Raw genomic sequence first — 475,593 nt, forward strand, 5'->3', positions numbered from 1 at the left:
CTTGACCAAAGCTCCTGGGGTTGTATGTTCTCCTGACTGGACATGCTTACAAAGTGAAAGGCTGTGGGGAGAGAGAAAGAGAGGAGGACAGAATTGCTGGTCTTATCTAATGGAGCCAGAGAAAAGAACAGGGGCACACCCAGCTGACTGCCCCTGGCCCCATGCAGAGTCCCTCCCTGAGACTTGCTGGCACTCTGCCTCATCTTCTGCGTTCCCCCTCTCTCATCCATTTTTCCCCAAGGAGTTTCCAATTTGTTCATGCTGTCATGGACCTGAATAGAGATTTTGGTGATATGGTGCCCTTTGTACTTTACTGAAGTTGGCCCTGGACAAGTCTAGGAAGGAGGGGATTGATGGTGGAGACTGGAGCCTGAAGAAGGGGATGGGAGCATGTTGACAGTATGATGGGATTCTCTGGAAGGGCTCTCACAGCATCACTGTTACCATAACACTGGTTACCATTTGCTCCTTGGCCAATATTTATTGAACATCTACTTTGTGCCAGGTCCTGTGGATATAATGGTGAGCAAAACAGACAAGGCCTTTGCCCTTCTATGGAATTTATAGCACCAAGAGGGGCACCCAGCTGGCTCAGTTGGAAGAGTGTGTGATTCTTGATCTCAGAGTTGTGAGTTCAAGCCCAATGTTAGGAATAGATTGATTAAATAAAAATTAAAAAAAAAATGGGATCCCTGGATAGCTCCGTAGGTTAAGTGTCTGTCTTTGGCTCAGGTCATGATCCTGGGGGCTCCCTGCTCAGTGAGGAGTCTGCTTCTCCCTCTGCCTCTGTCGCTCTGCCTGATTGTGTGTGTGTTCTCTTGCTCTCTCTTTCAAATAAATAAATAAAATCTTAAAAATGAAAAATAAAACAAGTATCAAGAAAATGAATATACAGGGATCCCTGGGTGGCGCAGCGGTTTGGCGCCTGCCTTTGGCTCAGGGCGCGATCCTGGAGCCCCGGGATCGAATCCCACGTCGGGGTCCCGGTGCATGGAGCCTGCTTCTCCCTCTGCCTGTGTCTCTGCCTCTCTCTCTCTCTCTCTCTGTATGGCTATCATAAATAAATAAAAAATTAAAAAAAAAAGAAAATGAATATACAACTACAAACTTTCTTGTTTGGGTTTTTTTGTTTGTTTGTTTTGTTTTGTTTTGTTTGAAAGAGAAAGATAGCTCATGCTCACAACCCTGAGATAATGACCTGAGCTGAAATCAAGAGTCGGGTGCTTAACCAGCTAAGCCAGCCAGGCGCCCCTACAACCACAAACTTTGTAAGTGCTATTACGGAATTGATCAGGGTGCCAGAAATGCAAAGTTAACGGGGAGAAGAGGGAGACATGTTATTTTAGATGAGATGGCTCGGTAAGGCCTCTTTGAAGTGTGATCATATTCAAGCTGACATTTGAAGGATAAGAAGGGACTATAGGGGGATCCCTGGGTGGCGCAGCGGTTCGGCGCCTGCCTTTGGCCCAGGGCGCGATCCTGGAGACCCGGGATCGAATCCCACGTCAGGCTCCCGGTGCATGGGGCCTGCTTCTCCCTCTGCCTGTGTCTCTGCCTCTCTCTCTCTCTCTGTGACTATCATAAATAATAAATAATAAAAAAAAAGAAGGGACTATAGGGGACAATTCAAAGCAAGGAGTTTTCTGTGGGGTTAGAAAGAATATGTGTGGAGGCCCTGAGGAAGGAGAAGGCCCTAGCACTATAGAGAGAGAACGCTGCCCTGAGAAAGAGTGCCTAGAAGGGGCCTGGAGGGGCCTGGCACACAGGACATGGTCCCCTTGAGACTGGAGATGAGACATAAGCAGGCACTCTGAGGGCACTGGGTTTACCCAGCAGAGGGACAGGACTCAGAAGATGCTCTAGGTCCCTCTGACTGGCGGGTAGAGATCACAGAGCAGTAGGGAGACCAGATGGTTTTTGTGTTTTTTTTTTGTTTAAAAGATTTTATTTATTTGAGAGAGAGAGACAGAGATAGCGCGAGAGAGAGCACGAGCAGTGGGGAGAGGGAGAAGCAGGCTCCCCGCTGAGCAGGGAGCCCGATGTGGGATTTCATCCCAGGATCCCGGGATGATGACCTGAGCTAAAGGCAGATACTCAACGAACTGAGCCACCCAGGCACCCCAAGGCCAGAGGTTTTAGGAGCAACCCAGGTGGGAGGTGACAGACTAGCGGCAGCAGTAAGGATGGTGAGAGGGACATAGACCTGAGGTGTCTCCGGAGGAGGACACTTGGGTGGAGGGAAAGATGTGGGGAGCAGGAGAGGGAGGCTTCCAGCCCCTGAAGGAGAACACTGACAGGTCTGGCTTGATGGCAGTGCTATTTACTGAGCCTAGAGGACTAACAGGTTTGTAGGGGAAACGTGCAAAGTTTCGGTTTTAGGCAGGTTACGTTCAAGATGCCAATGAATCATTAAAATCAACAGGCAGGCAGTAGGATCTGTTCACTGAGCACTTAGGGGGTGCTGGGACAGTGTTCAGCATCTCATGTGCAGCTTTTTTGTCACCATGGCAACCGGGAAAGAAGATAGAATTGATAGCCCGGTTGACAGTGAGGAGGCTGAGGCTAGCAGGGCGGGCTGGGCATTTTCTGCCTCTCCAGATCCTTTCTTTACTCTTGTCCACTCTGTCTGGGGCTGGCATACTGAAGGCCTGGCCAATGGCTTCCTTAGGGCTTGGCAGCTGGAAGGGGGCACCTATAGGAGACCAGGCAGAGGAGAGGAAGGCTGGGCATCTTCCCTCCCCTCCTTCCTGCAAGGTTGCTGGAGGTCACAGCTCCTGCCAGAGGCCTTCTGGAGATTTTCTCCCCATCCGCTGGGCCCTAAAGATGGTGCTAAACTCACTGTTACACTGTCACTAGATCTGGAGTAATGCCCCACCCTTTGTGGTTTGCAGCATGCTGTGCACACCTCAGTATATAATCCTGTTCTGAAACGTTCCTCAGTCTATCTGATCTGAGAGAGCCCTTGGTTCCTTTTTTTTTTTTTTTTTAAGATTTTATTTATTTGAGAGAGAGCATGAGCAAGAGAGCACGAGCGAGAGGGGAGGGCAGCAGAGGGAGAAGCAGGCTCCCCACCAAGCAGGGAACCCGACGCAGGACTCAATCCCAGGACTCCAGGATTATGACCCAAGCCAAAGGCAGAGACCCAACTGACTGAGCCCCCCAGGTGCCCGAGCCCTTAGCTCCTGATGGAACCCTGCCTGATACACCTTGTCTGGGGTACAAATCTTGTTGGCAGCGGAGCTGGGTTTTAGAGAGTGTGATTGCAGAGGCTGAGCTGTAGCCACTAAACTCCATCCCTTCCCTCAGACTCTGGGTGGAAAAGAAAGAGGTTAGAAAGCAGGAGCGGGGAATGAGCCTGGGGTCCTTGGGTCTGTGTATAGATCACAGAACAAGTGAAGATGGTTGAAAGATGTAACCAGAGGGAATGCAATAGACTTTGGGGGTTGCAGAATTAGGCTTTATGCTTGCAGTTGGGGAGGCACATGGGAGGTTGAAAGCTGGCCTGGGATTTTGAGCTCCCTGAAAGACTGCTGGGAGGACCAGAATCCTAGAGATCCAAGCCCCAAGTAGCTAACAGGAAGTGGGATTGGTGCCCCAAAACACCTCCTGTCCTATCCAAAAGCTTTGACCTGAAATCAGGTCAAAAGAGGAAAAGCAGTCTGGCTGACCCTGGGTACACTAGTGGTCACACCACATGAGAGATGTTCTGTACTTTGTCCCGGGATGGGGGCAGGCCTGAGTAGGAGACCTGTGGGTGACAAAACCCCAATGGTGATGGGCCTGCATGATCCAAGCAGAGCTGGGGTGTTGGGCTTTGCCTGATGGGAGCCATCCCCAGCAGGCCAGCATGCACACTCCCACACCGTCAGACATGCACAGAGCTGCTCACATGGCTTCACACACACTCACACGAGCTGGGATGTGTTCTGAGCACGTGTCCTGGCCATGCTGGACTCTGCTGGCAGAGACACAGGAATGCTGGCAGGGGGGTTAGTAAAGTGTGTCAGGCCGGGTGACCGAGCTGGGTTCAGGTCGCGGTGGGGACTGGAGGGGTGGAAGTCATGGGTGACCCAGGAGGAGGTCAAGGTGCTTTCACAGTGGAGGCCACACCAGAGCTCAAGGGAGTCAGGGGCACGGACTGCCCAGGGCTGGCATACAGGTGCACATGGACGCACAAACATCCCGGGTCCACCAGGCACACGCGCCCCCATCCCGCACACACAGACACAGGTTCCCATAGGTGCGCGCCAAGTACAGCACCTGTGTCCCAGGTGGAGGCCGCCCCACCCCCCACGCAGGACGGTGGCGGGTCTGCGGGGGACGCTGAGAGCACCGGCTGCCCCGCCCCCCTGTGGCCTGCTGGCTCTCGGAGCGGGAGCCTGCGCTTCTCCTCTGCTCCTGAGGTGGCCGCGCTTCCTGAGGCCTGGGGCCGTGGCTTGCGGGGTGGACGTGCACCTGGCCGCTGGCCTCCGACCTCGGGACCTGAAGATGGGCAGCGAGCCCTGCGTCTGTTTCCAATGGTTCCCTGGAGTTTGTTCAAATGTATTTACGTTTATTTGCATAGACACTTGTACAATGTACAAAACTCGGAGGTCCGGTGCGTAGATGGAGAGTTTCTCCCTTCCTGACCGCATCCCGGTTCCAGCCACTCAGGTCCCCCCAGCATTCTATTAGATTGCTGACGTTTCTGCGTCGTCTCTCAGAAATGCCCCAGGTGGGTACAAACAATACAACCCCCTCTTTTAATATATAAGAACACTTATTATATGTATTATATAAAATATAAGAACATTTTGTTATTATTATATTATTATTAAAGACTTTATTTACTTATTTGAGAGAGAGACAGAGAGCCAAGCAGGGGAAGGTGCAGAGGGAGAGGGACAAGCAGACTTCCCATCAGGGGTGGGAAGCCAGACCAGGGGCTCAGCCCCAAGACCTGGAAATCATAACCCCTGGTGAAGTCAGACATTTACCAGATAGAGTCACCCAGGAGCCCCCTATTGATTATTTTTTTCAGTAATCTCTGTGTCTCATGTGGGGCTCAAACTCCCAACCCAGAGATCAGGGGTCACATGCTCTGACCAGGGCACCAGGTGCCCCACTTCCCTCATTAATGCAAGTGGTAGCAGGTGCTGGTCATTCTGTTCTGTACTCCCCCCAGTTGTTCTAGAGCTTGGGCTCCTTGCGCAGGAAGGGAGGCCTTACTTCTGCACACAGTTTGTAATGGACCCTCTGACATCCACTCGTGGGGACCTCTCACAGGGGAGGAAGCTGCCCAGAGTTGGGGCTCAGGCCTCTTTTTTTTTTTTTTTTTTAAGATTGTGGTAAAATATACATAAGATAAAATTTACCATTTAACCATTTTTAGGGGTACAATTCAGTGGCATCGATACATTCATAATGTTGGATAACCAGCAGCACTATTTCCAAAATTGTTCTCACCAACTCAAACAGAAACTCTGTTCTCCTGAAACACTAACTCCCTATTCCCACCTCCTTCAGCCCCTGGTAACTTCTATTCCACTTTCTGTGTCTATGGATCTGCCTATGACTCTACAAACCTCCTAGAGTGTGGAATCACACAGTGTTTTTGTGACTGGCTTATTTCGCTCAGCTTGCTTCCAAGGCTTTCCCCAACCTCCAACTGTAGCCTCTCTCCAAACTTGCATCCTTTTTAAGGCTGAATAACCACCATTGTCTCCGGACCACACTTTATTTATCCCTTCATCTGTGAATGCTCACTCGGCTGTCTTCACCTTTTGGCTGCAGGGAATGGTGCTGCTGTGGACCATGTGTGGGTCCAGGGAGCCTTCTGTGAAGGCCTGCCACACTTCACTCAGCTCTTGTGAGACTATGGACAGCGGGAGAGCCGCACCCAGGGACAGGGGTCTGGGGAGGAGGGGTGAGGGTGCAAACCGTGCATAGCACACTGCATGACACCCGCCAGTGTTCCCACCGCACACAGAGTGCAGGCTGAAGGCCTTACGAGGCCCGGCTCCTTCCCAGTCCCCCAGTCCACCCCCTGCTTTAGTCCCATTAATCCAGTCATACTGGTCCCCATAATATGGGAAACAGGCAGAAAAAAATTAAATTTCCTTTCTACCTGCAGCCCATTGACAAGTCCTTGAAACAGGCAGAGTGACCTTCCTCTAGGAATTCAGCTGCCTGGATGTTAATACATTGCTGAGGGCGACAGGTAGTCTTAGCCTGACCCCCAGGACCCTGTAAGTCTACTCTAACATACAAAAATTCCTTTAGAAACCTGCTTTATCTCTACCCCCTGAGATATATGTTGGCAATCATCCCCCAAGCATATGACCCACCAATGAACATCTGAAGGGTCTCATGACTGAGTTTTTATGTAACAGTAATAAATGACCTTTCCTAAAAACAGGTAGCCCCCTCAGGATACTGGAAACCCTGTATCCAAAATACCTGGGAGGCTGACATGCTCATCACAACTTGAAAGTATGTGATGGGCCACTCCTCGTGACCTTGGTGACTCTTCGTGACCCCTGTGCAGCCGGTCCTGCTCACGGTCCCATCCCCGGGCTTTAATAAAACCACCCTTTTGCATCAAACACGTCTCAAGAATTCTTTCTTCTCTGTCAGGTTCGGACCCTAACATCTTTCCTTCATCACCCATGTTTCTCCAATAAGGAAGATAAGCCCCTGCCTGAGAGAGGGCTGCTCTGATGTTCCCTCTATGTATGGAGGCTGCCCCTCCTTCTGCTAGTCAAATGGCTTACTCACTAGGTCCCGCTCATTCTTTCCAGGTGCGGCCACTGCTGGGGCCTTCTGGGACCACCCGTGTAACTCAGCAGGCTTCCCCCGGGCTTTGCTGTCCTTCCCCGCTCAGTTTTTATACACTGGACTTGTTAACCATGCCCCCCACCCCCCAACCTAGAAAATCAGTTCCGGGATAAGAGGCACTTTGTCTCTATTGCCTATCAGTCTGTTCCTAGTGCCTGGTCTGGGTTCAGTGAGTCATTCTGAATGGCAGGAGGCCTGGCTCTCAGGGTGCTGGGCCGGCTCCGGCCTCTCTCTGGGGCTGCAGGCCCTCCTATCCAGTGGCCCAGCCCATGGCGGGGTTGCGCGCCACCATTTTGCGGCCAAGTCTGCCTTTCCCTTCCTTACCCGTGCTCCCACCTGTACCACCCTCAGCTGTTTCTGTGTCTTATTAGACTTGGAGCCGCTCACTACCCACAGCTAAGGTCAGTCTGCAAACCTGCAGATCCCAAACATTTTCTTTCTTTCTTTTTTTAAAGATTTTATTTATTTGTTAATGAGAGGCATACAGAGAGAGAGAGAGGCAGAGACACAGGCAGAGGGAGAAGCAGGCTCCATGCAGGGAGCCCGATGTGGGACTTGATCCCAGGACTCCAGGATCATGCCCTGGGCCAAAGGCAGGCGCTGCACCGCTGAGCCACCCAGGGATCCCCCCAACATGTATTTTTAGGGGGTATAGATAAAGGAAATTTCTAAAGGAACTTTTATATGTTAAAGTTGTCTTTGGGCAGCCCAGGTAGCTCAGCAGTTTAGCACCCCCTTCATCCCGGGGTCTGATCCTGGAGACCCGGGATCGAGTCCCACGTTGGGCTCCCTGCGTGGAGCCTGCTTCTGCTTCTACTTGTGTCTCTGCCTCTCTGTGTGTGTGTGTGTCTCATGAATAAATAAATAAAATATTAAAAAAAAAGTTGACTTACAGGATCTGGGGGTCGAGCTAAGATTGCCTTTTGCCCTCAGCAAAGTATGAACATTGAGGCAGTTGAGTCCATAGAGGAATGTCCCTTTGCCTGTTTCAAGGACTTGTCAGTGTGCTTTCCTGGCCTTGTGTTTTGTCCTCAGTTAGTCCTCGTTCCCCCACCATTTTCCAAACCCACCCCCTTCTGTTGTTGCTGCCACAGACTGTGGCTTCAATGCCGTGCCTTGCACACACTGTCCCCTATACCTATGTGCCCTTCTTCATCTTCTCTCTTAGACAACATTCCTGTTTGATCACTTAGGCTTCACCTCCTCTCTGGCATCATTAGATGGGCTTCTCCAGGTAAGTTAAATTTAAGATATTCATCATAGGGGCATCTGGCTGGCTCATTCCATAGAACATGTGATGTTTGATCTTGGGGTGGTGAGTTCAAGCCCCATGTTGGACATAGAGCTTACTTGAAACTAAACTAAACTAAAATACTCATCAGTAGCTATTATTTTTTAATACTTTATTTATTCATGACAGACACACAGAGAGAGAGAGGCAGAGACACAGGTAGAGGGAGAAGCAGGCTCCACGCAGGGAGCCTGATGTGGGACTCGATCCCGGGTCTCCAGGATCACAGCCTGGGCCGAAGGAAGTGCTAAACCGCTGGGCCACCAGGGCTGCCCCTCACCAGTAGCTATTAAAACCTTTAAGTTCGGGCAACCTGGGTGATCCTGGAGACCTGGAATCGAGTCCCACGTCGGGCTCCCTGCATGGAGCCTGTTTCTCCTTCTGGCTGTGTCTCTGCATGCCCCCCCCCCCCCCCCGCCCCGTCTCTCATGAATAAATAGATTAAATCTTAAAAAAAAAAAATCTAATAAATAAATAAATAAAACCATTAAGTTTGGCACCACTGAAAGTGGGGCAACCAGGCCTGTGTGTCTTCTGGCCCAGTGCAATGGGAGCACATGTCTTGAAAGAATTCTGGTTCTCCTGGAGCCTCCAACCTAACTACTGGTTCACAGGAAGTACAGGGAATAGAGGAATGGGTTAATCACTTGTGGATGCCATCAGCCAGACCCAGTACCTGGGCAATTCTAGTAGCAAAAGACCCAGTTCCATCAACAACTAAATAGCATGAAAAACGGGGGGAAAGAGGAGCTGTTTGTTTAAAAATGATTTTAAGACACATACCAACCAAATGCAGTGTGTTTGCAATCCAGTCCTGAATTGGATTCCGATTTGAACAAAACAATTGTGAAATACATTTTTGCACAACCCAGGAAATTTGAACATGGATTGGGTATTTGATGCTATTATGGAATTACTGTTAATTTTGTGCATTGTGTTAAAAAAAAAATTCCTTGTTGGGATGCCTGGGTGGCTCAGTGGTTGAGCATATCTGCCTTTCGCTCAGGGTGTGATTCTGGAGTCCTGGATTGAGTCCCACACTGGGCTCCTTGCATGGAGCCTGCTTTTCCCTCTGCCTATGTTTCTGCCTCTCTCTGTGTCTCTCATGAAAAAATAAATAAAATCTTTAAAAAATATATTAAAAAATTTCTTGTCTACCAGAGATACATCCTGAAGAGTTTATAGGTATAATGATATTGATGGTGGAAGCTTAATTTAAAATAATCCTGCAGGGGATCCCTGGGTGGCTCAGCGGTTTGGTGCCTGCCTTCGGCCCAGTGCGTGATCCTGAAGTCCCAGGATTGAGTCCCACGCTGGGCTCCCTGAGTGGAGCCTGCTTCTCCCTCTGCCTCTCTCTCTCTCTCTCTCTCTCTCTCTCTCTTTTTAAAAGATTTTATTTATTCATTCATGAGAGACACAGAGTGAGAGCGAGAGTGAGAGAGGCAGAGACGCAGGCAGAGGGAGAAGCAAGCTTCATACAGGGAGCCTGACGTGGGACTCGATCTGGGGTCTCGAAGGCAGCATTAAACTGCTGAGCCACCAGGGCTGCCCCCCCCCCCCGTGTGTGTGTGTGTGTGTGTGTGTGTGTGTGTGTGTCTCATGAATAAATAAATAAATCTTTAAAAAAATCCTGCAGGGGTGCCTCTTTGGCTCAGGTCATGATCTTGGGGGCCTGGGGTCGAGCCCTGTGTTGGGCTTCCTGCTCAGCAGGGAGCTCGTTTCTCCCTCTGCTCCCTTGCTGGCCCTGTGCTCTTTCTCTGTAAATAATAAAATAAAATAAAGTAAAAAAAGGTAAAAAAAAATATTCCTGCAGGGGAGGAGTATGGTGCCTGATGTGTAAGAAAAGAGGGTCATTTGACAAAATCAGATGAGCACAATGCTCCCATGTGAAAGCTGGGTGACAGTTGCATGAGTGCTCCTAGGATATTTCTCTACTTGGGGCACCTGGAGGGCTCAGTCAGTTAAGCCTCTGACTCTGACCTGACTCAGGTCACCATATAGATATCATGGGATCGAGCCTTCTGTCGGGTCTGTACTCAGCAAGGAGTCTGCTTGAGATTCCCTCTCCCTCTCCTTCTGCACCTCCGCCCCCTCATGTTCTCTCCCCCCCTCCTAAAATAAATAAAGAAATCTTTAAAACAAAGACTATTTTGGGCAGCCTGGGTGGTTCAGCGTTTTAGCACACCTTCAGCCCAGGGTGTGGTCCTGGAGACCTGGTATCGAGTCCCACGTCAGGCTCCCTGCATGGAATCTGCTTCTCCCTCTGCCTGTGTCTTTGCCTCTCTCTCTGTGTGTGTCTCTCATGAATAAATAAATAAAATCTTTAAAAAATATTTCTCTACTTATCAAAATAAATTCCATATAGGTTTCTTCTTGGGGCAGACCCTGTGACCCTGTCTCCCTCTGGAGACAATGACAAAGATGTGTTCCTGTCCTCAAGAAGTTCCAGGTGATGGGACGCCTGGGTGGCTCAGTGGTTGTGCATCTGCCTTTGGCCCAGGGGTGATCCTGGAGACCCAGGATCGAGTCCCACATCGGGCTCCTTGCATGGGGCCTGTTTCTCCCTCTGCCTGTATTTCTGCCTCTCTCTCTCTCTCTCTCTCTGTGTCTCTCATGAATAAATAAATAAAATCTTAAAAAAAAAAAAGAAGTTCCAGGTGATGGAGAAGACAGGTGAGAATTCAGGCCCTGTCCGTGTTCAGTGATCAGGGCAGGCCTGGGGGGAACTTGGTAGCCACAGGGAGACAGAAAGCTACCTGACCCAATGAGGGGAGTCCTCCTACATAGAGTACAGCTCAGGTCTGGCTCTGTAACAAGAAATGACAAATAGGGCAGCCCTGGTGCTCAGCGGTTTAGTGCCGCCTTTGGCCCAGGGCCTGATCCTGGAGACCTGGGATCGAGTCCCACGTTGGGCTTCTGCATGGAGCCTGCTTCTCTCTCTGCCTGTGTCTCTGCCTCTCTGTGTGTGTGTGTGTGTGTGTCTCTAATGGATAAATAAATAAAATGTTTGAAAAAAAAAAGAAATAACAAAATACAACATCTCCAAGCAGACATAGTGTGAAGATATGGCTGAAAACTGGCCTACTTTGTTATGGATGGAGTGCTGCTCTCATCTGTATACGGAAAAACACCTGGCATAAACTTGTAAGATACATATCATCACTGTTCTAGGGAGGAGAAAAATGACGTTCAAACAGGTTAGGTAACCCAAGTTACACAATTAAGAAGAATTTAAGTCAGAGTTTGAACCCAGGACTGGCTGCCTGCAAAAGTGTGTTCTTCCCTTAGCACTAGAGGTTTCTTTCTTTCCAGGGACCTGGGGCAAATAGGATGCTCTGGCTTATTGCTGGGCCTCGTGCTTCCCACCAAAAGCTAGGTTGGGCATAGGAGAGCCCGGGGGCTCTCATCCTAGCCAGGCTGGTCCAGACTGTCCCACACTTGCCCTGAGTCTCACAACAAAGGTCCCTTCTAGGCGGTTCCAGGCTGGGAATGAGGAAGCAAGAGTGCTTGAGTTCTGGCAGACACCAGCTCCCCCATATCAATCCTTTCTCCTTCTAACCCTCACCCCCTAAAACCTTGAGTTTGCAGTGAAAGTGGATTAATCACTCCTTGGATATAAGAGGATGTGAATATTTATAAAGACTTCCCCACTTTGCCACTTTGACCCTCAATTTAGCTCTGTAAGTCGGTTAGGTAGGGTGCATGTTGGTACTTTGACTCATTAAAGTACACCTAGGTCACCTAAAGTATTCTGCTGTAATCATTTTGCAGCTTTGAGCCCACTCAATGGGGTCACATGGCTTGCTGAAGTTCTCCCAGTCGGGTAGTCTGGGGCCAAACTTGAGCCCAGGCAGCCCTGAAGCCAGGGGAGTTCCACCTCAGCTGGACAGGGAAGTTGCAGGACCCAGCCTGGAATCAATTTCCCTTCCCAGCCAGTTTCAGTGCTCTTCTCCCTGAGAGTGAGCTAGCTGGCAGCTGCACCTGATTCTCATCAGACCACACAGGACAAGCCAGGTAATATTCAATTAGCTAGAAGCTCTTCTCCTAGAATTCTCACTCACCTTAGACTCACCTTAATATATGTATTTTCCTGAAGTGCCTTCCCCCAGCCTCCACACACCATGTTAGCATCTTCCCCCTTCCTAAAAGTGTCATTTGCTTTTTGAACTGCTTTGGGCTTTCTGCCGCTCCACTGAGCATCTCTCATCGTCATCCTTACCCTTTGATAATCCCTCCCCCCTGCCCAGCCCCCAGCAAAATCACTGGTGGGGGAGTGGGAGGACCATGACCCATGGGGGGCCTTGATGGAGAGAGGACCCTAGGAAGGAAGAAGTGGGCCTGGGGGAAGAACCCACAGGCTCCTTAGAGGTGAGATGTGCAGATTCACAGGCAGATGAAGTAGATTCTGGGTGTGGCTGGGTGTGATCTGGGCTTTAATTTACTGTGCGTAATGAAATTTTCCAGACCTCCCCCTGGTTCTCCAGGTGAGCACATGATTCTCAGGTGTTTTTTTTTTTTTTTTTTTTAATTGTGGTAAAATATGGATAACATAAAACTTACCATTTTAGCCACTTTTTTTTTTTCTGATCAATATGTCTATCTTTATGCCAGTACCACATTGTTTTGATTACCCTAGCCCTGTAGTAAAATTTGAAATGGGGAAGTGCGAGTCTTGACGTTCTTTTTTACTTATGGGACGCCTGGGTGGCTCAGCGGTTAAGCCTCTGCCTTCTGCCCAGGGTGTGATCCTGGAGTCCTCAGATAGAGTCCCACACTGGGCTCCCTGCATGGAGCCTGCTTCTCCCTCTACCTGTGTCTCTGCCTCTCTGTGTGTCTCTCATGAATAAATAAAATCTTTAGGGAGAAGCCAGCTCCAGTGTGAAAGTGGATATCCTTGCACAGTGATTTTTGTTTCTCAATGACAAAACCCTTTTAGGTCCTAGGCGGTTTGGAGTTTCAGGCTTCTTTTCAGATGGATGGAGTAACCTGGAATCGGGAGGGTTGGTGGAGAGCCAACAGCGTCTCGCCGTGGTGGGGCTGGTAGGCTGTGTGTAGGGGTGAGGCGTGAGGCTTCTGGTTTTTGCTCTAGGTCTTATTTCTCCCCTCCCTCCCTTCCTTCCTTCCTAGATTTTATTTGTTCATGAGAGACACACACAGAGAAAGGCATAGACACAGGCAGAGGGAGAAGCAGGCTCCATGCAGAGAGCCCGACGCGGGACTCGCTGAGCCACCCAGGCTGCCCATCTTATCTTACTTCTTGAACGCACTATCTGTACGTTGCCTCATGGTCTCATCTTTGTTGAACAGACAAGGAAAGACAGTTAACGAAGGATCAGAGTTCAGTGGTTTGCCTAAATTTGAGGACTTGGCCAAGTAGGACTTGATAAAGCTGGTCCTACTGGTAGGTATTTCACTAACAAGCCGCTGGGCTGCACCGGAAGCTAAAGATAATGAGACTGTGGTAAAGGTGACAGCTGGGCGATGGAGCATGCGTCCCACTTCCCGGCCTCCCAGTCCCGCTCGCACCGCCCGGGGCGTGGCCCTCCCATTGGCTGTCCGGTACAGGGCCCATGCTCACACGAGGAGAGGCAGCCAATCAGTGCGGATCGTCTCCGCCCAGCCGGCCCGCGCTAGATCGCGTCGTCTTGTCCCTCCCGCTGCATGCCGGGAATTGTAGTCGGATGAGAACTTTCTGCCTTGAGGGACGGGAGATCCGGAACTACCGGACCCAGAGGGCCGCGCGCCGAGGGGAGCTGCTTTCAGGAGTTCCCCGCCAACACCGGACCTAGAGCCGACTTCCAGGAGCAGGTGAGAGAGGTAGCAGGTGAGCTGGGCTGGGCCGGGGCCGCGGTGGGAGGCTCGGCCTCGCCGCGGTGGCAGTGCCGGGGCGGGGGGTGGGGGGTGGCGGTGTGTGGGCTCACAGGTGGGTCCGACCGACTGGCTCTCCGGCTGCGTGCACCTGCAGCGTCCCCGGCCGCCCGTGCCGTTCCGAGTCTGGCCGTGCGGCCCCCGCGCCGCCTGTGAGGCTCCGGACACTCAGTCCCCGCGCTCCGGACCTTGTGTCCCTGACCCCCGGGGTTCCGGTGCAGTTCTCCTCGTCTTGGAGGTATCTTCGAGCCTGCCAGCCCTTTCCCCGCCTATGAGGGAGACCTGGGTGCCAGATTGTCGCCGCACTCCCCACGTACCTTCCTGCCTCCCAGAGCCTCAGTTGGCCCCTCCGTAAGGTAGGGTGCTTTCAGGCTCCTTCCAGGCCCTAGTCCTCGGATGCTCTCGTCTGCAGTCTTACAGCTGCGCTCCAGGACTTGAGGGGAGAAGCCAAGACAGTAGCAATTCCAGAGGCTCCCTGCAGGACTTGAAGTTAGGTGGCATTGAGTTATTTTAAGTGCGCACTTGTGTTAAGCGCGACCAGTGGACTTTCAGTCAGCCAGCCATGCTTTTTGTAACTTGGGTTTCCTTCTTTTTGGAAATGTCTGCATGCTCAGCTCAGAAGAGAGCAGGGGGCATTCCAGGGCCCAGAGGCAAAAGGGTGGGTGGTGGGGGTGACCTGGGGAGCTACCACCGTGCATTTGCCTTTGGTGCTTGCCCCTGCAGGGAGTGCTCGGTGCCCCCTCCCTATGTCACCCCCGTGATGCCCCTGTCCCGCTGGCTGAGATCTGTGGGGGTCTTCTTGCTGCCAGCCTCTTGCTGGGCGCCCCGGGAAAGGTGGCTGGGTCTCCACCCGCGGCCCTCCCTGGTGCAGGGGTTCCCAGTCCTGGGGGCCTGGCACAGTGCCCGCTGCTGGTGCCAAACGTGGACAGAGGAGCCTCGGTGAGTGCAGTCGGGGTGAAGGGCTTTGGGGAGGGGAACAGCTGCTCGGGTTTCTGACTTGGGCTTCCTCTCCTCAGAGCACTTTACTCCTCCCTCAGAATGAATGGAGACCAGAAATTGGACGCTTATGCCCAAGCAAGGCAGGATTTCATCCAGCACTTCCCCCAGATTGTCAAGATACTGACTGAGGATGGCATGGGCCACCCGGAGACAGGAGACGCCATTGCCCGGCTCAAGGAGGTGAAGGATTAGTGACTTCAGAGAGTAGATCTTTGGTTCATTCTGTATGTGTGTAGGATTCAGCTGTGGCTTTTGGGAGACCTTTGACACAGCGGACGGGGGTGGGGCAGGCTTTTACCTGAGTGACTCTGGATCTCTGGAGCAGGCAAGGCCTGGGCAGGTATACTTATTCAGCCCATCAATCCTGCCTCATGGTTCAGGTGGGCCATCTGGACTGCTTTATATGAAGTGGAGGCCCTTGGGGATGAAGGCCTAGGTCTTTGATTTTGTTGAGAAAGGGAATTACGTGTCCAAAAGTCATAAGGTGCTACTTTGTCAGAGACCTTGGGAGGAAGGCAGCCTGGGGTGCTTTAGGAGGACCTAGGGATCATCAGGAAGCTCTGCTCCAGGGGTTTGCTGGGTGGTACAGTCACTTCAGCTTCTGGCTTTTGGTTTCGGCCCAGGTCATGACCTCATGGGTCAGGAGATCAAGCCCCATGATGGCCTCTGCGCTCTGCCCTCAGCTGGAGTCTGCTTAAGACTTTGTCTCCTTCTCCCTTTGCCCAAACAAACTCCCAAAACAAATAAATAAATCTTTAAAAAAATAAAAAAAGAACGAAAGAAAAGAAACCTTTGTTCCAGGGCAGGAAATCTGGCCAGGATATTTGAATTGCCTGATTTTTTTCTTTCTTGGGGGATATCTAGTAATTCTTTTATAAATACTGTCTTGTTTGTCTGAGGAGAACCAAGGAAAGGGTTTGCCTACACTGGGGTAGCAGTTGAAGGTTTACCCAGTACATTAGAGCTGGTGGACAGCAGGGCAGCAGAAGGCAAAAGAAGTGCTGCCAGCAGGAGGAGATGGCACTGGAGGAGCCCTCTTCTGGCCAATTTCAAGGCCTTGTCTGTCTTTATTTATTTATTTTTTAAAAAGATTCATTCATTCATTCATTCATTCATTCATTCATTCATGAGAGACACAGAGAGAGAGAGAGGGGCAGAGACACAGGCAGAGGGAGAAGCAGGCAGCCCAATGTGGGACTCATCCCAGCACTCCAGGACCATGCCCTGGGCCGAAGGGAGGCGCTCAACCTTTGAGCCACCCAGGTATCCCAAGGGCCTTGTCTTTAATACTGTGAGAGAGGCTTTTCATTTGCAGATAGTTTGAACTGTGTTTAGGAGGAGGTGGCTGGGAAGTCTAGGAGAGGGGGATGGGGCTGAAACCTGGGAAGGAGAGACCTGGACGTACCAGCCATTCCCATGGCATGTACAGAGTTTTCCCTGGGTTCAAGCCCTGTTGTGGGCCTGGGAACAAATTTTAATGTGCAGAAGCCTTTAAATTTACCTAGGAATGGGGGTACCTGGCTGGCTCAGTCAGCAGAGCGTGTGTCTCTTGATCTCAGGGTCATGAGTTCAAGCCCACACTGGGTGTGGAACCTGCTTAAAGGAAAAGAAAAAAAATGTACTGGGGAAGACAACGAGGAGAGAGCCTGGAGATAGGGGCACTCTTCCAACAGCACTCCAGGACTTGGGGGAAGAAGCCAAGCAATTCCAGAGAGGCTCCTGCAGGAAGAGTGGGATTTGAGGAAGTTAGCATAATGTCAAGGTTAGAGGTGGGAGAGGGCAGATACCCTGCAGACCCTGATGCCCTGTCCCTCTTCCTTTGCCCTCAGGTCTTGGAGTACAATGCTGTTGGAGGCAAGTACCAGCGGGGTTTGACAGTGCTGATAGCATTTCAGGAGCTGGTGGAGCCCAGGAAGCAGGATGCTGCTAGTCTGCGGCGGGCCCTGACCGTGGGCTGGTGTGTGGAGCTGGTAAGGGAGATGGGGGAAAGGCAGGAGAAGCAGAGGTTTTTACCAGGGTCATGGGTCCTATGGGGAGGCGAGAGAGGAGCTTGAAACTGACTTCTCCATGTCTTTCTGCCAAGATTAGATAATGATTTACTCTAAGGGTTAACAAATGTGGGGAACTTCTTTGACAAGAGGTATGTACTTAATCTATAAACTAAGCTAGGTGTGGGCCAGGACCTTGGAGCTGGGTATGAAGGTGTCAGCTCTTTCCTCCGAGCAGATGGGAACCGTCAGAGTGACCTAGCTCTTCCAGAGAATTATTCTAAAGCAGAGATTGAAAACTTGCAGCCCACCGATAGTTTTTGAAAATTAAGTACCCTAAATTTAAGAAAGGAGAGATGTTATATAAAAACCCAGATTTCTAGGGGCATCTGGGTGGCTCAGTCAATGAAGTGTCTGCCTTTGGCTCAGGTCGAGTCCTGTGTCGGGCTCCCTGCTCAATGGGCAGTCTGCTTCTCCCTCTCTCTCTGTCGCTTCCCCTGCTTGTGTTCTCTTTCTCTTTCTCTGTCTCTCAAATAAATAAGTAAAATCTTAAAAAAAATAAAAATAAAAAAAAAAAAACGAAAAACCCCTCAGATTTCTAACATCACATGGAAAATTGCTAGATCTGCGTCTGGGATCCCACATAACAAGGGGCTGATGTTGAATCATAGCCACTTCACAGAGTCAGGGCACATGCGCTCTTGTGCGGTTCTGTCTCTCTGCTTTGTGCCAATCCCTGTGTGTCCTTGTCTTCTATACCCAGCTCATTTGCCCCTTAAAGGGTTATGGTTTCCTGGCCTAGCCCAGAAGCTTCCTTAGTGACAAGGAGACTGGATTCTAGAAGGGGAGGGTGGCAGAGCTCATAAGGGAAGACGCTCAGGACCTGGCCTGTGGAAAGGAACAACTGCCTCCAGGGAGAATGTTACGTGCTCAGGGGTCAGCCATGCTGCATTCTGCATAGGGCAGTGTGGGTGGAGCTGTCTGGCCTGTGGGTGTTGGGAATTCCAGTCTGGAGCTCATAAGTGAAAATGGGGGTGGAGAAGAGGTATTTGTCTCCAAGGAAGTAAAGGGACAGGCCCCTGGGTTACAGAGGAGCCAGGCAAGGCCAGAAGGCTGGAGCATCAGGGCAAAGCAGAGGAGCAGAGCTATGGGACCAGGGCAGGTCACCTGGTAGGATGAATGGCCCTGAGGTAACAGCTGCACCCTAGGTTCACCTGGGAGAGTCCCAGGTTTTTTTTTAAACATGGCTGTAATGCTGTCATTTCCCCTAAGATGCCTTTTGAGCTGTCCACCATTGTTTGTACTTGGGTGATATTTGTTACAATTTCTGGTTTTATCTTTCTCCTGCGTCAGGTCCTTCAACCTCTTGTCTATTTCAGCATTTACTGCTTAAGAATAAGGACATTTGCCTGTATAACTACAATGCCATTGTCACATCTGTCTTAGTTCATTTGGACTGGGCTTCTACAACAAAATACCTCACAGTAGGTAGTTATAAAGAACAGAAATTTATTTCATAGAGTTCTGGAAGCTGGAAGTTGAAAATCGAGGCACCAGCATAGGGAGGGGGGGTTCTTTGGGCTCAGCGGCACCCTGCCACAGTGCCTTGTGGTATAAGGAGCCAGGCAGCTCTAGAGCCTCCCGTCAGGAGGGCTCCATCTCTGAGCGCTTCCAGAGGCCCCCCTCACCCCCTAATACCATCATCTTTGACCATCAGGATTTCAACATACGCATTTGCGGGGAACACATTCAGACCATGGCAACATCCCAAGATACTTAACCCTGATAAAGGAATATTATCTAATGTATATTCCATATTTAAATATTCTTTATTCTCCCCAGAGTGTCCATTCTAAGTTGGTTTTGTTTAAACATTTAGGGTCCAGGGATCCCTGGGTGGCGCAGTGGTTTAGCGCCTGCCTTTGGCCCAGGGCGCGATCCTGGAGACCCGGGATCAAATCCCACGTCGGGCTCCCGGTGCATGGAGCCTGCTTCTCCCTCTGCCTATGTCTCTGCCTCTCTCTCTCTCTGTGTGACTATCATTAAATAAATAAATAAATGAATGAATGAATGAATGAATGAACATTTAGGGTCCAGTCAAGAGTAATGAACCGTATTTGGTAGGTGTTCAGTCTTTAATCTTTAGAATAGCCCTTCCACCGTAACCAATAATTGGGATAGATTTCTCACTTACTTGATCTGGGGTGGGACTCTGGCACTGATATTATTGTTATTTTTTTTTTAAGTTCCCCTAATAAATATAAGGTACTTTTGGGTTAAGAACCATTGCTGTGGGGCAGACGAGATTGAGGGGAGCCACGGAATGAACGCCCTTTGGAGACTGTCTTGTTGAGTGGTGCTGGTTGAAACCAGGTGGGAGAGGCACTGGACCAGTGGCATTCGTGGAACCAGGTCACTCCCAGTAAACACTCTATAAATAAAACACATGCCTCCAGTGTGGAAAGCCCAGACCCTGCCCCAGGGTGTGGTCAGAGGTGAAGCTGCAGATGGGTGCCTCCTTCCCCAAGGATTCACTTGGAACAAGAGCAAGGGCTACCATCGTCCTTTCTACGCTCTGCATGCCAGAGCCAATGGGCAGTGTTATGTGTTTTAAGCAAGGGCAGACCTATTCGCGCACACCCAGAGATCAGAATACAGTGAAGATTTAAAACCATGTCCTGAAAAGCTGTTTTTAAAGGCTCCGAATGTGTAGCCTGAATGCAAGACGAATCATGGGGTACATGACAGTGTTTCATGATTTATGAGACAAGTGTTTATGACACATGCGCTCTGGGACTAGCACTGTGCAAGGCTCTGGGAGTGCCAGTTGGGCAAACACACTGTCCTGGCCTCCAAGGATGGGACAGCCTGGTGGGAGCCAGCACATTCCTGGGACTTTTAGGTAGGCTAGCACTTAGAAGAGAAGCCCTTTGCTGATGTTGGCATGGTTAAATGTTTAAGACCTAAGGGTGACAGCTACTGAGTCAGACTGCAGTTCTGTCCTATTAGACCTGCACTGCTAAATGAGCCCCCCAAGGTGGGGCTTTGTCCTGGGCACTGGTGCATGTAAGCAGAGGGCCTGGAGGCGACATGGGAAGTTAACACTGCATGAAGAAATCTTAACCTTTAGCATTCACTATAGTTTTTGGCAAAAGAAGAGTATGGGATGTGATGCTTCATCACCTCCCTGATACCAGGATCATTAGGGCTGCTTGTGTGGACATGTCTGAGACCTGCTGGAGTCTCTTACTCTGGAAACAAAAGTTTTGATCTCATGTTATATTGGGAAGTCTGAACCAATGAGGTCACATAATTTCCCATAGTGTTTGGCACAGGATAGAAACCCCGGGTCTCCCCATCAACTTCCTTCCTAGCTCAGTGGTTATCAATAGCTGCAGCTCTGTTGCTGGTGGAGGGAGCATTAATAAGGATTCATGAGGGGCTTATTACACTCTTCCTTCTCCTAGCTCCAGGCTTTCTTCCTGGTGTCAGATGACATCATGGACTCGTCCCTCACCCGACGGGGTCAGATCTGTTGGTATCAGAAGGTATAGTGTGCGAGAGAGGGTAGTGGTGGGCATGGGAACAGGCCACAGGGCAGTGGTGGCAGAGGGCATCCCGAGGGTTCAGAATGGCCAGAATGACTGCTTGTGTTCTCTGTGTTGTGTCCCTGACAGCCAGGCATAGGCTTGGATGCCATCAATGACGCTTTGCTTCTGGAAGCATGTATCTACCGCCTGCTGAAGGTCTACTGCCGGGAGCAGCCCTATTACCTGAACCTGATTGAGCTTTTCCTCCAGGTGTGTTGCAGGCCAGCCCAGGGCCAGAGCCTGTCCATGCCCGGTTTGGCCTCTGGGTTCAGGGCATGGGAGTCAGCTATAGTGGCCTGGAAAGGAACAAAGGTGTTGGGTGTCAGGCAGATTGGTGGCAGAAAGGACTTTTACTCCTCTTTGTGAGTGGAAGAAGGGGTGAGGAAGCCCTGTGTGCCTACAGGCCTTGGGATTTGGGGTCCTCTGCCTCTCTCTCTGCTCATAGTGTGGGTTTCCCAGCCCTGGATGAAGCCCAGCTGACAGGCCTCCCTCCTCCTCCTCAGAGTTCCTACCAGACTGAGATTGGACAGACCCTGGACCTCATCACTGCCCCCCAGGGCAGCGTGGATCTCAGCAGGTTCACTGAGAAGAGGTGAGGGACAGGGGGATGGTGCCCACACGGTGAGGGGGGCCTGGTGCTGGGCCCTGCCTTCCTGAGGACTCTGCCTTCCCTCTCCTCAGGTACAAGTCTATTGTCAAGTATAAGACCGCCTTCTACTCATTCTACCTTCCCGTGGCCGCTGCCATGTATATGGTGAGTGTGCCCACTGCCCCTTGCTGCCCACGGACCGGGCTTTTGGACCATGGGCACCCAGCAGGCAGCTTTGGACAGGGAGCCCCCACTGAATGGCTGCGTGACCCTGAGCCAGTTGTCTCAGTGTCTCCTCACCAGTCCAATGACCGAGTTCCCACCTCAGGACTTCTGCAAAGATGAAGGGAGGCAGGGGATAGGAAGGAAAGTGGTTGGTACGATTCGGAAGAGCACCGACTGCTGCATCCATGTCTGGATAGGGTTGGGGGGGTTCACACTGAGAGGTAGACCAGGTCCAGACAGGCAGTTGGATTCCCTGGCCGCCTCAACCTCACTGCTCCACGTTCTGCTTTCATCCGGAAAGACACCGAGGAGGATGAGGGGCCATGGATTGGGGCCTGGCCGTCCGCAGGCCCCCCAGGGCTCATCTGTGTCTGTTGGCATGCACCAAGGGCTAGAGGTTGGGCCACTGAGACATCCTGGGACCAGGAAGCCAGGGATGTCTGAAAGAAGAGGGCAGAGGATCTGGGGGGCTGCTTTGGGGCCCCCTAGGAGATGCAGCAAGGAAAGTGGAGGCACCCCTGGCGTTTGATCTAGTGATCCTTTCTTCACTGTAGGCAGGCATCGATGGGGAGAAAGAGCATGCCAATGCTAAGAAGATCCTGCTGGAGATGGGGGAGTTCTTTCAGATTCAGGTAGGAGGGCACTGGTAGGGAGCAGGCCACTGCCAGCCTAGTGCCCTGTGTGGAGTGTCTTCATTGGTCCTCCTCTGCCCTCTGCCCAGGATGATTTCCTGGATCTCTTTGGGGACCCCAGTGTGACGGGCAAGATTGGCACAGACATTCAGGACAACAAGTGCAGCTGGCTGGTGGTTCAGTGTCTGCAGCAGGCATCTCCAGAGCAGCGCAAAGTCCTTCAGGTGCTTGGGAGGCCATGGATCCTGGAGCTCCCAGGAAAGGGGGCATATAAGGATTCTCAAAGGGGCTTGGCAGCATCAGCAGACTTTTTTTGTCATAACTTGGTGGGCGTGTGCACAGGCTTCAGGTATCTCTAGCGGGTAGAGGCCAGGAAAGCCGCCAGACATCCTCCAATGCACAGCTGAGCTTCCCCACAATTAGCCAGCCCCGGCCTCGGCCTCCGAGGCCTCGGCAGTGCTGATGTAGAGGAAACTGGCCTGAACTAGTGCAGCAGGAGAGGGAGGTTCAAAGACCCGGGAAATCGGAGGCTGGAATAGATGGAGGAGGGGCGTGCCAGATGCCCTGATAGCTGGAGAAGGCTAAGCCAGTTCCCCTGCCTCCAACCCCTTCCAGGAGAATTATGGGCAGAAGGAGGCGGAGAAGGTGGCCCGAGTGAAGGCGCTGTACGAGGAGCTGAACCTGCCGGCTGTTTTCATGCAGTATGAGGAAGACAGCTACAGCCGCCTCATGAGCCTCATTGAGCAGTGCGCCTCACCCCTGCCCCCAGCCATCTTTCTGGGGCTGGCGCACAAAATCTACAAGAGGAAAAAGTGACCTAGAGACTGCGAGGGTGGGGCGGGGCGGCTCTCAATAAATTATCCAATCTTCTCGTGCGTCTTTGCCTGCTTGTAATGGTCTGGGGCACAGCTGTGTCCCCAGTAGGCAGGGTTTGGGGAGACTGGTGCCGGCCTGCGCCGCAGCTCTGTCGGGAGAAGTCAGGGTTAGGGGTGGCCGCGCGGAAGCCGGGACCAGGGTCTTGCCTTCAGGACCCCTGGGACCTAGAGCTTAAGACTAAAGCTGCGCGGAGCCTGGATGGGTGACACAGGCGAGACGTCAAGCGTTGGGGGCGGGGTCTGAGCCACGCCCCGCCCCTGCGTGAAGGGGCGCGGCTGCGCAGCGCCGGCGGGTCGTCCTGGCGCCCCCCATCCAGTCCGTGCGGTCCGACTGGGACCTTGGGAGTGGTGGAGGAGCCGGGCTGCAGCGGTCGCTGGAGGACCCGGGTAAGGTGAGGGGGGACGCATCCGGGCACGCTGGGTGGGGCAGGAGGGGGGGGCGCAGGAAAATTGCATAGAGGAGGAGTGGGGTGGCGCCTGGGGGACAGAGCCCAGCGCGGAGAGAATGGGTGAGCGCGGCGTCGGAGCAGAGATCTGCTGGCCCACCTGCTCCGCGGACCTGCGCGCCGCCAGCTGCCGGGTGCTCGCCCCCACGCTCGCCCGCTACTCTCCTGCGTTAGCAAGCTGGCCGCGCCTCCCCCACGCGATTTCGGAGCATCTGGGCGGGGCCTCCAGCAGCCCCTTCCCCTGGGAGCGAAGGGCAGGCTGGGGAAGCGGGGGTGCGGTGCAGGGCCAGACTGCAGCAGAGACGATCCGAGGCTCTATCCTGGGCTCCATCCTTTTTCAAGCCCCCGCATCTCCACAGAGATCCAGAGCGCAGCCGCATTTCCTGACCCTCCCCGCCCCAGTCCCGGGGGGCTCCTTTCGGCTCCACCTGCAAATACTGCAGTGGAAACTACCGGTCAGTCGACGGACATTGGCGTCTTATTTAAATACTGTCCAAAGCAGCCGGTGCCTTTCATGACCGCTGCAGCTGCCCGTCACCGCCGCGCCCCGCGTCCTCTCTGGCTGGGTATCACTCTCCCTGTCTTCCAGGTCTGCCTCTGCGGTTGCCAGGTAGGCGGTGTGAGAGGCCCGAGCCTCCCGACTCTCCAGAGGCCACCTCATCGCTGCCGGCACAATGCTGTCCCCTCAGAGGGCTTTGCTCTGCAACCTCAACCACATCCACCTCCAGCATGTGTCCCTGGGCCTGCACTTGTCCCGCCGTCCTGAGCTACGGGAGGGGTCCTTGAGCACATCCCCTCCCCCTGGAGACACAGGGGGCAAGGAGAGCCGCGGCCCCTGCAGCGGGGCCCTGGTGGACGCCAATTCCAACAGCCCAGCTGTGCCCTGCCGATGCTGCCAGGAGCACGGTCCCAGCTTGGAGAATCGACAGGACCCAGCGCAGGAGGAGGAGGGGGCTGCCTCTCCCTCGGACCCAGGCTGCTCCTCCTCACTCAGCTCCTGCTCAGATCTTAGTCCAGATGAGTCCCCCATCTCGGTGTACTCGCAGGGCCTCCCAGGTGAGGATGTCCACCCTCAGCCCAGCATCATCCCCCTGGAGCAGGGCTCCCCGCTGGCCTCCGCAGGCCCTGGCGCCTGCTCTCCGGACAGCTTCTGTTGCTCGCCCGATTCCTGCTCCGGAGCGTCCTCCCCACGGAGCCCCGGTCTGGACTCCAACCGCAACACTCTGACCACCTGCCAGGAGCCCCCTTCCCCGGGGCTAGAGGAAGAGGACGAGGGAGGGGAGCAGGATCTCCTTGCCTCCGAGCTCCCGGAGCCCGACGCTGGGAAAACCGAACCCAGCTGGAAAATCAACCCCATTTGGAAAATTGACACGGAGCTCCCCGATGCCGGCTGGAAAGCCACGGGGATCATTGACTCTGGCTGCACCATCCACCGGAACAGCAGCTCTAGCTGGACAACGGAACCTGCAAAACTCGACTCCGGCTGCAAAAGCAACCCAGTTATCACCGAAGCCAGCCCCAAAACAGATGCGGGGTGGAGTGACGTCAGCGGGGAGCCGGCGTCGCACCGGACAATCACGTCCTTCCATGAGCTGGCCCAGAAGCGCAAGCGGGGCCCGGGGCTGCCCCCGGTGCCGCATGTCAAGAAGGACCGCAGCGACTGGCTCATCGTATTCTCGCCCGACAGCGAGCTGCCCCCCAGCGGCTCCCTGGGAGGCTCCCCGGCGCCGCCCCGGGAGGTCACCACCTTCAAGGAGCTCCGCTCCCGGAGCCGGGCCACGCCCCCGCCGGTGCCGCCCCGGGATCCCCCGGTCGGCTGGGCCTTGGTGCCGCCCCGGCCCCCGCCCCCGCCCGTCCCACCGCGGAGGAGGAAGAACCGGCCCGGGCTGCAGCCCATCACCGAGCGGCCGCCCGAGGAGGGCAGGGCGGGCAGCCCCGTGGCTGGCCAGGAGGCCCCCGCCGCCCGGGAGCCCGAGGAACCGGGCGCGCAGGCCAGCCGCGCGGGTAAGCCGCCGCAGGGAGCCGCGGGGTCGGAGGGCGGGTAGGTGAGGGGCTGCGGCCTCGCTCCCTACCCCCCCGCCTCCGGCCCGCCCCGCGCCCCCCGTCTGGGCCACCCGCCCCCTTCCCGCCCCCCTCGCCCCGCCTCCCGCCCCGCCAACGGCGAGCGCTCCGGGAGGGGGACCTGGGGGGCCGCCGGGCTATGGCACTAACTCTCTGCTCCCTCTTTCTCCGCCCGTCCCGCCTGGCTGCCGCCTCGCTCCCCCCCCCCCCCCCCGCTGCAGCCGCCCCCCCCCCGCCGCGCCCGCCCTCCGCCCCCCGGTCCGCGGCCGCCCCGCGCCCCCTGCTGGAGGGCGCGGGCACGGCGGGGACTCCACTCCCCGCGCGTCCCGCCGGCCCTCCCCGCGCGGGGCTGCGGCTACTGGGCGCGCCGAGGCCTCCGCAGGAGCGGCTGCTGCCGGTCCGCCAGTCCCCGGTGGGCGCGCACTCGCCCCCGGCTCGGGGGGCCCTGCCCTGCCTGGCCAGCCCCGAGCTGGCCCTGCTGCTCTCCCCGCTCTTTCCCAGAAGCAGCACCTTCCCCGCCGCGGCCCCCCCGCCCCGCCAGGTGCCCGCCCCCCCGCTGCCACCACCGCCGCGCCCGCAGAAGGGCTCCCGCCGGACCAGGAGCCCGCCGCCTCCGCCCAGGCTACGTAAGACGGACCCGGGCTCGCCCGCGGGGTCCCCCGCCCCCCAAGCCCGTCCTCCGCCCCCAGGGTCCTCGGGTGAGGCGGCGCTGCCTCGCCCGCCCGCGGGGGGCACCTGGCCCCGCCCCTCGAGGCCCGGGCGAGGGGGGCGCGGGCCGGGGCCTGTGCGGTGCTGGGGTGTGGGGGGCACAGTCCCCCCTGCCTCGCTCGTGGGGTGAGGGGAAAGCAGGCGCCGGACCCCAGTGGGCCCACGCCCGCGCCTCCCAGCCTAACCCCCTCCCCTCCCCAGGTCGCCTTTCTCCGTGTCTCCTCCCACTCCCGTAGGTCGGTCTGTTTGTCTGTCCATTGGTCCTGGCCCCCCACGTGCTCCCCGGGCTGCCCTCCCCCCACCCCGGCCCATTGGGCGGGGCGCGCGGGGATGTCCGGGCGGAGGTTGGCGCGGGCCCCGGAGGGGGAGGGGCGGCGAGCTCGGGGCGCCCCACCCGGCCTAGGGCCCTGTCCCTGTCCCTGCTAGTTTCCGGCCCCGGGTGCTGCGGGCGACCTGGGCGCCAGCCCGGTGCCCTCGGGTCACCGTGGTAAGTGCCGCCTCCTTCCTTCGCGGTAGCCCAGAGTTCCTGGTCGTTTGCCGGTGTCCCCGGGGCCCAGCGACGGTGGATGGCAGAGGCCCAGAGCGGGACCGGCCAGCTGCAGGAGCAGAAGAAAGGTAGGACGCCCAGACCTCTGACCCCAGCCCTTGGGTTGGCTGCTGCTCTGTTAGGCCTCGGCGCCCTGTCGGCCTGTAGGAGCCTGGGTGTCCAGCCCTGGGGTGTTTGCCACACAGATGTGCGCTCCCCACCCACCCTTTGCAGGGCTCCTGATAGCTGTGAGCGCCTCCGTGGACAAGATCATCTCGCACTTTGGGGCGGCCCGGAACTTGGTTCAGAAGGTGAGCGAGGCGGTGGGGAGGCTGTGGGGGCCCCTGAACAGTAGGTGGGGTGGCCTCCGCAGGCACCTGGGACAAGCGGGTTGTGCCACCCCCAGGCCCAGTTGGGGGACAGCCGTCTGAGCCCAGATGTGGGGCATCTGGTGCTGACTACCCTCTGTCCGGCCCTGCACGCCCTCGTGGCGGATGGCCTGAAGCCGTTCCGGAAGGACCTCATCACGGGGCAGCGCAGGAGTAGCCCCTGGAGCGTGGTGGAGGCTTCTGTGAAGCCAGGTGAGGTCCCCTGAGGGGGGTGCTGGGGTGGGCAGGCCGGGCGAGGTAGGGGTAGGGGCTGGAGCTGGTGGGGTGGGGTGGGGCACAGGTAGGCAGGGGCAGGGCAAGGTAGGGCAGGGGCAGGGGCGGGTGGGGTCCTGGCTGATAGTGCGGTGTCCACAGGTGCCAGCAGCCGGGCGCTGGGGACTCTGTACGGCCAGGTCAGCCGTCTAGCTCCGTTGAGCAGCAGCCGCAGCCGCTTTCACGCCTTCATCTTGGGCCTCCTTAAGTGAGTGGCTGTGTTTCTGGTGTCCCTCCCATGGCTTGGGGGCCATCGGGGGTCACGGGTGGAGGGACGCAGCGTCCCCGAGGTGGCCTCCCCTCTCCGAAGCCCTATGCCAGCCTGAGCTCCTGTCCGTTCCCCTCCAGCACCAAGCAGCTGGAGCTGTGGTTCTCGAGCCTCCAGGAAGATGCAGGTCAGTCGCCAATGGGTAGGGCAGTTTGCCCACTAGGGGCAAAGAGGGGGGGACTGTCTCTTCTGTGGGTCCCCCTGGTGCCAGAGGGACCTTGATCCTCATTTCCAGTTTGGTGACTTAGACTTCTAGTGTGTCCTGTTCCCCCCCTAGCAGGAAAGAGCCAGATATTCCCCGAAACCTCCAGAGTCTTGCATGTTGGGCCTCTTCCTCCTTCCCAGGCCTGGGCAGTGTTTTTTCCAGCTCCTTACCCCAGGGCCCTCCTTTTGCTGTGGTTACCTCCCCTCCCCCCAGGAAGTCTCCCTCATCCTTGGGGACCTTGTTGGGAGGGTCCCAGGGAGCCCACTTCCCACATTGTGTCGTTGAGGGGCCAGGCCTCCTTCCTGCCATTCCGGGGTCACCACTAGGCCCATGGGCCTGGGGCTGAGCTGGGGGCTGACATCAGCCTGCTGTCCCCAGGCCTGCTGTCCCTCCTGTACCTGCCCACTGGCTTCTTCTCCTTGGCCCGGGCTGGCTGCCCTGCCCTGGCCACGGAGCTGCTGCTCCTGCTCCAGCCACTGTCTGTGCTCACCTTCCACCTGGACCTGCTGTTCGAGCACCACCACCACCTGCCCCTGGGCCCCCCACCCACCACTGCCACCCCAGGCTCACCTCCTGCCCTGCAGCAGACAGTGCACGCAGTGCTGCACTGGGGGGGGCGGCTGGCCCAGAGCCTTCGGGGGGCCCCTGGGGATACGCCTTCTGGCCCTTCGGCCCTTGAGAGCGCCCCAGCGCCGGGCAGCTGGTGGGAGCAGCTGACCCAGGCCTCCCGGGTCTATGCCTCTGGGGGCACCAAGGGCTTCCCCCTTTCCCGGTGGAGGGCCTGGCGTCCAGGGATGGCGGCTGGAGGCCCCCACGACAGGCCCCTGCCCGCGGAGGAGGCCACGGCCGGCCGAGGTCCGTGGCTGGGGAGGCTGTTTGGAGTGCCTGGGGGCCTGGCGGAAGGGGACGGAGGAACGCTGAAGTCCAGGTACTGCCACCACCGGTCTCCTGCTGGGCCTCTGATCCTTTCTCAGAACCCTGTTTGCCCCAGGGGGAACCTCGGGGGATCCTTGAGGCCTCTTCGTTGTGTGAGAACCCGCAGGGCAATCTCTGTGTTGCCTCTTGGCCTCAAAGCTGGAGATACTTACTGCCTGCCCTTTACCGAATCTCAGGGGGCTGCTTCCGGCTCCAGGGTTGTCCTTCCATAGCTCCTTTTGGTGTTTGGTATTGCAGACCTTGGACCCAGGTGTCTCATCACCCTGAGGGCCCCTCAGTCTGCAGCTGTCACAACTCCCTCAGCAGTGACGCACTCCCAACCTCTTCCTATCTCCAAAGTCCTGGGTTCCAGCGTTTGTTTTCTGGAGGTTGGGTGACTTCTATGACCCCGTGTCCTTTCCTCCAGGAGACCATCCAGCTGGCTGCCCCCGACAGTGAGTGTGTTGGCTCTGGTGAAGCGGGGGGCACCTCCTGAGACCAACTCGTCTCCTGAGGAGCTTGAGGCCTCAGCTGCCAGCATGGTGGAGACCCACAGGTGTGGGGGTGCAGACCACAGGTGGGGGGTAGAGATCACAAGTGTGGGGGCATGCAGATCACAGGTGTGGGGGTGTAGACCACAGGTGTGGGAATTGCAGACCCACAGGTGGGAGAGATAAACATGAAAGGTCTCAGACTGTGAGGTCAGTGGTTGGCTTGCGTTCCATCTCTGCTGTTGGCATGAGGCTCTGGTCTCTGGGCCTGTTTCTCTGTAAAAGGCAGATAAGTGCTCCTTTTGTTACATAAGAGCGTGAACTTAGTTTTACAAAGGTGTGTAGCACACGGTGTGCGCCTGGTTAGTGGTTGCCAGAACCGTCCGTGTCCCTGGGTGGGGACACGTCCTGTAGTGGGGGTGTTTAGCTTAGATGCCAGGGATGCTTGTGCTCTGGAGTCTGGCCTCCGTTGGGTGCTCTCAGGCCACTGAATTAGCTTTCTGGACTTTTTCTTCGTCCAACAGTATTTTTCCAGTACTTACTACGAGCCTGGCATTATGCTCCGCAGGGGCCAGGAAGGCCACCTCACTGGAGTCCATGCCCGCCTGGAGCTTTGGCCAGGGAAGGTTCCCAAGAGTGAGGCTTGGTGACAGCTACGTGTGGTGGCTGCTTTAGGAGAGAGGACTGAGGGCCTGTGGCCATGTATGGGTCAGGAAAGGCCCCGGGTGGTTGCTGTGCGGGAGGAACCAGGAGCAGAGGCAGAGAGGCCCTGGGGATGACGAGGAGGAGCTGGGCCTGTTTGTGTCTGGGGGGAGAATGGACATGGCAGCAGTGAAGGAGTGCTGGAGGCAGGGAACCTGGCTTCACCCTGTCACCCTGGGTGCCGGGGAGGGGTCTGAAGCCTGGAGATGAAGCAGCCATTGGTTTGGGAAGCCCTCTGGCTGCAGGCGGGGCAGGGAGAGGTGAGCGGGCCCAGATCAGTGGTCCTGAGAGAGGGTGGAGCCCTCAGAGGTCGGCAGGGAGTCCATGAGGAGGATGCATGGAGAGCAAGGTGATTGAAGTTGGGGGCGACACCCCTGAGGACCCTGGGGGAGGGCCTGGCTGGGAGGGTTCAGGTAAGTGCCTTGGTTTCCATCTGTTGGATAGGAGCCCCGGGGCGTGGGGGCGGGTCAGATAAGCGGCCCCAGATGGATCCCGTGAGTTCGAGTTCCCCCCTGCGACAGCTTCACCCCAGCCCACCCCTCTGGCTCCCCGAAGGGCCGTGCGCACGCTCTGCGACCACGTGGCGGCGACACCTGAGCAGCTGAGCTTCCAGCGCGGGGAGGTGCTGCGCGTCGTGGCCACCGTGAACGAGGACTGGCTTCGCTGTGGGCGGGATGGCGCCGAGGGGCTGGTGCCCGTGGGCTACACCTCTCTCATCCTCTAGACCCGTCACCGGTCTGGTCGGTGGCCGCCTCTCCCTCCTGCACCCTGGAACCCAGTGGCCTCAGAACCCCGCCCAGCTGCCTGGACACAGAACGACTCTTCCTCCCGAATCCGCATCCCTCTCCGCAAATGGAGAAATGACCTTCCCTCCCCGCTCGTGCCATCTGTAAGGTGAAATCTGCTCCTCTTCTGATATGAAAAGGAGTTTCCCTCTACCTCTCTCCCCACCTGCACAGGGAAGCATCCCCTCCCGCCCACACACTGGAACTTGAGCCCCTCTGCCTCCTCCTGCTGAGTGGACTGTGCCAGTGCCACGTGCGCCTCTTTCCCCAAGACTAGAAGGGCCTCGAGGGTCCTTCCCACCTCTGGTCACCCCCACCTGCGCACCACCCTCCTTGCCTGTATTTATTATGTTCTTATGCTGTGCCAGGTGCTAAAGTCCAGACCCCCCCCCCCCACTGTGGGGGGCCCCTGGTGTTGGTCTGCCTACCCCTCATTGTCCCAATAAAGTGTGGGAGCTGAATGTGTATGTGTCACTGGGTTACGGAATGGGGGCTCTGGGGATGGAGGGGGGGCCCCCTTCCCAGCAGAGATCCCAGAAAGGCAGGGTTGCCTTGTTTTCCAAGGTGATAGGGGAGGACACTCAGTGGACAGGGGCTGTGGGGAGGCTGGGCCTGTACCTGTGTTCCTGAGACCCCTGGGCCAGGTGCTGGGAGGGCTCAGAAAGTTGTAGAAGTGACACTTTTTTTTAAAGATTTTATTTATTTATTCATGAGAGACACACAGAAAGAGAGAGGCAGAGACACAGAGAGAGGCAGAGACACAGAGAGAGGGAGAAGCAGGCTCCATGCAGGGAGCCTGATGTGGGACTCGATCCCAAGACTCCAGGATTATGCCCTGGGCCAAAGGCAGGCTCTAAACCACTGAGCCACCCAGGGTTCCCCGAAGTGACACTTTTTCATGTCACCAGTCCTCAGTGATGCAGTTTTTTTTGGAAAGCACCCTCATGGCATTTCGGGTCCTTCGTTAGTGGATGAGGCTGCGTCTGGAGAGGAGAACACATGGAACTCCCCGTGGGGCTTGGGAGGGAGGTCAGTAACTGCCCACAGGAGAGCCACCAGGAGGTGAGAAGTCAGGAGAGTCAGGGGACACAGGACCAGGAGGTGAACACAGGGAAAGGACACTGAACAAATTTTGTTCCACCTTTGGGAACTTGGGTCAAGGTGACAACAGGCTGGCACAGGGAGAGGAGGAGGGGCCATCCTCAGGCGTGGGCTTCCCAGTTCCTGGCCCCTTCTGGGGACTCCTCTACTCCTTCCTTAGTTTTGCTCTGGCTTTGGCTGCCTTCTGGCTCTGAGACCTGACCTCTTTGGTTGGCACCAATACACCCTTTCTCACACTGGACTGAAAGCCTTGGAATCTGTTGCCTTCACGGTCTAAGTGCTCACGTTGCTGAAGCTTCTCCAATTGCTTTTTATTTTTATTTATTTTTTAAAGATTTATTTTATTTATTTATTTTATTTATTTTATTTATTTATTTATTTATTTATTTATTTATTTATTTATGATAGAGAGAGAGAGGCAGAGACACAGGAGGAAAGAGAAGCAGGCTCCATGCTAGGAGCCTGACGCGGGACTCAATCCTGGGACTCCAAGATCGCACCCCGGGCCAAAGGCAGGCGCCAAACCGCTGAGCTACCCAGGGATCCCTTATTTATTTTTTAAAAAAGATTTCTGTATTTATTCATGAGAAACAGGCACACAGAGAGAGAAAGGCAGAGACATAGAGGGAGAAGCAGGCTCCTCATAGGGAACCTGATAGAAGACTCTATCCCGGATCCCAGGATCACGCCCTGAGCCTAAGGCAGGCGCTCAACTGCTGAGCCATCCAAGTGTCCTGCTTTTTATCTTTATAATGAGGTTCTACAACAGGACACATGCCAGACTGGGGTTACTTTGACTTTGGGACCAGTGTTTCTCAGTGTGACACGCACATGGGGGACCCATGATTCTTGTAGGCCGCAACAGAGCCTCTGCTTTCCTGACCCCACCTGCCCTGTCCTGACCCTAGCCCTGTGCACTGACCTTCACAATGGGTCATCCTAACCACTGGGAAGAGCCTAGAAGAGTGGTGCTACCTAGCATGTCACTGGGAGCTGGTGGTCTAGTGGTCTCAGTGGTAAGACCCGCAGACCTCCTTGCAGAGCATCGTGAAATTGATCAAATATGACTAGGAAATGTAACTTTGTTATGGTCACATATTACTTAGAACAGTTGTACTGGGTACCAATGCTTAAGACATAAGGATAAAAAAGAAAAACTGACAGCGTGTGGACAAGAGTGTTGCCTAACAACAATAGAGACTCATGTCCTTGTGGGAGCTGACAGACGTCCAGTGGCTTGTGGCCAACTCTTTTTTTTTTAAATATTTATTTATTTATGATAGAGAGAGAGAGAGAGAGAGGCAGAGACACAGGAGGAGGGAGAAGCAGGCTCTATGACGGGAGCCCGATGTGGGACTCGATCCTGGGACTCCAGGATCGTGCCCTGGGCCAAAGGCAGGCACTAAACCGCTGAACCACCCAGGGATCCCGGCCAACTCATTTTTAAAAAATTAATTAACAATTCAAATTCCAGTGTAGGTTACATTCAGTGTGATACTAGTTTCTTTTTTCTTTTTTTTTTTTTTTTTTTAAGATTTTATTTATTTATTCATGAGAGACACACAGAGAGAGAGAGGTAGAGACAGAGGCAGAGGGAGAAGCAGGCTCCATGCAGGGAGCCCGACACAGGACTCGATCCCGGGTCTCCAGGATCACGCCCATGGCCGAAGGCGGCGCTAAACTACTGAGCCACCTGGGCTGCCCTAGTTCCTGATGTATAGTATAGTGATCCAGTAATTCCATTCATTATTCTGTTCATGGTAAATGGACTCTCAGACCCTATCATTTTTCCCCTCCCCTCCCCTCTGCCTCCCACCCCCATCACCTCCCCTCTGGTGACCTGCAGCGTGTTCTCTAAAGTGAAGAGTCTGTTTTTGAGTTTCTTTTTTTTTTTTTTAAGTTTTTTTTTTTAAATTTATTTATGATAGTCACAGAGAGAGAGAGAGAGAGGCAGAGACACAGGCGGAGGGAGAAGCAGGCTCCACGCACCGGGAGCCTGATGTGGGATTCGATCCCGGGTCTCCAGGATCGCGCCCTGGGCCAAAGGCAGGCGCCAAACCGCTGCGCCACCCAGGGATCCCTTGAGTTTCTTTTTAAATTTCCTGTTTTTAAAAATTCCACTTAAAATTTTTATTTATTCGAGAGACATAGAGAGAGATGCAGAGACACAGGCAGAGGGAGAAGCAGGCTCCCTGTGGGGAGCCTGATGCGATCCCAGTACCTCAGGATTTCCACCCGAACCAAAGGCAAACCACTCAACCGCTGAGCCACCCAGGTGCCTCTGACTTTCTTCTTATTGCACAATACCCTCTGGATCCATTCACGTTGTTGCAAATGGCAATATTTCATTTTTTACAGCTGAATAATATTATATTATGTATGTATACAACTTCATTCATTCATCAAGGGAGAGTTGTGCTGCTTCCATAATATGGCTACTGTAAGTAATAATACAGTAACATAGGGGTGGGGGCGCCTGAGTGGCTTAGTCAGTGGAGCATGCAACTATCACTCTCAGGTTGCAGGTTCAAGCCCCGTGTTATGTGTAGAGATCACTTGAAAAAAAATCTTAAACATACGGGTACATATATCTTTTCAAATAAGTGTTTTCATATTCTTTGGGCAAATATCCAATAGTGGAATTACTGGATCATATGGTAATTTTATTTTCAATTTTTTGAGGATCCTTCATGCTGTTTGCCACAGTGGCTTGCTGTTTCTTGTTTTTGAATTTAACCATTCTGGCTCTGGCAATTCTCATTGTGGTTTTCATTTGCGTTTCCCTGATGAATGATATTGAGTACCTTTTTGTGTGTCTGTTGGTCATCTGGATGTCATCTCTGGAGAAATATCTGTTCATATCTTCTGCCTATTTTTAAATTACTTTTTGGTGTTGTTATGGTTCTTTATATATTTTGAATACTAACCCTTTATTGGATATGTCATTTGCAAAAACCTCCCATTTTGTCTTTTTTTTTTTTTAAGATTTTTTTGAGAGCAAGAGAACATACGAGGGAGAGGAAGAAGCAGGCTTCCCGCTGATCAGGGAGCCTCATGTAGGTAGGGCTCCATCCCAGGACCCTGAGATCATGACCTGACCTGAGCCCAAGGCAGACACAACCATCTGAGCCACCCAGGAATCCCTCTTTCATCAATATAGTTTTCAGAGTGTAGGCCTTTCACCTCCTTCATTAAGTTTATTCCTAGGTATTATTTTTAGTATAATTGTAAATATGGGATTTTTTTTTGGTGTGTGTGGGGTTAGTTTCCCTACCTGCTACTTCATTAATTAGCATGTAATAATGCAGTGGATTTCTGTACATTGATTTTGTATCCTGCAACCTTACTGAAATCATTTATCAGTTCTAGTAGTTTTTTGAATTTTAGGGATTTCTGTATGTAGTATCATGTTACCTGCAAATAGTGAAAGTTTTACTTAACAATTTGGATGGCCTTTATTGCTTTTTCCTGATTGCTTATGGCTAGGACTTCCAGTACTACGTTAAATAAAAGTGGTGAGAGTGGACATTCTTGTTTTTTTTTTTTTCCTTTTTCTTGACCTTAGGGGAAAGCTTTTTCACCATGAGTATGACGTTAGCTGTGCATTATCATGGTTGAATGTTGTACTTTGTCACACACTCTTCCTGCATCAATTGCAATATTCTTATCCTCTTACTGATGTATCATGTTGATTGATTTGCAAACATTGATCCTTTTTTTTTTTTTGAACCATCCTTGCATCCCAGGAACGCAGTCTGTGGTCTTGGTGCTTGAGTAACCATTCTAGCTGAACTCAGAGCTGCAGTGTGGATCCATGTTTGGGACAACGTTCCATTGGGTCCTTCAGTTGCTGGCAGGAGTGGATTTATCTTCCTTAGTAGGATCACATTGGCTATTTGTGACACTCTTCTACTTGCAGATGAACATGATGATTTTGGAATTATGAATCCAACACTAGTTCCTAGGTGATCTCTGGCAAGTTGCTGATATTCAGTTTTCACTTCTACTAAATGGGAATAGTAACCACAGAGGGCTATCAGGATTATCTAACTAGCTAGATGATCCTGGGTGAGTTACTTAACCTCTGTGTTGCTTCAGTTCCCTCGTCTATGAAATTGGGTTTGAGTACCTACTTAAAATGACTGTTGTGAAGATTAATACATGAATATGCATTAACTGCTTAGGATGGAAATGGTCTGACACAGTGGCCTACTGTCACTAAGCCTGGGGTTTGTTCATGAATCCCGAATGAGGTGCTGTGTGATTGAGTGCAGAGGACAGAGGGCTTGATGATTATCCCGTTGATTGGTTAGGCTGGGCTCTGACCAAAAAAATCCTCATAGTGAGGAAATGGGCTTTATCTCCTAGTTGACGGTGGTGAGTGTGTCCCTGTGGGGGCCCAGGACATTGATGATATGGTTTTAAGAAAGATCTCTCTGGAAACAAGGACAGAGGAAGGAAATCCTGAAGATAAATGCAGGGCGGGAAAGGGGAAAAAACAGCAAGCTCACCACTCTGTTGTTAGGAAAAGTTTTTTCCATTTAATACTAGACTTTCAAGGATTGAGATGCAAGCTTTTTATGCAATTACATCCAATGTTAAAATTGGTAATACATAATTTACAAAGATTAACATCAAAACAATCATCTATTTAGATATGCTTTTGTAAAAAGGAAATATATTAGCAGCATTTATATTTTCCGCAATCACACAGCCTACAGACATGCAGACTAACTCTGTATCTATTTGCAGTGATGTAGTGCTTTGCCCCGCATTTCAAACACCAAAACCCGCCTGGCAGCTAGGGGGTTCTTTTTATTTCATTATTATAAAATAACCGAAAAATAAAAAAAGGCATTAATTTCTACACCAGTAAGAAAAAACAAGTTTTTGCACTTACCTAACATTTGATTGTCTAAAAAACAGTTTTTAGTCTTTCAACAAAAGAAAGATAAGATGACAGAGCGTAGTGTCTTTTGCTTCTGTTCTCACATTGTACAAAGTTTTTTTCTTTTTTCTTTTTTTGTCTTTAAAATTTTAGTGTTTAACACTATTCAAGGAAATATTGAATTTTAATCTCTTTCTTGTCATTTTCCTGCTTTTTGACTAAAAGGAGACCCCAAAGTGCCCCTGCTTCCCAACCCCTCCCACCCAGCTCCCTGCAAAGAAAACCAAAAGGAACCACTTAAATGGGCGTGGACATGCGACGTTTCCAGCTCCACACGTGAGTATCTTATACCCAGGTCTTGTCGTAATGTACAGTGCTTCTCTACAGTAAGAAAATACTTCAAACTATTTTCTTAATTCTCTTTTTTCTTTAATAAAATATTTATTCTGCTTTTTATCTGCTCAAGGGGATCTTTGGCATCCCCTGTCTCTTTTGTTTTGTTTTCCCTCAAGATTGACACAGAAAGGAGAAAAAGAAAAAAAGATTCAATGGAATGGAAGGTGTCAATGTTTCTACCTAAACAAGTCAGAGCGTCGTCATCATCAGGGGAAATGTACAGTGAGGACAGCATTGGTCCGGGATTAGAGAGAAGTGACGGGACGTGTTACTGCTGTATTGCTTCCTAGTCACGCAGCAGATATATATACATACATACATACATACATATATATATACACACACAACTTGGCACATTTAAAAACCATCTTTTCTCTTATAAGAACATCTAAAACATATGCATATGTATGTCTGAGAAGACAACAAAGCAAAGCTTTTTAAAGAGACAGTATTGTCTGGTAAGTTCTGGCCCAGAAAATGGGAAGGAAGGGGGCACCCTGACGTCCTCCTGCCACTGTGTCGCCAGGAGGCTGGAGGGGGTTGGGATGGGGGGTTGGGGGTGGGACGGGCACTGAAAACCATGTGGTAAGAAAACAAGAGTAGTGTTTTAAATTGATGATGTACACTCATGACAAGCACTCTGACAGGTGAACACTGTTCAACAGTCTGTGTAGTGACTTTGGGGGGTTAGAGTCCACTTCTATGGAGGGTTTACAGGGAGTCTGTTCTGGGACGAGTCTCGACTCACATGGCAGACACACATGAGCCCCCGTGCAGGAACAGCACGTGTGCTGGCAGGGCCAGGCCTCCTCATTAGAAAAAAAAATAGGTTTGGCAGGTTATGAAGGTTAAAACAAGAACTGTTACAGTAAGTCCTTTGCCCTCTGACCCCATGGGGCCTTCCCTGTTCCATGATTACATTCAGGGGAGGAGAGGTAGGGAGCAGGGCAGCAGATGCAAGTGCTTTGACTTGTCTGTTCACGTTTTGCTTTGACCTGATTGGGCAAGAAAGGAGAGAGATCTTTCTGGAAAGGGGCCCCAGCAATTATTTCTGTCTGAAGTCTCTGGGGTAGCTCTTGGAGCCCACAGAGAAGAGGCAGGCCAGGGCTCCCCTCTCGCTGGACTGTGAGTTATACCGGATATAGGAAGCAGCTTGGCAGCAGCGCCCATGGGATCAGAGGATGACATGGAAAGACCCAAGCTTGGGGCAGGGGCAAGTGCTATACAGTCCCACAAGGCTCTGATCGTCCCCAGGGTGCTCTGTCCTCCTCCCACCATGAACCCTCAGGGTGAAGCAGTGGAGAGGAAAACAAGTTAAACCAAACTGTTTCTCCAGACCCCCCCTCTTCTCCACTAGCTCCAAGGTTTAAGTACCCTAATGTCAACAGCACGGCCCCTTCCCTGTGCTGGATGGCCCCTTCCCACCCCTGTCTACACTTAAGAGAACACGAGGCAGGATCGTTAGCTCCGCTGACTGCAGATGCTTGAGCTTCTCCTTCGAGGCTCACTTCCGAAAGCTGTTCTCTGGGATGAACAAAGTGCGCCTTCGAAGCTTCCTGCCTGACCCTTCCTCCAGCAAGTAGGTCACATCGATGGCTGAAAACAGAACCAAAGAGATCATCAAACACCACCCTCCTGTTCCTCATTCCAGATTTGAGCTCTAAGGAGGTTATAGGAGTCCAGTGACTCCTTTTCCGACCTCAAAGCACATTAGGTATGCCTACAGCCTCAGGAGAGACGTTCTCTGGGGGCTGGGGGCCCCTCGCTGCCCACAGTGCCCCTCTTGGGATGGGGAACTAGGAGGTTTTCACAGAATACATTCCATCCCGGGAAAGTAATGCTAAGTTGTCCTTTTTCTTTCTTTTTAAAATTTATTTTTTATTTTTTTAAATATTTATTTATTCAGAGAGAGAGAGAGAGAGAGAGAGAGAGAGAGAGAGAGAGGCAGAGACATAGGCAGAGGGAGAAGCAGGCTCCATGCAGGGATCCCAATGCGGGATCACGTCCTGAGCGAAAGGCATATGCCCAACTGCTGAGCCACCCAGGTGTCCCGTAAATTGTCCTTTTTCATTCCTTCCTCACTAATTTCCCCTTTCTCTTAAATCCTAGACATGAGCCTGAGTCTCACCATTTTTCCCAGGGATTTTTTCCAGGAGGCCAAGTAGGATCTGGTTGAGCCGCTCCCGTTGGCTGTGCCGTCGCTCCTCAGGGGTACAGGCAGCCTGAGTTTCTGGACCACCTTCCTCTGCTTTCTTTTCACCCTCACTGACTTCCACAGGGGCCGCCTCCCGTTCTGGCTCCTCCAGGCTGGGCAGCTCATTGGTGGCTTGCTCCTGGCTGGCCAGAACCTCTTCAATCAAGGGCAGAGCATCATCCTCCTGGCCCAGGTCTTTTAGAGGTGGCTTTGGGCGCTCAGACTTCCAGGATGACCTGCCAGAGGGATGTGGGAATTTAGACTAAGGCCCTGCAGGGCACGGGGTGGGGAGGGACCTCAGGTTGGCTTGAGATTGAGTCTAGCTCTTCAGAGCCTTGGCTTTGGTCATCACCGTTTTTGGGCAAATCCCTACCTTTCTTTGAAATCTATTTTTTTTATATATTTTTTTAAATTAAAAAAAAAAAAAAAAAGCTACATGCCCACAATGCTCAGTGAAAACTCTGCACCTAACAGCTACTTGATGGCAGGTCCTTGACAGACGTCCCAAGAACTGATACCCCTCTGGATAATGAGAAAAGCTTTCAGAAATCTAGAGTTCTGTTCCAAATCTTCTTTTTCTTCTCTCTATTCCTTATAAGCCTCCCTCCCTAACCCTAACACTCCCTCAGCAGACTGTGCCTACCGATACCACTGCCCTGGGCTACTCTGTCAGAGCATCCCCAGTCCTCAGGTGGGGCCTAGTGGGCAGGTGGCGGTTATCTTGCTCCACCCAAGTAGTTGGCCAACCACTTATAGGCTCTCCTCACATCCCAGGGGACTCACCGCCCTCCGTTCCTCTTGTAGTTGTCTGGGACATAATGAGGCTGCAAAGAAAGGGAAGTAGTAAGTGTAGTGCAGAAGCTGGATCAGATGACCTGGGGCCAGCTCAGGAAAAGGGAGCTGGGGAGGGAAAGAAATAAAGGAAGCAAAAAACAGGGCTAACGCGCTGATGAGCTGGGAGGCTGTATTTTAATGTCAAAAATTCTTTCAATTTTTGGGTATTGTACCAATACAAGACACCATGGTAGTTTTGGTGTCTTATAAGCCTATGATGACAGGGAGACGGACGGGCTCCCAATCCTGTCTGCTATATCCTAACATCTAAGTAGTTAAGGTTGGGGCTTCAAAGCTAATCTGTGAGCTGTTGCCTGAGCAAGCAAGACCAAAGAAGTCTAGATGAGGGTGTGGTGGTGGGAGAGAGAATATAAAATAAATACTGTTTAGAAAAATCCAAAAACATAATTATATGAAGAATAGGGACATGGAGTTTGGTTTCTGGTTAGATGGTTTCTATACATTCCAGGAGAGCAGCCATAATTTTTGCTAGGCATGGAACCTACTTAAAAAAAAAAAAAAAAAAAAATCCCACCTAGAGACAGATTCCCTGAGTTTGGGATGGACTAACAGGATGAAGAAGCAGAGAGCTTGAAGGTTCCTACCCTAGGGATTTCATGCACAAACTATATTGCCTTAACATGACAGGTAAGAGGACGGGGCTTACTGAGAAATCTCTTTTAGGAGTGAGCTTCTTGGGGAAGTGGTCAAAGGCGTAGGGTTTGGTGCAGACAGGATAGCGATTCCGGTGAATCTTGTAAAACAGGTGTGCGGACTTGTCAAGCCGATAGTCACAGATGTATACGTCTTGCTCCTTCACTCCTTTGGGTCTCCCTAGGAGTTCAAATACTGTTAAAGAACCCTCCTGTCTTCCCCTCCTTCACCCTGAACTGCCCAGAGATGAGCCCACACGACTGGGAGGGGACACTGTAGTGATTGTGAGAGCCATCTGGTGATTGCAGGAGAAAGGAGAGGGGTGTTCGTGTCTCTCAGGGATTAAGGGCAGGTCACAGGGTGGGAAGGAACCAGATAGGCAGCGCATCCAAGTGCTGCAGGGAATCCATGAGGGAACACAGAGCAGAGTATGGGGACGTTAGGAAAGGAAAGGCAGGATGAATGATGGGAGCACACTGGGAAATAAGCACTTAATAACTGGGGGATGGAGTCCCCAGCAGCCAATGCTTGAATGGAGTACGTATTCTTCTGGACCAACTGCTACATGATACTAAGTAGGCGAGGGAGCCAAGCTCACCAATGGTGACAAGCATACTGAGCTTTTACTGTGAGCCCAAAGTGGGCCAAGTGTTTTGTACATTACTTCATTTAATCTTCACAAAACACTAGGATAGGTATGAATTCCCACTGCCAGGAGATTAGTTAACTTGCCCATGGACACACAGGTAAAAAGTGGTGGGGCTGGAATGTAAAGTTGATTGACTACACAACCTACACTGTTAACCATAGAGCTTAAAAGGCTAGTGTGCTTTTTTGATTTGTTTAATGTCCAGAGTTGACGCTGGCCTTCGGGATTTTGGAGTGGGTGGGTGGAAGAACATACATTATGATGATACTAATAGAATGCCAAGTACATATTATTAAGAAATGCTAACTAAATTTAAAAAAAGAGGGAGGATTAACATTTATTGAGTACCAAGTGCTAGGTAAAAGAAGCTTCGCAGCTGGTCTGGGACAATCTTTGATCAGACAGGAACAGTAAGAACAGAGTGGTAATTGCAGAGCAAGGAGTAGGGGACAGGAGGTCATTTCTTCAGCAGCTCAGGTCACTTACCTTTACAGTATGTATAAAGGTCTAGTACACAGCAGGTCCCCACCACAGCCTCCAAGGGAATGATCTCATAGAGTGGTACCCTAAATAGCTCATTGTGATAGAAGCGGCGGGATGGAGAGTGGTGGGTCTCGTGGGGGCGGAAGTAGTGGTGACCAAAGGCAAACCGTTCCTCTCTAAGGAAGAAAGGGAGAGGTTTAGTAAACTGGCAAGATCCTAGGCGATATTCAGCTCTGTGCTGGAAGGCAGAGCTGGAAGATGAGAGAGGACCTCAACACATACTTTTCATTCTTCCAGAGCTTCTCAATGCGGAAGATGTCAAGTTTATCTCGGTTAATGTGTGATAACAGTCGGTAGGACTGGCGGACTGGGTGGCCATCGGGGGTGCGCCGGCTATCTCGCATCAGGTACACACAGTCACCTAGGAAGGCACAGGACAAATTAAATGATGCCTGTGAACTCTGTTAGATGTCCACTGGTCCGACCCAAGGTCTACACAGAAGGGCTGGAAATCTAAAACAACAGATACAGAGAGCTACAACTGGGAGTCTAATGGCGATGATCGTCAATTCTAGACTATGAGAATGGCACGAGGGAGGTCTCCCATCTCTTAGAATCCTATATGTTTTTCTCATTCCTAAAATTAGCTTTATGATCTCCTGGTTTCTCCTTTTTTTTTTTTTTTTGATTTTTATTTATTTATGATAGTCACAGAGAGAGAGAGAGAGAGGCAGAGACACAGGCAGAGGGAGAAGCAGGCTCCATGCACCGGGAGCCCGACGTGGGATTCGATCCCGGGTCTCCAGGATCGCGCCCCGGGCCAAAGGCAGGCGCCAAACCGCTGCGCCACCCAGGGATCCCCCTCCTGGTTTCTCCTAATTAAGTTTTATTTGGTGGAGGAGAAATGTATAAAAGCCTAAGGACTGAAGGACATACAAACCTATACCGTCAACCTTTGAACAACATGGGTTTGAGCTGCATGGGTTAAATTATACTCAGACTTTTTTTTTTTTTTTAAATTTATGATAGTCAGAGAGAGAGAGAGAGGCAGAGACATAGGGAAGGAGAAGCAGGTTCCATGCACCGGGAGCCCGACGTGGGATTCAATCCCGGGTCTCCAGGATCGCGCCCTGGGCCAAAGGCAGGCGCCAAACCGCTGCGCCACCCAGGGATCCCTGTACTCAGACTTTTGATGAATTATGGTAGATATAATGTAAAAAAAAAAACCTTCCTTATGGTTTTTTTTTAACATTTTCTTTTTTCTAGCTTACTCTATCGTAAGCATGCAGTATATAAATACATGTAGCACACAGAATATGTGTTAATTGGCTATTTATATGTTATCAGTAAGTCTCTGGTCAACGGTAGGCTATTAGTAGTTAGGTTTTGGAGGAGTCAAAAGTCATATGTGGATTTTTTTTTTTTTTAAGATTTTATTTATTTATTCATGAGACAGAGAGAGAGACAGAGAGGGAGAGACACAGGCAGAGGGAGAAGTAGGCTCCATGAAGGAAGCCCGATGTGGGACTTGATCCCAGGACTCTAGGATCACGCCCTGAGCCAAAGGCAGACGCTCAACCACTGAGCAACCCGGGCATCCCCGTATGTGGATTTTTGACCGTGGGGAGGAGGTTGGTGCTCCTATACCCTGCATTGTCCAAGGGTCAACTGAATTCAAGGTCATGTGGTGACAATAACTACTATGCAGAGAGCAGATACTCCTAGCACTCAGAAAGGTAGAGTCAGCTCTGTGTACGCACCTTGACGAAGCAACAGGTCATCTCGGAGCAAACAGATGAAGTAGACACAGCCGGGCTGGGCATAGTGGGGCCGAGGGATCATGGGTACCTCCTGGTAAGAACGGAAAGCTAACAGATAAGGGCTGCAGTGACTATATCCAGCCTATTGATTTCCATTCAAGAGGAAAAGACCTCAAACCCAGAATTTGCAAACAACTTAACACTTACTGTTTAGTCATTTCAACACAACACACATGTGAACAAAGAAGAAAGCAACTGAAGTTGAACTGGGAGTGTGAAGACAGAGAACAAACCTGACAGGCCAAGTATCCCAAACTAGCTGCATGAAGCACTAACTATGTGGCTGCTCTTATACCCCCTTGGGAGCATGATAATGTGTGAAAGGGACTGATTGTCATAATGACTCAGGAAAGTTACCAGCGTTCAGTGCCCAAGGGCCAGGGAAGTCAGACATTCCCTCACAGCACAGAAATGTCTGCTCAAAATAACAATACCGCTGTTAAGAACTACCGCCTAAAACACTTCCCTTCATAGAAAAGACCTGCCCGAGATCACACATATAAACAAAGCAGAACCAGGACAAAAACTCACTTAGTAACTTGGGCAAGTTACCCCATCCACCATCTGTCCTGGAAGGTGGGTTTAAGACTAACCTGTGTTGACTCGAAATCATGCTCCTTTCACGTCAACATTGCTTAACACAAGAGATATTTACAGTACTTGAGTTCTGGACTTCACAAGTACCTCCCTCATGGAAAATTGACAGTGTTTATATAGTACCATTGCTTCCACAGGTTTCTAAGTATTTTATTTCCCCTTTGACCACACACTTGAGAAAAGAAAGGGCAGAATTATTACCCTATTGTTAAGTATAAGAAACTAAGGTCCAGGTTGAGTAACTTATCAAAGTAAATTTAGCGCATCAGGAGCTGGGCAGGTAAGATAGCATGTGCTAAACCTCCTACGTGTAGATCAGAGTATCAGCAGAGGGCAGCTTACTCTGTCCACAGGCCTCGGGTCACACTGCTCACACAGGTAATGCTCCACGTCTGAGTTCACCCCCATACAGTCACAGTGCTGCCACACCTGTGGGGAAAACAGTGAAGTTGAGGGAGGACTTGGACTTATTGAGAGAAGTGCTGGGAGCTAAAAATTAAAAAAAAAAAAAAAAAAAGAATTGTAGTAGGACAGGATAAAGTCAAACAGGAACTAAGGGATAAGTGGGGGAGTGAGAAATAGGAGAGAAACAGTAGGAACCTGTCTGAACACATGTATATTGTTTGGTTCATAATATATACATCTGGGAAAATGAAGTGAGGAGCTGGACAGAGAAGAAGAGGATGAATGAATGAATGTAGCACTAAGGAGCACGCACCGGTGCTCAGGCTGTTTGGGGGGGCTAGAGCCACATGATGCTTCTCTGGGCAGCTGCCTAACTGCAGCCCCCCCCCTCCCCCCGCCCAACCCGACTGCCGGCAGGCCCCACCCCCCTAGGCTCCACTTCCCACTTCAGTAAGGTGGTGGGCTCAGACATACTTCCGTCAGGAGCTCCTATCCTGCACAAAAGCATCCTCCTCGATCCAGACTATGTGAGATGTGAGCAATGGGAAGGGGGCAGAGAGAACGAGATGTGGAAAAGGAAGGGAAGGATCAAATTAAAGAGGTATAAAACGGGAGAAAGGCAATCTGGTGAATAGTGAGAGATGGGAGACACCAAGGCAGAGCTAAAGTTCCTGTACAGCAGGCAAATCAAGCCCAGAGGCCTTGTGCCAGGTGGCCACCATGCCCCCAAGGAGCAGGCCTGTGCCCTGCCCGGGGCTCACCATGCACTTGTCACACTGGATCATGAGGCCCTCATCCTTGTGGAGGCCACAGACACAGCGGATCACATCGTCATCCTTCTCATGCACGTTCTCCTTCTCAGAGACAGATGTTTCACTGCTGTCGGCCTCACTTGCTGTCTCTCCCACAATCTCATCAATCTGGGCTGATGCCTCATGCCTGGCGTTGTAGTAGGTCTTCCGTAGACGGCAAACATCTCTCCCAATTGGGGATTTACGCCCGTAGTACTTCTGAAGAAAGCAGAACAAAGAAATGTTCAGTCTTCTCAACATGGCTTAAAAATGTACCTGAAGAGGGATGTCTGGCCACCAGCTTAGTTTGTGGCGTTGCAACTCTGGATCTCAGGGTGGTGAGTTTGAGCCCCATGCTAGGGGCAGGGCTTCCAACACACACACACACACACACACACACACACACACACACACACACACACACCCTGAGGAGGCAATAGGATTTTCATTGTCCTCCCACTTTGGTTAACAGATTTTCAATACCATCAAGTATCAACTAACATGAATAAAAATTAGGATCTACATGATGGTTTCCCATCTGCTCTGTTGCTCTGTTATTCAAGTCAGCCATAGGCATTACTGTCCATTGGATTAAATACATAGTGACCATGGAATAGGAATAATCATCACAAATGTAGTGCGCGCAAGTTCTGTACTGACAGATGCTTGGGACACTCTTGGAGCGTCTTGGAGACGCTTGGGACAGAGCTATAAGCTCTGAATATGGAAGCTGGGTTTCAGCAGAAAGCATGTTGTGATTCAGGACTGACCTCATTCTTTCACTTGTCTGTTCTTCTCTCACTTCTGTCTTCATCCTAATTCCTCCTTGATCCTGTAGCCCCTTGTGTCCTTCCAATTCCTCTCTAAGGTTCTTCAAAATCACTGAAAAACTTCCTCTTTTCTATGTATCATACAATATCCATCTTTTCCTTCAAATCAGTTCAAGGCCACATTTTCTTCAATGAGCCTCACCTATTCTATGACCTGTTAGTCTAATGTCCCTCAATTCCATCCTTCGATTAACTTCTATTTATTATACATAATTCTGTGTATTTCACATGTACTTATTGTCTTGAGGGAAGAAAATACAGATATGACTTTAGTATGGTAAAATGTATTATGTAAGTACAAAGGTTCAATACTAAATTCTGTTTCCACTCCCCAAGATTTATCCATTCATCTAGGGAGAGAGTGTGCATGCACACATGAGTGGGTGGGGGAATGAGCAGAGGCAAGATTCTCATGGAGACTCCCTGCTGAGCATGAGCCCCCATGTGCGGTTCGATCTCATGATCCTGAGATCACGACCTGAGCTGAAACCAAGAGTCATATACTCACCAAACTTGCCACCCAGGCACTCCTTCTATATTAGGTTTTTACAGAAATTTCTTTTTAGGGAGTATAATTTAGCCTTCCATTCTAGTCATATCAATGACTTTATTATATAAGATTCTACAATATTTAGTACTCTGTAACCCTTATACAAAGGGTGCTCAATAAAAATTGCTGCCTTTTTTACCCAGAAATATAAAGGGTAATAGAAAGTAAAAATCTTAAACTTCTAGAATAGTTCTCTTCAAAACAAACTTTTTTTCCTTTAAAGTTTTTATTTAAAGTATAGTTAGTTAACCTATAGTGTAATATTGATTTCTGGAGAATTCAGTGATTCACCACTTATGTACGTCACCCAGAGCTCAGCACAAGGGCCCTCCCTAATGCCCATCCTCTGTTTAGCCCACCCTTTGCCCACCTCTTCTTCAAAACAAACTTCTTAAATCCATGTATGAAATCGGCATCAGTACCTCAGCATTCCGAAACACCTTGAGCATGTCAGCGTCAAAGGCCTCCACGGTCTTGTAATGGCCGGTGAGGATCTGCCTCTCTATGGTGGCCAAGTCCAGGGGCTCTGAGATCTTCTCATAGTAATCAGCATTCCTGAGGCAGAAAGCCAGGGTATCAGTCTGGGACACTTGATCCTGGTATAGAACTCACAGGAGTTCCACATTTGTGCACTTACTTTTTCTTTGGGGGGAGGTTCAAAAGGGGTGCTGCCAAAGCTTGTCGGGAAGAATCTGCAAAAGAAGTCAAGGTTTAGAAGGACTATGTGACACAAAGGAGGCAAGTACTAACTCCTTGCTGAAAATGTATTATTCCCCAAATTAGAAGTTAGGAAAAACAAAAATCTAAGCTTTAAATGAGGCCTGACCATGAATATACAGGACTCTTCAGAAATGTGGGTACTTAGCAGGAGAGAAGCTACTTTGAGGATGACCCTGAAGATGGGCCGTGAAGGATAATAAATTGTTGAGGCAGTGAGGCTGCTGAGGACAATTCCCTGCTTTACAAGTTTTTCTAAAGCAAAGAGCATCTTAACCAAAAAATATTTTCTAGTTCTTGTTAATAGACCACAGTTAGTTATTTTGTTGGTTTAGATTCAATTAAATTTCAGATAATGAATAATTTAGTACTGTAAATATTTTCTGAGACCCTTTTTTTTTTTTTTTTTAAAGATTTTATTTATTTATAGAGACACAGAGAGAGAATGAGAGGCAGAGACACAGGTAGAGGGAGAAGCAGGCTCCATGCAGAGAGCCCGACATGGGACTCAATCCAGGGTCTCCAGGATCATGCCCCAGGCTGCAGGCGACGCCAAACCGCTGTGCCACCGGGGCTGCCCCGAGACCCGTTCGTTTTCTTATAACAGTTTACTTTATATTATGAAAACAATTCAGGCTATGGGGTTACTGTCACTACTTTACCTACATTCTTTTTAAAAATTCTATTTTATGGGGCACCTGGGTGGCTCAGTCGGTTAAGCTCCTGACTCTTGGTTCTGGCTTAGGTCAAGATCTCAGGGTCATGAGATCGAGGCCCGTGTCAGCTTTGTGCTCAGTGGGGAGTCTGCTTGACATTCTCTCTCTCCCTCTCTCTCGCTCCTCCCCCGCTTGTGTGTACACTTTCTCAAATAAATAAAAATCTTTAAAAAAATTCTATTTTAGGGCAGCCTGGTTGGGTCAGTGGTTTAGCGCTGTCTCCAGCCCAAGGCGTGATCCTGGAGACCCGGGATCGAGTCCCACGTCGGGCTCCCTGCATGGAGTCTGCTTCTCCCTCTGCCTGTGTCTCTGCCTCTTTCTCTCTGTGTGTCTCTCATGAAAAAAAAAAAATAAATTCTATTTTATTACTGATGTATAGTTAACATATAATGTTGTATTAGTTTCAGGTGCACAACATTGTGATCTGACAATTCTGCATGTTACACAACATTCACTGCCATGATAAGTGCAGTCACCATCTGTCACCACACTTACAGACTATGTTCTCTCTCTCTTTTTTTTAAAAATATTTATTTATTTATTCATGAGAGACAGAGAGAGGCAGAGACATAGGCAGAGGGAGAAGCAGGCTCCATGTGGGGAGCCTGATGTGGGACTTGATTCTAGGACCCCGGGATCATGCCCTGAGCCGAAGGCAGATGCTCAACCGTAGACTACGTTCTCTAAGCTGTACTCTTAATCTCTATAACTTATTCTGTAACAGCAAGTCTGTACCTCTTAATCCCCTTTATCTAATTCATACCTCCACTTCCCACCCCTACCCTCCAGCAAACACCAGTTTGTTCTCTGTATTTAAGAATCTATTTGCTCATTTTGCTTTTTAGATTCCACATACAAGCAAAATCACAGGGATTTGTCTGCCTTACTTCACTAAGTATAATGCTCTGTAGGTCTACCCAAGTTGTCACAAATGGCAAGATTTCCTTTTTTCTCACAGCCAGTAATATTCCATTGTATGTATATTCCACCTCTTCTTTACCATTCATTTATGGATGGACCCTGGGCTGATTCTGTATTTTGGCTATTCAAAATAATGCTGCAGGGACTCCTGGATGGCTCAGTGGTTTGGCGCCTGTCTTCAGCCCAGGGCGTGATCCTGGGGTCCCGGGATCGAGTCCCACATCAGGCTCCCTGCATGGAGCCTGCTTCTCCCTCTGCCTAGGTCTCTGCTTCTCTCTTTCTCTGTATCTCTTATGAATAAATAAAGAAAATCTTAAAAAAAAAATTATGCTGCAAAAAATATAGGGATGCATTTATCCTTTTGAATTAGTATTTTCATTTTCTTTGGATAAATAGTGTGATTACTGGCTCATATGGTATTTTCTACCTATTTATATTTTGAATTCTTGTATTTTCTTTTTTCTTTCCTTTTTTTTTTTTTTTTTGAGATTTATTTGTATTTGTTTGAGAAGGGGAGTGAGCATGTAGGAGGCAGGGGAAAGGGGCAGAGTGAGAGAGAATCCTAAGCAGACTCTGTGCTGAGTGTGTAGCTTGACATGGGGCTTGATCTCACGACACAGAGAATACAGAGAATAACATCATGATCTGAGCTGAAACCAAGAGTTGGATGCTCAATGGACTGAGCCACCCACATAACCCCTCCATCTTTAATTTTTTGGGAACCTTTATATTCTACCCTTCTCTTTAGAAACTTATTTACTACAGTGAGATAAAAAGACTGTAATTTCATGCCCAGCATGTAGGGACATGTAGATATATTGGCAGAAGTTTCACATTAGATCAGATGGGGCTGGTTGGCAATGGGGAGTGTGACTTTTTCAGGATAGAAAGGGAACAGGTACCACAAAATTTTACACATTAGAACAGGCTGGTTCCTCCTTTCTTCTCTAGAACCTTAGATTAACAAAACTGCAAAGAGCCACTAAGGTATAGAGATAGGCAGTAGACTGAGAAAGAAAAGAGAAGGAAAATCAAGTTACTCAAAATCTAGGTAGAGGGAGGGAGGGATAGGCCAAAGTTGATGGCAAAAAGCTGCAATTATTTGTAAAATCTCTCATTTTAGGGATCCCTGGGTGGCGCAGCGGTTTGGCGCCTGCCTTTGGCCCAGGGCGCGATCCTGGAGACCCGGGATCGAATCCCACGTCGGGCTCCCGGTGCATGGAGCCTGCTTCTCCCTCTGCCTGTGTCTCTGCCTCTCTCTCTGTGTGACTATCATAAATCAATAAAAAAAAAATTAAAAAAAAAAAAATCTCTCATTTTAAACATCCCCAAATTTCCTGGTCAGAAAAAGTCACATACATTACCACACTACCTACCCCAAATTAAAAACTCTCCTTATTCAACCATCACTCACAATACATACTCAAAAGAGATCTTGAAAGAAGAAAGGAGTGTTAAAGGTGTTTGCATGAAAGTGCTTTAGAAAAAGCTCAGTCAGTAGAACGTGTGACTTTTGATCTCAGGGTTATAAACTGGAGTCCCATTTGGGTGTAGAGATTACTTAAAAAAAAAAAAAGATTTTATGTATTTATTTGAGAGCAAGTGAGAAGAGAGCACAAGCTGGGGGAGGGGCAGAGGGAGAAGCAGATTCCCTGCTCAGCAGGGAGCCTGATGCCTGACTTGATCCCAGGACCCTGAGATCGTGACGTGAACCGAAGGCAGAGGCTTCACTGACTGAGCCACCCAGGTGCCCCACCTACCAAAATCTTAAAAAAAAAAAATAAAAGAAACACTAAAATTGTACGTTCATAACACCCTTTTCCTTAATTTGCTAATTCCCTGCCTCATTCAGGAAAATTACATCCAAGACAGAGACCTTTATCTTTCTATCCTATAGCTAAAAAATGATTTCTAAATATAATATTTAACTATGGTAAAATTCTAATAAATATCAAAGACTTACACAGAAGGTCAAGGGATTTAGAAGCTCGCAACACGGCACACCTGGGTAGCTCAGTGGTTGAGCGTCTGCCTTTGGCCCAGGGTGTGATCCCAGTTCAGGGATTGAGTCTCGCAGCAGGCTCCCTGTGAGAAGCCTGCTTCTCCCTTTGCCTGTGTCTCTGCCTCTCTCTGTGTGCCTCTCATGAATAAATAAATAACATATTAAAAAAAAAAAAAAAAGAAGCAGCTCGCAACACCCCCCGGAGACTAAAACCAGTCCTATAAATCCCACACTCTGACGTCAGTAGAATGAAATAAATCTCAATTCCTAGCCCCGAACTGTTAGTTGTTCCTGGTCTCGGTGTCTCAGGTGAGGCTATGTGACATGAAGAAAGCTGAAGAGAAAGCCCTTGGGGTGAATATAGTCACCTTTGTAGGAGATGATGCCATCACAGATCTCTTTGAAGATTTGGGCGAGGCGGGCTGCCCGTGCCACCTCGATGTTTTCCTCTGCTGCTGCCAGTCGTCTTGTTCGAACCGATCGTGCTGTCTGCAGGGCGGAGAACTGGGTCATGAAGACGTCTGCAAGGACACAGTGAAAATCAGTTCTAGGTAAGAAGAACATTGTGTGGCTTTCTCTTCCCCCATGGATTCTTGCCATTTGCTCTATTTTCCTTGAAGTGATTAAGTAGATTAGCGATCATGGAGTTCTCTCCTCCTTAAAGAAATGTCAGGAAACCCTGGCATATACCACAGAGACCAAAGCAGCAAGTTAGAAGCACCTGATCTCAAGTGACCAAATGGTGTACAACATAGTGGCTGCAAAGCTGCACCTCAAAATGAGTCTGTGTTTGAATTCTGGCTTCATTACTTCTTAGCTTTGTGATCTTGGACTAGTTACTTATACTCCGTGTCTCAGCTTCTTGACTAAACCAGGGGAATACTGGTAGTGCTTCTCTCAGGAGGTAACCATGCAGATTAAATGAGAGAATGCTTTTAATGTGTTGAGCTCAGAGCCTGACCTATAAAAAAAGACTCAGGAAGAACTTGTTACCAGAAGACTGGACCTAATTGGGATTTAAGTTCAGAAAATTCATGCCAGTCAGGTTACTGATAGTATATAAGGCCAATTTCTATGCCAATCAGTTCCCATATAGCAGATTCCTTCATATGCTTCTACATTTGCTTCTACATTTTGAGGGAAAGAAGGAAAGACTCAAAGAGGAGCATGAGCTTTTGAACACTCTATATGCAGTTAGAAAGGATGTTTGGACAGGCCAGTGTCTCTGCTCTCAGTTCTTTTCTGGACAACAGATCGAACTCAGGAGTGCTATTACATTATTTTCTCAAGAAGCTTAGAGAACAGAAACCAGAAAGTCTGTGTATATTATGCTCATCTGAATGTGGGGGGAAGAAGGCTTCAAATTTACACTGCTGTCATCTTTTCCCACATATGATGTAATGATTTATGCATATGCAAGTTATTCTCCAGGTAGGAAGGGACACCAGGGACCCACTACCAATCACATGTCTGAACACTCTGAGGCCATAGGCAGTGTCTGGGAAGCTGGTGAAGGGGTTTCTTCCTATTCCCTAGAGCACAGCCTAGGAACTTGAACAGTTGGGATGGACAGGTGATTGCTAATAGACGCTTGTACACTGGGATATTAACTTTTCTGGTCCAGACTAAAAAGAATCATTGACTAGAATGAAAGTAAAATAATCATTTTGAGTGACATCTGGGTGGCTCAGCAGTTTGGTGCCTGTCTTCAGCTCAGGGCGTGATCCCGGAGTCCCGGGATCGAGTTCCACATCAGGCTCCCTGCATGGAGCCTGCTTCGCCCCCTGCTGTGTCCCTGCCTATCTTTCTATGTGTCTCTCATGAATAAATAAAATCTTAAAAAAAATCATTTTGAGACAATATTATGGAATTAACAGGAATGTTTCATTTCCAGGCTATACCAGACTTGATGTTCCCATCATCTCGGCAGATGCCATTCCAGCGGGTGTATAATGATGCAGAGTGGAGATTATCACTGGTATGCTTTACTTCCTCTTGTTTCTGTCGGATCTTCTCCCAGTTTCGGACCAAGAATACATGATGCTTTAACACGAAGTTCCTATAAGGAAGAAGTTTCTTTATTCAGTAACTCAGTAAGTTACATGTACACTGTATGTAAACCATTTCTTAAAATTAAATTAAAAAAAAGATTTTAAGTCCTCTCTATACCCACCATGGGGCTTGAACTTACAACCCAGAGATCAAGAGTCACATACTCTACTGACTGAGCCAGTTAGGTGCCCCTAAACCATTGTTAACATGATATAAAGGAATAATTATCAGTTAATCCAGCTATTATAAAATAATTATAGAGGCGCCTGGGTGTTCCAGTTGGTTAAACATTTGCCTTCGGTTGGGTCATGGTCTCAGGGCCCTGGGATTGAGCCCTGCATCAGGCTCCCTGCTCAGTGGGGAGCTTGCTTCCCTCTCCATCTGCTGCTCTGCCTACTTGTGTTGACTCTGTTAGATAGATAAATAAAATCTTACAAAAAAACCAAAAACACATGGGGAAACATAATTCAGTTTTGCGTCTTTTTCCCCCCTCCATATAACATTAAACGTTCCCCTCTATTATTTATAAATATCTGGCAAATACCACTTAAAAGCTGCACAAATTCTGGCAAGTAAGCAGTCTGACATGAAGGCAGAGATTTACCGAATATATATATACAAATTCTGAATGAGGTTGCCAAGAAGAAGCATGGGCTCAGGATTAGTGGTAACAAGAACTGGACAGGCAGATAAAGGCAAAGACATTTCAGATAAACATGCACTGGGCAACCTACTTTCGGTGCAGTAGCTCAAAGTAGATCTCTAAGCTTAGATAAGTGATGTGTATCTTGAAACACCCTCCACAGTTTGATGATTCCATAATTTGATCCCCACCCCAGTGCACATATATAAACAGATGTGATACTGGATTAAATCTCAAATTGTAGGCCTCAGTAAATTAAAATTAGACCAATTTTATAGTTCCTAACTTAGCGACACTGAAATCATCTGGGAGCTTTATGATACTGATGCCTGCCTGGGTTCCACCTCTGAAAATTCTGCTTTAAGTGATCTGAGGTGTGGCATGGGCATTAGTTTTTTTTTTTTTTTTTTTTTTTCATTAGTTGGTTTTAAAAACTCCCTAGGCTAATATGCAGCCAAAGCAGAAAACCACTGGACTAGATGATCTGTTTTCCTGAAGTTTAAAATTTCTATGACTCAAGTGATACAGGATGAGAGGGACTAAAGTAAAGTAATAAATGCAGATGAACTTTCTAAGATATTGGAATGTATGGTCAGGGAAGATGTAGAATATGTCCCAAGACAATTTGAAACATAGGACATACGTATTTACTTTGCTTGCTTCTGACATGGACAAATCTTACCTGAATATAGAGAAGAGCAAAAATGATCGCTAAAGATATTTTTTACTGCTCTATTAATGTATTAACAAAGCAAGGAATCTTGATCTTTTCTGTGCCATGGATTCCTTTGGCAGCCTGGTGAAGCCCATGCAACCCTTCTCTGAACAAAGTTTTAAAGTATTTAAAAAATTTTAGATTAAAAAATTTTAATTTTTTGTACACAGGGTTAAAAGGAAACCAAATATACTGAAAATGTTTTCAGAATATTAAAAGAAAAACCCTGAAATTGTGATATAGAAAAAAATGTTAATTTTTTAACACATGACAAGATCTAGTGGTGGGTTTAACCACCACAGTAATTTTAAGGTAGAGATCTTGTAAACGATACTTTGAGATATTTGTAATACTGTAACAGGATATGAAAATGTGAACATTGGTGGGTAAAGTCATGGGAACTGCAAATACTACACACACACACACACACACACACACACACACACACATTTTGCCTATGATCATATTTGAAGGAAATGCTCAATTTCAGTTAGAAATTAGGGAAAATAAAGACATATAACCCCTGCCCATCCAAATTTATAGATCCCTGATTCTTGGTGAAAGACCTCCTGCAAAAAAGAATGACTCAACCAGATCTTTAATAATTTTTAAAGCGACAAACACTTCACACGAACCAAGAAAACCTCCTTTTTACCTCTCTCGATTAGACATTGGCTTCATTTGTAATTGGGGGGTCAATCTTGTTGGAGTGTTGATGTTTTCACTGGGTTCTTCGGAGAGATGGCCTCTCTGAAAAACATGTGGATCAGATGGCAGGAAAGAAAGGGTCAATCAGAAATCCCCTTGAAGAGTACTGGAACCACTTTAAGATGCCACCCTCCTTGTATGTAGCCCTTATCTCTAACTGCCCCTCAGTGGCTGTGCAGGGAAAGCCATGAATGAGATCATTATTCACCCTTTTCTTCAGCTTGTGCTTAGACTTTCTCTTCTCTTTTGACCGTCCAGACTTTTTATGTGTAGCCACAGGCTGGCTGCTTTTGCTGCTGGTGAGTCCGTTCACACGCTGACTCTTGCCCCCAATGATTCCTCGACATTTCTCAAAGCCGCACTTACACAGTTGCTTGGAAAGGAAAGAGAGGACTTTTGGCCTACAGTCTCACAAGTTCAAACAGAATGCCTGAGCATCTGGACACCCAAAAGCAAGTTTGAGTCAAGATATTTTTGTACAGAGGAAAATAATTGAGAGTAAAATAAATATAAATACGTTTCCATGGAAAAGAAAGATTAAATTTTGGGAAAACTTCACTAGGCAAGTTAAGAACTGACTGAACACCAAACTCGACTGAGTAGTCTCCTTCTACAGAGTTCTGAGATCATAATGGAGAGTTGGCACCCTACTAAGTGGGGTGAAAACTGCCTTCTCCAATGTACTTCCCAATGGCTGCAGATCAGTTAACATATTTACAGAACGCCAGTGACAACATTCAACTTCCCTCTTGGACTGATTTTGCTTACCTGTTTCTCAACATTAAAGGAATGGAAATTGTAATCATAAGTGAGCTCGGTACCAGCTGGCATATCTTTAAGAGCATACAGTCCAATCCGGTATACTCCATTGACAGACCTACAGAAAAGAAGAGGGTTAAAGGTAGAGATTCTTTTTATTTTTAAAGATTTTGAGAGAGAAAGAGAGAAGCAAATGAAGCAGCAGGCAGAGGAAGAGGGAGAAACAGGTTCCTTGCTGACCAGAGAGCCTGATGATGGGGCTCGATCCCAGGTTCCTGAGATCATGACTTGAGCCAAAGGCAGATGCTTCACTAACTGAGCCAACCAGGTGCCCCAAGGCAGAGATTCTTTTTTTTAAAAAAATTTTTAAACTTTTATTTATTTATGATAGTCACAGAGAGAGAGAGAGAGAGGCAGAGACATAGGCAGAGGGAGAAGCAGGCTCCATGCACTGGGAGCCCAACGTGGGATTCGATCCCGGGACCCCAGGATCACACTCTGGGCCGAAGGCAGGCACTACACTGCTGAGCCACCCAGGGATCCCCAATTCTTATTTATTTTTAGAGAGGGTAAGGGAGGGAGGGGGGGGGGGACGGAGGCAGGGAGAGAAAGAGAGAGAGAGAAGACAAGAGAGGCAAGAGGCAGAGCGAGAGGAACAGAGAAAATCTTAGGCAGACTCCACACCCCATGTCGAGCAAGACACAGGGCTTGACCCCACAACCCCGAGATCATGACCTGAGCCAAAATCAAGAGTCCAACATTCAACCAACTGAGCCACCCAGGTACCCCTGGGAGGGGATTCCTGTATGGAATCCTAGATGTATAGTTAGCTTGTTGAATTTATATATCTTTACACCTGTGTAACTTCCCAGAAACCTCTCTCTCTCAATTAGTACCTTTTTCCACACAGTATCTGTTACAATTCCAAACTCTACCACTACAGTCTAGTTTTGTCTCTTTTGAACCTCAAATAAATGGAATAATACACTGAAGGAGGTAAATACAATCATATGCTTGGTTCTTCCACACGATGTTACACTGTAGCTGTGATGTATCTTTGCTATATAACATTCCATTGTGTAAATACAGCACAATTTAGATACTTGTTCTGTTGATAAATATTTGGATTGCTTGTAGTTTTTAGCTGTTATACAACAATTTCTGTGGATATTCCTGCACATGTTCTTTTGAACATGAACACTCACTTCTGTTAGGGAAATACTTAGGACTGGTGTTCTGGGGTTACTGGGTATGCTTAGCTTTGATAGGCACTGGCAAACATTTTTTTAAACGTGGTTATATAGCAATTTACACTTCTACCAGCATCTAAAAGCATTTGTGTCATACTACATACTTAGCAACACTCTGTCATTCTTTGATTGTAGCCATTTTAGGGGAGTATGTAGTAGTTTTCCAACACAGTTTACTATTTCTCTTGGATGGTTAAAGATATTAAGCACCTATTTATGTGTTTATTGACTACTTTTTTTTTTTTTTTAAAGATTTTATTTGACAGAGCGAGAGTGAGCATGAGCAGCAGAGAGAGAGGGAAAGGAGAAGCACGTTTCTCGCTGAATGCAGAGGAGGATGCAGGGCTTGATTCCAGGATCCTAAGATCATGACCTGAGCTGAAGCCAGACACTTAACTGACTGAGCCACCCAGGTGCCCCTTTATTGAATACTTTAAAAATTTCTTTGATTTTCCCAATCTTTGAACTATTTTAAAAACTAGATTTTCTTATTTATTTGTAGATTCTGGATTTAACAAGAAGTTAACCGGGCCTATATTTCTTTTTTTTAACAATATTGTTAGGTTTCAGATGAAGGTTATAGCAGCCTTTTGAAATGGAAGAATTTATATGATATTGATAGTATAGACATTATTTCTTAAGTATATAGATAATTATCAATGAAGATATTTGAGCCTGGAGCTTCTTTTGTCAGAAACTGTTATTATACATTCAATTTCACTGGTAGACATTTGCATTTTTTATCTCTTCTTGTGCTGTTTTTGGTAAGTTGTGTTTTTTCAAGGAATTTGTTAATTTCATTTAACTTTCTAAATAGAAGAAAGTTGTTCAGGAAAATAAACTGCGGTGAATTACACAAAGAACATTAGCCCAGAATAAAAATCAATAATTTAACAACACGGATAAATTGTAAAGCCATTCTAAGTGAAAGAAGCCAGACACAGATTTATGTATATGCATTTCAGCAATAGGCAAAACAAATCTGGTGATGGAAACCACATCACTGCTTGCCTTCGAGGTGGTGAGCTTGTACATTTGAAACAATGGAAACATTCTATATGTTGATAAGGATGTGGGTTGTATGGGTGTATACATCTGTAAAAATGGATGGCAATTTCCACTTAAAATCTGTGTCTCTACCGAATTCATAAAGTTAAAAAACTTACAAAAATAGAGTTGCTCAAACTATCCAATTATCTTTTAAAAAGTGATGTTAAAACACACATAACATAAAATCTACCATCTCAACCATTTTAAAGTGTACCGTTCAGGGATATTAAGTATATCCACACTGTGGCACAGCCAACACCATCAACCATGCTCCCAGCTCCTTTCATCTTGTAAGACTGAAATATACTTACAGTAATCACCTGTTCCTTTTATGATTTTGAATACCGTTATATACCCCCAACCACTTATGATTTTGAATACCGTGAAGTACCTGATACAAGCAGAATTGTACAATATTTGTCTTTTTGTGACTATTTTCACTTGGCATGAAGCCATCAAGATCCATCCATGATGTAGGATATTGCAAAATTTCCTTCCTTTTTGAAGATGATTTAGTTCCACTGTATATATGTATACCACATTTTGCTTATTTATTCACCCACTGATGGACACATGGACTGTTTCCACATTTGAGCTGTTATGAATGTTGCTGGGAGGAATATGAGGGTGCAGATACATCTTCAAAACTGTGCTCAGTCCTTTTGCATAAATACTCAGAGATGGAATTGCTAGGTCATATGGTAATTTTATTTTTAATTTTTTGAGGTTCCTCCATATGGTTTTCTTCAAGTAGAAATACCATTCTTCACTCCCACACACCATGTGAAAGGATCTTAATTCATCCATGTCCTCACCAACACTAGTTTTCTGTGATTTTGACAGTAGCCATTCTAATGGGTGTGAGGTGGTGTATCATTGTGTGTGTGTGTGTGTTTTAAAGGTTTTATTTATTTGAGAGACAGAGCGAGAGAGATCACAGAGGTAGCTCTATTTGTAATTTTTTTTTTTTTTTAAAACAGGCTCCTTATGACCCTGAGATCAAGAGTTGCATGCTTCGTTTACTGAGTCAGTCTGGTGCCCCTGAGTTTATTTTTTTGAGGAAACTCCACACTGTTCCATAGTGGGTGCACCAAGTTACATTCTCAACAGTGCACAAGCGTTCGTTTTTCTCCTCTTCCTCACCAACATTTGTGTTGTCTTTTTGATGAAAGCCATTTCAACAGGTGTGAGGTGTTATTTCACTGTGGTTTCAGTTTGCATATCTCTGATGTTTAAGTGATGTTGAGCCCCTTTTCATGTACCTGTTGGCCATCTGCATGACTTCTACAGAAAGATGTCCATTCAGATCATTTGCCCGTTTTTAAAAATTGGACTGCTTTCTTGCCACTGAGTTGTGGTTCTTTTTTTTTCTTTTTTAAAAAATTTTTATTTATTTATGATAGTCACATACAGAGAGAGAGAGAGAGAGAGGCGGAGACACAGGCAGAGGGAGAAGCAGGCTCCATGCACCGGGAGCCCGATGTGGGATTTGATCCCGGGCCTCCAGGATCACGCCCTGGGCCAAAGGCAGGCACTAAACCGCTATACCACCCAGGGATCCCCGAGTTGTGGTTCTTTATATATTTTATGTATTACCACTTATCAGATATATAAATTGCAAATATTTTCTCCCATTTGAGGATTCCCGTTTTATTTTGTTGATGGTTTCCTTTGCTTTATAGAAAAGTTATAGTTTGATATAATCCACTTGCTTAGTTTACTTTCGTTGCTCTTTGCTTTTGGTGTTAAACCCCAAAAATCCTCACCAAGACTGATGTCAAGGAGCTTAAAGCTTACTCCCTATGGTTCCTTCTAGGAATATTATGATTTCAGGTGCCACCTTCAAGTGTTTAAAACATCTTGGCTTGATTTTTGTGTATGGTATGAAACTGGGGTCCAGTTTCATTCTTTTTTGTGTGGTTGTCAAGTTTTCCCAACACAACTTATTGAATAGACTGTGTGTTCCTTACTATGTATTAACGGCTCCTTTGATATAAATTAATTGATCATACAAGCATGGGTTTATTTCTGAGCTCTCTATTCTATTTGTGTCATTTTTAAGCCAATACTATACTGCTTTGATTACTATAGTTTCACAATATAATTTGAAATCAGGATGTGAGATGTCTTTACCTTTCTTCTTCTTTTGCAATTGCTTTCACTATTTGGAGGTCTGAGGATCCTTTGGTCAATTTCTCTGAAATTGGCCACTGAAATTTTGATTTTTATTACATTGAATTTGTAGACTGCTTTAGGCAGTATGGATGTTTTAACAATATTAATTCTTCCATTCCATGAGCATATGATGTCATCCATTTACTTGAGCCTTCTTCAATTATTTTCATTAACAAATTAGCATTTTCAATGTACATGCCTTTCACATCTTCGATTAAACTTACTCTTAGGTATTTTATTTTCCATGCTGTTTTGCAAATGGGATTTTTTTCCCCTTAATTTCTCTGATAGTTCATTATTAAGAGTATGGAAATGTAACTGAGTTTTATATTTTGATTTTGTATTCTAAAACCAGTTAACTGACTTCAATTATCAGTTCTAACAACTGGGAGAGTGTTTAGGGTTTCCTATGTATAAAGTCACATCCTCTGCAATGGAGACGGTTCTACTTCTCCAATTAGGTTATGTTTTATTTCTTTTTCTTGCCTAATTGCTCTGGCCAGAAGTTCTAGTACTATGTTGAATAAAAGTGGTGGGAGTTGCCTTTTCCTGATTTTAAGAGTAAAAGCTTTCAGACTTTCACCATTAAGATGTTGGCTGGGGATCCCTGGGTGGCGCAGCGGTTTGGCGCCTGCCTTTGGCCCAGGGCGCGATCCTGGAGACCCGGGATCGAATCCCACGTCGGGCTCCCGGTGCATGGAGCCTGCTTCTCCCTCTGCCTGTGTCTCTGCCTCTCTCTCTCTCTCTGTATGACTATCAAAAATAAATAATTAAAAAAAAAAAAAAAAAGATGTTGGCTGTGGGCTTGTTTTTTTTTTTTTTTTTAATTTTTATTTATTTATGATAGTCACACAGAGAGAGAGAGAGGCAGAGACACAGGCAGAGGGAGAAGCAGGCTCCATGCACCGGGAGCCCAATGTGGGATTCGATCCGGGGTCTCCAGGATCGCGCCCTGGGCCAAAGGCAGGCGCCAAACCGCTGCGCCACCCAGGGATCCCTGTGGGCTTGTATTATATGGCCTTTACTATTTGAGGTATGTCCCTTTATACCCACTTTGTTTAGTCTTTATTGTAAATGGATGTTGAATTCCATTCTGTCACTTGACTGGAGAGTTTAAGTCCTATACTTTTTTGTTTTTAAGATTTCATTTTTGTTTTTTAAAGATCTTTGAGAGGGTGAGAGACAGCACATGAGATAGTGTGCATGCAGTAGGGAGGGGTAGGGGAAGAAGCACTTTCCACTGAGCAGGGAGCCTGATGCAGGACTTGATCCCAGATCTCTAGGATTACAGCCTGGTCTGAAGGCGGCGCTAAATCACGAAGCCACCTGGGCTGCCCTGAATTGTTTTTTAAGATGTAATTTTTTACAGTTAAGAGTCTTTTCTATTTTACTTATTTTTGTTTCTCATTGCTAACAAATCCAGTGGGCATGTAATAAATATGCTGAGTGACCTAACAGGAGAAGAACCATGTAACACAGTGCCTGGCACACAGTAAGCAGTCGGTAAGTATTCGGTATTACCATTATTATATATATTGTATTTTTCTGGGAATAGTTATGATGAAGTGAAAAAATGGCAGTAGTATCTCTCTGGAGGTATGGTACAACAGGGAATTGCCTGAGGTGCTTGTGTAAGCTGACTGGCACTGAGGGAAGACTCATCTCTTTGACCCTCAATGCCTTCTGCTCCCTTGGATTCGTGGATTCACCCTCCCCTGCTTCCTTACCATTTCTGCATTTCACAGTTTGGGTCACAGCTGTGGTTGATGAATCGGGCCTCATTACCCATCCGATAACTGTCAATCACCATCCCACTATCCAGGTTCAGGCAATAGTGGTCACTGTGATTATGATACTGCTCAATCATTCTGTTCCTAAAGAGGAGAAGAAGAATTGAAAGTCAGTTAGTGATTAAGTTGAAAGTAAATCTGAAATCTTCCATTCTCTATTCTAATTTGGTACCTTTGCCATTTTACTGGAGTATCATTATTCATCACTGTACCTGAACTCCTGTTCGCTGACAACCTCCCCTAGGTATTCAATGATGAACTGCCCAGCTTTTAGGGGTTCTTTGGTTCTGATTCCCCAACCTTTTTCCTCAGCTCGAAATCGTTCTAGACACTGCACCCACTCATGCCTCTGTATCCTCTGGTTACAGCACTGCTCACCACAGGGGCAAGTGTTAGGGGAACACTCAGCAAAGATCATTCTAGAAAAAAAAGAGATAACTGTATGTCAATATATATGCCTTCATGAGTCCATATTTGTTTTACAGGAACTTTTAAAATGAATACAGTAAATTAACAAGGTTGGATTGGTTAACAAGGTTCATAAGGACAAAGAGTATACAGCTTCAGAACAGAATACAGAATACCGAAAATTTCAAAGTCAAGTTACAAACACTGAATAGATTAAGCTAATGGTCCACTAAGCATCTTGAGTAAACACTATCATATTTAGCTTTGTTCTAAGAATTAAACTACAGGGCAGCCTGGGTGGCTCAGCGGTTTAGCACTGCCTTCAGACCAGGCCGTGATCCTGGAGACCTGGGATTAAGTCCCACATCCAGCTCCCCACATGGAGCCTGCTTCTTCCTCTGCCTGTGTCTCTGCTTCTCTCTCTCCTTATGTCTCTCATGAATAAATAAATAAATAAAATCTTTGAAAAAAAAGATAAAACTCATAAGTTAAAAAAAATTAAACTACAATAAAACTACACCCCCCACAAAAAAGATAAAACCACGACCCAGAGAGGAATTAATAATTTGAAGGTTACATGGCATTCTTGTTTTGAAGCAGCTCAAATTGTAGTAAAATCACACATAAACTTTAAACTGTAAATATTTTTAAGTATATAGTTCAGTACATTTGCACTATTGTTGTTTTATAATAATAATTTTATATTTCATTAGTGTAAATGACATTTCCATATTGGAAATAACATTTCTAGTTTTTATACTAGAATCTATAACCTCTAGTAAATTGACAAGCAAAAAATTCTCAACATAGTAAAGTTGTTTTGAACATGTCTTCTCCTTTCTTTTTTTACATTTCTGGATCTTTCACAGAAGCCATTTAGTTTTGGCATATGGTTTAGAATCCCAGTAAGGGTACCATTATTTTCTTGACCCTCCCTTGTTTTAATCATGTTCAGTATATATACATATACATATACATATACATATACATATACATATACATATATATGTATATATATGTATGTACAGACACACATAACTTACAAAACTTGTAAAGAAAGGATTTAACATTTTATAGTATAAAGTACTTTCACAGACATTCTTCAAATAACCATCCAGGACAAAACACATAGTGTCACATAAATAAGGAGTAAGCAGAGAAAGAACATACCCACTAGATTATTCCACTTAAGACAATTAGTTTAACTTGTGAGAAAGACATTGTGTTACTGTCAAATTCACCACCTTTATTCTTTCTTTTAATAAATTCTTTGCTGCATAAATACTACTGAACACCTCTCCTGAAAATGTTTTCCCTCTTTATCTTTTATGATAATGGATTTTCCACCTTTCCAATAATAAGTCCTTAAAAAAAAACATAAAACAAACATCCTTTTTTCTCCTCTATACCTTCCATGGCACTTTCCGGTTCCTCTTATCCTTAGAAGTCTCATTCATAGCAGGTGGGGGGATGGGGTTAACTGGGTGATAAGCATTACGGAGACCATGTAATGTAATGAGCACTGAATATAATACAAGACTGATGAATCACTGAACTCTACCTCCGAAACTAATAACACACTGTATGTTAATTAACTGAATTTAGAGACGCCTGGGTGGCACAGTGGTTTGGCTCAGGGCATGATCCTGGGGTCCTGGGATTGAGTCTGCATTGCGCTTCCTGCATGGAGCCTGCTTCACCCCTATGTCTCTGCCTCTCTCTGCGTCTCTAATGAATAAATGAATAAAATCTTTCAAAAAAATTTAATTGAATCTAAATTTTAAAAAAAGGAAAAAAAAGGCTCATTCATATTCATAGTTGCAACTGTAACCACCTCTTCCTTGAATTTCCACCTGAATTTTCATCATACCTCAAAACACATAAAACAATAAAATTTATGTGGATAAGAGAACTAAAGTATAACAGAGTGCTGAGATGAAAGATTTTAAAATTAATTAAAAAATTTTTCTGCCAGAGAACACTCATTAGACATTTCTAGAGTTGAAGGCATTGAAATATATTCCATTCATTTCAATGATCAAGATAAGCCCTTTATGTAAAAAGTAAAACATGTTTCTAGTCATTGTATCTGAGAAACAAAACTGTAAACTTATCAAAATCTGAAAGTAGGTGCTGTACACTAAGATGTGAAGTTGTTGATTTACTGCATAAACTGCCATTCTTTTTAGCCATATAATGCCATTCATTTTAAGACCAGAGAATCTTCCCCTTCTAAATATAGACCTACATAGGAAAGCTCTTTCCCTCGCATGGTGAGATTTAATGTTAAATAGTTGCTGGCAAATGTACTAGTGTGACCTAACTAGCTATGGAGGTCAGGTCACCCCTTGGGAGTGGAGACAGGTTCTTATTTGAAAAATATTCCCACTATAAATCATGCCAGGTAAGGCAGGAGTAAGCCTTGGAGGCAGGGAAGAGGAACCTCTCTACTTTTTTGGGACCGAGGATTTGAAGGTCTACTGCTCTTCTACAGCAAAAGTGAAGGCTCCTGGAAATTCTCACTGGGCAAGCGGAAGTAAATGATACTCAACAAAGGAGCACAGACAGGATCTAATGGGGAGTTAGCCAAGGACGCTGATATTCAATTTGCAGCCTGTGAACTTGAGAGTTACCCACTTCTGGTGGCATTACAAGGCTTACCTAGAAATGTACTCTTATCTTCCTCTAAATATTTGGCTTTGTTATATGTAACATGTTTGTTGTGGAGAACTAAGAAAGTGGGCTCTATATGTAGTGTGAGCAAATGGGTATAGAGTAAAAAAGCAGCCTGAAATGTCTGCTCTAGGCAAAGTGGCAATGTGAACTGTTCTGAAGCAGTAATGGGATTGATATGGATGGTATACAGAAACAAATATTAACTTGAGAAGAGCTTATAGAATTAATAAATAACTGATCATTCTCAGAAATTGTTTAGAAGAGAGGACATGTTCTAAAAATATTATTCATAAAAATGATTACTATTTTTTTTGAAGATTTTATTTATTTATTCATGAGAGACACACACAGACAGAGGCAGAGACACAGGCAGAGGGAGAAGAAGGCTCCATGCAGGGAGCCCAATGCGGGACTCGATCCCGGGATTCTAGAAGCACACCCTGGGCTAAAGGCAGACACTAAAACTGCCGAGCCACCCAGGGATCCCCTCTATTACTTGTTTTTAAAAATAGTCCTGAATTCAGTTTTCATTGGGCTACATGAGCCTTACATAGACATAAAATTGAATCTTATAGATTCAATTCAATTCGAGTTTTTCTCACAAATATTTACAAAACCTTGAATACAAAGACAAGAAAGACATTTTAAGTGGCTCTATTTAACTAAATTATGTGGGTTACTTTTAAATATATGCGGAAGTACCCATTGGATAATATATTTTAATTTTTCTTAGGTATTTATGCATTTATCATCTCATTCATTAGATGCATGAATATATACGGTTCATATTCTCATGATATAAAGTTGGTGGCACTGTATTTGAGTTTTTTTTTTTTTAAAGAAAGGCAACACAATGGAAAGCACAAATGTGAAACTCATACTAACAAAGATGATACAAGACAATGTAATTATGTAAAGGTAAATATTCAGATTTCAATTCTATGTTATTAAAAGACTAATAATGACTTATATAACAGTGTATAGAGTGGAAAGAACATGACTGACTTTCGAATCAAACATATGTGGGTCCAAATTCTATCACCTAAGTGTTATAAATGTAATACAGAACAATTTACTATCCTAAGTCCAAGATCTTTCATTTCTAAAATATCAAACTATTACCTATCTTACTAGACTAATGCGAAAAAGAGAACTAACCAATGTGATAGTAGCTATATTACGGCAACTCCACTGACAATAAAACATAAAAAATAGCAATGTTAGCATAAAAAGGAATGCAAACTTAAAGAATTTTAAAGACATATGATATTGCCAAACATTAAGCCAGTGAAGTATCAAAGCACCAAAAATAAAGTTAGATGTGAATACCTAAATGAGGTAGAACTATGGGGAAGTGAGTATATTCATATCCTGGTGGTTATAACCCAAATTAACTCATTATTTTATGAGAGCTACTGGATAATACACAGTAAGAAATATATAAATGTTCATATAGTTTGTACAGGTAATTCTTCTTCTGAGAGCACACCCTAAGGATTAAAAAAAAAAAAAAGGAATCCACACAGTTTTACAGTAGTGCTATTTTTTTTTTAAATTTTTTTATTTATGTATGATAGTCACAGAGAGAGAGAGAGAGAGAGAGGCAGAGACACAGGCAGAGGGAGAAGCAGGCTCCATGCACCGGAAGCCCGATGTGGGATTCAATCCCGGGTCTCCAGGATTGCGCCCTGGGCCAAAGGCAGGTGCTAAACCGCTGTGCCACCCAGGGATCCCAGTAGTGCTATTTTTAATAGCAAAACACTGAAATAATTTGAATGATGAGTCACAGAAGGTTGGCGGATGAGGGCATACCAACCTATGGAAGATAAGAGAACTCCTAAAAATGGTGAGCTTGTGGACCACACTAATACATAAAAGTGTGTGTGTGTGTGTGTGTGTGTGTGTATACATATGTGGTGTGAGCAAATGGGTATAAATTGTCTCATAAAATCTCACTCCTGGCCCCCCATACATACACATATATGTATGTACACACACACACACACACACACGAAAAAAAAGACCTAACAAGAAAAAAAGTATATAGAAAAAACATCTGTGAGTGAAAAAAAGTCAGTGCACAACACAGACTAGGCCAGCAGCTATGACTCCTAAAATCGTATGTATGTATGTATAAGATGTGAATTAACAATGGTGTTGTAAGACAATTTAGAAGCCGGCATGTTAACACTGGAGATAGTAAAACATAGATTCCCTGAGCCCATAGGACAGTTGACTAGAGACACTGGGGAAGCAGTAGTCTTTGGCCAGGAAAATTCTCTAGGAAAGGAAGTACTGATGTAAAGTTCATTGGCTCTTTTTTGCCCCAACTTAAAATCACAGTTTTGATCTCCAAACCAATCAAACTCCATACTTTCATTTTCTAACAGCATAACCAACTCTCATCAGCATCACTGACCCAGTCAGCATATGTGCATCTATGTGCTTATGCTAAGCATAAGGATAACCAACCTAATTTTCCTTCAGAATAGATCATGCCTTTCTTCTTTCTCACTGCCACCATCCTACCTTAATCCTTCATCATGGCTACCATGTACGGAGATCTAAGAAAGTTTCTAAACTATGGTGAATACTTTATGAACATTGTCTCATAAAATCTCACTCCTGGCCCCCCCATAAAGAAGGTACTACTTTTATTAGAGGGGCTAAATGACTTTCCTCAGGTCTCCTAAGTAGTAAGAGGACTTAAACCTGGGTATGGTAAGACTCTAAATTTCATTCTTTTTTTGTTACTCTAGCCCATGTGATGGGCTACATGCTTGTGTCTCCATAAATTAACAGCTGAAGCTGTAGCACCCAGTATAATGATTATTGGAGGTAGAGCCTTTGGGAGGTCATTTGGCTTACATTAGGGAATAAAGGTAGGAACCACATGATGGAATTAGTGTCCCTATAGAAAGAGGAACAGAGAGCTCTTTCTCCACAAGCACACACTAGGGGAAGACCCAGGAGCACATGGGAGAAAGTGGCCGTCTATAAGCCAGGACATGGGTCCTCACCAAACATTAAATAAAATACTTGCATCTTGACCTTGGACTTCCAGACTCCAGAACGTTAAGAAATAAATTTCTGCTGTTTAAGCCACCAGGGTTATGGTATTTTGCCATTAATGGCCCAAGTAGATTAGGATAGCCCAACAATTAGGTTTTATATAGCTTTGCGCAATTCCATGAGAAGAAACCAAAGAGCTTATTTAACTTTTCCCTCCAAATGAAGCGTCATCTATCCTAAAGCTTGTGCTTTCAGAGAAGTCAGGTAAGTACAGTACCTATTGAGGCAGTCATCCACACAGCCCTTCCCGGTGTCATCCTCTGGCTTCTTACAGTTACAGGTGGTGGCCTCGTAACCAGAAAGGGGTTTGACATCAACGTAGACGTCTTGAGAGAAGATAGCAAAGAGTAATTTGTGAACATAAAGGATAATTTTTTAAGTGCTAGGCCAAGAACATTGATGGTCTGAAGGCAGAAAATATAGCTCCTAAGTTACTCACTTGAACGGATTTTTTTATATAGTGGGACATCTGGCTTTTTGTATAGCTAGAAGAAAAGAAAGAAAAATCTTGATATAGCATTTAACTTCAAATGCCAGACAGCAGCATCAATCACTAAAAATACAAGAAATTATCCACGTGTTCTGCTCATATGTGAATATTTATAAGATTTTCTGGGTTGGATACATTCTAGGGAAAATCTTGGTGTGATCACTTTTTACCCTGAAATAAAAAGTAACTTACTAGATCAGGGTGAGAGAGAAACAGATGCTACAACAAAGAAACGTGAAATAGCTTCATAAGAATGCATTCTCAATCACATGCATATTGGAGACAGACTTAAATGAAAATCACACTGCAGAATGAAGCTATTCTTTTGAATATATCAAGACTCAACTTGCCTGTTTGAGAAGAAAGGAAAACTTGCATAGGGCTTGTTGAAATGGTCTGGGTAGTATACAAAATTAAAAAGATGAGCACCCTAGCCTTTTCAGGGTAGGTATTCTAGAAAAACACATTTCACATTTTAATTAAGGCAATTAATTTAGTGAATAAAGGGGAAAGGGAAGGCAGGAAAGGAAGCTCTCATACTGCAATTAAGAATGCATTCAAAAAAAAAGGAAAGAAAAAAACCCAATGTATTAGAAGAGAGGTGATCACCTGGCCAGTGTTTTACCAGAATAAACAGCATAAACAAAAGAAGCACCGTGGTCTAACTGAAGGTGTATTAACCAATTAGAACCTCCCCCTACCCCCCATTTTTCAGCAGGGCCAGAGAACTGTCTCCTTCTTGGTCATGAACTCTGAGACAGATATCTAACATACTGATCCTCTCAGAATTCGAGAGAGGCCACCAGAAAAGAGAATGCAGAGGGGGTATGTCGACTGCTTTTGACCTTCCAAAATTGAATTCTGGTAGAATTTTGGCAAAGGTCAGGAGCCTACTTACCCCATCTGCATGACATGCTTGTTCTCAACATGGGGACTGGGGCTATAGCTAACTACCAAAACTACTGGGGGAAACTTTTCAATTAGGGAAGTAACAGAGGAAAAACAGCACCTTCCTATTTTTTACTTCCCAATATATTTAAAGATCTTTTTAGAAGTACATGAGTGTTAAACATTTTCCGTTTCCTTTGATAGAAGAATCTCCTTTGTATGTGAAAAATAAATTCCAAACTGATGGGAAGGAGCCAACAAAAATAAAGCCTGGAATTTCTTAGTGCTGCTGGCAGTACATCTAAATTCTCCTGGGACCTGCATCAAACAGGATTCTTAGAAACAGATCTCTGCTACCAGAATAAGAGTCTACACTAATAACAGAGGGTTGCCTAGGGAAGCAGGAACTCACTGCTATTCTGAAACACGAGTAAAGGCAAATAGATCACATTAGATACGGATGCAAATTCATTTCTCTTAGTCTCTAACCTTCACAGGGAGCACAGGGCATAACAAGGAGGCAGAGAGAGACTTGCATTCCCTTCACCCACCCTTAAGAATGAAAAGTGGTAAGACAGACTCCTTGTACCTGATTATGTTTCCACTGCCAAAGGATGTCATAGGGAAGCTGGAAGTCAATTCTCTTTTGCCTTAGATACTTTCCTGAAACAAAAAAATACTATCAATTTCACTATCTATTCATACAAAGGGTCAAACAGCCACAAGATCGAATAGGCACTGACTAGAAAAATAAAGATTTAATTTTTAATTTTATGCAGTTTTCCATCACCAATTAATTTTAGCTACTCTTTCCCATCCACACTCCCGGGGGTAAATGCTAAAGATATTGTTTTAATAGTAGCCAATATAAAACAACTAATATAGCAAACTTACCACCAAAACATACACAGGTCATTGTGAAGCCAATTAAAAACTGAGAATTGCTTGATTATTAAAATTATTAACTAGAGTATCTGACATTTGTTTTCCTACATTATTATAATCTAAAGCTGTCTGTAAAAATGGAAAGTCTAACAGTTTTCTAGAATAAGAGTTCTTGAATTTAAATAACTCGAGTATTTACATTCAAATTTATGATCTCTTAATATTTCCCCCCCGTCTTTCGAAACAGTCCTATTAGTAAAAGTCAAAAGCCCCTTTCTACCCTAAAAAGACTGCTTAAATTTCCTTACTCTCTGACCTTTCTGATCTTTAGGTGACTCATTTCTCACAGGAAGCTAAACTTCTTGTTATTTGGGTATTCATCCTATCATTGTCTCTAGACCAGCAGTTGTTAATGTTCTGCTAATCCTAGGAGATCCAAAGGGTAAAGACTGTCTTAATACTACTAAGTACTATCTATCTGCTACTATACGAATACTACCTAAGATGTTATTTATATGCCATTTTCATTATGCTGACGTTTGTACTAACCATGTAAAAGGCAATGGTGGGTAAAACTGCTGGCATCTTAATATGAATCAAGGCAGGTGGCAGAAAACTGTACTAGATGAAGGAAACTAATGGAAATGAACCATGGCAGCACATAAAAGCATTAAAAATTAAAGCATTCTTAATTTTTAAGTTATAAAAATTATATTAAATTTTGACACACAAGCCAAAAATCTTAATATTCTGCATGGCACAAATGGAAGTATGCATAAAACACTTGTGCTGCATCCTTAGTGGCTGCATCTAGGAAATACACCTGTGCAGATATAATAGTGAGCTGGACTAGTTTCTGCCACGGAATACCATTCATCCTTGAAAGAGTAACTGACAAACTATGGTTATTCAGACTTAGGAAGGGGAAACAAGTGAAGTGAGCTTGTTACTTTAAGAAAAAATTGAAAGTATCTGTTTCCTCTCATAAAATTTGAATTTTTTTTAAAATTTTTATTTATTTATGATAGTCACAGAGAGAGAGAGAGAGAGAGAGAGAGAGAGAGAGAGAGAGAGGCAGAGACACAGGCAGAGGGAGAAGCAGGCTCCATGCACCGGAAGCCCGACATGGGATTCGATCCCGGATCTCTAGGATCGCGCCCTGGGCCAAAGGCAGGCGCCAAACCGCTGTGCCACCCAGGGATCCCATAAAATTTGAATTTGAAGTGAACACTGGAATTCTGGAAAACTTGTGTCCACTACCATGAGAATCTTTAGTTTTCTAATACTTAAATTTTTCTCATGAAATAAGTGGAAAGATTACATTTGTTAAAACGTGAACAGTTGTGAATGCACATAGCAAATGGAAGAGCAATACAATTCAGTGAATCAGAATTTCTTAATGACCAATGCATGAAGTGATAAAATCACACATGGATTTTTTTTTTTTAATTTTTATTTATTTATGATAGTCACACAGAGAGAGAGAGAGAGGCAGAGACACAGGCAGAGGGAGAAGCAGGCTCCATGCACCGGGAGCCTGACGTGGGATTCGATCCCGGGTCTCCAGGATCGCGCCCTGGGCCAAAGGCAGGCGCCAAACCGCTGCACCACCCAGGGATTCCCTCACACATGGATTAAAAAAAAATTCAACACATTAAAATTCCAACAGAGATCAATGGATTTTAAAGTAACAGAATATAAAAATTGATTTCTTTTTTAAAAAAGATTTATTTATTTTTATTTATGATAGAGAGAGAGAGAGAGAGAGAGGCAGAGACAGAAGCAGGCTCTATGCTGGGAGCCCGACGTGGGACTCAATCCCGGGACCCCAGGATTGAGCCCTGGGCCAAAGGCAGACTCTAAACCGCTGAGCCACCCAGGGTTCCCCTAAAAGTTAATTGATTTCATAATCTACGATACAACTCACCTTCAAGGAACTATTACATTTATGTTTTTGGTGGTGTGTCAAAGAAGAATTATCTGAAATTATTAAAACATTCCTATCTTTTATAACTTATTACCTGTATGAGGACAGATTTCTTTATGTATTTAAACCAAAGTAACATCAAAATGAATTGAATGAAAAAGTAGATTAGAAAATCCAGTTGTCTTCTATTTTTTTTTAATTTTTTAATTTTTTAATTTTTATTTTTATTTATGATAGTCACACAGGGAGAGAGAGAGAGGCAGACATAGCCAGAGGGAGAAGCAGGCTCCATGCACCGGGAGCCCGACGTGGGATTCGATCCCGGGTCTCCAGGATCGCGCCCTGGGCCAAAGGCAGGCGCCAAACCACTGCGCCACCCAGGGATCCCCAGTTGTCTTCTAGTAAGCCAGACACCCAAGAGATTTGTAAAAAATGTAAAATAAATCCACTTTTCTCATGAAATGTTTTTTTAAAAAAAGATTTATTTGAGAGAGAGAGAGAGAGAGAGAGATGGGCAGCCCAGTGGCGCAGCGGTTTAGCGCCACCTGCAGCCCACAGTGTGATCCTGGAGTCCCGGGATCGAGTCCCACATCAGGCTCCCTGCATGGAGCCTGCTTCTCCCTCTGTCTGGGTCTCTGTCTCTGCCTCTCACTCTCTCACTCTGTATCTCTCATGAGTAAATAAAACAAAATATTTACCAAAAAAAAAAAAAAAAAGAGAGAGAGAGAGAGAGGGAGAGAGAGGGAGAATACAAGTAGGGGGAGTGGCAGGCAGAGGGAGGGAGGGAAGATGGCTCCCCATGGTGCAGAAAGCCCAATGTGGGGCTCAATCCCAAGACTCTGGGACCACGACCTGAGTCGAGGGCTCAGCCAACTAAGCCAGTCAGGTGCCCTTCTCATGAAATTTTTCCTTGGAAAAGTTATTTCTTAAAAAAAAAAAAAAAGCTATTTATGTTAACATATAATGTGTAATGAATTTTTATTTGACAAATTTGAGGATACGGTAGCATGGATTATAGGTATATTGTGGAAGAAATAAGTTGTGGAGTTAGGTAATATAACAAGATTTTGGGGTAACAGCTGGTAGAAGACTAGAGTCTACTTGATAGAGAAGCAAAGCTGAATGTGTAACTACAAAGTCTGCAATGAAAAAGTAGAAACAGAAAAGTTTATCAAAGGTAAGCAAACTTTGGTATATTCAAATAATGAGATATGGAGTTAATGAAATAAAATAAGGTTTATATTTACTCAAATGGAAACACTCTCCAAGTTGCAAAAAGAAAATACAACATGGGCTTATTTAAACAAAAATACTTTAAAACATTAAAGGTCATGGGGATGGCCTTGGAAAGGGCATGGGGGCACTTTCTGGTTGGGGACGCTGTTCTTGAGGAGGGGCTGGGTTATGCAAGTATATGAAAAAAGACTGCGTGGCTCAGTTGGTTGAGCAATGGACTCTTGATTTTGGCTCAAATCATGATCACAGGATTGTGAGGTCAAGTTCCTTATTGGCTCCATGCTCCAGAGGGAGCCTTCTTGAGATTCTCTCCTCCTCCCACCAGCCCTCCTCTTGCTCGTGCTCAATCTCTCTTTCAAATGGATAAATAAATCTTAAAAAATAATAATAATATTGGGGCACCTGGGTGGCTCAGTCAGTTGGGCAGTCAATTCTTGGTTTTAGCTTAGGTTGTGATCTCAGGGACATGGAATTGAGCCCTGCAATCAACTCCACACTTGGTGGGAAGTCTGCTGGAGATTCTTTCTCCTTCCCCCTCAGCCCCTGCCCCTGCTCTCTCTAAAAATAAATAGATAAATCTAAAAACAAATAAAAAAGATTTATGCATATTTATTGATGGTAAATGCACCTCAAAAGAAAAATCTATAAACAAATATTGAGATCTTGGTTCTGATATGTACATTGCAATATTTAGGGGGAGGTATATTCCTATCTGCAATTTACTTTGGAGTGCACCCAAAAATAAGATGAATTAACACATGGATAGATAAATACATGATAAACTAAGGTCAAATGTTAATGACAAAATGTAGGTAATGTGATGTTGCATGTTCATTGTAGAGTTTTTTCAATTTTTTGCTTATTTTAAAATTAAAAAAAAATTTAAAGCTCTCAACCCAGAGCTTGAACTCACAATGAGATCAAGACCTAAGCTTAGGGATGCCTGGGTGGCTCAGAGGTTGAGCGTCTGCCTTCAGCTCAGGGCGTGATCCTGGTCCGGATATCGAGTCCTGCATTGGCCTGGCCTCCCTGCCGGGAGTCTGCTTCTCTCTCTGCTTCTGTGTGTCTCATGAGCAAATAAATAAAATCTTAAAAAAAAAAAAAAAAAAAAAAGACCTGAGCTTAGATCAAGAATCTGCTCTGAACTGGATGAGCCACCCAGGTGACCCACAATTTTTTGTTTACTGAAAAATTTTATAGTAAAGTGTTGGAAGAAAGACATATATATATATATATATAAAGGAAGAAGTCTGAAAGGGTATATGCTAAATTATTATTATCTCTGGGAAGAGGAGCTTTATCTTTTAATTCACATTCTATTTACAATAATTGCTTTCCAAGTATGGACTCACTGTTTCTTAATAACAACACAAATATAATTTTTTTAAAAGTCAAAATCGGTCCTCACAAGATAGGACAAATCCCTTAATGTAAAGGGTTAACCATTCTTTGCCAGCAATATCTGTTCTGTTTTTGTATAAGGTATAATATAGTGGAGAAGCCAGTTATGAATTTTTTCCAGTTATGAATTTTTTAAAAGAATGCTTCCTTGATGGTGTGCTTGGGTGGCTCAGTTGGTGAAGCGTCTGCTTTCAGTTCAAGTCATCTCAGGGGTTCTAGGACTGAGCCCCACATTAGCTCCCTGCTCAGTGGAGAATCTGCTTCTCCCTCTGCCTCTGCCCCTTCCCCCACTTGCACGTGCAGGTGCTCTCTCTCAAATAAATAAATGAAATCTTAAAAAAACCCCACAACTTTCTTGGGGCGCCTGGGTGGTTCAGTCGGTTTTGTGTCCAACTCTTGGTTTCTGCTCAGGTCATGATCTCATGGGTCATGAGATTGAGCCCCACGTTGGGGTCTGCTTAGATATTCTCTCCCTCTGCCCCTTCCCCTGCTCTCTCTCTCTAAAATATATACATATATCTTTAAAGAAAAAAAATATTTTCTAAAAATTATCCATATCTACTTCAACTAACCTCAAAGACATAGTTTTTCCCATAGTCCACCATCTTGAGTTTTTTTAAATTAAATTATTTATTCATGAGACACACACACACACAGAGAGAGAGAGAGAGAGAGAGAGAGTGAAAGAGAGAGAGAGAGAGAGAGGCAGAGACACAGAGAGGGAGAAGCAGGCTCCATGTAGGGAGCCTGATGCGGGACTCGATACCAGGTCTCCAGGATCACACCCCAGGCTGAAGGTGCTGCCAAACCACTGGGCCACCAGGGCTGCCCCACCATCTTGAGTTTTGCTAACAATGAGTCTCCATAGACATATTTAAAAAGGGAGAAGACTCCAAATGGAGTCACCCATGCTAAGCCAAATCACCAAACCAGTCCTTATTACCTAACCTAATAGCAGTTTAAACTTTCTCTAGAAACAGTCTTAATTGGTTAGCACCAATGACTCCTTTCCAAATCTCCCAAATGAAGATGAGGTAAACTGCCCTTTCCTTATCCTTTGCACTTCTGCCCAGAAGATGTCTTTCTTTTTGCACAGCTCCTTGGAACAACTTTCCACGTGCTTGATGGGATGCATCGTGGAATGAACCAAGTGACTTTTAAGTTCATGTGGTTGAAATGTTGGTGTTTAACAGTGATTCGGGTGCCTTTCCTAGCATTATTTGTGTCCCTGTACTCTAATTCACATCCTAAGAGCCAGGGGAAGAAATGATGGCTCATTCTTTCCTTTCCTTTCCTTTAATAGTTCTAAAACCAGAGACAGTTTGGATTCATTTCTAGGAAGTGGGACCTCCCTCAAGAGATTTTCTTAATCAAATTCTGCTGGAGAGCATACCTCAGGGGAATCTATTCAGGAGCATCTCATTAAAAAAAAAATTCTTTAGCTAATTCCTCTTTTAAAATGGGGGAATATTATTTTACAACCATGTGAAAATCAGATGGAATCACATCTTTTGTGGACTTTTCTTATTATGTATTAAAGTCCTGAGATCTCAAGTACTGCCACTTATCTCTAGGGAAGGAGAAAAAAAAATCCTTTACTCTTCCCTTTGAAAGAAAACTGAATTTGTGCAACAAAGTCATTTTAAAGAGGACAGGCATTACAGAAGCTCTAAAGCCTGTGCTGACCTTGAAATTTAAAAAACGGTAAATCATGAAAATCAATTCTAACATGAAGAGGAAATGAATAGAGGACTTGGAGGTAGAACATCTCCACAAACATGCTTCCCTGTTAATTAGGTAGCTAGGCAAATGAGGAACTCAAAGGAGATGGAGGCACTCAATAGAAAGGAGAAAAATAACGATCTCTTTTTCCAGAAGAGATCTTAAAATCTGACAATAACTTGGGCTTTTTTTTTTTTAAAAACAAGAATATAGTGACTGACTTCAGATAAAGCTCAGCTTGTTTATATATGATCTGAGTACCAGATTACAGATTAGAATACCACTCTACAAACATAGTAATTATTTGTCTTTGTTATTCTGTGTAAACTGTCCTGCTATTCTGTCCCCCCCCCCAAAAAAAAATTGTGGTAGCATTTCACTGAAAGGAGCACTGTATCCATGAAATGTGTGCCATTAAGGAGGTTGTAAATAATGATCAAAGATACTTATATAAAACTGTTTAAATTTTACTAAACAAAACACAAGTAAAAGTTGAGGTTTTGGTTTTGTCAGCCTGAGAAAAAATAGGTGAGACCCAGAAATATACAGAAAGTGGGCTTTTCCCCCAGTGGAAAATTGTCAGCCCCATGGAAGCAAGGATCTTCACCTATTTTGCTTACTGATGTATCCCAAGCATCTAGAAAACTGCCTGGTCATAAAGTAGGTATTGAACAAGTAGTTTCTGAATGAATGAATCCAAACATGTATTCCATGGCATAAGCTTTGACATACAGCCCCAATTGTTCTCTTTAATTTATGTACTTATTAAAGATTTTATTTTTATTAAGATCTACACCCAACATGGGGCTCCAACTCACAACCCTGAGATTAAGAGTCACGTGTTCCTCACACTGAGCTAGCAAGGCACCTAACTCACTGTTTCTTTCAACCCTAGGAAGCAGCATCATCATCTTCCCTGCTGTTTTGTTTCCAGACAAATGCTCCCTTAATCCCTACTGCCGCCCCCACCCCCCCGCCACTGTTTCTTGACCTCTACTCTTCCTAAACACAATTTTTCCTTCTTTTCTTCCTTTTATTCTTTCTTTCTGCTTGGCATACTAATTAATTTCCCCCCAGTTTTATTGAGATATAATTGCATACATCACTATGTTTGTTTATGCATACAGCATAATGGATTAGCTTGCATGTATTGTGAAATGATTATTGCTGTAAATTTAGTTAGCATCCACCACCTCTTATAGATACAATAAAAAGAGGAAACAGAAAAAGAAAAAAAAGTGTTTTCATTGTGATGGAAACTCTTAGGTTTGCCCTCTTAACATCTTCCACATAGAGCATACAGTAGTGTTAGGTACAGCCATTGTGTTGTAGCTTATATCTTTAGTACATGTACTTATCTTGTAACAAGAGCTTCAACTTTTGACCACCTTTTTCCTATCATGATACCCCCTTTCCTCTGCTCACTTCTGGTAACCACAAAGCTGATCACCACCAACCTCTCTTTCTAAAATAGATTTTTGCTTTATTATTATTATATTTTAAAGTAATCTCTACACCCAATGTGGGGCTGAGCCAGCCACATGCCTCTGATGCCGTGCTCTGAGTTTTTGTATTTTAGATTTCATATATAATGAGATTATAAAGTGTTTGTTTTTTTCTGGCTTACTTCACTGAACATAGTGTCCTCAAGGTCCATCGATGTCGCAAATGGCAGCACTCTCTCTCATTCTCTCTTTTCTTTCTTTCCCCTCTTTTTTTTTTAACAAGGCTAGGTAGTATTCTACTGCATGTAAATACTGCCTCTTCTTTATCCATTCATCCCCTGATGGATACTTAGGTTGCTTCCATGTCTTGCCTATTATAGATAATGCTGGTATGAACATGGGGGTGCACATATTTTTTTGAGTTAATGTTTTCATTTCCTTTGGATATATTCCCAGAAGTGGATTTGCTGGATCATATGATCATATTACTTTTAATTTTTCGAGGATTCTCCTTACTGTTTTCCATAATGGCTTTGTCAGCACAATTTCTTAAACACAACCAGCTCCCTCCTGCTTTCACATTCTCATGTGTCATTTCTCCCACCAGAAAGTGAATCTTCTCAACCAAACTAAGCCTTTTGTCTCTCTCTTTTTTTTAAGTTTTAATTATTTAAGTAAGGCCTATATCCAACAGGGGGCTCAAACTCATGACCCTAAGATCAAGAATTGTGTGTATACTGACTGCACCAACCAGGTGTTCCCCATTTGCCTCATTCTAAACCTTACTTAACAATCTGTAATTTTAACATAACTATCATAGACAACCATATTTAACCCCAATTTCACATCTTTTATTTGATAGTGCATGTAATGAAATTTATCAATCTTTTTTTCTTCTGGTGTTTATACATTTTGTGGTCTTCCTTGGCCATGTATGTTGTAAAGATATTCTATTTATCATATATCTGATAATTAATACCCAGAGTATATATAGAACTCCTAAAGCTCAAGATCAAGGAACAAGTGACTCAATTCAAAAGTAGACCAGCACTTGAATACACATTTCATTAAAGAAGACACACAAATAGCCAAAAGTACATGAGCAAATGCTCGACAGCACTATTAGGGAAATACAAATCAAAACCACACGAGATACCACTGCGCACCCATTAGGATGGCTATGATGAAAAATAACAGAAAACGACAAGTATTATTGAGGATGTGGAGAAACTGAACTCTCAAGAATTGCTGGTGGGGATATAAAAGTGGTGCAGCCACTGTGGAAAATATTCAGCAGTTTGCAAAAATTAACTGTAGACTCACCATATGAGCCAGCAATCCCACTTCTGGGTATATAGACAAAAGAATTGAAAGCAGGGTCCTCAACAGAGAATTGTAAACCAATGTTCATAGCAGCATTATTCACAACTGCAAAAAGGAGGAAACAACAGAAATGTCCATCGGCGGATGAATGGATAAACAAAATATGGAGTATGTGTGTGTGTGTATTCAAAGGAATATTATCCAGCATTAAAAGGGTTGAAATTCTCACATATGCTATAATACAGAAGAAGAACCTTAAGGAAATTATGCTGAGTGAAATATGATAGAACCAAAGGGACAAATGTTGTAAGATTCCACTATATGATAAGACAGTCAAATTCATAGGGATAAAAAGAAGAACAGTGGCTACTGGGGGCTGGGGAATGGGCAATTATGATTTAATGGGCACAAAATTTTAGTTGGGATGATAAAAAAGTTCTGAAGAGGGATGGTGTTATAGTTGCACAATAATGTGAATGTACTTAGGGCTGTTGAACCTTACACTGAGAAATGGAAATGAAAAATACAAATTCTAAGTTACATATATTTTACTACAAATTAAAAACATTAATAACACAATGTACCAAAAACCACTGTATACTTTAAATGGGTGAATTGTAGGATACAGGATTATGTCTCAATAATTGTTTAAAAATACATCAGTGTTAAAACTTTTTGCTTCATTTATTAAAAAGTTACTTACTTAAAAGACTCAAAAGGAGGAGAGCCTGCTGTACACGCCCATAAATGTACTTACTGTTCTTTCTGCCTTCCTGATGTTCCAAGGTCCCTTCTTTATTTCTTTTCTGTTCAGAGACCTTCTTTTACCCACAGGGTAGGTCTGCTAGCAACACACTCTTTTAGGTATTATCCTTCATATAGGAAGGCTTTGACTCCCACTTAATTCCTGAAGGATACTTTCACTGGGTTTAGAATTCTGGTTAGACACTTTTCCTTTCAGCCTTTGAGAAATGTGCCATTTCCCTGGATTCAGACGAGCAATCCAACTATTGTCTGAACTGTCTTATCGCTATGGGCAAGGACTCATTTCTCTCCCAGTTTACAACTGCTGTGTTTTCACTGTGCTGAAGTTGGACTAGGATATGCCTACACAGAGGTCACTTCAAGAGGGTCCTGTTGGGTTTGAGCATCAACTTCCATCAGTAGCTTCATGTCTCCTGCCAAATCTGTGAAGTTTTCAGCCATAATTTACCAAATGAGCTTGTCATCTGTATCTCTCTCCTTCTTTGAGCACACCAAGGATACAAAGTTCACCCCCCCCCCCACTTTTAAAAAGACTTTATTTATTTATTCATGAGAGAGACAGAGAGAGAGAGGCAGAGATAGAGGCAGAGGGAGAAGCAGGCTCCTTGCAGGGGGCCCAATGTGGGACTCGATCCTGGGACCCTCGGATCTTGCCCTTGGCCAAAAGCAGGTGCTCAACCACTGAGCCACACAGGCATCCCCAAAGTCCTCTCTTTGTCATGATCCCACAGCATCTGTTAGGTTGACTTTTACTTTTGCTCAGATGGGACTGACTCCTTCCTGCCTCCCTCATCCTGCTGCTGAGCACATCCCTAAGCCTTTACCACAGCTACTGCATCTTTCAATTCTAAAAGCCCTACTTGGGTATTTCTATTTCCTTGCTGAGGCTTTCTATTGTTTTCATGTTTTGAGCAAATTCACAACTGCTTGTTGAAGGTGTGTGGGTGGTTTTTTAAAAAATCTAACTGCTTTAAAATCTTTGTCAGGTAATTCTAACATCTTGGTGATGACATATATTGACTGTCTTTTAAAATTCAGTTTAAGATCTCCCTGGTTCTTGGAATGCCTGGGTGGCTCAGCGGTTAAGTGCCTGCTTTCAGCTCAGTACATGATCCTGGAGTCCTGGGACTGAGTTCTGCATCAGGCTCCCTGCATGGAGCCTGCTTCTCCCTCTGCCTGTGTTTCTCCCGAATAAATAAATAAAATCTTAGAAAAAAAAAAAAAAAAAGATCTCCCTGGTTCTTAATCGGACATATGACTTTCAGTTCAAAGCTAGACATTTCAGGGATGCCTGGGTGGCTTAGTGGTTTAGTGCCCACCTTTGGCCCAGGGCGTGGTCCTGGAGTCCTGGGATGGAGTCTCACATAAGGCTTCTTGCATGGAGCCTGCTTCTCCCTCTGCCTGTGTCTCTGCCTCTCTCTCTCTCTCTGTGTCTCTCCTAAATAAATAAATACAATCTTATAACAAAACAAAAAACCTAGACCTTTCTGTATTATGTTACCAGGTTCTAGATTTTACATAAATCTATTTTGGCTGGCCTTTTTCAAAACTGCTCCAGCAAGGGAAGGGAATGAGATGTCCAGTCAATACCAGTTGAGAGTTCCCCACTCAGTCTCCATCGAAATCCAAGTGTTGGTGAGTTGTTACTCTAGGGGGTTGGTGGGAGTTCCAGCTTCCCATGGGGTCATTTCAACACTATGATGGGAGTGGCCATGTCACTACTGGATTATGGTAAAGTCCTGACTCCTATTAGCTTTCCTCTGATATCACATAGGGTGGGGGCCAGGGTGGGACACCTTATGACTGCCCACTGGAGATGGAAGCTGAGGCTCCCCATTTGGCACCTGCTGGTATGAGCATGGGTAGAGTCAGTTTTTTCTGCAGTGTCTCAGTAGAGTATGGAGGATATTATCTAAAAGTTTTCTGTCTTGCTAGGTTGACTCTTTCCCTTGCTTTTGGCTATAGAAAGCAAGCTTTTCTTTGCTTGTTTTATCTATGCCCAATGAAATTTCCAGGCTGCTAGCTTTCTCAGTTTCTGGTCTGGGATGCATGAGGTAAGAAGACAACTCGGGGAACTCATCACCATGAAGTTCCTAGTGGTGAGGTCCCTAGCTGGTCTGCTTTCTTCTCTCCACTTTTTATTTTTATTTTTATTTTTATTATTTTTTAAATATTTTTTTTCTTTATTTATTTATGATAGTCACACACAGAGAAAGAGAGAGGCAGAGACACAGGCAGAGGGAGAAGCAGGCTCCATGCACCGGGAGCCCGACGTGGGATTCGATCCCGGGTCTCCAGGATCGTGCCCTGAGCCAAAGGCAGGTGCCAAACCACTGCGCCACCCAGGGATCCCCCTCTCCACTTTTTAAAGTCTTTTTTTTATGTATGATATATATATATGATAGAACACTGAAGACCTTTTTATATTTTTACTCATACTTATTGGAACAGGGAAAGGTATGTCTACTTCATTTTCTATGAGGTACAAGCATGTCAAACATAATTTTTTTTTCCCTTTTAACTGAACACACCAGTTTATGTATCCGTTGTACTGATGGGCAATTGGACGATCTCTAGTTTACAGCCATTATACGAACAAAGGTACTATGAATATTCTTACACATACATATATTGATTTCTCTCTGGTAGGTTTATGTTTATTTTTACAAAAGCTGCCAGAACTTATCCTTTTTTAAAGATTTTTTTATTTGAGAGAGAGAAAGAGAGAGAAAACAGACAGGGAGAGTGTCAGGGAGAGGGAGAAACAGACTCCTCAATTAGTAGGGAACCTGACTTGGGGCTAGATCCCAGGACCTCAAGATTATGACCTGAGTTGAAGGCAGATGCTTAAATGACTGAGCCACCCAGGCACCCCTGCTAGAGCTTTTTTTTATAAAAGTTGTGCTATTTTACTCTCCCACAACTGTTTATAAACATTTTGGTCATGCCAACTCACTGTGGCTTTAATTTGCATTTATTTGATGAGTTACGATTTGCTACATAGTTTTCATATGTTTATTGGCCATATGTATATTTCTTTGGTAAACTGTGTTCAAATCTTCACTTTAAAATTGGGTTGTGTTTTTATTTTTTAAAAATATATATTTTTTAAAGATTTTATTTATTTATTTATTCATGAGAGACACACACAGAGAGGGAGAGATACAGGCAGAAAGAGGAGAAGCAGGCTCCATGCAAAGAGCCCGATGTGGGACTCGATCTTGTGACTCAAGGATCATGTCCTGAGCTGAAGGTAGATGCTCAACTGCTGAGCCATCCGGGTGTCCCTGGGTTGTGTTTTTATTTTATTTTAAAGATTTTATTTATTCATGAGAGACACACAGAGAGAGGCAGAGACGCAGGCAGAAGGATAAGCAGGGTCCATGCAAGGAGTCCGATGTGGGACTCGATCCTGGGATGTAGGGATCATGCCCTGGAACGAAGGCAGACGCTCAACCGCTGAGCCACCCAGGCGTCCCCCTGGGTTGTGTTTTTAATAAAATGAAGAAAAATAAAATTGGGTTGACTTTTTAAAAAAATTCATTGTAGAAGAGTTCTTCATGTATTCAGGATATATATCATTCATGAATATTTTCTCCCAGTTTGTGCTTTGTCTGTTTTTATAATGGTGTCTTTGGTGAATACGTTTACATTTTGTTAAGGTATACTCTATCAGTGCTTTCTTTTATAGTTATTGCTTTCTGTGTCCTATCTAAGAGACCTTTAACTACATGCAGGTCATGAAGATATTATCTTATGCTTTCTTCTAAGGGCTTTATAATTTTATCTCTTAAGTTTCAGTTTACAATCTGTGCCAAATTCAGTTTGTATATGCTATGAAGTTGCTGTTAAAGATTAGTTTTTTTCCTTAGAACATTTAATTGTTTCTGCACCACTTGTTGCAGGATGTTACTTCTCCTGTCAGATTGCTTTAGTGCCTATGTACAAATCAAAGGACCACAAAAGTGTGGATCTATTTCTGAGCTATCTATTTTGTTCCACAGATCTATTTTTATAAATACTTTATTTGATAGAAAGAGATAGCAAGAGAGAGCATGGGGGGGCGGTGGGCAGAGGGAGAGGCAGAAGCAGGCTCCCCAATGGGGGGCTCCATCCCAGGACCCCTGGGATCATGACCTGAGTGGAAAGAAGATGCCTAACTGGACTGAGCTACGGGGACATCTCCTACAGATCTATTTTAATGGCAATTTATTATATTATTTATTTTTTTTAATAGAGAGCACATGAACAGTGATGGAAGGGCAGAGGGAGAGAGCGAGAGAATCCAAAGTAGACTCCACACTCAGCGCAGAGCCCTACGTGGGGCTTGATTTCATGGCCCTAAGAACATGACCTGACCTGAAAACAAGAGGCAGATGCCCAAGCCAATGGAGGCACCCAGGCACCCCTATTTTTTATTTAAAAAATTTATTATTATTGTTATTGTTATTTTATGTTTTTTTAAAGATTTATTTATTCATGAGAGACAGAGATAGAGATAGAGAGAGAGAGAGAGGCAGAGACACAGGTAGAGGGAGAAGCAGGCTCCTTGCAGGGAGCCCGATGCGGAAATCAATCCCTGATCCCAGGATCATGACCTGAGCCGAAGGCAGGCGCCCAACCACTGAGCCATCCAGGCATCCCTATTGTTATTTTTTAAATAGGTTTTATGCCCAACAGTAGGGCTTGAACTCCTGACCCTGAGATCAATAGTGGTGTGCTCTACCTACTGAGTCAGCCAGGTACCACTCTAAAGTCTATTTATTTATTATTTATTTAAAAAGATTTTATTTATTTGACAGAGAGAGCGGCAGGAAGAGGGAGAACCAGGCTCCTCACTGAGCAGGGAGCCTGATGCAGGGCTTAATCCCAGGACTCTGGTATCATGACCTGAGCTGAAGGCAGATGCTTAAGTGACTGAGCCACCCAGACACTCCTCTAAAGCCAATTTAAACTGTGTTATAGTAACTCTGGGAGTCAGATAATATAAGTTTTGGAAACAAAACAAAACAAAACAAAACAGTTTTTTAAAAGATCACTTTGAATATTCCAGGTTCTTTGCATCTCCAGATCAATTCTTAGAAAATCAGCTTATCAATTTTTACAGAAAAGCCTTCTGGTAACATAATCTACATTGCACAGAATATAACAACTGAGGCTCGCCATCTCTAAATGTGGCATATTTCTCCATTTACTTAAGTCTTCTTTAATTTCTCTGATAAATGTTTTAATTTTCATTATAAAGTTCTTACCTATTTTTGGGTATATTTATTTCTTTTTCTTGATATATTTATTTCTAATTAGTTTTATTATCCTAATATAAATGCTTTTTAAAAATATAGACTTTATTTTTTTAGAGCAGTTTTAGGTTCAAAACAGTACCGAGATTTCTAATACACGTAATGCCCCTAAACAAGCACAGCCTATCCCATTGCCAACATTCCTGACCAGAGTGGTACACTGATTAACAATTGGTGTACTGGGATGCCTGGTAGCTCCGCAGCTGAGCATCTGTCTTCGGCCAGGGCGTGATCCTGGGGTCCCAGGATCTAGTCCCACATCAGGCTCCCTGGATGGAGCCTCCTCCCTCTGCCTGTGTCTTTGCCTCTGTTTCTCATGAATGAATAAATAAAATCTTAAAAAACACCAAAAAACCCCCCAAAAAACAACAAAAAAACTGGTGTACCTATACTGAAACATCATTATCACTGGAGTCCATGATTTACATTAGGGTTTGCTCTTGGTGTTGTATATGCTATAGCTTTGGAGAAATGTATTAACAATATATATCTAACTATTATTCTATCATACCCAATAGTTTCACTGGCCTAAAAATTTCTGTGCTCTGCTGACTCATTCCTCTTGTTCTCTCAACCGCTGGTATTAATAATGTCTCCACAGTTTTGCCTTTTCCAGAATGTTATATAGTTAGAATCATACAGTGTGTATGTAGGCCTTTTCAGGCTGGCTTCATTGACTTAGTACAATGATTTTATTTTATTTTTTATAATTTTTTAAAAATTTTTATTTATTTATGATAGGCACACAGTGAGAGAGAGAGAGAGGCAGAGACACAGGCAGAGGGAGAAGCAGGCTCCATGCACCGGGAGCCCGACGCGGGACTCGATCCCGGGTCTCCAGGATTGCGCCCTGGGCCAAAGGCAGGCGCTAAACCGCTGCGCCACCCAGGGATCCCAGTACAATGATTTTAAAGTTCCTCAATGTCTTTTTAGGGCTTGACAGCCCACTTCCTTTCAGTGCTGAATAATATTCTATGTCTGGCTGTACCAGTTTATCCATTCACCTACCAAAAAACATTTTGGTCGCTTCCAAGTTTCGGGAGTTATGAAAAAAGTGGCTGTAAAACATCTGTGTGCAGGTTATTGCATAGACATTAGTTTCCAATTTCTTTGGGTAAACGCCAGTAAGTGCCACTGTTGTGTGGTGTGGTAAGAGCAGGTTCAGTTTTATAAGAATACAATTGATTCTTATATACCGATTTTATTTCCAGTAACTGTGCTAAAAAGTTGTAGTAGATTTTGGGGTATCTCTCTGGATTTTATGATCCTGTAATCTGTAATCTATAAGCAGGAACGGTTTTACTTCTTTCTTCCTGATCTTTATGACTTTTATTCATCTTCCTTCCTTAATGCACTGGCTAGAACATTCAGAATAATGCTAAACAGAAGTAAGTAGTGAGGGTGGACATTTTTAGCTTTTTCCCAATTTTAGGAGGAAACACTGCATATTTCACCATTAAGTATAATGTTAACTATAGATGCCTTTTATAAGGCTGGGGAAATGCCCTTCTACTTCTAAGAGTTTCTGTCTATATGTTTAAACTCAACTTTGTTCTATAGATGTTTTTCCGCATCAAGTCTTTGTCAGATTACACTAGCCAGGGTTACACTAGCCTCATAAAATGAGCTTGGTAGTGTTCTCCTCTGTTTTCTGAAAGTGTTTGTGTGAAACTGGCATTATTTTGTTTTCAATGAGGAAATAGCCATTTAGTTGTGACATTTTTTTTGTCTGAATGATTTGATAGATAAAGAACTAAACTAAACAACAGGCTATTCAGATATTCTTTCTTTTTGCATTAGTTTCATTAATTCGTATTTTTAAAGGAATTTATCCATTTCATATATATTGCTAAATGAATTGGCATAAAGTTATTCATAACATTTCCTTATTGGCTTCTTAACGACTACAGGACCTAAACAGGACAGACCGGTAATTTGTGTGATCTCTTATTTTCTCTTGTTCATTGTATCTAGAAGTTATCAATTTTGTTGCTCTTTTCAAACATGTTTCCTTATTGTCTTTTAATATTTTACTGACTTCTATTCTTTTTTAAAAATATTTTATTTATTTATTCATAAGAGAGAGAGAGAGAGAGAGAGAGAGAGAGAGGCAGAGACACAGGCAGAGGGAGAAGCAGGCTCCATGCAAGGAGCCCGACGTGGGACTTGATCCCGGGTCCCTAGGATCACACCCTGGGCTGCAGGCGGCGCCAAACCGCTGCGCCACCGGGGCTGCCCTGACTTCTGTTCTTTATTAATTCCTGCTTTCTATAGATATCTGTGTTCTAGGAATGAGTGGGATGGCTTTGGCTTCGCTCTTCTCACTGTCATTGAGTACTGTTACAGGAGATGAAGGGGAAGGGGTATTTACTCTATGTCAAGTGTAAAATAAATATCACTTAATTATCACACCTCAGGTTGGAAGTCACTGCAATACATACATGAAGATGCTGAGATGCAGAGTAGATAAAAAAGCTGTTCACAGTCATTTGGCTACAAGAATGTGGGATGGGAAGAGGAGCCTATCTGCATTTGATTCTGGGGTGTGTCTAGCCCCAAGGACATCTTCAGGTTTGGCTGACTACAGGACTTGGTATGTGGTCATACTCACAGCTAGATTTCATTACGGCCAAAGGATACAAAAGCAAAATCGGTAAAGGGGAAACATGAATCGGGCAAAACATGGAGGAAATGAGGTACAAGGTTATACACATCCTCCCAATGGAACCACACAGGATGTAATCTTTGGCAACATACTGGGACAACACATGTGAAATGTCTATCAAGGATGCTCATTACAAACTCAGTGACCAAGGTTTTGATTGGTGGCTGATCATAAAGGTACTCTCTAAAATGTACCAAATTCTAGACTCTTCAAATGAAAGCAGTTTTTTATTTTTAAAAAAAGATTTTATTTATTTATTTATGAGAGACAGAGAAAGAGAGAGAGAGAAAGGCAGAGACACAGGCAGAGGGAGAAGGCAGGCTCCCTGCAGGGAACCTGATGTGGGACTCGATCCCAGGACTCCAGGATCATGCCCTGGGCTGAGCCACCCAGAGATTCCCCAGAGGAAAGCAGTTTAAACTGAATACACAGTTTATACACAGCAGGGACAGTAAGATACTTTCCTATTCAGGAAAGTTTTATATTAATAGAGGAAAATGTTTGCCATTCAAATCACCAGATGCCAGCCAATTCCCAAACTTGGAAGCAGACTTTTTTCAGAATGGAAGTCCTAGGTCTGCTATTTTAATCCATTTTGTACATAAAGCCTATGTTTTCTCCACTGTATCAGGGAAAGGAGTCAAGATTTGGCATTAAGTCTCAATGACTGGCAGTGGCAACAAAGAAGAGCTGTGTTTGAAAGAATTCTGAATTATTTTGTGAGCTCAGCAAAAAAGGGCATCATAATATATTTAATAATAACTGCCAGAGGTAATAGCTATGTACTAAGTAACAGATTTTTGTTGACTAGTGATCTATCATAAAAAGCCAACTCTGATTCAGTAGTTATCTTTTATTAAATGATTACTATGTCCTAGGTAATGTGCTAAGTATCTTATATGCATTATTTTATTTAATATGCATATTAATTTCTATTTTACAATAAAGAATCTGGAGCCTTGAGATATGTCAGCTTGCCCAAAGTCAGGCAGATAGTAACTGATGGAGGTAGAATCTGAATCATGGCCTGATTCCCAAAACAAATGTGAAAGACCAGGTCCTCACATTTTTTGCTCCCCAGAAGAATTTTGAAAAACTATGAATCTCCTCATTATTTTTTTAAAAGATTTTATTTCCAAGTAATCGCTATACCCCACAGAGGGACTGACTCATGAGCCCAAGATCAAGAGTCCCATGCTTTACAGACTGAGCCAGCCAGATGCCCCTCCCCTGCAAATGATGTTATATATGGTTTTATCATTTTAAAATGATGAATGTGCATACTAAAAAGATTCAATACTTATTGTTATTCATTAAAAAGGAATATTCTCTTCTTTAACATTTAGAAATTGAAATAATTTATCTTTGAACATTATTTCTATTCCACTTATTCCAGAGGATTTTGTCTTATTTTTTTTTTGTTTTTTTTGTTTTTGTTTTTTTTTGATTTTGTCTTATTATTATATATCTTTTCATGCTTAAAAGTTCTTTTATTGAACCTATCCTTTTACTCCAAAAAAAGTGTTTCAATTCACATTTAATAGTACCTGTGAGGGACAGGGTAACTGGGTGATGGACATTAAGGAGGGCATGTCATGTAATGACCACTGGGTGTTATATAAGATTGATGCATCACTGACCTCTACCTCTGAAACTAATAATGCATTTTTTGTTAACTAAATTTAAATAAAAATAACAATAAAAGTACCTGTGACCATAAGACTCAAAGTATTAAAATTTTTCTTTTGCATTGTGTAATCACTATAATTTTGATTAATATATGCCTGATCAAAACAACATAACTACACTTTCAAAATAACAGCTTTACTAAAGCATAATTCACATTTCATAGAATTCATTCTTTTTTTTTCTTTAAGAATTCATTCTTTTTAAGTGTACTATGCAGAGGTTTTAGTACATGGAGTTTTGGTGACGGTTAATTTTATGTGTCAATTTGGCTAGGTTACAGTAGACATCTAGATAGTTGGTCAACGCAATCCTGGAGACCCGGGATCGAGTCCCCACATCGGGCTGCCGGTGCATGGAGCCTGCTTCTCCTTCTGCCTGTGTCTCTGCCTCTCTCTCTCTGTGACCATCATAAATAAATAAAATTAAAAAAAAAAAAAAAAGAATTAAAAAAAAAAGGGATCCCTGGGTGGCGCAGTGGTTTGGCGCCTGCCTTTGGCCCAGGGCGCGATCCTGGAGACCCGGGATCGAGTCCCACATCAGGCTCCCGGTGCATGGAGCCTGCTTCTCCTTCTGCCTGTGTCTCTGCCTCTCTCTCTCTGTGACTATCATAAATAAATAAAAATTAAAAAAAAAAAAGAATTTAGATAGTTGGTCAAACATTATTCTAGATGTGTCTGTGAAGGTAATTGTTAGATGAAATTAACATTTAAATCACTAGGTTGAGTCAAGCTGATTACCCTCCATAATGTGGTTAGGATTCAGCCAAACTGTTGTTGAAAGCCTTAGTAAGAAAAGAGACTGACCTCCACACAGGGCATTCTCAGTAGATTGCCCTCAGACTCCTTGAGCTGTGAAAACAACCCTCCCTTGGGTCTCCATTCTGCTGGCCTGCCCTGCAAATACTGGACTTGCCAGTCGCTGCAACGGTGTAAGCCGAGACCTTAAAATAATCTCTACAGGAGTGCCTGGCTGGCTCGGTCAGTACAGCATGTAACTCTCGATCTCAGGGTCTTGAGTTCAAGCCTCATGCTGGGCATAGAGCTTACTTAAAAAATAACAAATAAAATGTCACAAATAAAATCTATTTAAAAAAACCTATTAGAATGAGAAAGATAGGGATCTTTTTTTTTTTTTTAATTTTTATTTATTTATGATAGTCACAGAGAGAGAGAGAGAGAGAGAGAGGCAGAGACACAGGCAGAGGGAGAAGCAGGCTCCATGCACCGGGAGCCTGACGTGGGATTCGATCCCGGGTCTCCAGGATCGCGCCCTGGGCCAAAGGCAGGCGCCAAACCGCTGCGCCACCCAGGGATCCCCGAAAGATAGGGATCTAATTTTTTAAAAATGCACCTGGCTGGCTCAGTCGATAAAGCATGTGACTCTTGATCTCAGGGTTTTGAGTTTAAGCCCTACACCGGGTGTGGAGCTCACTTAAAAAACAAAAAAAACTGGAACACCTGGGTGGCTTAGGGGTTGAGTGAATGCGTGATCCTGTGGTTCCCAGGATTGAGTCCCACATCAGGCTCCCTGCATGGGGCCTGCTTCTCCCCCTGAGTATGTCTCTGCCTCTCTCTCTGTGTCTCTCATGAATAAATAAATAAAATCTTAAAAAAAAAAAATCACTCTACATATATCTTGGTTGTTTCCGTGGAGACCTCTAACACAACAAACTTCATTTCAGGACATTTTTGTCACCCCCAAAAGAAACTCTGTACCCATTAGCAGTTACTTCCCATTCCTCCCTACCCTTAGATCTTATAAATCACTAATCTACTTTGTGCTTTTATATATTTGCCTATTCTGGACATTTGATATAAATGGAATCATAGACGCACCTGAGTAGCTCAATTGGTTAGGTTATCTGACTTCGGCTCAGGTCATGATCTCAGAGTCCTGAGATCAAGCCCCTCGTTGGGCTACCTGCTCAGTAGGGAGTCTGCTTCCTCTTTTGCCACCCACCCCCACCGCCTTATATGTGCATGCTCTCCCTCTAATAGATAAATAAAATCTTTAAAAAAATGGAATCATAAAGCAAATATGCGTTTTGTGACTGGCCTCTTTCATCCCTCGTTACATGTTTCAACCTCATTTCTTGTTATTGCCAAAGAACATTCCACTGTATGCACATTTTGTTAATCCACTTATCCACTGTGGGAAACTCGCGTTACTTCCATCTTTTGGCTGTTATAAATATTGCTGCTATGAACATTTCTGTATAAGTTTTTGTATGGACATGTGTTTTCAATTCTATTGGGGAGATACCTAGTAGCAAGACTGCTGGGTCAGATGGCAACTACATGTTTAACTTTTTGAGGGACTGCCAAAATGTTTTTCCAGAGAGGGTTATACCATTCCCATTCCCACCAACAATGTATGAGGGCTCCAGTTTCTTCACATGTGCATCAGTACTTTAATTAAAGCCATTCTAGTGGGTGTGAGGTGGTACCTCATTATGGTTTTCATTTCCATTTGCCTCATAACTAATGATGTTGAGCATCTTTTCACATGCTTATTGGCCATATGTATATCTCTTTTGGAGAAATGTCTATTCAGATAATTTACCCATTTAAAAAATTATGTTGTCTTTGTGTGTGTTTGCTTTTTTCATTTGAGTCTCAATAGTTCTTTATATGTATGGGTTTTTGGATACAAGTCTCTTAATTGATACATTCTGTGCACTGTTTTTTCAGTTTCTTGATGGTGTTCTTTGAAGCACAAAAGTTTTAAATATTGGCCAAATTCAATTTGCATCTTTTTCTTTTGTTGAACAGGATTTTGGTGTTATAACCAAGAAATTATTGCCCAATGCAAGGTCATGAAGATTTCCTCTTTTTCTTTTTCTTTTTTTTAAGATTTTATTTATTCATGAGAGACACAGAGAGACAGAGGCAGAGACCAGACAGAGGGAGAAACAGGCTCCTCATAGGGAGCCCAATGTGGGACTCGATCTCTGGATTGGGGATCACACCCTAAGCCCAAGGCAGACACTCAACCACTGAGTCACCCGGACATCCCATGAAGATTTCCTCTTATGTTTTCTTCAAGAGTTTTATAGTTTTAGTTGTTATATTTAGGTTGATTATCAATTCTGAGTTAATTTTTCATATGGTGTGAGGCAAGCATCCAAATTCAACCTTTTGTTATGTGTATATATCGTTATCATAGAGCCATTTACTGAAATATCATACTTTCCTCATTCAACTGCCATGGTACTCTCATCAAAAATCAATAAACTATTGGGGTGCCTGGGTGGCTCAGTAGTTGAGCATCTGCCTTTGGTTCAGGTGGTGATTCCGGGGTCCTGGGATGGAGTCCCACATCAGGCTCCCTGAGGGCAGCCTGCTTCTCCCTCTGCCTATGTCTTTGCCTCTCTCTCTCTCATGAATAAATAAATAAATCTAAAAAAAAAATCAATAGACTATAAATGCAAGGGCATAATATACATTTTCATAACTATCATGAGAAGTAAAATTTTATTTGAAATAAACTGCTCTAATGAGATAAACCTGATTTCCTTAAACGTTTAAAAAAGAAACATCATTTTCCACTTACTGATTCCGATTCCATCACTGGTAAGATTCATTATTTTATTTATAGAACTACTTTATTCATATAATTAATACAGCAGAGACAGAGATGAACCTAGGACTGGCTGACTCAAAGTCATGTTCATGTTCTTTGTTTATGTGATACAGGAAATGACCTGTTCAGAACTGATTGGCCTACCACCCTAGCCTAATCATAAAATATTATTTGATCAACAAAACTGCATTGTCCAGGAAAAAAAGTCTATCCCCCAATAGCCTGCTTCCCTGCTTCACAGGGAAAAAGACCCACTACACTTGGAAATGTTTTTCCACTATTTATTCACTTTGCAGACCACTGAGTACAAATTAGTCTTAGTGGGACATTAAAATGGGGATGTGGAGATAAAATCTTTATTTAAATTAAGAGATTTCTATTCTGGACCTAACCACTATGTGTGCCAGAGATGCGAGAGAAATACTGGCTTATTATTCTTCCTATCTTCCATGGAATGAACCAACACCTTAGATCACATCCAGGACAAAATCAGTAAGACCAAAATGGTTGTTTTTCTTTAAATGTGTCAGTTATTTATTTATTTATTTAAAATATTTTATTTATTTATTCATGAGAGAGAGAGAGAGAGAGAGAGAGGCAGAGATAGAGGCAGAGGCAGAAGCAGAAGCAGACTCCATGCAGGGAGCCCGATGTGGGACTCGATCCTGGGAGCCCAGGGTCATGCCCTGCGTTGAAGGCAGACACTCAACCACTGAGCCACCCGGGCACCCCTAAGTGGGTCTTTTAAATTACTTCTTTCTAAGCCTGCTTATCATTATCAGGTTCTAGGAAATAGCTAAATCTGCTGAGACTACTTCCAGTGCTATGACATCACTAGTAATAACAAAAAGCTCTTTCAGAAGAATCTTGGCAGTAATCCCGGAGAATGCAAAACTTACTCTTACCTTCATTAAGGTAAGAGAACTAAACCTTGGAACTTCATGTTGGAGTTAAACCATTCTCTATCCACCCAGTATAGAATAAAGCAAACTGTTATTATAGAATGTGTCATCTATGTTTGCTTCCTTAAGTACGCTGCTGGTCCTGGACCCTCTGGAGAGACCAAGGTGATTCAACAATCATAACACAGAGAAGAGTCCCACAGTCATGAGGCCAAGCAAATCACAGTTTAAAGAGAATACCGTAATGCATAGGGTCAACATCTACTATAGGAGTACATAAGTACACTGCTCCTGTCACCTCCAATTCAATAGGTCATCCTGATTTCTCTTCTTTTACTGTCATTTGAGCATGTATTTGTTAAACTTCTGTTATGTACCAGGAACTAGGAAATCAAAGGAAAATAAGAGAGACAAATGATCCTGCACCTGGAGCCTATAATCTAATGAGGGAGACAGAGAATTAATGAGTAAAGAGAGTAATCATGGATTATAGAAATAAATGAACAGGGTGCTCCGGTGTGGAGTAATGGAAAGGACCCTCTTTGGTGGGACAATCAGAAAGCAATTCTAAAAAAAAATGACATTTAAGTGGGTATTTCTCATCCTTAAAGGATAAGAAACCAACCATAGGAAGAGTAAGAACAGCTTTTTTAGGCAGGGGGAATAATAAGCATAGTAGTACTCTAGTGGGAAAGGCCTTAGTCTGTTCTAGGATCTGAGACAAGACCAGAAAGATATAATACAGTAGATAAGGGAGAGATGGGAACAGAGAGATAGGGACGATGGGTAGAGGTGGGCAGTTGGTTAGGAACCAGGTCATTCTCTTTTTTAGAAGATTTATCTAAAAAAATAAAAATAAATAAAATAAATAAAAGATTTATCTATTTATCTAGGGGGCAGGGGCAGAAGGAAAGGGAATCCTGAAGCAGACTCCCCGCTGAGGATGGAGCCTGCTGAGGGGCTCGATCCCAGGACCCTGAGATTAGGACCTGAGCTAAAATCAAGAGTTGGCTGCTTAACCGACTGAGCCTCCAGGTGCCCCTGGGACCAGGTCATTGTCAAAAGCTATGGTAAGGAGCTTACAGTTTACTCTGACAGTAAGATACCATAAGTTTTTAAGTATAATCTAATTATTCTTTTTTTTTAGTGTGTGGAGAGTGAGCTGGAGGGGAGCAAGAATGGAAATGGACACATGTGTCAGAAGGCTGCTGCAGGAGCCTGAGCCAAAGTTAAATGTGGAGCGCACTTGAGAGTGACACTGGGATCTGGAGAAGAATGGGATGTACTGCAAGGAGGGTAACAGAAGAACTTGGGGGGATGAAAAAAAAAGAACTTGGGGGATGGACTGGATATGGCACTGATGGAATGGGAGGAATCCAGGATGACTTCCAGGTACCTTTTACTTATCTGGTAAGCTCAACAGTAGGATCCTAGAAGGCAAAATTACCCCAATGCTAAACAAAACCTTGACATTTCCCCCCAAATGAATAGAAAGATAAATCTTGCTCAATTTTCAAGCAGATAAATGATCTGGAAAAGTATTAAGCTTTCTTTGATTACTACATATCCATAAATCTTCTCTTTCTGAATAGGGAAAACATTTGAAACTCAAGTGGTAAATCGCTGGGTTTTCCTAGATGACATACTCGGAATCAAAAGCTACAGACACAGTGTTTTCTATTGAAACTGGAGTAAGAAAGATTCATGTCATTTTGACTCCTAAATAGCAAAGAATTTGTGGAATTCTTCAGAGTGAGTATAAATTAAATGATAAAGAAAGAGCTCAACCCCACTGGAGATGCAGAAATAATAAGAACATGAAGACATTTCATCCAAATGCAAGAAATACAGCAATATATTGTATACACTAAGTACTCACCAACATGAATAGGGGCTGGGAATAATCCATACTCATGCTCTCCTGGAGTGTATTCCAGCTTTTCTTTCTTTAATTGGATCAATCGGCTCTTTGGGCTGTGATCAGAAAAGAATGGAAAATAATCAGAGGGTACGAAATCTCCTGTGGTCAAATAGAGAAAACAGATCCTTTGTCAAGAGTACTTGTTTTAACAGTGGGGCTCAAATTTAAACGCATACTTTTTTGGGGAGGGATATTAAGTACATTTATGTGTTTTTAGAATCTATATTTTTGGAATTGTCTTTTAGGAATTACACATAAAAAAGAACCATGTTAGCATTTTCCAACAGTTTTGTAAAAGGAACCTAAATTTCAGATCTGATCATAATAATTATCTTATATTTGACCAATGATTTATAGTATATATTTATTATTTAAAAGTTTTTAAATTTTAAAAAATATATTGTTTATTTATTTTAGAGAGAGTAAGCAAGTGAACAGGAGGAGGAGCATAGGGAGAGGGACAAGTAGACTCCATGCAGAGTGTAGAGCCTGACATGGGGCTCGACCTCATGATCCCGAAATCATGACCTGAGCTGAAATCAAGAGTTGGACATTTAACCAACTGAGCCACCCAGGCACCTATATTTTTAAAAAAATTCTTTTAAGAAAGCTGTATGCCCAATGTGGGGCTTGAATCCACAACCCCGTGATCAAGGGTTGCATGCTCCCTCAACTGAGCGCCAGGTATCCCTGATGATTTATAGGTTATAAAGTACTTTCACATATTATCATTTATATCAATCCTATGAAGTGGGTAAAAAGAAAATGTGAGCTTTAAACTACAGATTTGAAAACAGATGCTCTATGAAGTCAAGTGACTTGCCTTAATTTTAGTAGCTACTAAGCAGATTTAAGATAAAAACCTCCGTTTCTTGACTAGTTCCTACTCACTGATTATTCTTCTTATTCTACAATGTCTCCATAGACTTAACTCTTCCACTTGTCTAGTGGTCTGTGTTTCTAATGTTTGGTATGAGATCAGTCTTAAAGACATTCCACAAATACATAAAAGGGGGAAAAAGGGAAAATAAAAAGGAAACGAGGAAAAAGTGAAAAGAAAGGATTTCAGGGGGTCTCACTTAGTCTACTCTGATTTTATTTTCCCTTTAAGTTCCAGTAAATAAGGCAGGGTTGATATATTTCTTTTCTCTATGAATCACAACACACTGCTTTTCATTTTATTTTTTAAAAGATTTTATTTATTTATTCATGATAGACAGAGAGAGAGAGAGAGAGAGAGGCAGAGACACAGGCAGAGGGAGAAGCAGTCTCCATGCCAGGAGCCTGATGCGGGACTCGATCCCGGGACTCCAGGATCGCGCCCTGGGTCAAACCGCTGAGCCACCCACACTGCTTTTTAAAATACAAGTGTATTCTATTTTGCAAAAAACAGGTATACTAATACACATTTTTGCAGATGAGAAAATTGAGGCCCCCAAAATAAGTTATTCGTAGAACCTGAAGTTAAATTTGAACACTGGTTCCTTCTACAGGATCATTCATTTATTTGTTCAATGAGCACTCATTAAGCCTACTAGGTCCTGTCCTAAGTGCTAAGAGGCATTGGTGAATATGACAGTTTACACTGTTCTTAGGTAGACAAACGAAGACGTAAGAAAAACTAAGAAAGAAGAGGAGAACAAATCAGAAAATAATAAATGCTAGGCCAATAATTAAAATGAAAGGCTTTTCTAAGGGAGTGACTTTCAGCTCTGTTTTATTACTGGGTCTCGGCAATGAGAGGATTTGGGAAACAGAGGAAACAAATGCCTGGTAGAAGAGCAAACTGGAACGGGACCAGAGAATGAGAGCACTGATAAAAGAAGGCTGAAGGAGTCCAGATGAGGTCAGAGATTGTGAATGAAGTCATGCCAAGTGTTTAAAGCATTGGTAAGGAGTTGGGTAACAGTGTCAAAGATTAAGATCCGAGGCTATTCTATTTGTACCTAAAAACCACTTTTCTCATTTTAAAAAACTCAAAATAACTGGGAACAGAGATACGAAATTTTTAATCCAACTAAAAATTACATTTCTTCATCATGAATCAAAGTCAAATAGGGTAAGAAGACAACTGTGTCTAGAACCAAGCACTCTGTATGAGAGAAAATTCGGTCTATAGTTTATTAGATTTAAGACTTACACAAGCAAATTGAAGAACATAAAAGTTTCTATTTAGTGACAAAAGGAATTGAAGCAAACCCAACATTTCCCCCTGCTTCTCCAAGGACTATTAAGCAGGTAACAAACAGCAGTCAGGGAGGGCAATACTGGGCATCCTGAAGAGAGCAAACATACCAAACTACAAAAAAAATCCAGGGTAACCTGTACAGTTGTACTCTTCAATCTACCAAATGAAATATAAGCCCCCATGATTGCACCCAAAACCAATTACTGACCAATTCTCCAACAAAAACAACTTCATCCCTGATTCTGCAATGCTGATGTCCAGAATCTGTGGCATCTCTATGGAGATTACAATCATATGAGGAATCAGTTTCCTAGCTCTTGGCCAAGTCTGATTTGGGGTCTAATTTTAGGTATGACCACTGATTTCCTTGTTGGTGATAACAGCATGGGACTCTCTCTCTCTCATGCATTTTCCAATATTCTATTCCATGTGAGCTGCGCAGAGTGGTCAACTGAGAGAGAATCTGGCTCTCTTTGTCAGTTTGTCTTGGAGATTCTGAACACTCCTAGACATTTTCCATGGTATTCATTGTGTGTGTGACACTAATAGTTCAAATCACTCAGGAGAAAATCTGTCAGAATGAAAATAGCCATTTCAGATACATAACTGCTTCAACATATAGTAAGCTAAACAATAAGTTTCTGTGATAGGTGTTTACTTTTGGCCTATGGCTGAAGCTGCAAAACGAGATGACTATTTCTATGTATATGTGTGTAAATGCAAAAACCCTTTTGCCTTTCTTATCAAAAGAAAGTAATTTCCCTTTCATAATGTTCTATTTATAAATGCAACCCATTTAGTATTTGTGCCCAGTTTTCTCTCTCTTTGGTAGTTTATTAGTTTTAATAATTTATCATTTGAATGCAATGCAGAGATATCAAATTCAAACAGACAAATCCATCAAATGGGAGAAAAAGTATACAAATATTTAAGAAAAAAGAGAAAAAGCAAGCATTCCTAATAATGAGTATTAAAGGCTACTATGTTTATCTTAAATGTTGTCTATAACCATGTCTTGACTTCAGGCATTTATTACCTCATTTTTAAATCTTGTCATCTCTAATCTTGGCCCCAAACCCCAAATAACTAAACCACTAAGATGTCTTCTTTCAAGTTTCCCAGACAGCTGCTGAGTCATACCAAGGGCTTACTCTAGCACCTTGTGAGAGAGAGTATATAAGGGGATTTCTGGCAGAATCCAGATTTCAACGAATGTATCAGTATTCTAAAATCTGTCCTGTTTGGCAAACAAATAACATGAAGAGAACCTGAAAATCAAAAAGTTCAAGTTCCTTAGGTTAACTAAAGATAAGTCATAGTTTATTAATGTGAATTATGTTTTATCTATTAGGAATTTTTAAGTTTGGAGAAAAGCATATTAATGTTCCTATAAGGGACTGAAATAACTGTCAAAACCTTATCATTTTATCAAGAAAGATTTTTTCTTTCTTTTCCTTCTAGATTTGGGGATCCCTGTCATTTGGTGACGATCATGGCATAGGTTTTACTGAATATACTGGAAAAGTCTAGAGAATTGTCTGTGATATGTTTTCAATCTCTGAATAACTTCTGATCAAATCTGTTTGGCTGACTATACTAAGGACTCCACTTCCATTAATTATGAGATTACTCGTAATTTAAGAGGTTAACCAAAGTCACCACTCTTACCATCTAAATGTGTACTGATTTTTCCACACGATTGGCCAAAAGCCTCAGCTACAAGCAAAACTGAGACATCAAAAAGGTTTCAGTAAAGGGCTGCATCAGTAATTTCTGACTAGTAATACAACTGGGAACAGAATTATGGCTGCAGATTCCCCAATATTAGCTAGAGGCATCACCTCAAACGGACCACCTGCTAAGACTGTAAAAAGGAACAGAATAAGAGCTTCCAGGGCATTTTTATCTGAGAAACAAATCAATTTATGAAAATGGACTGCTTAACTTAAGATCGGCAAAATAAGAATTAATCACCAGGGATGAACAAATTTATTTATTTATTTTATTATTTTTAACAAATTGATTTAAATGTAATAAATATTGTATCTTTAATGAATGTCTAATAAAGACCTTTTCTTTCTATAACCCTCAAGTTAATAGGCTATACTTGTACAAATTGGAAGGAAACACTCTAACTGGTATACTGTTCCAAATGTCTTAGGTTTAGAAAAAATATCCTATAAATGTTAATATAGGTTATAAGCCTACAGAAAAACTTAATAATTGGCCTACTTAGAAAATTATTCAGAGTATTATGTGCATATATATAAGGTGCATTTTATGTTCCAATAAACCCAGTTTTTTCCTTCCTGTGCAGACAACAAAACAAGACACCAAATAAACAAAAAATGAAACAAAAAAAGAAAAATAAACAACTCAGTTTTTCTTTATTGTGAGTTTCTTTCCTGTGTGTCTCCTTTATTTTTACTCATAATACTGTATTTATGACACTTCTGGTCACCAAATGTGTGGGATTTTATTCCACATCAGCCAATTCTCTGTGATACCAGCTTGGTGTCTTAAAACTTAATTCTGACACCACCGACCTGGAGACAGCATCAGGTCCCACACGTTAAGGGCTCAGCCCCACCAGACTGCCCCCACTTCCACTTCAGATGCGGATCACAATAACACTATGTCCCTATGTTACTGACAACTTCTGACCAATTAGGCCACAAACCAGGGGTTCCCATGACCTCCTTCCTTGGGTCTGATTAATTTGCAAGAGTGGTTCACAGAACTCGAGCAAACACTTACACTTACCAGTCTGTGAAGGGACTGTAACAAACACAGAAACAGTTTTTAGCCAGCTACCTGCCCTCCCATCTAGCAGCTCACAGGCAGAAATGCCCAGGCACTCCATGAAACAGGCCTATCAGCTTATCTTCACAGCTGTGGCCTCAAGGGATAGGCCTCTAGTTAGATAACTTAGGTGGATTTAACAGACATATTCCAAACAATTCATCCAAAAGCAACAGAATACATATTCTTCTCAAGCACACATGAACATCCTCCAAAACAGATCAAATGTTAGGTCATAAAACAAATCTATTAAGAAGACTGAAATAATATCCAGCATATTTCCAACCACAATGGTACTTAAGTAGAAATCAGACCTACACTCTGAAAACTGTGAGACACTGGTGAAAGAAAACTGAGGATGACACAAAGGGAATGATATTCTATGCTCATGCACCTGAAGAATTAATTAAATGTCCATATCAGCCAACGCATTCTACAGATTCAATGCAATGCCTAGCAAAATTCCAATGGCATTTTCACAGAAATAGAACAAACAAACCCAAATTTGTGTGGAATTATAAAAGACCAAAGCAATCGAGAAAAAACAAAAAAGCTGGAGGAACACTTCCTGATTTCAAGCTATACTACAAAGCCACAGTAATCAAAACAATATGGTGCTGGCATAATAACACACACACTTACGAATAGGAGGGAGAGCCCAGAAATAAACCCAAACAAAATGGTCAATTAATTTATGACAAAGAGGGACACCTGGGTGGCTCAGCTGTTGATCGTCTGTCTGGCTCAGGTCATGACCCTGGCGTTCTGGGATCCAGTCCCACGAGCCTGCTTATCCCTCTGCCTGTCTTTGCCTCTCTCTCCGTCTTTCATGAATGAATGAATGAATGAATGAAGAAAGAAAGAAAAAAGCAAGGAAGGAAGGAAGGAAGAAGGAAAGAAAGAAAGAGAAAGAAAAAATGGAAACACAAATAGGGAAAGACATTCGCACTCTTGTTCAATGCAGCAGCATTATTTACAGCAGCCAAAACATGGAAACAGCGTGTCTACTGACAGATAAAGGATAAAGAAAATGTATGTATGTATATACATACAAGAATACTATTTAGTTATAAAAAGGAGTATGTCCTAGGGTGCCTGAGTGGCATAGTCGGTTGAGTGACCGACTCTTGGTTTCGGCTCAGGTCCTGATCTCAGGGTTGTGGGATTGAGCCCCGCATCAGACACCATGCTGCTCAGTGTGAAGTCTGACTAAAACTCTCTCTCCCTCTGCCCCTCTTCCCTCTACCTTCTCAAATCTTTTTTTTTTTTTTTCAAATAAATAAATCTTAAAAAGAGACTCTCTCCCTTGTCCCTCCCCTGTATTCTCTATCAAATAAAAATAAATAAACAAACAAACAAGGATGTCCTGTCATTTGTGACAATACAGATGGACCTTGAAGCATTATGCTAAGTGAAATCAATCAGAGAAGGACAAATGCCATATGATCTAATATATATGTGGAATCTTCAAGAACAACAGAAACTCAAACTCCTAGATACAAAGAACAGACTAGTAGCTGCCAGAGGTAGAGTTGCAGGATGGGTGAAGATGTGTAGAAGTGGTGTAAATAAACTTTCAGTTATGAGAAAAGGAATTCCTGGGGATGTGATGCACAGCGTGGAGGCCATAGTTAATAATACTGTACTGCATAGTTTAAAGTTTATGAAGAGAAAAAAAAAGTTTGTGAAGAGAGTGGTGGATCTTAAAAGTTCTTATCACAAGAAATAAAATTGTACGTATGTGTGGTGATGGATGTTAACTAATTGTGGTGATCATTTCACAGTACATACATAAATTGGACCATTATGTTATACACCTGAAACCAATACTTTATATGTCAATTATATCTCAAACTATAAAAAGAACATAAAATTTAGGAATTAATTAATTAATTAATGTATGATAGTCACAGAGAGAGAGAGAGAGGCAGAGACACAGGCAGAGGGAGAAGCAGGCTCCATGCACCGGGAGCCCGATGTGGGACTTGATCCCGGGTCTCCAGGATCGCGCCCTGGGCCAAAGGCAGGCGCCAAACCGCTGCGCCACCCAGGGATCCCAAATTTAGGAATTAGATACAGATGCTAAAACTACTAGGTGAAAGTCTAATAAGGAACAGGATATTAACATAATTTTAAAGCATCTCTGCAAATATTAGTTATATAGGAAAACTCCAACTTTACAATGAAATAACCTGCTGGATGGCATAGGGACTGATCCAAGTGAATTATCACCAATGGCACAGGGATACCCTATGCTTCCTGATTCACTGAGAAGAAAACATCACACTTCTGTGGTGCTCCTGCCAAAGATGCACACTTAATCTATTTATGAAGAAACATCAGAAAAACTCATATTTAATGATCTTTTATTTGGAAACAACTCTTCTGTACTTTTAAAAAATGTCAATATGATGAAAGTCAAAGAGAGACTGAAGCACTGTTCAAATTATAGGGGAATAAACGTCAACAAGATGTGACATACGATCATATACTGCATCCTGAATCTATTAAAAAAGCTGTCATAAAGGACATTACTGACGCAACAAGTGAAAGCTGATTATGAACTGTATGTTAGGTAATAGTATTGTAGTGATGTTAAAGATCCTGAATTTAATATTTTATCCTGTTTATATAAGAAAATGTCCCTTGATCTTAGGAAATACATGCTGAAATATTTATGAGTAATGTGTCAGAATGTCTTAACTTCTTATCATCAAATAACTGAGGAAAAAAGTGTGTGTGTGTGTGTGTGTGTGTGTGTGCGTGTGAGAGTGAGAGGCTAAGAGAGGAGAGGTGAGGACAGGCGAGGTAGGGAAGGGAATAGAGAAAGAAGTGGCAGAATATCAAAACTGGATAAATCTGGGTGAAAGTTATATGTGTTTCTATAAAATCCTGGTGATCATTTTCTTAAGTTATCATAGACTATGCATAAAAATAGAGAATAAATAAATCATGTAGGGAGTATATTAAAAGATTTTTGTTAAGATAATCTAATTCACTCTGATAATAGGATTTAGTGTTTAAATAAGTATAAATTTCTTTAAAACCAAATAGCTACAGGAAAGACAGGACCAAAATCATGATGAAAGGTAAAGAAAATCTGTATTGGGGTTAAATTAAAACACTGTTCCGGTGGAAAACATAATAGAACATATTTGAAAGGCTATTGTGATAAGAGATATGATCTCTTAAGAGTTTAGGATTATGACAGATGCACTAAAATATAACTGACTTAAATGACAATGTATATAAAAACTCTGTGTAAACGTCAAGGGAGCATACAAATTGTAATGTAATAATAGTTGATCACAGAAACCGTGCTTTTACACACACACACACTACAAACCTTCAACACAAAATCTGTCATTTACTATATTTTGGAGTATCTTTCTTGGGTGAATAGGAAAAGCATAAACTGAAATAATTTCCTTACATATTTGTTGCCAAGTAAGAGGGTAGATGCTACTTGTAGAATTTAAAATTTTCTAAGATTTTAGGTCATATGTATTATATTTTAGGAATTCAGGCAGTTGGTTCTTTTTTTCTCTTTAAAATATATTTTAAAAACTCTAGGTCCTATAAGATTTACAAGACAAAGGAAGTGAAGTGAACTCATGGCCTAAAGAAATTTATGGTATGATGGAAGCAAACTGCCCAGATTACTAACCTTTACTAAAAGAAAACGAAATGTAAAATTAATTTCAACTACAGAGAATTAAAGACACTTTAATGAGAAAATGTTTCAGATTTTGAATAAGGTTTGAAAGAATGAGTGGGGTTGTTTGTCAAGTAAAAGGGAAGAAGGAGGTAGGGTTTTTTTTTTTTCTTTAAGGAAGGTAGTTTTGACAATGTATAGCAAACACCTAGGATAAGCACTGAGAGGAAAGGATGGAGAAATTGGGGAAAATTAGCAGATGTTGTGGGTAAGAGGAATGAATACTTTAAGGAGTGTAACAAGGGGCACCTGAGTGGTTCAGGCTGTGATCCTGGGGTCCAGGGATGCAATCCCGAGTTGGGCTCCTGGCTCAATGGGGAGCCTGCTTTGCCCTCTCCCTCCACCCCTCTCCCTGTTCATGCTCTTGCTCTTTCTCAAATAAATAAAGTAAGTCTTAAAGGAGTTATTTTCATCTGAGGTCACAATTAGTGATAATGGAGTAAGAAAGTCATTTTTTTTTTTTAAAGCTTTTATTTACTTACTCATGAGAGACAGAGAGAGAGGCAGAGACACAGGCTGAGAGAGAAGCAGGCTCCATACAGGGAGCCTGATGCGGGACTCGTTCCTGGGACTCCAGGATTACACCCTGGGTGTGAAGGCAGATGCTTAACCGCTGAGCCACCCAGGTGTCCCAAGAAAGACATTTAAAAAATTTATTGAATATTTACTTACTTCCTACATGTTAAGCATTTAATCCTCCACAGGTCTATGAAATAGGTCCTCTTTAACAGTGCCACTGTTCAGATGAGGACACTGAGGACTTCGGTTCAGAACACACCCAACTTCATATAGGTACGTTAGTGAGTGATGGAGTTGGATTTGAGACTAATTCTATAATCACAACTTAATGCACTTTCCTTAATTAATTTAAGAATCATGTGACTCTACCCCTTTTCTCCTTAGACAATCTACTCTGTACTCTACATGCAGTTAAACTTTTGAAAATACTAATTTCACAAACAACCTTGCTGACAATGTTAACATTTCTCAACACTCTACCAACGAATACTACTTTATATAACTGATTTATCTAATTAATTTTGTTTAGATTAACAGAAATTTACATGATTTTAGCATAATTATCAATAGGGAGATTTCCAGAATCCTATTAAAAGGAAACTCCTGGGGTGCCTGGATGGCTTAGTTGGTTGAGCATCAGTCTTTGGCTCAGGTCATGATCTTGGCATTCTGGGATCTAGCCTCATGTCCGGCTCCCTGCTGAGCTTCCCCTTCTCCCTCTGCCTGTTGCTCCCCACTGCTTGTGTGCCCATGCTCTGCACCGCCCCCCCCCCGTCAAACAAATAAAATCTTAAAAAAAAAAAAAACAAACAAAATGGAAAATCCTATTACCTATGAAAAGGTATATTAAATCATACCTGGGGTAAAATATTTCTGAACAAAACTTACAGAGAATTACAGAGAATGAATCCCTGTGATGCTCTTTCATGCACAGCAGTTTGGCAGGGTTTGTCCTAGGATGGGAAACTCGGAGGGGAGGATGTGAAAGCATATTTCTTTGTGATGTCATCTGTCCCTAACCCTCCTATTAATCAAAACCCTGTTACCCCACAACTTGAAAGCACCGAGAAGCAGGACACCTTTTTAAATAAAGTGAAAAGTTAAGATTACATTTTCAGATTACTACGTAAACTTTACCAGCCCTAACGTTTTATCTCAAACTAAATAATGTCAAAATATACCTAGGTGCCTCTGGGCATCATCTATAGGAGGAACTATTAGGAATAACTGAAATGTTATGAAACTATAATATGTCTACATATTCAATTACTATGAAACTATAAAAACTATATTTTGGATGTATAAAAATGTTCATAGAAGCATTAATCATGACAGCAAAAAAGTACAAAAAACCCAAGTGTCCAACTGGCAAATGGGTAACTGAAATGTGGTATGTGGTATATCCAACAGTGGGAGATATTTGAGAAGAAAAAAGGAAATGATACATGTTACAGCATATATGAATCTTGGAAACAATATGCTAAGTGAAATAAATCAGTCACAAAGGACCCTATTTTGTGTGATTCCATATACAAAATGTTCAGAAAAGACATTTACAGAGACAGATAGTAGATGAAAGTAGATGAGGAAATTAGGGGAGATCATCACTAAAGTACATGGAGCTTCTTTCTGCGATAATGAAAATGTTCTAAAATTGATTGTGGTGATGAATGTACACTCTGTGAATATATCAAAAGTCATTGAAATGTATACTTTTAATGGGTTAACTGTATGGTATATGAATTGAATCTCAAATGTTTAGGTTTTCCCTGAGCTCAGAGACCTGAAGAAGCAGACTCTCTTTTTCTTTGCTGCTGCCCTTAAAGAAGAAAACCAGAGCTGAGCTCTGCAACTACAAGAAAATGAATAGGAGTTTAGAATAAAAGGCGAGCCTCGGATGAGATCACAGACCCAGCTGATACCCTGATTTGAGCCCTGTGAGATACAGAGCTGAAGGGCCCAGACTCCTGAAATTCTGGGGAAATTATCCTTGAGATAATAAGTGGGTGATGTTTTAAACTGTTAAGATTGTGGTAAATTTGTTACACAGTAATGAAAAATTAATACACACGGATTTGTGCATATATATATACACCTTGTAGAAGATTTTCAAATTTCCTTCCTTTTTAAGGCTATATAATATCCCATTCTATGTAGAATATAATTATTTGAAGCATCTTATATCTTGTTATTTATTAATGTATATTAAATCTTATCTATTAAATCCATCAGGCCTATATTGAGGAACAATCAAAGCAGAAATAACAATTGTTAATGAAGTCACTTTACTACCACTGGGGGGGCGGTGGAGGGGGCGGGGAAGAGCAACACAGCAGCTGCTGTCTAATTAATGGCAGCTGCAAACAAACTTTTCCCTGGCCATAAACATGAGAGAGACTGAGGCTTCCATAAAAAAAGAGAGCAGAATGTAAATGTGATTGTGGACTCTCTAACCCATCTCCATTCCCAAGTGGAAGACTAAGCTTTAATAAATCATGATTTAGAATTCCCACAAATACACAGTTATGGCCTGATGGCTCTAACTCCACATTAGAAGCCAAATCACATGTGGAGAGTTCTTTAATCATCTCTGTTAATGCAATCTTACCTGCTTTTTATTTAAAAAAAAAAAAAAGTCACTTCTGGACACACTGGTTGACAACAGTATCATTTATTATTTTAGAAAATGATTTTTTATTTTCTTCTAGGAAAAAAAAGGTAAGAAGAGTCTGTTACTACTTTAATCATGATGGGAGACTATAGAAAAAAAGAGATCAGGAAACAGGACTTAAAAGACAAATGCATAAAAAGTACTTACAAATGAGTATTTTGGGAGACAGAAAAAAAATGTAATATGTAACATCAACAACATAAAAGGGCATGTATATGGAGCTTTACAGGAGTACAGTTTGTGTATGTAACTGAAATTAACTTGGTATCAATACAAATTACATAGTTATATCTTTGGGAAGTTATATGTAATCTCCATGGTAACCACAACAAAAAGAGCTATAGACTACACCCAAAAGGACTGAAGAGAATCAAAACGTTTCACTACAAAAAGATCAACGAAACACAAAAGAAGACAGAAGAGGACATGAGGTTCAAAAGCTGTAAGACATATGGGAAATAACAAAATTTTGACAAGTGTAAGTTCTTCCCTATTGGTAATTATTTTAAATGTGAGTGGATGAAACTCTCCAGACAAAAGGCAGAGTGAAACAAAATGGATAAAAAAAGAAAAAGAAAAAAACATGATTCAACTATATACTGTCTATAGGAAACTCTATTTTTATTTTATTTATGTATTTTAGAGAGAGAGAAAGCATGCGTGTAGGCAAGAGTGGGGGGTGGGAGGGCCAGAGGAAGAGAGAACTCCAAAGTGGGGCTCAATTTCAAGACCCTGCGATCATGACCTGAGACGAAATCAAGAGTCAGATGCTCCACTGACTGAGCAACCCAGGCACCTCAAGAGACTTATTTTTGATCAGGGCACAAAGAGGTTGAAAGGAAAAAGATAGAAAAAAGATATTCAAGTAAACAGTAACCAAGAGAGAACAGAATGACTATAGTATCAGACAAAAAGAGATTTCAAGTAAAAAACTATTAAAAGAGACAAAGAAGGACATTAAATATTGACAAGAATCTATCTACTTAGAAGCAATAATCATCATATTCACCAAACATCAAAGGACCCAAAATGTATGAAGAAGTGTTCAAAGAATTGAAGGAAAAAACAGCTGTACAGGAATAGCTGGAGACTTCAACCAATTTCAGTAATGGTTAGAACCACTACTCAGAGATCAATACAGATTTGAACATTACAACCAATTAGATCTAAAGGAAATATAAAAGAATACTTCATGTAACAAGAGATTACATAGTTTTCTCAAATGCACATAGTACATTCTCCAGGACACGTCATATATTAGGCCACAAGTTAAGTCTTAATAGATTTAAAGACTGAAATCATACAGAATATTTTCTCTGATCAGGAAATCTGGAAAATCCAACGTGGAAATCAAACAACATACTCTTAACCAACCAACAGGTCTAGTAAGAAATCACAAGGGGAAATGGAAAGTATCTTGAAGTGAATGAGAATGAAAACACAAACAAATAAAACTTATCTGATACAGTAAAAACAGTGGTAAAATGGAAATTTATAGGTAAAACATAATTCATTCAAACAGAAGAAAGATTTCAAATCAATAGCTGTACAATCTACAGTCAATTGAACAGCCACCGTGGAAAAGTTTGGTGGTTCTTTAAAAAGCTAAACATAATAAGGATCTGGCACTTCTACTTCAAAGCATAGCCACAAAAACTGAAAGCAGGGACTCAAACAAATACACCTATGCCAGCATTCACTGCAGGATTATTCACAAGAGCCAAAAGGTAGAAACAACCCACGTGTTTGTTAACAAATGAGAAAGTAAACAAAATGTAGCACATCCATACAATGGAATGTTATATTGGCTGTAAAAAAGAATAATGTTCTGACACGTGCTACAATATGGGTGAACACTTAAGACACTATCAAATAATCCAGAAAAAAAAAGCACAAATACTCTATGATTCCATTTACATGGGACAGCTACAATAGGCAAACTGACAAATGCAAAGCACATTAGACATTACTGCTTAAAGGACAGAGACTGTCTGGGGGGAATGAAAAATGTTGGAGGGCACCTGAGTGGCTCAGTTGGTTAAGCAATTGCCTTCAGCTGAGGTCCCAATCCCTGAGTCCTGGGATCAAGACCCACCCCACCTCAGGCTTCTTGCTCAACAGGGAGTCTGCTTCTTCAAATTCTCTCCCCTTCCCCAGCCCCACCCTTGTGCTCTCTCTCTCACACTCTCAATTTCCCTCTCACATAAATAAAATATTAAAGACTAAAACTTAAAGATTAAAAAAAAGGAAACGGGGGGGTGCCTGGGTGGTTCAGTCAGGGTGAAGCATCTCCTTTTGGCTCAGGTCATGAATCCAAGGTCCTTGGATGGAGTCTGCTTCTCCCTCTCCCTCAGCCTCCCCCCACCCCCCGCTTGTGCTTTCATAAATTAAACAAACAAACACATAAATACATTAAAAAAAAAAGGGGGGGATGCCTGGGTGGCTCAGTGGTTGAGCATCTGCCTTTAGCTCCAGGCATGATCCCGGGTCCTAGTATCGAATCCTGCATCAGGTTCCCCACAGGGAGCCTGCTTCTCCTTTTGCCTATGTCTCTCTCTATATATCTCTTATGAATAAATAAAATCTTATTTATTTATTTATTTATTTATTTATTTATTTATTTATTTATTTATTTATTTTAAAGATTTTATTTACTTATTCATGAGAGACACACACACACACAGACAGAGAGAGAGAGAGAGAGAGAGAGAGGCAGAGACACAGGCAGAGGGAGAAGCAGGCTCCACGTAGGGAGCCTGACATGGGACTGGATCCCAGGTCTCCAGGATTACATCCTGGGCTGAAGGTGGTGCTAAACTGCTGAGGTACCCAGGCTGCCCATAAATAAAATCTTTAAAAATATATTTAAAAAAAAATAAGAATGTTGAAAATAGATGGTGGTAAAGACTGCACAATACTGTGAATGCAATTAATGACACCAAACTGTAAACTTAAAAAATGTTGGAAATGTCAAATTCTGGTATTTTACCACAATAAGAAACTAATTTTAATAATAAAATATAAATATTATAAATATATGAATTCATATTATAGAAGTATTCATGCTTACATGGTAAAAATTAATGTAATATACTAAAAACTATGAACTTAAAATAAGGTTAATTGTATGGTATGTGAATTACATCTCAATAAAACTGTTTAGAAAAAGGAGGATAGGAAACACTCTTGGGGAGAGTGAGATGCAGAGTGCCTACTGTGTGCCAATTATTTCATATATATATATATAATTTCACTTGGATAGCAATGGAGGAGACACTAGAATGCATACTTTAGAGAGAAACATTCAGCTATGGAACATGAAAAAGCTTTGAAGATGGACAGTGATAATGGTTACACAGCAAAGTAGTGTATTTAATGCCACTGAACAGTGCACTTAAAATTATTAAAATGGTTAATTTCATGTTATATGTATTAAGCACAATAGTAGTTAATTAAAATATATTAAAACATGAAGGTACCTTTGTTTTTAATACTTTATCGTGGGACATCAGTCTTGACAATAATTTTTTGAATCTGATACCAAAAGCAAAGGCAAATAAAGTAAAAATGAACAAGTTGGACTACATCAAACTAAAGGTCATCTGTATAGCAAAGGAAACCACCAATAAAATGAAAAAGCAATCTACCAAATGGGAGAAAATATTTGTAAATCATCTATCTGATAATAGGTTAATATCTAAAATATATAAAGAACTTGTACAATTCAACAGTAAAAAACAATTCAACTTAAAAAATGGGTGGAGGCTCTGACCTGAGTAGACATTTTCCCAAAGACATTCAGATTGCCAAAGGACACATGAAAAGATGCTCATCACTCATTATCAGGGAAGAGCAACTCAAAACCACAAATGAGAGATCACCTCATATTCATGAGAATGGCTGTTAGCAAAAAGAAGAGAAATGCAAGAAACAACATATGCTGGGAGGGAGTGGAGAAAAGGGAGCCTGTGTGTGCTGTTGGTGGGAATGAAAACTGGTGCAGCCACTGTGGAAAATAGCATGGAGGTTCCTCAAAAAAATTAAAAATATAACTACCATACGATCCCGCAATTCTACTTCTGGGTATTTATCCTAAGGAATGAAAATATTACCTGGAAAAGATATATGCAACCTCATGTTCACTGTAGCACTATTTACAATATATGAAAGCAACCTACATGTCCCTTGATAGATGAATGGATAAATATGTTATATATACACACAATGAAATATTATTCAGTCATAAAAATTAATAAAATCTTGCGATTTGCAACAACACAGATGGATTTTGAGGGCATCATGCTAAGTAAAGGAAGTCAAACAGAGAAAGAGAAATATCATGTGATTTCACTTATACGTGGAATCTAAAACAAGAACAGAAACAAAAAACCCCCAAACCCAAAAAACAAAATACCAAGCTCAGAGAACATAATGGTGTTGCCAGGAGTGTGGGGCTCTGGGGGGGGTTAGGTTAAGTGAAATGGGTCAAAGGAGTCAAAAGGTACAGCTTCCAGATATTAAATAAACAAACAAGCCACGGGGATGTAATGTAATGTACAGCATGGCAACTATAGTTAATAAAGCTATATTATATTATATATTGGGTACTGGCAGAAAAACAGACATACAGATCAGTGGAACAGAATAGAGAACCCAGAAATGGATTCTCAACTCTGTGGTCAACTAATCTTCAACAGAGCAGGAAAGAATATCCAATGGAAAAAAAGGCAGTCTCTTCAACAAATAGTGTAGGAAAAATTGGACAGCCACACACAGAAGAATGAAACTGGACCACTTTCTTACACTGTACACAAATATAGACTCAAAATGGATGAAAGACCTAAATGTGAGACAGGAATCCAAAGTCCTAGGGGAGAACGCATGCAGCAATCTTTTGACCTCAGCCACAGTAACTTCTTGCTAGACATGTCTCTAAAAGGAGAGCAGAACAAAAGGCAAAAATGAACTATTGGGACTTCATCAAGATAAAAAGTTTTGCACAGCAAAGGAAACATTCGATAAAACCAAAAGACAACCAACAGAATGGGAGAGGATATTTGCAAATGACGTATCAGATAAAGGGCTAGTATCCAAAATTTATAAAGAACTTATCAAACTCAACACCCAAAAAACAAACAATCCAGTCAAGAAATGGGCAGAAGACATGAACAGATACAAATCAAAACCACAGTGAGATGCCACCTTACACCTGTCAGAAGGCTAAAGATATAAGTCAGGAAATGACAGATGTTGGCAAGGATGAGGAAAAGGAGGAACCCTGTACACTGCTGGTGGGAATGTAAGCTGGTGTAGCCACTCTGGAAAACAGTACGGATATTCCTCAAAAAGTTGAAAATAGAGGTACCCTACAACTCAGCAATTGCACTTCTGGGTATTTACCTCAAAGATACAAATGTATCGGGGCACCTGCACCCCGATGTTTATAGCAGCAATGTCCACAACAGCCAAACCATGGAAAGAGCCCAGATGTCCATCAATGGATGAATGGATAAAGAAGATGTGGTATATATATACACAATGGAATATGACTCAGCCATCAAAAAAATAAAAATAAATAAGGAAATCTTGTTATTTGCAATGATGTGGATGGAATTAGAGGATATTATTCTAAGTGAAATAGGTCAATCAGAGAAAGACAATTATCATAGGATTTCACTCATACGTGAAATTTAAGAAACAAAACAGAGGATCCTAGGGGAAGAGAGGAAAAAATAGACCGAGACAAAATCAGGGAAACAAACCAGAAGAGACTTTTTTTTTTTTTTAAGAAGAGACTCTTAATCATAAGAAACAAACTGAGGGTTGCTGGAGGGGAGGGGAATTGGGGAATGGGGTAACTGGGTGATGCACATTAGGAGGGCACATGATGGAATGAGATTGATGCATCACTGACCTCTACCTCTGAAACCAATACTACATTATGTGTTAAGTAATTGGATTTAAATAAATTTTAAAAAATGCTATATTGTATATTTCAAAGTTGCTAAGAAAATAAATCTTGGGTGGCTCAGACAGTTGGGTGTTAAACTCCTGATTTCTGCTCAGGTTGTGATCTCAGGGTGGTGAGACTGAGCCCCACATTGGGCTCTGTGCTCAGTGGGGAAATCTGCTTGAGATTCTGCCCCTCCTCCTCCCTTTGTCCCTCTCCCACTTGCACACATGCTCCCTCCCTTTCTAAAACAAACAAATAAATCTTAAATAGAAAGGCGAAGAAAAAAAAAAGTCTTATTCTCATGGTGGGGCACCTGGCTGGCTCAGTCAGTAGAACAAGTGACTCTTGATCTTGAGATTGTGAGTTCAAGACCTACTTTCATTTGCTTAGTGACTGAAATATCAAATAAACTGAATTTTCAACCTGGTTTACCTAAAAATGATGTGTGATCTGAGTAAGTCATTTAATCTTTTACTAACATCAGTAATTTCATCTGTATATGAACTGTATAGTTCAAAAGATTCATTTTATTCATAAAATTTCATTTTTATTATTTCAGAGAAACTAAAGTGCCCAAAATGTTACATGGCAGTGGTGGAACCAAAGACTCCTGTCCAAGGTAGTGTTAGTTTTCCTACACTATTTCCTCACCTGGAAAACCACAAAAGTATCCTGCTCCTTAATCAACCTTTTAACTTCTAGTTCTCATCATCTAAGTCACCTCCCATGCTGGTTTTATCTAGATCGACGTTTGATGGAGTCCCTCTCTTCCCTCATAACTTTGTTTTTAAAAAATTTTAATTCCAAAAAAAAAAAAAATTTTTAATTCCAGTATAGTTAAACATACAGTGTAATATTAGTTTCAGGTATATAATATAGTGATTCAACACCCCCATGAATCACCTAGTGCTCATCATGACAGGAGCACTCCTTCCTCCCCCATTATGTTTCCCTTGCACCAACCCCCTCCCTACCCCCGCCTACCTTCCCTCTGGTGACCATCAGTTTGTTCTCTAGGGTGAAGTGTTCTTTGTTTCTTGGCTTGTCTCTTTCTTTTTCCTTTTTTTTGTTTCATTTCTTAAATTCCACATAGGAGTATGTGGAATCATATCCCCTCATAACTTTTTAAAACCTATAATGATTTATATACAAAAGAGTAACTTTGCAATTTCTTTGTACTGTTCTGTGGCCCAAAAACCAAACTGACAGAGCATGGAGGATTTTTGGGGGGCAGGGAAGCCATTCTGTGTGATATTACAATGGTGGATACATGTCATTATACATTTATGAAAACCCAAACGACACCAAGAGTGAACCCTAATGTCAACTATGGACTTTGGGTGATAATGTTGTGTCAGTGTAGGTTTCACTGATTATGATACATCTAACACTCACTGTGGTGTAAGATGTTGAAAATAGGAGAGGCTGAGTAGGTCAGGGGGTGTATGCAAACTCTCTGTACTTTAGATCAATTTTACTGTGAACCTAAAACTGCTCAAAATAATTGTTTATAAATTAAACAACAAAATAAAGAAAAAAACAAATTGCTACAAACCACCACCAACCAGCCCACAAAAATATATTGGCTTCATAGTTTAGAAGAATGCATACATATTTTGGTCTGATCAACTTCTTTAAAATATTCCAAAATAAGCCCTTTTCCTTCCTCCTTATTTCTAAAAGGTGAGTAGCTAGTTCTTACATAAACAAGGTGATATTTCAAGTCTATTCTCATAGTAAAGACTTGTCTGACCAGAGACATTTATTTATTATTATTTAAAATTTTTATCGGGGGAGAGGGGCAGAGGGACAGGTAGAGAGAATCTTTTTTTAAAAAAGATTTTATTTATTTATTCATGAGACACACACAGAAAGAGAGAGGCAGAGACACAGGCAGAGGAAGAAGCAGGCTCCATGTAAGGAGCCCGATGTGGGACTTGATCCTGGGATTCCAGGATCATGCCCTAGGCCGAAGGCAGGGGCCAAACCGCTGAGCCACCCAGGGATCTCCGGGAGAGAGATTCTTAAGCAGACTCCATGCCCAGCTTGAGCCCAATGCACGCAAATCAATCTCATGACCCTGAGATTATGACCTGAGCCAAAATCAAGAGTTGGTCGCTCAACTGACTGAGCCACTCAGGTATCCCCTGACCAGAGACATTTTTTTTAAAGACTTATTTATTTATTTATGAGAGAGAGAGAGAGAGAGAGAGAGAGAGAGGCAGAGACACAGGCAGAGGGAGAAGCAGGCTCCATGCCGGGAGCCCGATGCGGAACTCGATCCCGGGACTCCAGGATTGCACCCTGGGCCAAACCGCTGAGCCACCCAGGGATCCCCTAGAGACATTTTTTCAAACAGTGATGTGGTTGAAGATACCAATCTTTTGACTCACAGTCTGACTTTATTATTAATTTTTCAAGTATTTAATCCAGAAAAAGTACACTAATACAAACAGAAGCAAAACTCGAACTTACATTTTTTTTTAGCAGAACATGTGAGAGATAGATTTTTCTTTATTCAGCAAAAACACTGCTTAAAATTATAACTGAAATAGCTCTTTCCAAGATACATTTCTATTGCCTCATTTGTAGTGACAGAATGCTAATTTTTTTATAAGGCATTGTCATCTGGAATATGAGCTATTATTTTTGAGCCTGATCTGTGGCTGAAGTGGGGCTCCAGGATTATACTCTGGCCAGAGTCTATAAATGAGGTTTTGAAGTTCCTTTCGTGGTCAGTTTGGGCTGATGTAACACATTACCACTGACTGGGTGGCTTAATCAACAAATGTTTATTTGCTTACTCTTCTGGAGGCTGGGAAGTCCAAGATCACAGCTGAGTTCCAATGAGAACATTGTTCCTGGCTTGCAATGACACCTTTTTGCTACTACTCACATAGTAGAGAGAGATCACTGCTTTGTGTTTCTTCTTAGAAGGTCACTAATGCTATTCACAAGGGCAATTCCCTCATGACCTAATTACTTCCCAGAGGTCCCATCGCCAAATATCATCACATCACGGATTGGGGCTTCAAATTATGATTTGGGGCTGGGGTATGGGAAGATACACTCACGTCACACTGTTTCCTTACAAAGAAGGTACATGCTTTTCATACTCCCTTCTTTTCTGCTTTCTAAAATGAAGACTTATGGCTGAACACTAGCAGCTATGTTGGAACAAGAGGTAACCATAGAAATGGAAGCTTAATGCTGAAATGGAAGAACAGAAAGAAAGAGAAGTCTAGATCCCTGAAGATACTGTGAAGTTACCATATTAACCGAAAAGTGTGTACTTCATAACATTTTTTAAATTAAAGGAAAGTGAATGTCTATCTTCTTAAAGCCTTGGATATTTGAGAGAATTTCCTATTACTCAGAGCTGAAACTAATAAGCTTAATTAATAAAACATTTTCATGATCAAAGCAGCAGATATAGGGTACATGGAGTTTATGTGGCATCTACTTAGGTGGCATATCTATAGAAAATCTTTTCAATGCAAAATAAAGTGCTGTCATTTACACAGAGATCACTTGAAGCACATCAAATAAGATATATCTCTATAATCTAATGTTTCCTCTTTCAATTTTACTCTTTCTTGCTAAAAATCAGACCCATCAGACCCTCATGACCTTTTGAGGGACACTGCATTTCTGCCATTAGTCACTCCCTCATTCATTTCCTGCTCTGCTACTAGAGTTATCATCTTATAACACATACTGCACTTTTCATTTTCTTTCCTAAAAAATCATGTTTAATTTCCTATAGCCTAATGAGTTAAGTACCTTAGAGTCCATTAGGTCCCTGGTTTTGTGGCCCCTAGCATGCAATGCTTATTTTCCACAACACCACTACATTATTTTTAATTAAGAAAAAAGGCACCATTAAAATCTAAACTTCAAATATATAATCTAAAAAGGCAGAGAGAAGATAATGATCAGGGAAGATACTGAAACTAGTATTACACAATATGTTAACTGACTAGGATGTAAATAAAAAATTTAAACAATTGGGCAGCCCGGGTGGCTCAGCGGTTTAGCGTTGCCTTCGGCCCAGGGCCCGATCCTGGAGACCTGGTATCGAGTTCTGTGTCGGGCTCCCTGCGTGGAGCCTGCTTCTCCCTCTGCCTGTATCTCTGCCTGCCTCTCTCTCTCTCTGTGTCTCTCATGAATAAGTAAATCTTTAAAAAAAAAATTGGAACAAAAATCAGAGAAAATTAGCCTCAATACAGTGCAGTATCATGAAAAAAGTGAACACTTACGTGTCTGTGCAGATTCATATTTGTGTATACTACATTTATATCGTGTTTTTTGGTAGTCAAAGTATTTTATCGAACATGGAAGAATAACAGGTCTTTAAAGCATGTCAGCTGACAGGTAATTCTACTTACTCTGTAGTTTTGTAAACGTCAGAATACAGCCCTGCTTTCTGATACTTCTTCTTTGGGGGACGTGGGGTCTTCTTTTCCCTTGGGAGGAGAGAAAGCACAGGCTGCAAGGTACTTTCAGGTTCGGGAGGCTTGGCTGGGGTTTCAGGAGGACTGGGAATCTCAACTGCTGCTTCAGTAAAGCTAGAAAGAGAAGTTTGAAGGAAATTTTTATTATTGTCTATTTAAAGAACATGACAGCTTGTAAAACATGAAGTACAGAACTTACTCATCTGACCATGATGGATAACGATACCAGCCTTGTCCTCCTGACAGAAATCATTAGAAATACAGCAAATTACTATAAACCTGGAGAAGGTTTACAAAACAATTATCAGACATTGGACAATAGTACACCACTGTGATCCCTGAGAAAATTGAAAAGAAAAAAAAGAAAAACAATTAGAATAAGGGTGTGCCTGGGTGGCTCGATAGGTTGGGAATCGAACACTTGATCTCTGCTCAGGTTCTGATCTCAGGGTTGTGGGTTTGGGCCCTGCGTTGGGCTTCATGCTGGGTGTGGAGCCTACTTAAATAAATAAATAGAAGTAAGAATAGTCCTACAACCAGTCTGCCTTTATAGGGAGGATGATGGTGTAGGGAGTAGAACCACAGCACAGAATAGCCAACATGATAAACTGAAAAGACAGAGAGGTCAGAGCCCATAAAGGTTGAGGGCACTGCATCTGGGTAGAGAGGAAAGTAATTCTAGAACATCACGCAGGGGTGCCTGAGTGGCTCAGTCAGTGAAGTGTCTGCCTTTAGCTCACATCATGATCTCAGGGTCCTAGGATCAAGCCCCACATCAGGCTCCCTGCTCAGGGGGGAGTTTATTTCTCCCTCTCCCTCTGTTGCTCTCCCTGCATGTGCTCTCTTTCCTGCTCATTCTCTCTCAAATACATAAATAAAATCTTAAAAAAAATTTTTTAAAGATTTATTTTATTCATTCATTATTTGTTCATTCATGAGAGACACACAGAGAGAGGCAGAGACACAGGCAGAGGGAGAGGCAGGCTCCATGCTGGGAGTCCAATGTGGGACTCGATCCTGGGACTCTGGGATCAAGTCAAGGGCAGATGCTCATCTGCTGAGCCACCCACACGTTATTTAAAAAAAAAAAAAAATTAAGTTGATTCCAGTTTCAGTCAAAGATGGAATAGATACCACCACTTACCCTTCCATTAAGCAAAACTAAAAATCCTGGAAATTATATGTAAAATAAATATAAACAGATTGGCTAGGGACCATGGGACTGATGCAATGACATGGCAGGGAATTTCCTAGATAGTCTTCCACTATTGAGTATGAGGCAAAAAGAATAAACTATTTTCTTAATATTAAGGACAAGGAAATTGTCTGCTCTCATCATATATTCAGCATGGAAGAAAAAGGTTCTAGTCAATGCAAAAAAGGTGAAAAAAAATCTCCAGATGAGCCAGTTCTCTAATTTCATTATTTTTCAAGCCTGTTTTGGCTGTTTGGGATTCCTTGAGATTCCAGACGAATTTTAGGGTTTTTCTATTTCCACAAAATACATCCCTGGGATTCTGCACTGAATCTATAGATTGCTTTGGGTAGTTCTGATATTGTAACAGCATTAGAGCTTCCAGTCCATGAACATAGGCTGTCTTTCCAGTTAGTCACATTGTCTTTCATCTCACTGAACAATGTTTTGTCGTTTTCAACGCACAAGTTTTGCCCTCCTAAATTTATTCTTAACTATTCTTTAGTTATTTAGCTGTTCTTTGCCCTCCTAAATTTATTCTTAACTATTCTAGGAAAACTGTTGGTGTACAGAAATGCAGGTGATTTTGTGTGTGGATTCTGTGTTCTTCACTGCTGAACTCATTCAGTAGCTGCTGAACTCATTCAGTAGCTTAACAGGGTTTTTCTGTGAGAACTTCAAGGTTTTCTGCTTATAAAATCATGGCGTCTGTGAACAGAACTAATTTTATTTTTTCCTTTCCAATGTGGATGCCTTTTGCTTCTTTTCCTTGCCTGACTACTCTGGTTGGAAATTTTAATATGATGCTGAATTCAAGCGGCACAAGTGGACATCTTCCCTCCTTCCTGGTATCAGGGGAAAAGCTCTCAATCTCTCACCAGAGCAGTTGACTACTGCAGTTTCTTTGTGTATGGCCATTTATTATGTTGAAGTAGTTTCTTTCTGATCCTAGACTGCTCAGAGTTTTTATCACAAACGTGTTAGAGTCTGTGAAATTATGTTTCTTCATTTATTAATAGGACTGTGTGATTTTTCTTCTTTAGTTTTTTGGTGCGATGAATAACCTTAATTGACTTTTAACTATATTCTGGTTTGGATTTTTTTGAAGGTTTTATTTATTTACTTGAGAGAGAGCAAGCATGAGCAGTGGGTAGGGGCAGAGGGAGAGGGAGAGGGAGAGGGAGAAGCAGACTCCCTGCTTAGCAGGGAGCCTGATGAGGGTCATCCCAGGATTCTAGGATCATGAGTTGAGCTAAAGGCAGACGCTTAACCAACTGAGCTACTCAGGCGCCCCTGACTTTTAACTGTCAAATAAGTCTTGCATAACTGGGATAAATCATACTTGGTTATAGGATCTATCTACCCATCCATCTGTCCAATCAATTTATTATTTATCTTTTTACCTGTCCTTATTTATTTATTATTTATTTTTTATTGTTCTCCTTACCAGGCAAATTCATTTCTATATCTGTGCTTTATATTATTTCTTTTTCTGCAATCAAAAATGTTTTCTGTTTCCTGCTTATCACCTACATATAAATTCTCTCAGTGCTGTTTCCCCAAGTTCTGTCCATAGACCATACACATCAGAATTATAATGAGGGCTTACAAGAAATGCAAATGCCTATTCATGGATTTATTTATTTATTTATTTATTTATTTATTTAAAGATTTATTTCTTTATTCATTCAGAGAGAGCAAAGAGAGAGGCAGAGACACAGGCAGAGGGAGAAGCAGGCTCCATGCAGGAAGCCCGATGTGGGACTCGATCCTGGGTCTCCAGGATCACACCCCGGGCTGCAGGTGGCGCGAAACCGCTGCGCCACCGGGGCTGCCCCTATTCATGGATTTAAAAAAACTTTTATTAATGAAGTCCTGGATGGACAACTTCCTAACCTTGCTAGTGTCTAAACCCAACAGTGGGTGCTCTCTCTCTCTTCTTTAAAGATTTATTTATTTATATTTGAGAGAGAGCCCATGAGCAAGCAAATGGGGGGAAGGGCAGAGGGAAAGAGAGAGGGAGAGAAAGAAAGGGAGAGGGAGAGAGAAAGAGAGAGAAGCAGACTCTCTGCTGAGCATGAAGCCTGACATGGGGCTTGATCTCACCATCCCAAGATTATAACCTGAGGGAAAATCAAGATCCAGATGCTTAATCAACTACATTGCCCAGGCACCCCTGGTCACTCCCTTTATAAGAGCATCCAACTCATGCTACTCAGGTTCTGGCACCCTTAGCTGGCCTGATGCTCTTCCCACTTTGTCCCAGTGGCCTAACTCCTCATTCCATTAAGTCTCTAACATGAATCTCAGAGTCAATATGGTTTCCATACCCCATTTTGATACCTATACTCAATTACTTTAAGCTAATATTTCAAGGGGCTCCTGGGTGGCTCAGGAGGTTGTGCCTAATTCTTGGTTTCTGGTCAGGTCATGATCTTGGAGTAATGAGATCAATCCCTGTGTTGACCTCCACACTCAGCATGGAGTCTGCTTGCGATCCCCTCCCTACCATGCACATACTCTAAAAAACTGGTTTTATGGGGGTGCCTGGGTTGCTCAGTCAGTTAAGGGCTGGACTCTTGATTTGGCTTAGGTCATGATCTTAGGGTCATGAGATCAAGCTCCTTGTGGGGCTCTACACTGGGCATGGAGCCTGCTTAAGATTCTCTCCTCTGCACCTCCACTACCTGCATCCTCCATTTGTGCATGTGCTATGTATCTAAAACAAAAAAGGGGGGGGGGGGGGAGGAAAAAAAAAGATAAACTATGGTTTTACGATATATTTATCTATGTCAATATAATACTTTGTTTAATTTCATGTTTTTAATTTTTGTTTTCCCTTTTTTTGCTTCATAAAAGTAGTACCAGTTAGTAAATAATTTTTAGAGACTTCCTTTTTTTACTTAATATTACATTTCTAAGACTCAGCTATTATTATTATGTATCAGCTATAATTACTTTTTATTACCATATCATATTCCATTGTGTAAAAAATTACAATATATTTATTCCTTTTCATGGTAATCTTGGATATTTCCACTTTGTCTATGTTATAACCAATCTTGCTACTATCTTTCTGAAAAGTGTTTTCTGGTGAATGTTGGGCAAGAGGTTTTTCTAAAGGGGAACTGCTAGATTATACAGTATTTATTTGTAATACATTTTTTTGTTGTTATATATTTTGGACACTAAAACTATATGCATTATAAATTTATAAACTTCCCAGTTTGTAGCAAATCTTCAAAATATTTGTCATGATGATGTTTGATGAGTAGAAATTCTTATTTTTATCTTTTCTTGGTTTTAACATAATCCAGTATATCAGTATTTACTTGTATGGTTACTGCTTTTGTTAGCTTGTTTATGAAATCCCTTCTGATAACAAGGTTGTGAAATTTTTCTCCTTCTATCTATCAGCCTTTGAAAGTTTAAAATTTTGCTTTTAGCACTTACGGATTTAGTCAACTGGGAATTAATTTTTGTATATGGGATGAGACAGAATCCAATTTCATTTCCATTATTATGTGACATCAACTTTTAGGGCATAATTTATTAAATATTGTTTTCTGTCCCTGTTGTTATGCAGTGTTACCTCTGTCATAGAGCGAGCTGCATACATGCACAGATCAGTTCCACACTAGCTTAGGATACCATAGCTTGAAATTAATTTTGGGGACAAAACTTTTACTTTATTCATTAATTCCATTCTTCAAAATATACCTAGAGAAAGTAGTGCCCATATCCACCAGTGGACATTAAAGGAATATTAACAGCAGCAATTTTGGATAATAGCCTCAAAGAGGATATAACAGCAAAATGGAAAAACTGTATTGTATACAAACAATGGATTAGTACACAATAATGAAAAGAAGGTAAGTATAGCAACATGCAACAGCAGAGATGGTTTAACAGGTATATGAGGAGCAAAAAAGGTGATACACAAAAACATAAATCAATAATTCTGTTCAAATGAAGTTCAGTAAGGATAAACTAAATATTATCAGTGTTACAGACTTAAATGATATTACAGATGTGGTTACCTTAGAAGTCAGGAAACTGACTATGGCTAACGGTAAGGAAGAAGTTTGTGATTGGGAAGGCACATGGGATGCTAGCTAGCAATGTTTTATATATTCAACCCTTCTATGTCTACACTGGTTAACTTTCAAAAAGTTAACTGATTTCTTATATTTATGTACTTTCTGTGTATTCCTTTCCTTCTTTCCTTCATCATCTCAAAAGAGGGTTTGTTTTTTTTTAAGTTTATTTATATAAGTATCTCTACACCCAACCAGGGGCCCAAACTCATGATCCTGAGATCAAGAGTCATACACTCCTCTGAGTCATCCAGGCGTCCCTAGTGAGTTTTAAATGAAACTAGAATGATCCTTTTATTTCAAGTGTGGTTGAATTTCTTATAAACCGTCTGGTCCTGCCTCTTTTCTTTGCCATAAGATTTTAAATTAAAGATTTGATTCATAGAAAAGAAGCACTTAGGCTAGTTCTTCTTGGGTAGGCATTTCCTAGGAATAAGTACATCTCAACTGAAATTTATTTTAGTTTATTTAGTTTATTTAAGTATAATGTGCTTATAGTAGTCCTTTTATAATCTCTCATATATAGCTTATCTCCTTTTTTTTTTTTTAATATTTTATTCATTTACTCATTAAAGACAAACAGAGAAAGGCAGAGACATTTAGGGAGAAGCAGGCTCCTTGCAGGGAGCCTAATGAGGGACTTGATCCCTGCACTGGGATCACACCCTGAGCCAAAGGCAGATGCTCAACCACTGAGCCACCCAGGTGTTCCAGCTTATCTCCTTTTTAACTCATAATTTTCTTCATTGGTCAACTTAACCAGCAGTGTGTATATTTTATTAGTCTTCAAGGAACTAACTTTGGTGATTCTCTATATCGTACCTTAGTTTTGTTTTGTTAATTTAATTTATATTTTTCATCTCCTTCATTTACCATTTTGGGGCTTATTCTCTTGTTTTTCTCATTTCTTAAATGGACTCTTGGTTCATGAATTTTCAACATTAAGAAAATAATAATATAAGCCTTAAAGACTATGAATCTCTCTCTGGCACCTCTTAAGACATATCCCACAAGGTTTAATATATAGCATAGTGTTTCTTCAGTTCTAAATATTTTAAATATGATTTTATTTTTTTTATCTAGTTTTAAGAATTTATCATTTTTCCTGTTAGAATCAGGATTTGAACCCAGGCTCTTCTGAGTCTAGAACCTAGCTCATAACCATTATATTATTCTTTTGCAATCTGGTTTGTTATTAATCAACAAATGTGTCCAAACTCTTTATTATGCAAACAAGGCCTTCTGCATGATCTGGTCCCCACAATCTTTTCTTCAGACTCATTCTCCAGACTCTAGACCCTACTACTCTAATTAGCTCTGTGTTTCAGACACAAAAGCTTTTTTTCCTTGAACCTGCCATGCTTTTTCATTTAAAAAAAAAAAAAAAAGCCCATAATGTTTATTCTACCCTTCCTCCTTTAAATAACAGATGACGTTTACTCTTCAGACTTTAATTTAATAATTACTTCCACAGACACCTAGGTCAATTACGTTAACCATATATTCCTGTAACACTAATTGTTCACATTGGTACTTAGTCTGTGTGATCCATGAGAGTAGGGAATATATCTATTTTTTGCTTATTACTGTTATCTATCCTTAGCACAAAGAATAAATAGTTTTGTAGTAAATACTTATGAAATAAGTAAATTAACAAAACCCTGCTACATAAACAACTACTATAGTAGGTTCCAGTTAGAAAAAGGTAAAAAACTGTTGCTGTTTCTGGGAACTCCACGTCATGCCCTTTCTTGATATATCTCCTCTACTCTTGAGGGTAGACACTGTTTCTTTTCATAATTTCTCCAAATTCCAAAATATAATTTTGTGGAAAATGAAGTGCTTAATGTTGGTGACTATACTAGAATTTTCTCGAACAGAAAAACTATCTAGAATAAATCCTTTCTGTGAAATACACTTTTAAGGTGACCCTTTCCCTAAAGTGAATGGTCAAAATGTCAAGAATTGTCACTTTTTTACTATAGTGAAGGCAGAAATCATCCTCTTCAATATTTTTTTTTAAAGATTTTATTTATTTATTCATAGAGATGCAGGGAGAGAGAGAGAGAGAGAGAGAGAGAGAGAGAGAGAGAGAGGCAGAGACACAAGCAGGCTCCATGCAGAGAGCCTGACAAGGGACTCGATCCAGGGTCTCCAGATCACACCCTGGGCTGCAGGTGGCGCTAAACCGCTGCGCCACCAGGGCTGCCCCATCCTCTTCAATATTTTAAAGCCTTGGTGATTAAAATGAAAAAACACTGATACTAAAATAGTCTGATGGGAAGAAACTATGAAGACTGACTCTAAGACCCAAAGACATAAGAATTTAGTATATAATAAAGGTATCATTTCACATAAGTAGGGAAAAAAATAAATCAATAAACAGTGCTAAGACTACCATTTAAAAATTTTTTTAAGGGGATCCCTGGGTGGCTCAGCGGTTTGGTGCCTGCCTTTGGCCTAGGGTGCGATCCTGGAGTCCCAGGATCGAGTCCCGTGTCGGGCTCCCTGCATGGAGCCTGCTTCTCCCTCTGCCTGTGTCTCTGCCTCTGTCTCTCTCTCTATCATAAATAAATCAATAAAATCTTTAAAAAAATTTTTTTTAAATTTATTTAAAGATTTTATTGATTTATTCATGAGAAACAGAGAGAAAGACAGGCAGAGACACAGGCAGAGGGAGAAGCAGGCTCCCCACAAGGGATCTCATTCTGAGATCCCAGGATCACGCCTGAGGCAAAGGCAGATGCTCAACTGCTGAGCCACCCAGGTGTCCCCCCTTTTTTTCTCTCTTTTTTTTTAATTTAAATCTCTTTTTAAAATAAAATCTTTTTCTGCCTTTCCAAAAAAAAAAAAATTACTCCAATTCAGTGGTAATATAAAGAGTAAAAACTACATATACATAAAAACAGCCATGTTTACAAATCTGTAACCTTGGCAAATGAGTAGTCATAAATATTGCATTAACTCATTTCTCACAGAAAAGCAAATTTCAACTCATTTAAACACCTATATGTTAAAGGTAATACGGAATCCACTGAAGGAGAACAGTTAAATAAATTATGTTGTATTTTTAGCATGGAGTAAGGTAATTCTACATGTACTAATGACAAGAGTTCTGAGATACAAGAGGAAGAGTTAACTATAGGGTGTTTCGCTTACAGGCAACATCAGCTTTGTAAACGCACACATTTGTACAGGTGTAAGAGAAGATGTCAAAGTATACATAGTATACTGATTTTTTGTTTTTTTTTTTATTATTTATTTATTTTTTAAGATTTTATATTTATTTATTCATGAGAGACACACAGAGAGAGAGGCAGAGACACAGGCAGAGGGAGAAGCAGGCTCCATGCAGTGAGCCTGATGCAGAATTCGATCCCGGGTCCCCAGGATCAGGCCCTGGGCCAAAGGCGGCACTAAACCACTGAGCCACCTGGGCTGCCCAAATTCTTTAATAAAAAAAAAAAAAAAAAAAAAAGAGTGGAGGGTAAATGGTGTATGACTGTTACTGTACCATGTTAGTAAAAGTATAAACAGGTATGGCTTTTAAGAGGGCAGTTTGAACATAAATGTTAAGAGGCTTAAAATGTGTCTAGCAGTTTTAATTTGTATTTCTGTAACTGTGAATACAGGCTGCCATGGAACTATGACTGAACATGCTACATTTAGTAAAGGAAAAGTCATTTCCAAATGGTGAACATTGTATTAACTCTTTTCAAATTAGCAAAAATAACTTCAGGGAAAAATCTCGTTGGATACATAACAAAAGAGTTTTAAAAAAGTTCTTTTATGGGGGTGTGTGTGATTTTTGGCTCTGTGCTCTATACCTTTTAGAAAAAAGTAAAAAAATAACAAGGAAACTATGAAGAAAATAAATCTAACATGTAGCAAAATGTATGTGCAGAAAGGATGAAAAGTTTGGAGCACACGGAAGACAGTATGAGCCTAAAAATAACTGCAGACACAGAGCTGTGTGTGTACTGGGTTAAATATACAACCTCTCTGGGTCTTCAACTCCTCTTGTGCAAAATCAGGGGCTCAAGATTGGACTTGTTACGTCCCCTGTGCTTCTTTAATTATTTATAATTTTGAGGAGCTGTAAGAACACTTGAATAAAACAGAAGGGCAGAGGTTTTACATAATGAAAGGTTAGCAGGTTACCTTAAGAATTCAGCTGCATACGTTATGTTAAATTTGTAAAAAGCTATTTTTCTTTCCTCAGATAAAACATCAAACAAGGATAATTACCTCTTGGGATGCTCTTGTTCTTCCTCTGGGAATGGCTTCTGCTTTTTCTTGGTCTGTTCTTCCAACAGCCAACTTTTCCTCTTCAGCCCCTTCTTATGTTCTGGACTCAGGTTTACGCTCTGCACAACAGCTTCGATGACATCCGTAACTGTGTCTGGACGGAGGGGCAGGGCTGCTCTTTCTTCACCTTCATTAGCATCCGGGCTGACGAATCGGGCAGCCTGGAATGCTTGCATTGACACCACTGCCTGGAGGGGGCATTTCCGAGGTCGCCCTGGTCTGCGTTTCACGAAGTTATTCCCTGTCCTGGCCTGTCTTTGAAGCTTTTTGGCTTTTAATATTTTATTGACATGGTCCAGGTTTTTCTTTGTGGCCAAGATTTTGTCATAATTGCACATTTTCCGAGCTTGGCGCTGCATGGCTTCCACGACACTCCTCTTGATATGGTGGGGTGAGCAGCTGCTCGGCAACTTCTCAGACAGGAGTGAGATGCTGCTGCTACAAGAGTCACTGGGGGCTGCGGGCACTAGAAGGCTATCTGGTTTTCCCAGGGCTCGTTCCTTGCTGTGGCTGTGGCCTGGACTGGAAGAAGGTGGCCCCGAGGCAGATGCAATCACGGCATCTAGATTCTTCTCCAGGGGCTCTTGGTCCTCATGTTGTACCATCCGCTGCAGCAGACTATCCACAGAGTCATCCCCAGGGGCAAGCAATCTTGGACTTCGAGAAGGAAGTCCGTTTACTAAATAAGATGACAAAGCACACACAGATACAAATTGAACACAGCCAGTCATTTAAATAACTTTTTACATAGAAGGAAAGGAATAGTGCCACATTTTTCTTAACAGGATTAAACATCCTAACACCATATGCATTTGTCTCTCCCAAGCAAGTTGATGGTTTACTTTCCTGAATAAGGCATATTACAGGAATCATAATAAATCCAAAAGTGGCCTGTTCCCCTAACAATATGTGAGTTAAAAAGCAACAACAATTCTTACTCTGTAAGATGAGGAGCAGAAAGAGTTTATTTTTTCAAAACTGATGGTCAGTTTAAGTTTAGAGACTTGCCAGTTAAATGTTGGTGTTATTTCTAGTTCAGTGCTTTTTCTGACAATGCTGCAAGTACAAAGGATGTAGTGAAACTTCTTGGGAAAAGCTTTAAACCTAGAATACTAAACATTTGTATAAACTAATTTAGAAAGAATACATGTTGAGGGTAAGATTGGAAAATAAGTGGTCTTCGATGTACCTTGTTATCTTAGTGGCTCAACGACTTGGTCATCTTTGTTTCTTCAAATACCACTCCGTACTTCCTTGTGATTACACTTCCTCTGGCAAGCCACGTCAGTTTTACAATATTTGTAAACATCAGATCGTCATAGGGCCACCTCCAAAGATGCATAGTTGTTTACTACTAATGAACACAGGTCATACTTTTCCAAAGCTGATCTATGGATTTCCCATCTATATGTGTCTAATCTAAGATGTGATGTTACTCTAGGTACTCCTTTACAGGCCCTGGGCATTCCAAGTTCAAGTCTCATCAGACTACACTAATTTTTCTCAAATTAACCAATAATTTCCATCAGACAATATCAAGTAGTCTTCTTTAAATTCAGGATTTTTCACATTTCAAATTCTCACTAATTCTTTTTTTTTTTTTTAAAGATTTTATTTATTTATTCATGAGAGAGAGAGAAAGAGAGAGAGAGATAGAGAGAGGCAGACACACAGGCAGAGGGAGAAAAGCAGGCTCCATGCAGGGAGCCTGACGTGGGACTCGATCCCGGGACTCCAGAATCACACCCTGGGCTGCAGGCAGCACTAAACCACTGTGCCACCGGGGCTGCCCTATATCACTAATTCTTAAAATCCAGCCTCCACTGTTTCTCTGATAATACACTGATTATCTTCCAATTACTTGCAACTCCATCAGATTTAACTGTTGAGATTGCTGATGCCCACCCAGTATTGTGTCTTTACTGTTCAACATATTTATTCTCACAGTTTCAATGATCAGAACACATAAACTAATCTTAAATTGTGCCTGAAGATCACCACAATGATAGCTGCCTACTTCCTATACCTGGCTTGAGGATGAGAGTGCGGCTCACTTTCTCTGGTACAAGAGCTTTCCTTGATGCAACTCTCGATAATTCATTTAACTACCACCTAGATTCTGATGACACCCAAATCTTTATTTTTTGAATATAACTGTATTCTACTTCTCTGCTTTTGCATGTTTCACAGATTTTTCAAACTCATATTCACAATTTAAGTCATTACCCCCTCCTTAAACCCTGTTCCTCCAGACTACCAAACTCAGTGAATGACACCATAAAGCCAACTCTTCAACATTATGTAGATTGAGCACCAATCACATGGGAATTTTGTCAGCCAAGCTTAGGCCACACCATCTATTATTTCTCCTCTACTCTCCCCACAAACCATAAAATGTGATTTTATGTTAAACTGGTCACTTAAACCTACTTTCCTTCATGCTATCACAGCCACTAGATGCTAAGCTAACCTTGTCTCTCTGTCCTCAAGCAAAAGACTGCTTGTAGAGCTATTACAACCTGTACACGTCTTTTACTTCTCCCATCAAGTGATAGCATTTAACTCCCCTCCTCTTGAATATGAGCTGTCCTCAGTGAGTTGCTTCTAGCAAAGAATTCCACAGAAGTAAGAACAAGCTGATTTCTAAGTCTAGTCCAGAAAAGGCAGGACATATTCCGCTTGGCTCTCTCTGAGAAAAATCTGTCCCAGAACCCAGCTTCCACATTATAATTCTATGCAGTCTATGATCATGTTTCCCAATAGATCCTGCTGAGGTCATAGCCAACAGCTTCTATTACAATGACTACAGCCATCAGTAAAATCATATTTTTATGTATTATCCCTCTTAGTGCATTTATCCCTTTGGATTTTTTTTTTTTTTTAAAGATTTTACTTATTTATTCATGAGAGACACACACAGAGAGAGAGGCAGAGACACAGGCAGAGGGAGAAGCAGGCTCCATGCAGGGAGCCTGATGTGGGACTCAATCCCAGGACGCCAGGATCACGCCCTGGGGCAAAGGCAGGCACTAAACTGCTGAGCCACTCAGGGATCCCCTATCTCTTTGGATTTATTTCAAAACCGAGTATTAGCTCAAGGATGGGCCATGTCTTGCACAAAATTGTTCAGTTGTTTACGTATCTTAATTACTGAACAGATGATCTCCACACATATTTCTTTGTCTGTAACTAGAAGGTTAGGACATAGTTTTCTGACTGAGTGATTTGTTTTTCAAAACAAATAAAGGATGTCATTCTTGTGCAACTGGAGTAAATGAGAATGCTAGGTCAACCAAGATTGAGGATATGCTGATCAAAAACACTTATGTTTATACTGAATAGGAATTAAATTTGCATTTGGCTCTGGAAGAACTCAGGGCACTACCACTCAACAGCAAGTTTTCATTAATTTTTTTCTGGGTCCCAAGGCAATATAAATCTGCATGTGAGACAGGAGGTAAGAATGAGCTTGTGGAAAAGAGCTCCTTTTCCAGCTCTTTCCAAAGCCAAACTGAAACAAGGAACTGCCTTCTTCTGTGATGGGTTTGTTTCCATTTATTCTTACCCTGGTAAATGTCACCTTGAAGGAATGCCAGATTTATGCAGGGAAATCTGAAGTGAACTTATGTGCTACTCAGGCTCTATGCCACAAGGAAAATGGCAGATGTCAAGCAGCTCTAATATCTTCAGTGCTGTTGAATCAAGCTTTCTGAAAATTTGTTTCCTACTTATTTCAAAATTCAGCAATGTTTTAAGAAATGTTTTCCATATCTTATCTAGTATTTTTAGGTACAAAGAATGTCGTTTGTTTGCTCTATACATCTAATCTACCTCACTCAAATTTGGGCTCAAATTTATACCAAGGCCACCTGAATTCTAGCAGTCCCTTTTCAAGCAAACTGCTTTCTCTCCACATGCAGCCTGGCTTTATAAAAATCATTTCCCCAATTATTAATACTTTCCAAATCTATCTTGACCTCTTGTGAAATCTGACATCAAAAGGCTTCTACTACATGCAGTCTTTGATTTTTCTATATAAAAGAAATCTAGGGGCGCCTGGGTGGCTCAGTGGTTGACCGTCTGCCTTTGGCTCAGGGCATGATCCCTGAGTCCCAGGATCGAGCCCGCATCGGGCTCCCCACAGGGAGCCTGCTTCTCCCTCTGCCTGTGTCTCTCAGGAATAAATAAATAAAACCTTTAAAAAAAAAAATAAATCTATCCAAAGCTTTTATGTAATCACTGACATCGTTTCTTCCACTTCTCTCCAATGCGAATGCTTCTTAAATCTGCATTCCTGCCATCCTTGCTGGGTTAGCTCACTTACGGTCAGGTTCAAGTTTCTATTACATACTGCTAGGTCTGCGTCTCTACCAGTGATCCCGGCTCAAACTATAAGCCTCCCCTTCCAAATGGCTAACACCTCCACCTCATCAGCCCAAATGCTACTCAAATTGAACATATCCAAACATTAAGCCATTATCTGAATTATACAATATATCAAATAATTTTTATTTTCCCTGGTCAAAATCCTTCAGTGGCTCCCAACTGCCTCCACAATCAGGTTTCAATTCGTTCAAATGAAAAACTAACCAACAAACAACAAACAAAAAAGCCTATGCCAGGGGCGCGTGGGTGGCTCAGTGGGTCAAGCATCTGCTTTCTGCTTAGGTCATGATCTCAGGGTCCTGGGATAGAGTCCCCTGTGGGGCTCCCTGCTCAGCTTCTTCCTCTCTCTCTGCCCCTCCCCCTGCTTGTGCTCACGCTCTCTGTCAAATAAATAAATAAAAGTCTTTAAAAACATTAAAAAAAAAAAAAAAAAAGCCTATGCCAGTATGGGGTCCAGTCTATTACTTTTACAACCTCACTCTCCACTATAATCGCATGATATCTTTCACACACTAGTAACATCAAACAATGTACTGCTCTCCATAAATAGCATTCTCTTGTATGGTTTTGTGCCTTTCTTTGGGAATGTTATTGTCAGTGTGTTAAACACATTCTTATTCTTTACTTTGCCCCACATGCTGAAGCAAGTTACAGTAGTATATGTGTCACATCCTCAGGGACATCTTTAGTCACGCACATGCTAAGTGCTGGAGTCCCTTGTAACACTGGTCCATCACAGAACTGAATATACCTTTCAATGGTGAATGTGTCTGAATCCTTGGGGCAACCCTGGGTGGCTCAGTAGTTTAGCACCACCTTCAGCCCAGGGTGTGATCCTGAAGCCCTAGGATCGAAGCCCGCATCAGGCTCCCTACATGGAGCCTGCTTCTCCCTCTGCCTGTGTCTCTGCCTCTCTCTCTCCCTGTGTCTCTCATTAATAAATAAATAAAATCTTAAAAAAAAAAAAGTGTCTGAATCCTTGAAAGCAGGAACTTTATCTTACTCATGTTTATATTTCCAGTGCTCAGTATTATTCACAGTTACTCTCAATAAATATTTTTTGAATGGATAAAACAGTATTATGGTAAGAGTAACTTTATGGATCTAGGTGTTAATTTCTTTCATTTACTAAAGTGAAATATTCTGGTGGTTTTCTTTGTGGCTATCTTCTTGAAACCTCATTCTTTCTTCTCAGGGGTTGGCAAACTTTTTGTGTAAAAAACTCAATAGTAGATATTCTAGGCTTTTGAAGACACATGTAAGGTCTCACAAACACTTTTTTCCTTTCTCCTTTGTTTTATTAAGCTACCCTTTAACAATATAAAAACAGGGGCGCCTAGGTGACTCAGTCAGTTAAGTGTCTAATTCTTGGTTTCGGCTCAGGTCATCATCATCTCTCAGGCCTGTGGGATCAAGCCCTGCCTCAGGCTCTGTGCTTATGGGGATTCTGCTTGAAATTCTCTCCTTTTCCCTCTCCTTCATCCCTACTTCTCTCTCTCTCCCAGCTAGAGCTCTCTCTCCAAGTACCTAAATAAAATCTTAAAAAAAAAAAAAAAAGAAAAAGAAAAAGAAAAAAGTAAAAATTTTTAGCTGAGGGCTGCACTAAGCTGTATCTCATCTGGTCCACAGGCTGCAGTTCACTACATGCTAGTCATCAAACATAGTCACTCATTATTTAAGAATCTCTCTGAAGTAGTATGAAAACAGAGCATACTGAGAGACAAATCCTCACTGTTGCTTGAGTTCAACTGTACCTCTGGCACAATGGTGCTAATAAAAAGCTTCAAATATTTTGAAACTCATCATCAGATAAATTCAGTAAGTATGATACACCTATAATTTGACAGGGTAGCCTTGAATTGATGAAGGAATTAGATTTCTGATCATCAGTCACAAGTGATCTCCCAATTAAAAAACATGATAGAAAGCCAAGAAATGATCTGTCAATTCCTTGCCTAGAACTTTCAGTGGTTCCCGAGTGTTATTAATAAGGTACCCTACCTCCTTTCCAGCCACATCTTCAGTCCCTTTAACCTAACCATGCTGGTTCTTTTAGTTAGTTTCTTAAACTGATTATTCTCCCCTTTACATGTTACTGCTGTTGCCTGGAATGACCCTACCGCTGCCCATGTCTCCTGATGACACAGACAGATAGATTATAAAGGACTTCTTCCTCTGCAATCCTCAAACACAGGGCAGACATATTACCATACATACATACATACATGCACACATAACGTTTTGTTTTTGTAACCACGCAATTGGTAAAAAGGGAAAATTGACAGCATAATCTAAATGTATGAACTACATAAATATGATATACTCTATTAAGATGTTATATATATTTAAAACATATAAACATTACACATCTTATTTATTTTTAAGATTTTATTTATTTATTCATGAGACACACAGAGAGAGGCAGAGACACAGGCAGAGGGAGAAGCAGGCTCCATGCAGGGAGCCTGATGTGGAACTCGATCCCAGAACCCTGGGATCATGCTCTGAGCCAAAGGTAGATGTTCAACCACTGAGCCACCCAGGCGTCCCAACATTGCACATTTTAAAAGTTGAGGTTGAAATAAATAGTAACAGAGATTCTTCTTAGAACCTCATAAATTATTTGCATATCTCAGAGAATTGTGAATATTACTTTGGAAACTCTTGTTTTACTAAAATAATTTTATACATATAGCCAAGTCTTTATTAAATAGTTCCAATCCACACTGCTCTATAATACCACATACTCCTTTACCTCAACTTTTAAAATCTCTGTTTTTGGGGCACCTGTGTGGTTCAATTGGTTAAGCCTTTGGCTCAGGATCAGGCTCCCTGCTCATTGAGGAGTCTGCTTCTCCCTCTCCCTCTGCTGCTCCCCCTCCTTGCGTGAGCTCTTTCCCTGTGTCAAATAAATTTTAAAAATCTTAAAAAACAAAAACAAAACCCCTTTATTTTTGTGTCTGCCTACTCTTTTACCTAGTCATTTTGAGTTATTACCTTTGGATCACATCAAAACCACTATACCTCTGGGAGTAAGCCTACTTGGACTTAAGAAGCAGGAAAGAGAAGATGAGGACACTGTTTTAGTGTACATGTTTGCTCATTTACATATCTGACAACTACATCTATTATTTCTACAATATCATATGTAAATATAAATTGTAATTTATGTTGTAAAAGTTTATAGTATCATATTTTAAGTATGTTCATAAGTCACAAATGGGAAATTATAGTTAAAATCTGGTAAAACAAAAGTACTTGCCTGTTGAAGAAGTACTCTCAGATGAAGACCTCTTCCGGGTAGGGCTACAGTTTGTGCTCTCTGATGGTCGCTGGGAAGACTTATCTGAGGTTGGCTGGGAACCTGGAGAGAGAGGAAAAGATAGAAATCATAGAAAAATTCAAATATAAAATAAAGTCAAACCATTCTGTGTCAGAACTGCAATATTTTAGTTGTTGTCACTGCCATTCCCTGCAATAATACAACTTTTAAGCTGACAAGAAGTAGACAATAAGCAGAGGACAAACCATACTATGTGCTGCCGACAAAATTTCACAGGTCTCATATACATAAATTTCTCCTGTTACATTAACAGAGGAAAAACTAGTTTTAGTGGAAGAACGAACAGAATACACAATTTAGTTTTTATGTATCACCACTATGAAACATATCATTAAGATATTTATTGATAAAGATGACTAGCAATATTCTAATGTCTGTTCCTGATTATCAATTCAAATTCATCATATGAACTGACAAAATTTATAATGTAATTAATTAGGCATGACTAATGTGAGAAAGCAGGTCCAACTGAGCATTTCATTTGCTAGAATCAGAAGTGAGAATCTGAGTCAGACCTTAAATCCGCATATGCAATCGACTCCGTAGAAGTCACTTTCATAGTCTGTGTATTTCCTCTACAGCATATTCTGGAAGAACTGGTAACTAATTTGTCCATGAAATACACCAAGCCTACTTTAAAGCTGTGCACGTAAAGTTCCTGGATTATTGGAGCTCATAAAGACAACTTCTTTTCAAAAAGTCACACACTTTTTGCCAAAACCCCTAATCAATGCAGCATAATTTAACACATTGCTTACTCAAGAGAAAAGTTCAGAAAGATTGTTTTTTCTGAATAAAATATACTTGGTTCTGATACTAGATTCCTTATCAGAAAAGCCAGCTATTGAGAATACATAATGAATGTCCACCTCTTAGGTTTGTCCAAAAACTAGCAGTACTCTGAAATGTTCACTTTTAACATGAAAAGAAATTACAAATAGAAAGCCTTACACATAACTAGCAAGGTACAAGAAAGGTGCAAGAAATCAAATACTTGAAGATAAGATTTTTAAGTTCTGCCTCTAAAGGAGAGCTAACTCCATAATGAAGATGTGACTAAGTGAATGAAGAACAATCTTGAGAAGAAATGAATAGAACTATGTTTCTAGTATTTCCCTTCCTCTGAGAGAAATAACAAACCTTGAGCTCCGTTTTATTTATGTAGTATCTTAAATCACATCATTGTAAACCCTCTTTTAGCATTGCCCAGGTGAGATATAGGACTACATATTGCTATTCAAGAGTAACAAGTTAGATTTTTGGGAAATTGTTATCTGACAGTACATCCTACTTCTCAAACACAGTTACTACTGTGAGACCTAATAAAAAAGCAAGACTGTTTATTGTTGAAATTTAAAAATGAACACAAAGGGAGTTTAAAAACCGACAGTAAAATAAATCCCCTGGATTGTGGTGTAAGTAAGATTTCCATTAAAGAGCTAAATACCACAATAAAGGGGCACCTGGGTGGCTCAGGTCATGACCCTGGGGTCCTGTCTCCCTGCTCAGTGAGGAATCTGCTTCTCATTCTTCCTCTTCCTCTCCCCACCACTCATGCTCGTGCGCTTTCTCTCTCTTTCTAATAAGATCTTAAACACACACACACACACACACACACACACACACACACACACACACACACAAACACCCCACAATAAAAATAACTAAGAGGTAAAAGCCCAGGCATTGGTCCAGACATAACTTTGTAAGTATTAATATTGAAAAATTCATACACTGCACAGATATATATTTCCTACTCAAACACACAGCCAAGACAGAAGATAACAGTGGCCAAGAAGCTTGAGACATCAGTGAACACTCTATCACTATTCTCCTGATGAATGGGCAATCTTAGATTAACTACTAAGAAAAGGTGGGGTTGGAGAGTACTTTTTATAAAGTCTTCTCTCTCAGTCATAAACTAGCACTTATTGAGTATACTTTATATGCTTGGTCTTATGCTAAACATTGTGAGGTGGGGGAGAGATATAAAAACAGCATACATCTGCCCTCAAGGAGCTGATCTAAGGTCTTGAATGTCATCATGTACTACATTTCAGATGGCATTTGTGCCATCCATTCTTGAGCTCCGTCTTCAGTTTCTAGGCTATTTGGTAACGTTTCCCAAATTTCTTGGTCATCTTCAAGAAAGTCTTGATGAAGGCTTCAACTGTACCTTTGATCATCAGGATATCCTGAGAATCACCCTGCCTGGCCTCACCCACCTCAGGGTAAAAGAGGGTACAGGCACTTTCTTCAAAGCTCCTTCTTTTGGTGGCATCTGGAGCTGCAGAGGAGGCAGTGGGAGGTGGAATGGGGGTCAGATCCCCGGAGATCGTTATTGGCAGCATTGTACAGCAATTCCTGAGAAACTGAAACAATTGAGAGAGACATGGCTTAGCTCACTTAGCTTCTGAGCCACTTTTCATTTCCTGAAAGTAATGGAGGCCAGCAGCCTATTCTTAGGATTTAATAGAAGATTGGAATAAAACTTCATTCAGGATGGTTTTCATTTTTCATTTTAAAAGTCTTTTTGAATTCCCTTTTCACAAAAAGCAGAGATGTTCTTAACAATATTCCATATTTAAGGGGAACAAGGAGGTATCCCTGAGATACAGATCTCTTGGGTTTGGTAATCATCAGATCTAGATCCTTATTTCATTTAAAAATGTTGCTTATAGGACACTGAGATGAGAATACCTGAAAAAATTACCTAATGATGTAGAGCAACCAAGATTAAGACTAGAAAATGATGATCAAAACTTATGTGCATGAGGTAGCAACATGGCCAGGGTCAAACTGGCCTAACAGCAGAAATCTTAGGAAATCTGCAAATATTATCTCCAACACTTCCAAAAACATACTGTGCAACTGGGTGGCTGGGGAAGAGCAAAGTAACACCCAGAGAGAACAAGCAAGTCCATCTCAAAAGAGACCAATATATCCATGTTTTAAAACCTAAAACAGAATGAGTTCAGTACAGAGCTGCGTGTTGTAGACTGTTAAGTACATCACCATGGGGTAAGGTGTCCTGAGTGTGAATCCTGGCTCTGCTATGAATCAGATTATGAGATCTAGGTGAGTAAACATACTCAAACGTTGGTTTGATAAAGCACTCTAACTCACATGGCTAATGTGAACTCCAAAGTGAGGTAATGTGAAAAAATGAAAAGTTTTTAGAAATGTTACACTAATTATAAATTGGCTTCTTAGGTTTATCATACATTTTTAGATCCTAATTACTTAAAAACATCACTGACATGTGTAGGCAACTATTTGATATTAAAATAACAATTAAAGAAGTGCAGGGACTTATGTCCATTTAGGAAATGGAATTAATGTAGACTATCAAGCATTATTCTTAAACATGAAGAAGTGCTGGTAAAAGCAGCATGTCCGACAGGGAAGGAGGAGGAAGACAGGTACCTCCAAGGCTCGTAGGTACCCCCAAGGTTGGAAAAACCACCTCTGAAGTGAATCTTGAATCCACTGACTCTTCAGCACAGCTTCTCCAGGGCTAGGGTTATGCTCTGGATTACATCAATAAAACCCGATGTGCCCACAGGAGGCACCAGAATTTGCTCAGCTCTGTTCAGAACAAGTGCCGCTGTCTGCTTCCCCTGCTTGCTCCTCACATCTTCCACAGCATGGCAGACTCCTCAGGGTGGTGACTGCTCTATGGCGGTCTCCGTCATGTGACACGGGTTTGTTCACGTCTCATCAGTGGTCACATCAGTCTGCCTGGGGGGGACAAATGAAGCCTCTCCACTCCTTGTAGGACAAAAGGTTTGTATGGATTCCAGTTCAAGAACACACATGGAGAATACATATAATTTTACTTATCAAGAGAGTTCCCATCATTTCTCATTTCAATAAGTATAAAGCCAAATAATTAAGTACTTCAGAAGGAAACAGGATATAAATGAAATTTCTCAATTCACAAAACTATTGGGTAGAAACACTAGTGAGTGTCTCATTAATCAGATATCTGGCAGCTTCAGAACTAGGTTTACAAATGCCACACCCATTAATGAAGCAGAAATTATAAATAACAAAAGAAGTACCCAAATAAAACTACACTTCAGCATAAATATAAGGTGATTACTACACATACATTCGTTTCCTTCAGTTGGAAAATCAGAGGCCTTCATGTAAAACAGAAGGCAGACTATCAGTAAGGAGGGAAACTGAAGAGAGAATAAAAATTGGGAAAATAATGAGGGAATAAGAATTGAACACACTCAGACATGTGAGGGAACCTTGGAAGTTGTTTTAACTACACGGTCTCTGGATTTTACTTGGCCACTAGTCAATGAGCTTTTAAACACATAAACATAAAGACAGATTTTGGGGAACTATCTTTGTAAAATTTGACAAAAAGGGGGAAAGATAGCACTTATAGAGCAAAACCAGAAGATGAAATCATGGATAAGAATGACAGAAAGTTGAGAAAACAAAAAAGAATATAACTGGATTTTAAAGGATAAGAATCTAGAAATCCTTCTGTTATGCACAAAAACAGGGGGTAACCAAGAAGCTGTTCTGAAGTTCATTTGTCACAAAAGATCTTGCTTGATGTCTACACAGGAGAAACTGAAACCAATCTAAGATAAAAAAGAAATACAACATTTATAGATGCCTGGGTGTGAGGACAGAGTCAAATGGACTGAGGTATCAGCATTCCCACTGATAATTGTTGGGTGGTTGGGTGGGGGAGCCATCACAAAGAAAAAATTGGAATAATAATCCAACCTAAGTACTTCATTGAAGCCCCAAGTATCCTAGGTTTAACAAAAGGACACAGTGAATAAAACCAACAGCTGCTTGGATAAAACACGTATTTCTTTAGTGTAAATCCACTATCAGAACTTTCATAACTTATAGTTATGAATGCTGGTCATGCCCTGTAGGGTGCTCAGCACTAAAGACCCAAGAAACTAGGGAAGAGTTTGGGTGAGCAGATTGTTTGATGTTTGTTTCTTTCCTTTTTTTTTTTTTTTTAAGTATTTTTTTAAAGTAATCTCTACACCTAACGTGGGGCTTGAACTCATGACCTCTGGGATCAAGGGTCACATGCTCCTTGAGCCAGCCAGGTGCCCCTGTTTGATGTGTCTAGTGCTAGAAATACCTTTGAGTAAGCTACGGTAAAACAGATTAAGTGTACCAGATTTGGAAGGATACCATGCTGTAGCCAGCTTATAGATGATATACATTTATTTTAAAATCACATATTTAAAACCAGTTTCTCACATTTAAATCATTCCTTCCCACCAAAACTAATAATTGTAAAATTTTAACTTTAAGAAAGAAGCTTATGTTATCATTTACAAATCAGGCCTATTTGCAGTTTTTCTTGAACAGTAAATGAATAAAAACAGGTTATAATAGAAATGAATACCATTTAAAAAAAAAGAATACCATAGTAAAAGAATATAAACATAAAATACCAAACTATCTGGAAGCTTCCGATGAGGTTTTTTTGTTTCCAGATTCATATTCTGAATCCTTTGCTGTGGTTCACAGCTCAGGAGCCCTGAATGCTCCTCTTGAATGAGCTGAGTGCTGAGATAAAAGTTGGGTCCATGATAAAAACAGCTGTTTCCAATTGTGGGAAATATATTTACTGAGAGCAATACGTTTCATCTGAGTCACCAAATAAATGCACTACAAGAGAGAATGATTCAGAGCTTATGCTGGTGATTTTTAAGCTAAAAAGTCTGTTTTTTCCCCTCTAATTAGGCTATTTCTCATAATGTACAAATCAGATCATTCACTGAAATGGAATTCCTCTGGAAATCCCCAGAACTGCATAAACCACCACAATCAGTTTTCTGACTTCATCTCCACATGTTCACACTTCACTTTGGGTGTATCTTTCTTTATACTTCATGCTAGTGAAATGGTCATAAATCAGAAAATTCTGATTAATGTGTACAATCAGTTAAAGAGAAAACAAAACAGTCTATTTTGTTCAACTATTATGCTTTTACAGTGAGCCTACTCTTTTTCCAAACAAAAAGAAAACTTAGCTCTAATTTATTCTTGGGGGATAAAATAATTATCAAAACATATTATGTATATATGTATGTATATATGTATTTAACATTCTATAATTTGTACGCTAAAATTTGGAAATACTCCATGCTACTGCTCTCATTTCTGAAATCAGGTTGCAGATTCTGACATGTACAGCCAGCCATGAGTTGAAAATGCTGAAGAATAGGGATGGAATATGTGTTCTCCAGGTCAGAAACACTTGTTTTCATTAGGCCTATTTTATGTCTAACACAAATCCATTTTTATTTTTTACTAACACAAATACTTAACCAGAATTAGTTATGAGGACTGGATGAAGCCAAAACGCCTGGCTTACCTGTGAAATCACTATAATTTCATGTGCATCAGGCAGGTCTTAGACCGTTAGTCTGTAACAGTTACTACAGAAAAGCACCTAAGTTAAAATAAGCTAACCAACACATAAGTTATCATTTATAAAATGACTAGATCTGTTACTCTTTTTAAAGCTTTATGCAACTTAATTTGTTTAGTCCAAACCTGCTCAAGTAATTGTCAGTTTGCCCATCTGCGAAACAAGAGAAAGTTAGCCACCTTGCTCTAGACTACCTAGAGGGGATTATTCTTCCTGCCTGTGCCCCTGATCTAATTTCATTTATTTTCTTCATATTCACATCAACACAATCAGATATGCCTGTTTTGCAACAACGAACACTTACATTAAACTACTTAATACAAACATTTTTATTATTTTTCTTTAGTTATCAGTTTGAGATAGGATTTACTCAAGAATTAGTCCTTTTTTAAAAAAGATTTTATTTATCTATTTGAGATTCAGAGAGAAAAAAAGAGAGCGTGCACACACACAAGCGGGAGGGGCAGAGGGAGAGGGAGAAACAGACTCTCCTGAGCAGAGAGCCAGAGGTGTAGGGCTTGACCACAGGATCCTGAGACCATGACCTGAGACAAAGGCAGATGATTAACTGAACCACCCAGGCACCCCAGTCTCTGCTTTAAGAAAAAAAACTAAACTGGTTGTTTTGGAATCATTTTAAATTTAGGAAAAATGGTAAAGACAGTACAAAGTGAGACTTCTCATACATCCTTTACCCAATTTCCCCTAATGTTAACCTCTTATATAACTATGGTACATTTGCCAAAACTATGAAATTAACATCAATAAAATTTTTCCACTTACAACCTTTTCCTCTTCTAGAGTTCAAGCTAGGATATCACATTGTATTTAGTTGTCATGTCTCCTTAATCTCCTCTAAGACAGTTTCTCAGACTTCCCTTGTTTTCTCAGGTCCTGGATTACTTTTGAGGAGTACTGGTCACATATTTTGTACAATGGCGCCCACCCCCTACCCCTTTTTTGGCTTAAGTATTACTAGACTGGGGTTGTGTTTCTGTAAAGAATACCTGTGTTGTGAATTTTTGGAAAGAATACCAGAGAACAAAGGAACCCTCTAATTAACTCATATTAGAGGGTATCATCATAATTTATCTATCATTGGTCATGTTGAACTTGTTCCGATTATGTGCTGTCCGCTAGGTCTCTCCACTATAAAGTTACTATTTTATCCTTTCTGTATTGTTATGTGGCATTAGCTCACTAAGTTCAGTCTATATTAAAGAAGAGGGTTCATTAATTCATTAAATTAAGCTCTACCTCTTCAAAGAGGATAGTCAACATACAATACTTGGAATTCTTATTAAGGAGGGTTTGTCCCTTTCCTCCATTGATTTAATCAATTGTTTGTATTTTTTCCCCCAAGTAAGCTTTATGCCCAACTGGGGAATGCACTCACAACCCTGAGATCAAGAGTTGCATGCTCTTCCAACTGAGCCAACCAGGCATCCCATACAATCATTTATTTATATCAACATGGACTAGTGGGTATTTACCATATTTTTTACATTATAATCCAATTTTGTCATTATTAACTTTGTTGCCTTACCTACTCCTGCTTTGGCCACTAGAAGCTATTTCAGGATAATGTTCAGAAGGTAATTGGCAATTTTGTAATATATGGTATATATAAGTAGTTTTTTGGATATTTTAGCCAATTAATGTATAACAAATCTATCTCCAAAGTATGTCCAGAAGAAATATCACCTGAAGACTGAGGTCAATTTAAAATAAAAAACTTTGGGCAGCCCTGGTGGCGCAGTGGTTTAGTACCGCCTGCAGCCCAGGGCGTGATCCTGGAGACCCTGGATTGAGTCCCACGTCGGGCTCTCTGCATGGAGCCTGCTTCTCCCTCTGCCTGTGTCTCTGCCTCTCATTCTCTCTGTCTCTATAAATTAATAAATAAAATATTTTTAAAAAATAAATAAAATTAAAAAGTTTAGGGCGACTGGGTGGCTCAATCAGTTAACCGTTTGCCTTTGGCTCAGGTTGTGATCCCAGGGAATGGGGATTGAGCCTCATATTCAGCTCTCTGCTCAGCGGGGAGCCTTTTCCCCCAGTCCCTACTCCTTTTGCGCTCTCTCAAAAGAAAAAAAAAAATCAAGATATACTTATCAAAAAAGTGATTGTGAAGAAGATGAAGAGGCTCCAAGATACAGGCTAATTAACAGAAGAATTAAGACTTTGGTTATAATAAAGAATTTATCTGTTCTTTGTCTTGGATTCTTGGCAAAAGCTTCAAAAACCCTTGGAATTTCCTGAGTGATAGAAGTGTCTTTGCTATGCCAAAGAGGTGACTTAAGGTCCCCACCCCCCCATAGCCTCCGTGATGGGGCTGCTTACTGGAAAGATCAATCACAGGATTAGAGTGCTGAAATTTTGGGCTAGCCCAATCTACAGTGAGCTAGAGATTGGGTTCAATCACACAGTCAGTGATTTAATCTGTCGTGCCTACGTAGCCCAATCAAAACTCTAACCCCACAGTCCTGGTGTTGCATCTTGATTGGTGAACACAGTGATGTGCTGGGAGGGTGACATACCCAGATCCCACAAAAAGATGGCAAGGAAGTGGTGTGTTCCCTTCTCCACCCTAGACATTGCCCTATGAATTTCAATTCCTGATCTGCATCCTCTATAATAAAACTGTAATCCTAAATACAGTGGTTTCTGTAAATTGAGTCGTTCTACCAAAATATCAAAACTGAGGGGTTGTGGGAAGCCCCAAATTTGTGGCAGGCTAGAAGACAAGACTTGCTCAGGCACAGTAAGGGAGGTCAGTCTCTTTTGAAGGACTTTGCTCTTAACTCTCAGGGTCTTTCCTAACTCCCGGTAGCTAGTATCAGAACTGAACTGTAGGACACCCAGTTAGTGACAGGAAGTTAGTGTCAGAACTGATATCAGAGATCTTAATGTTTTGTTATTTCTTTAAAGGGGAAGGAGACAAATTTCTTACTCTTAAAGTAGATATTTTCCTGTATCAGACCTGTATGTCATGTCCTGTGGACCCTGAAACCAGGCTCACATTTACTCTTCCAGTTTACCTCCTGTAAGTGATCTCTTGAGTGACTCTAATGTCTATGTAGATAATACACTCAGCCACCTCATCTGCCTTCTCACTCACCTCCACCTCAATCCCTCCTCACCTTTTCTAAGCTCCTCATAACTCTTAGAAGCCTCAAGGAACTAAAATGTTCCTTGGAGACAGGTACTCTACTTGAACACCTGAACCAGGCTGGGTACAGTACCCTACTGGAAACTGTGAGGACTGAGGGGAGTTTAAGAATACACATCCCAACGGGAGGAGGAGGGAGTGGAGGACTGCCACTACTGAGACACAGCCACTGATGTCATCCAGGAAATGTGGATAAATTATTGCCACATGTTCTGATTTTTCCTTTAAAGAAAAGCAGACTTCTATGAAAGTCTGCTTTTTTGTGAAAACTCTAGTTTTTCAAACTTTAGCAATTAATTTTTTAAAAACAGAAGAGATCACAAGGGGTCCCAGATAAACCAAAGGCTGATGGCTGTTAACCACTACTTTAAATACTGCCACCCCTCAGGGTTGTCCTAGGCCCTCTTTAGGGGAGGCACCATCCATCACACGATGACAGACACACCAACAGTTCAAAAATGTATAATCTTTTTTATAGTACAATGAAACAGCTCACACACAACTGATAAGAAGAATTCCAGGACAATATGGAAATTGTACAAGTCCACAGATGATTTTTCAAAGCACATTAATGTTCTGAAGCACCAAGTTAACAGTGGAAGAGAAGATACTAACACAAACTAAATGGAGCGAACCATGGAGCAATGCACTTCTCTTCACAGTGCCCATTAATCTCATAGTCCTCTTCTTAGCTCCAGCGAGTACTTATCCTGTGGTTTCCCCCAATATTCATGGCAAAAAACCCAAACAAGGACAATAAGCCAGACCAGCTCTATGTGGCATCATTTTATTTATCTGCCAACGAAATACATTTTGTGCCATTGAGCACCTCAACCCTTTTTTATACTCCTATCAAGTTACCTTCATCTTTTCCTAAAAAGTTAAATCCTATGTTTTGTATTTCTTTATTTATTAAATAATTTAACTTGTCTTTTTAAGGGCTATTGGCATTTTCTAGAACTATTTTTTTTCTTGGTGCTCTGGTTACAAAGTTGCATACATCTGGAGAATCTGCTCCCAGCTTTATCTTTTCTAGAAGCCCTTTTAGTTTCAGTGAACAATACTGATAAGAGTTTCTCAAAACCTCATAGTGAAATGCCCCTATCTCCAGCCAAAACATCTTTATTGAGCTCCAGAACTAGATCTGCCACTGCTTGCTCAACATATCCACTTGAATGTTCTGAAGGCATCCTAAAGATTACAAAGATTAAAAGAACAAACTGTGCTCTCTGAAAAAGTGCGCCTTCCTGCAGTTGGCACCAGACTCTCCAGCGCTCCTACAGAAGTCTGCCAGCATGCTTGCTGAAGGGCCATCCAGACAGACCACTGTGCCGCAAACTGGTCTCCCTGTAGTTGATTTTTCTCCTCTACAGTTAAGTGTTCACACATGAGCCAGAATGATCTTTTAGAAAAGCAAATCCAAAATCAATTCTCCTCTGTCTCTTGCCTAAGCCTAGGATAAAACCTAAACTCTGTAAACATGGTCTGGCGCCATCCTTTGTGTCCCTGTCCTACCACAGTGACCCTGCCACCAAGTTTTTTTAACACCCAAGCCCTTAGTCCAGGATCTTCAAATGTGCTCTTTACTTAAACCTCAGCTGAGAAGCCAGTGGGTTCTCATCTTTTCAGTTTCAACTTTTTGTCCCTGGGCTACAACTAATAACTTTTTCTAAATAGGTGTCCCCCACCCCTAATGAGCCACACCTTGACCCTGTTACAGGGACCTGACAGCATTTTTCCTCAATTATACCTTTATGTGCTTGCAATGCTGTCTTCCTTCACTAAAGCTGAAAGCTAATGAGGCCTGCCATCATGTCTTTACTATATGCCAGTGACTGGAACAGCACCACATGTTTTAAAATGTAATAAAGGAAGGAGTGAAGAAATGAATACAGGAATGAGTAGAATCCTATTTCCCCAGCTAACTTAGCTCCTCATCCTTCAGGTAACAACCAGTTTAAGAGTTACTTTCACAGGGACAGCTTGGTGAGTTAGGCCCCCATTCCATGCTCTCACAGAACCATGTTCTTTTTTTTTTTTTTAAATATATTTTATCAATTAATAGTGACATTTAATACACACATTTTAAAAGACTTTTTTACTTATTTATTCATGAGAGACACAGAGACACAGGGAGAGGGAGAAGCAGGCTCCCTATGGGGAACCCAACACAGAACTGGAACTTGATCCCAGGACCCCTAGGATCGCCACCAGAGCCACCCAGGTAACCCTAATGCATGAATTTTTTTATTACCCCACTCTTCCATTTTAAGTTCCACGAAAACAATGAACCTGTGTGCCTTATTCCCTAACATTATATCACAAAGGCCCACAAAGTGAATGCCTGGCAGACAGATATTCAGTAACAGTTGTTAATGAAATATTTAGCAGATATTTGTTGAATGAACCTAAAGATAAATTTAGGAGTATTTTTTCTCTTATTATATTGCTAAAAACTAAAGAATGCTCAGTTTCTCAACCGAAATGGCTTTTATTTTTTTAATGTTTATGAATAATGAACATCAGGAGCAAAAACTCTTATCTCTGAGGAGTTTATCATTTTCTCTTAAGCACAAGTATTTAATCTTTTGGCGAACAATACTGCCAATTAACATCTGTGTACTTACTATGTGCAAATCCCTTCAGTAAACACTATAATCTCATTACTTCTCATGATTACCCTATTATTGCCATTTTATAGAAATGGATATGGTGGCTTAGAGAATTTACTTGGAGAATCTGATGGAACGTATGCATTTTCTCCTGAAAACACACACACAAGCAAACATACACATAATTTTACTTGTAACAAGAGAGGTTGTATGAACTCCCTCAGGTTAATTTACAAACCTCCAAGGTTGAGTTCTCTGACAGAACTTCTGATTAGAAATGCTTTTTGCATGATTTAAAACTGCTTCCTGTTCCTTATTTTCTCTTTGTTTCAATTCTTTTTTTATATATAAAAATTTATAATTTTTATTTATTTATGATAGCCACACAGAGAGAGAGAGAGAGAGAGAGAGAGAGAGAGAGAGGCAGAGACACAGGTAGAGGGAGAAGCAGGCTCCATGCACCAGGAGCCCGACGTGGGATTCAACCCCGGGTCTCCAGGTTCGCGCCCTGGGCCAAAGGCAGGCGCCAAACCACTGCGCCACCCAGGGATCCCTCTTTGTTTCAATTCTTAAGAGGCTTGTAGATGTTACAAATGTATTCTCTAGTTTTGTTTCCTGTCATTTTATATGCAATTGAAGCAGCTTTTATGGGGAGATATGTGCAGAGATAACTGCACAATGAAGTCCCTCTGAATATTGTTATCTTTTATGAAGCTGATGCGTAGATTTTTATTATGAGACATACAGGGTTAACATTGCTTCCTAGAACATAAAATCACTTATAATTATTAGGTGAGCATATATTAAAAATTCTGCACAGCTACTAACATATATTTATGAGCCGTTTATCACTGAAGAAGCCATTTAATGGCCTTTTTGCACAAGAAAGAATCATCTTCCCTGGTTTCCAAAATTTTATAATCAATCTCTTCTCAAAATTCAAAATTAATGCAAAGACACGCCTTATCTTACTTCTCACATCTGTTGAAAGTGAGAACTCTGAAGACATTTCATATTTACTTATAAAACCAAGACAAAAACCAGATCTATTAAAGGTCCACATACACGTATCAGGAAACCTGTGGGTAAAATAATCTCCTTTTCCAACACAAATAACAAGGCAAGAAAATAACCCTCTTACCTGTCATGGTCTGTACTGCCCTTTCGCTGGAAGGCAGTGGCTCCTTTCTGTGAGGCCGAATTAGTGAAGTGTCCTGTGCAGAAAACAGTCCAGGGCTATCAGTTAATTTCTTCCGGCCACTGGAGTTAGGGTTTGAAACTCTGCAGCTGCCTTGCACTATTGCACTTGTGAAAAGGTTTGTATGTTCATCACTGCTGGCTGGATCAGAGTTGGGAGTGAATCCTCCAAGGGATAAACTTGGAGAACTTTCGGAACAGTCAATCTGTAAAGGTGTTTGCAATCCCAAAGCCAATGGACTAGATTCTGAAGGCTCTCGGTGGACCCACTGTTCTTCTCTATTTATTAAGCTTTTCGAAGGAGAGAGATGAGGGCAGGACATATGACATCGGTGCTTTTCCTTATGTTTATATCGCTCTCCAACAGTTTCCTTTCCAAATCGATAGCGCTTCAAAGACTCCAAAACAGATCTGGAAGAGCCAGCGTCCATGGAAACCTGGGGTTGCTCAGAAGAACGGTGTTCTCTGTGCTTGTGTCGATGCCTATGTTTGTGCTCAACCATCCAACCATAGGCCATCTCAGGAGGAACACTAGGGTAGGTACTCATGGAAAGGAGGGGAGTCCTGCTGGTTGTGAGAAAGGCCTCCTGGCGAAGTAGCTTATGCTTTTTCTTATGGTATTTGGTTGGATTGAGAAGTAAATGGCCAGCATGCATATAGGAAGGAGGAGGAAGTGGGGGGGTGAAAGAAGGTGAAGGAGGAGGAGGATAGAGAGTGGGAGGGTACCTTCCATAGTAACCTAATCCTAGGGGAGTGGCTGTAAGGGGTGAGGGAGAGTAAGGCATGCCATAGGAGGGATAGAATCCAGTACTAGAAAGAGGAAAACTAAGGCTGTGCATGAAGGGCATCTCAGCCATTGCCTCCCTCATCTTAGGAGGTCTCCCTCTCTTCTTTTTTAAGTCAGGTTTTCGAATGTAGTGCAAGGGGTCTAAGGGGAAAGAAGGATGTGTATAGAAACTATTAAAGTTGATTCGAAAAATAGTTGGCAGCAGGTCTCGGGGGATAAAATGATGGCTTCGATGGGTGATTCGAATTTCACTCAGCCGACTTATCAATTCCTCCAGATCTGCAATAAAGTCTGGATCCTGTCTGCTACGGAGCTGGGGGTATTTCTTTTTCCGTTTTCGTTTCTGCCTTTTCATCTTGTCATAGCTGAGGTAATCGTGATTCCGGCGCTTACATTTATGTTTATGTTTTTCTTTAAGACTGCTCAGGACTGTAGAGGTTTCAGGGGGAATCAGAGAAACATGTTCAAAAGAGTGCCTCCTCTTTTTCTGTCCACAAAATTTCTCTGCTCTGTCCGATGTGCTGTTATTATCTGTTCCAATTCCACTATCACTGGGAATGGTCTCATCACTATGAGACTCACTAATGGGAGAAGGAGTAGCTTCTTTCAGAGAGGTGAGTTCACTCAAGTGTGAAGGAGAATTTGGCAACAAAGTAGGAGGAGAAAGTCGCCTCCTCCCCTTTGAGGCCTTTTTCATCGCAAGAGTCTGAATCATACTGCCCTGTCTGGAGTGTAAATGCAAATATGGCACTGAGCTGGGTTCAACAAAGCCTGCATCACTACTTACAGGGCTCTGACCACCACTAGTCCCAGAAGACTGAGAGCAAACAGGCGATGGGAGAATCTCTGAGCTACTAGCAGATGAAGGCAGTAAAGGGGGAAGTATCTGTCCCAATGCTGAGCCGGCAGCCTGTTGAGCAGTTTGCTCAAGGACAGCAAGGCTGGTAGGGCTACCAGAAAGAATGCCATTTAAGACAGTTTTTGGTTTTCGACCCCTTCTCTTTCCTATGTAAATGGTTCCTTTCTTGCTGACATTTATCTGTTGGCCCAATTTAGAGCCAAATGTGGCAGCAAGACTTGACACTGTATTATGGAGTTTGGATTGCACTTTCCCTTTATTACTTGATTCTACAGAGCTTGAAAGAATCTGATTCAACAGTTTCTTCCTTTTTAAAGTCTTCATTTTATTTATTTTGCGGATAATTGTTTTCATTAATTGTCCATTGTTTCTCTTTGTAATTTTTTTATCTGGTTCCATCTCAAGGTCACTCATGCTGCAGACAGCTGGCCTATGACTGTCGTCCAGATCATCTGGGTCCTGAAGCTGATCCTCACTCTCAAAGAAATCACTGCTGCTTCGATGGTTGTCACTTTCAGACTCCAGCTTGCTTGGACTCTCCGTGGCAACAAATGGAGCCACTGATAGTACAGGTGGCTTCATCTTGACCGGTGACCTCAACTGCCTCTTAGGTCTGCCTCGCTTTTTTGGAAAAGGAGATACAGAAAGACTTTGTTTGAAGGAAGGAATTTCAATTTCTGGCTGTAAAATTGGGGGTTCTTGTTCTTCCTTAGACTGCAAAGAAAAAACTTTAGAGGCAGGGATTTTTAAAGTCCTTTTAGGTGGACCTTCCAGTTGAGGCATCTCTTTAGCTTTAGGTCTTCCTCTTTTGGGCTTATAAATATCAGACAAAAGGTCACTAGAGACACACATACTGGAGGGTAATTTGTGAGTAGCAAAAGCCTTGTGAGATGGTTTTTCACTATCAGTTAAGAGAGCAAGAGATGGAGTTGTGGACTTGCTCAACTTTGGCAATCGGCGTTTAAGGAAGTCATGATCTACAAATGAAGATGGTCCAATGTTTTTCATAAACTTGGCTGGCTCAGAATTACTATTTGATAGTGAGCTACATGAAACACTTTTAAAAAGCTCTGATCTTTCTAAATCTAGCCCTTTTGGAGACCGGCATGTGCTTCTTGCCACCACTTTAGTCCACCGAGCTTTTCTTCCTTTCCTTTTTTTTAATGGTTTGGACTGCAAACTAGAGCTTAGGCTTTCAGCAACCTGGCAGTGTTTGTCAGAAGCAGATACTGCACCAAGTTTTAGAAACGGCTTGTTACTAAATAAACTAGTGAAGTTAACAACTGAAGGGGTAATTGTGTGAATACTGGATTCAGAAGTCAAACTTGGCTTTTTTCCCAGGGAAGAGCTTATTCTTGGAATATCTATATGTGCAGTTTTTGAATCAGTTAGCTCTTTATCAATCCCTTTACATTCAATATTCATGCTGTGACCCACAGACCTATGACCAATGTTCAAGTGGGTACTTTCAGAAGTAAACTGGTTCTTCCCAACGGATTCAGAAATGTCTTCCATTAATTCTGTGGTAGGACTTAAAAGTAACGGATTAGGAGCCAACTGTGAAGAAGCTTCAGGGGGACTTCTGGTTAAAGGATTAACAGATACAGTAGGTGATGGGGAAGGGAGATTGCTTTCTCCTACTGCACTAAACGGGGATTTTGCCATAGATGCATCAGAAGCAGCTCCCATTTGAAAGTCCGGAGAAGTGCAATACACGGGAGGTTGCTTTTCATGCTTTGAGGTTTCATAAGGCCCCCTGTCATTGGATGAGAAACTGTCTTGCTGAATGCATGTTCCCTCGTTAAACATTTCTTTCTCCAAATTAATGATTTCTTTTCGAACTGAGAACTTTTCCAATATGCTTTCTTTACTCTGCCGTAAAACATTCTTCTCAAAAGTTTTGCTGGTGGTACTATCTTTCAGGGATTCAGAAAGTTCCTGATTTTCATGACTACTGATGTTTGTACTACAAGAAGCCTTAAGTGGTTCCTGAGTGGGGAGCAGTGCTTCGGCTTTAAGGTTTATGGCATCTTTATTGACCAATCCTGCCATAGAACAACTCACTAGTTTCTTTCCCATGTCTTTAGTAACTAATCCCATTGCTGAATTGGCTACAATCTTCTTTGCACAGTCCTTGGCCACTAGACCGACAGTAGAACTCAACTTCTTGCCCAAGTCTTTATTAACCAGTCCGACCACAGTGCCGAGTCCTAACTTCTTTCCAGATTCCTTATTCACTAAACCTGGAACAATACCAATCCCTAGCTTCTTTCCTGAATCCTTGCTCAGCAGTCCTACTGTAGTGACAGTCCCTGGCTTTCTGCCTAAGTCTTTATTAATGAATACCGCTGTAGTGCCAGCTCCTAGTTTTTTCACAGAGTCCTTATTGACCAATCCTACTGTTGCATTAAACACCGGCTTTTTCCCAGGATCTTTAGTTACCAATCCAACTGCTGTGCTGATAGCTGGTTTTTTAATTAAATCTTTATGTATTATTCCAGCTACAGAGCCAACGCCTGCTTTCCTGATCAAATCCTTACTAACCAATCCTGCACTGGTGCCACTTCCTAACTTCTTCGGTTTAGTCTTGGAAGACTTAGAGGGAGGACAGGTTGCAATAAGCTGTGCCAACTTTTCTGTTACACTTGTTCCTCCATTAAGTAATGCTCTATCCTTTAAATCAGGATCCCGGCTACCAACAAGAGTAGATGATGCTGCATTCATGTAATCTGTCATCTCTGAGTGTCCTGGAGAAAGCTTCTTAGACAAAGGACTGTTTTCTCCCTGTGAATGAAGATGGATGCTCTCTTCAGATTGGCATTCAACGGCTGCAACATCACCTGTTTTCTTGTACAACTTTGAAGGGTCCTAAAATTTGAACAAGAAAAAGGTTTCAGAGAGAGAATAAACCTATCATTTCAGTCATTTCAGTTTAGCTTACAACTGAACAAATCAACTGATCACTATCAGATAAAAGGCAATAGTGTTTTCTGAAAAAACCTAATGAACGTTATAGTGACATAAGATTTGAGTTTCTCTACTGCTATCAGAGGCTAGCAAAATGTTACCTTTGTTGACTTTCAACCAACCATATAAACCTATATGTTACTTGGTATTTAGAAATATCCCCATTATTTTTGACATTTTTTAAAAAGGCAAATTAACAGTCTACTCTCACTTTACTTTAAATAATTTTTTTTAAAATTTTTATTTATTTATGATAGTCACACACACAGAGAGAGAGAGAGAGAGGCAGAGACACAGGCAGAGGGAGAAGCAGGCTCCATGCAGGGAGCCTGATGTGGGATTCGATTCCGGGTCTCCAGGATCGCGCCCTGGGCCAAAGGCAGGTGCCAAACCGCTGCGCCACCCAGGGATCCCTCTTACTTTACTTTAAATTGAATAAATATACATTGGCATAGAAATATACTGTTTTTGAAAAGAGAAATATTATTAGTTACAATAATATCCCATGGTCCTCTTTTAAAACAATCGATCAATCACTTCCTACCTCCTTCATTGATTTCAAAGATTTCCAACCAGCGCGATACGACCCCACCCATTTCCACTCCTTGAGCGCGCGCTCTCTCTCTCTCATGGTTTTTTTTTTTTTTTTTTAAAGATTCATTTACTTATTCATGATAGATATATAGAGAGAAAGAAAGAGGCAGAGACACAGGCAGAGGGAGAAGCAGGCTCCATGCCGGGAGTCCGATGCGGGACTCGATCTCGGGACTCCAGGATCGCGCCCTGGGCCAAAGGCAGGTGCCAAACCGCTGAGACACCCAGGGATCCCCTCGCTTATGGTCTTGAATGATCAGTCACTCCACTTCCCTCGTAAGTGACAGGAATAAGAAAGACAATGAAATACATTCACATTTTCTTTAGATTGTATTTTTATATAACATTCTAGGACTGGAAGTAACTTTTAAGTCATTGACATAAATTGTTATCCAGTTCATGAATCCTCACCATATATTTTACAAGTGAATTCATTACTTCACACAATAATCTGTTTTACTTTTGGATAACAAAGAGTTCTCTTTTTTCCCATATTTCAGCATAGGTGTTTATTTTTTTTTTAAACAATTGAAGTATAATTAACAGAAAGAGTTCCTTTTAATCATGAAATAGAAAGACTTGAACAAATAGAAAGACTTACTATGTTTCTGTATTAGGAAGACACAAAGATGACAATTTTTCCCTAAACAAATTAATAAATTTAATGCTATACCAATAAAAATACCACAAAAATTTCTGTCAGGAATAAGAAAAACTATCACATTCATTGGAAAAAATAGACAAGCAAGAATAGCTAGTAAAATCTAAAAGAAGAAAGCTGGGGTGCCTGGGTGGCTCACTTGGCTAAGTGTCCAACTCTTGATTTCAGCTCAGGTCATGATCTTAAAAGAGTTGTGAGATCGAGCACCATACTAGGCTTCATACTAGCTGCAAAGCCTACCTAAGATTCGTTCTCCCTTTTCCTTTCCCCACCCTCCCAAACACACACAATAAAGAAAAACAAGGGGATAACTGTATCAAATGTTAAAATATTTTTTTAAACCTTCAATCATGAAAACAGTATGGAACCAACATATGAAAAGACAAAAACCAATGAAATAAGGCAGAGCAACAAAACACATAATCAAATATCCAAAACACATAATCAAATAACACATAACATGGTGTGAGTCCTATAGCAGGATGACTGTTGAGAACTACGAAACTATCAGCTGCATCAACTACACCTTTGACCAAGGAATCCCATTGTGAGAGGTCTATTCCAAGACACACTGGCAGAAACAGAATGGCTACAGAAAGCCATAAAACGTACCACTGTTTGAAGATTTTAAGTAATTTCTACACCCAATGTAGGGCTCAAACTCATAACCCTGAACCAAGAGTCACACACTCTCCTCCACTGAGACAGCCGGGCACCCCTACCATTATTTTAATGACAAATCCCTAAAATGATTATCTAAAAGACAGTGGCTGTGTAAACCTAAGTATATGTGTACAACAGAGTACTATGAAACTGAAAAAAAAAAATGGAAATACCAACATACTGCTATGTGATGCTCTTCAAGAATATACTATTAAGGGGATCCCTGGGTGGCTCAGAAGTTTAGCATCTGCCTTTGGTCCAGGGCGCGATCCTGGAGTCCCGGGATCGAGTCCCACGTCACGCTCCCGGCATGGGCCTGCTTCTCCCTCCTCCTGTGTCTCTGCCTCTCTCTCTCTCTATGTCTATCATAAATAAATAAATCTTTAAAAAAAAAAGAAATAAGATTGTCTTAAAAAAAAGAATATACTATTAAATGAAAAAAGCAGGATTAAGGAATATGAATATATACCCGAATAAACATGGAAGAAAAAAACAAAAATGAATGAAAATGGTGACTTTTGAGGGAGGAAAGAGACCTACAAGTTAGATCTCTCTGCATCTGCTTATGGTTCTAACTTTGCAATTAGTATTTTAAATATTTAAGAAACAGAATTACACCATATAGAATTACACCATGTAGAAAAACACTCCAAATCTTTAAATATTGAAAACAATGGAAACAAATACATCTATCAAATTAACTACATAGCTACATGGAAAACAACTATTTTGAATTTTTTAAAGATTTATGTGTTTATTTTGGAGAGAGAAAGCATGAGAGTCGGGTGAGAGGCAGAGAGAAGAGAGAAAGTAGACTCCTGAGCGTACAGAGCCCCACATGGGGTTTGATTCTCACAACTCTAAGATCATGACCTGAGCCGAAATCAAGAGTCAGATGCTTAACTGATTGAGCTATACAGGACCCCTATTTTGAATTACTTTAAAACCCAAGATTTAGTCTACATGTTTTATTTTTTTTTAAGATTTTATTTATTTATTCATGAGAGACATATATAGAGAGAGGCAGAGACACAGGCAGAGGGAGAAGCAGGCCCCATGCAGGGAGCCCAACATGGGACTCCATCCTGGGTTTCCAGGATCAGGTCCTGGGCCGAAGGCGGAGCTAAAGAGCTGAGCCACCCGGGCTGCCTAGTCTACATGTTTTAAAGACAAAAAGCTGTCCATAAAGAAGTCTTAAATTGCATCCAGTGAGAATATTAGTGGTAATATTGGCATCATTATTTTTTTAAAGATTTTATTTATTTATTAGAGAGAGAGAGGGAGAGGGGCAGAGACACAGGCAGAGGGAGAAGCAGGCTCCATGCAGGGAGCCTGATGTGGGACTTGATCCCGAGTCTCCAGGATCACGCTCTGGGCCCAAGGCGGCACTAAACCACTGGGCCACCGGGGCTGCCCTGGTATAATTATTTTGAACCTAGATAGATAATTGATGGAAAAATAGATCAAATAAATTAGTATATGAATGTCAATATGAACCAAAATTTTGTAAGAAAAGGGAGATATAATATATAATCAAAGAGGTTGGGATGCCTGGGTGGCTCAGCAGTTGAGCATCTGCCTTCAGCCCAGGGGTGATCCTGGAGTGCTGGGATCGAGTCCCACGTCAAGCTCCCTGCATGGAGCCTGCTCCTCCCTCTGCCTATGTCTCTGCCTCTCTCTCTCTGTCTCTCATGAATAAATAAACAATATCTTAAAAAAGAAAAAAAGTTAATCAAAAACTATAATTTTAAGCTGGAATTAGAAATCTTCAAAGTCTTTAACATACATGTGCACACACACACATGCTTATTCCTCTATCTCTAGCAAACTTCCAACAACTCTACGCTCAAGACTGCGGTCTCGGGATCCCTGGGTGGCGCAGGGATCCCTGGGTGTCGCAGCGGTTTGGCGCCTGCCTTTGGCCCAGGGCGTGATCCTGGAGACCCAGGATGGAATCCCACGTCGGGCTCTCGGTGCATGGAGCCTGCTTCTCCCTCTGCCTGTGTCTCTGCCTCTCTCTCTCTCTCTCTCTCTCTCTGTATGACTATCATAAATAAATAAATAAATAAATTAAAAAAAAAAAAAAAAGACTGCGGTCTCTACCTACTACTTCCCATTAAAATGAACCAGAATTCCTTGTAGAACAGACTGTATCTAAGTATTGGATAGGAAATGTACAAGATGATCTTAATGATGGGTCTGTAGCTCTTCATTTGTACTAGTCACTCTACTGTTTGAAATTTACCACAGTGAAATGCTTTTATTAAAAAAAGTTCTTCCTAAGAATAAAATGCCTTTCTGTAATTTGCATTTATTGATCTGAGTCTTACCTTGCTAAACCACATAAAATAAGTCTAATGCTCTGCTTTCCAATAGCTTTTCACCCATTTGAACTCAACCAACATATTCAACCTTCTCTCCCTAAGCAACCACTTTCTGGTCATTTTCTGATAGATGCATTTCAGTTTCTCAATATTCCTCTTCACATTATGGCAACTAAGTAGAACATACCACCACCAAAAGTCAATCAAATCAGAGTTAAGGGAACTTAATTCTCTCTTTTGTACTCAACTCCTCCAATTTTGTTCAAGAGGAAACAGACTTTTTTGGCAGTCTCCCTATACAACTTACAAATGTGAAGCTTGTAATTAAAGAAACCTCTTACATTTTCTTCCCATTCTATTAACACGATATTCTCATTCTGTACTTTCACAATTACTTTTCAAAATTTAAAAATTAAGAGGATTTATTATTTTAAGTATTTTTAAATATATTTGTATCTGAAAACTACAACATTTCCAATTTTAAAACTGACCTAAATCTGTCTTATATAAACTATAACTATGTGCAATAGCATGGATAAAGCTTACTAACAGTAGTAAGTGGAAGGAGCCACTGTATACTATATAATTTCATTTATATTAAGTTCACAAATAGGCATTACTAGTTTTTTTTTTTTTTTTTTTTTTTAATTTATGATAGTCACACAGAGAGAGAGAGAGAGAGAGAGGCAGAGACACAGGCAGAGGGAGAAGCAGGCTCCATGCACCGGGAGCCCGACGTGGGATTCGATCCCGGGTCTCCAGGATCGCGCCCTGGGCCAAAGGCAGGCGCCAAACCGCTGCGCCACCCAGGGATCCCAGGCATTACTAGTTATAATATTAAGTCAGGAAAATGGTATGGTATGGGGTAGGAGTAAAAGGAAAGGAGCATGAGGAGAGTTTAACGGGTTGCTGGCAGTATTCTCTTAACCTGAATGCTGGCTAAATGGGGTGTTTGAGATTGTGAAAATTCATTGAGCTGTCATACTTAAGAATTAAATGTATTTATATTTCAATAAAAAAGTTATTTTTAAAATTCTCCCCGAAAGTAGAGATATAAAGAGCTCCCATAATTTGCTAAAGGACTAAAGTCGAATCTGGGTTTTCATCTCTATCAGAAATCAGCCTAAGATAGTTTGCCACAGTAAATGGTCAATGATTAAACAGATAATTAAAAAAAAAAAAAAAAAAAAAAAAAACAGAACAAAACAACAACAAAGATATACACAGTTTTGTTTTGGCTTCAAAAATCTTTTCTTTCAAATCCTGATATTAGATAAACTGAGTGGATGACATAATATTAATAAGGTGTTGAAAACTACATTTGGTACTGGTGATAGTATCATCTTATATTTTTCTAAGAACCCTTTAAAATGACAACTAGCAAATGATAAGTACCATACTTAAGAAGGTATATTATATACCAGCCAATGAAAAGGTTATTGTATCAAAACATCCTATTAGGCATATAATTTTTTTCAACATGAAAAGAGCTTTATTCCAAATATGCTTATTTAAAAAGAGGCAAAAATGCTATCATCCATGGATAAATACTTTTATATTTCAGGTATTTCCATCACACACACAACATACACATGTACATTCTTTTATAAAAATGGGCCCAAAATGCTTTTTGTTTGTAGCTCGGTTAAATAATACAAGATACCATTCTGTGCAAATAAATGAGATGTTAGACTACTGATTCAATGGTTTCAAAATAGTCCGTAATTCATAAAACCAACTGCCTACTTGGTGAGTTTAAAATAATTTCCAGTTATTTATTATGAATATATGATAAATATCCAGTTACATCTTTTTAAAAAAATATTTTATTTATTCATGAGAGACCCACAGAGAGAGGCAGATACATAGGTAGAGGGAGAAGCAGGTTCCTTGTGGGGAGCCTGATGTGGACTCAATCCCGGGACCCCGGGATCATGCCCTGAGTGGAACCGAAGGCAGATGCTCAACCACTGAGCCACCCAGGCGTCCCAACATAAATCTTTACCTACTTGTTCAATTACTTCCTTTAGAGGACGACTGCTAGGTCTAAAGGGATATACAATAAATAGTTACACATGTGGACCAGCTATGTACCAAAGGGAGAAAAAGTTTTTTTTAAAGCAAAAAAGAGTTCATTATAAAAATCCAGACTGTACAAACAATACTCTTCTGCAACTCAAGATAACAATTTAGGATGTGTGATTTCCTACACTGTTAGGCAATGCTTCTTAAAGCAGTAACAATACGATCTGACAACCTGGTCTTGATAATTCTGAAATTCAACACTGTCAATTTGGGTGGTTTGGTTTTAGCCAGGTTCAGAAATTTTACTGCCTCCCATTTACCATTCTAAGAAGTTCATTATTACATTTTCATTTCAAATGCCATTAATTCTAGGATTAATTACTTTTTAAGTTCATTTTCAAATCTACTTGTTATTGTCCTGTTTTTAATCAAAGGCTTTTTGCTCATTTAAGCACATAAAATCTTTCAGGTGGTTCCCACATCTACAGCTCTTTGTAAAGGCTACATGTGCATGAACTAACTTCATGCCCTACTGTGGGTTTGTGATCGAGAGCTATCTGTAGTTTTCTGTTTAGTGTTTACAACATGCTTACATGAGTTTTTTGGTGGGATGTGAACGTTCTAAATGTGAAGAGAAGACTGTGTATTCCCATTGTCAGTGTTTAAGATTTCACAACCTATAATGTGGGCTTTTTTGTATTTCTTTTTACATTTATTGTTATTCTGAATGTCCCGTCACATGATTCTGCAGGCCATGCATAGTTCCTCAGCATGAAAGTAACTGTTTAAGGCCTTGTTCCCAATTCTCTTTCTATATTTTGGAGTTGATCATTACTGATTTAGAAGAGCCCTCAGTATGTTGGAGAGAATAGTTCTTTTTTTTTTCTCTCACATTATACCCATTTCCCTCAATTTGTCAGTCATCTTTCCACTTCCCGTTAGATTTCTTAAACAAGTTACAATCTTTTATGCGTTCAAATATACACGAAAAACTCTGAGCACCTCGCACAGGTTGTCAGTGAAGCCCCAAGGCTGCATGACACAGGGACTGCAATTAAGATCAGTAAGAAGAGATGAGATACTACCTGCCCAAGGTCACCTAACCAGGTAAGTGCAGTAAGATTTACACTTAGTCTCCTTTCACAAACCTTAACCATTAGAGTCAATGCAAGGGTCTCTTTAGCTTCACAGCTGTTATCACAGTGAACTTGAAAAGGTCATGCCCTCCTGAAGACGACAATCTTGACCACCTTTTCAGTGAATGGTTTTTGTTCTTTTTCCTTTGAATTTTAAAATAATCTGTGAGTAGGTACACATCTTTTACCTCAAAAGGAAGTTTTCCACTACTCACTTCATGTTCATTGACTTGAAATACATTCATCATCTATTTATATTTGGGTCTTTCTTTAAGCCATTTTGCTTCACTCACATTTACCTTTGTAGGATCCTGAGCCCCTAATATAATATATTGATACTATAACGTTATAAAAAGTTTTAATACTTGAAAGGACTAATTTTTTTTTGTTATATTCCTGTAGAAATTTCTTGGCTATTTTATTTATAACATTATTTAGATATAATTCATATACCATAAAATTCTCCCTTTTAGAGCACAAATTCAATGTTTTTTTAGTATATTCACAGACTTGCATATCCCAAACCACTAATTTTAGAACATTTTCATAAGGTTTCCTTATTATTTTTGCATATGTATACTTCCAGGTGGCTCTGAAATCCATTTGAAATTTCAAAAAATCCAAATGGCTTTAACTTTGTATATTAAGATAGGAAAAAAGATATCTCAACACTAACATCAGCACCACAATAACAGAGCAAATTTATTTAAATTTTTTGGTGTTACTGGATATTTATAATATCTTATTTAAAATAGATCCTAAACACTTGCTGTCAAGTTTACTTCTAAATATTTCATAAATAACATTACTTTCATGAATAAATTTTTTGTTAGATTTCTCTAATTCGGGAACAGACTGGGCAGCTCAGCGGTTTAGTGCCACCTTCAGCCCAGGGTGTGATCCTGGAGACCTGGGATGGAGTCCCATGTCGGGTTCCCTGCATGGAGCCGGCTTCTCCCTCTGCCTGTGTCTCTGTCTCTCTCTCTCATGAATAAATAAAATCTTAAAAAAAAAAAAAAAGATTTTTTAAATTCTAAATTAATGATATTTGAGAACACTATTTTATTATCTTGAATTCTTGCTTAATCAAGAACTCATTTTTTTTTTTCAGAAAATACTAAATACCTACTATTTAAGTGCCAAGAATAAAAGCAGCGAAAAAAAATCCCTTTCACCATGGAGAGTTCATTCTAATGCATGAGCGGGGTAGAAGTAATAAAAAGGTAAATCAAATATTCAGTATTTCAGGTGGTGAAATGTGCTATGCAGAAAATAAGAGCATGGAAGAAGAAGAAAGATTAGGCCTGGAAAGCATTTACAATATTAAGACAGGCTGTCCGGAAAGTCTTGATTGAGAAGACCACATCTGCACAGAAAACCAAAGGTAAATTACCTGAGAAGAGAATATCTCAAAGATAAAACATTGAGAGGAAAGGCCCTGTAGCAGGAGCTTCTCTGGTGCAATTGAGTAATGACAGCCAGGTTTGTAATTAATGGGTTTGTGCTCAAGAGCTATCTGTAGTTTTCTGTTTAGTGTTTACAACATGCTACATGAGTTTTTTGGTGGGATGTGAACATTCTAAATGTGAAGAGGAGTGTGTACTCCCATTGTCAGTGTTTAAGATTTCACAACCTATAATGTGGGCTTTTTTGTATTTCTATTTACATTTATTACCTGTTATTTTGAATGTCCTGTCACATGATTTTGCGGGTCATGCACAGTTGCTCAGCATGGAAGTAAGTGTTTGTAGTTAAGTTTGTAATTAAGTGTGGCAGGAAGTAGAGGGGCAGACTTGACAAACTTTTGTTAGTCCAAGAGAGGGGAAGCCATTGGAAGGTTTTACACAGAAAAGGTATGTGACCTAATTCTTCATTCAACAAATATATATTGGATGCCTACTCAGCGTTGGAGATATATCAAATAATAAAGAAAAAATTCCTGTTCTTGCATAGATTATGTTTTAATAGAAAAAAAGATAATAAAGAAAACCAAGTATTATAAAAGTATCATGTTACAAGATGGTGACTATTATGGGAAAAACTGAAGGCCAGTGAGAGAGTTAGGAGAGGCTGCGAAACTGAGCTGTGTGACTGAGTGATACCTCACTGGCCAGATGACACATGGGCAAAGACTAGAAGTGAGGAAGTTATGAAAGGAAACATCAACAATGCTGGTGTAGCATGATTTGAGCAACTGAATGTGGACAGCAATACAATACGTGATGGGGAGCACACCAATGAGGGCCTTTAGGCTCTTACAAAGGCTTGAGCTTTTTCTCTGAAGGAAATAGGGAGTCCCAAGAAGGTTTTCAGCAGAAGAGTGATGTGATGTCACTTAAATCTTCAAACAACTCCTCCCTCCAGCTGCTTTCTTCATAAAGCTTTGATAAATGACAGGGACTCGAGGGTGTAGCTCCATGGAGTCTTGTTAGTAAGCCATAGTGTTATCTGGACAAGAGAGAATAGAGACCCTGGACTAGGGTAAACCAGTTTAAGTGATGAGAAGGCCACATACACTTATGGTGGGGGATGGAACATAACTATCAGGAGATCAGTTTTGGTTGTGGTATGACTAAAATGGCCTCTACCACCAAACACAGAAGTGTGACCAGGAAGTTTCAAATCTGCAAGACAACAGCACACAGACATTTAAAGCCTTGAGGCTGGCTAATGCAGCCAGGTAAAGGTGAATGTGAATGGAAAAGAGGACTAATGGCAAAATCCTGGGACACAGCCACATCATGAGATGAAAAAGAGCCAGCAAAGACTAAGGAGCCACAGGTAAGAGCAGAAGGCGGGAAAAGCAGAAGCACAAGTGAACATGTGGTACCCCAGAGCTGAGGCGAGGAACCCATCTCCACAAGGGCTGACTGCTGACTGCCAACTGCCACTGATGGATCAAACAGAAACGACAGCATGGATCTGTTTGTTGGAGGTGGCACTGTGGGGTTGTGGGTTACAGAAAGTGCTGTTGCACAGTTAAGTCCAAGAGCAAAACCCTGATTGGAATGAGTTTAAAAGAGAATGGGGAGAGAAAAATGTAAAACCGAGTAATGAATAACAGGGAATCAGAAAAGCTAGAAGATAAAGTGGAATCAGAGATGCTTTTCAAATGTGAAAAACAATGGCATATTTTGATTCTCAAAGAAAATACAGCAGTGAGGGTCGCCTTGGTGGCTCACTTGGTTAAACATCTGAGGCTTGATTTCAGCTCAAGTCATGATCTCAGGGTTGTGAGACTGAGCCCCCTATCTACCTCCATGCTCAGTGGGGAGTCTGGGATTCTCTCACTCCCTCTGACAACCCCCACCCCATTCTCTCTCTTTAAAAATAAATATATCTGGAGTGCCTGGGTGGCTCAGTGGTTAAGCATCCACCTCCTGGTTTTCCCCTCAGGTCATGATCATGATATCAAGCCCCAAATTGGGCTCCCCATTCACTGAGGAGTCCACTTGGGATTCTCTTCCTTCTCTTTCCCTCTGCCCTTCCCCACTCTCTAAAAAATAAAAATAAATAAATCCTTAAAAAAATTAAATTTATAAAATTAAAAAAATGAATCCAAAAAGTTTAAAAAGGATATATAGCTGTGAGAAAATGATGAAAAAAATCATATTCTCCTGAAGTTTTATATACCCATATATGTGTAAAATCCCTAGACAACTACTCAGTTCCAACGGAATTTACCAAATCATTTTGTCATTCATCCTATGACATGAAATACACTTTTCATACATTAAGTTCTTGGGTCTACTGCTAGATTTCCATTCTGTGTCACTGATTTTCTCTATATACATTCACTACTACCACAATGTTCCATCATTTTAACTTTATATTCTCGTAAGACTGATTCCTACCTGTAACTGCTTGGTTCAGAAATGTCACTGCTACTCTTATTTTTCCATATAAATGGTACAAGCAATTTATCTAGTGCCAAAAAAAAGTATCATTTTAACTGCCATTGTTAAATTGCCATTGTTAAATTTACAAATACAAGTGAAGGAAGGGACTTGTGTAGATATTTCTGCACTGATGTTCACAGCAGCATTATTCACCAACAGCCAGGAGGAAGTAATTCCATTGATGTCCACTGACAGGTGAATGATAAAGAAAATGTGGCATATATACACAATTGTTTATTATTCTGCCTTAAAATGGAAGGAAATTTTGACATATACTATACAACATGGATGAACCTTGAGAATATTAAGCTAAAGGACATAACCCCATCACAAAAAGACAAATATTATATGATTCAATTTATATGGTACCTGGAGTAGTCAAATTTATAGACAGATTGTACAGTAGCAGCTGCCAAGGGGCTGCAGAGCTGGGAAGCTCTGTTCTGCCAATGTTAAGTGGAGTACCGAATTTCAGTTGGGGGAAGATCAAAAATGTTCTACAGGTAGTGATTCACAACAATGTGAATGTACTTAATGCCCACACAATTGTAAATGTGGGACGGTTTAAAAGGTAAACGTGGCATTATATATATTTTACCACAATAAAAAATTCACAGATAAACTTTGGGAGAACTTCATGATGATCTTTTTCAAAACCATTTCCATTTGCTCAAAACTCAATAGTATTTTGAAGCATTCTTCATATAGATCTTAAGCCCTGATAGTTTTTGTTTCTATATATTTCACTTCTTTTATGTGGAAATCTATTCTTCCATTTTATCTTCTGATTCTTTGTATACATATGAAGGTTATTGATTTCTCATTTATTACTGTCAGTCACTTCATCGAATTCTTACAAGGTCCAGAGACCTTTATTTCAGCATATATGAAATTAGAAAGGTGAGGCCCAAATCTAATAAAAATGGGGTCCCTGTAAGAAGAGTACTCATAGATCTCTTTGCTCTGCATTGACATAGAAAAGGTCATGTGGGGAAACATCAATAAAGTGACTATATCTAAGCCAGGAAGAGAGTCCTCACCAGAAATCAACCTTGACAGGAAAATGATCTCAGACTTGTAAACTCGAGAACTGTGATGAAATAAATTTTTTTTCCATTTTTAAAGATTTTATTTATTTATTCATGAGAGACACAGAGAGAGAGAGGCAGAGACACAGGCAGAGGGAGAAGGAGGCTCCATGCAGGCCCCTGAAGTGGGACTCGATCCAAGGTCTCCAGGATCAGGCCCTGCGCTGAAGGCGGTGCTAAACTACTGACCCACCCAGGCTGCCCAATAAATTTGTTTTTATTTTTATTTTTATTTTTAATTTATTTATTTATTAAAGATTTATTTTTATTTATGATAGACAGAGAGAGAGAGAGAGAGAGAGAGAGAGAGAGAGAGGCAGAGACACAGGCAGAGGGAGAAGCAGGCTCCATGCAGGGAGCCGGATGCGGAACTCGATCCCGGGTCTCCAGGATCATGCCCTGGGCTGCAGGGGGGCGCTAAACCGCTGAGCCACCCAGGCAGCCGAGGGCCCAAAATTTGAATAATGCTTTTTGAAGCACTGCTATAGACTGACAATCATTTTCAGTAGTAGAAAAATATTTTTTTGATATCTGCCCACTAAGTTCCTTTGAGAAAACATCTTATTAAAAAAACTTGTTCCTAAATCTCATTCTACTGTAAACAAAATGTGAATATGATTAAATATGCTGCATCCGTTTCTTGCACATCAAACATTCATATACATAAAAACATGCATGCTTGACAGCATGAGATGATAAACTTCTGCTTTGGTTTTCGCTGAAAGATACTTGCATGTCACACTGCTTAAACGAATGAATCTGACTAAAATAAACTGTTATAGAAAGGAAAAATCAATAAAGGAAAAATATAGGTGTCTGAGTGGCTCAGTCAGCTATACATCTGCCTTGGGCTTAGGTCATGATCCCAGGATCCCATGATCGAGCTCTGCGTCGGGCTCCCTGCTCAGTGGGCAGTCGGTTTCTCCCTCTCCCCCTGTCTCTCTCTCTCAAATAAATAAATAGAATCTAAAAAAAAAAAAAAAAAGGAAAAATATGCAAAATTATCATCTAATTAATACTGACAAAAGAACAAATATAGTGAAGGCTATGAATGACTTGGGAATCATCAGACTAGAATATTCTGTTCAGGGATGCTTGGGTGATGCAGTTGGTTAAGTATATGATCAGCTCAGGTTATAATCCCAGGGTCATGGGATCCAGCCAAGCCCTGCCTCAGGTTCCACTGCACTGCTTCTCTCTCTCTCCCCCTCCCACTCCCCGCTCGTACTCTGATAAATATAATCTTAAAAAAAAAAAAAACAAAAAACGCTCAAGTTGTATGTTTAGAGAATTAGAGCACAGACTTGTTGTCAGTAAACATAAATACAGTAGTAGGCTATTTTCATCATTCTTTTTTTTTTTTAAGATTTTATTTTTTTATTCATGAGAGACAGAGAGAGAGAGAGGGAGAGACACAGGCAGAGAGAGAAGCAGGCCCCATGCCGGGAACCCGACATGGGACCCAGGATCACGCCCCGGGCCGAAGGTGGCGCCAAACCGCTGAGCCAAACAGGCTGCCCTTCATCATTCTTGTTACACCAGAGATTTTAAGATTAATTTGCCATGTACTTAACGAAACAAGAAGAACTAGCCTTATTACATGGTTAGAAAAAAAAAGTGACTTAAATATGGAAAGCTCTAATGTTACTTTACAAATAACAACATCAACATAGGAAAACTTATTCAAAGTAGTTTGTTTACTGGAACCCACTGAAACAATGTTGTGCCTTAGGAGTGTGTGAGTGCGGTGAGAAGTCCTCAACCTATTGTTCTATTACATGGCATATATTGAAACTAGTGTTCATGCAATGAAAGCTGAGATGCAGATGGAAATTTAGACAACTCTATTATCTTGTAAAGCAATTACACACACCAACATTGCACTGTCTATAGATACAAGGTTTATGAAGAATTTGGAATGTTACCACTCCATCCTAACAAAAAGTAAAAAGCTAAGCAAATTGAAAAATCAACAAGTTTTTTTTTTTTAAGATTTCATTTATTTTATTCATGAGAGACACACACATGGAGAGAGAGGCAGAGACACAAGCAGAGGGAGAAGGAGGCTCTATGCAAGGAGCCTGAGTGGGAGTCGATCCCGCAACTCCAAGATCACGCCCTGGGCCAAAGGCAGGTGCTAAACCGCTGAGCCACCCAGGGATCCCCTCAACAAGTGTTCTTACATCCATACTGGAAGTAGGTCACAGGGCAAACTACTACTGTTCCCCAAACTGAAGTGACCTAAAGAGAGTCCTAAATTACCAGAGCAGAAAAAAATGAGCTGAAATATTGGTAGAGAGCCCTGAACTGTAACTTCCAAACTGTGAGAGGCTTAGTGCATAACCATCTGGGAGCTGAAAACTCCTGGGGGAATCAGCCACTGCCATCCTCCACACTTCTCTGAGTTTTAGGCTCCTGTATCTATAACCAGGTTCTCACAATGAGAACCCCCTATCCCACTTCCCAGAGGAGGAGGGAGAAAGAGAACTATTTTGAAATATGTCAGAGTATTATATTAATAAGGTCTACCCTCAGGAGACACTACTAAGTAGAGTATATAAACCTATTGGAATTTAACAAAACCTAACTGCTCTGGGGGAAGGGAAACATCCAACTCTAGCCTACTCTAGCCATCCTGTCCTACCTCAAGAGGAGAGGGGGAAACTGAGAAGCATTTGTGAAGTTCACAGTCTAGAAATGCAGGCTTCCTAAAAGAGTGAGGCCTAGTAATGAGACGAAAGACTATCTCCCCTCCCCTCACACCTTACCACTATATCATTAAAAGTCTATTTATAGCAATTCCTTTTACCCAGTACATTATGCCTACTCATCAAGAAAAAATTACAAGATATACTAAAAGACAAAAAACACAGTTTGAAGACATTGAAAGCATTAAAATCAGACTCAGGGGCATCTGGGTGGCTCAGTTGGTTAAAGGTCAGCCAGACTCTTGCCTTCAGCCCAGCTGGTGACCTCAGCAGTGCGAGACCAAGCCCCTAAGCCCCTCTTCAGGCTCTGGGCTCAGTGCAGAGTTTGCTTAAGACTCTTACTCTCTCTCCCCCTCTGCCTCTCCCCACCACAAACTCACATATTTTCTCTCTAAAATAAACAAATAAAAAAAAAACAAAAAATAAAATAAAATAAACAAATAAGGATACCAGAGTGGCTCAGTGGTTGAGCACCTCCCTTTGGCCCAGGGTATGATCCTGGAGTCCAGGGATCAGGTCCCACATCAGGCTCCCTGCATGGAGCCTGCTTCTCCCTTTGCCTGTGTCTCTGCCTCTCTCTGTGTCTCTAATGAATAAATAATTAAAATCTTAAAAAAAAAAAAAAAAAAAAAAGAAAATCAGGCTTAATGTCTGCCTTTGGCTCAAATCATGATCCCAGGGTCCTGGGATTGAGCCCTGAATCTTGGCTCAGTAGGGTCTTTCCCCCTCTGTCCCTCAAGTCAGCTCATATTATTTTTTCTAATACATTAAAAAAAAATTTTTTTTAAGATTTTATTTATTTGTTCATGAAAGGCACACACACACACACAGAGAGGCAGAGACACGGCAGAGGGAGATGCAGGCTCCATGTAGGGAGCCCGATGCGGGACTCGATCCGGAGTTTCCAGGATCACACCCTGGGCTGAAGGCAGCGCTAAACCGCTGGGCCACCAGGGCTGCCCCATTTAAAAAATTTTTAATAAAAAGTTAATTAAAAAAAAATCCTCCTTAAATACTACAGGGTGTCAAAGTATTCGACTGGAAATTTAAAACAACTATGATGAATATGCTAATAGATGAGGTAGACCTCATGTGAAAACAGGTAAGTGAAGCATGCAGAGAGGTGGAAATTCTAAGAAGGAAACAAAAAAAGTTCTAGAGAACAAAAACACTAAAAATGAAGAATGGCTTTGATGAGCTCATTAGCAGATGAAATACAACTGAGGAAAGAATCTCCCAGCTTGAGGATATCTTAATAGGAACCTCTAAAACTAAAAAAGCAAAGAGGAAAATGACTGAAAAAAACAGGACAATAGATATAGAAAGTGTGGGAAACTGTAACATTTGCATAAGGGGAATAAAAGAAGGAGAGAGAAAGGAACAAGAAAAATATTTGAAATAATGATTGACAATATTCCCAATTTAATACCAGCCACTACAAACCAAGTACAAAAACTCACAGAATAATAAGATAAATGCAAACAAAACAAAACCAAAATAACCTATACCAAGACTCACTGTTTTCAAACTACAGAAAATCAAAGATAAAGGAAAAAATCCTAAATGAAGCCAAAGGGTAAATATACCTTCATACAAAAGAGCAAACCTAAGAATTATATCCAACTTCTTGGAATGCGCAAGGAAGAACTGTGGACTGAAATTGATTTAAAGTGCTAGAAGAAAAAAAAAAATCACCAATCTAGAATTCAGTACCCTGTGAAATTATCCTTTAAAAGTGAAGAAGAGGTGGTACACCTGGGTGGCTCAGCGGTTAAGCCGTCTGCCTTCAGCTCAGGTAGTGATCCTGGAGTCCTAGGGATCGAGTCCCACATCAGGCTCCCTGCATGGAGCCTGCTTCTCCCTCTGCCTATGTCTCTGCCTCTCTCTCTCTCTCTCCCTCTCACATGAACAAATAAAATCTTTTAAAAAGTAAAAAATAAAAAAATAAAAATGAAAGTGAAGAAGAGGGGCTCCTGAGTGGCTCAGCTGGTTAAGTGTCTGCCTTTGGCTCAGGTCATGAACTCCTTATCAGAGGGTGTAGAGCTCAGGGGGTAGTCTTCTAACACTAACCCTCTGCCACTCCCCTTGCTCTTTCACTTTCTCTGTCAAATAAATAAAATCTTAAAAAAAAAAAAAAAGTGAAGAAGAAATATTTTCACTGACAAAAATTGAGGGAATTTGTATCCAGCAGACCTGTCTTGCAAGATGTTAAAAGTTCTTCAGAGAGAACAAAAATATTTCAGAAACTAGATAAAGATAGATAAACTAAGAAAGGAAGACCACTGAGGAAGGAAAAAGTGAAGATGACATATAAACTTTCATTTTTTTTATTCTTAATTGACCTAATAGGTAAGTTTGTTTAAAATAATAGCAACAATGTATTTGACAAAGTACAATTATATATATATATATAATTATATATATCCTTATATAGAAGTGAAATGAACCATGATTATGACATAAAGGGGAGGGGGAAGAATGGATTTGGATTATTTTGTTATTATAACGTACCCATGAAGTGCCAGTGTTATCTGAAAATGGACTTAGTTTAATTATTATAACTGTGTTGGGGAAATGCTAGGATAGCCACTAAAAAATGTAAGGAAAGAGGTTTATGGACAAATTTTTCCCCAACGATAGTAAGAAATGTTAAGTTACTTGTAAAACTACATTTGAAATTAGAAATATAGGGACACCTGGGTGGCTGGGTGGTTGAGCATCTGCCTTCGGCTCAGGTTGTGATCCCCGGGTCCTGGGATGGAGTCTGCCTCTCCCTCTGCCTATGTCTCTGCCTCTCTCTATATATCTCTCATAAATTCATAAATAAAAAAATCTTAAAAAAAAAAAGGAATTAGAAATATAGAGACGTCTGACTGGCTCAATTTCATAAAATCCCTAGGGTTTTTTTGTTTGTTTTTGTTTTTTGTTTTTGTTTTCCCCCCCTAGGTTTTGTTATCTCATCACGTAAGGCCTTTAATTCTGATGTCTCCCCCAAAGTCTTCATTTGTTTCTATGCAGCTATATCTCGAAATTAATTAGCAACGGGCACTTATGGAGCAGTCTGTATGTGAGCATCCCTGGAGTGATTTACAGTCATTAAAATGAAATAAAAGATATGAACAGGCAACCATAAAAAGCAGCATGTGAATTAGCAAGTCAGCATGATAATATTTAGGCTTAATTCCCTGGGACTTAAGGAGACCTATGCCTTCTTTTAATGTAGTTCAATAATGACTTTTGCCATTAGCAAGATCAACAATGAAATGAGAGATATTCACATTCACCATACCTCATTTTGTATACCAAACAAACCACAATATAGAGTCAAGCAGATATCCTTAAATCCAGCACTTTAAGAGAACGTGAACTGCTCAATCAGCCATATGCAGCACTGATTAGAGAAGTTTCTACCACAAAATGAAAAGAACTGAGGATGAGCCTGATGAAACTGACTATGATAGTTTGAATTTTCCTGGCACATTTATAGCAGAGTCTGCTGCACATTGCAATAGATGGAATCTGCTTTCCCCTCCATTTACAGGAGCAGCTGCTTCCATAATAGACAGTATTTTGGGAAAAGAGTGGCATCTTGTTTTGTCTCCAAGGCTTAAGACAGATCATAGTTGCCCCCTTAGTTGTTTGTGTATGTAAAAGGAAGGCTTTATTGAAATGTGAAGATCCAGGATAATGTGCATAATAGCGGCTGCCATGGAGAAGCTGGGCTTTGTGCCAGCTGTTCTCTTCTCTACTACAAAATAACAGCTCAAGCAACTTCCAAAATAACAATCAATATGAAGGTAAGACAACAGAACTCCATTCAAAGCAGGACCTGAAGATACCTGAACACCATCAGGTCTTCCTGTTTGAATAACTTTTGTCAATAAGAACATAGGAGTGGAAAGGTAGCAGTGGGATAATGTAGCCTCGAATTCTGGATCCTTTTATGACTTAGTATGAGAAAGAGTACACTCAGAGATGGCACTTAACTCACAAGGTGCAGGTAAGATGAGAGAATGTGACCTCTTATTCCCTGGAGAGAGCTAAGAAGCCTCAACCAGAAACACTGATTAAAAAGGAAAAAGAAAAAAAAAGGAACTGGAATAAACGACACCTGACAGAAGTATAGATAAAACAGTGTCACTTGGGCTCATCTTGTACCACCTTTAGTGGATGAGTCACTAAGATGTGTTAAACGCTTTGAAGAGGAGCGGCCCCAGGTGGCTCAGCGGTTTAGCGCCACCTTTGGTCCAGCGCCTGACCCTGGATACCCAGGATGGAGTCCCACGTCGGGCTCCCTGCATGGAGCCTGCTTCTCCCTCTGCCTGCGTCTCTGCCTCTCTCTCTCTCTCTCTCTGTGTGTGTCTCTCATGAATAAATAAAATCTTTAAAAAATAAAAAAAAAAATAAATGCTTTGAAGAGGTGTTTGACATCTAAAAATGCTTTCTTAAACTAAGAACCTAATGTGGGATTGTTTTTGAACGGAGATATTACAGACAGCTTAGTTTATCACTCTATTGTGGTAAAATTAAGAAAGGTTTTGTTTGACCTATTATAAGACAAATGGGTTTTCTTTTTTTCTTTCTTTTTTTTTTTCTTTTTACAAATGGGTTTTCTAAGGGAAATCACCAAAGTTGTGATTTACCCGGAAATTCATGAAACAGCCACAGGTAATAACACTAATTTCTTAAAAGTAGCAAACTATAGATTGTTTGAAATAGACTTAATAGTTTTAATAAATGCTTTTAGTAACTGAAAGGAGAAAATATTTATGAGTAGTTTAGTTAGGAAAATATATGCAAAGAGCACCATCTTAGGGCTATAGAAACAAATCCTCTTATTACCAAGCTAAATGTTAATGGGTTTATTTTTGGTGCTGGTATTTTTTTTTTTTTTTTTAATGCTGACCGATCTTAACACACAGTCCATAATCTTAATGACCTATTTTTTAAGCATGGTTTGTGATTCTTAAATACAAAAACTAAAATGATCAACCTTACACTCAAGGAACATTCATCCACTGGTAAATAAAAGACAAGCATATAACTGCACTATAACATGACACATATTATAAAACAAATACACGCAGGGAAGCACAGAGGTTAGTGCCCAGGAAACCTTTCATAGAACTAGGTACATGTGAGCTGAGTACTTTCTACCCTCTCATCCTCCCTCCTTTCTCATTCATTGCATATGAAACTTTTTTCTTTAAGAACTTAGTAACAAATTTATTTTTCTAATTTTTCATTTTTATCTTAGCTAAATTACTTCTTGAGATTGAAATTAACAGAAAGCTGTGTCAACCAAGTACGCTCAGGAGAACTTCCAGTTTTCTGATAATTCCTAGCAGTCACAATCAACAAGCTGCTTAAAGAAAAGCTATCAAGCTCCCTTTTGCCTCTGGCTTCTAATTGTCTGTGATTTGCTCCGCAGCCTTCTGTAGACTCTACACATGCAATGAAGGACTAGACAAGGAACTATGGGATAATCACACTCAGCAATTTTGGCAAAAAATAAAAATATGGTATTGAGAAGCAGGTTCTATCTTATTTCACTGTTGTTACTGTAAAAAGTTACTACTGCAATTGTTAGAATCATCTTTCTGCTTTCACGTGTATTCTGAGGTGTTACTAATTCCATGTAGCTTGGCTAAAACCAGCTAAAATACCCTAGCGTATCTACCATCTGTGCATTTGTGTCAGAATGCCTTTGCACACCTTCTAAACTCTGACTTCCTAATACAGCAGCTTTGTATTGTAAGCTTGTAAACTTGACTTTCAGATATTTTCCAAAACTGATGGTAAAACATATATAGTAGGTAAAAACTTGGCTGTTAAAAATGAAGAGTAGAAAAAGACCAAATTTAATAGTTCAGAACCCATTTTATTTAAAGAGTGAGTAGTGGCTACTATTTCACTTTACCAGTATTACCATTTCTGACATCTTTGTTCACATTATCTTCTTTTGCTAATCTGTATAATCTCAATTTAGATAATACACTCTGGATAAACTAAAGGCTCAGGAACACCATAATTCCAGCTTGAAGACCCATATTTATATTAAGGGGTTCCAAGGAAATCACAGTTAATACGCAAACCACCACCCACCCCCTTCCTTGGTAGGTCTTCAGTCAATCATATTAACTCCTGACATTAGGTACTTCCTGGTACAAAGTGATACTCATTTATTACAAAAAGGAAAAGGTTATTACACAGATATTAGATAATGTCTTTATATTTTTCCACCTTTTAGTTGTGAGGGGAGAGGGGTGTATTAGACATATAACAAGTTTCCTTTTCTTCTGGGAAGAGAATTCTTAATTCTATGAAGTAGAATTCTATTATGAAGCAGTTGGTTTAAAAAAAAAAATCTTTGACAAACCAACACCAAGAACGGTCACGCTGAGCTTTGCCCACTGCATCCTGAGCCCCCAATACACCTCACTTCCCTTCCCCCTTTAATATTTAAATCCTTGCCACTCGTCCTTAAACCTGATCTCTAATGCCACCTGCTGTTGCAGTTATGTGTGCTCAAGAAGCAGCACCACTCTGCCTGAATATTATTCCTGCTTGACTTTTACTCCTGCATGAAAGACCAAGGTAGTTCACTATTAATAGGTCTGTAAAATAAAATTCAGGTACTATATCTTTGGTAAGATTTAACATTATAGATATAAATGACAGGGTTCCTACTAACTACAAATAATTCCAAATATCCCAAATAAAAAAAACTTATCAAAAAAGCAATTTTAACTTTAAAATGTTTCCTCTTTCGGGGCGCACCTGAGTGGCTCAGTGGTAGAGCGTGATCCCAGTCTTGGGATCAAGTCCCACATCGGGCTCCTTGCAGGGAGCCTACTTCTCCCCCTCTGCCTCTCATGAATAAATAAATCTTAAAAAAAAAAATTCCCCCTTCCTAAAAGGTACAGTGATATAAAGTACAACCAAAACATTTTTGAACTTTAAAAACAAAGAAGGGATCCCTGGGTGGCGCAGCGGTTTGGCGCCTGCCTTTGGCCCAGGGCGCGATCCTGGAGATCCGGGATCGAATCCCACGTCGGGCTTCCGGTGCATGGAGCCTGCTTCTCCCTCTGCCTGTGTCTCTGCCTCTCTCTCTCTCTCTCTGTGACTGTCATAAATAAATAAAAATTTAAAAAAAATAAATAAAAAAAAATAAAAACAAAGAAAAAAGTCCTTAAAAACAAATGTGCATGGTCACACAACTTTTAAAAATTTATGTTAGAAGCAACACTACATGGTTTGAAAATTAAAATACTTTGTAAGTCAGAACAGAGAAAAAAAACTTCAACCCAAGATTTCTTAAGAAACTGCAGACAAAAACTGAAGTGGAGTTTCCCTAAGTTTTGAGTACAAGAGAAAGCACAACATGTAAGTACCTCAACTAGGCCTTCATTCTGTTTTCTCAGGACTCACCTAAACTAAAGGGCTTTCAAATTCTTGTCCTATATCACAACTGACAATGTCTATAAGACATGCTATCTGTGCCTCTGCCCTTATTATTTACTTTGCCCCCAAAGCCCCTCTTTCTAGCAAATTCTAACAAAGATGTCAATACCTAATTCTGAATACAAACGTCTCTAATAAAGCTTTCCTCGCATATTCTCCTCCCACCTTCTCCCAACAATTCTGTGAATTCATAAATACTCTGTATTTTTGTGGAAGTTGTTATCACATGATAATAACCTGTTTAATGCACAGCATAGGCACTCAAATATTTTATGGAGAAATAAATCAAAGAACACTGTCAGGCTAGACAGAAATCATGTTCAAAATAAAGTGATATAAAATTTGATCTTCCTTTGTGAAAAGTATAAATATGAGTAATATAAGTAATGTGAGTAAAATATTAGTTCCTTAACCAGTTATCTAAAGTGTAATAGACATGGGCGGCTGGGTTGCTCTGACGGGTAAGCCTCTGACTCTTGATTTCGGCTTAGGTCATGATCTCAGGATCTTGACATTGAGCCCCACATCACACTCTGCACTGAGCATGCTTAGGATTCTCTCCCTCCTTCTACCTCTGTCCCACTCACCCATCCCCAGGTTGTACGCACTCTCTTTTCCTCACTCTCTGGAAAAAAAGAAAAAAAGAAAAGCCAAAATCTAGGTAGTATCTGGCCCACTTTTGCCCCAATTTCTTCTCAAAACAAGTGGGATTTGGGTGCAGCAAATTAAAAACTGCTAGGCAAATTAGCTATACTAAGCAAGAGCTGAGGTACTATTATTATTATCCGCATATTTTCTTATTAAAAAAAACATTAATCTATCAGTTCTGTAATTTAATAAAATCTCAGACCAACAGGACTTAATTAGAATACTTGGATTCATGTGGATTTTAATAACCTTCCATAAAAATAACTTCACTGAGGTTCAAAATTGCTTCTTCAATGAACTGTTTCCTAAAGAATCTATTACATTGGCACAGGCATTTCTTTTCCAAAGAGAAAACTATCTTTTGGAGGAAAATTATAATTAGCTCTGTAAATTTTATTTATAATCCACTGTGCTCATTAAATCCACTTAACTGGGCTAAAATGGCACCAAATAAACTATTCACCAGCAAAATGGTAGTCAACATAGTACTAGAGGTCAATGCTCTGCGACCTAAATGGTAATCAGGGTAGAGCAGTATTGAAATAGACCCTCATCTCTTTAAGCTCAAACAAGTTTGCTTGAATCACCCGCTACAGGAAACATGTATTTTATTTTTCATTTGTCACAAAAGTACCTTTTTTGCGGCTTAGTATCCTAAGCAAACTAAGATCATGTATAATTACACATACATGCTACACAATTTCATAATTGAAATTTTGTTTAAATGCTAGAAAGGAAGGAACATTACCTCTTCTTTTAAGTTCGTGTGTAATAAATGTAGGTAAATATGACTTCCAACTCTACTCTCACTTTCTAGCATGCTGCTATGGAAGAACAAATAGTCCATTCTGACAACTTATGAAATGACACAGACACTATATGAAGTGGCAAATAACAAAACCCAAAGTTTTACAGGAATTTTTTTTAAGATATTATTTATTTATTTTAGAGAGAGAAAGTGCACGTGCAGGGAGTGGAAGGAGGGGCCGAAGGAGAAGGAGTAGCAGACTCCCTGCTGAGCTCCAGGAGAGACTCAATCTCCAGAGGACTAAGGGAGCTGAATCAAGAGTCAGATGCTTAACTGACTGAGCCACCCAGGTGTCCCCAGCCATTTATATTTTTTAATGACGGAGGAGGGGGACATATGTATTTGCCTGTATATACATATCTGTGGGAGATATTAAAGACACTGATGTTGGAGTTATCATCCTAGAAGATTCTTTGCACCAAGTTTGGTTCCAAAACAAGTAGTTCTTAATGTGGTATTACTTTCCAAGTGTAAATGTAAACCTGAAAATGCATTCAATATACACATCAGTTTTCTTCATTTTGATTGAGAAATGGCTATTCTGCTTGACCAGTTATCGCAGTCAGTAAGGGGTTATCACAAGATCGTCTAAAAGGGGATTCTGAAATAGAATTACTCAGAGGGGGAGAAGGATAATGATGGTAACACTATTTCATTGTTTCCCCCTTTTATCTCTTAAATTCTGAATCACAGGAGTCTATTACCTAATCAAATTAATATTTTCTGGTCCAATATCCATACTATTACGCATGACATTTAATTTACTTATGGGGGGGGAGGGGTAGAGGGAAAAGGTGACAGCATCATCTATGTACACACATCACAAAGCCAGATGTGGGTCTCAATCTTTCAACCTTGAGATCATGACCTGAGCTAAAATCAAGAGTTGGATGCTTAATTCACTGAGCCATCCAGGTGCCTCTACACATGACATTTTTTATAACAGCTTCCCATGTCCAAAGTATCCCTTGCTATCTGAATTAGTTTCTGAATTCAGAGACCATGTTCAGGGTGAGATGGATACCTGAAAATCTCTCACTTAAACAGAAGAGCTAAAATGATAAAGCCCTGAAGAAAACATAGAAGAAAATCTTCAAGAATTTGGATTTGACAGTGATTTCTTAGATGGGACACCAAAAACACAGGCAATAGAATAAAAAACAGACCAAGTAGTTCATCAAAACCCCAAACCCTTGTGCATAAGAGGACACTGTCAAGAGAATGAGAAGACAATCCACACAGGGGGAGTGAATATTCCCAAGTCTTACACAGAATGTATAAAGAACCCCGTAAACTCACCAACAAAAAAAGCAGCACAATTCAAAAAGTGCTATACCAATTTACTCAACATCAGCAGTGAAAGAGAGAGCCTATTTCCCTAGATTCCTGCCAACACTGAATTACTATCATTATTAGGATGAAATTTTTTAGTTTTGCCAAAATGTATTATAGAAAGTTAAGTCTCAAAATCATTGAAACATAAACCAAGTATGCCTTCACATCAAGTACACAGCATTGTAAGTCAATTATATCTTTAAATACATATTAAATTTTAAAAACATATTAAATAAACACATTACAAATACATTAAATACAGAATTAGGATCCTTAAAATTTATGATATAACTTTATTTAAAACGACTTTATTTACTTGACAAAGAGCACACAGACAAGCAGGGGGAGAGGCAGAGGCAGAGGGAAAAGACTCCCCACTGAGCAGAGAGCCTGATTCCGGGCTTGATCCAGGACTCTGGGATCACCACCCAAGCTGAAGGCCGATGCCACCTAAGTACCCTTATAATATAACTTTAAATAAAAGACATTAAAAGAGCATCATCTCCTAATATTTTCTCAAAAGAATGAACCTCAAACTTCAATTATTAATATGCCAGTCTTTTTTTTTAATATGCCAGTTTTTAAACAATGAATTGAAATTTTTCATAAATTAGTGAAATATTTGAAGTATGTCACATAATTCAAGAAAAGGGAAAATTTCACTCATGGAATGGAACCTGGGTTTTGTTTTTACATTTTTTTTTAAAGATTTTATTTATTCATGAGAGACAGAGAGAGAGAGAGAGAGAGAGAGAGAGAGAGGCAGAGACACAGGCAGAGGGAGAAGCAGGCTCTATGTAGGGAGCCCGATGTGGGACTCAATCCCGGGACTCCAGGATCACGCCCTGGGCTGAAGGCAGGCGCTAAACCGCTGAGCCACTCAGGGATCACTGGGTTTTGTTTTTAAAAATCACATAAACAGTTTTAAAAAAAATTATATAAACAGTTAATAATCATTCAATACTAATCATGACAGCAAATAATTTATTTTTTTTCAGAGGGTCTTGTTTTTGCTCTCTGACTATTGCCAAAAGAAAAATTCTACAGAGACAAAATATATGATCTATATTTGTTTTTACTAGTAATGTAAGGCTTAATATTTGCTTTATTTTTTATTTTATTTTTTTAGGGAGAGGGAAAGGCAGAGAATCTTAAGCAGGCTCCATGCCCAGCACAGAGCTGAACATGGGGCTCAAGCTCACAACCCTGAGATCATGACCTGAACTGAAATCAAGAGTCAGACACTTAACTGACTGAACCACACAGGCATCCTATAATAATTGCTCTAAAAGCAGCACTAACAAAAACCCAACTACTTTTGAAGAATTGGGGGTACATGTTTCAGTTACATTTGGTAAAGCCTTGTTTTAAAATAAAGCCCCCCCCCCCAAAAAAATAATAAAATAAAAGCCCCAACATGCCTCATAATATTCCATCTTTCCCTTCTTGGCCAAGGATACTTAATCTTTTTACAGTCATGAACTCCTCTAAGAAGCTGGTGAGAGCTATGTAAAAAATGTACCCAAACAAACACAGAACTCTGTACAGACTGTCAGGTTGCCTTGTGAGGACAACCACACATACCCGCACCTTCCCAGGGACCAAAGGTTGTGAAGCCGGACATCAGGCTATAAGGAAAAGAAAATATTCACAGGAACCTGTCACAAGCCAGATGCTTTATATAAATTTAATTCCGTATACAACCATTGAAGATAATAGGCATTTATAGTCCCACACTATAAAGAGAAGGCCAAGGCTGAGTAAGATAAACCCAATTGTCTGTGTGTAGTTTATTTAGCTTGGGTTCTAAAAAAAAAAAAAAAAAAAAAAAAAATTGGGTTCTGATTCCACAGCCCATCCTCTTTCCATTACTTCTGAAGCACTAATTCAGAAGTTACTAATATATCCAACATCCTATGCTAAAGTAGCTGTCTGAAAAATAAATACCAACTTAATCACTAGCAGTTCTGTAACCTTCTATCAGAAACCACAGATTATATTCTATTTAAAAACAAGATATATGGATATAAACCACCTGTGTATTGAGAGTAAATATGTACTGTGAAATCATCGAAGTACAAACCTCATCATTAGCATGGAGTATTAAAAAAAAAACTATAGAAAGATTACTAAAGACAATCATACTGAAGACTTCTATAGCTGTAGAAGATAAGCTGTAACATTGTTTCAAAGGAAAAGGTCTAGATAAAAATCTTTGCCAATCAACCTTATGAAAATCCTTGAGGTCAGCAGGAACAGATATTCCCCTCTGAGAGATGAGGAAAATAGGGCTCAGACGAGGTTAATCAATTTAGAAAAGATTCATCCCATTCATTTTTTCAAGAACTGGTACAATACCCATTTTTTCTTGGCTTGTAATCTAACTCATTCGCAGTTCATTTTATCAACAAAACATCCCAAGCTACTTCATATGTCTATGATCTTTGAAGAATAGCAACTATTAAAAATTTGTGGATGCTACAGCAATTTGGAGAAAAACAAAAGTGCCTGTATCATTAAGGTTTCTGGTAACATGTAAAAAGCACATGAATTTGATGTTAAGGAATTAACAGTAAAAATCAAGTTATTTCATGCAGTCAGGAATATTCCAAAATTTTAGCCAGAGTGTTAAGTCAATTCTTTCTACCTAGATTCATTGTTTTACTTATATATGCATATAATTTAAGTATGCATGTGGGCCTGTATGGTACCCATCACCTGAAATTAGATATTATATGAAATGGCTAAAACTTGTGGTCAACACATGACCTAAAATAAATTTAGTATCTTTACTACAGAGTAAATAGGGTTAAGAAAAATCAGTTATTATATTTGGATAGCCTATGAGAAAGAAGGGATGGGGACGATTTTTAATGTATCAACTTGCTTTATGAGGAGTGACAGGAATTAATCCTTGTATTAAACAATTCATTGTACAAAAGCTTTCAACATATGGCATGCCTGAGTGGCTCAGTTAAACATCTGACTCCTGATTTTGGCTTAGGTCATGATGTCAGGGCTATGAGATGGAGCCTTGCTTAAGATTCTCTCTCTCTCTCTCTCCCTCTGCCCCTCCCCTAACTCCTCACTCTCTCCCATCTTCTATTAAAAAACAAAACAAAACAAAACAAAAAAAAAAACAAAACAAAACAAACAAGAAAACCCAAAAACAAAATGGAACAAAAAACGCACAAAAGCTTTCAACATATGTTAATAAACTGGATCCCTATAACCACCTCAAAAGACAGGTGGTATTATAATCATTAAACATCTTTGAGCCTCAATTTCTTCCCTGTTAATCTGTCTAGTAAATAAGAAGGTGAGATTCAAATCTAGGTTTCCTGATTACAAACCCAGTATTCTTTCCCAACGCCATGTAGTAGTAACAACATAGGTATATCCCATTTCAAACGCCTGCTATAAAAACACAAAATGCATACATGGTCACCCTGCCATGCAAGCCCTAGACAAGCCTCAGAGCCTGTTGTAGTCTCAAAAAAAAAAAAAAAAAAAAGGCTTTTTGGAGATAATACAGAGATTAAACTCAAACTTCCATAATAAGTATCAAGGTTAAATAAAAAGTCCATATAGAGAAATCCTCGGATCCCCAATGAGCACAAGGTGCTGGCAATTGTACTCACCCGTCTTGAAGGACAGTGCTCATCCTTCTCCTCTGTCATCTTCCCACCTTTAAGTGCTTTCCTTGGGTGCTTGATAGTTGTTTTTATGGCAGGTCGACATACATAGTTCTCCAAGTTTTTTGGAGGTTTTTTAGTTCTCTTAGCCTGAAGGCCAATTTTCAATTTTAAGTTTCCCTCTGAAAAGTTTGTTTCTTTCACTGAAAACTGTTGCTGTGCATCAGTCAAACCATCCTCCTTCCCTGCTTCGCTGTTTCTGTCCCGATTCCACTTGCGAAGGTCCTCTTCCTCTTTCGTGTTGCTCTCTAGCTCTCCTTCTCTCTTGCTGACCACTGTGCCGGTACCAAGGGCAGAGGGACTCTTCCTTGAAAATCCTTCCGAGTCAGAACCCAATCCTAACATAGCAGTATTTCTAGGGTCCATCACAAGTGTCTGTTATTGCCAAAGAAGCTTATGAAAATTTTACAGAACTGTGTTCCATAAAAAACAGGGATCTCCAAAACTTGCATCCAGCATCTCTTTCTCTGCAGGATAAACCATAACAAATATTCATCAGAATAGAAGCAACTACTGATTAATATGAGAAATAGGTATAAGGGGAGAGGGACAAGGAGGCCAAGAAGAACCCCAAATCACAGTTAAAACCAAAATATAGTACAAAATGAATTTAATATAGTTATAAATAAACTTAAAATTTTTAGAGTAAGATTATTCTACAGATATCATTAAACAGGCTATAGTGATACATGTTAGGAATTGGTTTTGCGCTCCATTTATAAGGCTTTTCAGGTTAGGACTCTTTTTTTAAAAAAATTATTTATTTATTAATTCACGAGAGAGAAACAGAAAGAGGCAGAGACATAGGCAGAGGAAGAAGCAGACTTCCTGCGGGTAGGCTGATGTGGGACTCGATCCCAGGACCCCGGATCACGCCCTGAGCCAAAGGCAGACGCTCAACTACTGAGCGACCCAGGTGCCCCCAGATGAGGACTCTTAGGCAAGAATTCTTTGCTGCTGGTGTACAATTCAACTCTGAATTCATACACTCACTCATTCATTCAAATATATTTCTGGGCTCCTATCATGTGTCAGGCATTGTATAATAATCTGGTAATACAGTACTTGGCAAAACAGACCCAGTTCCTAAATTTACAAGCCTTATACTCTAGTGAGAAAGACAAATACTAAAAAATTGTTTTACAAATCATTTATAACAATTGTTATAAAAATTCTGAAAACCACAAATTTAATCTTACAAGTTTTCCTAATAGCAAATAGTCAGTGGACATTTTAATTCCCCAAATTCGTACTTTTCCTAAATCATAAAATATTTTTAAACAAGCAAATTATTATTTTCAACAGATGTACACCTTACCTTTAGAGAATCTAAATAATCTAAAAAAAATAATCTACACAGGGCAAACTTCTTCTCATAAAGATCCTCAGGAAACCAGATTACCATATAATCAAAAGGCTGACTAGCCAATACAAAACCAAAACAATTCACTATTCTTGAGGATTGACAGACTAGTCTATTCTAAATACTCGATCCCGGGACCAGGATCATGCCCTGAGCCAAAGACAAACGCTCAACTGCTGAGCCACCCAGGCGTCCTGAAGATCCTATTCCTTAGAACATTCCATTTATGAAACTATGTATATTTCATAGTTTAAACTATGAACCTTAAGACATTTCTGTACAACAAGATTATAAAATTCTCAAAGACAAAGATCATGTAACTCACAATTTCTACAAGGAATGTAAGTAAAATGCATTAACCTGATGACTGGCAATACAGCAAGGGTTTGATAGAAGATACCAACAATTAGTTATTATTACGAATAATAGCAGTTAGCAGTATATTAAGTACTTGACAAATACTGGCCAATGACTCAACTCTTCAGTTTGTTCCTACTCTTTTCAGTCACAAGGATAATCTTCCAATCAGCTGACAATTCTTGCTGTCTACTGCTTCACAGATTAACATTTCACAATAGTTTTCAAGGCTTTTCATAATCCAGCTCTTAAGTATTATTCAACCTTGTTGGTCCTTACTTCCTAACACATCCCCTATAATGTTGTCAATTCAGTTTCCCTTACCATCCCTAACAAATCAAGTTCATTTCTGCTTCTGTGCCATGTGCTTTCCTTCCCTCCAAAAGTACAAAGTCCTGTTTTATCCACGATGGGTTCAAATCCTGAAATTTAAAACTCAGAGAACCACAAGATTTTTCCTAACTCACTAGTGACAAAATCTGACCAGATCTGATCTGGATCCATTTGGTCTTAATTACCACAATTTTCGTGAATAGTCATACATTTTAATGTAAAAGTATTAATGTGCTTGATGAAGGAGTGCTACTCTAAGCATCACTACATTGTCTTTCTAAAAGTAAAAAAAATGTAGTAGGTGGGGGGATGGGGTAACTGGGTGACAGGCACTGAGGAGGGCACCTGACGGGAGGAGCACTGGGTGTCATACTATATGTTGGCAAATAGAACTTGAATAAAATAAAAATAAAACACACACACACACACACACACACAAAATAGAACCAAAAAATCCAAACTTTTGTATGATGGTTTGTGGACGTCTAGTCTCACACTTATTTTTAATTAAGCTTGCACTGACCAGATCCTTCCCTAAATACCTATTATCCATATAGGATCACAATTTGAGTAATCAGTTTTTTTTCTTGCTCCACATATGTCAACCACATCTCCAAATAAGATTATAGTTACAGTGTAAGTTTCATGAGGGTAGGGACCTCTTCTGGCTTGTTCCCCACTGTTTCCCCAGCATCCAGAACAATGAGCAGCACATATATTAGTACCCAATAAATAGCTGAATGAATTTTAAGGCCCCCATAGCTTCTAACATAATGTCTGGCATGTAGAAAATGTCTCTCCTTTCTTTTCTTTTCAAGTATTTTATTTATTCATGAGAGACACACAGAGGCAGAGACACAGGCAGAGGGAGAAGCAGGCTCCATGCACAGAGCCCAATGTGGGACTCAATCCCGGGACTCCAGGATCACACCCCGAGTGAAAGGCAGACACTCAACCACCGAACCACCCAGGCATCCCTCTCTTTTCATATATGATTTCATCTTGTGTTAGAATGAGAGTCCCATATACAAATTTTTTCTTTTTTTCGTATATGTTTATTATATGTATTTTATAGAGGTGGTTTTCAACAAATTCACAATATCTTAATTGTACCAGTCACAGCTTCAAAATTATGTCTTCTACCTCTTCTCTGTACCATCAAAGCTGGTGTAAGGAAAACAATCAGGTTCACTGATCTCATTTTACATTCCTTTAAAAAAAAAAAAAAAAGATTTTATTTATTCATGAGAGACACACACAGAGAGAGAGAGAGAGAGGCAGAGACACAGGCAGAGGGAGAAGCAGGCTTCATTCAAGAAGCCTGATGTGGGACTCGATCCCAGATTCATGAATCATGCCCTGAGGCAGACGCTCAACCACTGAGCCACCCAGGCGTCCCTCATTTTACATTCCTAAATGCTAACCTCAACTGGGCCTTTAGTGCTAAAACGTGTTTCCCTAACCCACCACTCTCCTATACAACTACTTCAAGTTGGCTCCACCCTCACTGACTTTGCTTCCAATCTGATGAAGGCAGTAGAAACAATCAGAAGACAACTGCCACAGGCTTCCACTATACTGCATACCTACGCACCTCCTGGTGTCTGCTCCTATAGATTCTGCCTTCCCTACTATCAGAATATACTGGGGTGCCTGGGTGGCTCAGTCAGTTTAGCATCTGACTCTTGGTCTCAGCTCAGGTTTTAATATCAGGGTCATGAGTTCAAGCCCCAAGCTGGGCTCCACACTAGGTGTAGAGACAATTAAAGAAATATCTATATTTATACATCTCCAACCCCACCACTTGAGCACTGAATCCTATCCACCTTGCCTTCTCAAGAGCTTTATTTGGGCAACCTATCCTTTCTCCCTTGCAACATCCATTTCTCATTTTTCCTCTGGATGATGCCTATCAGCATGAAAACACAGTACAATATTTCTCATCTAAGAAAACTCTTGACCCCGTATCTTCTACCAGCTTCCCATTTCTCTGTCCCTGCCCCGTACTACAAAACTTCTTCAAAGAGTAATAGTCCATTCTCACCATCTCTAAATCCTTGTCTTTTTTCTCTGGAATGCACTGATCACACTTCTACCACCATCTCTCCACAGAAAGTGCTGGTCAAGGTCACCAATGAACTCAACACTGCTAAGTACACCAGTGAGTTCTTAGTTGTCCACACAACCTAGCTATAGAATGTGACACAGTAGAACAGCCCCTTTGAGGGCAGGAACCATAAGTTATCTCTGCACAAACTTCCAAGAGCCCTCTCTGGATTCTTCTGCCTTACTGGCTAATCAACCTCAGTCTCCTTTGCTAGTTTTTTCTTTTCTCCCCAAACTTTAAACACTGGAGCACCCCAGGGTATGCTCTTCTGTTGCCTATCTACTACATCTATTTGCTACATAAACCAAATCTAATCTTCTGGCCTTAAATTCTATCTAACATTATTGATTCAAAAATTTCTATCATAGGCACCAACACCTTTCTCAAACTTTAGACTCCTATACTCTAAATGCCTACTTGACACAATGCCTAGATGTCTACTGGTTAGACACCGCAAACTTAGCATGTCTAAAACCAATTCATCTTCTCCCTCATCCCCCCATGTGCTCATCCCACAGGCTGCCTCATCTCAATAAATAAATGCAACTCCAGCTAGAAGTATTTAGACTAAAAATTCCTAATCACGGGATCCCTGGGTGGCGCAGCGATTTGGCGCCTGCCTTTGGCCCGGGGCGCGATTCTGGAGACCCGGGATCGAATCCCATGTCGGGCTTCCGATACATGGAGCTTCTCCCTCTGCCTGTGTCTCTGCCTCTCTCTCTCTCTGTGTGACTGTCATAAATAAATAAAAATAAAAAAAAATTCCTAATCACCCTTAATTCCTTTCTCTTGCCTCACATGTCCATTTAGTCGGCAAAGTCTTCCTTACCTTTGAAATACATGGACAACCTATTTCCTGCTAATTTGACCACTACCACTCAGATCCAAGTAATAACATCTCACCTGGTCTACTGCAAAAGTCTTCACTGGCTCCTTGCTTCAGCCCTTTGTAGCTCTCTACAGTCTTCTCAACACAGCAGCCAGGTGATCCTTCTAAAGCTCGTATCAGATCATCTCACTCCTCTGCTCAACACCCTTTCAATGGCTTCCCATCTCACTCAAAGCAGAAGTCAAAGTCCTTACAATGGTCTAAAGGCCCTATTTTACTCTGGCATACAATCCTCTCTACCTCCTTTCCATCTATTACCAAAAACTTCACTTAGTTCCAAGAAGGGGGGCACGGGTCTCCTTCTGTTTCTCAAGTAAAGAAAAATACTCCTACGCCCTTTGCAATTATTATTCTGCTTGATGAGAATTCTCTTTCCGCAGACAACTGCATGGTTTGCTCTTTCATGTCCTTCACATGTTTGCCTAAACGTAACCTTACAGAACAGACAATCCCTGACAGTCTTTTGTAAAACAGAAAAACACTCATCTCACCATCTTCTCCTAACACTCTGTCCTGTTTTATTTTTCTACATGACTCTTCTCACCATCTGATGTACAATGTAATTATTGTTGATATCTTTCCATTGGGATGTAAAATCCACCAGGAAATAGATTTTTGTCAGTTTAGTTCAATGTAATGTCCTAGCACCTAGAACTGTATCTGGCATATAAGAGGTGTTCAATAATTATTTGAATTAATGGCATGTTTCTTGTGTGATATATATATATATATATTTTTAAAGATTTTACTTATTTGACAGAGAAAGAGAGCACAAGTAGGGGGAGTAGCAGGCAGAGGGAGAGGGAGAAGCAGACTCCCCACTGAACAGGGAGCCTGATGCAATGTGGGACTCGATTCCAGGACCCTAGGATCATGACCTGAGCCCAAGGCAGATGCTTAACTACTAAGCTATTCAGGCGCCCCTACATTACTAGCTTTAATATGTTCCTTTTCTAGTTCTTTTCTCCCCTTTTTTCTTAAATCTTCTTTCTTGTTTCTTACTTAAGTAGGCTCCATGTCCAGAGTGGAATCCAACATAAGTCTTGAACTCACGACCCTGAGGTCAAGAGTCAAACACTTGGGGCACCAGGGTGGCTCAGCTGATCAAACATCTGACTCTTGATTTCAGCTCAGGTCTTGAGATCAAGCCTTACATCTGGCTCCAAGCTCAGGCTGCTGACAATTCACCCCCTTTCCTTCTGTCCCTCTCCTTGTTCTCTGCCTCTCTGACATTGTCTCTCTAAAATACATAAATCTTAAAAAAAAAAAAAAAAAAAAAAAGTTGAACACTTAACTGAGCCCCCCAGGCACATGTTTTAATTTTTAATACCCATCTTAGGCTCATGGGTGGTTCAGCTGGTGAAGCATCTGCATTCAGGTCATGATTCTGATCCCTGCTCAGCAGGGAGCCTGCTCCTCCCTCTATCTCTGCCACTCCCTTGCTATGCTCACTCTTGCAATCTCTCTGTCAAATAAAATATATATATATATTTTTTAAAAATTAATACCCATCCTGTGTTTCATGTTACTAGGTGAATTGATAGACCTGTCATATATTTTTTTGGTTAATCATGAAAACAAATCTGTCCTAAAATAAAAACAAATAATTTACACAAAAATAACTGCTTTTATAATATTCACTCAGAAACACACACATTTTAAACTTTCCCTGCAATTTATTCATAATAAAGGAATTCCAGAACTCTTAATATATATGTATAAAAGTGAAACAGAATCTCAGTATTTCCTCCAAAGAACTCAAAAGCATTTATGCCAGCACTTAGTCACTTTTAACACATTCCAGAGAAGGGTTTGGAGAGCATGATTCTCTTCACTTTAAAATGGAAAAATTGAATCTGAGTGACACAGATTATTATATAAATAGAATACCAATAAACCAAAAAAGAATTAATTTGACAACACTGATCACTACCCCAGAAATGTTTGTAAGAATAGAGAAACATAATGCTTCCCTAACTTGATCAAAGAGGAATAAGAATAGTATGCCGAAGGGCATATTTTGTGAACCCATCTAGGCAGTGAGACTGGAAAAGCATGATGGGCAAACACTACATACCAAATTTAAGTGTTTCTAGTAAAGATAAATCCAAATTCTGAAGATACTTCACAACATAGAATGCTTTTTATCTGCTAAATGTAAACTGCTTGAAAACCAATCCCTACACCAGCTGCCAGAATGCTGATTCTGAACTTTGAAAGCAGTGTTCTTTGTGAATGATACTCTTTAAGTTTTTGGAAAGGTATCTATATAATCTAGGTATGCTGTCCAGGGATAAGAATGCCACGTTGTTACAAAATGTATTCTGGTGACTACTACAATATATTCAAGTCAAAATACAGTTACTAGGAGAAACACACAACTAAAGACTGCTAGAATCTCTTTGCTTTAAGAGACAAATTCAATGCTTTAAGAGACAAAATTCAAGATCCATATTAAGAGACAAATTCAACCAGGCAACTCTGGGATTTATAGGATATATTTAAATCACTAAAACAATCCAGAACAATCTAGTCCAAATTCAAGGGAAACTAACACTAAATCTATAGCATGAAGTCCTTTTGCTGCGATCATTTTAGCTGTGAACAAACTTTTTAGAAAATTACTAATTGGGATGCCTGGGTGCCTCAGCGGTTGAGCATCCGCTTTCAGCTCAGGGCATGATCCTGAGGTCCTAAGATCGAGTCCCACATTGGGCTCCCTGTAGCGAGCCTGCTTCTCTCTCTGCCTGTGTCTCTCATGAATAAAAAATAGAAATGGGAAGCCCCAGTGGCACAGCAGTTTAGCGCCGCTTGCAGCCCGGGGTGTGATCCTGGAGACCTGGGATGGAGTCCCATGTCGGGCTCCCTGCATGGAGCCTGCTTTTCTCTCTGCCTGGGTCTCTCTCTCGCTCTATGAATAAATAAACAAATAATCTTTAAAAAAATAAAAAATAAAAATAAAATCAACTACATATTTTTTAAATACTACAAAATTGAGTCCTTATAGTGGATGCAGCATAAGAAAAAAGAAATATATATATATATATATTTATATATATCTAAAAATTTACTGAGCTCTTAGTATGTGCAAAGCTCTATGCTAATGCATTATATAGATTATCTCAGTTACTATCATTATTCCATTTTCAGAGATGTAAAAAAAACCAGTTAATAACCAATAAAAGGTTGAGCCCAGGTCTGGCTGGCTCCTTTCAAATACTATGTTATACTGCCTCCCAAAGAGCATTTTTATTCCTGGTCTTATCACTCCTCTCTCTTATATGTAGCATACTTGCTGTTTGAAATTCTTACTTGCCTTCTACACTTACACATTCTATTGGCTCTCCAACTACCTGTGCAACTATTATATCATTTCCTTTGTGTTCATCATTCTTAATCTATCCCTTCATTCAATGAATATTTTGAGAGCCTCAAAATATATTTTGAGAATATATTTAAAATACAAAGGTTGTATTTTGTGACAACCACTGTAGAAATAGTTATAAGTAATACAGTATGGTTCTAGGTCTTAGGAACTTTAAATTTTAGAGGGGGAGGCCAAAAAATGACTACTTAACTATGCAATTGTAACATGATAGATGTGAAGGTATTATCTATATGAGGTAGTATATCAAGGAAACTTGGAGGGATAGGGAACATATCTTAGAAAAACAGTTAACTTTAAGCTGAAGCCTAGTTTGAGTAGGAAACAGCAGGGCAAAATGTAGAGGTAAGTGTGTTCTAAAAATAGGGAATAGTATGTATAAAAAGTCCCTGATCAGAAAAAAAAAAAAAAAAAGTCCCTGAGATTGTAAAGATTAACAGCAGATAAACCAAAGGGGGGACAGCACAAAACAAAAGTGGAAAGATAAATGAAAATAGCTTTCAAAGAGCCTTGTTGGGCTACCTCAAGCACTGGAATCCAAAAAGCAGCTCTGAGAAGCAGAGTAATAAGATACAGTTTATACTTGAAGAAAACCTCTCTGGCTGCTGTGGAAGAATGATTAGAAAGACAGCAAAAGTTGGGGTGCCTGGGTGGCTCAGCTGGGGTTATGATCTCAGGGTCATGAGATCCAGTCTGGAGTTGGACTGACTCAGCTCGGAGTCAGCTTGAGATTCTCTCCCTATCCCGCTGTCCCTCTCTCAACTCGTACTATTTCTAAAATAAATAAAATCTTGAAAAAGGAAGAAAGACAGAAGAAGTTGATTCTGGAATATCAATTATAAAATTGACAGATTAGAGAAATAGCACTGGAAACAAAAAAACGGATGCATTGAGAGTTCAAAGGCATAACTGATTCGATTTGTCAGCAAGATGTAGGAAAGGAGGGAGAGAACTGAAGACTTAAGCAACTGGTGAATAGGTATAGGTATGGTGGTACCACTTAAACATTCCATCAACAACTATTTACCAATTGCCTATTATGTAACAGACACTGGGGATACAGCAGTGCAAAAACATAAAAATTCCTGATCTCATGGGGCTGACATTATAAAAGTTGTCTACTGGGATGAGACAGAAAAGGGGAGATTAAGAATTCAGTAAGTATATTAAATTTTAGATATCTGTGAAACATTTAAGTGGAAAGGTCAAGCCAACAGCTAGGAACACATGTACACAACATATAGAGAGGGAGGCTGTATGATAGCACTGTATAAAATATATAATGGAGTTTTATAATTTTTTTCCAACTTAATAAGAAAGATAATTTATCTTAACTCTAATATGTAAGAATAACTTTTCTTTCTTTTTTAGGTAAGTACACTTATCTAAAATTACCACATTGCAGACTGAACAATGCTGGTAGATTTTAGGCTTAAAATAAGTCTAGTTTGTCTCATCTGTGATAAATTTTTGTTTTCTCTGTGGTCTTTATCAAACAAAGAGACTGTAATCATTGTTCTAATTCTCAACAGTAAAAAAAAACAGGTATCAACTAACTGTATAAGACTTAAAAAAAAAATACAGCACATCATGCATCTTAATTTGTCCTAGCTTTCATACTTTTTAATCATACATCTTACAGATGACCATCCTATTTCTTAGGATATATCATATTAGCCAAGGAAGCATAGTACCACCAGTTGATTAAGTCAGAAACCTGGCAGTCATCCTTGATTCCTCTCACTCCCTTAATCCCAACATGAACCATATATATATATGTGTAAAATACAGCAGCTTTCTAACTTCTCTGCATATCTACCTTGTTCTTCTATCCCTTCTCTAAGATGTAGCTAGAAATAGGATTAAAAAATAATCTGATTATGTCATTTCCCTGCTAGACCAAGAGAGAGCTCTCTGATGAGTGCTCATGTAGCATTCTGTAAGTCTCTTAACACTCACATCCTTGAATGTTATATGCTTAGTTAGGGACTGTGAACTCAGGGCCAAGGCACATGGTTTCACACTAAACAAAAGGGCCAATTCAAAAGGGCACCACTCACATTGTAAATATCTTGCATTTGATTTTTATAAAAATTTTCTGTGGAGAAATGAATAGGAATGTAAAATGGTACAGACACTTTGGAAAACAGTTTGACAGTTCCTCAAAAGGTTAAATAGAGTTACCAGATGGCTCAGCAACTTACTGCTTAGGTATATACCCAAGAAAAATGAAAACACAGGTACACAGAAAAGTTGCATACAAATGTTCACAGCAACATGATCCATACAATGGAATGTCATTCATCAACAACAACAAAAAAATGAAGTCTGGGGCACTTAGGTAGCTCAGTCTGTGTCTGACTCTTGATTTTAGCTCAGGTCATGATCTCAGGATCCTGGGATAGAGGCTTTGTTGGGATCCGCCCTCAGTAGGGATTCTGCTTGAGATTCTCTCCTGCTGCCCTTCCCCACACTCACATGTGCTCTCTCTAATAAATAAATCTTAAAAAAAAAAAAAAAAGGAATGAAATACTGGTACATATTTTTAAAAAAAGGAATGAAATACTGGTACATATTATAATAAGGTTTAAGATGAATCTTAAACATTATGCTAAATGAAAGACACACTAGTTCTAGAATACAACAAATTATATTATTCCATTTATGCAAAATGTCCAAAAAAGGCAAATCCAAAGAGAAAGCAAGTAGATTAGTGGCTACCTAGGGATAGGGGAAAAGGGGAATGTCTGGGATGGGGAAACTGCTAGCTAACGGACACCAAGATCAAATGTTCTAAAATTAGGTAGTGGTGGTGGCTGAATAACTATGTGAACATATCAAGAACCACTGAATTGTACACTTTAAATTAATGAATTTTATGGGACACTAAATGCATCTCAATGCCATTTAAAATTTTCTGGCAGACCAAAATAAGGTATCTTGTGGAAGGTGTTCCTTTCCTTGTGTAAAAACAAAATATGGGTTAGTGGTAATCCTGCAAAAATGTTCAATTACAGCTTTCAACGTGGCAACAAGCTGATTTATATGACATATGTTGCTATGTGTTGACCTAATTGGCTATTCATTTGGAGAAAACAAAGTCAGATCCATTCTTCATGTTATACACAAATATAATTTCCTCATGGATTAGAGAGCTGTATGCAAAAATGAAAGTACTTGAGGGATATTTGTGAATATTTCTATAGCCTATTGTAGAGAAACCTTTCTATAATGTTTTTTTTAAGATTTTATTTGTTTATTCATGAGAGAGAGAGAGAGGCAGAGACACAGGCAGAGGGAGGAAAACAGGTTCCATGCCGGGAGCCTGATGTGGAAACTCAAACCTGGGACTGCGGGATCATGCCCTGAGCCAAAGGCAGAGACGCTCAACCACTGAGCCACCCAGGTGCCCCTGTAGAGAAACCTTGAGCAAATCAAGAAACTAAAAGCCAAAAAGGAAAATACTGACAGATTTGATTACATAAAAACACAGATCAGTATGGTTAAGAGTTATTCTATAAGATGATATGAGAGATGTGCACAAGCAATCATAGAAGAGATGGAAATAATCAAGAAGAAACAGAAAGAGACATCACATCAATAATAGCCAGGGAGGTATGAGTTAAAATAAGACCATTTTCACTCGTCAGTTTGGTTGAAATTTAATACACTGATAAAAACTAATAGTAGTGGGACACTAGTTGAGCGGTTTGAGCGTCTGCCTTTGGCTCAGGGCATGATCCCAGAGTACTGGGATCAAGTCCCACATCAGGCTCCCTGCATGGAGCCTGCTTCTCCCTCTGCCTGTGTCTCTGCCTCTTTCTCTCTCTGTATCTCTCATGAATAAATAAAATCTTAAAAAAAAAAAAATACTAGCAAAGTATACAGGAAAATAAACACTAGTGGCCACCATCATTTATTGTGGAAAGCAAGATCTACAGCATCTATGACAATTTTAAGTTTTACATACTCTCTGACTTCAACAGCAATTCTACTTTTGAGACTCTATCACAGAAAAACAAAAGCATTAATAAATTATATATTGCAGCACTGCTTAATGTGGCCATACCAAAAAAGTTAAATATATATACATTCTCTCTCTCTCTCTCTCTCTGTCTCTCTCACACACACATACACACACACACACAGAGAACCGTGTCTGCCTTTTTTCAGTAAAAGAGCAAGCATGATGTTACATGTATAAAAATAGGAAAAAAATATGTATTTGTATGCATAACAGAAATAAATACAAATGATTATACATCAGCTACAGCACTGGTTACTTTAGGGGTAAAGGTCTGGAAGTAAAAAGGAAATAAAATTCTATATATTTTTTCTTGATTATTACAGAATTTGTATTAGTTTTATAACTAAACAAAAATCCAGTAAGAACATATTTTTTTAAAGATCTGAAATACAAAAAAAAAAAAAAAAAAAAGATCTGAAATACACATAGCTACTATATGTCCATACCTCTCAAGGTCTTATTGTATTCATATCTACATGAAATTAAGCAAAGTAAACCAATTAACTCTGGACATATTTTCCAACTCCATTATTCTTCTACTGTCTAGCTATTTTCTTAAAACACTCCTCTCCTGTTCATTTCCATTCAATCAAGTACCACTTACTACACACATCTTTTTTTATGATGTTACTGTAGTTAAGAACATGTAACACGAGATTTACCCTCTTAAAATTTTTAAGTATGCAATATGGTACTGTTGACTATAGGCACAATGCTGTACAGCACATCTCCAGAACTTATTCATCTTGCTTGACTGAAACTTCATACCTGTTGGTATGGAATTCTCCATTTCCCCCACTCCTAACTACATACCTCCTCAAATAGAACACCATTCTTTTTTTAAGGGGGGGGGGGAGCTAAACTGGACTTTATAAAAAATATGAACTTCTGTTTATCAAAACAAACCATGAGAGTGAAAAGGCAAGCCACACATTGGATCATGTTATGTGCAATGCATATACTGGAGAAAAGGATTGCATTCAGAATATTTATTAAGAGCTGGTACTTCACAAAGATACCCAGATATCCAACAGGCACTAAAAGATGCTCAACCTCACCAATAATCAGGGAAATGCAAATCAATACCACAGTGAAATACTATTACCGAATAAAATGGCTAAAATTAAAAAGAATGACAACAAATGTTGGTGAAGGTGTGGAACAAAAGAAATACCTACACATTCCCGGTACAGTTACAAAGTCATACAATCAGTTTGGAAAACTGTTTGACAATATTAACTAAAGATAAAAATAGGCTTACCCTGTGGCCCAGCAATTCCACTCCTAGGTATATGCCAAAGAGAAATGAGTGCATATTGTTCACCAAAAGAGGGGAGGTGGCCGGGTAAGGCTTCTCAGCATCAACTTGAACTTTGTCTCAGAAGATGGGTAGGTGTTCTCTAAGCAGCCAGGCACTGAGAGGAACATGAAAGTCATGGAGATATAAACAAACTGTGTTTGGGAATGGCAACGGTTCCAAACAGCTGAAGCACAAGGGTAAGAGACCCAAGAAGACACAAAGCTGAAGTGGTTGGCAGGATCTTGAAGAAAGAGCTAGGCAGTCTATTCTGCCAGGAGACATGGTCAGGTCTGGGTTGAGAAACGACATTCAGAAAGGTGGGTGGGATGTAGCCAGGAAGCCAATCAGGAGTGGGGCACAGAGCAGGAATTCTCACTTTGCTGCCATTTTACCCATTTTGAAGAACTGCTTTTCTTATACTCAGCCTGCCATTCTAACATTGGTATGCTGCTTTAACTGATGATCCTCCAGAAATTACTTTATTACCAAAATGATGAAAGGGAAAAGTAGGTGGATAGATGACAATCCAGCAAAGATTTACTAATACTATTCTCCACAACCACCACTGTCCTTATGAGTTAACTTCTGTTTTTAAGAGCAATCTCTGTCGAGTAACAGGTAAAGAATGCAACTGTCATTTCATGACATTCATAATTAAGAAGCCTATGAAACAAGGAATGTTGGCCTACAACCAAAATTACCTATCTCCTAAAATTTATAAAAAATTTTACATGTATATGTGCACTTTTTGAGAAAGGATACAAAGATTTCGTTATATTCTCAATGGGGCCCATAATTACTACTACTATTACTACTACTACTGCTGCTACCACTAGTACTACTAGTACTACCACGACGACCACGACGACGACGACCACCACCACCACCACCACCACCACCACCGGAGTTATGATCTGTTTTTGAGGCCAGCGTCAAATGCACAGTACAGAAGGATACTCAGGAAACCAGAAGATGGCCATTTTGAACCATCTAAGTTCTAAGCCTCAGTGAACAGTTTCCAGATGTTTATGGGAACAGATTCATCTAGAAATAGTTTTAGACGCTTATCTGAACCCCAAATTATATTACTGTCTTAAACATCTCAGTTTCTTCTTAAGAAGATCACCTCTAACCTATCTGGAAATCTTTGTAGTGATTTCTTACAGACACCATTTACCTGGAAGAGAAATGGCTCTCTAATGTACACAAGTACATTCTTTGACATGGGAAAAAGAAATCATATATGATGGACCTTAACTCTCTGGTGATTTCTATAAAATTGCAACAAGATGTCAGATAAACCCTGGGGAATACGTTATTAGAAATGTCTCCCCTTAATGTTCTGGAATTAATTTCTCTTCCTGGACTACAAAGTCCAAAACTACTGGCCTTTTAGGCATAGTGCCAACTCAACAGATGGGCCCTACATTTTCCTAATGGTAGAGGTAGATTGGCAAGTGTGAAGTCATATACTCAAGCAAGAGAGTATCAGTTTCATGCAGTAGTGAAGAGGACTTCTGTTAAAAGTTTTAAATCAACCACACAAAATAAGCAATATGCTGTGATTCTGTAATTTCTATTCCTTTACATTTTTGGTATCTCAAATACATTTAAATAGATCCCTACCCAAACCCAGATGTCCCAAAATACACAGTAAGTCAATCTAAATAATATGAAGTGCCTAATACCTTCAAGTATCGGATCTTACACATGTATTCTCAGATATGAGATATGTTGACTCAGTAAGTCCACACATGAAAAACCAGCTTCTTTAATGGTAGGTTTAACAATGCCTTGTGAGAGACCAAAGAAGAAAACAGGAGGCAGCTGGATCTCACTCCCTAAATTTTCAAAGCCAGAAATGGTTATCACATGAATGGGTAAGAAGCTTCCTGTCTTGTGATACTTTATTATTTTATTATTATTTTTTAAAGTTTAAGTAATCTCTACACCCAACATGGGGCTCAAACGCATCACCCTGAGATCAAAAGCTGCATGCTGGGGGCAGCCCCGGTGGTGCAGCGGTTTGGCGTCACCTGCAGCCCAGGGTGTGATCCTGGAGACCCAGATCGAGTCCCATGTCGGGCTCCTTGCATGCAGCCTGCTTCTCCCTCTGCCTGTGTCTCTGCCTCTCTCTCTCTGTGCCTCTCATGAATAAATAAATAAAATCTTAAAAAAAAAAAAAAAAAAAGCTGCATGCTCCTCCAACTGAGCCAGCTAGGTACCCCAAAACTTCATTTTTTTTATAAGTTTATATTTATTTTACTTTATGTTGCCTTCCACAATGATTACCTAGGAAAGTAACAACCATTCTGGCCATCTTTTCAGTGTACTCTAGTAAAAATAGGGACTCTGATTTTTAGTTTCATATGAGTGTTCTGATCTCTGCAGCACCATCAAAAAGTTATTTAACAGATAAAAAAATAAATCTGTTCAGCAACCATTTTATTTTTGTCTCTATGTTTACTAATCAGTATTTGGTAGCATTTCTCAAGAAAGTATTATTCCTAAAATGAGCAAACGATTCTTTCAGCTCTGGCATTACTGATTAAATGCCTCTAAATGTCAATACCCCACAATTCCTTCCAAGAACTTCACCCCTTCTCTATCTACACCCACTCTCCAGGTAATCTCATCAAGTCTTATGGCTCTGAATAGCAGCTGTACCCTGATCAACTACTAAATTTATATTTGCTCCAATCCTGAGATATTACATATTAAACTGCCCACTCAGTATCTCAACCAGAAACATGTAACAGAAAACTCAAAGTCAGTAGTACATCCAAACCAAATTCGTAATTTCTGCACTCCTGCAACCTGCCTCATCCAGTGTTCAAAATCCAGGTAAATGATGCTCAATGTTGAAGTCATGATTGTAGTCAATCTTGACTACTTTTTTACTCAGACCCTACAGCCAATCCAAGTTATCACCTACCCACCTTTAAAAATATATCCCCCCCCCCAAAAAAAAAAAATATATATATATCCCCCAAATCCATCTCCCTGATAACACCCTAAGTTCAACTCACAATCATCTGTTGCCTCAAATATCACAATGGCCTAACTGGTTGTTCTGGTTGCATCACTCTTGCCTTTCAAAGTGTGTATGTTAGATCAAGTCACTTCCCTGCTCAAAACCTCCTAAGATTCCTATGAAATCTACAATAAACTCCAGACACTTAGTCAAGTCTTATAAGTCCCTAAGTTATATAGCCCCAGGCTCCATCTTCTACCTGTTTCCTATCATTCATCCTTACCTTGTTGACTCCGTTCTAGTCCTTTCTTATTTCTTAAACACAGCAAACATACCACTGCCTCAGGGCTTATGCTCATAACCCAGACAGCTCCATGGGATGCTTCATATCATTCAGGTCTCTATTCAAGTACCACTACCTCAAAGGACTTCCTTAACCACTGAACTTCCTTTTACTTTGTTTACATTTCCTTTACACCACCTATTGTGGAAATGCTATAACATCATATCCATTTATTTAATATCTATCTTACTAGAAAGTGAGCACCAATGATTTTTTAAAGTAATCTCTATACGCAACATGGGGCTCAAACGCAAGACTCAGAGATCAGGAATTGCATACTCTACCAACTGAGCCAGCCAGGTGCTCCTGAAAGCAATGACTTTTTACTGCTTTATTCACTGCTGTATTCCCTGGGCTTAGAACAGCACCTGGTATAATGTACGCATACAATTAATATTTACTGAATGAAAGACTATATATATATTCCTTCTGTTAGAAGGCACAAGAGACAGAATGCTGGTTTTAGTTTTTATCTGACTCTGAACGAGGACTTAATCTACTGACATCCCAAAAGACTAACTGTCCAATGAACTGCCTGGATAAATCACAGGCATACACTAAAGAACCTCAAGAGGAAAAGATTTTTGTCCTAGAACTGACTTGCTCTGGCATAAAATCATCATATCTCAAGACATTTTTACAGAAACCTCTACAATATGCTTCTCAAACCACATGTAATATGATAGAAGCAGCACATTACAGCAGTACTAAAAGATCTTGTTCTGAAAAAAAAAAAAAAAAAGATCTTGTTCTGGGAGAGTTACATGAAAATGCCCAAGGACCTTATTTTGTTCATTCATCACTGTATCCTAAAGCCAGTACATAATAAACACTCAATAAACTGAAGTGATTTAGGGAAAGCAATGGGTTCTGCTTTGAAAGAATACACTGGGCTCCTAAAAATCAAAAGAAATGCTGATCAGATTTAAAAAGAGATGGGATGCCTGGGTGGCTCAGTGGTTGAATGTGGCTGAATGCCTGCCTTCAGCTCAGGGCATGATCCCCAGGTCCTGGGGTCAAGTCCCATGTTAGGCTCCCTGCGAGGAGCTTGCTTCTCCCTTTGCCTGTTTCTCTGGTCCTCTCTCTGTGCCTCTCATGAATAAATTTAAAAAAATCTTTAAAACATAAAAATAAAAAGAGAACTGTCCTGGGTGACTGGGGCTCAGTCAGTTAAGCATCTGCCTTCAGCGCAGGTCATGATCTCGGGGTCCTGGGATTGAGCCTTGCATCAGGCTCCCTACTCAGTGAGAAGCAAGCTTCTCCCTCTCCCTCTGTCCCTCCCACTGATCAGTCAGTCTCTCTCTCTCTCTCTCTGAAAGATAGTTTCCTGTTCACTTGAAGACAAATCTCTGATTTAGTAAGAAGCCTAATCTCAGGGTACCTGGCTCAGTTGGTAGAGCATGTGACTCTTGATCTCAGCTGTAAATTCGAGTCCCACGTTGGGTCTACGTAGAAATTACTCAAACATAAAATCCTTAAAAAGAAAAAAAAAAAAAGCCTAGTCTAGAGTTAAGTGAGAAAACATAAAAATAGAATTTGTATGTGAGGAAAGTAACATAACAAATTGAGAATTAGAAAAAAAGTACATATACATGTAACAAAGTTGTTTATACATACTTTCAAAAATGGATTTTGCATATTCTTACCTCCTATAAGGGAGGTCATCTGCTTTGTTCAAAAATTCTTTTTTTTTAGGAAATAAGAGAAATTAATAATAATAGCAAATCTGTATTATGTACTTGATACAGGACATAAATTATGCTAAGCACATTATACATATTATCTAGTTCAACCTTTTAACAGCCCTGTATCATCATCAGTTTACAGTCAAGAAAACCAAAGACAGTAAGTATTTTGCTAAAGGTCACACAGTAAGTAGCAAAACTGGGATCGGAGCCTAGTCAATATGATTTCTGAGTCCATCATCTTAATCACTATTTAGGATTTTCAACAAATTGAGGGAAAATATACCAATATGAAGGCTGGGAGATTTGTTCATTACTAAGAAGAACAATTACACAATGCTTTTATTTGGCTAGATGCATATTACAATAATCAATACCCCATTAACTAACATTTTGAAGGTGTGGAATATACTCTAGTAAAAGTTTTCTGAGTAACTAAAACATAAACCATTATTTTCTTGATTTTAATCTGTTAGAAATTACCTATAGCAATAACAGCATAGTACTATTTTGTCTAAGCAGAGTATATGGAACACAGCTCCACCTTTATTCTGTTGATTTCTAAGTACAAAACCCAACTTTACATGGTACTGAAGACACAGGAAAACAGTTGGAAAGTACAAATCCAAATTACAGTCCCTTGAACTCATTCTGCTGTTATTTTCATTTTCATACCTTTGCAAGTGATCCTTCCCTACCTAGATGGCCCCTCTAAACCTTACTGAGTAACTCGTATTTATCCTTTAAAACTTGGTTCTTCTCCCTTGCAGAAAGCTATCCTTAACCTTTCCTTTCTATCCACAGATTTAATAAATTTCCCCCTTCTCTACCTAGGAGAAATGTATTACACTGTATATTGTAGTTGTTAATGTGATGTTCCTCTTACTAGATGCACTACTTTCTGAGGCAAGGAAAAAAAAAAACTTCTCCCAATATAAGCACAGAAATGGAAATGAGATAACCATTGGAAAAATGTTAATTGGGTGAATGAGAGATGAACATAAAGAATACTTGTTTTTATTTGTTTTTTAAAGTAGGTTCCAGGCCCAGCGTGGAGCCCAACATGGGGCCTGAACTCATAATCTAGAGATCAAGATCTAAGCTGAGATCAAGAGTCTGATGCTCAAGCCACTAAGCCACCCAGGTGCCACAGAAAGAATACTTGTTAAACAGAATTAAACTTTATCTACATTCATATAACATTATACACACACACACACACAAAATTAAGTTATAACTCTCCTTTTAGTTTCAAGGTGATTACCCTTTTTTATTTGATATGCTTCTGCATCTAAATTTAAACTTCCCAATGTGTTATTATCACTTAGCTTGATGAAATCTATACCTGAGATTTGTATCCTCCAATCTTCTTTGAAGGCCTTTATACTATACATATTTTCATTATTATACATAATTATTATGTATAATAACTAATTATACATGATTGATTCACTCCTCCATTTTCTCAAACGTCAGAGTTAGCAGGTTCTTCTTTCAAAGACAATCTTTTAAATTCTCTCCATTCAGCCCTAAAAGGCTTTTATATTAGTAAATATTTAAATTCTGGTGCTGCCATTTTCAGCAGTGCTGAATTTAAAAAAACATATCATAAGGACTATCTCCTCCATATTCTAAATAATGTCATTTATATTAAGAAGCCAACAATATAGCTACTTTCTAATCTGGCACTGTCCACCTGTGGTCTTAGGACATAAAGAGAATAAGAAGAATGATTTAGGATCAAGTATGGGAAATATAAAACAAGATTAAGTCAAAGATTCATGATCTATGGGACTATAACATAAGATACAACAAAAGATAAATTAACCAAAGTTTTGCTAGTTGATAGAATTCACTCATAATTATAACTGTCAGCCTTTTTATAGAAGGCTAAATTCTACTTTACTAACAGTTATTTCAAATCTCTACATTCTGATTTACCTTTATAATAACAGGAATACTTACTTTTTCTACAGCTAATTTCTATACTCATCATGATTACCCTGCTCTGTATCATAGTTTGTATTTAACAACTGAAGCAATTTAACAACTGAAGCAACTCTCAAATGTCCACAATTAGAATTTCAAAATTCAAAACAGGGCAGCCTCAGTGGCTCAGCAGTTTAGCACCACCGTCAGCCCAGGGCATGATCCTGGAGACCCCAGATCGAGTCCCACATCGGGCTCCCTGCATGGAGCCTGCTTCTCCCTCTGCCTGTCTCTGCCTCTGTGTGTGTGTGTGTCTTTCATGAATAAATAAAATTTAAAAAAATTTCAAAACAATGTTATTTCATACCGTTCAAGCTGATTTTAGACCAAATTCAACTCCTGTTCAATATCACCAGGATTATCTTATTTCTTTGGTAACTAGATCCTGTTAGAAAACCAAGAACAAGAACTCGAAAATGTTTTTACCATCTTGTCAATAGCACTTTAAAAAAAAAAAAAAGACTATAAGAGATACATTATTTCTCACTTGTACATTAGGAAAAAAGCTGATAAGCTTTTCTGGCAAACGAAGGATCTGTTTGCATTTTTCAATGCAAACATCTAAAAAGCAGTGAGGCTAATTCTACTCCATTCATTTCTTATAGTTTGCAGAGGGAACCCCTATGGACAGGTAAAATAGATCAGAAATGGTTTAATTCCACTTATCATCAGATACTTTTATTTTAAAAATTATATAAACTTAGCTATGGAGAAATAATTCCCCATTAAAGAGTAAAAAGAATGCACACCCTGACATATTTATGAATGAAATGATATAATATCTGTAAGATTTGTTTCAAAATAACCAAAGCAGAGGAGAAGGCAGAGAGGCCAGTAGATGGGGATACAGTGTGAGAGCTGGGCACTGGTAACTGCTGATGCTGGATGTTGAGTATATAAGAACTCACTGCACTATTCTCTTCCTATCTGTAGGTTTTAAATTTTCCACACTTAAAAAATGGACAAAATAAAGTGGAAAAAGTATACAATTCTGTCATCAACTTCCCTAGGTCTAAGACCAAATGACTAAAAACTATGAAAAGCAAAACCAAGTAATGCAAAAATAAAATTTTATAGATTCTTCATATATACATGAAGACAATACAACTCTTGAAATAACAAGGGTATTCAATTTCTGTTATCACTTAAATCCATAATTTATTATGCTGTGTCAACATCACACTGCCATTAACAACCCCCAATGAGGCAGTCACTAAAACACTGATTTCTAAAACATGAAATGTAAAATTGAGTTATTGTTAACTAAGGAGACAAATCATAAGTATGAAAAGCTAACCTCTGCATACAAAAGAATATAAACAAAAATTTACAATTTAAAGAAAAAAATTTAAAACAACAAAATAATTCAAAACAAAAACGAATTTCCCTCTTTTATGGAAACCAGGTTTAGGACAACACATGCCTCTAAAAAGGCTGACACAAGTAGACTTCACAGCAGTCATCAATGGGCTCAGACCAACAAACATAACTCAAACAGCAATACAAAAAGTTTAACTACAGACGCATCACCTACACATGCGGTAAAACTTCTCCATGGTGGACAAGTAGATCATTTTGGCAGGACCGAATGTTGCCACTTCTTTATTTGTAAGTCCTGGAAGAAGACTTAGGATAAAATCTCAAGTGGTACTACTAAGGCCATAAAGACATAATGCCTATCAAGAGACATAGGGAAGTTATGCTTCATATTTTAAAACACAACTCAAGAATATGACATGAAAATTGCTTCTGATCCTTAAAGATCCTGAATAATTTCTTGTGATTATTGTTTTTAAAGTTATGAAGTGGGATCCCTGGGTGGCGCAGCGGTTTGGCGCCTGCCTTTGGCCCAGGGCGCGATCCTGGAGACCCGGGATCGACTCCCACGTCGGGCTCCCAGTGCATGGAGCCTGCTTCTCCCTCTGCCTGTGTCTCTGCCTCTCTCTCTCTCTGTGTGACTATCATAAATAAATAAAAATTAAAAAAAAAAAATAAATAAATAAAAATCTTTAAAAAAAATAAAGTTATGAAGTATCTCAAACATCCATGACTATATAAATGTAACTATATGCACAGATATACACTACACACGTGTATACGCGTTATTTTAAAAACCCACAAATTTACTACCCAAGTTAAAAAAATCAGAGAAAATAATAAACTTTTCACAAATTTACATGACGTCCCTCTACACAGGCCATGACAATCAAGAGAAGAGACAATCAGCCCATTTTTCTTCAGATCTTTCCATTATCTTACCGAATCCTGTAATCTGTGCTATCAAAACACCTTTCTGAATTCCGTTCTTTTAAAAATGCAGTTATTTTAAATTTCCAGTAGTAGATTCATGGGTAGTCTGTCAAATGGCCACTGCATTTTACCTCAGAAATGTTTCCTGAATGCATATACACCCAAAAATGACATTAAGACCTTTATTATAAATTCACTACAGAAATATACTGAATATAAGATAAGCAATACAAGGGAAGTATGCCTCCTTTTCAAAAACACCAGATGATACCAAATCACATCTTAGAGCTACAAAGTTGCACAGAGAGTGGGAAGACTTTATAGCTTCCTAAGAATTAGTTATTGGCAAAAACTCTGCAATTAAGTCATGAAACCTCAGCTTCAAGGAATATTCTTCCCTCCTCCTTCCCCTTTTGAAAGCCTCCACCATCACAGAATCCTTAGCTTCAACTGGATTAAAAATCTCTTCAAGAACAGAGATCATATATTACCCATCTTTGTGTCTCCTGTATAGAATTCAGGCAATAATATTTGTTGTAATATAAAGTCCAGTAAATGAGTTTCAGAAGCTTCAGTCCCAAAGCAAAACTGGAAAGAGAAGAGTTTAAGAATAAAAAAGAAAAAGAATAAAACTATAAATATTTGTGCCGTATATTTTCTTACCACCTAATTCAGAATCATGCACTAACACTGCAAAAAGGTGTTTGTGAAGAATAAAATGTATGACCTTAAAGTTCTCCTCACTTTCAGCATACTAAAAATTCACAAAATCTTTCCCCTTAAACTCCTATCATCTTCACCCCAAACAAAGCTCTATGCATTTTAAATGGCTTTCAAATGAGATCTAAATATAAGAAGGTTATACTTCATCACAATTTAAGTTCCTGAAATTGTATGCATAATTTGTGTGATTGTGCTTAAACTCACTTAACAGATTCTCAGGATAACTGATTCAAAAAACCCTAAAGAACTACTAATCTAGCATATCAAAAACATATTATTTTCCAGAGATATACAGTTAATGTATCCTACGTCAAGTATTTTTCCCTATTATTCACTGACAGAATCCTTACTGCAAAATTAGTCTTTAAAGAACTCCTTTAGCCCAGCCAAAAAGTTCCAATCTTCACAGCAACGTATAGCAACAATTCCCAGATCCAAAAAAGTTTACTCACAAATGCCAAAAAAAAAAAAAACAAAAGAGGTTATACTGTATCACAAAATTGCCATGCTCTTATTTTTTAAAAAGATTTGGGAGAGAAAGAGGGAGTGAGCACACAAGCAGAGGCAGAGGGAAAAGCAGACTCTGCTAAGCAGGGAACTGGATGCGGGGCTCCATCCCAGGACCCTGGGATCATGACCTGAGCAGCAGGCAGACACTAACCAACTGAGTCACCCAGGCGCCCCTTGCCATGCATGGTTTTAGACTGCTAAATAGACTTGTATCCTTTCATGGTAAAATGTCTAGGATATGTAAATTCCCTCCAAACTGAACAGACTTTTTAGAAAGTTTTAGTTTCAATCCCACACTGATTTGTCCTCCTTGCTGGACTTAACAGCTACCACTGTCAAAGGCCAAATCCCCTCATATGTACCCAGGTTGTTTCAACAGGGTCACCTTGATTATTCTCAGCCCAAGGCAGGGACCACTTACTGAATAATTATTCAATAAATGTCTACTGAATGAGTAAGATCCTCCGTCCCATAAAGCGAGCAGCCAGCCCCATACAGCTGCTCCAGGACGAGTTCAAGCTCAAAAACACATCTCTCCCTCAAGTATAGAAGCAAAGTATCAGCAATGCTGATGCCTTCATACACAAGAAATCATGTGGTCGTGGATGCTGGTTTCCTAGCGGCCACCCTGGATCCCGGCATGGGTGTAGACACGGGCAGCCTCTGGCACATCCTGTGCGGCCAGTCGCACGTGGCCCTACCTTCCCGGGGACTCGGACGGTGACAGGACCTCCCGAGGCCTGCGGGGAACTCACCCCTGGACCAGTAGTCTCAGCACTCGAGGTCCAGCCCCAACTTTGTCACCAAGTTTAAGTGTGACCTTGGAAAAATCATCTATGCCTCAATCTGCGCCTCTTATGAGCTGGAAAAAACATCCGTTCTACCATCTTCGCACCGAGATGCAGGACCCCACGGAAGCACACAGGCTTCTCCCGCGGTGGGCGTCCACACCGCGGCCCCCCCTCCCCCGTCCCGGGCACCAACTGTTCAGGGGACCAGGACTGGCCGCGCCCGACCCCACGCCGAGGCCACACGGTGCACACCACCGCCATGACTACTGGTCCCCGACCAGAAGCACTGCGCCCCGAGCTCCACGACGCACACAGCCCCCGGAAGGGAACATCCCGGATTTCATTTTAAAAACGCGGTGCCGTGTGAGGGAACTCCAGCACACTCGCACGGACAGGCGCCAACTCTCCGGAACACTTTCCTGCCGCGCGTGCACACAAACACGACCGCGGCACACCAGTACACCATCTGTCTCCCAGACCAGAAGCACGGCTCTCCTGGTCCAAACTCACCAGGAACATTCGTTAAACTTCCACCCGAGAGTGCCGGGTCAAGCACCCCCACCCCAAGCCCACCTCCTGGGCCACTCTGCGCGGCCGTGGGTTGGGGGGAGATGCTCCCGCCGCGCCTCCGCGACGCGCCAACCGACCTGTCAGGGGCCGGGGCGACTCCGCCTCCGCTCCCGACTTTCCCGCCCCCTCCCCGGGTCGGGAGCCCGCCCACCAGGGGCACCCCTTCCCCCTCGCCGGGAGGGACTTCCCGGTCCGCGCAGGATCCCCTCGCCTCCTCCCCTCCCCCACCCCGCCGCCGCTCCCCGGAGAGGTCCAGGTCCGGGAGCTGACAGTGGCTCCCGGGCCGCTGAGGCTCGCCCGGCTCCCGGAGCACTTAGGCCCGAAGCCTTGGCGGGCGGTTATGCTCACCGTGTCAGAGGCCTTGGCCGAACGAGAGGAGAGTGCAGGGAAGTGGGGAAGGGGGGCGGCCGCAAGCAGGCTCCTCCGCGTCCCCGGGTCGGCGGCCGATCCCTGTCGCCTGTCAGAAGGCGGCCCGCGGGTGCACGGACCGGCGGAAAGGCGAGCGAGGAGAAGAGAACGGCATGCGGCCGAGCAAGGGCCACCGAGGGGAGGCGGTCCCGCAACCAAGACGGGGATCGTCTCCCCCTCCGCAAAGCGAACCCAAAATGGCGGCGGGAGCGGCGGCGGCAGAGCGGCGGCGGCGGCGGCTGCTGCTGCTCGGGAGGGAGGGCGGGCGCGAGCGAAGGGCGCCTCGTGCCCCCCCACCTCCCACCAGGCCCTCCCCGCGCCCCCCCCGCAGCCCCCCCCGCCCCCGACTCGGGCGGCGGCGCGCGCCCGCCCGCCCGCACACGCCGGACAGTCTCCGGGCTCGCCGCTCGCTCTGCCCCGGCCCCCGCCTTCGGCCGCCTGGCGCGCCCGCCCGCACGGCCCCCAGTTCCCCCGCGGCCCCTGTCAGGACAGCCGGGCGCGGGCCCTCACGCATACCTTCGGCGGCGCGAGCCCCGGCCTCCTCCTCCTCCACCGCCTCTTCTTTCCTCCCCCCCCTTCCCCGCCCCCACGGCCACCAACCGCCGCCACAGCCGCCGCCGCCGCCGCCGCCCCCCCACATGCCCTCCGCCCCTCGCGCGTGCGCCTCCCACAATCCCCCCCGCCGGACCGTTCCATTCCCGCCGCCGCGGGAGCGCGAGGGGGGAGGCCCGGGCCGCGGCGGAGCTGTGCTGACGGCTGGGGCTGCCGAGGGGCGGCCAGAGGTCCACACGACTCACCTCCGCGGCCGCCACTCCGCGCCGCCCAGGCTCGCTTTCTCGCTGCGCAGCCTGGCCGCGTGGGGATCGTCGAGGGCGGCCCTGCTCCCCTCCGCGGGCGGGCGGTTGGAGGCCGCGGCGGCTGCGCGGTAAGCAGCTTCCTGCCCTGCAGCCCGCGCTCGGCGGTCTTCTGCGGGGAGCTCGGGGAGCGGTCGGCACGCCGTGGGGAGTACGGTGCGGAGAGCAACCCTGCGACCCCGGCGCGCGCCTCGCGGGGAAGGCTTCAGGGACGGCGGGACCGAGCCCCCGCGAGGTAGGCAGAGGCGCCCGGGGCCGGCGGCCGTCCTCGGGGCTGGGACCGAGGGGGCGCCGCTTACAGCTGCGTGCCGCCCAGCCTACCCAGGCTTCCCCGCCCGAGGGGGTCGCGCGCGTTCCTCTGGGGTGGATGTTGCACCCTCACCGCCTCGGGCAGCTTGGAAGCAGGAATCTTTGTAGCTGGGCTCCTATCTCCCCGGTCTTGCGTGCCCTTCAGAAAGTGGGTTTTTCTTGGGTATGTATCAAAAAGGAACGAAAAAATAGGCATCAAAATTGGTCGACCCGAAAGCGGCCTTCGGAGTTGGTGTTGACACGAGTTGGAGTTGTTCAGTCGGACACGAGGCACTGAAGTCAGAGCCTAGTGCGCGTTCCCAGCTTGGGCGATGCGGGTCGGCTGTGTGGCTCCGGTTGTGGCGCGTGTCCTGCCCCCCAGCTGGTCCACAAAACCGTGCTGACCCGAGGCCTGTCAGGTTTCTGCGGCTCCTGGCGCAGCTGTCTCAGAATTCTGCACGAACACCCCAGTGTTCTTGATGAGTAAGTTCAGGAGACTGTCAAAACCCAAAGTCTGCCTAATTCAGTCTGTTTCGTTTCATCCGGAGGGTTTCCCTTTCCTTTGCTTCTGCGAACTTCTAAGGGTCGAGGGGACACTTTGAAAATCAGTCTACTAGATTGACCTCAAAGCCCTATTCAAGCTTTGAAGTTTAAGCAGACATTTCCCCCCTTTCTACATTTCCATGTTTGATCAGGTTTTGTTTGCTTTGTTTTCTTAAGGTAAAGAGCTTTAATGACCTCACTCTGTCTTTGCTTTTCCTACCCGTGTCTTTTTTTTTTTTTTAAAGATTTATTTAGGGAACCCTGGGTGGCGCAGCGGTTTGGCGCCTGCCTTTGGCCCAGGGCGCGATCCTGGAGACCCGGGATCGAATCCCACGTCGGGCTCCCGGTGCATGGAGCCTGCTTCTCCCTCTGCCTGTGTCTCTGCCTCTCTCTCTGTGTGACTATCATAAATAAATAAAAAAAATTAAAAAAAATAAAGATTTATTTATTTATTCATGATAGACATAGAGAGAGAGAGAGAGGCAGAGACACAGGCAGAGGGAGAAGCAGGCTCCATGCCGGGAGCCTGACGTGGGGCCCGATCCCGGAACTCCAGGATCGCGCCCTGGGCCAAAGGTAGGCGCTAAACCACTGAGCCATCCAGGGATCCCCCCTACCCGTGTTTTAAGTCTCAGTTCGTTCATGGAGCCCACTTAGGTTTGCTTTGGGTCTTTCTTTAATTGTGTCAGATACGCAAATGTGATACCCTACCAACATTTTTAATTTGACAGCAGGGACTAGATCTAACACTTCTTTTGTATGGTTGTATAGCCCTAATGCAAAGTGAATGGTGGCAATGTTGAAAGAATGTTAGATACTTAAAATCTGAGAAGGGAAAGAGAATTAACGTTTGTGGAATGCTATGTCTGGAGAACACACATTCCTGCTTGATCCTTAGAATGACACTTTGAGATAGATCATCCTAATCCCCGTTTTATACATGAGAAGCCTGAGGCTCAGAGAAATCCAGTAACATCTTTACATTTTGCTTTGCCTGTCCTAAAAACCTTTTTCACTGTATCGCATTGTCTTCATAGTAAAAATTTGTCATCACCAACATAATTATATATGTTACAAAGAAAAGCCGCTTAATGGGATTCCATTGCATCAGTATATAAAGAGAAGAAAGTTACTTGCTTGTGGGCCCTGCCTTCATCTGGCTTTCATGAATTGTCACCTAAGTATACACAAGATAGTACCCTGTTCTTTTGTATAAGCCTCAGTGCCTATTAAGTCTCAGTAAAGTGACCTTTTCTGATGAATGAAACCTGAATTACTTGAACCAGGAAAGGTATGGAAGGCAGAATAATGGCCCCCCAAAGATGCCCGTGGCCCAGTCCCTGGAGCCTGGGCATATGTTATATTACATGGCAAGAGGGAATTAAGGATGCAGATGGAATTAAATTTGCTAATCAGCTAACCTTAAAATAGGGAGATTATCCTGGATTATGTGGTAGGCCCACTGTAAGTACAAGAGCTGTGAAAAGATGGAAGAGGGAGAAGAGTCAACATCTGAATGCTGCTATGTGACAAAGCCTTGACCAGCTGTTGCAGGCTTTGAAGATGAAAGAGCAGCCTCTAAAAGCTGCAAAAGTCAGAAAACCAGGTTCTCTACTAGAGCATCCAGAAAGAACACAACCAAACATATACACCTTGATTTTGTTCAACCACAGGACTCTGAGATGACAAATTTGTGTAGTTTTATGCTACTAAGTTTGTAGTAATTTGTCACAGCAGCTGAAAACTAATGCAGAAAGAGGAGCCAAATCATGATTGACCTCCAGAATACCTGCTTTGGATTGTGGTTTTGTGTTTTAATTCAAGAGTTTGTTTTATTTTAGGATTTTATTTATTTATGAGATAGCGCATGAGCAGGGGGGATGGGAGGGAATGAGCAAAGGGAGAGGGACAAGCAGACTCGTGCTGAATGTGGAATTGGATGCGAGGCTTGATGCCAGGACCCTGAGATCATGACCTGAGCAGAAATCTAGAGTCTGATGCTTAGCAGACTAAGCAACCCTGGCACCCCAGTGCTTTAATTCAAACGAGGATGTGGTTTATCTGAAAGTTTGCCCCAAGCAAAGTGATCCACACTCAGCCAAGCTGCCTGGATTTCCTGTATTTTCCTGCTGCTATGCTTCTGGCATGAGTCCTCAGGCTGTAAATAGACAGCTGGGTTCTCTGGTCCTGCTGTATTGCAGCAGTCTTTGCTAAGCTGCCTTCAGACTTGCCTACTAGAATAGAAGCAATTAAACATTTATTACATGGTGCTTTCTTGTTGCGGTGTTGTCTAAATGCAGTATAGATAAGCAGGAAAACCTCTTCAGTACAAACTTCAAAATAAGGTTTCAAATGTTAAATTTTTTAAAAAAGATTTTATTTATTTATTCATGAGAGACACAGAGAGACAGGCAGAGACGCAGGCAGAAGCAGTCCCTGACTTACAGAAAGTGTTAGTAATATGTTAGTTATTCGAGCCCTAGATTTTTTCCCAATGTGCTTGTGTCACTGGAAATAAGGAAACATCAACGCGGACGCTCCTTATTTCTGCCTTGACCAGCACAGCTCTTTTATCTCTTTTATATGTTCCTACTGTCATTGTTCTTGAGTTGGTAAAAGTTAGATTACCAGAGGGGAAAAGCACCTGGAAAACATACTCGAGTGGCCTTGTTTTACAGGTAGGACACTTAAGCCCAGAGAGGAGGAAGAAAGACTTGTAGGATCTTCAACCATGTTTTTCTCTTGTAGATAAGTTATGTGACAGGTACTCGTCTGAGCCCAAAGGTCTTATCAAACAGTCCTGAGGTAGATTTAGATGCCGTGTTGGGATAAGGACCCACTACTTTTAATTACTTATCTTCAATCTCTAACAGAGTTTGATGCAGCAGGGTTCTCTCTCCAGTAGTTCATGCAAGAAATTATGTGTTAACTTTAAAGGATTCACTAAGAGTTTGTTGATTTAATTTTGTAAAATTTACTCTTCTGGGTAATAGCAACCTAATTCAGATTAAAAAAATACCAAAGACACCACTCTCCCTTCTCCTGCTCCCATAGGAACCCATTCTTAATCCCTGAGAGCAACCAATATTATCAGTTTTTGTATATCCTTCAAAATATGTACCTTTTTACAAACAAATTGTATATATATTTTCCCCCTTTTACACAAATGATGGCTAACTGTATACATTGTTCTGTGCGTTTTCTTCCCTACTTAATATATATTGGAGATTTTTCCTAATTCGTATGCAGAGAGCTCCTAGGGTTGAGATTTTATTTATTTATTCATGAGAGAAACAGAGGGGGAGAAAGAGAGGCAGAGACACAGGCAGAGGGAGAAGCAGACCCCATGCAGGGAGCCCGACTCAGGACTCGATCCCGGGACTCCAGGATCACATCCTGGACAGGCGCCAAACTGCTGAGCCACCCAGGGATCCCGGTTGTTTTGTTTTTAAACAGCTGCATGATGTTCCAGTGTATGGCTATGCCTTATCCACTGGTGACAGATATTTAGGTTCTTTCCATTTTAATGTTAGAAATAGTGTTGCAGTTGAATAATCCTATATACATAGCAATCTCTTTTTATCAGTCGCTATAAAAATGGTTTCGATTAGGTTAAAAGGTTAAAAACTTTTTAACTTGGACACCTTACTGAAGTTTGGACAATTTTTATTACATAAACAGTGTTATTAATACTGCTAATTTTTGCTAATAACTTTGCAAAAAAAAAAAAGATCAAAAAAAGAAAGTTACCTGTAACATGAGCACTGCAATAGGTCAGATTGGTTTTTTGTATATCCTTTTCTTTAAGGCTTCATCCATCTTCACTTCAAAAGGACAATCTAAATGTACCATTGGATTGAGATCAATTTACATGTACCCCGGGCCCTAAAGGTCTAGGGTGTGAAGACCAGGCATGTGCGTTCATGTAACATGCCTTCTGTGAAGCCTTCAGAAACCTTTCAGATGTTTCACCAGTCTTGCTTGAGTCCAGTTCTTGAGGAATTTCGCAGGTTCAGCTTGTTGAGAATCCAGGGTGTCCCCAGCCTCAGAAAAAATTCTAGTTCTGCCCATTTCCTCCCTTTGCTTTCTCCATTAGAGTTAATCCGTTGCATTGTCCCTTGCTCCCTTATCCTTGGGAGGGTGAATACATATTGTTTCCAGCAAAAATACCTGGTGATAGAACACAGAGCTTATAGAAGTTTGCACTTGTTCAAGTTTGTCATAATCAGTATGTTTCAAGAAGCTCCTTTACTTTGAAAGCTCAAATGTTTCTCTAAGAACCCATACTTGGGGAAGTAGATATAATGATTACAGAAAGCAGCATAACAAATCTTGTTTTATTCTAACTGAAATTATGAAAGCAGTTAAGATTAGTCTCTGTGAACCAGATTTTTCCTAAAGGACTCAGGATTTAGAATAATCTTTCTCAACCTCAGCACTCACTGTTGACATTTGAGGCTATGTAATTTGCTGTGGGAGCCTCTTCTGTGCATGACAAGATGTTCAACAAAATCCCTGGCCTCTGCTCACTAGATGTCAGTAGCACCCCTCCCCCAAGGTGTGGCAACGAAAAATTCGTCCAGACATTACTGAATGTCCTCCAGAGGGCAAAATTGCCCCAATTGAGAGCCATTGGTTTAGAAAAAGAATTGCTGATCACCAGAAAATCAGTCTAGCTTCAGTAGAGAAAAAGTCACAGCAGACCAATACATCTTTTTTGTCTGAATTCCTAGAATGGTAAATCAAGATAATGTCATTATGTATATCATGTCTTCAGTAAAGTAAGGCATTTGACAGTCTCATTATGGCTTTTTGAGGAAGTATGTCCTAAATGTTTAAGTGTTTGAATAATCATACCCAAAGACTCCATGTTAAATAGGTTGAAATTCCCTTAACGATTGACATCTGTGTGGGAGTTCTTAGTCTTAGCTGCACATTGGAATCAGCTGGGGAATTTTTTTTAAATGCCAATGTATTTTAAGTCTCCCTACAAGAGATTGTGATTGGTCTGAGATGGGATCTGGGCATCAAACATTGTAATTTCAGGCGTACCTCGTTTTACTGTGCTCGGCTGGGTTGCATTTCACAGCTATTGGGTTTTTACAAATAGAAGGTCTGTGGGAACCCTGTGTTGGTGCCAGTTTTCCAATAGCATTTGCTCACCTCATCTCAGTGTCACATTTTGGTGATTCTCACAATATCTAAAACATTTCCGTTATTTTTCTATGGTGACCTGTGATGAGTGATCGTTGACGTTACCATCATCATGGTCGGGGGGGTGTCACAGACTGCATCCACATAAGATGGCAAACTTGGTCACCGTGTGTTACGATTGCCCACTGCCACTGTTCCTCGTCTCTGTCCCTCCCCACGGGGCCTCCCTCCTCCCTGAGACACAACAGTATGAAAATTAGGCCAGTTAATAATTCGATGCTGGCCTCCACGTGTCCAGGGGAGAGGGAGTCGCACCCCTGAGGCCTGGAGTCAGGAGCCAGCAGGGCGTGTCCAGCGCTAAGACAGTCAAAGCCTCGGCCTCTGGCGCCAGACAGCCACGTTGTGAACGCGGAGGCAACGTTCTTGAAGGAGATGCAGAGCGCTCTTCCACTGAACACACGGACGATGAGGAAGCTGACTGGCCTGTTGCTAATGTGGAGGAGGTCTGAGTGGTCTGGACCGAACCTCAGAGCAGCCACGGCATCCCCTGAGGCATCCCCTGAAGCCGAAGTCTCCTCTACATCCAGGCCCAGAAAGGGGAGGGAGCTGCCAGAGCACCGTCTGGAGCGAGCAGAGGGTGGTGTGTGAGGTGTGGGGAAAGAAGCTGTCTCTCTGTAACAGAAAAGTGCGAGGTGAAGCAGCACATTCTCCAGAAGATCTAGCTGAGAGAATCACTGAAGGTGCTACGCTAACCAACAGATTTTCGATGTAGACGAAACAGCCTTCTGTGGGAAGAGTTGGCATCTAGGGCTTCCGTGGCTCGAGAGGAGAGGTCAGTGTCTGGCTTCCCAGCTTCAGAGGACAGGCTGCCTCTCTTACTAGGGCCTGACGTGGCTGGTGACTGTGAGCTGAAGCCAAGGCTCGTTGACCATTCCGAAAATCCCAGGAATGATGTTGAATCTACTCCATCTGTGCTCCAGAAAGGGCACCACAAAGCCTGGATGATGGCACGTCTGTTCACGACAGAGTTTACTGAATGTCTTAAGTCCACTGCTGAGACCTGCTCAGAAGACAGATCCCTTTCCACATGCTGGTACTCATTGACAATGCACCTTTGCAGTTTTGCTTGCCTAAGTTTTTTTAAATAGAAACTGAAAATACTGTGAAAGCTTACCACTTGCAGCTCTTTATCAGTGTGGCTCAAGATTTCTAATTTGTGCGAACAAAATAAAAGCTGAATTTCATTTGATGCTGAGACTGAAAACTGCAACTCAGTTTCATCATTCTTTTTTTAACTCTAATAGAGTTACATACAGGGTTGTATTAGTTCCTGGTGTGCATTATTACTGATTCCACACTTCCCTACATTCCACAGTGCTTGTCCACAGTGCTTGTCTGACCCCCTCACCTGTTTCCCCATTCCCCTCATCACCTCTACTCTGATGACCCACAGTTTATTCTCTAGAGTTGAGTCTGTTTTTTCATCTTTTTTCTTCATTTATCTCTTTATTTTCTTTGTTTTGTTTCTTAAATTCCACATTTGAGTGAAGACATATATGGTCTTTGTCTTTCTCTATTTCAGTCATCATCATACTCTCTAGCTCTATCTGCCGTCATTGTATGTGACAGGTTTCATCTTTTGATGGCTGAGTAATATTCCATTGTGGATGCATATATGCGTGTGTACCACATATTTATTCATTCATCAAAAGACATTCACACTGCTTCCATATTACAGCTACTGTAAATGCTGCAATAAACATAGGAGTGCATATATCTTTTTAATAGCATTTCTATACTCTTTAAATACCCGATAGTGAAACTACTGGATCATGTAGTAATTCTAAATTTTTTGAGGGCCCTCCATGCTGTTTTCCACAGTGGCTGCCCTAGCTTGCATTCCCATCCACAGTGTACGAGGGGTCCTTTTCATCCACATCCTCAACAGCACTTGCTGTTCCTTGTGTTTTTGGTTTTAGCCAGTCTGGCAGGTGTGAGGTGACTGCTCGTTGTGTTTTTGCTTTGCATTTCCCTGATGTTGAGTGATGCTGAGCATGTTTTTGAGTGTCTGTTGGCCATTTGTCTTCTCTGGAGAAATGTCTGTACATGTGTTCTGCCTATTTTTAATTGATTTTTTTTGTTTTTTGGTATTGAGTTGTAGAAGTTCTTTATATATCTTGGATCCTGATCCTTTATAGGGTGTTATTTGCAAATTTCTTCTCCCATTCACTAGTTGTCCTTTAGTTTTATTGTTTCTTTTGCTATGCAGAAGCTATATATTTTGATGTAGTCCCAATACTTTATTTTTGCTTTTGTTTCTCTTGCCTCAGGAGACAAATCTAGAAAAATGTTGCTATGGTTAATGTCAGACAAATTATTGCCTGTTCTCTCTCTGAGGATTTTTATGGTTTCAGTTCTCACATTTAGGTCTTTTATCCCTTTTGAGTTTATTTTTTGTGTATGGTGTGAGAAAATGTTTATGTTTCCTAATTTCTGATCTGGAATTTTATCGAAACAATGTCTAGTTCTCATTGGTTAACTTTATAACTAATTGTTAAAAACTGCATACTTATAAGCACTTTTATTGCATAAAAGAAGACCTCTACAAACTAAAATAAGGTTCACTATTAATAAAATGGATTTTTAGTAATTACTAAGATTAAAATCAACAAATAGCTACACAAATAAATGATAGAGGTCACCTAGGAAGAAACGTAGTATAGTGATAAGGATGTAGGCTCTTAAGTCCAACAACCATGTTTGCATGCAAGAATCTCCATTTTCTTATAATTTATTCAAAATAGGAGTACAGAAGCTAATTATTTTTTAAATTTTTTATTTAAATTCAATTTAAGAGGCTTCGTTTTTTAATAGTACGGTGATTTCCATGTGTCAGAAAAATTTTCTAGCTCATTCCATAGAAAGATCAAGTCTACTCCCCACCCCACCCCTGTACCCCAAACTGTAACGGGCTGTAACAGAATGTGACTGACTGCTGATTCTGAGCCAGGTTTGAAGAGGTCTTCAGTTCTTTAGCTCTCTTGGACCTTTGCCACTGCTATGACAAGTCCGGCCATACACTGCTACATGATGAGAGACAGTGTGGAGCAGAGTCAGTCACCCCAGGTAAGGCCGGCCTTGACTAGCCAGCTGACCCTGAATACATGCTGAAGCCCACCGGACATAACCAGACCTGGTCCAGAAGAAAGAACTACCTAGCCTGTAGCTGCAGACTTGTTAGCAATAATAACAAGATACTGTTTTAAGCCACTGAGTTTTGGGGTAGTCTGTCATACAGTGATAGCTGGTTCAGTGTTGCAAAATGATGCTATAATGATAAAATGACATAAAGCATTTGATGTCTACATGACATTGGCTGACATATAGTAATCAGGACAACTAATTGTGGTGGTTTCTGCTATTGCTGTTTTAATATGGCTGCATAGCAACATTTTTTAATAATGGCTTTAGTAAGATTCACAAACCATAAAATTCAGTATCGTTAAAGTATACAATTCAGTGGGTTTTTAGTATATTCATAGAGCTGCATAATCACTACTGCTACCTAATGTTAGGATGTTATTGTCACCTCAGAGAGAGACCCATCAGTGGTTACGCTATGTTCTCTCCTCTCCCAGCCCCTGGCAACCACTGATCTAATTTACTGTCTCAATAGGTTTACCTGGTGGTGAACATTTCATATAATTAGAATTATAGTATAAGTGATCTTTTCTGACGGCCTTTTCCTTCCTGTTAAAGGTTCACCCATGTTGTAGCATTTATCAGATCTTCGTCTATTATTCTTAGTACTGAATAATATTCCATTGTGTGGCTACACCACACTTGGTTTATCCATTCATTGGTTGATGGACATTTGGATTATTTCCACATTTTGGCTATTAGGAATAATGCTGCTGTGAGCATTTGTGAGCAAGTTTTTGTGTGCACATATGTTTTCATTTCTCTTGGATATACAACTGGGTGTATAGTAGAAATGCTTGGGTCATTTGGTAACTACATGTTTAATCTTTTGAGGAACTACCAAACTGTTTTTCAAAGTAGCTGCCCCATTTTACACCAGCAGTGCATTAAGATTACAGTTTTTCTACATTCTCCCCAACACTTGTTATTATCTGTTCTTTTGATTTTAGTTATTTTTGTATCATATTATGTTTTTCGTTTGCATTTTCCTAATGACTATGCTTATTAGGAAGTGCTTTTCAACCTTTCAAGTGCTTATTCGCCATGATGTATCTTATTTGGAAAAATGTCCGTTTAAATCTTTTGCCCAGTTTTTAGTTGGTTGTCTTTTTTATTGTTGAGTTGTAGAGTTCTTTATTATGATGGATACAAGTTCTTTGTAAATATTTTCTTCCATTCTGGAATTTGTCTTTTACTTTCTTCATGGTATCTTCTAAAGCAGAAATTCTTAATTTTGATAAAGTCCAAGTATGTATTTTTATTTTTGTCACTTTAGCTTTTGTTATCACTAGGAAACCATTATCTGGTACAGGGTCACAAAGATTTGCTCTTCTTATGTTTTAAGAGTTTTATTGTTTCAGCACTTCCATTTAGGTCTGTGATCTATTTGAATTAATTTCTGTGTATGATGTGAGGTAGGGGTCCAATTTAATTTATTTAGTTAATTAATTTCTTTATCTTTTTTTCTTCCCCCTAAGGAAAAGGAGGGTTGCAGAAGTGACTTTGATTGCCGGCTCATGCAGGAAGTGAATAGTGTTATCATTCTCCAAAAAATAAAATACTTAGGGAGAACCAGGCTTTGATTTTTCGTTCTGTCCTTATTGATTTTTTTTTCTATGTATTTTTTTTTTTAATTGAAGTATATAGCTGACACAGTTGCTTTAGTTTCAGGTGTATAACATAATGATTCAGAAATTTTGTTTTTAAGGTTTATTTATTCATTTTAGAGAGGGAGAGAATCTCCAGCAGACTCCAGTTGAGCACGGAGCCGAATGCTGGGCTACATCCCACAACCCTGTGAGATCAACCTGAGCTGAAATCATTACTTGGATGCTTCACTGACTCAGTCACTCAAGCACCCCAGCAAGTTTATATGTTATTCTGTGCTCACCACAAGTGTAGCTACCATCTGTCACCATATAATACTATCATTGACTACATCCTTCCATGGTGTTTGTTTTATTCCTATGGCTTATTTATTCCGTAACTGGAAGCCTTATCTCCCATTCCCCTTTACACATTTTGCCCATCCCTCCACCCCACCCCCTCCAGCAATCATCATTTTTCTCTGTCGGTTCATTTCTGCTTATTTGTTTATTCACTTGTTTTGTTTTTAAGATCCTATATATAAGTGAAATCATGTATTTGTCTTTCTCCAATAGCATAGTACACCCTAGATCCATCAATCTGGTTTTGCAGATGACAAGATCTCATCCTTTTTATGACCAAGTAATATTCCATTATACACACACCATCCCCACATCTATCATTGGACATGTGGGCTGCTTCTGTATCTTGGCTATTGTAGATAATGCTGCAGTGTACATAGGGGATGGCACTGGTATGGCTCAATGGTTGAGTGGCTGCCTTTGGCTCAGGTTGTGATCCTGGGGTCCTGGGATTGAGTCCCACATCAAGCTGTGTGCAGGGAGCCAGCTTCTCCATCTGCCTTTGTCTTTGCCTCTCTCTGTGTCCTCTCATGAATTAATAAGTAAAATCCTTAAAAAAAAAAAAATAGGAGAGCATGTATCTTTTCGAATTAGTGTGTTTGTGTGCTTTGGGTAAATAAGCACTTCGATTTAAGTATTTTATATGTGGATATCCAGTTGTGCCACCACCCTTTGTTGAAACAGTCTTTTGCCCCATTGAAATGTCTTGGCACCTGTGTTGAAAATCAGCTGATGGTGATGTAAGGAATTCTTTCTAAACTCTCAGCTCTCCCCCACTGACTCATAGATGTGGGTCAGATGCATTTAATCTATAGGCGTATACTAATAATACAGTCTTGATTACTGTAGCTTTGTAGTAAGTTTTGAAATCAGGAACGGGAGCCCTCCAACTTTGTTCCTTTTTTCCAAGGTTAGTTATGCTATTTGGGTCCATTGCATTTCCATGTGAATTCTGAAATCAGCTTGACAATCACCATAAAAAATGTTGCCGGAATTTTGATAAGTAACAATATTTTTTTAAAAGAGAAAGAACCGGGCAGCCTGGGTGGCTCAGCAGTTTAGCACCGCCTTCAGCCCAGGGTGTGATCCTGGAGACCCGGGATCGAGTCCCACGCCCGGCTCCCTGCATGGAGCCTGCTTCTCCCTCGGCCTGTGTCTGTTCCTCTCTCTCTCTCTCTCTCTCTCTCTCTCATAAATAAATAAAATCTTTAAAAAAAAAAGAGATAAAGAATTGCCGATTTTAATGAACTGCATTCTCAATGAAACAATGATGTGATAGAATTTTTTTAAATAGTCACTCTTAAAATATAAAATCTGATAATGATGGATTGTACTTAAGGAGTATTGATCATTTATATGGGGAAGGGACTTGTATTGTGTAATGATTGCTTTAGAAAACTGTGGGCATTTAGCCAGGAAAAGAAAAAATAGAGTGCATAACTACCTTCAGTTCATCATGTGGAAAACGTCTTGTAAAACCCAAGAGAAAGACTGGGACAATGAATGGAAGCTGCAAGAGACATCTCAGCTCAGATTATGAAAGGATTTTCCAGAAAAGTTGTCTGATAATCACATGGCGTGTCTTCATGTTCCCCTGTGGCTGGAAATGTTTAAGCACTTGATACACGACACGCAGCGGCTAACAGGAAAGGCTGCCACTTTTAGCAAGTGATTTAGGTTATCCATCCCTATTTTCACTGGGGTATAATAATGTCTACTTAATAGGATTGTTGTGAGATAATACCTATAAATTGCTTAATACAGAACCTATTTCTAAAAATATTTAGTGATTTTATTGAAATCATTGTTGCACTAATTCTAAAGAATTCAATTGTTGAGCTAGATCATCTTAACTTTCAGAATTTTTTATTCTATCTGTATAAAAGCCTGTTCATAGCAGTTTTGTCCATAATAGAAAAAGCTGGAGATAATCCATAGGTCTTTCACTGGTTAAACAGATGCATCCTTACCATGGACAGTGTTCAAGATTAAAGAAACAATCTATTAATGCATATAATACACATATCCTGGGTGAGTGTCCAGAAAATTATAAGTGAAAAAAAGCCAGTATCAGGGCACCTCGCTGGCTCAGTTGGTTAAGCGTCTGCCTTTGGCTCAGGTCATAATCCCAGGGTCCTGGGATCAAGCCCCTCCCTGCTTGATCCCTGCTCCCTGCTCAGCAGGGAGCCTGCTTTTCCCTCTGCTGCTCCCCCTGCTTGTGTTCTCTCTCTCTCAAATAAATACGTAGACTCTTAAAGAAAGAAAGAAGCCAGTATCAAAAGGCCACATACAGTGTGATTTCATTCACCTAACATCCTTGAAATTTCAAAATCACAGAAATGGAGAACAGATGAGTGGTTGTCAGGGGTTAAGAGTGGGAGAGAGGCCAGAGAACTCAGAAAGGACAACATGAGGGGATCCTTAAGGTGATGGAGACGTCCTGCACAGGAACTATATGGACGTCAGTGTCCAGGCTTGATGGAGTGCTGTCGCTGTGCAACCTGTCATCACAGGGAGGCATTGGGGAAAGGGCACACGGAGTTCTTTCAGCTGCAGGGGTCTCTACAATGACCTCAACAGAACAAGTTAAATTTAAAAAACAAACTGATTTTTGTAATCCCTGAAGTCTTAGTCTTAGCGTATAATCTTTGGGATACATTTCTAGATTTGGTCCGAGCCTATTCTGACTCACTTCTCAGTATACATTTGAGCTTCCTATGTGAGACTTTTTTATTTTAGAGAGAAAGAGGACTAACACTAGCTAAAAAGTTTCATCACAGCATTTAAAGTGCTGAGCAAGTACTTTGCAGGTGCACCTGGAAAAGCTTCAGATGGCTTAAAGACTAAGGAAATTGTCTCTGGGATTTGTTTTATCCACATTTAAAACAAAGCATGTGATCAGAGAGAAGACTCTTCTGTCTCGGAAGACAAGTGGACAGTTTATCTTTGATTTTTACCATTAGTCATTTGTTTTGTTTGTGGTAAAATATGCAAGTGTAAAATTTACCATAATTTTTAAGTGTGCAATTCCATGATGTCACACACAGGCGGCTGTCACCACCATTCATCCCCATAATTCTTTTCGTCTTGTACCATCAGTCAATTCTCATAGGAAATCTGTCCCCTTACCTACCTTCCAGTAATCAGCAGTATGTCTAACTTTTGCTCCTGCAAAGGACATGAAAAAGCTGAAAGGAGAAACCAGTACTTGGATTTTTCATACTACTAGTGGCTTGAGCCTTTACCTTGCACTGCCCTGATATTTATATGCCCTTAAAAGTGGAATGATCAAATATTCCTGTCTTCAGCTTACATTTGGCCTATCGATAAGATTTTTTTTCTGCAAACAGGTATTTTAAAAGACATGGAAAATGTTTAGTCCAGGTTATTGGCTTTGAGATCAAACTTTCAAGATTCCCCACCTTCCCTTTGTTTTTAAAGTAACTTCCATTATTCTTTAAGATTTATTTATTTATTTTAGAGAAAAACCATGCATATAAGCAAGGGGGACAAGGAGAGAGAATCTCTAGCAGATTGCATGCTGAACTTGGAGCCCAGCGACGGGGCTCCATCTCACCACCATGAGATCATGACCTGAGCCAAAATCAAGAATTGGACACTCAGGGCACCTGGGTGGCTCAGTAGTTGAGCATCTGCCTTCGGTGCAGGTCATGATCCCGGGGTCCTGGGATTGAGTCCCCGCATCAGGCTCCCCACAGGGAGCCTGGTTCTCCCTCTGCCTGTGTCTCTGCTTCTCTGTGTGTGTCTCTCATGAATAAATAAACTCTTAAAAAAAAAGATTTGGACATTCAGCCAACTGGACACCCAGGAGCCCCTAAAGTAATTTCGACTATTCTTATATAGAGAGATGTGTGTATGTGTTGCCTTTACCCTTAAAAAGCAGTGGGGAGGGCAGCCCGGGTGGCTCAGTGGTTTAGTGCCGCCTTTGGCCCAGGGCGTGATCCTGGGGTCCCAGGATCGAGTCCCATGTCAGGCTCCCTGCATGGAGCCTGCTTCTCCCTCTGTCTGTGCCTCCCTCCCTCCCTCCCTCTCTCTCTCTGTTTCTCATGAATAAATAAATAATAAAATCTTTAAAAAAAAAAAAAAAGCAGTGGGGAAATATTGAAGGATTTTAAGCAAGACTTGAGTGTAAAAAATGGATTGGAGAAGTTCACATGGAAGCTGTAGACCAATTGTTGTATAATGCAAGATGGTAGTGTCCTGGGATAGAGAGCTGGTCACATTTTCGTTACCAGTATTTCCCATAATGTCTAAAACATGGCCAGAGTAATGGCCCCAATGACCACAGGCACACCTATAGGAAGAATTGACCTCAGGACCATGTCATCTGCTCTTTTCTCTCCAGAAACCAGCCCCCCTTCAATGCTGCAGCCCACAGCTGTTTGTAATGGGATGCATTGGGAAGATGCAGGAAGTAGGGTTGGGTGGGCCAGGCATTGTCAGAGTCACATTGGGGTCATAAGTAGTTTTAAGTAGAGAAAGTTGAGGTTGAATGGAGGGCTGAGGGTTGGAAATGCATAATGTGGAAGGTTAGAGTTAGTGTGGCAGCTTACTGTCATGGATGGGGGAAGACAGTGCTGGAGGCAGGGAGCTGAGGTAGTTTAAGTAGGGGAGATTGAGAAGAGCTGAGGTTAAGAAAATTGAGCCAGTTAGTGTCGGGCGATACTTGGTACCAGGTGGTGATGGATTCTGGGCGGCGGTGGTGGACACCAGGTGGTTATGTCTTTAGTTGCCAAGAGCATTCCCAGCATCTGATTCCCTATGAGGACTTGGAAGTCAGCACATAGTCATACTTAAGACTGTGATTTATTATAGGGGAGGGTATGATGCCAAATCAGCAAAGGGAAAGACATACCAGGCAAAGTGAAGGAAAGCAAGCACTAGCTTCCAAGAGTCTTTTCCCAGTAGAGTCACACAGGAAACATGACATCAGCAAGTTGTGACCACACACATGAAATGGTGTCAGCTGGGGAAACTCATCAGTGTCAGTGCCTTGGAGTTTTGGGCTGGTCATGTAGTCATTATTTGCCTAGAAATTCCAGACTCTCAGAAGGAAAGCGGGTACTCAACCTAAGCCATGCTGTTTGTATAGATAGTTTAGGCACAGAGACCCACTCTTACCTGTTGTAGGGTTTCCAGACAGCTGCCCAGAGGGCAGCTGCCTCCCTGCCTGCCCTTTAGCTCTTCCACCATTGCTGGCAGCCACCATTGCTGGCTGGCCGTGCATGGTGCTGGGCAAAGGGCTGTGTCAGACAGCAGTGGAGGGCAGAGGTAAGGATACCGAACAGAGTGCAGGGAACAGAGGGGACCCCCCCCCCCCCCCCCCCGTGGGGTAATAGAACTTCATCTTCAGGCCTGGGTACATACACACAGCCACCTCCTTCCTCCACTAGCATCCAGGAGAATGATATTAATAGTATTTTGCAACAGTGGTGTCCCAAGGGTTCAAAGACCTAGTGAATTTGGGTTAAAATGAAGTAACTACTTAGACTCAAATCTCTCAGCCATAGAGCTGTGGTGCATTTGATGAATAGTTAGCATTCACCTAAACTCAGTTTGGGAACTGCTGCCAAGGACCTGTGGTTTTCAAACCCAGCAAAGGAGCCCTGGAATCCCATAGTTACAAGGGAGCCAGGGCAGCAGGGACCATGCCAGTCTGGTTGAGCACTGTATACTCCTTGGGGTGTGGGCATGTGAAAACATATGACTTGAATGACGGGATAAAGGTATGCATTGGCATCTTCATCAAAAAGTAGCTTTGGAAACTAAACAGATGGAATTCAAAAGACTTTGTGTCGTCTCTTGATTCCTGGTAAGCCCCAATGGATCAGGGACTGTAGAAGGTTTGTTCACTGGCTTATTCACAGGGCCTGACACAGCAGGTACTTGGTAACTATTGACTAAATGGTACACTGCTGCTGCTGCTGCTGCTGCATCAAAAATTTCAGGTGTAAGAGGGGTTAAAATGAATAATCAAAGTGACCTGGAGATTAGATTGAGGTATGTTATCACTACTGAATATTGAGAGTTGCGCTTAAGTATTTTAAACATCTTTAGCTCTCTGATTAGGGGTTTTTTAATGAACTATTTTTTTTAAGATTTTATTTATTCATGAGAGACAGAGAAAGAGGCAGAGACACAGGCAGGCAGAGAAGCAGGCTCCCCACAAGGAGATGGCGCAGGACCTGATCCCCGACCCAGGGATCACGCCCTGAGCCGAAGGCAGACACTCAACTACTGAGCCACCCAGGCATCCCTGAACTATTTTCAACATACAGATGGATACGTATAACACACGTGATATAAAAACAGTAAAATAAAACTCCTGTACCCATGATACAGCATTAGAAATAGATCATCTCCAGTGTCGCTGTGCCCTGCCCAGCCTTCCCCTTTACCAACTCCCCTACAGGAAGCAGCATTCTGCATGGGCTTATTATCCTTCTGCTTCTCCTTCAGTTTGACTATGTATATGTATATCCCCCAGTGAGTAAATTAGGTTTCACATTTTTAAATTTTACATAAATTATATCATGCTGTATATAATAGTTCTCACACAGTATTAGTTTTCAAAATTCGTCAATGTCCTGCATATAACTGCAGTTGAGTCTTTTCTTGCTGTGCAGTGTTCTATTGTTTGACCATATTTCTGTTTATACACTCCTCTGTTAATGGGTATTTGAGCTTTTTACAGTTTTTGATTATTCATACTCTACAGTGAACAACTATACACATATAAGTATTTCTACAGTTATACATATTTCTCAGTGCACATGTGTTTTTCTACCATAAATACCAAGGAATAGAGGGGTGCCTGGGTGGCTAGGTAGGTAAGCGTCTGCCTTTGGCTCAAGTCATCAACGTGGGGTTCCTGGGATCGAGTCCCACATTGGGCTCATGCTCTGCAGGGACCCTGAGATTTTATCCATTCATTCATGAGAGACAGAGAGATACGGAGACACAGGCAGAGGGAGAAGCAGGCTCCCCACAGGGAGCTCAATGCAGGACTGGATCACTGGACCCAAGATTACACCCTGAGCTGAAGGCAGATGCTTAACCGCTGAGCCACCTAGACATCCCTCTCTCTCTCTGTCTCTCTCTGTATCTCATGAATAAATCTTTAAAAAAAATACCAAGGAATAGAAATCATAGGTCAGAGACCTGTACATTTTCAACTTTATAGGATAATGCCAAATTCACCTTTTTTTTTTTTTAAGATTTATTTATTTATTCATAGAGAGCGAGAGAGAGGCAGAGACACAGGCAGAGGGAGAAGCAGGCTCCATGCAGGAAGCCCGATGTGGGACTCGATCCCGGGTCTCCAGGATCACACCCTGGGCTGCAGGCGGCGCCAAACCGCTGCACCACCAGGGCTGCCCCGCCAAATTCACTTTTTTAGGATGATTATACTCCCACCCCCCTGACAGTATCCCCCATGCTGCAAAGCCTCTGGCACATTTCCTTTTGTCTTTCTCATTTTTCCCAAAATGGTAGGTGAATGGTTTTCATCATGGTGGTTTTAATATATAGTTCCCTGACTTGTAGTGAGGATGAAAATCTTTTCATGGGTTTATTAGGTTTACTAGCCATTTCCTGTTCTATATCTTATTTGTATTTTCTGCCCCCCCCCCCCCTTTTTTTGGTCAATGTGTAGGTGTTCTGTATGTACTCTAGATAGGCGTCCATCTGTGCTGGTAACATTGCCCAGTTGTGGCTTGCATCTTCACTTTGCTTAAGATTACAGCCACGATGCTGAGAAGGATGACAAAGCTTCTCTCTGGAGCCCGGCAGGTGAGTCCTAGCTGACCTAAAAGCTTTGTGCATATTGTCTTTAGGTGGAGTTTTTATTTCTAGATGGATTCACTGTATCCAGAATAACATGCTCTGGAAAACCTCTGTTGCCAAGTGCTGTAATTTACAAGTTTGCACTTTAGAAGACAGTCACAACTCCATTCCTCTACCCTAAAAATCTGACAGCCCTCAGCACAAAAGCTATGCTTGGAGATGTGCTAGAGAATTAACATTAAAAAAGAAACACATAAGCTTGATTGCAGTTATCTTTATTAACTTTTATTATATCTAATGAGACTCATGATTATCATCCCTTAGTGAAGTATTTAAAAGAAAAATAAGTTGCTTCTTTAGACTTTTAGCATCTGATAGTTTTAACAAAATAATAAAATCATATATAAATACGACCATTGTGTTGCTTTACTTCATTTATTGAGCAGATATTTTCTCAGTACCTTCTACCAGGCAGGTGCTCAGGATTCTACAGTGACTCATTTCACCATTAGTAATTATGATTTGTTGGGCATTTGTTATGTGCCAGGCACGATGACCAGCCCAGGAAATAAGTATCTCTGTTTCACAAAGAAAGTGATGATTAACAAGGCTAAGTAAAGTGCCTGAGGTAACATTCTGTGAAGTTGTAGAGTCCAGGCTGTCTGACTGCAAAGCCTGTGGCCTTGAGCACTGTGCTATGTGGCATTTTTTGGTCCCTGTTGTCCAGGACCTCACATTCCAGTAGCGGAGTCACAAACGAATGGCACCTGTAGCCCAGTGCTGTCACAGCACCCAGAGGAGCATCTGCTGTGGGTTAGCAGGGCCCAGAGGGCACCCTCAGACTCCAGATTCATCCCAAGTCCCAAAGGGTGAGAGCCAGACCAGCAGGGCTCTGGCACTTCCATCTGATCATTTCATTACAGATTAGATCTCCTAGAGGAGGAGCCCTTCCTTCCATAAGGCTCCTCTTTTTTTCCAGTGGTTCATGATAAAACTCGTAAAAGCAAAATAACCCATTCTTAGGAAATAAAATGAAAAAAAGACCAAGGATCAACAGAGGGATGGATTCAGGCCTCAACTATTTGCATTAAAAGGCTAGAATATGTTATTCCTTGATAGCAGACAAGAAATACCTGAGTCCAAACTGCACCGAGGGGTCAGAAGAATTTTATGCTTTCTGTAGATTGATTTAGTAACCTTGATGGGATCACAAATGCTGTTCTTTCGGGAACTGCCTGGTTTTCCTTCCAGAGCTGTGCAGAGGCAAGTGTACACATGGTTGCCTTCCCCGGAAACACAAGACTGTCACGGTGAGGCCGTATATAACACTGTAAGAAGTAAGGAATCCATTTTACTAGGTCTTAATTTGCTGCAAAAAGCATTTAACTAAAAAAAAAAAAAAAAAAAAAGTTTAGTGTAGAAATACCACCACCTTGTGGTCCTTGAATATCTTTGATTTTTTTATTTACTACTTTTTTTATGAAGAACTGGTGCTTTGTCTCCGGTAGAATGGAGAAAATTGAGTAGCACCAGCACTGGGGCATTCCGTTCAGACTTCTGAGCTGACAAACCATACCCTGGGTTTTCATCAGCCCAGCGCAACAAGTGCTGCTGTTTGTATCGTAGATGTTCTGTTTCACTCTTGCTATCACCACATTTCCAAGATGGTTTGCAGTCCATCATGTTGGGGTGCCATCTCAGCATGTTGATTTTAATGTTTAAACAATTATTATTTTGCTCATAAAAATTATACCCATTTAAGTTCTACAATAACTTTCTAACTGGTATTTTCACCTCTAAATCTTGACTCTTAGTCTTTCATAGTCCAAAAGATTTATCTCCCCTCAAAATGCTTAACCTCCAGCTAATCAGAAAGAGTGGCCGAGGGACCCCTGGCTGGCTCAGTTGGGAGAGTGTATGACTCTTGGTCTTGGGGTTGTGAGTTTGAGCTCCATGTTGGGTTGTAGAGATTACTTAAAATAAATAAATCTTTAAAGATTTTATTTATTTATTCATGAGAGGCTGAGACACAGGCAGAGGGAGAAGCAGCCTCCAGGCAGGAAACCTGATGCAGGACTCAATCCCAGGACCCCAGGATCATGACCTGAGCCAAGGCAGACGCTCAGCCACTGAGCCATCCAGGCACTCCATAAATTTAAAAATTTTTAAAGAGAAAGAAAGCATGGCTGATTCCCTGCCACTGTCAAGATAAGTCCCAGAGACTCCGCACGATAACCGATAACCAGGCCAGTGTGCTAACTTCACCTGCTTTCCTATTTTTATTATGTAAATTCTTGTTCCCCAGCCGTATTATGCTGGCATCTTTTCATTTCTATGTAAGGCCTTTCATCCCTCAGCTCAGTTTTACAAGGTTCTCCAGGTAGTATTTTCTCAGCTTTGTCTCCTGAAATCCCATATCCAGCACAGGGGTCCCCTGTGCAGTTTACTGAGCTGCCCATCCAACACTATATCTCACTTAGCTGGAGGTTTTCTGCACTCCCTCATCACACGTCCTTAATCAGAGAGTCTTTATTCCAGGACACAGCTAGCAAGAAAATTATTGTGGGGAGTGTCATGATAGCTATCAAATGGGAGCACCGCACCAGTCCCCTAATAGAAGTGGCTGTGATTGCCACGGTGGGGGGCGGGGGGCGGCATGCTGGCCTAGTGGCCATCTACCACGGGGGGCAAGAGCATAGGAGGATGTGCCCTGCTTCGGGACCATCTCCAGCAGATGCGTTTGCTTCTATGTGGGACAGAGCCCTGCCAGAGCAACACAAGCTGCAGCAGATTCAGAGTCTGGATAACATGATTGGATGTAGAGAATTGTAAAAATAAGGATTACTTTTACATAAAACTAAAATGTGTATTAGTGACAGTTTCCCTGTTGTAGAGGGGCTTTAAAACCTCAGTTTTGTAGTGATCCTAATACTAAAAAGCCTGCTGATTCCAAAACATGAAAATGGTTTCTTTTATAGTTGGACCCTGGACGTTTTTTGCACAGGGGGTCCCCCGCCCCTCAGAGCCTTGATGCTCACCTGGATGACCAGAGACCCAGAGCCGTATCCTGTACTAGTGAGGATGACCCGGTGAGTTGCTAGCATGTGTATGGATTCCTTTCAGTTCTTATACTTTATGGTGCTGTCATTTTACATATTGGGACAATTGAAACCCAGAAAAGTGAAGATCTGCCTGTGGTCAGACAGTGCACCCAAGACAACACTCCGGAGCCCAGATCAGCCTCTTCCCTGAGGCCGTATTCACATAAACCTCAGGCAGGCCAGTCCACACCGGATTTAACTCCTGCCACTGAAGGCCACTCATGCCCTGGATTTTGTCCGGCATGAAACAGGTGCATAGTAAATACTTAAGTCAGTTCCTGAGAAGTTCCATTTAGTAGTTACTGATCTTAATGGGTCAGCAGACTTTTCTCCTTAGAGGCCAGACAGTAAATATTTCAGGCTTACAAACTGAAGTGGTCTCTGTCCCAACTACTTAGCTCTGCCTTATGTAAACAAGTAGATGTGGCTTTAAAAAAATAATAGTAGAGAGAGAAAGAAAGAAAAGAAAGAAATAAAAAAATAAATAGGGAGCAGCCCGGGTGGCTCAGCGGTTTAGCACCACCTTGAGCCCAGGGTGTGATCCTGGAGACCTGGGATCGAGTCCCATGTCAGGCTCCCTGCATGGATCCTGCTTCTCCCTCTGCCTCTCTCTCTCTCTGTGTGTCTCTCATAAATAAATAAATAAAATCTTTAAAAAAAAAAAAGAATAAATAAATAGATAAAAGCTTATTTACAAGAATGGGTAGCCAGCCATAGTCAACCAGCCCTGGTATGGAGAATCCTAAAGACATTGACTTACCCAGGATCACATGGCAGGGCAGCTAAAGAACCCAGTTTTTCTGTTTGCCAGTCTGGTGCTACATTCCACCTTTCTAAGTGGACTTCCTAGTGTCTGGAGGGGGAACTAACCTGATTCATTGAGAACAGCATTGAAAGTGAAGTCTGGGGCAGCCCCGGTGGCGCAGCGGTTTAGCGCCACCTGCAGCCCGGGGTGTGATCCTGGAGACCCGGGATCGAGTCCCACGTCGGGCTTCCTGCATGGAGCCTGCTTCTCCCTCTGCCTGTGTCTCTGCCTCTCTCTCGCTCTCTCTGAATGAATAAATAAATAAATCTTAAAAAAAAAAAAAGTGAAGTCTGTCAGCAGAAGCCAGCATTCCAGCAGTTTCCAGTGTTGCATTTTGTGCTTCTTGTCCTTTGAGGCCAGATGATTTCTTTTCTCCTACCCCAGCACGAAAGTGGCCCCTCCTAAATGGCATTCGTCATGTGATCTGTGCGTAAATGTGGAGGGAGCCAATAGCTTTTTCTACTTTCTTGCACCTTCCCCGCCCGCAGGCCTCCCCACCTTAACCTGTGCTGTGCATGTGGAAAGGGATCAATAACTCATCACCCAGGCTGCCAGCTCAGGAGGGTGTTTTCTTTATGTCTCTGGCGCTCATCTGCTTTCAAAAGCACAAAGTAAACCAAATGAGTGAAGTCACTGCGGTGTCTTTCAGCTTTGCTTGGAATTGTAGTCCCTTTATCACCAGCTCCTCTGGGGTTTCTATGGAAACAGTGGTGTGCAGTCACTCTTGTCACATGACTGGAGCATCTCCATGCACAGCACAGAATCCAGATGGCAAGGATTGTCTCTGTCACCTCCACAGGCAGGGTTTATGTTGCTGAGCAACTGGCTTCATCACTGAGCCAACAGGCGCTTTATATACACACCATGGATTCGAGGACATCCAGCATCTTTTGTCTAAGATAAGAAATGAAAGACCTCTTCTCTAGCCCTGAGAGATGACCTTTCCTTAACATGGTGTAGCAGGCCCTTTCCACTTTGTCTGTGGCCCTGTTACAGTTGTTTGCATTTTCGTTTCACAGGCCAGGCATGGCGAGCAGCACGCCGCTCTACACTACCACATCCCCCTCCAGGATCTGAAGACTGTGTTCCCCCAGGGCCTGCCCCCTCGCTTCATCATGCAGGTGCTCCACACAGGAGGGGGCTGAAGGTGGGGGGGTTAAGGGGGCTCAGAACATGCTGCTACTGACTGCTGGCAGAGGGTGGGATTCAGTGAGTAGAAAACTGTTTAAGATGAAATTTGAATCTAAGACAGATGAGTTCAGCTGTTTTGTGAATAGTGCTGTTACTATAGTTACTTTAAGTGGGCTTTTATTTGTGGCGCACCATCGAGGGCAGGCATAATATTCTTAGATAAATGATAGCCCACTGTTTTCCTTGTGTTACCCACCTGACAGATTTCTAGAACCTTTGTCATTCAAATAATTGTTTATAATGAATTTAATATTTGCCTTAGCAAAAGATCATGAAAATGATTAGCATGTGTAGAGAATCATAATCTGTTCCTTAGCCAAACAGAAGTGATTTTTGGATTAGATGTATTATTGGTTTTCATTCTCCTGGATTTTCAGAAAATGTAGTTTTGTGGCTCCAACTTCAACCCAGACATGTCATCTTGGGTTGCTTTATAGCCATTGAAAGAGGGCAGCCTCGGTAGCACAGCGGTTTAGCGTTGCCAGCAGCCTGGGATGTGATCCTGGAGATCCGGGATCAAGTCCCACGTCGGCTCCCTGCATGGAGCCTGCTTCTCCCTCTGCCTCTCTCTCTCTCTCTCTCTGAATAAATAAAAAAATAAAATAAAATAAAATCTTTATAGCCATTGAAAGAATTCATGATTAACTGAAAGCACAGTCTGTTGGCATCATTGGTTCTTTGGACTCAGTCCTGCTGAATTGCTGTCAGCCTCAGAGACAGTCCCTTCTTACTGAAATAGCAGACTTGACCACGCAGGTGATTTTTAGCCTCGGAGCCAGAGGGTAGCATTCCTTGAGTGTGCTCTATTTCAGAAGATCAGATGAAACCCCAGTGAAGGAGTTAATTCTAGCCCATGAATAGCCTTGTCATCAAAACTGTTAAATTTGGGACTGGGGGCGGGGGGGGGACTTATATTTGGAAATAGGACACAACCAGAAGGAGTCATCTGTGATGGCACTTAAACTGTCCAAAGACATTTGTAGTACAGCCTCTAGCTTTAGTGTTGTAACTGGCTCCAGTTGCTTTCAGACTGGCCTGACCCCCAGGGCTTTGGAGGTTATTACTCATACATTCTTTCCATAATTTCCATTTATGTGAAGGCCAGCTCCCCATTGTTTGTGTGTTTTAGCACGGTCATATTTCCTAATACGGCATTTCTGTTTTAATTTCTGTATCAGGTTTTTGAAGGTTTCACTTTTCATTAAATTTGAACTTGCCTGTCAAGTCCTTCCCTAATCGAGTTGCACAGATAGGATTTATTTAAAAAATACCAACACTGGGGATCCCTGGATGGCTCAGCGGTTTAATGCCTGCCTTTGGCCCAGGGCATGATCCTGGAGTCCCAGGATTGAGTCCCACATCGGGCTCCCTGCATGGAGCCTGCTTCTCCCTCTGCCTGTGTCTCTGCCTCTCTCTGTCTCTCTCTCTCATGAATAAATAAATAAAATCTTTAAAAAAAAAAACAAAAACAGGGCACCCGGGTGGCTTAGTGGCTGAGCCTCCACCTCAGTTTCGGCTAAGGTCATGATCTCAGGGTCATGGGATCGGGCCCTAGTTTGGGTTCTATGCTCAGTGGGGTGTCTGCTGGGTCTCCCTTGCTCTGCCCCTCTCCCTGCTCATGCTTGCACATAGTGTCAAGTAAATAAATCTTTAAAAAGGAAAATGCCAACACTATTTTAATCCTCATGTCACACGTATCAGTGATTTACAGATTTTTCCACCAGACTATTCCTGGTGACAAAAAAGGATTGAACTTTGTGTGTCAGTGCTCTGGCATCTGCATGTTGCTGGTGTCCAGAGTGGCCCATGGGCTTTGGGGCACCTGGTCACACCTGCTCTGAGCTGTCATATATGTATTTGTAGAGAAAAGTCCAGATACTTGCAAGAATTAGCTAAAAATAAACTTAAAAGAATTAACATTTATTCAGGACTTACCATGTATCAGATACTTTGTTAAACGTTTTACATTCTTTCAATATTTATGTTAATCCTAAGTGGTATACATAACTATGTTACAAGATGGCTATAGATCATATGTAGATTTCAGCTTATGGACTATATGACTGACATAATATCACTGCTTCTTTAAGAGAAATAATCAGAAGGTGACTATTGTGTTACTTGCTGTGGGTAACGTGTTTCAAATTTTAGCTGAATTATGTGGATACCAGCTGCCAGCCCAGCCTCTCCTGAGTGAACAGGTGAAGAGTGCACTTGGCTGCTCTGGTTATGGTATTAGGCTCAGTGTGCTGCACGCACCACCTTGCCCTCCTTCTTGTTTTGTCAGGTGAAGACATTCAATGAAGCTTGTCTGATGGTGAGGAAACCAGCCCTCGAGCTTCTACATTACCTGAAAAACACCAATTTTGCTCACCCAGCTGTGCGGTATGTTCTCTGTATCCTTTCCTGCCTCCGGAGTCGTCTGGAGCCAATGAGGGTTAAGAGGAAGTGGAAAGGGGGGCCATTTGTTGACAGTGTAGTTGTCCCTTCTGGTGATGTTTTCTTTAACAATGGGTGCTCTAGATGGGGAGAAGGGGACAGGAAAAACCCTCAGTCTTTGCCACGTTGTTCATTTCTGTGCAAAACAGGACTGGCTAATACTGCACATTCCAGATGGTAAGAACGCCCTCCCCTCACTGGGTCGGGTCAGGTCCCTGTTACAATGCTGGCATCCAGGCTGTGACAGCATCTAGGTTGCAACGGTTTTTCAGAAGCCTTCTGTTCCAGGTGCAGGCCAATCTAAGCTGGCTCATCATGATGTTACAGTAATCACAGGCAGGTGTATGTGCAACAAGAGGAAGTGCAGCAAAAACCTTACTAGAGCCTTTTGGTAATAAGAATGCAGTATTTTGGGGGTGCCTGGGTGTCTCAGTCAGCTGAGCGTCCTACTCTTGATTTCAGCTCAGGTCATGATCTCAGGGTTGTGGGATTGAGCCCTAAGTCAGGCTCCACACTCAGTAGGGCATCTGTGTGAGATTCTCCCTCCCTCTCCCCCTGCCCCACCCCTCCCACATGAACATGCTTGCTCTCTTGCTCTCGCTTTCTCTCAAATAAATAAATCTTTAACAAAAAAAGAAAAAAAGTATTTTGGCCTAGTAGTCCTCACTTGGATGTGACACCCAAGAGCATGAACTTCTGCCTTAGAGGTCACCACAGGCTTTCCTGCCAACGGTCAGCAGTTTTGAGTCCCTGGGATTCGAGGGGGTACGTGGGGCTATTTGTTAGCATCCTAGAGCCATCAGCATGGATCTTGAAAACTTAAACTCTCATACTTCACGTGCAGCCCTCTCCGTTGTGTTGGGCATTGCGCACATCCGGTGAGGGTTTTCTCTCTTTAAAAACTGCCAGGAAAAAAACAACTGCCAGGAAGCTAAAGTGACCTTTAACCCACTTGAGTAGTGATTGCAATCGTTTTAATCTCAGATGGACCAGACAGAAACGTAAACCTCCGAAGTTAAGAGGTCTTTAAGAAATAACATAGTTGGCTCTTGAACAGCATGATTTCCAACTTGCTGGTCCTCTTACACACAGAAGTCTTTCAATACATCATGGGCTGTAAATATATCTTCTCATCCTTAGGATCTTCTGAGTCACATTGTCTTTACACTAACTTGCTTGACTAAGAATACAGTGTATAAAATACGTACAGCATTCAAAATCTTTCTTCATCGACTCTGTTATCAGTAAGACTTCTTCTGGTCAGTTATAGGCTAGTAGTAGTTCAGTTTTGGGGAGTCCGAAGTTAGATGCAATTTTTTTTTTTAAGATTTTATTTATTCGTGATAGAGACAGAGAGAGGGGCAGAGACACAGGCAAAGAGAGAAGCAAGCTCCCCAGGGGGACCCTGATGTGGGACTCAATCCCAGGACCCCAGGATCATGACCTGAGCCGAAGGCAGATGCTCAACTGCTGAGCCACCCAGGCACCCGATGCAGATTTTCAAGTGCATGGCAGGGGGGCCAGTGTCCCTCGCACCTTGTTGTTCAAGAGTCATCTCATGTAACGTAAAGAAGCAGAGAGTATTTTGAGTTGAATACAGTCAGTTCCTGCCTGGTTTGTATCTTTGTTTTTTTAGCTCATCTTTGGGTGAAAAATTGTCGGGGTCTCCTGCAGTCTTCCTACAACAAGCAGCGCTTTGATCAACCTGTAGAGGCTTCGATGTGGCTGAAGAATTTCAAAACTGCAAATGAGCGTTTCTTGAGTCAGGTGACTAGACTCCCAGAAGTTCGATGCTGGACAGTCTCTGAAATAGACTTTATCGTTGTTGTGTCTTGAGCACAGTTGACTGTAGAGAACTAATATCATAGTTGGGGTCACTGTGCCATGTTCCTCTCGTATATTTTATGCTCATCTGTGTGAAATACAGCAGTGGTATAAGCCATCCCTGGGAATTTTCTGAGGAGCAAAGTGCAGTGCAGATGGATTCACTGACTTTTCCGCAGCAACAGTCTCACATCCTCTGAGGCATATTTTCAGCTGTGTAATCTTCGCCAGATAAGGTCTTCCATGGAACTAGACATGTATTGGCAGAATTATTCTTTGCTCTGGTGATTCTTGGATACAATCTCTAGGCCAGAAGTTTTCAACTCTGGATATAAATCCAAGTCATCTCGGAGAGCTGGTTATGAATGTGGTTGCCACAGCCTCATCCCAGACCTTTGTTATCAGAAAGCCTCACCGGCTTTGTTCTTGAGCCCCAGGCAGAGAAAGGCTGGGAGGCATTCACTTTTATTCTGGAGGCTCTTACACAGCTGGAAAAATCAACTCAAACGGACTCCTAACAACCTTACCTTCCTACCTTCTTAGTTGGGATCATCTTTAGGCTAAATAGCTTTTTTTGTTGTTTTTATTTTGTATTTAGATAAAAGTTCAAGAGAAGTACGTCTGGAATAAGCGAGAAAGCACTGAGAAAGGCAGTCCTCTGGGAGCAGTGGTTGAACAGGTATAAAAAAAGTCCCTAGGGGATCCCTGGGTGGCTTAGCGGTTTAGCACCACCTTCGGCTCAAGGCGTGATCCTCGGGTCCCGGGATCGAGTCCCATGTCAGGCTCCCTGCATGGAGCCTGCTTCTCCCTCTGCCTGTGTCTCTGCCTCTCTTTCTCTCTCTCTTATAAATAAACAAACAAACAAACAAACAGTCTTTAAAAAAAAAGTCCCTGGATGTGGACCCTCATTCCAGAGGCCTCTTCTGGGCTGCAGGCCTCTGCCTCTCTTCCCTGCAGGGCCTGACGCGGGTGAGGAATGCCACAGATGCAGTTGGGATTGTCCTCAAGGAGCTCAAGAATCAGAGTTGTTTGGGTGCGTTCCGTCTGTTGGTGGCGGTGGACGGAGTCAATGCTCTCTGGGGAAGGACCTCGCTGAAGAGGGAAGATAAGAGCCTGGTAGGAAAACCCAGTCTGTCTTGTCACTCTGACCTCTGGCGCCGGCGTGTGTGGCGGCTGGACATAGCCTTATAGCCCATGCGCTAGATTTTCTTGCCTTGAGAGTATGTGGATTGAGATGGAGGGTGAAGATGGCACCCGGGGCCGAGGGGGCTGCGGAAGCCCCCCCCCCGAATACCATGAAAACCAAGGCAGGGATTTGGAAACCAACCCCCACAGAGAAACCTGTGTTTGTCCATTTCTCTTGCCCCTCTATTTTCAGAACGGGGCTAGGTGACTGTTTTCTGTATTGTGGCACCCAAGCCACCTACCTCTGAGCAGAAGACAGCAGCTTTGGGTTGGGGGTGTTCTCCCTCGGTGACTGGTTTTCATCAGAAACTGGGCAGAGGGCAGAGGGGTCCAGGGCTGGCAGCCCCTTCCTCTCAGAGGCTATGCCATCGGTTGCTGGGTTTATGAGAACGTTCTAGTTGGTGCCAGGAGAGTGTCCAGGGGGAGCTCGTCCTGACATCTATCCCCTGTCCTCACACTGGCGGCGTGCAGATAGCCCCCGAGGAGCTGGCGCTCGTGTGCAGCCTGAGGAAGATGGTGAGAAACGACTGGGTGAGTACACAGGATGCTCACTACTCGTCAGTCTCTGAGTTTAGGGAAGAAAGCTCTTCTGTCTCTTCTAATTCCCATAACTGCTAGGAGTTAAAGTCTATGTATTTAGGGGCGCCTGGGGGGACTCAGTTGGTGAAGCGTCTGCCTTCAGCTCAGGTCATGATCTCAGGGTCCTGGGATCGAGCCCCACATTGGGCTCCCTGCTCAGCGAGGAGTCTGCTTCTCTTTCCCTCTGCCCCTCCCCCTGCTTTCACTCCCCCTGCCAATAAATAAATAAAATCTTTAAAGTTTATGCATTTGGTCTCTAATCTTTCCACCTGTTGGGAAAAAACTCATTGTATTTAAATATTGGCACAATTTTACTTGGCAGTTGTTCAGAGTGTTTTTATGTCTTAACTTTGGAAAAGATTTTGATAAACGTGAGATCATGTAGCAGTTTGTGGTCCAGAGCCAAATGCAGAACTAAGAACCTGTTCAGTTGCCATTTACCTGTACTAAAAATCTACAGATGATTAAAAGCATTTTTTTATCTTCTCCACTCTTTCCTCATTTGGCCTGTGTCCTCTCTTTCAGCACGGAGGCGCCATTGTGTTGACGCTGAGCCAGACTGGGTCTCTCTTTAAGCCAAGGAGGGCCTATCTGCCCCAGGAGCTGCTGGGAAAGGTATGATCATCAGAAAATCTGGTTCCCCTTAGTCACTCTGTCTGAAGAGGGTTTTGTTTTGTTTTGTTTTGTTTTTAACGAAATTACAGGCTTGAAGAAAAATCGTATTCCTGTATGACTTCACCCAGATTCCTAAAGTGTTAACACTTTTCCATATTGGCTTTATTCTTCTGCATCTACTTTTTCCCCTGAATTATGTAACAGTAATCGGAGACATGATGCCTATTTCTAAATAACGTGTATTTCCTTAATCAGAGATGTCCTAAATATACAACCGCAGCATAATTATCAGGAAACTATCATTGGTATAATTCTGTTAGCTCATCTTTAGGACTTACTGCGATCTTGCCAGCTGTCCCAATACCCTTCCCAAAGACAGAAAGTCCCGGATTGATTGTCACAGTCGACTGTCCTGATTCTTCAGTCTCCTTCAGTCTGGGACAGCACCTCAGTCTTAGTCTTTACAACCTTAATATTTCTGTATTGGAAGAGTACGTGCCAGTCATGGGTGGCTTTGTGAGTGTTTTCTCCTGAGCACGTGATGTTAGATGTGATGCCGTGTGTCCTTGAGGCACCTCTGAAACCCATCTCTCCTGGCAGCTGCTAGAATGAACTTCGGACACCTGGTCCAGGTGCCATCCATCTGGTTTCTCCTCAGGAGACTGACAGTCTGCCTTCTGTAATGAATAAGCTCCTCATGGAGATAGGCTTTGAGGTTGTGTCACTGTCCCATTACTCCTCACACTTTACCTTCTGGTTTGAGCATCCACTTGTGATTCTTCCCTAAACTCAGGTGTGATACTTGCAAAATGGTATCTTCTAGCTCCTTCATGTCTTCTACATGTGTCAGCTGGATTTCTGGCAAGAACTTATTTTCCCCTGACACATTTGTTTCAGTATGGACATGTAGACTCCTCTTTAATTAGTTCTAAACTTCTGCTATCATTATTTTGGTGCTTAAATTATCCCAGATTTGGCCAGCAGATGCCCCTTCAAACTGGCTTCTGTATCCTTCTCATATGCCCCCATCATTCTTGAGACCCTACTTTACTTTTGGGGAAGGAATATATATGTTCCACACTCGTCTTATCCTTTCCATGTGCTGTCCTAGAATCAACCACTCCTCCAAGCAGCCCCAGTTCATTGTAGAGAAGAGTATTCAGATCCAAGGCCTGGGGAGCGCCTGGCCAGCTCAGTCAGTAGAGTGTGTGACTCTTGATCTCAGGGTCATGAGTTCAAGGTCCGCATTGGGTGTGGAGCCTACTAAAAAAAAAAAAAAAAAAGTTTAAAATATGCTCTTCAAGAGGTAGAACCAAATCCCCCAACTCTTAAGCATGGGCTGGCTTTTAGATCCCAAGACGTGAGTGTTCAGTATATTTATGCTGCTGGAGTATCACTTCTAGGCCTTTGAGTCTGACAATAGGTACCCATCCTAGTCATGCTGCACACATACATGGGTATGTGCCATGTTCACACGTATGTGTCTCCATGTACACACCCACACACCTCTGTCCGTTTCTCTGTCTTTGTGGAAAACCGGTGAGCTCACATCGATACCAGCCAGCGTCGCAGACTCACCTTCTGCCCCCTCCTGGGTCTCCACCAGTCACCACCTGCGTGGTGTCTCCCTGCTGGCGCGGCCCAAGCTCACAATGACAGCACTTCCATGGCCGCCAACACTTTACTCTGTGAATAGGACACTGCAGACTGGGGCTCAGTATTTGCTTGGTGTGCTTTTTGTCCTCCTGGACAGGGTCGTTCTTTGTCCAGGGGCCCTGTTCAGAAGTGAACTCAGGCTGGCTTCCCTCCTTAGGTGTTATTTGAAATTTGAAATACACTTTGATTCATTTGTTTCAGTTTTCATTCCATTTAGTGGATCTTTATCCCCACCCTTGTTAATTTTCTAGTTTTTGAGTTTATCAAAGTATCTTAAGTGGTTGTTGGCTACTAAAGTCAGACCTGTAAAAAAAAATTTTTTTAAATAAAATAAATTATATACGTAGAGACACACTCAGACAGGTGGTGGCCCCCAGCAGGATGGTGTCTTTTACAAATGCAGGTGCATGGCCATGAACGACAGCAGCCAGCTGCCCTATGCAGAGCCTCAGTGAGAAGCAGAGAAGGAAAGCAGGACCTTCCCTGCAAGCATTTATGTCCAGTCTCTCTCTCTGCTGACTCCGTACTAAGTGGCTACTCTTCCTTCTCCAGGAAGGATTTGATGCCCTGGATCCCTTTATTCCCATCCTGGTCTCCAACTATAACCCAAAGGAGTTTGAAAGTTGTATCCAGTATTATTTGGAGAACAAGTGGCTTCAACATGAGAAAGGTGGGTTATAAAATTTTTCCCTGTCGGGGCTTTGTGCTCTCCTTCCCACAGCAACAGCCTACAATTCTTGTTTGTCTTCTCCCTTTATCTGGCCGCCTCTCTGGCCAATTAGACAGTAGGAAAGGCAGGGAGTGGGGTGGTTAAGGTTTAATTTACACAACAGCACATACTTCTCTTCCCAAGATCTCACTAGTTGGTCTAGAGTAAGATGCTCGTGCTACTACCCAGCTGTGTGTGGGCAGCTTGCCAGCAGCAGAGCAGCCTCAGCTCTGGGTGTGTGGAGGAGGCAAGAAGGTGGTTCTGTTGCAGGGTAAGAGAGGACTGGCTGCCAACGAGGAGGTTATTCCAAGAATAGAGGGGAGAGTATAAAGCAGCTGTAGCATTTGGAGGTTTGGGAGGCACAATGCAGAGAGTTGGCATTTGACAAAGTCCAAAAGTCCAGAAGATGTTCTTGGAACAGTGGGAGACAGAGATGCCAGACTAGAGGAATAAAGACAGGAAAAATAATAGTTTTCGGAGACAACTAGAAGTGAGGTCTCTTAGGAGTGGTCATTGCATTCCAACATGATCTGGATCACGGAGCCTCCACACAGATGTTTCTGGGTGACACCATGCTGCAGAGAGCACTGCCAGCTGTCCTTCCCCCCTCCTCCCCCCTGCCCACCAGCTCATACGGAGGAAGGGAAGAAAGAGCTGCTGTTCCTGAGTGACGCCAACCCTGGGCAGCTGGAGCGGCTCTGCGCCTACCTTTAGGTCACTGCGCACATCTGCTCCCAGCCTTCACTGAAGAGTGACCAGAGCAGCCAGGAGATGCCCTCCTGTTCCTAAAACTAGTTCATTAGCTGGGGTTTTTCATGTTAGATAATTATGGATTTTTCCCTAAAATAAATTATCTTTCTTAAAAGTGTTGTATCAGGCTTATAAAATGGAAAAAGGCTTCAGTTGACCAAATTGAATTTCTCTGACGTTCTGTGTGTAAGGGGTGTGAAGAGACCAGATTCTGCAGAAACTTCCACTAGTTCTAGACTTTATTCAGGTGAGGAGACTGACATTCACCCCTTCAGTTCCCCCTCTGGCACCCGGACACACCCGCCGATGGCCTCTCCATGCTGCCTAGGTCTGTGCCCCTTCCCGCCAGGCCCAGGGACTTGGCCCCACACGCCTGCTACACACCCACAGGAGGCAGGAGCCTCTCCCTCACACAGATATGTGTGCCAGCTTTGGGAGATTTGGGAAAATAATGACTCCCAGCAGTTTCAGGGAGTTGAATCCTCTGCCCCACCCACGTCATAGGACAGCCAAGTTCAAGCCCTGCTGCCTCATCCAAACCGTCGCAGGGCCCGTGTCCTGCTGGTTCCACCTGTCCTAACAGGCATCAGTAATGACGCCAAACTTCAGGGGCATATCGTGAGCACTGAATCACCGTGTGGAAAGTGCCTCACACATGGGCGGTACTAAGTAGTCATGACCATTAGGACTTGACTTTCTCTGAACACTGGCCACAAGGGAGACCATCTGGATGGGGTCAGAATTTTGACCAGAGAGCTAGCTTCCCCCACACCTCACCATCCTTGAGGGCTCCATCTCTGAACCCGACCTTCTCCCAGACCCAGTCCTTTGTCAGGTCTACTGGCCTGGGTCCTGAACCCTGCTCTACAAAGCCTGTTCCCCCAGCCCTGGGAGGCCTGATGCCCTTACCCCATCCCGTGCCACCTGCCACCCGACTCACATGCCTCCCTCAGTGGATGGCCAGGGCCTCAGGTTCATCTCTGTGGGAGTCAAAGCCCCTCGTCCTCTCCATCCTCACTGCTCTCTACCCACATCCCTCCTGCCCCCTTGTGTTCTTTCACAGGACCACCCACTTGAGTTGACCTCCAGCCCAAGTCATTCAGTGGATTCCATTTGCCTTTATTCCTGTTTCTGCTGCATCCAAACCACAGAAAAACATGTCATGGAAACCAGCCTCCTTTCTTTTCCTCCTCTCCTAGAAGCAACTTCTGTTACTAGTTCTAGGGATAACAGTCCACATAAAAAAATAGGCATTTTTAAATTTTTTTAAAAGCTTTTCTTCAAGAGAGAGAAAGAGCACGAGCAGGGGGAGGGGCTGAGGGAGAGGGAGAAGGAGACCCTCCTGAGCAGGGAGCCCAACTCGGGGTTCCCTCCTAGGACCCTGAGATTATGACCTGAACCAAAGGCAGACACTTCACCAACTGAGCCACCCAGGGGCCCCATGTCAGGCTCCCTGCTCAGCAGGGAGTCTGCTTCTCCCTTTGCCCTTCCCCCCTGCTTGTGCATGCTCTTTCTCTCAAATAAATAAAATCTTTAAAAAAAAAAAAGCTACAGGCTGGGGGAAAATATCTGCAAATTCATGTATATATCAGAATATATAAAGGACTATTACTCATTAATAAGAAAACACAGTTTAAAACTTGGTAAACAGGGATCCCTGGGTGGTGCATCGGTTTGGCGCCTGCCTTTGGCCCAGGGCGTGATCCGGGAGACCCTGGATCGAATCCCACGTCGGGCTCCCGGTGCATGGAGCCTGCTTCTTCCTCTGCCTGTGTCTCTGCCGCTCTCTCTCTCTCTGTGTGACTATCATAAAAAAAAATAAAAATAAAAAAAAAATAAAACTTGGTAAACAATTTGAACAGACATCCCGGACAAGCTTATGAGAAGTTGCTCTGCATCACTAGCAACAGGAAAATGCGAATCCAGATCATTGAGTGGCCAGGGTACACCCACCGAGACGGCTGAAATTACACAGGGAGGCTCTGAGATACAGGAACCATCACACTTAGCCAGTATAAATATACAATGGAAATACAAATTTTCTAACACGTTTCCACTTTAGAAAACAATCTGGCAGTTCCTAAAAATGTTAAACATGGAGTTAGCACATAAGCAACTCAACCCCCAGGTGTTTACCCTGGAGAAATGAAAATGTGTCCATGCAAAGATGTGTGTTCAAGCAGCATGAGGCACAGCAACATGATTCATGACTGCTCAGTGGTGGGAATAACCCAAATACCCATTATTTGTAAGCAGGTAACCAGAACAGAGCACGTATTAGTAACTGCTACCACACGGGGAGCCTCTGACACGGAACTCAGAGACTCCCACACAAAAGACCACATGTGGGAGGATTATGTCCAGAAAGTGCAAATCCATACAGGAAGAAATGGTGAATGGCTGCCTGGTGTTGGGGGGAACGGGGTTCAGCTGTAATCATTGGAGGATTCTGGAGGATGATGAAAAAGTTTTCAGACTGAACTTTGGTAAATGAATGCACAACTCTATGTAAAACTGTGTCCGACTTGTTCCTTCCCTTCATTCGCAAGTCACACCCTCACTGGGCTCTCACAGCTCCCTAGGGCCCATTGGGCTCCTCTCCAGGTCCCTCACAGGCATTTATTTCCCTGATGAGGCACTTGCATGGGTGATGCCACTCTGGTGTTTGCTGCTGGTGTATGCAGTCTTCAAGACACAAATCCAAACTTGCAAGTAAAAAGTCAAAAAATATATACTATTCAAACACCAAAGAAAAGCTGGTTCATCTGTATTATTACCAAGAAAAGTAGACAATAAGATAAAACAGCATTTTGGGACACCTGGGTGGCTCAGCGGTTGAGCTTCTGCCTTTGGTGCAGGTCGTGATCCTGGGGTCCTGGGACTGAGTCCCAGGGGAGCCTGCTTCTCTGTCTCTCTCTCTCTCTCTCTCTCTCTCTCTCTCGCTCATGAATAAATAAAATCCTTTTTAAAAACCCAGCATTTTGGGATCCCTGGGTGGCGCAGCGGTTTAGCGCCTGCCTTTGGCCCAGGGCACGATCCTGGAGACCCGGGATCGAATCCCATGTCCGGCTCCCGGTGCATGGAGCCTGCTTCTCCCTCTGCCTGTGTCTCTGCCTCTCTCTCTCTGTGACTATCATAAATAAATAAAAATAAATCTTTAAAAAAAAAACCCAGCATTTTTAGAGAGAAGAGGGATATTTTAAAATGATAGAAGGGTCATCAGAAAGATAAAACTATTACAAAGTAGTATGCCCTAATAAACTAACCTAAGAAAATAAAAACTGACAAAATATAAGGAAAAATAAACCATGGTGGTAGGAATATACTTTAGTAACTCATAGATGACAGCCAATCAGAACAGATATTCTAGTAGCATAATTAACAAACTTGTCAGTGAAAGGATTTTTTTAAATTAAACCAAAACACTTCTGAATATACATTCTTTTAAAGCACACCTATCCCTACCTGAATAGGTATTCAAAACTTGACTCTCACTGGGTGGGCCATGTCACCAAACTTCAAAGAGCTTAAATCATGAATGGTATTCTCTGACCCCACTGTAATTTAAGCCAAAACTCAATTCCAAATACATGCACAGAAAATCCCTTATGTTTGGATATCAAGAAATACTCTTCTGAGAAGAAAATCAGAATGGAAATGAGAAAGTAATTCAAACTAAATGATTATGAAAATACTAAACTCAAAACCTAAAAATTTGGTTCTCTAAAAATACTATTAAAATTGGGGGTAGGGGCACCTGGGTGGCTCAGTGGTTGAATGTCTGCCTTTGCCCAGGGTGTGATCCTAGGGTACTGGATCCAGTCCCACATTGGGCTCCCTGTGGGGAGCTTGCTTTCTCCCTCTGCCTGTGTCTTTGCCTCTCTCTGTGTGTCTCTCATGAATAAATAAAAGCTTTTTTTAAAAAAATAAAATTGGGGGTACCTGAGTGGCCCCATTGGTGAAGCATCTGCCTTCAGCTCAGGTCATGATCCTGGGGTCCTGGGACCAAGTCCTGCATCGGGCTCCTCAGCAGGGAATCTGCTTCTCCCTCTGCCTTTCTTACCACTCATGCTCTCTACCTCAAATAAATATATTTAAAAATACTATTAAAGTTGATTTTTAAAAAACTCTGGTGAGAATATTCAAAAAAAAAAGTAAAAACTTTTTACCTTTGAAATGAGCAACATCAGAAATGATAAAGGTGGGGGGCAGCTCAGGTGGCTTAGCGGTTTAGTGCTGCCTTCAGCCCAGGGTGTGATCCTGGAGACTTGGGATCGAGTCCCACATTGGGCTCCCTGTATGGAGCCTGCTTCTCTCTGCCTGTGTCTCTGCCTGTTTCTCTCTGTGTCTCTCACGAATAAGTAAATAAATCTTTTTTAAAAAATGATAAAGGTGGGAGACCTGGGTGGCTCAGTGGTTGAGCATGTGCCTTCAGCTCAGGGCATGATCCCGGGGTCCTGGAATCGAGTCCCAAAGGGAGCCTGCTTCTCCCTCTGCCTATGTCTCTGCCTCACTCTGTGTCTCTCATGAATAAATAAACATCTTTATAAAAAAAAAAAAAGCTTTGGAGAGGGACAAATACATTATTATTTGTGGAAATGCTGGTGTAGAAATCCAAGAGTCTACAGATAAATTATTAAAACTACTATATGAGCATAGCAGTGTCACTGGATATGTCAGTCTACACATCTGCTGCATTTCTCCATAACAATAGAAAATAAAAATTTTAAAGATTTCACTTACAATAGCAACAAAACTATAAAAAAACATAATGTAACAAGATATGTGTATGATGTTTATAGATAAAACTATAAACTATTGGAGAAAACTTAAAGATCTCAATAAATGGTAGGACAGAAACTAGAAAAGAAAAAAAAAAAACTACTACCATAAAGGTGTCAGTTCTCCCCAAACCGATCTACAGAGATGCAATGCTTTCCCAATCACGATACCTAGAGATTTTTTAATTTTTCTTTGCGACTTGACAAACTAATTCTAAATTATATGTGGACATAAAAGAGCCCAGAATAGACGTGTCTCTCACCTTTTACACTATTTTGGAAACTGTCAAACCTATAGGAATGCAGAAAGCAGTACAAAGGAATCCCATATAACCTTCACTCAATTGTTAAATTTTGTCACACTAGCTTTAGCTTTCTACAGATTTATGTCACCATTTGAAAGTAAATTGCAGACAATTCTTTTATCACATTTCTCCTAGGAATACAATATTCTACATACCCAGCATATCACTAACACACCAAAGTAACCCGTCAGTATAATGTTCTCTAATATGGTGGGGTTTTTTGTTTTTTTGGTTTTTTGTTTGTTTGTTTTTTATGATTTTATTTATTCACAAGAGACACAGGCAGAGGGAGAAGCAGGCTCCATGCAGGGAGCCTGACTCAGGACTCCATCCCGGGACTCCAGGATCACGCCCCAAGCTAAAGGCAGTCAACCGCTGAGCCACCCAGGTGTCCCATGCTCTTTTTTTTTTTTTTTTTAATGTGCTCTATTTTTCATTTTTTCCAGTTATCCCAACTTCGTGGCTGCCCCACTGCACCTCCACACTAATCCACATTCAACCAAAGTCTATACAACACATTTACACTGAAATCTCTTTAGTGTCCTGTTAGTTTCAGTAGACCCTCTGGTTTTTCTGTTGACATTTTTAAAAACGCCAGGCCAGTTATTTCAGTTATCCCACATTATGGATTTGTTGAATTGTTCCCTTCAGATACAGGTTAAATACTTTTGACAAGCACAGCAGACAGTTAATGCTTTCTATCTACTACACTTGACATCATTGTCGTTTGTTTCATTCATGGTGATGCTAAATTGGATCACTTGGTTAATTCTGGCATCCATCATTGTAAACATAACCTTTTCTCAATGTACTTAACAAATAAAGTGTTACTTTGAAATCCTGAAACCATCCCATTTTTTGATAAATTATCACCCAAAGGTTTTAACATCCACTGATGATGGCCATCTAAATTAATTCTTTAATTGATGGCTGCAATCTAAATTCTGGCCTTCCCGAGACACCTGGGTGGCTCGGCGGTTGGGCATCTACCTTCAGCCCAGGGCGTGATCCTGGATTCCTGGAATCCAGTCCCACATTGGGCTCCTGGAAGGGAGCCTGCTTCTCCCTCTGCCTGTGTCTCTGCCTCTCTCTCTGTGTCATGAATAATTAAAATCTTTTGAAAAAATAAATTCTATCATTCCTTCTACATTTATTAGCTGCTATTCTTCTGTCACCTCTAACACCTTCCCCCTTTTTTAAGTCTCCTTGGGACTCTAAGACACTTTTTAAAACATGGTGTTTAAACATCCTGTGAAACTGTAACAGACCAACAGAAAAGGATCAAGAGCCAACAGCATTAGTAATATTTGAAAAGGTCCATAAATGTGACTGTATTTAAAAAGACAAAATAGGGACGCCTGGGTGGCTCAGTGGCTGAGCTTCTGCCTTCCGCTCAGGTCATGATCCTAGGGTTCTGGACCGAATTCCACATTGGGTTCCCTGCAGGGAGCCTGCTTCTCCCTCTGCTGGTGTCTCTGCCTCTCTGTCTCTCATGAATAAATAAATAAGATCTTTAAAAAAAATAAAAAGACAAAAGACAAAATTCTGTTCTAAAAACTCCCTTTAAGGAAAGGAAAAAACAACCAGAGTAAGAGTAGGTATTTTCAACACATAACCAACAAAGCTTGTATATCCTGAATAACTTACTCCTACAAATCAAGGAGACAACCCGAAAGACACATGGCCAGGGAACTCAAACATGCACTTCAAAAAAGGATATCCTTGGGACACCTGGGTGGCTCAGCGGTTGAGCGTCTTCCTTTGGCCCAGGGTGTGATCCCGGGGTTCTGGGATCTAATCCCACATTGGGCTCCCTGCATGGAGCCTGCTTCTCCCCCTGCCTATGTTTCTGCTTCTGTGTGTGTGTGTGTGTGTGTGTGTGTGTGTGTGTGTCTCATGAATAAAATCTTTAAAACACACACACACAAAAACCCATAAAAGGATATCCAAGTGGCTCATAAACTTATGAAAAGGTGCTCTCAACCTCGTTAGTAATGAACACCAGTGACTAAGGCAATTTTTTTTTATTTTTTTTTTCGTATTTATTTACGATAGTCACACACAGAGAGAGAGGCAGAGACACAGGCAGAGGGAGAAGCAGACTCCATGCACCGGGAGCCCGACGTGGGACTCGATCCCGGGTCTCCAGGATCGCGCCCTGGGCCAAAGGCAGGCGCTAAACCGCTGCGCCACCCAGGGATCCCGACTAAGGCAATTTCTAAAGGTTACGGTGCATCAACTGAAACTCCCCTACGCTGGTGGTGGTTTACGCTGGTAGTGAGTTTGAAGGGACAGTTTGGTGGTATTTACCCAGTCACAGCACAGCCTTCCCTCGACCCCCGTCCACGCCAGGCGCTCACCCCAGGGAGGCGAGCGCAGGTGCTCCCGGACCCCTTCCCCACCCCGCCCACTCCAGGTGCACGCCCCAGGGACGTGGGCACAGGTGCAGAGCACGGGAAGGCTCGGGGGAGCACGCCGAAGCGACCCCGGCCCCCCATCAGCGGAGGCTTTGTCGGCGGAGCCCCAGCACAGCGAGGCCACTGAAGAGGCTGGGGGTACGCGCTGGCCTGAGGAAGAGTTTCTCCGACAACCCAGCCCAGGCCCGCCTACGACGCCTCGTTCCCGTATGGTGCCAGCCAGCCAGGCGGGCTGTGACCCGCGTGGAACAGGGGCGCCTACTCTTCGGGCCAGGGGTGCGTCTCCGGAGGCGCGGTCGGCCAGCGGCAGCAGGTAGGGAGGAAGGAAACTGCGGCCACAAGCCGCGCAGCAACCGGGAGCCGAGAACTGCCTCTGCAGAGCCGCAGACCGCACCCACCCCCCGACGCCCCGCCCCGCCCCCGACGCCCCGCCCCGCGACTTCCGACCCTCAGTCCCCGCCCACACGGCTACGAGCCAATCGGCGCCGAGCGGCGAGCGCGCCGGCCGCGTCCGTGCGACCCAGCGGAGCCGAGCGGCATGGCGGGCGGGGTGCGGGAGGTGCTCACGCTGCAGTTGGGCCACTTCGCAGGCTTCGTGGGAGCGCACTGGTGGAACCAGCAGGTGAGGCCTCCGGGCGGCCGCTCCCGCGGGGCCGAGCCCGCGAACTCGGCTAAGGCCAGCCTTGCCCTGTACCACCCCAGGATGCGGCGCTGTGCGCTCCGACCGACGCCAAAGAGCCGCCGGGGGAGCTGAGTCCCGACGTCCTGTACCGGGCCGGCCGGACGCCGCACGGCCAGGAGACCTACACGCCCAGACTCATCCTCATGGATCTAAAGGGTAGGCAGAGCCACACTGGAGGCGGCGCGGCCAGGCCCTCGCAGGGCGCCGCCGCCCCAGGCTGAGCGGGGTTCCGAAGGCCGGCGCCCAGGGTTTCCTCCGCCTCCTGCTCAGTCGAGAACGCTTGGAAGAGCCCAGTGCCCGAGGAGGGTGCGGCCAGGCCCGACCTAACGCTGCCTGCCCCGTGTTGTGCAGGTAGTCTGAGCTCCCTCAAACAAGAAGGCGGCCTATACAGCGACAGACAGCTGGACGCGGCGATAGCATGGTATGTGCTATTCAGGGGAGGACGAGGTTCACAGGACGCCGCAGAATCGGGGACACAGTCGCTGTCAACCAACCCTCATTCTCTTTCAGGCAGGGAAAGCTCACCACACACAAAGAGGAACTCTGTCCCAAAAACCCCTACTACCTCCAGGACCTTCAGAGTGCAGAGGTGAGGGCCTCTGCCCTAAACTTCTGAACCCAGTGCTGTAACTAGAGTGCCCCACGGGGGCAGAGAAAAAAGGGGATTTTGATAATCTTAAAGAGCTTAGAATGGCGTTTTGTGAAAAAGCACTTTTTTCCTAAAATAGTGTGAGTACATGAACAAAAGGAAGTTGTACAGTGTGGCCAGCAAAATGAGGGAAATTAACATTTGCTTCCGGACTGGCTGCAACTAAACGCAGATTTTTCTCATCCCTCCCAGGGAGTGCTGAGTAGTGATGGTATCTGGAGGGTCAAATCCATTCCCAGTGTCAAAGGTGAGACTTCACTAGGTGCCATGGGATGGGGAGCTGGACAGAACTAGCCCAGGAAGATACTTTCCTTTGCTTTTCCCTCAGGTCCCCCACCATTCACCACAGCTACAGCCCCCAAACCACGTGTCCCCACAGAGGGAAGCATCAGAGTCTGGTCAGATTTCCTCAGCGTCCACCTTCATCCTCGGAGCATCTGTATGATTCAGAAATACAACCATGATGGGTATGGGAGCCCCAGAGGCTGTGAAGCAGGAAACTGGGTCCCTAGGGGTGTAGGATGAGGCTCTTGAGGCCATCTTCCCTGCACTCTCTGAAAATGGGATGGGGAAGGGGGGTGAGGGCGGGGTTCCCTCAAGTCTAGGTTGTGTTCATGCTTGGCAGGGAAGCAGGTCGCCTAGAGGCTTTTGGCCAAGGCGAGAGTATCCTGAAGGAACCCAGGTACTTGGAAGAGTTGGAAGACAGACTGCATTTTTACCTGGAGGAATGTGACTACCTGCAGGTAAGCAGTAGGCACAGTGGACACGGGCAGAAACCTCTTGCTGTCCTGTCCTCCATCACTCGTCTCCTTTCAGGGCTTCCAGATCCTCTGTGACCTACACAATGGCTTCTCTGGGGTTGGCGCCAAGGCCACAGAGCTGCTACAAGACGAGTATTCGGGGCGGGGAATAATCACCTGGGGTCTGCTCCCTGGTCCGTACAGTCTTGGAGTGAGTAGAACCTGGGGGAAGGGCCGTCTCCAGGGGCAGGGAGGAACAAAAGAGAATGACAGCCCAGGGACAAAGTTCCTGAAAACAAATTAACCCTTCTCTTCCTCAGGAGCCCCAGAAAAACATCTATCGTCTGTTGAACACAGCCTTCGGCCTGGTGCACATGTCTGCTCACAGCTCTCTGGTCTGCCCCCTGTCCTTGGGTGGGAGCCTGGGGCTGCGGCCTGAACCACCTGTCACTTTTCCTCACCTACGTTATGATGTAAGGCTCGAGGCTTTTGTTCACACCGCAGGTAGAGACAGTACCCTCCCTGACCCCCGACCGGCCACTGCACCAGTTAGCAGCCCTAGTCTCAAGGCCTCAGTTTGGACTCATCCACAATGCAGCACACTGTCTTCTGCATGTCCGGCCTCGGGCCAAACATAGCCTTGCTTTGTCCCAGGGCATCTGGACCTCTCTGCCGTGTTCATTCTGCTTCCACACTCTGCTTACCAGACCCGAAAGCTAAGTACCCTTGCTGGTATCTTCTTTATAGGCTGCTCTGCCCTTCCACTGTGGTGCCATCCTGGCTACAGCCCTGGACACACTCACGGTTCCTTACCGCCTACAGTCCTCGCCAGTTTCCATGGTTCATCTGGCTGATACGCTAAACTTCTCTGGGAAAAAGGTGTGGAGATTTGGGAAGGCCGGGCTGGAGCTGAGAAAGAGCTCAGTTACTTGATCTCTCCTTTACCTTTAGGTGGTGACAGCAGCAGCAACCATCCCCTTCCCCTTGGTCCCAGGCCAGTCCCTTCCCGATGCCCTGGTGCAGCTTGGAGGAGCCGCAGCGTGGACCCCACTGTCTGCATGTGGGGATCCTTCTGGAACCTGCTGCTTTGCCCAGTCAGTGGTGCTGAGGGGTGTAGACAGAGCATACCACACCAGGTGAGGATGGGTGTTCTTAGGAGCCCTTGTCAGACTTGTGACTCAGATCCTTTCCCTCCTCACACCTCGGGACTCCTAGTAGTACTGCCTCTTCCTCCCTTTGCCCCACATTAAAAGAAAAAAGAGACCCTCAGCATCCCACTTGGGCTGACAGCCTGAGAAGGGAAGAACCCCCAATTCCATGTCCACACTGCCATGGACTTAAAGGCAGTTTTGGCTTTGTTCTGCAGTCAGCTCGTCCCGGGGACACCTCTGCCTTCGCCGCTCCATGCCTGCACCGCCGGGGAGGATGTCCTGGCTCAGTATTTACAGCAGCAGCAGCCTCGGGTCAGGAGGTCAGTGTGACACTGGCTCTCCCTGCCCACACCTTAGACTTTCCTCAACTTCTCACTCAGCTGCTACCCTCATCCCCACAGCTCTGCCCACCTGCTGCTGACACCCTGCCAGGTGACTCCTCCATACCCCTGCCTTTTCTCCCCAAGCCTCAGCCGGCACGGTTTGGTTCTGGATGGCCCACCATCTGGGGCAGGTAGGTGGGCGAAGGGAACAGACAGGTTTCACTCAGTGCCTGCTAGAAGAAAGCACTGAAATGCACAGGTAAACATCCCTTTATTTACCCGATGGCTCCTGAAGGTAGTGGCCCTCCTCCAGAGCACCAGCCTGCCAAGGGGCCAGCACAGAGTGTGCACTGAGCTCACGCCCCAGCCAGGCCTGCGGTTCGCCCAGACCTCCCCGTCTGCACAGCAGAGCCTGAGTGAGGAAAACCACTGGCAGGCTCCCCTTTCTCTCCCTTCACAGCTGTGGAGAGCATCCCAGTGCTTGGGGCCCTCTGCTCGTCATCCACCTTGAGTCGGACCCTGGGAGATTTGGCTCGAGACCTTGGCAAACTGGACGTGCGGCGCTGGGCCAGCTTCATGGATGCTGGACTGGAGCAGGGGGACCTGGAGGAGGCGCTGCAGGAGCTGGGCAGTCTGGCCCAGTGCTACCAGGGTGTAGACAGCCTCACAAACTAAGATTTTCCCAGCAGAGGAAAGACCTGGTTTATAATAAACACTGTGGCTGCAGGAGCTCAGTGTTCCGGGCCCAGTTACACCAGCATGGGTGTGTGCTCCTTTACAAACACTGTGACCAGGTCACAGAACAATAAATATGCGCCATGGGACCAAGGGAAAAATGGTAGAAAAGGAGACAAGCCCTACTCTCCCCACTGCTGTACACACGCAGCTTTTGGAGACCCGGAGCCACGTGTAAGCCCATGCTGCCATCCAACCCTGGTCTGCCCGCGTCCTTGTCCTCAGCCTCTGCTCTTCCAGCTCTGCGTCCTGAGCTCAAGGATGTCCCAGCAAAATACAAGTGCCCTCTTTTGGGGGGCCGGTGAGGGTAGCGAGTGCAAACGACACCCCTGTGCTCCCAGTCACCCATCCAACTCCTCCTCAGACAGAAGGTCTCCGTGGTCAGACAGCTGGTCTGTGTTGCTCGTACTGGTGGCATCATCCTCCTCCTCTGAGCTGGCCTCACAGGCCGTGTGGAAGAGCTGCATAAGTTCTCGGAAACGGTGGGAAACCTAGCACAACAACAGGACATTTTCACATGTATTAAGCACTGCAGGCTGACATGAATACAGTCACATGTTCCACACAGTGAGGCGGTGAGGGCTGCATCCTCCTCCCAGATAAGGGAATTCAAGGCAAGAGGCTTAATGTTTGGCCCCAAATTATACCACTCCTAAAAACAAAACTAGAATGGAATCTGTTGGACGTCTACCTCAAAATCCAATGCCCTTTCTCTTCTAGAAGCGCTACTAACCCTGATGAGTCAAGCCCCTCTTCGGGGCCTCCGGGGCATGTCTCCTAGTTGGCCACCCTGTCCTCCATGCCAGGCCCTGTCCTAGATCCCCCTGGGGCCTGGAGCTCTAGCAGGGCTCTACCACTTACCTCAGTAGGGGTCTTATTTCCCAGCTGCTGGGAGATGCTGCTGAAAGTCTGTGGCTGTGCTCCTTTCTCCTGACACATAGTGAGAATCACGCGGTCAGCTTCCCTGGAACCCATGTACCATGATTAGTCCCAGATAAGGAACAGGGATGTGTTCCACACAGTTTATACACGTCATCCCTCCCCACCTACCTTGTCCACAGGACCACCTTTTCCCCAGTGGAGCTGACCTTGCTGTTGTTGGCACACACTGTAGCTTCTGTGGCCTTCAGGGGCTGTTCTCCCACGGGGCCCTTGCCCTGGATCTCACCATCTTTAGCTGAGCTTCCCCTAGAGGCTTTGCAAGAAGTCGCTGAAGTGTCAATTCCTGATGAAGATTCACAAACAGGGGACCTCCTGTTTGCTGTCCTCACCCCAGCTCTGCCCAACAGCAAGCAACTCTCTGGAGCATCTGAGATCTCAGGCACCAGGCTTCTCCCTGAGTCTCTGGTCCATCTCTCGGTTTCCGAGGCATCCCATGTCGGCATGGAAGCCTGTGGCTCGCCCAGTGCCTCCTGTTCCTTCCCCTCATTCTGAAGTCTGGGGGATGCCTGAGGGCAGGAGAGGACCTCAGGACCGGCCTGGTTTCTCCTAATGGTGCAGAGCATGCTTTCAGTACTGGAGGAGAGCTTAACACTCTCTGGTGAGCAGGGCGGTGGGCCAGCCAGGGTGGGCTGGGCTGTAGAAGTCACTTCTTGAGGGGACAGTGAAGTGCTCCCCACTGCCAATCCTGCTTGGGAAGAAAATAAAGATCTAAGGGTATAGACAGGGTCAAAACATACCTAGGACTACGAGTTACCACGGGGTTGTGCAGGGGTGCTGCAGTGACAAAGCCCTGGCTTCAAATCAAAGACTGAGGTGAGGGCAGGGGCTAAAGTCACTGATACAAGAGACACAAGGCCGGGTGGGCAGGGTGCAGGTCCAGGGGGTCTGGAGGGCAGGGGGAGAACACACTTATCCCGCTGGCACTGTAGCACTGCTAGTTCTGCCAGAGGACATTCAAGAGGATGCCCTATTGCTTGTTAGTAAAGGAAAGGGCAGTCCATCAGCCAAAGACTTATTTATCCTGGCTCAGCGACATTCCTGCTGGAAGCATGTAAGAACAAGGCATAAATAGATGGACGGAGGCTAGGCTGGCAGGCAGCGCACTCACCTGGAACAGGTGTCTCTCCCTGTCCAGCACCTTTGCCAGGCCTGTCCTGGGACGCCTCCTGGCCTTCTCGATCCTCGAGGGCTTCCCCCTCCAGCAGATCCTTGCCTTGCCCAGCTTCCTTAGCACCAGGCCCAGGGCTGGCCTCCCGGTGGGGACTGCTGCCCACCAGCTCATGGGGCTCCTTGCTCTTGTAGGATTTGCTGTCACAGACCTGCAGAGATGGCCTTCTTGGTAAAGGAAGTCCTGACTGCCTTTTTCTTAGGAGGCTGGCTGAGCAAAGGCAGAAGTTCTGCCATGATGTTTTGCAAGTCAACCAACGATTTTAAAGGGGTTTCCATCTACATTCCTCTACCAAGGACTGTATTTTTGCTGCCAAACAAACCTACCCTAGAGAACCGGCATTACTTTAAGGGTGTTTTCTTGAAACAAGTTTATTTCATGAGAAAGAAATGAGAAAAAAAAAAATCTGAGAAATAAATATTTGAAGTCGTTTTTTTCCCATTTCAAAAACCTAACCCACAGGATTATCTTCAAAAAACAAAACCCATTACATACTTTTTAAAGATTCTATTTGTCCTGCGTATGCAAATGTGCACACGTGTACTGCCGATTACCACCCCTGCTCACCCTGCTGCCACAGTGGCTACAGCTTCTTCTCTTGCTCTTCTTCAGCCTGGAATCAGGGCCTCCTTCATGACAGGAACAGGCACAGTCCTTGGCACTGTCTGGCCACTCAGCCTCCTAGGAGATACCTGGGCTTGGTTAGCTGCTGAGCGTTTTGGTACCAATAGAGGAAGCTGAGCTGCAGGCTGGCCAGGCAGCCTTCACTGACCGTCACCCTTTCTCCTTCATGACACTCAGCGCTTCATATGGCTGGGGGAAACTCAATCACAGCCTGTTAGAAATCCCTGGAACAATGCTTCAATGACTCAAAGGACTGACCTATCCCAGTTGCCAAGATGTTTCAAGAAATACTGACATCAAATACAATCTAAGGCAGAGTCTTGGAGAGCTCCAGCACAGGAGTGCTCTCCTGACTCGCTGCCTTTGCTCCCACGTCCCTGCACCTGGAGCTCTGCCCCTCTGCCAACCCCCTTGTACATGTGGAGGCTTCCCCAGGACATCTCTGTCAGTCACCCTAGATGCTGGTACGGTTATTACCCCGCTGACAATGATGAGGCTGAGACAGAGACTCAGTAAGTCACCCAAGGTCATCCAGCTGGCTAAGAAGCAGTTTTCCCCAAGGAAGAGGAAAGGACACACATTCTTAGCAGCAGAGGACAATGAGTTCGAACCCTAGCATTGCCACTTAAATATGAGACACTGGCAACAACTTCGCCTTGCACTTCCCTCTCCTCTCCTATAAAAGCCAAACACAAGCAATCTCTTTGTGGGCCTGCCATGAGACCTGAGGGAATGATCCAAGTTCAATACCTCCAAGAGGTACAGGCACCTGGTACCTGTTACCAGTACTGTTCAAGTGTGGACACTTGGTTCTATTATTTCTTCACATGAACGGAAGGGAAGGAGCCAAGACTCAAGGACAAGAGAAACAGTTCTGTGCTAGAGAGCAGAGGTGGACACCTCCTCCTCACAGGGTGGCCCCTCCTCGCTCCTCCAACCCCCGTGGGCTTTGCAGCCTGACCCCTGGTCCCTGCTTCACCTCTGCCTCGGAGCCCAGAGGCCGCGCACCACTTCCACTCACGAACTCAAGGCCTGGTTCAAGACAAACAGAAAATGCCAAACAACCTGGTACCTTGTCATGATTTTGGACCCCAATCTCTTTACGTCTTTTGCTCTTTGAGGCTGTGGGTATCTTGGGGGGCTCCTCTTCCTCTTCCACATCAGGCAGTGCCACTTCTTCAAAGCCATCAAACTGGGGAGGAGTATCACTCAGCACAGACCCTGAACAGGCCTACATGTGGCCTTCCTGCTCCCCAGCCCCACTGCAGCCTCGAGGCCTGTACCTCATACTCCTTCTCCTCAGTCCAATTGATCTCTTCAAAGTCACCCATCCGGCTGGCTGCTGGGCGCAGATGATCAAAGAAGACAGAGAACTCATCCTGCAAGTGATCGTGGCCCTTGAGAAGCTGCCACATCTGTGTCTTGAGCTGGGGAGAGTGATCAGAGGAAAGATGAGGTCTCCAGGGCCTCTCCAGGCTGCCATCCCAAACCAATCCCAGACCCTTCCATGGTCTGCTCTCCTAGTCAACTGAGGGACGCAAAGAAGCCTCTCTGACAGATAAGAAATCTGTCGACTTTCCCTCTCCGCTCACGTGCCTACACCAGAGGGGCACTGAGAATAGGTTTGATCCCTGATGAGGACACCCTCTGTACCCTGCCCTCCTGAGCTCCAGCTCAGGCAGGAACCCGAGCAGAGTGAGGAGCCAAGTCCCTCCCAGGCCCCATCACCTCCTCCCCTGAACTACCCAACCTGGGCACTAATGGCCTTTCTGAGCTGTGAAGATCAGTCAGTCTCTGCTTTCAGGGCACAAGCACAACCCGTTCCAGGGGTTGATGCTTCAGGAAAGCCTGAAAAATCCTCGCCTTCTCCATCCCTTCCACCCCATAAGCAAGAGAACATGGGGTCAGTCAGGGGTGTGCCTAAGGCATTGGTGCCAAACGAAAGGCAGCAGGATGGGAAGTAGCACCTCTGTGATCTCCTGGGGCAGGCAGTCCGCACAGCTCTGGAGGACCTTGATGATCTTCTGGTGGTGTGAGGGGTTCTCTGCAAAGCAAATCTCCAGCTGCCGAAGAAACTTGCGACTCTTCTCAAAAGCCTGCTGCTCCTCAAACTACCACAGTGGAAAGAAGGCAAGAGGGTCATGTGCACAGCTAGAGGGGCCTGGAGGGCTCTATGCACAGGAGACAAGAGTGTTGGGCTGGGAAGGAAGCTGACGGGGCTCAAGTTTATAACCATCAGATCATGTTTAGGACTCGGGCATCTATGCCCTCAGGCTGTAGGGACTACCAACCCATAACACCTAGGATGGGAACGACAGATTCCAGAGATGGGAGTATCTCACGGACTATGAAGTCAGACACTCCAAGCTTGTGGGGCACTTCATAGTCAATAAAGAATGTTCACATGTATGCTGCTCCTCATGAGGAGAGAGCACCACCAGGGTGTATGTCACCACCCCAGGACTGACCACATCACTGCCTCAAGACTAGCAAAAGAATCCCCCCCTGCGTTCCTGTGTCAATCATGACAAGAAACTCATAACTATTGAGGTCTCCCTCACATGTAGACACTCTCTCAACGTTTCAAGTGTTACCATATACAGCGGCCATCCCAGACAACCACATAGAAAATAAAACTGCCAGGCCCCACCCCTGACCCATTCCACCTGCAGCTCTCTACTCTCCTTTCATCATGTATTTTTCTAGAAAGCATCACCACTCAAAAGCATGATACATGTTTTACTGGTCATATCTACTATATAATCCTTACATACATTTATATATTTTACTGTTTATCACCTGACTTTCCCCAAGAGGATGGAAGCTCCATGAAGGCAAGGATGTTGTACTTTTGTAATTACTGTATTCCTAGGACAGAGAACGCTACCTGACTCACTCTAAGCACAAAGTATCTGTGGGAATGAACACCTGCTCTACAACAGGGAGGAGCACAGGGCACAACATTTACCTACGGTCTTCACTGGCAACCAAAGGTACCACCGCCTTGTACATATAAAGAAAAGGGGAGTGGAGGGGGTGGGAAGATCACCCCTTGAAAACAAGGGGGCTCTTACGACCCTGGGCTGGCACAGGGACAGACAGGGACAGCGATGGTCAATACTACTCTGTCCCATCTCCTGCCCCAGCAATGCCCCCAGGGTGCCATGTTCACGCATCCACTTACTAATCCACAGGCCAGAGCCTGCTCAGGCAACAGGAAAGCCGCAAAGTCCTTCAGCAGCTGGGGCCAGTCCTGGAGCAGGACCTGCAGGCTTTTGTAGAGATCCACAGCTGTCTGCCTCTGAGTACTGGACTCAAATTCATAGATGACCTGAAGGAAGTCCTCATACTTCCCAGGGATGTGTTGCAGGGCTTCCCGTACCTATGCAGGAAGACGGTCTAGCATCAGTACTCCATCTGTGGGCCCCAACAAGAAAACAGCAGTACTAACCGAGAAGGAGTCACCATGCAGAGCTCCAAGAATCATCCTTCAGGGGCTACTCCTCTGGCAGCTCCTACAATCCATTCATGGAAGACACAGAGCAATGAGCAAGGCACAGCTCTGTTTCCAGTGGTGGGCATCTGAAAAGCCTTGATTCTCCAGGGACCAGGGCCCTCCCCAAAAAACCAAGCAAAACCAACCAAGCTTTTCTCTAGCTCACAGCCCTAAACTAACCTCTCCTTCCTGACTTCACCACACTTGAAGCAGACAAGGAGTGCTCTGTACATATAGCTCCACATGGTATCACGAGGGTAAACAATGCGTACATTAGTAATATTAGCAAAATGTCAGCAGATGAGAAAAAGGTATGACTATCACTGCAGATAGCCCATCTGGATGGAGAGGAACAGAGGAACCAGATGGTTCCATTCAAAAGAATAAGGCAGTTGCCCAAGACAACTGCCTAGCAAGGATGGGGTCACGTCTCTGAAGACCAAGGTGGTTCCTTGAGGTCCACTCTGGCCAGTGCACCAACATTCTCTCTTGTTAAGCCGAGGGCTTGGGAAAGGCCCTCATTAGCTAACCCACTGATGTCATCCCTCTCACTGACGATGGTGGAGTCCCAGTTTCCCACTTTCTAAACAATGGAGGGGTAATGCTCAGGGTTTAACAAGCCGCGTACGGCTAAGCCTGTGTCCTGGAAGCGCTCTCACGCAGATCTGATGGTAATTCCAGGAAGCAAAGGCAGAGGCATACAAGCTGCACAGCCCGAAAATCATACTTTGTTTTAAAAACTGGTCCCTGGAAGGAGAAGCAGCAGTATTTGGACTGACGGGCAGCAAGAGGAAGCAGCACCTGCCTACCCTGGTCAGATAAGCCTGAGCAAAGGCCAAATCCTTCTGCTCCCTGAGTGGGTCCCGCTCGAGAATGTCCTCGTCATATAACAGCAGCAGCTTGGATGTGTCCTTGCTGGCACGGGCCCGACTTCCCCGCTTGCCACGCGCTCGCTGACTGCCCCGGCCCTTCCCAGCAGCTCTGCCACTCTCTCCTGGGAAAACATGGGAAAAAGATTGTGGCTCTTGCCCCACAACCCCACTCCTCCCGCCTGCAACACACACCCACCCCAACCAAATACCACTCGTTGTCTCAGACTGCCTTACAAGAAAGGCTAGTGGGAACGTACAAAGGCACGACTGCGTGTCAGGCCAGCCTGTGCAGAGCTGGCATAGCCACATTCCCCAGGACAGTAAGGAGCTCTCTGCTACCGCATACGGAGAAAAGGGGTCTTGAGAGTGAGTCTGGTCTTATGCTGGGCTCTCAAGGGACTAGGCTGGGTGAGAACAGTGAAAAAACGTAGCTCTTAGCCTCCTGAGTGACGGATGGAGGAGCAGCATACACACTTGAACAAACCTATACAAACCTAGCAGCTGCTAAGAGTTGTATCTGCAACGTCTGAGCATGCTTCTCTGAAAAGGCTCCAGACAAACATGCTCGGGGGAGGTCCAGAGGATGGCCTCTAATAACTCACACGTGGTTTTCGACCAGCCACTCGGCACAACATATGGAAAGGGGGCCAGCTGGGCCCCGGCCCTCACATCAGGCTTGCCACTCACCTGGCGGGGTGCTGCTGGCCTCGGCTTCCGGAGCGGTCCTGGGCGAGGCAAAGGGGGCTGGCGGCTTCTCGGTGGGATCCTCAATGGCTTCATCTGCCATTTCGTCCTCCTTCTGCAGGCTTTCCATTCCCTCTGCCTCTTCTTCCTCTTCTTCCTCAGGCTCAGAGTTCTCTTCCTGAGAGTTCTCCTCCTCAGACTCGCCCTCCTGGCCTGCACGCCTCTCAGAGGCCAACCAGGTCAGCTTCTCCATGGTTTCCTGCAAAGCCCAGGAGTGTCCCCAGGGTAGCATTGGCTCGCCAAGGCCATAGGTGCGGCCACCAGGGCCCAACATAGAGTCGGGACACAGGGAGAGCCGGACTGGCGGCCCAGTAGCAACCCCAGTAGGGGTTGGGAGATGCCTTTTGTTTTTGTTTTTGTTTTTTTATGATAGTCACAGAGAGAGAGAGAGAGGCGCAGAGACACAGGCAGAGGGAGAAGCAGGCTCCATGCACCGGGAGCCCGATGTGGGATTCGATCCCGGGTCTCCAGGATCGCGCCCTGGGCCAAAGGCAGGCGCCGAACCGCTGCGCCACCCAGGGATCCCTGGGAGATGCCTTTTGAAAGGTCACCTTCTACCCTGAAGATGGGTTCCTTGGCCCACATAGGATCTATGTGTTCAGGAATTTAAACTGTGCATGGTGATGCAATCTAACCTTTAAATGAGTCAGACATAACACCTCAGTAAAAGCTTACCTGCTACCTCTTCTCATCTCAACCTCCCATCAAACTATGTCCCACAAACACACATGACAGGAGGACTATATGAAGCAAGCGAGCAGGTGGCCAAAAGCGTGAGCAGCTTGCCATAGCGTTTGAGAAGGTTGGCAGCGCTCACCTGGAGCTCTGGGACAGACAGCACGGACTCCTCAGAGGCGGATGACAGCTCCTCCTCCTCATCTGCGGTAAGGTCATCAAAGTCCTCCTCCTCCTCCTCCTCCGGGCCAGCTGGGGTCTCCACCACCTGGCCGTCAGTGCTGCCACAAGCCTCAGACTGCCCTAGGGGGCTGCCGCGTGTTACCTCATGGTCAGCACAGGAGGAAGCCATCTCCAGAGACCCTTTGCTCATGTCCCCTGAGTCTCCCTCGTCCCGAGGCTCCCGGGCAGCTGAAGAAGCTCCGGCTGGCTCACTCCTCTCTTCCTCCTGCTGGACAGCCAGCTGTCCCCTCCGCTCCCTAGGACCGCTCAGCTCCTCACCTGGGAAGCCAGCATCCAAGCCCACAGCACATTCCTCTCTGATGTCCTCACAGCCGTCCTGCCCCAGGGACCCACTGGCATCATCCTCCCCAGGGTCCTTAGGTTCCATCTTGACCATTTCCTCCACGTCCCCCGGGGGCAGTGGTTGCAGAGCCTGCCTCTCGTCCTCTGCCTTCACAAGAGTCCAGCCACAGGCACTGTTCTCTGGTAGCTCTTCCTGGCACACACAATCTGCTGCCAGTGGCCCTGGGCTGTGCTCTTCTTTGGGGAAGACAGGAGCACAGAGAGGAGAGAAATCCTGGGGCTCTAATTTGGGTTCTAGGCCTTGAAAGGCATTTTTCCCTTCAGCCAGAGGGCCACCAATGTCTGCATTCACTTGGGCCTTATCTTCAGGGGTGGATGGGACAGGAAGACTCACAGAGTTGCTGGAAACAATGAACGGTGGGAGAGAGGAGGCCACAAGGGGCTGGTTCAACGGGCAGGGGAAGGACGTAGGGTTAACCAAGAGGGTGGTGATGGGAATGGTCTGAGAACTTGGGGCCACAGCTGCGTTGACAGGCTGGATCACATTGCAGCCACTGCCAAAGCTCACGACCTTAACTGTGGTGGCGGGTACGGTGAAGATGACGGGAACTGGGTGGATGAGGGAGGTTGGCTCCAGACAGAGGGAGGCCTTGGCCCCCTTCCTCTTTGAGGCTCTCGGCTTTACACATGGCCTTCGAAACTTAGAGGGTGCAAGTGAGGGCAACATTACCTTGGGCACAGGGGCAGGGGTGAGCAGAGGCTGGGGCTCAGACAGAGGGAAGCTGGTCCTGGCCTCATGGGGCGTGGGAGGCAGTGTTGCTGGAGACTCAAAACCATCCCCCACAGGGGCCCCCAGGGGAGGGACACCTGGCACCGTCTGAAGGACGGTGGCTGGCTGGATCATGGGAGGAATCCGGACCACCATCTTGCTAGGGGGCGCTTCTGACTGGGCTGACCTTGCAGGAGCTTTCCCAGAGGTGGAGGAGCTGGGCTGGAGAGAGGGGCTGGGTCTAATTAGCAGGGGCTTCAGGACTGCTGGCCGCTTCTGTCTCCAGGCCTTCCTGGAAAAACAGTTGGCAACTGGCTTCAGTTTCAGGACCACACCCTTGGGCAACAGCAGTGGATACGGAGTGTCACTCCCCAATTCCGAGCGGCCTTTCCCCAGGCCGGGCTCTGAGCTGACCTCAGCGGCTCCAGTCACATTTCCTACCCCTCTGGCGCCGCCAGCTATGCGCCAAAGTTCCTCCTGGATGGATGGCAGACTGGCCTATTGAGAATAAGAACACACTGATCCAGCACATGTCAGCATCTGGCAGAAAGAACAAGGCTTCCTGGGTTTTTAGGGACCTTTCTAGGACAGTCTCAAAAAAAATCTTTTCAAGAAGGATTTTTCTGCAGGATATCAAATTTCACCAAGACTACATTCCAATTATACACTCTGTCTGAATTTCCTTTAGCAAACTATCATTTTACTATTTTTTTTTTCCAAAGGCTACAGAGTCACCTGGGGGGAGGGCAAAGCAGGAGAGGAGGGGTGAATGAGGCAGCTCTCCTGAGACCCTGTCCTACAACTACACAGTGTAGGCAGAAAACAGTCCTTGACATCTCTGGCAGGGTTTCAGGGACATTCTGTGGCCTACGCATGTCAAGGAGGAAGCCTGTACCTGTAACCAGAACGGAAGCCGGTGTTCTTCCCTCTCCACAGGTGGTTTCCACTGATGTGGTTGGATCTCTTCACAGCATTTCATCAGGACAGGCAGCTGCTTGGTCTTCTTATAAAACTGAGCAGGAAGAAATGACACACAATTCACATTCCCTCCAGAAACACTGCCCTCTGTCAGGCTGGGGAGTGAAGTGTGCAGAGATTTGAGACACCTCCCATACATACAAATACATGCTTAATGCTCTACATTTCAAATTACACTTAAAAAAAAAAATTACACTAATCTCAATTATTTTTTTCAAGATTACTTATTTATTTGAGAGAGAGAGAGAGAGAGAGAGAGATTGAGCACGAGCAGGGGGTAGGGCAGAGGGAGGAGCAGACTCCTCACTAAGCAGGGAGCCCAATGCAGGACTTGATCCCAGGACCCTGGGACCATGACCTGAGCCGAAGGCAGATGCTTTACTGAGGGAGCCACCCAGGAGCCCCAATCTCTAAATTCTTTTTTTTTTTTTTTTTTAAACAAACCTCCACAGGCTTATTTTTTTAAGATTTTATTTATTTATTTATGAGAGACACAGAGAGAGAAACAGAGACATAGGCAGAGGGAGAAGCAGGCTCCCCGTGGGTAGCCCAATGTGGAATTTGATCCCAGGATTCTGGGATCACAACCTAAGTCAAAGGCAGACATGCTCAACCACTGAGCCACCCAGGTGCCCCCAACCTCTAAATTCTTTTTTTTTTTAAGATGTTATTTATTTATTCATGAGAGACACAGAGAGAGGCAGAGACACAGGCAGAGGGAGAAGCAGGCTCCATACAGGGAGCCTGATGTGGGACTCGATCCCGGGACTCCAGGATCACGCCTTCAGCCGAAGGCAGGCACTAAACCACTAAGCCATTCAGGGATTCCCCCAACCTCTAAATTCTAATGAAGATTTTGCAACACTCCATATCATCAGACATGGTTTCACAAAGAAAAGGAAGCAGATGGTCAGAGTGATTCTACATCAACAAATCTGCTCCCACTCAAAAGCAGCCACCATCACACCTTAACCCTCATCCAGGACTCACAGAAGTTTCCTAGTAAGGAAGTAATGGTGCAAAGGACCTCACCAGGGAAGGGAAAAAGAGAAGGGAGATTGACACAATTCTGTTTTAAGAGTAAATTAACAGGAGTCTAAACAGTGACAAGCATTCATCCAATCCACATTTGCTAAGCACCCGTTAGAGGCCGAGTGGACAAATAAGACATTCCTGCTCCCAAGGAGCTTACAGACAAGGAGAAAGAGTCAAAAATGATATTCTCTGTACAAAAGTACAAAGATGAACATAAAAAATGATAAAAGTTGAACAATAAAAACATCTCTGGAGCAGCTGCAACTACAGATGACTCTTGACAGCACAGTTTGCGGAGGCAGGCAGGGGCAGAGCACACTTCTTGTTCTGAAACATGAGCATGTTTAAGGAACCACAAAGAGACTGGTCTGGCTACAACAAAGGAATGTGAAGAGACTTCTGGAGACAAGTCAGAGGCAAGGCAGGCTGGGCCTTCGTTGCCACATCGGCAGTGTGAACTCTACCCCAAAGTGTTATCTAGAGGTGGCCACAGCAGCAACGTGAAGGAGCCAGAATTAGAGATACCAGTTAGAAAAGCAGAGCACGAATCCAGGCATAACAAAGGACAGCAGTAAGGTCACTGCATTAGGTGGGTAAAATGGAGGGTGTGGGACAGACCCACCTATGGCAGTGCTCAAGTTGGGAGACTGATGGTACCAGCCGGACAATGATGTCCCCCGGACATAGATGACAGCAGGGTAAGCTGGGGGAGGGGGGCGTGCTGGTAAGGGCAGCTGGTGGCAACAACTGGAAGGTGCAGGGGAAAAAGGTTCAGACTGAGGAATCAATGAGTCAACCCAGGTAAGAATGTCTGCCAACAACTGGCTACACAAAGCTGGCACTCGGGAGAAAAAGCCAGACCAAAGACACAGACGTGAAGACCACAAGGAGACAGAAAGAACATGCCAACACGCATGAATGTGGAAGAACCCACATGCGGCAAGTCTCCTGTGGAACACAGACATGCAGGTAGAGCAGGGCAAGGGGAACTCGTGCAGGAGCCACTGAGCTGGGAGCAGGAGATGGGAGTCAAGGACAGCACCAGCCGGACAATTACACAGGACAACAGCAGGAAAGCAGCCACTGGATTGCCAAGGGGGAAATAATTTGAGATCTTGGCAGGGATATATCTACGCTTTCAGAGGTTAAAGAGTTAACTTACCATTAAAAACAGATTAAACACATCCATTTGGCTTTGTTCCCTCTTAAAACCCCAGGAAATAGAAGGCTTTTAAGGTAAAAGCCTATAAGGAAAGAGAATGAAAGAAAAGGTAAAAGCAGTAAAATTTTCAAAACTAAAAATCAGATGGATGAGTGGAGACACACAGGGGAATGAAGAAAGCCAAACATCACATGGGGAGAAGTTAAGGACCAATATGACAATGTCGGAGACTGGCCACAGGGTGAGAGAGCAGAAACCTCTGGAGGTGGCGGTACAGCTAGAAGTGGAAATAGGAAAAGATGAGGACAGGCAGAAGCCGTTGAAGAGACACTGAGGCCCCAATCCCGCCCTGTTGGCTGTAGCGGGGGAGGAGCTGGCCTGAGACTGCTAGGCGCCCTGTGTGATGGGTCACAGGAAACAAGCCCAGCCTTCGTCCTCTCCTGCTTCCCACACTCCCCCTGCCATTTGCCATCAAAGAATAATCAACAGATATAAAAGAGCTATTGGAAATTAAAAATATAACTGGAGGGGTCCCTGGGGAGCTCAGTCAGTGAAGCATCTGCCTTCACCTCAGGTCATGATCTCAGGGTCCTGGGAGCGAGTACCAAATCAGGCTCCCTGCTCAGCGGGGAGTCTGCCTCTCCCTCTCCCTCTGCTGTGCTCTGTGTCAAATAAATAAATAAATAAGTAAATAAGTAAGTAAGTAAGTAAGTAAATAAATAAATAAATAAATAAATAAAATCTTTTAAAAAAATCTATGTATCTATCTCTGGAGAAATGAAGAGCTAACTCAGCAGAAAGGCAGAAGAAGCTAAAGTAACAGACGAGAAGGTAGAACAAAAGATCAAGTGTTGGGAAAAGAGAAAACCACTGGGAGGACTGGAGGTACCAACGGGGAGAGCACATGGGGATGGGGGGTGCCGCCCAGGGCAGAGCATGGGGGGGTACCACCCAGGAGAGACGCCAAGTCTCTGCAAAATCAATGACACTGGACCCATGCTGAGGCATGCACAGTACCATAAAATCCCAAAACACTGGAGAAAAGGAAAAATCCTATATGCTGCTGGCACCACGGGAAGCACAGGCGTCACACAGGTTCAAGAGGCAAAATGGCATCAAATCTCTAAAGCGATAGCACAGCAACTAGAAGAAACTGGAACAAGGCCCTTAAAGCTTTCTAACACAAATGATTTCCAACCTCCCAATCCAGGCCCACTGAAAGTGGAAAGTAGAAAAAGGATATATTTTTAAACTTTTTAAAAAACTTTTTGTTTTAAATAAAGAGATTCCTAAGTTGCAAAAATAAGACAGAAAGGTCTTCCCCTCCTGTGGTATGACCTTGTGTCACATAGTGACAATGGTCTCACATACACACAAACCAGCTTGCGGCATCTGGTGGAATCCACGCACTGTGAATACTGTGACTATGGCCAGTTTCAATCTAAATGCCTGTTTCTCAAGCCCTCTTCCCCAGAATGCCATGAGGATGTGCTCCACTAAAATAAGGAGGTAAAAGCAAGAAAGGTGTGGGTTCGGGGACTAGGAGGATTCACACATGTAAGAGGCAAAACTAGTCCCCCAAGATGACAGGGGAGAAAATCTCCAAGAAGCTGTTCATGCAGAGAGCCACGAGAGTAACATGTTTAGAGGGAGTAGCATCAGAGGAGTTGGGGCAAGGCATCCTCAGGATGTTGAAAATGACAGAATATCGACATTGTTTGCCGACCAGAGACTCCATATACCGTGGTAAACTCCAGTGTTGAACAGGGACACACCTCACCAGACCAAGCCCCACCCACTCCCCCAAATGCAATTATCAACTCCACAAAACAGCATATGGGCAGAAAAGGCAAAGAAATCATGCTACGCCACAGAGCTCAGCTGTGGGGGCAAAGACAAGCATGTCTCATGCTTACACTGCGAGCCCTGAACCCGATCTCTCCAAAACCATGACCCCGTGGGAGAATCAGGGGACAGAAGACACCTGTGATGATGGGAAAGCCTCTGTCACCGTGTTACGCTTTAATAAATGAGGCTTCAGGGATGCCTGGGTGGCTCAGCAGTTTGGGAAGCTGCCTTTGGCTCAAGTCGTGATCCCGGGATCTGGTATTGAGTCTTGCATGGGGCTCCTAGAAGCCTGCTTCTCCCTCTGCCCCTCTCTACCCCTCTCTCTCTCTCTCTCTGTGTCTTTCATGAATAAATAAATAAATCTTAATAATAATAATAATAATAATAATAATAATAAATGAGGCTTCGATCCAAAGCACCAAGGGGGGCAATAGCAAGCCTCCCAGATACAGCCAGAGACACGCCACTCCTCAAAAACCTAGTGGGAAACAGGGAGGAAAGTATTTTCATAATAAACCTCATGGAACTATCTGACTCTTTAAATCACTTAAACTCTTTACATTTTATAAAATATATACGTTTACCTTTGACAGACATACCTACAGGAAACAAGTAAAGAAAAAGATACAGGGATGCCTGGGTGGCTCAGTGGTTGAGTATCTGCCTTTGACTCAGGGCGTGATTCCAGAGTTCCAGGATCAAGTCCCACATCGGGCTCCCTGCATGGAGCCTGCTTCTCCTCCCTCTGCCCATGTCTCTGCCTCTCTCTCTGTGTCTCTCATGAATAAACTCTTTAAAAAAAAAAAAAAAAAAAAAAAAGAGGACACAGTGGATTATTGTCTACTCTTCCAGAAGGCCAGCAGAAAAGAGAATGGGTGGCTCGAGAGAAAATCCCACTTTTAGAGCTGGGATAATTCTGGGGCACCTCAGAGGCTTGGTGGGCTAAGTGCCTGCCTTCGGCTCAGGTCCTGAGCCCCATGTTGGGGAGTCTGCTTCTCCCTGCCCCTGCCCCCCATACATGTTCTCTAGCTCTCTCTCAAATACATAAATAAATAATTTTTTAAAAACAGTTGGAATAATTTTATTTTTAGGAGAAATACCTGTAGCAAACCAAGAAGATGATACTATAGAAGAAAACAAGGGTCAATGTCCCTGGAAAGGCCATAGGGGGCCTAATCTAGCTAGGGTGGGAGGAGCTGGGGTCCCTCTGCTGAGGTTGAGACCAATGAGGCCAAGCATGCAGGAAGCACTTACTTTGATGATGTTGTCAGGTGCTCTGTTCATGTTGAGGTTCTTGATCCTCACTGTCAGTTGGTGGGCTGTCTTGCAGGTTAGGAGATACTTGCTGATCAGCAGCTTAGGAAACTTGGTCCCTTCAAAGTGCTTTAGCCCTAAAGCCAACAAACTGAGAAAGGGGTCATGACCTAAATCTCACCTCATTCTGTTCTACAGAATATTCTCTCTCCAGAGGAGCACACTGTGTACGACCGACCCACTCTTGCACACCTCATTCCTGTGCAAGCCAATGGCTGCCCAGCAGAGAACTACAGGTATGAATTGAGAGCTAGAAAGCACAACAAAGACACCACCAGGAGTTCCCAGTCAAGTGGGAAGAGGAAAACTGGGTTTGAATCACTAATAAATGTCAGATCATGATGTGCTTCACACTAACGATACAAACAAAATTCAAATATGGAATGAGTAATGTGCACTGTGTGAGACGTATTAAATCAGGACCGACACCACCTCCCAACATAACCGTGCAAGTGTGGTTACCTACACAACTGCTGATGGCTGGGGGCCAACACACATCAAGAACCATGAAAATGTTCACGACCTTTACCAAATAATCTCACGCTTGGGAATTTACCCAAAGGGATAAACTCAAAAGACTTTCCTGCTCTATGCACAAAGATGCTTGTTGAAGCCCTACTAACAGCAGCAAAAAAAGAGAGGAGAAAAAATGAAACAGGCAGATAAAAGGGCTGCCCTATGGCTGCGGAACATCACCTGAGAAGACAGAAACAACGGGAAGGATCAAGTTCCAGCAGAAGCAAAGAAAAACAATTTCAAGGTGTTAAGTCAAAAAAATAAAAAATATATATTTTTATGAATAATCATTGGAGGCACTGGACTGGCTCAGTGGGTAGAGCATATGACTCTTGATCGCAGGGTCATGAGTTCAAGCCACATGTTGGACACAGAGCTTACCCCCCCCCCGCCAAAAAAAAAAAAAAAAAAAGAAAGAAAAGGAAGGGAAAGGGGAACCCTGGGTGGCTCAGCTGTTTAGCACCTGCCTTTGACCCAGGGCATGGTCCTGGAGTCCTGGGATTAAGTCCTACATCAGGCTCCCTTCATGGAGCCTGCTTCTCCCTCTGCCTGTGTCTCTGCCTCTCTCTCTCTCTCTCTGTCTCTCATGAATAAATAAATAAAATCTTTTTAAAATAAAAGGAAAGAAAGAAGTCATTATCATGGGTAGTTAAGATTATGGATAAAAATTATTTCCCTGGGGATCCCTGGGTGGCTCAGCGATTTAGCACCTGCCATTGGCTCAGGTCCTGATCCTGGAGTCCCGGGGTCGAGTCCCACATTGGGCTCCCTGTAGGGAGCCTGCTTCTCCCTCTGCCTGTGTCTCTCTGCCTCTCTGTCTGTGTCTCTCATGAATAAATAAATAATATCTAAAAAAAATTTTTTTTTAAATTATTTTCCTTTCAAAACTTTTGTCTAACAGTACCATGAGATTGGTTTCTACAACAAATAAAAACAAAAAAAACAAGTTAAATTGTTTCAAAAAAAATACACATTGTTCTGCCAAAACAGCACCATCTGGCACTACTGGAGCAGACACACACCACAGAGCTGTGCCCAGCAATATGGCTTTGCTTCTGGTCACGTGTCCATGTCAGGTGACACGTGCCTTGTTTCCCCTAAGTGCCTCAAGAAAAAGAACTAAGTCTTTTCCTCAGGGCACTTGGTGCCTTTGCTCCCCCAGAGTAAACCCTTACTTGTCCTCAGCCTTGGTGAAGAAAATCTTATCCTGGGGGTTCTTCGCCTTCAGAGAACACACTGGAAGTAGCTCTGGATACATGAAAACCTTGCTGGTGGCCAGGATCCAAGCCACTTGCTTTGGCAAACAGGGAAATTCATCTGCTGTGAGGAAAACTTTCTGTGGTAAATGAAATTCTAGAACAAAAGAGAGCTTCTGAGTGCACATCTGCATTTAGGTAGAGCTGCCCCTACCTGGAGGTGTCCCCCAGCCCCTTCCCCGAGAAGATCCTAGCATCTTCCTCAGCCCAGCACATGGGTATGTACAAGGAGGTCCATTCGGCACCGCTGAACACACCAGCCCTGGCACTCCCTCTGGCCTCGGTGGAGTGCCCAGCACCTCAGAGGTGCACACTCCTGCCTCCTGCCAACAATTCCGTCCCTCAGACTGCTAACTCCCACCCCCCTTCAGTCCTTCAAAGGGAACCTTCAACAATGCTTGTTTTCTTCTAGGATAAGATGCCAACTTCCTTCATCTCCCTCACAAATCTGGGATCCCCTATTTTATTTATTTGATTCTAACTTAACTTTCATTAAATCCTCCCCAGATTCCTCCTGGAGTTGGGAACAAAAACCGTAAAAGGAACAAGACAACTCAGTCTCGCTCATTTCTGCCTTGCTGCCTACGCCTCTCAATTCCAGGCATGTCTGCCTTTCCAGACATGGAAAGCTCAACTATATCCATAGTTCTTCCATAAATGGTATTTTTATATCTCCAGAAGAAAAACACAGGACACTGTGTCATTTATTACCATGGCATGATGTTAAGTTTTCATTACCATCACGAGCTAAGAAAGTTGTTTGAGATCAGTGTCTATGACATAAGGCACTTAAACTCAACTATATTCAATTTAATGGTTAGAATCAGGATTTAAAAAAGAAATCCAAAGACAAACGCACATCCAGTGCAAACCACAACTCCTCTGCTAAACCAGGAAACTAATCAGAAGTAATTATTCAGTTTAAGGGAACAGCAAATGTTTTCTCAAAAAGTACTAAAAAAATGCAAGGTAGAAACCAAACCTGCACAAGTCTTTAAAACACTGAACATGGCAAATGTACATCTCTAATTTGTGCCTAGTTCCCAAATCAACATTTCATTCAAAGTGGAGACCCAACTGCAACCATTAAGGGAAATAAAAGTATCTTAATGAGGCAGAGTAAAACCCTAAGCACGGGTCAACTTAAAACCACTTGACTTTTACCTTCAGCAGACCCCTTGGACCTCTCTCCTGGCACTTCCCACCCTCACATCTAGCTCTCTGCCCCCGCAGCGCCCTGTCTGGCGGCCAAGCCCTCATGGACGCCGAAACACTACCATGTGCTCAGAAGGAAGGCATGGGGTAAGACCCCCCACCTCTCCATGCAAGGAAAAAGCAGAAGCAGGCATGTATCCTCTACCTGTCTTCTTGACGGTTTTACGAGGACTCCAGTCAATGACGCTGATGTGCGTGTTGAAGTCTTCGACGAGCTGCATCGCCCCCAGCAGGTTGCAAGGCTGGAACAAGGTCTGAAAGCCGGGGCTGGACTGATGGTGGAGCGCCACAGAGCTCTGAGCGAAGGTACCCAGCTCCTTCTGGGGAGACAGAGCACAAAGGGGACCTCAGCCCCAGACACTAAATACCAGCAGCCCCCACTTGCCTCTGAGGGAGAATCTGTCCTTCCTGCTAGAGGACAGAAACAGGTAACAATCATCAGAAGGTCCTTCATGGGCAGCCCGGGTGGCTTAGCGGTTTAGCGCCTGCCTTCGGTCCAGGGTATGGTCCTGGAGACCCGGGATCAAGTCCCATGTCAGGCTCCCTGCATGGAGCCTGCTTCTCCCTCTGTCTGTGTCTCTGCCTCTCTCTCTGTGTCTCTCATGAATAAACAAATGAAAGGTCTTTGAGAAAAAAAAAAAAAAGTCCCTCGTAATTAACATTATTCCATTAAGACTACTGTCTTGTTAACTCCTCAGATATTCAAGGATTGTGTTTATGATACACTCATCTGCTCTTGCTTTATTCCTCAGCTTTTCAGATGGATGGTCTAGCTCCCCAGCTAGAATTAAGGTTCTGGAAAGTGAGAATTAAAATTTCTTGTCTTTTGGTTTCTTTGAATAACACTAGAAAATTTCAAAATTGAAAGCCCTTCCTCCAAAATACTTAAAAACTTCATAACCAAAATTAATTTTATACGTAAAACACTAACAGCCTACTGAATGGATAATGAATTCAATAAAAAGAACAGAAGTATCAAAAACCTAAGAAATCAGGGTAGACGTAGAGGAGGAAGAGGAGGGGTGCCTAGGGGGATCAGTTGGTGAAGCATCTGCCTTTGGCTCACGACATAAACTCAGGGTCCTGGGATGGAGCCCTGTATGGGCTCCCTGCTCAGTGGGGAGTCTGCTTCTCTCTCTCTTACTCTGCCTCTCCTCCCTGCTTGTGTGCTCTAATAAATAAAATCTTAAAAAAAAAAAAAAAAAAAAGGATGAGGAAGAGGATCAATAAAAAAGTCAGAGGAATAGACTTAAGGAAACTGGATACACTTTTTGGTCTTGTATGGGGTCAGAGGCTGTTCTCTCAGCAAATGTAGGAAGCCATAGGAATAGCTGCCAGAACACACAGTAGAGAAATGTGGATGGTGCTGGGTGACCATCTAGGTAAAGTGACCGCCCCTAAGCTAATAGATACCGAAGTTTATAGAGTGAATGATACTTGGAAGCTTACAAGAAATATCCTGGTGGTACTGGCCTCTGAATTGAGGTTAGGGTTGGAGGAGGCGAGAAGGTGAATTTGCGTCAAGAGCTGAACGTGCTGGGGAGGGAAAGAAAATAACACGGTGACAGGTTACGACGTTGTCATTTCCCAGAAGACCTTACCAAGATGTCTGCAACGTTACCACACATTTTGCTTTCCAGAGAGACTATGAGATTGGCACTATATCTTGGTGTGAATTTCTCAGATCTGTTCCCCTTAAGCAAAATGACAGAATTAGAGGAAGTTCAACATCAAACCAGAGGGACTGAATTTAGAACTCCAGCAAGTGAGGCCATTACGTTCAGAACACATCACAGAGGACTCTGCAATCTGTAACTTTGGAATATGAGGGTCATACATGCATTTGCATTCCTGCCTGAACCATAAGGATACCAACGTGATGCCCTTTCAAGGTCCTAAGTGATGTGAAGATCTCATGGTCCTATGACTTCAGTGGGCATCAAGATGCCTGTTTCTGATGTTTAGAGAACTGCTAGCTTCTGGTGTCCGTGTCAGGCTCAGGCCCAACCAGCACCGATGTTGCCAGGAGGAGACTCACCTGCTGCATCTGCTGCTGGAGGCGTCCCCTCTGCGCTGGGTCTAGAGTCAGCGTCTGATGGACTTTCTCACTCTGGGGCTTCACCTTCTCGACCTCCTGCTGTTGTCTGCCCGAAGACTTCTTCATCTTCAGTTGCTCGAGCTGTTCCTTCACTGTGCGGTGTTGCTCATTCAGCAAGTTGGCCAGCGGTTCCTCAAACCTATCCCAGGAGGGAAAGGAGTGTATGTGAGCATTTCCCTAGGCTTACAACACACTCAGCTCCTCCTAACAGTGGGCTGAGAGTCTGAATATTTCCACCTTCTATGAACCCCCCACATCCCATTTTTATCAAATTAAACAAAACTCTAGGGGCAGAGAAATGCCTGGATAACAACAAAGCAGTCAAAGAGCCAACGAGAAGAACTCACCATCCTGGAGTCCTACGGACACCCACATTAACCTGGGACATGTTCCCAACAGTCACACAGAATCTTCTCTATGTCCAGCATTTGTCCCCTAATGGACCCATGACCCCAACCTCAGGTCCAGCTTCTGCCCTCCTGCCACTCCAATCCACTTAGGCTGCCCTGCCTTCCTGTCCTAAAAACTCAAAGACCTGGTGTGAAGCAGGAATAGGATACACTAGACCACAGGATAGCTGGGAAGGACAGTGAGAAACTGGTTCAAGTGTTACCCCATTCCCGCTATGAATACATAATCTTGTAACCCTCGCATGCCTCCTCTCACTTCTCTAACCCACCTGCCCACCCTTGTGTCCAGAGAGAGCCCAGCCAGGGCTGAAGTAAGCATCTACATACCCAGCTCACAGGCTAGTTCTGGAATAGAGTGGGACACTCAAGGGGCTCAGCATGAGCTGATGGCTTATGCAATCAGGATGGGGCCACCTCAAGTAGGTACAACCAGCAGGATAACCTATTTCATGAAATCCTCTATACTGTAACAATAGTTAAATGATAACCTTTCTACAGCCTCCAGAGATAAAGATTCTATGTCCTTTTACAGTATTTACTGCGAGTGTGGGCAACCACATGATAAAAACCTAAAGACACGGACAGTCCTCTGAATAAGATTTACTGAGAACGGAAAACTCTTCATTATCTGTGTTCCTAGCAGAGCAACACAGGAACAGAAACACAGACAAAGCAGAAGTAGCTTGCCCCTGGTTTTATGAAGTTTTATTTACTTGGTTGATAAGAGGGACACAGAGGGCTCACTTTCCCCCCATGATATCTTATTTAGTAAGAAACTAAACCAGGTTTGCATTTCCAGCTGCATGGGAAGCAGCAGCAGCCCAAGCAGAACAAGTGGGCAAGCGCCAGAAGCAGCTGATGCTAAACCAGGACTTTAAAGTAGTACTATAAATCCCAAATTCAAAGACTTCATTGACAGAGTTGATTAGTGGAACCAAAGTATGTTTATAGATCAAAGTAAGTGGGTCAAATAAAGATTCGGAAATCTTGAAAGTGTTTCCCCCCAAAAAAGTGGGGGGGAAATGAGGTGAGGAAATGAGGTTAATACTCTGTCACCTCATACATGAGGTGACAGAGTATTAACTAACTCAATGGCGGGACCCTTTCACAACGTATACTTGTATCAAGTCACCAGATAGCACACTTTTGATATCTCACAACTTTGTCAATTATATCTCAAAAAAGCTTAAACAAAATAGAAAAAAGGTGAGGTTGAATCCTGAAATTCTATCGTTGTTACATTATGGTATTTATTATAATGGAATATGAACGATATTCCCAGCTTTTACGCAATGTTTGGAATACCTCATCTTTTCTACTTAATTGCATGTTCCTGGAAGGCCAGACCTTCAGGTGGCTCCCAAGCTCTCCAGTTCAGTCAGGCTGTGAAAATACAGGACTAATGGAGGCTGTGGGTCTCTCAGCTTTGCTCTGCTCCACCCACAGCACCAAGCACACCCTGACTACTAGCTAGCCCATCACCTGACCATGTATGCTGCTATGCAGAATAGATAACAGTTCATTAAATTATACACACTTAAAAAAAAAAAATTATACACACTTACCACACAAATAAGGAAAGAATTAAAGACCCCTCTTTCTGGGTGGAGCAACAAGTGCCAATTTTGTGAGAAGAGGGCGGTATTTCTATTTCAGACTACAGGGCATTACTGCAGATGTTTCATGGTCTGCTCAATTACTGCTAAGGGGACTAATAAACTTTTGTTAACATTGACTAGATGGTTAATGGCCAACAAAGAGAACAAAAGGGACATACAGGTTATGATAGGGGCTGTTTCTGTGGCTGGCCACAGAGTCCTCATGCCTCTCCAGCACCACTCACCTGGAGAAGCTGCTATGGATGCCAGCTACTGTTTTCTCTCCCTTCCCAAACAGACGCAGCCTGGTCTGTCGCTGCACTGCCCCACAACGAGGAGACTTATTCACAGGAGACCTATCAGCCCCACAGGGTTACATATCCCTCCATCAGTAACAGCAAGTAGTCAGTGACAGGCCACTGTGAACAGAAGTGTCTGGACACACACTTTTATCCCATTCTGCACCTCAACGTCTTTGTCTAGCCTACCGTAGGGCTTGAGGGGTGTTGAAGCTAGGCCGGGGCTCAGACACACGCTCCTCCTCCTCTGGGCCGTCATCTTCCACGTTGGAGAGTCCCATCTCATCTTGGAACTGAGGGCACAAGGGAAGGAAGGTGTTCCTGGGGAAGGAGCGTGTGGAAGTGACCCCGCAGGGAGAAGGGAAAGCAAAGACTTCAGTCTACGGGCCGCTAGTACTGCTGGCACACAGAAAGAGCTCCCTGACGACCTTTCTCACTTCGGGGTGCCTGCAGTCCTGCATATGGCTGACGATTATCCCAGGAACAAAGTCTCTCAATCAGCCACTTGCAATGGTAAAGACAGAGCACAGATAAGGATCAGAAATATTTTTCAAGAGACAAGTTTATGAGAAAGATAACTATATGTGCCCAGAATAATCCAAAAACTAATTTGCAATCTTTACGGATGCATGGAATGATGGTTGGGGAGGCCATCCAAAGTTTGAAAGGAAAATTTTACTAAGAATAACCTACAAATGGACAAAGTATATTAGTGAGCAAAATTCTCCTCCCACCACATTCACTCCCGAGGGGACTGAAAGGTAAAGTGGCATGGCCAAACCAGCCTTGTGGAGGGAAGGGCATGGGACCCAAGGACAGAGCATGCTGGAGAATCCACCACCACCATCCCGAGCTCCCACTCCAGCAACCTTACTCACAGTTTCAAACAGCTCTTCCATCAGTTCATTCACCTCCTTCTCTGAAAAGAAGTGAAACAGTGTTGTTGGCACAGGTTTGTCTCATGTTCCAATAGGAGGGAATTCCAAAGAGACACTGTGTCTTGCTTTCAGCAAGACATTTGACAAAACTCCCATATCTGTCATTTGTTTGTTCAAACACATTTACTGACTCCCAGCTGTGCTTCAAGCCCTGTTCTAGATGCTAGGGGGCACATGACAGAAATAAGTCTCACAGAGCCCCTAGGTGGCTCAGTCAAGCATCAGACTCTTAATTTCAGCTCAGGTCATGATCTCAGGGTTGTGAGACCGAGCCCCGCATTGTACTCCACAATGGCATGGAGTCTACTTGAGATTCTCTTTCCCTCTCCCTTTGGCCCTCTGCCTTCCTCCCTTCAGCAGAATCCCCACCATCCCCATCTCTAAGGGGGGAAAAAAAAAAAAAGAAAGTCTCACTCTCAAGAAGCTAAAGTTCCAATGGGAAGACATGTGGAAATGTGAGGAATTTCACAATAAGGGAAATTCACAGTTTGCTGACCTAGTCTACTAAACGGAACCACGAGAAAAGTCTCCAGGACCCTGTCTTTGGACTCGAACTGAAAAGCAATTCCATCAATGACCCAGAAGACTAAAAAAACCCACTTACCAAGTCTGTAAATCATATAAAGTTGAAAGGGATTGCTAGACCAACTGATGACATTCAAAATTCCATGTTTTCTTAAAATTAATTGGATGAAACTTAATGGGACAAATTTAAAGTCTTACCCTTAGGATTCTTAAAAATCCGTTTCTTAAGTGCACAAAAATGTAAAATGGCTCCAAAAAATCTGAACAAGACCTGAATATTCCGGGCAGCCCAGGTGGCTCAGCAGTTAAGCACTGCCTTCAGCCCAGGGCGTGATCCTGGAGAACCAGGACCGAGTCCCACATCAGACTCTCTGCATGGATCCTACTTCTCCCTCTGCCTCTGTCGCTGCTTCTCTGTGTGTCTCTCATGAATAAATAAATAAAATCTTAAAAAGAAAAAAAAAAAAAAAAAGACCTGAATACTCCAGCTGACCTCAAGTTCAGTATGACACAGCTACTCCAAAACAGCCAGGTATCCAGGAAGGCTAGCCTCTCATGGAATTAGTGCAGAGTTACAGACCACATCTAGAGGACCTAGACGTATCTATGATCTTTTCTGCCAAAACCCTTCTTATGAGGGCATTATAAAGCTAAAATCAAGGGACGCCTGGGTGGCTCAGTGGTTGAGCATCTGCCTTTGGTTCAGGGTATGATTCCGGGTCTGGGGATCGAATCCCACATCGGGCTCCTATGGGGAGCCTACTTCTCCATCTGCCTATGTCTCTGCCCCTCTCTCTCTGTCTCTCATGAATAAATAAAATCTATGGAAAAAAAAAAGCTAAAATCAAAATGCTGGTCAATATGTGGAGCAAATGAAAGTATAACAAGAAGGTAAAATGGAAATCCACTTAGGAAAAAGGTTTGGGAATTTCTTTTTTTTTTAAGATTTTGTTTATTCATGAGACACACAGAGGGAGAGGGAGAGGCAGAGACACAGACAGAGGAAGAAGCAGACTCCATGCAGGGAGCCCAATGTGGGACTTGATCCTCAGACCCAGGATCACTACCAGAGCCGAAGGCAGATGCTCAACCACTGAGCTACCCAGGCGTCCCAGTCTGGATAGCTGACCCAAGAAAAATGAAACATTTGTCTGGGAGAGGTTTGCACAAGTTGAGAGGAGCTTCATTCAAGATAGCCAAAAATTTAGACAAACCCAGGTGTCCATCATTATCTGGGAATAGATTTTAAAAAGATGAAAAAACTGGTAAAGTCATACAATGGAATCCTATTCCGCAATAAAAGGGGAAAAAGTAGTGACACATGCAATACAGATGCATCTCAAAAACTTGATGCTGAAAGAAGCTTTACACAAGAGAGCACACCTTATATAATTTCTTTTACATGAAATGCTAAACAGCCAAATCTAATGTTATAGAAAAAAAACAGGGCAGCCCCAGTGGCTCAGTGGTTTAGTGCCGCCTTCAGTCCGGGGCCTGATCCTGGAGACCCAGGATCGAATCCCACGTCGGGCACCCTGCATGGAGCCTGCTTCTTCTCCCTCTGCCTGTCTCTGCCTGCCTCTCTCTCTCTCTCTCTCTCTCTCTGTGTGTGTGTGTGTCATGAATAAATAAATAAAAATCTTTAAAAAAAAAAGAAAAAAAGGAAAGAAAAAACCAAAACAACGGTTGCTTCAGGGAGGATGGTGGGGAAAACGATCTGGAAGAGGCCTAAGGGAGCTTTGTCGGGTGACAGTTCCCTATTCCCATAGGGGTTTGGTCACACAGGTGTCAGGAAGTCAAAACTCACTGAATGGTACACTGAAGACTTGTGTAATACACTGTGAATAAATTTACCTAAAAAAGAAACTAGATAAATACTGAGCCCAAATGAATGATATGCATGCTGAAATGTTTAGGAGTGAAGTATGCTGGTTATCTACAACCCACTCTGAAATGCATGAGGAAAACCCACGTGGATTCACAGATGGGACACAGATGGACAGAGATTCACAGCTGCAGAATAAAGCAAATACATTAAAAGTCAATTACAGAAACTAGGTGGTAGATATATGGGTGTTCAATGTACAATTTTTTCAACTTTTCTATGTATTTTAGAGGTTTCATAAGAAATTGTAATGGGGGAAGCCCGGGTGGCTCAGCCACCTGATCCTGGGATCTCAGGATCACACCTTGAGCTGAAGGCAGACACTCAACCACTGAGCCACCCAGGTGCCACGCGACTTAATTTTTTAAGTTTTTGTCATCCATGTAAGGATAAGCTCTCTCATAGCGTTTGTAACATAATATCAGACACAAGAGGACAAGGGGTAGGAACAAAACTGGAATTCCACCCCAGTTTTTTTGTTTTAATTTATTTATTCATGAGAGACACACAGAGAGAGATAGAGACACAATCAGAGGGAGAAGCAGGTTCCCTGCAGGGAGCCTGATGTGGGACTCGATCCCGAGACTAGGATCATGCCATGAGCTGAAGGCAGACACTCAACCACTGAGCCCATCCCTCCATCCCAGTTTTGTATTGTTTTTTTTTTTTTAAGGTTTTATTTATTCATTCATGAGAGACACACAGAGAGAGAGGCAGAGACACAGGCAGAGGGAGAAGCAGGCTCCATGCAGGGAGCTCGACGTGGGACTCGATCCCTGGACCCCAGGATCACGCCCCGGGGTGAAGGCAGGTGCTAAACCGCTGAGCCACCCAGGGATTCCCTCCATCCCAGTTTTAATGTACGATCACAGAACCCTATGACAAGAAAGGATGGCTCGTTATTAGGGCATCCCAGAGAAGTCCACTATTTGATTGGCAAAATCCTGGCTTGAGGACTGAGAACAGCACAAACTCCCGGAGAAGTTCACGGGCTAGGGGAGAAGACGGATAGGACCTGAGCAACCACAAGAGAGGGAGTCACTAAAAAACACATGAACTGTGGTAGAATGTGAAGCAAGAAATTTGCTAACTGGGGAGGATCTTCCTGAGAAGTGATCTGTAAAGTGAAGAAAATGACTGACAAAAAAGAAAGGCAAGTGTACACCAGGCTAAGAGCCAAGCAGAAATGAGATCTACTTCGCTGATCCGGCAGAGATGTCTCATTACCAACATACATGGATTAGATGCTTCTTCAAAGAACCTTCTCCTGGTTTCTGATACTAGACTTTCTTGGTTTTCCTCCTACTTTTCTAGACCTTCCTTCACAGTTTTCTCAAAGCCTTTTCGTCCTACACTCTGATTCCTTTTAACAGTTACTCTAAACTTAATTGTCCTAATATAGCAAGTAAGGGAATATCTTCATAAAGGAAATGGCATCCTAATGCCAAAAACAAGATGAAAAAGGAAATGAAGCAACAATCTAGAATATAAGTTTTAAAGGATCATGTTTACATAATTCTCTTTGCACAGAAAACAACACTATTTAAATTATAATAAATGTGTTTGAATGCTTGTAAAGCTTTCTCCATAACCTGATCAAGAGCTAACATCTCACTTTCACCATGTTGTGCATGCTATTCCAAGTCAGGGTCACGTACACACTCCATAAAAATCAGTACTTTCTGACATATATGTTTTCTATCATTGGCAACATAACCAGTGAAGTAACTTTTTAAACAAATGATTCAAGCCAAGTCAAGTCATTGAACTGTTTTCCATGCCTCCAATCTTGTTCTCTTTACCCATCATATTAATATATTAAATTGGTGTTAAATCAATTTTGTATTTCTAAAATCCACATCAGTGCCAATGGATTTTCGTCCTGAAACTCTGAGCTCTCTTTTTTGACACATCAAAACTCAAATTCAAGGTTCTCCAGGATCTGAACACTGCTTATGTTTTCTATACCACTCACTTACACCTCCATACCAAACTACTTACCATTTTCCAAATGCATTAGTGTTCTTTCACAAGTCCATGGTTTGTGGGTAGTCTTCTACCTATTTCCAATATCCATCCATCCCGATTCACCCACAATTTCTTCTTTCTTTTTTAAAGATTTTATTTTTAAGTAAGCTCTACACTCAACGTGGGGCTCAAACCCACAGCCCCAAGGTCAAGAGTCACACAGTCTACCAACTAAGCCAGCCAGGCACCCCTCACCCCAAAATCTTATTCCTCCTTCAAAACTGAAATAAAACATCTCATCATGTGAGTCCTCCCCCAGACCACCTACCCTCCTAGGCACCATCCACTAGGAGATTACATTCTCTTTTAGGCCACTAGGAACCTTATCTACAACCCCTCAGAGCACCTATCACTTTGTATTCTAACTTTTTCTGTTCGTAACCCCTACTTGAGTTGAGGTCTTATAGGATGGAAGCCATGCCTTACTCATTTCGGTATCGTAGGTACAACCCCAGCCGGGGCAGCCCTGGTGGCTTAGCAGTTTAGCGTCACCGTCAGCCCGGGGTGTGATCCTGGAGACCTGGGATCGAGTCTCACATCGGGCTCCCCACATGGAGCCTGCTTCTCCCTCTGTCTGTGTCTCTGCCTCTCTGGGTCTCTCATGAAAAAATAAAATCTGAAAAAAAAAAAAAAAACCAACCCGAGCCGGATACTGGACTCTGGGCAGGAATGTGGAACGTACCACTGAATGACTGACAGGCTTCCTAAATACATATGTAAATTTAAAGAATTACAGAGATAAATGGGTAGAACAACTCAAATGTCTCCACTTGAAAAGGCTGCAAACTTCACCCTCAAATATCTGCAAAGTAAACAGAGGTGGCTGTGGCACAGTCCCAAGGAATATTCCTAGTAAACAGACTCACTGGTGATTCTCACTGCCCGGTCAGTGCGGAAGTCCTCTGTGTCTGGTTCATCAAGGTCTTCCAGGAAGTTATATTCTGGATCGTCATCATCATCAGCCTCATCTGGGAAAAAAATATTTCGGACACTTATTCTACACTCTGAAATCTTACATTTTCACTAGTGATTATACAAATCTGTTCCAATAAAGCACATTCTTAAGTTTTTTTTTGTTTGTTTGTTTGTTTTTTCATTCTTAAGTTTTTAAATAACTTCTCCCCCCATGTATTTGCACAGCTCATTTCTGATAGCCGACACATCCCACCTAGTCTCTCCAATAAGCCAAGTTCTTTCCTTCCTTCAAAAAAGACTTAAATCTGCCAAAATGCAGCAAAAAGCCAGAAAACTGAACATATAATTTATCTCAGTAACCCCACTATGACTAGTGCAGAAAAATAACACTTTTGTAAAACTATATATATAAAGGCACTGACAGTGAAAAAAAAAGGACCCTAATTCCCAACAATTAGGGAAAAACTATTATTTTGATGCCTTAGTATAAAACAGTACATATGTGTAAACATTCATGAACGTCCAATACATGCATGACAAAGTACAACACAATATAACACACGATAATCCTCAGTATGAAAAGTTACATCCCTACAATAAGACTCAGAAATAACTAAAAATATACAAAATAAACATTCATTATGTTAGGGCACAGAAGAAATAGGGATGTTCCTCTAAGGTTGATGCTATGATTCCTAGATTAAAAACTGAAGAAGTCCCTGAATTACAGAATCGTTACATAATAAGGTGATTTATATTATAAAGTTCCAGGAAAACTTTAGGTAAGTGATGTCTGGAAGAACATTCAGTGCTGATGGAAATGTCCTGCGCATGCCTGGCACAGTAACAGTGGCTCCTGGCAATAGGCGACACCTGAGAACTTGAAATGTCCCTAGTACAAGAGGGATGCCTGGGTGGTTCAGTCAGTGAAGCGTCTGCCTTCAGCTCAGGTCATGATCTCAGTGTCCTGGGACTGAGCCCCACAATGGGCTCCCCTGCTCATGCTCTGTCTCAAATAAAATCTTTAAAAAAAAAAGAAAAAAAGTCTGCCAAACAGGAGTAACTAAATTCTTTACTACTATGTAGCCATTAAACGGGAAAAGTAGTCTCTGTGTATTACAATGGAAAACTGTCTGAATTATATTGCTGTTGTTGTTTTTTTAAAGATTTTATTTATTTATTCATGAGAGACAGAGAGAAAGAGAAAGAGGCAGAGACACAGGCAGAGGGAGAAGCAGGCCCCATGCAGGGAGCCCAATACAGGACTCGATCCCAAGTCCCCAGGACCACGCCCTGGGCTGAAGGCAGGCGCTAAACCTCTGAGCCACCCACGTTGAATTATATTGTTAAGTGAAAGAAGCAAGTTGCAGATGCAGAGTAATACGTATACTATGATTCCTTTCATGGAAAAAAATTATTGAGGTGAATATGTGCTTGACTGAATACACAGCAAATAACCAGAAAGCATTAAGATGAATATTCCCCTCTATGTACCCTTCCACAGTATTTTCATTTTTTTGTAATAAATGAGTATCTTTCATTAAAAATAAAAATATATACACACAATTTTGATTCATAATCACTGGGAAATCCACACCGATTAGCCTCAACCTAACCTGAAGCTTTTCACTCATTTATACTCATGTCATAATATATTAATTTGCATTATTTATAATATAGCTAATTTTTAAAAAAGATTTTACTTACTTATTCATGAGAGACATAAAGGAAAGAGGCAGAGACACAGGCAGAGGGGAGAAGCAGGCTCCCTGCGGGGAGCCCAATGCAGGACTCAATCCTAGGACCACAGGATCACACCCTGAGCCAAAGGCAGACGCTCAACTGCTGAGCCACCCAGGCATCCCTATAATGTATCTATTTAAATGTCAAGTCTTTGTCATCCATTTGTGTGTTAATGTTCCCAATAAAAATTCTTTAAATCCTTACGAATGGAATCCTGTCTTCCCAATCTCTATAGTCCTTTCTACGTAAGCATCTTCAAGGCAGGCTCTATACAAACATGCCAAACAATGAAAGCCCTGGGAAGAACTCTGACATGTGGGTCGTGCACACGGGTGTGGAAAGCCCTATCTGTGTGCGTGCAAGGACTGAGTCAGATGGCTTCTGCCCACAGCACGCCAGTGGGCCAGCCCATATTCTCAGAGCACCCGTTTGCCACACACATTGGAAAGTCATTAGCAAAGTTTCCTCTGAGTTCTTAGCTTTTAGCTCCTTAGTTGTGGAACCTGCCCTCTTATTCTTGACTGACTGATGAAGTCAACATCCACCTAGCTGATGCCGATTTGCTGTGCCCCTCCAGTGTAGCCTCTCAATTACTTCTGACAAATGAGATTCTCATTTTTAATACTACGCAAATCAGATGGCACTAGGAATAGGCAAGAATAGCCACGCAATGTTAAAAACAGAGCAGCGTACAGCTAGAGTGTGGTTCTGGGATCTGTCCAGCACCAGTCCTATTTGTCAGCACTCTAAGTTAAGCCAGTGGATCAGTCCACCTTGATCACACGTATCTCCCAGACTAGCAGTTTCCAATCCTTTAGGATGTATAAGAATTAGATCCCTAGGCCACATCCTCTGGAGATTTGGACTCAGTCAGTAAGAGGTGAGGCCCTGGAATCTCTATCGTTAACTAACACAAGCCAGCACACACACCAGTCCTTTCGGGTTCTGAGATGAAACCAGGAGCAGCACTGCCTTGGGCTCCCAAACACCTGATACCTAAGACCCTACCTGGCCTTTCTTCCTGGACAGCCACCGTCTCAGCTCTTGCAGCCATGCTGATAGAAATCAGGGAAAATCAGGGCACAAGTTGCCAACACAGATAAAACCACAAGGACCTGCCTTAGTTCCTGTCAATATTTTGTCTTAGCCTGGGCCTAAAGACAAAAAGAGGCAGAGCTTGCTCATTTATTATTTAACAAATGCTTTTTATCCCTGAGACTCCTTCACTGGGATACATTCCTAGAACATTAAAGCAGCCTCAAATTCTAGCAGCATAACAAACTGATTCTTATAATAAAGCTAATTTTTTTTAAAGATTTTACTTATTTATTTATGAGAAACATAGAGGAGAGAGGTAGAAACACAGGCAGAGTGAGAAACAGGCTCCCTGCAGGGAGCCCAATGCAAGACTCGATCCTAGGACTACAGGATCACGCCCTGAGCCAAAGGCAGATGCTCAACTGCTGAGCCACCCAGGCATCCCTATTTTGTTGCCACAAGAAAATTCTCAGAGAGATCTGTGAAATGGATAGAACTACATTTGTCCCTGTTCATGCCCTTCTGCAGAGATTCTGAGCCTTGGTATCATGGAACTTGAGATGGGTTGGTAGAAAAAGGTAGTGTCAATGAATAAACATCAAGAGATTTATAGATCCCAAAAAACTTTTTTTTTTTCCCAAAAAAATTCTCATACAAAAAATCTGTGATCCCTCTGGATCACGAAACTGTCATCATGGGTAGGAGCTTTCATAATTATCTTTATACAATATTTGATTTCTTCCCCCCAAGCCTGTATTGTTTCTATAGTTACAATGCAGAGACTAGATGGCTTGTAGGAGGACGTCCCAAAACATCCGTAATATACATAATCACCTATCACCTCCCTCATATACCTCCTCTCCTCCCTGGCGCTGGCATTATTGTCAAACACCGGGATCCCTGGGTGGCTCAGCAGTTTAGTGCCTGCCTTTGGCCCAGGGTGTGGTCCTGGAGTCCTGGGATCGAGCCCCACATCGGGCTCCCTACATGGAGCCTGCTTCTCCCTCTGCCTGTGTCTCTGCCTCTCTCTGTGTATCTCATGAACAAATAAATAAAATATTTAAAAAAATTATTGTCAAACACCCTTCAAAGGCCCAGCTCAATTACCCTCTCTTTCATGGAGCTGTCTCTGAGCTATCCTAAATAAGAATGCTTTCTCCCTCTTAGAAAACCTTGGAAGAGCATTTATGCCACTTTTATGGCATATCTAAATTTATTCAAGTTCATTCATCTGAAATGTACTGTGCATCTAACAATGGACTTCCTGCACATTTTAATCTTTAATGTAATGATTATTCCCCCCCTCCTTTTTTTAAGGCTTTATTTATTTATTCAACAGATAGAGAGCACACACATGCAGAAGCAGGGGGAGCAGCAGGCAGAGGGAGAGAGAGAAGCAGACTCCCCGCTGAGCAGGGAGCCCGCCACAGGACTAGTCCCAGGACCCTGGGATCACAACCTAAGCCAAAGGCGGATGCTTCACCAGCTGAGCCATCCAAGGGCCCCAGGATTACACTCCTTTCTCTCTCATGATTCTAGCACAATGTCTCATAAAAGGAGAACACTTGACAAATATTTACCAAGTGATGTATCACATAATTAATAGCTCCATAAGGTCTATTCAAGGACTTACTCTCTTTCATTCACTTATGCTGACTTACTCCTAGCCTTACCTACACAAATATTTATTCAATCTATCTCCATCAAAACTATATGTTCTCTTATTTATCTTAATGCATTACTCTTGGGATGCCTGGATGGCTCAGCAGTTTGGTGCCTGCCTTTGGCCCAGGGTGTGATCCTGGAATCCCAGGATCGAGTCCCACGTAGGGCTCCCTGCATGGAGCCTGCTACTCCTCTGCCTATGTCTCTGCCTCTCTCTCTGTGTGTGTCTCTCATGAATAAATAAAATCTTTAAAATATATATTTTTTAAAAAAAACATTACTCTTTTCAACATGCAAATCCTATGTAACTGTTTGTAGAAAACAGAGAAAAGAATAAAGATGTTCTCTGTAGGTTGTCTGTAATTAGACTTTTTTAAAAAATGTGAATCTTCCACAGCACAACTAGAGAATATTTTGGTCACTCTCTACTGAAAAGTCAAAAGGAAACAAGAACAAAATTTCCCTGGTTTTACCAAAAGAATGTGCCAACATCTGGAATCACTATAAACTAAGACAATCTCTAACATCTTCTAAATCTACCAAAGTTTTATTGCACAAAACGTGAACAATGATGCCCAATTTCCACTACAGTACAAAAAAATCCCCAAAGACAACTTCTATAACATTTCTTTCACTAGATTAAAGTAGTTTCAGTTACATTTTTTTTTAAGATTTTATTTATTCATGAGAGACACAGAGAGAGAGGCAGACATATGGGCAGAGAGAGAAGCAGGCTCCTCACAGGGAATCCCACACAGGACTCGATCCCGGACTGGGATCATGCCTTGAGCCGAAGGCTGACACTCAACCGGTGAGCCACCCAGGCATCCCATCAGTTACATTCTAATTTTTTTTTTTTTAATTTATTTATGATAGGCACACAGTGAGAGAGAGAGAAGCAGAGACATAGGCAGAGGGAGAAGCAGGCTCCATGCACCGGGAGCCCGACGTGGGATTCGATCCCGGGTCTCCAGGATCGCGCCCCGGGCCAAAGGCAGGCGCCAAACCGCTGCGCCACCCAGGGATCCCCCATCAGTTACATTCTAAAACAAAAAGGACTGCAGTAGGAATTCTTACACCACGGATGACTGTAGTCAATACTGTTTTTGTCCAAAAAATGCTCCTTCCCCACTTCCGGAAATACTATCACATCTCTGGACAACTGCCTGCTCCAAGCACTCTATTCCCATGGGTGCTGCCAATCACAGGACTCCATGCTGAGTCCCCTATCAACACCATGCCGCACCAAGAGTGGGCCTGTGACCACACCAAGCCAATCTGAGTTGTTCCTCCGGATTTTTCAAACTGGAGCCCATAGGGAAGAGTCCTTCCAATGTGAAGACAAAGCAAGACGTAAACGGTGTGCTCATGACCACAGGAAAAAAAGCAGGTCTGAGAAGGCAAACAAACTCACTTACCCTCATTTCCCACATCATCGTTCATGAGTCCTCCCAGCCAAACCTTCCAGTCCTCATCATCTGCTGTATTAGGGTCATACATGTCTGGAGTGATGTCTGGAGCCCGGAGTTCTGCCTCTAGCTGCCCTAGGGGAACATCTTTCAGAGGCATCTTAGAGCGGGTTCGGAATGCGATGAGGCTATCATCCATGGGCTTGCAAACAAAGAAGGAATAACACATGTCACTCAAGGCTTGGTGCTTCCTAATTCTCCAAACCTCCTCAGAATTCTTGTACCTGCACACTTCTCTTCTTGGCTTAAATCACAAGGTCTCTTCTCTAAACAATTTGGGTCTCTTATACCCTGAGAAACTTTAAGTGATATCAGTTTTAAAAACCAACATTTCAAAAACATTTATAATAGCTTTACTAAGATATAATTTACACTCCATAAAATTCATCCTTTTGAAATGTGTAACAGTGCCTTTTATCATATTCACAGAGCTGTGGGCCTTCATCAGTATCTAATTTCAGAACATTTTCTTCGCCTCTAGCAGAAATCTCAATCCTACTAGCAGTCGTTTCCCAGTCCCTGACAACCACTAATCTCTATCTCTACGGATTTGCTTATGCTGGACATGTTATATGAATGGAACCCTACAGTACATGGCCTTTTGTCTCTGGCTTTGTACTCACCATGATGTTTTCAAAGTTCATCCATGTCGTAGGTGTGTGTCAGTACCTCACTCCTTCTCACTGCATAATAAAATCCCATCTACACTTTGGTGTGTCCATTTATCAGGTGATGGAAATCGTTGTTTTCACTTCAGGAAACTTAATTTTAAGTAATGCCACAATGACCATTGTGTACTCTTTTCTACTAGGATATATGTGTTAAATTCTTCTGGAGTAGACTTTCTGAGCCATAGGGTAACTATGTTTAATTTTTGAGGAACCACTAAACCATTTTCCAAAGTGGCTACACCATTTCACATTCCCACCAGCACTGTGTGAGGGTTCTATATTACTACATTTCCCTGCCAACACTTGTTATTTTCCATCCTTTTTATTATAGCCAGCCTAGTGGGTCTGAAATGGTATCTTGTACTTTTCATTTGCAATTTCCTAACAACTAATGATGTTGAGCATCTTTTCACATGCTTACTGGCATGTGTGTCTTCTTCAGAAAACTATTCATATCCTTTACCCATTTTTGACCTCGGTTGTCATTTCATTGTTGAGTTATAGGAGTTTATTATATATTATGGATACAAGGCCCATTATGCCTATGTTTTCCTCTACTACTTTTATAATTTTAGCTCTCATATTTAGGTCAGTGACTTACTTTGCATTACGTTTGTATTTGGTGTGAGGTAAGGGTACTTTACCTTTACCAAAAGTACTTTACCAAAAGTACTTTATAAACTTTTGGATCTGGAGCTCCAGTAGTCCCAGCACCATCTGCTCAAAAGACTACTCTGGCACCATTACTGGTTTTGGCATAGTTGTCAAAAATCAGTTGACCATAAATGTAAGGATTTCTGGGCTCTCGATTCAGTTCCATTGATCCACAGAACTATTTTTATGCCAGTACCAACCTGCATTGATTAATTTTGTATGATTACTTTAACTTTGTAATAAACTGTGAAATCAGGAAGTGCAGACCTCCAACTTGTTTTTTGAAGATCGGTTTAGCTATTTTGGATCCCCTGCATTTCCATGTGAATTTCAGGATAAGTCTATCAACTTCTGCCAAAAAAATTAAAAGCAGCTGGGATTTGGATAGGGATGGTACTGAAGCTGTAGGTCACTTCAGGAAGTCCTCCCTGGATGACTGCACCCATGTACTGACAGACTTCTCGGTATCCTCCCTTGCTCTCCTACAGACTGTTGCCCACAACTTAACCAAAGGGAAATGTTTAACATGAATCAGAAAATATCACACAAAGCTCTTCAAATGTGAAAATAAAATCTAAACTCCTTATCATGTTCCCAAGACCCCCCCATTACCTAGCTCTTGCCCAGCTGTCTCACCTCACCCCTACTGTTCTCTTTCATCATCCACAGGCTTCAACTTGTTTCTGTCCTTTATACACATCAAAGCTCTGCATGTGCAGTTTCCTCTGCCCAGGACACTTTTCCCCAGATCTTTTAGATGCATGGCTCCTTCTAAGTCAGATCTCAATTCAAATGTCACCTCCTCAAGGAGACCTTTTTTTTTAAAGATTTTATTAAAAATATATATATATTTTATTTTTAAATAATCTCTACATCCAACATGGAGCCTGAACTCACAACCCCAAGATCAAGAGTCAGGTGCTCCACTGACTGAGCCAACCAGATGCCCAAAGAGGTCCCTTCTGGTCATCCCGTGGAAGCACTCTGATAGGCATTACCTGATTTCTCTGCTTTTATTTAGTTTATAGCACCTACCACAACTTGAAATCATCTGTTTATGGTATCTCTCTGTCAAATAATCTATAACCTCCAAGAGGAAAGAACTTTCTGTCTTGTACACTATTATTCCCCAACTTCCATCATTTGGGATGTGTATGAATAAATGGTTACACAAAATACTATCACCCCACCAACACTATTTACTCACCCCAAAGCAGAGTGATTAGACTAAATGACCCTTGGATGGGGTCATTGGAAGGGTGTTCCATTCGATGTTCTCTTTTTAAATTTTTGGACATATTTTTCATTAACCTACAAGACTAGTGGAAAAAAATAGAAACATTCAAAAGAACTGACTAAATGGTGAAATTTAGAAAGTCATCAATGGACAGTGACCAGTGTCACGACTGTTTCCAGCAAGAATAAGCAATGGATGCTAGAATTAGTGGGCAAAAAGATGTCTGGCCTCAAAGCATATCCCCTTAAGATATGTATTAATTAATTTAACAATGAAAAAATAACTTTATAATAATAAGGAAATAAAGCAGACATCACCATAACCATGGGATCCCTAGTCACCCAAGAGATGTCACAAGCCTTCTGATGTGACACACTGGGGAGAGCAAACCGATTCTGTGGCATTTGGGCCAAAAGTGCATGACCTGAATCTAATTATGAGAAAATATCAGAAAAATCTGAATCGAGGAACATTCTATAAAACTAATAGTCTATACAGGTCAAAAATGTCAAGGTTATGGATAACAAATACTGAGAAACTGTTCCAGATTAACAGATGCTACAAGGGGCACCTAGCTAGCTCACTCAGTAGAGCATGGGATTCTTGATCTTGGGGTTGTGAGTTTGAGCCCCACGTTGGGTGCAGAGAGTACTTTAACAAAAAATAAATATGCTAGGAGATAAGACACTACATGTGGTCCTGGACTGGGTCTGCCATCAGGGGGAAATGTTTCTTTTGCTAGAAAGGGCCCTATTAAGACAACTGGTAAAATCTAAAAAAGAACTTTTCCAATATTACTTCTCTTCATAACTGAATGTCTTCAGTTTTAGAAATAAACATGACTGTGTTTAAGGGTAAATGAGCATCACGACTGCAACATACTATAAAGTGATTCAGGTAAACAAGTATGTGTACAGAGCGAAAAAGCAGGCGGGAACATGAAGCAATTCTGCTAAAGATTACAATTAGGGTAATGCGCTGGAAAGCTGTTCCCATGTTCTACCTTTTAAAATGCTCTCCATGACGTACCTTAGTCCTTCCCCAGGAGCTGCAATTCTCAAAACAAAACAACATGAACCAAACAGACTATCAAAGACCTGCGTTTTCATGACTCTTACTCAGTCACCAGAATTTCTGTCTTCCCGTCTCCCTCCCTAACCTGAGCGGCAACATTACTCCATTTGACTTCGTCAATGATTAAGAGTTATGCTGTTTACCTGGAAAGAGTCCATGCATATGGGACTGGAGGCCAGCTCCTCATCTACTGCATGCAACTTCTCCATGAAAGTACTGTCCCTGGTCTGCTTGGGCTTCGGGGGGGGCGGGGGCCCCATGGGCACGACCTCAGCACTGATGTGCCTGACGGCAGGGGCGGGGACCTTCTCTGCCTGATTAGAAGAGACAACTGTGTTAAAAAATGAAAAGGAGGGAGGGAGGAGAGGAGAAAAAGAAGGAAGAAGAAGAAAGAATAAAAATGGAGCAGAGGGCACATCTTGCCCATACTGGTGCTACTCCTCTTCCCATCCAGAAAGAACTCCATAAAAACAAAAGCACTGTCATATATTAATATAATTAGGTTCCATTGTATTTCCAATGTAGCCAACAGGATGCCACTTAGTTTACCAAAAGTGGGAAATCTAATAAAAATGGCTTCAGGACAGTATTAGTAAGAAGACAAAGGTGGAAAAGAAACTGCTCATCACTTACATTTGGCCCTCAATGAAAACTCAGAAAAGCGCTCTCCGAGTTCCAGTTTCCCTCTCAACTGTTCACTGACTTAAAGGACTTTGTTTTGTTTTCACGTTTGGTTGGTTGGTTGGTTGATTTATTGAGAGAGAACATGAGCGAGCACACAGACAAGCAGGGGGATGGAGAGAGAGAGAGAATCTCAAGCAGATCAGTGCTGAGCACAGAACCTGACACCACCTCAATCTCACAACCCTGAGTCACAACCTGAGCTGAAACCAAGAGTCAGATGCTTTACCGTCTGTGCCACCCAGGCGCCCCAACTTAAAAGACTCTGAAACCTGAAAACTTCTAATCAGCCAAAAGGATGAGGAAGGAAATGACACAAATAGTGATCTTGAAGCACTTTGGTAAAGGTGACAGCGTGGCATCATCGCATACGGCCAGCTTTCTGCAGTCCCCTTTCCCTCATCTCTTCATGATGCAGACTCACCTCTGACAGCATGCTCCCCTCCTCATCGGTCTCAGTCATCTCAGAAGATTGCCTCAACCTGGACTTCTTTGCCCCCCGTGGAGACGAAGCGGTACTCTCAACATCACTTTCCAACAAACTCTAAAAAACAAATCCGGTTCACATTTCTATTTCTGCCCCTGCCTCATCCCACTGAGTCTGAAGTATCTCAAGAAAATGAACCAGTTTAGTCAAAGTAAGAGAAAATAAGGCTTAAACAGAAGTTTAATATTCTGAAGGTAGGCACACAGATCAGACTGTGATCCTCATCTGAAGTATAAGACAATGGCTTAAAATTCCTTTACAAACAAGTCAAATACACTAAGAAACAGAATATCACCCAGAATGAAATGAACACAGTGTAGCCTTAAGCAACAGTATTGACGAACCAGAAAGGATTAATTATGGAATAAAGAAAACAAAAGCCAGACACTATGGGATGCCTGGGTGGCTCAGCAGTTAAGCATCTGCCTTCAGCTCAGGGCATGATCCTGGAGTCCCAGGATCGAGTACCATGTTGGGCTCCCTGCATGGAGCCTGGTTCTCCCTCTGCCAATGTCTCTGCCTTTCTCTCTCTGTGTCTCTCATGAATAAATAAATAAAATCTTAAAAAAAAAAAAAAAAAAAAAGCCAGACACTATAGAACACATACACAGTCCACAATATAAGGTTCAGAAACAGTACAAAACAGGACTAGAGTGTGTCATGTGCATACATAGGAGAGAAAACTATAAAGAAAAGAGCACAAGGAGTGCATTGGCAATGCTAGATTTAAGGACTTTGGAGAATGCTTCATGACCTCTGGCCTTATTTAAGCTGTATTTTTAAGTTTTTATTCTGTGTACACTTCATATGTTACGTATGTGTTCTATTTCATAATATAAAACATGAAAACATGAAGGGAGTAAAGAAAACAGCTCGCAGTCCTGGATTTATGCAAAGAAATTAGCAGAAAAAACTGTGTCTCCATAGTCTCTACAGAACAGGTAACAATATTCAGGAAGCTTTACTGAGCCCAACTGTTTCTACATTAGCAACTACCACTCACAAGGGAGCACTGACCTCTTCAGCCGTCTCATCTTCCTCTTCATCATCTGGCTGGTACTCTTCATCTGAGGAGTCATCTTCTTCAAGGTGGATATCCACAAATTGAGGAGGCTATGTAAGTACAATCACAGAAAGAAATGAATAGGAAACACAAATCATATGTATTTGGAAAGTAAGAGGAAAAGCAGAGCAGGAAAAAATAAATCCTAAAGAGCACAATGAGCAGCTAAAGCAAATAACAAGAGGCAGGGGTTAAAGAGATCTCTAGCATGAGAACCAAACCTAAGAGGAATAGGAAGGAATAAAACAGATCAAATTAAAACAAGAAGATAGAGCCCACTAAAATTAACAAATAAGAAAGAAGTACTTAGGTTTCAAAACTGATGAAGTCTTTCTAGAAAAGAATAAGAATTACCTCTTCCAAGTTTACCTTAATTTCATTGGCCTTCTTAATTGGTGAAATATTCCATGTTGGAATTACCTACCAATAAAGAATATAAATTATGTTCTCTCAACTGAAATAGATGAGTTTTCATTTTTATTTCCTCTTCATCATCATAAACAGCCACATACCTAACATGCATCTGCAGTGATGGAGGGGTATTATCTCTGAGGGTACACTCTCAAATATTTGACAGACTTGCCAGAAGAAGAGGAAAGAAGAATCTATTTCCATCATTAGCATTTCTGTCTTAAAGCTAGTTAGTTAAGACTCTAGATACTAGAGAAAAGTTCTCTGTCTTTCCTTTTTTGTTTTTAAGTAAACTCTACTCCCAACATGGAGCTCAAACTCACAATCCCAAGATCAAGAGTCACAGGCTCTACCGATTGAGCCAGCCAGGCTATCTTGCCTACTTTATATTACAACTTGCGTTCACATGGAACAATGAATTTGAAAACTACTCGTAGGGACACCTGGGAGGCTCAGAGGTTGAGCATCTGCCTTTGCCTCAGGACGTTGATCCTGGAGTTCCCAGATCGAGTCCCATATGGGGCTCCCTGTGTGGAGCTTGCTTCGCCTCCCTCTACCTATGTCTCTGCCTCTCTCTGTGTATCTTATGAATAAATAAATAAAATCTTTAAAAAAAATTATTTGTAAACTATAATAGTACACATACTTAAGATATCATAGGTAATAGTAACTTTGGGGCGTCAATATTTTTTAATTACACAAATCCACTGTGAGTATGCATCCTGACAGCCAACCATGACCAGTTTTTATGGAAGGACAACTTATTTTCAAACAGTATCGGAAAAAAACAAGAGACAGATATACAGATAAAAAGCAAATATGGGGATCCCTGGGTGGCACAGCGGTTTGGCGCCTGCCTTTGGCCCAGGGCGCGATCCTGGAGACCTGGGATCGAATCCCACATCGGGCTCCTGGTGCATGGAGCCTGCTTCTCCCTCTGCCTGTGTCTCTGCCTCTCTCTCTCTCTCTCTTTGACTATCATAAATAAATAAAAATTAAAAAAAAAAAGCAAATATGGCAAAATTTTATAGTTGTTAAATCTAGATGGAATATTGATTCACTATAAAATTATGTCAACTTCTTCTATGTTTTAAAATAACAGAGTTGGGGGTGCTACAGGGCTCAGCTGGCAAAGGGTCTGCTTTTGGCTCAGGTCATGATCTCAGGGTCCTGGATTGAGCCCTACATCAGGCCCCCTGTTCAGGGAGAAGTCTGCTTCTCCCTCTGCCCCTGCCCCTCCACTCTACTCATGTGTGTTCTCTCTCTTCTCTCTCTCTGAAATAAATATTTTAAAAATAAAAGATAATAAATAAATAAATAAATAAATAAATAAATAAATAAAGTAAGTAAGTAAGTAAGTAAGTAAGTAAGTAAGATAAAAAACAGTCACAGGGAAAAGTTTCTTAGAGAATTTTTTAAGACTCTTGCATGCTGCAGACAAAAAAATGTCCCTGGAATGTGTAATTTCTTAACCATTTAATGTGACCCAATGAATCATGTTATGAATAAAATCCAACAGGCCACTGGGTTCCAGCTCTACAAGGAGTCTTAGACTCTTCACATGTCCTTGGCCCTGCCATGTTCTAGCCACCCATATCACTCTGTTGAGCCAGGCCCAATACAGGGTAAAGGGAATGATGTGATATAGGTTCACACCCTTCCCATATTTGTGTCTGAACCAATTAGTCTTCCTACTGTCAAATCCACGAGGAAAGTGAAGAGCATGGGGAAGTGTGCTAAAGTCACCATATTGAGTATTAATCTTGGAATTTGTTTTTTAAAGATTTTATTTATTCATGAGAGACACACAGAGGCAGAGACACAGGCAGAAGGAGAAGCAGGCTCCATGCAGGGAGCCTGACATGGGACTCAATCCTGGGACCCCAAGATCATGCCCTGGGCCAAAGGCAGATGCCCAACCGCTGAGCCACCCAGGCATCCCTGACCTCGGAATTTAATCCCTGCTCTCCCCCATAAACTAGGTTGTCCAAATTCTCTGCATTTATTCGTGGTTGGTAAACACAATCCAGAGCCTGATTTGGACCTCTTTTTTTGTTTCCAAATCAAATATGGAACTAATGTTAATTATACTCTGTATGTCAGGTAGACTTCATAGAACTTCCAATCATTGATGGCTGCTTTCATCATAGCTAGCATATATGTTCACTTGTGATCATTATTTCCTGGAGAAATGAAATTTCACTTTATGCAACCAGGGTTAGCCCATTAGACAAAATAATATGAAGGGCTGTCAAAAAAAAAAAAAAGCCAGTGCAATTCTAGGCTGCAATGAAAGAAATATGGTATCTGGAACACTGAAGGGATAAGGTAACTTTAATCCATAAAGTTAGACCATGTCTAGAGTAGGAGTTCCACACAAGGTATATTTCTAAAACGATATGGACTAACCAGGCACATTCAGAAAAGGATCAGACTAGTGAAGTCTTGTCACATGAAACTGATAAAAAACTGAGGGACATTTAGCAACAAAAGAGTATTACAAAAAGACATACTAGTTTTCTTCTATTAGAGGAAAGGTCATGTGGAAGAGGAACAGACTTATTTCTTCTACAGAGCTACAAAGAATAGAACTGGACGAAAGGACAAAAACACAATATGCACTTTGGATCCATTAGGCAAATCTTCCTCACCGTCAGATAAAATGGACTACCTCAGGACTGCCGCCTGCCTGTTACAGAGGATAAGCACAAACTGGACAAATGGGTCTTTGCATCTGTGCCAGAAAACTCCAGAAGCCTTCTAGCAGCTTCCTTCAGTGAGTGCAAAACAACCAAATGCTGTTTCCAATAATGCATATTCCCAGGCCCTATTCCAGGTCTGAGGTAAACTATGGAACACACATTTTCAATAAGCACTCTTGAGGGACTCCACTCAGGGTGATCTGATACAAGTGCTCCCTAGAACACAGGTTGAAAAATACTACTCTAAACCCTTTGCTGCATATAACCTGAATAGAAAAGCTGACTTTGCTTAGTACTTTTGACCATTCTAAATGGTTATCTACCTAGTACTTCCAAAAGAGCAATACTTCCACATCAACTAAAATAAACTACAATCATGATTCTGTATGTTGTCTCTATTTATCTTTTACAGATATTTCTTTGAAGGAGGCAAATCCAGACCATGATAAATCTTTCCTATATTAGTTTCCCTGCAAATAACCTAGAATTAGACCATATTTACCTAACTAAAGGAAAAAAAAAAAAAAAAAAAACAGAACACCCACCACTCCTTTTTCCACCACTTCTTTCAGTTTAGAGCGTGTCATTTTGGGCTCCTGAGGCAGGGAAAATGAGAAGAAAACAGTCAATAAAAATCATCATGTGAATCCTGGGTTTTGAGATGCTAACTCTATCCCCAATATCCAGCTATTTACAAACTCCCAAGTGACCTCCTGCACTTAGCCCATTTACGGATAGCTCTGCTCCAACAGCTTTAAAAAGTAACAATCAACTACTCACAAACATTGGCATATCTTCCGTCTCACTGATGGCTGCTTTCATCATAGCTACCACATGCTCATTTGTGATTACTTCCTGGAAAGATGAAATTTCACTTTATGCAATGAAGACATGTTACCTAGATAACACCCACTTCTCTGTAAGTCTGCCAGATGTGCAGTGGAGAGACAGGTGCTTCTGGTTGGGATAAGCCTGCTCTGGACAGAAGCACACAGTTTCAAAGGGTCACAGAGCAGGAACGCATCATCCCACAGCTACCAGGAACAGGAAAGAGTCTGAGTAAGTGACTCTAGCTTCTGAGAAACAGTAACAAACAAGAAAGGTTTTATAAACGGCTGTGTTGACACAGCACCAGCACACATGCAGCGTACACTGCCACCGGGCATCTTTTCACACCTATCAGCCCACAGGTAAGTCCACTGCGAACATTATCTTCAAATCTGCTAACCAAGACGTAAAGATATCAAGTCAGTGGAGGAAGAAAGGAATAGTTCACTTCCCCAGTTATTTCTCAATGTGTGTTCAGATTTCAAATGTGTGCTGAGTGCAGGGGGAAAGCCGCCTTGAAATGTAAAATGCTGCGGTAGGTGCAACTCACAAAGTCAGGAATCCCCATTCTACCAACCCAGATTTCCCTAGCGTGTGAGCTTTCTAGCCACACGACCAGGCCGCTGCCCTACTCACGTGGAGGATGTTGCGCACATTGACAGCGGTCAGGTTGTGCTGCTTGGCGCCATCCTCAAGCGTGCGGTCCAGCGCATCATCCAGCTTCAGGTCACAGGTGCATGTGCCTCCCTCGGGTCCCCGTGCGTCTCGCTTCCTCTTGCTGCCCTTTCTCTTCCTTCGCCTTCTCTCACTTTCTTCGCCACTTTGTTCTTCTGCAAATAAACGGAGAACATCACCAGAATCTCCAAAACCACTACTCCCAGAACTTACCCCAATGGGCCAACAGTAAAGAGGAGAAGAGGCTGCCAGCAGGCTGGTCTTGGAAATCAGAGCAGCCTGCACGGTGGCCACAGTGTGGGTGCTTGGTGTCAAAAACCCCGCACCCGCTGCACACTGGTACAGGTCAGCCAGTCCTATACACTGATGCACACTTACTCCTAACAACCCAAAGAGGCAGGGACTATTACTTTTCTCATTGCAGATGGAGAAACTTACGAAGAGAGATTAAGAAACTTTCCCAAGACCCTTGTTCTCTAGCCCTGGCATCCACAGTCCTAATCACTACTCCATACTGCCCAGATAATACACCAGAAATCCTGGGTCTGTGCTTTGGTTCTGGGTGACCTCAGCAAGAGGCTCATTTCTTTCTTTTGCAAATACAAGTATCTGCCTATCAGGTATGCCATGTAGATGAAGTGAAATAATACACACCAAATGTGCTTTATGCCAATAAAACGTTATACAATGTAGTTCGTCATTATTATTCTATTCAGTCTAGAAAAGAGAAAAACAAGGAGCAATGGATAAAAAAATTCACTCTGAACCATATCAAAAAAGGGGAGCGGGAACAAAGTTATCTCTACTCTACCAGAAGAGAGTATATATATAATCAGACAAAGGGAAAAACTTCTTGATTCTTCGAATCTGTTAAGTCTTGAAATAGATTATCATGTGATACCAAAATGAGGTTCTCATCCCTCTGATGCTTTCTGCCTGCTACCCTCTGAAAACAAGGATTAGAGAGGATTATCATGATGACCTTCTCTGTCTAAAAAGATTTTGTGACCTTCAAGCCATATTGTGGCAATATTGACACAGTGAAAATTAGTGACTTTATAAACAATTGCTTCTGCACTTGTGAACACACATGAAGAATTTGATAAATGTACGACTTTCAAGCCAATAACTATTGTTCTTAAAAAATTAGACGTGCAGAGACAAATAATCACATTACTCATGTCAACATTAATTATTTTTGCAAAAAGATGGAAAACTCCTAAGTGTCCAGTATTACAGGAATGGTAAAAATGAACACCGGAATATTCATACACTGAGCCATTAAATTAGAAATGGTCTTTTTAGGGGCATCTGGCCAGTTCAATCATAAAGCATGTGACTCTTCATCTCAGGGCTGTGAGTTCGAGCTCCATATCGGGTGAAGAAATTACTTAAATAAACTTTTACTTTATAAACTTTTTTTTTTTTAACTTTATCAACAGTCTTTTTACACAGTGGTGGAAAGACAAAAGTGTCTACAAAGAGCTCTTAATGTTACGGAAAACTTTCTGATAATGACTTTGAAGAAAAAAAGGAAAAGACAGAATTCAAATATGCGCATCTTAGAGCCCTGTCCCCTAAATCAGATGCACTGCTTCAAAGTGCACCCCACAAGATACCTGCAAAAAAAAAAAAAAAAAAACTCCCCAAAGTACCTAAAGAATGATAAAGCTCTCGGGATCCCTGGGTGGCGCAGTGGTTTGGCGCCTGCCTTTGGCCCAGGGCGCGATCCTGGAGACCTGGGATCGAATCCCACGTCGGGCTCCCGGTGCATGGAGCCTGCTTCTCCCTCTGCCTATGTCTCTGCCTCTCTCTCTCTCTCTCTCTCTCTCTCTGTGTGTGTGTGTGACTATCATAAATAAATAAAAATTAAAAAAAAAAAGAATGATAAAGCTCTTTACTATTTTTTTGGTTATTTTTTGAGAAAGCAGCAGAAGGGGAATTACACAGGATAATATACAACAAAACCCACCTAAAGACGCTTGTATACATATCTTTTCCCTAAGTCTCTCTTCTCATCTCAATGGTTCTCTATAAATTCTCAAATAGCTCTCTCCCCGCACTCTTCCTGGAGTGAAGAACAAGCCCCTCTCTCTTTGCTCCTCCCTTCTCTCTTGCACCTCTTTCAAGCACACCAATCCAGCCAGGGCTTGGCTTCTGTCATACACCCTTCCCTCATATTCCCTGAGCTGCACAGAAAAAATGCTCTGGTGGTGGCAGAAGAAGGATTTCTGAAACCAGAGAAGATTTATTTTTTTTAAGATTTTATTTATTTATTCATGAGAGACACACAGGGGCGGGGTGCACAGACACAGGCAGAGGGAAAAGCAGGGGACTTGATCCCGGGTCTCCAGGATCACGCCCTGGGCCGAAGGCGGTGCTAAACTGCTGAGCCACCTGGGCTGCCCAAGAAGTTTTAATTCAGCTTTATACCTATATCGTATCATGTTATTAGTAACACTGTCAACTATAAAACTAATCTGGGGGGGGGAAGTTTCAAAGAGATGATGGGAAAAAAAAAAAAAAAACAAAGAGATGATGGAAGTTCAAACTGTTAATACTGTATAAGAAACAATAAAATTTTTTAACTAAGACGTGACCAAAAAATTAAATATTCTTTATAAAATTTAGATTTATAAAGTGTAACCAAAATTCACAGAAAAGAAGGCCAAAGAAGGATGTGTACAAAGAAAGCAGCTAAACATCCTAAAATTTTACAGTTATTTGATGAGGAATCAAACTATTCTTTAAAACAGAGTATCTTGGGAATGCCTGGGTGGTTTAGCAGTTGAGCGTCTACCCTCAGCTCAGGGCATGATCCCGGAAAGGAATTTCGGGATGGAGTCCCACAATGGGACTCCTGCTTCTCCCTCTGCCGGTGTCTCTGCCTCTCTCTGTATATCTCATGAATGAATGAATGAATGAATGAATGAATGAATAAATAAATAAATAAATAAAACAGAGCTTCTAAAACTGACTTTGGCAAAGAGCTAGTTTGCTTTTGACCAATCCACTGCAGACTAATATTTTTATAAAATAAAATAATGTAGCCATCAGGGCAGCCCGGGTGGCTCAGCAGTTTAGCACTGCCTTCAGCCCAGGGTGTGATCCTGGAGACCCAGGATCGAGTCCCACATCAGGCTTCCTGCATGGGGCCTGCTTCTCCCTCTGCCTGTGTCTCTGCCTCTTTCTCTTCTGTCTCTCATGAATAAATAAATAAAATCTAAAAAAAAAAAAAAAAAAAAGAAGAAGGTAGCCATCAGGGATGCCTAGGTGGTTCAGCAGTTGAGTGTCTGCCTCCGGCTCAGGTGTGATCCCGGAGTTCTGGGATTGAGTCCCACATCGGACTCCCTGCAGTGAGCCTAGGTCTCTGCCTCTCTGTGTCTCTCATGAATAAATAAATCTTAAAAAAAAAAAAAAAAAAAAAAAGAATGTAACCATCATATCAAAAGTTATAAAATTTCTAAGCTTTTACTCTCGGTTTCCTTAACTTATTTTGTTTCAAACCAGTTCTCAAACTGGCACTGGTTCTCAGACCACACTTTCAGTAGCAAGACTGAAAAACACTTAGCCCCACTAAAAGTACTATAAAAGATGAAATATAGGGATGCTTGGGTGGCTCAGCAGTTTAGCGTCTGACTTTGACTCAGGGCGTGGTCCTGGAGTCCCCAGATTAAGTCCCGCATCTGGCTCCTGCATGGAGCCTGCTTCTCCCTCTGCCTGTGTCTCTGCCTGTCTGTGTCTTTCATGAACAAATAAAATCTTTAAAAAAAAAAAAAGATGAAATATAAAAATTATTTAAGTGACTTATGAAAAAAGCTTATCATAACTTTTTTAAAAAGATTTCATTTATTTATTCATGAGACAAAGAGAGAGAGGCAGAGACACAAGCAGAGGGAGAAGCAAGCTCTCTGCAGTAGGGAGCCTGATGCAGAATTTGATCCCAAGACCCCAGGATCATGACCTGAGCCAAAGGCAGATGCTCAACCACTGAGCCACCCAGGTGCCCCCAGCTTATCATAAAATTTAAACATAAATATTTTTCGTGAAAAAACCATTACAGTTAGCATAATTCCATTTAGAATACTTATAAACATGCAAAGTGGGGTTAAACCATCCCAGTGTCTAAATTACATCACACCTATTTCTCCTCTGATTTTTTTTTAAGATTTTTTACTTATTTATTTATTCATAGAGAGACACAGAGAGAGAGAGAAGAGTTAGAGACACAGGCAGAGGGAGAAGCAGGCTCCATGCAGGGAGCCTGACGTGGGACTCAATCCCGGGTCACCAGGATCACACCCCGGGCTGCAGGCGGCACTAAACTGCTGCACCACCGGGGCTGCCCCGATTTCTGATTTTATTTATTTTTATTTTTTTTAAGATTTTTTATTTATATATTCATAGAGACACAGAGAAAGAGGAAGAGACACAGGCAGAGGGAGAAGCAGGCACCATGCAGAGAGCCCGATGCGGGACCCAATCCAGGGTCTCCAGGATCATGCCCTAGGCCACACGCAGCACTAAACCGCTGCGCCACTGGGGCTGCCCCCATTTCTGGTTTTAATGCTAAATTTTTATTAGGGAATATATGTCTGAAGGAAAATCTAATAAATTCAAATTCCAACACATTACACAAACAATCCAAAAAAGAACTGATAATTCAACTACTTGTTATACTGTTTTAGAACTAATCCTTTATCTTTTAAAATACTGGGATACCACCAACTCTATGAGTTGTAAAGAGCTGAAATTTAGATGTTAATAAAAGGAAACCACTCTATAAAGATCAGGCTAGAAAAGATACAGAAGAAAATCTAATTTTTCCTTTCATGAAAAAGATGGAAGGTGGCTAAAAACGACATATTCCCTGAAAAGTAGATTTAATGATGTAACCAATTAACCTAAAATATAATGCACCGTAAATTTACTGTAAAGTGGATAAAGTAAGTAAAAACAGTGGGTTCTACAATATCTGAATCACCAATGTTGCTCTGATATATGAAAACAGTTGCTTAATAGCCCTCCAAAAACGCACCCAGGATCTCTGGTTCTGGCCACGACAATGTATTTTTTTTTTTTTAATTTTTTATTTATTTATTTATGATAGTCACAGAGAGACAGAGAGAGAGGCAGAGATACAGGCAGAGGGAGAAGCAGGCTCCATGCACCGGGAGCCCGACGTGGGATTCGATCCTGGGTCTCCAGGATCGCGCCCTGGGCCAAAGGCAGGCGCCAAACCGCTGCGCCACCCAGGGATCCCGACAATGTATTTTTTAACAGATGAAACCTTCCTACCAAAAACAACTGTAAAAATATATACCCTTGGGCAACATAGGTTTGAACTGTGCAGATCCACTTATTTGTGGATTTTTTTTTTTTTTTTTTCAATAAATACAGTACAGGGCAGCCCGGGTAGCTCAGAGGTTTAGCACCACCTTCAGCCCATGGTGTGATCCTGGAGACCTGGGATCAAGTCCCACATTGGGCTCCTTGCATGGAGCCTGCTTCTCCCTCTGCCTGTGTCTGTGCCTCTCTCTCTCTCTGTCTCTCATGAATGAATGAATGAATGAATAGATAGATAGATAGATAAATACAGTACAGTTCTGTAAATGTGTTTTCTCTTCCATGATTTTCATAACATTTTCTTTTTTCCAGCTTACTTTACAGTAAGGATACAGCATATACTCTATATAATATACAAAATATGTGTTCACCAACTATTTATGTCATTGGTAAAGCTTCTGGTCAACAGTAGGCTATGTTTTAGGTGAGTCAAAAGTCATATGTGGATGTTCTTCAATTGTATGTGGGTACAAGAACCCAATTGCCACACTGCTCAAGGGTCAACTGTACATAAAAGTGGAATAAAATATATACAGCAGTCTGAAGATGCTGAAGAACCCTCATGAAAAGGATTGAAATAGTTGTAATCATTTAGAGAAGGGAAGCACAGAAGGAGGACCCAAGCTGAAAATGGTGGTCATGCTAGGTTAAGAAGCCAGAAATGTGGGGCTGCCAAAGCAGCTGAGATTGAAGGAAAACACTCTACGGAGGAGGAGTGCCTGGGTAGCTCAGTAGGTTAGGCAACCAACTCTTGATTTCAGCTCATGTCATAATCTTTGGGTCGTGGGATCAAGCCCCCCAGCTGGCTCCATGCTTGGCAAGGAGTCTTCTTGAGATTCTCTCCTTCTGCCGCTTCCCCTGCCCCCATTCATATTCAAGAGCACACACTCTCACTTCTAAATAAATAAATAAATATTTAAAAAAGAAAAACTCAACAGAGGAGAAAACAAAGGAAAACTGAGCCCCCCCCAAAAAAGTTTCTCTTCAAGTTCCTCTGAAGACCCTAGTGGACCCATAGGCTATGCATGCACAGGATGGACCCCAAGAAACACAGCAGGAGACAGGCTAGGAGGCAAAAGAACAAAGGTAGAAGTTTCTCACTCCTTAGCCCTGGAGAGAAAGAGGTTGTAGTTCAAACTGTGAAAAGGAGTCTTCAGAAATGCTTCAGCTTTCTTAGTACTGTTGAAATCTCAGAAGAGCCACCCACTAGGGATACAGACCACAATCTAGGAGGAAGTAGTAAGTGGAAACATACTAGACTTAATGCAGCATAAAACTAACTCCTGGAAGAATTTAGGTGACCCTCCAAAATTATCTACCTGCCAGAATATAAAATAACCCTCTTTGGAGGAAGATAACAATACCAAAGCCCCCAGAATTTTCTATCCACAATGTCCAACAGACAATCAAAAATTAAACAATGCTTGGGCAACCTGGATAGCTCAGCTGTTTAAGTGCCTGCCTTCCTCCCAGAGCCTAATCCTGGAGACCCAGGATCGAATCCCACATCAGACTCCCTGCATAGAGCCTGCTCCTCCCTCTGCATGTGTCTCTGCCTCTCTCTGTGTGTGTGTGTCTGTCATGAATAAATAAATTAAACAATACTAAAAACAGAACCAAAATACCACAGGGAAGTGGCAGGAGAGGACAATAAAAAGAAATCTACAGGTAAATCAGATACTTAAAAATGGTTCTAAAATAATTATGATCAGGGATCCCTGGGTGGCGCAGCGGTTTGGCGCCTGCCTTTGGCCCAGGGCGCGATCCTGGAGACCCGGGATCGAATCCCACATCTGGCTCCCGGTGCATGGAGCCTGCTTCTCCCTCTGCCTGTGTCTCTGCCTCTCTCTCTCTCTCTCTCTCTCTCTCTCTCTCTCTCTGTGACTATCATAAATAAGCAAAAATTAAAAAATAAAAATAAATTAAAATAAAATAAAATAATTATGATCAAAATATTCAAGACAATAAAGGAGGGATGCCTGGATGGCTCAATGGTTGAGTATGTCTGCCTTTGGCTCAGGTCATGATCCTGGGATCCTAGAATCGAGTCCCATATCAGGACCCCTGCAGGGAACCTGCTTTTCCCTCTACCTATGTTTCTGCCTCTGTGTGTCTCTCATGAATAAATAAAATCTTAAAAAAAAAAAAAAAAAGGAAAAGGAAAAGGAAAATATACAGAATTTCATCAAAGACATGGAATCCATGCTGCTAAACTGTCATTAAAAATTTAACAAGGAGGGATTCCTGGGTGGCGCAGCGGTTTAGCGCCTGCCTTTGGCCCAGGGCGCGGTCCTGGAGACCCGGAATCGAATCCCACGTCGGGCTCCCAGTGCATGGAGCCTGCTTCTCCCTCTGCCTGTCTCTCTGCCTCTCTCTCTCTCTGTGTGACTATCATAAATAAATAAAAATTAAAAAAAAGAGAGAAAAAAAAATTTAACAAGGAAAAAAAAATTAACAGGGGCACCTGGGTGGCTCAGTCAGTACAGCATGTAACTCTTGATTTTTGGGGTTGTGATTTCAAACCCCACACTAGGTACAGAGCTCACTTAAAAAAAAAAAAAAAAAGGTTTTGGGATCCCTGGATGGCGCAGCGGTTTAGCGCCTGTCTTTGGCCCAGGGCGCGATCCTGGAGACCCGGGATCGAATCCCACGTCGGGCTCCCGGTGCACGGAGCCTGCTTCTCCATCTGCCTATGTCTCTGCCTCTCATTCTCTCTCTCTCTCTCTCTCTCTGTGACTATCATAAATAAATAAAAATTTAAAAAAAGAAAAATAAATAAAATCTTTAAAAAAAAAGTTTTAAAAAATAAGAATATATTAAGTCCTAGACTGCTTAAAAGCAAAACAAAACAAAGTTTCATATTGCTAATCTATATGGCAACATGTAAAAGAAAAAATAACTAAAGAGTAATAGAGAAGAAAAATAAAAGTACCCGATTAATCAAAAGAAAGGAAAAACAAAATAAGCAAACAAAAAAAATGCAGGAAAATAAAAAACTCAATTATATCAGAAATTGCATTAAATAAAAATAAAAAACTGAGGTGCCTGGGTGGCTCAGTCAGTTAAGCACCTGACTTTGGCTCAGGTCATGATCTTAGGGTCCTGAGACAGAGCCCTTCATCAGGCTCCCTGATCAGTGGGGAGATTGCTTCCCCCCCTTTCTCACTCTGTCTCACTCAAATAAATAAATAAAATATTTTAAAATAAGTAAATATTAATGAAATAGATGCTCTAATTAAAAGACAAAGATGTAGGGCTCCTGGGTGGCTCAGTCAGATTAAGTGTTTGCCTTTGGCTCAGGTAATGATCTCGGTGTCCTGAGATTGAGCCCCACATCGGGCTCTGTGCTCAGTGGGAAGTCTGTTTCTCCCTCTCCTTCTGCCCCCTGCTCATGCTCTCTGCCACTCTATCTCAAATAAATAAAATCTTAAAAAAAAAAAAAAAAGGCAAATACGTTCACACTAGTTTTTTTTTTTAAAGTATGCTATTACATAAGAAACTCTTTATTCACTTTATTATTTTTTTAAATATTTATTTATTCATGAGAGACACAGAGAGAGGCAAACACACAGGCAGAGGGAGAAGCAGGCTTCCCCCAGGGAGTCTGATACAGGATTCGATCCCAGGACTTTGGGATCACACCCTGAGCCAAAGGCAGATGCTCAATCACTAAGCCACCCAAACGTCCCATAAAAGAAACATTTTAAAAACAAACAAAAAAAGTTGAAAGCAAAAGAATATAAATATTTATAACATGTATACACAAATATCTGTTACAAAGTAAACCTTAAAGCCAGAATATAAAGATAAAAAGAAACATTTCATACTAAGTGAATCAATTCAAAAGGAAAATAGGGGCTTCTGGGTGGCTTAGTCAGTTAAGCATCCAACTCTTCATTTCAGCCCAGGTCTTGATCTCAGGGTCATAATTTCAAGCCTTGCACTGGGCTCCATGCTGGGCATGGAGTCTACCAAAAAAAGGAAAAAAAAAAAAAAAGTTAAATATATAAATAAATAAGAAAACAATTCTAAATCTGTATACATCTGATAATAGACTTAAATATACAAAAGCTGACAGAAAAAAAAAAAAAGGATAAAGCCAAAGTCAAATCTGGATATTTCAACAAATGTCAGTCAGTAACAAATGTAACAGTAGATCAAGAAATCAATACAGACATAAAAGATCTTAACAACATAATTAACAAACTTGACCTTACAAACATATAAAGAACATTATACTTGATCTAAATGGCATATTTAGGGCAGCCCGGGTGGCTCAGCGGTTTAGCACCACCTTCAGCCCAGGGTGTGATCCTGGAGACCTGGGATCCAGTCCCATGTCAGGCTCCCTGCATGGAGCCTGCTTCTCCCTCTGCCTGTGTCTCTGCACCCCGCCATGAATAAATAAAATATTTTAAAAATAAATAATTCAATCAAAATGGATCATATATCTAAATGGAATATGTAACTTGCACAAAAATAACTTTGTGACCAGGGACTCCTGGGTGGCTCAGAGGTTGAGCGTCTGCCTTCAGCTCAGGATGTGATCCCGGAGTTCCGGGATTGAGTCCCGCATGGGGCTCTGCGTAGAGCCTGCTTCTCCTCCTCCCTCTGCCTATGTCTCTGCCTCTCTCTGTGTCTCTCATGAATAAAAAAATAAAAATCTTAAAAAAAAGAAAGAAACTTTGTGAACTTGGATTGGGCAGAGTTTCTTTTTTTTTTTTTTTTCCAAAAGTAAACTCTACACCCAACGTGGGGCTCGAAGTCATAACCCCAAGATCAAGAGTCACAGGCTCCACCAAATGAGCCAGCCAAGCACCTCAGGATTAGGCAGTGTTCCTTGAAATGATACCAAAACCATACTCCATAAAAGTGAAACTTGAAGTATCTTCCCACAGCCAACACTAAAACATTCTGAGCAAAATATAACAATATCACATTGTAACTCAAATAGTAAATATCCATGAGTCCATACTCACATAAAAATGAATAAATAAATAAAAGGAGGGAAAAGGTACAGCTCTTCTTTATAGAAAATCCCAATTAGGGCGCCTGGGTGGCTCAGCAGTTGAGCGTCTGCCTTTGGCTCAGGACTTGATCGAGTCCCACATCATGCTCCCCACCGGGAGCCTGCTTCTCCCTCTACCTATGTCTGTGCCTCTCTCTGTGTGTCTCTCATGAATCAATAAAATCTGAAAGAAGAAGAAAGAAGAAAAAAGAAGAAAAAAGAAGAAAGAAGAAAGAAGAAAAAGAAGAAGAAGAAGAAGAAGAAGAAGAAGAAGAAGAAGAAAGAAAAAAAGAAAAGAAAAGAAAAGAAAAGAAAGAAAAGAAAAGAAAAAAGAAAGAAGAGAATTACCATATGAACAACACAGTAATAATTGTTACAGGCAATCTACCAATGGATGCTAAAATTAGTGGGCAAAAAAAAAGTAAAATAAAATAAGTGAGCAAAAGTTTGAGGAGAAACAGGATATATGCATAGTTTTAAAGTATCTTCTGCAAGGAGTGCCTGGATGTCCCAGTTGGTTAAGCATCTGATTCTTGATTTTAGAGGTCTTGGGAAAGAGGGTCTTGGGATAGTGCCCTGCATCTGGCTCTGCGCTCAGCTGGGAGTCTGCCTGGGATTCTTTCTCTCTCCCTCTCTAAAATAAATAAATAAAATCTTTAAAAAAAAAAAAAAAAAAAAGTATCTCTTGCAAGACATGTACCAATTACAAAAGGAATGAATACAACAGAACAATGAACAAACATTTCATCAAAAATGATCTACAAATGGCCAATAAACACATGAAAATATGCTCTACATCATTATTCCTTAGGGAAAGCAAGTTAAAACCACAAGGAAATACACCTCCTAGAATGGATACAATTTAAAAGTCTGATAGATCCTGGCAAGAATGTAGCTCATTTGTAAATCTCACACATGGTGGGAGTGTAAAATGGTACAGCCACTTTGGAAAATAGGTCAGCAATTTCTTATAAAGTTAAACATATATAATACCATAGGCCCCAGAAACATCACTTCTAGTGATTTACCCAAGAAAAATAAAAACGTAATGTCTATCAAAGACCTATATCTGAATGTTTATAGCAGCTTCAGGCAAAAGCTTGGAACCACCCAAATGTCCATCAACTAGTGAACAAATAAATTGTGGTACATCTATGGGATAGAATATTACTCAGCAATGAAAAGAACAAACATGAACAAATCTCAGAAGCATTGTACTAGGCAGAAGATACCAGATGTGACAGGATCCATAACACAGAAGCATAATACTGCAGGAAACACAGAACTCCAAGGATACATGCGGGCAGCTAAGACTGGGCTGAGAATGAAGGCCTGCAACAGGGGTGAGAGAGCTTTCGGAGTAAGGGAAATGCCCCACATGCTGATGGTGTTGGCAGTTACATAATTATGCACATGTTTCAAAACTCATTGGATAAATTTTATTGTATGCAAATTATATCTCAACAAATCCGACAGTAAGAATCAACATTAATCTCCACATTAATAGAATAAAGAAGAAAAACCATATGATCATCTTAATAGAGACAGAAAAGGACACAATTCAATATGATAAAACTCTCATAAAATTAGGAAAAGAATCTCCCTAATCAGATAAAATATATCTATAAAAAGTCAGTGTGCCTGGGTGGCTCAGTCAGTTAAGCATCTACCTTCAGCTCAGGTCATGATCGAGTCCCATGCTGAGCAGGGAGCCTGCATCTCCCTCTCTCTGTCCCCTGTTCTCTTTCTGCCAAACAAATAAATGAAAATTTAAAAAAAAAAAAAAATACTGTATCCACGAGAAGTCTACAACTCTCTCATGCATAAATGAGGAATACGGGGGCACCCAGCTGGCTCAGTTAAGCGTCCAACTCTTGATTTTAGCTCACGTTGTGATCTCAGGGTCATAAGACTGAGTTCTGCGTAGGATCTGTGCTCAACAGGGAGTGTGATTGAGGTCCTCCCACTCCCTCTGCCCCTCCCCACTTCTAAAAACAAAACAAAGCCCCCAAACAGGAATATGGACTACCTTCCCCCAAATAAGGTAGGGTGCAATGTTCACGATCACCACTAGTATTTGCAATAAGAAAAAGAATTCACAAGGGGCACCTGGGTGGCTCAGTCGGTTAAGCATCTGCCTTCGCTCAGCTCATGGCCCTGGGATCCTACCATTAAGCCCCATGTTGGACTCCCTGCTCGGGAGGGAGTCTGCTTCTCCCGTGGCCCCACACCTCACTCATGCACACTCTCTCTCTTCCCACTATAAAATAAATAATATTTTTTAAAAAAGAAAAGGAAAGAAATCACAGGTGCTCACTATAAAACTGTTAAGCTGAATAAAGTCCTTATTCACTTGTCTATATGTGTTATAATTCACAAAAAAATACAGTATTTCAAAAAAATTTCAGAGGCCTAATCCTGTGACCCAGCAATTCCACCCAACAAAAATCAAATGGAGATGTTCACACAAAGATCTGCAGTAGAATGTTTACAACAGCACCATTCAGAGTAGCCTGCAACCAGAAACTATCCTAACGCTCATTAAGAGTTGAATGGATACAGAAAATCTAGAATACCCAAACAATACTACACAGCAATGAAAATGAACAATCTACAAGTACATGCAACAACATGGGCCAAAATGCACTCATAAAAACATAGGATTTCACTCATCGTACAAAACAGGTGAACCAAATTGTGCTGCCAGAAGTCAGAATTAACAGTCCCCAACAGGTGAGATGCTGGTAATAACTGAAAGGGTACAGGTAGTGCTCTGCTGACATGGTTCCTGGCTGCATGAGTTATTTGTCTCCAAAAATTCAGGAAATCTTACGATACATGGAGCTTTCTGCATATTATACTTTATATTATGCTTCAATAAAGACTTTTTTGGAGTTTAATTACAAAAGAAGAAAAAGAAAGCCTACCCATCGGAATGAAGAGTCCACCGTCCTCTGTCTCATCCTCAGCTTGCGAAGCCAGAGTCCCAAGTGGCTTTTCTTGAGGACAGGCACATACATCTGGCTGAGGGGACTTCCCAGGCTGGGCTCCTGGTTTTGCAGAGTGGCTGCCTAATGGCAGCAAAGGCATCGCCCCTCCAGAATGCAACTGAGGTTTTCCTGGAAAAATCACAGGTATTGCTCTATACTTTGCCCATTATCCATCATACTAGGTTGTAGAAATCAGCATTTTGTTGTAAAGTCATTTATAGCTGGGAAACTTCACTAATGATACATACACTATAGAGGCATTCTCCTCTCCCTTTTAAAGATAGGGTCCTAAGAAATAAAAGCTCAGATCCAAGCTCACCTGTTATGTCAGGGAGCTGAACCACATAATGACTACAACATATTTCTTTTTTTTTTTTTTCCTTTTAATTTTAAGTAGGCTCCAAGCTCATCGTGGGGCTTGAACTCATGACCCTGAGATTAGGAGTTACAGCCAGCCAGGCACCCCAAGGTCTTTCTACTTAAAATATGCTTTGAGTTATACATTTCTTTTTCCTTTGGAGAAATCAAAACCATAATTGTAGGGTGGGGGCTGTTATATTCCTGATGACAAAGGTACATTTTATAAGGATAATCATTAACACCACATTTAATCCATTATCAATGTCCTGAACTTTCTGACTCTAAATTATGCAGAAATTGGAGTAAAAGTCACCATAAAATTATCAATGACAACCTTCCCCTTGGGATGCCTGGGTGGCTCAGTGGTTGAGCGGCTGCCTTAGACTCAGGTTGTGATCCTGGGGTCTGGGATCAAGTCCCCCATGGGGCTCCTATGGAAAGCCTGCTTCTACCTCTGCCTATCCCTCTCTCTCTCTCTCTCTCTCTCTCTCTCTCTCTTGGTCTCTCATGAATAAATTAATAAATCTTTAAAAAAAAAAAAAAAAGACAACCTTCCCCTTTACCTCAACTCCTCATGAGTGCTACCTTTCTTCTGGGGAAGACGGAATATTTACAAAGCACATAAGCACTCGTGCTGTAGCAAAAGTAAACAATAGACATGACAGGTTGTCATGCTGGCAGAACAGCCACAGAAGACACACAGGGAGTGCTAACCAGTAACTACTTACTCCTGAGATAAGAACCTGGGGGAAGGGGACAGAGGGAAAGGGCACCTAACTTTTCACTGTAGACTGTCAGCATTTATGAATTGTTTCCATGTTTGTGTATTACACATTCAGAACATTTTCAAAAAGAGATCAAGTTATCACTGAGCTCCACACAAAGCAGCCTTGGTCCTGTGACCTGATATCTCATCGACCTGGTATCTCATCGACGTTGGCACTTCCAAGTGGTGTAAACATGGTTTTATTTTTTGTTTTGTTTTGTTTTTGGCGACTCCGTCAGGAATCGGTAAACATGGTTTTAAATTGGACCATCCGGGGCCCAGGTGGCTCAGCGGTTTAGCGCCACCTTCAGCCCAGGGCATCATCCTGGAGACCCCGGATCAGAGACCCGGGATCAAGTCCCATGTCAGGCTCCCTGCATGGAGCCTGCTTCTCCCTCTGCCTGTGTGTGTCTCTGTCTCTCATAAATAAATAAATAAAATATAAATAAATAAATAAATAAATAATTGGACCATCCTCTCCTCCAACAAAGAAAAAAAAAAGCTTTAATTTTAAATAAAGCATGAATTAATCCTTAATTGCATTTACTCTCAATCTTCTATCCTTCACTTCCAGAACCCATGATCACTCCATAATGTCAAAACATCCCAGGGCTTTGGCTTTCATAGGGACTAGACAAGGAGTCAAATACCAAATCCATCAAATCCAAAGTTGCTCTCAGCCAAATGTCTTAGAAAAGAGAACTTCAATAAACAGCACAGTGTTCTCTTTTAATCAACAATCTTGAGCAAGTTTTAGAATTAACAATGCTGACATTTTCACAACTGAACCAACATAAAAGACTTTTTAATCAAACATATCAGAAGTTCACTTTGTAACGTAGTTTCCATCAATGATACTTTTACCACTTAAAACGTATTTGGAATTCCTCTAACACTGTCCCTACAGCTTACCAGCCATAGAGAAAATGTCCCTTTTCTTTTTTTTTTTTTTTTTAAGTTTTATATATTTAAGTAATCTCTACACCCAATGTGGGGCTCAAACTCACAACTCTGAGATCAAGAGTCACATCCTCTTCTGACTGAACCAGCCAGGTGCCCCAAAAATGTTCCCTTTTCTATGACCACATCATATTGCTTCTCAATTTAACTCCCGTCTCAGAGAACCCTGCAGGAACCCCACTCTTCTTTTCCTCTATCTCTGTGCTAGATGCTCAAAGCCCCTAGAAAGGGAAGCTGAGAAGGGTAAGAGGGACAGAAAAGGGAAAGCCTTACACAGCGCACATCTATAACTTGTTTACTGCCAGTTTAAAAACTATGAATAATATGAATAATCAGCTGAGAACTGTACAAGTCAACTAATTATAAGCCAAAATCTGCCTAAGTTAATCATTTTAGAAAGTAAAAAAAAAAAAAAAAAAAAAGTATAAGTAGAAATTAGGGTATGTGAATCAATTTCAAAAGAACAATTAAGGGATCCCTGGGTGGCGCAGCGGTTTGGCGCCTGCCTTTGGCCCGGGGCGCGATCCGGGAGACCCTGGATCGAATCCCACATCGGGCTCCCGGTGCATGGAGCCTGCTTCTCCCTCTGCCTGTGTCTCTGCCTCTCTCTCTCTCTCTGTGTGACTATCATAAATAAATAAAAATTTTAAAAAAAGAACAAAAGAACAATTAAAATTCTGGAAAAAAAAAAAGAGGGAAGGGGGAAATACACACCAACACACCAGCACCTGGGGCACCTGGGTGGTTCAGTCAGTGAAGCATCTGCCTTCCACTCGCATCATGATCCCAGAGTTCTGGGATCAAGTTCCGTGTTGGGCTCCCTGCTTAGCAAGGAGTCTGCTTCTCCCTCTGCCCTTCCCCTCCCTATCTATTCTTTCTCTCTCTCATAAATAAAATCTTTAAAAAATATAATAATCACTAGCACCTGCAGTCTAGAAACATGATCTCACAATATACCAACTATAACAAAATGCTGATATAGTAGCCTTCTGCTTACCCTCGGGACATATGTTCCAAAAGTCCCAGTGTTGCCTGAAACCTCCTATAGAACTGAACCCTATAATACTGTATTTTTTCCTATACATATTTATGATAGTTTAATTTATAAGTTAAGCAGTAAGAAAAAAAAATAAGCAATAAGATTAACAAATAATAAAACAGAACAATCATAATAATACTCTAACAAGAGTTATACAAATGTGGTCTCTTTTTCTCTAAATAGCTTACTATCCTGTACTCACCCTCCTTCCTGTGAGGATGTGAGATGATGGAATGCCTATGTGGAGAAGTGAAGTGAGGGGAGTGATAAAGGTGTAGTGACACAGTGTTAGGCTACTACTATCCTTATAATGAGAAGTCAGGAGGATCACCCACTTCCAGACCGCGGCTGACCTCAGATAATTAAAACCACGGATATGGGGAAACTACTACATTTCAAAATAACTCAGATTTTTGGGGGGTCTTTTCTTTTTTTTTTTTAATTTTTATTTATGATAGTCACACACAGAGAGAGAGAGAGAGTGAGAGAGAGAGAGAGAGAGAGAGGGGCAGAGGGAGAAGCAGGCTCCATGCACCGGGAGCCCGACGTGGGATTCGATCCCGGGTCTCCAAGACCGCGCCCTGGGCCAAAGGCAGGTGCCAAACCGCTGCGCCACCCAGGGATCCCTGGGGGGTCTTTTCTACATAATCATAATACTACATGTTACTTAAAAGAAAGCAAAACAACAAAAAAATACTTTTTTTTCTTTCTTTCTTTTTTTTTTTTTTTAAGATTTCCCTTTTAGGGGCACCTGAGTGGCTCAGTGGTTGAGTGTCTGTCTGCCTTTGGCTCAAGTCATGATCCCGGAGTCCTGGAATGGAGTCCCACATCCCGCTTCTCCCTCTGCCTATGTCTCTGCCCCTCTCTCTGTGCCTCTCAAGAATAAATTAAAAAAAAAAAAAAAAAAAAAAGGATTTCACTTCTAAGTAATCTCCTCACCCAACATGGGGCTCAAACTTCCAACCCCAGGAGTTGCATACTCCACTGACTGAGCCACCAGGCACCCCAATGCTAAATTTAATAGTAATTACGGTGAGTAGCAAGATTGTGGGTGATTTTTATTTTCTTCCTTAAACTTTTCAATATTTTTCAATCTTTCTTCCTTTCTGGTTTATATGTTACATTTCTGTTTCATACACACAGAAGTTACTTGGGGGGAAAAAAAGAGGCTCATAAGGTCACTCTTTTACTGGTATTACTTGTGTGTATACAGCTCATTAAAGTGCAAGGCGGTAGAATCCACTTTCAATTATCCAGCTTAAAGAAGGGGGTGGTATTATAGATAACCTTAAACCACAAACGTCTATTTTATTCACCTACACTTGGACATCTGTGGGAAGCCACTGGAAACAGCTCTAGGCTGCACTCCCCAACAGATGAGTGACCCTGAACCCCTAGTGAATCACCCATTCCTGCCCTGCTAGCACTGGAATCCGTGTCCCCTGCAGGTCCCCCACCTCCACATCAAACACAAGGAGCTTGGAGAGGACATTTCGGTGAGCCAGCTGTCTCCCTGGCCACTTCCTTTTTTTTTTTTTTTTTTTAAGATTGATATTTATTTATTTATTTATTTATTTATGATAGAGAGAGAGAGAGAGAGAGAGAGAGGCAGAGACACAGGAGGAGGGAGAAGCAGGCTCCCCGACATGGGACTTGATCCCAGGACTCCAGGATTGCGCCCTGGGCCAAAGGCAGGCGCTAAACCACTGAGCCACCCAGGGATCCCCTCCCTGGCCACTTCCATTCTCCCGCTGCCATCATCCTTGTTCCTAAGGGCCACAATCTGATCTCCTTGTCCCCCTCATGCACCTCCAACCTGCAAGCCCATCAGGCCCCATCATCCTTCTCACTCCTTTGGCACAAACCTTTTTTTTTTTAATTTTTTATTTAAATTCAATTTGCCAACATGGCATGAACTTTTAAGGGACGTGCCTTGTTTTCATAGCTCTCCTCCTTCCTCTGACCTCTCCTGTCACCTCTTCTATTTTCCCCTCCCTATCTCTTCCTCAGCCTCAGGCCATCAACTTTTTCCATGTTCCTTTCTACAAAGCAGCAGCACAATGCACACTCTGACCGTCTCTACTCCTACCTCTACCAAACTACGATCTCAGACTTCGATTTTACTGTGAAGGCCCCCACTTCACACCTCACACCCTTTTCAACCCCTCCAAGGCCTGCGCTACGAATGCATGCTTCACCATTCCTAGGCCAGGTATCTGACATGGCATCAGTCTCCAAGCAAGATTAGTCCTTCCCTCAGAATGTCTCTAAGATACACCCTCTTTTCTCTCCTTGCTGCCAACATCCCAGTCAAGGTTGGGATGTCAGGTCTCAGGGGCAGCACGGCCAGGACCCATGTGGTCTGCACCTGCACTCACCCCGGGAAGCCCTGCTGCTTGCCCATGTGTTTCCAGAATGTGCCACCCCACTTCTACTTCTTCCCCAGTCTATGGAATCCTACCAATCCATCAAATCCCAATTTCAAAATTCCTAATTCCCTGTACCACAAACTCCCGCACTTACATATTGCCTCCAACTGCTCCAAATGAACTATGTGTTTATGTCTTGTCTTCCCAACTAGACTACAAGCTTGCTGAGGTGAGATCTATGCCTTCTGCTTCTTTTATTTATTAGTTGGTTATCACGTATGGGAAAAGCTCAAACACTTGAGCGTGAAAAACAAAGCCCTTTGCAATCTAAATATAACTTACCGCTCTGAAGTCATCTCTCACTTCCTCCAACCATGTCACTATCCTCTTCTGCCTCTGTGCCTGCTCCTCTTGGCCTCCCATACCCATGTGTCAAACTACAACTCAGCCCTCCAGTCCTAAGGGTTATGGTGTCTCTGTAGAGTCCCACCCAATGTCCCAGGCAGCAGTCTGTCCCTCTACACTGCTGCCCCTCCTCCACAAGCCCCATTTCATGGATCCCCACCAAATCACAAAACACCATAGAGTTCCCCTCCAGACATGAAGGGAGGAGAGAAAAGGATACAGAAGAGAATCTCAAGAATGGGAGGGAGAAGAAAGTCTCCACTCAATTGTAAAGTCCTAAGTGTCAGCACTGCATTTTTTTTTTTTTAAGATTTTATTTATTTATTCATGAAAGACAAAGACAGAGAGAAAGGCAGAGACATAGGCAGAGAGAGAAGCAGGCTCCATGCAGGGAGCTCCATGTGGGACTCAATCCTGGGACCCCAGGATCACGCCCTGGGCTAAAGGCAGGAGCTCAATCACTGAGTCACATGGATGTCCCTGCATTTCTGATTCCATACTGAATCAGTATCCCCCTTTCAGAGATACTGCTTTGTAAAAGAACTGCAGAGGGGACACCTGGGTGGCTCAGCAGTTCGGTGAGTGATTCCAGGGTCCTGGAATCGAGTCCCACATGGGGCTCCCTGTAGGAGCCTGCTTCTTCCCCTGCCTATGTCTCTGCTTCTCTCTCTCTTTCATGAATAAATAAGATCTTTGAATAAATAAATAAAGGAACTGCAAAGAGTACAGTGGCAAACTGATACACCAAGGAAAACATGGCCTAACAACCCTTTGTACCATACCTCCTTCTTCCTTGACTTCTTCACCAGGCTCTCCTGAAAAAGGCTCCTTTGTAATAGAATGATCACCTCTGTCTTCTTGAGAAACAGGTCCAGGCCTCAGCGTAATCTTCTTCCCTCTCCTTGCACCAGGGGCCTGGACTTTCCCTTTACCGACGTGTGCATGAAGGGGCTGGGAAGATTCCAAGGAAGGGAGGGTGATTCCCTGAGAGATGGCCGCATCAACAGCTTCTAGAACTGGTGCACTCGTGTCCTGGGTGAGTATCCTAGAGCTTAAAGAGCTCAAAGAAGGATCCTCCACACAAAGCTGATTGCTGGCATCCTGTAATGACTCGACCTGGAGGCCAGCCACTCTGCCATGGCTTGGACCCCCAGAGAGTGATGCTGACCCCAAGTCCTTCACCTGGTCAGACGATGGCTTAATAGCTGACTCCAGGTCAAGGTCCTCTTCCTCCTGGTTGCCCTGGTCCCGTGAGGACTCTGTCACTGTGGTCCTCCTCTTCTTACAGGGCAACATTGTACAAGTCCCACTCTTGGGACTCCTGGGTGGCTCAGTGGTTGAGCATCTGCCTTTCGCTTGCATACAAGTCCCACTCCTGTTCCATCCTGAAGGGAGAAAAGCAAGTTCTCATCACCCTCATGTTCATTCAGATTAACAGCATTTCTTCAAGTATTTTTCCACTTACTCATGTTCAGTCATGGGCACAGTACTTTACACCAAATATACAACCTCCCATCTCCCATTAGGTGGGAGGTGAGAGAAACTGGTTAGTGTCACACCCAAACCCTAAGTCCACTATCTGGTTGGTACAGTATCTTGGCTGAGTGGCTTAACCTCTCTGATCTTGAGTTTCCTCCACTTGAAAGGATACTAACTGTGCTTACCTCATAAAGAGTTGTTATAAGAATTAAATATGATTGGTAAATGTTAGTTATCATTACTACCAACAGGGAAGTAGAAAAGCATGATGCCAACAGTAAACTGTGGAGTCAAACTTTCTGATTCGTTTCCCAAGTTAGCTTCTCTCCAGCTTTGTGACCCTGCGTAAGTTACGTACCCTGAACTTCACTTTTCTCAGCTACAAAATGAAATAGGGGGGCGTCCGGGTGGCTCAGTCAGTCAGGTGTCTGCCTTCAGCTCAGGTCATAATCCCAGGGTCCTGCTCAGGGGAAAGTCTGTTTCTCCCTCTGCTTCTGCCCCTCCCCTGGCTTATATTCTCTAGAGCACGAGCACTCTATCAAATAAATACAATCTATTTTTAATTGTTTTTAAAAATAAGATAAAAATAGCATCAATGTCATTAGATAGCAATTTATTAGATCAATAATATTTGCTACTGTTTCCATAAACAGGTAGCTCAGTTAACAAAAGCAATCCAAAAGGAAAGTGTGGTTGTTTAAAAAGGTTAAGCTACATTAACAAAAAATTTGTGTTGAAAATAAGAGATTCTTACTATACTCTTATGCTGTTACTTCTTGACTCTTGGCTTCAATTCCAGCTATCATAATTTATTTTTTTAAAGATTTTATTTATTTATTCATGAGAGACACAGAGAGGCAGACATAGGCAGAGGGAGAAGCTTCCCGTGGAGAGCACAATGCAGGATTCAATCCCAGGACCCCAGAATCACAATCTGAGCCGAAGGCAGACGCTCAACCACTGAGCCACCCAGGTGCCCCTCAGCTATCACAATTTAAGGGCCACACTAACTTAAGCTGAAGGATATCTTTTATGTTCTTATAGATCCTGTTAGCAAACCTCTTTTACAGTATTTATTGCTTTTCTCACACCCTTGTCTATCTCCTTCCCCCAAAACTATGTGCTTTCTGTGGGAAAGTACTTTTCCAACCAGCACCCCTAGTACTTGGCAAGATCTGCCTATGCTATACTCAATGAATGTTCCTGAAGAAACGCATACGTGAGAGAGGGCATGAACTTCCCATTCCATGCTTAATCTATGGAGCATTTGGGCCAGGAGTTAGGCATCGTATGGAAACTGATTGCATCTTTCTGCCCAAAAAACTTCACTCTCAATAAAATAGGTCCAAGAATAAAATAAATCGCTTTAATACTGAGTTCTTCCTCACTGACGATGCCCATCTAAAGCTGGGTCCAGACGACTAAGATAGTTCCTTCTGGGAGACCTTTAAACCTCCCTAATTCAGGGCACCGAGCTGGTTCTAGTCACAAGAGCGCAGGTACAACTCCTAATCTCGGAGCTGTGAGCTCCAGGCCCACGGTGGGGGCAGCGATTGACAGATTAGATAGATTAGACAGATATATAGATAGATAATTTTTAAAGATTCTTAAAATAAAGATCCCTAATTCAGTTTAGGGAGAACTCCGCCCCGCCCCCCATATCAGCCTGCGTCCAGATCTCAGTTGTTAAAGCTCAATACACACGTGAAGGTTCTGCCGATCCCGATGAGGGAGGGTGGGAGAGGGGAGAGGTGGGGAGCGAGCAGCTTGAACGGGTCCTACGTTTCACATATGAATGACAGATTTAGAAAAGAAAAAAGAAGGACAGGAGGCAGCAGCGTGCAGAGAAGGGTTCCCGGCACTTCAGACGCAGCAGCCCTCCTAAGGCCCCCGCCCTGGGAGCTGGAGTCCCACCAGCTGGGGGATGAATGCGACCCCGGCCAGCTCCAGCGCGGGCCCCTCCCGGGCACAGGTTCCAAGAGGGGGTCCTCACTGCGCTTCCCACCGCGGCTCCCAGCGGCGGCCCAAGTCCCCACGCCTAGCCCGGCACCGTCACACACCCCATGCTGACCCGACCCCTCTGCCCGGACGCCCAGCTCCCACCTGCCTCTTCCCGCCCCACCGCACGCGCCCTACCACCCTCACCAGCCGGCCAGCTCCCGCGGAAATCCAGCTCCGCCAGCGCCGGAAGTCGGCCAACGGCAGCGCCGGACGTGCGCGCCCCCGAGCGGCGGTGCGCGGCGCCAAGCCGCCAGAGAGCATGCGCCAAGCCCTCAGGCCCCATGTTAGGTGAGGGCGGACTGAAGCCCGCGCGTCCGACGTTTGCGAAAGACTTTTCTTCTTTTCTTTCTTTCTTTCTTTCTTTCTTTCTTTCTTTTTCTTTCTTTCTTTTCTTTCTTCTTTCTTTCTTTCCTTCTTTTTCTTTCTTCCTTCTTTCTTTCTTTTCTTTCTTCTTTTTTGCGAAAGACTTTAAAGGCGAGATTCCTCCTCGCTTTCTCTGTCCGCGCAGCGATCCGACTCAAAATAAGGCTGGACTTTGCGACTCGGTGGTGTGCTTTGACAACTCTTCATTCCCGCCGCGAAATACCTGGAACGCGGGACCGAGGAAGTGGCGAATTCATAAAATTGCAGGAAAAGGACCCCCGGGCTTGTGCCAATAGTGCGGGTTCCCCAATAAAATGGGGGCAGGCTTGGACTCAGCCCGCAGTGATCGCTCCGGTCTGCATAATGCTCTTCATTCCACAAAATGCTTTCACGTAGGTTATTATAGGTGACCTGATCCTCGCAGTAGCCCCGGGGGATAGTGGCTATTACACCCTCCCCCGCGTACGGAACACACTCCTGGCTCGGCGGGGTAGGTGATTGCACACATGTAGCTGTGGAGGGACCTCAGGTGCCCTAACACGGCTTGGCTGGTCAGGTTCTTAAACACACACAGCTGTCCAAGGACCTCAGGTGTCTTAACTCCGGCTTGGCTGGGCAGGTGATTGCATACACACACCTGTTGAGGGACTGCAGGTGCCCTAACTCCAGCTCCTAACATGCCAGGTCCAGCGCTTGGAAAGGCGCCCGGGATGGAGTGCTGTTTATTAATCCAACACACGGGGTTTGAATGAATGCATGATTCCTAGACCCACGTTCTCTCCACTTTTCTGGAAGGACAGAATGTCAAAGCCGAAACAATACACCCAACCATCTCCGTTTGCAGGTACACCACCAACAGCTACTCATGCGTTTAAATAATTTGACCTGATCCTGTCTGTAAACAGGATGAAAGCGTCCACAGCCAAAGAGAAGAGGGAAATTGCGGTAATCGTGCAGACGACTGCCAGGAGTCTACAACCTGAATCACCCTGCCTCTCCCAATGCCAAGGAAGTCTCTAGAAGCTTGTAGTTTCCTCTGTATCCTGCTCTTCAACCTGCAGGATATACAGTTCTGTCGGTTTCCTTGCTGGCTCTGCCCTTGTGTCTCCTTCTCTGACCCCCTATAAGTCCTTGGAAGTTTTTGTAAGAGGAATACCCAACACAGGTTAACTCTGACACACCTCATTAGTCTCTTTTTAAAAAACAGCTTTCATTTACACAAAATCCATCCGTAGATGGATTGCAGAATTGTTCTACAAGTATTCCCAGTAAGTTTCCAGAGTTGTGCAACATCACCTGGTTTAGTCTTTAATCAGGGCTTCTGAAGTTTAAGAAAGTTTCCATAATATTTAGTAGTTTCAGAAATGCACAATAATGGCAAATGATACTGAAATGCAGACAGTATACAATTTTCTTTTTCCAAAATACTAGGCTCCGTCACCCTGAACATTCTGCTGCTGTATTAAGCCCCGGGAACCGGAACCACAGGATCTATAGGACTGCATAGGGAAAGACACCTACAGCACTCAGGCCACCCCACCCATCCGCGGTCCGCCGGTGGGCGGGGTCTCCCTCTCCAGAAATCTCGGCGGCCGCAGGGGTCCCCTCGCCGGGAGCTTCCGGGGGCGGGGCCTGGCTCCCGGAACTCTTCGGGCGGAGGCGGAGTCTCCTGCCGAGGGCCGCTCGGAAGAGGGCGGGGCCTACCCGCATCAGGACCAGTCTGGCTGCACCTGCATCCTTCCGCTCAGAGCATCCCCGGAGCATCTTAGGAGGCGGCCGCAGCTGGCAGTCAGGGGCCCGACCGTCGCAGGAGGTGTCCGCCAGACACCTTCCCCCTCCCCTGAGCTGGCGCTCTACAGCGGCGGCCTCGGTGCTGACCGGGCGCCCCCAGACTCGTCTGATCCCTGAAAAAGCATACATAGCAATAGCCTCTGATTACGACATGGCTGAGATCACCAATATCCGACCTAGCTTTGGTAAGTAGAGTGCGGACAACTAAAGCCTGGGGCCGTGGGCACCGCAGCACAGCCAGGGGCGCCCAGTGCCGGGAGAGAGCGAAGCCCACCCCAGGGCCTTCAGGGTCGGACCCGCTAGGATTGGGCCTGCGACGGCGAGCGGCGCCAGAACTTGAGCTGCGGGTGCAGGGGCCAGCCAATCCGGGGGTCCCCGGGGGTCGCGGGTCGCGCGGAAACCTGTGTGGCCCGAGTCGGCGCTCTGCAGGGGAGGAAGGGAGGAGGATGAGGACCTCTCCCCCTCGGGGCGCTCAGGGCGGTGCCCCCTGCTCCCCCTCCCATTCCTCGGGCTGCGGGGGAGGGCAGCGGCGGGGGATGGGCGCCAAGATGGCATCTGGGGGGCTGGGGGGCCGGGGGCCAGCGGCCCGCTGCGGGGAGCCGAGGCTGCGGGGGCGCCGGGAGCTGCTGCCCAGCGGGCGGGCGGGGCGCGGGGCGCGGGGCTGGCGGCCGCCCAGGGCCCCCAAGTGCGGTTCTGCACCGTAATGGTGGGTCCGTCCGATGCTACCAAATGGCGCTTGGCGCTGCCGAGCTAGGGATGACGTGATGTCTATTCTGGGCCTCCTGGCAGCGCCCAGGCCCCTCTTCCCGGGCCTTTGTTCCCTGTTTCCCTGGCCTGGCCTTTCCGAAAGGGGGACTCACCGCGCCGGTGCTGGCGAGGGCGCGGACCAGGCCGGGGGGAGGGGCGGAGAGGCCGGGCCGGAGGGAGGCCGCTTTGTGTACCCTGCAAGGCATTACGTCACCGTGGAGCGGCTGGTCCCCGACCCGGGCCTCTGGGCTGTGATCCCGGCTGTGCTCCCAGGAGCAGAGAGCCGGGTGGAAAATATGGAGGAAGACGCGAGAGAAAAGCTGAAAAAGCAAGTTTTTTCCTCTTTGGGGCTTCCTCCAAAATGTGCTAGGGTTGCAAACTTCCTGGGCTATGTTTTCCTGGTTCAAAAATAAAGGAGTTACCCTGTTTCTCCCTCCTTTTCACCTCAGCTTGGATGAGAGTTGCGGTCAGCCCCCCCAGGTTCCTTCAAATCCCCTAAGATAGCACATCCTTCAGGCAATCCAGAAGGTTTGAGCTTCCAGACAACAATTTTTAGGGCGGGGCCACAATCCAACTAGGAAATGGCTTTTCTCCTTCCCCAGTAAGAGGTTGGTGGAAATGAGCAGAACCCCATGAGCTCTCCCACCTCAAAATCAGGAAGAAGATATCAGATCAGGGGAAGTATCCAGAAAGCAGATCACACCCATTAGCTACTGGTTCTTACTGATTCCCCAAGGCTAAATCTTAGTGGTATCTCTTTCTTCCACTTCACCTTCTGTATCTCTACCTTTGGAAGAGTCCTACATTTCCAAAACTAATGTCCCTTTTGTGGTCACATGAGCACTCCATGATTTTCTTCCTGTTCTTTCTCTTTTGTCTTATGCCTTCTATCCAACATATTCTTTTCTCTAATTGCAGTCCCAGATTCCTTGGAAAGTTAGAAGGTGTGGAGCATGATGTAGTAGTTTCCTTTAGAGGGAATATTAATGGAAAAGAGAAAAATTATTTCGACATTTTACCTACTCCATTTTATTTAATCCTTACAATATCCTCCAGTGTAGGCATTATTATATATATTTGCCAGATGAGGAAACAGGTTCAGTGAGACAAAATAATGAATCAAGTCAAACAAACAGTAAGGGTAGCACAAAGACTTAAACCAAAGTCCAGCTTATGCCAAACTCCATTGTCATTTCACTGTGTCACTCTGGCCCACTTGACAGGAAAGGCTATAGTAAAGGGAGTGTCAATAGCAGGTCTAGTCAAAGGCTGAGAGACCTAGACACAGCCTAGATATGTCTTACAGATCTTTAGATGTATACAGGGGTACTACATAGAGAGCTGCCATTTCTGATTTTCTCACATTTCATAGAGTACTTCATTTCAAAGGCTTTAGCTCTTTGGAGGTACACCAAGCCAACACTCAATTATCCATGACCTTGGAGGACAAAAGGAGCAAGCAGCACAGTCACTGCAATTTATGACTACTTTAAAGCACTCACTTTAGCCATCAGTTCCACTTCCTTTTCCCACCAAGCTTTTGATGAAAGCAAAATAGAGGGTTCTGAGTTTCAGCATCTCTGATTTTTCTAGTTCATTGTCTTGGGTGTGAGGGAGAGAGGCAGGGGTTAACAGATACCAAAATGAAGAAAGAGGGGCAAAAGTGGGAAAACAGGTGGAGGAGAGAGAGCCTGGATTGTCCACAGATGGCTTCATAGGTTTGTCTTCCTTATCTGTCCTCCTGAAACGTGGGAATCCCTTCTCTTCTTTTCCCATCCTGCCTCCATTTTCTTTTTTTCTTGTTTCTTTTTTAAAGATGTTATTTATTCATGAGAGACAGAGAGAGAGAGAGGCAGAGACACAGGCAGGGGGAGAAGCAGGCTCCATGCAGGGAGCCTGATGTGGGACTCGATCCTGGGTCTCCAGGATCAGGCCCTGGGTTGAAAGCGGCACTAAACCGCTGAGCCACCTGGGCTGCCCCAGACTCCATTTTCTAACAGGATGTGTGGAGGCATCCTAAACCCTAGAGTGGGCTCTCTCAAGACCACAGAATAAATCTATGATAGAGCCAAAAGGATCACTCAGATGTCTCTCAGCCTGGGCCGTTAGATCTCTCTTACAAACCATTCCCAAAAATGTACCTGTCTTGTTGGTTCCTTGCTTTCCTCTTCTCACGGAGGCAATCTGTGTTCACTGTCATTAATCAGTAGCAAGTAATTTTCAGGAAAGTCCCTGATTGATGAGCAGAGAGCCACTTTTTCAGACTGTGCCCATTTTCATTGACCATTGAGTCCAATCAGTTTTTCAAATATTTACTGAGCTCTTATTAGATGCAAAGACTCAGGGACTCAGAGATGGACAGGATGTTATTTCCACCAGGTTTTTTTTTTTTTTTTTTCCACCAGTTTTTAAGGAGCTTCCTACCTAGGAGCTTCCTACCAAGGCTGCTCCCATTTTGTGAAGCCTGTCCCTAGCAACTCTTATTTCACTTAATATCTGAGAAACACTATAGTTATTTAGTATGGCCATGGACATAGTTGCCTTCATTTATTTTGTTAATGGCTTTACTCTTTCTCTGTACTGTATTACTTAAGAATGTAACCCCTTCTTTCTTGCCTCATCCCAACTTTCATAGAATCATGAAATGTTGGAGAAAGAACTTCAGAGACATTTAGTCCAATCCCTACCCAAGAAAGGCATTTTAGAATATGCCTGACCAAGGGTGAGCCAACCTCTGAAAGTTTTCAGTTGGAGATTCATTGCCTCATGAAGCAATCTGAGCCATTGTGAGACAGTTCTAATAATAATTTGACTCTCTTCATTGAGTCAGAATCTGTCTTCCTGTAGCCTGTATGCACTGGTGCTAGAACCTGCCCTCCAATGTTAATCTCAAACCAGACCTCTTCCATCAAAATGCCTTAAATAATTGAAGAAAGTTATTATTTCCAAACCCCTCAGCTCCAATTCCTTCAACTTTTCCTCATTTGATATGGTTTCCAGGTATTTTATTATTCCGATTATCCATAATATAGAGACACTCTGGTGTCAGGCAGGCAGGCTACTATGTGGCCTTAGGCAAATCTGAGTCCCCAGGTCCCTCAGTTATAAAGTGGGCATATTAGTGGTACCTATTCAGTGAGTTCTTTGATTCAGAGAGAGCTCTGACACAATGTCTGCCAGGGACACAATAAATATACACGAAACAATAGCAGTTTTTATTCTTGTCAGTGCTAGATGGAACACTCTACATATGTTATGACCAGTGCAGATTAAATCTTACTACCCCCACCACCGTCATCTGGACATCATATTCATAGTATGGGGTGGCATTAGACTAATTATACTTCAGATTTGTGGTTACCTAAACAACTACATTTTTTTCTTTTTTCTTTTTAGAGAGAGAGAGAGGAGAGCATGCACACATGCACATAGCAGGGAGAGGGCGAGGGAGGTGAATCTTAAGCAGGCTCATGCCCAGTGCAGAGCCCAACACAGGTCTCGATCCCACAACCCTGAGATCATGTCCTGAGCCAAAATCAGGAGTCATGCTGTCAACCAACTAAGCCACCCAGGTGTCCCACAACTAGATTATTTTTGCTCAGACTTGTCAAGTATTGTGCATCAATAGATTTTGAAGGCCAATATAGAATTTTATATTTACCCTTGATATATATAATCATATTGACTGATGTTCTTTTTCCAATGTTTGGAGGCTATTTTGAATTCACTGATTCATTTGTTCACTGAATACTTACTATGTGCCACATGGTTCTAGGATGTGGGGATATAGCAGTGAACAAAACCATCACTATTCTTGTTAATCTTCTCTAGTAAGGAAGGACAGGTAAATATATGTCAGGAGTAATAAATGCTATGAAGAAGAATAAAGCAGAGTGAGGGGGTATTGTCTCACTAGGGGCAGCTAGGAGATGCTTTTCTGACAAGGGAAGGTTTGACCAGAGGCCTTCAATGAGTGAGGCAGTGAGCCAGGCAGATACCCGGTGGAAGGATGTTTCAGAAAGATTCTGGAATGTGCTGAAGTCATGTTCATTTCCTTAGTTCTCCCTGCCCTACCTAAGTCTTCCTCTACAAAGTAATGTGGAAAACTAGAAGCCTTACTAACACGTTCAAGGCCTAAACCCAATTTGGCCTCAGTGAACCCCAAACTCGTTAGGGGCCCAATTTGTGTAGGAAAGGATAGGGTAAAGGATGGGAAGGAAACAGTCTTTCTCTATAGTTATTTATTCATTCAGCAAATACGTACCAAGTACCAGCTCTGCATTTTTAATGCTGGGGATACAGAAGTGAACAAAACAGGAAAAATCCCAGTCCTTGTGAAACTTACTCACTAGTGAAGATATATAGTAAAATTTATAGTAAAATTATATATATATGTTGTGTGTGCACACATGCATCTGTGTCACTGTATGTGAGAGAAAAAGATAAGACATAAGGAGAAAGTTACCCAGGGCTGGGACATGTAGGCCTTGGTGGCAAGGAGGTTGAGCCTTACTAGGAAGGTGATATTTGAGCAAAGAGCTGACATTTTCCATAGTCCCTATTTCTCCCTATTTAAAAATACAAGTACTTGAAAAAATGTGTTTTTTTTCAAGTAAAATAAGACAAAGTACAAGTATTTGGAACTGGGAGCTAAAATTTGCAACATAGTTTAAAAATACTCAGATCCAGATTTCTTTTTACCACCCTTAAACACTGTACCCAGACCACCCAGAGTCAGCCCTACATCCTCTACCCCAGCTGCCATTCTGTCACCACAAGCCCACTGCAAACCCTGTACTGGATGCTGTAGAATATTCTCCTGAAACCAGACACGGCCTGTGCCCTTGTGCATTGTGTAACGGTTGAGGTTAAAGGTGACTTTATCACACAGGACAGCTTTATGTGAAACACAAATCAATAAGAGTGATCCAAGTCCTTGAGTGCTGAGAGACAGCCAAGAAAAGACCAGGGAGTTGAGTGGGGCACTGTAAAAAAGGCTTCTTGGAGAAGGGAAAGATTTCATCCAGGTCTGAGGGAAAGGAACAGGTCCGGATTGGTCAGAGAGGATGGCTGAGGGCATCTCCTAGAGAGGGGAGAGTAAGCCTGGATGAGCATGTTCTGCGGTGCAGGCTAGCTTGCCGATGACATTGGCTCTGCAGAGGCCGTAAGTAGAGGAGCTCTGGATGGGGGGTTGAGGTCTACCTGCCTTGATGCATCTCTGGTCTCCACCTTCAGATGTGTCACCAGTGGTGGCTGGCCTTGTTGGGGCGTCTGTGCTGGTGGTGTGCGTGTCGGTGACCGTCTTTGTGTGGACATGCTGCCACCAGCGGGCAGAGAAGAAGCACAAGACCCCACCATATAAGTTTATCCATATGCTCAAAGGCATCAGCATATATCCAGAGACCCTCAGCAACAAGAAGAAAATCATCAAAGTGCGGAGAGACAAAGATGGCCGTGGGAGGGAAGGTGGGCGCGGGAATGTGCTGGTGGATGCAGCAGAGGCGGGCCTGCTGGGCCCAGACAAAGGTCCCGGGGGACCTAGCTCTGGATCTTGTATAGACCAGTTACCCATCAAGGTGGAATATGGGGAAGAACTGAGGAGCCCCATTGCGAGCCTTACCCCTGGGGAGAGCAAGACCACTTCTCCGTCATCTCCAGAGGAGGATGTCATGCTCGGCTCTCTCACCTTCTCAGTGGACTACAACTTCCCGAAAAAAGCCCTGGTGGTGACAATCCAGGAGGCCCATGGGCTACCAGTGATGGATGAGCAGACCCAGGGCTCTGACCCCTACATCAAAATGACCATCCTTCCCGACAAGCGGCACCGGGTGAAGACTAGAGTGCTACGGAAGACCCTGGACCCTGTGTTCGATGAGACCTTCACCTTCTATGGCATCCCCTACAGCCAGCTGCAGGACCTGGTGCTGCACTTCCTTGTCCTCAGCTTCGACCGCTTCTCCCGGGACGATGTCATCGGGGAGGTGATGGTGCCGTTGGCTGGCGTGGATCCCAGCACAGGCAAGGCACAGCTGACCAGGGACATCACCAAAAGGAACATCCAGGTGAGGAGGGAGAGTATGTCGGGGAGGGCTGGTAGGTAGGGGGAAGGAAGATCTCCGGGAACAAGGGGAAGGGCAAGGGGGTGTATAGATGGCCAGGGGGAGCAATAGGTAGAACACTTGTGGCTTTGAGAATCAGCAGTGGCCAGGATGCCTAGGTGGCTCAGTGATTGGACATCTGTCTTTGGCTTAGGGCCTGATCCAAGATCTGGGATCAAGTCCTGCATTGGGCTCCCTGCAGGGAGCCTGCTTCTCTGTCTGTCTGTGTCTCTGATTCTCTCTGTGTCTCTCATGAATAAATCAATAAATCTTTAAAAAAAAATATTCAGCAGTGGCCAAAGTGAGACAGAGGGGCCATCCGGCTAGGTCTCCTCCAAAAGGAACTGCATGAGGAGAGAAGGACAGGGAGCTTCTGAAGTCTCCCCTTGTGGTTGGTATCCTGATGCTGAGTCCAGCTTACTAGGAGTGGGTTCCCCCCTCCAAGCTTACTAGGAGCAGGTTCCCCCCGACCAGTCCTAGGCCCTTGTGATGTCAAGGACATGGTGGCCAGCTTCCTCTCCAAAGCCAGATGTGATCTTCCTCCAGGGGACCATGATGGGACTAAAGTAATTCTGCCCTCAGTCTCCCTGTCCAGCCCAACCTCAGGTGGGGCTTCTCGTGGCCTCTCCACCAACTCAGGTCAGTGAGGTGCCTCACCTCTGAGCCCCTCCTCCCAGCCCGAGCCCTGCCTCACATGTTCCTCCTCTGCACCCCAGGGCGCACAGGCTAGAAGGGGACAGAGAACCCGCATTCCTGTCTTCTCCCCACTGGGCTGGCAGTGGCTCATGAGTCCTAATTTCAGGGGTGCAAGAAATGTGTCCCACCCCCCTCATTCATGCATTTTATACACATCTGGGGGCACCACGGTCATCTGCAGAGCACCCTGGCTGCCCTGGTAACACCCGCTGCATCTCACTGCTTCCCAGCCCAGGGTCCCTGCAAGTAAGCTTGTTTCCCTGTCTGTAACGTGGAGCTGCTAACACTGGCCTCCTCGCAGGGCTTGGGGATCAGAAGAGATAATATGTCTGGCATGTAGTTGCCCCTGAGAACCTCACTTCCCTGGGGGAGGGAGACCATCTTGGCAACCATCAGATTGTGAGTGTGGCAGGTGTCTTGATAGAGGTTGTTGGCGTTTTATTTTTATTTTTTTTTAATTTTTATTTATTTATGATAGTCATACAGAGAGAGAGAGAGAGGCAGAGACACAGGCAGAGGGAGAAGCAGGCTCCATGCACCGGGAGCCTGATGTGGGATTCGATCCCGGGTCTCCAGGATCGCGCCCTGGGCCAAAGGCAGGCGCCAAACCGCTGCGCCACCCAGGGATCCCTGTTGGCGTTTTAAATGTAGACTTTCGTTCCTGTTTCAAGGTACAGTGTAAGTAGTTAATAACAAGGGCCGTGAAGTCGAAGCTGAGTTTGAATCCGAATCTCGCCAGCTTACTGAGCTTCGCTTAGCAACTCTGATCTCAGGTTCCCACAGGAGTGATGCAAGAGGATTCATTTGCTCAGCCCCTAGTGCCACTATTTCTACTACTAGTAAGGTCTGATCCCGGGGAGATGCATGTGGTTCTCAGACCTTTATGTTTTGTTTTGAGAAAGTAAAGGACGGCAAGGGAGCCTGAGTCACTGCAGGAGGAAGGAGGTTCAGAAGGGGTGTCAGAGTCGCTGAAAACAACCATACATCTTGCAGAAAGAGCCGTGGCCTAGAGGCCAGACTTATCTCCGGATAACTTTTCCACTCTGCACTCAATGGGGAGGCAGGGCACTCAGGGTTGGACCAGAAAGGCTTCCAGGCCAGTAGGGCCATGTGTGCAGTGAGCTCCAGGCACAAGGTTTACCCTCTAAAAGGGAGCAGTGCCCCGTGTTGTGGGGGAAGCAGAAGGCACTGCGTCTTGGATTGTGTTACAGGCACCTGTCCCACTGGAGCCAGCCCAGCCATGCCACCGCCCAGAGAACTGCAGCTGCTGTGTGGCACACCCAGCTCTACTGTGGAGGGACCAGGGAAGCCCAAATGTTTTAAGAGTATTAGAGGGGTTTTGTCAGTATCCAATGCCAAGACACAAAGAAACATTCTAGGGATCCCTGGGTGGCGCAGCGGTTTGGCCCCTGCCTTTGGCCCAGGGCACGATCCTGGAGACCCGGGATCGAGTCCCACGTTGGGCTCCTGGTGCATGGAGCCTGCTTCTCCCTCTGCCTGTGTCTCTGCCTCTCTCTCTCTCTCTGTGACTATCATAAATAAAAAATAAAAAAATAAAAAAAAAAAACAAAGAAACATTCTAGAGTCCAGGACAGCGGGGGCTCTTGTGTCCTCTGAGGTTGGAGTCAGAAACATGGATAAAAACTAGTTTTCATCCCCTCCATCCCCTTCCCCTGAACTGCCTTCTCTTTTCCTCAGGTTTCTTCCAAGCCCTTCCTGCTCACTGACCCCTCTTTACAGTATCCCTAATGCTCCACTGCCTGCCTTCATCCAGCTGCCCCAGCTCCCTGCCCTGTGGCCCCAGCCTTGGTCGAGCCATTCACTGGCTGGACTGCCCCAGACAGCTCATGTTCCTGAAGCCCAAGGCCGAAAGCAGGCGATGGCTCTGTGCCAAGCTGCAGCTGGGACAAGACGGGCCAGGAAAGGGATTGATTCGGGCTGGGAACAAAACAGCCTCAAATCCAGGACACTGGCCAGGGAGCACAGACAATGGCATTTGCTAAACTGCCAGGGGCTCTTGGCAAAAGCCAAGTTTCTTTCCACTTTATTAACTCCCTTTAGGAGGGACAAGCCAGGGCTAGGATCCTGAACAACACATCGCCTGGGAGAGGCCCAGACAGGACACACAGAGCCCGTGCACCCCTGTGCCAGAGCCTCCCAGCCCCCTGGGCCTCCTGAGCATGTTTCCCCAGCATGCGCGGGTGGGCAGGGCTGCACTCCATCCTTAGCCGTGACTGTCACTTGCCAGCGCCAATCCCTGTGACTCCCTGCAGTACAGCCTCCACATATCTACCCTGAGCCTCTCGGCTATGATCTCCCCTTGGCTCACCAGTCAGAGCTGCTCTAAACTGTTCCACACTCTGTAGAGAGCTTTTTCTGGTCTGTGGAGGCATCCCCTTCTAATATGGGACCAGAGGTCTGGGTGAGGACCCATGAGAATTGCACTTCTCTAGATAACACCCCCCCCCCCCCCCCATCAACTGCATATCCCCTCCTCTAGCAGAGAAAGTCACCTCTTGTCCTTTCCATTGCCCAGTGCAATCTGATTGAAGAAGCCCAGGACTGGTCATCCTCTTTGACTCTTCCATTTCGCTCCTTTCTCTGGGCCAGCAACCACCAGCTCTTTAAGGTTTCATCTAGGCTGGGCCGAGAAGGCTGATGGAATCACAGAGAGCACTCTCAGCTCTTATGAATACACAAAACAATGTAAGAAGCATTAAAAATTAACCCTTGATTATTAGTGGAAGATCACAATATAAATTCTATAATTCCCCAAATCTCTGAGTTAGACTCTAAAACTAGCTTTTTTTTTTTTTTTTAAGATTTTATTTATTCATTCATAGAGACACAGAGAGAGAGAGAGAGAGAGAGAGAGAGAGAGAGAGGCAGAGACACAGGCAGAGGGAGAAGCAGGCTCTATGCAGGGAGCCCAATGTGGGACTCGATCCCGGGTCTCCAGGATCACGCCCTGGGCTGCAGGCAGTGCCAAACCGCTGTGCCACTGGGACTGCCCGTTTTTTTTTAAGTGGCAGGTTTTTTTCTAATATTTTGTTCAGACAGACATTTTTTTTTAAGCAAGCTATCCACCCAACGTGGAGCTTGAACTCACAACCCTAAGGTCAGGAGTCATCTGCTCTTCTGTTTGAGCAAGCCAGGCGTGGATAAAAATATCTATGAGCCTGGGATAAAAATTGAACTGAATTTACATTTCCATTATAAATTCCCTGCACAGGGAAGGGAGACAGTCCAGAGAGGGCTCCAGGAGAAAGAACAGACAGTGGGAAGAGAAGTACTTTATGAGTGGATTCCCCTGAATTTCTTCAGGTCACTTCCTGTCCTTCCTGGGCCCCATCTGCTATGGACGGCTGGGGACAATGGTCATGGGAAGCACAGAAATCTTAAAATCTCAGATTTATGAGGAACCTAGAGGTCATGCAATTGAGCCAAAAGGGACTGGAAAGAGAAAGAGAAGCACCACGAAGAGAGTAGCTCTGCTTCCATTTCAGGGAGATGAGGGATGTATTTGAAGAGTAAGGTTTTGTTCCTCTGGTTTTCCCATGGCTATGATTTGAGTGCAGATGGCCCATGGGACTTCTGGCCCCTGTAAAAGTGCATTGAGGTTAAGCGGGTACACCTAGTGTGAACACCGTGTGGCCACAGTGTTCACAGAAGGGGCTCTGCTCATTCCAGGGAATAGACTCTCACCTGAGCCTTTCTGTCACCTGCTAATCTTCCTAAGGCCACTGTGCCTGCTCATCTTTTCCACTGAGAGAGACTGGAGCCCACTCTGACAGCAAAGCCTTCCAGCTCTTTCAGGCACGGAGAAGGCCTTTCCTCTGCTTGGGCTTCCACTTGCCTGCCCCCAATGGGGTTTTTGCCTCACTAGGCTAGGGGGCTGGGAAATGGAGCTTGCTCCCAGCCCTTTACAAAGAGCCCTTGAGAAAGAGCCCTTGACAATGCTACTTGCAGTGGGAATTGGGTGGAAAGAGAAGGGGAGGGGGAGGGGAGGTGAAATCTGGCCTTCGGTGCAGAATAAGAGTGGCATGTGGTTGGTGGGAAGGGCATCCTGCCCATGTAAAATGGCCAAAGGAGAACAATTGCCTGAGGGGTGATTTTAGGGGAGAAAATTATTAAAAAAAAGTAACCAGAAGTTATCCAAAACTCGGGAAGGGGCTTGGGGATTCAGATTGGGAAAATTTTGTTATAATGAGTGACTTACAAAACACAGTTTTAACAAAATAATTAGGAAATCCAAGCTATAATTTTGTAGTCAATGTTTTTTTTTTTTTTACAAATAAAAATCTTCTTTTGTTTTGTGTTTAATGATCAAGGTTTATTTTTTTATTTCTTTGTATTTTTTCTTTCTTTCAAGTAGGCTCCACATCCAACATGGGGCTTGAACTCACAACCCAGGATCAAGAGTTGCATGTTCCACCTATTAAGCCAGCCAGGTGCCTCAAAAAACTCTTTGGTTTTTTGTTTTTTGTTTTTTTAAGATTTATTTATTTATTCATGAGAAACACAGAGAGAGAGAGAGAGTGAGGGGGGGAGGGCAGAGACACAGGTAGAGGGAGAAGCAGGCTCCATGCAAGGAGCCCGATGTGGGACTCGATCCCCGGTCTCCAGGATCACACCCTGGGCTGCAGGCGGCACTAAACTGCTGCACAACTGGGGCTGCCCAACTCTTTGTTTTTCAAATCAAATTACCCTTCTTCTGTATATAAAGTTCAAATTATACTTAAAGATTGTATATATTCATATTTAATATTTGGAATGCAGTATTTGGACATCAAATCTAGTTAATATTTCCTTATTCATGGACATGGAGGGGAGTGGTGGCCCCAATCATCCAGAAGTACTTTCAGGATCATTGCTGTACCCCGGAGCTCTCTGTGATGGTGGAAACATTCTCTGTCTGCACTAGGACATTTGAAATATGACTAGTGTGACTGAGGAACAAACATTTTAGTTTTATTTAATTTTAATGAATTTAAACGGACACATAGAGCTAATAGCTAGAGTGTTGGGTAGCTCAGTTTTGAATGTTCTTCTGGATGGCATTTAGTTTTTGTTTTCACATGGGATTACTCTCCTGATGCCATTTGGCTGTAGCTAATAGTGAAAATGAGGTTATATTCTCTGATTGGGTTCCAACTCATGTCAAAGAGAAGCAGCCCAGAAGGGCAAGCAGCCTGTGATTCTAAACTGGCTGAGGGTACTTCCCATGGATATAATCAAGACCTGACAAGATGTATGTTATGGGTAAGGAAAAAATGTGGGGCTTCCATCTAGCAGAGAAAAGTCATGAAAATCTTTTTTGAAGCCTGTTCTCTTTGGGACTTCAGTTTCAAAAGCTAAAGCCTGAGTTTATCATTTTAGTCATTTTATGCCCAATGAGAGATATTTCCCTATGTTCCTGGTATGAAACAGAGCCTCAAGAACGTTTTTAAACCACGTGGAACATTATTACAGCTTCATTCCTTGAGATGAGTTAGGCTTATAATCAAAGCACAGACCTGGAGGTTTCTTTCCTTGTTTTTCACTGATGAGCTAACTGGATAATTTCCTTCTCTTGCACGGGCTTCCCTGAGCAAGTGGTACAGGGAGCCTGTGTGCTTCCAGAGAGCAGGCTCTCTCCTTGTCCCCATCTCTAGCCGCCACTGCTGATGGAACACCGGGCCCAGTGGGCGCACAGTAGGCCATTTGGGGGAGTACGAGGCAGACGGAAGGCTGGTGGTGGGTAGAGTCTGGCTTTGCCTAGAATTCCTGAAGTAGGTGACATTTTTCTGGTGCTTTGAAGAATACAAGGAGTGAGAGTTGGTAGTGAGGGGAGTTTTGTCCCAACCTTCCTTCCTTTGTCCAATATTCCTTGAACCCCACTTCCTTTCAGTTTCCGTCTCACAGCTTCATCCCTACCTTATAAACCAGAAACATATTAAATTTAAAAAGAAAAAAATTTTTAAATGAGAAAAAAGAAACAAATAAAACAAAAAATAAGCTAGAAACACACAAACTTGCCCCCCATTCCAGTGAGTTCTTCCTGGAATGCGTCCTGCCCCACACCCACCACTGCTGAGGGGGTCCAGGCTTTGGTGTCCCCTCCACAGCCCAATGCAGCAGCCTCTGGGCTCCTCTCCCCTCCAGTTTATTCTCCAGCTTCCACTAGAACAATACTAATCTTCGTAAAACAGTAACAGAGCAATGACTGTGTCCCTCCCGTGCTGGGTGCTGGCAGCCATCCTGGACCTGTGAGCGGCTGGCTGAGCTGTTTCCTAGAGCCCCCCCCTCCTCTTCTCACCCCCCACCAGCACCCCAAGGGCAGCACCTCCCCTCCCACCATTCTCTGAACACAGTGGGCCTTCCCTCTACATTGCCTGGAAGATTCCTACTCATCTTCATAAACTCAGCCCCAAGGTCAGTGGGCACATTCTGCCCCTGGTTCCCCAGCAGCACTCACACAGGCTCCTTCCTGCTCCAATGAGGGCATGTTTGTTTATCTCAGTCTCTTCTGGGCATGGTAAGCTCCTTGGAAGTGAGAACTGGGTCCTGGGCGCCAGGCCGGCTCAGTCAGTGGAACACATAACTCTCGATCTCAGGGTTGTGAGTTCAAGCTCCACATAGGGTGTAGAGATTACTTAAAGGGGAGCAGGGGAGAGAACAAATGGGAAAAAAATGAAAAAGAAAGGAACCAGGTCCTATCAGCTTGGGACCCCCAGCACCTAGCATGCAGTAAATATCAAACATTGCTTAAAATGTCCTTGGAGGTTGGGAGGGTTTTTTCAATTCCCAAGCACAGCCTAGAATACAATTCAAAGAAGCAAATGGAAAGCTGTGGGCAGAGGGGAGGAAGCCAGTGTGGCTGGAGAGGATACTCCCAGGTGCATCCACGGAGGCAGGTGGGGCAGGTGTGGGCACTCACCTTGTAACATGGAGCAACAGTCGCTAGGACATTCAGGAACCTGCCCAAAGCCAGGGGCTAAGTAGGTGGCATAGTGAAGGCTCAGTCCCAAGTTTCCTGCCTTCCACCATCCAGTCTCTAAAGCTTTTATCGCAAGAACCAAATGAGGCAACAGGTGAGAATGCCCTTCTCTACGCCCAAGCACAGGTCAAAGTTTACTGGTTTTAATTTAGTCCTCTGGATGATACTATGAGGTTGGTATCGTTTTTACATCCATCCTTCAGATGAGGAAACTGGAGCATAGAGCCGTCAAGTTCTTGTCCCAGGTGACACAGGCAGAGAGTGGCAACAGGACTGGAATCCAAAGCCGTCCAGCCTGGGTCTATGGAATACCAGGCGAGGTGGCCTCTCCATGCAGATGGTCTCATTTAATATTAGGATTATAATGAGAACGTGTCAGGTTCCCTTCCCTGTTAAATGAGGGGGGAGCACACTCTCAAGTTGCTGGATGCTTCTGCAGGCGTCCTCCCTGGCTCTGCACACTTCCGGTTCCCTCCCTGCTCCCCAATCCTGGACATTCATCAGCTCTTTCCTCTTCCAGAAGTGCATTAGCAGAGGGGAGCTCCAGGTGTCTCTGTCTTACCAGCCCGTGGCACAGAGACTGACCGTGGTGGTCCTCAAAGCCCGACACCTGCCGAAAATGGACATCACTGGCCTCTCAGGTAGCAGCTATTTACCTCAACCCGCCTGTGGCCCCAACACCCCTGCACCCTTCAGGCCCCACTCCCTTCCCCGTGATTACCTGGGCTCTAGATGTCCTTGGCGCAGGAGGTGCCCTCCAGGCCCTGGGTGAGGGGTCCCATCAGATGCACACCAGGCACTGAGCTAGCTCCAGGGGAGACCTCTGAAAAGCCCCGCAGGCATTCCTTATCCCTGCGCCCTAGACACGGCTTCCTGGGCTCATGGGCTGTCCCCACTCATGATGAGGAAGTTGTCCTCCAGTGGTCCTGATGGCCCCCTCAGCCCCTTGCCTGGGCAGGCAGATGAACTGAAGTCAGAGTGTGTTGGGGGCGCATCAGTGGAGAGTGAGTGAGTGGCCACCACTCAAGGAGCCACAGAGCCCCCTTCCGACACAGAGCCACCCTTTAGAGGAGGACTGTGTCATGGGCCTGTCCCCCTTTCTCCTTGTCTCTCTGGCCACCCCAGATCCTTATGTCAAGGTGAACGTCTACTACGGCAGAAAGCGCATCGCCAAGAAGAAAACCCATGTGAAGAAGTGCACTTTGAACCCAGTCTTCAATGAGTCTTTCGTCTATGACATCCCGCCAGACCTCCTGCCCGACGTGAGCATCGAGTTTCTGGTCATCGACTTCGATCGCACCACCAAGAATGAAGCGGTGGGGAGGCTGATCCTGGGCGCGCACAGCGTCACCAGCAGCGGCGCCGAGCACTGGCGGGAGGTCTGCGAGAGCCCCCGCAAGCCTGTGGCCAAGTGGCACAGTCTGAGCGAGTACTGATCCTGCCTGTCCTCCCGGAGCCGAGCCCGAGGCAGGCAGGGCAGGCGGAGGGAGAGATGCCGGAGAGGAGTGGACTCAAAACCTCATTTTAGTTGTAGAAGATTTCTTACAAAACAAACCCCACAAAGAACACCCCATGTGACCACAGCTGCAGATCAGTTCTTAGGGAGGATGATTTTTCTCCTTTGCAAGGCACTAGAAATCCTTTTTTTTTTTTCAATGGGGAAAAAGAGAGGGAAAGGCCTCACGAGTCTATATATAACAATGTAACCTTATACTTGCATGTCTAATACAAACTGAAGAAATTAGCCTAACTGCCAATATCAAGTTACAGATTTTGAACCATGAAAATTGTGTTTTGTGCCGAATTGTATTTGCTGATCACCTGAAATTGGCCTCTTTTTACTAGGCTTCTCTGGAGAGTGACTCTCGCACCCCCTCTCCCCCCAGAAGGATATTTTACTCACATGAAAGCTCACGGTGTCCTCATCCCTGTCTTGTCTCCCTCACGCCTCAGACAGCTCCTGGAGCTCAGGGTCCAGAGGTCAGTCGTGAGCCAAGAAACGAGGGTGGGGTGGATAAGACAGGGTGTGCAGGGGAAATAGGATGTGGGATGCGGAGTTTTTGGTGCCACACTGCTGCTGGGAGGCCTCGGGGGTAGCCTAGGGTTAACTCGAGATGAAGCACATGAACACAGCAGACTTCAAGGTAGAATTTGGGTTTACGAAACTAGAGATCCTCTCTGGAGCGAGCTTCGGAGCCTTCAAAACTAGCTGGGGTGGCTCCAGTGGGCTCAAGCGGCAGGTCCCAGACGCCATTTGTGGGTGCAGGCAGGACAGTGTCCGCCACCCCCTCTCAGCGCCACCAGGAAGTGACAGCCATTTGTTGGTTTGGAGGATGAAATTGGCCTTTATTTTTCCAGAAATGCTGACCAATGAGAAGCTTTAGAGTTTTCTCAGGTAGCTTAGATGAAATTGGTTTTGCTTCACAAGGAAAATGGCCATCAGAAATTATTCTTTATCCTTAAATTTTTCCATTACGGCTCTTAAAACTGAGGAAGTGAGTGAAATGAGTAAATGTGAGTTAATGAGCAACCGAGGTAACCTGGATTCTTTTATACCATCCTGCCCCTCCTCACAGAGTGCTTAGTTCTTGGATTTTGAGTTGAGTCAAGGGAAGGGATGGGGAAGCACAGAGCTGCATCCCTCTCCTGCCAGCCGGCAGCTGAGGTTGCCAGGGAGCCAGTGTCTTGCCAGGATTAGAACATAGGTCTCCAGCCTCCTGGTCAGCCATGGCTCTAGCGGCGAGACCTGTCACAGGGCAGAGGCTGGTGGGCCATCAGTGAGCTTGCCCAGGAAGATCTTTCCCCTGGCCTGCAGAACAGCTCAGATGGGCAGCAGCTGGAATCAGCCTGAAAGAGCAGGTCCACACCCAACGAGAGAGCATCCCTTCTGACTCACTTCTGAGGAGGCTGGGAGTTCACAGACAGGGTGGCACTGCTGCCTGGGTCATTCCCTTAGCTCTTGTGGATTTGAAACCAGTCTGCTCCCCTGAATCCTTTTGTTGTTCTTTTTAAAACCTGGATTCCTGAAAGTGCTGAGCAGGCACAAAGCCCACTGTTCTTGTACCCTCCAGCTCCCCATCCCCCGATCTGACTCACATCCCATCAGTGTGCTCACACCACTGGCTCAATCTTATACTCCATGGAATGTAAATACTGTATCATACGTAGAAGAAAATAATTTTTGTTTTCTAAAAATGCATTTTGAGATAGTTTAATGTAAATCTGACAGGAGCATTCTGAAGACCCATTAGGAAAAAAATCTTAAATGCTTCCTCTTCATCGCCTTAATGTCTGAAGATCAGAAATCGCTGAGCAACTCACTTTTGTTTCCTTCCCAGAAACCATGCAAAGCCACAGGTGGAGAGAGTCTGGCCTTGGCCTCGCTCAGTGAGCCTCTGCAGCTCCTCCTGCCTACTTCTGGGAAGGCAGCCTCACCCCACCCCTCTCTCCCCATCTCCTGTAGCTTTCTTCCCCCGTTTCTTTGGGTCTGTGGAGCAGTGGGTGGCAAGGTGACAGGGTGGGAAGTTCCGGAGCCAAGAGGCAGACAGCACAGGGCTCCTCCCTCCTACCTCACGCCTGATCCATCACGCCCTCGGCTTGGCTGTCCCAAAGTTTCTTAGCTGCCTCTGGCTTTCAAACGTGTCCCTCCCAGAGGAGCAGCGCCTCCTCCGAAGAGTCAGTTGAAAGACAAGAGAGTCACACTCTCACTTTTGCACAAGGCACTCATGGTCAGGAAGGGTTTAGGGGACGGTCACTTCGTATTTTCCAAGAGTCAGGCCTTCTCTGCTGATACCTTGATTCCTTTGGGAAGACAAGAATTTTTCTTAATAACACAAGTCCCTTTATGAGTTATTCTTTCAGTTCTCAGTGGAGTACAGCCAAGATGTAGGTGTTTATGAACATGCTCTAGAGACGTAAGCAGATAGAACTGGTTTGTGGGACAGGAGCGGCTTGCTCAGGAAGAGGGAATGGTGCAAGTCTTTTATTGGAAGGCTTTTATTATGGCCGTGATAGTGACATTGCCCTCACCATGATCCTTCTCCAATGTGGTCGTCTTTCTTTACCTTGTGTCTTCTCTTGTAAAAAATGAAACTCAAAATAAATGTGTCAAATTAAAAAAAAACTGGAAAAGCAAACGAATTGTGTGAAACTGCATAATGCTGTAATGCTAACCTACAATATGTAATGCTATCTTGTATGTGGAGTTTGTTAATGTACCACACAAGTGCAAAATAAAGACTGACTCACATTAAACACACAGGGCATGAGTGTGGTCTTCTTGAGAGCTCGGTGACAGTGAATGATTCCAACAGGATGTCCTAGAGCACGTACTCCAGTGTGATCTTCCACACCACCCGAAAATTCAGATCCCGGGGTGCCTGGACTGCTCAGCTGGGGGAGCCTGCGACTCTTGGTCTCAGGGTCAGTGAGTTCAAGCCCCACATGGGGTGTAGAGATTACTGGAAAAAAAGAAAAAAATGCAGATTCCAGTCTCCAGACCTAGAGTCCTTTCTCTAGTCCTGTTTTCCTCTCAAAATGTCCTTCCTAAGACTCTAACCACCAGGAGAGAGAGGATGGCTTCAGTGCCTGTCCCTGTAATTGGAAATATTTATACCTCAAAGCAATGCACGAGGGCTGATTCTGTCTTCCATTCATTCCTCAACAGAAATTTGTCCTCGAGTGCATATCATGTGCCAGATGCTGAGGGTATGATACACCGATCCTGTGGCACTCAGCAGAGGACCAGCTACAATCAGATAATCCTGCTAGTAAATATGGAATGACAGAGAAATGCTCTGAAAGAGAAGTGCAGGCTAATGCACCCTTGAGGTTCTGAGGACCCCCTGCACACCCTGAAGTCTGGAGTGCGGCACTTTTCCTACCTTCTCTCCTGGGGAAACTGCCTTCCCTGCATGCACAAGCCGGAAGCAGGAAAGGAAGCCTCTACTCTTTTAAAGTTTCAATGAAGGAACTAAAAAACTGGGACACCTGGGTGGCTCAGTGGTTGAGCATCTGCCTTCGGCTCGGGTTGTGATCCCAGAGTCCTGGGATCAAGTCCCACATCAGGCTCCCTGCATGGAGGCTGCTTTTCCCTCTGCTTATGTCTCTGCTTCTCTGTCTCTCATGAATTAGTAAAATCTTTAAAAAAAAAAAAAAAAAAGGAACTAAAAACTTTAGATGACAATATAATAATCGTATTATACAAAAATTGATAGAGAAAAGGGGAAAAAATTAGTCAAGATTCTAGAACTTTCCCAACTTTCTGACTTTTGGTCTTATTTCCTGTACATTTTTTCCATGATGTGTCAATCAGGGTCACTGTAGAAAACATGTAAAATAAAGTACAAGTTCATAGAAACCGGAAAACACGTCTATCTAGGCCAAGCGTCACTAATTTCAGCACATCTTCCCATCCACGAACCAGCTGACAATGCAATCACAGCACATATATAATTTTGCATGTTGCTTTTTCTCTAGGTGGTAAGTCTGAAAAAAAAAAAACAACACAATAATATAACAATAATGATGGTAAGAGTATCTTGGCACTCAGGATGCTTTTGTCCACGATTAATAGGAAACCCAATTCCAATTAGCGTAAACATGAACAACACACACCGGTTCCCCCACCTGCAAGTCCACAGGTGGAGCCAGCTCTGGGCGCTACTCTGGCAAAAGGTCACTAATACCTCGAGGGCCACTCAATGTCCCCTTAACCCTAAAGATTTTGTTTGTAGGACCACTTTCAGGGGGAAAAGAGATTGCTTCATGGCCACTCCCAGAAAAAGAAGGTAAAGCATCCCCAGAAACCTTTAGCTTTTCTCTCATCTCACTGGTCCCACATCGGCCACATGGTCACTGCAGAGCCAATCAGGCAAGGAAGATGGGAGTGTCTTTAGGACTGCCCTGGAACCTAGTGCCAGGAAATGGTGGATTCTTGGATAAAATGTCATTTCCTTTGGCAGAAGGAATGGGTGCTGGTGGGTGGCAAATGAGGACCACCACATTGTTTCCTGTATTCCAGCTCCTCTGTCCAAAGCATTTTCTCCTGTGATCTTTTTTTTTTTTTTAAGACTTTCTTTATTCATGAGAGACACAGAGAGAGGCAGAGACATAGGCAGAGGAAAAAGCAGGCTCCCATGGGGAACCCGATGCAGGACTCGATCCCAGGACCCCAGGATCACGACCTGAGCCGAAGGCAGATGCTCAACCACTGAGCCACCCAGGCATCCCTCCTGTGATCTTATAACAAACTCTAAGAGATCGAGCCGTTGACCTCATCCATGTCCCATACCTCGTGGTTTATTTGCCAAGACAAACAGCCTAGTGTTGGGGTCCTCTTTACGTGATTCAAGAGCAACATCAGGTTAGCCACAGAGTATAATTTTTCAGAAAGCTGAAAACATCTTCTTCTTCTTTCTTCTTCTTTCTTCTTCTTCTTCCTTCTTCTTCTTCTTCTTCTTCTTCTTCTTCTTCTTCTTCTTCTTCTTCTTCTTCTTCTTCTTTCTCCTTCTTCTTCTTCTTCTTTCTCCTTCTTCTTTCTCCTTCTCCTTCTTCTTTTTTTTAACATTTAAGTCCTCTCCTCGTCCAGTGTGGGACTGGAACTCACAACTCTGAAACTGGACATTTCCATGACTGACATTGACACACCAGATCAGTCTCCAGTCGGGCATTTTTCCAAGTGGACATGGAATTGTTCAAGGAATTGTTCCTTACCCTTCCCACTGTCCAGCACTCAGTCCATATCTGTCACAGGAGATAGCATGCATCAGAATCAGTGCCTGGCATGCCCGGCTGGCTCAGGAGGCACACCACTCTTGATCTCAGGGTTGTGAGTTTCAGACCCCATGTTGGGTATGGAGACTACTTAAAAAAAAAAAAAATCGGAGGTCCCTAAAAAACAGACCTGAGGCACCAAGAGGTGTGTTCTTGTCATTCACACAGCTGAATTCCCAACATCCAACACCATGTCTGGCATCTAGCAGGCGCTCAATACAGGTTTGGGAATGGAGGACAGGCAGGGGACAAAATATCGTCTAGGAGCAGACCCAAAGCAAACACAAAAAATCCGTGCCTCTTCCTACTTATTGCTGAGTTAGAGTTTCCAAAGAAGTTTGGTCTAGTGTGGAATCTTGGTTTTTTTGTTTGTTTTAAAAGATTTTATTTATTCATAGAGACAGAGGGAGAGAGGGGCAGAGACACAGGCAGAGGGAGAAGCAGGTTCCATACAGGAAGCCCGACGTGGGACTCGATCCCGGGTCTCCAGGATCACACCTGGCTGCAAGCGGCGCTAAACCGCTGTGCCACCAGGGCTGCCCTGGAACCTTGTTTTTGTTAGTTTTTTGGGTGGTAGCAGTCGTGGGTGTGTATATGCTGCAACCAGACCCACATGTGCTCTAGAGAGTGTCAGCAGATCTGATGGTGGGAGTGGCCACAGCATTTGGGTGGCACTGACTACACCAGATACGCAGGTATGCCTTCCTGGCCGGCACAGATTTTATACTGGACTGCACTGTTTCTGAGCACATACTTGGCATCATCAACCACTGGTGTGCAAGGAAACTCAGGAAAACATCTGATGGGAGGTGGGGGGGTAGTTCTGAAGCTAGAGATTTTCTCCTGGCTCAGAGCAAACTGCAATAAAACTAGCAATAACCAGCTCTGGGAAGGGCAGGAAATGACACATCCCCACCCCAGCAGCTTTTGTTCAAAAAACTGGGTGACTTAATGATGTGATCGTGTATGCTAAGTTTTTTTAAGCAAGGACTATTAGACAAAGCTAAAAACATTTCAGTAATTTTGTCTCAAGGCCAACAGATATTTAAAAGTAGATTGTAAGTTTCAGCATACCCCAAACATTCACACTCAACGATCCTTTGTTCTGTCCAGGGGTTTCCTTCTAACAAAGCAGGAGTTTTCTTTGCTGGGAGCCACAGTCCCTTGTTTCCTCCCACACCTTTTTACTGCTTAGTCCCAGCACTTCCTACCCCACCCCACCCCGCTCCCACAGCCGCTGACATCTTCCGCACCCAGTGACAGCCACCCATCACTGCTCCACACAGTCCTCCAATGCCCACCCATGGCCCTCCAACAACATCTGGCTCAGTGACTTCTACTCATTAGAATCATCTGTGATTTGATATAGATTCCTGGATCCTATCAGAATCTATCAAATCAGAATATCCAGAGGTTAAGCTGAGAAAATGATGAACAGAACAGCTCTTGGCTGTTTCTGACCCAGAGCAGACATGTACTGGGGAGCCATGCACACTTCAGACTGGCCCTCGCGGTTTCACACACACTCGGCCCTGCCTTGTGTATGTCCTGACGTGTACTCTAACCCCAAGCGTGTTTCTCAATGCTCATCCCACCTATATCACGAATAGTCTTGACTCTCCTACTCTCCAATCCTGCACTGGAGTTGTCCTACATACAGGACTCTTGACTTTTTTGTTGTTCCAAGTCATGAGATTCTTTTTGAAAATCTTCATGGCCTAATTCTACTTACCCATTTAATCCAAATCTTTCTATATTTTCTTAACATGGTTTTAGGTTGCTTATGAATTGCCCTGCCTTCCCAATCCACTGTATGCCCCTGGAAGCAGAAGCCACATGCTAGGAGTCTTTGGCTACGGTCACTCACTCGTTAGCCTCAGGAAGCTAGCCCTCCCCAAGCTCCAACCATCTGGACAGTGAAGGGAAATAGGTTTGCAAGGCTCTCAGTAAGGGATGACTCACTTATACTGTTTGGCTGCATTTTCCTAAAATCTAAAATCCATCCTACCCTCCAGGCCATGCTTGGTCCTATGCACCAGACAAGCAGCAAGCCAACTCTAGTCATCAAAGGACAACATTGCTTTCTGCAGACAGGAGCTAAGGCGGCTCTCACTTTCTTCATGGATGTGGGTGCAGTCTGGCCACACGGGAAGGGCACTGAGCCATAGGTAACCAGCAAACCTAGGAAGAACAGCAAAACCCGGTTCCAACTTTCCCTGAAAAGCACTTGTCAGAAATTGAGTAAAATACAAATACACTCGCTATTTTCCTCAATATTCTAATTTAGGGTATACCTAATTATTTAACACAATTCTTAGTAGGAAAAAGAGAAAGACAAATTTAATTTGTGCAGCAAGAGCATTTAGAGACATTTGAGGGCAAGGATGCCTGGGTGGCTCAGCAGTTGAGTGTCTGCCTTTGGCTTGGGGCATGATCCTGGGATCCTGGGATCAGGTCCTGTGTCGGGCTCCTTGCTGGGAGCCTGCTTCTCCCTCTGCCTATATCTCTGCCTCTGTGTCTCTCATTAATAAAATCTTTTTAAAAAAAAGAGAGAGAGAGAGAGAGAGAGATATGTTTGAGGACAAGATGAGTGATCTCCTTCATCAGAGAACTCAGGTCTCCAACTACTTCCCTGTGTCGCTAAGGCCACAAATCTCAGTTCCCGCTGAGCTAATGAATGCATGAAGATAGTTTTGTTTTTTAAAGAAATTTTATTTATTTATGAGAGACACAGAGAGAGAGAGAGGCAGAAACACAGGCAGAGGGAGAAGCAGGCTCCATGCAGGGAGCCTAATGTGGGACTTGATCCCGGGACTCCAAGATCATGCCCTGGGCCAGAAGCAGGCGCTAAACCGCTGAGCCACCCAGGGATCCCATGAAGATAGTTTGAACACAAACTTTAAAGGTTTATTTTATCTTAGAGAGAGAGTACGTGCACATGATAGCATATGAGTGCTTGAGCAGGGTGCAGGGGCAGAGGGAGAGGGAGAGGGAGGATCCCAAGCAAACTCCCTGCTGAGATCTCACAACCCTGAGATCATGACCAGAACCAAAATCAAGAGTCAAATGCTTAACTGAGTCACCCAGGAGCCCCTGAATACAAATCCAGGATGACTGGTATGCCTGGGTGGCTCAGTGGTTGAGCGTCTGCCTGCCTTTGGCTTGGGTTGTGATCCTGGGGTCCTGGGATCGAGTCCCACATTGGGCTCGCCACAGGGAGCCTGCTTCTCCCTCTGCCTATGTCTCTGCCTCTATGTGCCTCTTGTGAATAAATATTTAAAAAAAAACAAAAACATAAACAAATCCAGGATGACTGCAAATCCGTTTTCAGTACTGAAACATCTCTTAAAGCTAAGTGCTTGTCAAAGTTAACACGGACTCCTAAAAAGGAAGACTGAATTTGTCACCCTTCTCAGGTAGTTTGGAAGTCTGGAAAAGCAGCAACACTACCAATTATTTGTTTCAGGAGATTCCTAAATGCATATAACTGTTTTTTAATGAAACTAAGTAATAAGCACTAGAAATGAGGAGGAATGGGCAGCCCCAGTGGCTTAGCGGTTTAGCGCCATCATCATCCCAGGCTCAGTGACTTCTACTCATTAGAATCATCTGTGATTTGATATAGATTCCTGGATCCTATCAGAATCTATCAAATCAGAATATCCAGAGGTTAAGCTGAGAAAATGATGAACAGAACAGCTCTTGGCTGTTTCTGACCCAGAGCCTGTGATTCTGGAGACCTGGGATCGAGTCCCACATCAGGCTCCCTGCATGGAGCCTGCTTCTCCCTCTGCCTGTGTCTGCCTCTCTCTGTCTCTCATGAATAAATAAAATCTTTTAAAAAAATTTTTTAAATGAGGAACTTCAGAAATCACCTTTGATCTCCTCAACTTGCCTCCTCTTCCATTTCTGTGCCACCCCACTGGACCCAGCCTTATAGGGTCTTTTCTTCTCTGAATTCCTTAACATTCCCAGTTTGAAGCAGGGAAATCTACTACCCTATGATCAACCTCTAGTTGCATATGCTGATTTTATCAACCTCAAGAACAGGGATACTTTTTATTCCTTCAAATCCTTTGGTCTTACATGGTGCTTTAGTGCACAGACGTGGCCCATGAATACTCTGATGGGAGTCCCAGCGGATCACCTGACAGGGACTAGGTGAACAAAGGGAATGCTGCTCTGCCACGACCCGTTTCACATTTTTGAATCAGCATTTTCCAGAACATAAAATCTTATTGTATTTAAGTGTTCTTAAAATGACCTTTGTGCAACAATTCCAAGCATTTCCACCCACACACAGGTTAAGGAGAAACCCAACAATTTGTTTAAAAGTTCTGTATTGTGTCATATAAACTGTCTTCATATACAAGTGCATTAAGTGAAAGACTGCTCTCTTCCTTCTCCCGCCCCCCAGGCATCACAGTAGACCAATTCTTGCTAATATATGAGAAGAATTAAACATATCCCCTCCTGAGTTCTAAACAGCTCATTCTAGACACTAGTTTCTAAATTTTTTAACTTAACAATGTGGCACAGGCATGAATAGTTCCAGTGCTTAAACTTGTCCCTGAATGTTTCTCTCTTCAAAGTTCCAGGCAGTAATTGATTTGAATGCCCTCAAATTGGATAAACCTGACTATTCGGAGCTTATAAATTACATACTCATCATCACTAAGAATAGAAGAACTGTTACCTACACATATTACACTCCCTTGAACTATGTAGCACCATGAATACAATTCTCAATACCAATGGGCTAATTAATCCAATGACCAAATATAGGACAGGGACAGTCTTAAAAACACAAATTTGCTATTTTTCTTATATGCAGTATAAATTCCCTTATGAATCTTTCTTTCTGGCAAAGGTCTCTGCTGCCCTGAATGTCCTGAATAATTATACAGCTGTCAAGTTCTTGCTTGACAGCTAGTAATTCCCTAGGTCATTAGTATTGAGAAGCTAAGGCATTACACGTAAAAGGCTCTAAGCTAATTTAAATATGGTGAAATACTGTTAAAATAGAATTGCACTCCATTTCTCTTCTATCTTCATGTTTCTCTAAAGTGCTATGGTTCCTATCAGATTTCTGTCCTGCAATTGATTCAAATTCTGGGTCTTTCACTTTTGGAATGGCTTGAGTACCATAAAACATGACTTATTTGGTTTCAAAGGGGACCACGGCTTAGCTAAGAAAGCTGCAACCATCACCTTTCTTTAAACCTAGAGCAGATGCCACATTGAGTAAGAGGACAAAACACAGCCACCCTGTCTCTCTGCCAGTAATGAAAGTGGCAAACAGCAAGTTAAGGTGCGCATTTTTTACAAGGTCCTGCAGTCACGTCCTTCAGGGTTTAAGATAGTCACAAACTCTGCAGCCGTGACATTTAATGTTCAATCTGCACTACATTATTCTTAGCACTTCTGCACTTCTCACACACAATAAGTTCATGTATCCAAATACTCTGATTCTAAAAAGAGAACTCACCACTAACACTTAAAGCTGTTCCTTCCCAGGACATTAGCTTCCCAGTTATGCACAATATCAGGGTGGTGTTCTCTTAGGCTAAGTTTTGCCAAGGCTCAGACAGCCCTGTGTGGTGAACTCACCAAGGTCCCTCTGAAGAAATCTTCAATGAGAAACTCAACACACAGGAATTCTAAAGCTTCACGCCTGGCTCACTGGCACAGAGATGCCCCAGGTTTTCTCTGAGCACAGAGTCTAGTGATTGTCTGTGTTGAGGAGGCACATACATGATTTTACTCTAACTCCTGATGTCTCTCCTATATGGTAGCCTGATGAAGGACCTAAAAACATTTTGCCAGGCCTTGCTCTTCTAGAATACAGGAAAGCACCTCATGTAAAGGTACTAGTGTGCACATCTCTGGGGAAGAAAATACATATGCACAGGGCAATGGCTGGCCCAACCAAGGGTCTAAACAAGAGTTTAGTAATTCAGTAATGGTTCCCAAAGCATAAACCTTGGAAGCTAAGGAAAGGCTAAATCCTGAAAGTGAGAACAAAGTAACTTCCTAGAAGAAACTTTCATACATGTCACTCACTTCTGCCTGTCCTCACCTAGCCCAGTACATTTGGGTCAAATGTGCAGGTCTTTGGAAAGCCAGGCTGGCCTGGGAACACGGTTCCAATACTGCTTCTCCCCAATGGAAGTCCCACCCACCCTCCTCCATGGCCTGGCTTCCCCAATCTCATCAGTCCCTAATCTGCAACAGGCTACTAACTGACCTGCACCACTGATCTTACTACATGGTTTTCACTGTCCAAGAAGCACCTGTGATTAGAAGAAAGCGAGGCCCTTCCCTGGGAAGATCTCAGGGAATCCAAGCTGAAAAGGACATGGGAGTCATGCACAGCAGGAAATTTCCTCGTGTGAGCTTATCAAACACACATGGTAAATATATATTCCCCCAGGGTATAAACAATTGACAATAATTAACTATTATCAGGAACAGAACCCAAAACATTGGTAGATCAAATTCTAATGTGACAATTTACAAGTAAACAGTGCTCAACTGGGTTAATAGGTAAGAATTAGCTAAAGGACAGTACTCTAAACAGCACTTCATTGAAAATGCCCCCTGGGTATATCCCCTTCATCAGTTACATTTAAAGGAACAGTCATCACAGGAGAAAGAGCAAGCACAGTGCTCACTAGAACAAGTCACCGGGTGGCTCTGCGTAAGTCCTGCAGTTTACAGGTGAACCCACACACCTTCCCTTCAAGTTACGGAGTCCTTCTTCTTCCGGAATGGTGATTTTAGCCGCTTCCATACACTGGTTTTGGGTTTAGACTTTTTCTCCATGGCCAGCACTGCCTCTTTTTCTTTTCTACGTATCTCTCGTACAAGGGCATGGAATACATCATCAATATAGTAGCGGTATGCAGCGGACGTCTCAAAAAAGGGACAGCTGAATTCTCGGGCCAAAGCCAGTCCCTCTTCCTTGGTGACCTTTAAAAATGTAAACATGAGAAAACAGAGTGGTAACCACAGAAAATAGTCACAGCTGCCCCATACAGTGAAAAGTGAAGAGGCTATCTTAACAGAAATAGAGTTCCTCAACTCTGGAGACGTCCAGAGTTCAGTTGGGAGACTGAATCCTAAGATCCTCTGCCTTTCTATAAAGTGATTCTAATTCTTTTTTTAAGATTTTATTTATTCATGAGAGACACACAGAGAGGGGCAGACACATAGGCAGAGGGAGAAGCAGGCTCCCTGTGGGGAGCCCGATGTGGAGCCCGATCCCAGGGGTCTCGGGATTACAACCTGAGCCAAAGGCAGACACAACACTCAACCACCAAGCCACCTCGTGATTCTATTTCTAATCCATTTTTTTTTCTAATCCATTTTATTTTTATTTTTTTATTTTTATTTTTTTAATTTTAATTTTTATTTTTTTATTTATGATAGTCACAGAGAGAGAGAGAGAGAGAGAGGCAGAGGGAGAAGCAGGCTCCATGCACCGGGAGCCCGACGTGGGACTTGATCCCGGGGCTCCAGGATCGCGCCCTGGGCCAAAGGCAGGCGCTAAACAGCTGCGCCACCCAGGGATCCCTCTAATCCATTTTAAAGATAACTCTTTGAAATAGGAAAAGTCAGACAGCAAATATGTAATTTTAATTTTCCTAAAGGATAAAAAAAAATCCAAAACTGATATATCCAATTAGGGATGATCATAATTTCTCCTAGGACCGAATATTTAGACTTTCTCTAACTTTTTGCTACCATGGCAGCCTGGCAACGAATGTTTTACATATAAATTCCTGGATAGATTTTTTCAAACAGCATTAAGTGAGAAGCACTGTGAACTTATCTACTGTCAAACTACTTCCAAAAAGTCTATACCACTCTGCTGCTTCCACCAGTGGTCACCATGTGTCTGTCCACTATTCCTTCAACTCTACACCAAACAGCGAGATTTTAAACACTGTTTCCAGTTTTAAGAGTACAGCTTACTCTAGAATCCTCTACAATTTCTCTTATTCTCCCCTTGCAGGTCTCCTTCATGATCCTCACCATCAGGAAGATTATCTTTTTTTTCCTTTAACATTTTATTTATTTATTCATGAGAGATACAAAGAAAGAGGCAGAAACATAGGCAGAGAGAGAAGCAGGCTCCCTCACAGGGAGCCCGACGGGGAACTTGATCCCAGACCCCTGGATCACGCCCTGAGCCAAAGGTAGACACTCAACTGCTGAGCCACCCAGGCGTCCTAGGAAGATTATCTTGAAGTCTAACCTAGATTTGTTCTACTACAACATAGACTGATTATTTTCCAAGGTTTAAGAAAATGAACATTCTATGATCTTCCACTTAATAAGTATGTACTCTAGGGGCACTTGGGTGGCTCAGCCGGTTAAGTGCCTACCTTCAGCTCAGGTCATGATCTCAGGGTCTTGAGATGGAGCCCCACATCAGGCTCTCTACTCGGCAGGAAGCCTACTTCTCCCTTTCCCTCTGCTGTTCCCCTTGCTCTGTCTCTCTCTCTCTCAAATAAATAAAATTTTTAATAAATAAGTAAGCACTCTATTTGTTTTCTAATTCTCATCCTGTGGTGTAAACTGATTTCTAAAATCCAGATTTTATCCAAATTAATTGCAAATTAGTATAGAGAAATTTCTAAAGTCAGAGAGAATTTAAAATTCTTATTCTAAAGCAAAAGAATCTATATACAGCAAAACAACCACGACTGATCTCCTGAGTCCATGGACTGCATTTCTACTCTCTCCTTACCTGCCTTAGCTGCTTTAGGTCAGACTTGTTTCCCACCAGAACCACAGGTGTATCATCAGTGCGTCGAACTCGGTAAATAAGCTGCTTAAATTCCCGAACTTCATGGAAACTTCGACGGTCAGTGATAGAATAACAGATGATAAACCCTTCTCCTGCCCTCATATACTGATCCCGCATGGCTGTAAACTCTGCCTACAAGGAAACAGGATCATTATTGATGCAACCTAGAGCTACATACACATTTGCTATTATTTCAGATTAAAGAAGAGATATGTATCAATTACCTGCTATCCTGAGTCAGAGGGCATGAAAAATTAAGAGAAATGAACTGGTGATCTTCTCTGCATAAGTCTTTCCCTCCCCTCTAGTAGAGTGAAAACACCTTTATACACAGCATTCTAAGATTTAATACCTGTCCAGCTGTATCCAAAATGTCCAGGTTGGCAGGCTCATCATCAATACGGATCCGGATTTTATAAGCATCTTCTACAGGAGGGAAGAAAAGTGTACCATAAACCCATAAACACAGGAATATGCAATCTTATTTTTTTTTTCTTATTTTTTTCTTTATTGGGTAATCTCTAAGCCCAACATGGGCTTGAATTCATGACCCTGAGATCAAGGGTTGAGTGCTCTACCAACTGAGCCTGCTGGGTACCCTGTAACTTTATTTTTAAAATCATCTTATGGAGAGGTAGATTACACACAGGTTAAGTGCCCGGATTTTCTCAGGAAGCATGCTCAATCCATTGAGGTACCTAAACTGGGTCTTCAATTCAGGTGTTTTGTGTTTTTTCACCTAAGTGACGACAGAAGCTTATTCATTGTTTATAAGACTCTACCTACAATTCTAAACTAAAAAAGGATTCTATTCTGTCTTTTTAAAAAATATTAGGCTCTGGGACACCTGGATGGCTCATTTGGTTAAGCATCTGACTCTTGATTTTGGCTCAGATCATGATCTCAGGGTTTTGAGATTGAGCCCCACACTGGGCTCTGCACTGGCATGGAACCTGCTTAAGATCCTCTCTTCCTCTCCCCACCCCCAAAAATTTGGGCTCAAAAAGTAACTTTACCATTTGTTAAATAGTTATTAGATACCAAGCATTATACTAAGTAATCTATCTACCTTAACTCATTCAACAGTGGCAATATTCCAATAGTGACAAATATATCAATCCACAGTATTAGCTCCACCATACAGATAAAGAAAATTAAACTCTAGATCATTAAATATCATTCCCATATTACATAGTTGATTACACTGCCAGAATGAAAACCAAGGGCTGCTCAACTCAAAAGCCTTATGTACTTAACCAAATTCTGTGGTTCCTCATTTTAATACTGCACAGCAAAGAAAAATCATTTACTTTTTTCTAAACAGTACATGTTGTTATAAATTCTTCTTTATGAAAGTAAATTTATGTGTATTATCATAATAATCTTGGAAAACACAAGGAAGTTTAAAAAAAGAAAACCCACTCAGTATTTCCATCATTCAAACAATTGCTGCTTACATTGAAGTGTATTTCAATATTCTTAACCTCCTGCTCCTGACTCTTCTTCAAAGAGCCCACTAAACCAATGTTTTTCAAACTACAGGTCATGATCCATTAGGATTAGTGAGCTGTGAATAAACTTAATGGATTGGGACCAGCATTAAAACAAAAATTTACAAGAAAAAAAATACAAGAGCATAGAACATGTAATGACATATAGTTTCCTGATATCAGTTACACATATATATGTATCCATATGTACATATACCCATAGACACACATACTTGCATATGTTTTGGCTACAATGTAGAGTTTTTCCTCTTAAGAGTTAGCAAAGTTTGAAACAAAACCCCCTTAAGAAAAGACCCTAAATTATAAACTTGATGAGAGCAATCTTTACATCTTTCCAACTCCCAGGGCCTAGTACAGGTCCTTGGCTCAAATGGGAACTGAAGACACATGTTTGCTGTTGAATCAGATAATACTGTCAGGAGACCAGCTGACTGGGGGGTGGGAATCAACGGATTTAAAAAATTAGCTCTTTTATAGAACAAACATGAGTTTTACTTTAAAGAAAGGAAAAAATATTTGTGGAGTTCTAAGTAAATTATCCAAAGTCCTAAACTGAGTTTTAGAATTCCCTTGTGTAGGGATGCCTAGGTGGCTCAGCAGCTGAGCAGCTGCCTTTGGCTCAGGGCGTGGTCCTGGAGTCCCCGGGGTTGAGTCTCACATCGGGCTCCCTGCATAGAGCCTGCTTCTCCCTCTGCCTGTGTCTCTGCCTCTCTCGGTGTTTCTCACGAATAAATAAATAAAATCTTAAAAAAAAAAAAAAAAAAAAAAAAAGAATTCCCTATGTAGTTTGAATCTCTGAACAATGCTGTACTTTAAGACCAGCAGTGTTTCTATTTTCCTCAAGCCACAGAAGCATCTACTATATAAAATGACTACATCCAAAGCTGGCTTGGCACAGAACTCTCACTGGCTTTGTGGAAACAGTGCAGCAGAGGCCTGGCCCAATGGAAATCCTTTCTAAAGACCCAAGATCGTGACACATGGTCACATTCTGAAAATACTAGTAACATGGCAGGCCTTCTGTGCCTTCCCCTCCCCTTCCCACCATTTTTATTTTATCCTGGGACATAAACCCTTAGAATGGAGCATGCTTCCTTCCTTATGGCTCAGGAATGACAGCAATGTTCTTAGTCTTCGTAGAGAACAGCGACTCTTTTTAATAGGGCAAAACAAATTTCTTTTTACTCTAACAGTGTTTTGCCAAAAACACAGCACTAAGTGCTACAAGACATGAAATAAGACCTTACTATGTAATAAACTTGAAAAATAAGGAAGTGGATGAGGAGTCCAGGCTGCAGGTCTGAGTTGTCCCCATTCAGCAGGCTGGCTGGACTTGTTTTTCTGCTTCCTTTTGTGGAAGTTCAAACCAGCTGACTCATAGTTACAGGGCCAGAGACCCTTAGAAAAGTGACAGCAAAAGCCTTGTTATGTGCCCTTTAAGCTTTCCCTTTCACCTGGCAATGCAGCCTGGCAACCACGAAATGGTAACGGACAAAAGTGTGGCAGGAATGTTCAACAAAAGACAGCAGATGCTTTAAGGACACACTGAATTAAGTGAGAAAAATATCTGCTCACCAAGTATTATGAAATTTAAAAATCTCTTAAGGAGGGCAACCCTGGTGGCTCAGCGGTTTAGCGCCGCCTTCAGCCCAAGGTGTGATCCTGAAGACCTGGGATTGAGTTCCACACGGGGCTCCCTGCATGGAGCCTGCTTCTCCCTCTGCCTGTATCTCTGCCTCTCTGTCTCTCATGAATAAATAAATAATTTTTTTTTTTAAATCTCGGAAGGAAACCAAAAAAGGCTCCAAAGCTAAGTAGTTAAAAACTGTTTCAAAAATTGACACTAAGACAGGCAGGCCTATACAGTTCTTTGGAAACTTCGGTGGTTATATGACTTACCGATGGTGGGGTCGTGGTCTTCTGGAAATCGGTGGCTGATGAACTGCATGGTCATGGCTTCAAAAAAAGAAACGAAAGTTAGAGTCCGCAGAGACGTGAACTGCGCGCGTCAACACCGGAGACCACAGGGCCTGCCTCCCATCTGGTTCCGGTGGGGAGGTGGGAGCGAGCACTTCTGGTCAAGTGGAAGCACTAGGGCACCTACCACTTTTCCCCACGCCGCCGGCACCCAGCATCACTAGCTTGTACTCTCGGGAGAGGCTGGCGGGGCTGCCACAGCTGCTGCCCGCCGGGCGCGGCCCCGGGTCCATGATCCCTCGGGACGCGCACCTGGAGAGCGAGAAGGACGCGCTGTACCCCGGCCGCCTCCCATACCCCCCACCCCTCCCCGCGCGGCACTTCCGGGCCCCTTCCGCAGTAAGCGGCCCCCGCCCCGGCGCCTGACCCCCGGCCCCTCCACCCGCCAGTCCCCGGCACGACGTCCCCCAGCAGCTCCCTGTCCCGGCCCGACGCCCGCGACCCCTGCCCTCGGCCCCCGACCCGGCACCTCACCTTCCCCGGGACAGCCCGGCCGGCGACACCGCACAGCGTTCCCAAGTAGTGCTGTTACCAGAAGAAAAACAAAAGCGGCCAAACAGCTTTAGGGTTCCTCAGACCAAGGCGTCAGCGCGGAAACCAGGGGCCGGGCCCTCAGGCCCCCGGCCCCTCCGCGCGCCCTCGCCCCCGCCCCTGCGGCGCCCAGACCCCAAGCTCGCCCTCCCGCCCCGCGTGAGGTTCCAGCGCTGACCTGTGACCCCTCCCGTGGTAGGGGAAGATGGCGCCACCAAGGGGGGGCGGGGGCTCGTGACGTGCTCCTGGCCCCGCCCCCAGAGTTCGGCTTGCAAAGTGTGCGCACGCGCGCGCGACGGAGGGGTCGGCAGTGGTGAGGGGACGGACACAGGGTGCCTCTTTCCGAGAATGTGTGCTGTTTGTGACACGAAATGGGCACCCACCAAATTCTCCCCCAAATAGCGCAGAGGTCAAAATTCCGCTTCAGCACAAAGCCAACCTCCCCGAAGGTGCATCTACGCGCCAGGGTCAGGTGCGGAGGAGCGGCAAACATTCAGCTGAGATTGACCACAGGTCTGGACTCCACATTTATGGATGAGACTCGAAAAGTAGGTGTTTTGCTTTTTAAAAATTGTACTACCCACAGCAGTAGTTCAGGATTTCACAGACAAGAGCTTTCACAGGGGCTTTGATTAAATGCAGCAATAATTGAAGGCATCATCTGTACCTTCACCTTTATTCAAGGAGCGCACAAAGGTACAGGGAGGAAGCTGGCTCTGGGAAAACAAATTCCTACTCAGGGAGCCTGAGTGGTTCAGTAGTTGAGCGTCTGCCTTTGGCTCAGGGCATGATCCTGGTGCAGGGATGGAGTCCCACCTCAGGCTCCCTCTGAGGAGCCTGCTTCTCTCTCTGCCTATGTCTCTGCCTCTCTGTGTCTCTCATGAGTAAATAAAAATCTTTAAAAATTTCTACTCAGCCTTCCTCTTAAGAAAGCTTTCCTAAAAATAATGTGAATTATGTGTATTTCCTTAAAAATGTATTTCATTTCCTGTGTTCAGTAAATCAGAGTTACAGTACCAAAATGGAGGTAGTCTACCATTAATTATCCTCCATATTTTCATCTGGATTTTGAAGGGTTTACTGTGGTTAAGTCATAAACTCTTGGAACTATATGCAGACTTCTGGGCCCATGAAATATTTTTCTGGTGGGTTTCAGTTTGTTGGGCTATCAGAAATTTATAAATTTTAGTGCATAGATGGGTCATGGGAGAGAAAAGAGAAACCACAAACAGAATATTTATACATTTATTTATAATGAAATTATGGTCTAAATATTTACAACATATAGGAAACCAGAGAGTATGTTTATACAAAGCCAGCCTGCAAAGTATTCAAATGTGCAAAAATGACAGTTCAGTATCTCAAACTACTCTTGGTTCAGCAGACTAGCTCCTTCTTTCACACATCAATATTTGATACAAAAAAGTTCTTTTGGCAAAACCTGTAATGCCAAGAAAAAGGACAAGTTGCAATTGCAGTCACTAAGTCCACCATCCATCCTATTGTGAGCAGTCAAATCTCTCTATTTTAGCTGCAATCAGTTCTCAGAGAGACGGACCACTGTGTTTCATTTCTGTGATGAGTTCTGACCAGCTTTTGCTCAAGCAGTTTTCTCGGACCCAGCTGAAGACATGGAGCTTATTAAAAGGGCAATAAAAACTGCAATGGCTTTCTGGGACAAGAGTGCCTGAAGATGCCAGCTTTGGATCATCCCAGTAAAAAGATAAGGGGAAAAAAAAAAGCCAACCCTTCACTTTTCTACTCAGGATCCAGCAATATCCAATAGTTTTAAATTAGTGAAACTGCATTTTCCAAAACAGAAAAGAATGCAAACATGAAAATAAGGATGAACTATTCTTACATTTAAAGGTGCTGCAAGGGAAAGATGGTCTTAAAATTGTCTCCCCACTGATGATAGATAGTAAGGCTTTGTTTGTAACCAGTAGTAAAATACAAATAAAACTTTTTTGTCAGAACAGGGGCCATTCATTCATGTGGAAAAGGCTGGACCAGTTAAATGTATACTGGAATGACCCTGTTGGGATGCTCTGTTGGACAAGCACATTTCACCAACTGTTAAAAAGCTTCTGAGACAAATTTGTGATTCTAAGTAAATTTTAACAGATACTATGCCACTGCAGAAACAAAGGTTTTTTAAAAAGAATGAAACCCCTTTAAGAAAGGGAACACTGCATCTCTAACTTCTGCAAAGGTCCATGATGGTTCCCAGTACAGGCCCCAGAGTCTTATTAAATCAAATGCATGCATTATTGCTAAAGAGAGTCACCAAGGGTCAAAGCTCTGTTCCACTGTTTCTTAAGGGGCCATCCAGAATGGCATCTGTTGTTTAGCTCGTGGCTGTGATGAAGGGTACTGATACCCCAAACTCCAGCCCTGTGGAAAACTACTTGCATTTTTATGACCCCCATGCTCCTCCTCTTCATCAGATGAATCTGCAGCATAAGCCACCAACCCGAATCCCTTCTCTGCAGTTTTCATCTTCTTGACTGGATAATCTAGAATAGAGAAAAACAACCCCAACCCCATCCCCCAAGACAAAAAAAAAAAAAAAAAAAAAAAAAAGATAATACCATGAATTCGTTAATAAAAAAAAGATGTTAATTATAAGTGGTTAGTTGGACACCATTTTGAGGTCACAGGGTCAATGGTCACCCAAAAACGTTGAGGATCACACGAAAAACAGCACCAGCATCAGCAAATGTGAATCCACCAGAACCATGTAAGAAAACAGAGAAAGAAAAAAAGAAACACACACACACACAAAAAAAAAAAAAAAAAAAAGAAAAAAAAAGAAAAAAAAGAAAAAAAGGAAAGTTAGCAAGTGAGTTTTTGGAGGCTGATATTTCACCTTTTAAAGAGTTAAAAGAAAAGAAGTTAAGAAAAGAATAAAAAATGTATTTTCTTCTGTTCATTTTTATGACTACAGGCAAAGAACACAAGTGATCCCATATTCCTCTACAGATCTAGAGTTCTGGGATACTAAGAGGCAACATTTTTTTTAACAGCCACTGGCTGACTATTCACAACCAAAAGAGCTATGAGGAGAGAGATATAGCTCAACTCCCAATACAAAGAAAAATCAATCTTTTTTAAAAAGTACGCTTTATACCCAAATTGGGGCTCGAACTCATAACCCCGAGATCAAGAGTCACACACTCCACTGACTGAACCAGCCAGGTGCCCCGAAATAGCAATCCTTAAGTCTATATCAGATTATTTCCGGGTATTCAGACAACAAAGGCAACAAAATTTGAAATGACCTACCAATCATTAGAGCTTTAATGATGCTAGTATAAAATGTAAGTTGACTTTATCTAGACACACGTCAGTTGAAAAAAGGCTAACTATATGCCATCCTTCTAAGTAAAACAAAAAACAAACAAACAAAAAAAAAAGAAAAACAAAACAAACACCTCATCAGCCTGGAGATTATAGAAGTTGGATTAAACACCTGATTGAATGCCACCTGAATGAACATCAGGTCAGAAAACTAGTAACTTAGGACCAGTCTTAGCTGCCTGCGTGTCCCCAGCTACACCTCACTCACCGTGGCCCCCTGCTCCGGCCCCAGACCCATTCCTGTCATCAGACTCTGCTTTCATTCCAGTCACTGGGAAGGCTGGTGGAGGCATCAACTGCCTGTGAGAAGAAAAACCATGACAACCTTTCAGATAGATTCTAACAATTGTACTTTCTTCCAATAGTCACCGAACAACCGAACAACCGTTCACCTCCACCCTTTCCACCTGACCCCACCCTGAGAGCTATTATCAAGTTTTAAGATATCAAGTTGTTAGCCAGGCCAGGTCAAAAGCAGCAGCACTGCTGTGGGAAGCCAGTCCTGTCCTTGGAAGGCTCAACGAACCATATAGGAGGGTGGCTGTCTCAAGCCCCAGATGGCAACTGGACTCCCACATTCAAGTACCTCAGTCCATAATATCCTAGGATTCTAAGTAGCAAACATATTGCCTATGCTTAGGAAAATGGCTAAGATGCAGATAGTAGAGGAAGATGCCTGATGACCAAGAATGAAATGACTCAAAGCCCAAGGTAACCACCCCTGACACTGTGAAAGGGGAGGCATACTCTCCATTAGTGCAGCAGTTATTAAAAAAACACACAGGAGTTTTTGAGCCAAAGGATTCATTACATTTTGATTGACTTATCGATCAGTTATTATTTTTTAGGGAGGTTCCACATCCAGCATGGAGCCCAACTCCAGGAGTGAACTCCTGACACTGAGATCAAGACCTGAGCTGAGATCAAGTTGGAAGGATGCTCAACTGACTGAGCTACCCAGGCACCCCTTCATTAGTTTTAGAACATGGAAGCTCACAGCAATGATCGTTATTCACACTAGTGGTAAAAACCAATGACATGTGATGACATTCACGTAATTATGCTCCAACTAACTTACCTGTCCCTCTCTCGCTCTTTGCCTGAGGAACCTGCCGGCTTCGATCCTGCACCTTCAATCTCATTCTGACTGGAGAAGCCTGTACCTAAATTAGTCATATGAATGGGTCCATGCTATGAGCAGAAAAATACAGCGGCATTAGCAAATCTACACCTGCTGCATTGACTTTAGCTCCTTAATGTATCTCTCAAGTGCCTCGTCTTTCTGGTCAGTTGCAGTATGCTCACTACATAGCACTCTGGGATTTGGGACATAACCACAGCTGAAGGAGACGTAATCTCTTTCTGTAGGACCTGGTCATGCTACATGTATCTGTTTTCAACTACCCTTTTATAAACTATAAAAATGCTTCAGAGTTTGATTCAAAGGACGCTTTAAGGGCTCTGGCAAAAAGTAAAGGTCCTTTTCCTGATAAATAAAATGGCACCAAAACCACACACTTAAATAGTATTTTTAAAAATTCTTTACTTGAATGACTACTTATAACATGTATGCACCGAATCACATTTCTGCCCACTATTTTTTGTGGATGGTGGGGACTCAAGAAAGTAATCACTGTCTTTTACAGGGAAAAAAAGTAAACTGAGGGCCAAGGTTTAAAAACAAACCCTATGCTGACAGTAATGATACCTTTTGGTGAGATGTGTAGGGAAATGAGAACTATGTGAGGTTTCCAAGAATACCGTATGAATGTGGTAGTGCGGAATTCTACAGAACTCCTTCCAGGGGCCAGTCATAGACCTCTATGTGCCTCCCTCTACATGGAGCTTTGTATTTTCTTATCATACTGATCCCAAAGACCAACCCGCCCAAAGGGAGTTACTCTTGTTTTAAATCCTCCAAGGGAAAAAACCCTAAACGGATTCCAGAAAATAGAAATCTAGTACTGGGAGGATGGTTGATATAGAAGTGAATTTTTCTTTCTTTAAAGGGAAAGTATAGTAGGATAAGATGAGGAAAGAAAGGGTATTTTATTTAACCTGGTATCCAAGAAGTCCAGATTCTCGTTCATCTGGCAGCTCCTCTGTGAATCGCCTCTTCTGTGCCTGGGGTTGAGCTGGGAGTGGGGGCTGGGGTGGGGGCGGGGGCTGGGGCTGGGGGCCGGCAGGCAAGGCAGTTTTGACAGGAGCAGCAGGAATAAAAGGCCCACTCATCGGACTCTGGGACCAAAACAAACCAAAGGGGAAGAAAGGTGTGAGAATACCCAGCCACTTACTAAGGAAAACAATGATCACAAAAGACTTTTATAATCCACATGTCCCAGAAATTCTGTATCTCTCTGGTCCTTAGCTTTCTTCTTGGATCATCTGGTGCCACGAGAGCCTCACCTTCCCACCTTCATGGTGGGGAATGCTAAACTGGCAAGGTTTACAGTGTTTTCTTTCTTTCTTTCTTTCTTTTTTTTTTTTGGTTTACAGTGTTTTCGATTCTCAGGAGATACCTGGTGTGCACCTGGGGCCATTAGGGGCAAACATGACCAACATATAAAAATTCTAGCCACTTACTTAGTTTAAAAGTTAACAAGCAAGAACATTCTCTAATTTAGACCCCTCTAATCAACGTGATTCGCTCCTTCTAGATTATAAAGGCTACTAATGCTTATGGCAAAGGCAAGTTCACCTGCCTCTTCTAAGGATAAACTGTTACAGCAAGAGGGAGTCTGTCTGGTGTTTAGAGATTGTACCAGAAAGGAAAAAGGACTGATCCACTATGTATCAGAAAAAACAAGCACTTCCCAAAGGACAGCTCTTATTAGACAAATGGCTAGTATGTGTGGACTACTTGGGTCTTCCCACCTAACCCTTGCAATCTTTGAGATAGAATCATTATGCTCGTTTTCTATAAGGAAACCAAAGGCTGGATAGGTCACGTGGTATCCCAGGATTGCACAGCTCAATCACAGGAAAGCATGAGGAACCCTGGCAGCATGTCTAAAGCCCAACCCTAAGGGGCGTGCTCCGCCATACTCCTTTCTGGTCACAAAGCAATGTGGCTCAAAGCTGGTGAACTATAGCTCTGCCAAACACAGAAGGTGACTAATTAGGACTAAGAGTCACGAGCAGGATTTAGTGAAGTCTGTTGTTTCAAACCATATAGCCCCTCCAGCGTTCACAGCCCGCCAGCCAGGAGGCTGGGCAGTGGTTCAGGGCTGCATGCTCCTCTGCCATAGCAACACTATGAGGCCCACAGAGAAAGGCCTACCATCAATCCATCACCTGTGCTTGCTACCTTCTTTCCCTGTCTCAGAGAAGAGGAGTACATGATTCATCTAGATGAACTAGCTACCTACCCTTTCCTAAAATTCTAGTTTCTCACGTAGTTTGAAAAATATACAAGTACATTTAATAAGCCTTAAGTTGGCAAAGTTCCAGGATCTCTCAGCTCAAGAACCCCTGAATATGTTGTGTTTCTTCTGAAGATCACTAACTCAGGTCCAATCATGGAGAGGCGAGTAGGCTGGCCCTTTTCTTCTTGAGGTGGGTGCAGGTAGGCGATACCCACAGCACAACAAACCATGATTGTGGCTCGTTACCCACTTCTGTATATCCAGTGTTTCTGGAGCACAGCCACGTGAGTTCATTTGGTATGGTCTTTGACTACATCCGTGCCCCAGGAATGGAGTGCAGCAGGTGTGCCAGAGCCTGCATGACCCGTAAGCTTCACCTGTTGGCCACCTAGCACTCCAGAGGAAGCTTGCCGACTCCTCTTCCAAACAACTATTTGGCAGTAAGACTCATGAAATGAAACTATACATTTCAGGGTGAAAACACATGTGTACACGCTGTCCTAAAGCATTTAGGTAGCTTGGTGGCCATGACACAGGAGCAACAGGAGACAAACACCTCCCATCACCCAGTAATTCTGCATGATTTCTTCCTGAATACCACCACCACCTCCACCTCTCTCCCCTGGCCACTTTCTCCATAGTCACAGCCTACCATCCTACCTGTCCAGTGCCAGCAGGAGGCTGCACTTGTGTGATCGGGTATTGTGTTGGCACAGGTGGAACTCCAGTAGGTAATGCTGGCAAGACTCCAGGTGCCAATGAAACAGCTGGTGGCACTATGCTTGGCACTCCGTAGGGAGGCTGAAGTGGCTGCTGAGGAGGGGGAACAACAGGGTAACCAGACTGATAGCCATTGGATGGATAATATGGTGGCTGAGGAGGGACACTACTTATAGCAGAGGGTTGTGTATAGCCTGAGGGGGAAGAAAAAAAGTGTTTAATCAGCTGCAGCAGAACGAGACATTTTAGCTGAATATTAACTTCATCTCTAGGGAAGAAAACTACTTTCCAAATTATCGTAAGCTGAAGGGGACATTATCAGTGCCCTGGCACAGTCTACCCTTAAATATCCTATTTTATACACAAATATCACTAACAAACTATTTCTCTTTGTTAAACACTTTAAGACATACACACCTGGTAAAGGTACAGCAGTATTAATCTGATTCACAAATCTAGAGTACTCAGCATGAACCTGCAAAAGAAGGGAAAACAAATTCATGTGGGACAATCCCAATTCACGGAGTATTTACAAGGGTCAGATTATACAATTCTAGAACCAAAGTAGCGAGGAAGTAAAAGTATTTCCACCAATTAAAAAAAAATTGTCAAAAAAATTGTCATTGATATTTCCATCAAATTTAAGCTTGTTTAATCTAAATTTTAATAAGGTATGGGGCACCTGATTGGCTTAGTCAATAGAACATATACGACTCTTGAGCTCGGGGTTGTGAGTTCGAATTCCACACTGGGTATAGGATCATTTAAGAATGAAAATGTTAAAAATCAATCAAAGGGCGCCTGAGTGACACGGTCGGTTGAGTGTCCAACTCTTGGTTTCAACTCGGGTTGAGGTCTCAGGGTCATGGGATCAAGCCCCACCTAAGGCTCTGCGCTCAGTGCAGTCAGCTTGAGACATTCTCTCCTTCTGTCTCTACCCACCCCCCTTGCTCTCTCTCTCAAAACAAATAAATCTTTTAAAAAAATCATTTTTAATAAGGCATACCCTATGAATTAGTAAGCCAGGATGTGGGCACCAGGAGCATGGACATCAGAAGCTTCCCAAATCTCCAGATTAGACCCAATTCTGAGGTATAAAATCATTCAGAGCCAGAAAGAAGTTAGGAAATTTCTAAGTTGTCAGTATAACTACCGAGACTTCATTCATTCTTTTATTTACTGGACTTGTCCTCAAGGAGCTTACGGCTCAACACAAGGTTAATACGTCGTCACGCACCGCCCACCCACTGCCCATTTCTTCATTATGAACATCTCACTGAGTCAGTAACTTCAAGTGGCAACAAACACAGGAGATAGTCAGGGAAGTTATCTGGCACAAGGGGTGGTAAATTAGGTTACCTCACAAAAGCAAAGACTACGGCTTTCCAAAAGGGGACCCTTAAATGCCAAATGACACAAGGCTGAATAGACACAACCCCCAAACCTGACTATCTTCAGGGGCTACACCAACAACCCTACGGGTTTAACTTTTGGTTACTAGATTACAGAATAAAAATAATAGACATTCAAATAAGCAACTAGCTTACTGCTGTTAGCCAAAACATTGCTAACTGGTTTTATATTATTATAGCTCTATTCTTACTTTTGCTATACTTACTATTAAAAAGAATTCGGAATACAAAAATAAACAAAATAAAAAGAATCTGGAATGCCCACTGGTCAACAACTTGGCCAGGCCTGAAAGTATTATTTAAATAACTGACAACACTGGGGCACCTGGGTGGCTCAGTCAACTAAGCATCTGCTATTCAGCTCAGATCATGATCCCAGGGTCCTGGGACCGAGCTCCCCATTAGGCTCCCTGCTCAGTGAGGAGTCTGCTTTTCCTTCTCCCTCTCCTCCCTGCTTATTTTCTCTCTCAAATGAATAAGTCAAATCTTTTAAAAAATAAATGACAATATTGAGATTTCATACTGATATACTACACATTTCAAAATTCTATACCAAAATAGTTGCTAAAGAAAAAATGCATGCCAGCTATGACCCTGCTTAGGGAAGCTTGTCTTCCTTATGGAGAATGTTGAGTTGCTAGAATGGTGTAGTGGTTCCAAAATTCATGTCTGCCCAGAACCTTGGAATATGATCTTGTTTGGAAACAAGGTCTTTGCAAATACAGGTTAACATGAGTTTATACTGGGTTATGGTGGGCCCAAATTCGAAGGACTGCTACTTTAGAAGAAACAGAGAGACAAAGAGACACAGGAGTAGGCCAGGGGACAGTGGGGCAGGGATTGGAACTCTGCTGACATGGGGAAAGAATGCAAAGGACAGCAGGCTGGGAGAAGCATGGAACATTCTCCTTCACAGTATTCGTTTAGAAGGATCCAACTCTGCCCACATCATTATTTTGAGTGTCTGGCTTCCTGAACAATGAGAGAATAAATTTCTGTTAAGTCATCTAGTTTGTGGAAATTTGATATGACAGCCCTAGGAAACTAATACAGGTAGGAAAATAGCTAAGACACAGCCCAAGACAGCAGGAGCTCTTCTGAATATTAGATACACAAATATAACTCACTGTTTGCAAGAGATTCTCACAGAGTTTCTTGGCAGCAGCCAGGCCTTCTGGTTTGGGATGACTGCAAAGAAATAGGAACCAAAAACTCAAAGAGGAGAAAAGTAAAGGATACAGATTTTTGCTTTCACTTTGTATGCTGTTTACAAATTTAATATATTCAAAATACCAACAAAAAAACTTCAAAAAAATCACAAAAAAATGTCACAGAAACCCTTTAAGATATAACTTGTATCATTAAGACAAATACTTTATTGCTTGGTCGATCTATGTACCTATCTATTTATGAGAAACACAGAGAGAGAGACAGAGACACAGGAAGAGGGAAAAGCAGGCTCGCTGTGGGGAGCCTGATGCAAGACTCAATCCCCGGACCCCAGGATCATGCCCTGAGCTGAAGGCAGACACTCAACCACTGAGCCATCCAGGTGCCCCTATTGCTCTCTTTAAAACATAAAGACGTTTAAAAGTCACTAAAATAACTGTAAAATGCATTAATAGTGTCATAGGTCAAAATGAAGATGCCTTTAGGCTCATCACAGCTCATTTTACAGTGAGAGATTTAAAACCCAAGAACCTGAATAAAGACAAAGACAATTCTACCTAATTCAATAGTTTTTATTAATTATAAAGTGATTATCGTTAGTAATGACCTACATTGCTCATGTTACTAGTTATTATACCTATTTTCTTACTCCTTTTGAAACCCTCCAGCCCGATCAGTTAACAAGCATTCAAATGCTTGTCATCCCCAACCCCAACCCCATCCATGTGTACGTACCTAATGTAAATATACATGGGTTCAAAAGCTTCTCGGCCAGATGCTGGCTCAATGCAACCTGAGCCTTTGCCTCTTAGGAAGACTTTGGCACCCGTTTCAATCTGAATGTGCTGCAAATAGGAGCAGCCCGGACCTTCTACTTTCTCCTTGACATTAAAGGTGGGCACAGCATGCTCTAGACCCACAAATAATTTATCCTGAACATAATGCATCTGTAGAAGAATAGAATAACTCAGATTAAACACATAATTAAATCCTAGTCTTGAAAATCATTTTGCAAGACTTTAATCCTCCAGATACTTTCAACCACTGCCAGAATAAGGACCTCCTATAATTTCCACGAGCCCATAAAAAATAAACTCTATAAAGTAATTTAATTTAAAGCACTACATATGCCATGTACCCACCTAGAACATTCCTTCATCAGGTGAAAAGCAAAGACACACTACTAAGCACACCCATGGCCCATGACTACATATATCAGAACCTATAGCACTGTCTTCTGTGAAACTAGAATAGCATGTTGGGTCGTACAGTCAGCCCTGTGCTGTTCTCCACCGAGGGCTGCTCTCTCCCACCCTGTTTTCTAGGAGGATTGTATCAGCAGAGTCTTACTTCACCAGACTCTGCCTTCTTAGTCCTCCAGCTGCCATCACACTTACAAATACACAACCAAACTACAAACTCCAAACGTAAGGTGTGTAAACAGTCTGGTCTATCAACACCCTTCCTGGAATACATGAAAGTAAAGAGATGTGTAATCAGATGTTCACTGCATCTCGGACGTTTTTTTTTTTTTTTTTTTTAAGATTTTTTATTTATTTATTCATAGAGACGCAGAAAGAGAGAGAGGCAGAGACACAGGCAGAGGGAGAAGCAGGCACCATGCAGGGAGCCTGCTTCTCCCTCTGCCTGTGTCTCTGCCCCCCCCCCCCTCTGTCTCTCATGAATAAATAAAATCTTAAGAAAAAAAAAAGATTATTTATCTATTCATGAGAGATACAAACTCAGAGAGAGAGGCAGAGGGAGAAGCAGGCTCCCCGTAGGGAGGCCAATGCAGGACTTGATCCCGGATCCCGGGATCATGACCTGAGCCTAAGGCAGGTACCCAACTGCTGAGCCATGCAGGTGTCCCATGAGCCACCCAGGTGTCCCGCATCTCAGAAGCTTAGATGGTCCATTAGTAGGACAGTATCCGCAGGTAAGTCTCAAGTTGGGATTTCAGGATTTTTCTTCGTGCTTTCCATATCATTTGGTACATATCACTTTCACAGAAATGACAAAGCTGTTCATGATCTCTCCACGAAACATACCCCTGACTGGAAGGGAGGCTTCTGGTTAACAGCTGGAGACAACTGTGCAATGGGCGCTGGCTGGTGATACACAGTGACTGTCGCACCATTGAAAGTTGGACTCGTCCCTGTGGCAGCTTTGACCACCCCGTTGGTGATAATTTCTTTGATTCGGTTTACTGCTCCTATGGAAAAACCGTGAGATACTGTACCAAAGGAATGGACTGACGAGTACCCAATGACAGAGTGCAGCCAATGCCCAATTATCCCCGTATTAATCCATTTTAAAGGAAGCCAAAATATGTGGTCCTCAGCCTCTCTTTACCCCCAGCACTCATGAGCAGTTCATACACAAGAGTTACCACAGCCACCAGGAACAATCTGCCAACTTATTACATACAACCCTGTACTTTGTCCTTCACAAAAAGTGGGATGTGAGCCAAACCATTACTTACTGTCCACTAACTCCCGTGTCTGGCCCTGAACATGAAGGTATAATGGACGATCCCTATAAAGAGAAATATAGAATAATAATCCCAAACTGGTCACAACCAAAGGAACCAAATGAGTCACCAAACCAAATCTGTAATGCTTATGTTTCCAAATAAGTAAAAGAGACTACATAGAAAAAAACGGCTGTTGCAAATTTCTAAGAACAGGATTTTAGAGCTGGGGAATAAATAAACTGTCCTGAAAAAATAAAATAAAGTAAACTTTCCTGGTTGCTTCAAGTTAACTGGCCCACAAGGGATCAAATCTGTTCTTATGGGCTCATGAATACTGGCATCTTGTCAACTGACATAACCTGGTATTTGAGAACAAAATCTCTTTTTGTTGGTTGTCTAACAGGTTATGGGCAAATGTGCTGTTGGCTATCCAAATTAATGGGGCAAAAGTGATGGTAGCCTGTAGATCCATATCTGAGACCCACAACCAAGGGGTTTTACTTTCTAAAAGTAAAGTGGCCTTAGATTCTGATTTTGATTATAACGGAGGTCATCAATAACCATAAAATTAATAAAAGGCTGTAAGTAAAAATAACTGTATTTAAAGATGGAAAAGTCCAAAACAGCAATCAGCATGCACACACTAGTTGAAATATACTTTTGGTTTCAGATGAGGAGTAAGTTTTGCCTCCTGATTATATTTAATTTAAGCCAAGTTTTGCACTGCCTAAGTACCTGCCCTCAAAACTAAGTAGTGGAAGGGCCACAACTATAGGGGAGACAAAATCTTTCAGTGGAAAACCTTTTAGCCTACAGCCACCATAGGGGCAGAGAGTTGCTTGATGAAAGGAGGTTTTTAAAAGGGAAATTACAACAAAATACAGACCCTTTTGTTGGGGGAAATGTTCCCATACAAAAGTTTGGAAGCATATATACATTAAATGTAGCAATTATCTTATTTTACACTTTCGTAATTTGTTTCCTCCAATAAAATGTTACCTGTGAACTACTTTGGCAATTATCTTATTTTACACTTTACGTAATTTGTTTCCTCCAATAAAATGCTACCTGTGAAATAAAAAAAATCCAAAGACCAACAAGAAGGAAAACAGCTGCCAACACTCCTTACACGTATTGGAAATGTATGTCCCAAACTCTAGTACGTGACATGTGTATGTATATATATATATATATATATATACCAAGCTACTAAGCAAATATTTGCACATATTTCCTGCAAATGAAAAATATGAAACTAACGTGAGCCATATGTCCAACCTTTCCCCAAAGCAGAGGATGTGTATACACACCCTGGTCCCACTTTGGCCTTCTCCTCCGAGGTCATGAATCTCCCTCGAGTTGACACTGCAGCCCCACTAAGCCGGCTGATCTAAAAAGGAAACAATCTATTAAAAAGATGATGTGGCAATTGATCGACTTCAATGACTGGCAGAAAGATGGATTTCTCCCCATTCATTCACTATATCAATACAAAAGAATGAGTTCTCACCTATATTAAAATCAATTCCATTGTTTCCTGCTCAAGCTGACCAGGAATCCACCCATATCTGTTTACCTTTACCAAGAAGTTCCTCCACAGTTAATTCAACCCAATCCTGACTTTGGAGATTATGACCCACATTCAGTCATAAACATCTGGCTCCCGTCTGTAGTTAGAGGTCTTGTTTTCTTGACTGTGCCCACCTGCCACCTTCCCCAGAGGCCCAACATCTGCGCACCTCATCCTGAGTCTGTCCTCGAGTCAGCAGATTCCTGCACGTGAGAGGCACATCATTGATCTCGACTTCAGCTACCACCAGGTCATCCTTGCTTTTACTGCTAGTTAGGCCTTTGCCAGCAGCCTGAAGCTACAAGAGAAATTGGATTGAAGAGTCTGTAAGATCAAATAGTGTGTTTCTGCTGCTCAATTTACAAGTGCCCCTCCCTACATTCCAGCACCACGTTACTGTTCCCTTTACCTGCCTACAAACACACTTGGAAATATTCCTAGGTCATTCTTCAAAAATGAAAGAACAAGCAAACAAAACTTCACTCAACGGACACCAAGTATTGTCAATTCACTTGAAAGCAATCTTCAGATTTCTCTGTAACCTTGGCCATGGTGCGTTTCTACGACCGAATAATCCCAGAAACCTTATGGACGAGAAGCTGCAATCTCCACAAGGAAAAATAAATGAACAAGTTATGGTGCATTACAGCTCAACTAGGTAGCCATACGTGCAGTAAAATACAGGGCAGAGTCCAGTGTACAACGCAGAGTCCAGCAACCCATGCACTTCATTTGTATAATTGGACGCTGCCTTTGTGACAACACTGCAGCCACCAACATATCACATTTAACTAGTTCTATCCTTGCAATGATCTGGAAAACCCGTAAAGTTTGTCTGACAACCCATTACTCTATTAAAGAAGAACTAAGAAAATGGATGAAAAGCCAAGCAAGATCCTAAAATCTGACCTGGTTTCTGTCAATTTATCATTTTTAAAGATTTTATTCATTCATGAGAGACACAGAGAGATGCAGAGACATAGGCAAAGGAAGAAGCAGGCTCCCTGCAGGGAGCCTGATATAGGACTCAATCCCAGGACCCTGGGATCATGACCTAAGCCAAAGGCAGACACAACCACTGAGCCACCCAGATGCCCCTGGTTTCTCTCAACTTATTATTATTATTTATTTCTCTCAATTTAAACTATAGGCTACTCCAGACAGCAGATGAGTTATCTGAAAAAAATCTTCATCTCAAGATGGCCTTCCCCAACCCTTTGTTACCTGGGACCAACGCTCAGCAAATCTGCTCAAAGAAGATAAACAGTTTATGCATTAGATACATTTTTTAAAAAAGATTTATTTATTTATTCGAGAGAGAAAGAGAGAGAGAATCTTAAACAGACTCCACATCCAGCGAGGAGCCCAACACAGGGCTCGATCTCATGACCCTGAGCCAAAATTAAGAGTCGGATGCTTAACCAATTGAGCCACCCAGGCGCCTCGATATTTTTAAAATGTGGACACAAACTAGACTCAATATCTCACCTTTGTTTAGGCCCTGCTCAGTACTGGCCACCACCAAAGGTACAGATCAGTGCTATCCCACAGGACAACCTGTGATGACACAGGTGTTCTCTACCTGGCCATCCAGCATGGCCACTGTCAGCCTCATGTCCAAATGCTGTGATAAGAATTAAAATTTAATTCAAATTTTATTTTTTTAATATTTATTTATGATAGACACAGAGAGAGAGAGAGAGAGGCAGAGGAGGCAGAGACACAGGCAGAGGGAGAAGCAGGCTCCACGCCGGGAGCCCAACGCGGGACTCGATCCTGGGTCTCCAGGATCACGCCCTGGGCTGAAGGCGGCACTAAACTGCTAAGCCACCAGGGCTGCCCTATTCATTGTATTTTTAATTGTAAAGATTGAGTCAATTGTCCATTTTTAAGTTCTGAAAGGAAATTTTTATTTCTTTTAAGATTTTATTTAGTCATGAGAGACACACAGAGAGAGGCAGAGACACAGGCAGAGGAAGAAGCAGGCTCCACGCCGGATGCAGGACTCTCTCTGTCTCTCATGAATAAATAAATAAAATCTTAAAAAAAAAAAAAAAAGATGAATAATGAACTTCCAACTCACTAAAAATTCCCATCAGTTCTGCAGAACTTGAGTAAACATCCAAACAGATAATAGCCATTCTGTTGATGTTATAAACTGGACAGCTAACAAAAAACTCTATCAGCTTTCCCTCCCAACTCTGAGGTATTATAGACAAATGAAAACTGTATATATTTAAGATGAACAACTGGATGATGGGATACATGTATACACTGGAAATAATCACCACAAACATGCTATTAACACATCCACCACTCACCCAAAATGCATTTTTATTTTTTAATTTTTTTAAGATTTATTTATTTATTTACTTATTTATGATATACATAGAGAGAAAGACAGAGGCAGAGACACAGGCAGAAGGAGAAGCAGGCTCCATGCCGGGAGCCCGATGTGGGATTCGATCCCGGGACTCCAGCATCGCGCCCTAGGCCAAAGGCAGGCACCAAACCGCTGAGCCACCCAAGGACGCCCCAAAATGCATTTTTAAACACAGAACCCATCTATTTGCTTCAACTTTTAATTGAAGTCAAAGAACTTTTTTTTTCAAATGTGTATTATAATGAGCTAAGCTGCCTTAGAACTGAACTCTCCAAATCTAGAGACTTTCTTTCTTTCTTTTTTTTTTTTTAAAGATTTTATTTATTCATTCATGAGAGACACAGACAGAGGCAGAAGCAGGCTCCAGACAGGGATCCTGACCTGGGACTTGATCCCGGGTCTCTAGGATAACGCCCTGGGCTGAAGGCAGGGCTAAACCGCTGAGCCACTAGGGTTGCCCAAGAGAGACTTTCAAACAAAAGCTAGACACCCAATTGTCTGACTCTGAAGTCAGATGTCTGCCGTGACAGATCTTATACAATGTACATTCATGAATCTTATTTTCCTCCTCTGTAAACTGGTGACAGTAATCCATTCCATCAAATTGCTGCAAGGGATTTTTTTAAGCACAAAGCATGCAGTCTAGCAGTACAAACAGCCACTATACTCATCATCCTGTAAAAGTTGGGTCTTCCATTGCAAGATAAACTAAAGACTTCAAAGTTCAGGTCTATTCTAGTTGTGAAATTTTAATTATACCAGAAATTCTATAAAATGACCAAATAATTTCAGTTTGTGTGAAAACAGCAAAACCACCAACATATAAATTATCCGTTTCATTTCACATTGAACTACACTGTAGGCAGTTATTAAAAATCTATAGATTCTAACTAGAAAGGACGTTGTACATATGTATTTACGTTTTAGTACAGCTGACTAGAGACATTTTAAAGTCACTTGATTTACCTGAACATCTCTTTGGATTTCAGGGAAAATGCCTAAGTATTGAAAAATATCACATCATTGCTTTAAATGATTACATAGATAGAAGTTAAGCTGAACTAAGTGAGCGAGGACAAAGTGAACTATTTGGTCCATAAATGTAATCAAACCAACCAAACTTGCCTCATGAAAACAAATGACATAATATCACATGATGCATTCCAAAACTAAGTGATCTTTAAATTACCGTAACCTTGTTTTCTCCTTAACACGAATAATTGTTTAATTACAGAATTACTAAATAGCCTTTAATTACAAAATTAAAGTTACAATTAACAGAGTCCCTTCAACTTCAAATACCTTTTCAGCAACATTCTGAGTTGGTTTCAGCTTCCCTTTGGCCATGAGCATGGCATTGATCTTGGCAGCCACGGCAGCAGCAGCGTCCAAGGCTCCAGAGGGAGCAGCCGCGGAGCCCCCAGGGCTTCCCCCACTGCTGGGCACCTCCGCACCTGGGGCTGCCGGTGGGAGGAACAGAAGGGGGGCTGGAGCTGGCTGGTCCCATTTGCTGCGGCGTCTACAAGAAAGGAAGAGGAAAACGTGAGGCTTCGAAGCTTTTCTATCATTCTTCCCTTACCACGCTCTGGCACCCCGCTTCCCCGCTACCACGTTCTCTTTACACCCTCGGGTCTCTATCGATATTAAAATTACCATTCCCACCCCCCCGAACAGACACAATTGCTGCAGTATCTCCTCACTTCCTTCCTCCCTCTCAAAACGTTCCAGTCAGTCCCACATACCCTCGTTCTCATCTTCTCTTGGCCGGTGCTCCCGAAAGCCTCGGCCTTCCTCCTCCTCCCCCCCTTCCCTGCCGGCCTTTCTCGGGCGCCCCAAGGCCTGCTTACCATCTTCCTCCCCCGAAGCCCAGCCCTCTGACACGTACGCGTACCACCTCAGCACCCCCCCCACCCCCCGCACACAGCTCCCTTTGGCCCCTCCGCCTCTCCTCCGCCCCGTGCAGGCTACGATGCCCTCGCCCACGAAAGCTTTACCCGCCAGCCCCGGGATGCGTCGCGCTCCCCGCGGACATGGCGACCGGCTCTGCTCAACCACCCGCCAACTACCCCACTACCACCTTCCCGTCACTTCCGCCCCCAACGCCCTCACGCACAGCCCCTTCCGGTCGTGAAGAAAAGCTGTTCCGGTGGAAGCGTCGGTTCCAATTGGACTCTTGTGGATTTCGAGGCGTCTGGCGTTATCGGAGACAGGTAGGGTGTGACCTTCCTGCTTGCACCCTGCCCTGGAGAAAGATGGCGGCTGAAGCGCGCATCGGGGCGGAATTGGGAAGAGGAGGTTCATGTTTGTTGTGGGCAGGTTGGTAGTCTACAGGACAATACGCATGAGTCAAGGAATTAAACAAGTGTTTCCTTCAGTCCAGCCACGTCCTCTGGCCAAGGAGAGAGGACGCCGAAGCCCGCAACTTTGGCCCGCTTCATGTTTCAGTTACCTGTTTAGGAAAAGGCAAATGGTTCATCCCAAAGGTCATGTGGAGAATTTCTCCGGTGGTTTTACGTCTGTGTGCCAACCACTGATTTCAAAGTGGGGCTTCGGGGGCGCGCCGCGAGGGGGCGCCGGCGCCCGGGCGGGAGAGCGGAGGTGAGGGGCGGGTGAGGGGCTCGGAGTGAGCCGTGACCGCTGACTGACCCCGTTGGCGGGTCTTGGAGCTGTGAGGAGACTCTCTTCAGTGGATAGCCCGCAGCGCTGTTTTTCTAGTGAGTTCACACGCTGGTAGGATTAATAGACTGCAGATAAACTTGAAATCGAAATTCGTGTTTTCCCTTCAGCGTTTAATAAATTACCCTTTGGTACAAACACCATCTTTATCATTTATGAAATTTTATATATACGATAATATGTTTTTTCAGTCTTTTGCGTGGATGTGTTCTTTTACTACGCCATCTATTGAATACTTCTATATTTAATATCTGTTAGGCAAGCCAATTCTCATTGCCTTCTATATTTCCTTGCCTTTTCTGACAGGTGTATTTTTCTAAAGAATGTCAGATTAAGAGATCCCTGGGTGGCTCAGAGATTCAGCACCTGCCTTCGCCCCGGAGCATGATCCTGGAGTCCCAGGATGGAGTCCCACGTCGGGCTCCCTGCATGGAGCCTTCTTCTCCCTCTGCCTGTGTCTCTGCCCCTCTCCCTCTCTCTCTCTCTCTGTGTCTCTCATGAATGGATAAATAAAATCTTAAAAAAAATTAAAAAAAGAAGAATTTCAGATTAAACAGCATTGTTTTCTTTTTGTCCCTTGCCCCCAAATACAATGTTGTTGGGAGTCTGAAAATACATTGTTGGGGGGAGGGCGCCTGGATGGCTCAATTGGTAGCAGATGTGACTCTTGATCTCAGCTCAGGTCTTGATCTCCAGGGTCATGGCTTTACTCCCCAGGCTGGCCTCCATATTGGGCATGAAGCTTACTTCAAAAAAAGAAAAGGAGGGGCGCCTGGGTGTCTCAATCAATAGTTAGGTGTCTGCCTTCAGCTGCCTTCAACTCCTCCTCTCCCTCTGCTCCTCCCCTCACTTGTGCTCTCTCTCTCTCTCTCTGCCAGATAAATGAATAAGGTCTTTTTTTAAAAGTACATTATTTTTTCCTTTTTTTTTTTTTTTTTAAAAAAGCTATTTATAAACTATATTACTTTTTATAAAAGAGTACTGAGGCACCTGGCTGGCTATTGTTAAAGCTGGCAACTCTTTAATTTTTATTTATTTACTCATGAGAGACACACAGAGAGAGGCAAAGACACAGGCAGAAGGAGAAGCAATCTCCATGCAGGAAGCCTGAAGTGGGACTCGACCCCAGGATTTGATCCCGGGACTCCAGGATCACACCCTGGGCCAAAGGCAGGCGCTAAACCACTGAGCCACCCAGGGATCCCCGAAGTAGGCAACTCTTGATCTCAGTATTAGTCACAGCCCAAGTTGGACGTGGAGCCTACTTAAAAAAATAAGTAAAAATAAAAGGGTACTTGAAGTGTTCCATTCACAGTTGTGCAGGCATCAGCATTATCTAATTCTAGATCATTTTCGTCACCCCAAAAGAAACCCTACACCCATTATCAAACATTTCCCATTTTCCCCTGCTACCAGCAACCACTAAATTACTTTCTAACTTTATAGATTTGCCCATTATGGACATTTCACATAAATGGAACCACAGAATATGTGATCTTTTGTGTCTGACTTCTTTCACTTAGCATGGTGTTTTCAAGGTTCATGCATGTTGTACTGTGTGTCAGTGCTTCGTTCCTTGTTACAGCCAAATAATATTCCATTCTATGGATAGACCACAATTCACTTATCCATTCATTTGTTTATAGGTAGTCACTATTTCTTAAAAAAAAAAAAAAAGGTTTTACTTAGAGAGAGTGGGGAGGAGGGGCAGAGGGAGAGGGAGAAAGAATCTCAAGCAGACTCCATGCTGAATGCAGAGCCCAACTTGGGGCAACACAGGGCTTAGTCCCAGGACCCTGAGATCATGACCTGAGCCAAAATCAAGAATCAGACTCCCAACTAAGTCACCCAGGTGCTCCGATATTCACCATTTCTGTCTTTCCTTTGGAAAAATTCCTACTCAAATCCTTTGCCCTTTTATTTAAAAAAAAAAAATGATTTTATTGTTTATTCATGATTGACACAGAGAGAGGCAGAGACATAGGCAGGCAGAGGGGAAGCAGGCTCCCTTCAGAGAGACCGATGTGGGACTCAATCCCCAGATCTGGGATCATGACCTGACCTGAAGGCAGATGCCCAACTGCTGAGCCATCCAGGCGTCCCAAATCCTTTGCCCTTTTAAAATTTGGGTTATTTTCTTTTTATTGTTGAGTTGTAAGGGTTTATTATTTATTCTGAATACAAGTACTTAAGATACGTGATTTGTAAGCCTTTTCTTGTGTTCAATGGGTTGTCTTCACTTTCTTCCTAGTATCCTTTGAAAGAAACATTTTTTAAATTTTGATGAAAAATAAAATTTTGATGAAGTATTTTTTTTAATGATTTTTTTTTTTTTTTAGATTTTATTAATTCATGAGAGACAAAGAGAGAGAGAGAGAGGCAGAGACACAGCCAGAGGGAGAAGCAGGCTCCGTGTAGGGAGCCCAACAGGGGACTCAATCCTGGGTCTCCAGGATCACACCCTGGGCTGAAGGTGGCGCTAAACCCTGAGCCACCCGGCCTGCCCAAGTATTTTATTTTTAAACTTGTGGGAACTGATAAGTTCACTGTGATGACTGTCCTGCTCAGGAATGCTGTGTGACATCTCATTGGACTCTTGTACTAGGTAGGCCTCCAGTAAATCTTTTATTGTTTTGCATCTGGGCTTTTGTTTCTTACTTTGCAAGCATATTCATAGGTACTTTTAAGTTTCTAAGTGCCATTTTGAAAAGACATTTAAATTGTATTTAAACAATTGTTGGGACGCCTGGGTGGCTCAGCTGTTGGGCGCCTGCCTTGGGCTTGGGGCGTGATCCCGGGATTTGGGATCTACTCCCCCATCAGGCTCCTTGTGGGGAGTCTGTTTCTCCCTCTGCCTATGTCTCCGCCTCTCTCCCTCTCAGTCTGTGTCTCTCATCATGAAGAAATAAATAAATCTTCAATAAACAAATAAATAAATAAACAAATTGTTGTTATGAAAGAAAGTTACTGGGATGCCTGGGTGGCTCAGTGGTTGAGTGTCTGCCTTTGGCTCATGCTGTGATCCTGGAGTCCAGGGATTGAGTCCCACATCAGGCTCCCTGCATAGAGCCTGCTTCTCTCTCTATGTCTCTGTGTGTCTTTCATGAATAAATAATAAAATCTTTAAAAAAATTTTTTAAAGTTACTGAGTTTTATATAACCAGCCACCTTTCTAACTCTAAATAGTCCTAATAATTTTGTAGCCAAATCTCTTGGATTTATAAAATGGTGTGGAGAAGAGCACATGCTGTCTGTGTTCTAACCACAAAATCACTGTTGACTTACTTGGGTGAACTCGGGTCAAATTCTGGGCCTCAGTTTCCTTATCTTTTTTTGTTTGTTTTAGATTTTACTATTAAGTAAACCCCTACACTTAATGTGGGGCTCAAACATCCCTGAGATCAGGAGTCACATGTTCCCCTCCCCCCACCACTGAGCTGGCCAGGCACCCCCTCACTTTCCTTATCTTTAAGAGGGAGTTGTGTGGGTCATACAATCAACATAAAAGGTTCTTCAATGGGCAGCCTGGGTGGCTCAGCAGTTTAGCACTGCCTTGGGCCTGGGGCATGATCCTGGGGACCCTGGATCAGTCCCTTGGGCTCCCTGTGGAGAGCCTGGTTCTCCCTCTGCCTGTGTCTCTGTCTCTCTCTCTGTGTCTTTCATGAATAAATTAAAAACATCTTTAAAAAAAAAAATTAAAAAAAAAAATTAAAAAAAAAAAAAAACATCTTTAAAAAAAAAAAGGTGGGGATCCCTGGATAGCTCAGCGGTTTAGCGCCTGCCTTTGGCTCAGGGCGCGATCCTGGAGTCCCAGGATCAGGTCCCACGTCGGGCTCCCGGCATGAAGCCTGCTTCTCCCTCCTCCTGTGTCTCTGCCTCTCTCTCTCTCTATGTCTATCATGAATAAATAAATAAATAAATCTTTAAAAAAGAAATTAAAAAAAAAGGTTCTTCGAATACTAAAGGTATGACAAGTATTTCTAATATTTTGTAGATACAAAATAGAATTTATAGGGTGCCTGGATGGTTCAGTCAATTAAACCTCTGTCTCTTGATTTCGGCTCAAGTCATGGTCTCCAGTCATGGATCAAGCCCCACACTGGGTTCTTCATTCATGGGGGCATCTGCTTGGGATTCTCCTTCTCCCTCTGTCCTTCCCTTCCACTCATGCGAGCCCTCTCTAAATGGATAAATAAAATATTTAAAGTAAAAAAAAGTGTCACTTTGTTATATTGCAGACTGAAAAAAATCTCTAAAGTGGGAGAGGTTAGTCCAAGGTCATTTTTCATTCCTGTTTATGGCTTAGTCAAAAAATTGGGATATGGGGCAGCCCTGGTGGCACAGCGGTTTAGCACTGCCTGCAGCCCAGGGCATGATCCTGGAGACCCTGGATCGAGTCCCACATCGGGCTCTCTGTATGATGCCTGCTTCTCCCTCTGCCTGTGTCTCTGCCTCTCTCTCTGTCTCTATGAATAAATAAATAAAATCTTTAAAAAAAAATTGGTATATGGATCTCAGTGACTGCACCTCCTAGGCCATCTACTACCAACTTTCAAGTGGCAACAGCTGGGGGAAGATATAAAACTCAGAACCTGTCAGCATCCTCTCCTGCCGTATGACACTTGTCACATGGCTCAGTGTTTTGGTGGCATTGGTATATAAAATTCATGTTCTTGTCTAGGTGTACTGCTGTGTGTCCCACACCTGCCTCCAAGATACCTTCCCCAAATCTGTGTAGATTAGTCCAAACTTGGAAAGTGCCAGAACTGAGTCTTGCTGTTTGGGCCCTATATACCCCTACAGTAGTGGGACTTGTGACAGGACAGAGAAAAGACACAGCAAGCCTCCCAAGGTCTCCCTTTGGGATGTCACCTTCTGCCTCAAGCACTTATTGAATAATTTTTCCAAAGGGATTTCCTATGAAGAATTCTTATATCACTTCTAAAAGGAGCTTTGTAATTTTTGTCACCTTATGAGGGAAATCCATCAAGAAAGAGAAGAATAGAACAGCTGTTCTAAAAGTAGTGGCACGGGGGTACCTGGGTGGGATTGCAGGATTCAGTTGGTGAAACATCTGCCTTCAACTCTGGTCATGATCCTGGGGTCCTGGGATCAAGCCCCACATCGACCCCCTGCTCAGTGGGGAGGCTTCTGCCCCTCCCCACACTCATATGCATATGTGTGAGCCAAGCTCTCAAATAATTTTTTTAGAAAGGTGGCATGTACAGCCCCTGTTCTGTCCTGTGGGAGGCCTGCCTCTGCTCTGTGCTGTGTCCTCGTAGCCTTGAGCTTTCCTGGTGTAGCCTAGCCTACTGCCCAGTCCCAGTCTGCCCCTGTTGCTTTAGGTAGCCTCAGCGAGCTTTGGCTCTGTGCACCACTGGACAAGAAGTGATCACAGACCTTGGTGGGACTGTGGGGCAGGCAGAATGGGTGAGCCACTTGCAACTGAGAAGTCCACACTCATCACGCAAAACCAGGAGACAGGATCCAGCTCTGGAGGTCCCATTAGCAAGATGGGAGGTTACTAAAGTGTGCTGATTGTTGTTTAGAGCCTTAGGACAAGCATAATCCCAAAAGAGGTCAACATGCTGTTCTGGGTTTCTCTGCTGAAAAGACCTAGGGGGAAAGTGCAGTTATGTAATCCTGCTAGAGAAAGCTCTTTATTTCTGTAGTCTAAAATGACTTAACGCCAGGTCGAAGAAGAGTAATCCTTTTCTTGTCAAAATTTAGGCCATACTGCATTCTTTGCCACGCTAGATTTTTGTGATACAGCTAATGCACTGATTGGCCATGGCTCTTGACCGTTGAGCGTGGATTTCTGCGAGAGCCGGAAGAAGTAGGGAGCCCTTACCATCTTGGCTGCTCAAAAACGCTTCTCAGTGCAACACTCCCCCGCCAAATCATGACTTCTCATAGGGTTATAATGAGTAGGCTCAGAGGCGATATGTAAAATATAACAGTTCTTATGCAGTTTCTCATCAGAGCTGTGAGGAGAAGAGCAAGGGGGTGGGCAAAATTCAGGTATGTGTTCCTGCCAGGCAACAAATTCTCGCAGGACTAAATGTCCTAGAGAAATAACACCTGTCAGGAAAAAAGCTATGGCTTTAACACCACAGCATCAAAATCACCATTTGGCAACTATTACAGTAATGATTGATTCAGACAAGAATCATCAATGGATGCTAAAGATAGTGGGTCAGGGGACACCTGGGTGGCTCAGTGGTTGAGTGCCTGCCTTCAGCTCAGGTCATGATCCTGGGGTCCTGGGATCGAGTCCCGCATCGGGCTCCCCAGAGGGAGCCTACTTCTCCCTCTGTCTATGTCTCTGCCTCTCTTTCTATGTGTCTCTCATGAATAAATAGATCCTAAAAAAAAAAAAGGATATTGGGTCAAGGTTAGAGGAGTAACAGGATGCTTACATAGTCTCAGAGCAGCTCCTCACAAGATATTTAGTTGAAAAAGGGAGAATGGTACCTTCACAGTAAAGAAACCTCACAGATGCCACCTTAATGATGGAAGTTAATGTTACCAGTAATAAATGTCATGCGCCAAGTGATATATTACTCTTAAGTGAACATGGTGCCAAAAATATTATAACCCAAGTCTAATCATAAGGAAATAGTAGACAAACCCAAATTGAGGAATGTTATACAAAATACCTGATCTTTAGGGTGCCACTGGGTGGCACAGTCGTTTAAACTGCTGACTCTTGGTTTCTGCTCAGGTCATGATCTCAGGGTGGTGAGATTGAGCCCCACGGTGGGCTCCAAGTTCAGTTGTGAGTCTGTTTTGCATTCTCTTTTTCCCTCTCTTTCTGCCCCCATCCCCTCCAAAATAAATCAATCTTTTTTTTTTTAAAGCAACTAATGTCTACTCTTTAAAGATATGTAACATTTTAAAATGTCATAAAAAGAAAAAAATTTTAAAAATAAAAATATCATGAAAGACAAAACCAGAGGAACTGTTCAGCCCCAAGGAGACTGAAGAGATGCCAACTGAATGTCACACATCTGAGATTTCTTTTGCTACAAAAGACACTACAAGGGACATTTGGCAACATCTGAATGAGGTTTCTAGATTAGATAATATTATTGTAGCGTGTTAATTTATTGATTTTGATCATTGTACTGTGGTTATGTAAGACTATTCTTTTTGGAGATCCCTGGGTGGCTCAGTGGTTTAGTGCCTGCCTTACGCCCAGGGCGTGATCCTGGAGTCCCAGAATCGAGTCCCACATCGGGCTCCCTGCATGGAGCCTGCTTCTCCCTTTGCCTTTGTCTCTGCCTCTCTCTCTCTCTCTCTCTCTCTCTCTGTGTCATGAATAAATAAATAAAATCTTTTAAAAAAATTTTTTTTCCAAAGAATAGTCTTGGTTTTAAGAAACACACTGAATAATTTAGAAGTAAAAGAACATAATGCAGGGTACCTGGGTAGTTCAGTCAGTGTAACATCTGCCTTCAGCTCAGGTCATGATCTCAGGGTCCTGGGATAGAGTACCAAGTCTGGGGAGGTGGGGAGGTGTCTCTGTTCAGCGGGGAGTCTGTTTCTCCCTCTCCTTCTGTGTCCTCACTCTCTCAAATAAGTAAATCTTTTATTTTTTTATTTTTTTTAAAGATTTCATTTATTCATGAGAGACACAGAGACAGAGAGAGGCAGAGACACAGGCAGAGGGAGAAGCAGATTCCATGCAGGGAGCCTGACATGGGACTCGATCTGGGTCTCCAGGATTAGGCTCTGGGCTGAAGGCAGCGCTAAACCACTGAGCTACCAGGGCGGCCCATAAATAAATCTTTTAAAAAAGAACATCATGTCTGCAACTTTCAGCCTTCAGGGAAAAAAATATGTGCTTATATACAGAGAGAAAAGGACAAAGCAAATGTGAAAACAATGTTAACATTTGGGAAATCTGGGTAAAGGGGATACAGAGATTCTTTGTGGTATTTCTAAGTCTGAAATAATGTCAAAAGAAAAAATACTAAAAGTGAAAAAAAGAAAGACTATAACAGTGGGACGCCTAGGTAGCTCAGCAGTTGAGCATCTGCCTTTGGTTCAGGACATGATCCCGCAGTCTGGGATCAAGTCCCACATTGGGCTCCTTGTGGAGATTGCTTCTCCCTCTGCCTCTGTCTCTGCCTCTCTCAATCTGTGTGTGTGTGTGTGTGTGTGTCATGAATAAATAAATAAAATCTTAAAAAAAGACTATACAACAGTAAAAAAAAAAAAAAAAAAAGGAACAATAGCTGGGAATCCAATCAGCTTTATCAGAAGAACGCACAACTCTTGATCTCGGGGTTGTGAGCTCAAGCCCCACACTGGGTGTAGTGATTACTTAAAAACAAAATCTTTATTAAAAAAAGAAAAACGGGATCCCTGGGTGGCTCAGTGGTTTAGCACCAGCCTTTGGCCCAGGGTGTGATCCTGGAGTCCCGGGATCGAGTCCCGCGTTGGGCTCCCAGCATGGAGCCTGCTTCTCCCTCTGCCTGTGTCTCTGCCTCTCTCCCTCTCTATGTCTATCATGAGTAAATAAATAAATAAATCTCTAAAAAAATAAAAAGAAAAAAAGAAAAACATACAACAATTGTGCCCTTAAAAAGTACAAAGGAGCGGCAGCCACTAAAGTTCTGTGGGGGGGAATCCCTGGGTGGCTTAGCAGTTTAATGCCTGCCTTCGGTCCAGGGCATGATCCTGAAAACTCGGGATCGGATCCCATGTCGGGCTTCCTGCATGGAGCCTGCTTCTCTCTCTGCCTGTGTCTCTGCCTCTCTCTCTCTGTGTCTCTCATGAATAAATAAATAAATCTTTAAAAAATATATTTAAAAAAATAAAGTTCAGGATCCCTGGGTGGCGCAGTGGTTTTGCGCCTGCCTTTGGCCCAGGGCGCGATCCAGGAGACCCGGGATCGAGTCCCACGTCGGGCTCCTGGTGCATGGAGCCTGCTTCTCCCTCTGCCTGTGTCTCTGCCTCTCTCTCTCTCTGTGACTATCATAAATAAATTAAAAAAATAAATAAATAAAGTTCTATGGGAATTGATTGCCAGAAAAACACACGGCCTGAACCATTGGGTCCTACGGTGGATTCAAATCAACACAGCAAGGCAGCCTCCCAACAATTCTTATTCCCGAATACAAAGATAATGGCATAAAAGAACTGTTTTAGGAACTCAAATCCTTGGTAAGGGCCAGGGCGGGGCAGATTTTTTAAATCAATGACCATCTCGGGGGATGATCTGAAGATGAGTGATAACAAGGCCGATTTGATGATTCTGCAGCCATGGTAACAAGTAGCCATCGGAACATATTTTAAACCTGCTAAATCAATCCAACAGCCTGAGTGAACGCCATGCAGCGTCAGCCTCTTGCTTCTCAGAGTCAGATGGTCTTCCTTACGTACGCTGGCCTCAGAGTGCCAACCACAGGCTCACCAGAGTGGTCACTGTCTGTGGAGGATGTCCACCTGCTCATGCCTCTGAAAACCTGCCCATCCTGAACTCCAGCTTCCCCCCAAACTCTAGGTGGCTTTACAGTCTGTTCTGCTCAGAGGATTATGCCCGAGCAGCCTCTCTCTCTTACAACAGCAAACAATACACTCAGTAAACATTTCTGCTTCCTTCTGCCTAAAAAATACTATTCACCAATCTTATAACCCCTTGAGTGAGGATGCTTCTCATAAGTAACAGTTAACCTACTCACAATGGCTCCAACAATAATAAATGTCTTCTCTCCTATAACTAGAAGTCCACGGATAGTGCATGCTCTGCTTTTCTACCCTGCCTGCCTGCTCAGGATGGTTTTCCTTGGGTTGGCCTCTTTTGCTGCCTTCAGAAGACTGCCAACACCCACTGGGGCACATATTTCTGCATTTAGGTCCAATAGGAAGAAGAAAAAAAAAAGAGAGAAAAAAAAAAGAAAAGAAAAAAAATAGGAAGAAGAAATCTCTGCCCTTCCTAGAATCAAAATTCTTCCCCCACTTCAGTCTTATTGGATCAACCTGTGGGCTAATGACAATCACCAAGTGATGTCAGGTATTGATTAGTGTAGCTTAAACCTTAGCTTTTGAGCCAATTGCTGTCCAGAAGGATGGTTGTATTGTGATTGGCCTTGATCTGGGGTGAAGTTAGCTTCCTCCAAGTCATCTGGACAATGTAGGGGGTGGGATACTGCAACAAAATGAGGTTCTTTAGAAAGCCGGAGCGGTGTGGATTCTGTGAAAACAACCCACGGGGCTTGCAGAGCTACTGGGCTTCTCTTCCCAGGGCTTACCCTTTGCCAGCTCCCATTGAAGAACCCTAAATCCAGACCTTGAAGACCAGGCCTCTTTCCAGACCCTGTGGTCAACTTCATGTTGGATCACTACACCTATATGGCTCACAGATTTTCAACCTGCTCTTCTCTGGTATTTGTAATTTTGGACATGGTACCATCCCAGCCATTGGTTCATACAACTTCCATGCATTTAATTCCTCCAGCCTGTAAACTGGTGGCCATTAACTCCTCCCTCTCCTCAATCATTTTACATCCCAGTCATGGACTCTGTTTTCTAAATAAAATCAGTGTTCCTTCTCTCCTCTGCTTTCTGCCTATCCCACCCCCTGTTTACAAAATCCTTTAATTTATATTTCTTCTGTCCCTCTCAGCCCCCTTGAATGGTTCTTTGTATTGTCAACAAAAAGATAATTCTAAAAAACAAATCTGATTCTGTCACTGCTTAGATGAAAAGCTTTTAGTAGTTTCTCCATTTTTTTTTTAAATTAAGTAGGCTCCACATCCAGGAAGGGGCCTGACATGGGGCTTGAACTCAGAACCCTGAGATCAAGACATGAGCCGAGATTAAGTCTGACACTTAACGGTCTGAGTCACCCAGGCACCCCTAGTGACTTCTCATTCTGAAGGATAAAATCCAAGCTTCTTTGCCTGTGCTTGGTCCTCTGTGACCTCAGTTTTGCCTCTCCCCCATCTCTCCTGGTCCTTCCCTTGGCACACACACTACTGTGCCAGCCACACAGAAACGCTTGCATTTACTTCCCAGATGTTATGTGTGGTCTCATGGCTCCATGTCTTTGATCATATTGTTCCCAAAGCCTGAAATGCTCTCTCTTTGGACAAACATCCACTGATTTTTTTTTCAGTTTTATACCTTTATTTGACAATCAGCAATTAGTTCTCATCCACATTAACAGTCTGTAGATTTTTGAAAGTAGTGACAGGTACGTAGGTAACCAGCGTGTAGAGCTTGTTTGGTGAATCTTCATCCTCGTTATATTTTCTGGACAACTGCACACGGATACGGTATGAAACATTCCTTATTCCTTTGGCCCAGACAGCTTTGTTCAGCCTGGTGTCAATGTGCACATCTGGAGTTCCCATCTCCTTCATGGCAAGTTTCCGGATCTCTTTGAGGGCCCAAGGGGCATGCTCCTTGAAACCCACTCCATGGATACATTTGTGAATGTTGATGGTGTATTCTCTGGTCACTACCTCGTTGATGGCAGAACGGGCCTTCTTCTTCTCGCCAGCCTTCTTTGCGGGAGCCATTCTGCTGGGCCCTAGTTGGAAAGGAAGCCATCCACTGATTTTTGAAGGCTCAGTTCAGAAATCATATCCTTGACCATAGCAGGTAAAATGAAACTCCCTCCTTCATGCCCCTGCTGAACTCTCTTTAAATCTTTAGTCTATGTTGGTAAATTGAACTCCAATTAAAAAATATAAATCAATCAATCAATCAATCAATATCTTTAGTCTAACACCTTTCATGCTCAGTTTACAAGGATTATGTTTCCACTGCCCTTACTGAGAGTGAGCTCTTTGAGGGCAGGAACTGTGTCTGAGTCATCTTTGTGTACCCCATGCCTGCATGGTGCCTGCCACTTACCCGATGCCTGAGAAGTGCCTTTTAGATGAAGATGTGAAATATGATGCTAGCTGAGGACATGCAAAAGGATTGCTGAGCATCACTGAAGCCTCACCTGAGCCGGACTGCAGACTGTAAGTTGTGGTACAGACCCCAACATTAGTGTAGAATATAGCAGGGTGTCCCACTGAGGACTTAACTAGCAGTGTCAATTGCTGAAGACTTAAACACTCGTTTAAGGAGAGTGACCCAGGAAGAGCCTCTGCTTAACCCCATGCACAGGAAGCCATCTGCCCCTCCCCTCTTCTCAGGAAGCTGAACACCCAACATCTGAAATGGAAACCTACTCGTGTGTATGGCCTCCAGGCACTTAGAGCTGCAGCCTGGGCAGCCCATGGAAACATTATAGAGTAAACCTGGGCCAGAGCAAATGCAGTTAGCACCCGGCAAGGGCCGGAGGCTGCGTCCGGAAGGACTTGGCTGCAGTGTGGACAGACCAGCAGTGCTCAACAGGTAGGGAAGAGGAATGGATGCTTCCATGAGGTGAACAGGGAGGAATGGCAGCCTTGGCTTGGCAGCCACCAGGACTCTTTCCTCCATGCTTGTTGGTGTGCGCAGCAGTAACATACCCTGTTTCAGTGTTGAGTGGCATTCCATTGTATGGATTCACCTTTATTTGTTTATCCATTCACGTGATGGATAAGTAGGTTATCCATTTGACTTATTGAGCACGTTAAGCTACGTCAAATAGAGAGGCTGTGCACATTGGTCTACAAGTCTTTATGTGAAGGTATATTTAATTTCTCTTGATAAATACCTAGGACTAGAATGGCTAGGACTTATGAAGTGTATGGTTGCTTTTTTTAAGAAACCACCGAATCATTTCACAAAGTGATTATATCACTTTTATATCACTATTATATAAATGATTATATTATCACCAGCAGTGCATGTAAGTTTTGCTACTGCATTTCCTGTCTAGCACCTGGTGTCATCAGTTCTTCATCTTAGGTGTTCTTTTTTTTTTTTTTTAAGATTTTATTTATTTATTCATGAGAGACATAGAGAGAGAGGCAGAGACACAGGCAGAAGGAGAAGCAGGCTCCATGCAGGAAGCCCAATGTGGGACTCGATCCCCGGACTCCTGGGTCACACCCTGAGCCAAAGGCAGACGCTCAACTGCTGAGCCACCCAGGAATCCCTGTCTTAGGTGTTCTAATAGGAATGTTGTATTAGCTTGTTGTGGTTTGAATTTGCTCTTCTCTAATGGCTAATGACGTAGAACATCTTCTCATGTGCTTATTTGGTATCTCCATATCTTCTTTGGTGAAGGATCTGCTTAAATCTTTTGTCCATTTAAAAAATAAAGTTGTCTTATTACTGAATTTTGAGAGCTCTTTAGTTGTTCTAGTAATATCCTTTATCAGATCCCTGGTTTGCAAATGTTTTCTCTCAGTCTGTGGCTTGGCTTTCCATTCTCTTCACACTGTTTGTCAAAGAGCAGAATAATACTCTTATACATTATGTTTTTGATGTGTGTAAGAAAGTCTCTGCTTACTTAGCTCAAGGCCACACATTTTCTCCTTTGTTTTTTTCTAGAAGTTTTGGATTTTTAGCTTTTATATTTAGATCTATTATCTATTCTGAGTTCATTTTTGTACATAGTGTGAGGTAAGGATTGAAAGTCTCTTGTACACACTCTTTTTTAAATGTGGATATTCTACTATTTTTTTAAAGATTTTATTTATTCATGAGACACACACACATACACACACACACACACACACAGAGAGAGAGAGAGAGAGGCAGAGACACAGGCAGAGGGAGAAGCAGGCTCCATGCAGGGAGCCTGAGGTGGGATTCGATCCTGGGTCTCCAGGATCATGCCCTGGGCCAAAGGCAGGCACCAAACCACTGAGCCATCCAGGGATCCCCTATTCTACTGTTATTGAACCATTTGTTGAAAAGACTATGCAGGGGCACTTAAGTGGCTCAGTGGTTGAGCATCTGCCTTTGGCTCAGGTTGTGATCCCAGGGTCCTGGGATCAAGTCCATCATTGGGCTCTCCATGGGGAGCCTGATTCTCCCTCTGCCTATGTCTGTTTCTCTGTGTCTCTCATGAATAAATATATGTGCTGCTGAAGCAAGCACCCTCATGAATAAATAAAATCTTTTTTTAAAAAAAAAGGCTATGCATTCTTCAATGAATTTTCTTTGCACTTTTGTAAAAAAAAAAAAAAAAAAAAAAAAACTGACTTGTAAGGGTGCCTGGATGGCTCAGTCAATTGGGTGTCTGACTTTGCCTCAGGTCATGATCTCAGGATCCTGGGATTGAATCCTACATCGGGCTCCCTGTGCTTGTCCCTCTTCTGTCTCCTTCTGTGCACTCCCCTCATGCCCTTTCTGTCTTTCAAATAAATAAAATCTTTAAAAACAAAACAACTGACTAGATGTGTGGGTCTATTTCAGGACTCTCAATTCTGCTACATTAATATATGTCTGCCTTTTTGCCAATACTATACTGTCTTGACTACTTGCTTTTTATAGTAAGTCTTGAAATCAGGTAGTTTGAGCACACTATACCTTCTTGCAGAATTGTTTTGGCGAGTCTATGAAATTGTTTGGCTGTTTGTGTTTCCATATGAATTCCAGAATCTGCTTGTCAATTTCTATTTCTAAAAGGCCTGCTACAGTTTTGATTAGGATTGAAATCTACAGGGCAGCCCTGGTGGCGCAGCAGTTTGGCGCCCCCTGCAGCCTGGGGTGTGATCCTGGAGTCCCGAGATTGAGTCCCACATCAGGCTCCCTGCATGGAGTCTGTTTCTCCTTCTGCCTGTGTCTCTGCCTCTCTCTCTGTGTGTCTATGAATAAATAAATAAAAGATTTTAAAAAATAAATAAAACTTTTTAAAAAAAAGGATTGGAATCTACAGACCAATAATAATGAGAACTGACATCTTGTTGAGTACCTTGGTACATGAACTCAGTATACCTCTTCATTATTCCGGTCTTTTTTGATTCTTTATTTACTTAATTTCCGTAAGCAGTCTCTACACCCAGAGTGGGGCTTGAACTCACAACCTGGAGATCAAGAATCAAATGCTCTACTGACTGAACCAGGCAGGCACCCCGATTCAGGCCTTTAATTTCTTACAGTAGCAGTTTGTCATTTTCAATGTACCAGGATTGTACATTGTCACATTTATCTCTAAGCTTTTATTTTTTTTAAAAATTTTAAAAATTGGGGATCCCTGGGTGGCGCAGCGGTTTGGCGCCTGCCTTTGGCCCAGGGCGCGATCCTGGAGACCCGGGATCGAATCCCACATCGGGCTCCCAGTGCATGGAGCCTGCTTCTCTCTCTGCCTGTGTCTCTGCCCCTCTCTCTCTCTCTGTGTGACTATCATAAATAAGAAAAGAAAAAAAATTTTTTTTAAATTTTACTTATTTATTCATGAGAGACACAGAGAGAGAGAGAGGCAGAAACATAGGCAGAGGGAGAAGCAGGCTCCATGCAAGAAGCCCGACATGGGACTCGATTCCGGGACTCCGGGATCAGGCCCTGGGCCGAAGGCAGGCGCTAAACTGCTGAGCCACCCAGGGATCCCCAAGATTTTTATTTTTAATGCTCGACCAGCTTTATTCTTTTTAAAAGATTTTATTTATATGACAGAGAAAGAGAAAACAGGAGCAGGAGGGAGGGGCAGGAGAGGGAGGAGCAGGGAGCCCAATGCAGGGCTCTATCCCAGGACCCCAAAAGCATGACCTGAGCCAAAGTCAGACAGATGCTTCACTGACTGAGCCACCCAGGTGCCCGAACTGCCAGTTTTATTTTAATGTGGACAATGAAAGAGATGGGTGACAATCACTGCCTTTGTAATGTTTTGTAAGTCTAAACTATTCCAAAATATATAATTGAGAGAGAGAGAGAGATTGATTTGGAACTTGTCCATGAGCACTGAAGATACCCACACCCCTTACTGAGACCACAGGATTTTCTGCAGTGGGTCTCAGCAGACGCGTGGAGGAGCGGGGAGGCAGCTGGCTGGGTTGATGTGAAGGGGGCATTTGGATTAGAGTCAGGTCTCCTGCTCCTACCATTTGTAGTCCCTGAACACCTGGATGATCTGTCTCCACCACAAGTGCAAACACAAAGCTTCTTTCTCCTTCTCTCCAGGGTCCCTCCTGCCTCCCCAGTTCCTCTTTGCCGAGGCTTGGGAGTACAGGCGCAGGGATGCAGGGCTGGAGCCCCACAGAGACTAGGGAAAGGGGGGATAGTCAGGTGACCCAGGGGGAGGCCCAGCCATTAGAAGTCCTTTTCCTGTTGGGCAGACACCATAATCTACCTCTATAGGTCCTAGGACTCTGAGAGAGAAAACCGGGCTGGTAAGGTTCTAGCTGCTCCTCTTGCCTAGTAGTTGTGAATGAAGACCAACTAGAGAGGAGTTGTCACTGTCCCTCTGGCCACATCCTGGTGCCGTTCCGCTTGGCAGCCTGGGAGCTTCCCAAGGGCAGGTACTGGCACTTGAGGCTGAAGGGAAGGGGGAAGAAATGCCTATGGAATTTTGTGATGTGGAGAGAGCCAGATTCCAGGAGTCAATAGACCTTTATGTCAGATCTTGACTCTGCCGCCACTTCTCTGGGGGCCTTGGCCAACTTACTTTCTCTCCTTATAAACAGAGAAGTTGGGAATCCCTGAGTGGCTCAGCGGCTTAGCGCCTGCCTTTGTTCGGCCCAGGGCGTGATCCTAGGGTCCTGGGATTGAGTCCCATATCGGACTCCCTGCATGGAGCCTGCTTCTCCGTCAGCCTGTGTCTCTACCTCTCTCTCTCTGTGTCTCTCATGAATAAATAAATAAAATATTAAAAAAAAAAACAGAGAAGTTGAACTAGATGACCTTAGAGATCCCAAGCATCTCAAAAAGTGTATTATACTTTATGAGAAGACCATATATTTGTGATTGTCTCCCCAGCATCTAGCACAGTGCCTGGCACATAATACAGGTTCAAGAAACGCTGTGGTTAGTGAATGATTGAATGAACAAACCTATGAACTAACAAAATTAGTAGAAAAAGAAAAGGATCCAAGGTGGAGTTCTTGGATGAGCCAGCTGGTGGCATCACCTCTCTACATAACCGCAGGGGTGCAGCTAGTTTCAGACCAAGGAAAGGATTCAGATTAGAAATGAGTAAAGATAACAAGAACAAATGGTCAGAGGACCTGATATTTCAGATGGATAGCAGACTCCTGGAATCCTGACCCAGCTTCCATTCTCAACCAAGAGAAAATAGGTCCAGGGCATGAAATAGATGTCTTTGCTGCCAGACTGGTGAGGTGATGCTGGGCAGCTGGAAGAGTTAACACAGCCCTAACAGAGAGACTCACGGAGAGTCACATAGGAGCAGTCTCTAAGGCCAGGAAGGAGCCCGTGGGGCTTGGACGGGGCATTCCCCTTCTGCCACCCGCTGCACACCCATCCCTTGGTGGAAGACCCAAACATCCTGGCACCCAGTCCAGGTCTCTCCTACAGGGCTCATCAAACCCACTACTGCTTGATTGTCCTGTAGGGCCCCTCTCCTCCCCCAGCGCCCCAAGGAAATCTTTTTTTTTTAATTTTATTTATTTATTCATGAGAGACAGAGACAGAGATGGAGGGAGAAGCAGGCTCCATGCAGGGAGCCTGACGTGGGACTCGATCCCAGGACTCCAGGATCACACCCTGGGCTGAAGGTGGCGCTAAACCGCTGAGCCACCCGGGCTGCTCAACCCCAAGGAAATCTTAATTAGCCGGCAGAGAGCCAGAAGGTTTTGAATATTTTGGAATCCTTGAAAAGGTCTCTCTCATCTCCGCGCCTCCCGCCTTCTCTTTTTTCCCCATCCCAGCACATTCTGCAAAGGGTTGGCATATGTGCACAAAAGGGGAAGACCCAGTATGGCGTTTTTTCCAGTTAATACTGAGATCATGGGGAGACAGGATGAGGCATGGTGAGGGTCTATCTCAGGACCCATACCTCTGACATGAGCTTGGGGATTGGAGGAGAGGGTGGGCGTGCCTAGGACTCTGACTCCAAACAGCAGGAAAGGATGACATGGCAGTGGGATAAAAGGCTGGCAGGACTGCTTCATACCCAGGAGCAGGCACAGAACTGAGGGCATGCCACTCAGCTCCCCAAAGGCTGTGCTGGGGGTGGAGGGGCAGGAAGCTGTGACTTCCTCTGCCCTTTCCCTCCCAGCCCTCAGCCTTGAGGTCACTTGCTGCAGTGAATCCTGACCTGTGTTTTAGTTGGCACTCTTCCAGGGGCATGGTGACAATAGATATCTATGCATGCCCAGCTCCTTTCCACAATGGACACCCCAAACTTTCCCTTGGGAATAATCACCATTCATGCAAATAGCAGTGGACAATGTGCTTTTTTTCACATCTTTTATTTCACGATTCACACCAATCCTGTAGAGCAGAGATTTTTGTCTGAAAATTTTAAGAAAACTAAGGCTCAGAGGGGTAAAGTGACTTATCAAAGCCACACATGTAGTGAGGAGCAGACCTGGGACCCTGGAATCTCTGCTCTCTTTCGGATCCCATGCTTCCGGGTCCCCCCACCCTTGCCCCCAGGCCCCAAGGGAGCACTTTCTGCAAAGAAGGGGGCCTCTGTCCATGGTCAGGAAGAGGGGGCTCCAGTTTGGTTCCTGGCATTCCTCAGACGGGGTATGTCTGGCCCCTCCCTGCGTGGAGGCCATGGGTGCCCCCCACAGTGGGTAATTCCCCCTTGGCCCCTCCCACTCTATCAGGCAGGGCCCAGCCCTGTGCAGGTGCACATGAACCCCACAGCTGTCCTGCTCCCTGGCAGGGTGGGGCAGGGGCAGGGCTCACCATCACCCTGGCCCCCAGGGAGGCACCTGCACCCCAGCCCCCGACAGAGACACCAGGGCACCAGCTCTCACCCCTGGTGGTGCCCACCCCCAGCAACTCTGCCCCGTTGCCTGCAGCCTGGGGTGACGCCTCAGAATCAGTGTGCTGAGTACCGGCCATTGCTGAGCCTGTCCAGTTCCTATCCCTGAGGGTTGTGGTCGCCCTGGTCTGTGAGCCTGGTGGTGGGGCCAGCTTGCTGGGAACCTGGCCACACTCTGGGTGCTGGGCAGTTGTGCTCGGGGAGTTCCCGGCCCCCTTCTGACACTTTTGTCTTCCACTTGATCTGGCAGACAGGGCAGGCCATCGCTCTCCCCTTTGGGGCAGCTGAGTCCACCCAGGACTAATGCTGGCCCTTCAGAGGTGCCCTCTGTGACATGGTCCCGAGGGTCAACGTCCTCAACATCCATGCCAGCATCTTCCTCACTCCCGCTTGGTGTTGCCTGATACTGGCGATGGCCACAGCTGCAAAACCAGATACCCACCCCTCACCCTTCCGGGCCTGTGTGGCCCCCCAGGCAGTGTGGGTGGCGGCTCTCCTGGTGACAGTGCCCCCAGCTGTCTTTGGGGCCCTGAGCGGTGTGTCTACTAAGCTTCCCCAGTGGGTCCCATCTGGGGGCCCACCAGGTGCAGAGGACAGTGGGGGCCCTCACAGGTGCCCCCCTGAACGCCATTGCCACCCCTGCTGCTGCCGCCGGCCTTCCTGGACAGGGCTGGGATAGGACAGCAGGTTTGTAGCCCATTCTGTCTGAACCCCGGAGGCCTCCTTCCTCTGCTGCTTCCCTGACCATGTGGCCCGTTGCTGGATGTCCTGGTGACATTTGACCTGATGCCCTGGGATGGCATCTTTCTCCACTAGCCATGGCTACATCTGCCCTGTCACCACCTGCTGGCACACCTCCTGAGGCAGGAGCCTGATGGGCCCCAGCAGACGCCTTCAAGAATCTGCGAGCCAGGCTGTGGCCGTGGGGCCAGCGCGGGGTGGAACTGGGGCCCCCCAGGGACACAGGCAGGTGGTGGGTGGAGAGCGCACCCCCCACCTTCAGCAGAGGGGCCCTCCTCCCGTGGTGACCTGGTCACCCTGCTGCTCTGGGCTCTGCCAGCGCCAGAACCATTCACCTGGGGAGGGTTGGCCTCAAGGCGTGGGGGAGTGTGGTGGGCAGGTCCGGGTGGGGGCCCAGCTGAGCCTAGGTCTTCCTCCATGTGGTGGAGTGGATGGCAACGGGGAGGGGCTTGGAGAGGAAGCCTCTGATCACCCACGACGTGTGACCTGTCACGCTTCTACTGTCACTGCAGGGCGGATGAAAGGATTCTCTGTCCGGTTTCTGCCTCCTGTGAGAATTCTCAGGAAAATTTCCCAGGGGTTCCAGAATAACAGTCCAGAGGTTAGTGCCTGTTTCCCTGTTTCCCTCTGTCTGTCCCCTCACCCCCACCATCACCTTCATCATGGTATTCCCTTGCTCTTGATGCCAGAGCCAAAAATTCCCCTGCCCTGGCGTCTCCACCTCACGCACCTCAGTGGTGCCTGCAGACCTCAGCGGAGGCAGCTGGAGCCCCTGCAGGGACATGCCCCGTGTGCAGCCCAGCCCCAAGTTAAGAGCTCTGCTTACCTATCCTTAGGCGGGGCTTAGAGAAGTGGAGAGAAGTCAAGGATTGGGGGCATAAGGAGGGGAGAGGTGGGCAGGGATTGGGAGAAGTGGGGCCGCAGGTGTGTCCAGAGAATGGGAACCCAGGGTAGGAGACTGGTGTGTGCGTCCCTCCTGTCCTAGTGCGCAGCTCGGATCCGGAGCACCTGCTTCACATCCCAGCTCCAGCACTAACCAGGGAGGGACCTCGGTGAGTCAATCCACTTCTCTGTCCTGGTTTTCTCATTGGTAAAATGTGTTGAGGACTCAACAGTGCCTGAAGTGGTGTGTTGGCTACTGTTCTTAAGACTGCACATAAAATGGAATCCAAGAGGAGAAATAGGGGACCTCTGGGAACCAGAGATGTCTCATCTGGAACAATGTGTATACTCTGGAGTGAAATCAAAGTTTTAAATCAAGAACTGAGGCATTGGCCCCTCATGTCCCTCTTGAGGTGTGTTTTCCAGGGCAGCAGGTTCGCCTTTGGTTTCCAGATCCATGGAGACCCAGCAGTGATAAAGGAGAGTAATCAGAAGGGATTTTCTGGGGGTCAGCCCCTGGAAAAAGCTAGACGGGGCAGAGCTCCTGCTTCTGTGGCCCCCAACACCATCCACCAGGCCGCCCCCCCCCCCAAGGGCCACCTCTGCACCAGCTCCTTTGAGGCACCCTGCAGGAGAGACTCCCAACAGCCGCCCAATTCACAACACATTCAGCAATGTTAACAAGATCTAATTGGTTTCTTGATGTTTAATTTCCTCCCTTTCATGTTTAAACTAGTTCCCAAACAGTTCTGTTCCCAGCCAATTCAGGATGGAAAATCCTCCCTAAGTAACCTCCCTATTTCTGGCCACCCCCTGCAGCTCCTCTGCAGGCTCCCCTGGGGGGAATCTCTGCAAATGGGGCCAGGAGGTAAATACAGATGAATTTAATCAGGTCCAAGTCCTAGATGAGTGACAGGCTGCACACCTCCCCATGGAGAGGAGAGGTGTAGGGGCAAGCGAGGCCCAGCAGAGGACCAGGCACCAGGCCAGGTGCTCCTGGGAGTGGAAGGCAAGTGTTGGGGCACAAAGCTAGGCCCTGGCTCCCTGCAGTGAGTAGCCAAAGAGCTTTAAACCCCAGTGGGAAGGTTGGAGGCTAAGACTGCGGCTTCTGAAGGCTTAAGGAGGCACCTTGGCCTGAAAGGGGAATGCCACAAGAGACTCCTCCCCAGAAATAGCCACATCAAGAAAGGATGTCATGTCTCTGGTCAAGGAGTGGCAGAGGGACAGCGCTGCTGGGAGCCACCAGTGCTGGCCCCTGAGCTTCTCCACACCTACTCTGGGCCATGTCTCCACACGACCCCTTCTCTTCAGGCCAATATCCTTCACTGGATCTATGTGACAGTGTCAGAGAAGCCTGCCTTCCCCTTTCCTTGTCTGAGTGCTGGTATCAGCCACCCTGGTGGTCCCCTCTCCATTCCACCCTGCCGGGTTTGGGGTCCAGCTTCCAGCTGCCGAGCCACATGTTAGTGAGCTCAGAGCCCAGCATCCGGAGGGAAGTAGAAGGCTGCAGTGTGGAGGGCGGGGCCTGCCTGGCTCCAAGGCCCAGCCTTCCCATTTCCCCATCCACCTCATAGACCCCGTAATAGATGAGAAAGCACCTGCCGAAAGCCAGATACCGTGGACAAGTACAAGAGGGCAGTGCTACAGCCCCCATGCCCACTCCCCAGGGGATTTCAGTTCCTTTCCCCCACAGATGTGTGTGCGTGTGTCCAGCGTGTGTGCCAGCGCCAACTGCCCTCCCCCCTTCTTCCCTCCCCCAGCTGCAGGGGGTAGTCACCAGAAACAGGAAGTAAAATGAAGCAAAACCCAGAAGTGAAACTGACCTAATCTCTCACCACATCTGGAAGAGGTGGCCTAGGGGCTCTGACACCACGAAGACCCAGGGCAACCTGGGGGCTGCATCTGAAGATGAAAGGCTCTGGGGAGAGGCTGGTAGGAACAGGTGGGGAGGGGGTGACAGGCTGATGCCCCATCTGAACCAGGCATACAAATGAGACTAAGCAGAGTTCTCTAATTCTGGAATCCCCAAAGTGCCCTTCCAGTTGATCTCTGGATTTGTGCCCGTGGATGCCAACAAGGGCTTATGTTGGGGGAGGCAGCCTGCCCCTCCTCTGGGGTAGCACCCCCTCAGCAGCACCCTCAGTGCTCGAAGACACAGAGACAGCACTTCGTGGGGGTTCCAGGTCTTTAATTTTCCCTGCTATATCATTTTTTGTTTTTGTTTTTGTTTTAAACAATCAAATTGGCAGAAAATGGCTGGGGCTGGTGGGCACTGGGGGTCCACCAGAAAATCCCCCAAGTTCACACTGAGGCTTCAGTCATGGTTGCTGAGGTGGGGATGAGGTCAGGGTTCACAGAGATGGCCCAACTCACCCTACAACATATTTTTCAAATGGCTGGAGAAGAGGTCAGAAGAGGTCCCCCATTACTGCAGATGAGGTGACGTGGATCCCCCTACCCCTCAAGCTCTTCTGATAAGTGGAGATAGAAGGCTGTGATTTCTAACTGCCTACAATCATCTCTTAAAAATACAAAACACGTGCAGTTGGCTTTGGTACAAAAAAGAAAACAACAAAAAACATTCTGGTCCCATGGGATTTCCCCTCACACCCCCCCCCCCCAACAGAGCCATCGCAGCCACCTCAACCTCTACTCCATCACCCCCCAACTCTGTAGGGCCAGATGGTTTCCCTGGGTCTCCACTGAGGATGGAGAGACAGGGGAACAGCAGTCAGCGGGGAAGGGGGACATGGCCCCATCTATGGCCCTGATAGAAGGGCCCAAGGTGCACGTGGCACAGCCTCTCCTCAAAGACGGTGTTCTTGGGGAGGGGTGTCAGGGCTAGAACCCAGCAGCTGCCTGGTTAAGCCTGAATAAACCCCAGTAGTGTTACAGATCAAGGCCCCCTGATCCCTATGGCTTGGTTCCCATGTCCCTGGTCCTCTAAATCTCCCCCACTCCCTGGGTAACTAATAAACAATAAATAAATAAATTTTCCTAAAGTAGAGGGAAGAAGGCATGAAAAATTGGCATCTGTGGTGTAGCTCCTGGATGCCAGCTATACTAGCTACTCCTGGTGCAGCAGGGGGGCACTGTGGCCCAACTCCCCCAGCTTCCCAACTGGCCCCAGGTGTCCCAGGAGCCTGCCAGCTGGCAGGGACCATCAGCAGTTCTTGAGAATGTTCCCATTGGCAGGTTAGAGTCCCAAGTTTGCCTCCCTCGGTGTGTTCTTCCTGGGGGCGCAGGACGAGGGGTGGGGGCCCCCTTAGCTCTCTGAAACCATAGGCTCCCCGTCACGACTCTCTGTCTCTTCAGGGATGTCTTGCATTCGGGTGAAATCTGAAGGGGGATGGGGCAGAGTCAGGGGCAGAACACAGGCTCCCTCGAGCAGCGACCCCCACACTCCCACTGCCCCATCTGGGCTGGAGCTGGAAGGAGGAGTCCTTGGGGACTAGCCCTAGGGCCAGCGAAACCATGGCTACATACTTTGTACCCTCCCTGAGGACAGAAAGATACAATTTGGCTAATAAAATACAAAAATATTGGTGTGACATAAAGTCACACTAACTTTTGCTTATTTTGTATTTCCTAAACCAACTATAAGAACTTTGAAGGTAAAAAAAAAAAAAAAAAAAAAAAAAAAAGAACTTTGAAGGTCTTAGAAAAATTTTACTTAGAAATCTATTTCTAGGGATCCCTGGGTGGCGCAGCGGTTTGGTGCCTGCCTTTGGCCCAGGGCGCGATCCTGAAGACCCGAGATCGAATCCCACATCGGGCTCCTGGTGCATGGAGCCTGCTTCTCCCTCTGCCTGTGTCTCTGCCTCTCTCTCTCTCTCTCTCTCTCTCTCTCTCTCTCTCTCTGTGACTATCATAAATAAATAAAAATTTAGAAAAAAAAAAAAAGAAAAAGAAATCTATTTCTAGGGGGATCCCTGGGTGGCTCAGCGGTTTGGCGCCTGCCTTTGGCCCAGGGCGCGATCCTGGAGACCTGGGATCGAGTTCCGCATGGGGCTCCCGCCATGGAGCCTGCTTCTCCCTCCTCCTGTGTCTCTGCCTCTCTCTCTCTCTCTCATGAATAAAGAAAAAAAAATCTATTTCTAGGGATGCCTCGGTGGCTCAGTGGTTGAGCATCTGCCTTCAGCTCAGGTCATGATCCTGGGGTCCTGGGAGTGAGTCCCACATTGGGCTCCCTGCTCCGTGAAGACCCTGCTTCTTCTCCCTTTGCCCCTGCCTCTTTCCCCATGCATGCTCTCTCTCTCGCTCACTCCATCTCAAATAAAAATCTTAAATTTATTTCAGCTTGAAAAGGTTGGCATCACAGACTTACTGGAGAGGCTCCTACAGGCTTTGTTTCCTAGAGGTCCACTGCTGGATCACCAATACAAGGCAGGAAGTGTGTCATCTGTGTCCCTCCCAAGAGCTCCTGTAACCACCCCAAATATTGCCCCGAATGTCCTGTGCACACTGGGACACACTTCCATTCCAGCCTTACCTCGAGGACTGTGGGGTGGGGACAGGCGGCCGCCCCCTTCCTCCTCGCTGCCGGTATCAGGGTCGCTGCTGTCCTGCAGCCGCTCCTCGGGGCTGCCCAGCTCCTGCCTCTCTCGGTCCTCAAAGGGTCGATGGACAGAGCGAATGGTCACAGACAAATCCAGACGGTCGTGGCCTCGGCTGGGCTGTGACGGGCCGGCAGGAAAGGCAGCAGGCCAGGGAGTGAGCTCGGCCGGGGGGTCAGGGGGAGGCTGCAGGGGTGGTGGCCCCCGGCCTGTAGCACCACCGATGGCTCTCTGCACCCAACCTCCTCTCCCATCTCTCCAACCACAGCTTCAGGCTTTAGGTGCAAACCCCAGATTCCCCCTGGGCTGTGTCCCAGACCCTCGCACCCACTGAGGTCAGCCCTCCTGAAGCCTCCTTACCTGTGGAGGGGTGAAGCTCAGGTACAGAGCATCGCCTGCAGGGAGGCTGCGCCGCCGAGGGTCCAAGGGCCTGCGGGCCCAGGGGGCCTCCGCCGGGGGCGGCTCACTCTGCCCCAAGATGGCTAGCTGCCTGCGGGCCTCCTCCGCCTCCCTCTCCAGCAGGGCCCGGGCCTGTTCACTCTCGCGGAGCCGGGCCTCCAGGTTGCCCGCCTCCGTGGCGCGCTCCTCGCCCAGCCGCCGGCAGCGCCGCAGCTCCTCCTGCAGCAGAGCATGTTGCCGCTGCAGGAGTGCCAGCTCGGTGGCCTGCTTGTCGGGTGCCACTGGGGCGGGCCCCACTCGGCCAGCCTCTCCATCCCTGGAGTTGGCTCGGGCCAGCTTCTCCCGCCGCTCAGGGCCCTCAGGGAACCGGGCTTCCATCAGGGTGTCCTGCTGGGCCACGGCCGCCTGCGGGTATAGGGGGCACAGACAAGCGTGTCAGGACCCATTTCCCTGACTCTTCACCCTCACCTCCCAAGACCTAGGTTCCAGGATGGCTCCGCCTGGGGAAAGGCCCGGAAGGCCGGTAAACGGGCAGCCCTGCTCTGGCTCCAATCTGCCAGCTCCAGCCCTGGGCCCACTGACCTGGAGGCCGTGGAGGAGTCCGTAGAGATTGACCAATCGCTGTAATGCTTCCTGCAGACAGAGGAGAGGGTAGGGGCAGAGCCCAGGCTTCAGGATGGGAGAGTTGCCCAGGAGGTGACCAAAGGCAGCCTCTTACACGTAGACACCCTTCCAAATGGGGCTCCCGTTTCTCAGACACAACACCCTCCCTTCAGCCTGCTCCACCCCAGGTCCCCACCTCACCTCCTGGGGGGCTCTCAACTGATTCCCATTGCGGTCCTGCAGAAAGAGGCAAGGATAGGGAATCACAGGTGCCTGGCCCCTGCAGCTCCGTGTCAGGGATCCCCAGGCTAGTTGCCCCTTCCAGCCCTCTCTTGAGTCCTGACACCTCCCAGGACCCACCTTCTGACTGGAGTCAGAGTCCGTTCTGCAGAGCTCAATGGAGCCATTGAAGTTTCTGGCCTCACCATCTGTGGAGAAGGAAAAGGCAGGGCTGAGCTCTGGTCCTCAGGGTCCCCCAAGGCAGTTGGCCCCTCCCACCCTCTGCCGTGGCCCCAGCCCAGGCACTCACTGGCTGTGACCCCAGGACTCGTGCTACCGCCACTGTCTGGGTCCACAAGCAAGGCCGGATCCCGCGGTGTCAGGAGCAGCTCTACTCCAGGCCCCACCAGGAGGTCTTTGAGGCCCTCCACTATAGGGAAGGGAGGAGGTCAGGGGATGGTGTCCAGGGGGGGCCCCTGTGCAGGTGCTGGGGCCTCATTCATGCCACCCCCCACAAGGCAGAGGTCACTGAAAGGCACCAAAGGGACAGCACAAATGTATGCAAGACTCATACAGTGACAGCGCCCATGCCTCATCTCTGCTCCCTACACCCCATACGCCAAGGCATTTATGGGTACTGGGGCTGGCACCCCCCCAGTCTGTGTGCTTCCAGGCCCGGCCTCATCCCCAGGGGCTCCCTTACCCTCACGGATGGCATCCTGCAGCAGCCGCTCACCACGAGGGCACTCCAAGGACTCGGAGCGGAAAAGACCCCTGGGTAGGGCGGGCAGGGCCACCCCGCCACTGTCCTCCTCCACTTGGAAATGGGTCATCTCAGCAAACAGTCCCACCTTCTCTCGCAGCAACTCCACCAACGCCTTGTCTTTCTGTTGCAGCTCCACTGGGGGTAAGGAACAGGTGAGCACACAGCAGGGGGTGGGGGGTGGGGGGACCCCCCCCCAAGAGCCCACGGTGGAGGGTGGCCAGATGGCTTAGGGGCCACATGGGGCTGTGTGGTAGTACTTACTTCTGGAGTATTGGCATTTATGAAAAAGAAAACACTTTTTTGGGGAAAAGTCATACATGCACTTTCCTTTTTATAAGTAAACTCCATGCCCACCGTGGGGCTCAGAGTCACAACCCTGAGGATCAAGAGTTGTGTGCTCCACCGAGAGAAGTGGCACCTTTGTTTTGTTTGTTTATTTAAAGATTGTATTTATTCATGAGAGACACAGAGAGAAAGAGAGGCAGAGACACTGGCAGAGAGAGAAGCAGGCTCCATGCAGGGAGCCTGATGCAGGACTTGATCCCAGGACTCTGGGCCGAAGGCAGGCCCTAAACCGTTGAGCCAAAGGGATCCCCGGCACCTTTGTTTTAAAACAAAACTAGATGGGGATCCCTGGGTGGCGCAGCGGTTTGGCGCCTGCCTTTGGCCCAGGGCGCGATCCTGGAGACCCGGGATCGAATCCCACGTCGGGCTCCCGGTGCATGGAGCCTGCTTCTCCCTCTGCCTGTGTCTCTGCCTCTCTCTGTGACTCATAAAAAAAAAAAAAAAAAAACCAATTACTTAAAAAATAAATAAATAAAAAAATAAAACAAAACTAGTAACGTCTGGGTGGCTCAGGGGTTGAGTGTCTGCCTTGGGCTCAGGTGTGATCCCAGTCTGGGGATTGAGTTCCACATCAGGCTCCCTTCGAGGAGCCTGCTTCTCCCTCTGCCTCTCTCTGTGTGTCTCTAATGAATAAATAAAATTTTTTTAAAAATGAAAATAAAAACAAAACTAAAACAATCTGTGGCCGGGACTGCAGGTGCCCATCACTTTTCATTCTCCCATCTTCCTTAAATGTAGAATCCTCACAAATTTCATCTGGGCACCTGGCTGCCCATTTAAGACCGTATTCCCAGGGCAGCCCAGGTGGCTCAGCGGTTTAGCACCACCTTCAGCCCAGGGTGTGATCCTGGAGACCCAGGATTGAGTCCCACGTCGGGCTCCCTGCAAGAAGCCTGCTTCTCCCTCTGCCTGTGTCTCTGCCTCTCTCTCTAATAAATAAATAATAAAAAATATTTATTTATAAAATAATAAATATTTAAATAATAAATATTTAAATTTTAAATATTTATTTATAAATAAATAAAATCTTTTAAAAAAATAAATAAATAAAGTAGCCATCAACTGAGACCTCATATAATGCAACAGTCACCAGTAGATTCATGCTCTGTTACATTAAAAAAAAAAAGACCATACTTCCCAGCCCGACATGAGGCCAGACATTGTCATCGGACCAGACTGTGGTCAATGGACATGAGTGACTTTCTGGATCAGTCCTTAAAAGAAAGGGATATACAGACAGGTGCCTGGCCAGCTCAGTCCACGGAACATGTGAGTCTTGATCTCAGGGTTGTGAGTTCGAGCCCCACCTTGAGTGTAGAGATTACTTAAAAATAAAATCTTAAGGGGTGCCTTGCTGGTTTAGTCAGTAGAGCATGCAAGTCTTGGTCTCAGAGTCATGAGTTCAAGCCCAACGTTGGACATAGAGCTCACTTAAAATATATATATATATATAAATCTTTAAAAAAAAAGATTTTATTTATTTATTCATGGGAAACAGAGAGAGGCAGAGAGATAGGCAGAGAAAGAAGCAGGCTCCATGTAGGGAGCTTGACGTGAGACTCAATCCTGGGTCTCCAGGATCACACTCTCAGCTGAAGGCAGCACTAAACCACTGAGCCACCCGGGCTGCCCAAAATAAAATCTTAAGAAAAAAGAAAGGGGTATAAACTCTCCCTGTTCCTTTCCACCTCCCTGCTAGCCAGGATACAGATGTGATAGCAGGAGCTAGAGTAGCCACTTTGGGCAGGTAAGTGGGGAATCTTTATGCTAAAGATGGCAGAGATGTACTGACACCATGTACTTCCCATTTGTGGACTAAAGAGAAATAATCTTCTATCTTGCTTAAGAAACTGATTTTTGTTGGTCTTTTTGTATAGCAGTTAGTTCACACTCTAATAAAAGTAAAAAAAAAGTAGATTAATGTCTCAACCCTGGTCTTCCTAGCTCCTTTTCAGGAGATACTAAACACACACACACACACACACACACACACACACACACACACACCACATGTGACACAGACCTATCCCCATTATTTTTACACCAGAGGTAGCATACACTCTACATTGTTTTAAACCTTGCTCTTTTTACTCAACAATACATTCTGATTATGGATCTGCATTAGCCCTCATGAGCTTTTTAAACAGTTCCACAGTATTCCATCTCGTGGGTGTATTATAAATTACTTAACCAGCTCTGGGGGTTGACTCACTCTTGATTCGGCGCAGGTAAGCCTCGTCCTCTGTCTCAATCAGGGGGAAGTCCTCTCTGGATGGGCATCTAGAGGGGTAACAAGTAGGGTGGGGTTGATGGATCAGGAATCAACCTCCTTCCCGCAAACATGCTCTGTGCTTTCCTATAAGACTCTCTAGCCCCATGCCCTGGCTTCACTCCTGACCCCTATCATATTCTAGTGGACTATGCACCCTTCCATGGGCCACCTGCAAGGGTAGCACTATGCAGATGGGCACTACAGGCTTTGGCGTGAAGCAGACTGGCCCAAATCCTGGTCCTGCCATTTACCAGGTGGCAGCTTGTCTATTTCTCATCTGAAAAATGGGTATGACATTTTTTTCTCTTCACTGTTTTTTTTTTTTTGTTAGAATTAAATAAATGTAACAATGCTTCAAACATGGCAGAAGCTCAATAAATCGATGACAAAGAATATGAATTATGATTTTCACAATTACAAATATTAATACTGTTCACAGAGAGGCCACCATGGATCCATTGTCAATGGAACAGGTATTTTGCACTGTTTTCCTACAACAGGCAATGTCATACTTTTGAATGAATTTCTGAAAAATCTGTCCAAAAGTCTAAGTTGCAGAAATATAAAAAAGTTTACACATCACAGAGTGGAGAAAATCCATTCTAAAAGCTAAAAAAAATTACAAATATCCTGACTGAGTTTATTTTTTTTGCATAATCTTCAAAAATCCATTTTGAATGTTTTATATGCATTTTTTCCTTTTTTTTTTTTTTTTTTTTTTATCACAAGAGACACATAGTCAATGGCCTCAAAGCTTATGCACATCCACAGAAGCTCAAAGTCCACTGCCTTGGCAGACTGAACAGTTTACTTCTTGTCTCAACTGGGTGGGGTTTGGCTCTAGTATCAATGCCTCATTCCCTCTTTCATTCATTTTTAGAAAATAAAGGTAAAATGCAATACAATCCAAATAATAGCCCACTGCCTCCAGACTGAGATGTTTCTGTGCCTGATACTGTCCTGTTGGCTGGCAGGCATGCCCCCATGTGACAGCTCAGGGTACCCCTCTGCTTGCCAGCTCAGGCTCCTGAAAGATGCTCGGGGTTGTCACGGTATGTCTGACCATCCAGGATACGATGGCCCTTGCCTCAGGACACTGTGCTTCTCACCCCCAGCCTCTGCTTCTTGCTCTGAACCCCAGGCTCCTTCTCCGGAGCCTGCTGTGGCCTGGCTGCAGACTCCCTGAGGCCATACACACACTCACACGCGCACACTCTGCTGAATGACCCGGATCCAGGTGCTCCGGTCATCCCGAGATGCGGTGTGGACCTCATACATCTCAGGGGGCGCCGCACTGATCAGAAACATCCCTTTCTCCTGGTTGGCGATGTCCCGTACAATCAGATTCTGCAGTGATACCACTGAGGGCTTGTCCTGCAAGTCAGAATGGAAGGACTCAGCCTGGGAACCTGACCCTGGGATCTCAGGGTCTTCAGTCTTGCCAGAGTACCTGAAGGACTGAAGAGCCAGCCAGCAATATAAATTTAGAGTCCCTGGTTTTGGTGCAGCCAGAGGGGACTTAGGAGTGCATGTGACCTCTGGTGGGTTAATTAACATTAAGGTTTACCAGAGAACTTGGCTGGTTGAGTTGGGGGAGCATGCAGCTACTTCAGGGTTGTGGGTTCAAGCCAAACATTGAGTGTAGAGAGTACTAACAAAAAAAAAACCCCAAAAAACAAAAAAACAAACAAACAAAAAAAAAACCTTTAAGGTTTCCTCTCCTCATCTATAAGGAGGGATCCTAAGAAGTCCTCCTCACAGTCATAATAACCTGTTAGCTACTTCTATTCCTTATGATATTATAGCAATGGTCACAATGCCATTTGACTCTGGAGGATTCTAGGGTTCCTTCCAGCTTGGGGAGAAAAGCAAGAAGAGGCTGTGATGCTTGTCCATGCCAGGAAAGGAGAAGGAGGAAGATCTCACCAGGGCAGGAAAGATGTACTTCTGGTCCTTCTCCTGAAGAAATACCAGCACGTCTGTCATCAGGAGCATGAGCACATCTGGCCGAGGGGACAAGTGGGAGAATGGTCAGCAGCAGAGGTCTGGGCAGCTGCCCGCCTCTTTTTCAGGGTCCAGGCGTAACCTGTCCTGCCCGTTCACGGCTCCTGAGGAGCCCCTTCCTGGCCTCTCTTCCCTCCAGGTGCTTCCTCTTACCTCTGTGGCCTCCACCTGCCCATTTTTACAGCTCAGAAATGCCAGGGGAAAAGATCTGTGTGCTACCAGACCAAAGAGCTTCTCGGCTAGAGAAGCTGCAGAGGGACACCCATGCATCTGAAGGAAACCCTCTTTGCCCAGCGGATGCCGATTTCTTAACCTGGGGCCTACAGACCCCTAGCATGTCCACTGCTGGGCTTTAAGGGCTCTGCAAACCTTCTGAAGTTGCAGAAGCAATTTTACATATTATTGTAACGCACACATGTGCTTTTCTGGGTGAAAGGGTCCAGAATTTTCATGAGAGTACAATGTATTCCCGCAGCGGGAGGGGCCACCCTTTCAATTCTGTGCCTAGCAACTGACATAAGAGCTTTTCGGCTGTCTGACCTAAAATCCCCTGGCCCCCCCGCAATGCCAGGGCTCAGGAGGCAGGAGACAGGCAGGCTTATCCACTCCTCCTGTCTTCTCAGACCCCAGAGGGGTCTGGCTGTCTTCTGCACCCCCTTCCAGCCGCTCCAATCCTGAGTCCCACACTTTAACTTGACAAAAGTCAAGTCCCTAAAACTCAGATGGCATAGCCAAGAAAACACAGGCTCACCCTTTGCCCTTGGATATCTCACTCAACTGTGGGCACACAGAGGGGAGGGCTTTCACTAAATGCTTCAGAAATAAAGCTCTCCAGCCCTGCTATTTTTAACCCCCATGGTTTATATTCTTAGTTGCTGTGTGGGAGGAACAGAAAAGAGAAGGGGATGAAGGAAGGCGCCGGTAGGCACCGCCATCCCCAGCCTGTGAAGGGGGATTTCACAACAGGGACACAGCGGGGGGGGTGGGGACAGGCTCAGTCCCGGGGTACAGGCCTGCTGTAGCCAGCACTCCTCACACCCAAAGCAGGCTATTCCCTGTGTCTCAATTTAGGGAGGAAAGCTGCAGCCAGGGTGGTCTGGGGACAGGGGCTGTGACTCCCCACACACCCCCCCACTGCTCTTTTCTCTCATCTCCATGCTGCCTGTCCTTCTGTCCTGCCCATCCTTCCGTCTGTCCTGCCTGTCCTCTCTGTCCTCCTTGTCCTCCCTGTCCTTCTGTCTGTCCTGCCCATCCTCCCATCCTGCCTGTCCTTCTGTCCTGTCCATCCTCCTCATCCTCCCTGTCCTTCCATCTGTCCTGCTCATCCTTCCATGCTCCCGTCCTGCCTGTCTGCCACTGGGCCCTCTCTGGCTGTCTTCCTGAAGCACCTGCCTAATCTGCAGCCCAGCTAGCTGCCCCTCTCTTGCCCCCCGGTCCTGGAGATTCTCTGTTTTCCTCATCAAAACTGATAGCTCTCTGGGCATGCATGCAAGGACCCAAGAAAGGGGCAGATCCTGACAAGGAGCCCCTGTGTGGCCCATGAAATGAAATGAAGAACTGGGACTTTGCTGCAACAGAGACACACATTTCTCTCGCACTGGGCCCCCGGACAGTGTCTGTAGAATGTGGTCCTACAGGCTACCTGCTGGTCCCTCCCTCTCTCTGACTCTGGGCTCTTGCCTGGCCCGCCACACTGAACACTGACCTTTGAAGCGACCTGTCGCTGTCTTCCAGAGCAGGCAACCATCATGGATGAGCTTGCGCCGCAGAAGCTCCTCTCTGCCAAATGGGCCCTTGCTGGGCACTGGGGCCTGGGCCCGAGGGTCCATCCGGTGGTAGATCTCCTGTAGGCGAGCTCCCTTCTCCAGCTCATGCACGTCCTGGTCCACATTGGACAGGAGCTCCTTCACCAGCCCCAGTGCTGTGGTCAGGTCCTGGCGCTCCTCATCGGTCCCTGGTGTCCAGGGTCAGCATGAGGCACAGCGGGTCCGCTTCAGTCCCACCCCAGCTCCCGCAGAATCCCAATCCCATCTGTAGAGGCCGCCCCAGGCCCCACAGCTTACCTCATCCTTTCCCTGGGTTACCCTGAGAGCCCTCCCTGCACTCTCCCCGCCCTCCTTGTACTCTCCCCGGGCCTGCCCCCTCACCATGGGAATGCTGTAGGATCCGGTTGATGAGTACCGGGTACTTGGTGATGCGCTGGGTCACCAGCAGGATGCACTCCTGCACCCCATGACGCTTCAGCACAGCCGATCGGGTCACCTTCTAGAAGGGCAGAGTCAGGGCTCAGGGCCAGCCTGCGGACAGGGCCTGGCCACAGCAACGCTGGACTCGGACCATGCACTCCAGTGATGGCCCCAGTATGGCCATCTACCTCCCACTGGCTTAGGTGACTGCATGTGGGACCAGGGAGCACGATGCCATGACGAGGACTGAGCAGATAAAGTGGGGAGAAGCACTTGCTGTAACATCCCCCTCCACAGGGGTCGGGGAGCACCTGGTCTCCATGTGGCCGCAGCACTTGATGCCCCCCAGGAAAGGGGAGGCCGGGCACAGGCCGCCAGAGGAGGCTCTGTGCGTGAGTCCTGGAGAGGTGTGCTCACCCGGATGAACTGCTGGAACCTTTTGTCCCGGGCATACAGCTCCTTGTAAAGCTTTAAGGCCTTAGTGTGGCGGCTGCAGAACTCTGAGTAGGCCTTACGCATCCGCTCCGCGCTGGGACCTGAGAACTACACGTCGGGGAGCCAGCCTCAGTCAGCATGTTCCTCAAAGCCACGGCCTATCCCCTGGATGCCCTCTGTCCTCCGCCCTCCAGCTCTCGTGGCTGTGCCCCCCAGACTCTGCAGGTGACAGCACCCACTCTGATCACACCTCTGCCCCACCTGGCTGATGAGCAGGTCTGCCAGGCGATGGATGACGAAGTTCCGGGTGCTTCCAGGGCACAGGGCTTGGCGTCGGCGTTCTAGGAGCTGGCTGAGGAAGCGTGTGTGGATGTCACTGAGCTCATCCACGCAGGGGAACAGACCCTGGACCACTCCGGGCTCCAGCTGCAGCTCCTCTAGCATCCCCGTGCGGAAGAGGCGGGTCATGATCTTCAGCGTCCGCACATGGTGCAGCTCTGTCTGGATGAGCTCTGTGGGCACAACAGTTCATGTGGACCTCATCCTGTCTTGGCCACAACTGACTCGGCTGGGCCCTCAGGGCTCAGTGGGATTTCTAAAGTCGCTTCCAGGTTGACATTCTGCATTGTTATGATCTTAAAAATTTTTTCTAATCGTTTTCTGTCTTTATGCTCTGCTACATCAAGCTGTGAGTCGTTTAGGGGGAAGAACCACATGTTCCCACATGTCCAGACTCCCACAGGCCCCAGTGTGGTGCCAGGCATGGTACAGGCCAGCAGCAAAGGCAGAGAACCCACTTGAAGGAAGGGGTGTAAAAATGGGGCCTGGAGACCCAGAACCCCAAAAGGCAGGGGCCTTATAGCTACTTGTGGGCTGGGGGAAGGGTGGGGGGGGGCCCATGGACTAATGGGGTCAGGGGGCCTTTGGGCTAAGATGGTCAGGGGGGCCCACAGACTAACAGGGCCCATGGGTTAATGGTCTGGGGGGTGCGGGCTGGCAGAAGAAAGGCTACAGACAACAGGCCTGGGCGGTCTTCTTGGCTCACCGTAAATGACATCCTGCTGCTTCATCACCTCTTTCTTCTGCTGCTGCAGGAAGCTGCTGTCTACTGCCAAGCTCCATGAGTCGGCTGCAAAGTCCCTCTCATCTGTCTCAAAGTCACTCATGAGCTCACTGTAGATCACTTCTGCACCTGGACGCCAGTGGGCCAGACACTGAGCTCAACTCTCCCCATGGGGTTCCTGGCCCCTCGGGCCCCTCCCACACTGCCCCCACCCGCCCCCAGGCCGGCAGTAACCTTCGTCAATGAGGGACTCCACGGATAGGGCTCGGTTCCGCATGTTGAGGGAATCTGTGGACTGGGACAGGATTCGGCGCAGCCCCAGGGGTGACTCGTCACTGAAGTGGCTGAGGGAAGAGGGCCTGCGTCACCCTGACTCGGGTGAGAGACCCCCCCACCCCACCCCCGCTCTGCCAGACGGGGAACCAGGGCTGGGGTCTGAGGGGCGCGCAGCCCGAGTCCTCCCTCCCTGTCTCTGGTTCTGAGTTCAGGGTTGGGAAGAAGCCCTCAGGCCTCCTGGTCCCCACTGCCGCTCTCACCCACCTGCTGTTCCCTTCCCCAAGCAGAGGCTCACCCGGCAATGTTGGTGGTGGAGACACTCTTGGCTAATGACAAGGAGGAGCGGCCACGGCGGGAGCCGAGCAGGGACTGCCGGAAGCTGTCAGAGGGGTAGATGGCAGAGCTTGGCCGCTCCCGGGGGGTGGCTGCAGGGGGTAGCCAGCAGGCAAGCGTCAAAGTTGCTGCTTCCCAGACTCCAGGCCTCCCAGGCTCCAGACTAGGAATGTGGCCTCCTCTCCCACCCCATCCTCCACCCAGCCAAGGGTCAAGGAAAGGTCACGGCAGTGCCTCCTCCCTTGGGCACTACTTCTAACGTTTGTCTTATCTCCTCTCTTCCCCGAAACAAGCCTGTGAGCAAACCAAGGCTCAGGAAGGTTAAGAGACTGGTCCAGGGACTCAGACTCCGCTCTTACTGTGACACCAAAGCTGTCTGAATGGCACTTGACAGCTGCCTGCAATGCTTCCAAGTGCAGTGGAAATGCTCAAACCACCAGCCAAGCCTCACCCCCGTTAGATTTCTGTCCTGCCCCTAAGACCAGGAGCCTGGACACCTCTTATGGCTCACCATCCACTTCCAATGGGGGGTGGGGAAAGCACCATGCAGGAAATGAACCTCAAGGGGCAGGAGAGCCCACAGGCTAAGGGGCCTGGGGTCCCATTGAGGGTCCCGGGGAGAGGGGGGATCCTGCACGGGGTCTTCTGCGTGCCCCCACTACTCACTCTTACTGCGAAGGGAAACAGACTGCAAAGCAGTGCTGTTCTTCAGCAGAGCAGCCTTCTGTTGCTGTGAGACAGAGCAAGAGAGACACCAAGGACAGCTGTCACCAGGGGTTGCCTCCACAGGCTTGGGCAGGAGCTGGGCAGCTAGCCCCTCGGGAGGAAGCCAGCACAGCGGTCACGGGCATGAGGGTGGCTGAGCCCCACGCTAGGGGTCAGGTGTCCAGAGCAGCGGGCTGGCCGCATGGGGCCTGGGGTGCAGGGTGTGGGCTGCCCCACAGTGAGGAACACAGAGTGAGGAGTGAATGGGAAGGGCACACTCACTACCCTCTCCCCAGCCCACTGCCCGCCCTGCCATCTCACCTTCTGCTTGACCTTGGTACAGTTGGCGAGCGTGTCTTTACAGCGGTTGTGGATAGTCACATTGCAGGCTGGGAGGGTGGGGTAGAGAGGGTGAAGGGGGGGCCGGGTGGTACAGGAGGGGACACACACCCACAAGCAGGCACCCGTCTCCCCCTGGCCACGCAGCCGCTGAGGCACCTCTTCCCAGACCTCATAGCCATGACCAGACCCATCCCTCCCCTCGCCACCTCTGTCCCCTTCCTTCCAGCAGGAAATCAGGTGAGGGGATAGAGGTGGCGACCACAAGGAAGCAATGCTGACTCAGAGGTGACCTGAGGGGTGGGCCAAAGGAATTGCTGGCTGCCAGAGATGAGCTCAAGGAGCACAGGGGTGGCTGAGAGTGACAGATGGAAGAGGACGCCCACGGGACAGGAGGTGGCATAGAGCAGCTGGGATGGGGGCCAGGGGCAGGGGGCGGTTAACATCCCCGGAGCACATAGCATGTGCTCCACAGTTACTTGATCCCAACGACCCTTTGGAGCAGATTCAATTTTCCTCATTTTGCAGATGAAGAGCCCACCACCCCAAGAGGTCAAATCACCTGCCAGAGGCCAGGCAGCCGGCAGCACAGCTGGGCTTGAAACCCAGGTATGCCTGGACCCAGAGGCCACACTCCTGCTGTGCACCACACATGCACCCACGAACTGTGGCCAGGCCCAAGCATTCAAAGACTGGTGGACCCACTGCTGGAGCAGGGACAGGCCCTGCCCCATCTGTCTCCAATGCTCACCAGCCTTCCCCACTGCTCCCCTCTGACTCCTATCTTCCCCTTCCAGGCCCGGGGCCCGTTCCCCACCTGGGGCAAGCCTGCAGTTCCCCACACTCCACTGGCTCCTGCCCCATTACCCACCCTGCCACAGGGGGACAAGGGAAGAGAGGAGCGGTCAGGCCTTGGCAGCAGGACCACTGGCTGTCTCTGTCCCCAACATGCCTCAGCCCTCTGCCCTCTCCTGCTTCCTCCGCCACGTCCAACAACACAGGAAACTCTGCCACCTTCTTCAGACAATACCCAGCATCAGGCTCACTTCCACAAATACAAGGCGAGCAGGGTGGGGTGGAAGGGAGGACCGGAGGTGGCTGGGGCTCCCCCACTCCCCTAGAGCTCCCTTCTTCTACCCCCGGCACCCAGTGTCTCTGGATCAAACCTCCGCTTTCCACCTGCTCTCAAAATAGCGCTTGCTGCCTGCCTCCCTGGTTCCCCTGGCAACAAGCTTCCCGATAGGGAACTCTGTCAGGTCTGGAGGGATCTAGACCAGGCTTCCCTCCTCATTTCCCCAGTCTAATGTGGCTAGTGAGGAAGTAGGAAGACCTTGCTGGTTTTTCCATAGGGAATGAGAGGCTAGGGCCCTGGTCCTACCATCAGCAGCAGGGCCAGAGGCAGCTCGGCTACAACCTGGGGCCGCAGGGGCCTTCTGCACCGGCACGTGGGCATCCCAGGGAAGAATGCCCCGTTCTGACTTCCTAAATACGGACGTGCTGAAGTCGGGAGCTCTGACCCCTCTCCCCCAACAGAACACATTCCTGGTATTTTCCCTCTTTCTTCCTGTCTGTTGGTCACACCAGAAATTTGAGACAGATGGTCCTCATCCCGTCCTCTACTTCAAACTGCAGAGACTAAGATATTTCAGGCTCCCCCCCAGTTGATAGAAAGGGAGGGGCAAGGGGTCCCTGAAATCCTGACCGTCCAGTTCTGCCCAGGAAGACAGGCAGAAGCAGGTGCAAGGCTGGCTTGACATCCCTTCCTCCCCAGGACATTCCTGATCCTTCTTTAAGCAGTTCCCGGAACCCTCAGCAGCTGCTCAGTAAGCCAGGGGACACCCAGTGGACGACAGCTGCAAGGGGAGCCACCCCAGCACCTCCCCCCTGGCTCCCAGAGAGCCCAGCTTGAGCCCCAGTCCAACCCACCCCCACCCCCCGCCCCTCGGAGGCAAGAGGCACAAGGGATCAAGCATCTGGCCCTACCAGGGCTCCAAGAGAATGGCCCAGGGAATCCAGGGCAGAAAGGACAGATGGCAAGGTTAGGGTCAGTGGGCACCGAGTCAGAATGACAGTCAGGATCCCAACAACTTACTTGGGCAGATGAGGGCTTCCTTGGCTGTGATGCTCTTGTTACAGGCATAGCACATGGTCATGCCCGAGACGGAGATGGTGGTGAAGAGGTGCCCGTTGGTGTAGCGGGCGTCCTTGGCTTCCTTCATCTTCTCCTTTTCCCGATTCTAAAAGAAGGGGTGAGAGACAAGAAGTGAGGCTCAAGATGACAGGTGCCCAGCGGTGCCCCAGAGACAGGTGGAGGGCAGAGGCCAGGTAGCGATGCCTGACTGGGGTTGCCGTAAGGACAGCACTTCCCAGAGAAGGGCCTGCTGCAGGGTGTCACAGGCAGCTGTCCAAGGGTGCCCAGGGCCAGCCCCAAGGGCCTGGCTGGCCCTCACCTACCTGACCCCTGCGGCTAGGCTGCCTCCTGTGGCCACTCATCTCCCCGGCTCTGGCCCTCGCGTCCTCCCTGCACTTCCCAGCCCTGCTCTGCTCGCCCCCGGGCTGCTGTACGCTCTCCTCTGAGCTGGGGGAAGATGCGCAGAGAGGAGGGGAGAGCAGGCGAAGCAGAGGGTGCCAGCTCACCAGCGCTTTCAAATCTATGGGAGTTAGCTGCTCTTATAACCATGACAACCAGCATTGGAGCCCAGGCTCCGCCGTCATGGTGGGGGGCAGGAGGGCCCTTAGTAGATTGGCTGGAGGCCAGAATGCCTCCATCGCCACCCCCAACCCAGAGGTCAGATCCCAAAAGCCAGGGCCTCTGTGAGAGGCTGGAGCCTGGCTTTGGCCTCTTTGAGGAAGGAAACTCAGCAGTCTCCTTGCTTCCGGCAGGAAGTCTGACTTTTATTCCTTATGCTCCCCTCTGAAACCTGGGAGAGCTCTTGCTCCCCCCACTCTCCCTGCTCCCCCATCTCCCATCTTGAGTCCTTTCTGGCATCTACCCTCTATCCTCTGGCTGCAACGCCATTCTCTGGGCTCTAGCAAGATGGGGCACAGCATATGGTCCCCAGAACCTCAAAGGCTGGTGGCTCTCATCCCTGCTGCACCAGTCACTGCAGGTAAAGCCACATTCTCCCAGTACTCTCTGGCCCTCAAATCCCTGAGCTTCCCCAAGAGCCTGAGAAGGTGTGCGATGCCTTCCTTCCCTCCTATTGCAGGACCTTCCTAGGTGGTCACCTCAGACCCCCAATATCCCTCTGAGAGGGTGGCAAACAGGACAGGGCTGGCGAAACCACTCCCCTCTCCTCGACTTCTGAGCTCCTCAGGAAGAGAGCAAATTCCACACTGCTGAGGCCAAGGGCAGGTGCCCAAGGTGGGGGACACTGACTGGCTGGGGCCCTGAGACACAGAATGGAGAGCCAGGGGACAGCCCTTGGCCTGAGCCTGACTTGGCTCCCACACACCAGCAGCTGAGAGGCTGAGGGGAACCACACTGGGCTGGTGCTGGGCAGGCGCTCTGCTGGGGCAGAAAAAGGAAGTGTGCAGGAGCTGAGTCAACAGTGTGGGGGCCAGAGGGCGCTGGGCCATGGTACCCTGAGGCCTCCAGGCCAGGGTCCTCTGTCCCCTGGCTCCCTGCAGAAGCACCAGCTTTGTGTGCAGAGCCTGGAGCTCTTCGGGTCCTTCCCCACCTCCCCTACTTCTCCCGTCTCCTCCTCTTCCTATTTCCAGGTCTCCCCGCCACCCCCACCCCACGGCTTCCCCACTGCCCTTGGCTTCTCCCTCCTGACCTTCCCCCCTCCTGCCCCCATACCCCAGGCCTTGTTAGGGAAGCCTAGCCTTCCAACCTGAGCCTCCAGTATTCTGGTCTCCGTTCTGCTCTGGTACCTACCTATAAGACCACTAGAAAATTCTCCCTCTGCTCTAAATTCCATCTGTCTTGCTCCAAATCACAGCTCTTCAGAAGATCAAATCCTCCCCTGAATGAGGGAAGGCCTCAAAGACCAAGTCCCAAGGTCTCTCCTCATGCTATACACCCTCCCTCCTCTCCTGTACTCCTGGCCTCCTCTGGGACACAAATAAGTTTGAGTACTCACTACGCTTGAATTGAAAGCAGTGAGCCAGCAAACAGAAAAATCACATAAAAAAGACCATGTCGGATCAGGATGAATGCCTGAGGAGGGACGGCTCCTCCTAGTCCCTCTGCCCTCTGCCTTCCTGGAGACTCACCTGGGAAAGAGGTGGGAGGAGTGAGGGGACTGGGCAGCCAGAGCACAGTGTCTCAGGCCCTTCCCTCCCTGGCACCAGTGCCCCACGGATGACCCCAGTGCTCCAGGCCGGCTTCCTCTGCTCCCTTCACTCACCCTCTCTCTGAGGGACCCCGTCTGGAGGTGAGCCAGCAGCGGGCAGCAGCCACAGCAGCACATCCCACCTCAGGCCCTGCCCAGCAGCAACGGCCCTGGCACTGCCTAGCGCTATTGTCCCGGGCGCAGTGTGTGCCCGCCCCAGGGCTCGGCCAGGAGGATGGAAGGATGCAGCCTGGTCACTGGGGGTGGGGCAGGGGCTGCTCCAAGACGCGGGGACTGGGCTTTGCTCGGTTCTGTCCTACTTCCCCCAGGTATCCTTAAGATGGTCACACTGGTCTCCCATTGACCTGCCTACCAGCAGGACAGCCCTTCACCTCCATGCCCCAAGTACCATGCAGAGACACAGGCCACTATATCCATCCATGCTGGCTACCCCCTACATTCAGAAGCCCTTCCTGCCAGGGCCGGCCCTCCACCAGCCAGCGTCCAGTCACTTCTGCTCACACAGCCTCAGGGAAGCCTCTCTGGCTGCGTGAGGAAAGGCGCACAAAGGCACCTGGCTCAGTGGCCTACGTACAGGCAGGTAGGTGGCGTGCGCTCCTTAGGATGGGAGCCGAGTGGGCAGAGGGATGACAGACACGGATACATGGACATAGACACACAGGTCCCGGCAGCACCCTCGCCCTGCTTGGTCCAAGTCCTCCATCTCTCCATCCCATTCCTCCTCTGCTTCCTTTGAACTTAGACCCTGCAGGGTTTCCTCGGGAGGCCAGAAAGGGCCAGGCCCAGCCTTTCCTCCATTGACCTTCTATTTCTTGGTCACTTTGAGGAAAAAAATTTCAGATTGGTCAAGGTCAGGGGCACTGCAGCTGGCCTCTCTAAAGCTCCAGGGCAGAGGCCGTCTTCCCCCATCTCGTCTCGGCACTTTGCCTCCCACGGTGACATAGGTGAGGGAGGCGATCCCATAGCTCAACTCCCTGGGCTCCCGACAGGTAGCAGGAGATGGCAGCACCCACCCAGGAGGGCAGCGCCTCTCCCAGCAAGGCCCAAGCGCTCAGCTGCGCCTGCCCCTCCACCGGGTAGGTCCATACTCAGACTTCCGGGGAGGTCACAGGGTGTTCAGAATCCCCTCTGCTCCAGCTGCGACTGGCAGCGGCCCCTTCCCAAGATGGTGAGGCCTCTGTATGGTGAGCACAGGGCCCCGGGGGTTCCACTGGGAGTCAAGTCACCTGCGGCTCAGGAGGCATAGGCTGTGAAGTGCACTGAGTCAGGGGGATGAGCTTTGGGCTGGGAACTGAGGAAACAGTGGGTCCCTGGTCACAGGACTGAGATGAGGGCTCGGGATGGCCTCCGCCAGGCTCCGCTCCCTCAGCTTCCAGGGACTAGATGAAGGGAGCAGGCAGAGAAGAAGGTAGCCAAACAGAAACACTAGTACCAAAGCCAGAAACATAACACAAAAAGCCATCACGGCACACACAAAGGCACTTAATAAATGTTCACTTGATGAGTGAGGATGAGCACTGGACAATGGGGGTGGACACGCTGGCAAGGAAGAGGCGCGTTGAGGGCCACAGGGAATAAAATCAGGCCGGGGACCCTGAGATGCAGGCATCCTGGACCCTGGCCTGCCCCCTGCCCGGCCACACCTGTCAGGTCAGGAGAGAGACAGCAGAGGGAGGGGAGTGAGGCAAAACAGACGGGCATTTGTGCAGGGGAACAATAGCTGTGCCAGGACTCCCTGCCCTCCTGGCACAGGGCAGGCCGGCGGACTTGGGAGGGGGCAGCTGCTGCCAGCACCCCCCCCTCAGGAGACACAAACAAATCCAGAAGGGTCCAGCCAGCTCCTCTTGGCCATTTCTCTCCCCAGCTCCAGGAATCCTGACCAATCTGCTCACTCAGGGCCCTCACACCAGAGGCGGAAGCTAAAAATGGAACTAGTTCCAGAAAGCACGAGCCCCCTAATCTGGTGACCACCACTCAAAACAGTAACCCGGAGCACGTGGGACAGTGGGACACACATACCCAGCACACGGGTCACATGTACACAACGGGAGTCACACACTCAGATCTGTCCCCTGCTGGATCCAAGGCCAGTTCCAGGGAAGCTAGGACCAAGCCCAGGCCCTCTCTCTCAATCCTTCACTGAACTCAGTCGGCCTTTCCCCAGACAAAAACAGCCTTCTACAGCACTGGTGACTTGACCCCCTCCTGCCAGCTCGGTCTCGAACCTTCATGACCCCCAGAATCTCTTTCTGTACCCCTAAAAGCCTCAACCTCCTAGGGTCCCTCCTAGGGACCCCCAATTCCTGCAAAACTTCCTTGTAAAACTGCCAACCCTGCCAGCCCCTCCCTGCTCACCCACCCCTCCGCTCCCAGTCCATCCTGCACACAAAGCCAGCCACCTCTCCTTACTCAGAACAAAGAAATCGCCTCTCCCTCTCTCCCACTCCACCTGCCCCACATACTCCAATGCTGGGGTCCTGCAGACTCCAAGGGGACCCCAGCCTCCAGAGCCTTCCTGGAGGCCCCTGCTCACTCCTAGACAGGAAAGGACCCTTTGTTCTGAGAGATTTGTAAAGGTTAGGATTTAGGGGAGGAGGGGGAGAACAGGGAGCCAGAGGGAAAGAGGCCTGTGGGGTTTGGGTCTGGGAAGGTGGGAAGCAGAGCAGAGAGGATGAGCAGTGGAGAGAAAGAGAAGACAAGACCAGAGGCTTGGGGAGGGGGCCACACAGCCCTGGGGAGGACTGGGAGAAGGGGCATGCTCCCCCGAAATTTCTCCTTCTCTAGGGAGGCTCATGGGTGTCAGACAAGGAACAGGGCAGGGGTGTGGGCTCAGGGCTTGCTTGGTCTGACCCATCCTTCCGAATAGGTAGCAGGGGAGACCATCTTCCTCAAATAATCTCATTTCCAACAGGGCCCCCTCTACTTCCCACCACAGTATAAAAAGAAAGGAGACAGCTGGTGTGCTGGGGGAGGGGGGAGAGGGGATCCAGGGTTTGTTGGCCAAGCACCAACTCCCCCCTTCTGTAACCACAGCTTTCCGGAGGCGGCCCTCCCCTTCCGACCAACCCAAACCGTCAACCACCCTCCTCCAGCAGCCGCTTTGCCCTCAGATCCACCCACTCAACCCCCAGCCCCCCATTCCCCAAACCAAGGCCGGCCCCAGGACAGAAAGAGCCAAGCTGCCAGAGTTCCGGTCACCTCATACCAAAAAGACCAAGGCCTGAGGACCCAGGTATCTGCACACACACCCCTCCGGGCTTCTCCCAGTGAAAAAGGACCCAGTATCCACCCTTCCAGAGGCCCTCTCTCCAGCCATCTCCAGGTCTGCCCCCCACGGCTCCCTCCTGGCTTTCCTTTTCAGGGTGGAACCAAATTTCCGTGGATTTTAAAAACCTCTCCGCCCCCCCTGGCTCTACTCCAGGGTCTCAGCTCAAACGGTTGAAAAATAAACAGACTTTCAGGGCTGGGGCCTGGCCCAGGCAGGGTTGAGAGGAGCCCAGCTGCTACCCCTCCTGTTCCAGCACACTTCCTGTCTCAGGCCCCACTCAAATCCCCAGTTGCGTTCCTGTTGCAGGCTCTCACCCCAGCCCCTGAAGGAAAAGTTCCAGGATGGAATCTCTCCCAACTTAGCCTCAAGACAGGTAGCCAGGCTAGGAGCTAGGAGGTATGGGGAGGGCTTTCCACCATCTTCCAGGGCTCCCAAAGGTTACTGCCCTCCTGCCCAGTGTAACGGTGGTGGTGATGAGCACAGGCTGGGACTCCGGGCAGGGCACCAGAGTCAGAGGGAAGCCAGAGATTAAACCAGACATTGGTGGGGTCCTGGCCCTCCTGAAAATGGGTACAGGGTGTGTGTCCAGGGCAGCTGGGAGGTGCCCTGGGGCAGGTACCAACGCTCCCAGCTCTAACTTGTTCACCTACACCTCATTTCCTGGGGCCTGGGGTGTGCAGAGGTCATGGCCTTTGAGAGAGGGCCTGGGTACAAAGACAGGGATAAAGGATACTTGGGATGGAGTAAGAGCCAAAGGTAATTATACCCCAGACTCTGGAAATGGTAGGTGAATGGGTCCCAGGATGAAGAGATAGAGCAGAGGAGAGGAGGAGGAAAAGGAGGAGGAGGGAAGGGGGCACAATGCTTGCTGCGGGGGTCAGCCAAAGAGTTTCACGCCAGGAGAGCAAGGGGCTCTTGGAAGCCTGGGGGCCAGACAGTCACGGGGACCTAGACCCCGAGTCCCAGAAACAGGTGTGCTCAGGGCCCCTAAGGGCGGAGGGAAGGGTCCCGACTACACAAAGACCTCTGCTCCCAGCGCCCGCGGGTGAAGTCTCGGAGAGGAAGTGCGCGGTCCCTCAGCCGCCCCGACCCCAGCCACCCGCCCACCCGAGGGGAGAAGTGAATCACAGCTGGAAAGTCCATCTCCGGGGGGAGGAGGGGCTGACTTTTGTCTCGGAGGGGGGGCGGGGGGGGGGAACCGGGAACCCGGCCCTGCCGGGCCCTGCGCCGGATGGCGGGGACAAAGGGGGCCGACCACGCCGGCGACCGCGGGGCGCGGGGCCGAGGGGTGACCCCCGGACACGCGCACCTCCCTCCGCCCGCCCGGCCCCTGCCCGGAGCAACTTTCTTCCGGGGCGGCCGGGCCGGGGGGGCAAGGCGGCGTGATCGGCGCGCCCCCCCGCCCCGGGCCCCGGCGCTCCCCCGCCCCGGCGCTCCCCCCGCACCCCCACTCCCACCCCTCCCCGCCCCGCCGCCCGGAGCCCACCTTGCTCGCCAGCTCCCGGCTCCGCTCGGTCCGCGCGCGCGTGAGCGACTCGATCCGAGACATGGTCGGGGCGGCGGCGGCGGCGGGCGGTCCCGGGACAGGAAGGCGGCTCGCGCGCGCGCCCCGCGCAGTTCCTCAAACGTGAGCCTGCCCGCGGGCCGGGGCGCGGGGGGGGGGGGGCGCTCGCCCCGCCGCCGCCGCCGCCGCCGCCGCCCGCCGGTCCTGCGCGCCCCGCCCGCGCCCCGCCGACCTCGGCTCGGGAGCCCCGCGGCCCCCGCCCCGCGCGCTCTGCAGGGAGCCCCGCCGCCTGCGCCGCCTGCGCCGCCAGGCCCCGCTCGCCGCTGGGGGCTGGGCGGGGGGGCGGGGAGAGCCAGGAGAAGCAAAAGGCTGGTCTCTACCGGGCGTGGAGGCGAGGGTGCTCGCCCGAGAGCTCTCCCGCCAGCCCCCCGCCCCGCCCCGCCCCGGCCCGGCCCCGGCCCCGCCCCCTCCTCCGGAGGCTGGGAGGCCGGGGAAGTCCTTCCTTGTGTCTAACCCCGCTCTCCAACGTTGCCGCTCAGGCGGGGTAGCAGTTGGGGGCTGGCCAGTCTCCCTGCAACAGGCAGGGTGGAGTGGGGCATTCTTTCAGGACCTTTTGCCGCAGCCTGAGCCAACCTCCACCTGTGTTGAGTTTCCTGATGCTGGACCCCCCCCCTCCCTGCCCATAACCATCCAAATTGCAGTTCATTTCTGCCTCTCAGGCTGTCCATTTCTCTGGAGAGCCTTGGAACAGAGCATCCTATGTTCGCAGGGTCCTGCCTGAAGGAGGGAGAGGAGGTACAACCCAGCAGCAGCGCCAGGCAGCAGGTTCCCAGCCCAACTCAGCACTCTTGTAGGTGCCAATTTTAGCCTCAGCCACTATTTTGGGTTCAGTGCCTCACCACTGGCTGAGCTGGTTAGGCTCCTCACCCCCCAGCACCACCCCCACACTGCTCCAGTCTCCCTCCTGCCTCACAACTCCTTTATCACCTTCTTCACTGCTTCCACTGTTTAGGATCCGCGTATAGCAAAGACCAGAAAAAAGGAAAGGGGACGGACCCATTCTAGGCTGGATGGAAACTAGATAGCAAAAAGGACTTTCCACGGGCCAGGAGGGAGGCTGGTTCCTGCAGGCTCCTACCTGCAGGGGCGACCTTACAGGAAAGCCCTAGGAGCTCCCCAGAACCCCAGACTTAATCTCCCCCAGTGGGCAGGCAGGGCTGAAGAATGTACTAAATTTAAAAACAGACAACCAGAAACTACAATCCTGGCCTCACTGCTCCGCCCACTGGGGACCCATAGGCCAGGGGTGGCTGGGATCTCAGCTTTTCTCCCAGGCCTGTGGTGGAAGAGTGCCACAGGCTAAGGGTAGAATCTTAAAAGGACATATTGCAGTCTGGGCACCCGGGGGCACAGCCATGTGGCCAGGACCAGGATCTCACAGTTTGGCAGGGCTTTCAGGTCCCAGACTCAGAAGGTCTCTGAAAGAAGCAGATCTAAATTCCAGCCTTTTTCTGCCTCTGCCCCCATCTCCAGGGGGCTTTGCATCCCAGCTGGCCCCTGACCCTACACCCACATCTTCCCCTTGGGAGATGAGTGGCCAAGAAGGGGCTTAGGCATGAGTGTAGAAAACCTGTCTGTCCTGGGAAACACCTGGGCTTTTACTGAGCTAGGCCTGCTGCCTGACTTAGTAGTCATCTTCTGTATCCCCGGGAACACTTCCAAAATCAAACCACTTGCATCCTAATCCCCCCAACCCCATCCCACTTCTATCCAGTGATACTTCCCAGATTTTCAGAAACTATTTTTTTTAGATGGCCCAGAACGAAAGGCAACTCTAATTTCTGCCAGAATCTGAAAGTAGCCACCACCAGAGCATGTGACTCTTGATCTCAGGATCTGTGAGTTCAAGACCCACTGGGTGTAGAGATACTTAACAAATAAAATCCTAAGGGGCACCTGCATGGCTTAGTCCGTGGAGCATCCAACTCCTGGTTTCACCTGGGGTCATGATCTCAGAGTGGTGGGATCAAGCCCTGCCTGGAGTCTTGCATTGGGCTCCATGCTCAAGGCAGAGTTTGCTCAAGATTCTTTCTTCCCCTCCTTCTCTCCCCCCCCTTGTCCCTCCTCCAGTGGGCGCTTTCTCTCTCTCCCTCTAAAATAAGTAAATAAAAATCTCAAAAATAAATAAAATCTTTAAAATGAATACAATAAAATAGCTCATGTGTTCCCCACACTTCATGGGTGGGAGGCTGTCCCAGGCAGGAGCTTCATGTCAGAGTCTAGGCCACCAAATGGACCGCCAGAGTCAGAGGGATTCCCCGGGCCCAAGTGCTACAGAGCCCACGAGTGTGTGTGGGTTCTTTTTATCGCTCCGGACCCTGTATATTCCAGGACAGGCTGACTGAGGCATAGCTGACTCCAGTGGCCATCCAGCTGGAGATGGTGGAAACAGGGAAGAGGGGGGAAAAGCAGGTTAGGGAAGTTTCCAGACAGAGGCAGAAGCATGGAGTCAGCGCTCTGGCTCTGCAATACAGCTCTGCCTCATAATAACTGTGGGACCTCTAAGTTATCTTGTCTGCAAAATGGAGATTAAAATATTTCTCTTTAAAAATAAATAAATAAATAAATAAAGTATTTATCTTTGCCGGGGTGTTATAAGAATGAAATGAGATGACCTCTGGAGAAGTGTTTTGTTCACCATGATGACTCTGGTCAAATAGGAAGGAATGAGCCACTTCCTCTCTCATTGCTGGACTTCTCTCCAGCCCCACCCCCATGTTTACCTGCTCAGGAGCTATCCTAGGCTGGGAGGAGGGGCAGAGGAGGATTAGAGAGGCAGCCACACACATTCAGGAGGGTGAAAGAGGACTGGACCAGAAACCCTGGTGAGTAAGGGCCAGTAGGCCAGGTCTTGACTGCTCTGGCTCTTTCCTGCCACCTGTCTGGGCTCCATACAGCCCACATTCCCCTCCACCTAGTTATTTAACCCACACCAAACTTGGGCCAAGCCTGGGCAGATGCAGGATCCTGAGGGCCCAGGGCAGTACCGACTCCCCCTGCCCATCCTGACCACAGGAAGAGAGGTGGTTCCACCAGCACACTCTCCTACCCTGAGCTGAGCTGGCAGGTTGGCCCTAGGCCCCAGGTCTCCCCATTTGCCTTGTTCCCAAAGAGCCTGGCCCCCACCATGGGAGAGAAGAAGCCTCCCTGCCCCACTGCCCTCACCCACCCCAAACTTGAAGATTCTCTGGTTGTTCCTCTGCTTCTCAGACCACCTGGTCCCATGCCTCAAGCTCCCCACTGCAGCACGTGGTGAGAAGCTGCTAGCAAGCGGGTGTCATCTCTGCCTTCTCGGTGCACCCAGAGAAAGAGGAGCCCTGGCTATGAGGCTGGCAGAGGAGCAAGTCCTGGCACGGGGGCGGGGGGGGGGGGCGGCAGGAGGAGCCCAACAACTTTTCTGGGTGAGAATCCCATGCTCCCCAAGGTGAACAGGAGGATGTTTTCTCTGGCACTCCTCCCAGGGCTCAGAAGCCACCCCAGGCTGGAAAGTACTTGTATACCTGGGGAGGCTGTGAGAAGAAAAAGGGATGGCTCATTCTGCCAGTAAATGAAGAAAGTGGAAATGCATTCAAGCAGCAGGCAGAGCGCCTGGTTTCACGGAGCTGGGGTTGGTAATAGAGGAGAGAGCAGAATACCTGCACCTTCCTGGGGTCCGAACTGGTCATGGCCCCACACACAGGGTGTACATGTGTTTCCATAACCACATACTTTCCAGGCCTTCCATTCTGCCTGTGGTTTAATTTCACTCCGTCAGCTGCCACATCCACCCATACAATTAGAAGTGTAAAAGCACCTTGCAAACCCTAATACTCTGCGAAGTAAAAGGTATTGCTATAATTATTATCATGATTTTATCCAATGCTTAAGATCTCTGCTGCCCACCTCTGTAGCTACTGGAGGCCTTGAGGGAGGGAGGGCTGGGCCACAGCTTAGCTTCTGAGGCTCCTTCCCTAACCCCTCCTTCCAGCCGTCTGCATGGGGAGAGCTGAGGAAATGTGACTCCGGGGATGTGGGACAGAGACTGGGAGAACTGGCAGGTGGCTCCTCAAACTGAACCACTACCTTGAGTGTCTGTCTCCCCAGGAAGCTGGGGAGGGGAGCAGACGGTGGGGTGAGGAGGAAGGGAAGCAGGGAGGGGAGGGGGGCCAGGCCTCCTACTTCCCCACCGACTCCTACCTTAGCCTTTCCGGTCATGCTCAGGAAGAAGCTGAAGGTACGCTGCAGTGGGGAGCCTACCCAGGTACCCAAGCCTCCTTCCAATTGGCCACAGCTGCAGAGAGAAAAAGAAGAGGTGAAGAGGTGGAGACGGAGACGGGGAAGAGAAAAATGATGCTCCCATAGCCATGGCTGGTGAAGGTGCCGGCCCCAGGAGGGGAGAAAGGAGGTCCAAGGACGGCCTGGAGAGAGACCCCTCAGCCCACCCTCACCTCCCAGACAGGACAGATGTGGACAGGACACTGTTGTCCAGGCCCTTCACCTGGGAGGGAAACTCCAGGCTCCTCCCAGATAAAGACAGACCACCCTCTTCCTACCTAACTCAGGCCCAATCTCTTCTTGCACTGCTCTCCCGTGAAAGATATGGGGTAAGGGCTCTCCGGGGGAGGGCATGTTCCCCTCAAAACACAAGAGCCCTGTGTACGACCCTGCTGTTTGGAAAGGGCCTCTGGGCCTGAAGCCAATGAGGAGTGGATTTCCTGGGATTTCATCAGCCCCATCCCATGAGCTAATCCCAAACGCAGAGCCAGCAGGATGTGTCAGCTAGAGATTTTCAGGACCACAAATCAGAGCTTGGCATCTTAAAGGGCCATGGCAAGCGCATCCAGCCACACTGTCCGGGGGCCCAGCCGCTCTCACCAGGCTTCAGCGCCAGGAGCCAAACAAACAGGTGCTGATTTTGTGTGCTTATTTTCCTGGCTACAGAAATCTCCCAGACTCCTCCATGATTCCTGAGCTAGGCCCACAGCCCCTGCCCCCCACACAAACCCCGGCCACCGGAGCTTTCCTTAGGGCCACTCCTCATTGGTCAATTATCTGAACCTCCAAAGCAGATCCATGGGGTCCTTGGTCCCTGTCTCTCCGTAAGACCGTCCAACAGCCAATCTGCCCACTCACCTTTCTGGCACTGACAATAACAAGCAACTCCCACTGTCTTACTCATCTGACCACCTGGGGTCTGGATGCTACTTTTCCTTTGGGGCTACTGGGAACCTTCTAAACCTTCCCTGGCCAATGAGGGAGAAGGCGGTGAATTCTTGTGCTGCTCAGGGAGAAAGATATCTGGAGGCTTTGATCAGAAGTGCTAAGGGGAGGGGCACCTGGGTGGCTCAGTGGTGAGTCCCACTCTTGATTTTGGCTCAGCTCATGATCTCGGGGTTGCAAGATTGAGCACTCCACACTCAGCAAGGAGTCTGTTTGAGATTTTCTCTCCCTCTCTCCCTCCACCAGCTTGCACACCTGCTCTAAATACATACATACCAACATAAATACCTAAGGAAAACATTAAGTGGAACAAGATTTCAGAAAGCAGAGACCCCGGGAATCACGACATCCGTGGTCCAGTCCCATTGCCCCTCTTCTGGCTAGGCCTTTGAAGGGCTCTGGGTCTCGAACTCACCTTTGGCTAAGGTCAGTGGCAGAGGACTGGTATAAATTCCCTGCCAACACAAAAGGAGACAAGAGGTGTCCAGCTTCAGCTGGACGAAGTGATCCAGGCTTGCCTCCCCCACCCCCTCCACCTGGATCAGGGTCCCAAGCTGCAGGGGCCGTGCTGCCTCAGAGGGCTGGCGCTGGGTGGGGTGGGGGTGGGGGCATGGAGGCAGCTGGCTCTGAGGGGTAATGGTGAGACAGATGGGATGCCTCTCCCCCACCCCTACTCACCAGCTGGATCAGAGCTGCCCAAGAGGCAATTGATGCCACTCATGGATACAGACTTGGAAAGCATGCCAGTGGCCGAGTGGTCCAAAGGGTCAGCAGATGGATGACAGCAACTCCGACCCTAGAATCATGTCAAGAATCCTCACACAAAGTCAGGCCTCATCCCTCTCCTGCTCCCACTCTCCATGCTCCCACTTTTCCGCAGGGGGTCTGTCTTCAAGTCCTCAGGTCTCCAGCCCTCTGCACTACCCACATCCTTAACATTCCACCTGAATCACTGGCAAGTCATTTCTGCCAGTTCTCAGCACTCTGCTGCAGTCCAAGCCCAATGCAGAAAATATCTTAGAAAAAATGTAACCGTGAAGAGTTTCCAGGCGTGACAAACTCAAACTATGGAAGCCAGTCAGGTAATAGAAAGGATAGGATAGACTGGACAGTCTGGGTTTAAGACAAAAGGGAGCAGGAATATTCATGAGCCACACAACCAACCATTAGGAAAGAAAGATTTTTCTCAAGCCTACATGAAGAGTTACAAAAACTGGTCACATATCAGGCCATAAGGCATATTTTAACACATTTCAAATCATCCATACCAGAGAGATCACAGGAAACAAGCCAGAAATCCCTTCCTAATGGACTGGATAACGAACTTGTGATATATTTATACACCAAAATACTAATCAGCAATGAAAATGAACACACCACAGCTCACCTGACAATATGGATGAATCTCACAAACATAATAGTGAGGGGAAGAATCAAGACACAAAAAATAAAAAATATATGTCTTCTATGGTTACATTCATGTAAAGTTTAAATACGCAAAACTAGGGGTGCCTAGTTGGCTCAGTCAGGGGAGCATGTGATTCTTGATCCTGGGATTGTGAGTTTGAGCCCCATGTTGGGTGTACAGATTACTTAAAAATAAAATCTTAAAAAAAAAAAGTCAAGAAAGTGGTCATTCCTGCCAGGAGAGAGAAGGTTATGAGTGGATTATGAGTGCGGAGGGACACAGGGCATCTAAGTTTTGGTGATGCTCTGGTTTTTCTTATGTAACCTGGAATGGTTACACAGCTATTTGCTTCCTAATTGTTCATTACTTTGTACATGTAAGTTTCATTTCCTTTTCTGTATGTTTTATTCTTTCTTTTAAATATTTTATTTATTTATTTGAGAGGAGAGAGAGAGCATGCCCACAAGCAGGGGGAGAGACAGAAAGAGAAGCAGACTCCCCGCTGAATAGAGAGCCTAATACGGAGCTAGATCCCAGGACCCTGAGATCATGACCTGAGCTCAAGACAGATGCTACAACAACTGAGGCACCTGAGAATCCCTGTTTGTTATATTTTAAAAATGTATTGTTTTAAAAAAAATCTCTATAGATTTAGAAATATTAAAATACTCTTCTAAGTAGGGACATCTGGGTGGCTCAGCGGTTGAGCATCTGCCTTTGGCTCAGGGCATAATCCCAGTCCAGGGATTGAGTCCCACATCAGGCTGTGAGGAGCCTGCTTCTCCCTCTGCCTATGTCTCTGCCTCTCTCCCTATGTCTCTCATGAAAAAATGGATAAATAAAATCTTTTAAAAAAAGGAATCAGACCTCTAAAAAAAAAAAAAAAACTCTTCTGAATAGACTTACTAGACAAAGAAATTGTAATAGAAATTAAAAGATATTTTATGGGGCACCTGGCTGGCTCAATCAGTGGAGCATGTGACTCTTGACCTCAGGGCTATGAGTTCAAGCCCCATGTTGGGTGTAAAGAGTATTTAAAATCTTTTAAAAAAAAAGTTATTTTATAACAACAATAGTGAAAATACTATAGAACTGTAGAACAAAAGTTGTGAGACATGGCCGAAGTGGTATTTCTGGGGTAATTTATAGCTTTAGAAATTAAAATGCTTACATTGAAAATTTTTAAAAGCTAAAAATTAATGAACTATGCCAACTTTAAAAAATTAGAAAGAGAACAACAGAACAATGTCCAATAAAACAGAAGGAAGGATACAATAAGGATGAAAGCAGAAATCAGGGCACCTGAGTTGGTGGAGGATGTGACTCATGATCTCGGGGTGGTGAGTTTGAGCCCCATATTGGGCAGAGAGATTACTTTAAAAATTTTTTTAAATTAGGGGATCCCTGGGTGGCTCAGAGGTTTAGCACCTGCCTTTGGCCTGGGGAGTGATCCTGGAGTCCCGGGATCGAGTCCCACATCGGGCTCCCTGCATGGAGCCTGCTTCTCCCTCTGCCTGTGTCTCTGCCTCTCTCTCTCTCTGTCTCTCATTAATAAATAAATAAAATCTTGGGACGCCTGGGTGGCTTAGTGGTTAAGCATCTGCCTTTGACTCAGGGCCTGATCCCAGGGTTGGGGATCAAGTCCCACATCAGGCTCCTGCAGAGAGCCTGCTTCTTCCTCTGCCTGTGTCTCTGCCTCTCTCTCCGTCTCTCATGAATAAATAAATAAAATATTTATAAATAAATAAATAAATAAATAAATAAATAAATAAATAAATTCTTTTAAAAATTTTTAAAAATTAAAAAGGCAGAAATCAATGGAAGTAGTAAACATAAAATAGGATCAATAAAACTATTGTAGACATGACTCCAGTAAGAGTGGCAGACAGATGAAAGGCACAAATTGAGGAAGAGTGTGAGGCAGACCTAGTGATTGGAAAGGCAGAAGACTGTCCACAACTTGATGATAGCAATTTTGAAAAAGCAAACAAAACAGACAAATTCCTTACAAAAATGTGTGTATCTATATCTATATAACTTACCAACACTGAATCTAGAAGAAATAGAAAGCCTAAATGGTCCTACTAAAGAAATGGAATTGGGACGCCTGGGTGACTCAGAGGTTGAGTGTCTGCCTTCAGCACAGGTGTGATCCCGGAATTTCGGGATCCAGTCCCACATCGGGCTCCCTGTGAGGAGTCTGCTTCTCCCTCTGCCTATGTCTCTACCTTCTCTATGTGTCTCTCATGAGCAAATAAATTTTAAAAATAATAAAAATAATAAAAATTTTTAAAAGAAATGGAATTGGTAATTTTTCTTTTTCTTTTTTTTAAAAGATTTGATTTATTTATTCATTCATTAGAGAAACAGAGAGAGAGGCAGAGACATAGGCAGAGGGAGAAACAGGCTCCATGCAGGGAGCCCGATGTGGGACTTGATTCCGGAACCCTGGGATCGCGCCCTGAGTTGAAGGCAGATGCTCAACCGCTGAACCACCCAGGCAGCCCGGTAGTTAACTTTTCTATAAACAAAACAAGGACGCCTGGGTGGCTCAGTGGTTGGGTGAGTCTGTCTTCGGCTCAGGGCATAATCCTGGAGTGCCGGGATCAAATCCCACATCGGGCTCCCTGTGTGGAGCCTGTTTCTCCCTCTGCTTATGTTTCTGCCTCTCTCTCTCTGTGTCTCTCATGAATAAATAAATAAAAGCTTTAAAATAAAACAAACAAAAAAAAACCTCACCAGGCCAAAAACATTTTACAGGCAAGGCACAGATATCTCAAGGACTAGAGAACAGAAATCTTATGTAAACTCTTCAAAGAATAGAAATGAAAACTCTCTAACTCTCCCTATAATGTGAGTATAACCTTATTCTTAAACTGCACACAGACAGTGTGACCAAGATTTGGGGACAATTTCTCTTATTAACTTAAGTATAAAAATCACTAGCAAACCAAAGTAGATTTTCAATGTCTACAAAGCATTTGCTGCTGCCTCCACCAAGGAAGTATCCATCCACTCCTTGAACCTGGGCTGGCCGGTGACTCTACTAGACGAATAGAATGTGGTGTAAGAAAAAAAAAAAGAATGTGGTGGAAGGGGCTTAGATGATTTTTGAGCTTATCCTCAAGAAACCTTAAAGGTTGGGGCACCTGGGTGGCTCAGTCAGTTAGGCGTCTGCATTTGGCTCAGGTGGTGATCTCAGGGTCCTGGGATCCAGCTCCACATCAAGCTCCCCTCTCAGCAGGGAGCCTGTTTCTCCCTCTCCCTCTGCCCCTCTCCCTGCTTGTTCTTTCTCTTTCTCTCTCTCTAAAAATAAATAAGCTCTGGGAACAAAGAAAAGAAAAGAAACCCTGAAGCTTGCACTCTTGTCCACTTGCACTGCTATTTCCATGTGAACAAGTCTAAACCAACCTCTGGAGAGGCCATGTGAATGACAACCAAGGTATCCAAGGTATCGCAACTTTCAGCCTGACAAATGGCAGATGTGAATATGGCCAGCCTTGGTCACCAGCCATATGCAAGCCACCAGCCACCTGCAGCCATGTGAGTCCAGGTGAAGTAAGCAGAATACTCAGCTGAGGTCAACCCAAATTATTCACCCACAGAATAGTGAGAGGGGGGAAAAAAGTCATTTTAAGCCATTAAGTTTGGGGTTGATTTGTTATGCGCTGTATAAAAAAGATAATCTGGGGGATCCCTGGGTGGCTCAGCGGTTTGGCACCTGCCTTCGGCCCAGGGCATGATCCTGGAGACCCAGGATCGAGTCCCACATCAGGCTCCCTGCATGGAGCCTGCTTCTCCCTCTGCCTGTGTCTCTGCCTCTCTCTCCCTCTCTCTGTGTATCTCATGAATAAATAAATAAAATCTTTAAATAAAAAAAAGATAATCTGTCATGATAAAGTTGGATTCATTTTAAAAATAAAAGGGTAGCATATGAGAAAAGTCCTTACAGTTAATTTACCTCAGTAATATATTAAAGGAGAAAAACATATAACCATCTCCGTAAAAGCAGAAAAGCATAGAATAAAATTCAATACCCACTTACTGTAAAGTGAAAGCCTTAGGAATCAAAGAAATCTTCCTTAACCTGATAAAAAAAAGTGTCCTTTATAAACGTACAGCTAAAAATCAATATCAATAAGATGTACTTCCTCTGAAGTCAAAGACAAGGATACTATACTCATGAAAAGAAGCATTAAAATAAACTGCACTGGTGCTATTTCATTAAAAAAAAAAAAAAAAGACAAGGATACCCGTAATCATATTTCTGCCCAACACTGCAGTAGGATCCCGGCCAGCAGAGAGGGCAAGAAAAAGAAAGAAAAGGAATAAATCTTGGAACAAAAGAAACAAAGCACATTTAAAGATGACATAATTGTCTACTCAGGAAAAAAAATCACAGATAAATTTTTGTAACAGAAAACAAGAGAGGGCTTAGCAAGATAAGTGAGTATAAGACAATTATACAAGGTCTAATTTATTCCATTTCTGTAAATGAAAAAAGTTTGGAAATGTATTTTAAAAATAAGAAAGCAAAAAAAAAAAGCATTCATAATAGCAACAAAAACTGTAAGTTACCTAGAAATAAATATAATAAAAATTGACAAGACCTGTATGAAGAAAACTCATGCTTTGATAAAAGACATAGTTTTCTTTAGAATACCTAACTAAATAGAGACGTATATTATTTTTCATGGGTAAGAAGATTTAATATTAAAAAGATGTCAGGGGCACCTGGGTGGCTCAGTGGTTGAGCATCTGTCTTCGGCTCAGGTAGTTGATCCCAGGGTCCTGGATGGAGTCCCACATCGAGCTCCCTGCAAGGAGCCTACTTCTCCCTCCTCCTATGTCTCTGCCTCTCTCTGTGTCTCTCTCATGAACAAATAAATAAAATCTTTTTAAAAAAATGTTAATTTGTCCTAAATTAATCTTTGAACTCAGTATAATCTCAATAAAAATGCAACAGGAGGGGCACCTGGATGGCTCAGTCAGTTAAGCAACTGTCTTTGGCTCAGGTTATGATCCCAGGGTCTTGGGATTGTGTCCCACATCAGACTTCCTGCTCAGAGGGAGTCTGCTTCTCTCTGTGCCTTTCCCCTGGCTTGTGCTCATTCTGTCTCTCTCTCTCCCTCTCTCTCTCCCTCTCAAAAATAAATAAAATATTTAAAAGTTTTTTAGGACAGCCCAGGTGGCTCAGCGGTTTAGCGCCACCTTCGGTCCAGGGTGTGATCCTGGAGTCTCAGGATCGAGTCCTGCGTCCGGCTTCCTGCATGGAGCCTGTTTCTCCCTCAGTCTGTGTCTCTGCCTCTCTCTCTGTGTCTCTCATGAACAAATAAAATTTTAAAAATAATAATATGTTTTTTAAAAAAAGTTTTTTAGGGCAGCCCTGGTGGCGCAGCGGTTTGGCGCCGCCTGCAGCCTGGGGTGTGATCCTGGAGACCCTGGATAGAGTCCCACGTGGGGCTCCCTGCGTGGAGCCTGCTTCTCCCTCTGCCTGTGTCTCTGCCTCTCTCTCTGTGTCTATGAATAAATAAATAAAGTCTTTTAAAAAAAAAGTTTTTTAAAAGAAATATAAAATAAAATTCACATGGAGATGCATAAGACCTGGAATAGATAATATGATCGTAAAAGAAAATAACAAAATGGAGGATTTACACTACCACATGTTTAAGGTTAACAATAAAAGCTGCATTGGGATCCCTGGGTGGCGCAGTGGTTTGGCGCTTGCCTTTGGCCCAGGGCGCGATCCTGGAGACCCAGGATCGAATCCCACATCAGGCTCCCGGTGCATGGAGCCTGCTTCTCCCTCTGCCTATGTCTCTGCCTCTCTCTCTCTCTGTGACTATCATAAATAAATAAAAATTAAAAAAAAAAAAAACAATAAAAGCTGCATTAATTAAGACAATGTGATACTGACATAGGGATAGTCAGATAATGGAAAAAAGATCAGGGCCCAGTAAGAGACTTACACAGTTATAGTCACTTGATTTCAACAAAGACACCATGGCAGTTCGATGGGAAAGAAAGGTTTTTTAATGAAGCAACTGGATCTTTATATATAGGGGGGAAAAACACAAAACCTTGATTTCTACCACACTCAAGAATCTAGATAAATCATACAGCTAAATGTGAAAGCTAAGTCTATAAAACTTTTAGATGAAAACACTAGAGAAAAATCTTCACATTCTTGGGATAAGCAGGATTTCTTTTTTTTTTTTTTTTTAGTCTTTTATTATTTATTTATTTATTTATTTATTTATTATTTTTGTTTACATTTGTTTTTATTTAAGTTCGATTTGCCAACATATGGGATAAACAGGATTTCTTAAAAAGGACCCAAAGCACTAACCATTAAAAATTTAATAAATTGGGGATCAGGTGGGGAAAAATAAGTTGATATATTGGCAAAAAAATGTGATAAAATTGATTTTATCTAAATGAAAACTTAGGCTTATTAAAATACACTATTAAAGGGATCCCTGGGTGGTGCAGCGGTTTGGCGCCTGCCTTTGGCCCAGGGCGCGATCCTGGAGACCCGGGATCGAATCCCACATCAGGCTCCAGGTGCATGGAGCCTGCTTCTCCCTCCGCCTGTGTCTCTGCCTCTCTCTCTCTCTGTGACTATCATAAATAAATAAAAATTAAAAAAAAAATACACTATTAAAGTAAAAATGCAAGTCAGAGACTGGAGGAAATATTGACAATACTTATATCTGACAAAGGACACAAATACAGAATATATAAAGACCTCTTGGGGCACCTGGGAGCCTCAGTCAGTTAAAGTCCATTAGGGCTCCAACTCTTGATCTCAGCTCAGGTCATGATCTGAAGGTTGTGGGATCCAACCCCACCCAGGGCACCGAGCTCAGCAGGGAGTCTGCTGCTCTCTCTCTATCCCTCTCCTCCCCACCCTGCCCCCTGCTTGTGCATGCACATGCATTCACACTCTCTCAAATCAGTCGATCAATCAATCAATCTGGGACGCCTGGGTGGCTCAGTGGTTGAGTATCTGCCTTTGTCTCAGGGAGTAATCCTGGGGCCCCAGGATCAAGTCCTGTATCAGACTCTTTGCATGGAGACTGTTTCTCCTCCTTCTATCTCACTGTCTCTCTCTTTGTGTCTCTCATGAATAAATAAATAAAATCTTTAAAATAAATAAATAAATCTTTTTTTAAAAAATAAAGAACTCTTACAAATCAATAAGAAAAAGAGAAGCTGTTAAAAAGTGGGCAAAAGTTTGGGGTGCCTGGCCAGCTTAGTCAGAGGTGTTGAGACTCTTGGTCTCAGCAGTGGTTTGAGCCCCATATTGGGTACAGAGCTTAATTAGAAATAAAATCTTTTGGGGGCAGCCCCGGTGGCCCAGCGCTGCCTTCGCTCTGGGGTGTGATCCTGGAGATCCGGAATTGAGTCCCGTGTCGGGCTCCCTGCATGGAGCCTGCTTCTCCATCTGCCTGTGTCTCTGCCTCTCTCCCTCTCTGTGTCTGTCATGAATAAATAAATAAAACCTTAAAAAAAAAAAGAAATAAAATCTTTTAGGACGCCTTGGTGGCTCAGTGGTTGAACATCTGCCTTTGGCTCGGGTCATGATCCTGGGGTCCTGGATTGTACTGCATTGGGCTCTCTGCAGGGAGCCTGCTTCTCCCTCTACCTATGTCTCTGCCTCTCTCTATATATCTCTCATGAATAAATAAATAAAATCTTTGGGGAAAAAAGAAGAAAATCTTTTTAAAAAGTGAACAAAGGCTTGAACAGATATTTCACAAAGGAAGATATGTACATGGCCAATAAGAATATGAATAAATGGGGTGCCTAGGTGGCTCAGTCTGTTAAGCAACTGAGTTTTTAAAAATATCGAGCAGGCCCAGGGGGGCCTCCAGAGGCCTTGTGTATCCTCAGGAGTCCCTAGGTCCTGGCTTGGGATCCCCCAGATGTGCTCCCTTAGGCCAGAAGCCTGGGCAGACTCTATACCCTTTCTCACCTGATAATTCTATGATTATATCCTTAGAAATCCACTGTTTTTCAGGGCACCAGATGCCTCATTTCATCCCACACATCGTAAGTTCAGCTCCAATGTTGAGAAACGTGGGGTCCACAGAAAGAAGTGGATGTCACAGTGAGGGGAACAGAGGCCTTTTCACATCAGCGCAGAGCTCAGACACAGAAAGATGGGGACAGAGAATCGTGGAGAAAGAGGCAGAGGCGGGACACCAAGAGCAGGGGACAGGGTACAGAGACCAGGGAGGCAGACAGAGAAGTGCAGACAGTAGACATGGCTTCAGCCAGATGGAGTCAGAAGGATGCCTGGGCACAGACAGAGCCACAGCTGGCAGGACGGAAGAGGCACAGAGTAGTGGCGGAACAGGCAAGGGGGCAGGGGTGGGTGGGTGAGAGGAAGGCGCTGGCCTCCTTGGGGACTCTTGTCATACCCCGCAGGAGGGCTGGCCACCTTGGCGCTGCAATCCCAGAAAAGCGTCCAGCTCCTCTTGGCTCTGCGATGAGGGGGCCTCCTGGCAGCCCATACATCCCGAAGCCTGCGGTTCGCTCCTGAAACACACATCACCACCACTGCCCTCTGTACCTAGGGGCTAGTGCCAGGCACCAGAGAGGAACACCGCTCAGCCCAGCCCTTCCTGTCATAGATGTGGCCCAGACCCATACTGCCCGCCCGCAGGGCTGCGCTGTGGCAAAGCTGCGGGCAACGGTGGCCCCTGCTGGCCACGGGACAGAACTATTCTCCAGAAGGAAGCCAGACTTGGCAGAGGCCAAGGGCAAGGGCAAGCTGGAAACTCACTCCTTGCCTGGTTTCTGATGCCCAGCTTTGCCCTCCTCAGCCCAGGACTCCAAGGGGCAGAGTTAGTGCCTGGCAGTGAAAGGTGACCCCTGAAAGACCCTGAGATACAGCTGGCACTACATGAGGGGCACCCATGGCATCTCTGCCTTCAGCTGGCTGCTCTCGGAAAGGTTCCATGACCCCGGTGGGCAAGGCTTCCACCTGAGCAGCCACCCAGGTCAGTTCAGGGACACGGCACAGAGTCCTCCCCTTCCGCCCAGCTCAGCCAGCTGTGCCAGGAGTGACTCACCTGAGCTAAGGGAACCTGTCCGTGGGACCACAGCCAGAGCAGAGAGTCAGTGCCCTTCCGTGGCTGGCGGGCCCTCTCAATGACCACCCACACTGAGCTCTCCACATTGACCCCCAGATCTTCTCTTTCTGACTTCCTCTGTCTTTGGGGAAGTGGTCAGGGGTTTTCCAGAAGAGGAGGAGAGCTGGGCCCTGTCTTCTGCCAATCAGATGTACAGGCCTGTGAGCAAGAGTCACTACTCCTCTACTGCAAGGGTTCTACTGTGATGTCCAAAACATCCCAGGGCTGCGTCAGCCTGGAACCAGCAATGCTCCCCCCTACCCCAGGGGCACTTCTCAGGAACCTCCCAGTTGTCTGTGCCTCGCTTTCCTCTGCTGTAAAGTGAGGAGTTTGGGCCACATAATACCTGCGTCCCTTCCAGCTCTGATTCCTTTTATGGTTCTATGAAACCCAGAGTGGGAGGTGGAGGCGATATCTCCCCAACCCCGTACCTTCCCCACCAGCCCCTGAGACCAGGTGGAGAGGAGCGAGGACCACAGGAAGAGCTGCACTTTTAAAGGCAGGTCATCCTCAACAAGAACCCCAGAGACACGGGGTCTGGACTGTCCAGGGAGTGCCCAGGTGTCCTCAGCTCCAGGCGTGCCTTCCCAATCACCTTCTCCTAGGTCTAGGTCTAGACAGGAGGCAGGAGGTCCCCTGGGGGTTACCTGCTCAGTGGATCCCGGAGCTCCCTGCCTGGCCCCCAACTGTGTCTCTTGAAGGGGTTGTGGTTGTGGGCGTGGGCACGGAAGGCCCCCGATCTTCGGAGGGGCATAGGATGAAAGCCATTCCCCTCCTCCGTATTTCCCTCCTCCTCTTCTTCCTCCAGCTGCTCTCCAGACTCAACCACAGACAGGCAGCGGCGAGTGTGGCCTTGGGGCACCAGGTCTCCACCGGCGAGGAACACCTCTGGGATGTCTCCGTTCATGGGAGGCACACACAGGCCGGTCTGTGTCAAGAAGACAGAGATTGGGTGAGAGGAGTTCTAGAATCCTGGAACCTGGAACTGAGGAGTGTCATAGCCGGCTCTCCCTTTACAGAGGCACAGCACCGGACAGCGGCCGGCTCCAGGACACATGAGCGTCTAGATGCCAACTTCTCTGACCTGCTGTCTAGTGTTCTCTCTGGAGCGTGATGACATCCTCATTCACTCATTACCCTTCTAGCTCCTGGGCACCGCTATGGCAGAGAACCTAGCCAAGCAGAGAGAGAGATACCATTCCTGTCCTCAAGGAATTCACAGTGATGTGTGTGCGTGCGTGTGTGCATGTGCGCATACACAGAGACCAAAGCCCACATCACAAATGACTAAGTGGCCAGAGTGGCTTGTGCCACAAGAGAAGATGCAACAGAAGGCTTTGTGCATCCAAGGATGAGCCATTCGGAGAGCTCAGTGAGACAATGGAAGGAAGGCAGCAGCCCCTGAGGGCCTAGAGGGTGAGAGGTAGGATCTGGCCAAGCGGGGCAGGAAGAGCCTGGGCAGACTGAGGAGCAGGAAGAAGGCTCACAAGAAAGTGTTCTGGTTTCTTCCTTCCAAGGCTGGTCATATGGGAAGTGATAGAGCGAAAAGTCCTCTCTCCAGGGAGCAGAGAGAAGGCACTGCCAGCAGCCACATTAAAATCTCTTCTCCTGTGCCTCCCCACATCACCCCAGGGGTTGTTCTGGTCACCCAGCACTCCTGGTGGCCCCCGCGGCCTGTCTCAGTGTGTCTCGGAGTTAAGAACCCTCAGGAACTCTCAGACTTGAAGTGATAAGCCCCACTCCAGAGAGAAGTACCAAATACCTGAGTACAGAGGTGCTTGAGGGGGGCTGGGGCCTCTCCTCTATCATGGTAGGTGTCCCTGCTGCTCACTCCTGGCCCCGTCTCTGGTGGCCTTCTGCAAATGAGGCTCCCCTTCTTCCTGGTCCCGGGGCACCCCCAGCTCCTAAGCTCTTGGCAGGGCCTAGAGGGCCCAGGAACCACTGAGCCAGAGCCTTCCACCTCCTCCCAGGCTTTCTGCCTTCCCCAGGTCCTGTATTGTTGGAAAGTTGATCCTTCAAGCCACTTTTCCCACTGTCATCGCCACCTGTCCACTGCTGAGAGGCGCTGCACCATCCCTGTCTGCCACAGGGAACGAAGTGGCTGAGCAGATGGCCCCTGCGGCCCCACTATGGCTCTGAAGACAGACCAGGAGAGGCCTGGGAAATCAGTCCATGCTCCCCACACCTGGAGGCCATGTAGAGAGCCCCTTGGCTGACCACCAGGACAGGTGCCCTCTGTGTGTCTGTCTGTGACAAGGCCTTGTGCCATCTGATGTGCTCAGGGGAAATGGGAGCTCCTTGGAGAGCAAGCAGTTTGGAGGGCCAGAGCCCAGGCCTCCATCCAGTGGTCCCCAAAGCTGATACTCAGGGGCAGGGAGGGTGGAGTATTGTGAGAGCCTGGGGTGGAAGCCAGAGGAGGAACCGGGGTGCTCACCAGGAAAAGAAGAACAGAGGCTGGAAACAGGACAGAGACCTCACGGAAGTGGCAAACGCACTGGAGTTAGCCAACCCCAGCTTCTGCCTGCTGTTCCTGCCCAGTGGGGTCTGTGGGGCTGGATTGAGTGAGCTTAGTGAGATGCATGGACTGAAGCCTTGCCCTCTCCATCCCCAGGGATATTGCCAGCTGGAGAGGGTACTTGCTGCCCTGGCCTGCTGGGCACATATCTCTGATCCTGAAATCTTGCCCTTCTTCCTCTAGCTCAAACCAGCTGGAACCTGGCCTCTTCTGGGGACCCACCTTTTCCCAGCATTCATGTTGTTAATTCCTGGCCTCCGCCCTCTGTGCAAATGGAACCTGTGCGGCTCCTTCTGCCTCATATCTTCATGCCATTTCTCTCCATATGTCCTGTTCTCTAAACTCCACCCGTCCCATCCACGCTGCAATATCAATAATTTCTATTCTGTCCTTCAAAGAGATGAAGTGTAGCAAAGCTGCCTCAACCCCTCCCAGAGACATTCCTTGTCCACTTTCTGAAATGCAAGCTGGCTTCATGGTTGTGTTCTGTCCCCGACCTCTCTTCCACCAGCTCCCACCAGGGCCCACCTGTCTCCCCCAGCCTCCTGAGCTTAGGAAATGGTGCAGGGCAGCAGCCAGGGTTGGCTCTCACACAATGGCTTTATTTAGCCCCCAGATGAGATCCCATCATGTCACCCATCTGTCTTCCACAGAGCAGAGATCAGATTCTGAAATAGGTCTGGGGTCAGATGCTCAAGAGGAAGGCATGAGAGGAAAGCAAGGAGTCTTCTTATCTCTGGATTGAATGGCTTCCCTACCAGCATCTCCTGCCCCTGATCCGATCAGTGGATGGTTGGGCATGCCAGAGTGCTGGGGTCAGAGCACACAGTACTTTAACAGAGAGAGAGGAGGGGCAGGGGAGAGACCAGGATTTATTCAAAATCCTGAGGCCTTAATTTCCTCATGGTGCTATTGGGACTCCAAAACCCATTGGGCTGGTTAGCTCTGCCACTTTCGTGAGCCACATGACCTGGGAAACTTGCTCAGCACTTTCGAGCTTCAGAACCATCTGTACAATGGGAACGATACTGACCCTGCAAGTTGAGAGGCTTGATGATACTGTGTACAGAATGTGACTGACGTGGTGCTGAGTGTGTGCTGGGGACATCAGAAAGGCTGGTCTCGTGGTTTTCATTTAGAGGCTGGGAATGGAGAATCAGAGAGCTAGGGACTGAAAGGCCCAGGGAGAAAGCAGAAATCGGCATCAAAAGATAGCCATCCCGCAGCTCTCTCTCAGAAAAAGGACAGCATGTTGTGGGCTGATGGTAATGCAGCTATGATGGGGACTCCTGGCCATGAACAACTGCTGATGGGAAGACCTGGAGCCACCCGCATCCAACACATCCAACGAGAAGGGCCAGGGACCCCCACCAATCAGCTCCAGATGGAGGGAGGGCTGCTCTGGTAAAGAGGTGGTGGCCCGCAGACTAGAGGACTGTGGGCCAAACCCATCCTGCGATCTCTTTTTTTTTTTTTAATGGCTGGGGAAAGAATCAAAGACAGAACACTACTTTGTGATACATAAAAATTACATGAAATTCAAATTTCAGTGTTCATAAATAAAGGTTGTTTTGGAACACAGCCATGCTCATTCACTTACATATGGTCTGTGGCTGTTTCTGCATTACGACAGCAAAGTTGTAGCTGCGACAGAGACCATATGGCCCACAAAGCCTAAAATATTTATTATCTGGGTCTTTACAGAAAAAGTTTGCAGACTCCTGATTTAAAGCAACTGGGTCTCAAAATCTCAGGAAGTACGAAGAAGAGACCACAGATGTTGAGGCTCAGTGCACACAAAGCAGGTGTTGGGCCACAGGCTGGAGACAGAGGCTTTGAGGTCCCCAATGTCCCTTTCCTCCAGCATCTGGAGCCTGCAGGAGAGTGGGATCTTCACAGCCATCTCTTGAGATACACTATTAACCCCATTTTACACATGAAGGAACAGCACAGAGAGGTTCCCTAACTTGCTCAAGGTCACGGGGCCGAGGAGGAGCCAAGTCCTCAAAGCACCTGTGTCACACTACAGAGCAGGAGCTCTTTCCTCACCCAGAAAACAAGCTCCTGAAGACAGTACACGGCTAGCTTTGAAAGAAATGGTGCAACAGTGTTCTTCACCATCACCCCCATACCTGTCCCTCCACCAACACAGCCAAAGAAAGGAAGCAATTAGATGGGGGTCCCAGGGAAATTAAGTTTGTCCTTTTACTCCCTCTGCTGTCTTGGAAACCTGAGTGAAGTGCTGGGGCAGGTGGGGCTCTGCCAATGTGGGCTGTCAGTGAGCGCTGGGGTAGGAACCACTCCCTGCAACCACCCCAGCTGCCCTGCTAGGCACAGCGACTGCCTGGGGGCTTCCTGGGGCTAGGCCTGGGGCCCTACGTCTCCTAAAGGGGGACAACCAGAGGAAGATCCCCAAAGAGCCGGATAATAAAAAATGGGAAGGAAGGGAGAGCCAGATACCCTGATCCGCTGCCTTCTCCCAGCCCTGGGGGGGACAGGGACACAGAAAACCCTTTGATGGTTCAAAATTTAACCTGCTTGCTCCTTCCCCGTAGAGAGTAAACCATTAATCCACCAGGGTCCTGCAGGCAGGGCTAGAGCTGGGCTTCTCCTAGCCTCAGATCAAGAAAGCCCTAGTAAGCACAGTTACTTCCGCCCTACTCCCCAGACACCCCGTTCCATGGTAGGTCCCCAACACCCCCGCCCCCCTGACTCAGCTGTAGTGGCTCTGTCTCTCAGTGTGAAGCACAGGAGATTTCGCTGTGGGCAGGACAGGGGGGTCCTGAAACTCCCTCTCCTCCTCTGATCTGCTTGTCAATTGCCATAGACTAGCAGCCCAATTCCAAAAGTTGAAAGGCCAAACAAACAAAAAAAAGTCAAAAGGGCAAAAGCATAAGCAGAGGGCTAGTGTTCATTCAGCAGGCGTTGCTTGGGCACTTACCAGGTGTCGGGCATGGAGGACCCAGGAGGGTCTATGCCGGGCACTGTCCCTTAGTGGCACAGGGGTGAGTACAGACAAAAGCCACCTATCTGTCCACATCAGCTTCCAGGTTGGCATTTTTTTTTAATTAAAAAAATTTTTTTAAGATTTTGTTTGAGAGAGAGGGAGCGCTTGCGCATGAGCTGGGGGAGGGGCAGAGGGAGAAGCGGACTCTGCTGAGCCCGGTGGGTGGGTGGGGACTGGGCTCCAGGCTCCATCTCAGGACCCGGGAGATCATGACCTGAGCCAAAATCAGCCGCGAAACCAACTGACACCCCCCCGCCCAGGTACCCCCCAGGTTGACTTCTGAGAAGGACCTACCTGCTTGCAGGACTCACAGGACAGAGTTACCGATTTTATTGCTAGTACTTAATTCCGGAAGTGCAAAGCCCAGGAGCCCAGTGTCCCTCTAAGGCAAGCACACCTCCCTGTACTTAAGACAGCAGTTAGGCATCTATCTCAAACACCCGCCCTAAGTCACTCCCTCCTCTTGGATATGCCAGGCTCACAAATCAGTCAGGAATTGTGCTGCTTTGGGCTTCTAAGTGTGACCACTTTTTAAAATTGGTTTGCCCCACCCTCTTCCTTCCCACTGGGCCTGTAAACTCATCCTACCAGGGTCTCATCTGACTGCAGATGTGGGGCAGGGCCACCGTCCTCTTCCATCTCCGGTCCATTGGCTCCTTGGCATGCATTCAGGATATTGTGCCAGAAGGGTGGGGCGAGAGAGGGTCTGAGGTTCAGAGGGACACACCTGAGAAGACTTTGGCCACTGCGTCCCAGAGAATTAACCCATCAGATCTCAGGGGACAGCTACGGTGGCAGGTGGAGTGGGGAACCCCTCAGTTGCGGCGTGGGGTGACCTAGAATCTGGGCTTCCCTAGCTCTCAGGTGTGAGTCGGCAGCCCCTTAACCCTCACAGTTAATGCCCAAGGATAAAGGGAACCACATCAGACCCAGGAGGGAGAGGACCCTGGATGAATGAGGATCTTGAGGCTCTAAACTGGCGGCAGGGCCAGACTGCCTCCCATACTTCCTAAGAAAAAGAGATGAAACAACATCGTAATGGACTTTGGTATCAGATGGACTTGTGTCTGAACCCCCAGGGCCACGGTTTACGTCTTCATTGTCTGGGGTTATTTAACTTCTCCAAACCTCTTTTTTTTTTTTTTTTTAAGATTTTATTTATTTATTCATGAGAGACACAGACTGAGAGAAAGAGGCAGAGACACAGGCAGAGGAGAAGCAGGCTCCATGCAGGGAGCCCGATGTGGGACTCAATCCTGGGACTCCAGGATCACACCCTGGGCCGAAGGCAGGCACTAAACCACTGAGCCACCCAGGGATCCCCAAACCTCATTTTTAACACAGGGATGACCATATATCAACCCCACAAAATCGTAAGGATGAAGAATGCACATAGAGGGTTTAGCATCACTTGTCACACAAGTAGTGTTAACTCTTGGCCGTGCTTGTGATTTGCTGTTTACATACTTGCACCCCCCCACACACACATACACACAACAGTCTCTAATTAAAAGTGGGAGCTGAGGGATGCCTGGATGGCTCAGTGGTTGAGTGCCTGCCTTTGGCTCAGGGTGTGATCCCCAAGTCCCAGGATCGAGCCCCACATCGGGCTCCCTGCATGGAGCCTGCTTCTCCCTCTGCCCGTGTCTCTCTGCCTCTCTCTCATGAATAAATAAATAAAATCTTTTTTAAAAATGGGAGCTGGGGCAGCCCGGGTGGCTCAGCAGTTTAGCGCCACCTTCAGCCCAGAGCCCAATCCTGGAGATTCAGGATGGAGTCCCATCTGGGGGGAGAGCCTGCCTCTCCCTCTGCCTGTGTTTCTGCCTCTCTCTCTCTCTCTCTCTCTCTCTTTCTGTGTCTCTCATGAATGAATAAATAAAATCTTTAAAAAAATAAAAAAATAAAAAATGGGAGCTGAATGCAGTAGGCTAGTGGAGAAGCTACAAATTGCTCTGCCACTTCCTGGGTGGTGAAGGGTTCTTTTAAAAAAAAAAAAAGATTTTATTTATTTATTAGACACAGAGAGACAGAGACAGAGAGAAAGAGAGGCAGAGACACAGGCAGAGGAAGAAGCAGGCTCCATGCAGGGAGCCCGACGTGGGTCTCCATCCCTGGTCTCCAGGATCAGGCCCTGGGCTGAAGGCGTTGCTAAACCGCTGAGCCACCCGGGCTGCCCTTTTTTTTTTTTTTTAAGATTTTATTTATTTATTCATAGAGACACACAGAGAGAGAAGCAGAGACACAGGCAGAGGGAGAAGCAGTCTCCATGCAGAGAGCCCGACGTGGGACTCGATCCAGAGTCTCCAGGATCACGCCCTGGGCTGCAGGTGGTGCTAAACCGCTGCACCACTGGGGCTGCCCTTGTTGAAGGGTTCTTGAGGAACTCTGCTTCCAGGGGTATCCCCGTTCTTGGGGTGAGGACCCAGGGAAAGTGAAGAGGGAAACTCACCGGATCTGGGAGATATCCCCGTGGGGGCCCTGCTCCTGCTCCCACTGGCAGCTCCAGTACAGGGAATAGTCTTCTTCAGGGAGCCCCTCTCAGAACCCAGTCCAGCACCTCAGCAGGGGCACCTCTGTCAGTCCTTTTAGGGTTACTGCTCATGATCCAGAAGTTTGCATAGGAGACAGGGGGCACTTCTTCCAGCCCAGACCAGCTGCCTCCTCAACTGCTCCAGCCCTTCCCTGCCCTGCCCTACTTCAAACACCCCAAGGATGGTGCTGGTGCTGTGCCCAGGCCTTTAACCCCTTGGATGCCACGGCAGGTGTCAAGGATCCCTGGTCCTCCTGTCCTCAGCACTGCCTGAACAAAGGGCAGGCACTGGCCTTAGGCCCATGTGAAAACAGGTACAAGAGGCCAAGATAGGGTCACCCTGAGACCCTGCAGACACCTGATACCCCAGGGAACCTCTACCCTCCCTCCAGCGGGACAGAGTGAGCTGAGGAGGGGAGAAAGAGAGCATCCTGGAAACCTACTCAACAGCAGGGTCCTCCTGGGACCCCAGGAAGGAGGGAAGAACTTTGCCTGCTCTCGAATTTGTCTGCAAAATTGCTGTTGGTCCCTTTAAGGGGCAGATTACAGGGTAGGGGTGATTAACTGGGCAGCATCAATTACCTGGAAGATGGGCTTGGGCCCAGCCCCCCCATCTCCTTCCTTATCACAGCTTCTGGGGGGCTGAGTCCCCTCTCCGCTTCCCCGCTTCCCCGGCTGGCAGAGGACATCCTGACCTAGGGGCCCTCCTGGCTTCCTCCTGTGGCCTGGTGGCCAAGGACACATCACCATCCGCAAGCCGGGGCCTCAGAGCCACCTGGCAGCCTCTCTCCTAGTCCTCCCAGTGCAAACGTTGGAGGGGATAGGTGCCCACAGTGGGACACAGACATTTGGCGTGCAGCCCTTGTCAGGAAAGGTTAGCTGCCCCCCGCTGTCATGGGACCTGGGCGAGCCCTGCTGTCTCTGTGTTTCCTGGGCTAGGAAACCAGAGGATGGAGTTCAATGATCCATAGTGGATCCCTCCTCTAGGTGACAGGAGGGCAGTTGCTGCCCCACATGGAACCTGTGTCCTTCCTGCTGGCTGGCCCCCAGACCACAAGAGCGATGGTGGCTATTCCTGGCCTTGTAGGAACTCAGGGGGACACCACCTCATTTTACTGGTGTGGAGGCCTCGGAGATCCTCTAAACCTGGTAGCATTCAGATGAGGACACGGGCTCAAGGCAGGTGTGATTTACTGGCTGTCACAGCGTAAATCCCAGAGGACCCAGGGCAGCTGCCTGGCTCCCAGGGGATCAGGGCTTGAGGCTTCCCATCCTGCCAGCTTCTTGAGAATTCCTAGACCCGCTCCCCATGGACTTTCTTCAGCCAGAGTCCCAAGGCCTAGTATATAAAGTGGGTGGAAATCTGGGCACCTGGCTCCTCCAGGCACCAGGGAAGGGTGTGGATGCATGAGCCGGTGCCAGCTAGACATCTGTACGTCATGGGAGGATAGAGGGCTGGTTTCCAGGGGGTGGAGGGCATCTGGATAGCTAAGTCACTAATTGTACTGCCTTTTTGGGAGGAGGCTCTCTGTTTGGTACCCAATCTTCAGGAAAGGTATGGGACCAGCACTTCTCTCCACCTCCCTCACAGACCTGCAGGCAGTCTCCAGGTTGGGACCTCCCCAGGATGGTCTCCATTAGGGTGGAAGAGCGCTGTCTGCTACTCACTTCCCATGAAATCTCTTCAAGAAGCTCAGAGGGCTCAATCACAAAGCCAGCTATCCCAGCTCAGCCTGTCTATAGGTTTCACCGGCTCTTATATTCTCCAATACTTCATGACTTACGGGAGGCTCACATTCCACCCAGACTCCAGGGAACCTGATCTCTCCAGATGAAGTGTCTGGCTCTGGCCTTTGTTCAAGGTGCCTGTGACACCAACTGCCTTCACAATGCTTCTCTTGTCACCTGCATCAGACCTGGGTTCCCCCAGCTGCCTCCTCCACACTAAGTGCCAGGACAAACACTGCGGAGCTCTATGGAAGGAGGGCCCCAGCTTTTGGGAAAGGAGTACCTCCTCGAGTTCAGACTAGGAAGAAATCTCCCGGGGCACCTTCCAGAATTAGCAATTTATCCCATTTTCTGCCCAGAACCCCTTACGCTGCAGGTGAACTCCTCATTGTTTCCAGTAGAGACTACAGACTACTCGGACATATTGTTCCCTCTTCCAAAGACTGACATTCCAGCCCCAGATGATGCCTATCCAACCAGCCCCCTGCTCCTTCTCTGTGGAGCTTCTGACCTACTGCTTTCCCCACTCTCCTGAGGAGGTCCCAGGTCTCCCCCAGAACACAACGAACGAGCACAAATGTATGGTCCTCGTCCTCTGACCTGACCAGTCCTGGGGGGTCCAAGCCGCAGCCCCTGAAGCAGGGAGGTGAGCTGGTGGAGGGCTACTCCATTTGGAGCCTCCCGATGTCTCCACGTCCTTTTCATCTTTCCTGGGGCAGGCTTAGGCACTCAGGCGTGCTGGGCCCAGGAAAGGTTAAACCGGTTGGGCAGTCTCTCCCCTTCTCACCCCCCCCCCCCCCACCACAACCCCAAGCAGCATCTAAACTGGGCAACTTGGTGGCAGGAACAAAGCCGGTGTTTGTTGGGTTTCCCTCCTGCCTGGGAGGCTGTTCTCGGACCACGGCATTCCTGGCCTGGACAGAGTCAGCTCAGAGTGGCTTCTCCCGCTGCTGCAGCAACAATCACTCCGTTCCACAGGCCATGCCCAGGGCACAGCTCAGAGGGCTGCAGGTGCTCCCACATTAAAATGAATTTAAGTCAAGAAAAGTAGTTCCTGGGATCCCTGGGTGGCTCAGGGGTTGAGCGTCTGCCTTTGGCTTAAGGGCGTGATCCTGGAGTCCTGGGATCCAGTCCCACATCAGGCTCCTTGCACGGAGCCTGCTTCTCCCTCTGCCTAGGTCTCTGCCTCTCTCTCTGTGTCTCTCTCATGAATAAATAAATAAAAATTTTTTAAAAAAAAAAAAGCTACTTCTTGAGTTGCCCAGGTGGTTCAGCTGGTGGATCCTGCAACTCTTGATCTCAGGGTCATGAGTTCAAGCCTGCACACTAGATGTAGAGATTACTTAAATAATTTTTAAAAAGCTACTTCTTAGGCAGAATAAGGCCTAGAACCAGGCATCGACATAATAGCTTTTTCGGGACGCCTGGGTGGCTCAGCAGTTGAGCACCTGCCCTCGGCCCAAGGAGTGATCCTGGAGTCCTGGGATCGAGTCCCACATTGGGCTCCCTGCATGGAGTCTGCTTCTCTTTTTTTTTTTTTTTTTTAATTTTATTTATTTATGATAGGCACACAGTGAGAGAGAGAGAGAGAGAGAGAGAGAGAGAGAGGCAGAGACACAGGCAGAGGGAGAAGCAAGCTCCATGCACCGGGAGCCCGACGTGGGATTCGATCCCGTGTCTCCAGGATCGCGCCCTGGGCCAAAGGCAGGCGCCAAACCGCTGCGCCACCCAGGGATTCCGAGTCTGCTTCTCTACCTATGTCTCTGCCTCTCTCTCTCTCTCTCTCATGAATAGTCTTAAAAAACAAAAGACATAGCTTTTTCAAGGTCAGTGAATAAATCAGATCAGAAGGTCTCACAAGGCCTAAGGACAGCTGCACGTGCGCCAACCTTCCCTCCTCTCATCTTGCATCCTCTAGCTGTGGAGAGGACTCATAGGCCAGGAAGGGTCAGGGCGAGATGAGCTGACTGGCCAGAGCAAAGAGGAAGGGATGGATGGAAGCAAACGTGTTCAGGGGCAGAAGTCCCTTTGCGAACAGGACCACATGCCTGCAGCAAGGAGGCGGGAAGTTAGCTCACTTGCCCAGCACCTGGGCGCCCAGTGCCTCACCCAGGTGACAGGAAGGCAGACAAGTCAGTGTGGCATCTGTTTTTATTAGAAAAACCCATTTGGTCAGCTCCCCTGACCCAGAACAGAGATTGGGTAGCCTCCGAGTCACTTGGCCTTCATCTGATCTTCCACCCTCTTCCGAGAGGGGAGAGCAGGGGATGGGGGTAGAGTCAGGCAGTCTCCTTAGTGCCCCCTCCTGGGCCCCTCAGTTCACACTGCAGCACCACAAGGCACACAGATGAGGGCCCGAGGCTTGTTGCTGGAGGCACTCCTGCTCGTTCCTGCTCATATGGCTTTAGGACGGAAGGAGGAGGCTTTCACAGACACTGAGGCCTGGTCCCCGACTCTGGTTGAGAGCAGGCAGGATCCTGGAGAAGGTGGCAGGGGCTGGGGATGAGAGACCGCACTCCAGAGGCCCTCCAGAGTCTGGAAAGCACCTGGATCTCCTAGGCAGCGGCCTCGGAAGCCCCTCAGTTCTTCTTGGACTTGGGAGTGTCATACTTCCTCTTGCTGGAGTACCACAGCAGCAGGGGGATGCCGATGGAGGGCAGGGTCATGACTCCGAAGGCTGCCCAGTCCAGCTGTGGAAGACGACACAGGCCCTGCTTACAAGTCTGGACGAGGCCTGGGAGGGCCAGAAAGGAGGCGTGTAACGAGGAAGGGAGCAGCACAGCCCAAACGTTCAGCAGAGCCTCAGCAGAGAGGCTCCTCTGACCGCTCCTGATGGGAAGGCTCTCTACAGACCCCCCTGTCTTCCAAGCTACATAGCCCAAGGCCTTGTCCGACCTCACCCAGACTGGAAGAGAAATTCTCTCTTCCATTCTATCTTTGAGGGAGGTGATGCCCGGGTCCTGCCCTGACTGCCAAGCCTCCTGTGAGCCCAGTCCTGCCCATACCCCAACCCCCTCTTCAAGTTTTACACCTCCCTTTCTGCCTTTTTGCCTTGAGGTACTAGTTGCCGAGCCTTTTTCTCCCCCCTGAGCCACTCCCTCTCCCTAAGATGCATGCCCTGACTTTACCTCCTCTGATTGGTTGAATGCCACCTCCCCCTGAAAGCCCTCCAGGTCAGGGGGTCCCCCAACAGCCTGTCTGTGGTCTCAGTCATGACACTTTTCTCCCCGCTGACCTGTCTGAGGTCTCTACAAGCCCAAGATCTTTATGGGAAGGGGGTGTGTCTTGTTCACCTTTGTCTTCCTCAAGCAAAGCACAAGCCTGGACACAGAATAAGGAGCTTCATGGTTATTCACAGAACGAACACAGGGATCTCCTTGGTTAGTACTTTAAGCAAATGTTCAAAGAATCCTCTCCCAGACTAGACCACAACAGTGCTCCTACCCAACCTCCCCAATGCTCTACAACTCTCAGAGTCTAAACACATATTCTGTTAAGATTCAAAATAGACCCAGGACTCCAACATGGGACTCAACTCAAGGCCAGTAGTGAAAAGAGGCAGTTTTTTTTGGTTCCCTGGTAATTGTGAGCTCATTGGCAACAGTCTGTCATCATGGGTAAATCAGGACATTTGGTGGCTGTGTCAGACCCCCAAAAACCCGATATGATGAGAGCCAACAAACTGAACAAATCTAAAGAGGCCAAAAGGTCCCACAACCAAACCCTGTTATCATCCTGGGGGAAGGGGAAGAGAACACTTCGGAGCTTACAAAATGCTTACAAAATGCGGGGAGAATCTCCTATCAAACTCCCGCTGGGCCAGGATCCCTCCCTGTCCAGGGGCGCTGGTAAAGCCAATCTGAAAGGAAGACAAGAATGATGTTAGGGCAAACCCAAGTCCTTCTCAGGTGAGGAAGGGCAGTCCCAACCAACCCAATTGGAAATATGACATTTTCAATTCTCAAAGGTGTAAGAGGCTTTAAGGAGACGCGCAAAAGCTTTTGAACTAGAAAGAGCTGGATGATTTTCAGCATGTCGTAAAGAGGAATAAACCAGAAACCAGAAGACACAGGAGGAGCTTTTTCTCAACAAGGGAGGCCAGGAGTGCAGGTGATGTTAAACCAGATGTTTCCTCTTTGCCTCAGGCTCTGGAAAGAGTGGCTCACACCCCAAACCCCTCTGCAGGACCAGTGTGTGACAGAATGACTGTCCTTGGCAATCGTTTCCCTGTTACTCCAGTGGAAATGCTCGTCTACACCTCACAAATTGACACGAGGCTCCAACGACATAAGGAGCATTCTGAGAAGCACGAAGCCCCACCCAATGGCACACACTAGAGGAGGGGCTGGGGCCGGCAGCATTCCTGCCCCAAGGGCAGGCCAGGAACTGGAGCACACTGCAAATAGCCTTGCTCTCAAGTGGCAGCTGGGCCTTTGATTTTGTGTCTTTTAACCTATCAACTACCAAGGAGAATCAGAATTCTATAGTTGGTTCTGAAAGCACAATGCACTCAAGATGTGAAAACCTAACTAGGATTATAAGAATGCAGTTCCATGTGGTTACAAAAATAATCTGATAAGTGGTGAATGTCAGGGATCCCTGGGTGGCGCAGCGGTTTGGCGCCTGCCTTTGGCCCAGAGCACGATCCTGGAGACCCGGGATCGAATCCCACGTCAGGCTCCCGGTGCATGGAGCCTGCTTCTGCCTCTGCCTATGTCTCTGCCTCTCTCTCTCTCTCTCTGTGACTATCATAAATAAAAATTAAAAAAAAAAAATTTTAAAAGTGGTGAATGTCAGAGACTCCTTCAGCTGACGTGAGAGTCTTCCCTGCTGGGTACTCAGTACGCAGCCTACAGCCCACCTGAAGGTCTTGTCAGACGCTTTCATAAATTCATGGCCCCAGTGTCCCAATCTTCTCCCGGCACACTCTGGGGCTCAATGAATGTCTGTTGACCTTTTCAACAATCAACCAAAAGACTATTTACTACTGATTTTCTATGATATATGAGAAACAGAGAGACATCTAAGTCAAAGTCCCCAGGCAGGAGGAGTTTATGATTAAAGTGGGGAGGGGGCATGTAAAGACCTACACAGAAGAAAAAGGGGGTACTGAGACAGCTCACAATGAAATGTTTGAGTGGCATAGGCTGTCAGGGCTCTAGAAGTTTCGATGCAGTCAGCAAACGCTTGCTGAAAGAGGACAAAATCGTGAGGTGTAAAAGCAGAAGACAGAAATGAAGGCATGCAGTCCACAGCTTGGCCTGGAGAGGGGACACTTCCAACAAAGAATAAGAATGAGAGAGGATGGGGAGTGAGGGAAGAGTGCAAGGCCTCTGTGGGAGGAATGTGCCAGAAAGCTGGAGGTAGAGAACAGCTACCCCACCAGAGTGTGGCAGGAGTGGTCCAAGCCAGAGAAAGACACGGACACAGCGGAGACTGGGAATGAGCCAGTGGCGGTGCAGAGAATGGGGGGATTGGGGGGTGGTAGTGGGCTGGGCAACCACAACCACAAGTGGTGAGGTCCAGATTAGAAGCAGAGCAGGAAGCAGGAAGAGGAGGGGAGGTTACGGTTCTCCCCTCCCACCATCTCAACTGCTTCATTCTGGATCTCTACAATTTGAAACCTCCTTCCTTCCTAAGGGCAGCATCCCAGCTTCTGGTCCTTCTCACCATTCTCAGAATTTAATGGGTGCCTTGGAAAGTTTCTGCAAGGTTCCAAAGACAAGCGGATCTTGGCCCATCCAGCTAAGGTTTGAGGAACTCACCACGACAGGCCCATCCTCCTGAGCCAGGTAAGTAACAGTAGCCGAAGTAAAGTTGAAATAGCCAGCCTTGAGTGGGCGCAGGACCACGGTGTGGGAGACATTGCTAGCACTGACCTAACAGTCAAGGAAGCTAGAAGAGGAAGCTGAAGTGGAAACATCCTTTCAATGTATATACTAAATGCACCATTCACAAAACAGGCAGTCCGTACATGTGATTTAATGCCTGCCATCCTCTGCAGCAATAATAAATATATGCCATCCTCTAAGCCTGGTACTTCCCAGCCAAGAGGAAGGGGTCTTGGAGATACTCAAAATCCAGGCTCTTCACGCTGTACTCAGGACTAAGGTTCCTCAAGTCAGCTTTCAAAGCAATACATGTTACAGACGAAAAATCCTTCTTACAGAAACTCTTTCATTGACTAAATGAAGGAAGACTGAAAATACAAAATAAAAACCAAAAATATGGGATCCCTGGGTGGCGCAGCGGTTTCGCGCCTGCCTTTGGCCCAGGGCGCGATCCTGGAGACCCGGGATCGAATCCCACGTCGGGCTCCCGGTGCATGGAGCCTGCTTCTCCCTCTGCCTGTGTGTCTGCTTCTCTCTCTCTCTCTCTCTCTCTCTATCATAAATTAAAAACAAAAAAAACAAACAAACAAACAAAAAAACCACCAAGAGAACACTTACCCTTCCCAGAAAATCTAAACATTTTAATTCACAGGGAGAAAAGTTAATCTAATTCCAAATACTCGGGAAACAACTGGTGGATGCCAGTAAAAGACACACTGAGTGAGGAACACCTCCAGAGGCCACAGGGGCTGGGGGGCTCCACACTAGTGGCCAACAGACTTTCTTCCAAAAGCAGTCTATGTACCCTCGTCCAGCCACAAACAGCCTACTATGTATCTACATCCTCCCCACACAGTGTGTCGTAGGGCCTTCTAATCTGAACTTGAGGAACCTCCTTCCTTTTTCTTAGGTCTACCCTCAATCACGCCCAATTCTCTCTTGTCCCATCTTATCCAGAGAGGTGACAGAAGAATGGCTGGGCACAGCCAGACTATGTGAAGTAACCTGCTGCTCTGAAGGCTGTGTGTCTTCCCCAACTTCAGGCTTTATCACCCACTGTCAAGGATACGGGGCAATCCGGTCCCATTTGACATTGAGCATTCCAGACACAATGCCAAAGTCCTCTGGGGGAAAGGAATCATCAGATAACTCCACGTCTAATGCAGCACTGCAAAATGGAGTGACAAACAGGTTAGTAAGTGGGGCACCAGGGTGGCTCAGTGGTCGAGGGTCTGCATTCAGCTCAGGTCATGATCCCAAGGTCCTGGGATTGAGTCCTACATAGGGGCTCCCTGCAGGGAGCCTGCTTCTCCCTCTGCCTGTGTCTCTGCCTCTCTGTGTCTCTCATGAATAAATAAATAAAATCTTAAAAAAAAAAAAAAAGGGTTAGTAAGTAATGATGGGGGGCTCCTGGCTCGCTCAGTCAGGGAAGCCTGCTTCAGGGAAGCAGGCAACTCTTGATCTTGGGGTTCTGAGTTTGAGCCCCACGCTGGGTGGGGAGAGGACTTAAAAATAAAAATAAAACCTTAAAAAAAAGTAATCAGCAATTAAATCTGCCTGCTTGTACTAAAAAATCATCAGGGACACCTGGGTGGCTCAGCAGTTAAAGTGCCTGCCTTCAGCCCAGGGCGTGATCCTGGAGTCCCGGGATTGAGTCCCATGTCGGGCTCCCTGCATGGATCCTGCTTCTCCCTCTGCCTGTGTCTCTGACTCTCTCTCTCTGTTCTCTCATGAATAAATAAAATCTTTAAAAAATAAAAATAAAAAAATAAAAATTTTAAAAAAATAAAAAATCATCACGAGAGAGATATAAGTCACATAGTAACAGGTTTGCTGCACTGAAGAATCTAGGTCAAGGACTGAATTATATGGCTAAAAAGCACCAAGGAAGGAAAGAGCTTAAATTCTCTCTTGTCCCAATTTCTGTGTCTTCGCGTGTAGGTACAGAGAGAGAGGACCAAGACACATATGGAAGAGAGAATGAGAGCGAATAAAATTAAAGAAAGGCAACACACATGCTTACAGGTTGATGAAAGAAAGGAAGCTAAAACCTGCAAGCCCCATTGCTTCTTCCTCCTCAGAAACTTCCAGCTCCAGAAAGTGGGAGAGGTTTCTCCGAGCTTAGGTCAAAGCAGGTCCAGGAGGGCCGGCACTCACAATACCTGTTGCTGCAGGAACCCCAAAGCTCTCCGGTCCCGCTGGGAAATCTAAGAATCGTTAAAGGGCCCAACCTACAGCCCCCGGCCCCCTCACCTTGAGCCAACATTGTAGATGTTGTACTGCAAGGTCAGGTCTCGCCCCTCCACGGCGTATCTGTTCAGCAGTGACTTGGAGGCCAGAAGCCGGGCTCCTTCCTCCGCATGACTGACAGCAAACAGGGCCAACAGCAAGGAAGCCAGAAGCCTCATCTTGGGGGGACGGGGTGGGGGGGGACGTCAGGTGGGCAGTCAACCCAAACATGGAAGCACTCGGCCACCTGCCTCGTAGAGCCCCCGCACCAAATCTAGCAGAACTCTCTTAATCTAACCAACACTGGGTCCTCCTTCCCCAACAGCCGGGAGGGCTGAGCCCCCGCCAGGACCTCCCACATGTCCTCCCCGCCGCCCTCTTCCTCAGCTGGTGGGGTCGACCGTCGCACCGGCCTCCTCTGCTCAGCCCCACAGGGTCCGCCCCACGCCCCCTGCCTGGGCCCCCACATCCCATCCGTGGGCCCCTCAAGGGCTCAGTCCGCTCGGCCCTCCCCCTCTTGCCAGGAAGACACGTCCCCCACCCGCGCGGCGCGCCTCTCCCGTCCCTGCCGCGGCTGAGCGGCCCCTCCGCCGCCGCCGCCACCGCTACCGTCGGGCGCCGTTCCGACCCTGGCGATCCCCGCCCGCGCCCCCAAGACTCAGCGCTCACCGCGCGCACCCCACAGTCCTTTCAGGGGGCCACCGAGACCGGAAGGGAGCGTCAGCGGCCCAAAGGCCGGAAGTGAGGTCAGGTCGGAAACCCGGATGCTCCGCGCGATGCCTCCTGGGAATCGTAGTTCCCAGCCACACCCCACACCCGGCTCTGCGGCGCCGGCACGCGGCCGGATGCCTCTGGCCTGCGCTTTCAGTTGCTGCCACCCGGGCCAGGTGCCCCGCGGACCCCATAGGAATAGAGACTGAGTGTGCAGTCTGCAGCGCCCGGTGCGCCCGCGGTCCTGGAACCAGGGGAAAGCTCTTTCTCTCAGGGCTACTGGCATCTTTTCTGCTTGCAGAGGACAAACGTGGTCCTCCCCACATCCTGGAAGCGCCAAGCCCGGAGCTTTGCTTACAAGCCCTTGGAGAGAAAAGCGGTCCTTTCTTTTCCGTCCAGCCTGTAACCGCTCTGGCTCAAGCACATCACTGTGTGTTGTGTTCTCTGCAGTGGGCGCCCTGTCTTGGCTCTTTCCCTGCCCTTTCCATCAGCTGCCAGACAGATGCCCACAAACAGCGAACTGGAAAAGGATGTCCGTGGGGTTCCGCGTTCGGTTCCGCGTTGGTGAATTCAGGTCTTAAGTCTGCCACTCGCTGGCTACCTAACCTTAAAACAGCTGTCACCACTGTAAAGCCTTGCTGCTCAGGTCTGTATAATGAGATAATTCCAACACTCTCCAAGTGTTGGAGGTCAGATAATGTTTTAGTGTAAAACACTAAGCATATTGTCTGGCACAAGTATGTGCTTGGCAAATGCTGACTACCAACATTATTATTCTGCACCTCCACTGCGGCATTTCTTCATCTGGTTGCGTTTATGGAGTCCGTAGCTTGTGCTTGCACTGTTCTAGGTCATAAGGATATGGTGAGGAACAGGACACAGAAGATTTCTCCTTTCTAGGGACTTAGTTCCTATGGAATAATACACATTTCCTGTATTTGTTTTAGCGTGCCCTGCATTCCCAACCTCACACACTAGAGCTCCTTGAGGACAGGTTGTCTGTTTTGCATTTGCTCAGAGTGACAACTCCTCTACACACACCCTCCAAGCGACTACTCTCTTCTTATTCACATCCAGCCCAGCGTTCAGGTCCCTGTCCCAGTCTCATCCCCCCTGGGAAGCCTACCATGGCTTTGCCAGACTACATTGCTCTGGTGTAGCACTGGCGTTTACTATGTTTTTCCCCAGTTTCTGCCCCGAAAAACCCACCTTAATGATTAGATGCTATTTCTCCAGTGTACACTTATCTAAAGGTCCTACAGTGATGCTGAGCACAAAGAGGGTGCTCAAGAAATACTGCTGATGGTGGGAGTTTTTTTTTTTTTTTAGATTGATTTTATTTATTTGTTTGTTTATTCATGAAAGACACAGAGAGACATGCAGACATAGGCAGAGGGAGAAGCAGGCTCCCAGCAGGGAGCCCAATGCGGGACTCGATCCCAGGACCCTGGGATCATGCCCTGAGCCAAAGGCAGATGCTCAACCACTGAGCCACTCAAGTGCCCCCCCCCTTTTAGATTTTATTTATTTGAGAGAGATTAAGCAAGACAGAGAACACGAGCTGGGGTGTGGGGGGCACAGAAGGAGAAGGAGGAGCAGACTCCCACCTGAGAAGGGAGCCAGATACAGGACTCAATGCCAGCACCCCGGGATCATGACCTGAGCCAAAGGTAGACGCTTAACCAACTGAGCCACCCAGGTGTCCCTTTATTCCTTTCCAAAGCATTGTTTTCATAGCAATATCTCCAGACTTTGAAAGATAAGAAGTGTGGATGTTCCTGTTCCTCAGACTCAGCTGCACACAAAAGGAATACATCTTCAGTGCACAAAGTACCCTACCAATAGTCACTCTGGATTCAGGAGAGAAGTGTCTCCATCCTTACTTTGCCCCATTATACACTGACCCTTCTGCCTCTGCCCCTTCCAGTCAAGTCCCTTGTTCATTCATGGATACATTGAGTATTCATTTTTCTTTTTTAGATTAATTTTTTTGTGATAAGTATATGTGTAACATGGAATTTGCCATTTTAACCATTTAAAGTGTACAGTTCGGTAGCCTTAAGTACAATGGCATTGTTATACAATCATCATCACCATCTATCTCCAGGAAATTTTCAACCTCTTGAATTGAAACTCCATACCTATTAAACATAAATGCTGGGGATCCCTGGGTGGCGCAGCGGTTTGGCGCCTGCCTTTGGCCCAGGGCGCGATCCTGGAGACCCGGGATCGAATCCCACGTCGGGCTCCCGGTGCATGGAGCCTGCTTCTCCCTCTGCCTGTGTCTCTGCCTCTCTCTCTCTCTCTCTGTGACTGTCATAAATAAATAAAAATTAAAAAAAAAATTAAAAAAAAAACATAAATGCTTATTCTTGTTCCCCACCAGTCCTGGCAACCACTACTCTACTTCCTGTTTCTAGGAATTTGATGACTCTAGGTGCTTCATGTAAGTGGAATCATGCAATAAACTCACTTTACACAAATAATGCATACTTATATTCTCAGTGAAAAACAAATCAATGGGCAGCCTGGGTGGCTCAGTGGTTTAGCGCCACCTTCAGCCCAGGGCGTGACCCTGGAGACCTGAGATTGAGTCCTGTGTCGGGCTCCTTGCATGGAGCCTGCTTCTCCCTTTGCCTGTGTCTCTGCTTCTCTCTCTGTCTCTCTCATGAATAAATAAATAAAATCTTTTTTAAAAAAAGAAAAACAAATCAAGTACTGAAATAGTGACTATAAATGTCCAGATGCAAATTTAGATGGTCAAGAAATGTTAACTATTTTATTTTTCTGTAATCAAATCTAGTTTCTGTTTCCAGACTTCTCCATAGAGGAGCAGGGACTCCCTAGCCATCTTCTCCAGAGGTGCCTCTAATTTTCTAGAGGGCTCCTGATGTGCCAGAGGCATGGGGCTTGGTTATCAATACTTTTTTTTTTTTTAATTTCTCTTAGCTATGGGAAGTCCTTAGTAATAATCAGATTTTTAAAAAGATTTTATTTATTTATTCATGAGAGACACACACACACACACAGAGATCCCTAACCAGATTTTTAAAAAAGATTTTACTGGGATCCCTGGGTGGTTCAGCGGTTTAGCGCCTGCCTTCGGCCCAGGGCATGATCCTGGAGTCCCAGGATCCAGTCCCGCATCAGGCTCCCTGCGTGGAGCCTGCTTCTCCCTCTGCCTGTGTCTCTGCCTCTCTCTCCCTCTCTCTGTGTCTCTCATGAATGAATAAATAAATCTTTAAAAAATAAACATTAAAAAGATTTTACTTGGGATCCCTGGGTGGCGCGGCGGTTTGGCGCCTGCCTTTGGCCCAGGGCGCGATCCTGGAGACCCGGGATCGAATCCCACGTCGGGCTCCCGGTGCATGGAGCCTGCTTCTCCCTCTGCCTGTGTCTCTGCCTCTCTCTCTCTCTCTGTGACTATCATAAATAAAAAATTTAAAAAAAAAAAAGATTTTACTTAATTATTTTAGAGGGAGGGAGAGAGGAAAGGAGGGGGCAGAGGGAGAAGGAGAGAAACTCAAGCAGACTCGCTGCTGAGTGTGGATCCTGACGAGGAGCTCCATCTCACGACCCTGAGATCATGACCTGAGCTGAAATCAAGAGTTGGTCGCTTAACTGACTGAGCCACCAGATGTCCTCTGGTTATCAATATTTCTCCTTTCTGGCATCCACTAAGACATTCAATCCTGTCTGCTTTCAGGTGTGGGTTCCATGGGAGCCTAGCCACACCCTCCCAGCCTTACCCAGACGCTCTGTAGGCACAGGGCCTCTTCCCCTTCTATGTTCCACCTCTTGGAGCCATGGGGCACTTCACTTCTTCCTTGCTACTCGAGGGCATTCCTCAGTTCTGCCAACTGGACTGGGACTGGGGTGAGCAGAAATCTTAAAGAATGTCTTAGGCCACCTCCCCAGGCATGGCCCAGGGCTGGCCAAGAACAAGAACATTCTCTTCCATAACTACAAAAACATTATTATACCCATGAAGTTCAACATTAACATAATACATTATTTTCTTTTCTTTCTTTTTATTTTTTTTAAATCTTTATTTGTTTATGATAGTCACAGAGAGAGAGAGAGAGAGAGAGAGAGAGAGAGAGGCAGAGACACAGGCAGAGGGAGAAGCAGGCTCCATGCACCGGGAGCCCGACGTGGGATTCGATCCCGGGTCTCCAGGATCGCGCCCTGGGCCAAAGGCAGGCGCCAAACCGCTGCACCACCCAGGGATCCCTTTCTTTTTTTTTTTTTTAAGAACTTATTTATTGGGATCCCTGGGTGGCACAGCGGTTTGGCGCCTGCCTTTGGCCCAGGGCGCGATCCTGGAGACCCGGGATCGAATCCCACGTCGGGCTCCCGGTGCATGGAGCCTGCTTCTCCCTCTGCCTGTGTCTCTGCCTCTCTCTCTCTCTCTCTCTCTCTGTGACTATCATAAATAAAAATTTTTAAAAAAGAACTTTTTTATTTATTCATGAGAGACACACAGAGAGAGAGAGAGAGAGAGAGGCAGAGACACAGGCAGAGAGAGAAGCAGGCCCATGCAGGGAGCCTGACGTTGGACTTGATCCTGGATCTCCAGGATTACGCCCTGGGCTGAAGGTGGCGCTAAACCGCTGAGCCACCCGGGCAGCCCCAATACACTATTTGCTGATGCAGTCCATATTCAGTTTTCTTCAAAATGCCATCTATGGGGATCCCTTGACGATAAAATCAGGACGCCCTGGTGGCTCAGCGGTTGAGCGCCTGCTTTTGGCCCAGGGCGTGATCCTGGAGACCTAGGATCGAGTTCCGCATCAGGCTCCCTGCATGGGCCTGCTTCTCTCTCTGCCTCTCTTTCTGTGTGTGTGTGTGTGTGTGTGTGTGTGTCTCATGAAGAAATAAAATCTTTTAAAAAAATAAATAAATAAATAAATATAAATAAATAAATAAATAAATAAATAAATAAAATCTTTAAAAAAAATGCCGCCTATGATTTTCATAGAGAATCCAGGGTCCTACGAAGGGTTACAGATGGCAGCATGGCATGCGACGGAGAAGAGACGGGGAGAGAGGCCCAGCAGCTCGATCTCTTGGCACAGATGTCTGAGGGGCTCTTCTGAGTCCTTGGATCCCCCGAAAATCTCAGACACCCGAAGTTGTCGGTGGACTGTTATCTGCTTCTTACCAAATGTGGATTCCAAGGTAGATTCTGCAGTCTGCATCTGCCACGTCATCATGATGCCCTTTGAGGGTCTGGGCCATGTTCAAAAGTAGACCATAGTCTACTCTTCTTTCTGCTCACCCATGTGGGTAGGGGTTGGGGAGGCAATGTTTCCAGCCTTCTTCTGATGAGAAGTGAAGCAGTGGGGATGTGTGCGGGTATCTGTAGACCGTGCCCCTTGGACCCCACCCTCCAATTGCTATGACAACCACTTCTGTGAGGACATGGGGACAAGAATTGTGAGTCTGCTGGGTGGGAAGCAGACATGCTGGAGGATCATCACATTAGTGATCATAGCACTTTATGATCATGAAGAAAAAAGAGAATGTATCTTTATCTTCCATCGGCAAAGTAAGGGGGCAGGCTGGGGCATTGGCAGGAGCAAGGGTGCTGACCCTGAGGTCCTGCTTGCTGTGAGCTGCTCCCTCCCTCCTGACTTCTCTTTCTCTCCCTCAGGAGACCAAAGGAGCATGGGGACCCCCAGGGGCAGAAAATCCATCCTTTAACACCTTTGACGCATCCTTGACATCCATCTACAGCTTCGCTGATGACCTGGGCTACCAGGGGAGCCAGGAGCTGACCAGTGTGAGTGCTTCCCACCCTGCAGGCCCCTCCCCTGGGGTCCCACGCCCCTTGCCCCACCACTATGTGGACACTTTTCCTCACTGACCTCCCCCAGGATGTCCTGCCGCAACCTTCTGTATCTTCTCTGCATCCTTCCAGTTCACATCTTCACTAAACATGGCTCCAGTTTACTGCTTCCAGAATAAAACACCAACAGTAGTAACAAACACGGCTTACATTTACTGAGTACTTACCATATGCTGCTCTGGAAGGTAGAGACTATTATTACCTCTGTTTTTCCAGATAAAGAAACTGAGGCACAAGCAAGTTAAATAACTCTCCCAAGAACACATTAGTAGGAAGCAGAGATGCTAGATGCTGAGGTGTGTGTCTGACCTCAGATCCCCCCCCAACAACTGCCTCCCAGTTTGAGGCCCTCTCTTTACTGTCCTCCATGGCTTCCTTTCCTTTCAACATTTCTGGGCCGAGAAACACACCTGGTGTAGGAACCTAGCTGTTCCTGATCAGAGGGAGGGCTTAAGCGCTGGCTCTGTTCTTGTTAGTAGTCACCGACACAATATACTGCTCATATTTAAAAGGCATAGTTTAGCGTTTTGACATGTGTAGGGACTCATGAAACCATCACAATCAAGATAACAGACATATCCATCACTCCCAAGTATGAACAGCCAGGATTTCCACAACAGATCAGAGGGCTGGTGTCTGCCTCCCAGAATAAATCTGTATTTAACTGAAGTATTTGCATTGGGATCCTTTGAAAAGAACAACCTGTCTCCTGCTGAGTTCAGTTCAGACTAATCCTGAGCATGTGTGCAGGGGTTGTTTGGGGTCTTCCCTGCAGTCTTCTCAGTGAACGTCCCCTGGGAGGGGGCAGGTCTTCTGGGGGGCAGGCTTCCTGGGGGGACAGGCCTGGGGGGTGCAGGTCGCCTGAGGGGGCAGGGCCCCAGCAGGGGCTGGCCCTCTGAGGGGGGCAGGCCCTGCTAAGGCCTGTGGCCTGAGTCTCCCCTCTGACCTCAGCCCCTCTCTGCCTCACTACACCCCTCAGACACGAAGTCCCGTAGGTAACAGGCTGGGTCAGTGGAGAGCACACTTCATTCCTTGCTCTCGGATTCCCCAAGGAAGAAGACCCCAGCCTGCTGCAGTCCAAGAGGCAGAAGCGGAGCAAGGTGGCCAATGTGTGCATGAGGAAGGATAAGGTGAAGGAGGAGGAGGATGAGGAAGAGGCCGAGAGTGCCACTCTGCCCCGGCGATCCTTGAGGGTGAGACGCAAGCTGCCCCTGTACTCGCGGGCATGCCAGCTGGGGCAGAAGAAACAACCTAGCACCCTGGGAAGCAGCCACAGCACGCCCACGTCCAAGACCAAGTCCTCCCGCTGGAGCATAGCCGGCTTCCTCCAGTACCTGTGCAGCTGCTGTAGCTGGTGGTGCCCGAGGCCAGGGCAGGATGAGCAGGGTGACCCCTATGAGGAAGGTCCGGCCAGGAGCCAGGAGAACCCCGACAGCAACCCTTTGTAAATAAAGCAGTTTATTTTTGAAGATGGCCTGTCCCAGCCCTGTGATTGCAGATTTGACTTTGGATTGATTGGATGATTGGTGAGTGGGTTGATTTGGGATCCACACGTCCACTTTTGTCTTCCCCTTCTGCCTTGTGGTCCCAAACCCTTCCTCACCCTTCCTGGCTCTATCTGAATTCCTGTCTCTAGTGGTCCAGGCCTCAGAGAGGTGACCCTGGAAGCCTACAGCTGCCAGAAGCACAAAGGGCCAAGGGCCAAGGGCTTGGCTGAAGCGCACCTCAGGGAAGGCCTCGCTCTTTAGGGCTCCCTTCTGAGCCGGGCTGACTCTCAGCTCAAAGCAAAGCTCCAGGCTTCTAACTTTGCAAATGATAAGATGGGAACAAAAGCAGTTTGTCCAGTCAGGCAACAGCCATACCAGTCTGGCCCTCTTCCTCTGGCTGAGACCGAGAGGGTCCTCACCCTGCAGAACCTCACCCCTGCCCCTGCCCCTGCCCCACATGCTGACAGTTGGGAGAGCGTCTCTGCGATAGAGAAATGGGGAAATGCAGCCACCCTAGATCAGTCTCCCGGCAAGCACTCCCTGAAGGTGGAGGCTGAGGCCAAGGTTCCTCTGAGAGAGGGCTCTGAGAAGGGCTGTGGGGGCCCAGGGCCCAGGGTGGGGCAAGGAGAAGGCTAGGGGGGCTGTGGCCTCAGCCCAGTCCATGGAGCTCTGGAGCAAGAGTCACCCCACAAAATAGGTCCCGCTTTTGAAGCATATCAATCACTGAGAGCTGCCCAAGGTTGGGAGGTGGGTACCTTCCTCAACAAGGCAGCCCCCTGTTGATCAAGGGTCACCGCAAAGGAGCTGGGAGTGAGGGTGTGGCTAGTAGAGGGATCCTCAAGGTGCCATGACAGCAGCCACTATAATTCACTGAGATCTCTTCTATTTTCCAGTATATATTTAATTTTTGTAAATGCCTCCCGTGTGCTTGAAAAGTGTATTTCAGGGGCATCTGGGTAGCTCAGTCAGTGAAGTGTCTGCCTTCCTCTCATGATCCTGGGATCCTGGGATTGAGTCCAGTGTCTAGCTCCCTACTCTGCAGGGAGCCTGCTTCTCCCTCTGCCCCTCCTCTTGCCCTGACTCATGCTCTCTCAAATAAATAAATAAAATCTTAAAAAAAATAAAAAATTGAATAAATGCTCAGTTTAAGAACTTACAGTAACCACTGCTCAGGTCTATAAATGAGACATTATTATCACTCTTGTGTCCTTATTCTGAATCACAACTTCTGACTTCTCGTACAGGTGACCACTGTGATGACCTCTGTGGTAATCACTTCCTTGTTTTGCATCATGGATTTTCCTTCTAGATAGCCATCCCTAAAAAGTAAACTTTAGCTTTGGGGCACCTGGGTGGTTCAGCTGGTGGAAGCATCTGCCTTTGGCTCAAGTCATGATCCGGTGTTGGGCTATGATCCTATGTTGGGCTCCCTGCTCAGCAGGGTCTGCTTCTCCCTTTCCCACTGCTGCTCCCCCTGCCTGTGCTCTCTCTCTCTCTCTCTGTCAAATAAATAATCTTAAAAAAAAAAAAAAGACACCCTGCTTTCAGTCCTTTTGGTGTATAGGCAGTAGTGGAAATGCTGGATCATGTGGTAAGTCTATTTTTCATTTTTTGAGAAACTGCCACCACCCTGTTTTCCACAGAGGCTCTACCATTTCACATTTTTGTGGACAGTGTAGACTTCCAATTTCTTCACATCTTCACCAACACTTGTTTTCTGTTTTGTTTTGCTTTTTTTTTTTAATTGCAGCCGTTATAATGGGTATGAAGTAGATATCATTGTAGTTTTTTAATTAGGCTTTTATTATGTATTTAGGGCAGCCCAGGTGGCTCAGCGGTTTAGCGCCGCTTTCAGCCCGGGATGTGATCCTGGAGACCCGGTATCAAGTCCCACGTCAGGCTCCCTGCATGTAGCCTGCTTCTCCCTCTGCCTGTGTCTCTGCCTCTTGTGTGTGTGTGTGTGTGTGTGTGTGTGTGTGTGTGTGTGTGATGAATAAATAAATAAAATCGTTAAAAAAGATTTTATTATGCACTTATTTTTTGAAAAGATTTTATTTATTTATTCATGAGAGACACACAGAGAGAGAAGCGGAGGGAAAAGCGGGCTCCATGTAGGGAGCCCAACGTGGGACTTAGGTTCTCCAGGATCACACCGCAGGCTGCAGGCGGCGCTAAACCGCTGCGTCACCGGGGCTACCCAGGACCACGCCCTTAAGCCAAAGGCAGACTATCAACCGTTGAGCCACCCAGACGTCCCTATTATTTATTTATTTTAAAAATATTTTATTTATTTGAGAGAGAGAGAGCCACCCAGGGGCCCCCTACCCTTCTACATTTTTGGAGTATACTTTACTACTCTTTTTAAAAAACTTCTTGAGATGGTTACTTACTACTTTTCAACCTTTCAATTTTTCTAATATATGCATTAATGGCTACAAATTTTTTTTCTATCTACAGCTTTACCTGTATTCTATCAGGAGCGCCTAGGTAGTTCAGTGGTTAAGGCTTCGGCTTAGGGCGTGATCCCAGAGTCCCAGGATTGAGTCCCACATCGGGCTCCCTGCATGGAGCCTGCTTCTCTCTCTGCCTGTGTCTCTGCCTCTCTCTCTCTCTCTGTGTCTCTCATGAATGAATTTAAAAAAAAAAAAAAAAAGCTGTATTCCATCAGTGTGGGTAGATAATTTTGTATAATTGTTTACTTTTAAAATATTTTATAATTTACATTATTGTCTCTTTTTATTTTATTTATTTTTATTGTCTCTTTTTAAAAAAGATTTTATTTATTTATTCATGAGAGACGCAGAGAGAGAAGCAGAGAGAGAAGCAGGCTCCACGCAGGGAACCTGATGTGGGACTCAAACCTAGGACTCCAGGATCACGCCTGGGCCAAAGGGTAGGTGCTCAACTGCTGAGCTACCCAGGCGTCCCTGTTGTCTCTTTTTTGACCATGGCTTGCTTAGTAGTATATTTCCTTATTTCCAAAAATCTTTTTGAGTTCTAGAAAACTGCATTATGATTAGAGATCATACTTTGGATTATTTCTATCCTTTAAAATGCATTGAAAATTGTTGTACTTCCCAGTATATATTTAATTTTTGTAAATGCTTCCTGTATGTTTGAAAAATACATACATTCTATACTTCATTAGATGTGGCATTATATATATTGTATTTTATTGAACCTAAGGTGCACCCTTTGTCTGTTAGGACTGCGTTAACAAAGTACCCCAAACCCCAAACCAGGTAGCCTAAACAATAGAAGTTCATTGTCTCATAGTCGGGAGGTTAGGAGTCCAGAACAAAGGTGTGGGCAGGGTAGGTTCCTTCTGAGCACTGAGGGAAGAATCTGGGCCATGCCTCTAGCACCTGGAGGTTCGCCAGTAATCTTTGGTGTTGTCCAAATTGTACAAGCATCACCCTGATCTCTGCCTTCATCTTCACCTGACATGCTCTGTGTACCCGTCTGTGTCCAAATTTGCCCTTCTAATGAGGGCACCAGTGTAATTGGGTCGGGGGCCACCCCTACTCCAGCATGATCTCATCTTAATTAATTCCATCTGCAATGACTCTCTTTCCAAATAAGGTCACATTCTAAGGTCCTGGGGGGTTAGGACTTGAATATATGAATGTTTGAGGAACGCAATCCAACATATAACACGCTGTTACTTTATTTACCACCAAAAAGTTATAAAATGCTGCCAACTGAACTCTCACTCACTTCTAGGACACCAACAGTTATTAAAAAAAAAAAAAGTCCTCCTTTCAGAGATGTTAAAATATGAAAAAATCTGTGTTTAAAAAAATATTTTATTTACTTATTTGACACAGAGAAAAAGAGAGCACAAGCAAGGGGAGCAGCGGAGGGAGAGGGAGAAGCATGCTCCTTGTAGGGAACCTGATGCGAGACTCAATCTCAGGACCCTGGGATCATGACCTGAGCTAAAGGGAGATGCTTCATTGACTGAGCTACCCAGGTCCCTCAATTTTTTTTCTATTTATATATTTGGGCCATGTTATTAGATACACAAATACTTAGGATTACTCTATTTTTCTGGTAAATGTTACTTTTTATCATTATGAATTAACCCTCTTTATCTCTTAGAGCTGCTTTCAGCCTGAAATTGTCTGGCCTATTATTAATAAAGCTACTCTAGTTTTCTTCTGGCTTGTGTCTGTAGTTTATCTTTTCCCAGACTTTGACTTTCAATCTCTCTGTTTTCTTAGGTTCCATAAATGTCTGTGGTAACTCCCAGCCCCACCCACAGGGAATTCAGAGTGTTTCACATAAAAGGGATTGATTAAAACTAGTCCCTTGCCATGACACTCTGGGACCCCAGCGTCTCCTGGAGTCTGGGCTGAGTCCCTGCCTCCCTACTGTCTGCAGGCAGGGCTAGGACCCAGGAAGTGGTGAGGGATCAGAGGCTGTTCCTCCCGCCTGGCAGCTGTCCTGGGAGTCACCCACCCTGGGCTCTGTGAGGCTGCTCCCAGCCCCTGGAGTGTCTGAGTCTCTGCTCAGCATCAAGGATGGTTCTGTGCCCCCACCTCCTTTCAGAGGAGATCGCCAGGGGACCTGGGCCTTCTGGGCTTGGCCTTGGGTCCTCAGGAGGTGGGCTGAGGAACCCAGTGCCAGGGGGTGGGTCAGGCTGCCCTGCAGGCTCACATTGAAGCCTCCATCTGCAGGATCTTTTGGCCTTGTAGTTAGGCCAAAATATTTTATTTTATTGACTCAGCCTGACAATCTTTGACTTCTAAATTGAAGCATTTAAGCCATTTCCATTCCATAAAATTACTTCTATAACAGGATTTAAATCTCCATATTGTGTGTACTTTATCCTATTTTCTCTCTTGTCTAAATAAACTTTTTATTTTGAACATATTTAGATTTATAATAAAAATTGGAACGACAGTGAAGAGGGTTCTTATATACCACACACTCAGTTCCCCATCATTAACACCTTACATTAGTATAGTATATCTGTTACAATGAGTGAATCACTACTGATACATTACTATTAACTAAAGTCCAAACTTCCTTCAGATTTCTTTAGCTTTTAGTTAATATCCTTTTTCTGTTTCAGGATCCCATCCAGGATGCTATGTTACATTTGATTGTCCTGTCTCCTTAGCTCCTCCTGACTGTGATCGTTCTTCAGACTTTCCTAGTTTCTGATGACCCTGACAGTTTCAAGGAGGAGGATGGGACATGTGGAGGGTTTTCCTTGTGATTAGACTGGGATTAGGAGTTTTGGGGAGAAGAGAACAGAGGTATAATGCTGTTTTTATCACATCATCTCGAGAACATTCTGTGAACATGATTCATTGTTGACCTTGGCCACCTGGCTGAGGCAGTGTCCCCTCTAAAGTCACCCCCCATACCCGTGTTCTGGAAGGGAGACCTGTGCAGCCCACACCTGAGCAGGGAGTTATACTCCATCTCCTATTAGGCAGAATATTTATATAAGTTGTTTGGAACTATTCTGTACACGTTTGTCTTTTTTCACCTATTTTTCCTTTCAGTTACTTATTTGTATCAGTACAGAGTCACAAGCATTTACTTTACATTTGGTTAAGTTCTTTATCACTTTATTTGTTGGTCACCTTATTCCAGCCTTGGCCACTGGGATGTCTTTCAGGGGCTCCTGTGTCCCTTTGTCACACCTCTGTCGTGGTGGGTTTCCGCTTCCTTACTTTCTGTATGGGATGCTGTGGGCTCATCTTGCACACCTCCTGCCCCAGTCCCAGCACCAGCCATCCCTCCAAGGACCTCTGATTGCCTTCATTGGAGATGGTGTTAGAGACCAAGGCCTGGGCATCAGGTGTGCTTGATGCCACCAAACGTCAACACTCCAAGGCCCCCTCTGCGCTGAGAGCATGGACAGAGGTGTGTGCCAATTCACACATCCACAAATATCTCTATCTGTATCTGTATTAAGCCACACATGGGTTCATACTTATGTCTCTACCTCTAATCCATCACTATGTGGGTCATCCCGGCCTCATCCCCTTGCTTATCTAGAAACTCCGTGGCAACAGTGAGAAACCTCATTTCCCGTGGAGGTCCACCATTTGATTAATTGTTCAATCCTAGCACCTGTGTATAGAGTGGTATCAGAACTATTAACAATACATCCATGGGACATGTATCAACTAGCACACATTTCTAGGTTCTTTCACCTTTGCTTTTACAGATTCCACTCATTTCCAAGTTATTGGGGTCCACGTCTATGCCCCTCCTCCGTGAGAATATTTCATACATTCATAATATAAATTCTCAGGTTATATCTTCATCCGGTCCTAGGGTCCCCTGACCCCCTAGATGACATGTGTGCTTCCAGTTTGCATGTACTAAGGTTTACTTTGCTGGAAAGTTCTATGGGTTTCAGCAAACATGGAGTCATGTACCCACTAGTGTGGTATCATGCACCATAGCTTCCCCATCAAGAAAAATCTGGACTGCTTCATGTGGTATTTTTTTCTTGTCTTGCTTTTGAGCCCTGACTTTATTTTCTCCTTCTGGCTATTTGGTAGGTCCATGCTGTGCTTCTGTCTGCCGGGTGAGAAGACACCCACCCCTGGCTTCCTAGTGGCTACCGTCCCTAGGCACTTGGCCACCTTCCAGCCCAAGGCAAGGACAGTAGCCACCCCAGCCCTCGTGGCCTGGCTCCTGAGCTGCCGCGCCACGAATCCTAATGCCATGAGACATTATCATTTTTGTTTTATGGAATCAATGTTCCTTTAGATTGACACACATATTTAGCAATTTCAGTGTTCATCAGTCCATTCTCTTTTTTCTTTTTAAAAAATATTTTCTTTATTTATTCATGAGAGACACACAGAGAGAGGCGGAGACACAGGCAGAGGGAGAAGCAGGTTCCCTGTGGGAAGTCTAACGTGCAGCTTGATCCCAGGACCCCAGGATCATGATCTGAGTCAAAGGCAGACACTCAACCACTGAGCCACCCAGGTGCCCCTCTTTTTTTTTCTTTTTATTACCATGAAAGATCACTCTAAGTGACTCGGCTCAGTGGTGGCCTCAGGTTTGATTTGTCTAAAAATATCTTTATTTGACCTTCATTTTGGAAAGCTGTTTTCACTGGGACTGTATTCTGGGTGGGAGTTATCTCCTCCAAATGCAGGGAGGTGGTGTTCCCTTTGCCCAGCCCGGCCTCTGTACCATGGAGATGGCAGTGCTGAACTGTGGCTCCTCTCTGTGCCAACTGCCCTCATTCTCTGGTGGCTTCACACTATTTGCTCTTGGCTTTTGCCTTTCTACAGACTGCAAGTTGATTGTAATTTGTTTGCCTTCCAAATCTGTGAATCATTGGCTTGCATCGGTTCTAGGTAATGGTGATATTATTTCTTGAGGTTGTCCTGCTTCTCTCATCCCAGGGCTCTTTGAACACCTGCTGGCCCAGCTTCCCCATGCCCTCCTGTGCATTCTCCATCGAAGGAAATGGAATTCCAGTGCTCATCCTTGTGGTCTTGTCTCCAGAGGGCTCCCCTCAGCCATATGGAACCTGTTGGCACGTCTGTTCACTGACACCCTAATTTCATTTAGCCCATTTTCTTCACTCAACTCTCCACTTGGTCCTTTCACAATTGTGCCAGGTCCGTTTTTGTACAAAGTCTCCGGTGTCTGCTGAAATGTCCAAGTTCAGTTTCTGTCTGTGGTTCCAGCTGGTGGAATCACTGTGGGTCCATCTATTGTCCCTCACTTCTGCTTGGTCTCGTGTGCAGCACCTTATCTCATTGGGGCTTCATTCACCTTTGCTGTAGTTGCCGTTACGTTCCTCAAGATTT

The 475,593-nt window shown here is 44.7% G+C and overlaps 12 protein-coding genes and 1 non-coding gene across 102 annotated transcripts; 5 read left to right on the forward strand and 8 right to left on the reverse strand.

The window, feature by feature from the left end:
* The first annotated feature begins 13,768 nt into the window (after positions 1-13,768).
* On the forward strand, positions 13,769-22,873 carry FDPS (farnesyl diphosphate synthase). 18 transcript variants are annotated; one of them, XM_072733553.1, is made up of 12 exons: positions 13,900-13,931; positions 14,073-14,213; positions 14,699-14,914; positions 14,992-15,154; positions 16,804-16,944; positions 20,430-20,510; positions 20,640-20,762; positions 21,056-21,144; positions 21,234-21,306; positions 21,921-21,998; positions 22,088-22,222; positions 22,614-22,873. In XM_072733553.1, the coding sequence occupies exons 3-12, from the start codon at positions 14,736-14,738 to the stop codon at positions 22,812-22,814; spliced, it is 1,263 nt and encodes a 420-aa protein (XP_072589654.1). In that variant the 5' UTR covers positions 13,900-13,931; positions 14,073-14,213; positions 14,699-14,735; the 3' UTR covers positions 22,815-22,873. The 18 variants fall into 18 exon arrangements, with proteins under 18 accessions (XP_025853042.2, XP_025853040.2, XP_072589655.1 ...); XM_072733554.1 differs by lacking the exon at positions 14,073-14,213 and having other exon boundaries at positions 13,781-13,915; XM_072733552.1 differs by lacking the exon at positions 14,073-14,213 and having other exon boundaries at positions 13,831-13,931.
* A 273-nt stretch (positions 22,874-23,146) lies between these two features.
* RUSC1 (RUN and SH3 domain containing 1) lies at positions 23,147-31,082 on the forward strand. 16 transcript variants are annotated; one of them, XM_072733540.1, is made up of 12 exons: positions 23,147-23,265; positions 23,679-23,774; positions 23,909-25,323; positions 25,602-26,006; positions 26,605-26,703; positions 26,849-26,925; positions 27,021-27,195; positions 27,358-27,463; positions 27,604-27,650; positions 28,107-28,656; positions 29,071-29,220; positions 30,392-31,082. In XM_072733540.1, the coding sequence occupies exons 3-12, from the start codon at positions 23,994-23,996 to the stop codon at positions 30,558-30,560; spliced, it is 3,108 nt and encodes a 1,035-aa protein (XP_072589641.1). In that variant the 5' UTR covers positions 23,147-23,265; positions 23,679-23,774; positions 23,909-23,993; the 3' UTR covers positions 30,561-31,082. The 16 variants fall into 16 exon arrangements, with proteins under 16 accessions (XP_072589641.1, XP_072589639.1, XP_072589638.1 ...); XM_072733538.1 differs by having other exon boundaries at positions 23,147-23,260; XM_072733537.1 differs by having other exon boundaries at positions 23,679-25,323.
* A 5,158-nt stretch (positions 31,083-36,240) lies between these two features.
* Positions 36,241-209,926, reverse strand: ASH1L (ASH1 like histone lysine methyltransferase). 8 transcript variants are annotated; one of them, XM_072733563.1, is made up of 30 exons: positions 209,829-209,920; positions 197,031-197,184; positions 183,255-183,775; positions 149,592-154,161; positions 136,159-136,260; positions 128,451-129,189; positions 118,845-119,024; positions 96,567-96,661; positions 79,785-79,889; positions 70,435-70,508; positions 68,907-68,952; positions 68,685-68,793; positions 62,524-62,730; positions 62,249-62,395; positions 56,056-56,164; positions 55,496-55,660; positions 55,235-55,329; positions 53,071-53,228; positions 51,538-51,690; positions 47,451-47,505; positions 47,236-47,368; positions 45,404-45,652; positions 44,580-44,666; positions 43,581-43,671; positions 42,103-42,241; positions 41,824-41,996; positions 40,702-40,868; positions 39,984-40,024; positions 39,135-39,436; positions 36,241-38,602 (listed from the first exon to the last, which is right to left on the reverse strand). In XM_072733563.1, the coding sequence occupies exons 3-30, from the start codon at positions 183,672-183,674 to the stop codon at positions 38,511-38,513; spliced, it is 9,003 nt and encodes a 3,000-aa protein (XP_072589664.1). In that variant the 5' UTR covers positions 183,675-183,775; positions 197,031-197,184; positions 209,829-209,920; the 3' UTR covers positions 36,241-38,510. The 8 variants fall into 8 exon arrangements, with proteins under 8 accessions (XP_072589664.1, XP_025853047.1, XP_072589665.1 ...); XM_025997262.2 differs by lacking the exon at positions 209,829-209,920 and adding an exon at positions 209,253-209,585; XM_072733564.1 differs by lacking the exon at positions 209,829-209,920 and adding an exon at positions 201,768-201,860.
* Positions 209,927-210,001: 75 nt separating this feature from the next.
* DAP3 (death associated protein 3) lies at positions 210,002-246,475 on the forward strand. 2 transcript variants are annotated; one of them, XM_025997266.2, is made up of 13 exons: positions 210,002-210,401; positions 228,977-229,113; positions 232,086-232,196; positions 234,033-234,134; positions 236,492-236,600; positions 236,728-236,820; positions 238,280-238,410; positions 239,066-239,146; positions 239,425-239,583; positions 240,124-240,183; positions 240,757-240,846; positions 243,055-243,172; positions 245,025-246,475. In XM_025997266.2, exons 2-13 carry the CDS (start codon positions 229,072-229,074, stop codon positions 245,036-245,038), a joined length of 1,110 nt encoding a protein of 369 aa, XP_025853051.1. In that variant the 5' UTR covers positions 210,002-210,401; positions 228,977-229,071; the 3' UTR covers positions 245,039-246,475. The 2 variants fall into 2 exon arrangements, with proteins under 2 accessions (XP_025853051.1, XP_025853050.1); XM_025997265.2 differs by lacking the exon at positions 245,025-246,475 and adding an exon at positions 243,840-244,076.
* Positions 246,476-251,102: 4,627 nt separating this feature from the next.
* On the forward strand, positions 251,103-255,818 carry MSTO1 (misato mitochondrial distribution and morphology regulator 1). Of its 2 annotated transcripts, none has more exons than XM_025997272.2 (14): positions 251,103-252,086; positions 252,167-252,302; positions 252,498-252,567; positions 252,657-252,735; positions 252,988-253,042; positions 253,124-253,262; positions 253,421-253,538; positions 253,612-253,746; positions 253,856-254,008; positions 254,283-254,414; positions 254,487-254,671; positions 254,902-255,006; positions 255,088-255,204; positions 255,446-255,818. In XM_025997272.2, the coding sequence occupies exons 1-14, from the start codon at positions 252,003-252,005 to the stop codon at positions 255,816-255,818; spliced, it is 1,881 nt and encodes a 626-aa protein (XP_025853057.1). In that variant the 5' UTR covers positions 251,103-252,002. The 2 variants fall into 2 exon arrangements, with proteins under 2 accessions (XP_025853057.1, XP_025853056.1); XM_025997271.2 differs by having other exon boundaries at positions 255,088-255,200; positions 255,470-255,769.
* GON4L (gon-4 like) lies at positions 255,262-327,931 on the reverse strand. 10 transcript variants are annotated; one of them, XM_072733573.1, is made up of 33 exons: positions 327,715-327,847; positions 322,003-322,605; positions 315,259-315,450; positions 301,939-302,132; positions 301,255-301,329; positions 301,020-301,070; positions 297,731-297,781; positions 297,316-297,411; positions 296,236-296,355; positions 295,274-295,444; positions 291,444-291,636; positions 285,531-285,632; positions 280,167-280,207; positions 279,478-279,581; positions 276,922-277,120; positions 276,333-276,419; positions 275,029-275,203; positions 273,588-273,732; positions 271,837-271,987; positions 266,455-266,571; positions 265,747-266,057; positions 264,408-265,191; positions 263,534-263,789; positions 262,784-262,968; positions 261,663-261,860; positions 260,446-260,589; positions 259,762-259,905; positions 259,551-259,670; positions 258,422-258,535; positions 257,795-258,005; positions 256,795-257,371; positions 256,606-256,708; positions 255,262-256,235 (listed from the first exon to the last, which is right to left on the reverse strand). In XM_072733573.1, the coding sequence occupies exons 2-33, from the start codon at positions 322,580-322,582 to the stop codon at positions 256,086-256,088; spliced, it is 6,141 nt and encodes a 2,046-aa protein (XP_072589674.1). In that variant the 5' UTR covers positions 322,583-322,605; positions 327,715-327,847; the 3' UTR covers positions 255,262-256,085. The 10 variants fall into 10 exon arrangements, with proteins under 10 accessions (XP_072589674.1, XP_072589673.1, XP_072589672.1 ...); XM_072733572.1 differs by lacking the exon at positions 327,715-327,847 and adding an exon at positions 324,845-324,998 and having other exon boundaries at positions 273,588-273,729; XM_072733571.1 differs by lacking the exon at positions 327,715-327,847 and adding an exon at positions 324,845-324,998.
* On the forward strand, positions 325,212-345,632 carry SYT11 (synaptotagmin 11). 2 transcript variants are annotated; one of them, XM_025997273.2, is made up of 4 exons: positions 325,212-327,039; positions 332,837-333,663; positions 341,895-342,018; positions 342,500-345,632. In XM_025997273.2, exons 1-4 carry the CDS (start codon positions 327,006-327,008, stop codon positions 342,808-342,810), a joined length of 1,296 nt encoding a protein of 431 aa, XP_025853058.1. In that variant the 5' UTR covers positions 325,212-327,005; the 3' UTR covers positions 342,811-345,632. The 2 variants fall into 2 exon arrangements, with proteins under 2 accessions (XP_025853058.1, XP_072589678.1); XM_072733577.1 differs by having other exon boundaries at positions 326,678-327,039; positions 341,895-342,015.
* RIT1 (Ras like without CAAX 1) lies at positions 344,566-361,220 on the reverse strand. Of its 4 annotated transcripts, none has more exons than XM_072733578.1 (8): positions 361,161-361,212; positions 360,926-360,976; positions 360,579-360,703; positions 360,374-360,430; positions 357,316-357,389; positions 356,904-357,095; positions 354,883-355,120; positions 344,566-346,861 (listed from the first exon to the last, which is right to left on the reverse strand). In XM_072733578.1, exons 3-7 carry the CDS (start codon positions 360,682-360,684, stop codon positions 354,890-354,892), a joined length of 660 nt encoding a protein of 219 aa, XP_072589679.1. In that variant the 5' UTR covers positions 360,685-360,703; positions 360,926-360,976; positions 361,161-361,212; the 3' UTR covers positions 344,566-346,861; positions 354,883-354,889. The 4 variants fall into 4 exon arrangements, with proteins under 4 accessions (XP_072589679.1, XP_072589680.1, XP_072589681.1 ...); XM_072733580.1 differs by lacking the exon at positions 344,566-346,861 and adding an exon at positions 347,873-350,329; XM_072733579.1 differs by lacking the exon at positions 361,161-361,212 and having other exon boundaries at positions 345,623-345,834; positions 360,926-361,152.
* A 993-nt stretch (positions 361,221-362,213) lies between these two features.
* KHDC4 (KH domain containing 4, pre-mRNA splicing factor) lies at positions 362,214-379,548 on the reverse strand. 3 transcript variants are annotated; one of them, XR_003234786.2, is made up of 14 exons: positions 379,430-379,536; positions 378,738-378,954; positions 375,222-375,350; positions 374,793-374,872; positions 373,492-373,544; positions 373,058-373,221; positions 371,745-371,956; positions 370,967-371,027; positions 368,845-368,902; positions 368,368-368,621; positions 366,401-366,580; positions 365,421-365,505; positions 364,551-364,642; positions 362,214-363,498 (listed from the first exon to the last, which is right to left on the reverse strand). XR_003234786.2 is itself a non-coding variant. In XM_025997279.2 (14 exons), the coding sequence occupies exons 1-14, from the start codon at positions 379,465-379,467 to the stop codon at positions 363,299-363,301; spliced, it is 1,851 nt and encodes a 616-aa protein (XP_025853064.2). In that variant the 5' UTR covers positions 379,468-379,548; the 3' UTR covers positions 362,214-363,298. The 3 variants fall into 3 exon arrangements, 2 of the variants coding, with proteins under 2 accessions (XP_025853064.2, XP_072589676.1); XM_025997279.2 differs by having other exon boundaries at positions 365,421-365,533; positions 379,430-379,548; XM_072733575.1 differs by lacking the exon at positions 362,214-363,498 and having other exon boundaries at positions 364,505-364,642.
* On the reverse strand, positions 372,263-372,391 carry LOC112918989 (small Cajal body-specific RNA 4). The gene has a single exon (XR_003234802.1).
* Positions 379,549-391,243: 11,695 nt separating the features above from the next.
* LOC112918757 (large ribosomal subunit protein eL31-like) lies at positions 391,244-391,642 on the reverse strand. The gene has a single exon (XM_072733665.1). The coding sequence runs from the start codon at positions 391,640-391,642 to the stop codon at positions 391,265-391,267; it is 378 nt and encodes a 125-aa protein (XP_072589766.1). The 3' UTR covers positions 391,244-391,264.
* An 11,052-nt stretch (positions 391,643-402,694) lies between these two features.
* On the reverse strand, positions 402,695-450,113 carry ARHGEF2 (Rho/Rac guanine nucleotide exchange factor 2). 29 transcript variants are annotated; one of them, XM_072733588.1, is made up of 27 exons: positions 449,877-450,113; positions 442,553-442,833; positions 441,192-441,309; positions 432,036-432,153; positions 431,773-431,812; positions 430,335-430,428; positions 419,121-419,265; positions 417,011-417,078; positions 416,651-416,714; positions 415,947-416,076; positions 415,610-415,719; positions 415,358-415,504; positions 414,574-414,824; positions 414,295-414,420; positions 413,839-413,956; positions 413,397-413,645; positions 411,614-411,690; positions 410,892-411,061; positions 409,628-409,695; positions 407,008-407,205; positions 406,615-406,734; positions 406,446-406,513; positions 406,287-406,322; positions 406,065-406,115; positions 405,444-405,887; positions 405,020-405,203; positions 402,695-403,866 (listed from the first exon to the last, which is right to left on the reverse strand). In XM_072733588.1, the coding sequence occupies exons 2-27, from the start codon at positions 442,810-442,812 to the stop codon at positions 403,793-403,795; spliced, it is 3,528 nt and encodes a 1,175-aa protein (XP_072589689.1). In that variant the 5' UTR covers positions 442,813-442,833; positions 449,877-450,113; the 3' UTR covers positions 402,695-403,792. The 29 variants fall into 29 exon arrangements, with proteins under 29 accessions (XP_072589689.1, XP_025853065.2, XP_072589691.1 ...); XM_025997280.2 differs by having other exon boundaries at positions 415,358-415,498; positions 449,877-450,106; XM_072733590.1 differs by having other exon boundaries at positions 405,020-405,137; positions 449,877-450,106.
* Positions 450,114-453,818: 3,705 nt separating this feature from the next.
* On the reverse strand, positions 453,819-460,499 carry SSR2 (signal sequence receptor subunit 2). 6 transcript variants are annotated; one of them, XM_072732508.1, is made up of 7 exons: positions 460,415-460,498; positions 459,770-459,924; positions 458,586-458,684; positions 457,451-457,559; positions 455,467-455,544; positions 454,979-455,006; positions 453,819-454,419 (listed from the first exon to the last, which is right to left on the reverse strand). In XM_072732508.1, the coding sequence occupies exons 2-7, from the start codon at positions 459,922-459,924 to the stop codon at positions 454,265-454,267; spliced, it is 624 nt and encodes a 207-aa protein (XP_072588609.1). In that variant the 5' UTR covers positions 460,415-460,498; the 3' UTR covers positions 453,819-454,264. The 6 variants fall into 6 exon arrangements, with proteins under 6 accessions (XP_072588609.1, XP_072588610.1, XP_025853071.1 ...); XM_072732509.1 differs by having other exon boundaries at positions 453,819-454,375; positions 454,921-455,006; XM_072732510.1 differs by having other exon boundaries at positions 454,386-454,419; positions 454,921-455,006.
* Positions 460,500-475,593: the final 15,094 nt, after the last annotated feature.

The sequence above is a fragment of the Vulpes vulpes genome, chromosome 13 (genome assembly GCF_048418805.1).
Source record: "Vulpes vulpes isolate BD-2025 chromosome 13, VulVul3, whole genome shotgun sequence".
NCBI lineage: Eukaryota > Metazoa > Chordata > Mammalia > Carnivora > Canidae > Vulpes > Vulpes vulpes.

Bases quoted from the DNA above. Each gene is read 5' to 3' on its own strand.
- SSR2 (XM_072732508.1), bottom strand. From the start codon at position 459,924: ATGAGGCTTCTGGCTTCCTTGCTGTTGGCCCTGTTTGCTGTCAGTCAT. The intron at 458,685-459,769 runs GTGAGGGGGCCG...TCCATTTTGCAG, and splicing joins ATCTACAATGTTGGCTCAAG to TGCTGCATTAGACGTGGAGT. The intron at 454,420-454,978 runs GTGAACAAGACA...TGGCCCTCCCAG, and splicing joins TTTGCTTGAGGAAGACAAAG to GCCTCGTCCAGACTTGTAAG.
- ASH1L (XM_072733562.1), bottom strand. From the start codon at position 183,674: ATGGACCCTAGAAATACTGCTATGTTAGGATTGGGTTCTGACTCGGAA. The intron at 68,953-70,434 runs GTACAAGGAGTC...CTTTTCTTCTAG, and splicing joins GGCAGTGGAAACATAATCAG to CTATACAAAAAGCCAGATGT. The intron at 40,025-40,701 runs GTAAGCCCCGTC...CTTTCTTTGCAG, and splicing joins CTCCTAAAAGAGATTTCTCA to CCTCATTATGTCCCAGACAA.
- FDPS (XM_025997250.2), top strand. From the start codon at position 14,538: ATGCTTTTTGTAACTTGGGTTTCCTTCTTTTTGGAAATGTCTGCATGC. The intron at 20,511-20,639 runs GTATAGTGTGCG...TGTCCCTGACAG, and splicing joins AGATCTGTTGGTATCAGAAG to CCAGGCATAGGCTTGGATGC. The intron at 21,307-21,920 runs GTGAGTGTGCCC...TCTTCACTGTAG, and splicing joins TGGCCGCTGCCATGTATATG to GCAGGCATCGATGGGGAGAA.
- ARHGEF2 (XM_072733582.1), bottom strand. From the start codon at position 448,066: ATGGAAGAGGACGGTGGCCCTGCCCCACATCTGCAGTCAGATGAGACC. The intron at 441,310-442,552 runs GTAACCCCCAGG...TGTGTGTTTCAG, and splicing joins CTCCGGGATCCACTGAGCAG to GAGCGAACCGCAGGCTTCGG. The intron at 430,429-431,772 runs GTGAGTTCGAGA...TTCTCTCTGCAG, and splicing joins GCCACTGACCTTAGCCAAAG to CTGTGGCCAATTGGAAGGAG.
- KHDC4 (XM_025997279.2), bottom strand. From the start codon at position 379,467: ATGTCCGCGGGGAGCGCGACGCATCCCGGGGCTGGCGG. The intron at 371,957-373,057 runs GTATGTTTCGTG...ATTCTTCTACAG, and splicing joins AGCCTCCCTTCCAGTCAGGG to ATGCATTATGTTCAGGATAA. The intron at 368,903-370,966 runs GTGAGTTATATT...CTTCTTTTGCAG, and splicing joins GTGAGAATCTCTTGCAAACA to GTTCATGCTGAGTACTCTAG.
- RIT1 (XM_072733578.1), bottom strand. From the start codon at position 360,684: ATGGACCCGGGGCCGCGCCCGGCGGGCAGCAGCTGTGGCAGCCCCGCC. The intron at 360,431-360,578 runs GTAGGTGCCCTA...CTTTTTTTGAAG, and splicing joins CGGCGGCGTGGGGAAAAGTG to CCATGACCATGCAGTTCATC. The intron at 355,121-356,903 runs GTAAGGAGAGAG...ACATTTTTAAAG, and splicing joins ACCTAAAGCAGCTAAGGCAG to GTCACCAAGGAAGAGGGACT.
- SYT11 (XM_025997273.2), top strand. From the start codon at position 327,006: ATGGCTGAGATCACCAATATCCGACCTAGCTTTG. The intron at 327,040-332,836 runs GTAAGTAGAGTG...CTCCACCTTCAG, and splicing joins CAATATCCGACCTAGCTTTG to ATGTGTCACCAGTGGTGGCT. The intron at 333,664-341,894 runs GTGAGGAGGGAG...TTCCTCTTCCAG, and splicing joins TCACCAAAAGGAACATCCAG to AAGTGCATTAGCAGAGGGGA.
- DAP3 (XM_025997265.2), top strand. From the start codon at position 229,072: ATGCTGAGAAGGATGACAAAGCTTCTCTCTGGAGCCCGGCAG. The intron at 238,411-239,065 runs GTGACTAGACTC...TTTTGTATTTAG, and splicing joins ATGAGCGTTTCTTGAGTCAG to ATAAAAGTTCAAGAGAAGTA. The intron at 240,847-243,054 runs GTATGATCATCA...TTCCTTCTCCAG, and splicing joins CCCAGGAGCTGCTGGGAAAG to GAAGGATTTGATGCCCTGGA.
- MSTO1 (XM_025997272.2), top strand. From the start codon at position 252,003: ATGGCGGGCGGGGTGCGGGAGGTGCTCACGCTGCAGTTGGGCCACTTC. The intron at 252,736-252,987 runs GTGAGGGCCTCT...CATCCCTCCCAG, and splicing joins AGGACCTTCAGAGTGCAGAG to GGAGTGCTGAGTAGTGATGG. The intron at 253,263-253,420 runs GTATGGGAGCCC...CATGCTTGGCAG, and splicing joins CAGAAATACAACCATGATGG to GGAAGCAGGTCGCCTAGAGG.
- LOC112918757 (XM_072733665.1), bottom strand. From the start codon at position 391,642: ATGGCTCCCGCAAAGAAGGCTGGCGAGAAGAAGAAGGCCCGTTCTGCC.
- RUSC1 (XM_072733537.1), top strand. From the start codon at position 23,994: ATGCTGTCCCCTCAGAGGGCTTTGCTCTGCAACCTCAACCACATCCAC. The intron at 27,196-27,357 runs GTGAGGTCCCCT...CGGTGTCCACAG, and splicing joins GGAGGCTTCTGTGAAGCCAG to GTGCCAGCAGCCGGGCGCTG. The intron at 27,464-27,603 runs GTGAGTGGCTGT...GTTCCCCTCCAG, and splicing joins TTCATCTTGGGCCTCCTTAA to CACCAAGCAGCTGGAGCTGT.
- GON4L (XM_025997267.2), bottom strand. From the start codon at position 324,983: ATGGGGCCTGAGGGCTTGGCGCATGCTCTCTGGCGGCTTGGCGCCGCG. The intron at 295,445-296,235 runs GTGAGTCTGCAT...TCTTCTAATCAG, and splicing joins AGGGGAGCATGCTGTCAGAG to GCAGAGAAGGTCCCCGCCCC. The intron at 259,671-259,761 runs GTACAGGCCTCG...ACTCCTCCCCAG, and splicing joins CTGAGGAGAAGGAGTATGAG to TTTGATGGCTTTGAAGAAGT.